The 576716-nt window shown below is 37.8% G+C and overlaps 1 protein-coding gene and 1 pseudogene across 2 annotated transcripts in view; one reads left to right on the top strand and one right to left on the bottom strand.

Moving 5' to 3' along the window:
* Positions 1-233731: 233731 nt before the first annotated feature.
* LOC128661787 (uncharacterized) lies at positions 233732-233850 on the bottom strand (annotated as a pseudogene).
* Positions 233851-551466: 317616 nt separating this feature from the next.
* Positions 551467-576716, top strand: part of RUNX1T1 (RUNX1 partner transcriptional co-repressor 1) — a 160931-nt gene continuing 135681 nt past the window's right edge. For both annotated transcript variants that reach the window (XM_053715194.1, XM_053715192.1), the window contains exon 1: positions 551467-552030. In XM_053715194.1, the coding sequence (XP_053571169.1) occupies positions 552003-552030 (28 nt within the window). In that variant the 5' untranslated portion in view covers positions 551467-552002. The remainder of the gene's footprint in view (positions 552031-576716) is intronic.

Here is a 576716-nt window from a genome sequence, read left to right as displayed (position 1 = left end):
TTTACGCTCATCAACCTTACCGCTTGTATTACGAGTTGAAACTAAACGCAATCGAGAGAGCACAATCACGATTTATGCTAGAATGATTACCTTAACTTCAGAACTCTGGTTAACTGTTTTGTGAAACATAAAAGTGTCAGAAAACACCTCAAATATACATTGCAAAGTACAGTACAATCACAATGACACCATCTAATAACAAATATTGCACACAAATGTTATAAAGGCTCAAAGATAGGAGGTCTCAGGCAGTCAAAGGGCTTTAACATTGAGACATATATATACATGTCTAAAGACGTATATGCATGTATATATATATATATATGTATTTATATGTGTAAATATGTTTTTTACAGATATATATACACATATAAACACACAAAAACATATGTATACATATATAGAGATATATAGAAGTGCATTGGAGCCCTTTGCCATTAAGTAGATGAAAACATGTAAAAGCATATTTATTCAATATGCATTGTTACTAAATGCTTTAACTATGTATTTACTGTAAACAGTTCACATTCCAATGCTCTACACATAGAATATTTTCTAAATATTTATTAATAGATATTCCTATTTATATCTGTATATATCTATACCTATATATAATCATATATATATAAATATATATATATATATATATATATACACAGTATATGTATAAATATATATGTGTATTTATGAATATAAATAACTAATTCTGTTATGTACAGAACATTAGAATATGAAATATTCATATTTTCATGTTGGGTTAGCGCAAATGAGAATATGCCCTCATATTTGCATGAGAGTGGGGTGTGTTTCTCCATTTTTTTTCTCCATTGACTTCTATAGGGGAATACATGAATGCACACGCGATATTCTAAGTTCCGATATTTGCGCTTGTTGGGTTACAGCTAGAGCAAAAAAAAAAAAAACACTTTACTTTCAACCTGCAACTTGGGCACACCCCGGCGAGCGTAAAAATCTTTCTTCTAGCGCAATTAACACTCAAGAGGGAACGTTAAGTTATTATTATTATTATTATCGGTTATTTGTAGAGCGCCAACAGATTCCGCAGCGCTATTAACAAAGGCGGAGTACAACAAAACAGTTATAGGGATCAAATGGGTAGAGTGCCCTGCCAAGAGTTGCACTGTTGTAGTCAGCTCTTGAGAAGGTGATCAACAAACAGCTGGACTCTTAAGCTTACATGCTAGGGGGGTTCAGGGGATAGCATATGGAGGAGAGGAACTGGTATAAAGAAAGGTTAGCGTAGGTTGTATGCATCCCTGAACAGCAGAGTCTTTAAGGAGCACTTGAAGCTTTTAAAACTAGAAGAGAGTTTTGTGGAGCGAGGCAGAGAGTTCCACAAGATGGGAGCCTGGAGAAGTCCTGTAAATGGGAGTGTGTTGAGGTGACAAGAGAGGAGGAGAGTAGGAGGTTGTGAGCAGAGCGAAGGGGACGGGAGGGAGAGTATCTGGAGACCATGTCTGAGATATAGGGGGGAGCAGTGCAGTTGAGGGCTTTGTATGTCAGAGTGAGAATTTTGTGTTTGATCCTAGAGGCAAGAGGAAGCCAGTGAAGAGATTGGCAGAGAGGTGCAGCAGATGAAGAGCAACTTGTAAGGAAGATGAGTCTGGCAGAGGCATTCATTAAGGATTGTAAAGGAGCTAGGCGGTAGGTGGGGAGACCAGAGAGGACAGAGTTGCAGTAATCGAGGCGGGAGAGGATGAGAGAGTGGATTAAAATCTTAGTTGTGTCTTGTGTAAGGAAGTGTCTAATTTTAGAAATGTTTTTAAGGTGGAAGCAGCAGGCTTTAGCCAAAGACTGAATGTGAGGAGTGAAAGAAAGATCTGAAACAAATGTGACTCCGAGACATCGGGCATGCGGGGTAGGGGTAATGATGGAGTTGTCGACAGTTATAGAGAGATTCGGGGTGGAGAGTTTAGAAGAAGGGGGGAAAATAAGGAACTCAGTTTTGGAGAGATATAGCTTGAGGTAGTGAGAGGACATCCAGTTGGAGATGTGAGAAAGACAGTTAGTGACACGGGTTAGCAAGGAAGGAGAAAGGTCTGGTGCAGAGAAGTAGATTTGGGTGTCATCAGCATACAAATGATATTGTAAACCGTGGGACTTTATTAGGGAACCTAGTCATAACGTGTAGATTGAGAAGAGAAGGGGACCAAGGACAGAGCCTTGCGGTACTCCGACAGAAAGTGGTGACGGGGCAGAGGAGGCCCCAGAAAAGGCTACACTAAAGGTATGGTTTGACAGGTAGGAAGAGAGCCACAAGAGAGCTGTTTCACATATGCCAAAGGATTGGAGGGTTTGGAGCAAGAGAGGGTGGTCAACAGTGTCAAAGGCTGCAGACAGATCAAGGAGTATAAGCAGAGAGAAGTGGCCTTTTGATTTTGCTGTAAATAGGTCGTTGGTAACCTATACAATTGCTGTTTCTGTGGAGTGATTTGGACGAAATCCAGATTGCAATGGGTCAAGGAGGGAGTTTATTGTAAGGAAATGGGATAGGCGTGCATAAGCTAGTTTTTCGAGAAGCTTTGATGCAAGAGGGAGGAGGGAAATAGGGCGGAAGTTGGATAGGGAGGTAGGATCAAGGGAAGGTTTTTTGAGGATAGGTGTGACCAGTGCATGTTTCAGCGATGAGGGAAATATACCGGTGCTGAAGGAGAGGTTGAAAGTGTGTGTGAGTATAGGGGTAAGGGTGGCAGAGAGGGAGGGGAGTAGCTGTAAGGGGATAGGGTCAAGGGGACACGTAGTGAGGTGAGAGCACAGTATAAGTGCCGAAACTTCTTCCTCAGTAACAGGGGAGAATGAGCTAAGTTTAAGGTTATGTGGGTTGTGGTTGATTGAGAGCATTTGAGGGGGTGAGAGAATGGAATTATGTTGAGAGCTGATTTCATTTCTGATGGAGTTGATTTTGTTATTGAAGTGGTTGGCAAAGTCTTGAGCTGACAGAGAAGTTTTATTAGGAGGTGGGGGAGGGCGGAGAAGAGTATTGAAAGTGGAGAACAAACGGTTTGGATTTGAAGAAAGATTAGAGATAAGAGTAGAGAAGTAGTGTTGCTTATGGAAATTAAGGGCAGAGTAGTAAGAATTCAAGATAAATTTGTAATGTTGAAAATCAGCTGAACTCCTAGATTTTCTCCAGTGCCACTCAGCAGTACGGAAACATCTGTGTAGGTATCGTGTCAGAGGAGTATGCCAATGCTGAGGATGAGTGTTTGATTTCCGAGCTATGGTAAGAGGGGCGAGATTGTCAAGGACGGATGTAAGGGTGGAATTATAGTGGCAGATAGATTGGTCAGGGCATGAAAAGGAGGAAAAGGATGAGAGGAGAGGTTTGAGGGAATTAAAAAGCTGTTGTTGATCTAATGACGTAATGCTTCTGTGAAGTTTGGTGTGAGGAGCAGGAGGAGGTAGAGTTGTAGGGAGGGATGATATGTTGCAAGAATGGAGATGGTGGTCAGAAAGAGGAAAGGGGGAGTTTGTGAAGTTTGAGAGGGTGCATCGATAGCTAAAGATTATGTCAAGGGAGTGACCATCTTTGTGAGTGGGAGAATCAGTCCATTGTGACAAACCAAAAGAGGAAGTGAGTTGCAGAAGTTGTTTTGCAGAGGAGGCAGTGGTATTGTCAAGAGGGATGTTGAAGTCACCAAGAATGAGGGAAGGGGTGTCTGAGGAAAGGAAATAAGGTAGCCATGCAGCCAAGTGATCTAGAAATTGAGTTGAGGAGCCAGGAGGACGGTATATGACTGCAACACGTATAGAAAGAGGAGAGAATAAGCGAATCATGTGGGTTTTGAATGAGGAAAATGTGAGGGAAGAGATGGGATGTATTTGTTGAAAGGTGCAACGAGAGGAAAGTAAAATACCTACACCACCTCCTTGTCTATTACCAGACCTAGGAGTGTTGCTGAAGTGGAGACCCCCATGTGACAGAGCAGCAGTGGGTGCTGTGTCTAGGGGAGAGAGCCAGGTTTCTGTTAGGGCCAGAAGGTTGAGGGAGTGGGAGATAAAGAGGTCATGTATAGAAGTGAGTTTGTTGCAAACAGAGCGAGAGTTCCAAAGTGCACAAGTGAAAGGGGAAGTGGCTTTTGATGCAAGAGGAATGTGAGTAAGGTTGTCCGAGTTTTGTTTTTTGAGTCTGTGGGATGGTATACATGGATGTGCACGGCTAGGCAGTTGTTGGGGACCAGGATTAGGGGAGATGTCACCAGCAGTTAGTAGAAGCAAGAGGGAGAGTGACATAAGATGAGATACAGATTTGCAGTAGTGAGACTGCTTTTGAGACAAGGTGCAGGGGGGAGAGAGAGTGTTTAGGAATAGGTAAAGTTCATGAGTACAAAAGTAAGGTGAGTTTAAGAGAGATGGGCTAATTAACAGTGCAGGTGGAGAGGGAGAAGGAGTAATTGAATAAAGTAGTTTTTATAGAGACAAAAGGTAGCAAAAAGGAATAAGAAGATATTAGGCATTTTTACAAAAGAGGGAACCAGTTAAACACATAATGCACAGTATTACAGTACAATTGCATTTGAAAACAGTAAGGTATATCAAACATAATATTATAGAAGTACTTGCCTTGTGTCTTGCCCCTTGCCCAATGCTTGTCCAATTCTTGTATAATTCTATTGCTAGTGCATCACTTATAAAATGTTCACTTTAAAAATGTGAACATATGTTATAGCAATGCACATCACTGTGCAATGCGCATCCCAGACTGGTGTGAAATATATGCAGGGAGGGCAGTCCACTTGTAATCCAGCCTATTATGCACAAAAAAGCACCAACTATGAAAGACTGTGGGGTCAATCACAATCCTTTAGAAAACATCAAATGGTTTTCAACTGAAAAGCCCCATTAATTTTGTAAATAATTAATTTGATATGTTTCTCTACAGGATTGTGATTATATTTTTGTGTTTTGTGTATTATGATTATGTATTGCCTATCATTAAATGTTTGTTATTACCCAAAAGAACCCTCTCAGCTCCCAAATCCAATGTATTTACCTATCTGAATGTTTCTCTAAAGGATTGTGATCAACCCTGGTGTGTGTAAGACAAGGCTGAGGTACATCTAGTAAATGCTGAAATATTATTTCCATCTGTTTATTGTCTACTTTGTAATTCTGTGCATTTTCATAAAGCAGTAAGCATATCACAATCAGCCAGTGGTGTGGGTGAACAAATAAATAGTTTTGGAGGCTAAATTTCCTGGCAGGGTATAAGAAATACTGTCAATTCTATACCTCGGAATATAGTAAATATCAACACAAAGCTTTCCATTATGTATTACCTATCAATAACTGGTTGTTACAACCCAAAAGGACCCTCTAAGTACCAAAATCCATTGTATTTACCCATATTCTGAATGTCATTAAATGGAGCCTTTGTTTTGGCTGATGTTAAGATTCCTCTTCTTTTCCCTGAGAGAGGGAGCCTTCCGTTTTCATTAAAACTTCACTGATTCTCACGTATTGGTTGATTTGACCCTATAAGGGAAGCTTATCACCCGACTCATTAACAAATTAATTTCACTTAACCAACAGTTGCCTTCATCTAATTCTTCACTAACATCATTCTCACCTTTGCAGTCCCCACCTCCTGTTTTCCATCCTTCTACCAATCTAGATTGTAAGTTTCCAAGGGAATAGGGCCCTCAATCCCCTGTATTTGTCTTTAAAATGTTGTCTTATACTGTATTGTTTCAGCCTTGTACTTATATCTTTGTACCCATGGACAGTGCTGCGGAATCTGTTGGTGCTTTATAAAAGAAGAAGAAGAAGAAGTTTAAGGGACATGGAACTCTTAATTAAACTTTCATTATTCAGAGGAAACATATCAATAAATAAACTTCCCAATTTACTTCTATTATCAGATATAATTTGATAGGCTTTTTTTAAGACATTATCTCACATACGTAAGATTATGCATGCATCTTGAGCAACTATATGACAGCCTTTGTAACAATGTTCATAACAATGTTATACATTCTTGATCACTGTATAGCAGTAGTATTTGCAAAAACATATATATAACAAACATAAGGGTAAATTACAATCCTGTAGAACATTTTTTTCAAATAATTTATCTGCACAAATCCCAATAAAAACTTTAATGGTGAATTTTGAAGAAAAATCATTAGATTCATTAATCTAAAGGATTGTGTTCAACACTGATGGCATATAATGTTCAAGATAGGCACAATCCTGAATCTAGCTAGCCATGCTCTTTAACAAAGGATACCAAGAGGATTACGTATATTAAATAATAGAAGAAATTCTGTAATCTTTTTTAACGTACATGCTCTGAATGATTAAAATTTAACACCTTAAAAAACAATGTATGTCCATGGTCATCAAAGGGTTTAACTAGCACAGTTTCACCAACAGCGGCAAAGCTGTGATAAAACTGCATGTCACACTTCCAGAAGCAAAAATTTAAGCATTTTTGTAATGTAAGAAATTTAGATGTTACTTATTTATTGTATAGTAGTCCTAAAGCCTGTGTACACATGCCATTTTTTGCAGTACAGCTGCCCCACCCCTTGCTCCCTCTCTCACTGTCCCCCTCTCTTTTGTGCTCTCTCTCTATCTCTATCCCCCTCTCTTTTGTGCTCTCTCTCTCCCCTCTCTTGAGTGCTCTCTCTCATTCCCTCACTCTCTTTTGTGCTCTCTCTCCCGCCTCTCTTTTGTGCTCTCTCCCCCCTTTCTTTTGTGCTCTCTCTCCTCCCTCTCTTTTGTGCTCTCTTTCTCCCCCTCTCTTTTGTACTCTCTCCCCTCTCTTTTGTGCTCTCTCTCCCCCTCTCTTTTGTGCTCTCTCCCCTCTCTTTTGTGCTCTCTCCCCCTCTCTTTTGTGCTCTCTCTCCCCCCTCTCTTTTGTGCTCTCTCTCCCCCTCTCTTGTGTGCTCTCTCTCCCCCCTCTCTTTTGTGCTCTATTTCCCCCTCTCTTTTGTGCTCTCTCTCCCCCCTCTCTTTTGTGTTCCTTCTCCCCCCTCTCTTTTGTGCTCTTTCTCCCCCCTCTCTTATGTATTTTTCTGACCCCTCTCTTTTGTGCTCTTTCTGCCCCCTCTCTTTTGTGCTCTTTCACCCCCCTCTCTTTTGTGCTCTTTCTCCCCCCTCTCTTTTGTGCTCTCTCCCCCCTCTTTTGCTCTCTCTCGCCCCTCTCTTTTGCTCTGTCTCCTGCCTCTTTTGCACACACTCTACAGACCATGCCCCCACTCTGCCCGGTCACGTCCCCTCCAAGCCTGTGTCATGCCCCATCACTTCTCAGCCCAGCCCACTCTGCCCGGCCCCGCCAACTACCTCCAGACAGCAGATCAGGTTAGATTGTGTAAGGCCAGGTGTGTTTGTCCTCGAGCTGTCTCTACTGCGCACGACAGCTTCGGACAAACACGATTGGCCTTTTATATTATGGGATATTAAGTCAAACATGCTTCTGGTGGATTGGAATGCTATAAAATAGGAGGCCAAAAAACATTTCAGTTCAAAGATAACACATGCAAGCTGTAATGGATTGGCATAGAGAACAGCAGGGTCTTAATCCTTTTAAAAAAAGTTTCTAATTATTTTCTCCAGAAAACCATCATTATCTATTGTCTATTGCGATCATTGTAGCTAAATCAGTTTTTCTTAAGGATTGTGAGCTATGTATTCAGTTCACTCGTGCTTTGTAATATATACAACACATAAGTTTACTGTTCTCGTACATGATTACATGATTTTTATTACTGTAAAAAAGTTATCTCTAATTTTTAGTTTGTCCCCGTTTTGTTCAAAAGATTGATCAAGGTCCACCAGTTAATCTCTAAATAATAACCAGCAGATCACTTAATTTTTATGTAATTAAAACAACTGACTTTCTCTTCAGTTGGTTCTTATCTGTAGTGACAAAAAAAACCTGATGGTTTGCATGAGCAAAAAAAAAAAATTATTACACTCATAGGGTAAGATTACCTCTGTCACGCTAAATACATTTTTCATGTATAACAAGTTCAAATGAAAATGTAAGTGCACAAGCCGTACCGTAACTACACTAACACGCTCATCTGAGACCATGTTAGACCAACTGTGCTAAACCAGAAGGTAGTTATGAATATATATATATAAATCACAGAAGCATTACAGTTGTGCCAAAATGTATTATGATTACAGATATACAGGAATTTGCCCGTTTAATGTTATAGTATTTATTCTTGTGATTTGCTTTGATGTTTTGACAAAGGTATTGACATAGTTTGCATAAAGTTTTATTTCAAATCATGTATCCTACTAGTAGTCAATTACAACCCTGCTCTAGAAGGGATATGAAAAATCATAAAAGACTAACAGCCACTACTCTTTGAGGATCCCACACTCAAAAATATCTTTACACAACCCCCAATCCTGGCATTCAGACAACCACCTAACCTAAAACAGAAACTGGTCCTCAGGAAGCTACCCCTTGAGAAAAAGAACACTCAGAATAGAACCAATCACTGCAATAAAGCTCTCTGTAAACTATGTCAACACATTTGTGAAAACAGCACAGCAAATCACAAGAATAAATCCTATAACATTAAAGGGGCATATTCATGTATATCTTCAAATGAGGTATACATGATACTATGCATTTCATGTGAAGTGGGATGTTATATTGGAAAAACAAGCCAAAAACTGCACTTTCTGATAACCTTGCAAAGACACTCAATTAAAAAAAATCACTGTGAAACAAAATACTGTCCCCCTGTTGGTCACCATTCCACCCAACCTGAATACTCCATCCAAAACCTCAAAATCAAGATTCTCAGAGGCAACTTCCAAAACACCATGGAAAGAAAAATATTTTAAATTAAAATGATAATGATAATTTTTAAATTAAATGCGGACTCCGGGTTCTTAACACATTATCAAAAAATTGTGTAATTTACTTTCATAGAGTCAATTGCATTGTATATTCCACACTCTTTATACATAGGTACACAGGTAAGCCTATAACCACACTTTTGCCATTATTATTATTCCCCCTCTCATTTTTTTTTCTTTCCTTGCTTTTTTGACAATTTTATATTCCCCTGTATACATAATTTCACATCTTTATACTTATCGATTCCATGTATAGTATGTAAAACTATATATTTCCCCTGTCTGTTCTCCTACACTGAACACTTTCTGCTTCTGTCACCTAAGTCCCCCCATGATTTTTACGACACCCCTTCCTCTCCCTGCACTCAGACTTCTTTAGCACTTTCTGTACTTTTAGCCATACTGTGTTTCAGGCTTAAATCTGTAAATTTCATTGAATTGGTAAGACTTGAGAAAGGAAATAATTATTCTGAAAGCTTGTCTACTTATATAGTAAATATATATATATATATATATATATATATATATATATATAAATATTTTAAAATTGTATTTATGTGTTCATACATATTTACACATATAAACACATAAATACATACACGTATATCCATTTATACACACACACATACACACACACAAATTTAGACATATATACAGTATATACATCATTCAAAAACCTTGCCATATACCATATCACTTTTGACCCTTATAAAACATTTTTATTAATATGTAAATTATATGTATTTATTAAAAAGTGTATATATGTGTAATACTTTATTTTAATTTGTTTTGGAATAAACTTCCACTAGAGGTGGTAATGACAAACATTGTAGGGGAATTTAAGAATGCCTGGGATAAGCATAAGGCTATCCTTCAAACTAGATATGTTTATACTTTAAGGAAATATTGGGCAGACCTGTTAGGTATATCATTCTCATCTGCCATCAAAATCTATGTCCTATGTTTGGATATATTTTGTGCAACTTTTTGTTTAACCCTTACAGTTTACTTCATGGGGCCTATCTATCAAGCTCCAAATGGAGTTTGATGACCCGTGTTTCTGGTGAGCCTGCAGGCTCGCCATAAAACAGCAGTTATGAAGCAGCGGTCACAAAGACCGCTGCTCAATAACCTGTCCGCCTGCTCAGAGCAGGCGGACAGACATCGCTGGAAATCAACCCGATCGAGTACGATCGGGTTGATTGACACCCCCTGCTGGCGGCCCATTGGCCTCGAGTCTGTAGGGGGAGGAGTTGCACCAGCAGCTCTTGTGAGCTGCTGGTGCAATGCTGAATACGGCGATCGCATTGCTCGATGTATTCAGCGAGGTCTGGCGGACCTGATTCACACTGTCGGATCAGGTCCGCCAGACTTTGATAAATTGTGGCCCATGTCTCAAGGTGAGCTAATTATTCTAGCACAGTTTCGGGTTGCGCTGAAGTGCAAACTTTAACTTTCAACTTGTAATACCAATGCAAATTAGTGTGGTTGTGATATCCATTGAATCTATAGGCCGTACTTGAGCAAAGTCAGCCACACTAAACCTTATCTGGTAGAGTGTCAATCATAAAATTCCCTAAAAGGATTCAAACATAGGGGTATTTTAGGGTACTTTATGATTTATTTTTTTATTGTGTACTTCAATATGTATTTTAATGTGTGTGTGTAGAGAGAGAGAAAGAGAGAGAGAGAGAGAGAGAGACAAAAGGATACTCCGCACTCTATTAAAGTCCATTTGATACATATTTTTCCACATATTATATTAATCTAGATTGCAAATATAATGTCATAATATTGTAATTGTATTAGTCTTTCTGTGCATGAGTAAACTGATGTTTTTGTCTAGAATTACTCTCTATAAGTTAAGCATGTATCAACATGTTATGTCAGTCTTGCAGATAAAATGTTATTATTGCATATAATGATCTGTACATATCTTTTGTTACAAAGATCTCATTGAAATTGTTTACAGTATGATGATTATGTATATCCATGTGATCTGTTTTAACATGGTTTTGAGAGTTTAAACTTGAATTTTCTGCAATATACCTTTAAGTGCAGTAAGGGGTTAACGTAATTACTCACCTTGAAAAAGGTGCTCACTTGAGAAATTAGCATTCAGCTGGTGAGCGGCTGGGTGGAGCCCGAAACACGTATGGCTTGCTACAACTGTTTGTTTTATCTTTTGTGCAATATTTTGTGGATCCAGTCGGCTAGATTTGGAGTTTTGTCGGTAACGACCCGAAAAACTAACGCCGGCTTTTTTCTGGCCGCACCATAAAAATAACTCTGGTATTGAGAGTCCACAGAATGGCTGCGTTAGGCTCCAAAAAAGGAGCGTAGAGCATTTTTAACGCAGCTTCAACTCTCGATACCAGAGTTGCTTACGGACGCGGCCAGCCTCAAAAACGTGCTCGTGCACGATTCCCCCATAGGAGCTGTTTGAGCTGAAAAAAAACCAAACACCTGCAAAAAAGCCGCGTTCAGCTCCTAACGCAGCCCCATTGTTTGCTATGCGGTAACCCTTCCTACGTCTGCACTTAACACTCTAACATGTACCCCGAGTCTAAACACCCCTAACCTTACACTTATTAACCCCTAATCTGCCGCCCCCGCTATCGCTGACCCCTGCATATTATTATTAACCCCTAATCTGCCGCTCCGTAAACCGCCGCTACTTACATTATCCCTATGTACCCCTAATCTGCTTCCCTAACATCGCCGACCCGTATATTATATTTATTAACCCCTAATCTGCCCCCCACAACGTCGCCTCCACCTGCCTACACTTATTAACCCCTAATCTGCCGAGCGGACCTGAGCGCTACTATAATAAAGTTATTAACCCCTAATCCACCTCACTAACCCTATAATAAATAGTATTAACCCCTAATCTGCCCTCCCTAACATCGCCGACACCTAACCTCAATTATTAACCCCTAATCTGCCGACCGGAGCTCACCGCTATTCTAATAAATGTATTAACCCCTAAAGCTAAGTCTAACCCTAACACTAACACCCCCCTAAGTTAAATATAATTTAAATCTAACGAAATTAATTAACTCTTATTAAATAAATTATTCCTATTTAAAGCTAAATACTTACCTGTAAAATAAATCCTAATATAGCTACAATATAAATTATAATTATATTATAGCTATTTTAGGATTAATATTTATTTTACAGGTAACTTTGTATTTCTTTTAACCAGAACTATTTAATAGCTAAAATAGTTAAAATAATTACAAATTTACCTGTAAAAGAAATCCTAACCTAAGTTACAATTAAACCTAACACTATACTATCAATAGATTAATTAAATAAACTACCTACAATTACCTACAATTAACCTAACACTACACTATCAATAAATTAATTAAATACAATTCCTACAAATAAATACAATTAAATAAACTTGCTAAAGTACAAAAAATAAAAAAGAACTAAGTTACAAAAAATAAAAAAATATTTACAAACATAAGAAAAATATTACAACAATTTTAAACTAATTACACCTACTCTAAGCCCCCTAATAAAATAACAAAGCCCCCCAAAATAAAAAATGCCCTACCCTATTCTAAATAACTAAAGGTCAAAGCTCTTTTACCTTACCAGCCCTGAACAGGGCCCTTTGCGGGGCATGCCCCAAGAAGTTCAGCTCTTTTGCCTGTAAAAAAAAAATACAATACCCAAGCCCCCCAACATTAGAACCCACCACCCACATACCCCTAATCTAACCCAAACCCCCCTTAAATAAACCTAACACTAAGCCCCTGAAGATCTTCCTACCTTGTCTTCACCTCACCGGGTTCAACAATCTGTCCAGAAGAGCTCCTCCGATGTCCTGATCCAAGCCTGATCCGGATGAAGTCTTCATCCAAGCGGGAGCTGAAGAGGTCCATGATCCGGATGAAGTCTTCTATCAACGGCATCTTCAATCTTCTTTCTTCCGGATCCATCTTGCAGACCTCCGACACGGAACATCCTGCTGGCCCGACGGACTAACGACGAATGACGGTTCCTTTAAGGGACGTCATCCAAGATGGCATCCCTCGAATTCCGATTGGCTGATAGGATTCTATCAGCCAATCGGAATTAAGGTAGGAAAATTCTGATTGGCTGATGGAATCTGCCAATCAGATTCAAGTTCAATCCGATTGGCTGATTCAATCAGCCAATCAGATTGAGCTTGCAATCTATTGGCTGTTCCGATCAGCCAATAGAATGCGAGCTCAATCTGATTGGCTGATTGGATCAGCCAATCGGATTGAACTTGATTCTGATTGGCTGATTCCATCAGCCAATCAGAATATTCCTACCTTAATTCCGATTGGCTGATAGAATCCTATCAGCCAATCGGAATTCGAGGGACGCCATCTTGCATGACGTCCCTTAAAGGAACCGTCATTCGTCGTTAGTCCGTCGGGCCAGCAGGATGTTCCGCGTCGGAGGTCTGCAAGATGGATGCGGAAGAAAGAAGATTGAAGATGCCGTTGATAGAAGACTTCATCCGGATCATGGACCTCTTCAGCTCCCGCTTGGATGAAGACTTCAGCCGGATCATGGACCTCTTCAGCTCCCGCTTGGATGAAGACTTCAGCCGGATCATGGACCTCTTCAGCCCCCCGCTTGGGCTTGGATCAGGACATCGGAGGAGCTCTTCTGGACAGATCGTTGAACCCGGTGAGGTGAAGACAAGGTAGGAAGATCTTCAGGTGCTTAGTGTTAGGTTTATTTAAGGGGGTTTTGGGTTAGATTAGGGGTATGTGGGTGGTGGGTTGTAATGTTGGGGGGCTTGGGTATTGTATTTTTTTTTTACAGGCAAAAGAGCTGAACTTCTTGGGGCATGCCCCGCAAAGGGCCCTGTTCAGGGCTGGTAAGGTAAAAGAGCTTTGAACTTTAGTTATTTAGAATAGGGTAGGGCATTTTTTTATTTTGGGGGGCTTTGTTATTTTATTAGGGGGCTTAGAGTAGGTGTAATTAGTTTAAAATTGTTGTAATATTTTTCTTATGTTTGTAAATATTTTTTTATTTTTTGTAACTTAGTTCTTTTTTATTTTTTGTACTTTAGCAAGTTTATTTAATTGTATTTATTTGTAGGAATTGTATTTAATTATTTTATTGATAGTGTAGTGTTAGGTTAATTGTAGGTAATTGTAGGTAGTTTATTTAATTAATTTATTGATAGTATAGTGTTAGGTTTAATTGTAACTTAGGTTAGGATTTCTTTTACAGGTAAATTTGTAATTATTTTAACTATTTTAGCTATTAAATAGTTCTTAACTATTTAATAGCTATTGTACCTGGTTAAAATAAATACAAAGTTACCTGTAAAATAAATATTAATACTAAAATAGCTATAATATAATTATAATTTAAATTGTAGCTATATTAGGGTTTATTTTACAGGTAAGTATTTAGCTTTAAATAGGAATAATTTATTTAATAAGAGTTAATTTATTTCGTTAGATTTAAATTATATTTAACTTAGGGGGGTGTTAGTGTTAGGGTTAGACTTAGCTTTAGGGGTTAATACATTTATTAGAATAGCGGTGAGCTCCGGTCGGCAGATTAGGGGTTAATAATTGAAGTTAGGTGTCGGCGATGTTAGGGAGGGCAGATTAGGGGTTAATACTATTTATTATAGGGTTAGTGAGGCGGATTAGGGGTTAATAACTTTATTGTAGTAGCGCTCAGGTCCGGTCGGCAGATTAGGGGTTAATAAGTGTAGGCAGGTGGAGGCGACGTAGAGGGGGGCAGATTAGGGGTTAATAAATATAATATAGGGGTCGGCGGTGTTAGGGGCAGCAGATTAGGGGTACATAAGGATAACGTAGGTGGCGGCGCTTTGCGGTCGGCAGATTAGGGGTTAATAAGTGTAGGTAGGTGGAGGCGACGTTGTGGGGGGCAGGTTAGGGGTTAATAAATATAATACAGGGGTCGGCGGTGTTAGGGGCAGCAGATTAGGGGTACATAGGTGGCGGTCGGCAGATTAGGGGTTAAAAAAAATTATTCGAGTGTCGGCGATGTGGGGGGACCTCGGTTTAGGGGTGCATGGGTAGTTTATGGGTGTTAGTGTACTTTAGATTACAGTAGTTAAGAGCTTTATAAACCGGCGTTAGCCCAGAAAGCTCTTAACTACTGACTTTTTTCCTGCGGCTGGAGTTTTGTCGTTAGATGTCTAACGCTCACTTCAGACATGACTCTAAATACCGGAGTTAGAAAGATCCCATTGAAAAGATAGGATACGCAATTTACGTAAGGGGATCTGCGGTATGGAAAAGTCGCGGCTGAAAAGTGAGCGTTAGACCCTATTTTTAGTGACATCAAATACCGGCGGTAGCCTAAAACCAGCGTTAGGAGCCTCTAACGCTGGTTTTCACGGCTAACGCCAAACTCCAAATCTAGGTCTATGATTTTAGATGTTCTATTATTAAGTTTTTGAAGTTTTACCTTATGGAATATGGAGAAGACTTGATTCTTTGAGTGTGGAGTATCCTTTTGTCTAATTGAATGCACCGCCGTGATGGAGGCGGTCTCTTTGCACCTATCACATGACTATTCCCTCTGAACGTGTCGACGCCGAAGACACACCACCGGCAAGAGCCAGAATCCAAGTGCTGAAAGTTTGAACCTCTTCTCTCTCTCTCTCTCTCTCTCTCTCTCTCTCTATGTATATATATATATATATATATATATATATATATGTGTGTGTGTGTTTGTATTCTATGATATATTGGAAATGCTCCTTAACATCATGGGCGCGATCCGATATAGATCGTAGTTTGCGGCGCAAGCGAGGGAACCGGCGTCGCCCGCAGTTTCAGCTCGCAACTCGAGCTATCCTATATAAGTCGCCGTCAGATGCTAACGTGCCGTAAGTCTGACAAACCAGCGATGTCCAGAAATCTGCGCAAGTACAAATTTCTGGCGTCGCCAGTGACTTGCGGCACGTTAGAAACTGCCGGCGCCTACAAAACCTGACTAAAGTCTAAATCACCCGCACTGTCTAACATGCCTCCCTAACATAGCCCGACACGTTTAACACGCCTCCCTAACATAGCCCAACACGTCTAACCCTCTATCCGCTATCCCCCCTCACTAGCCTAACAATAAAATATGTATTAACCCCTTAACCGCTGCTACCTAATAAAGTTATTAACCCCTAAACCGGCGCCAGCTATATTAAATCTATAACCCCCTAAAGTGAGCCCCTAACACCGCCGCCATCTACCTTACCTACCCCCTAAAGTGAGCCCCTACCCCGCCGCTATTTTAAAATTATTAACCCCTAATCTAATCCCCCTACCCCGCCGCCATCTATATTAAATTATTTAGCCCCTAAAATACTAAACTATCCCTACCACTAAACCTAAGTCTAACCCTACAAATAGTCCTGAAAAGGGCTTTTTGCGTGGCATTGCCCCAAAGTAACAGCTCTTTTGCCAGCCCTTAAAAGGGCTTTTTGCGGGGCATGCCCCAAAGTAACAGCTCTTTTGCCAGCACTTAAAAGGGCTTTTGGCGGGGCTTTGTCACAAAGTAAACTGCTCTTTTGCCTACAATCTACATCCCCTATACCGCGGCCACCTATAATAAATGTATTAACCCCTAATCTAATCCCCCTACACCGCCGCCAGCTATATTAACTATATTAACCCTAATTATATTAGGGTTAATATAGTTAATATAGTTATTATATTATATATATTAACTATATTAACCCTAATTATATTAGGGTTCATATAGTTAATATCGTTATTATAATTATATATATATTAAGTATAATAACCCTATCTAACTCTAACATCCTAACTAAACTCTTATTAAAATAAATCTAATATTAATATTATTAATTAAAATATTCCTATTTAAATCTAAATACTTACCTATAAAATAAACCCTAAGATAGCTACAATATAATTAATAATTACATTATAGCTATGTTAGGGTTTATATTTATTTTACAGGTAAATTGTTAATTATTTTAACTAGGTATAATAGCTATTAAATAGTTATGAACTATTTAAAAGCTACCTAGTTAAAATAATTACCCAATTACCTGTAAAATAAATCCTAACCTAAGTTACAAATACACCTACACTATCAATAAATTAAATAAACTACAAATATCTATCTAAAAATACAACTAAATAAACTAAACTAAATTACAAAAACAAACAAACACTAAATTACAAAAATTAAAAAAAAGATTACAAGATTTTTAAGCTAATTACACCTATTCTAAGCCCCCTAATAAAATAATAAAGCCCCCCAAAATAAAAAAATTCCCCTACCCTATTCTAAATTAAAACAAGTTCAAAGCTCTTTTACCTTACCAGCCCTTAAAAGGGCCTTTTGTGGGGGCATGCCCCAAAGAAAACTGCTCTTTTGCCTGCAAAAAAAAACACAATACCACCCCCCAACATTACAACCCACCACCCACATACCCCTAATCTAACCCAAACCCCCCTTAAATAAACCTAACACTACCCCCCTGAAGATCTCCCTACCTTGTATTCACCCAGCCGGGCAGAACTCCTCATCCGATCGATGTGTTCCAGCAAGCGGCAGTGAAGTCTTCTTCCATCCGGGCGATGTCTTGAAGCAAGCGGCAGAGAGTCTTCTTCCATCTGCGACGTCTTCAAGCAAATCGGCATCTTCAATCTTCTTACTTCGCTCCTCCGCCGCGGAGCATCCTTCCGGCACGACGACTTCCCGACGAATGAGGTTCCTTTAAATGACGTCATCCAAGATGGCGTCCGTCGAATTCCGATTGGCTGATAGGATTCTATCAGCCAATCGGAATTAAGGTAGAAAAATCTGATTGGCTGATTGAATCAGCCAATCAGATTCAAGTTCAATCCGATTGGCTGAACCAATCGATCGGATGAGGAGTTCTGCCCGGCTGGGTGAATACAAGGTAGGGAGATCTTCAGGGGGGTAGTGTTAGGTTTATTTAAGGGGGGTTTGGGTTAGATTAGGGGTATGTGGGTGGTGGGTTGTAATGTTGGGGGGTGGTATTGTGTGTTTTTTTGCAGGCAAAAGAGCAGTTTTCTTTGGGGCATGCCCCCACAAAAGGCCCTTTTAAGGGCTGGTAAGGTAAAAGAGCTTTGAACTTGTTTTAATTTAGAATAGGGTAGGGATTTTTTTTATTTTGGGGGGCTTTATTATTTTATTAGGGGGCTTAGAATAGGTGTAATTAGCTTAAAAATCTTGTAATCTTTTTTTTATTTTTTGTAATTTAGTGTTTTTTTTTTTTAATTTAGTTTAGTTTATTTAATTGTATTTTTAGATAGATATTTGTAGTTTCTTTAATTTATTGATAGTGTAGGTGTATTTGTAACTTAGGTTAGGATTTATTTTACAGGTAATTGGGTAATTATTTTAACTAGGTAGCTCTTAAATAGTTCATAACTATTTAATAGCTATTATACCTAGTTAAAATAATTAACAATTTACCTGTAAAATAAATATAAACCCTAACATAGCTATAATGTAATTATTAATTACATTGTAGCTATCTTAGGGTTTATTTTATAGGTAAGTATTTAGATTTAAATAGGAATATTTTAGTTTATAATATGAATTAGATTTATTTAATAAGAATTTAGTTAGGGGTGTTAGGGTTAGATAGAGTTAATATAGTTTATATAAATACTATAGTAACTATATTAACCCTAATATAATTAGGGTTAATATAGTTAATATATATAATGTATTAACTATAATATACTTAGGGTTAATATAGATAATATAGCTGGCGGCGGGGTAGGTAGATTAAATTAGGGGTTAATAATTTTAATATAGATGGTGGCGGTGTAAGGGGTTCACATTAGGGGATAGATCAGTTAGATGGTGGCGGTTTTAGGGGTTCACATTAGGGGATAGATCAGTTAGATGGTGGTGGTTTTAGGGGCTCACAGTAGGGGGTTAGTTTATGTAGATGGCGGCGGTTTAGGGGTTAAATACTTTATTAGGGATTGCGGCGGGGATCGCGGTTGACAGGGAGATAGATATTGCGCATGCGTTAGGTGTTAGGTTTATTTTAGCAGATTGCGGTTGACAGGGAGATAGACATTGCGCATGCGTTAGGTGTTAGGTTTATTTTAGCAGCCAGTTTAGGGAGTTACGGGGCTCCAATAGTCAGCGTAAGGCTTCTTACGGCTGCTTTTTGTGGCGAGGTGAAAATGGAGTAAGATTTCTCCATTTTCGCCACGTAAGTCCTTACGCTGTATATTGGATACCAAATTGCACGGGTTTGGTATACCTGCCTATGGCCCAAAAAACTACGGGCGACGGCAGAAATATACGCGCGTAACTTCTAGGTTACGCCGTATATAGGATACCAAATCCGCGCAAATATTGGCGTCGCCGACTTTTGCGGGCGACGATTTTTATCGGATCGACCCCCATTATGTTTGCCTTTTTTCAAAGTCCTATAAAGCATTTGCAGAGTTAGAAAGACATCCTTAAATGATAATTAGGTTATGTCAGAAGGAGTTTATCCAATCAATTTCTGTCTGGATCTTTAAATAAATGAAAAAAGAAATTGTGATATTATCCTTGAAAAAGCCTATTTCATTCAGGCAAAACGTACGTTGGATAGTTATACTTCAAGGACGGTACAGAACATGTAACTTTACAGTGTCTGTTCCTCGAGTGGTGCAACTAATTTGCAGCTTGTTTGACACACTTTATCCACAGAGTTCCAGTGTTTTTTCCTGGTATCTCAGAGCCTTGATACCTGATGCTGTTAAACTGAGATCTTAAGTTTGAGTACCCATCTTAATTCAAAAATGTTTTTCCTCTCTGTTTAACAGACTTCACTACTAAGTTTTTATCTCTTTTGGAGACTTAACCTTTTGAAAAGCAAGACATTTGTTGGTGAATTCACCATCTCATCTATCTTTCCGGACTTGGACTATATTCTTATTTTTTTTATACACTGATTAATACACTATTTATTGTTATCATTTTTTTATTTTATTGTGTATTTCATTATCTAGGTGTTTACCTTATATTTGCACTGCATTACCCTTTTAATAGCCTGCCATCTGCATAAATGTATTCTAATTACCATTTCAAATTGCTTATAACCCAATCAGTTGTTCACAAATTTGTCAGTACAGGCACAAAACTCTTTCATTCAAAATGATTGGGACCAAAAAAGTTTGTATTACAGAATAGTTTGGGATTTAGAATATTTGTATATTTGCATCTGGAAAATGGAACACCTTGATGAGAGAATGGGACCAAGTGTAAACAACAATATCTTATGTCATTTTCACAATGTTTGCATGTCATAATACAGCTTATTCAAGCAGTCTATATGTAGTTTTATATGATTCTTAATACTTTTGTATGAATAGTACCATCAGAAAATACACTATTGTACAGTACTGTAATCATAAAGATAATTGTTTTGTTTTAAATAAGTATAGACTAGCATCTGAATTTTTAGAAAACAAAAACCAAACCAAAGACACAGACAGAGAAGTCTGTGATTTGATTGTGAGAAAAAATAATTTTAAAAATAATTGTATTTAAAAAAAAATATTAATGAATAATTCTGAATAATCTGATATCCAGATTTGGGGATTTCAAAGTAATGTCTCAAAAGAATGTTACTTTTCAACTATAACACAATGGTATAAAAAACTTGTTTTGCACATACCACCTTAAAGGGATAGTCTAGTTAAAATTAATCTTTCATGATTCAGATAGAGCATGCAATTTTAAGCAACATTCTAATTTACTCCAATTATCAATTTTTCTTGTTCTCTTGGTATCTTTATTTGAAAAAGCAAGAATGTAAGCTTAGGAACCAGCCCATTTTTGGTTCAGCACCAAGGTAGCACTTGCCGATTGATGTCTAAATGTAGCGACCAATCAGCAAGCGCTACCCAGTTGCTAAACCAAAAATGGACGGACTCCTAAGCTTACATTCTTGCTTTTTCAAATTAAGATTCCAAGTGAATGAAGAAAATTTGATAATAGGAGTAAATTAGAAAGTTGCTTAAAATTGCATGCTCTATCTCAATCATGAAAGCTTAATTTTGACTAGACTATCCCTTTAACCTGTGATTGACAACCATAATAGATACAAAAATATATTTAAACGTATTTAATAATCTATTTAATTTAAGACTCCTATTAATTCTTTATTACTTTAATTTATATTTCATGATTTCATATATTTTAAAAATACCTTTAGTTAACATAATTCTAAAAATACCTAAATGATTTTACTGAATATGAATCTCAGATCCGTTTGGTATATGTGCTCCCCCCCATAATTGAACAATGTAGAAAGTCTTCAGTCTTGCATTGGCCAACTGGGATACCAGGAGTTTTCCTGGTGGGCACCAGTGCCCCAGGACCACATCCTTTGTGCAGGGAGCAAACAGAGAGATCCTTGTGCACAAGCGTAGCACATTTATTCAAGGCTGCTCTTTTCCAGCTGAGGGTGTGGGAGCCTGTGGGGGCAGATAAGTAGCCCCTTAAAGCAACTACTTTGGCAAGCAAGGTAAGGGGACGAAGGCTGGGTCAGGAAGGCGGTGGAGGCTGAGCCGGTAAAGGGGTGGCTGGGGGGGGGGCTGGGTCTGGTCTTCAAAAATTTACAGGGCTTCACTTTACTAAGTCTCCAAACAAAAATATGCCAATTTTCTATTGATCATGTATTCTACTCTTTGTGATTATCTTCCATTCTAAGTAAACACCTGAACACTTAATTTTTTTTAACTATTTCTTAAATGACACATCTGTTGAAAATCAGTTTCTATTCACAAGTAAATCTTCAGACATATGTTCCAAGCTAATTTTTCTCTTCACACAAACATATTTTTCCATAGTGTAAACTCAATGGGAAAATAGCTACCCTTGCAACCTAAATATTTATAAATATCTTGTCGTAATTTTATAATTTTTCAAAATACACTTCAATAAGGTAATTATTATCTACCGGAATATTTTAAGATAGTTGAAAACAGTTTAAGAAAGTTTTCTCTAATATTTAAATACAAGCAAAACACATTGTAGAATATTTTTTAGTTAGTTATATAAACCTCCAAAAATAAAATACTAAAGTAGCTACAAAGTTAATAGGCTCAAATATTTTGCAAATAATTTGCAAAATAAGGACAAGATTACAAGTAGATCTCTATTTAGCACTTTGGCTAGATCGCTAATTGCACTAGAATTTTGGGGTGTGTTGGGTTGCTCTAGTATTATGAGTTAAAAGTAAAAAGTTATGATTCTTGCGCTAACGCCACAAGCGCGAGAATCCGAACTTACAATTTCACTTGCTGTGATAACCTATTCCCCTATAGAAGTCATTAGAGCAGAAAAAGTGGAAAAAAACATACAACCCGCGTGCAAACTGGATTGCATATTCTCATGTGCTCTAACCTGAAATGAAAATATGAATATTTCACATTCTAATGTTCTTCACATAGAAGAATATATTCTATTTATTCATAAATACATATTTCTATATATATATGATGGTATTTTGGTTCAATACACTATGTATATATCTATAAATATACATATACATATATATATATATATATATATATATATACAGTATATACAGTATATATATATATATATATATCAAAATTCATTAAAATTATGGCGTGATACAAAACTGAGATTAAAATCCTCCATGTCTCAAAATTTAATCAATGTAAATATTTGCATAGGTAATTAGCACATCTAGGCAAGATTCTCTGCTTGCTTTTTCCCAGAAATACTCCATATACAATGTTACCAATGCACAAGAGAATTCTGGGTAATATATGCAAAATTAGATATGCAAATTTAACCCTGAAAGTAGCTTTAACAATGCAGCAACGAGAAATCTATCTCTTACTGATGAGTTCCAAAGAGAAAGAAACAGGCTGTCTACTGAGTGATTTCTGGATTGCTGCAATAATCCTGTTAAAAGGATCGCTGTGTTAAAACAGTATTTGAAGAAAAAAAACTGAATTTGCATATCTAATTTGCATATCTTACCCAGAATTCTCTTGTGCATTGGTAACATTGTATATGGAGTATTTCTGTGAAAAAGCAAGCGGGGAATCTTGCCTAGATGTGTAATTCCCTATGCAAATATTTACATTGATTATATATATATATATATATATATATATATATATATATATATATATATATATAGTATATATATATATATATATATATATATATATATATATATATATATATGATTATATATAGGTATATATATATAGGTATCAATATATACATATATATATATATATATATATATATATATATATATATATATATATATATACAGTTGCAAGAAAAAGTATGTGAACCCTTTGAAATGATATTTATTTCTGCACAAATTGGTCATAATATGTGATCTGATCATCATCTAAGTCACAACAATAGACAATCACAGTCTGCTTAAACTAAAAACACACAAAGAATGAAATGTTGCCATGTTTTTATTGAACACACCATGTAAACATTCACAGTGCAGTTGGAAAAAGTACGTGAACCCCTAGACTAATGACATCTCCAAGAGCTAATTGGAGTGAGATGTCGGCCAACTGGAGTCCAATCAATAAGATAAGATTGGAAGTGTTGGTTATAGCTGCCCTGCCCTATGAAAAACACACACCAGTTCTGGGTTTGCTTTTCACAAGAAGCATTGCCTGATGTGAATGATGCCTCACACAAAAGAGCTCACAGAAGACCTATGATTAAGAATTGTTGACTTGCATAAAGCTGGAAAGTGTTATAAAAGTATCTCCAAAAGCCTTGCTGTTCATCAGTCCATGGTAAGACAAATTGTCTATAAATGGAGAAAGTTCAGCACTGCTGCTACTCTCCCTAGAAGTGGCCTTCCTGTAAAGATGACTGCAAGAGCACAGCACAGACTGCTCAATGAGGTGAAGAAGAATCCTAGAGTGTCAGCTAAAGACTTACAAAAGTCACTGGCAAATGCTAGCATCCCTGTTAGTGAATCTACAATGCGTAAAACACTAAACAAGAATGGATTTCATGGGAGGATACCACAGAGGAAGCCACTGCTGTCCAAACAAAACATTGCTGCACGTTTACAGTTTGCACAAGAGCACCTGGATGTTCCACAGCAGTACTGGCAAAATATTCTGTGGACAGATGAAACCAAAGTTGAGTTGTTTGGAAAAAACACACAACACTATGTGTGGCGAAAAAGAGGCACAGCACACCAACATAAAAACCTCATCCCAACTGTGAAGTATGGTGGTGGGGGCATCATGGTTTGGGGCTCCTTTGCTGCATCAGGGCCTGGACGGATTGCTATCATCAAAGGAAAAATGAATTCAAAAGTTTAGCAAGACATTTTGCAGGAGAACTTAAGGCCACCTGTCTACCAGCTGAAGCTCAACAGAAGATGGGTGTTGCAACAGGACAATGACCCAAAGCATTGAAGTAAATCAACAACAGAATGGCTTATACAGAAGAAAATACGCCTTCTGAAGTGGCCCAGTCAGAGTCCTGACCTCAACCCGATTGAGATGCTATGGCATGACCTCAAGAAAGCGATTCACACCAGACATCCCAAGAATATTGCTGAACTGAAACAGTTCTGTAAAGAGGAATGGTCAAGAATTACTCCTGACCATTGTGCAAGTCTGATCTGCAACTACAGGAAACATTTGGTTGAAGTTATTGCTGCCAAAGGAGGTTCAACCAGTTATTAAATCGAAGGGTTCACATACTTTTTCCACCTGCACTGTGAATGTTTACATGGTGTGTTCAATAAAAACATGGCAACATTTCATTCTTTGTGTGTTATTAGTTTAAGAAGACTGTGATTGTCTATTGTTGTGACTTAGATGATGATCAGATCACATTTTATGACCAATTTGTGCAGAAATCCATATCATTCCAAAGGGTTCACATACTTTTTCTTGCAACAGTATATATATATATATATATATATATATATATATATATAAAAGAATAAAGAACTAGGAGAAAAAGTGGTTAAAAAAACACAAGTCTACTATAGCCTGCACTGATTAATAAATGGCAATTTAGAAAACTCCAGAGAATGGGGAACAATTTGGCACCGAGAAAAATACACACTGATACAGTGACCTGTGCTGAATCACAACTTTTATTCAATACTGCTAAATTCTAAGAGGCAATACCTCAAAATGATAAAATAATATTAAACACATAAATAAAGTAGTAACCACAGATACTAATGTGTCGACACAGATAGACTAGTAATATAGTCTCTTTTGATTACCATCCCGGGAGGTAAGTGAAATAATAATGTCCATAGGAAAATAATTTTAGTGCAATAATGAAATTCCAGAAGTGCACATAGTTAACTTGTAACCAGGACATTTATTTATAATCCTCCTATTCGATGATAATGCTGAGTAGACAGAGGAAAGCTGTATACGATAAGAGGGAGCTGCTAGAGTTGTATAACCCCTGTATGTAATTCCATATACTGTCCAGTATGTAGTAGAACTGTCTAGTTGTCACACTTATATTGATCAATTATATCGAAACGCTAGGGTGGCTTTGGCAGCTACTTCCAGAAAAAGCAACAATTTAGAGACGGCACACGGATACCTGTATCAGGGATAACTCCTTTCTCACCTGACCCATCCTTGGACGGTCCGCACCATGCCTTTGACTCTTCACACTGTTAAATCCGGCTTTTTTCCTGCTGCAGATAAAGATGAATATTTGCACTCACCCTAGCGTTCATGAAATGTCCAATCTCGACTTTGGTACAGGGGTTAACAGTCTCTACCTCTATGTTGCTCCTCTGACTGTTTCCATCCGGTCGATCAAAAAACAAAGGGGTTCAGCTGTTACCCCAGTGTTGCTGCTGCTACGTGCGTTTCACCCGCACAAGGCTAATTTCCACGTGATGTCAGAAAGGTGAAATGTTAACAATGTTGCTTTGGTGTCCATTGTTAAATAGTGTATTGCAACCATATTCTGTGGTATTTAATACTACCACATTTCCACCTTTATCAGATGGCTTTATGGTTATGGATTGATCCATATTTAGTGTTTTGATGGCATCAATCCATAACCATAAAGCCATCTGATAAAGGTGGAAATGTGGTAGTATTAAAAAACATTAGAATGTAAAAAATAGCTATCAGATATTAAACAGTATCAGTTGTTGAAATCCAATCCCACTGATCTTTATAAGAATGAAATTGATGATATTTTACTACAAGCATTTAGGAATGGAATGATAAATAAAAAAGAACTGGATTTCATGATAAATAAATACCCCAGAGTTCCCACCTTCTATACTATTCCCAAACTACACAAAAATCGTATTCCACCACCGGGCAGACCAATTATTTCTGGTCAAGGTGGCCTAACTGAAGGTATCTCTATCTATGTAGACTATTGCCTAAGACCCTCTTTGGCAACATTAACTTCATATATAAAAGATACCCAAGATACATTGAAAAAACTTGATGGCGTTGTAGTGAACGAAAATGCATTTCTTGTAGCAATTGATGTTGAGGCATTGTACTCTTCGATCCCTCATCAAAAAAGGATACAAGCAGCAGTAGAACTTCTAACACAAAGGGGCCCCCAATATGATGACCATACTAATTTTGTTGCAAAACTTCTGCAGTTCATTTTGGAACATAATTATTTTATTTTTTACACTAAATATTATAGACAAGTCTTGGGGTGTCAGGATTGTGCTTTAGGACTCTTTTACATTAGTGCTATATACCACTGTACCTTTAAACCACCTTTCCATTCACTTCCAGTTCCCTATAAAAGACCATCAGCCCTCTAGATCATTGCTTGGTATTGAAAGTGTTACTCATTTCTAAGCTTACTCAGCAATCCACTCGTTGCTGTCTGATCTACATTCTCACCCTGCAATCCTGTACTATCCATTCAGCCTGTGTACCTGTTACGCAAATCTACTAGGAGCAGCTCCAGTTACTATCATTCCGGCCAGATCTATCAGATCCCTACGCGGTGACGTCACACGCCAACCAAACGGACCAACCGGCTTCACCTCTGCTGTCTGCTTCACGGATCACCGCAAACCGGACTTCTAGGACGTTCTGAACTTATTATTCTAGCCATCCGGCTTCTCACCAGGTACCTTCACTATCTGTGGTAATGCTTATCAGTGTCTAGTGACTTTTATTCCGGATACTCTCACTGTTCCTTATGTCAATCTGCTTGCCTGAATCAGAATATTGTTTCACAGTCTCCTTTATTGGGTTACCTAAATACATTATTTTCATGTGTCACTTTAGTACACTTGCTGGCATCATCCCCTCAATAGTTCTCTGTGATTTAGTTCTGTTTCACATATTACAATTTCTTTTTTTGCTGCACTTTGGTTTCTGAGTTAAGGACCTTGCTGCAATTTTCAGTGACAACTCACATGTGGCAGAATCAGGGTCTCTTAAACTTAAATGAACCATATATCAAATTGCTTAGTAGTTATTGTGGGACACACTTCGCTTAAAAGTAGCACTTGTGTTTACCACTTACTCCTGAGCTACAAAACTCACTTTTTGAATCTCAGCAGCTGTGGTTTAACTATAGTACTCTCTTTGTTCTTTAGACAACTTTTGTTTGCCTGACAGAATACCAAGCCTTTCCTAACATGGACCCAGCTGAGATGACTACACAAATTCAAACATTAAATCAAAAAGTAGATTTACTGGCTGATGGGCTTAATACTCTAAAGGCTGAGAATGTTGCCCTTAAAGCTTACATTAAGGATTATCTTGAAACTAAAATACATACACCTGAGCCGCAAGTTAGCCTCCCAGAAAAATTCTATGGAGACAGGGCACACTATAGAGATTTTAATAACGCATGTCTCCTGCTGTTTACATTAAAACCCCAGTCATACCCCAATGATAGGATTAGAGTTCTAACCATCATCTCTTTCCTTAGAGGGGAACCACGTAGTTGGGCTAATAGCTTCTTTGAGACCAATAAGACTATACTCAACTCGTTAGATCAATTTCTCCTAGCTATGGGTCAATTGTATGAGGACCCCTTCAAACAGCAAACTGCAGAGACTGCACTCAGGGCTTTGAAACAAAAAAAAAGGGTAGTCGAAGACTACATCACAGATTTCAAGAGGTGGGCGAAAGATTCCGAGTGGAACAATTTATCTTTGAGGAATCAGTTCCGTCTGGGTCTTTCAGACGCCGTAAAAGATGAGTTGTCCCGCACGGAGATTCCCCCCACTTTAGAGGAGTTAATTAAGCTCAGTATTACTATTGATAGAAGGTTAAGGGAAAGACAACATGAAAGAACATACCCTGAAACATACACAAAGAAAACTACCAGTAATACTCCAACAACTTCCTCTAACAAGTCTAACATTGAACCAATGGAGATTGGATTCCTCAAAGGCCCTCTAAGCCCCCAAGAAAAGATCAGGCGAAGAGAAAATAATCTGTGTCTCTATTGTGCCTCAGATGAACACTCTGTTAAAGACTGTCCAGCCCTGCAGAAAATTAATAAGGGTGAGTCAAGTAACTCTACTGTGTGTTGCAGTACCTATGATACAAAAACATTCTACTGTAAACTCTCACTTTCTTTTCAGTGGGATCATCACCGCCTCAACGTACCCGCAATAATTGATTCGGGAGCTACAGCCTCTTACATAGATAAGGATTATACACTTGTTAATAAAATCCCACTTATGCACAAAAAATGTCCTGTCTTATTGAGGGGTATAGATGGAAGGCCCATATCTTCAGGTTTAGTAGAATATCAAACAATACCACTGTTGGTGTTTACCCCTGAACATCATAGGGAGTACTTATCATTTGATGTGATAGCCTCACCTGTATCTCCAGTCATATTGGGCCTAAACTGGTTATCTCTACACAACCCACATATAAATTGGACAACCATGTCTCTCACTTTTAACTCCAATTATTGCAATACCACATGTTTTCCAGTAAACAACATGCTTGCCTCTCCTATACAGTCTGATATACAACTACCTGAACAGTATAGGGATTTTGCTGATGTATTCAGCAAAACTGAATCAGAGAATTTACCTCCCCACAGGAAATATGACTGCCCTATTGAGTTAGTACCAGGAGCTGAGATACCCTACGGGCATATATTCCACCTATCCAATCCCGAACTTACTCATCTAAAATCTTATCTTGAAGAAAATCTGAGAAAGGGATTTATTCGACCCTCCACCTCTCCAGCAGGAGCTGGCATATTTTTTGTTAAAAATAAAGACGGTTCTCTACGCCCTATAGTAGACTACAGACAGCTCAATAAAGTAACGATAAAAAACCGGTACCCCTTACCTCTAATCCCTGAACTGATCGAAAGATTAGAAGGGGCTAAATATTTCACCAAATTAGATCTAAGGGGAGCTTATAATTTAATTCGTGTAAGAAGTGGAGATGAGTGGCTCACGGCTTTTCGTACACGCTACGGCCTGTACGAATACACCGTGATGCCATTCGGGCTATGTAATGCCCCGGCCACGTTTCAGCATTTAATTAATGATCTTTTCAGAGATTTTCTAGACGTTTTTCTTGTCATTTATTTGGATGACATTTTGATTTATTCAAAGACTCTGTCTGAGCACATCTTACACGTTAGACAGGTACTATCTAGATTGAGAAGTAAGTTCCTCTATGCTAAACCTGAGAAATGTATTTTTAATACACAAAGCATAAACTTCTTAGGCTATGTAATAACATCCACTGGAATCCACATGGAGGAATCTAAGATTCAGGCCATTGTTGATTGGCCTCCTCCCAAAACCAAAAAAGAGGTTCAAAGGTTCCTCGGTTTTGCGAACTTTTACCGCAAATTTATAAAGAACTTCTCAAACATATCAAAACCTTTAACTTCTTTAACAAAAAGTAATACACCTTTTATATGGAATGATGAAAAACAAAAGGTATTCGATATGCTTAAACACCGGTTTACAACTGCACCGATTTTGAGGTTTCCAAACCCTGACCTGCCTTATGTCTTGGAGGTGGATGCTTCAGACATAGACGTAGGTGCAGTCCTCTCCCAACGAACAGGCATCAACCAACCTCTACACCCTGTAGCTTTCTTCTCTCGCTGTCTATCCAGTTCGGAACAAAACTACCCGATTGGAGATAAGGAGCTTCTTGCCATTAAGATGTCGCTGGAGCACTGGTGTCACCTACTGGAGGGTACCTCGGTTCCCACAGTCATATACACGGATCATAGGAACCTACAATACCTGAAAACCACCAGAACACTCTCAGCAAGACAGGTACGCTGGAACCTTTTCTTCTCTAGGTTTAACTACCAGATTGTTTACCGACCAGCAAACAAAAACCATAAGGCAGATGCTTTATCAAGATTACCAATGCACATTCGTTCTGAGACTCCAAGAGATACTGTTATTCCACTCAAGAACTTTGTATCTTTTGTTATTGATACTAACTCCCGTCTCTCCCGTGAACAAACAATGGACTCATCAAAACCAATCTCCCAGTTACAGAATAAACCTGATGGCTTCTTTTACTTTCAGGACAAATTGTACATTCCGCCTACACTGAGACAGATCGTACTCCAATCCTCACATGATTCCTTATTCGCAGGACACCCTGGTATCAAGAAAACACAGGAACTTATCACACGTACTTACTGGTGGCCAGGAATCAGTCAGGATGTTAAAAGCTATGTCCTCACCTGTGCAGAATGTACCGTTTCAAAAAGGGCTAAACATCCACCCTATGGACTTTTGACTCCGCTACCTACTCCCAGTAGACCTTGGCTAGAGATAGCTCTAGATTTTATCGTGGATCTCCCAAAATCACAAAACAATACAACCATTCTTGTTGTTGTTGATCTTTTCAGCAAGATGTCACACTTCATTCCGTACCATAAACTCCCTTCTGCCTCTGAAACCATTCAACTTCTCATCTCTCACGTCTTTAAACATCATGGTATCCCAAACACCATGCTTACTGACCGAGGATCCCAATTTACTAGCAAACTCTGGAATGAATTCTGCAAGGCCTTTTCCATTGACAAACGGCTCAGCACGGCTTACCATCCTCAGACCAACGGCCAGACCGAAAGGTCAAACCAGTGGCTTGAGCAATTCCTTAGGACTTATTGCTCTTCACAACCACTTCAATGGTCCAACCATCTTTCCTACGCAGAATTTTGCTTTAATAACACTATCCACTCTACCACTAAACAAACTCCATTCTACGTGAATTACGGTTTCCATCCCAGATTTCAAATACTTCCAGACAACCAGAGTTCTTCACCTAACATCTCCGATCTCTCAAATCTTATTGCTTCCAACTTTACAACTGTTAAAGCTGCAATAGAGGATGCAAAGAAATCTCAGAAATATTACTACGACAGGAAAAGATTGCCTTCTCCACCTTACTCAATTGGTGACTTAGTCTGGTTGTCTACCAAAAACCTCAAGCTGAACACTCCTTGTCGGAAATTTACTCCACTTTTCATCGGACCATATCCTGTGACACACATCATCAATCCTAATGCTGTTCGTCTTAAACTGCCTGATTCTATGAAGGTACATCCCGCCTTCCATGTCTCTCTCTTGAAACCCTATAGGGCTCTCAGGAACTCTGCCTCTGTTGATTTCATCCCAGACGTAGTTGTGGACCCTAACACGGAGTATGAGGTGCATTCCATCCTTGACTCAAGACGTCATCATGGTATTCTCCAATATCTGATTCGATGGAAGGGTTACACACCAGATGATGATTCTTGGGAGCCTGCCAGTAACATTTCCGCTCCTAGACTGGTTAACCTGTTTCATCGTAGGAACCCTGACCGTCCCAGTCCTTGAGCCCCGGAGTTGCTCCTTGAAGGGGGGATCCTGTCAGGATTGTGCTTTAGGACTCTTTTACATTAGTGCTATATACCACTGTACCTTTAAACCACCTTTCCATTCACTTCCAGTTCCCTATAAAAGACCATCAGCCCTCTAGATCATTGCTTGGTATTGAAAGTGTTACTCATTTCTAAGCTTACTCAGCAATCCACTCGTTGCTGTCTGATCTACATTCTCACCCTGCAATCCTGTACTATCCGTTCAGCCTGTGTACCTGTTACGCTAATCTACTAGGAGCAGCTCCAATTACTATCATTCCGGCCGGATCTATCAGATCCCTACGCGGTGACGTCACACGCCAACCAAACGGACCGACCGGCTTCACCTCTGCTGTCTGCTTCACGGATCACCGCAAACCGGACTTCTAGGACGTTTTGAACTTATTATTCTAGCCATCCGGCTTCTCACCAGGTACCTTCACTATCTGTGGTAATGCTTATCAGTGTCTAGTGACTTTTATTCCGGATACTCTCACTGTTCCTTATGTCAATCTGCTTGCCTGAATCAGAATATTGTTTCACAGTCTCCTTTATTGGGTTACCTAAATACATTATTTTCATGTGTCACTTCAGTACACTTGCTGGCATCATCCCCTCAGTAGTTCTCTGTGATTTAGTTCTGTTTCACATATTACAATTTCTTTTTTTGCTGCACTTTGGTTTCTGAGTTAAGGACCTTGCTGCAATTTTCAGTGACAACTCACATGTGGCAGAATCAGGGTCTCTTAAACTTAAATGAACCATATATCAAATTGCTTAGTAGTTATTGTGGGACACACTTCGCTTAAAAGTAGCACTTGTGTTTACCACTTACTCCTGAGCTACAAAACTCACTTTTTGAATCTCAGCAGCTGTGGTTTAACTATAGTACTCTCTTTGTTCTTTAGACAACTTTTGTTTGCCTGACATGGGGACAGCTATGGGCACATGCTGTGCCCCAACATATGCCTGTCTATACCTTGGGAAATGGGAGAAAGATAACATTTTTGATAATGATGAAGTATATGGTAGTTCTATAGATCTCTGGTTGAGATTTATAGACGATATTCTGGTATTGTGGCAAGGAACAGAACAGGCATTAGAATCATTTGTCTCCAACCTTAATAAGAATGATCTAAATTTGAGGTTTACTTATAAATACAGTAAAACTAATATTGACTTTCTAGATCTAACAATAAAAATAGTCAACAATAAAATAGTAACAAACACTTACAGGAAACCCTCTGCTGGTAATTCCCTTCTAAGAGCTGACAGTCACCACCCTAACTTACTTATACAAAATATTCCAAAAGGTCAATATTTAAGACATAGACGAAATTGTTCAACAGTCTCCGATTTTAAATTTGAAGTAAAAAATCTTAAAGAACGTTTCATTCAGAGAGGTTGCTCCAAGACAGTTTTAAAAAAAAGCATATGGAGCAGCTATGGAGCAAACAAGAGATGAATTACTCTATAAGGACAGAATCAAAGATTCATAATTAACTATTAGATTCATCAGCCAGTATAATAACAAATGGAATGACATACGAGCCATTTTACAAAAACACTGGGATGTCCTAACAATTGACAATGAAATTAAATTAATAGTTGGACACCTAGAAAGGCCCCCAACATAAAGGATAAATTGGTCTCCAGTTACTATATTCGACAGGAAAAACAAAACTGGCTGGGGAAAGTTTCTCAAAAAGATGGAAATCTCAAATGTAAAAGATGCTAAGTCTGTAAAAATATGCAGCAAACATCCTATTTTGTTGACAAATAGGGCACTACCCATAAGGTAATAGGGAGGATAAACTGTAGATCAGAAGGAGTAATATATATAGTGTTCTGCGACTGTCCCATGTACTACATAGGAAAAACTTACAGAGAAATGAGAGAACGAATTAAAGAGCATAAAAGAGATATAGAAAATGAAATTAATACTAGCAGTGTAGCGAGACATTTTCAATCCTTCCATCAAAGTAATAAAAACCATTTAAAATTTATGGGTTTAGAGAAAGTAGATCTTAAAAATAGAGGAGGAGATATTGATAAGCTACTATTGCAAAGGGAATGCAAGTGGATCTTTAACTTAAAAGTATTAACCCCTAGCGGTCTGAATGAGGAAATAAACTATGCTCCTTTTTTATGAATGACTATCTATTTGAGGGTCATTTATTGACACTAGCTAGATTGTATAAATATGAGTCAATCATATACACAGAAAATCTGTGCCTTTTGTGAACGATTTAGAACTATGAATACATATACCACTATAACATAATTAACCTTATTCATAAAACCTTGGTTACTAAAACATTTTCTATATCCCTTGCTCAGTAGTGATAATAATTTTTTGAAATAATATAACATGAGAGACTTTTGCAGAAACATTTTTATAAATTGGATATTCAAGTGTTCTTTGAAATCCGCTATAAAACTGTGCATCCAAATTTAGATAAATAACTGAATGATAAATATAGATATATTATTTTTTGCTTTATGTAAGGCCGTGAATAAACATTTATCATTTATTCTATATATATATCTCTTTAGATTCTGCTTAAATTCTTTGTACTAATAAGTGTATTTAATTTAAAACGAAATGTTGCAATACACTATTTAACAATGGACACCAAAGCAACATTGTTAACATTTCACCTTTCTGACGTCACGTGGAATCACGTAAATAAATATGCAAGATCCAATCGGATTGAGATACATGGCCTGACGAAGCCCAATTTGAAATTAGCCTTGTGCAGGTGAAACGCACGTAGCAGCAGCAACACTGGGGTAACAGCTGAACCCCTTTGTTTTTTGATCGACTGGATGGAAACAGTCGGAGGAGCTACATAGAGATAGAGACTGTTAACCCCTGTACCAAAGTCGAGTTTGGACATTTCATGAACGCTAGGGTGAGTGCAAATATTCATCTTTATCTGCAGCAGGAAAAAAGCTGGATTTAACAGTGTGAAGAGTCAAAGGCATGGTGCGGACCGTCCAAGGATGGGTCAGGTGAGAAAGGAGTTATCCCTGATACAGGTATCCGTGTGTCATCTCTAAATTGTTGCTTTTTCTGGAAGTAGCTGCCAAAGCCACCCTAGCGTTTCGATATAATTGATCAATATAAGTGTGACAACTAGACAGTTCTACTACATACTGGACAGTATATGGAATTACATACAGGGGTTATACAACTCTAGCAGCTGCCTCTTATCGTATACAGCTTTCCTCTGTCTACTCAGCATTATCATCGAATAGGAGGATTATAAATAAATGTCCTGGTTACAAGTTAACTATGTGCACTTCTGGAATTTCATTATTGCACTAAAATTATTTTCCTATGGACATTATTATTTCACTTACCTCCCGGGATGGTAATCAAAAGAGACTATATTACTAGTCTATCTGTGTCGACACATTAGTATCTGTGGTTACTACTTTATTTATGTGTTTAATATTATTTTATCATTTTGAGGTATTGCCTCTTAGAATTTAGCAGTATTGAATAAAAGGTGTGATTCAGCACAGGTCACTGTATCAGTGTGTATTTTTCTCGGTGCCAAATTGTTCCCCATGCTCTGGAGTTTTCTAAATTGCCATTTATTAATCAGTGCAGGCTATAGTAGACTTGTGGTGTTTTTAACCACTTTTTCTCCTAGTTCTTTATTCTATACGACACTACTGTCCAGCACCCCTGGTCTGCTACTTACTTAAATTGCAGATCAGGGTTGATTACCTTGGCCTATATGTAAAATGGTGCTGTGAGATATTTCTCTTTCATATATAAAAGAATATTTACAAATACTTAGAGCAGAACATTGGAATGTCAAATATTTACAGTGAATACACAGTATAATACTTTATGAAATATGAATATTGCATAAATATGCTTTTATATGTTTTCATCTACTTAACTGCAAAGGGCTCCAATGCACTTATATATCTTTCTATATATGTATACATATTTTCTGTATATATGTTTATATATGTCTGTAAATACATATATACACACATATAAATACAATATGTCCACATATATAGACATTTATATATATCTTTCATGATTTAGACAGAGAGTACAATTTTAAACAACATTCCAATTTACCTATACTGTCTAATTTGCTTCATTCTCTTCATATCTTTTGTTGAAAAGCATATCTAGATAGGCTCAGTAGCTGCTGATTGGTGGCTGCACATAGATGCCTTGTGTGATTAGCTCACCCATGTGCATTGCTATTTCTTCAACAAAGTATATCTAAAGAATGAAGCAAATTAGACAATAGAAGTAAATTGGAATGTTGTTTACAATTGTATTCTCTACCTGAATCTAGAAAGAAAAATGTTGGGTTTAATGTCCCTTTAAAGTCCTTTGCCTGCCTTTTTTTTTTTTCTTTGAGCCCTCATTACTTTTTTTTGCAATATTTTTTAGAAATAATTTTATTAGATGTGTTATTATGAGTGTATCTGTACTTTGTAATGTATTTTTGATGTGTTTTATACGACTTTTTTGTTGTGCAAAACAGTTAACCACAGCTCTGAGGACGCGCTAACCCTACGCGCTAACCCCACAAGCGTTAACTTGAAAAACGCTCAAGTGATCGCATTTACATTCAACTTCTAATACCAGCTCAATTTAACCTGCGTGCAAACGAACGTGAAAACCTGATATCTCTCACATGCAAACGACAGTGCTCCATAATTAATTAGCTAAGGTCTGAATTGGTGACTTCTCAAAAAAAATTGCAACTTTGAGAGAAGTATTTTTATGAAATATAATAAGAAAAGAAAGAATTTAATAAGTGAATGTGTTTGTTGTTAATTTCAGAGAAAATTAATGATTATTATGCTGTTTTACTTTAGTGAAATTATAACAGATAACTTATTGTGTTAATGATGAGAGTAAGGTGCTAAATTAATTTTCTTATTTTAACTTAGCATAGGAAATAAAGGCGCTGTCTTATTGACCTATCTTTCATCCCTATTATAAAATCAAAGTTTTTGTTTTTCCCTGTCAGTAATTAAGATGAATCCTGGCACTGCCACAGTTGCAGTATGTATGTATATTTTGAGGTGTCTGTTTCTAAGAAGCTGTGTTAGAATGCCTGAAGGCAATCCAAAGTATTTGACAATGAAAAGTCAAAATTGTCAGTTAAGTGACATTGCTACTGTTACAGTAACCTTTGCTTTGCCAGTAGGGTGTAAAAAATGTCAATCAAATGATATACTGCTTTAACTGCTTTGTTACCAGCAACATTTTTACTGTCTTTATTACATCTATTTTGTTTAGGTTGCAATAAGAAAATGTTATTAAACAGACTTACTATTTAGAAAATCTATTCCACTGGTTCTGCTTGTCAGAACAAAAACACACACACCCTCATTATATAAATAACATAGACAGACAGATCAATAGATAGATAGATAGATAGACAGACAGACAGACAGACAGATAGATAGATAGATAGATAGATAATTAGATAGATGATAGATAGATAGATAGATAGATAGATAGATAGATAGATAGATAGATAGATAGATAGATAGATAGATAGATGGTAGATTATGCTCAATAGTAACCTAATAACACAATAGAAAAATGTAGTGTAGATTCTTGTTTTATTAAATAAAATAAAATTGAGTGCTAATTTACTGTGAGCGATAAAGAAATAACCTTTGTCAGTATTCATCTATTGTCTTCCAAAGCACATACCAATAAGAACTGGCTGAAAAACAGCCTTTTATCTAACTATTTCTCTGTGACAGTAATTTAGAATTCATTATTTTACTAGCAAACTCGTTTTTGATTGTTAAACGTTAAGGTGCCATTAACTGATTTGTTTTACCATTTTCCTTCTAGTTATCGAGCACATTTCTGCATACATATGGACATTTTTAATACAAAACGTACATTTCAACCTGTCAAGATATTGAAGCCCCAGGTTTGTACGGGTTTACAAAAAAGCAAAGGCATTTCCTAGGGCAAGTGATGCCAGACACCCAGCATTTATCTTATCTCATTTGATGACTTTCCTTTTATACTGAATTGATTTGACAATGACTCTATGATTTCCTGTACAAATTACCCTTTGAAAGTGGCAGTGGCGCTTGGCAGCGATCTTCATTTAATTACTGAGAGGATTATTAGCATACAGCTTTTTTTCCACTCATTTCTTTATATCTCCTAGATTGCGCTGACATTTTCCTTTCATTGTGTGCTTTAACTCACTGAATACTAAATATTATGCAGATTGCAGATGAGAAGAGCCCAGTCTTCTCAAACCCCCAGCTTCCCTCTCTTCACCTAACGATCCCCCTCGACCCACGCTCATTTAGTTTGTCTGTGCTGAGCATCTTGATGGATAGAAAATTACAGATTGAAAATCAATACTGTGTCTGAGAAGGGCAATTGTGAATTTTCTTTCTTTTTTCTCGTCTGCAAAAGAAATTAAATATATATCAAAATATCTTGCTCTTGGTATGCCGCTCTATCAAGAACATTACTGATACACACAACTAATCTTTGCTACTGCTAGGCCTTCTACTCAGTTTTCTTCCTGTACTGTATTGATTATTGTTATATTATGTTTAACTATTTAGGGTTAAAAAAATAAATACAAACTATATAAACAAAACTATATAAATACATATATATATATATATATATTATATGTGTGTGTGTGTAAACAATAGTTTTTTTAATGTTTTTTTTGCTTTGTTTTTACTGTATTGAAATATTTGGGAAGATAAAGTATACAAATCAAGGTTAAGCTGATATATATATATATATATATATATATATATATATATATATATATATACATTATTTGGTCTAACTTTTTATTATATCACAATTTATATCTGGTTAAATTATAACACACAGTACCATACTGTTTTCATTCCATATAAATAAATAAATGTATATATATATATATATATATATATATATATATATATATATATATATATATATGTATATATGTGTGTGTGTGTGTGTGTGTGTGCTGCTCCATATTAATGAATGTGTATATTTCTGTTTGTATAACTAGATAGACAGTTACAGCAGACAATCACATTGCAATTTAACAAAATAATGGTTGATTATATTAATTCAGTATTATATTGGCAGTGATCTTCTATTATATTATGTGAATGACAAGTATTATCAATCTGATATGCAGAATGAAGCAGACAAACTCTCTTTTCACAATTATAATCTTAGATTGAAACTTCCTGTCTACATTTTGTGGATTACCTATAATTCATCTGATAATTTAATTATTAAAATCATTATTATTTTGCCTGTTAAGTTATGTTTTTCTAGCTTGTTCCAACGCATTTTTTCAACATGTTTCACAGCAACTTTATCTATAAATAAAAGACAGAGCATAAGCATATTTACAACATATTTTATATTTTGTTGTATTATTATTATCATCCTAGAAATAAGTATATTTTAATTTATTTTCTATTATACTGCATAAGATTGTTTTATATTTTAGATTAACAAAAAGAAAAAAACACACCAATTAAGATAATGAATCAAATGACAACATAATTAAATTGGAATAGATATATAGATAGATACTGTAGATAGATAGATAGATAGATAGATAGATACATTGTTTATGCTGAATAAAATAGAGCATTTTAATATTTGTAATATGATCTTTGTGTTACACAACATTTGGACTGCTATTGTGCTGGATTAATTATATATATATATATATATATATATATATATATATATATATATATATATATATATATATATAAATATTATCCTTACTATATATTTTTCCAAATTGAAAAATATAATACTTTTTAGCAACAAAAAAAAACCTAGAAAATGTGGTATTGTAGTTCTAAAATATTTTTTTGTTTTTACATAGCACTATATATTCTACAGATATTTCAATATAGGGATATTAAGAAAAAGAAAATACAAATATGACCTGTGTAATAAACTGTTAATGATTTCACAGATTATATGTATATATATATGGTATATATATATATATATGGTGTATATATATATATGTATATATATATATATATAATCAAGCGTGAAGAATACAAAAATGATGTGTGTCTTGAAATAGGCAAATAATCTATTAAATCACTCTATTCCATCACAGTGAGATTATTGTCTGAAAGTCTGCATATTATTAATATGCAGAATCATTCTGTAGACGTCCTAGTTATGCTTTAACTAGGAAAGGGAATGTAGTGCTATTTTATTCATTTGTTTTAAGAATGATTAGGAAAAATACAAGTGGTGCACAATCATATGTTTTCATTGTTTCAGAAAATCAGAAAAAAAAAGAAACAAAGGAATTTGCTGCTCCTATTTTACTATCAAAGATCCTAAACAGAGGTGAACTGCTTCGGGCTGTAGCTACTGTCACATTCAGCTAATTAATGCAATGCTCTTATGTTATAGAGCATAATAATTCTAAAAGGTTATGTACCATGCTGTTTTCTTAAGCAACACCCTAATTAGACAAAATTAAAAGAATTAAAATCTTTATGCGTCACATCGTTTTTTTTTTTTTTGTCATTTGAATAAAGCCCCACAAAATTAGTTTCATGTATGTTTGATTTATAATTTGGTACATGCAATCCCTTAGACTTTAATAAAACAGCACATGATGATTGTGTAAACAATCTTATAGGCAAGTAACTTCCTTTTCAATATTACACTGTGTTTAAGTAAGAGAAATAAATATTCTGATATTACTAATTGGCCTATTTTTGTACCTCCAAAACCAGTATTGTACCGTAGGATAAAATCAAAAATTTATAGAAATGTGCTCTAAATTCAGAAATTATTTCTGTATAAAAATTTGTGATAATGTTATCTGGTTTTTAAGACAACGTATATATAGCATATAGAACAACACATGAATTACTTTAGCATCTGTACAAGTGTAAATGTAGATATACATTTTACTTTTTTTAATCAATGTAAGGTCTATTGACAGAACACATATCACTTATTGTGTAATGATATACCATGTAAACAGTTCCTTCATTATTATTATTATTTCTCGTATGTTTTTGATCTTTTAATTGCTATGCTATTCTATAGGGTTAAACAAGAATTTTGCATTATGTACATATGATAAGACGTAATAATTAGTGACATACAAAGAGTTTAGATAACAGTGAAAGTATCAAAGTGAACTTTCCATATTAAGCATCACTTTGAGATTAAAGAAGTATTTTTAATTTTTTTTTTATTAAACAGGGAAAATGTAGACAATTTCCTGTAGACAAAGCCTCTCTAATACATGTCAAAATCTGCACTCTGGCATTCCATTCTTGCATGAACCACACAATACACTACAGATATGAATCAAACTTGAATAAAGTATCGAACAGATAACAATGGACCACGTGCAAGTATATCACAAAATACACGTGAAAGTATTTTTTTTTATAATAGGATGTCACACCCACAAAATAGAGAAAACAAAAGAACACTCCTTTTGCACAACATTGGAATTAGTTATACAAAATATCTATAGAATCCTTTTTTAATAATTAACCACAAAAAAATAAATATGTTATGTAATTAAAATTGTCTAAGGCTTGTTTACATTTACATATTATGTTCTTACTGTTGAAAATATTCTGCACACCATTGGAAAGCAAGCAACAAAGATTACATCCATTTTAACTCTCTAAACACCACAATGTTATTCAGTAAAAAAACTCAACATCAGTTATTTATATTTTACATTTTGAGTCAGAACTGTATATGTTTTTCGCTTGATATAAATATATATATATATATAATGACGCTTTTTGATTCAGTTGCTAAAGTCTTAGTCATATTGTTTCATGAAAATGAGCATATCGACTGCAAATATGCTTCATTTCCATGTGCAAAAATGTCTATATATCACTGCAAATGATTACAGCTACTTAGATACCACTTTATGTATACTGCAGGAGGAATGGGCTTATTAACATTTATATAATCATAGATCCTGTTTGTGTTGAGATTAGTACAGAACTTAACTATTAGAAAATTTTCTTGAAGCAAATAAAACAAAACTCTATTTCAACATCAATTTCTTATAGCCTATGATATATTTTTACTCTCCAATGAAACCTTTCATATTTATACCTTAGTATTTTGTTTTAATTTTGTATAAATGCCGGTAATGTATTTAGTATATTGTGTGCAGAAAAGTGGTAGATGTGCTCTTCTATTGTACAAAATATACTAACGTGCATGTACATGGATATAACCTACTTTCATCTCCTAAATACAAGTGGACATCTGCAAAAAAAAATAAAAAAAAAATAGACGAAGATGTCACTCATCTACTATACTTTGTCATTTTTGATTGCCAAAATTTTTGATGCTCCTATCTAAACTACTAAATAATAAGGTATCACTATCTACCTACCTCCAGATCAACTTCCAACATTACAATGTTATGTAATAAATAATTGAAAGCATATGCAAATGAGCATACATGGAGCTTGATTAGTGTGAAGGGGTCCAAAGGACTGAATATAAAAAAATAAAAAAAATCACTAAAAAAGATAATAAAAAGTAGAGCCTTTATTATGAATGACAATTTTTAAAAGCAAGGGATATTTATAGAACTCCAGGACATGATAACTAAAAAAAAAAAAAATGGTTTCCTATAAAACCTCTGGTTCTAGAATGGTATTAATTATGGTCTCTATTTTAGATTTTTATTTTGTGTTTCAAAGTAAAACTTTAAAATAACCATATAAATAAATAATTGAATAAATTGAATACTTATGAATATTACATGGAATACAAAAACTACAGATGTGTATATTGATTAAGTGGACTTTAATTAAATGTATAATACACAGGGATCTATCCACTAAGCTGTTATGTCTTGATACTGACCTTTCTAAAGCTTGGTAAATTAGCCAATTGGAAGGAAAATATCAAAGTTGGCTATCCTCAAAAGTAAGGTTGGCTATAAAGTCATCTATAAAATCTGTTGGTTCAAGTACATTTTCTTAAATTACCCTAACTATGTGACAGATTAATCTGGTCTTTATTAAAGAAACAAAATGTAACATATTTGTTTCCACACTTTCCCTATATGCAGTCTTTAAAAGCAAAAAATACTGGAGAAATTATACTCATAATGTAAGAGAAGCTCACAGATAGTTTATATTACATATAGAATTAACAATACCAATAAAATTGTGTTTTTTTTAACTGCCACATATGAAAAATCTTCCTAGTGATCATAAAGTGGCCAGTGTACATTAATTGTTCTTCTTTATTATTTAATACAAATGCACAAGAGATTGAAAATTATTGTTGAAAAGTGTTCAAAAGAACAGCAAATTATGATAAGTACAGTTCCAAAGATAAAGCCCAAAAAGATCTTCATGGTCATTCTTTAGATTTACTGTGCACATAGATTTATTGAGAAGGATAAAGATGGAAAAACCTCAAACCACTTGCGGAACAGGAAAGGACATCCAAAATAGTTACAAAATATTTGTTCTCTGCTATTCTCTGCTATTCTAGAGTCTGTGAAATTGCATAGGACATTGTCTCAATACAAAAAAGAGAATATGTTAAATTAAATTAACCTTATAACAGAGTGAGTAAAATCAAAATACTAGTATCTGTGTCTTTAATAAAATGAAGATTATTTTATCACATAGTAAGAATGATCACAATTATATTAGTAGTTTCCCTTGAAACACCAGAGCCTATTTTTTGAAAGTTTAAAGCAAAAAACAGATTATTCTATTAAACTTAAAGCATCTAACTTTTTTGGGTCCAAAGACCTATGAGAGTAGAAAGCTGAAAGATATCTAATTAATTTACAGTCCCTACAACTTCTCAAACATATCCCCAATTTCTAGTTAGGGTTGACATACATAAAAGAAAATATACTTTTATGGAAATATTTCTGGCTACAAATTAATAAATGTTGAAATTATAGAGATTCTTCAGTTTAATACCTCTTGGTCAATTGAATGTCAGAAATGTCCATGCGTGGAAGTATTAGAAAATGTTTCACTGTGAAATATTTTCTCTTCATGGGACCATTGAAATGGATGGCCAACATATAGCAGACTAGCTAGATCAAAATGTGACATCCTCTTCAATTAAATTTGGAGCTTTCCTAAGTATAGCCTCCCACTCTACGCTTCTATATTGGATAACCATAAGGAGATATCTTCCCTGGCTTCTAAAACCAATGCTGTCTGAGTGGAATAAAAGAGGCCTTTGTGTAGACGTTAAAGTTTTAAACACTGGATGGTACGATAATGTAAGAAAGAGTAAATAAAACTTTAATCAAGGATAAAAGTAGATCACACAATTAGACTCAAAGTCTACAAGGGATATATTTTTTTTTTAAGCAAACAAACTTCATTTTATCTTCTGACGTAAGGTCATTGGTATCTATTTTTAATTTGCCCTGATTTTTGGGGTTCTAGAAATACAGAAGTATGGGTGCAACACATGCTAATATTGATGTTTTTTTTTTCATTCCTTGGCCCCTATTTATGAAAGTCTGACGGACCTGATCCGACAGTGCGGATCAGGTCCGCCAGACCTCGCTGAATATGGCGAGCAATATGCTCGTCGAATTCACAATTGCACCAGCAGCTCACAAGAGCTGCTGGTGCCACACCGTCCCCTGCTGAATCTCGGCCAATCGGCCGCCAGCAGGGGGGTGTCAATCAACCCGATCGTACTCGATCGAGTTGATTTCCGGCGATGTCTGTCCGCCTGCTCAGAGCAAGCAGACAGGTTATGGAGCAGCTATCTTTGTGACCGCGGCTTCATAACTGCTGTTTCTGGCGAGCCTGCAGGCTCGCCATAAACATGGGGCATCAAGCTCCATTCGGACCTTGATAGATAGGCCCCTTTGACTCTACTCGTATTGAGAGTATATTGAGCTTTCTCTTAAGAGCAATCTTTTATGTTTTATTAGTATTATCAGTTATTTGTAGAGCAGCAACAGATTCTGCAGCACTATAAACATAGGTATGATATGCAAGGTAGCATTTATAGGGAACACATGGTAGAGGGCCCTGCCAAGAGTTGCACTGTTGCAAATCAGTTCTTATGTGCTAAGGGGGTTCAAGGGGATGACAGAAGGTGGAGAGGAACTGAGGTAAGAAAACTTTAGTGTACATTGTATGCATCCCTAAAAAGTCAATGTTTTAAGAAGCACTTGATACTTTCAAAGTAAAGGGAGCATTGTGGAGGGAGGTAGACATTTTCACAAAATAGGGTCCTTTAGACGGGAATGCTAGGAGGTAAAAAGATGTTTTAGGTTTTGCTATAATGACTAGTTTGTGAAGCAAACATAAATGCCATATTTGTTTTTTTTTTCACATTAAAAACATTAGGATCTTATTTCATTTGCCCTGATTTTTTAGTTTGTTAGACATAAGTGCCAGATGTATAGTGAAGTGGAAAATGGTTTTTCAGCTGTGAAATTTAGACCTGTTGAGGTCATTTAGTTCTTTTTTGCAAAATAAGTATTTTATGTTTTACTAAAATTATCAGTATTAGAAGCAAATAGTAATGTCATCACTTGGCTATACAGATTACTTTTTTCATATTGTTCTAAATCATCTGATGCACAGTCATCATATAAAGGTTGGGATATCTCTTAATTCTGACACTCACATGCACATACAATCATCTGCGTGCACACACACATGGATACATTTTCAGTTTCTCTAGATTTACAATCATCGTTAAATACAAAAAAAATATTATTTATAATGACAAACTCAATAGATGGTTTAAAGAATATTCAAATAAACATTTTACTTTTGGTATTAAACAAAAAGGGCCAGAATACAAGTGGAGCGCTAAACATTGCTTTCATGAAAGTGATATTTGTGCTCCACTTTGTAATACCAGCGCACACTAATGTGCGCTGGTATTACAAGTTTTCAGCAAAGCGAATGCAACCTCACATTGGCATTTCTGGGAAGCATTGTGCTCACGGGAGCGAGCCTCGTTCTGATGCAGTCAGACAGCATCAGAACATTGTGCAGTGAAGGAGGTAAGTAGTGCAGCAATGGTAGCAAACTTCAATATATATGTAAATGATTATACATATTTATGTGTCAATATGTGTATATACACATATTAACACATAAATATATATGTATATACGCATATACATACTATATATATTTACAGGGAACACACAGGCCTAGATTTAGAGTTGGGCGGTAGCCGTCAAAACCAGCGTTAGAGGCTCCTAACGCTGGTTTTGGGCTACCGCTGGTATTTAGAGTCAGTCATTAAAGGGTCTAACGCTCACTTTCCAGCCGCGACTTTTCCATACCGCAGATCCCCTTACGTCAATTGCGTATCCTATCTTTTCAATGGGATCTTCCTAATGCCGGTATTTAGAGTCGTGTCTGAAGTGAGAGTTAGAAATCTAACGACAAAACTCCAGCCGCAGAAAAAAGTCAGTAGTTAAGAGCTTTCAGGGCTAACGCCAGTTTATAAAGCTCTTAACTACTGTGCTCTAAAGTACACTAACACCCATAAACTACCTATGTACCCCTAAACCGAGCTCCCCCCACATCGCCGCCACTCGATTAATTTTTTTTAACCCCTAATCTGCTGACCGCCACTTACGTTATCCTTATGTACCCCTAATCTGCTGCCCCTAGCACCGCCGACCCCTATATTATATTTATTAACCCCTAATCTGCCCCCCTCAACGTCGCCTCCACCTGCCTACACTTATTAACCCCTAATCTGCCGAGCGGACCACACCGCTACTATAATAAAGTTATTAACCCCTAATCTGCCTCACTCCCGCCTCAATAACCTTATAATAAATAGTATTAAACCCTAATCTGCCCTCCCTAACATCACCGACACCTAACTTCAATTATTAACCCCTAATCGCCGACCGAATCTCGCTGCTACTGTAATAAATGGATTAACCCCTAAAGCTAAGTCTAACCCTAACCTCAACACCCCACTAAATTAAATATAATTTAAATCTAACGAAATAAATTAACTCTTATTAAATAAATTATTCCTATTTAAAGCTAAATACTTACCTGTAAAATAAACCCTAATATAGCTACAATATAAATTATAATTATATTATAGCTATTTTCGGATTTATATTTATTTTACAGGTAACTTTGTATTTATTTTAACCAGGTACAATAGCTATTAAATAGTTAAGAACTATTTAATAGCTAAAATAGTTAAAATAATTACAAATTTACCTGTAAAATAAATCCTAACCTAAGTTACAATTAAACCTAACACTACACTATCAATAAATAAATTAAATAAACTACCTATAATTATCTACAATTAAACCTAACACTACACTATCAATAAATAAATTAAATACAATTCCTACAAATAAATACAATGAAATAAACTAACTAAAGTACAAAAAATAAAAAAGAACTAAGTTACAAAAAATAAAAAAATATTTACAAACATTAGAAATATATTACAACAATTTTAAACTAATTACACCTACTCTAAGCCCCCTAATAAAATAACAAAGCCCCCCAAAATAAAAAAATGCCCTACCCTATTCTAAATTACTAAAGTTCAAAGCTCTTTTACCTTACCAGCCCTGAACAGGGCCCTTTGCGGGGCATGCCCCAAGAAGTTCAGCTCTTTTGCCTGTAAAAAAAAACATACAATACCCCCCCCAACATTACAACCCACCACCCACATACCCCTAATCTAACCCAAACCCCCCTTAAATAAACCTAACACTAAGCCCCTGAAGATCTCCCTACCTTGAGTCGTCTTCACCCAGCCGAGCCAAATTCTTCATCCAAGCGAAGCAAGAAGAGGTCCTCCATCCGGTAGAAGTCTTCATCCAAGCAGGGCAGAAGAGGTCTTCCATCCGATTGAAGTCTTCATCCAAGCGGAATCTTCTATCGTCATCCATCCGGAGCGGAGCGGCAGCATCCTGAAGACCTCCGACGTGGAACATCCATCCTGGCCGACGACTGAACGACGAATGACGGTTCCTTTAAATGACGTCATCCAAGATGGCGTCCCTTGAATTCCGATTGGCTGATAGGATTCTATCAGCCAATCGGAATTAAGGTAGGAATATTCTGATTGGCTGATGGAATCAGCCAATCAGAATCAAGTTCAATCCGATTGGCTGATCCAATCAGCTGAAAAGTGAGCGTTAGAACCTTTTTTGAATGACTCCAAATACCGGCGGTATTATCTGGAACAGAAGAGGGAAGGGTGCACAGCAAAAGAAACCTCCTGGTGTAGTATATCAAGACACTTATTATAATTTTTGTAGTGCAGTGACAAATGCAAACTCACATGTTTCCACCTCAACCTTATGAGGTATAGATAAGACTCTGAGTAGTGAATGTCCACTAAGGAAGGCAATCCGATCCCCTTGTGCTTGCAACTTATATTTCTCTCCTTGAATGCAATCCTCACCTCTCCAGCAGACGATTAACCACTTCGAAATGTGGCAGCAAAGTTTGTCTTGGAGGAAATCCTTTATCAAGCGTGCATGGGGGGTGAAAGAATGGGTGTCGCACACCACAAGGGTCTGTAAGTGAAATTTTGGATTAGGTCAGACAGAAGACTTCTATGAAGATTCGTCAATTGTTTAAAATATCCAAACCCTGGTAAATCAGCTTTGGATATAATTCTTATATGATCTTGCAATTTCAGGAAGAGACCCTTTATTTTCCTAAGGAGCTTTCCTGTCTACAGGGGGACTTCGTTTACTCTTGGGATTGGGCTGCAGGTGGAAGTGATTAACCTTGACTCCTTCCAGATATCACTATTGGTGTTATTGGAAGAAAGAAAGGGAGACCTATACACATAGAACAGTACTGGTACATATTTTTACAGATTGGGACTTTCTAGGTTCATAGCGCTGTAATAAATGTAATAAATGTTCTCTAGTTTCTACACTTTATCAAGCGTTTCATCCTCCTGACCGTGGCTTTTGTATAGATAGATATCCAATGTTCTCAATTTTCATTATTAGAAAGCTTACTATAAGCATAATATAAAAGGTGTGCAAACAGCTGTCAAGTTGAAAATAACCACATTGATATTACAATATTAACAAAATAATCGGTGTGGAGTGTATTTTAGAAAAATAAATTAAAATAACATCTAAATAGTATATGTAGTCCGGTAGGACTGACAATGAAATGATATGTAGTCTTAGTGGCTAAGTATAAACCTCTGAAGGGGGCCTGAAAGATATCGGTCCTTATATAATAGGAGAGGTACTGAATTGCCAAAGACTGTGTAGTCTAAATACATATGAGAAACCTGTAATGTGCAAACGCGAATACATTACAGCATTAACTTCAAACACCTTCTTTATATTGTAATACAGATTGTCTGTAGAGGTGAGTGGAACCTGATACTATAACAGTGAAAGGTCATTGTTGCTTGAAAAATATTGGCACTGAACTCCTCCCTCCTATTTACGTAATGAAATATTGATACTTTGATTTATTCACAATATGATACATGATTACTGGCAGTGCTAATAACTTATATGTGGGGCTTGAAATACATTGGCTCACAATATTAACTAAGATAGATTAAAGTGTTTTTAAAATTGAATAACATGGGGTGCAAAGTGGGCGGAGTTTCAGCAAATATAATGCGCAATATCTCAGAAATCAAACCGGAACAAACGTTCGTTTTTGCGGCACAAATCAGCACAAAAGCAGCACAAACAAATGGTATATTTGTTTTTAAAATTGCATAACATGGGGTGCAAAGTGGGCTGAGTTTCAGCAAATATAATGTGCAATATCTCTGAAACCAAATCGGCACAAACATTAATTTTTGCGGAACAAATCAGCACAAATGCAGCACAAACAGAGCTCAGAGCAGGGGGACAGGGTTATGGAGCAGCGGTCTTTGTGACGGCTGCTCCATAACTTGTGTTTCTGGCGAATCTGAAGACTCGTCAGAAACACAGGCCATCAAGCTCAGTTCGGAGCTTGATAGATAGGCCCCTATGGGTCAGATTACGAATGGAGCGATAATTATCGCTCACGATCACACACTAACTCAGTGTATTACAAGTTGAAAGTAAAAAGTTTTTCCTTGCGCACTAACCAGACGCAAAAAATAGCAGAACTTACAATATCGCGATCGTGTAAACATATTCCCCTCATAGACTTCAATTAAATGCAAAAAGTAGAAAACAAAAGCTAACACCTTACTTGCGCGTAAACCTGATTTAACTAAGTGTGGTGACCCAACATGGAATATTAATATGTCACATTTCAATGTTCTTCACATAGCAGAATATGTTCTATTTATTCATAAATACATATTCCTATACATATATATTTTGGAAAAATATATATCTTTACAATATATATATATATATATATATATATATATATATATATATATATATATATATATATATATATATATAGATATAATATACATCTTCCAGCTTAACCCACCAAATGCCGACAGCCTGGGTGCAAAGATATGGCAAAATATAAGAATGTGGAACGTTTTCACTTTTAATGTGGAATGTTTTCGGGTATAACATTATGGTAGCTACCTCATACCTATTAGGTTTATTGTATAGGTAATACTTCTATATTCGATCTAACTTATATATTTTTATCTATCGAGATAACATATCTATTAGGCATGTTTGGTAGCTTATCTATCGTTGATCTTATGAACATATTTATCCATTGATACTATATTCATCTATCTTCTATCTTACTAAGTATTTATCTTCGGATACAATGTATTTATCTATTGATATAATATACGGCCGACATAATTACATTTGGTCTCAAGATAGACAGAGATGTGAACTGCATATATATGGTCAGATCAGTTACACTGGCCTATCAGTTCTCCTATCTTAATGTTTGTAGTTGGTATAGCCTTATCCCAGCTCATATCTATCACATGTAATTCTGTAACGAAGTTTGGAGTAACCCCTTATAAATATTGGGGATGTGTTATCAAATGGGACAACAACATAACCCAATTTGATTTTGATTTTAATTTTGACATTTTCAATTTTAGGGATAAAGTATTTATCATATCCCGTTTTAAATAGTCTAATATATAGAAGTCTTTCACTTAGATGGTCGGTGTAATTCACTTTGACACTTATATGTACTTGAGCCGTTGTTGATTGTCTCTATGGCAGCGGTTGCCATAACAATGTATGCATACACTTACACACTTTTGACACGAGAAATCAAGTGTATTAATAATGCTAATTGTCTTGGCACTTATCACTTTACACGACACACAGTATGTATAACCTGGAAGCTGATCAGGTTTTTTTAACACTTTTTGACATTTGTTGTTTGATTATATACAATACGTAATTTGGCTATAAACCGGAAGTGACGTTTCAAACTTCCGGTTTTAGCCATGACGGTGGAACGCATTATGCGTTCCACTGCCAATAATTTTGCCGCGAAAGCGGGGGGAGATGTGAGGTTTTGTGATTGATACACTCTGTTTGTAAAACACTATAAAATGCTTTATTTTTATCACTGTTGTATGCTGATGATGGGGTTATAATACCCCGAAAATGTTCCACATTAAAAGTTTGAAAAAAGACCTGTGAGTGCAAACGTCTGTTCTTATATATATATAGATATATATATATATATATATATATTTCTCCAGCTAATCCTTCTGTCCTTTCTTCCTTTCCAGCCTCATAATGTTTCAAACCACCTGTGTGTGTATATAGATATATATAGTATATAAATATATATATATATATATATATATATATATACATATGGTAATATGTATGTATAGATATGTACATATATTTATAGGAATATCTATTTGTAAAATAACATTAGAACATATCCCCCTATGTGCAGAACATTGGAATGCGAACTATTTACAGTAAATACATTATTAAATACATTTATTAAATATGAATATTGCATTAAATGATTTGACATGTTTTCAGCTACTTAACTGCAAATGGCTCCAATGCATATATATATATATATATATATATATACATACAGAGAGAAGAGCACTCACAGGAACGAACAACTGGCTCAATATCATTGTTAGCCTGTTCTATGGTGGTTTACCACCTGGGTGCAACTTTTTAGCCCAGTAATGCTTTTCACAGAGTCCAGCGCTGAAATACCAGGCAATTTCTCTCTGATCTGAACAAGGAACACAGTAACCCCAGACGATCGTTTCGGTCTTCATTGGGCCTCGTCAGTGAGGTGTATCCATATTCCTCTAAGCACACTGAGCAAAGAGTCCACATCTGGTTGCCCCTTTTTCCCATAGGGAGCCTAAATACATACAAAGAGAAGTGCTCTCACAGGAATGAACAACTGGCTCAATAGCATTGTTAGCCTGTTCTATGGCGATTTACCACCTGGGTGCAACTTTTTAGCCCAGTAATGCTTTTCACAGAGTGGAACTTTCCTGTAGTATATCAGTCTGATCCCGCCTATTATGGTCAGTCCAGCACCGAAATACCAGGCAATTCCTCTCTGAACAAGGAACACAGCAACCCCAGACGATCATTTCGGCCTTCATTGGGCCTTGTCAGTGAAGTGTAGCCATATTCCTCTAAGCACACTGAGCAAGGAGTCCACGTCCGGTTGTCCCTTTTTCCCATAGAGAGACTAAATACATACAGAGAGAAGTGCACTCACAGGAACGAACAACTGGCTCAATAGAATTGTTAGCCTGTTCTATGGTGATTTACCACCTGGGTGCAGCTTCTTTTTAGCCCAGTAATGCTTTTCACAGAGTGGAACTTTCCTGTAGTATATAAGTCTGATCCAGCCTATTACAGTCATTCCAGCGCCAAAATACCAGGCAATTTCTCTCTGAACAAGGAACACAGCAACTCCAGACGATCGTTTCGGCATTCATTGTGTCTCGTCAGTGAGGTGTAGCCATATTCCTCTAAGCACACTGAGCAAGGAGTCCACGTCTGGTTGCCCCTTTTTCCCATAGGGAGGCTAAATACATACAGAGAGAAATGCACATTCACAGGAACAAACAACTGTCTCAATACCATTGTTAGCCTGTTCTATGGCGATTTACCACCTGGGTGCAACTTTTTAGCCCAGTAATGCTTTTCACAGAGTGGAACATTCCTGTAGTATATCAGTCTGATCTCGCCTATTTTATATATATATATATATATATATATATATATATATATGTCTAAATATGTATACATATCTATTTATATATCAGATAAATATAGAAATATATATTTAATATAAAAAGTTCATAATTTTCTATGTGAAGAACATAGGAATGTAAAATATGTGCTTTGTGCATTGCGTTTGTCAATTAAGATATTAACATGGTCAGGTTAGCTCACATGAAAACGTAAGATTCTTAAGGTGCCTTATTGAAATATTACATGTAAAACATTAATAAAAATGTATATAAATTATTAAAATATTAATAAACATACTATAAAATATTCTAAATAATCCAAAGAATATAGTTCTATATTTACACCTTGTTTATTCATTTCTAATGTATATTAATTTTTATAAATATGTTATATGTAATATTTAAATAATGTGCCATAAGAATCGAAAATTCTCATGTGCGCAAACTCCAACAATAAGAATTCTGGAGTAGGCTGTCCCTTTAAATAATAAAAATAGGGGGTGGAGCCTGGAGGGGCACAGTGATGGCTGCTTAATCACTGTTCTATGTGCAGGGTGAACGAAAATTGAGCTCTAAATGATGTGAAAGCTAGGCAATCTGGCTAAAAACTTAAGGAAACCTTCCCTGTGATATAGGGAACGGATTGGAACCGGAGCAGTGAACACCGGGTGCTGTTGATCAGAGCAGCAAGTGGCCACACAGCCCACAAAGTGGCAAATCTGAAGTACAAATAAAGACCTGCGGGGAGTTAAGGAGAGAGGAGACTCTGACGATCACATGCGGCAACAAACCCCGCTCCCGGGTAAGTGAAGAGAAACAACCTGATGTCCATATAACATAAACCGGGTGACCGGGGAGGAAGAAGGAGGGGCCATATAACGCAGGGAGCCGCCATCTTTACAAGGGCTTGACGCAGCATTAAATACAATAGCTGCAGTGACGGCGGAAAAGTTAGGTAATAAAAGTAAAATATTGCTGAACATAGATAAAGATTAATTAAGCTATATTACGAGGCCCAAGAGGACTGGAGAATGGATGAGGGAAAGGAGAGAGCTTACTAGGCTCTATTATAAGCAGCACAGCAGGGATCTGTGAACACTCACGACCACTATTCTAAAAAAGGCCCAAAAGAGAGCAAACACAATTACAGTAAAACAGCAGCATGTTGCATGTAAAGTGAGCAAACACACATTATGATATAAGAAATAAACTATCTCTGGAGGGTGTGAGTGCCAGGGAGTTATTGAACACTATATGCCCATTGCCGACACAGAAGTATTAATTACCATCACTAACAAAATCTTGGGCTCAAAACCACATTCTTGTTCTGTGCTCTGGGAGGCTTGAGGGCTGAAAGCACCTACATTATAACGAAGTGGGGTGAACAAAGAATGTGAGATATATGGACTGCTGAGGATATTCCTAACTGTCTGGTTTGTATATGTTTGTTGGAAGGAGGTGGATAGCCTGAAGCTAAGGATCAATATTAAAAGCCGGTAGTACAAAATACAAATATGTCTGCCAAAAAGCAGAATAAAATGGGGTCTGGAGCAAAACTATCTACACAACATCCCTTTTTCAAAACCTCCAAAGGTGATAAAAGTCTGGCAACAGAAACAGCACTGCTATAGGAGGATATATAATCTGAAACAGAGACCCAAACCACTAATACAGATCTCACCCCGGTAACAAAAGCAGATCTTAAAAATTGTCTGTGTTTGATCCGGACAACTAGGATCAAAGTTAATTAAACAAGCGTATAGCATGAAATGAAAATGTAACAAAATAGGCTTTTTAAACATAATTATATATGTTTAAAAAGCCTATTTTGTTACATTTTCATTTCATGCTATACGCTTGTTTAATTAACTTTGATCCTAGTTGTCCGGGTTCAACCGCATACAGCGACAATTATATTTCACCATTGTATAGGATAACCGACAGCCCTATCCAATCAGGTTACACCTACAGCTATATACGAGTGCACCCGGCAACGACTAGCATCCACCCTCTTGAGAAAGTCCTAACGTTATAGGACAAAACGCGTTGAGGTTATCAACGCTCTGATGTCACGTACGTCCCTGAATCATCTAAGCTTGATGGAGCGTCCACAAGCTATCCTGGCGCCGATCTCGTTTGTGGCTTTTCCAACACACCTCCAGGTCCTGCTGATAATTCGTCGGACGGCATGACTCAGAGCATCTGGTTTTATATATTTATATGCACAACTTTCATTTACATCTTGTAAGTGTTATTTTAATAAGCGCTTGGCTTTGTTTATTAAAACGTTTGCTCTTAGAAGGGATGCGCTGTGTTTATTTCTTTCAACGCAAAAAGCACTGAACTTGATAGTAAACACTTAGTCACTATAACAGATGGAGTTAGGGACTATTAACTTGATCTCACACAATGTTAGGGGGCTGAATTAAGATATCAAATGTAGGACAGCACTTACACAGTACAAATCTCTGCGAGCGAATGTGATTTTCCTCCAAGAAACGCATTTTTTAAAATCCCAAATACCTAAATATTGGACTAAAGATTTTAGTCACCATTTTCACTCCACGTCAGACTCCAAAAAGCAAGGAGTATCTATACTGATACATTCTTCAATACCATTTACACATAAGGAGACGATTGCAGATAAGGAGGGTAGATATTTAATTATGAGAGGCCAGATTCAAAATTCCGATATTCTATTCTGCAACGTATATGCACCAAATGACAAGCAAGACACTTTTTTTAGACAAATTTCGCATCTTTTAACAGGGTGGTCCCAGACTAGAACAATTTTTGCTGGAGACTTTAATGTCGACCTTACTTTGCACTCTAAGGCACTTTTATCTACACTTACTAATAAACAAAGCAAACAACACAAAATGATTAAGGTAATAGAGGATCACCTAACTATGGGCTCACTGATAGACTCCTGGAAAGCGCTATATGGCCATACAAACGATACTACTTTTTTTTCAGTGGCACATAAAACATACAAAAAACTAGACTATATATTTGTTAGCCAGTTCCTACAACCCATTCTGGTTAACTCATCTATTCATGCATGTGTTTGGTCAGACCATTCCATAGTACAACTTAAACTAGGGGATATTCAAGTTCCGAGTAGGATGAGATCATGGACATATGACCCCACTTGCCTAAAGGATCCAACAGTTCATAACACAATCAAACATAGCATGCTGGAGTATTGGGGTATTAACACAGGGATGACTGACAATCCTATCTCGACATGGGCATCACACAAGACTTTCTTAAGAGGATTACTAATAAAGGAAAAATCAAGCCTCTGCAAAAAGCGAAACACACAGCGACTAAATCTCCAAAATGAGATAGAGGCACACAATCCAAAAACACACTGACACAGCTTCAAGACAAATGCACAAAACTAGCAGCTATCCTAAATGATCAAGCAGTTAAGACTGCGTTTCGACTCAAGACAAATTATTACATATATGCAAATAAACCTGACCTGATAGATATTTAGCAAATAAAATTTGTGAGAAGACGAGGTTAGCTACCATAACCCAGATCCAAAAACAGGACGGAACGATATCCACCCATCCACAAGAGATTGTGGACTGTTTTGCCCAGTATTACAGTACTCTATATGAGGGGACACGTTACCCATTCCCTGGACAATGAATCTATACTAACTAAAATATTAGATGATGCTCACCTCCCCTCCATTTCAGAGACAGATAGGGACACCCTGAATCAAGCGATAACTGTAGACGAGGTGCAGCGGGCTATTAAAGACCTAAAACCAGGAAAAGCTCCAGGCCCTGATGGTCTACCTGGAGAATATTATAAATTGTTTTAAGGCTTCCCTGACACCACATTTAGTCAAATTCTCAAATTATATTATGCAGGGGTATGAAATCCCACAAGACCTTCTTAGAACTAAGATAAATGTAATACCCAAACCAGGGAAAAACTTAAAATGGTGCGCCAGCTATAGACCCATATCCCTTATAAATCAGGATCTGAATATCTTCACCAAAATTTTAGCAAATAGATTAAAACACATCCTGCCAAATATAGTACACCCAGACCAAGTGGGGTTTGTGATGGGTAGAGAGGCACCTGATAATATTAGGCGCATTATAACAACAGTTGCCCATCTTGACCAGGCGAAAACGCCTTCTCTGGTCCTATCGCTGGATGCAGAGAAGGCGTTTGATAGAGTGGATTGGAGATATATGTTCACGGTTCTAGATAGATTGGGATTTAGGGGCCCCTTTGTGGCAGCGTTGCAAAATATATACTCTAACCCCACCACCACGGTGGGAGCCATGGGACATCATTCTAACCCCGTATATATTAAAAATGGTACAAGACACGGGTGCCCGCTCTCCCCGCTGTTATTTGCCTTATGTATGGAACCGCTAGCAGCGAATATCAGGCACTCTTCTGATATATCCAGACTTAAAATTAAAAACACCTACTATAAAATCACCCTTTTTGGGGATGATGTCCTATTGACACTGACCATCCTGAAGAGGTTCTCTATAGTGTCGGGCTACAAAATAAACATGGATAAAAGTGAGGCAATGGCATTAGCCTTACCAGCTCACACAAAAAAAGCTAATAGAATTACATTTCTCATTTTCCTGGGTTAAGTCATATATTAAATACCTAGGAAATTACCAACTCAACACACAAATTTGTATGAAGTAAATTACCTCCCCCTGTATAAAGGACTATGCAAAGATATTGCTAGATGGAGGTTACTTAATTTTTCCTGGTACGGCAGAATATCCGCCATAAAGATGAACTTCTTGCCAAGAATTTTATATTTATTTTGAATTCTGCCCATTCCAATCCCGAAAGCTGATTTAAAAATCTTACAATCATAGATCAACCTTTTCATAAATGGCAAGAAACAGGCAAGACTCCCCTATCTGATGCTAACCAAACATAGACAATTAGGGGGGGTCGGGGTTCCCGACCTACTAAATTACTATGAGGCATCCAGGTTAGCCTAAAATGCTTTGATTGGATCCTCCATAAAAGATTTGGTTTGGAAGGAACTAGAAGCAGAAATAGGAGACCTGGATTCGCCAGGAGATCTAATTTGGGAGAGATTGTCACACCAGCACAGGCTTAAAAATTTTTCCCCTATTACTATATGCTCACTTAACCATTGGAAATTGCTGTCGATAGGGAAGGGATTGATGCCAGAATTCTCCTCTAAGATGCCCCTCCAATACCTTATTCTGAGGGACTTTCGGAAACAATTAGATAAGTGGGAAAACAAAGGCCTTTACAGGGTGGGAGACCTCTTAACAAATAATAAACCACTGACTTTTATCCAGGTTCAGGAAAGAATAGCCCCTTTGCCCCTTCAATGGTATCTATATTGACAGATATTATCTGCTCTGAATAAATTCATACCAAATATACGCAAACAACCTAGCACTACGCTGGAAAGACTATGCAGCACCACTACAAGAACCAAACAATCCATATCACAACTATATCTTGCAATACAAAAGTTAGGGGATGAAACTAAATCAACTGCCATGCTTAGATGGGAAACAGACTCAAATACAACACTAGAAATACAAGAGTGGCAGGACTTATTTTATTTTTCTTGTAAGGGGTTAATCAGTGCTGATTTAAGAGAAAACAGTCTCAAGACTATCTTTCGATGGTACTTAACTCCACTTAAAACATCGCATTACACAGAGGGTAGAAGTAGAAACTGTTATAGGGGATCCAATTCCATTGGTACCTATATACACATGTGGTGGGAATGCCCTAGAGTAGCCCACATATGGACCAAGCTTTCAGCTTATTTTAGCTCTCTTTTAGAAGAGCAAATATCGCTAACTATATCTCAGGGACTATTAAATGCTCCTGTGCCGAATTTCAATAAGCATATTAATAATTTCATCAGAATACTCTGCACGGTCACGAGGGTAGACATCACTAGGTACTGGAAGGAAGGAGTACCGATATGGCATGAGATCTTAGAAAGATTTAAAATGACATATTCCCTACATGAAACTGCAGCAGTGATATTAGGAACGATAGACACATTCCAAAAAGTCTGGTTCTACTGGATTATGCATCCAACTTGATTAACTCAACCTAGTCTCACAAAAAGGGGAAGAATTTTAAACTAAATAGGGGAAGAGAAGAAGGGAGAGATATGTGCAAGTTTGAACAAGGAAGAGAAATGTTTTATTAGAGTAGACTAGTTAATAAGGGTTCCTCCTCATCATGGGAGGTTGCATCAGACAAAAGGATTTTTTCTACCTTAATTCCGATTGGCTGATAGAATTCTATCAGCCAATTGGAATCTAAGGGACGCCATCTTGGATGACGTAATTTAAAGGAAACTTCATTCAGTAAGAAGACTTCTGATGAATAGGATGCTCTGCGTCGGATGTCTTGAAGATGGACCCGCTCCGCGTCGGATGAAGATAGAAGATGCCGTCTGGATGAAGACCTCTGCTGTCTGGAGGACCACTTTGCCCGGATTGGATGAAGACATCTCCCGGCTTCGTTGGGGACTTCGGCCCGGTTGGATGAAGACTTCTGCTGCTTCCTTGAGGATGGATGTCCGGTCTTCAGAACAGTAAGTCGATCTTCAGGGGGTTAGTGTTAGTTTTTTTTAAGGGTGTATTGGGTGGGTTTATTTTTTAGGTTAGGGCTTTGGGTTGCAATAGAGCTAAATGCCCTTTTAAGGGCAATGCCCATACAAATGTATTTTTCAGGGCAATGGGGAGCTTAGGTTTTTTTTTAGTTAGTATTTTATTTGGGGGGTTGGTTGTGTGGGTGGTGGGTTTTACTGTTGGGAGGGGTTGTTTGTATTTGTTTTTTACAGGTAAAAGAGCTGATTACTTTGGGGCAATGCCCTGCAAAAAGCCCTTTTAAGGGCTATTGATAGTTTAGTTTAGGCTAGTTTTTTTTTTATTTTGATAGGGCTATTAGATTAGGTATAATTAGTTTAAAGATCTGTAATTTGTTTTATATTTTCTGTAATTTAGTGTTTTTTTGTGATTTAGCTAATTTAATTTAATTTATTTAATTGTTTTTAATTTAGTTAATTTATTTAATTTTGTAGCTAGCTTAGGGTTTATTTTATAGGTAAGTATTTAGTTTTAAATAGGAATAATTTACTGCTAGATTTAGAGTTCTGCGTTAGCCGTCAAAACCAGCGTTAGGGGCTCCTAACGCTGGTTTTGGCCGCCCGCTGGTATTTAGAGTCAGTCATGAAAGGGTCTAACGCTCACTTTGCAGCCGCAACTTTTCCATACTGCAGATCCCCCTACGCCATTTGCGTATCCTATCTTTTCAATGGGATCTTCCTAATGCCGGTATTTAGAGTCTTGGCTGAAGTGAATGTTAGAAATCTAACGACAAGACTCCAGCCGCAGCAAAAAGCCAGGAGTTAAGAGCTTTCTGGTCTAACACCGGTTCATAAAGCTCTTAACTACTGTGCTCTAAAGTACACTAACACCCATAAACTACCTATGTACCCCTAAACTGAGGCCCCCCCACATCGCTGCCACTCTATTAAAAAATTTTAACCCCTAATCTGCCGACCGCACACCGCTGCAACCTAAGTTATCCCTATGTACCCCTAATCTGCTGCCCTTAACATCGCCGACCCCTATATTATATTTATTAACCCCTAATCTGCCCCCCCCCAACGTCACCGCCACCTACCTACAATTATTAACCCCTAATCTGCAGACCGGACATCACCACTACTCTAATAAATGTATTAACCCCTAAAGCTAAGTCTAACCCTAACACTAACACCCCCCCTAAGTTAAATATAATTTTTATCTAACTAAATAAATTAACTCTTATTAAATAAATTATTCCTAATTAAAGCTAAATACTTACCTGTAAAATAAACCCTAATATAGCTACAATATAAATAATAATTATATTGTAGCTATTTTAGGATTAATATTTATTTTACAGGCAACTTTGTATTTATTTTAACCAGGTACAATAGCTATTAAATAGTTATTAACTATTTAATAGCTAAAATAGTTAAAATAATTACAAAATTACCTGTAAAATAAATCCTAACCTAAGTTACAATTAAACCTAACACTACACTATCAATAAATTAATTACATACAAATACCTACAATTATCTACAATTAAACCTAACACTAGACTATCAATAAATTAATTACATAAAATACCTACAAATAAATACAATTAAATAAACTAACTAAAGTACAAAAAATAAAAAAGAACTAAGTTACAAAAAATAAAAAAATAATTTACAAACATTAGAAAAAGATTACAACAATGTTAAGCTAATTACACCTACTCTAAGCCCCCTAATAAAATAACAAAGCATCCCAAAATAAAAAAATGCCCTACCCTATTCTAAAATACAAATAGAAAAGCTCTTTTACCTTACCAGCCCTTAAAAGGGCCTTTTGCGGAGCATGCCCCTAAGAATTCTGCTCTTTTGCCTGAAAAAAAAATCATACATTACCCCCCCAACATTACAACCCACCACCCACATACCCCTAATCTAACCCAAACCCCCTTTAAATAAACCTAACACTAAGCCCCTGAAGATCTCCCTACCTTATCTTCACCACGCCGGGTATCACCGATCCGTCCAGAGGAGCCTCCGAAGTCTTCATCCAAGCCCAAGCGGGGGCTGAAGAAGTCCATCATCGGGCTGAAGAGGTCCATCATCGGGCTGAAGTCTTGATCCAAGTGGGCGCTGAAGAGGTCCATCATCGGGCTGAAGTCTTGATCCAAGCGGGCGCTGAAGAGGTGCATCATCGGGCTGAAGTCTTTTATCAAGCGGCATCTTCAATCTTCTTTCTTCCGGATCCATCTTCATCCCGCCAACGCGGAACATCCATCCTGGCCGACGACTTCCCAACGAATGACGGTTCCTTTAAGGGACGTCATCCAAGATGGCGTCCCTCAAATTCCGATTGGCTGATAGGATTCTATCAGCCAATCAGAATTAAGGTAGGAATTCCCATAGGAAACAATGGGGCAGCGTTAGAAGCTGAACAATGCTTTTTTGCAGGTGTTAGGTTTTTTTTCAGCTCAAACGGCCCCATTGTTTCCTATGGGGGAATCGTGCACGAGCACGTTTTTTAAGATGGCCGCGTCCGTAAGCACCGCTGGTATTGAGAGTTGCAGTGGCGGTAAATTATGCTCTACGCTCCCTTTTTGGAGCCTAACGCAGCCCTTCTGTGAACTCTAAATACCAGCGGTATTTAAAAGGTGCGGGAGAAAAAAAGCACGCGTAGCTAACGCACCCCTTTTGCCGCAGAACTCTAAATCTAGCGGTTAGTTAATTATAGTAATTTTCTTTAGATTTATTTAAATTATATTTAAATTAGTAGGTGTTAGGATTAGACTTAGATTTAAGGGTTAATACATTTAATATAGTGGCGGCTACATTGGGGATGGCAGATTAGGGGTTAATAAGTATAATGTAGGTAGCTGCGATGTTAGGGGCGGCAGATTAAGGGTTAATAATATTTAACTAGTGTTTGCGAGGCAGGAGTGCGGTGGTTTAGGGGTTAATATGTTTATTATTTTGGTGGCGATGGGGTTAAACATTTTATCATATTGTTTGCAATGTGGGAGGGCCTCGGTTTAGGGGTTAATAGGTAGTTTATGGGTGTTAGTGTACTGTTTAGGACTTTAGTTATGTTTTATGCTACAGCGTTGTAGTGTAAAACTCATAACTACTGACTTTAGAATGCGTTACGGATCTTGGCGGTAGAGGGTGTACCACTCACTTTTTGGCCTTACAGGACAGACTTGTAATACCAGCACTATGGAAGTCCAATAGAAAAAAGGGTTTACAAATTCGTTTTGCGGTAAGGCCAAAGAAGTGTGCAGTGCCCCTAAACCTGCAAGACTCGTAATAGCAGCGGTAGTGAAAAAGCAGCGTTAGGACCTGTTAACGCTGCTTTTTCACCTTAACGCAAAACTCATAATCTAGCCGCTAGTTTTCAAAAGCGCTTAACTTATATCGGATTACACGTGAGCACTGCACTTAAACGATAGCTTGTAATGCGCGTGGGATAAGTGTGCCATTACCTTTTCTTATTGAGCTTTTTATGTATCAGGTTAAACCAACAGCTTTTAATACCTCATGTGTGTTATTGTTTGAGTAAGAAAGTGCAAATTAGTGTGAATCTTGTTATTAGTTTTGCTTTACTTGCATTCTCAGCCTAATTTTTGTAAGATTTACAGCTTATTATCTATAAGTGAGTGCCAGTTACTGCTGTTAAGAAATATTTGGACGTATGAGCTTTCTTTAAACTACACAAAATGTAGGAAATCGTGTAGGAAATCGTGAAATCATGTTGTTGCTGGTGTTCAAAAATCATTAGAACCTGAATGTTTCTACATTTTACACTACTTTTTTTTATTGGCTTTTTCCAAAAGTCCAAGAAAAGTAATTCAGTTGATTTAAATACATATAAATAAGTTGTATAGCTCCATATGGAAAGTGCTTTCACCCGTTTTGCAGTAAAAACTATTGAAGCAGCCTGCTTAAAATACACCTAGAAAGGGTTAACACTCAATTTTCAGACATAAATTTCTGCAAAACTGGATCATTTAACAATAATTTTTTTTTTACATTTTATTATAACCGCAAAGTACAGTAACAAATTAAATATTCTGCTTATTATTTAACACAGACAACTAATTAAAGGGACATTAAACACTATGGGGTAGATTTATCAAGCAGCGGAAGCTGCAATCTACCCCTGAAGTTTCAGGTCTGCCTGAAACGTAAGTTAAGAAGCAGCGTTCGTAAGATTACAAGTGAAGTGTAAAAATTGGAGAACTCTGCTAGGGCGCAATCCATTCCCATTTTTACATTTTGCAAGGTAAAAGTAAAATGTTAATGATCGAGTGAAAGCCTGAGGCAAGCTAAGATCTGGAGGTCGGATAAATTCCACTTAATTCCTCAAATAATATATTTCTATGGTGTGCACTGCACACCAAATGCCCTTTTCAAGACAATCTTTAGAGTAGTTTTTTTTAGATAGCCTTTTTTGGCTGGGGTGGGAGGTTACCTGTATTGTAGATGGACTAGTAATTTTTTGTGAATAAGACCTAAATTTCTTTAGGGCAATGCCTTGCAAAAAGCCATTCTAAGGGCTATTGCTATGGTTTAGTGTTAGTATAGGGATTTTATGGGGGGGGTTAAGTAGAGCTTTAGCTTTAGAATAAGTATAACTGTTGTTTTTATTTTTGGTAAAAAAATAAAAAAAATCTGTAATGGTAGCTATTTATTTTCCGTAATGGTAGCTTTTTTGTTTTCTGTAATATTGTTTTTTTTAGGTAATGCTAGATTTTTTTATTTTCATGTAGTGTTAGGGTTATTTTTTGGTAACTTAGGGGGTGTTAGGTTAGGGGGTAACTGGTTAGGGGGTTTAGATGTTAATGGGCATTTAGCGATGGGGGTTGTGATATTTTAATTGAAACTAAGAGGCCTAGGGTCCGACAGACCTCGCTGAATGCGGAGAACAATATGCTCTCCATATTCAACATTGCACAAGCAGCTCTTGTGAACTTCTGGTGCAACACTGCCCCCTGCAGATTTGTGGCCAATTGGCCGCCAGCAGGGGGGTGTCAATCAACCTGATCGTACTCGGGTGATGGTCCCAATCCTTAACGTTCTAATACAGAAGTCACTTTATCCAGAATTCAAAGTGATTGGAAATCATGCACAGATTTGTGATTGGCTGCTTACCGAATTGTCCCTCAATCATATGAGGTAAGGGTGTAGCTCAGTGGGGGTGAGAGAGATGTTCCTCTCTCCTTCTGTCCCCTAATTGTGATGTCTCTCAGAAGTAAAGTTTTGCTCCGGATTTCTTCACAAGTTTGTGGGGTAAAGGAAGGCTCGATTTCGGTATAAAGGCTCCAAATCCACCTTGCGATGCCTTTGTCTGTCTGGATATCCAGTAGGGGTCTTTGATCCATTAGCCCTCAGTCGAAGGCAGAGTGTCTAAGCCAAGGTGGATAGGAAGAGAAAAAGACCACATAGCGTAATATTGTTTACACTTAGAGAAAAATTTATTGTAAGACAACCTCAATCCGTAATGAGGCAAGCTATATGATGTTTGCTACACAAATCCCCTAAGACATCTGGTCCACAGGGGTAATTCACAATAATAAACAGGGAAAATTTGAATGTTAAAAACTGAATAACCGATAAAAATATAGCTGTGTTGCTATGTTACATTAAAGGCTGCCAGTCTTTAAAAAGTCTCCGAAAGCCCACTCGAATTGTCCTTTCGAAGTTTATGTTGTACTTCTTTGTCTGATGTGAGTTTGTTTTAAGAGTTCCCAAGATTAAATTTAAAAGGTTTGCCGAGTGGGCGTTATTTTTTTGGCGTGTGACATCATGCGTCACATGATTACCGGACAGCCATACAGGTTTTATGTGTGTTCCAGTTCCATAGAAACAGCTGTTTATATCGTCTGTACCTTATTTGACTTTAATTACATTTCTATGTATACAAAGGACTTTAGTACATATTATTTGTACATATCTAGATAATGATCTTATCAGACCAAACAGTTCCAACCTGTGTGCTAAGGTGCGGGTCAAAATGATACATGTATGGTGCATATATGCATAAATATTATGCGTTTCAGAGGATGTTTTGTGGTAATACTAAAAGCAAATGGGAAAGGTCTTGTTTGCTTTTGTTAACAGACAGAGTCCCCTGAATTTGACTTGTATGTTTTATAATGAGCACAAAGCTTGACAGGGGATTCTATGTTTCACTGACTTAATAGTATAACAGAGCATAATTTACTTGTAAAAACTTCCCTACGTGACCTAAGTGATTAAAGACACATTTAGTTCTATGAGAAGACAAGAAGCGATTCCAAGGCTATATCTGATATTTTAAAGATATAATTGTATATAAGCCTCATCTATGGTCCTTATTTATATATATATATATATATATATATATATATATATATGTGTGTGTCTCTTTTTGTGTCTAATCTATTCAGAGTGATACTATTCTCTTATATTTCTGATGTACTATGTTTCATATTCTATAAACCGACCCAAATTGTTAGTAGTGACTGGTGCTCTATATTTATCATAGAGACTACCTGCTCTCTATAGGTTAACTAAAGTTTGCTGGGTTCAAAGTTCAGTTGGAGACATCCTAATGTTTCATCTTAACTGACCCTATTGGACATTTTTCCAAAAAGTGGGCATTAAGAGACTTTTTAAAGACCTGCAGCATTTTATGTAACATAGCGACATAGCTATATTTTTATGAGTGATTCAGTTTTTAACATTCAAATTGTCCCTGTTTATTACTGTGAATTACCCCAATGGACCAGGGCCTTGATCCGATATGCAGCGTCGCCCAAAATCTTACTCCATTTTCACCTCTCCACAAATTGCAGGCGTAGCAAGCCTTACGCTGTGTATTAGAGCCCCGTAACTCCCTAAACTACCTGCAAAATAAAACCTAACACCTAACGCATGCGCAATGTCTATCTACCTGTCAACCACGATCCCCCGCCGCAATCTCTAATAAAGTGTTTAACCCCTAAACCGCCGCTCCCGGACCCCGTCGCCACCTAAATTATCTATATCACCCCCTAATCTGAGCCCCCTACACCGCCGCTAGCTACATTAAATGTTTTACCCCCTAATGTGAGCCCCCTACCCCGCCACCACCTACATTAACTATGTTAACCCCTAATATGATCCCCCTACACCGCTGCCACCTATTTAAACTATATTAACCCCTAATGTGAGCCCCCTACACCGCCACCACCTATATTAAATTATTAACCCCTAATCTAATCCCCTATACCGCCGCCACCTATATTAAATTATTAACCCCTAATCTAATCCCCCTATACTGCCGCCACCTATATTAAATTAATTAACCCCTAAAATACTAAAATATCCCTACCACTAAACGTAAGTCTAACCCTAAAAATAGCCCTGAAAAGGGCTTTTTGCGTGGCATTACCCCAAAGTAAACAGCTCTATTGCCAGCCCTTAAAAGGGCTTTTTGCGGGGCATTGTCACAAAGTAATCAGCTCTTTTGCCTCTAATCTAAATCCCCCTACACCGACGCCACCTACAATAAATGTATTACCCCCTAATCTAATCCCCCTACACCGCTGCCACCTATATTAACTATATCCAAGCAGCAAAGAAGAAGTCTTCCATCCGGGCGATGTCTTCATCCAAGCGGCAAAGAAGAAGTCTTCCATCCTGGTGATGTCTTCATCCAAGCGGCAAAGAAGAGGTCCTCCATCGGGGCAAAGTTTTCCTTCAAGAGGCATCTTCAATTTTATTTCTTCCGACCTCCGACGCTGAACATGCAGCTGGCCCGACGACTGAAAGACGAATGAAGTTTCCTTTAAATGACGTCATTCAAGATGGCGTCCCTCGAATCGGAACAGCCAATAGAATGCAAGCTCAATCTGATTGGCTGATTGGATCAGCCAATCGGATTGAACTTGAATCTGATTGGCTGATTGAATCAGCCAATCAGATTTTCTTACCTTAATTCCGATTGGCTGATAGAATCTTATCAGCCAATCGGAATTCGAGGGACGCCATCTTGGATGAAGTCATTTAAAGGAAACTTCATTCGTCTTTCAGTCGTCGGGCCAGCTGGATGTTCCGCGTCGGATGTCGGAAGAAAGAAGATTGAAGATGCCACTTGGAGGAAAACTTTGCCCAGATGGAAGACCTCTTCTTTACCGCTTGGATGAAAACATCGCCCGGATGGAAGACTTCTTCTTTGCCGCTTGGATGAAGACATCGCCTGGATGGAAGACTTCTTCTTTGCTGCTTGGATGAAGACATCGCCCGGATTGGATGAACAGTCCGGCCCAGCTGGGTGAAGATCACTCAAGGTAGGGAGATCTTCTGGGGCTTAGTGTTAGGTTTTTTTAAGGGGGATTTAGGTGGGTTTAGAGTAGGGGTATGTGGGTGGTGGGTTGTAATGTTGGGGGGTGGTATTGTGTTTTTTTTTACAGGCAAAAGAGCTGATTACTTTGGGGCATGCCCCGCAAAAAGCCCTTTTAAGGGCTGGTAATAGAGATGTTAATTTTTGTAATTTAGATTAGGGTAGGGAATTTTTTTTATTTTGGGGGGCTTTGTTATTTTATTAGGGGGCTTAGAATAGATGTAATTAGCTTAAAATTCTTGTAATCTTTTTTAATTTTTTGTAATTTAGTGTTTGTTTGTTTTTGTAATTTAGTTTAGTGTATTTAATTGTATGTTAGTTTAGATATTTTTAGTTTATTTAATTTATTGATAGTGTAGGTGTATTTGTAACTTAGGTTAGGATTTATTTTACAGGTAAATTGGTAATTATTTTAACAAGGTAGCTATTAAATAGTTATTAACTATTTAATAGCTATTGTACCTAGTTAAAATAAATACCAAGTTACCTGTAAAATAAATATAAACCCTAAAATAGCTACAATGTAATTATTAATTATATTGTAACCATCTTAGGGTTTATTTTATAGGTAAGTATTTAGATTTAAATAGGAATATTTTAATTAATAATATTAATATTAATTAGATTTATTTTAATAAGAATTTAGTTAGGGGTGTTAGAGTTAGATAGGGTTATTATACTTAATATATATATATCATATAATAACTATATTTACTATATTAACCCTTATATAATTAGGGTTAATATAGTTAATATATATAATATAATAACTATATTAACTATATTAACCCTAATATAACTAGGGTTAATATAGTTAATATATATAATATAATAACTATATTAACCCTAATATAATTAGGGTTAATATAGTTTATATAAAATAATAACTATATTAACCCGAATATAATTAGGGGTGTAGGGGTATTAGATTAGGGGGTAATACATTTATTATAGGTGGCGGCGGTGTAGGCGGATTAGATTAGGGGTTAATACATTTAATAAAGGTGGCGGCGGTGTAGGGGGATTTAGATTTGAGGCAAAAGAGCTGATTACTTTGTGACAATGCCCCGCAAAAAGCCCTTTTAAGGGCTGGCAATAGAGCTGTTACTTTGGGGCAATGCCACGCAAAAGGCCCTTTTAAGGGCTTGTAATAGAGCTGGTTACTTTAGGGGGATTAGATTAGGGGTTAATTTATTTAATATAGCTGGTGGCAGTGTAGGGGAATTAAATTAGGGGTTAATAATTTTAATATAGCTGCGGCGGTGTAGGGGGATTAAATTAGGGGTTAATAATTTTAATATAGCTGGCGGCGGGGTAGGAGCTCACATAAGGGGGTAGTTAATGTAGGTGACGGCGGTGTAAGGGGCTCACATTAGGGGGTAGTTAATGTAGGTGGCGGCGTTGTAAGGGGCTCACATTAGGGGGTAGTTAATGTAGGTGACGGCGGTGTAAGGGGCGCACTTTAGGGGGTAGTTAATTTTGGTGGCGGCGGGGTCCGGGAGCGGCGGTTTAGGGGTTAATAACTTTATTAGGTGCGGCGGGGTCCGGGAGCAGCGGTTTAGGGGTTAATACATTTATTATTAGGAGAGTGAGGGGGGATAGCGGATAGAGGGATATGTGCCGGGCTATGTTTAGGAGGTGTGTTAGACAGTACGGGAGATTTAATAACTTAGTCAGGTTTTATAGGTGCCGGCAGTTTCTAAAGTGCCGTAAGTCACTGGCGACTCCAGAAATTTGTACTTACGCAGATTTCTGGACATCGCTAGTTTATCCGACTTACGGAACTTTAGCAATTGCCGGCGGGGTATATTGGATAGCTCGAGTTGCGAGCTGAAACTACTGGCGGCGGGGGTTCCCTCGCTTGCGCCGCAAACTACGATTTGTGTAACAAAAGCCATATAGCTTACCTCATTACAGATTGAAGTGTGCTTTTGTCTTACAATAAATTATTTTCTAAGTGTAAACAGTATTACGCTATGTGTACTTTTTCTCTTCCTATCCTGTGTGGCTGAGACACTCTGCCTTCGACTGAGGGCTAAAGAATCAAAGACCCTTACTGGATATCCAGACAGACAAAGGCATCACAAGGTGGATTTGGAGCCTTTATACCAAAATCGAGGCTTCCTTTACCCCAATGAACTTGTGAAGAAATCCGGAGCAAAGATTTACTTCTGAGAGACGTCACAATTAGGGGACAGAAGGAGAGAGGAACATCTCCCTCACCCCCACTGAGCTACACCCTTACCTCATATGATTGAGGGACAATTCGGTAAGCAGCCAATCACATATCTCTGCATTATTTCCAACTACTTTGAATTCCTTCTGTATTAGAACGTTAAGGATTGGAACAATCAAACTCCCCCCACTTTGTTTATAGCATCATATGTAGAAACAGTTTTCTGTGCGCTTTTGACATATTGATTTTCTCTTTCTTCATACTTTGTAACAGTGTGACGGGTACACTATCAATTGCCTAGCAGCACGATTACCTACGTATGTATGTATGTATTGGGTACTTGTAAAGCGCGGCTAATCACCCGTAAGGTTCTCAAGGCGCTGCTCATTTTGTCAACCTCAGGAGGATGAAAAGCTGAGTGGACCTCGCCAGGGATCGAACCTGAACCCTTGGGTTGCTACAGAACTTAGCAAAAGTGCCTTAGCATGCTGAGCTATCTGTCCAACATATTTTTAGGCATATGTATATATATTACACATTAAATAAATGTTATCTGTGTAACTTATAATTACTACATTACACTTGACTTGTACTTGTATTTCTGTTACTTTAATTTATATTCACACACTAGAAACAGTGTGGTTTTGGAATTTTAGCGCTGGTGACCCTTCTTTGTATGCAATTTCTATTTGTGTTGCCTTCACTGGTAACTTACCCTAACTAGCTGCTTATCCCTATTGAGTTTACACTACTAATACTCTGAAATAGAGTTTGCAAGCAATATGGAACCTAGCTCATTTGAATTTGGTAACACAGGGAGCATATGGATCACATATTATCTCATATAACAATGGGGCGAGTGAAAAACTTAACACACATAGATGAGTCAGCTGGAGAAGGGACACTCCTTATTTTAAACAAGAGAACAGATTTAATAAGCACTCACAGGGTCACTTTAGACAGAGACCCAACGATCATAAAAGTACATAGAATGGATGGAGACATCAAAACAAAAAGTTTCAAGAGAAACCACAAGTTCACACCTATTGGTCACATAGACGTATAGAAGAATCAAACAGGCCTAGAAAATATAGGCAAGATAAGCGTAATTTTTTAGAGAAAGGTTGGGCAGGGAACCATTTTCCCAGAAATATACCAAATACTACAGAGATACTGCCGCACAAACATATAGAAAGGCAACATCACGACATAAATCTAAGACCCCTATGGTCCCTAGGGACTCCCAGGAAAAGAAAAGGCTAAAAACATACAAGTCAACTTCAGGGGTCTCTGTATACAAAAGCAATCAAGACCTTTCTCCTTTGCTTTTAGTATTACTGCAAAACATCCTCTGAAACGCATAAGATTTATGCATATATGCACCATGCATGTTTCATTTTGACCCGCTAATTAGCACACAGGTTGGAACTGTTTGTTCTGATAAGATCATTATCTAGATATGTACAAATAATACATACTAAACTCATTTGTATACATAGAAATGTAATTCAAGTCAAACAAGGTACAGACTATAAACAGCTGTTCCTATGGCAACGGAACACACATTAAACCTGTATGGCTGTCCGGTAATCATGTGACGTATGACGTCACACGCCAAAAAAATTACGCCCCCTTGGCAAATCTTTTAAATTTAATGCCGGGAATTCTTAAAATGAACTCACCTCTGACGAATAAGTGCAACATAAACTTCGAAACGCGTAAGGACAATCCGAGTGGACTTTCAGAGGCTTTTAAAAGACCGGCAGCCTTTTATGTAACATAGCCACATAGCTATATTTTTATCAGTGATTCAGTTTTTAACATTCAAATTTTCCCTGTTTATTATTGTGAATTACCACTGTGGACCAGATGTCTTAGGGGATTTGTGTAACAATTGCCATGTAGCTTACCTCATTACGGATTGAGGTTTTAACTTGTAAGTGTGCTTTTGTCTTAAAATAAATTGTTCTCTAAGTGTAAACAGTATTAAGCTATGTGTTCTTTTTCTATTCCTATTCACCTTGGCTGAGACACTCTGCCTTCGACTTAGGGCTAAAGGATCAAAGACCCCTACTGGATATCAAGACAGACAAAGGCATCACAAGGTAGATTTGGAGCCTTTATACCAAAATCGAGCCATCCTTTACCCCACGAACTTCGCAAAGCTTTACTTCTGAGAGACATCGCAATTAGGGGACAGAAGGAGAGAGGAACATCTCCCTCACCACCACTGAGCTACACCCTTATCTCATACGATTGAGGGACAATTCGGTAAGCAGCCAATCACATATCTGTGCGTAATTTCCAACTACTTTGAGATCTGGATAAAGTGACTAGAATGTTAAGGATTGGGAACAACACCCCCCTTTTTTTATAGCATCATATGTACACTGTGTGCAGAATTATTAGGCAAATTAGTATTTTGACCACATCATCCTCTTTATGCATGTTGTCTTACTCCAAGCTGTATAGGCTCGAAAGCCTACTACCAATTAAGCATATTAGGTGATGTGCATCTCTGTAATGAGAAGGGGTGTGGTCTAATGACATCAACACCCTATATCAGGTGTGCATAATTATTAGGCAACTTCCTTTCCTTTGGCAAAATGGGTCAAAAGAAGGACTTGACAGGCTCAGAAAAGTCAAAAATAGTGAGATATCTTGCAGAGGGATGCAGCACTCTTAAAATTGCAAAGCTTCTGAAGCGTGATCATCGAACAATCAAGCGTTTCATTCAAAATAGTCAACAGGGTCGCAAGAAGCGTGTGGAAAAACCAAGGCGCAAAATAACTGCCCATGAACTGAGAAAAGTCAAGCGTGCAGCTGCCAAGATGCCACTTGCCACCAGTTTGGCCATATTTCAGAGCTGCAACATCACTGGAGTGCCCAAAAGCACAAGGTGTGCAATACTCAGAGACATGGCCAAGGTAAGAAAGGCTGAAAGACGACCACCACTGAACAAGACACACAAGCTGAAACGTCAAGACTGGGCCAAGAAATATCTCAAGACTAATTTTTCTAAGGTTTTATGGACTGATGAAATGAGAGTGAGTCTTGATGGGCCAGATGGATGGGCCCGTGGCTGGATTGGTAAAGGGCAGAGAGCTCCAGTCCGACTCAGACGCCAGCAAGGTGGAGGTGGAGTACTGGTTTGGGCTGGTATCATCAAAGATGAGCTTGTGGGGCCTTTTCGGGTTGAGGATGGAGTCAAGCTCAACTCCCAGTCCTACTGCCAGTTTCTGGAAGACACCTTCTTCAAGCAGTGGTACAGGAAGAAGTCTGCATCCTTCAAGAAAAACATGATTTTCATGCAGGACAATGCTCCATCACACGCGTCCAAGTACTCCACAGCGTGGCTGGCAAGAAAGGGTATAAAAGAAGAAAATCTAATGACATGGCCTCCTTGTTCACCTGATCTGAACCCCATTGAGAACCTGTGGTCCATCATCAAATGTGAGATTTACAAGGAGGGAAAACAGTACACCTCTCTGAACTGTGTCTGGGAGGCTGTGGTTGCTGTTGCACGCAATGTTGATGGTGAACAGATCAAAACACTGACAGAATCCATGGATGGCAGGCTTTTGAGTGTCCTTGCAAAGAAAGGTAGCTATATTGGTCACTGATTCGTTTTTGTTTTGTTTATGAATGTCAGAAATGTATATTTGTGAATGTTGAGATGTTATATTGGTTTCACTGGTAAAAATAAATAATTGAAATGGGTATATATTTGTTTTTTGTTAAGTTGCCTAATAATTATGCACAGTAATAGTCACCTGCACACACAGATATCCCCCTAAAATAGCTATAACTAAAAACAAACTAAAAACTACTTCCAAAAATATTCAGCTTTGATATTAATGAATTTTTTTGGGTTCATTGAGAACATGGTTGTTGTTCAATAATAAAATTAATCCTCAAAAATACAACTTGCCTAATAATTCTGTGTGTAAATTTGCTGTCCCCTCAAAAGAACTCAACACACAGCCATTAATGTCTAAACCATTGGCAACAAAAGTGGTTATACCCCTAAGAGGAAATGTCCAAAATGGGGCCCAAAGTGTCAATATTTTGTGTGGCCACCATTACTTTCCAGCACTGCCTTAACCCTCTTGGGCATGGAGTTCACCAGAGCTTCACAGGTTGCCACGCTAGTCCTCTTCCTCTCCTCCATGATGACATCAAGGAGCTGGTGGATGTTAGAAATGTTTGCTCCCCCACCTTCCGTTTGAGGATGCCCCACAGATACTCGATAGGGTTTAGGTCTCGAGACATGCTTGGCTAGTCCATCACCTTTACCCTCAGCTTCTTTAGCAAGGCAGTGGTCATCTTGGAGGTGTGTTTGGGGTTGTTATCATGTTGGAATATTGCCCTTCAGTCCAGTCTCTGAAGGGAGGGGATCATGCTCTGCTTCAGTATGTCACAGTACATGTTGGCATTCATGGTTTCCTCAATTAACTGTAGCTCCCCAGTGCCGGCAGCACTCATGTAGGCCCAGACCATGACACTCCCACCACCATGCTTGACTGTAGGCAAGACACACTTGTCTTTGTACTCCTCACCTGGTTGCCGCCACACATGCTTGACATCATCTGAACCAAATAAGTTTATCTTGGTCTAATCGGACCACAGGACATGGTTCTTTATGTAGAGCAACAATTCTTTTTTTCAGATCCTCAGAAAGTTCTTTGCCATGAGGTACCATGTTGAACTTTCAGTGACCAGTATGAGAGAGTGTGAGAGCGATAAGACCAAATTTAACACACCTGCTCCCCATTCACACCTGAGACCTTGTAACACTAATGAGTCACATGACACCGGGGAGGGAAAATGACTAATTGTGCCCAATTTGGAAATTTCCACTTAGGGGTGTACTCATTTTTTTGCTTTAGGGGTGTACTCATTTTTTTTTTCCCAACGGTTTAGACATGAATGGCTGTGTGCTGAGTTATTTTGAGGTGAGAGCAAATTTACACTTATACAGGCTGTACACTCACTACTTTACTTTGTAGCAAAGTGTAATTTCTTCAGTGTTGTCACATGAAAAGATATAATAAAATATTTACAAAAATGTGAGGGGTGTACTCACTTTTGTGAGATACTGTATATATATGTGTATGTATGTTTATGTGTGTGTGTGTGTGTGTACATATGTATGGATATGGATGTATGTATATGTTTGCACAGACATATGTACACATATATACATACATATACGCATACAAACATTTATTTTAATTAAAATATATATGTTTTAAATGTGTTTGGTTATATTTTTATACTAGTCCTAACACTTTAATTTAGATCTCCATTCGAACTAACGTTTTCAACACTGTTATTTGTTGCTCTCTGTGCTATCCATTGAAAGTAAAGGGTGCGTTAAAATTCTTTGGTAATTTTTTTTTTTTTTTAAAGGAGAGTTGCTGCACATGTGCCAATACATGCAAGCAGTGCAATGCAGTTAAAGTTAAATGCCAACATGGCAGCATCCATGGCTAGAGGGAGGTGGAGAATAACCTCAATACATTCCTCTCTTTTGCGTTTTTATTCTCCCTAAGGGTAATGGGGCCAAACCAGATGTGGACCCCTTGTTCACTAGGCATAGAGGGATATAGCTGCACCTCCACTGATGAGGTCCATATAGGCCAAAACATACGTCTGGGGTGAGCTGTATAAATCCAGCCCCTCCGCACAAATGTCATGGCCCAGGGGAAACAACGATTAGTTGATTGCAGATGAGTCATCTGTCAATCAATTGATGAAAATGATAAGTATATCATAACGATTTCATGAATGAAAGTGTCATTCATTTTTTTTAACTTCTATCGCTTGACTTTATCTAACTTGACATTCATTTTAAGGGATCCTGACAATTGCATAACACTAAGAGCAAGAATAAAAGTAGCACGCTATGAGTTCTCCACTCACAGGGACATGTTTATTAAGCTCCCTATGGAGCTTGATACCCCGTATTTCTAGCAAGCCTTCAGGCTCACCGGAAACACAAGTTATGAAGCAGCGGTCTAAAGACCGCTGCTCCACAACCTGTCTGCCTGCTCTGAGGCAGCGTACAGATATCGCCATAAATCAACCTGATCAAATACAATCAGGTTGATTTACATCCCCTGCTAGCGGCTGATTGGCTGTGAATCTGCAGGGGGCGGCATTGCACCAGCAGTTCACAAGAACTGCTGGTGCAAAGATAAATGCAGGGAGCGTATGCTGTTGGAATTTAGCGATGTGCAGCGGACATGATCCACAATATCTGATCATGTCCGCTCATGTCCACTCACATATTGATAATTCGGCCCCAATATGTGGTCTTTTCACAATCAATTTCCATTTTTCAGGTATTACAAGTCTTGAAAAATTGAGATTGCGACCACGCGTTCACCTTTTATGCAACAATCCTTTTCAAAGAGCTGTAGTTAACAGTTTTGTGCAATATAACAGTTTCTTGAAACACTTCAAAAAATACATTGCAAAGTACAACTACACTCATATTAACATTGTTTAATAAAATATTTAAAAAAAATATTGGACACAAAAGTTATAAGGGATCAAAGATAAGAGATCTCGCAGATGCACGGGTTTTACATTGACATACATACACATACATAGAGAAGCATGAAATTATATTATATAGATATGTTTAACAATGGAGATAAGGAAAAGATTTTACATTACAATCTTATGCACATTAAAGAATATCTCAGAGGGATTTTCAAAGTGATATTCCCATATAGATCTTGAGATCTGCAGACATACCGTATATGTATATTCAACAAAAAATATCTCGCTATAATTAGATATATAATTCTAAAAATCATTACATATATAGAGAAATATTTATTTACAAATAAATAGAACATATTCTGTTGCAAAAACATTTTTTGCAATATGAAATATTCACATTTTCATGTACACTTTTTTTAGTCTTCTCTATTGACTTCTATGGGGAATACGTGAACGCGCACATGATTTGGCTGTTTGCATTATGGGGCTTAACGCGCGCGCAATATAAGTTATTTTGCAACTTATAATAGCTGCACAACCCCAAATGCGAACATGCCATAACACGTGCAGTGTTTTATCAACTCAAGTTTTCTTTTAATAATCAGATGCAATCCACAATGATATTCCAAAAAACATGTTTAAAAAAATCCCAAAAAAGGAATGGAAAAAAAATCCCAAAAAAGCCATGAAAAATAAAGTCCAAAGGGTCCTCTTCATTTCTTCATCAGATTGATAAAGTGGTGGAGGTTGGTCCACTGGTCCTCAATGGTGCCTCCTCCATGATGGCGGGGGTTCCTGTGGTCCTGATCATTGGTGAAGGTAGCTTCTCCATGGCAGCAGTGACTTCTGTGGCTCTCCTTCATTGCTGCATCAGCAGCTCCTCTGTGGCTGTGGCTCCTCCATGGCAGTTGCAACTTCTGTAGTCCTCCTTGGTGGTGTTGGCTTCTCAGTGGTGGTGGGTGCTCTTCTTCTTTAGCCCGCTCTTCATGCTGTCCGGCAGAACACACATCTTTTATAGGGGTGTCCTGGCAGTTCTATTGGTTGATATCCTTTAAAAAAAATTAAATCGTCAAATAAAAGGATTTCAATTTTTTTATTCAGCCATTAGAATATGTTTTTTCTATTGGCTGTTTAAAAAAAATCTTTATATTGTCTGATAAAAAAAAATATAAAATAAAAATCAGCCAATAGGAATGCTAGGGCATCCATATAAAAGGAGACAACTGACAAAAAAAAATGAGTGTGCTGCCGGACAACATAAAGGCATCTATTTATCAAGCCGTCAACCGCAAATACGCTGGAATTCCACAGCGTATTTGTGGCGAGCCTGATTCCCCTTCGTTATCAAACCTTACAGACCGGCAAAAGTATAATTTTTTGACATAACATACGATCCGACACAGAACGATGCTTACGTCATTACAGATGTTCCGAATGTAAATTTGGCACAATCTGACTACTTTTGCTAGTTATCAAATTTCTACCAGGTACGCTCACCACTATTCCGGCCCAGCATACCTGGTTTTCAATCCGCCGCTCTGGAGGCGGCGGATACCATAGGAATTAACGGGAGTCTGAAAGTAGCGAAAGCTTATGTTTGCTGCTGCCCGATATCCCATTGATTCCTATGTTAATGTTTACACCTAACACCCTAACATGTACCCCGAGTCTAAACACCCCTAATCTGCAGCCCCCTACACCGCTGCCACCTACATTATACTTATTAAACCCTAATCTGCTGCCCCTACACCGCTGCCACCTACATTATACTTATTAACCCCTAATCTGACGCCCTCTACACCGCCACTACCTACATTATACTTATTAACCCCTAATCTGCCACCACCTACATTATACGTATTAACCCCTAATCTGCCCCCCCTACACCACCGCCACCTAAATTATATTTATTAACCCCTAATCTGCCCCTCCTACACCGCCACCACTATATTACATTTATTAACCCCTAAACCTAAGTCTAACCCTAACACTCCTAACTTAAATATAATTTAAATAAATATAAATAAATATTCCTATCATTAAATAAATTATTCCTATTTAAAACTAAATACTTACCTATAAAATAAACCCTAAGCTAGCTACAATATAAATAATAGTTACATTGTAGCTAGCTTAGGGTTTATTTTTATTTTACAGGCAAGTTTGCATTTATTTATTATGTATGTATTTATCTTTTACCTGTAAAAAAAAATTACAAACCCCCCGAACATTAAAACCCACCACCCACACAACCAACCCTACTCTAAAACCCACCCAATACTAGACATGTGCATGGCGAAAAAATTTGGTTCGGAACTATTCGGATCTTTTAAAATTTTGGTTCGGAGCGATTCGAATTCTGAAAAATTTGAATCAATTCGGTTTGGATTTGTTTCGGATTCATTCGGATTTGAATAAATTCGGTTCGGATTTGTTTCGGATTTGGTTCAATTTGGTTCGATTTGGTTCGGTTCGGAAATTCGGAATTTCGGTAAGTGTTAGGTGGGATATTAGTATTAGTATTATCATATTATTCGTCTGAATTCGGTTCGATTCGGTTCGGTTCCGAATTTCAGTAAGTGTTAGGTGGGATTAGACTTATACTGTACAATACTAGTGTATTCCATGGCCATCCGAATCTGAATAAAATCTGAAGTAATTCGGATTTATTCGGTAAATTCAGCAGTATTTTAATTCGGAAATTCGGTTCGATCAGAATCGCTGAATTTTCCGAATTTTCCGAATTTCCGAATCAATCCGAAACAAATCGCACATATCTACCCAATACCCTCTTAAAAAAACCTAACACTAACCCCTTGAAGAACACCTTAACGTGAGAAGTCTTCACTCAACCGGGCCGATCCTCAACGAATCCGGCAAAAGTGGTCCTCCAGACGGGCAGAAGTGGTCCTCCAGATGGGCAGAAATCTTCATCCAGACGGCATCTTCTATCTTCATTCATCCGGCGTGGAGCGGGTCCATCTTCAAGACATCCGATGAGGAGCATCCTCTTCTGACGACGTCTTCTTGTTGAATGAAGGTACTTTTAAGTGAGTCATCCAAGATGGCGTCCCTTCAATTCCAATTGGCTGATAGAATTCTGTCAGTCAATTGGAATTAAGGTAGAAAAAATCCTATTGGCTGATGCAATAAGCCAATAGGATTTTTTCTACCTTAATTACCTAAATTTAATTTCTACCTAAAATCAGCCAATTGGAATTGAAGGGACGCCATCTTGGATGACGTCACTTAAAGGTACCTTCAGTCAACAAGATGACGTCATCAGAAGAGGATGCTCCGCGTCGGATGTCTTGAAGATGGACCCGCTTTGCGCCGGATGGATGAAGATAGAAGATGCCGTCTGGATGAAGACTTCTACCCATCCGGAGGACCACTTCTGCCCGTCTGATGGACCACTTCTGCCGGATTCGTTGAGGACTTCGGCCCAGTTGGGTGAAGACTTCTCACAGTAAGGTGATCTTCAAGGGGTTAGTGTTAGGTTTTTTTAAGGGGGTATTGGGTGGGTATTGGGTGGCTTTTAGAGTAGGGTTGGTTGTATGGGTGGTGGGTTTTAATGTTGGGGGGGTTTGTAATTTTTTTTACAGGTAAAAGAGCTGATTACTTTGGGGCAATGCCCAGCAAAAGGCCCTTTTAAGGACTATTTGTAATTTAGTGTTGGGTAGGGCTTTTTTATTTTGGGGGGGGGGGATTTTTATTTTGTTAGGGGGATTAGATTAGGTGTAATTAGTTTAAAAATCTTGAAATTTGTTTATTATTTTCTGTAATTTAGTGTTTTTTTGTACTTTAGATAATTTTATTTAATTTTATTTAATTGTATGTAGTTTAGGGAATTTATTTAATTATAGTGTAGTGTTAGGTGTAATTGTAACTTAGGTTAGGTTTTATTTTACAGGTATATTTGTATTTATTTTAACTAGGAAGTTATTAAATAGTTAATAACTATTTAATAACTATTGCACCTAGTTAAAATAAATACAAACTTGCCTGTAAAATAAAAATAAACCCTAAGCTAGATACAATGTAACTATTAGTGTTTAGGGTTATTTAGGGTTTATTTTATAGGTAAGTATTTAGTTTTAAATAGGAATAATTTATTTAATGATAGGAATATTTATTTATATTTATTTAAATTATATTTAAGTTAGTGGGTGTTAGGGTTAGACTTAGGTTTAGGGGTCAATAAATTTAATATAGTGGTGGCGGTGTAGGGGGGCAGATTAGGGGTTAATAAATATAATGTAGGTGGCGGCAGTGTAGGGGGCAGCAGATTTGTATTTTAATAAAGATAATGTAGGTGGCAGCGGTGTAGGGGCGGCAGATTAGGGGTTAATAAGTATAATGTAGGTGGCGGCTGTGTAGGGGCAGCAGATTAGGGGTTAATAAGTATAATGTAGGTGGCGGCGGTGTAGGGGGCGGCAGATTAGGGGTTAATAAGTATAATGTATGTGGCGGCGGTGAAGGGGGCGGTTTAGGGGTTAAACACTGTATTTAGTTGTGGCAGGGTCCGTGAGTGGCAGTTTAGGGGTTAATACATTTATTGGAGTTGCGGTGGGCTCCGGGAGTGGCGGTATGGGGGTAAACAGTATAGTATAGTGTGGGTGTTTAGTGACAGGGTACCAATAAAGCTGTGAAAAAGCCAAAGAGCAGCAAGATCGATGACTGTTAGTTAACAACAGTCCGCTGCTCATCGCCCTGTACTTGGTGCGTGGCTTTTTGACAGCTTTTTTGATAATTTTGGAGAACGTATTCAGGTCCACGGCAGCGATGTTAGGCGATCTTAGCGAGCGTATTGGTGACGTTGAATGCAAGTAAGTTGACGGCTTTATAAGTAGATGCCAAAGGGTGGATGCAAGAAGAAGAGAAGCATCCACTGTGGAGGACCACAGGAGTCACTGCTGCCATGGAGAAGCCGTGGTCTCAAAGAAGCCTTTGGAGAAGCCGTGGTCTCAAAGTACCCTTTGGATTTTTTTTCCTCTGGATCACTGAAAATTGCATCTGATGAGGAAAATATGAGGATCCCTTGGATTTTTTTTTCATGGCTTTTTGGATTTTTTTTTTTCATGGATTTTTTTAAATTTTTTTTTATTAATGTTGATTACATCTGATGAAGAAAAGAAGATTTTAGATGGTGAGTAATAAATATTTGTTGTTTAATAATGATGAGTTTTATTGTTTGTTTATTTTTTTGTTGCTTATTGTTATTGGCTTTTGGTTTAATGTTTGTTTTTTGTTTCTTGTTGGCTTTTGGCTTAATGTTTGTTTATTTTGTAGTAATTTTGTTAAATGTTTGTTTACTTTGTGGTTGTTGTTTGCTTATGTTAGTTATTGTTTCATTTTGTTTAATGTTTTTTTACTTGTGGTTGTTGTTTGTTTATGTTGGTTATTGTTGTTTAATGGAGTATTTTTGTTTATTGTGTTGTATACTTTGTTGTTTTCACTTGCTTCTTTATTGTGGTTTACTTTTGTTTATTGTGTTGTATACTTTAAAGTTGGTGTTTGTTTTGTTTATTGTGGTGTAATTTTGCTTATTGTGTCAAACACTTTGTTGTTGTTTACTTAGGTTGTTAATCGTGGTGTTGTTTTGGTTAATGGATTGTTAAATTTGTTTACAGTTGTGTGTTTTTTTATGTGTTAATGTTTTAGCTTATGTTGTTCTAGGAGTTAATAGTTGTGGGGTTTATAGTGCTTAAAGGGATAACAGTGAAGTATTGGGGTGGGACTAATTTCACTTTGTATGTATATACAATGTTTTATTTATATGTATCACATTCTATAATGAAAGAATTTTAAGTATTGCTGCAATTTAAAAAATAATGTTTTTTATTTTGCCATTTATAGTTTTACATAACTCTTTCTTTAACTTTGCAATGCTAAATATAATGCAGTAATGTAAAACTATAAAGTCTTGGCTACTGTCTTCAATGCTTATTAATATCACTTAACATAAACCTTCATCTTAAAAAAGAAAAAAGTAAAACAACCCTTTTTTAAATCACTACAATACTCCTACACAGAAACAGATGTTTTTATTATTTTAGCGAACAAAACAGTGTATGTTGTGTAAGAACACTTCAAATACAGTACCCCCCACCAAAAAAAAAAAAGATTGCAGATGAGTGGAAATGTAGGCAAACTTGTGCTGATTCCTATTGTTTCCCATTGGAGAATTATTGCCACTCGTCAGAACAGAAAGTTTCAGCCCACTTTTTTGTAATATATCTCCAGACCCACGAATTGCAAGACTGACAAGGCAAAAAAGGCAATTTTTAGTGGGTCTGACAATGTATTGCTCATCAGGGCCTTAGGGAATTTATTTAATTATAGTGTAGTGTTAGGTGTAATTGTAACTTAGGTTAGGTTTTATTTTACAGGTATATTTGTATTTATTTTAACTAGGAAGTTATTAAATAGTTAATAACTATTTAATAACTATTGCACCTAGTTAAAATAAATACAAACTTGCCTGTAAAATAAAAATAAACCCTAAGCTAGATACAATGTAACTATTAGTGTTTAGGGTTATTTAGGGTTTATTTTATAGGCAAGTATTTAGTTTTAAATAGGAATAATTTATTTAATGATAGGTATATTTATTTATATTTATTTAAATTATATTTAAGTTAGTGGGTGTTAGGGTTAGACTTAGGTTTAGGGGTCAATAAATTTAATATAGTGGCGGCGGTGTAGGGGGGGCAGATTAGGGGTTAATAAATATAATGTAGGTGGCGGCAGATTTGTATTTTAATAAAGATAATGTAGGTGGCAGCGGTGTAGGGGGCGGCAGATTAGGGGTTAATAAGTATAATGTAGGTGGCGGCTGTGTAGGGGCAGCAGATTAGGGGTTAATAAGTATACTGTAGGTGGCGGCATTGAAGGGGGCGGTTTAGGGGTTAAACACTGTATTTAGTTGTGGCAGGGTCCGTGAGTGGCAGTTTAGGGGTTAATACATTTATTGGAGTTGCGGTGGGCTCCGGGAGTGGCGGTAGGGGGGTAAACAGTATAGTATAGTGTGGGTGTTTAGTGACAGGGTACCAATAAAGCTGTGAAAAAGCCAAAGAGCAGCGAGATCGATGACTGTTAGTTAACAACAGTCCGCTGCTCATCGCCCTGTACTTGGTGCATGGCTTTTTGACAGCTTTTTTGATAATTTTGGAGAACGTATTCAGGTCCGCAGCAGCGATGTTAGGCGATCTTAGCGAGCGTATTGGTGACGTCGAATGCAAGTAAGTTGACGGCTTGATAAGTAGATGCTTTACATCTGATGAAGAAAAGAAGATTTTAGATGGTGAGTAATAAATATGTTGTTTAATAATGATGAGATTTATTGTTTGTTTATTTTTTTTGTTGTTTATTGTTATTGGCTTTTGGTTTAATGTTTGTTTTTTGTTTCTTGTTGGCTTTTGGCTTAATGTTTGTTTATTTTGTAGTAATTTTGTTAAATGTTTGTTTACTTTGTGGTTGTTGTTTGCTTATGTTAGTTATTGTGTCATTTTGTTTAATGTTTTTTTACTTGTGGTTGTTGTTTGTTTATGTTGGTTATTGTTGTTTAATGGAGTATTTTTGTTTATTGTGTTGTATACTTTGTTGTTTTCACTTGCTTCTTTATTGTGGTTTACTTTTGTTTATTGTGTTGTATACTTTAAAGTTGGTGTTTGTTTTGTTTATTGTGGTGTAATTTTGCTTATTGTGTCAAACACTTTGTTGTTGTTTACTTAGGTTGTTAATCGTGGTGTCGTTTTGGTTAATTGGATTGTTAAATTTGTTTACAGTTGTGTGTTTTTTTATGTGTTAATGTTTTAGCTTATGTTGTTCTAGGAGTTAATAGTTGTGGGGTTTATGGTGCTTAAAGGGATAACAGTGAAGTATTGGGGTGGGCCTAATTTCACTTTGTATGTATATACAATGTTTTATTTATATGTATCACATTCTATAATGAAAGAATTTTTTTTTTTTTTTTTTTTTTTTTTTTTAAATTTTTTTTTTTATTGAGACAACATATTAAACAACAGTAAGCCAATAGATATAAAATTGGAGGTACAATGTAATGTCATTGAATAATACAATTAAATGTCAAATATTGCATACTTTTATATAACAAAAAAAGAAAGAGTGAATAAGAAACATGGAAATAAGGATGAAAGCAAGTCTATACTGTAAATGGGTCTCTTTTCTGGAAGTAACGCTTTGTAAATACAGGTTTAGATATTGAGTCTGTGTTTAAAGATGATATTGGTACTCAGCATGATAGAGATATAGAATACTGGGATTTATGTAAGACGGACATAATGGGTTATAGAGGGGAAGAGAGAGGAGAAGAGAAGCAGGGAGAGAGGAGAGAGAGAGAGAAAAAAAAAAAAAAAAAAAAAAAAAAAGGGGAGAGGGGGTGAAGGAACGGGAAAGCAGAAGATGATTAATGAGTCCATGGTGTGGTTTAAGGGCTTGAGGACCAGTTGGGGAACCTAGTGAGCCATGGGAGCCAAATTTCATAGAAGGCATTAGTGCTATCAAGTACTCTGAACGAGTATTGTTCCATTTGGCCAATGTAATGTGTAGATGAGATTACCTGAGAGAGAGTTGGCGACCTCTCCTCTCTCCAAGCTCTAGCTAGGGTCAGTTTTGTGGCCATGAGGACATACATCGTGAGTGCTTCTCCAGAGGTGGTAAGGTCAGACATTCGCATGTGTAAAAGGGCAACCTCAGGGGTAAATGGGGGGGTGAGGCCTAATGCCCGAAGGAGTGTAAATACTTTCTTCCATAATGGCTGAATTATTGGGCAAGACCACCATATGTGGAGTGGAGAACCAAGCATCTTGCATCCTCTCCAGCACTCTGGAGATTGGGAGTGATAGATCTTGTGTAGGATGGTTGGTACATGGTGCCAACGGACCAAAATCTTATAATGTAGTTCCCACAGTGTGGCGCAATGGAGGATCTTTTTGGTTGTTTTAATTCTGGCATGCCAATCCTCTAGAGTAAGGGTGAGACCGATTTCTCTCTCCCAGGCCTGATGCTGTGAGATTTTTTGCGAAGGAGCCGGGTTAATAAGTAAATTGTAGTGAAGGGTCAGGAGATGTCGGAGAGCGTGAGCTCCCCGCCATGCTTTCTCCCATGTGGTTAAAGGGCGTAGAGTTTGTTTAGGGTAACCCCAAGTGCGTAAGCGAGTGCTCAATCGGAATCCCTCAAAGTGTAACTTAGGTGGAAGTTGAAATTTCGCACACATTGCTGGGTGTGAGAGCCATGTGTCTAGCTCATAGAGGTCGGAGACCTGTAGTGCGTGTACCTGTGGCCATAGGTCATGGTGGGAGTCTGGACGGCAGAAGAGAGCGGCAGAGATTGTCATGGCTGGAGAGGGGTGGGGGGAGATGTCTGAGTGGTGTCTGATTTGGTCCCAAAATCGGAGTGTGTGTCTGAAAATAGGATGCAGGCCATCAACGTCTCGTCTGTGATGGGGGGGATCCAGATTATGTCGGGGAGGGTTATATTTGAGGGCAATAGTGAGGATTCTAGAGAGTACCAGCAGAGATGTCTCTCAGGATCATTCCAGCGAAGGATATGTGAGAGTCTTGCGGCATTGTAATATGTGATCATATTCGGGAGAGCAAGGCCTCCCTGTAAGATCGGTTTTTCGAGTGTGCGGCCCGAAGTCCTAGGACGACGGTCTCTCCAGACATACGAAGTGATTAGACTTTGAAATCTATTAAGGAGTGGTCTCGGGATGTTGTAAGGAATAGATCTAAAAAGATATGTGACCTTGGGGAGGAAGGACATCTTTATCGCGGTAATACGGCCTGTCCAAGAGATCTCCCTAAACTCCCATGAATCTAGCAACTTCCTAAATTCCGGAAGTCTATCGGTATAATTCTGTGATATCGTGGTCAGGGGATCTGGGCTGAGGTGAACTCCTAGAATCTTAAGCGAAGAAGATTTCCATTGGAAGTGATAGGTGGACTGTAGTATAGAGAGGGTTTGCGGAGGGATGTTTATGGGAAGGGCCTCAGTTTTAGTTACATTCAATTTATAGAAGCATAGTGAACCGAATTTCTCGAGGAGAGTAAAGACTGCAGGGAGAGAAGTGTCAGGAGAAGTGAGGAAGAGAGTGATGTCATCTGCATAGAGGGAAATTTTATGGGTATGTGGACCTATTGTTAATCCTAATGTCTGAGGGTCTGATCTGATAGATTGAGCTAAGGGCTCTATAGTGAGGGCAAACAACAGTGGGGATAGGGGACAGCCCTGTCGGGTACCATTTGCAATCGTGAATTTGGGAGATTGGAACCCCACCCCGCGAACAGTAGCCGTGGGGCGGTTATAGAGAGTTTGAACCGCACCTACAAAGGAGGTAGGAAAACCAAAAATGGTCATAGCCTCCCATAGGAACTCCCACCTGACCCTGTCGAACGCTTTTTCTGCGTCTAGTGACAGGGCCAGGAAGGGGATTTGCCGGCAGTCCGCAAGATGTAGAATATCCAGGATTCGTCTAGTTGCATCGACTCCTTCTCTATTCGGGATAAAACCAACTTGATCGTTCGCTATAAGGGAGGGAATAACTTTTGCAACCCTATTGGCAAGGAGTTTGGCATATATTTTGGTGTCAGTGTTAATCAATGAGATTGGTCGATAGCTGCTGCACAAATCAGGGGGTTTACCCGGTTTTAAAATGGTAACTATTGTAGCTTCTAAAAATTCAGTTGCTAGAGGGGTACCTGATAGTACGTCTTGGAAGAACTTACCGAGGATAGGGAGGATCTGAGGTAAGAAAGTCTTGTAAAACCTTGCTGTGAATCCGTCTGGGCCAGGGGCTTTCCCTAATTTTAGGTTGCGTATAACGTTTGAGATTTCTTGTGTGGTGAACGGGGATGTCAGAGGGGAGGAGTCCTCGGGAGATAATGAGGGGAGGGCAAGGGATCTAAGGAACTCAGAGATATGTTGGACTGAAGAGGCCGGAGATTCCAGATTGGACTCTATATTGTAAAGGTCAGAGTAATATTGCCTGAAGGTGTTGCCAATTTCACGAGGGGCAGTAGCCTGTGTCCCTAGGGGAGTGCGTATGGACATGATTCTGGCTTGGGCTGTGCGGTTTTTAAGTTTGTTGGCTAGAAGCGTAGAGGCTTTGTTAGCAAAATGGTAATAAATCCTTTTATACTTCTCTAACATGGATTGGGTTTTCTTGAGTTCAAGAGTTTGGATTTGTTTCATAGTGTCTGAGATTTTGTCATTGAGAGAGGGGGAGTATGTGTGAGATAGGTCTGCTCTAAGTTGGCGAAGCTGGATATTCAAAGAGGATAAGGAAGACTTGCCTTTTGCCCGAGCCTCCCATTCGAATTGGATGAGGTGGCCTCTCACCACTGCCTTCAGGGCGGCCCACTGGTTTTGTGCTGAGGTCTGATCATTGTCATTAAGGGAGATATAATCTGTGATTATGTTCTGTAGGGAAGTCTTAAGATGTGGGTCTGTAAGAGTCCAGTCCTGTAGGCGCCAAGTGAGAGGAGGTGGGCGGGTGTATGGGCCTATTTGCATGTGGAGTGAGTCATGATCTGACCACGAAACTGGGGAGATAGTAGTAGAATAGACATTGTCAAGGAACTTGGCACATACAAAAAAGTAGTCTATGCGCGTATGTGATCTATGTGGAAAAGAGTAGAAAGTGAATTCCTTATCTTGTGGGTGTAGAGCACGCCAAACGTCATATAAGTCATGTAGTGCTATTAGTGATTGGAGGGCTGAGGATAGGGAGTGGGTTGCTCTATCATTTCTAGAGAGTGGAGGTCCTAATCTGTCTAATTGTATATCCCATATGAGATTGAAGTCCCCTCCTATTATGAGGTCTCCCTGCTGTATAGAAGCTATAGACTTAAGTAAAGTTCTAAGGAAGTTGACTTGTTTACTATTCGGTGCATATATGTTAAGGAGGGTAACTAGGTGGGTATTTATTCTACAGACAGCGATAATATAGCGTGCTTGGGGATCTAACTCGGTATAGATCTGATCATAATGGACATTCTTGCCTATATAGATAGCTACCCCTCTAGATTTCGATGGGAATGTTGCATCTAGAAGTGTTGGGTAGTGTTTGGAGGTGTATCGTTTGGAATATACGTGAGTCCAGTGTGTCTCCTGAATGAAGGCGATGTCTACGTGGTTTTTACGTAAATAGTTAAAGAGGAGGCTTCGTTTGGTAGGGGAGTTCAAACCCTGAACATTAAGAGTTAGAAGATGTAGGCCTTTCATGGTGCACTTGGGTTGTGATCAGTGGATGGGGGTAGAGGGAAGAGAGAGAAGGACAAAGAAGGGGAGAGAAAAAAAAAAAAAAAAAGGGGGGGGGGGGGGGGGAGGGGTCGGGTAGAGTCCGAAAAATGTGGATGAGTACCAATTATAGAGATAGGGAGCAAGAGTTAACTTCACTTATAAAGATATATATTTCGGGAAAAGGGAAACAGCGGGCCAGAGCCGCTTTGTATAAAAGGAGGAAAGGGATATGGGTAGGAAGGGGTGAGGAGATATGTTAAGAGGCCTTGAGTTGAGCTATCATAAATAGAGGAGTATATGGTGAAGGGAGAGGGGGGGATTGAGGAAGGGGGGGGGGGCGGAGCCTTGAATGTATATTCAGTGGGGGGTTAATATGAGGACGGGTAGACGGAGCTGTAAGTCGTGGAAGTGAGAGGTGGGGACAAATGGTGGAATAAGTATTGGGGGAGGGAGGTAGATGGGAGGAAATAGGAGAAGAGAAAAAAAGTGCAATCCTGTAGAAAGGGGTAGAAATAGTGGCAGTGTTCGAGTAGGAGGTAAGAAGGAGGCGTGGGAGGGAGGGCCGAGAGGAAGCGGGGGTAGAGCCCCCCAATGTTGGATGGAGAGGTGGGTGAGATGATTCAGTAGAGGGTGATGATGTGTAGAATATTGAGAACTGGATAAGTAGATATTTGTATAAGGACTATCCTGTATAGAAAGGTATGATTTAGCGTATGTGGTGAGAGGATAAGTAGTAAGGGAGGAAGAGGAGTTGGATGGAGGTAAATGTAAAAAGAACATGAAGGTTAATGGAGGTATCATGACAGTTGTGGATATGAGAATAAGAGCTTGAGGGTGGTATAGAAAACTTATAAGAGAGAGTAAACATGGCCTTGTTGACCTGGACATTTAACCTAGAGCATAAATTCTGATAACAACTTTTTAGTTAGCTAAGTGCAATGGTGATAGAGGAGAATAAAGGACAAAAGGATACTAAGAGAAGGGTGAGCTAATAATATTAGACCAATAATACCTGTGTTAAGTTTGTATACATTGAATCCTAAATTTCCTTTAGAGAGAACAAAGACTGAATGCAATAACTTAATGAGCAAAATCAACAAGATAAATAACATTTCGGGCATTTAACAAATCACAAGTAATAAGAGCTTGAGGGTGGTATAGAAAACTTATAAGAGAAAGTAAATATGGCCTTGTTGACCTGGACATTTAACCTAGAGCATAAATTCTGATAACAACTTTTTAGTTAGCTAAGTGCAATGGTGATAGAGGAGAATAAAGGACAAAAGGATACTAAGAGAAGGGTGAGCTAATAATATTAGACCAATAATACCTGTGTTAAGTTTGTATACATTGAATCCTAAATTTCCTTTAGAAATAACAAAGACTGAATGCAATAACTTAATGAGCAAAATCAACAAGATAAATAACATTTCGGACATTTAACAGATCACAAGTAAACTTGCGATATATAAACTTGTCATAATAAGACTTTATCAGAACTGTGTAGGAAAATAAGGAGCCGTGAGCCAAGAGTAGGGTAAGATATGTACCCGTGTGTGGGCTCTAGGCTTACCTGTCCGTTGAATGTTCATAATAAGCGTCCAGGTAGGGAGACCTAGGATAGGGGGGTGAAAAAAGAGTAAGATGTGTACCCGTATGTACACCCCCAATCCCAAAATAACCCCTGGAGGTAAGTCCAATAGGAAAATGGAAAGAAACAGTCTTTCAAAGGGGCAGGAAAAGGGATATTAGTGCAACAAGTAACTTCAGATAGGACATAAGGGTCAGCCCAGGTCTTGAAGTAGTGGAGTAGAGGCTCTGGAGTGCCATTCAGAGGCTGAGGGGTCCAGATCACCTGTTTTTCCTTTTTTCCTGGGGGGTAGTCCAGGGGGGCTAATGAGTTCCCAGGTGGTGAGGAGTTTCATGCCTTGTTCTAAGGAGGAGACTGTGTGAGATGAATCTTGGTATTGAACATGTAACTTCACAGGGAATCCCCACCTGTATTTGATCTTGTTTTGTCTGAGAGTCAGGGTGAACTGATGGAAAGTCCTTCTTTTGTTTAGTGTGTATGGAGATAGGTCAGGGAAGATCTGTAACTTGTTGTATGGTTCCTTAAGGGGTCTGTTAGTGAAGGAGGCTCTCATGATCTTCTCTTTAGTGGTGTAGTAGTGTAGGCGTACAATGACGTCTCTGGGAGTGTCAGGTATGGAGTTACGGGGGCGTGTGGACCTGTGTGCTCTGTCCATTAGGAGATCTTGATCTGTGGTGGAGTCAAGGATGATCTTAAACAATGTAACCAAGTATTGTTGGAGGTTTGATGTAGAGACATCTTCCGGAATTCCGCGGATCCTGAGGTTGTTGCGGCGGGATCTGTCTTCATTATCTGCCAACTTGGATTCGAGATCGGACATTTGTTCTGCTAGTGATTGAGAGTAAGCTAAGAGGTTGGCATGATCAGTCGCCAAATCTTCATGTTTCCTCTCAAGGATTTCAGTTCTCTCTCCCAGAGAAGAGATCTCGCGTTTCAGTTCGCCAACTGAGTGACGGAGCTCCTGCCTTAGGGACGAATAGTGAGTGTCCATCTTATCAGTTAAGATTCTGATGGATTCTAGAAAAGTTGATTGAGAGAGTGTGGTTTTATCTTTGCGAGTTACCTCAGGTCTAGAATTATCTGCCCCTGGAGCTGCTGAATCTCTGGAATCCTCTCCTGAGAACTCAGGATCTGAGAAGGTTTTACTATGGAAGTGATCCGTGAGAGTCCTCTTAGGATTTTCCTGGTGCTTTGGTTTTCTTTTGATAGACTGAGCCATGTCATAGGTGGGAGGCTATCCAGAGAGTAGAATTTAAAGGTGCAGGCTTGAAGTTGCTGAATCAGTGATAGATGAATTTTGGGGGGATGTTATCCCCGCCCCTCCAAAGCCAGGTGCTCTAGCCCATCATTTTCCTATATCAGGGTGTAGATAGGGAGGTTCAGTAGTTCACTGCAGGTCTGTAGGAAAGGTGAGCGATTCCCCCTCTCCTGGGGATGTACCACCTCTGGGCGAGACCGGTAAAAGGAGAGAGGATATGACCCGCGCCCTAGGGGTGGGCGCGGGAAAGGGGGGAGAGGGGGGCGTCCAGGGGAGTAGAGATGTTGCTCCTGTATAGATTGTGCAGAGTGTCCTCTCTAGGATGAGGCTCCACAATGGTAGCAAGTGACCTGGGTATGATACAAATTCTGCAGACTATATTGGGGGGAAGAGTCGTGAGGTGGCCTCAATAATTCTGTAAGAGGCTGTGGCTGCAAATAGAATTTCTGAGTGTTTTGATTGTGGCCCACTAGATCAATAAGCTGTATTGCAGAGGGGGCTTAGTACCGTCAGAAGGTAATGTAAGCAGTTATATGCTGCTGCAGTGTTGTACAATCCTCAAATAGAGAAGGCTAGGACGCAAGTCACAATTACTGACAGAGGGGATTAAACATAAAATATAGAGGTCTCACCCACAGTTCTGTCACCTAAGTCAGAGGTTGAAGGGATGCACTGACTTCTGCTGGGCTGGGGTCCGGTATTCACTGTGTGTTGCAGGTATGGAGCGTGGAGGTAGATGCCGGAATCTGTCTCCGGTGTAAATCTCAAGCTTGTCCCAGCTACCTTTTGATTGCGCTCTGGAGCCCCAGGCAATGTCGAGGGAGGAGAGACACCAAGTCCCACTGTCCGGTGTGATATGGATAGGGCTTGTGAGAAGGATGTGCGCGTTAGCGCAGCTACTCCAGAGGCTTCGCGTGACACCCTGTATGAACGGGAGTTAAGTAAAGATGGCTGCCATTCGCGGGCTTTTGTGACGTCCCATCTCCTTCGATCTTTGCAAAAGTAGCAGCGTTACAGGGGTCTGGAGGGTGTCGAGATTGTTCCCATATGCCAGGGGGCAAATAGAGTAGGTTATATCCGATCCCAGTAAAGTCCGGTGTTGCGAAGGACTCAGGTAGAAAGCTCCGGTGTCTCAGATCGTGGGAAACGTCCCGTTTGCAGATAAGTGTCAGATGGTAGGATGTAGGGATAAAGGGGGATATTGTGTGCCAAATGGGTAAAAATTTGAGGGTATAAATAGGCTTTAAATTTAAATTTTGGGCAATGGAAGCAGAGGAGCTCCGGTCTCAAGCGTCCTCACTGCTCCGTAGTTGGCTCCGCCCCCCCATAATGAAAGAATTTTAAGTATTGCTGCAATTTAAAAAATAATGTTTTTTATTTTGCCATTTATAGTTTTACATAACTCTTTCTTTAACTTTGCAATGCTAAATATAATGCAGTAATGTAAAACTATAAAGTCTTGGCTACTGTCTTCAATGCTTATTAATATCACTTAACATAAACCTTCATCTTAAAAAAGAAAAAAGTAAAACAACCCTTTTTTAAATCACTACAATACTCCTACACAGAAACAGATGTTTTTATTATTTTAGCGAACAAAACAGTGTATGTTGTGTAAGAACACTTCAAATACAGTACCCCCCACCAAAAAAAAAAAAGATTGCAGATGAGTGGAAATGTAGGCAAACTTGTGCTGATTCCTATTGTTTCCCATTGGAGAATTATTGCCACTCGTCAGAACAGAAAGTTTCAGCCCACTTTTTTGTAATATATCTCCAGACCCACGAATTGCAAGACTGACAAGGCAAAAAAGGCAATTTTTAGTGGGTCTGACAATGTATTGCTCATCAGGGCCTTAGGGAATTTATTTAATTATAGTGTAGTGTTAGGTGTAATTGTAACTTAGGTTAGGTTTTATTTTACAGGTATATTTGTATTTATTTTAACTAGGAAGTTATTAAATAGTTAATAACTATTTAATAACTATTGCACCTAGTTAAAATAAATACAAACTTGCCTGTAAAATAAAAATAAACCCTAAGCTAGATACAATGTAACTATTAGTGTTTAGGGTTATTTAGGGTTTATTTTATAGGTAAGTATTTAGTTTTAAATAGGAATAATTTATTTAATGATAGGAATATTTATTTATATTTATTTAAATTATATTTAAGTTAGTGGGTGTTAGGGTTAGACTTAGGTTTAGGGGTCAATAAATTTAATATAGTGGCGGCGGTGTAGGGGGGGCAGATTAGGGGTTAATAAATATAATGTAGGTGGCGGCAGTGTAGGGGGCGGCAGATTTGTATTTTAATAAAGATAATGTAGGTGGCAGCGGTGTAGGGGGCGGCAGATTAGGGGTTAATAAGTATAATGTAGGTGGCGGCTGTGTAGGGGCAGCAGATTAGGGGTTAATAAGTATAATGTAGGTGGCGGCATTGAAGGGGGCGGTTTAGGGGTTAAACACTGTATTTAGTTGTGGCAGGGTCCGTGAGTGGCAGTTTAGGGGTTAATACATTTATTGGAGTTGCGGTGGGCTCCGGGAGTGGCGGTAGGGGGGTAAACAGTATAGTATAGTGTGGGTGTTTAGTGACAGGGTACCAATAAAGCTGTGAAAAAGCCAAAGAGCAGCGAGATCGATGACTGTTAGTTAACAACAGTCCGCTGCACATCGCCCTGTACTTGGTGCATGGCTTTTTGACAGCTTTTTTGATAATTTTGGAGAACGTATTCAGGTCCGCAGCAGCGATGTTAGGCGATCTTAGCGAGCGTATTGGTGACGTCGAATGCAAGTAAGTTGACGGCTTGATAAGTAGATGCTTTACATCTGATGAAGAAAAGAAGATTTTAGATGGTGAGTAATAAATATGTTGTTTAATAATGATGAGATTTATTGTTTGTTTATTTTTTTGTTGTTTATTGTTATTGGCTTTTGGTTTAATGTTTGTTTTTTGTTTCTTGTTGGCTTTTGGCTTAATGTTTGTTTATTTTGTAGTAATTTTGTTAAATGTTTGTTTACTTTGTGGTTGTTGTTTGCTTATGTTAGTTATTGTGTCATTTTGTTTAATGTTTTTTTACTTGTGGTTGTTGTTTGTTTATGTTGGTTATTGTTGTTTAACCCCTTAAGGACCACATCACTTTTCCATTTTCTGTCCGTTTGGGACCAAGGCTATTTTTACATTTCTGCAGTGTTTGTGTTTAGCTGTAATTTTCCTCTTACTCATTTACTATACCCACACATATTATATACCGTTTTTCTCGCCATTAAATGGAATTTCTAAAGATACCATTTTTTTCATCATATCTTATAATTTACTATAAAAAAATTATAAAATATTAGGAAAAAATGGGAAAAAACATACTTTTTCTAACTTTGAACCCCAAAATCTGTTACACATCTACAACCACCAAAAAACACTCATGCTAAATAGTTTATAAATTTTGTCCTGAGTTTAGAAATACCCAATGTTTACATGTTCTTTGTTTTTTTTTGCAAGTTATAGGGAAATAAATACAACTAGCACTTTGCTATTTCCAAACCACTTTTTTTCAAAATTAGCGCTAGTTACATTGGGACACTGATATCTTTCAGAAATCCCTAAATATCCCTTGACATGTATATATTTTCTTTTAGAAGACATCCCAAAGTATTGATCTAGGCCCATTTTGGTATATTTCATGCAACCATCTCACTACCAAATGCGATCAAATAAAAAAAATTGTTCACTTTTTCACAAATTGTTTCACAAACTTTAGGTTTCTCACTGAAATTATTTACAAACAACTTGTGCAATTATGGCATAAATGGTTGTAAATGCTTCTCTGGGATCCCCTTTGTTCAGAAATAGCAGACATATATGGCTTTGGCATTGCTTTTTGGTATTTAGAAGGCCGCTAAATGCCACTGCGCACCACACGTGTATTATGCCCAGCATTGAAGGGGTTAATTAGGGAGCTTGTAGGGAGCTTGTAGGGTTAATTTTAGCTTTAGTATAATGTAGTAGACAACCCAAAGTATTGATCTAGGTCCATTTTGGTATATTTCATGCCACCATTTCACCGCCAAATGCGAACAAATAAAAAAAAGCGTTACATTTTTCACAATTTTAGGTTTCTCACTGAAATTATTTACAAACAGCTTGTGCAATTATGGCATAAATTGTTGTAAAAGCTTCTCTGGGATCCCCTTTGTTCAGAAATAGCAGACATATATGGCTTTGGCTTTGCTTTTTGGTAATTAGAAGGCAGCTAAATGCCGTTGCGCACCACACGTGTATAATGCCCAGCATTGAAGGGGTTAATTAGGGAGCTTGTAGGGAGCTTGTAGGGTTAATTTTAGCTTTAGTGTAGGTATCAACCTCCCACATGACACATCACACCCCCTGATCCCTCCCAAACAGCTCTCTTCCCTCCCCCACCCCACAATTGTCCCCGCCATCTTAAGTACTGGCAGTAAGTCTGCCAGTACTAAAATAAGAGTTTTTTTGGGATTTAAAAAAAAAAAATAATAATTCTGCTCTGTAGGATCCCCCCTTAGCCCCCAACCTCCCTGATCCCCCCCAAACAGCTCTCTAAACCCCTCTCTGCCTTATTATGCGCCATATTGGGTACTGGCAGCTGTCTGCCAGTACCCAGTTTGAAATCAAATGTTTTTTATCAAATGTTTTATTTTATTATTTTAAAACTACTATTTTCTGTAGTGTAGCTGCCCCCCCTCAACCCCCAACCTCCCACCCTCCCAGATGGTTAAAATGTATAATGTTCCCACCCTCTCTCCCACCAAGTACCACCTTACTTTTTGTTCCATAGTGTAGGGTTCCCACTCACGCTCCCACCAAGTACCACCTTACTTTTTGTTCCATAGTGTAGGGTTCCCACTCACGCGCACGCGCGCGCACTCGATCCCGCCCCCCTTCCCACCAATGGCCACCCACCCGCCTCCCTGGATCAGCTCCCACCCACCAACGAACATAGCCATTGATGGCCGATGTAGAGAGGGCCACAGGGTGGCTCTCTCTGTATCGGACGGCTAAAAAATGTTATAGCCGGATGCCTCAATATCGAGGCATCACTGCTATAACATGAAAGCACTTGGAAGTGATCAGGATCGCTTCCACTGCTTTCAAAGACCAACAACGTACGGGGTACGTCCTTGGTCATTAACTGCATTTTTTTGCAGGACGTACCCCATACGTCGTTGGTCGTTAAGGGGTTAATGGAGTATTTTTGTTTATTGTGTTGTATACTTTGTTGTTTTCACTTGCTTCTTTATTGTGGTTTACTTTTGTTTATTGTTTTGTATACTTTAAAGTTGGTGTTTGTTTTCTTTATTATGGTGTAATTTTGCTTATTGTGTCAAACACTTTGTTGTTGTTTACTTACGCCTAGATTTAGAGTTCTGCGGCCAAAGGGGTGCGTTAGCTACGCGTGCTTTTTTCTGGCCGCACCTTTAAAATAACTCTGGTATTGAGAGTCCACAGAATGGCTGCGTTAGGCTAAAAAAAAGGAGCGTAGAGCATATTTAACGCCACTGCAACTCTCAATACCAGAGTTGCTTACGGACGCGGCCAGCTTCAAAAACGTGCTCGTGCACGATTCCCCCATAGAAAACAATGGGGCTGTTTGAGCTGAAAAAAAAACTAACACCTGCAAAAAAGTCGCATTCAGCTCCTAACGCAGCCCCATTGTTTGCTATGGGGAAACACTTCCTACGTCTGCACCTAACACTCTAACATGTACCCCTAGCCTTACACTTATTAACCCCTAATCTGCCGCCCCCGCTATCGCTGACCCCTGCATATTATTATTAACCCCTAATCTGCCGCTCCGTAAACCGCCGCTACTTACATTATCCCTATGTACCCCTAATCTGCTGCCCCTAACACCGCCGACCCCTATATTATATTTATTAACCCCTAATCTGCCCCCCACAACGTCGCCTCCACCTGCCTACACTTATTAACCCCTAATCTGCCGAGCGGACCGCACCGCTATTATAATAAATTTATTAACCCCTAATCCGCCTCACTAACCCTATAATAAATAGTATTAACCCCTAATCTGCCCTCCCTAACATCGCCGACACCTAACTTCAATTATTAACCCCTAATCTGCTGACTAGAGCTCACCGCTATTCTAATAAATGTATTAACCCCTAAAGCTAAGTCTAACCCTAACACTAACACCCCCCTAAATTAAATATAATTTTAATCTAACGAAATAAATTAACTCTTTGTAGGAATTGTATTTAATTTATTTATTGATAGTGTAGTGTTAGGTTTAATTGTAGATAATTATAGGTATTTTATTTAATTAATTTATTGATAGTGTAGTGTTAGGTTTAATTGTAACTTAGGTTAGGATTTATTTTACAGGTAAATTTGTAATTATTTTAACTAGGTAGCTATTAAATAGTTCTTAACTATTTAATAGCTATTGTACCTGGTTAAAATAAATACAAAGTTACCTGTAAAATAAATATTAATCCTAAAATAGCTATAATATAAATATAATTTATATTGTAGCTATATTAGGATTTATTTTACAGGTAAGTATTTAGCTTTAAATAGGAATAATTTATTTAATAAGAGTTAATTTATTTTGTTAGATTAAAATTATATTTAATTTAGGGGGGTGTTAGTGTTAGGGTTAGACTTAGCTTTAGGGGTTAATACATTTATTAGAATAGCGGTGAGCTCCAGTCGGCAGATTAGGGGTTAATAATTGAAGTCAGGTGTCGGCGATGTTAGGGAGGGCAGATTAGGGGTTAATACTATTTATTATAGGGTTAGTGAGGCGGATTAGGGGTTAATAACTTTATTATAATAGCGGTGCGGTCCGCTCAGCAGATTAGGGGTTAATAAGTGTAGGCAGGTGGAGGGGACGTTGAGGGGGGCAGATTAGGGGTTAATAAATATAATATAGGGATCGGCGGTGTTAGGGGCAGCAGATTAGGGGTACATAGCTATAATGTAGGTGGCGGCTCTTTGCAGTCGGCAGATTAGGGGTTAATTATTGTAGGTAGCTGGCGGCGACGTTGTGGGGGGCAAGTTAGGGGTTAATAAATATAATATAGGGGTCGGCGGTGTTAGGGGCAGCAGATTAGGGGTACATAAGTATAACGTAGGTGGCGGTCGGCAGATTAGGGGTTAAAAAATGTAATCGAGTGGCGGCGATGTGGGGGGACCTCGGTTTAGGGGTACATAAGTAGTTTATGGGTGTTAGTGTACTTTAAAGCACAGTAGTTAAGAGCTTTATCAACCGACGTTAGCCCAGAAAGCTCTTAACTCCTGGCTTTTTTCTGCGGCTGGAGTTTTGTTGTTAGATTTCTAACGCTCACTTCAGCCACAACTCTAATACCGGAGTTAGAAAGATCCCATTGAAAAGATAGGATACGCAATTGACGTAAGGGGATCTGCGGTATGGAAAAGTCGCGGCTGAAAAGTGAGCGTTAGACCCTTTTTTGAATTACTCCAAATAACGGCGGTAGCCTAAAACCAGCGTTAGGAGCCTCTAACGCTGGTGTTCACAGCTACCGCCAAACTCCAAATCTAGGCCTTAGGTTCTTAATCGTGGTGTCGTTTTGGTTAATGGATTGTTAAATTTGTTTACAGTTGTGTGTTTTTTTATGTGTTAATGTTTTAGCTTATGTTGTTCTAGGAGTTAATAGTTGTGGGGTTTATGGTGCTTAAAGGGATAATAGTGAAGTATTGGGGTGGGCCTAATTTCACTTTGTATGTATATACAATGTTTTATTTATATGTATTACATTCTATAATGAAAGAATTTTAAGTAATGCTGCAATTTAAAAAATATTGTTTTTTATTTTGCCATTTATAGTTTTACATAACTCTTTCTTTAACTTTGCCATGCTAAAAATAATGCAGTAATGTAAAACTATAAAGTCTTGGCTAATGTCTTCAATGCTTATTAATATCACTTAACATAAACCTTCATCTTAAAAAAGAAAAAAGAAAAACAACCCTTTTTTAAATCACTACAATACTCCTACACAGAAACAGATTTTTTTTATTATTTTAGCGAACAAAACAGTGTATGTTGTGTAAGAACACTTCAAATACAGCAACCCCCAACAAAAAAAAAAGATTGCAGATGAGTGGAAATGTGGGCAAACTTGTGCTGATTCCTATTGTTTCCCATTGGAGAATTATTGCCACTCGTCAGAACAGAAAGTTTCAGCCCACTTTTTGTAATATATCTCCACACCCACGAATTGCAAGACTGACAAGGCAAAAAAGGCAATTTTTATTGGGTCTGACAATGTATTGCTCATTAGGGCCTTAGGGAGATGTGGTATGGTAAAGGGTAAAGTTGTGGTGAGAGGTAGCAAATAGGGTTTTCACTCTGGGGGTCCAAGTGATAGAAGATAATTGCAGTTGAGGAAAACTTCAGTGGTAGGGGTTAATGGAGTCTTACTTAAGGTTCATGTAGCATCCTCTTATAATTAGGTCAACACTTATGCATATATGTACTCCGATCAGTGCATATACTAAATGTGTGTGTATGTGTCATCTGTATGTGTGAGTGTTTGTGTGTGTCGTGTGTGTGAATATGTGTATGGTCTGTGTGTGTGTTTTTGTGTGTGTGTGTGTGTAGGGGTCTGTGTATATATCTTTGTGTGTGTTTGTGTGTGTCTTTTTGTGTGTGTGTTTGTGAATCATGCCTCAGTTGCATACACTGTTAAAATATGTTTGTTATGGTTCAATATTTTTTGGAAAATACTGGAGAGGAAGCACGTTTACTTCAAGACCCATATTTTAAACTATTATGCTTTAACAGAAATAAGATTGCATATTTTATATTATATTTTTATCTAATAAATATAGATCAGTATCAAGAAAAATACACAGGTTTGAGAAATTAAAATGGTTTCTTGGGAGGGAATAATCCTTAAATACATGTTACAAAACACTGTAATCACTGTACAGCTAGGATTAAAAACAGTAACTGAGAGTTTCTGAATTCTCCATTGTACAAAAAGTCGTCTACGGGAAATGTCTGCCAAAGAGTTTTTTATCTTTACGAACTGTGACCTTTGCATGGTGCCTTCAATAACTAAGTGACCTTCTGCAACTCATTAAAACTAATGTAACATATCATTCTGTTCTAATTGTATTCATCAGCAAATTATAGTCACTTCTCAGCTAGTCATGCAGTAGTGAAGGGCATGGTTCAATGGATCTAATGAGCATCTTGTGGTCTTTTACGTGATCCTTTGTTAGGTAGCTCAATAGTACATGACATGACTGAGGACTATGACTTTAAAGCCCTCTAAAGAAAAATGTTTTACTTAACAATGAACTGCAATGAGTTCAAAGGGCTCAACAAATGTGTTCACATGATTCTACCCTTTCTATACCTGTGAAGAGTCATTCAGCATAAACACCTAAAAACAAAATGAGAAGACAGTTCTTGCAGTCATTTTATCAATATGACTTAGTTACCTTGGCTTCTGTCCTCTGCATCTTTTGTAAAGTATAACATATTGCTGCTTCCCTCTGTCTATGCTCCTACCCAGTACTGAACAATCATTCTTTCCTCTGCATATGCATATTCTTCATTACATTACTCCATAATTTAGAAGAGTAATAACAATAAATAAACAAAAACATATTTTTACAACAAACTATATTTACATATTCATAGGTGTCTTCAGGAGGTCCTTGGGGCCCTGTCCCCAATCATGTGTGACACCCAATCAAGATTTTCCTTCTCACTTTAATGATATTTTCCCATCATATGGCAGTTATTAGTGGCCTCTTTTACTTGTACGTCCCACCTATATACGGTTCCTGGAGACACCAATTTTTATATGTGCATTTTTTTATGCACGTCCAGAGTAGTCTGCAAACTCAAAGATTTCTATTTTGTGTAGCACACTGGACAAGCTATATTCTATCATATATGGAACTTTTAGACTCCATGCTTTTTGTTTAGGATTTCACTGAAAATTATACTTGTCCTAATGCCTGAGAACTAGACATGTACTTGGACAAAAACATATTTCAGATAAATCATTTGTCACAGGAAAAAAAAATGTTTTTCGTTTAAAAGATTAGGTTTTGGGGTTGTTTGTTTTCAACCAAACTTTGACAACATAACATTTCTTTGTTAGGGAAAATTTGTTAACCCCTTATTCCCTATGGGAAAGTTAAAGTAGATAGTTCTAATGCTATTAGCTAACAGCAGCAGGACAAAAAAAAAGTTTTTTCAAAAATGCAAAATTATTGATTTTTATTGAGAATGCATGTCTTCTTAGAGACCAGAAATTTGACACCACAAGCTGAATAATCATATTTTGTATATATAAAAATTAATTTAAAAAACAAATACATTATGAATATCTTTTATAAGCCGCCATTCCTATACATTAAAATTCCCATGTGAAAACATTTCTTATAATTTTTATTAAATACAAAAGTGTTATTTGCATTTTGTAGAAAAATCCCATACTAAAATATGTCAGCTAATGAATTAATTACTGCTGCTGACTAGCTTATGTGTTGGAAGGCAGGAATTTTTACTTAACCATGAATATCAGTTTATATAGCATGTTTACAAATAATTTCATATTAGTCTGAGTAATGTTATTAACATTTATAACCATCCATAAATCTAATTCTAATTATAAATATTCTGTTGATTATATTTAATTTTTAAAGGTTTCATTGTTTTAAAAATGTGACTTGAGCAACATTTTTAAATTTCCGTGAAAGAAACCTGAAAGTCAAAATTAAATGATCTTGATTCAGATAGGCCATGCAATTTAAGAAACTTTTTTATTTCTTAGGGCCACATAAAAAAACACTGGAGGGCCGTGTGATACTCCTGGGCTGTAGTCTTGGTGGGTTAGTGGAAAAAGGGTTTAGAAATACAGTGAAAGGAAAAGGTGAAAATGGTTATTGAAGGTCTACGGCAAGTTTTAATTTTGGTTATAATAGTTGATAGAAAGAACAAATTCAATTAGCCCTTTTAAATCTGTTTAAATAATAACTGCTACAGTCTCATGTGTAATTCCCATTATTAATAGATATATTATTATTATTATTATTATTACTATGATTATTCATATTATTATTACTATTATTACTATTATTATTATTATTCATTTTACTTTTGTGTGTTTCTCTCTACTTTGGCTCCACTAGAATACTTTTTATATAGCAGTATAACAGTAGCTAACAGCTATGTGATGAAATTAACTTTATGAAAAAGTTCTTGTTCTAAAAAAATGTTTGTTCAAGTGGTACAGTATATAGCTTGTATGATTCTGCATGAAAAAGCTGGAGCTTAATATAAATATGAATGAACAGAAAGGGGAATATGATGAGAATCACAGGCTTTCTCTGCAAATTCACTTGACTAAACAACTGGGTAAAAACAATTCCCTGCACTCTGAGATGCCTTTGAATAGAGCCCAATATCAATATGAACTGGTAAGAAAAAAAATGAAGAGCTCCTCTCACAATTGATACAACTACATTAATAATGATTTACCATTAGTAAATTCTAAGTCTAGACAGAAAATGATCTATATGAAGGCTCCAGAATTCTGTGAACCTAACCCTGGTATTATTGACACAACGATAGTTCTTCCATTTCGTTTTATGAACCGTATGCAAAATGTTCCAGGTTTGTAAGGAGAATAATCTTGACTTGGAGACTCCTTGCAGACAGCCAGATGTAGGGAAAAAGTTTCATGTATTTTATTGTTTGGTTGTCCCATTTAATACTTGAAAATACTATGCCATTTGGCAGATGATAGTGTTCTGTAAATTCATTCAGAAACACATTAACTCATTTTCCCATAAGAGTTCTTAAAGAATATGTATTGTGCCTTAGTAATAGTCTTCTGTGTACAATCAATAAGATTAACAACACTGGGATTTATGTTTTCTTTGTATATAAACAAACACTATAGCATTTTATAGTAACAACTTTATTAACAGGCATTGTTAAAGGAAAGTTGACAGTAAACAAAACCTGCTATCTAGCAAAGCTGCAGTGTTTTAGATTATATATTATAATAATATTATATATAATTTTATTTCTGTTGGGTAGACAATAGGGAAAACTAATCATTCAGAAATTAAACCATATAGCAAGATAAAACAATTGCATTTTACGTATGACTTGCGAGAAAAGAATTGAACTATTAGCAAATAATTACACCAATACTGAATTTATGTAAAAGATAAAGAAAAACAATCAGCTAGATTATGCGCACTATAGGGATATTAACAAACGCAACAAAAGTTGTGTTATTTAACCCCCTATAGCGCAGCCATTACAAGTTTTGAAAAACCCGGCTTGTGCGTGCGATATGGTGGGTTTAAGCTCCATACCGCACAAAATACGAGCGCTGTTTTGACGTGCTCCTGCACGCTTTCCTGTGAACACCTGTGATCGCGGAAAGAAAAGCTCCATAACGCAGCCCCATTGATGTCTATGGGGAAAAAACTACCGTTTAAACCTAACACCTTAACATAAACCCCACGTCTAAACACCCTTAATCTGCTGCCCCTGACATCGCTGGCACCTACATAATGTTATTAACCCCTAATCTGCCGCTCCCGATATCGCTGCCACATAAATAAAACTATTAACCCCTAATCTGCTGCTCCTGATATCGCCGCCACTATACTAAAGTTATTAAACCCCTATTCCCTCATACCCCAACATTGCTCACACTATAATAAATCTATTAACCCCTATTCAACCACTCCCCAACATCGCCGCCACTAAATAAAGCTATTAACCCCTAGACCTCTGGCCTCCCACATCATTACCAATAAATAAATCTATTAACCCCTAAACCACCAGCCCCCCACATTGCAACAACCTAAATTAAACTATTAACCCCTAAACCACCAGCCCCACACATCGCAACAACCTAAATTAAACTATTAACCCCTAAACCTAACCCTAAACCTAACGTAACCCTAACCCTAAACCTAATTGTAACCCTAACCCTAACGTAACCTTAACACCCCCTAACTTTAACATAATTAAAATATAACTAAATTAAACTTACAATTATTAACTAAATAATTCATATTTAAAACTAAATACATACTTACCTGTGAAATAAAACCTAAGCTAGCTACAATATAACTAATAGTTATATTATGGCTAGCTTAGTTTTTATTTTTATTTCACAGGTAAGTTTGCATTTATTTTAACTAGGTATACTAGTTAGTAAATAGATATTAACTATTTACTAATTACCTAGGTAAAATAAATACAAACCTACCTGTCAAATAAAACCTAACCTGCCTTACACTAAACCCTAACATTACAAAAAATAAAAAACTCTAAAATTACAACAAATAAAAAAACCTACCATTACAAAAAATAACAAACGAAATTACACAAAACAATAAAAATTATTCCTATTCTAATACCATTTAAAAAAATTAAAAAAACACCCCAAAATAAAAAAAACCCTAATCTATAATAAACTACCAAGGACCCTTAAAAGGGCCTTTTGGGGGGCCCTAAAAAGGTCCTTTTGTAGGGCATTGGCCTAAAGTTAACAGCTCTTTTGCTACAAAACAAAACAAACACCCCTTAACAGTATACAAACCCCCACCCATTAAACCCATAACATAAAAATAAAGTAAAACCTAATCTACCCATTGCCCTGAAAAGAGCATTTGTATTGGCATTGCCCTTAAAAGGGCATTTAGTTATTTTGCTGCCCAAGCCCTAATCTAAAAATAAAAACCCACCCCAAAAAGAAAAATATACATTACACTAAAATAAAAAACAAATTATCAAAAATAATAAAAATGATTCCTATTCTAATACCCATTTAAAAAAAACACCCCAAAATAAGAATCTAATCTAGAATAAACTACCAATAGCATTGCCCTAAAGATATCAGCTCTTTTTCTGAAAAAAATACAAAGTCCCACTAACATTACAAACCCCCAAACCCCCAAAATAAAAAAACTATCTAAAAAACCTATTCTACTCATTGCCCTGAAAAGGGCATTTGTATGGGCATTGCCCTTAAAAGGGCATTTAGCTCTTTTGCTGCCCAAACACTAATTAAAAAAAAAAAAAAAACACTAACCCCCACTTACAGTTTTTAATCTTCATCCAGGAGGCAAGAAGTCTTCATCCAGGTGGCCTCTTCTATCTTCCTCCAGGTGGCGATGTCCTCATCCAGACAGCATCTTCTATCTTGATCCCGGCGGTGCGGAGCGGTTCCATCCTGAAGACATCCGGCATGGAGCATCCTCTTCATACGGTCACCGCCGTACACTGAGTCTTCAATGCAAGGTACGAGATCCAAGATGGCGTCCCTTGCATTCCTATTGCCTGAAAAATTTGAATCAGCCAATAGGAATTAGAGCTGCTAAAATCCTATTGGCTGTTCAAATCAGCCAATAGGATTTAAGCAGCTCTCATTTTATTGGATAATTTGAACAGCCAATAGGATTTTAGCAGCTCTAATTGAAATTGGCTGATTAAAATTTTTTAGTCAATAGGAATGCAAGGGACGCCATCTTGGATCGAGTACCTTGCATTGAAGATTCAGTGTATGACAGTGACTGTATGAAGAGCGGAGCTTGCCAGCGTTCTTAGCTGTCAATCAAACAGCGTGTCAGCGAGCGACTCCTCCCCTGCCTTCCGCGCTACTCCACAGAACGCTGCGAGCAGCAGCAGCAGTGAGAAGCAAAGGAACTGTTACCATCCTAAGGAGGAATTAAGATCTGGGAACTCCTGTTTCATTTTTGTATGTCAGTCCGCTAATCACTTAGGTATTCATCAAACAAATTCAATCAGAGTTTGCTCCCATTACTAATTATCACTCATAATCACAATCCTCCTGTGAAAACTGTAAAGCTGTTTTGGGACACTTATTACAGTTATACTTATACATATAAAATCACTCTCAACCTACAACGGATATCACTCTCTGCTATAGTGCTATTATAACTAGAGGGTGAAACATTCAAATACTTACTTATTTGTTCTGCAGTTGTGTTCCACAAAACACTAAGTCTGCTCAATCATTACAACAGCAGTGGCTGTCCTTTTCTCTTGTTGCCATTGAAGCTGTCTACTGGGGCACAGATCCAAAGTCTGTTCCCTGTGTATACAGGGAGGAATATAGGTGGCATTGTTCTCTCTAAATCTATAATAATCTGTATCTGAGGTTGGAACCTAATCCAGATGCCTGTTAATCAACTTGTATGAATCCAATCCAGTTGCTAGTCATATACTCTGTAAGTGCAAGGATAGTCATAAGTTTTATAGTCTGCCCCAGGATTGTACTTTGTACAACTATGACCGATGATCTACTAGGTGATGTCTGGCATTTGGCACCGGGCCATTTTGAATAATGGTTTGGTTCTGGTAGTTAAATAACATTATATACAATTCTGATTGCCATTTGTAATGTGAGTTTGAAGATATGCAAGTGTTGAGAGCTCACAATTCGGCACAGGAGGATAAGATATTTTTTCCACAAATGATTGCATTTGGGTTGTATTGTGACTTATTAATGTCTATCTATTACATCTAGGATACTAGTGAAAGTTTTAACCATATTCCCTATTTAACCTGGAGCGTTATTTTTTAGTTTAATGCCAATAATAACTTTTCCCTTGTTATATATCTACACTATCAGATATGCTAGTGTGTTTATTTACATTATCTTGGCTAATATTATAACTTTTGTCTGATTTTATTGGAGTCCAATAGATGCAATGGAATAGTTGAGTATCTTAGACACAGACTCCATAACAATGCATAATACACATCTTTGTTAAATGGATTAGGTGTACCCAATAATGAATATTCAACCAACTTTGGCCTCGCTTCCATTGAGTCGTTAAAAATGGAGCCGTAAGCTACCGAAGCGGCCGACAGCTAAAAGTAATTTACGGCTGCATTTTAGTACCAGGTTTCCATTGAAAAGATTAGCGTGTTGCGCGCAGTCGCTCTTTTCGTGTAGCTGTAAGTTAACGTTGTGTTAACGCTTCCATCTGACGTCAGATTTCTTGAAAATCAATTAGTTGCTAAGGTAACCCGACCTTACGCTATAGAATTTACGTTTAACGTCCGTGCTTATTACCTGTGATCGCCTCTCAAGAAAAATAAAAAAACACTTATCCATATTTTTAATAATCAAATACTATTTTCTAATATAATTATATTTAACACTTCATAAATATAAGTAATATTTCTTGCTGCCCTAGGCATAGGTCTAGTTTGCATTCTGTAGATATGTTCTTGCATATATTATTATATTTAAATATATACTGATATTTCTATTAGAATATAAGTTCAACTATTTCTATACATGAGACAACAATAAATATTACTTATAACAATTTATTTCTACATTAAAACACTTGCATTATTTGCAAGTTTTATAATTTCAATAGAAAATAGGTCTCAAAAAGCACAATATTCCTCTTTTACACCTAGTTGAGCTGGGGGTAATATATCTCAATGTATCGACAGCCTCCGACAATGTATTAACGGTTAGCGCTTTCAATGGAAACCTGGTATAATTTATCGATTAACGGCTTCTATTACTTTCTATGGGACGCGAAAATCTTTTCGGCAGCCGAAGTCCGGCAGCCGATATTGAGGTATAACGCGCCATTGGAAACAGTCGTTAAACGCTATTGCTTTCGACAGCATATTTAACGGTTTGCGAGTGCACGCAAACTGAATTACGACTCAATGGAAGCGAGGCCTTTGTTGGTGTGACTTTTGGTTCTGCCCCTTTAGGGAAATACCTTGCTTTCCCCATCAGATGCAATTGAGCATATGTTTATATGTTTACATTTTTTTGCACAAGCCCTGTTTTTCTAAATGGACTATTTAAGTGGGTGATCCTCAATAAACACACCCACATAGGGGATGCCATTGACCAGTATTAAACAATTATAGTCTGCATATCTTTTGGCCACGCCATATTAGGGGAGATTCACACCCATATATGTAATTTTCAGGTGTGATGTGTGCTCTTTGTATACGATCACCCAATTGGATAAGTTGTAATAAACATGCCCAGACAGGTCATGCCATCAAACAATAGTAAATAATTATAGACAGCATGTCATTTGACCCTGCCCATTTAGGGGAGTATCCAAGCCGACACTGGTAATCTTCAGGCACAATGTTCACTCTGTATTTTATTTTTAATATGTATATTCATTTTATTGTATACACATCTCAACATCACTATGATAGAGATATTGTAAGTTGGTTGCTCCTTTGTATTTAGGCTGGTTATGAAAGTAACATTACAACCAAAGTTCATATGCTACATAGGTTGCCTTCTCTATATGTCAGGTAATGTTTAAATATGTGTACAATTCCAACTATATATAAATTTCGAAGTGCTAATCATGTTGATATTGTATTAAGGTGGCATATGTTTCAGATGGGACTGTGTAGTTATTGTGCGATTTGGTGTGTGGTTTATTTACATTTGGTTGATATGGTGATCCATTTGGGCCCAAATTGCACTAGGGGAGAGGCTTAATGGCTTTAAATGTTTGTCTGCTGCAATGCTGTGTTTGGTCTGAGGAAGGGGAGATTGTTCTCTTATTAAATACTGTATCCAGTGAGTGTGGTTTCTTTGTTATATATATTTATATTCAAAATAGGAAGTTAACATGTTAACATAGTAAAATATTAAAGGGACAGTCTACACCAACATTTTTATTATTTAAAAAGATAGATAATCCCTTTATTACCTATTCCCCAGTTTTGCATAACCAACATGTTTATATTAATACACTTTTTACCTCTGTTACTACCTTGTATCTAAGCCTCTGCAGACTGTCCCCTTATCTCAGTGCTTTTGACAGACATTCAGTTTAGCCAACCAGTGCAGACTCCTAAATAACTCCACGGAAGTGAGCACAATGTTATCTATATAAAACACATGAACTAGTACTGTCTAACTGTGAAAAAAAATCAAAATGGTCTGAGCTAGGAGGCTGTTTTCAACGGTTTAGAAATCAGTTTGAGCATACCTAGGTTTAGCTTTTCAAAAATACCACCAAGGGAACAAAGCAAATTTGGAAATTGGAAAGTTGTTTATCATTGCATACCCTATCTGAATCATGAAAGTTTAATTTTGAATAGACTGTCCCTTTAATGAAGAATAACTTTTGCGTGTTTTTTTAAATGATATCAATTAACAATGAATAATCAATGAGCAGCACTGTAGCTAAATAAAATATAACTTTTATTCACAATTCATTACAAATATAATTATAGAAGGAACCATATGTAGAGCACGATTATAAGGAGACCCTGCACCTACTGTGTAACAGCTGATGTGTTTTGTCCGTGGCCTTAATGATAGCTGTAAACATGTTTGTTTAAAAATTCTCCTTTACAATCATTGACTAAAATCAACAAGCCTAAAATGAAGGAACTCCTCTTATATATATATATATCAAGAGCTCTATTGTCTCATCATTATTTGATTACATAATTAGTAAGAAAATTGATCAAATTGTATTCAGAATATAAATATTGCTGATATTACTATTCCATACCAATATATCATCAATACATTTCTTATAAAAAAAAAGGTGTTATTTTTGCCAGGATCTTCACCTCCATTGATGTGGGACAGCTCCAACCAACCCATGAACATGTTGGTGTATGAGGGAGAAAACTTTGCCCCCATAGCTGTTCCACATCTCTGGAAGTAGAATTTGTCCTCAAACTTGAAATAATTGTGTATTAAAAGAAATCGAACCACTCCAACAACAAAATCACAAAAGTCTTAACTGTATTCTGGGACCTCCTGTAAAAATTACAATTCGGCTTCCAAACCCTTTCTTTGTGGGAGGGCTAGTAATAGGGGTGGGGATATGGAAACATTGTTGGCAAAGAGAGAGGTATTCTGGATTTTTAAATGGTGTACAAGAATGCCTAGGGGATTCAATTCTGAATACAATGTGATCAATTTCTTGATTCTGAGATTCAACCACAAATTTATGGCCTTTATGAAAGCTACCTTACCAATCACTCCTATGGCTTCTGATCCTGATCCTCTACTACGTTTCTGTCTGCTACTCAACCTCCACCCAAGATAACATTTCTGGAAATAATTTGATGACAATTACAAAAACTGCTGTTGTTTCCTGAACCAATGCTGACTAGTTTCTGAAATTACCCTAACACCTTTGGCATGTCTGCGGGTCTAATTGCCTTTATTATATCAGTCCTTAAAGGTAAAACACTGTCTTGGGTGTCTCCTCTCACAGATGAGGATGATCAACTATGATAAAATGGCAAAAGATTCCTTGAAGCTTTTCATTCTGTATTTGATAAAGCTGGGAGCTCTTCTGCTGCCCAAACATCCCTTCTCAAGATATATTGTGGTTCCAGAAATGTTACATTATATAACTGACTTTAGTACATTAGCTGCTGAAAAAGACTGGAACCAGACATTTACTGGGTTTATGCCTATATAGCGGACATAAGGGTCATATAATTAAATAATGTCCAATCATGCCAGGAAAAAAGGGCTAAATCTGGTTAGAGATACAAAGTTAGGGCTGCCACACAATGACGGAGTGGGAACATTTATGTGATAACTACAACTGTAACCTAGTAAACCAGTGGAAATATATGTGAGTTATTACAGCTTCACCTTGGGATTAACAATGGATCTCACTGTTTCTAACTTCCTTCTTAGGTTTATATCAAAACTACTGTGTTGTACATGATTGTGTAAACAGAGCACAATAATAGTATACCTGACCTTCTGTTGAGACTATTTAATGGCCCAAGCAGATTGGTTGTAAGAAAAAAAGACTTAAGCACACAAAAGATGCTATATAATGATAGTACATACTAAGTACAAGAATGATACATTGCTCCTATGCTCCTATTTTTACTCTTGAAAGATCAATTAAACAAAGTAAGAGATAGGAACACAATAACTATTCTTATGTAAATGTTCTTATTTTTCAAAGATAACTGATTGACGCAAAATATATATTAGTTTTGAGTATTTTCTCAAAAAACAGCAAACATTCTGTATTCATATTTTGAGGGCAAAGGTCTGGATTGTACATTGGGCAAATCAGCCATTTGCCCAGTGGGTGAGTTGTCTTAACCCCACCCACCTATCAACCAGGCCTCCTAAAAGCATGTATTTATTTCCCCCACAAGAAACAGTTAACCTTTACCCTGACCATTGTGTATTATTAACCTGCCACTTGTGTGAAAGCAAAGATGTCTACAGGCAGATCTGGTGTTTTTTTTTATTTATCTCACATGTCTTCCACCCTGCGTCCTCCTGCCACAAGAAAACAAGACTTGGAAGTGTTTCAGTAATGGAGGGCCAGGTGGTGTCTTAACCGATTGCAAAAAAGTATGTATTTTAGCTCAGCTTTAAGAATTAGAAAGTGCATCAAAAGGGTTCTGTGATTCTGTAATGTAAATATTTGGTGTGATAGCAATTAAATGTTTGTATTTTTAGACTGACAGCAGTGAATAGCAACCTCAGGGCTGTTAGGCTATTCAGCATTACTGCTATAGCCCCCCACTACAAGTGCAGATCAGGGTAGAGGTCATATGCAGACATTTAGCTCAGTCTGATGCTCTCTGCTTTGTTCCTCAGTCTCCCAATTGCCATGAAGCTGCTTATGACACTATCTAGTGTCCAAGAGCACAGAGAAAAATGTTTGTTTCAGCTTACGGCACCTCAACCCATGTCAGGAAACACTGAAAAATAGATACACAAGTTCATGCTATTTTGATTTCTGTTAGGTGTGTAAATCTGTAAAGCTTTTTTTTCAGTATACATAAATGATCCTTTCCTAGAATTATTTTCTGCGTTCTATGATTGATTATTGTCTCTTGCTTTAACCATTTAATGGCTCTTTTTAAGGTTGTATTTTGTTATTCTCTACATTTTAGCTGCTATCAAATTTATTATTTAATTTGATAATTTTACACACACACACTAATTATAATAGTCCCTTTCAGTTAAAGCCCTTATACCTCTATAGATGAAAATATATGTGTGTGTGTGTGTGTGTTTAAAAAAAATATGTGTATAATATTTTATTGAATATCTATAAACATAAAGCATCCTCAATAAAAGTTTTAATAAAAAATAAAAAAGTAAAATAAAAATAAATATTTATTACATTTAAAATAAAACTTATAAAAGCTTATTATAGGTACAAATCTCCAATTTTGGAATTTCAAAATCCAGTATAATTTCCAAAATCCAAACTTTTTAATTAAAATTGAATTAACATTTTTTTTAAATAAAATGATTACATTTCCCCACCAGAATATGTTTGTTTTCTGCTTTCTGAAATACAAATGCTAGTCTAAATATATTTAAAATAACAACTATTACCTTTCTGATTACAGTACTATACTATCTTTCTCATGGTACTATGTTTACAAAAGTATTAAAAATGATATAAAACTAAATTTAGGTTGCATGTATAAGCTGTATTTTGACATATAAATATTGCCTAAATGACAAAGATATTTTTGATTACGCTTGGTCCCATCCCCTCTCCAAGCTGTCCCTTTTTACAGATGCAAAAAATACAAATATTCTGAAATCCAAACTAGTCAGAAATCCAAACCTTTTCTGGTCCCAAGCAGTTTGGATAAAGGTTTTTGTACCTGTACATATAAATTAAAACATCATGTCGTTATACAATGCACTATACTGCTTCAGCGTGCGTTTAATAAATGCATTAGTATGATGCTCCGCGCCGGATGTCTTCAGGATGGACCTGCTCCACGCCGCCGGGATCAAGATAGAAGATGCCGCCTGGATAAAGACTTCTCGCCGCCTAGATGAAGATTGTTCAAGCGGAACTTCAAAAACTGTAAGTGGATCGTCGGGGGTTAGTGTTATTTTTTTTTAAGGGTTTTTTTGGGTGTTTTTTTTTTATTAGGGTTTGAGCAGCATAAGAGCTAAATGCCCTTTTAAGGGCATTGCCCATACAACTGCCCTTTTCAGGGCAATGGGTAGGTTTTTTAGATAGTTTTTTTTATTTTGTGGGTTTGGGGGGGTGGAGTTTGTAATGTTAGTGGGACTTTGAATGGATATTGTTAGTTTATTCTAGATTAGGTTTTTTATTTTCGGGTGTTTTTTTTTTTAAATGGGTATTAGAATAGGCATAATTTTTTATTATTTTTGATAATTCGTTTGTTATTTTGTGTAATGTATTTTTTTTTTTTTTTGGTGGGTTTTTATTTTTAGATTAGAGCTTGGGCAGCAAAAGAGCTAAATGCCCTTTTAAGGGCAATGCCCATACAAATGCCCTTTTCATGGCAATGGGTAGATTAGGTTTTACTTTATTTTTATTTTGGGGGTTTGGGGATGGGGGTTTGTATACTGTTAGGGGGTGTTTGTTTTGTAGCAAAAGAGCTGTTAACTTTAGGGCAATGCCCTACAAATGCCCTTTTAAGGGCACCCCAAAAGGTCCTTTTAAGGGCCCTTGGTAGTTTATTATAGATTAGGTTTTTTTTATTTTGGGGTGTTTTTTTTATAAAGGGTATTAGAATAGGAATAATTTTTATTATTGTATGTAATTTAATTTATTATTTTTTGTAATGGTAGTTTTTATTTTTTGTAATGGTAGTGTTTTTTATTTTTTTTAATGTTAGGGTTTAGTGTAAGGCAGTTTAGGTTTTATTTGACAGGTAAATTTGTATTTATTTTATCTAGGTAGTTAAAAAAAATACAAACTTAACTGTGAAATAAAAATAAAACCTAAGCTAGCTACAATATAACTATTAGTTATATTGTAACTAGCTTAGGTTTTATTTCTTAGGTAAGTATTTCGTTTTAAATAGGAATTATTTAGTTAATAATTGTAAGTTTAATTAACGGTTAGGTTTAGGCTTAGGGTTACATAAGGGTTAGGTTTAGGGGTTAATATAGTTTAATTTGGCTAATTGCAATGTGGGGGCTTTCAGTTTAGGGGTTAATAGTTTACCTTAGTATATTTTGTTGTGGGGGGCTTTCGGTTTAGAGGTTAATAGGTTTATTAGTAGTGGCGGCTACTGAGATTTATGTAACAGTTTTGTTGTGTAAAACTCATAACTACTGCTTTGAGATGGTGTTATGGATCTTGTCGGTATAGGGTGTAACGCAGGTTTTTTAGCCTCACAGCAAAACTCGTATTGGCAGCGCTATGGGAATCCCATAAAAAAAAGTCATTTTTACGAGTGCGGGACTGACGTTGCGTTACAGGCTAAAAGGCTTGCAGTACAACTAAACCGATAAGACTTGTAATGGCTGCTGTGCTGTTTTAGCGCTTCAAATACCATATTTTCAGCGTTAAGAGCCCTAACACACAACTTGTAATCTAGCTGAATGATTGCAAATGTAGAAGGTGCATAGTATTCTACAGGGAGTGCAGAATTATTAGGCAAATGAGTATTTTGACCACATCATCCTCTTTATGCATGTTGTCTTGCTCCAAGCTGTATAGGCTCGAAAGCCTACTACCAATTAAGCATATTAGGTGATGTGCATCTCTGTAATGAGAAGGGGTGTGGTCTAATGACATCAACACCCTATATCAGGTGTGCATAATTATTAGGCAACTTCCTTTCCTTTGGCAAAATGGGTCAAAAGAAGGACTTGACAGGCTCAGAAAAGTCAAAAATAGTGAGATATCTTGCAGAGGGATGCAGCACTCTTAAAATTGCAAAGCTTCTGAAGCGTGATCATCGAACAATCAAGTGTTTCATTCAAAATAGTCAACAGGGTCGCAAGAAGCGTGTGGAAAAACCAAGGCGCAAAATAACTGCCCATGAACTGAGAAAAGTCAAGCGTGCAGCTGCCAAGATGCCACTTGCCACCAGTTTGGCCATATTTCAGAGCTGCAACATCACTGGAGTGCCCAAAAGCACAAGGTGTGCAATACTCAGAGACATGGCCAAGGTAAGAAAGGCTGAAAGACGACCACCACTGAACAAGACACGCAAGCTGAAACGTCAAGACTGGGCCAAGAAATATCTCAAGACTGATTTTTCTAAGGTTTTATGGACTGATGAAATGAGAGTGAGTCTTGATGGGCCAGATGGATGGGCCCTTGGCTGGATTGGTAAAGGGCAGAGAGCTCCAGTCCGACTCAGACACCAGCAAGGTGGAGGTGGAGTACTGGTTTGGGCTGGTATCATCAAAGATGAGCTTGTGGGGCCTTTTCGGGTTGAGGATGGAGTCAAGCTCAACTCCCAGTCCTACTGCCAGTTTCTGGAAGACACCTTCTTCAAGCAGTGGTACAGGAAGAAGTCTGCATCCTTCAAGAAAAACATGATTTTCATGCAGGACAATGCTCCCTCACACGCGTCCAAGTACTCCACAGTGTGGCTGGCAAGAAAGGGTATAAAAGAAGAAAATCTAATGACATGGCCTCCTTGTTCACCTGATCTGAACCTGTAGTCCATCATCAAATGTGAGATTTACAAGGAGGGAAAACAGTACACCTCTCTGAACAGTGTCTGGGAGGCTGTGGTTGCTGCTGCACGCAATGTTGATGGTGAACAGATCAAAACACAAACAGAATCCATGGATGGCAGGCTTTTGAGTGTCCTTGCAAAGAAAGGTGGCTATATTGGTCACTGATTTGTTTTTGTTTTGTTATATTGGTTTCACTGGTAAAAATAAATAATTGAAATGGGTATATATTTGTTTTTTGATAAGTTGCCTAATAATTATTCACAGTAATAGTCACCTGCACACACAGATATCCCCCTAAAATAGCTATAACTAAAAACAAACTAAAAACTACTTCCAAAACTATTCAGCTTTGATATTAATGAGTTTTTTGGGTTCATTGACAACATGGTTGTTGTTCAATAATAAAATGAATCCTCAAAAATACAACTTGCTTAATAATTCTGCACTCCCTGTATATAATCCATATAAACAATATTTAATTAAATGGACATTAAAGTTATATGTTTAATAAATGCATAACAAACATAAGCAATCATGCACTACATTGGAAATAGGCAGCATACAAAATAAATATTTTCAAATATTTAACAATTTTACCTGCACAGTTTATAAGGTTATGTAAATCAAGAGCAGGACAGGGATATAATACCTCTTGAAAAGTCTATTGGAATTTATTTATTTTTTATGTATTAATATTTTTGCTGTGACCAAAATGTATTTCCTGTAATTTTATTCTAACATTTTCAAGCTTGACAATACCCCTGAGTTTCTATATGGTTGCTCCTTGTCTAATCTCTTCTGTTGAGGATAATTCCGGAAAGATAAATTGTATAAAAAATTGCTGGCTTAGTGAAATATAGCAAAATTAAAGGGAATGTAACCATTGTTTACTTTAAAGCGACACCAAAGTAGAATTACACTTTCATGATTTAGAAAGAGTTTGCAATTTTCAACAACTTACCAATTTACATTCATTATCAAAATGTGCACAGTCTTTTTATTTGACCACTTTCTGAGGCTTCAACTCCTACTGAGCATGTGTAAGAGTTCACAGTATATATGTAAATGCGTTTATGATTGGCTGATGGCTGCCAGATGATATAGGGGTAAAGAAACAGAAGTACCCTACCTAGCATATTGAATCTTTCACCTATCCTGTTTAAAGGTAGAGGAAACATGCCATTAGAATAGGCCTAGGGAGACATAATGATAGGGAATCTCCACAACCAAGGCAAATAATGGTCAAATACTTTGATGTTCCTTCTAGTAATAGAAATATCTTGCACTTCCCTTCCTATTTGTACTCATCTGATAGTTTCCGGAAACACTTGGTTCACTCATGGATTGACTACCTTACAGATTATTTGGGGCACTTAGAGGATCCGGAATTATTTTGGGGGGGTTAATAAAATTGTCACATCTGGTTACATAATAGCATATGATGCTACTTTACTCAGGAAAGCTCAAATTAAACTTCAACAGTTACAGGAAAGTTTAGCTTCAGTCTACCAATCTTATTGTGCACTACCTTCTATAGTAACCCAAGAGGCTTACCTTGCTTGTAAGGAAGAATTGGATGCTTATCTTAAACAACTGGCTGCCCTCCATTTACTAAAAACTGATAGTAAGTTCTATAAATTTGGTTATAGGTCAGGAAAATTGTTTGGCTCTTTAGTTAAAATGCGTTCCATGCACAGAACTGTAGCGGCCCTCAAATATCATTATATAATACATAAAACACCATGATTAATTTCTAAAGCATTTGCAGACTATTATACCAATCATTTTGCCTGATGAAAAAGGTAGTTTTAAGCTGAAAAACGCATTGCAATCTGTTGCTTTTACCATTTTACCATTTGGGGTAATGTACATACCCAATGGTTTTTAATATTGTTTTAATAAAAAGTATGCTTAATAACATGGAAGCCTGAGCTTTATTGGATTGATCCCTGGCACACGTGGGCCACTACATCCTCTCAAGGATCAGTTTTGCTGGGAAACTGTTAAGATCTCAGCCTGCATCACTTAGCACATATGGTGCTGTTTTACTTGTGAGTATATTTTCACTCCTTGTTATTTGATATTGATGATTGCTGCTGCAGTATTACACTAGGAGGCACCTTCTTTTTTTGATCCTTATCACAGATACCTTATTATACCAATCATTATACCAGCCAGTCCCCCACTTTGGTGGAAGCATCTTCCAACTTTTGGAGGAATTTAACGCTCCCTCAACTAACTCAAAACCAAACCAATTATTTAAATGCACCAATAACTACAGAAGAGATTAAGAAAATTATCTCCTCCCTGGCTAATGGTAAAGCAGCGGGCCTGGATGGCCTACCTATTGAATTTTATAATTTACTTAAATCTCAGGTAACCCTTATACTAGCCAAATTATTCCACATGTATTTCTAGGAAGGGCTTAGTCTGGTTCAGGCATTCACTAATGCCCATATTTCTCCTATTCCAAAACTGGCTAAAGATCAGGAACTACTGGTCTCTTACCGACCCATTTTGTTATTAAACTCAGATTATAAAATACTCATGAAAATACTAGTACTCAGATCAGATAGGCTTCATGTACGGAAGGACTTTAATAACAAATCTAAGACGGGTTTTACATACAAGCTCTTATTTTTGGATGCTCTCTCAGATGGAGGTGATTTATCGGAGGCCTATTTGCATTCACTTGATGCCAAGAAGGCCTTTGATAGGGTTGAATGGACCCACCTGTTGGACAATCTGAGGCGCTTTAATTTTAGTGGCCCATTCCTGTCATTCATTCACAACATATATCATGCCCCAATTGCACATATTCTAATTAATGGTATCTTCTCCCCAGGTGTATCCCTTCATAGGGGCACCAGACAGGGATGTCCCCACTCTCCTCTTTTCTTCAATTTAGCCTTAGAGCCCTTAACGGTAAAGTTACGTCTTTCTTTTCCTGGGATAAATATTGGAGGATCAGTATTGTACCTTGCCCTTTATGCAGATGATATTGTGCTGTTTGTGGAAAAACCCTCCTTATACATCCCTAAAATATTATGATTAATTTCTGACTTCGGATGTTTTTTTTCAGGATATAAGGTGAATATGTCCAAGTCAGAGATTCTATGGCTCCACAAAAAAGGTAACCATAGTAGTACTTACCCTTTTTAAGAAGTTACCTCAGTCCTCAGCTATTTAGGTATTTGTCTGTTATAACTCTACTTTAATATTTGAACTAAATATTTTTAAACAATGTATGGAATGGTCTACACTTTTAGAAGGTTGGCAATTTTTACCTCTCTCCTTAGCTGGTCGAATTAGTATCATAAAAATTGATAATTTTCCCCAAGCTCTTGTATCATCTTTTTATGCTCCCCTTTCTTCTTACTAAAAAAGATCTGAAGCGTCTCAACAGAGTGACTCTGCTTTTTATTTGGAAAGGGAAGAAACCCTGGATTGCTTTAAAAAAAGTTATGTTATTTATACATTTTTTTTTTTTGGTGAGGGCATTAATTTTAGTAGGAATTGTGCTGCCAGGTGCTTATAGAGTCAAGTGTTTCATTGGGAATATGTTACAGCAGTTGAGGGAGCCATGAAGGAGAGAGGGGCAAAGATTAAAACTAAACCCCTCCCATTTTTGCCAGACATGTTTAGTTTCACTTCTGTTGCCTCACACAGCCAAGCTCCATGCTGATGTGCAGCAGACACTTTTTGTTGAAGGAATGAAAGCTTCAGAACAACAGGTTAGGACTGTACAAGGCTTCTAATGCTGCCTAGAATGACAACATAACAAGCAGAGCACTTTAACCCTTGGCTACCAGAGAGGGTTGCAGTGTATTCACTTGTTATGTGCTGTAGGGCATTTTGATAGCCAGGGGGTTAAATTCTGCTTCAGGATGAATGTTTTTGTTCTATAAAGGCCTTGGAGGTGAGGAGGTTATGTGGGACTAGCTGCTCTGCTATTTATTACAAGTTGCCAATTGTGATTTACAGCCTTTAGGGCACTTTGACAACAAAGTTTGTAGATTGTAAGGCTGTAAAATGTGTATGTGTGTAAACCACTCACATGTCATATTTGTTTGTATGTATGTGTAGTATATATATATATATATATATATATATATATATATACATACATACACACACATCACATTAAAAATTGTTAATCTGTTCTTTTATCAAGTAAGTGTGGTATGTTTGTGTTTTGTAGTAAATTGAATTTCTAATTTCTAATTTTAAACACATTTGTTAACCCCTGGATTACATATAATCTACAACATTCATGTAGTGGAAAAAATACCTACATTTTATTTCCACTGGCTGCAAAGGTTGCTGATGAACTTGCATGCTGCTAGTTTTAATATTGCTATTGTTTACACAAAACTGTGTTTAACTCCAACAAAATGTTAAGCACATAGTCAAAGTCATCTCCAGAAAAGCAATACACTAATGGCTTGTCAATAAACATGTCCTATGAGCCCATCTGGGTCTGCACAGATGTGTATTGCTGTCTCAGAACTGACATTGACTATGTGTTTAACTCTTTTGCAAGAGGCTAACACACTTCGGTGCAAGCACTAGTGCAATAATAAAATGCCCTAGCAAACTGTCACATTTTATGTCCCTTTAAATAGGGTTTTCTTTAGACTATTTTGCATTAAAAGTTTAACATGATTTGTTTTTGTTATACATAATAGAAATTGTATGGCCATTTGAGTCAAGTGATATTGATTTTTGGTGTAGCTTCCATTACAACAAATATTGCATTTGGTGTGTGTATTTGTGTATCTCCATAAAAGGGAAAATGTAATTTTACATCTAATATTTATTTTTAGTTGTCCTAAATAATAATAAAAAAAAGTCCTCATTTTTTTGCACTTTTTTTTTGGGGGGTGTGGGGGGGTGCCCTTCAGGTTTTTGTGCCTACAGGCACCTGAGATGTAAATCCGGCCCTGCTCATTTGTGTATTCCTCCTGTCTCAATAGAGAAAAAACTAACACCCCCCTCTCGTGCAAACCCGATCTCATATTCTCACGTGCAGTAACCTGACATGAAACTATGAATATTTCAAATTCCAATGTTCTTCACCTGGAAGGATATCTATTTATTCATGAATACATATTTCTACATATATCTGTTTGTATTTTTGTACAATATATATATCTATACCTATATATTTATATATATGATTAAATTTTGGTATAGATATATACAGATTTATAGGAATGTCTATTTAAAAATACATAGAACATATTCTGCCATGTACAGAACATTGGAATGTGAAATATTTACAGTAAATACATAGTTAAAACATATATTAAAAATTAATATTGCATAAATGTTTTTTCATGTTTTCATCTACTTAAAGTGAAGGTAATCTTTGATGAATGAAAGCCCATTTTTTAAAAATACTTTTAAAAACAGGGGCACTTTAATTCATCAAAGTTTACAAAGCAGCCGTTTTGATTAAAAACGTACCTTTTTTTCTTTTCACATCCAGAGCAGCTTCCCCCTCCTGGAAATCCTCTCTTCACACGTCAGCAATGACTAATCCGGCTTCCTCCAATCATAGCATGGCCTCAGTCAATGACTACCCTGGGGGGAAAGCCGTGATTGGAGGAAGCCGGATTAGTCATTGCTGACATGTGAAGAGAGGATTTCCAGGAGGGGGAACCTGCTCTGGCTGTGAAAAGAAAAAAAGGTACGTGTTTAATCAAAACAGCTTCTTTGTAAACTTTGATAAATGAAAGTGCCCCAGTTTTTTTTTTTTTTTTTAAAAACAGCTTTATTGAATGGAAATCAAGTTACAACTTGCACGTAGCAGGTAAAAAGTTCCATTACATAGTATAATCCAAGTGCCTATACAAGATTTTGCTGTCATATTTTACATACATAAACATCATAACACAAATTAAACCATAACAAATAACTAACATTGTCAGAATGATTTAGCTGAATCTTCCCTTCGTTTACGAGGTTAGAAAGGCGTCAGTGAGCGTCACCAGCTGCTAGAACGTCTATTAAGATGTTCCTGTTAATCTTCCTTTTCAGTTTCCTAGCTAAAATAGGACCACTTTTATTGTATATTTTTGATGCAGTTTGAATGCATGTTCTTTGCATTCTTTTCCCATCAGTAGATTAATCTGTGTTCTGCAGTCTGCTATTTTCTGGTGTATATCTGGTTGTAGGGGGTGCGCCCCAAGTCGGCCTTCATGGATCGCTAGTGAGTTAAGTGTATTGTTAAGAAGTTTGTTAGCTTGTTTGACTTGCTATGGTTGTATGCTGATAAGTTCTCCTCTAATAACCGTCTTATGGGCATCCCATATCATTCTAATGTCTACTGTAGGGTGTGTGTTCGTGTTGATATTAAAGTATTCTATAATGGCTTTTTCTATGCGTTATAATGCCATCTTCCATTCTCCAAACATTCTGTCGTATAGGGATGTGTGGCCAATTAAATTCATATTTATATAAAAAATGGTTTAAACACACATAGTGTGCCTGAACATTTTAAACTTTTTCATAACTCTGACCCCACATGCCTCAAAATACAGGTCATAGACTGGATACCGCCAAACAAATTCTCAAACAGACTACTTACACTCAGACGTAGGGAATCATTCTGGATCTACCAATTGGATGCCATGCCAGGGTTTAATCTAGAATTAGACCTGCAAGCATTCATGTAGCCTTTGCCTATTAGCACCCCAGAATAATTCTCCTCTAAGATAAGTTCTTTTAATTCTTTTAATTGTTCCCTGACATACAATTTAGGCCAGTTTTTTAATTAGATACATGAAATTAGAACCTTCTGCAATTAATAATAATCATTTATAAACTATGGTTATAGATATGAAATTACTATCCAGGGTACCCCACTTATCCCTTTTAAACCTACTGTTATTAGTATGTGGTTATTAATATGATGTCAATTTATTATTTTAATTTTCAATTAATTTTCTGTTTTAATTTTTTGTTTTAATTCACCAATTCTTATATACAATTTTTTTTTAATCCATTTGTGTTTTATACTGAACTTTATGCTTTTAACTAGCAACTGTAGTTTTTACATATTGTTTAAAAAATGGAATGTAATTATATATATATATTTTCTCTCCAAAATTGGCTCTGTCAATGCACCCAATGTGCTACTTTTACCTTTTTAACTTTCTGAGCATTAATTGGCTAACAATCATACCTTGCACTCATTGGCTCCTTTAAAAGCCGGTTGGAGCTTAGTATGTTTTTTCTCTTGAAAAAGTCTGAGCGTCCTCAGACGAAACGCGTAGAGACTAATAAACTGAGGGACTTATGTTCCATACAGACTGACTGAGTTTGCTTCACACTACAGAGGCTTATCCCACAGCAATCACCTTCACCACACTTGTTTTTTTATTACGGCTGGGGTGGATTACCGCATGTTGGATTCCCTCTCTGCACCAGTGGAACCAAAGTCTAAGATTTATGTTTTAATGCTTTTTTACACTTTTTATTCTGTAAGTAGCCATTTGTCTATGCGCACTTACTCACATTAAAATTTGCTACAATTGAATTGGGCTGCGCCTGTGTCTGTTTTTTTGTTGCAGTTTCCTCACTCTTGGATGTGATTGGTGAAGACACATCCTTACATCACGGGCAGTGTCTGCTCCTACAGCCACACAGGGAAGGAGGACCCACTCCACTCATGCTACGGATCCCTTTGGCATCACTTCCGGCTCATGAGAGCAACCAGCTTTTCTCCCCACAACATCTGATCTACTCCAGGAACGTAAGCGCCCTTTACTGTTTTGCTTGTACTCATCCAATTAAATTCACACCTGACCATGGAATGGTCGGACCAGGAATTAGAGAGAATCCTTAGACAGGTGACGCTAGCTAAATTAGTAACGTCCGCCATAAAATAATCAATGCGGGAGTGTCTATGATGTGGATTAGAGTAAAAAGTATATTCTTTACTGTCAGGATATGTTACTCTCCATGCGTCGTGCAGGGTAAAATCTATCATGTATGCTTTAACTGAGTTGATCCAAGTCAGAGATTCTATGGCTCTAAATTAGGTGCATATACATTTATTAAAGTGACTGTAGAGTTATAAAGTTTCCCTATCAAGACAAGGTATTGCCCATTTTTATCAGCATATTTCTTAATTAGACTAAATGGGATCTTTCTAGTAATGAGAATGCCCACGCCATTTGTTTTGCTAGTATTTGAGACATAGTATGTGGTCCCTACCCCTAATAAAATGGGTTTCCTGCACAAAAATCACATCTCCTTTTTTCTGTTTAAAATCTCTATATTTCGTTTATATTGATTATTAAGTCCCTTAGTATTGGCTGTAAGAAAGTTTAAATTGCTTGTCTTTTGTACTGACATTTTTGCTTCCTATTAAGCATGAAAGAAGCAATTATGAGGATATATTGACAGCGCTCATAATAAGTAGGAGTACAGCTTAAATAAGGGAGTGTAGGTGTGCAGTGCTGGGACGTTTTTAGGAAGAACCATAATTGAGCCCATATGCCTCTGAAGGTATGCATGCATTCTGACTTTAATCTGGAACTAAAACTAAGACATGAAAAATAAAAAAAACATAATAATAATACACATTACCTCTTGGTCTAGACAACCAAATGAGGAGTACATAGTATTGAGGAGTTTGCTCAATACCACTCCTTTGTCATATTTATAATAAGAACTGAAACAGAAATATAACTGTCTTAAACATTTGTATACACCAGTATATACTGACAGTATATATTCAAAATGGAGAAAACAAAACTCTTTTCTAGAGATTAAGATTGTGTTCTATTCATACCAAAGTGTATATTGTAATAGGTAGAGTTCGGTATGAGATAATACATATCTTGAGATAATATCCCATAAATGACAGAGCAGTCTAAGTATGACAATGTTCCCATCAACCATTGCTAAGAAAAAGGGTTGGGAACCCCAATATATGGCACATATAAGGTCATAGGAAAGATCTTACCCATGGCAATAGTCTGGAAGGAAGGTTCATGTAGCTGCCTCTGCGCCAAGTATGTCTGGATTAATTGGGTCTTTGGTCTTTTTCCTTTTTGGGGATACTTTTCTCCATTTCTGTGATGAATCTTTAAGATGATGACATTGTTTGATGGACACAAGTTCCTCTGTCCTAACATCTGAGGGGTGTGGTTGCTGGAAAGAGAGGTTCAATGCCTCAGACAAAAATGGCAAGTCCTGATCATTCTTATAGATGACAGTGCGTCCCTCATGGGTCACGTTCAGGTTAAAAGGGAAATCCCATCTATATTTACTGTGATTTTCTTGTAGGACCTTTGTGATGAACCGGACTTCCTTTCTTTTTTGTACTGTGGAAGGACTTAAATCTAAGTAAATTTGAAAGTTGTGGTCCAAGTATTGAATGTTAGATGTCGAGCGTGCAGCCTTCCCTATTTTGTCTTTATCTGTATATCATAGAAATCATAGGATTATGTCCCTGGGTGGTACATTTGGAGGAGGGGGGGGGTCTTAATGCTCTGTGTTCTATCAAGTTCTATATCAGGAGCCTGCTGGCCTTTCGACATAAACTTGAAGAGGCCTTGGATGTAATTAAAGATATCTGCATGTGAGACAGATTCGGGAACACCTCTGATCCTCAAATTATTGTGACGCCCCCTGTTATCCAAATCTTCATTTTTTCTTGTAGGGATTCTATCTGGGTATGCTGCACATTTTTTTGCATGGTGATGTTGTCGAATAAGGTATTTATTGTATCCTCTTCTACATATTCAATCCTCTGCTTTATTTCATTTATATCTTCCTTCATATTTGCCAAATCCATGAGAATGAGATCTTTAATTGCCTCAAAGTCTGCCTTGGTAGGAAATTCTGGTGTTGACTGTCCCTTTAACTGCAAAACAATGCACTTCTGTAAATGTCTATATATGTATACATATGTATTAATAGAGGTTCCTTCTCTATTTCACGGCTTTATAGGATTCCTATTTGCAAGGGAGAGTTGGAATTATAGACTAGACTTGTGGATATTTGGAGTGTGGATGTTGTGGGGGACTTGACACTCATTGATATATCAGATAGTTTGAACTTTGTTATAAGGTCAACTCTGTCTATGACTCTCAGAGAATCTCAATCGTGACTATATATTCCCTTGCAGACTTTCAAAATGGCAGTTTAACTGTAGTAATGCCACATAGAGAATTATTATTATCGGTTATTATTATCGGTTATTTGCAGAGCGCCAACAGAATCTGCATCGCTATAAACAAATGCGGAGTACAACAAAACATTTATAGGGATCAAACGGGTAGAGGGCCCTGCCAAGAGTCGCACTTTTGTAGTCAGCTCTTAGGAAGGTGATCTACAAACAGCTGGACTCTTAGGCTTACATGCTAATAGGGTTCAGGGGATAGCAATGGAGGAGAGGAACTGCTATAAAGAAAGGTTAGTGTAGGTTGTGTGCATCCCTGAACAGTAGAGTCTTTAGGGAGCACTTGAAGCTTTCAAAACTAGGGGAGAGTCTTGTGAAGCAAGGCAGAGAGTTCCACAAGATGGGAGCCAGTCTGGAGAAGTCCTGTAAACGGGAGTGTGAGGAGGTAACAAGAGAGGAGGAGAGGAGGAAGTCATGAGCAGAGCGAAGAGGACGGGAGGGAGAGTATATGGAGACAAAGTCTGAGATATAGGAGGGGAGCAGTGCAGTTGAGGGCTTTGTATGTCAGAGTTAGAATTTTGTGCTTAATCCTAGAGGCAAAAGGAAGCTAGTGAAGGCATTGGCAGAGAGGTGCAGCAGATGAAGAGCCACGTGTAAGGAAGATGAGCCTGGCAGAGGCACTCATTATGGATTGTAAAGGAGTTAGGTGGCAGCTGGGGAGACCAGAGAGGACAGAGTTGCAGTAATCGAGGTGGGAAAGGATGAGAGAGTGGATTAAAATCCTAGTTGTGTCTTGTGTAAGGAAATGTCTAATTTTAGAGATGTTTTTAAGGTGTAAGCAGCTGGGTTTAGCCAAGGACTTACTGTGAGGAGTGAAAGAAAGATCTGAGTCAAATGTGACCCAAAGACATTGGGCATGCAAGGTAGGGGTAATGATGAGTTGTCGACAGTTATAGAGAGATTGGGGGTGGAGATTTTGGAAGAAAGGGGAAGGTAGTGAGAGGACATCCAGGAAGAGATGTGAGAAAGGCAGTTAGTGACACGGGTTAGCAAGGAAGGAGATAGGTCTGGTGCAGAGAGGTAGATTTGGGTGTCGTTGGCATACAAATGATATTGGAAACCATGGGACTTAATTAGGGAACCTAATGATGACGTGTAGATTAAGAAGAGAAAGGGACAGAGGACAGAGCCTTGCGGTACCCCAACAGAAAGTGGTGCGGGGCAGAGGAGGCCCCAGAGAAGGCTACATTAAAGGTATGGTTTTACAGGTAGGAAGAGAACCACGAGAGGGCTGTGTCACAAATGCGAAAGGATTAGAGGGTTTGGAGCAAAAGAGGGTGGTCAACAGTATCAAAGGCCTTGGACAGATCAAGGAGGATAAGCAGAGAGAAGTGGCCTTTTGATTTTGATGTAAGTAGGTCATTGATAACCTTAACAATAGCTGTCTCTGTGGAGTGATGGGAACGAAATCCAGATTGCAGTGGGTCAAGAAGGGAGTTTAATGTAAGGAAATGGGATAGGCGTGCATATATTAGCTTTTTGAGAAGCTTTGAGGCAAGAGGGAGGAGGGAAATAGGGCGGTAGTTGGATGGGGAGGTTGAATCAAGGGAATGTTTTTTGAGGGTAGGTGTGACCAGTCCACTTTTCAGAGGTGAGGAAAATATAAAGCCGAAGAAAAAAGATGCAGGCACTGCTTCGACGGGAGTAAAGTAAAAAGGTACTTTAATGAAAAAAATTGTACACACTACATACAGGCAAGACACAAGACAAGGGTGTACAAGGGTGTACAGATAACGGCCTGACACGTTTTACACCCTCTAGGGGTGCTTAATCATAGACTGCAGAGAAAAGGAAGAGACCTCCTTATATAGGGCAAGGAATTAACCCCTACCTTATCAAACTAAGTGAATAAATTAAAATTACATTTGAAGCATAAAAACAGATATTAGGATCAATTGTTAAACGAGTAACCTGACTCATCATATGAAAATGCCCAATATGGAATACAACTATATACATCAATACCATATATAAATACTACCAATTTCCAGGACCAATATTTTGATTATACAGATGATTAAGCAATCCATAAAACATAAATAAATAAGGCAAGATCAGACAAATATTATTTGGTCAATATATTATATTAATGGTTAATGGAGATGTGGAAGGAGTGATAGACAAAGTGATCCACCATGTGGGAAAAACTAGTCATCTATGAAATAATTGATGCCACACTCCTTGTTCATCCCATTAGGTTGACATGAATGAAGTTTCAGGATTCAAAACAACTCTTTCTTATCCAGTATTTTAAACCTATTGCCACCTCTGGGGGAAATAGGTGTCTATGTCTATGATTTACACAGATATATCTGCAATGTGCAAAACGTGATAAGAGTTGAAATGATGAGCTACAGCTGAATCCTTACAATAGTTCTTTACATCTCTGACGTGTTCACCAAACCTAGTCCTGACTTCACGTGAGGTTTTACCCACATATTGACATTTAAAAATATTGCAAGTCAAAAGATAGACTACAAATTTGGTTTTACAATTTGCATAAAATTGAATTTTATGTTAAATATTATCAAAACTAGAGGTAAAAGAGTCTCCCATAATCAAGTTTAAGCAATTGGTGCAAACTCTGCTACCACAATTATAATTTCCTTTTCTGGATAGCCAGCCTCGGGTGCCTTGACTTTCATTGTTTTCCACTAAACTTGGAGCTAGTACCCTTGCCAAAGAATTAGATTTTTTAGTGACAAACCTGCATGTCTTAATATACGGTTTAAGAATTTCATCTCCATATAGTATATGGAGATGTTTTTAAAGTATCTTAACCACATCATTATATTGTTGGGAATATGCAGTGGTAAAAACCACTGTATCCTCAATGTCCCTATCAATAACATATGTATTTTGCCTTTTATAATACAATTAGGTCTACAATCATGATTTTTGAATTCAGATTCTGCATTGTTCCAATGCAATGGAATCATAACCCATCTGAATGAGTCTGTTTTTCAGTTTTAATGACTGCTGTTCATAAATTAAATCATACTTAGTATTTCTACACAACCTAATAAATTGACCCCTTGGTATGGCCTTAATTTCATTTTTAGGATGCTGAGAGGCTGCATGCAGAATGGTATTGCCGGCAATTGGCTTCCTATAAGTTTTAGTAATGATTTGATTTTCATTAATCTGAAGAGTGAGATCTAAAATGTTTATCTGTTGTCTACTGAGTTCTCCTGTGAACTGTAAACCCAGGTCATTTCTATTTAAGTATGCCAAAAGTTTTTCCAAAAAAATTATCATTAACATCATTTTGTACTATAAGTAACAGATCATCAATGTATCGAACAAATAGTACCACTTGTTCCTTTTGGGGGGTTACTATTGGTATAGATATAAAACAACTCCAACCAAGCATCAAAGATATTCACAAATGCGGGGGCAAATTTTGCCCCATGGCGGTCCCCCTTATTTGCAAATAGTACTCACTGTTAAACATAAAATAGTTATGTGAAAGTAAAAAATTTAAAACCTCACCAGCATAACTTATTTTACATGCTTCTAAATCAGTTTCTCTCTCCAAAAAAATATTCTACAGCTCTGATACCCAAATGCTGAGGTATACTAGTATACAAAGAAGTAATATCTGCCGTAACCCAGCAATAATTGGGTTGCCATACAATTGAGTAACAAATGAGATGTGTCCTGTAGATAACTAAGCTGTCTTTTAGCTATTGGTTGCAAAATAGCATCCATCCATTCTCCCAGGGGTTCCAACAGTGAGCCTATACCGGCCACTATGGGTCTCCCTGGTGGATAATCCTTATTTTTATGTACCTTAGGTACATGATGGAATAATGGGTTAATAGAGTTCTCAGGAACTAGTATTTCCAGATCATTGACACTGAATATGCCCCACAAAATACCATTCTCAATAAACTTACACATATCTTTTTTAAACTTATATATAGGATTGTAAGGTAATAGGCGATATACTGTATTGTCAGAAAGTTGTCTCAATGCTTCACTAAAATAGAATGTTCTGTCCATGACAACGATGCTGCCACCTTTATCAGAATTTCTGATCACTATTTCTTTATTATCCTGTAGTGTTTTTACTGCTACTCATTCTTTGTGTTTAAGATTCAAGGTGACAGCATTGCTGCCATGACCAATTTCTTCCTCCAATTTTAGAATATCAGTCTGTACAAGCATCTGTCAAGGTATATGTGAAGATTTATATATATATATATATATATATATATATATATATGTATATTATTATATATCTGACTAAATCAATTCAAAATAATTCATTCATTCAGAAAAGTCTACTTGAGACTCCTATCCCATCCTCCCACATTCAGTATGCAAAAGTGAAGAGGGATTCAGGTGAGAACAATAAACATTTGGTTTATTTAACTTTAACAGAAATTGCAAGGGACCATATTTGTGACTGCCTGGAATAGAGAGATAAAATCTCTTACCCCTCAAGAGTCTGACTCAGGCGACATATTTTGTAAGAAAGTGACATGCTTTGTAAAAACTTTGACCATTTACTTTCAGATGCAAATTGACCCCATGCTATGTAAGTGGCGCAATAAAAACTTGGCAGGAACACATGTTTTTAAATTATACTCTTGGGAACCATTGTTAAAAGACAGCATTCTGATGCCTAGATCAGGATACATGCCCATATATGGGCTTCCTCCAACGGAGATGCCGATCCAACTGAAGAGATGTGGAAAATGCAAGCATTTTCCAAAAGGGAATGATAATTAGCACAGATTTGCTGAGTGACTCATGCTGTGTGGCTGCTAACACTGGAATATACATAGTGTGGATATTGCGTCTGGGTTAGGATAACACACAGTGAAAGCACATGACATGTTTCAAACAACTATATTATATGCAAGTAGAATACACTTCAGCATTATCAGAAAATATATATATTTTAATGGATATGAAACTGTCTGTTTATATGATATTAAATATCAACACATGAATATATATATGGAAAATAAAAGATTGAATGAACTTTGTAATAATCCCATATTTGAATTACATATATATATAACATGCTTTCCTGTTTTCCAGATGGAGCTAAAGAAAAATGATAAATACAAGATACTGCATAGAAGTGAATGAGTGTGTGTGTGTGTATATATATATATATATATATATATATATATATATATATACAGGGAGTGCAGAATTATTAGGCAAGTTGTATTTTTGAGGATTCATTTTATTATTGAACAACAACCATGTTCTCAATGAACCCAAACAACTCATTAATATCAAAGCTGAATAGTTTTGGAAGTAGTTTTTAGTTTGTTTTTAGTTATAGCTATTTTAGGGGGATATCTGTGTGTGCAGGTGACTATTACTGTGCATAATTATTAGGCAACTTAACAAAAAACAAATATATACCCATTTCAATTATTTATTTTTACCAGTGAAACCAATATAACATCTCAACATTCACAAATATACATTTCTGACATTCAAAAACAAAACAAAAACAAATCAGTGACCAATATAGCCACCTTTCTTTGCAAGGACACTCAAAAGCCTGCCATCCATGGATTCTGTCAGTGTTTTGATCTGTTCACCATCAACACTGCGTGCAGCAGCAACCACAGCCTCCCAGACACTGTTCAGAGAGGTGTACTGTTTTCCCTCCTTGTAAATCTCACATTTGATGATGGACCACAGGTTCTCAATGGGGTTCAGATCAGGTGAACAAGGAGGCCATGTCATTAGATTTTCTTTTTTTATACCCTTTCTTGCCAACCACGCTGTGGAGTACTTGGACGCGTGTGATGGAGCATTGTCCTGCATGAAAATCATGTTTTTCTTGAAGGATGCAGACTTCTTCCTGTACCACTGCTTGAAGAAGGTGTCTTCTAGAAACTGGCAGTAGAACTGGGAGTTGAGCTTGACTCCATCCTCAACCCGAAAAGGCCCCACAAGCTCATCTTTGATGATACCAGCCCAAACCAGTACTCCACCTCCACCTTGCTGGCGTCTGAGTCGGACTGGAGCTCTCTGCCCTTTACCAATCCAGCCAAGGGCCCATCCATCTGGCCCATCAAGACTCACTCTCATTTCATCAGTCCATAAAACCTTAGAAAAATCTCTTGGCCCAGTCTTGACGTTTCAGCTTGTGTGTCTTGTTCAGTGGTGGTCATCTTTCAGCCTTTCTTACCTTGGCCATGTCTCTGAGTATTTGACTTTTCTGAGCCTGTCAAGTCCTTCTTTTGACCCATTTTGCCAAAGGAAAGGAAGTTGCCTAATAATTATGCACACCTGATACAGGGTGTTGATGTCATTAGACCACACCCCTTCTCATTACAGAGATGCACATCACCTAATATGCTTAATTGGTAGTAGGCTTTCGAGCCTATACAGCTTGGAGTAAGACAACATGCATAAAGAGGATGATGTGGTCAAAATACTCATTTGCCTAATAATTCTGCACTCCCTGTATATATATATATATATATATATATATATATATATATATATATATATATATATAAAATCCCAAATGAACTCTGCACTCACTCCGCTGTTCAACTGCCCAGGGTGCATCCAATGCCGCAGTGTGCCTTCACAAATATCCAAAAAAGAGAGCACTCACCAGGACTTATACTTTAAAGCATTTACAGCTTTATTTTAACAAAGTGACGTTTCGAGGATTTTAACCTCGTCCTCAGACTTTACAACAGTGTACATACCTCAATGCTTTTAAACCCTCCACCGACTATCACCGCGATACCGGAAGTCACCCGGCGTCCTGTGCGCAAGACTGCGCATGTCAGAGCGTCGGCATGGCAACCGGCCGCGGTGTACACTAAAAACAAAAATGTGAATACAAATGGTTACAATACAGAGCTGTTCAATTGTTACAATATTCTCAATGCACTTAACATTCTAACAATATCCATTATAAGAGCTAGATAGTTACAACACTTAACATCCCTACGATGCGTGTAGATTACTGTGTCAAATTTACCTAACTATTTCAAAAACTGGGAATTGGTATAGACATGATTTTGAGTCAAACCTACCACCACGTATGGCTATACTGGCTATCATAATACAAATTATTGCTAACTTCAGGATAATACTCCCTAGACTTATGGTATCACAGATAACAGTGCCAGTCCAGGTTGGTATTCAACCCTCCGGGCACCAAAGTGCCCAGATTGAAGATCCACCTGGACTCGCACTGCAACAGGAGTCTATCCCTATCACCCCCTCTAGTTGGGGGTGGAATGTGATCTATGATCACATATCTCAGGTCAGCAACCGTATGGCCAGTCAGCGCAAAATGTCGTGCCACGGGTTGGTCTGACCCCTTGTTTTTTATAGCCAATCGAATGGCTGCACGATGATTGGCCATACGGGTGCGCAAGTCGTCGATAGTCTTCCCGACATAGAATAACCCACACGGACAGTGTAATAAATACACTATATGTGTCGTCGTGCAGGTTACTCTATGTCGGATCGTGTATCTGCGATTGGTGGTTGGATGAACAAAGAATTTTGCGTTAGACAAACCACTACATGTAGTGCATCCCGCACACTTATAACATCCAGGTTTTTTAGTCTGTAGCCAGTTCGATTTTTCGTAGCACAGTACAGGGTCAACCTTCACCAGAATGTCCCGTAGAGAGCGTGATCTTCTGAAGCCTACTTGTGGGTATCTAGAACCCCTAAATGGCAGATTTTTATCACTTTCCACGATATTCCAGTTCTTTTTTACCAATTTTTGTAGGTTCTGCTTGTCTAAGGTGTAAGTGGTCGTAAGTATCATCCTTCTCTCTTTATCCCCTTTTGGCACAGTTCTTAAAGCTGTATCCTGATCCATGGAGGTAAATTTCTGGAAGTGTTGGTTAATCTGTTTCTCTTGATAGCCCCTCTGTAAGAATCGTGCTTTCATTTCTATCAGCTGTTGTTGGGCATTACTCTGTTTGCTGTTATTTCGCATAACCCGCTTAAATTGAGAGATAGGTAAAGCCTTCTTAAGTGATGGAGGATGACAGCTAGTAGCCTCCAACAATGAGTTCCTATCTGTCTCCTTTTTGTACAAGGTTGTGCCCAACACACCGTCTTCCATAGATATTCGCAGGTCGAGGAAATCTACTGATGTAGAACTTTTGGTCATCTTAAATTGTAGCTTTGGATTAATGGTGTTTAATATCCTATGCCAATCATCTAATTCTTCCTCCGTACCTGACCATAGAATGATCAAATCATCTATGTAGCGTTTGAAATATTTAATGTGTTGGTGTAGAAATAGATCCGTGTCTCGTTCTTCAAATTCTGCCATAAATAAATTGGCGTACGATGGGGCCATATTAGACCCCATCGCCGTCCCTTGTAGTTGCAAAAAGAACGATTTCTCGAACTTGAAGTAGTTTCTGCTGAGGCAAAGATCCAATAATTCCAGGATTAACTCTACTGGTGGTCCCACGTATGGGTATCGGTTCAATTGTTTGCGAACTGCCATCATCCCCTGTTCGTGTGGTATGGAAGTATAAAGACTAACCACATCCAATGTTGCTAATAAGGTGGGTTGCTTGATTGTTGGGAATGATTTGATCTCTTTAATCAGACTAATCGAGTCCAACAGAAACGAAGGCATATTGCGGACACATGGTTGGAGTATACTATCCAGAAATACTGCTAACGGTTGTAAGAGGGATCCTATGGAGGACACGATAGGTCTGCCCGGTGGGCAATTTGGGTGCTTATGGATCTTCGGCAGTGTATAGAAAGCCGGAACCCTTGGGAACTTTACTTCCATAAAGTTCCTTTCTTGTTTCGTCAACCATCCATTCCTAAATGCTCGATCCAAAACTTCATCTATCTGTTTCTTGAACAATATGGTAGGGTTGTAGGTCAGTTGTTTGTATGTAGCCGTATCAGTCAGCTGAGAAAGTATCTCTTGCTTGTAGTAAGAATAGTCCATTATGACCAATGCGCCTCCCTTATCGGCCTCCCTAAAAATTAGATCTTTATTTGTGCTCAAGTTATCCAGTGTTCTCTTTTCTTCTTTGGTTAAGTTGTTTCTGCAACCCGGTTTGACCGATGTACACATTTTATCTGTGTCATCCAATAGTAGTCTACTGTATGTTTTAATACTAGGATTTGTACTTGAACAATCATAGGTGCTTTTAGGTTTTAATTTGTGGATGTTAGCAGTTTCTTCAGTAGTATCCCCAAGTCCCATGCCAAAATGCTCCTTCAATCTTAAGTTCCGTTCAAACTTTTGCATATCTATGTACATGTCAAAGGGTTTGTAGAAAGCTGTTGGGATAAATGACAAGCCTTTGTTTAGTATCTTGATCTCCAATGCTGACAACTGGTATGAGCTAAGGTTGATTATTATATCATTCATTACATTCTGCGTTTGGCTCTGGGTGGTCTTCCCCTTACCACCCCCTCTCCTGATGTGCGTCCGATGCCTGCCGGTATTGTTTTTTTAATACACCATACATGATGGATTACAATATAGAGCCTCTAACTACAGCACTGTGTGAAATGGAGACTCCAGATGAGAACGTTCAAGGCGCTACTACATTCAACTATACAGAAGATGATGCCAATAGAATCCGTTTTGCTACTGTTCCCAATAGGGATTTAAAGGAACAGCCCTCCCACCTATATGCAAAATTATTGAAACTGAAAAAAAGAAAGATCGATTTAACGTTGCACGGAACTTTCCTATCAGATTATCATAGGAAACTCTTTATTCCTAGAGGATTCAGAGTAAAGAACATTCCTACTATAGGCAGGAACAACCCTGCGTTTTGCATTAAGTGGTGCAGCATTTTGAATAAATGCGCTTTAGATTTGATGCTTCTGGTCATTGAAGAAGTGAGAATATTACTGGATAAAGTCGAGGTCGAAATACAACAATTTGAATTCACACATATAACGACACTAGAAGCAGATCAAGAAAACAAATGGTTAGAAAAATTAACCAAACAAGTACTGGATTTCGAAACAGAATTGCTAACTTTCAAGAATCGTAAGTGGGATGCTGTAGAATCTGACTACAAAGAGAAAAAGGTCTATAGGTGGTTACTTTCGGCAGAAGAAAGACAGAGGACCTTTGAAATCAGACCTAGGAGACCAAGATTCTACAAACCAAGAAATATGACCACAATAGATTCTTCTGGCAATAGCACTGACTCAGATGGGATAACATCCACTGAAGCATCACAGAGATCATTCGATGGGGGGATTACTACAAGATCAAAAAACTTGGCAGGCATCGGACGCACATCAGGAGAGGGGGTGGTAAGGGGAAGACCACCCAGAGCCAAACGCAGAATGTAATGAATGATATAGTAATCAACCTTAGCTCATACCAGTTGTCAGCATTGGAGATCAAGATACTAAACAAAGGCTTGTCATTTATCCCAACAGCTTTCTACAAACCCTTTGACATGTACATAGATATGCAAAAGTTTGAACGGAACTTAAGATTGAAGGAGCATTTTGGCATGGGACTTGGGGATACTACTGAAGAAACTGCTAACATCCACAAATTAAAACCTAAAAGCACCTATGATTGTTCAAGTACAAATCCTAGTATTAAAACATACAGTAGACTACTATTGGATGACACAGATAAAATGTGTACATCGGTCAAACCGGGTTGCAGAAACAACTTAACCAAAGAAGAAAAGAGAACACTGGATAACTTGAGCACAAATAAAGATCTAATTTTTAGGGAGGCCGATAAGGGAGGCGCATTGGTCATAATGGACTATTCTTACTACAAGCAAGAGATACTTTCTCAGCTGACTGATACGGCTACATACAAACAACTGACCTACAACCCTACCATATTGTTCAAGAAACAGATAGATGAAGTTTTGGATCGAGCATTTAGGAATGGATGGTTGACGAAACAAGAAAGGAACTTTATGGAAGTAAAGTTCCCAAGGGTTCCGGCTTTCTATACACTGCCGAAGATCCATAAGCACCCAAATTGCCCACCGGGCAGACCTATCGTGTCCTCCATAGGATCCCTCTTACAACCGTTAGCAGTATTTCTGGATAGTATACTCCAACCATGTGTCCGCAATATGCCTTCGTTTCTGTTGGACTCGATTAGTCTGATTAAAGAGATCAAATCATTCCCAACAATCAAGCAACCCACCTTATTAGCAACATTGGATGTGGTTAGTCTTTATACTTCCATACCACACGAACAGGGGATGATGGCAGTTCGCAAACAATTGAACCGATACCCATACGTGGGACCACCAGTAGAGTTAATCCTGGAATTATTGGATCTTTGCCTCAGCAGAAACTACTTCAAGTTCGAGAAATCGTTCTTTTTGCAACTACAAGGGACGGCGATGGGGTCTAATATGGCCCCATCGTACGCCAATTTATTTATGGCAGAATTTGAAGAACGAGACACGGATCTATTTCTACACCAACACATTAAATATTTCAAACGCTACATAGATGATTTGATCATTCTATGGTCAGGTACGGAGGAAGAATTAGATGATTGGCATAGGATATTAAACACCATTAATCCAAAGCTACAATTTAAGATGACCAAAAGTTCTACATCAGTAGATTTCCTCGACCTGTGAATATCTATGGAAGACGGTGTGTTGGGCACAACCTTGTACAAAAAGGAGACAGATAGGAACTCATTGTTGGAGGCTACTAGCTGTCATCCTCCATCACTTAAGAAGGCTTTACCTATCTCTCAATTTAAGCGGGTTATGCGAAATAACAGCAAACAGAGTAATGCCCAACAACAGCTGATAGAAATGAAAGCACGATTCTTACAGAGGGGCTATCAAGAGAAACAGATTAACCAACACTTCCAGAAATTTACCTCCATGGATCAGGATACAGCTTTAAGAACTGTGCCAAAAGGGGATAAAGAGAGAAGGATGATACTTACGACCACTTACACCTCAGACAAGCAGAACCTACAAAAATTGGTAAAAAAGAACTGGAATATCGTGGAAAGTGATAAAAATCTGCCATTTAGGGGTTCTAGATACCCACAAGTAGGCTTCAGAAGATCACGCTCTCTACGGGACATTCTGGTGAAGGTTGACCCTGTACTGTGCTACGAAAAATCGAACTGGCTACAGACTAAAAAACCTGGATGTTATAAGTGTGCGGGATGCACTACATGTAGTGGTTTGTCTAACGCAAAATTCTTTGTTCATCCAACCACCAATCGCAGATACACGATCCGACATAGAGTAACCTGCACGACGACACATATAGTGTATTTATTACACTGTCCGTGTGGGTTATTCTATGTCGGGAAGACTATCGACGACTTGCGCACCCGTATGGCCAATCATCGTGCAGCCATTCGATTGGCTATAAAAAACAAGGGGTCAGACCAACCCGTGGCACGACATTTTGCGCTGACTGGCCATACGGTTGCTGACCTGAGATATGTGATCATAGATCACATTCCACCCCCAACTAGAGGGGGTGATAGGGATAGACTCCTGTTGCAGTGCGAGTCCAGGTGGATCTTCAATCTGGGCACTTTGGTGCCCGGAGGGTTGAATACCAACCTGGACTGGCACTGTTATCTGTGATACCATAAGTCTAGGGAGTATTATCCTGAAGTTAGCAATAATTTGTATTATGATAGCCAGTATAGCCATACGTGGTGGTAGGTTTGACTCAAAATCATGTCTATACCAATTCCCAGTTTTTGAAATAGTTAGGTAAATTTGACACAGTAATCTACACGCATCGTAGGGATGTTAAGTGTTGTAACTATCTAGCTCTTATAATGGATATTGTTAGAATGTTAAGTGCATTGAGAATATTGTAACAATTGAACAGCTCTGTATTGTAACCATTTGTATTCACATTTTTGTTTTTAGTGTACACCGCGGCCGGTTGCCATGCCGACGCTCTGACATGCGCAGTCTTGCGCACAGGACGCCGGGTGACTTCCGGTATCGCGGTGATAGTCGGTGGAGGGTTTAAAAGCATTGAGGTATGTACACTGTTGTAAAGTCTGAGGACGAGGTTAAAATCCTCGAAACGTCACTTTGTTAAAATAAAGCTGTAAATGCTTTAAAGTATAAGTCCTGGTGAGTGCTCTCTTTTTTGGATATTTATATATATATATATATATATATATATATATATATATATATATATAAAAAGCATAAAATATCTCAACCTCTGTGTTTTTAAGAATATGAAAAGTTATTTGTGGACCTGGAAAGAAATAATTAATGAAACTTATTTTTGTTTCAGATCTACTCAGACAGGATTCATGTATCCAGGAAGAAATGCACAGAAATGTGAACACATATATAGCAGATATATAAATGCCATTAATCTTGAATAATTAGCAGTATTAAATTGCTTTAATATGATATAATGCTAAGGGCATACTGTGTTTCATGTCAAATTGATCAGAATAAATAATGTGATATAATACAGTACATATACACATATAACTTACTAATGTAAGAAAATTATGGCAGTTATTACATATTTTAAAGAAATATTTTCTTTCACTGTTAAAAATGTTGTTTAAATGTATTGCTATGTTTGTCATGCTTCCACCCAGTGTTATGATGCGAGAACTACAGCCAGAGGGCTTTTTGGCTGTTTAAAAATGAAATTTCAAAGGGCCAATCCGAGACAAGGTTTCCGTTTGGGAGTTTCCAAAATCACCAGTGAGGAAAAACTTATATAAGCTTAATGCAAGATAGAGAAAAGACAGATTGTGCTGAGCTGACTTGTAACTGGATGCTGGGCATGAAATACCATTTACTCTGGCAAAGCTAATCAAGCTTTTCTCATTGATTGCAAAAATATGCTTTTTCGATATTCTGAGAAGAAAATATTCCTGTTAAGGAATATTGGATATCGATTGGTGTATACCCTGGTAAAGTATTGAAATTACATGTGATGTTTTAAGATAAGTTATATGCATAGTCACTACAGTTAAATTACAATTGGAAGATTGGAGAGAGCAAATTGTGTTTTTAAATTGTATTGCATAACCTTAAAGGGACACTCAGGTAAAATTAAATTTTCATGATTCAGATACAGCATCTCATTTTAAACAACTTTCCAATTTACTTCCATTAGAAAAAAAATGTGCAGTCTTTTATATTTACAATTTTTAAGTCACCATCTCCTACTGAGCATGTGCAAGAATTCAGACTATATGTTTATGCATTTGTGATTGGCTGATTGCTATCACATGGTACAAGGGGAATGGAAATATACATAACTTTGAACATTTTTATAAAAAAATCTACTACTCATTTGAAGTTCAGACTAAGTGCTATTGATTGTCTTGTTATCTTGCATTTGTTGATTATGCAAATCGAATGTGTTGACAGGTCCTTTAAATAGTTCTTAGCTTGCCTATTGGTATGCAAATATTTAAAGTAAACATTTATTATTGCTGTATGTAGCAAATTTAAAGAAGTAGTTTGTATTTCATAAGCCTATGTATTGTTTAAATTTGTATCTGTAGGCTAAGTAACTTAGAAAAACGAGGTACTAATGGCACTGCACAAATTTACAACTTAGGGTAGCCTGTTTATCTCTGGATCTATGAGTATGTTATATGTATAAATCTATCTATAGTCCAGGTTTATTGTATTGAGAAATGGCTGAGGTGCTGTGTACTTGTTATGTAGAACGAAAATTTTCAATCCTAGGATTGATGGGTTGTACACCTATATAGCACTCATTCCCTAATTAATAGTGGCAAAATTAGACAATATGGGTGTGTCTTGGGAGGAGGAAGTGCGTAGGGATGTATTAAAATATAACCTTTATTGGTAATTTTTAAAATAAAAAGCAACAAACACAATCGACATACAAACTTTATTAAAAACACAGGCTTGGGTCTATAAGGGTTTCTTCCGTTGTTCCCGGATTATATTGAGTGGTTATGTCACGTTTTGGTAATAACTTAGCTTATAGTAAGTTTTAGGTCGGGATAATCTCAGTAATTGTGGAATATTTTGATATTCTTAGAGCTTATATTGTATTGATAAAACTGCTTTGTTATAATATTAACTCTATATTTGTATATGTTGTCTGTGACTCACAGTTCAATTCAAATTATAGTATTGGATATATTGGAATAAATATCCATTAGTTTCACCGAAATTAATTAAAAATTTCTGTTAGTGTAGAATTATTTTCTTATTATATTACATTGGTATATATCTCTGTGTGACAGTATCTAGTTTCCTTTACAAATGTATTACTTGTGTCATACGTTGTACATATATCTTGATCTGCTTGAGTAGGAAAAAATTATATGCTAGGTGCTATTTTTGAATCGGCTTCTAGCTAAGTAAAGACAGACAAAGCTGTCTCTATAAAGTGTGATAGCACTTGTCAGTCAGTTAACCAGTTAACCTCTGTATAGTCTTGTTTTCATATTTTAGTGAATACTTGTGCCTACAAGAACATTATGCTTATACCACCACAATGAAGTTTGATATGTTGCTAAAATACTGTTGCGCTTCATACAGATCTAATATTGTTTCTTTAATCCGTACATTTTTGGTTATGACAGAATACTTAGGTAATGTTGCAATTATACAAATGTATTACTTGTGTCATACGTTGTACATATATCTTGATCTGCTTTAGTTGGAAAAATTATATGCTAGGTGCTATTTTTGAATAGGCTTCTAGCTAAGTAAAGACAGACAGAGCTGTCTCTATAAAGTGTGAAAGCACTTGTCAGTCAGTTAACCAGTTAACCTCTGTATAGTCTCGTTTTCGTATTTTAGTGAATACTTGTGTCTACAAGAACATTATGCATATGCCACCACAATGAAGTTTGATATGTTGCTAAAACACTATTGCGCTTCATATAGATCTAATATTGTTTCTTTAAACTGTACATTTTTTGTTATGACAAAATACTTAGGTAATGTTTCAATTATAACACATTATATTAGTGTCAGTTAGTATAAATAATGTTTAAAATACATTGTACATGATTAGCTATGCAAAAAAACTGTTTGTCGCACTTTATAGTCTTTTACTGCTGAGATTTAAATAATATTGGTAACAAGCTATTCGTGATTTGCTACATAGAGATACTGCCTATCATGCATTTATCTTCCTGGCTTTGCTTTAGCGTTAGATATAATATCAGCTTTGTAAAACCAATCTTTTGTTGCCGTATACGTTCACATAAGAGAGTTGTGATAATATTCTCACCATTGGTCACTAAAGTTATTAATATTGAATTCTTACTGTGTTCAATTCACTTGTAAGAGTTATAGCCGTCACATGCATATATTAACCCCTTAATGACCACAGCACTTTTCCATTTTCTGTCCGTTTGGGACCAAGGCTATTTTTACATTTTTGCTGTGTTTGTATTTAGCTGTAATTTTCCTCTTGCTCATTTACTGTACCCACACATATTATATACCGTTTTTCTCGCCATTAAATGGAATTTCTAAAGATACCATTATTTTCATCATAGTTTATAATTTACTATAAAAAATTTTATAAAATATGAGGAAAAATGGAAAAAAACACACTTTTTCTAACTTTGACCCCCAAAATCTGTTACATATCTACAACCACCAAAAAACACCCATGCTAAATAGTTTCTAAATTTTGTTCTGAGTTTAGAAATACCCAATGCTTACATGTTCTTTGCTTTTTTTGCAAGTTATAGGGCAATAAATACAAGTAGCACTTTGTTATTTCCAAACCAATTTTTTTCAAAATTAGCGCTAGTTACATTGGAACACTGATATCTGTCAGGAATCCCTGAATAGCCATTGACATGTATATATATTTTTAGTAGACATCCCAAAGTATTGATCTAGGCCAATTTTGGTATATTTCATACCACCATTTCACCGCCAAATGCGATCAAATACAAAAAATTGTTCACTTTTTCACAAATTTTTTCACAAACTTTCGGTTTCTCACTGAAATTATTTACAAACAGCTTGTGCAATTATGGCATAAATGGTTGTAAATTCTTTTCTGGGATCCCCTTTGTTCAGAAATAGCAGACATATATGGCTTTGGCATTGCTTTTTGGTAATTAGAAGGCCACTAAATGCCACTGCGCACCACACGTGTATTATGCCCAGCAGTTAAGGGGTTAATAAGGGAGCTTTTAGGGAGCTTGTAGGGTTAATTTTAGCTTTAGTGTAGTGTAGTAGACGACCCCAAGTATTGATCTAGGCCCATTTTGGTATATTTCATGCCACCATTTCACCGCCAAATGCGATCAAATTAAAAAAAACGTTAAATGTTTCACAATTTTAGGTTTCTCACTGAAATCATTTACAAACAGCTTGTGCAATTATGGCACAAATGGTTGTAAATGCTTCTCAGGGATCCCCTTTGTTCAGAAATAGCAGACATATATGACTTTGGTGTTGCTTTCTGGTAATTAGAAGGCCGCTAAATGCTGCTGCGCCTCACACGTGTATTATGGCTAGCAGTGAAGGGGTTAATTAGGGAGTTTGTAGGGAGCTTGCAGGGTTAATTTTAGCTTTAGTGTAGAGATCAGCCTCCCACCTGACACATCCCACCCCCTGATCCCTCCCAAACAGCTCCCTTCCCTCCCCCACCCCACAATTGTCCCCGCCATCTTAAGTACTGGCAGAAAGTCTGCCAGTACTAAAATAAAAGGGTTTTTAAAAATAATAAAACATTTTTTTAGCATATTTACATATGCTACTGTGTAGGATCCCCCCCTTAGCCCCCAACCTCCCTGATCCCCCCCAAAACCGCTCTCTAAGCCTCCCCTCTGCCTTAATTGGGGCCATCTTGGGTACTGGCAGCTGTCTGCCAGTACCCAGTTTGCAAAAAAATATGTTTTTTTTTATTTTTTTGCCCGGTTTTTCTGTAGTGTAGCTTCCCCCTCCCCACAGACCAACCCCCACCACCTAACTGATTGTTGTTTTTCTCTGATTTGTTTATTTTATTTTACTGTTTGTTTTCATTTTCCTACAAAAAAAATTCTGTGTGTAGCTGTTCCCACCCGCTCCCTCCCTGTGCACGCACCCGCCCCCACCCTCCCGTGCACGTGCGAGCATCAGTGCGTGCCCCCTGGCATCCCCGCCCATGATCCCGCCCCCCTCCACATCACGAGGGCCATCGATGGCCGCCACCCGCCTCCCGGTCCGGCTCCCACCCACCAACGAATTAAGCCACCGATCTCTGGTGCAGAGAGGGCCACAGAGTGGCTCTCTCTGCACCGGATGGCTTAAAAATGTTATTGCAGGATGCCTCCGTATCGAGGCATCACTGCAATAACCGGAAAGCAGCTGGAAGCGAGCAGGATCGCTTCCAGCTGGTTTCCACACCGAGGATGTGCAGGGTACGTCCTCAGGCGTTAACTGCCTTTTTTTGAGGACGTACCCTGCACGTCCTTGGTCGTTAAGGGGTTAAAGCGCTACTGAAAAATAGCTGTTATTATTTTTACTTCGCTCTACTTGTACTGAATATTAACTGGTTAAATCGTATTACCCAACTGGGCATTTGATGTTTTTAGCAGCATTGTGCTAATAATTAACTGAGTATTTGCGGTATTGTATAAGTATTCAAAGCTCTGCATTAGTAACCACTTACTGAGCCCATGCTGCAAGTGTCAGTAAGGGTTAACGTCAATGCTACTGAGTTCACCCCACTCTAAAGTTAGTTAGCTTAATATTGTGCACAACCACAATTGTTTTTAAGTAATAAAGACCACCATTCCTGCTAATTAAAAAATGCTAAATGGTATTCAACAAACAATTCCCTAACATATTTTGCAACTAACGTGGCTTTTTCAAAGGGTACGGCGCAGCCACACAGATGTCTTTTTATTGACTCGCACTACTCCTCCTATTGGACATTGTTCAACAAATCCGATGATTCATTACAAGGGGCCAATCATTGAATAAGAGACAGCCTATTTGTGTCAAGAAAAGAATTTGATTGGGTACGGCTGCCTTTCCATTCATATGTTATGTGTAGATTTAAGATCTCAATGAAATATTTGGATAGACGAAAATTCTACATTTTTATTCAATGAAAGGGGGAGAAGGAGAACGTGAAGACAAAAAAGAACATCAAATATCTGTTGAATTATTCTTAAAGATAAACGTTTCACAGAGAATATTGTTTACGATTATTTTTGTATTTTTGGAGTTAGGATTTTGCCAAATCACAGCTTGTATTGCTGGCGGAGGGTACACTGGCAAGAATTAATAAATTTTGATCTTTTAATGCAAATAAGGATATGAAGAGCAGAGCAGAAGGGATTTTCTGTCTGGATATGGACATTGTAATGGGTTATAATTTCGAACAAAAATATGATTCTCTAAAAGAGAGATATGTATACCTGAATAAATTGGGATGAAAAGTATCATGAATGATACTAAACAGATGCGATACAGAAAATATAAAAAATAATAACAATAACAATAAATAAACAAATGCGTTCTGATAAAGTCTCCATAATTACTTTTGTGTTCCCGCTGTTTAGTGTGTCGTTAGATGGTGATGCAAGGGACATACAATAAGTTTTGTTATCCAGAACAGTAAAGCTGCATACTTAGGTCTTGATGCAGAAAGTACTGTCTAATATCTTTCTTATGGGGTGGTATTATATTGACTAAGGAAGTATACTTTAGAATAAGAGTTTTATTGTATTGACTCTATGTGAATCCAAAAAATTGTTGTGTTAATATTAAAAAAAGGTGAGGAAGTGATAGCCCTTGAAAATAATAAGTTAAAAAATAAGTATTCTAATATTATAGCTTGTTTCTTAAAGTGATGCTGTGATAGATATAGTGTAGGTGAAGATAAATAAAGTGTGAAAACAAATAATACTAGTTCTAGGGTGATAATAAAAGAACAAGTGTATGTAAGTGATGAATAATTAAATATCATCATAAGGATGTGTGATTTGGGGTCAGAATGCAAGTAACAAATGTTAAAGTGTGTGTGGTGAATGGTGGTTATATAATGAATGTAAATGGTGAATAGTGAATTAATAGTCAATATAGTTATTGCGAAGTCCATGTTCAAGGATTTTTCCTAGTATGAACAGTTTCTTGTTTGAATTGAATTTGTTATTATTTCTGAATTACTGATAATTATCATCTTATTTATATTTACAGGTATGAAAAATAATAATTATGTTCATTTAACCCATTGGGTTGTATGGAATTGAGCAGATAGATCCATCTGCTTTCATGTTGTAATAAACTAGTTTCTTTGTCTCCACCTCTGATTCCAAGGTTAACTTTCTGTATACCAACTCTTACAAGTGAATTGAACACAGTAAGAATTCAATATTAATAACTTTAGTGACCAATGGTGAGAATATTATCACAACTCTCTATGTGAACGTATACGGCAACAAAAGATTGGTTTTACAAAGCTGATATTATATTTAACGCTAAAGCAAAGCCAGGAAGATAAATGCATGATAGGCAGTATCTCTATGTAGCAAATCACGAATAGCTTGTTACCATTATTATTTAAATCTCAGCAGTAAAAGACTATAAAGTGCAACAAACAGTTTTTCTGCATAGCTAATCATGTACAATGTATTTTAAACATTATTTATACTAACTGACACTAATATAATGTGTTATAATTGAAACATTACCTAAGTATTTTGTCATAACAAAAAATGTACGGATTAAAGAAACAATATTAGATCTGTATGAGGCGCAATAATATTTTAGCAACATATAAAACGTCATTGTGGTGGCATAAGCATAATGTTCTTGTAGACACAAGTATTCACTAAAATACGAAAACGAGACTATACAGAGGTTAACTGGTTAACTGACTGACAAGTGCTTTCACACTTTATAGAGACAGCTCTGTCTGTCTTTACTTAGCTAGAAGCCTATTCAAAAATAGCACCTAGCATATAATTTTTCCAACTAAAGCAGATCAAGATATATGTACAACGTATGACACAAGTAATACATTTGTATAATTGCAACATTACCTAAGTATTCTGTCATAACCAAAAATGTACGGATTAAAGAAACAATATTAGATCTGTATGAAGCGCAACAGTGTTTTAGCAACATATCAAACTTCATTGTGGTGGTATAAGCATAATGTTCTTGTAGGCACAAGTATTCACTAAAATACGAAAACGAGACTATACAGAGGTTAACTGGTTAACTGACTGACAAGTGCTATCACACTTTATAGAGACAGCTTTGTCTGTCTTTACTTAGCTAGAAGCCGATTCAAAAATAGCACCTAGCATATAATTTTTTCCTACTCAAGCAGATCAAGATATATGTACAACGTATGACACAAGTAATACATTTGTAAAGGAAACTAGATACTGTCACACAGAGATATATACCAATGTAATATAATAAGAAAATAATTCTACACTAACAGAAATTTTAATTAATTTCGGCAAAACTAATGGATATTTATTTCAATATATCCAATACTATAATTTGAATTGAACTGTGAGTCACAGACAACATATACAAATATAGAGTTAATATTATAACAAAGCAGTTTTATCAATACAATATAAGCTCTAAGAATATCAAAATATTCCACAATTACTGAGATTATCCCGACCTAAAACTTACTATAAGCTAAGTTATTACCAAAACGTGACATAACCACTCTATATAGACTGACCATATTGCCGCTTTAAAAAGGGACACATATGAAAAATACATATGTCAGGGCTGTTTTCAGGGCTGTTTAAAGAAATGGTTTTGTATAAGAACCCTCACATATGTATTTTTCATATGTGTTCCTTCTTAAAGCGGCAATATGGTCAGCCTAACTCTATATAATCCGGGAACAACGGAAGAAACCCTTATAGACCCAAGCCTGTGTTTTTAATAAAGTTTGTATGTCGATTGTGTTTGTTGCTTTTTATTTTAAAAATTACCAATAAAGGTTATATTTTAATACATCCCTACGCACTTCCTCCTCCCAAGATACACCCATCTTGTCAAATTTTGCCACTATTAATTAGGGAATGAGTGCTATATAGGTGTACAACCCATCAATCCTAGGATTGAAAATTCTCAGGCTAAGTAACTTATCTGTGCAAGTTCTGATGTTTTAAATTAATATTGTATTAGGATAAATTGCAGTTAAATAGCAGAATATATATATTATCCTATTGATTATAAGCACTGTTAGAATTGTATTGCTTGGATATTAAAAGTTAAAGATTTTAGTCTCATTGTGTTAACTGGGTGAAACTTCTATTGTTAATAAGGTAAACGTGTATAGTATTGTCTCATATTCTGGTTCCTACAAATATATACAATATGTTCATAGATATTAGCTAAATAAAAGAATTCAGGTATTTATATTAATTTTATGATTCCTAGTAGATGCATATTAATTGAGGGTTTATTTTAAAGGATAATTATTTAAATATATTGTGTTATAACCCTGAGATAGACTGATATATTATTGGGAAAGCACTACTGAGATTTTTATATAAATACTGACATATTGTATGGAGGCACTTGCTGAGATTTATTAATATTCATTATATTGATATCATATATTTGTAGTAAATAGAAATTATTACAAAAGAGAGAAAAAAATTCCATATTTCGAAATTAATATTTTGAAAATAAAAAGTTTTTTTTTTTAAGATTGAAATATCGATGTTCATATTTTGAGATTGATATTGATGTTCTGAAATATCGTTAAAGATTAATTTGTGAAAAATTGATAAAAATAGTAATTTTTCATATTTCAAAATTCATCAAAAATATTAATTTTTCGTATTTCAAAATTCATAAAAATATTAAAAAAATTTATATTTCAAAATTAATATTAAATGTTTTTTTTTAAATATATATTTTTTTTTTGAAAATATATATATTTTTTTCTTCTCTCTTTTTATTGGTAAAAATTGTATTAGCATTTAACTAAATACTAAACCAATATAATAATGTCTGTAGCCAGAAGTGACTCATTTAATTCTGTACATAGCATTGAAAATGGTCCCATAACAATACCCCTTACTAAAGGTCAGATCCTTAAGAAAGATGTCATAAGTCACATTAAAGAGGAATTTAATATTGCGGGTGAATTAAATAATTTTATGGATTTGCTTGAAACTAGGGCTAAAAATATTACCGTTAATAATAATATGTGGAATGAAAAAAATGAATTCTTCCAAGAATTATTAATGATTAATCAATGCAAAACTACTAAAAAGCGAGACAAACTAATACTGAAATCTTGGCTCCTTATAATATGCATTATTGACGAAATATCGCTTTGTGTCATCGACAAACAATTGCAAATACAGGAGCTAGAAGGTAATATTCGTTCCTCACGCAGACGCGAAGAGGATTTAAAAATAGCCAAAAATAAAATGGATGAGTTTGCCCAAAACCTAACCGCCTTAGATAAGCATAACATAGACTTTCTTGCACAGATACAAGAATTAAATAAACAGCTTGCGCAAAGCCAGAAGGAATTAAGTGATTTAAAAAGGTCATATCGCCATAATGAAAACCCTTATATTAACAGTGAGAATAATGCAGATAATGCTAACTCCTTTAGAGAACGCATCAGGGATGAGTTACAAAAATATATGGAAGAGTATAAACAAATGACCCCTAATGGGTCAGAAATAGATTTCCCAAATAGATAATTACCTCATGATGTAAATCCAGGGAACTGCTATAACTGCTATATATGGTGCGGTGGAGGGAAACTCGAACAGAGAATCCCAAAATAAGTCTAATAAAGTATATGATTCCCATAAAATAGTCACCGTCATACAGGGTGCAGTACCTATATTCTCCAATAAGGGAACAAAATCTGTGATTGATCACTTAGAAGCTTTCGAAAACATATTAGCTATAATGAATGTAACAAGTGAGAAGTTAGAAATTGAATTTCTGCCCTGAGTATTTGACAGTAAGCATCACAAATTCTTTACTTCACTAAAGGACATGAATATTCATTCCTGGAGTGAAATAAAATGACAATGCAGAAAAGAGTTCGGGCAATATCGCACTAAAACTGCCGCAAAAATAGCGGTATATGGTTTAAAATGTAGTGCGAATCAGAGTCCCATCGAATTCCTTTCTGAATTGAAAAATGCATACAGTATGGCTGAAGATAATCCCAGATTTGATGGCTCAGAATTTGTAAATTTGTTTTTTGAAGCACTGCCTACACCCATCAAAATTAACTTAGCTAGAGATTTTGATGAGGACTGCTCATTGGAATGGCTGATCAAAGAAAGTACAAAATTATACTCTATTCAGCAGTCCAGTGAACAGGGGGTAAAAAAGGAGTCAAAACCCAAAATTGTAGAAGAAACTTGGGTGTAACCTAGCCCCCTCAATTTGGAGTCTAAAAAGAAAACCTATGCCGAGGTGGCCAGTCAAAACAGGCCATCTCCACAGAGGTTTAACTCTGCCCCCTCCCCTACACGGGCTGAGGCGCAGGGAGACTATAACCAAAGTGGGGGACATAATCAGGTGAATAATTACTCACAAAGAGAATACTCACCAAATAATTGGTACCCACGCAAAGGTAGATACAATAGACGGCGAAGATATTCTCAGGGTAACCAGACACCCCAAATATATACTGCTCCCCAAAATCATAACGCTGAACAAGCTGAACCCCAGGGGCAACCACGCCAGAATAGAAATAGCGGCCCTGATCCTGAGGGAACCCAATGGTCCAGGAATCACTATTATGGGGCACCAAGAGATAGGCCCAGGGGTAGGGGTAACTTGTACACTCAGGTAGACATGCTTTTTACCCAGTTAAATCGGTTGAGCGAACAATTCGCTAATATGAGTCAACTTTCTATGGCTCAGCAACCGAACAATACTTTTTTAGGGGTACAGCCAGTGGTCAGCAGTGGACCACAGGCACAGTCATAAATACTGCAGTATCACCTGAGAGGAAGGGGAGAGATATACAAAATGTAATGATAAATGTCAATGGTACTGATCATGTTCTCTCCCCACAGACCGGAAACGGACAATTTAACTGTGATGACGAGCAACCTCGGCCTGAAAGCATTAACCAATCTTTCCCTTTGCAGCACTCTCTTAACCTTGTTTCCACAGATGCAGTACACAAGAATCCAGCCCACCCTGTCATAGAGGAGACTGGTAGGTATGAAGTTTCTTCTGCATTGGAAAACTGCGAATTCAGGTAACACGTGGCGAAGCCCACAGATGTATGATAACGCCAACTTTATGTGTGAAATGGTAGAAACTGCAGGAAGGTATTATGTATTGGCTGAGCTGCAAGATTCAGTCTCCAACCCTTTCATGGGATTAATTAATACCGGGTCTCAGGCAACTATTTTATCCCACAGGCACTACACACAGCTAAATGAGCTAACACCCCACAAACCTAGAATAAAGGAATTTCATGGTTCTCTAATAGGTGTTGGGGGTGACTCCCTAAAAGTTTACGGTACTGCCTGGTTAAAATTTAAATTGGGGAACAGGGTCATAAGACACCCTGTCATTATAGTGGATCTGCCTACTGATCGTTTAATTATTGGTAGGTAGTGATCTCCTGAAGCGATTAAGCACCATAATTGATTGCATAAATAATGTAATTTGGTCGCAAGTTAAAAGGCCTATCAATTATGAAAAATCTGGTATATCTCGCACCCGACATAGCTGTCACGTGGTCGAAGAGAAACCAGATGCTGTAGAGATTCATTTCAGGAACAACTCTGTACATGAAATCACTATTCTACAAATAGATGATCAGACTCCTTTAAGTGGCTCTGATGGTAATACTTTTAAAATTTCGCCTGAAAGATAGCGAATATTTCCCTAGATGGCGATGTATTAACCATATCACTCCACAAGGGGGATCATAAAATCGCTAAGGGGGGAGGGCACGCTCAATATCTCAAAGGGATTGAGAGAGTTAAAGAGGATCTATTTATCCCTATACAAGTGCATGACCTTGGTAAAACCAAGTATGCTAAAATAAACTTAAAACAGGAAGCTAGCTATATAAGCGAAAGTTTATTAGCACAGATAGCTGAACTTAAAGTGATTAAATATCTTTATCCCCAAGACCACAGTGTCAACAACCTGGATGACAGGTTTGAAAGCTATAACATCACAGCTAAGTGCTTATTATCTGTCTCTATAGGTAATAAGTCAGTGAAGCACCTGTTTTTAGTTTTAAATACTCCCCATAATCAAATATACATTGGCAATGATATCTTACATAGATATGCCATACAAATAGATTTGATTAACTTTTGCCTCTGGAGCAGGTTAAAGGGGGACCCTGAAGTATTTCAGGATGAAAGTGCAGCCCTGAAATCAAACCAGCAATTGCCATATGCTGTGAATATGCAGGTGTCTAACGATGTTGTAATTCCTGCAGGGGCTGATAAATTTCTTTTACCCTTACAGGTAAAGAGAGGCCAGAAATAAAAACTTCTGAAGCACTAATTTGCCTCTCCCACAGAATACAAAATCTGGGTGTCACAATGACCTACACTCCTATGGTGAATATTGGAACTGTGCAAATACATGTTATTGTACATAACATGACCCACACAGGATATAAACTTATCCAAGGGGACTACCATACGATACACGCTGGAATCAAGTTATTACACTTTTGGATTCCAGAATAATGTAATTGGGCTAATACCTGAAGGATACTTAACTGAAGAACAATTAATAGAACAATCCTTTACATCTATGCAAGAGGGTCTATTTAATATTCAGTCTATTTATCCCTTCAGCTCAGAGGAAGGCATCTGTAAAATTGAAGAAGCCTCTCTAGTGTTTGATCAGCCAATCAAACAGCAAGATTACCCCAATTCCCAGAGTCATGGGGGCAATGTAAACCATAATCAAGGGGATCTCACCTCTAGGTTGGAAGAAGCCTATGAAATAGGACAGCCTGAAATCTTTCCAGGATTTCAGCAAATAGTCGAAGAGCAAATATCCTTAGCTAATGGCTGTTCCAGCGATGATGAACGCCAACTGCTGCGAGAGCTCCTGATGGAGTACAAGGATATTTTTGCTAAGAATTCTTATGACTGTGGTACTACAGACTTACACATTGCAAGAATACAAACAGATCCCAATGCACCACCTGTCTTTGTTAAACAATACAGACTTCCATTAGCCTCATATGATTCTCTTGCAGAAATCATAAGGAACTTGGAAGAAAGGGGTATCATACGGCAGGTGCACAGCTCTTATAATAATCCTATTTTAGGTGTTCTTAAGCCCAATGGACAATGGCGTTTGTGTGCTGATTTAAGGCAGCTAAACAAACGAGTGTACATGTCTGGCTGGCCTGTGCCATATATTGACCAATTCCTAGCACAAATGCAGGGATCCAAAATATTCACTGCCATTGATTGTACACAGGGATATTGGACCATAAAGGTACATGAAGAGGACCAATATAAGCTGGCATTCTCTTTCCAAAAGGTCCAATATGCATTCCAGAGACTTCCAATTGGATACATAAATTCTGGACATGAATTTGCTGTATTCATGCATAAGGCTATGCCTGATGCACTGGAAAGGGGGACCTTATCTTATGTTGATGATGTTTTAATCAAAAGCACAGACTTTGAAAAACACATTGCAGAGCTTAAACACGCCCTCAGCCAACTTAAAAGGGCAGGTGTCAAATTATCCCTACAAAAAGCTCAATGGTGCCGCACTCGTGTAAACTTCTTGGGACATGAAGTTACTTCTGAAGGATTAAATCCTCAGAGGAAAAAGGTGGAAGCTATAGTGAATTCTAAAAACCCAACTAACTTAAAGGAATTGAGATCCTTCCTGGGTATGACAAATTATTCTCGCAAATTCATTGATAATTATGCAGAATTAGCTAAACCACTACTACTTCTTCTAAAGAAAGATGTGAAATGGCACTGGAGTGAGTCTCAAGAGACAGCCATAAGAGAGCTGAAGAGAAAATGCACTCAAGCACCTTGCTAAGCGCACCCTGAAGGTGGTAAACCTTTCTTCTTAGAGACAGGTTACACAGATATAAGCATGAGTGCTGTTTTATACCAAAAGCATGATAATTTAAGCAAAGCTATTGCTTATGCGAGCAAAATTCTCTATCCACAGTAGAAATAAAATTTAGCAATTGCGAAAAAGCCCTCTTATCTACTGTATGGGCTCTACAAAATTTCCGCAGCTATATACAGGGCGAGAAAATTATTGTAGAAACGGCCCACCAGCCTTTGCAATATTTGCAAAGTGAAAGAATAAGAGACGGAATTTGTCAAATAGCCGCATAACAGCGTGGACTCTTTCCTTACAAGGCTGGCCTTTAGAAATTCACTACAAGCAAAATAAAAAGAATCCAGTCACACAGGGGGCTTGCTGAGCTCCACGACTGTACTGCTAGAGATCCTGGGGAAGAATTATCAGAAAATGATTTCCTGGAGGAACAATTGCTTTCCCCATATAAAATTTACAATGAGGAAAATTGCCAAACATTACCTTGGGTGTATGTTAATGGTTGTTCTTACCATGCCACTATTGATAATGAGCGCAGATTAGTCACTGGCATTGGTATAACTTGGGCAAATGGATTCTCAAACATATCTATAGGTTTCAACATTGGACCAAGATCCAGTCATGTTGCAGAACTCACTGCTGTTCTCAAAACCATTGAAATGGCTATTGAACATAATATTCATGAATTTGTGATCATAACTGACTCAAATTATGTGTGTGACAGTTTTGTTGAATACCTGCCAACTTGGAAAAGAAATGGCATGCAGAAAAGCAATAACAAACCAGTCAAGCATGGCAAGTTGTTCTGCAAGATTGATAATCTGATGGTATCCAATGATTTAACCATACACTTGAAAAAGACCAAGGGTCATTCCAGAGTTCTAGGTCCTGATAAGGAAGCCAATGATCTTGTGGATTCATTAGCCAAACAAGGAGCCATAACTGGAGAACTCCTTAATATTGACCACTTAATGGGTGCAATTCAGGTAGAAGCCATTACCAGAAACCAGGCAAAACAACAGAGTGAGCCTAACTTGGTACAATGGAGTCAGGATTCTCCTAGTGAGGACCTGATCACTAGTCAAAAAGAAGACCCCATTGTAGGCACCTTCTATAAACACATAGAAGATCCTGAAAGCAACCCCATCTCAAAAGATGATTGTATTGGCAAAGAAGATCTTAGAATCTTAATAAAATCTAGATCGCAATTCAAGTTACAGGATGGTTTGTTAATTAGAACCACCAAAACTGGCATTCATCAATGGGTAGTACCCACTAAGTTCAGAGGTCTAATGCTTCAACATTCCCATGATGCTCCCACATCTGGTCATCATGGTGCCAAACTCACGTATGAAATATTGCGTGATTACGCTTTTTGGCCACACATGTTGAAAGATGTTCACTCCTACTGTCAAGGTTGTTTAATCTGTCCACAGTTCCAACCCACTGCGATAACGCATAGAGCGCCATTGCAGAAAAGGGGGATGGTAATGCCATGGTCAGATATGCAAATTGATTTTATTGTTCCGGTAACATGGTCATCAAGTGGTAACAAATACATGTTAACCGTGACATGTCTGTTCACTAAATGGGTAGAGTGCATTAGTGCACCTAACAATAATGCTGAAACATGCGCGGCATTGCTCATCAACCACGTATTTTCCAGATTTGGTTTACCCCAAAGAATCGAGTCAGATCGGGGGACCCACTTCACTAGCGAAGTGATGACCAAAATGTGGAAAATACTAGGGGTAAAAAGAAAGCTCCATATTGCTTATAGAGCTGCCTCAAGTGGTGGTGTAGAGCGTTACAACCAGTCCATTATTAAAATCCTCAAAAAGTTTGTAAATGAAACGGGTAAAGACTGGGATGTAAAACTACCTCTTGTCTTAATGGCATTGAGAGCAACTCCAAGTAGTGCTACCAAGATGTCACCTTTTGAACTGATGACTGGTAGAAGAATGGTTCTACCTCAGCATCTGCTGTACCGTACATCAGACCAAAATTTGATAAAGGCTGCCAATACACATCAATATGTGGAGAACCTAAGAAAGCACCTGCAATATGCCTTTGCATTTGCTCAAAGGAATTTAGAAAGAGCCTCAACTGTCACTAAAACCTATTATGATCTCAAAACGTCCAAAAAGGAATATGAAATAAATGATAAAGTTTATCTTTATAACTTTGGAAGAGATCAGGTTAGGGAGAGAAATTTCATCCCTCATGGAAAGGTCCTTTTGTCATTACTGACAAAATATCTCCAGTGGCCTATAAAATACGGATCCCCAAAATTGAAAGTTTCATAGATAAATGGGTCCATATCAATCAATTGCGGGCATGTCATCCCAGGTCCCAACTACAAGTCATAGAGGGAGAATGAAGTGTCATATCCCCAAATGCACTAAAGACCTACTGTAGTTTAAAGATGCCTAGCTGATGAACACGAAGGCTCAAAAATGACAGACTATCTACATAGAAGACTGTCTATGGTGTGTACGGTCAACATCCTCACCGAATACCATTGACTTAAAGCCAATTTAAATACATGTGTCCTACATCTATTTAAATTTGGAAGGGGGATTTATGTCAAGGTATATGTGAAGATTAATATATATATATATATATATATATATATATATATTATTATATATCTGACTAAATCAATTCAAAATAATTAATTCATTCAGAAAAGTCTACTTGAGACTCCTAACCCATCCTCCCACATTCAGTATGCAAAAGTGAAGAGGGCATCCAGGTGAGAACAATAAACATTTGGTTTGTTTAAATTTAACAGAAATTGCAAGGGACCATATGTGTGACTGCCTGGAATAGAGAGGTAAAATCTCTTACCCCTCAAGAGTCTGACTCAGGCAACATATTTTGTAAGAAAGTGACATGCTTTGTAAAAACTTTGACCATTTACTTTCAAATGCAAATTGACCCCATGCTATGTAAGTGGGGCAATAAAAACTTAGCAGGAACACATGTTTTTAAATTATACCCTTGGGAACCATAGTTAAAAGAAAGCATTCTGATGCCTAGATCAGGATACATGCCCATATATGGGCTTCCTCCAACGGAGATGCTGATCCGTCTGAAGAGATGTGAAAAATGCAAGCATTTTCCAAAAGGGACTGATAATTAGCACAGATTTGTTGAGTGACTCATGCTGTGTGGCTGCTAACACTGGAATATACATAGTATGGATATTGTGTCTGGGTTAGGATAACACACAGTGAAAGCACATGACTTACATGTTTCAAACAACTATATTATATGCAAGTAGAATACACTTCAGCATTATCAGAAAATATATATTTTAATGGATATGAGACTGTCTGTTTATATGATATTAAATATCAACACATAAATATATATATATTTAAAATAAAAGATTGAATGAAATTTGCAATAATCCCATATTTGAATTACATATATATATAACATGCTTTCCTGTTTTCCAGATGGAGCTAAAAAAATGATAAATACAACATACTGCATAGAAGTGAATGTGTGTATATACATATATATATATATATATATATATATATATTTTTTTTTTTTTTAAAGCATAAAATATCTCAACCTCTGTGTTTTTAAGAATATGAATAGATATTTGTTGACCTGGAAAAAAATAATTAATGACACTTATTTTTGCTTCAGATCTACTCAGACAGGATTCATGTATCCAGGAAGAAATGCACAGAAATGTGAAACATGCTATATTTGTGTGAACACATATATAACAGATATATAAATGCCATTAATCTTGAATAATTAGCAGTATTAAATTGCTTTAATATGATTTAATGTTAAGGGCATACTGTGTTTCATGTCAAATTGATCAGAATAAATAATGTGATATAATACAGTACATATACACATATATCTTACTAATGTAAGAAAATTATGGCAGTTATTACATATTTTAAAGAAATATTTTCTTTCACTGTTAAAAATGTTGTTTAAATGTATTGCTATGTTTGTCATGCTGCCACCCAGTTTTATGATGCGAGAACTACAGCCAGAGGGCTTTTTGGCTGTTTAAAAATGAAATTTCAAAGGGCCAATCCGAGACAAGGTTTCCGTTTGGGAGTTTCCAAAATCACCAGTGAGGAATAACTTATATAAGCTTAATGCAAGATAGAGAAAAGACAGATTGTGCTGAGCTGACTTGTAACTGGATGCTGGGCGTGAAATACCATTTACTCTAGCAACGCTAATCAACCTTTTCTCATTGATTGCAAAAATATACTTATTGGTGATTCTGAGGTGAAAATATTCCTATTAAGGAATATTGGATATCAATTGGTGTATACCCTGGTAAAGTATTGAAATTACATGTGATGTTTTAAGATAAGTTATATGCATAGTCACTACAGTTAAATTACAATTGGAAGATTGGAGAGAGCAAATTGTGTTTTTAAATTGTATTGCATAACCTTAAATAGTTCTTATCTTGCCTATTGGTATGTAAATATTTAAAGTAAACATGTATTATTGCTGTATGTAGCAGATTTAAAGAAGTAGTTTGTATTTCAAGTTTGTATTTCATAAGCCTATGTATTGTTTAAATTTGTATCTGGTAGGCTAAGTAACTTATCTGTGCAAGTTCTGATGTTTTAAATTAATATTGTATTAGGATAAATTGCAGTTAAATAGCAGAATATATATATTATCCTATTGATTATAAGCACTGTTAGAATTGTATTGCTTGGATATTAAAAGTTAAAGATTTTTGTCTCATTGTGTTAACTGGGTGAAACATCTATTGTTAATAAGGTAAACGTGTATAGTATTGTCTCATATTCTGGTTCCTACAGATATATTCAATATGTTCATAGATATTAACTAAATAAAATAATTCAGGTATTTATATTAATTTTATGATTCCTAGAAGATGCATATTAATTGAGGGTTTATTTTAAAGGATAATTATTTAAATATATTGTGTTATAACCCTGAGATAGACTGATATATTATTGGGAAAGCACTACTTAGATTTTTTTATAAATGCTGACACCTCTTATAGGCATTGATCATGGGACCTCTATAGTTAATAGGATAAAACTTAGACCTATTTTTCTTAGTTATTTCAAGTTAATCAGTAGGGGTCCCAGGGTCAATGTCATTGGCATTGTACAGATCATTCAAAGTAACAATGGAACAAGCCTCATCAAAGGACAAATGAGATGAAATAATGTTTTTCAGAGATATCAGATTTGTCAGAATTTTGTACTACATCCTCATTAGTCAGTGCAAATATATCTTTTTAGGGATAATTTTCCAATAAACTTGTGTCATGGATTCAGGAGGTCCGATCTCTTTTCCTTTAAGCTGTGCAATCAATTAACAACTTAATCAACCTTTAAAAGTTAGACACACCCTAGAACCTGTACTTAGTATTGTTTTCATAGTGCCTACCAGCAACTACTGAGAATCTGAGCTCTCTCCTATTGGAATTTAAAAGTGGAATCTTTCCTTGGGAAACTGCAGTTTTTCATCAACTAAAGTGGATTCAGCAACTCTCTTAAGGTACCGTTCAAACTTAAACATCGTATCACCTACTTCTGGATTTGTTTAACCAGCAGGAATTCTATTACTTTTATTCAGTGACTTTCTATGAAACCGCCTTGTATATTTATTGCCTCCCTGTCATCGAGTGCAGACAGACCCGCATCTTATATTTGTACCGTTATCCTGTCTGACCTGCTAAACAAATTGTCCTTTTCCTATATGCTTTAACTTACAAAAATATTCTGTAACAGATTGTAACAAGTTCTACTGTTGTGCATTACGATCTCTGTTTGGTTACGTCAGCATTGTTCTTTGCTATTCTGAGCGCAACGCATGGGCTGACTCCTCCTCCAAGCCTTCCAAAAAATCTCTGCAACAGTTTCAAACTGATCTATGCTGTTGCAGTCAGAGAGGTTCTCACCTCAAAAGGAAATTTCAATCGTCAACTCAGGTACTGATTCTATCTGAATGTTTCTTTTGGCATTATAACATTGAACATTCAACTATCAAAAGGTGATACTTTAAAACTAAATCATACTGAATTATAAATGAGAGTCTGTTATCCAAACATCCATTAGATACTTTTGCAGTAAGTTTTAAATAAAATTATTACTGCTTAAACTCATAACAACGTGCATAGTAACTAATGCTTCGTTGCTATTTCACTACATATATCTGATATTCACTTTTATCGTAGTGAATGTCCTAAGTATAGTTATACAAACTTTTATACTAAAATAATTTATTTAATCTGCAGCTGAGCTCTATTAATACATATAACTTCAGCTTGAAGTTCTTTACAACTTATTAATGTCCAGAAGGGTATTATTTCCAGAAAATGTACTCGTAGGTGAGAAACCTAAACCTTTTGATAACACACATCTTTCATCATCAGTTAGAACATGTCGTGAAATATTAATGATATTAAGTGCTTCTGTAATAGAGGTAGTGGGACTAATCACTTCTGTTCTTTCTTCTTTCTTTTCTTTCCTTTTTCTCCCTTTCCGACATCTTCTTCTGTGTCTTTTCCCTTTTCTGTAAACTTTCTTATTTTTGGACGCACCACTGGTCCCATCTCCTCTGTCTCTTCCCCCGACGATACCTGTAAAAAAGCACAAGGGGAAGGAGAGGCAGAAAGAAAAACAGAAGAAGAGGAAAAGGTAGATGAACAAAGAGAGGAGAATGAAGTAGCAGATGTATTGGCTTCAGAATCTGTGGACTCTCCTTCTGAAGCACTGAATACCACTTTTCTAGCAATCTTCTTTTTTAGTATAGATTTAGGAACATTTTTGGATGGATCTTTATCCTTCTGTTGTGCTTGATGTTTCTTTTTCCAAAATTTGTTCTTATTTTCACGTTGCTGCTGACGTACTGTAGCCAAATTATACACCTTATTTTGATCATAGTCCTCTTTGTCCCTTATGAACTTAGTTCCTTTGCGTGAGGCCTTTTCCTGATCACATCTTTTAAGAATCTCATCCATTTTCTTCTTGTGCTCCAAATATTTAGTGCTTACTTCTAGGGGTTTTAAATCCTCCTTGATGTCACTAGCAGCTGATTTGAGTTTTAATCTCTTTTTTTCTTTCACTCATTAAAATATTAATAAGTTTAAATGAGCACTCTGTTAATGCTGCATTCCACTCCTCCATATAAAGGACAAGGGGGTTCATCAAATTCAAAGGAAGGATTTTTTTTGTTCTAAGGCCCCTAGGGATCCTTTCAGCCTTTACATACTTATTGAATGCTACAATGTCCCACATCAATCTCAAATCAGAAATGAGATTAAAGTTAGCCTTCAATCCTGAATCTTCAATTTCATTTTCTGCTTTGAAGAACACTTTATTGAAAAAGTCCTCCCTATTGTCTATGTCAAATATATCCTGTATACCTGATGCTCCCATATTAGATACAGTCAGATTCTATTGGCGAAAAATGTGATCCTAAAACCTCCCTGTCTGTGTCTGCCATGATTCAAAAAAGTGTGCTGCAACTACTGCCCGTGTTAATTACGCCAGGGAAAAATTTAGAGGACTAGGTCCGGTGAAATGATATACATCAATTTGTAGCCAGCTACCACTGTCTTTAAGAGATCAGATGCCAAATGTTTATGTTATCCCCGGGATTATAAGAAGGAAAACACTTGTAATTTTACCAAACACAAGTAATGTAAAAATAAGGTAAACGTGTTACTCACACTGTCCTTGAGATGAAGAATCCGGATAACAGCAAGAGCTGGATACTATGGTGTCCAACGGCTCTCAATCATGGCAAGTGGATCAAAAGCTGCAAGCAAAGGGAAAATGAGTCCCGCGTTGTACAGCGTCAAAGGATGACCCAGAACCAAACAGCTGTAAGAAAGCATCCAATTAAAGATACCCTGGCGGAGTGCCGTAGCAGCAGTCAGATTAAAACCACTAATATGGTATACAAAGTGAAGAAAAAAGAAGCAGGCATTGCTTCCATGGGAGTAAAATAAAAAGGTACTTTAATGAAAAAATTTAGGGAAATATACCAGTGCTGAGGTAGAGGTTGAAAATGTGTGTGAGTATAGTTGTAAGGGTAGAAGAGAGGTAGGGGAGTAGCTGTGAGGGGATAGGGTCAAGGGGACATGTAGTGAGGTGGGAGCACAGTATAAGTGCAGAAACATCTTCCTCAGTAACAGGGGAGAAAGCTAAGTTTATGGCTATGTGGGTTGTGGTTGATTGCGAGCATTTGAGAGAGTGAGAGAATGGAAGTATGTTGAGAGCTAATTTAATTTCTGATGGAGTCGATCTTGTTATTGAAGTGACTGGCAAAGTCTTGAGCTGACAGAGAAGTTGTATTAGGAGGTGGGGGTGGGCAGAGAAGAGTATTAAAAGTGGAGAACAGATAATTTGGGTTTGAAGAAACAGTAGAGATAAGAGTAAAGAAGTAATGTTGCTTATGTAAGGGCAGAATAGTAGGAGTTCAAGATGAATTTGTAATGAAGAAAATCAGCTGAACTCCAATGCTGCTCAGCTCAGCAGTACGGGAAAATATGCGTAGGTACCATGTCAGAGGAGTATGCCAGGGCAGAGGATGAGTGTGTGATTTCCGAGCTATGGTAAGAGGGGCCAGATTGTCAAGGACGGATGTAAGGGTAGAATTATAGTGGCAGATAGATTGGGCAGGGCAGGAAAAGGAGGAGAAGGATGAGAGGAGAGGTTTTAGGGAAGTAGCAAGCTGTTGCTAATCTAATGACATAATACTTCTGTGTAGTTTGTGTTAGGAGTAGAAGGAGGGAGAGTTGTAGGGAGTGATGATATGTTGCAAGTGAGGAGATGGCGGTCAGAAAGAGGAAAAGGGGAGTTTGTGAAGTTTGAATTAGTGCTTTGATAGCTAAAGATCAGGTCAAGGGAGTGACCGTTTTTGTGAGTGGGAGAATCAGTCCATTGTGACAAACCAAAAGAGGAAGTGAGTTGCAGAAGTTGTTTTTTGCAGAGGAGGCAATGGGATTGTCAAGAGGGATGTTGAAGTCAGCAAGAATGAGGGCAGGGGTGTCTGTGGAAAGGAAGTAAGGTAGCCAGGCAGCCAAGTGATCTAGAAATTGAGTTGAGGAATCAGGGGGTCGGTATATGACTGCAACACCTACTGTATAGAGAGGGGAGAGAATTAGCGAATCATGTGGGTTTTGAATGAGGAAAATGTGAGGGAAGAGATGGGTTGTATTTGTTGAAAGGTGCAACGAGAGGAAAGTAAAATACCTACACCACCTCCTTGTCTATTACCAGACTTAGGAGTGTAGCTGAAGTGGAGACCCCCATGTGACAGAGCAGTAGTGGATGCTGTGCCTAGGGGAGAGAGCAAGGTTTCTGTTAGGGCCAGAAGATTGAGGGAGCAGGAGATAAAGAGGTCGTATATAGAAGTGAGCTTGTTGCAAACAGAGCGAGAGCTTCAGAGTGCACAAATAAAATGGGTAGCAGCTTTAGATGCAAGAGGAATGTGAGTAAGGTTGCCAGAGTTTTGTTTTCTGAGTCTATGGAATGGTACACATGGATGTACATGGCTAGGAAGTTGTTGGGGACCAGGATTATTGGAGATGTCACCAGTGACATGAGATGAGATACAGATTTGCAGTAATGAGGCTATTTTTGAGACGCGGTGCAGGGGGGAGAGAGAGTGTTTAGGAATAGGTAAAGTTTATGAGTACAAAAATAAGGTGATTTTAAGAGAGATGGGCTAATTAACAGTGCAGGTGGAGAGGGAGAAGGAGTAATTGAATAAAGTAGTTTGTTATAGAAACAAGAGGTAGCAAAAAGCATTTTTACAAAAGTAGGAACCAATTAAACACATAAAACACAGTATTACAGCAGCAAATGCATAAGGAAACAAAGAGATACATAAAACATAATATTACAAAAGTACTTGCCTTGCCCCTTGCCCCTTGCCCAATCCTTGTTCAATTCTTTTTTAATTATTTTCTTAATGCCTCACTTATAAAATGTTCACTTCAAAAATGGGAACATGTGTTGTTGTAACAATGCACACTGCCTTGGCAAAGCACAGCCCAGTGCAATGCACAGCCCAAGCTAATGTTAAATATATAGGCAGGGAAGTCCGCTGTGTCCACTAAATTACTTGATTGCTAAATCAAAGACAAATTAAAGACCAATTGAAAAAGTTAGATTCTGGTCTGGTCAGGGTGAGATAAGTTAAGTAAACACACAGTAAAATATGGAGGAGAGAATGCAAACTACACCACCTTGTCTCATGTCGCCAAATTAAATATTTCTGGCACAAGGTTCAATACTGGATTAATCACTGCTTTGCTATAAATAGCATTTTAGATATTTTACAAAAATTATTTTCCAATGGCACAAAAATGTGACCAAGCTAAACCTAATTCTTACCTTAATTGTCCTACTGGTCCATACGTGTATTCTTGATTTGTGGATGGTTAGAGCATCCCTTTTGACCCCCCAACTTAAAAAGTAATTACAGAGACAACTTTTCATAGAACAGTGTGATGCCAGACTAGATAGCTCTAACAGACTGAGGGGTTTTCTAAGAAAGTGGCAACCATATATAATTACTTTGGAAGCACAATTGCAGAGACAAATTGTGTTACCCTTCTTACAAGCTTAATTAGAATTACTAGCTATGTAGCGGGGAGAATGGAATTGTCTCAATAATACCCAAGGTGAGACAACTAATCAGTCAGTTTCCTGATAGCAGAAAGTACTTCTCACCTGGGGGATGAACTGTGGAATGGACGGAAGATCCCAGATCAATACATTGGCATCTATTTATCAAAGCGTCTACTTTTTTGCATTCAACGGCACCAATACGCTCACCGAAGATCTCCTAACATCGCTGCCGCGGACCTGAATACGTTCTCCAAAGTTACCAAAAAAGCTGTCAAAAAGCCGCGCACCAAGTACGGGGCGCTGAGCAGCGGACTGTTGTTAACTAACAGTCATCGATCTCGCTGCTCTTCGGATTTTTTACAGCTTTCTTGGTACCCTGTCACTAAACACCCATACTATACTATACTGGTTACCCCCTATATCGCCGCTTCCAGAGCCCACCGCAACTAAATAAAGTGTTTAACCCCTAAACCACCGCTCCCGGCCCCCGCCGCCACCTACATTATACTTATTAACCCTTAATCTGCCGCCCCGACACCGGCGCCAACTAAATAAAAGTTATTAACCCCTATCCTGCCGCTCCCGGACCCCGCCGCAACTAAATAAACATATTAACCCCTAAACCGCCGCTCCTGGAGCCCACCGCCACCTACATTATACTTATTAACCCCTAATCTTCTGCCCCTACACCGCCGCCACCTACATTATATTTATTAACCCCTAATCTGCCCCCCCTACACCGCCGCCACTATATTAAATTTATTAACACATAAACCTAAGTCTAACCCTAACCTTAACACCCCCTAAATTAAATATAATTTAAATAAATCTAAATAAATATTCCTATCATTAAATAAATAATTCCTATTTAAAAATAAATACTTACCTATAAAATAAACCCTAAGCTAGCTACAATATAACTAATAGTTACATTGTAGCTAGCTTAGGGTTTATTTTTATTTTACAGGCAAGTTTGTATTTATTTTAACTAGGTAGAATAGTTATTAAATAGTTATTAACTATTTAATTACTACCTAGCTAAAATAAATACAAATATACCTGTAAAATAAAACCTAACCTATGTTACAATTACACCTAACACTACACTATCATTAAATTAATTCCCTAAACTAAATACAATTAAATACAATTAAAAAAATTTATCTAAAGTACAAAAAACCCCCCCACTAAATTACAGAAAATAATTACAAGTTTTTTAAACTAATTATACTTAATCTAATACCCCTAATAAAATAAAAAGCCCCCCAAAATAATAAAAAGCCCTACCCTATACTAAATTACAAATAGTCCTTAAAAGGGACTTTTGCGGGGCATTGCCCCAAAGTAATCAGCTCTTTTACCTGTAAAAAAAAAGTACAATACCCCCCCAACATTAAAACCCATCACCCACACACCCAACCCTACTCTAAAACCCACCCAATACCCCCTTAATAAAACCTAACACTAACCCCTTGAAGATCACCCTACCTTGAGAAGTCTTCACCCAACCAGGCTGAAGTCCTCAACGAAGCCGCGTGAAGTGGTCTTCTAGATGGGCAGAAGTCTTCTGAACCCCTTAATTACATAAAATAATAAAATGCTACATTACAATTAAAATAAAAAATCTTACTACTTAAAAAAAAACAACTAAGGTTACATTAAATTAATCTAAAATTACACAAAATAAAAAAGGCTAACATTACAGAAAATAATAAACCACATTATCCAAAATTTAAAAAAAAAAATCTAATCCCTATGATAACAGAAATGCCCCCCCCCAAATAAAAACACCCCATAATCTAATACTAAACTACCAATAGACCTTAAAAGGGCCTTTTGTAGGGCATTGCCCTAAGTGAAACAGCACTTTTCCTTAAAAAAATACAAAGGCCCCAATTTATCAAAGGTCTTGCGGACCTCGCTAAATGCGGAGAGCAATACGCTCTCCGCATTTAACATTGCACCAGCAGCTCACAAGAGCTTCTGGTGCAACGCTGCCCCCTGCTGACTCCCGGCCAATTGGCCGCCAGCAGGGAGGTGTCAATCAACCCTATCGTATTCAATCGGGTTGATTTCAGGCGATTCCTGTCTGCTTGCTCAGAGCAGGCGGACAGGGTTATTGAGCAGCGGTCTTTAGACAGCTGCTTCATAACTTGGGTTTCTGGCGAGTCTAAAGACTCGCCAGAAACACGGCCCTTCAAGCTCCGTACGGAGCTTGATAAATATGGGCCTAAGTCTCCACTCTAACAGTAAAAACCCCCACCCACCAAACCCCCCAAAATAAAAAAAAACTAACACTAAAAAACCTAAAATAACCATTGCCTCTAACAGGGCATTTGTATGGGCATTGCCTTTAAAAGAGCATTCAGCTCTTTTTCACTGCCCTTAAAGGGACATAATACTCATATGCTAAATCACTTGAAACTGATGCAGTATAACTGTAAAAAGCTGACAGGAAAATATCACCTGAGCATCTCTATGTAAAAAAGGAAGATATTTTACCTCACATTCTCCTCAGCTCAGTAGAGTTAGTTCTGTGTAAAAAGTTATACTCAGCTGCTCCCAGCTGCAGGTAAAAAAATGAAGAAATGAACAGCAGCCAATCAGCATCAGCAGTGCTGAGGTCATGAACTCTTACTGTGATCTCATGAGATTTGACTTAACTTTCATGAGATTTCATAGTAAGCTTCCTTTACCTGATTGGTGAAATAATATGAGAGTTCACGATGCTCATCCCTTCAGTTGTTCCGGGACAGACACACTAATATGCTGCTTAGAAATCCTTTACAATGGGAGGTGGCTACTGAGGATTTTTTGAGGTAAAATATCTTTCTTTTTTACATAGAGATGTTCAGGTGATATTTTCTAGTCAGCTTTTTACAGCTATGCTGCATCACTTTCAAGTGTTTAAACATTTGGGTTTTATGGCCCTTTAAAAGGGCATTTGGCTCTTTTTCAATTGCCCAAAAACCCTAATCTAAAAAAAATAAAATTTAAATAAAATGTAAAAAAAAGTCCGGCGGAGAAGGTCTTCTTCCAGGCAGGTCCATCAATTTTTATCTTCATCCACAGTGAAGGCAGCGCAGAGTGGAGGTGTGGAGCGGTGTTCGCAGATGTGGCAATCCTCTGCGGCGGTCCTCGGTGGCATGGAGGCTCCTCTTCATGCGATTGTGCGCCGCACACTGAAAATTGAATGCAAGGTACCCCATATTTATTGAGGTACCATGATTTAAACAGCCAATAGGATTTCAGTAGCTCTAATCCTATTGGCTGATTTTAAAATTTCAGCCAATAGGACTGCAAGGTACCCCAAATTGATTGTGGTACCTTGCATTCAATCTTCAGTTTACGATGGACATCGGATGAAGAGGAGCCTCCATGCCGGCAAACAATGCCGCCGCCATCGAGGACTGCCGCCGCCAAGGAACGCCGCCACTGAAGATCCAGGCATCGGGAACACAGCTCTGCAGTCTGCACCTCCGCTAAATGCTGCCTTCACTCTGGGTGAAGATCGAAGTTAATGGATCTGTCTGGAAGAAGACCGTCTCCGCCAGACTTCAGGAACAGTGAGTACCTATTTGGGACTGAGGTTTAGGCTTTTTAATTTTAATTTTTGTGGTGTTTTTTTTTATTAGATTAGGGTTTTTGGGGCTAGAAAAAAGAGCTTATTGCCCTTTTAGGGGCAATGCCCATACAAATACCACTTTAGGGGCAATAAGTAGTTTAGTTTTTTTTTAGTGTTAGGTTTTTTATTTTGGGGATTTGGTGGGTGGGGGGTTTATTGTTATTTTTACAGGTAAAGGAGCTGTTTAACTTAGGGTAATGCCCTACAAAAGGCCCTTTTAAGAGCTATTGATAGTTTAGTATTAGATTAGGGTGTTTTTATTTTGGGGGGGGGGATTTTTTTATTTTTATAGGGATATTAGTTTAGGTTTACATTTTTTATTTTAGATAGCTTTGTTTATTTTTTTCTGTCATTTTACTTTTATTATTTTTTGTAAATTTAGCTTGGGGGTTTGTATTTTTTCAACATAGAGTGCCCTCTGGGCAGGCTTATCGCCTAGTAATATAATATATTAAATATAATTTATAATATATTATATTATATATATAATATTTTACATATAAAATGTACCTATACATGTAATTCCTTAATATTATATATTAAAGGAATAAAGAGACAGGTAAACATGAATACAGGTTAAGTCTACTGAACACCCATGAAACTCCCATGCAAAGTCTATATATTCTTTATGCATGCATCATTATTAATAAAGATCAAAAATAAACAATTAAACCTAATAAACCTATAGGAGCTAAGTGGTTGTGGGTATATTATACATGTACAGTATATGTAGTTCTTTATATGTTTGCATTATACTGTAAAATACTATAATATGTATTTAAAGTTTTTTCATAGTCTAAACAAGTGGGTTTTTAACTTTTGGCATGTTCTTTTCTGTTTAGGAGGAAGATTTCATTTACAGGATATAGAAGTCAGTAGCCACAGCTTTTTCATTTTACAAAAGGGAATTTTTTATATTGTATTTTGATAGTTGCTATATTTTCACACTGCACTGAACCTGTTCTATATTAATAACATGTTTGTTACAGTGTATCCACAATACACAACACAGTACTGAATGGCTTTAATTCTAATGTTGTGGCCACATTGTGACAAATGTGTTATAAATATAGAACACGTTCAGTAAAGTGTGAACTTATAGCAACTATTAAAATACAATATTAAAAAAGCAATCAATTACAAAAAAAAAACAAATTTTAATTAGTGGAAAGCTAAAAAAACCCGCACTTTTGTAAAATGAAAAAGCCGCGGCTACTGTCTAGTATTGTCTGTGATAAATATAGAATGTGTTTGGTACAGTGCGATATTAAATGAAAAAGTAAAACGTGTGATATGAAAAGTAAAATTAAAACACGTTCAGTACAGTGTGAACTTTTAGGAGCTATTAAAAGTTCTAAATTGAAGTGTCAAATTTGCCCTGTTGGAGGAATGAATTTACTCTAAAAAAAATTAGTCTGGTTTGATTTACTTCCCATAATATTTTCACTCAAAGTTTTATAAGATGATTCTATTCAGATGTTCCGCTTCCTTGCAGCCCTTGGACTGCATCTGATAACCCAGTGGGGGGCTTCAGTGCACTTTCTGCTACATAACCGTCTTCATCCTACTCTAGACATGTGCAGACCTGAATAATAGTCATTTTAAGATGCACATTGACCTGAGTGTGATTGTTGTCTCATGGATTTAATCACTTCCTTCACTGCCACCTGGTCATACTGGTAAACTTTTCAACTTTTGACTGAAGTTTTCATAGACCAGTTACTATCATATACTGTCTTTTGAAAGGAACCCAATAATTTTGAAAAAAATTATTTTTATTTCAGTACTGGCAGACTTTCTGCCAGTACTTAAGATGACGGTGACAATTGTGAGGTGGGGGAGGGAAGAGAGCTGTTTGAGGGGGGTCAGGGGGTATCAGGGGGTGGGATGTGTCAGGTGGGAGGCTGATCTCTACACTAAAGCTAAAAATTAACCCTACAAGCTACCTAATTAACCCCTTAATTGCTGGGCATATTACAAGTGTGGTGTGCAGCAGTATTTAACGGCCTTATTATTACCAAAAAGCAACACCAAAGCCATATATGTCTGCTATTTCTGAACAAAGGGGATCCCAGAGAAGCATTTACAACCATTTGTGCCATAATTGCACAAGCTGTTAGTAAATCATTTCAGTGAGAAACCTAAAATTGTGAAAAAAAAATACATTTTTATTTGATCGTATTTAGCGGTGAAATGGTGGCATGAAATATACCAAAATGGGCCTAGATCAATAATTTGGGTTGTCTACTACACTACACTAAAGCTAAAATTAAACCTAAAAGCTCCCTACAAGATCCCTAATTAACCCCTTCACTGCTGGGCATAATACACGTGTGGTGTGCAGCATCATTTAGCGGCCTTCTAATTACCAAAAAGCAACGCCAAAGCCATATAGGTCTGCTATTTCGGAACAAAGGGGATCCCAGAGAAGTATTTACAACCATTTATGCCATAATTGAACAAGTTGTTTGTAAATAAATTCAGCGAGAAACCTAAAGTTTGTGAAAAAATTTGTGAAAAAGTCAATAATTTTTTTTATTTGATCGCATTTGGCGGTGAAATGGTGGCATGAAATATACCATGGGCCTAGATCAATGCTTTGGGATGTCGTCTAAATATAAATATATACATGTCAAGGGATATTCAGGGATTCCTGAAAGATATCAGTGTTCCAATGTAACTAGCGCTAATTTTGAAAAAAAGTGGTTTGGAAATAGCAAAGTGCTGCTTGTATTTATGGCCCTATAACTTGCAAAAAAAGCAAAGAACATGTAAACATTGGGTATTTCTAAACTCAGGACAAAATTTAGAAACTATTTAGAATGGGTGTATTTTGGTGGTTGTAGATGTGTAACAGATTTTGGGGGTCAAAGTTAGAAAAAGTGTGTTTTTTTTTCAATATTTTATATTTTTTTTTATAGTAAATTATAAGATATGATGAAAATAATGGTATCTTTAGAAATTCCATTTAATGGCGAGAAAACGGTATATAATATGTGTGGGTACAGTAAATGAGAAAGAGAAAAATTACAGCTAAACACAAACACTGCAGAAATGTAAAAATAGCCATTGTCATTAAGGGTAAGAAAATTTAAAAATGGTCCGGTCATTAAGGGGTTAAACTCAAATATTTCCCAACTTTTGAGCATAATAATTAAAGCTTTAATGTAATTATTTGGGATGTGTGATTATTTTAAAAAAGTGATGCTATCTCTGATGTCAAGAGCGAAGCAGAAACTCTTCTCACTATTGATCATTCAACTGTAACACTACAAATATCGCAACTCAAAAATTGCAGAATTCATGAAGATTTATACTTTTCAAAAGAGCTGCAATTTGCAAGTCAAGCTATAAAATAATCAATAATATGACTTGCTCTAATATTATCAATCTGTGATGTCTCGGTGATAAGAACAAGCTCCAATGTAAAGGATACTGACATGACATCGCAAAAATGCAACAAAACCTTATGGAACAAATCTCCCTCTATAAAATGTATACTTTAACATAATCAAGAAAAGGACATTTGAAAATGATTAAAGGGTCAGTAACCCCAGTTTTTTGTCATTATTAAGATATATATTTAGTGGGTTCTATTATTGTTATTTTTAGAATAGCATAGGTTCCTCTTTGCTTTCTTTTCACACTCTCTGATTGTATTGTGATTGCTGGGTAGGTGGACATCTTTGGTTATATTAGATTATTAATGTTCATATTGGACATGTTCCCCAGTTTTAATCATACCATGATGCTATGTCAGGATATTAGTAACATTTGGATGTTCCCTCCCTGATCTGTGTTAGGATGACATATACGGATTTGAGATGAGACACACTTCAGCTACACCTCCTCTGACTGTGACTGTGCTCCTCTGACTGTGACTGTGCTGTTGGGACATGGTTTGAGAGGCATTGTTGAAGTAAAGAAAAGGTGAAGTCTAGGCTCTAAAGGCAATAGATGATGTGTAGGTAAACAGAGTATAGGTTAATGCAAATATTCAGATGTTTATTATTTCACACATGCTAGTTAGTACACATATTTCTGCCTAAAAGGTAAATGGTGCTGGAGTGTGTGATTCATGATCAGGTGTTAGGTAGTCAATACAGAGATAGTTGTAAGAGGGATGAGGGGATTAACAGTCAGGCTGTGTATTGTGTGAGTTTGCTTCAGTATGATATATTATATACTGTATATCTTTCAAACTGTGTGCTAAATATTTTTTTTCTGCTTAAGTGTTAACCCCGCTAAAATAAAACTTTAAAGTCGGGAGGGTTAGCACGCGTATTTCAAGTTGAAAGTAAAAAGTTAGCCTGAGAGTGAAACCTGATGTGCACTAACTTCAGGACTTCGCAACTTCATCTACATTTTCCTATAATGGAGCATGCTTTAAAAAAAAAATAACACTTCAAGGGACATGATACCCAAATGTTGAAGCACTTTAAAGTGATGCAGCATAGCTGTATAAAGCTGACTAGAAAATAACACCTGAACATCTCTTTGTAAAATATATTTTACTTCAAATTTATTATTCACACACCACTTTAAATAGAATTTAAGCAGCCAATTAGGATACTAGGCCCAGGACTTGCAAGAGAGTGTACATCTGGCATGTGCAGGAACAGTCATGTTAGTTTCCGGTTTAGTTTAATGAGGGTTTACTATGAAATTTCACGAGATTTCAGTGAAATCTCTTGAGATGATAGCTGATGCTAAGGGGCCTATTTATCAAAGGTCTTGCGGACCTGATCCGACAGTGCGGATCAGGTCCGCAAGACCTCGCTGAATGCCGAGAGAAATACACTCTCCGTATTCAGCACTGCACCAGCAGTTCACAACAGTTGCTGGTGCAACGTCGCCCCCTGCAGACTCGCGGCCAAAGAGCCGCCAGCAGGGAGGTGTCAATCAACCCGATCGTACTCGATCAGGTTGAATCCCGACGATTCCTGTCCGCCTCATCAGAGCAGGCGGACAGAGTTATGGAGCAGCAGTCTTTAGACCACTGCTTCATAACTGATGTTTCTGGCGAGTCTGAAGACTCGCCAGAAACACAGGCCCACAAGCTCCATTCGGAGCTTGATAAATGGGCCCCTAAATGTAGTTGTTTTTTTTCCTAACTTGCAGCTGGAAAGAAGCTCAAGTATAACTGTCCACAGAGCAATTACACTGGTGAGCTGAAGAAATTTTGAGGCAAAAGACCTTCCCTTTTTACATAGAGATGCTCAGGTGATATATTTTCATATCAGCTTTTTACAGTTATGCTGCATCACTTTCAAGTGATTTAGCATATGAGTATTATGTCCTTTTAATGTTCGTGCACTAAACCAAGACTGCGTTAGACCAACAGAGCTAAACCTGAAAGGTAGTTATGAATATTTCACATTGCAATGTTGTTCACATACAGGGAGTGCAGAATTATTAGGCAAATGAGTATTTTGACCACATTATCCTCTTTATGCATGTTGTCTTACTCCAAGCTGTATAGGCTCGAAAGCCTACTACCAATTAAGCATATTAGGTGATGTGCATCTCTGTAATGAGAAGGGGTGTGGTCTAATGACATCAACACCCTATATCAGGTGTGCATAATTATTAGGCAACTTCCTTTCCTTTGGCAAAATGGGTCAAAAGAAGGACTTGACAGGCTCAGAAAAGTAAAAAATAGTGAGATATCTTGCAGAGGGATGCAGCACTCTTAAAATTGCAAAGCTTCTGAAGCGTGATCATTGAACAATCAAGCGTTTCATTCAAAATAGTCAACAGGGTCGCAAGAAGCGTGTGGAAAAACCAAGGCGCAAAATAACTGCCCATGAACTGAGAAAAGTCAAGCGTGCAGCTGCCAAGATGCCACTTGCCACCAGTTTGGCCATATTTCAGAGCTGCAACATCACTGGAGTGCCCAAAAGCACAAGGTGTGCAATACTCAGAGACATGGCCAAGGTAAGAAAGGCTGAAAGACGACCACCACTGAACAAGACACACAAGCTGAAACGTCAAGACTGGGCCAAGAAATATCTCAAGACTGATTTTTCTAAGGTTTTATGGACTGATGAAATGAGAGTGAGTCTTGATGGGCCAGATGGATGGGCCCGTGGCTGGATTGGTAAAGGGCAGAGAGCTCCAGTCCGACTCAGACGCCAGCAAGGTGGAGGTGGAGTACTGGTTTGGGCTGGTATCATCAAAGATGAGCTTGTGGGGCCTTTTCGGGTTGAGGATGGAGTCAAGCTCAACTCCCAGTCCTACTGCCAGTTTCTGGAAGACACCTTCTTCAAGCAGTGGTACAGGAAGAAATCTGCATCCTTCAAGATAAACATGATTTTCATGCAGGACAATGCTCCATCACACGCGTCCAAGTACTCCACAGCGTGGCTGGCAAGAAAGGGTACAAAAGAAGAAAATCTAATGACATGGCCTCCTTGTTCACCTGATCTGAACCCCATTGAGAACCTGTGGTCCTTCATCAAATGTGAGATTTACAAGGAGGGAAAACAGTACACCTCTCTGAACAGTGTCTGGGAGGCTGTGGTTGCTGCTGCACGCAATGTTGATGGTGAACAGATCAAAACACTGACAGAATCCATGGATGGCAGGCTTTTGAGTGTCCTTGCAAAGAAAGGTGGCTATATTGGTCACTGATTTGTTTTTGTTTTGTTTTTGAATGTCAGAAATGTATATTTGTGAATGTTGAGATGTTATATTGGTTTCACTGGTAAAAATAAATAATTGAAATGGGTACATATTTGTTTTTTGTTAAGTTGCCTAATAATTATGCACAGTAATAGTCACCTGCACACACAGATATCCCCCTAAAATAGCTAAAACTAAAAACAAACTAAAAACTACTTCCAAAAATATTCAGCTTTGATATTAATGAGTTTTTTGGGTTCATTGAGAACATGGTTGTTGTTCAATAATAAAATTAATCCTCAAAAATACAACTTGCCTAATAATTCTGCACTCCCTGTAGAAGACAATTTGCATTTTATTTTTAAATATATATTTCTATGTAAATGAAGATATTTTTTGTCACATATATATCTATACATATATATCTATATGAATATAAACATGTAAAGATATATACAGAGACATACAGAAATATATATTTAAAAATACAAAAAAAATTCTATGTGAAAAACATTGGAATATGAAATTTTTACAGTAAAAACACAGTAAAACATAATTTAAAAAAATATTAAAATTTAATAAATATTAATATTAATGTTTAAATGTATTTGTCTGGGAAGGGCTCCAAAGTGTAGGTATATGTGTATATATTTATGCACATGTGTATAATATATATGTGTTTATATGTGTATATATGTATGTATATACATATATACATATATAAACACATATATACACATGTATATACATACAGTATATATATATATATATATATATATATATATATATATATATATATATATACACAAAGTAGAAAAATGGAAGCACTCACTGGACTTCAGAATATTGTGAACAAAAATATATTTTTTTGTGACGTTTCGGTACCTCAAGCGTACCTTCTTCTGACAACCTGAAACTACAAACAAATACACTTATAAAGGCCTGAAGAGCCCTCCCCTGGTGTGGCCACCAATCGCTGGAGACCGTGTGCAAAAGTATCAGGGGCTGTACCATAAGACAGGCCAAATATGTAAAATATCATTTTAGTGCAACTTTGTCAATAACAAAAATGACACAACATAGCAAATCAGTGCATATACATTACTGTATCAAAAATATATACTAGAAAAATAACTCAGTGTATGAATAAAATGTGGAAAGAGATCCCATCACCAAAATGCTCCCACAAACAGAATGGCCCCAGGTCAGTCTGTAGAATGGAACCGTCCTCAGACCCCCTCATTGGTTCAGATTAGCCGCCCCATTGGGCGTTACTATAACAACTGAAAACAAAAACATAAACAAAAATCTGATAATCCCCGAACCTCCGCAAGGACCACCGAATCTGTGAGCCCCCAGAATCAACAATAGTCGCCAACCACCACACAACTTGCCGAGCTATAAGATTATGTGTCACTGATCAGATCTCATGGTGAAACCTCCGCCAGAGTGGACACCTGGTTCCTGTGGATTGTTTTAACTTTTGTTTGATGAAGGGTAGAATCTTCAAAATGTCACTTTATTATACCAATTAAAGTCCCTGCCTGATTGACTGTTGAGGTGAATATATATATATATATATATATATATATATATATATAATACTCAGAGAGGATCCCACACTCACTATTGACATGCAACCTCCGGGGTGCACTTTAAATATATAATATAGAAACTAAAGCAAGAAAGGCACTCTCCGTATTCATCACCAAAACTTTTACTTAGGTGAACGTTTTCGGTGTTGCTTTAGGTAAGGTCTGAGGACGGTGGCAACACCGAAAACGTTCACCTAAGTAAAAGTTTTGGTGATGAATACGGAGAGTGCCTTTCTTGCTTTAGTTTATATATATATATATATATATATATATATATATATATATATATATATATCCTATACTATAAAAGGCCAAGTGTGTTTGTCCGAAGCTGTCATGCGCAGTAGAGACAGCACGCGGACAAACACACTGGCCTAAGTCCCTACCTGTTCTGCCGACTGCGCCGAGCAAAAGTGGGCGTGGCCGAGCGTGAAGGGGCGTGGCCTAACGTGAAGGCCCGTGAAGGGGGCGGAGCCTAGCGTGAAGGCCCGTGAAGAGAACTCAAACAGCTCAAGAGAGGGTGGAGGGTTGTGGGGAGAGGGGGGGAGATGTGGAGTGAGGGGGGAGATGTGGAGTGAGGGGGGAGATGTGGAGAGATGTGGGGAGATGTGGGAGATGTGAAGTGAGGGGGGAGATGTGGAGTGAGGGGGGAGATGTGGAGAGAGGGGAGAGATGTGGAGAGATGTGGGGAGATGTGGAGAGAGGGGGGAGATGTGGAGAGAGGGGGGAGATGTGGGGGGAGATGTGGAGTGAGGGAGGGGGAGATGTGGGGAGATGTGGAGAGAGGGGGGAGATGTGGAGAGAGGGGGGAGATGGGGAGAGATGTGGGGAGAGGGGGGAGATGTGGGGAGAGGGGGGGAGATGTGGGGAGAGAGAGAGGGGGGAGAGAGAGGGGGAGAAAGAGGGGGGAGTTAAAGGGGGAGAGAGAGAGGGGAAAGAGAGAGGGGGGAGAGGGAGAGAGAGACAGAGAGAGAGGGGGGAGAGGGAGAGAGAGAGAGAGGAGAGAGAGAATGAGATAGAGAGGGGGAGAGAGAGAGGGGGGGGAGAGAGAGAGGGGAGAGAGATAGAGAGAGAGGAGAGACACAGAGAGAGGGGAGAGAGAGGGGGGAGAGAGAGAGGGGAGAGAGAGGGGGGAGAGAGAGAGAGGGGAGAGAGAGGGGGGAGAGAGAGAGGGGGGGAGAGATAGAGGGGCAAGAGAGAGAGAGGAGAGACAGAGGGGGGAGAGAGAGAGAGAGAGAGAGAGAGAGGGGGGAGAAAGAGAGAGAAAAGAGAGAGAGAGGGGAGAGAGAGGGGGGAGAGAGAGAGAGGGGAGAGAGAGAGAGAGAGAGAGAGGGGGGAGAGAGAGGGGGAGAGAGAGAGAGGGGGAGAGAGAAAGAGAGGGGGAGAGAGAGAGAGAGAGGGGGGGGGAGAGAGAGAGGGGAGAGGGGGGGGGAGAGAGGGAGGGAGAGAGAGGTGAGAGAGAGAGGTGAGAGAGAGAGGGGAGAGAGAGAGAGGGGGGAGAGAGAGGGGGGGGGAGAGAGAGAGGGGGGGGGGAGAGAGAGAGAGAGGGGGAGAGAGAGGGGGGAGAGAGAGAGAGAGAGAGATAGAGGGGAGAGAGATAGAGGGGAGAGAGAGAGACAGAGAGAGGGGAGAGAGAAAGAGAGAGGCGAGAGAGAGAGGGGGGGGGGGAGAGAGAGATAGAGGGTACTGTATATATATTACAGAGAGATAGAGGTAAAGTGAGATAATGAAATTATCTGGAATTCCCTTCTAGTGAAAAAATATATACTTTGGTACCAGAAAACAAGTTTGAAATCCAAAATTGTAAGCAATTTCCCACAAGCAGCATTTAACATTTATTTTAGAATTCATATTCAAATGTATGACAGTGCAGGTTAAAGACAGAAAAAAAAGTATCTCCATAGATAATGAGCATCTTTACTGTATCATAAAAGATGTGCACTAAAAATATTTTTCAGAATGTCACAGGCTATATACTACCCATTTTAGACACATTTTACCACTCCCATGTACAATAACAAGACAATGAGAAAGGTCAGAGCCAATCAGCCTTGATTCTCAATAAACCATTATGTGACAACCATTTGAACATAGTAATGTTAATAATTTTATTTCACATGATGAAACAAACATTTTCACAGACGCTGGATGTAATTTTTCTTTATTGTATGAATCTCTTTGTTGCCAGCTATTCTACTTCTGATCAGCACAATATGACTGAATCTGTTTTCATTGCCTGGAGAGGATATTTAAAAAAAAAACTACTTATTTGTATGCTTTTGTAAAATTATATGTTATTGAGCAACCTCTTGATTTTTTCTTCTTTCTGAATTACAAGGAAAAAAAACCCAATTTATTTTATTCTAAGATTTACTTGAAAATGTGATGCGCATCTTATTCCATCTCTGTACATAATTTTTAAATGCACAATGCCTTTGTCAGTGTATGTCCTTCTGAACCATGAATACAATAATATAACATCCATTATATTTCTTTATTCTTTTATTATGTCATTTTCTTAACTATGCCTAACTGAAGGTTGTTGTATGATTTACCTTCAAATAGAGGAGTGTTTTCTAACCCCACCAACACATGGTCGATTTGTTTTATTTTCTGTTTCAGAGTCCACCTTCTAGTGGAAGACTAAAAATCAGAGGTTTGCAGTGTTGGCTTTAGTCCATCATATGAGCACTTGGGCTGCAGAGCTCCAAGCCAGCTGCTGTAGAACCATCATGTTATCAGATGACGAATGGTTTCATATCAGGTGTTTCAGCTGACAAGCTGACCCATCTGGTAAATGATTCAGGAAGCCTGGCCTTGCTTGATGAATGAGGAAATAGACAGTGCCAATCAACTCTGCAGCTTCTCCATGGCTAGTTCAACAGTATTTCCCTATGGTTTACAATTTCAATTGTATTGCCATTCTGGGCAGATTAGCTTTACTGTCACTAAACTGTCATTAAATTGTGTCATTAGTATAAATAGAAAAATTTAAAAATGAAAATATATTTATACAATTCAAGTGCATTTAATGTGATTCATCACCAAACACATTATAAAAAGACAATGTTATAACACTTACTTTGAACTTCAAAGAACCAGTATTTTTTTCTGACAAATTTCAGTATTTATTTTCCTTTTCCTGTCTCCTGTATCAAGTGACAGCCATCAGCCAATCAAAGAATCATATATGTTTATACTAGGGAACACTTACACATGCTCAGTAGGAGCTGGTACCTCAGAAAGTGTTCATATGAAAGAGTGTTCACAATTTCAAAATGGAAGTAAATTGTTTTTTTTTATTGCATGCTCCATCTGAATCATGAAAGTTTGGTGCAATGCTGAATACGGCGAGCGTATTGCTCGCTGTATTCAGCGAGGTCTGACGGACCTGATCCGCAGTGTCGGATCAGGTCCACCAGACCTTAATAACTATGGGCCACAGTGTAAACATCCATAAAATAAAATTAATAAGAAAAGAAATAGTAGTTCTCATAGCACTTCAATGTCCTAGTTTATAATAAGTACTCCCCTCCCTGACAGTTGGTGAAGTGTATCAGCCCCCTCAGTCCTCCACTGGATGTGTGATAATAGGTATTGCATTAACAGTCATGTCTCACTTGTCCAGTGCTATAGTCTGGGGTATGCTACTTCTGGTGGTTGTTACTCTCTGTCCACTGCTACATCATAAGGTTGTGTATGTCTGCTGTCCCCTGTTGAAGATGGTGGTACCTTTCTAACTGTAACAGAGTGTCTACTTGTTGCTTCCACTCTGCTATCATTGGGATTGCCCGTGTCTTCCAGTGTTTCGGAATTAACATTTTGGCACTGTTCAACATGACCAACAGTAAGGCCCTGTTCTGTTTATTCTCTAGTTTTGGCAGTGACAAGTACAATATCATTTTGGGGCTGTTTTGCATTGGTTTCCCTATCGTGTGTTCTATATGGTGGAATACACCTACCCAATACGTGTCTACCTTTGGGCAGTGCAACCAGATATGTACTGGCATACCCTCACCCCCACAGTCCTTCCAACACCCACCTGATGCTGACCTGTAGATTTGTTGTAGCCTACTAGGTGTAAGGTACCACCTTGACAGGAATTTGCAACTGAATACCTGCACTCTCACAGAAATTGAGGCTTTTTTAGTAATCTGAAACACAACCTGCCACTCACTGTTGCCTATCTCAATTTGTAATTCCTTCTCCCATGCTCTGGTGTATGTAGGAAGGGTATGTGTGTCTTACACTAAGAGGAGTTTGTATGTTAGTGATATGGCATGGGCCATGGGGGCGTCCCGCAAGCACATGTTTTCGAATGCTGTCACCTGTCTTCTGAGGGTGCGTCTAGAGCAGTGAGTCGCAAGCAGGTGGGTAAGCTGTTAGTGCGATAGCCAATTCATATGTATGCCTGGTATCATCGCTTGTATCTCAGCTAAGGGTTTAAGTTTATCTCCTCCTAGGAGAGCTGTAAGTATCAAGTCTTTAAAGGGCACCGTAGGGTCCACCACTTTCTCTCTGTAGTTCCAGGGCACTTCGGGATTCTGATAAATGGGGGTTAATGGGGCATGTATGGAGGAGATATTTGTTGATGTGTATAAGATTTTGTCCCAATGCGTGTAAAAGTCTACTTATAATGGGTATGTGGAGGCGACTGAGGCCCTGGACCTCTCCGGGACCCACGCCTGAAGGCTGGCATTTTGTGTCTAGCATGTTATGATCCAGTTGTACCCACATCTTATTGAGGTAATTGTGGTACCAGTTTATTAATCTCTGCAGTGTAATGACTTGTTTGTAAGTATTGGGCACTCCAAGGCCCCCCATGTCCCTGGGAAGGTACAATTTTTTTTGCTATTCTAGCCTTGATGTCTCCTCATATATATTGTTCTAGTACACTTTGTATCTTGTGTAAATAATTTGCCGGCAGCGGTATGGGGGGGGGGGGTCTGGAGTAGGTACAGTAGTCTGGGAATCACATTCATTTTAATAACATTAATCCTGCCCACCCACAAGATTATTTTCTTTGTACAACTAGAAAGGTCTGTGACTAGCGTGTGCTCCAGTGTTTTATAATTAGCCTGGAATATAATTTGCGGGTCTGGAAACATATAAATACCCAGGTACTTAATTTTGGTCTGTTGAGTCCTGAGTGGGCAGTCTTGTAGGATCCCTGGTAGTTCGCCAGGACCATATGTGACATTCACTAACTCGGACTTAGTTATGTTGAGGTGGAAATTTGAAACTCGTCCGTATTCCCTGAAGGTAGCTAGGGCATTGGGCGGGGAAGTTTCAACACTAGTTAGCGAGAGTAGCACATCATCCGCATATAGCGCAAGCTTGTGCTCACTTGATTTGATGTATATCCCCGATATCTGTGTGTCCTCCCTTATTTTTTGGGCCAGTGCTTCTATGGTTATGGCAAAGAGGATCGGTGAGAGAGGATATCCCTGCCTTGTGCCATTTGGGATGATGAATTTGTCAGATAGGAGACCGTTGACCTTAACCCTCGCCGTTGGATATCTATATAATGTGAAGATTTGGGCTATGAAGGTTTCACTAAATTTCATCTTGTGCAGAACCACCATTAAAAAATTCCAATGAACCCTGTCAAAGGCTTTCTCGGCGTCTGTTGACACAGGGACTGATGGTATAGGATGTTGTTGGGCGTAAGTCATCAATTGTAGTACTTTTAGTGTATTGTCCCGTACCTCCCTCCCAGGCACGTAACCCACCTGATCCGGGTGGATCAGCTTAGGTAAGTACTGGTCGATTCTGGTGACCAAGATCTTAGCAAAAACCTTGATATCAGAATTCAGGAGGGAGATGGGGCAAAAATTCTCTGGTTTGTCTGGGCATTTACCTTGTTTGGAAAGTACTGTAATGTTGTCCTCTAACGTGTTCCGTAAAACCCCTGCCTCTTAATAATGAATTGAATAGTGATGCTAGTGATGACAGCAGGTGATGGATGAAAGTTTTATAGTAATTAATGCCCAGCCCATCTGGCCCTGGGCTCTTGCCGTTTGGCATGAATTTAATGGCCACTGTAATTTTGTCATGTGTAATCGGTGAGTCTAATGCCTCAATGTTCTCTGTGTGTATAGAGCACAAAGTCACCCCCTCCAAGTAATTGTCTATTTTGTGCTGCCCGCAATCATTGCAGATGTTGTATAATTGCTCATAATATTGCCTGAATGTCTCCGCTATTTTAGTACTGTCTCTATGTATATGACCTGTCGCATCTGATAACGTATGTACATGCATGTTTAATTGTTGCCGTTTTAATGCCTTGGCCAGCGATGAGCCTGATTTATTGTTGACAAAGTATTTTTGTTTTAACATTGTAGCCCTGCGCTGGTATTCCTTGATGTAGTGACTATTAAGGTCGTTCCTAGCTTTGGTTAGGGTTTCTAAGATAATTGAGGAATTGGGGGCTTGTTTGTGTTGCGTCTTCCAGTATTGTATCTGTGAGAGAGTGGAATTCACAAATTTCTGGTCAGTTTTAATTTTCCTTGCCTAGTGTTTGATAAACTACCCCCGCACAACGCATTTGTGTGCTTCCATGTTGTGGATGCGGATGTGTCCGCAGGCGCATTTTCCCTAAAGTAATATCCTAATGTCTCGTCAATGTCCAATTTGACTAATGGGTTGGTTAGGTCAAGTTGGTCCAGTCTCCACAAAAAAAAGCATGGTGGCATGCATGGCCAAGCAACCGAGCATATCACTGGGGCATGATCGGACCATGTGATTGGCAGAATGGTGGATGTCTCTATCATGGATAGGCGAGCTGGTCTGTGATGAGGCAGTTAATCCTAGGGTAGGTATGGTGTGGGTGTGAGTAGAATGTGAAGTCTGATGAGTCTGGATTTTTTGTTCTCCATATGTCGTGCAGTTTTAGAAGCTGTAGCTGAGTGTTTGTAGATTATATTACTTTCAGTGGAGTACATGTCCGTCCTGTGGAGGTATCACGTGAGGGGTCTAGTGGTAGATTAAAGTCACCTGCCATAAACAGTACCCCCTTCATGTGTTCAAGTAATAACTGGGTAACTTGTTTAAAGACTGTATGTTGTCCCTGATTGGGTAGGTATACATTCACCTAAGTCGCATAAGCGTTAAACAGCAGCCCAATGACTATCAAGTATGCCCCTTTTGGGTACTTAATGACATATTTTGGTTGAAAGTGGACAGAATTTTTTAAGAATATGCCCACTCCCCCTTTCTTTGATGGTCCCGAGGCCAAGAAAAAGGTCCTGTACTTATTGTTTATAGACTTAGGCTCCCTTCCCTTTTTAAAATGTGTCTCTTGAATATAGAGTATATCCCCTGCTGCTTTGTGTAACTGGTGAAAAGCTATCGACTGCTTTTCCCGGCTTTTAAGCCTTTGGCATTAATTGATACAAGTTTGAGTGAACATATTTGTGCGTCAGGTGAAGGAGGTGTAGTGTGACAAAGTGGCTAGAGAACAAAAGTATAACAAATCTCTCAGTTAAACCTTGAACAAGAAGTGCAATTCAAAAACATAACAATATCAACCAACAGAGAAAATATATCCAATAGGGCATTATCCCCGCCCCCAAGCCAAAACATTTAAATGCAAATATATATTATATGACCTGTAGCCATATAGGGTTAGTGAGATTCCCCTTGAGCTGGTGTATACACACTGTCAGGAAGCCTGCAAGAGTCTTTCTGGCTTGTGTGCATGTTTGTTGCAGCAACTTGTTTTTCAGAGTCTGGCCTTGGTCTTTCTTCTGAAGGCAGTGAATACCTGTGGCATGGCCGCTGTGTTTCAATGTTATCATGCCCTGGGTGTTCTGGAGGTTGAATGGTGATCTGCAGCATTTCGCAAAAGCGTGGTAGGTCCTCTTTGGTCCTGTAGATAGCTGTGGTGTCTTCTCTTGTTGCTATAATACTGACGGGAAGCCCCACCTGTAGGGTATTTTCTGTACTTGTAGGGCAGTGTTTATGTGGTTGAGATCTCTCCTCTTCTGTAAAGTTGCCGGGCTCAGGTCTGCAAAAATTTGAATGCGGTTACCCGCATGAGTAAAGTCCTTTTTCTGTCTGGCGTGTTTAAGGATTTCTTCCCTGTCTTTAAAGTGGAAAAGTTTAAGGATGACATCTCTAGGGGGTGATTTGGGTGGGGGTTTGGCTCACAAAGCACGGTGTGCTCTTTCAATAACCACTTCAGGCACACCACTATCTCCTTTAAGTGTCTGAAATAGGTCTTGTAGGCAGCCCTCCAGGGCTGCTGGTTGTATGGTCTCTGAGATGTCACGTATCCGAAGGTTGTTCCACCTGCCCCTGTTATCCAGGTCCTCAACCTTTTCCAGAAGATGGTAGATAGTCTCATCCTGTTCATATGCCATACATGACATATGCTGAATATCGTTGTAGGTTGTATTGTGATTCTCTTCTAGATTTGTTACTCTCTGTGTCACTCTTGATAGATCCCTTTTCAGGTCTGTGTACCATGTTTTAACTTCTGACATAATCTCCTTAACATCATCTTTAGTGCAGAGAGACTGTAAATCTTCCTTTGTAAGGCCTAAAGAGCTGGGTAGTGCCGGTGGTGGGGCCTGGTGTCCCTTAGCTGGTGTATGGGCATTGAGAGTGGCTGTGGCCAATGTCGGGTGAGGATCTGCTGGTTTCAGGTACTGTTGCAGCATTTTGGAATTCATGGCTCCATCTGGTTTGTTCTGTTTGCTGCCTGGCATGCTTTGGCAGTTGGTGCTTTAATGAGGGGTGCAAGCCTGTGTGTTATGAGGCTGATATCAAGCTGTATACCCCCTGTAGGTGCCCGTCTGGCCTATTTATTAATGGTTGGGGTTGTCAAGCCCAGCAGGTTAGTGTATAAGGTTTCTTTGCTGCTCTTTCAGTATGCTGCCCCTCTTGCTTGAGGTGTGCTGTATTTATGGAGTTAACTGTGTATTTACTGTTGTGCAACCACTAAGGGCGGCACACCTTCCACTGGAGTCCTGTCCACCCTGTATAGCAGAACTTATTGAAGTGGGCTGCTGTTTATTAAGCTAATGGGGCCCACCTGGATCCTAATGCCATGCTCTGTATTGCTTATTTATATAAGGCTGCTCAGTTCTTGGCCTGCCAGAGCAAGTTCCCAGTGCTTGCCCTTAGTGGGGGATATAGAGAAGTAGATATAAGTGTAGTGTAAGAGGATGTAGGGCCTTCTGCTCAATGACCCAATGAAGCCCACGTGGGGTCATTAGCTGTGTTTTATTGTGCTTTGTCTCATATAGTGTTGAACAGTTAATGAAGAGCCATCCCTCACTGGATAATTTTCAGGGGCCTGATCGTTTGTACAGGAGGGTGTTTGTCCCTGTATAAGGCCTTTATCTCTGGCCCCTCTGTTATTTCCCCCTGCATGTCCAGAATCAATGGGCTGCGATTGCTGTCTATGTGGTTTAACCCGCCGTTGCGGCTGTCCTGCTGCTGTGGTCCCGGGTGGTCTGCAAGCTGTAGCAATTTAGTGTTTGCCCCTGTGCAGTTTGTGGTCTCCTAAAGGGTTGATGCCGTGATCTTGTTTGCCTCCGTTTGCGGACTATACATGGGACGTCGGCCCGCCGCATCTCTGAGATTTCTCAAGATCTTTGTTTTTTTCCGGAACGGCGTCTCTCCACCCCTCCGGGTCCTAAAATGTGTAACGGCTCACTGGGGAATGTTATAAGGTTGCTGGCTAGCTACTTATTTTGGGCTTGGATAAGGTGGGCCTGGGAGCTGTCTTTTCACGCTGCCATTTTCCAGAACGGCCAAGCTCCATCCCCTCTAGTCATCTTTTTACAGTTATGTATAAGTATAATGTCCCTTTAAGAGTAACACTATCAGAAACACCTATTGATGTATCAAAGAAAAAGCAAAATAATGGCACTACTGGAGTAATGTGGTTAGGGTAGCCTATCTTCCACTGGATGTGTTATTGGGTGATGCAAAAAAAAAAATATATTAAAAATCCAGATTCACTGTAATAGTGGGGAGCCGAGGTGCTATGTACTTAAAAAGTTAAAGAGAAGTATCAATGTGATGATTGATGGATTGTACACCTGGGTAGCACTCAATCTCCTAACAAAGGGTAGCTCAATATTGGAACAGGGTGAGGATGTGCAGGAGGGAGATGTGCGCAGGAAATAAATTAAAATTGAACCTTTATTAGGAATTTAAAAAAGAAAAGTATAAGTCCACAAACAAACAAGAATTTTAAAAACACAGGGTAGTTGTCAGAATTGATGTTTCACTACAATAGTATAATTTTAAAAGTGGTGTTGTTAGTAGTAGATTATTGTAACTTAGGATGGGTAAATCCAAAGTTAAAGAATGCGTGTCAATATAGGATACTCATGAGATCTAAAGATTCAGGTATACTAATAGAGCTGATAATATAGATATAGCGTTGGAATCAAGTGTGAGTCAAATATAGAGATATATTATATTATTGTACAGTATCGATATATACTTTAGGCTTTGCCAAGATCAATTATTATTGATTTTTATTTTGTAAACATAAAGACAATCATATCACATATGTTATTGGTATGATATTGTATTTTCACTTGAACGGACATGCAGGATCTTGGTATAGGATACTGCTAATGCTTAAAATTCTGTCAAATATAATGCCAATAATTGGCAGGAAGCTAGATATTGCGATTCCTAATATATCTACAGTATAAGCTTAAATATTACTGCATAATGCAGATTGAAAATTGTTACTTAGTGTAGCTGTACTATAATAAATATTCGTATAGTTGTTAAATAGTTCTAAAATGAAACTACACTAAAGCAGCTGTATTATAATTAAGATTCTTACAGTAGTTTAATAGTTCTAAAATAAAGTTACACTAAAGCAGCCACTGAGCCTAATGAGTAATAAGATTTGGTATATCATGATATTCAGTTACACTACTTTCCACCAGAAGAATCAAGGGGAACTAATCATTCAGTAGATATACTGTACTATAGAGTAGACTGCTCTTAAGTTAATTACAAGAAACCAACAGGTATCTCATTTGAGATTACTCTATAGTAGAGTTTGGGCAATCCACAGTTATGGCAATTCTATTTGGTGCTTTAAAGATTAAAGTAGTTTAAATGTTTCGAATTTAGTGTTACACTGTCGCATTAGTGAAATGTGATTACCATTCGTTAAACTAATGTTGTGTTACAAGCTAGATGAATTCAATAGGATTGATCACAACTCATGTGTGCCTCGATTTCTAGAATAAATACCTGTCAAGTATAATCAATGGGCTTATAAGCTTAAAACCAGCGCTATATTATCGTGTTAAACGTAGCAGTCAAAGTAATTAAATAATTAAATCTTGCACCAGTAGCGTATAAATGTGAAGTATAATTGTAGGGCTTGTAAGCTTGGTTCAACGCTATATTAGCGTGCTTGCAGTCAGAGTAGCTAAATTCTAGACTATAGCACCAGCAGCGTTATATCACGCCAGTCAAATATAGTGCTTTGAATAGATTAATTTATATACACCGTTATATTGGCGTGCTGCGAGTGCCAGTTGAAATAGCTAGTTGCCCAAGTTGTATACCCCAATTATATGGTTAAATTAATCAAGCGTTTAAATTCAACAACCACTTCTATGTTAAACATCTAACAACAAAGTTTCCCTGCACATTAAAAAAATGCTAGAGGCATTTACAACAGACGAGTCCCTAACATGTTTCGCCACATGACGCGTGGTTATTTATTGGTTCACACTACTCCTCCTACATGACGTTACTACACAAGTCTAAAGATTCGTTACTGAGAACCAATCCCAGATGGTTTGTCATTCTTCCTGATATAACTGGAAGTTCCTATTGGAGGATTATCTGTACACTTGTAGTTCAGTGTATACAAGTTTTGACATCATTGTATTCTGTATAGGTTTGTATGCTTATTACGATGTATATTAGGAAGATCTCAACTATCAGGAGTTTATTTTAGATTAATATTAAGTGGATTACTCTTAATATAGTAAAACATTAATGTGAATAGGTTGAATAGTATCATTGAATAAAATAATACAAAATATGCATAGTTTGATGTGTGTAGCATAAGTGTATATTGAGGATTCTATCATCTATCACAAATTAATTTTAAATTAATTTTAAGTAGATTATTCTTATTGAAGTATGAAATAAATATGAATTACTTAAAGGATATCAGAGAGTATAATAATACACATAGATGTTTATAACATATATAGTGTATTATATAGCTGATCTATTCTATAGTAAAATTTATTGAAAATTTTTAGATTCCCAATTGTTAGAATGACTAGGATATCAACTATTATAATGTAACACTTCTTAAACAGAATCTTGTAAATTGTGATCATCGGATATAACATACACAAAATTACTGTGTATGAAATAAAAATAATAATACAAGTGTATTCAAAAAAATAATAAAGTGATTCAAAAAACAAATACCAAAAGTGAATGCAATTTTAGCTAAATGTGAAGGTAGTGCTCAAGATTATTAACACATAACTATATTATAATAATAATAAGATTGAAGTAATGTGTGCACTATAACTTAAGAATAAGGTAATGTTTGAATTTATGTGATTACAAATAAAATGAATTATAACATAACATGATGTCTTAAGTGGTGACACTAAATGGATATGATATAATAATCACTTATCTAAATGTGGTACATTTTAACTCATTATTGCAAAAGTGAAAAAACTAGGTGTACAAGAACACGGTGTTAAAAGTGTCTAAATAACACTGTAAATTATAGGATATGTGAAACATTACAAGTAATCTTCACATAGAAACTCCCATGCAAATATCCCAGACAATTATTTTTGACTTTTAGGAACATATTTTTATTTTATTATTCTATAGCATATGCTCACAACCATAGAGTTGTAAATGTGGGGTCCTTACTCTATTGTATTAATTTTTAAAGGTTTAAAAAAGTAATTATTATGTTCGTTTAAACCATTAGGTTGAATGGAATTGAGCAGATAGATCCATCTACTTTCATATTGTAATAAACTTTTTTCTTTGTCTCCATTGTAATCCATCAACTTTACCTTGATGGAATTTGTAGAAGTGTTGTGCTACAGATGAAATTGCTTTCTTATTGTTTAAGTCTCTGGTTGCATGTTTGATATTGCGCAGATGTTCCTGTAGTCTCGTGCGTAATTTACGTGTCGTCATACCTACATAGGTTTTGGGACACTCGCATTGTAGAGCATAAATTACACCTGTGATATTGCAATTAATGTATGATCTGTTTGAGTGTATCTTTTCAAATCCGTCTGTAACTGATACTGTTGTTTTCAAGAATTTACAGCTGATACAATTCCCACAAGGGTATGATCCAGTTTGTATACTGCTCTTAGTGATCTTCTTATTTTTTCGGACATAGTGGCTGGGGCTCACCAGGTCTTGCAAGTTCTTGGTCCGTCGGTAGCTGATGTCAATTTTAGGTCCTATTAGCTGGCCCAGTGTGTTGTCAGATTGTAAGATATGCCAATGTTTCTTGATTATTTGAATTACTTCATTACTCTGTGCATTGTATGTTAGTACTAGTCTGGTTTTACCACCACTTTGATGAGACTTAGGTTTCAATAGATTATGTTGTTCTGTTTTTTTTTTGGCTCTTTGATTTGCCTTTTTGATTGAGGATTTGCTGTACCCTCTCTGGCTTAATCGATCGGCTGTTTCTTTGGCTCTGGTTTTGTACAAATCTTCTTCAGAGCAATTTCTTTTAGTTCTTAGAAATTCACCTATCGGGAGGGACTTGATTGTACATGGTGCATGTGCGCTTGTGCTGTACAGAATAGTATTGGTGGCTGTTTCTTTTCTATAAAGGTCCGTTCCCAGCATGCCATTGCTTTTTTTGAAAATTCTCAGATCTAAGAAAGAGATTTCAGTCTGGCTACATTCATATGTTAATTTTATATTTAGATTATTTCTGTTTAGAGTTGTTAAAAACATGTCCAATTTTTCTTTTGGTCCTTCCCAAATCATCAGGATATCATCGATAAATCTTAGCCAGAGGGGGATATGTTGAATGAATTCGTCATTGTCATCAGTGAAGACTGTATTATGCTCCCACCAACCTAAAAATAGGTTGGTGTACGTAGGTGCACAATCTGTTCCCATGGCCGTCCCTCTTGCTTACAGATAGAATTGATTATTAAAGACAAAGTAGTTCTTTTTAGTGCAAATTCAAGTAATTTCATCACAAAATTATTGTGATTATTATCCTCTTCTATTGCTAGATTTAGATAATATTGTACTGCTTCAAGTCCTAATTCGTGTTTGATGCTGGTATAAAGTGCCTCTACATCAGCAGTGACAAGCCAAGTTGTGGGTCCTAATTGGATATCTTGTAATTGCTGGAGTGTCTCCATAGTGTCTTTTATATAGGAGGGTATTTCGGTCAAAAACTCCCTTAATCGTGTATCAATATACTTACTAGCTTTTTCAGTAAGATTTTCGTTGCCTGACACTATAGGACGTCCTGGTGGGTGCTTTTGATTTTTATGGACCTTAGGAATTAAATAAAAGGTGGCTATTTTTTGATTATTTATAGTTAAAAATCCAACAGAACAATTCCTTACTGAATATAAAGATCTGATTACTTATGCCAAGTTGAATAATATCATTACTGAAAAAGAGAAAAGATTTTTAATTATAAATAATCCAAAAGTAGCCACCTTTTATTTAATTCCTAAGGTCCATAAAAATCAAAAGCACCCACCAGGACGTCCTATAGTGTCAGGCAACGAAAATCTTACTGAAAAAGCTAGTAATTATATTGATACACGATTAAGGGAGTTTTTGACCGAAATACCCTCCTATATAAAAGACACTATGGAGACACTCCAGCAATTACAAGATATCCAATTAGGACCCACAACTTGACTTGTCACTGCTGATGTAGAGGCACTTTATACCAGCATCAAAAAATAAAATACCAGCATTACAGAAAATAAAAAATATTACAATAAGTTTAAACTAATTACACCTAATAAAATAAAAAAGCCCCCCAAAATAATAAAATGCCCTACCCTATTCTAAATTACAAAAGTAATCAGCTCTTTTACCAGCCCTTAAAAGGGCTTTTTGCGGGGCATTGCCCCAAAGTAATAATCAGCTCTTTTACCTGTAAAAAAAAATACAACCCCCCTAACATTAAAACCCACCACCCACATACCCCTACTCTAACCCACCCGATCCCCCCTTAAAAAAACCTAACACTAACCCCCTGAAGATCTCCCTACCTTGAGCCGTCTTCACCCAGCCAAGCCGAATTCTTCATCCAATCCGGGCAATGTGGTCCTCCATCCGGGCGATGTCTTCCTCCAAGCGGCATCTTCTATCTTCTTTCTTCCGGCCGCCGACGCGGAACATCCACCTTCCCCGACGGACTAACGACGAATGACTGTTCCTTTAAGGGACGTCATCCAAGATGGCGTCCCACGAATTCCCATTGGCTGATAGGATTCTATCAGCCAATCGGAATTAAGGTAGGAAAAATCTGATTGGCTGATTCAATCAGCCAATCAGATTGAAGTTCAATCCGATTGGCTGATCCAATCAGCCAATCGGATTGAGCTCGCATTCTATTGGCTGATTGGAGGACCACATCGCTTGGTAAGTATTTAGTTTTAAATAGGATTAATTTATTTAATTATAGGAATATTATTTAGTTTAATTTAAATTATATTTAAGTTAGGGGGGTGTTAGAGTTAGGGTTAGACTTAGGTTTAGGGGTTAATAACTTTATTATAGTAGCAGCCACATTGTGGGCGTGATATTAGGGGTTAATAATTGTAGGTAGGTGGCGGCGATGTTAGGGAGGGCAGATTAGGGGTTAATACAATTCATTATAGTGTTTGCGAGGCGGGAGTGCGGCGGTTTAAAACATTTATTATAGTGGCGGCGAGGTCCGGTTGGCAGATTAGGGGTTAATAAGTGTAGTTAGGTAGCGGCAACATTGGGGGGGCAGATTAAGGGTTAATAAATATAATATAGGTGTCGTCGATGTTAGGGGTTCATAGCTATAATGTAGGTGGCGGCGGTGTGCGGTCGGCATATTAGGGGTTAGAGAACAAAGCAAAATTGTTGATAAAAGTAAATTGGAAAGTTGTTTAAAATTACATGCCCTATTTGAAAAATGAAAGTTTTTTTGGGACTTGACTGTCCCTTTAAGTTATAGTGCACACATTACTTCAATCTTATTATTATAATGTAGTTATGTGTTAATAATCTTGAGCACTACCTTCACATTTAGCTAAAATTGCATTCACTTTTGGTATTTGTTTTTTTGTATCACTTTATTATTATTTTTTAATTTACTTGTAATATTATTTTTATTTCATACACAGTAATTTTGTGTATGTTATATCCGATGATCACAATTTACGAGATTCTGTTTAAGAAGTGTTACATTATAATAGTTGATATCCTAGTCATTCTTACAATTGGGAATCTAAAACTTTTCAATACATTTTAATATACAATAGATCAGCTATATAATACAATATATATGTTATAAACTATCGGCTAGATTTGGAGTTTTGTCGGTAACGACCCGAAAAACTAACGCCGGCTTTTTTCTGGACGCACCATAAAAATAACTCTGGTATTGAGAGTCCACATCAATTCTCGATACCAGAGTTGCTTACGCAAGCGGCCAGCCTCAAAAACGTGCTCGTGCACGATTCCCCCATAGGAAACAATGGAGCTGTTTGAGCTGAAAAAAAACCCAAACACCTGCAAAAAAGCCGCGTTCAGCTCCTAACGCAGCCCCATTGTTTGCTATGCGGTAACCCTTCCTACGTCTGCACTTAACACTCTAACATGTACCCCGAGTCTAAACACCCCTAACCTTACACTTATTAACCCCTAATCTGCCGCCCCCGCTATCGCTGACCCCTGCATATTATTATTAACCCCTAATCTGCCGCTCCGTAAACCGCCGCTACTTACATTATCCCTATGTACCCCTAATCTGCTGCCCTAACATCGCCGACCCCTATATTATATTTATTAACCCCTAATCTGCCCCCACAAAGTCGCCTCCACCTGCCTACACTTATTAACCCCTAATCTGCTGACCGGACCTGAGCGCTACTATAATAAAGTTATTAACCCCTAATCCGCCTCACTAACCCTATAATAAATAGTATTAACCCCTAATCTGCCCTCCCTAACATCGCCGACACCTAACTTCAATTATTAACCCCTAATCTGCCGACTGGAGCTCACCGCTATTGTAATAAATGTATTAACCCCTAAAGCTAAGTCTAACCCTAACACTAACACCCCCCTAAGTTAAATATAATTTACATCTAACGAAATTAATTAACTCTTATTAAATAAATTATTCCTATTTAAAGATAAATACTTACCTGTAAAATAAATCCTAATATAGCTACAATATAAATTATAATTATATTATAGCTATTTTAGGATTTATATTTATTTTACAGGCAACTTTGTATTTATTTTAACCAGGTACAATAGCTATTAAATAGTTAAGAACTATTTAATAGCTAAAATAGTTAAAATAATTACAAAATTACCTGTAAAATAAATAAGTTACAATTAAACCTAACACTACACTATCAATAAATTAATTAAATAAACTACCTACAATTACCTACAATTAACCTAACACTACACTATCAATAAATTAATTAAATACAATTCCTACAAATAAATACAATTAAATAAACTAGCTAAAGTACAAAAAATAAAAAAGAACTAAGTTACAAAAAATAAAAAAATATTTACAAACATAAGAAAAATATTACAACAATTTTAAACTAATTACACCTACTCTAAGCCCCCTAATAAAATAACAAAGCCCCCCAAAATAAAAAAATGCCCTACCCTATTCTAAATTACTAAAGTTCAAAGCTCTTTTACCTTACCAGCCCTGAACAGAGCCCCTTGCGGGGCATGCCCCAAAGAATTCAGCTCTTTTGCCTGTAAAAAAAAAACATACAACCCCCCCCCAACATTACAACCCACCACCCACATACCCCTAATCTAACCCAAACCCCCCTTAAATAAACCTAACACTAAGCCCCTGAAGATCTTCCTACCTTATCTTCACCTTGCCAGGTTCACCAATCTGTCCTGAAGAGCTCCTCCGATGTCCTGATCCAAGCCCAAGCGGGGGGCTGAAGAGGTCCATGATCCGGCTGAAGTCTTCATCCAAGCGGGAGCTGAAGAGGTCCATGATCCGGATGAAGTCTTCTATCAACTGCATCTTCAATCTTCTTTCTTCCGGATCCATCTTGCAGACCTCCGACGCGGAACATCCTCTTCTCCCGACGCCTACTAGCCGAATGACGGTTCCTTTAAGGGACATCATCCAAGATGGCGTCCCTCGAATTCCGATTGGCTGATAGAATTCTATCAGCCAATCGGAATTAAGGTAGGAATATTCTGATTGGCTGATGGAATCAGCCAATCAGAATCAAGTTCAATCCGATTGGCTGATCCAATCAGCCAATCAGATTGAGCTCACATTCTATTGGCTGTTCCGATCAGAGCCAATCAGAATCAAGTTCAATCCGATTGGCTGATCCAATCAGCCAATCAGATTGAGCTTGCATTCTATTGGCTGTTCCGATCAGCCAATAGAATGCAAGCTCAATCTGATTGGCTGATTGGATCAGCCAATCGGATTGAACTACTGACTTTTTTCCTGCGGCTGGAGTTTTGTCATTAGATGTGTAACGCTCACTTCAGACACGACTCTAAATACCGGAGTTAGAAAGATCCCATTGAAAAGATAGGATACGCAATTGACGTAAGGGGATCTGCGGTATGGAAAAGTTGCGGCTGAAAAGTGAGCGTTAGACCCTATTTTGAGTGACTCCAAATACCGGCGGTAGCCTAAAACCAGCGTTAGGAGCCTCTAACGCTGGTTTTCACGGCTAACGCCAAACTCCAAATCTAGGCCTATGTGTATTATACTTTCTGATATTTTTTAAGTAATTCATATTCATTTCATACTTCAATAAGAATAATCTACTTAAAATTTATTCAAAATTAATTTTTGATAGATGATAGAATCCTCAATATACACTTATGCTACAAACATCAAACTATGCATATTTTGTATTATTTTATTCAATGATACTATTCAACCTATTCACATTCATGTTTTACTATATTAAGAGTAATCCACTTAATATTAATCTAAAATAAACTCCTGATAGTTGAGATTTTCCTAATATACATCGTAATAAGCATACACACCTATATAGAATACAATGATGTCAAAACTTGTATACACTGAACTACAAGTGTATTATTATTATTATTATCGGTTATTTGTAGAGCACCAACAGATTCCGCAGTGCTATTAACAAAGGCGGAGTACAATAAAACAGTTATAGGGAACATATGGGTAGAGGGCCCTGCCAAGAGTTGCACTGTTGTAGTCAGCTCTTGAGAAGGTGATCAACAAACAGCTGGACTCTTAAGCTTACATGCTAAGGGGTTTCAGGGGATAGCAATGGAGGTAAGGAACTGGTATAAAGAAAGGTTAGCGTAGGTTGTATGCATCCCTGAACAATAGAGTCTTTAGGGAGCATTTGAAGCTTTTAAAACTAGAAGAGTCTTGTGGAGTGAGGCAGAGAGTTCCACATGATGGGAGCCAGTCTGGAGAAGTCCTGTAAACGGGAGTGTGAGGAGGTGACAAGAGAGGACGAGAGTAGGAGGTTGTGAGCAGAGCAAAGGGGACGGGAGGGAGAGTATCTGGAGACAAGGTCTGAGATATGGGGGGGCAGTGCAGTTGAGGGCTTTGTATGTCAGAGTGAGAATTTTGTGTTTGATCCTAGAGGCAAGAGGAAGCCAGTGAAGAGATTGGAAGAGAGGTGCAGCAGATGAAGAGCGACTTGTAAGGAAGATGAGTCTGGCAGAGGCATTTATTAAGGATTGTAAAGGATCTAGGCAGTAGGTGGGGAGACCAGAGAGGACAGAGTTGCAGTAATCAAGGCGGGAGAGGATGAGAGAGTGGATTAAAATCTTAGTTGTGTCTTGTGTAAGGAAGTGTCTAATTTTAGAGATGTTTTTAAGGTGGAAGCAGCAGGCTTTAGCCAAAGACTGAATGTGAGGAGTGAAAGAAAGATCTGAGTCAAATGTGACCCCGAGACATCGGGCATGCTGGGTAGGGGTAATGATGGAGTTGTCGACAGTTATAGAGAGATTGGGGGTGGACAGTTTAGAAGAAGGGGGGAAATAATGAGCTCAGTTTTGGAGAGATTTAGCTTGAGGTATTGAGAGGACATCCAGTTGGAGATGTGAGAAAGACAGTGACACGGGTTAGCAAGGAAGGAAAAAGGTCTGGTGCAGAGAAGTAGATTTGGGTGTCATCGGCATACAAATGATATTGTAAACCATGGGACTTTATTAGGGAACCTAGTTATGACATGTAGATTGAGAAGAGAAGGGAACTGAGGACACAGCCTTACGGTACTACAACAGAAAGTGGTGACGGGGCAGAGGAGGCCCCAGAAAAGGCTACACTAAAGGTACGGTTTGACAGGTTGGAAGAGAGCCATGAGAGGGCTGTGTCACATATGCCAAAGGATTGGAGGGTTTGGAGCAAGAGAGGGTGGTCAACAGTGTCAAAGGCTGCAGACAGATCAAGGGGAATAAGCAGAGAGAAGTGGCCTTTTGATTTTGCTGTAAGTAGGTCGTTGGTAACCTTAACAATTGCTGTTTCTGTGAGTGATGGGGACGAAATCCAGATTGCAATGGGTCAAGGATGGAGTTTATTGTAAGGAAATGGGATAGGCGTGCATAAGCTAGTTTTTTGAGAAGCTTTGATGCAAGAGGGAGGAGGGAAATAGGGCGGTAGTTGGATGGGGAGGTAGGATCAAGGGAAAGTTTGTTGCTTATGGAAATTAAGGGCAGAATAGTAGGAGTTCAAGATAAATTTGTAATGTTGAAAATCAGCTGAACTCCTAGATTTTCTCCAGTGCCACTCAGCAGTACGGGAACATCTGCGTAGGTATCGTGTCAGAGGAGTATGCCAGGGCTGAGGATGAGTGTTTGATTTCCGAGCTATGGTAAGAGGGGCGAGATTGTCAATGACGGATGTAAGGGTGGAATTATAGTGGCAGTTAGATTTGTCTGGGCATGAAAAGGAGGAGAAGGATGAGAGGAGAGGTTTGAGGGAATTAGAAAGCTGTTGTTGATCTAATGACGTAATGCTTCTGTGAAGTTTGGTGTGAGGCAACTAGATTCACTAATTGCATAGAGACATACAACAGAGTTTGTAGCAAAGAATTCCACATAAATTAAATAAATCTTAACTCCCCAAAAAAGTATATATTTCATGTGGTATAGAGACTTATCCTATTGGTTTAAAAAGTTCCATATCATTCATACTTACGAATTTTATTAGGTTAAACTAGGACCACAGGAAATATATACTTTTTTTGGGAGTTAAGATTTATTTAATTTATGTGGAATTCTTTGCTACAAACTCTGTTGTATGTCTCTATACAATTAGTGAATCTAGTTGTCTTGCTCTAACTCAGAATCCACGTCAGATGTTGGCTCTAGTTAACAATTATAATTAAGAGATTATTTTCTCCAGATACATTTACTATGCTATATACATAAGAACAATATCTGTTATTTATTAACCCCACAGAAATCCCCAATTCTATATGTTCTAAAGTTTGGTGTGAGGAGCAGAAGGACGGAGAGTTGTAGGGAGGGATGATGTGTTGCAAGTAAGGAGATGGTGGTCAGAAAGAGGAAAGGGTGAGTTTGTGAAGTTTGAGAGGGTACATCGATAGCTAAAGATCAGGTCAAGGGAGTGACCATCTTTGTGAGTGGGAGAATCAGTCCATTGTGACAAACCAAAAGAGGAAGTGAGTTGCAGAGGTTGTTTTGCAGAGGAGGCAGTGGGATTGTCAAGAGGGATGTTGAATTCACCAAGAATGAGGGAAGGGGTGTCTGAGGAAAAGAAATAAGGTAGCCATGAGGCCAAGTGATCTAGAAATTGAGTTAAGGAGCCAGGAGGACAGTATATGACTGCAACACATATAGAAAGAGGAGAGAATAAGCGAATCATGTGGGTTTCGAATGAGGAAAATGTGAGGGAAGAGATGGGATGTATTTGTTGAAAGGTGCAACGAGAGGAAAGTAAAATACCTACACCACCTCCTTGTCTATTACCAGACCTAGGAGTGTGGCTGAAGTGGAGACCCCCATGTGACAGAGCAGCAGTGGATGCTGTGTCTAGGGGAGAGAGCCAGGTTTCTGTTAGGGCCAGAAGGTTGAGGGAGTGGGAGATAAAGAGGTCATGTATAGAAGTGAGTTTGTTGCAAACAGAGCGAGAGTTCCAAGTGCACAAGTGAAAGGGGAAGTGGCTTTTAATGCAAGAGGAATGTGAGTAAGGTTGTCAGAGTTTTGTTTTTTGAATCTGTGGGATGGTATACATGGATGTGCACGGCTAGGCAGTTGTTGGGGACCAGGATTAGGGGAGATGTCATCAGCAGTTAGTAGAAGCAAGAGGGAGAGTGACATATTTTGAAATACAGATTTGCAGTAGTGAGACTGCTTTTGAGACAAGGTACAGGGGGGGAGAGAGAGTGTTTAGGAATAGGTAAAGTTCATGAGTACAAAAGTAATGTGAGTTTAAGTGAGATGTAATTATTGTCAGATTCTTTATTTCCTCTATACCAAGCATTCAAAATATCATGGAAGTGGTTTGTATGGAACATATAGCTCAAACTGGAATTTCCAATCTTCTCCTGATCTAATTCATATGTATTATTTTCTTTTTTATCTACTGTAGTAGCCAATTTAGACTATATATCATGGCTATATTATAATATTCTAACACCTAGATTACGAGTTTTGCGTTAACAGCGGTGCGGTGCTAACGAGCAGTTTATGCTAACCGCTCAATTGCAGACAACGCTGGTATTACAGGTTTTTACAAACCCAGCGTTAGCCGCAAAAAAGTGAGCGTAGAGCAAAATTTAGCTCCACATCTCACCTCAATACCAGCGCTGCTTACGGTAGCGGTGAGCAGGTAAAACATGCTTGTGCACAATTTCCCCATATTAATCAATGGGGGAGAGCCGGCTGAAAAAAAAAGCAGCGTTCAGCTTCTAACGCAGCCCCATTGATTCCTATGGGGAAATACATTTTATGTCTACACTTGTTAGGGTGTAACATGAACCCCGAGTCTAAACACCCCTAATCTTACACTTATTAACCCCTAATCTGCCGCCCCCGACATCGCCGACACCTACATTATATTATTAACCCCTAATCTGCCGCTCTGGACACCGCCGACACCTACATTATATTTCTTAACCCCTAATCTGCCACCCCCAATGTTGCCGCAACCTAACTACATTTATTAACCCCTAATCTGCCGCCCACAACGTCACCGCCACTATATTAAATGTATTAACTCCTAAACCTAAGTCTAACCCTAACCCTAACACCCCCTAACTTAAATTTAATTTTAATAAATCTAAATAAAATTACTATCATTAACTAAATTATTCCTATTTAAACTCAATACTTACCTATAAAATAAACCCTAAGATAGCTACAATATAACTACTAGTTACATTGTATCTATCTTAGGGTTTATTTTTATTTTACAGGCAACTTTGTATTTATTTTTTTAACTAGGTAGAATAGTTATTAAATAGTTATTAACTATTTAATAACTACCTAGTTAAAATAAAGACAAATTTACCTGTGAAATAAAACCTAACCTATGTTACAATTATACCTAACACTACACTATAATTAAATTAATAACCTAAACTAAATACAATTAATTACAATTTAAATCAACTATCTAAAGTACGAAAAAACCCACTAAATTACAGAAAATAATAAACAAATTACAAGAATTTTAAACTAATTACACCTACTCTAATCCCCCTAACAAAATAAAAAAGCTCCCAAAATAAAAAAGCCCTACCCTACACTAAATTACAAATAGTCCTTAAAAGGGCCTTTTGCGGGGCATTGCCCCAAAGTAATCAGCTCTTTTACCTGTAAAAAAAAGTACAAATACCCCCCCAATATTAAAACCCACCACCCACACAAAAAACCCTACTCTAAAACCCACCCAATCCCCCCTTAAAAAAACCTAACACTAACCCCTTGAAGATCAACCTACCTTGAGAAGTCTTCACCCAACTGGGCCGAAGTCCTCCGAGAAGCTGGCAGAAGTGGTCCTCCAGGCGGGCAGAAGTATTCATCCAGGCGGCATCTTCTATCTTCATCCATCCGGCGCGAAGCGGCTCCATCTTCAAGACATCCGACGTGGAGCATCCTCTTCAAACGATGTCCAACTGAAAAATGAAGGATCCTTTAAATGACGTCATCCAATATGGCGTCCGTTCAATTCCGATTGGCAGATAGAATTCTATCAGCCAATCGGATTTAAGGTAGAAAAAATCCTATTGGCTGATGCAATCAGCCAATAGGATTGAGCCTGCATTCTATTGGCTGATCCAATCGATTTTTTCTACCTTAATTCCGATTGGCTGATAGAATTCTATCAGCCAATCGGAATTGAAGGGACGCCATATTGGATGACGTAATTTAAAGGAACCTTCATTCTTCAGTTGGATGTTGTTTGAAGAGGATGCTCCGCGTCGGATGTCTTGAAGATGGAGCCTCTCTGCGACGGATGGATGGAGATAGAAGAATTCGCCTGGATGAAGATTTCTGCCCATCTGGAGGACCACTTCTGCCGGCTTCATGGAGGACATCGGCCCGGTTGGGTGAAGACTTCTCAAGGTAGGGTGATCTTCAAGGGGTTAGTGTTAGGTTTTTTTAAGGGGGGGGGATTGGGTGGGTTTTAGAGTAGGGTTGGTTGTGTGGGTGGTGGGTTTTAATGTTGGGGGGATTTGTAATTTTTTTTTACAGGTAAAAGAGCTGATTACTTTGGGGCAATGCCCCACAAAAGGCTCTTTTTTATTTTGGGGGGGCTTTTTTATTATGTTAGGGGGATTAGAGTAGGTGTAGGTGTAGTTTAAAATTCTTGTAATTATTTTATTTTCTGTAATTTAGTGTTTGTTTTATTTCGTACTTTAGCTAATTTATCTAAATTGTAATTAATTGTATTTAGTTTAGGTTATTAATTTAATTATAGTGTAGTGTTAGGTGTAATTGTAACATAGGTTAGGTTTTATTTTACAGGTAAATTTGTCTTTATTTTAACTAGGTAGTTATTAAATATTTAATAACTAATAACTATTGTACCTAGTTAAAATAAATACAAAGTTGCCTGTAAAATAAAAATAAACCCTAAGATAGATGCAATGTAACTATTAATTATATTGTAGCTATCTTAGGGTTTATTTTACAGGTAAGTATTTAGTTTTAAATAGGAATAATTTAGGTAATGATAGTAATTTTATTTAGATTTATTAAAATTAAATTTAAGTTAGGGGGTGTTAGGTTTAGGGTTAGACTTAGGTTTAGGGGTTAATACATTTAATATAGTGGCAGCGACATTGGGTGCAGCAGATTAGGGGTTAATAAATGTAAGTAGGTGTTGGCGATGTTAGGGCAGGCAGATTAGGGGTTAATAATATTTAAATAGTGTTTGCGAGGTGGGAGTGCAGCGGTTTAGGGGTTAATATATTTATTATAGTGGTAGCGATGTCTGGTTCGGCAGATTAGGGGTTAAAATATTTATTTTAGTGTTTGCGATGTGGGGGGGCCTCGGTTTAGGGGTTAATAGGTAGTTAATGGGTGTTAGTGTACTTTTTAGCACTTTAGTTAAGAGTTTTATGCTACAGCGTTGTAGTGTAAAACTCTTAACTACTGACTTTTAAATGCAGTATCAGTCTTGACAGGAGAGGATCTACCGCTCACTTTTGGTTAGACTCGTAATACCAGTGTTATGCAAGTCCCATTGAAAATATAGGATACGCAATTGACGTAAGTGGATTTGCAGTATTATAGTTTATAAAGATACCTAAGATACCTAACTATTCTATGGGTAGGGATACATCCTGAAAGGTAAAAACAAGATCTTTAGAAGTCTTTAAAAGCCAGAGCATCTGTGATTTCATCAGATTTATCTTAACCTGATAACTGGCTATATTGATCTATTGCATTTATAATATTAACGAGATGTACTTTTGGATTTGAGATGAATAATAATAAATCATCTGCATATGCAACCAGTTTCAGTTTACATTTCCCAATATTAATTCCTGGATAAATTTGATTTAAAATGGCTAACAAAGGTCCCAAACAAAGATTAAATAGCAATAGGGGTAGAGGACAGCCCTGTCGAGTGCCGCATTGTTTGTAACTGTATTGCCTCTATGGATTGTCCATTAATTTTTACATAAGCTATAGAGACTGTATAGATATTCTTTATAAATTCCAAAAAGACTCTCTTAAAGCCCAAATTCTCTAATTAGGTAAAGAGATGGGGCCATTCAATACTGTTTAAGGCCTTCTCTGCATCAAGAGCTAACAAGAAGGTCTGAATATCATTGCCCTCTCCCCTTTCTCTATCATCATTTTTTTCAATGGCATATAGAATTTTCCTCAAATTTGTATTTGACGATCTACCTGAAAACAAAGCCTGTTTGGTCCACTGTAAGTCTGGTATTATTGTTTTTAATCTATTTGATAAAATTTTCATCAGAATTTTATAGTCCATATTGATTAATGAAATGGGCTTATAAGATTGTGGTAAAGAATCATCTTTATTTGGTTTTGGGATTACAATTATATTAGCTCATTTAAAATTTTGGGTTGGTAGAACACCATTTATATAATATTCATTGAAAAGTTGAAGCAAAGTAGGGACTGTTTTATTTTTTATATTTTATCAAATTCGGCCAGGAGCCCATCTGGACTGGCTGTTTTATTTAGCTTCAAGGAGTCAATTGTATTTTTGAACTCTTCCTAATTTATATGTTTATTTAAAATTTCTAATTTAGCATGTTATTTTCAGAAGCTTCATTTTTGCCCAAAAATCATCCACATTCCTTAGTCCATTTTTTTGTGATGTGTAAAGATTCTGATAAATCTTCAAATGCTTCTGCTATTTTATTCGGATCTTGTAAGTTTAGCCCTTTATTTTCAATATAGTTTATATAGTTCCTAGATCTCTATTTTTTATTAAGGAAGATTAAAGCTTCCCTGATCTATTTCCCCAGGGAATTTATTTGCCTCAAGATACCTTAAATTATCTCTTATTTTCCCTTCCAAGAAACTAAGGCCTAGATTTAGAGTTCGGCGTTATCCGTAAAAACCAGCGTTAGAGGCTCCTAACGCGGGTTTCTTACGCACTCCGGTATTTAGAGTTTATTTACCGCCACTCAAAATACACCTAACGCTCACCTTTCTACCGCCACCTCAGACCCAGTAGTAAACATATACCGCAAAAAAAAACATCCACGAATCACAAAACAAATATTACACAAAGTACACTTACACTCATACAAACACAACACTATCTTTATTTTTCTTATTTTTTATTTTTTCGTTAAAATACAAAGGATTAAAGTTGCGAGATCTCTGGTGTTTGAAAAAAATCCACACAAATCCATTTTCCCATTGACTTACATGGACATACGGGAAAAGACCCTCATATACCTACATCTAACGAATAACATTATCACAAACATACACTCATCGATGCATACAAACAATATACACTACATGACATACACAAAATATTTATTTATTACAAAAAGAACACGATTTATTTACTTTTTCACACAAGATCATGACGTCACTCACTTTACGAGGAAAACCAGTCTTAGAAAAAAAAAATAGAAATCTTTGGAGCCTCCATTGACTTCTATTGGGAAGACGTGCTCGTGCACGCGAAACCCTCATTTCCCTAACGCACGCAAATAGCGTAGACTGAAAAACTCCAAATACCAGCGCTAGAAAATACATGATTTCATGCGTTAGACCCAGCTATGATAAATAGATCAAGAAATGACTATTTCCCTATGGTGGACTTATGTTTTTTAATATTAAATATTCACCACACCATAAATCTTTTTAACACTTTTAGATTACATCAACTACAAATCCCCATCACTAGTAACACATTATTATTTCAATAAAATTACATTTACAATTAAAATAAAATTCAATACACATTTGTGGATTCACAAACACTAAACAATGGGAAACATCTCTCATTTACCTTTATTATTGCATTTCAGTTATTCAACTCATATGCTTGCAGCAACAGCATATCTACATATGCTTAACACATGATCAGTCATGGATGCACATACATTACGTTTAACATTCACTCATACATGTGCATTCAAATGATGGGGGAAAAACACATTACATTCTCTCTAGGAATCACAAAACACAACATATGGATTTTACTGTACTTTTAACATCATGATTCCATCACCAGAAACCATTATGAATTACGTACAACACGAACATCATTACACCAGATTACAGATGTCACTTTATGGGAAGGAACAACAATGCCACACCGCTATATAGAAGTCAGCATATGTGGGACACAATCACAATATATACGTACATGTACATAACACGCATCACCCATCACGCAACCACAAAGCACACATTTAGATTTTATTCAGCACACAATAACAATGTAGCACAATACAACAACACAATGAGGATTTCACAACTACATAGGCAGGTTAATAATATCATGACGTCATTACAAGATTCAACCATACACATCACAGATTCACCACTGTACCGCCCCTTTAGGAACTTTAACACTCAATACTACAATACAACATATACGTAAACCACACTTTTGAACAGCATTATTATGGAGATTTCAATGGGACAATTAAGAAATATTGTCAGATCGCAAATCAATTATATATACAATACTACAGATGGCAGCCGGAAGTTATTCAGTATTCGTGCAATTTTTATGGGACGCATACAATATTGTCAGATATAAAATCACTTATATATACAATACTACAGATGACAGCCGGAAGTTATTCAGTATTAGTGCGATTTGAATTGGACGCATACAATATTGACATCTCGGCAATCACTTATATACACAATACTACAGATGACAGCCGGAAGTTATTCAGTATTAGTGCCATTTTAATGGGACGCATACAATATTGACATCTCGGCAATCACTTATATATACAATACTACAGATGACAGCCGGAAGTGCTTCAGTATTAGTGCGATTTGAATGGGACGCATACAATATTGACAGCTCGGCAATCACTTATATATACAATACTACAGATGGCAGACGGGAAGTTCGGAATTATTATTGCGATTTTAAAGGGACGCATACAATATTGACTGCTCGGCAATCACTTATATATACAATACTACAGATGACAGCCGGAAGTTCTTCAGTATTAGTGCCATTTGAAAGGGACGCATACAATATTGACAGCTCGGCAATCACTTATATATACAATACTACAGATGGCAGACGGGAAGTTCGGAATTATTATTGCGATTTGAATTGGACGCATACAATATTGACATCTCGGCAATCACTTATATATCCAATACTACAGATGACAGCCGGAAGTTATTCAGTATTAGTGCCATTTTAATGGGACGCATACAATATTGACATCTCGGCAATCACTTATATATACAATACTACAGATGACAGCCGGAAGTGCTTCAGTATTAGTGCCATTTGAAAGGGACGCATACAATATTGACAGCTCGGCAATCACTTATATATACAATACTACAGATGGCAGACGGGAAGTTCGGAATTATTATTGCGATTTGAAAGGGACGCATACAATATTGACATCTCGGCAATCACTTATATATCCAATACTACAGATGGCAGCCGGAAGTTATTCAGTATTAGTGCCATTTTAATGGGACGCATACAATATTGACAGCTCGGAAATCACTTATATATACAATACTACAGATGGCAGATGTTACTTTATCGTTTACAAACAATATTGCATCAACATTGATCGATCACATTAGATGCACATTATACACAACTATGCACTTTCATTCATGTTAGCCTGGACGTGTGCTTGTTACTATAAGATCGCGTTTAAGAAATATTGATTACGCATATGATCAAACATTACAAACATGCACTGTATGTGTGATATTTGACACTTTCACATTGAGAATCATTGTTTGAAACTAACATTTCAGCAAACAACAAATAAACGCCCACTGTGAAAGCATTCGCGCCGCTCACATACAAACAAGTGAATACAATTAGCAATCATTACAAACTCACTACCATTGGACTAATTGTACTATAAATCCCCCAAACAACATGGCCAATGCATCACTTGTGATCCACATCAGATCAAGTGCTTACCTTGTTACGCTGTTTTGAAAGATGGATGACGATGACATGGTAGACGCTGCTGGTGGTGCTATTGGCGAACTAGCTGTTGGTCGAATCAGGCAGCCTCGGCGGCTCAGACCGAGACGAAGGGGTCGTCTGGTTCGAGGTCCTCGTGTCTACAGGGTGAGACCCACCTTGGAAAACATGAGTGACTTTGAGGTTTTTGATAAGTATCGGCTCGATCGCGAACAGCTCATTGGCCTTTACGAGCTTCTTAAACCTCATTTGGAGCCACGTATACAAATAAGGACTGCTGTTCCCCCCATGAGTAAGATGCTAAGCTGTCTATACGTCCTGGCCTCAGGGAGTTTTCAATCCGGAGAACTGTACATGCATGGCCTGGCTCAAGGTACATTCTCTGGGGTGTTTGATAACTTTCTGAACGCCATGGTACGTATCAGTAAGCAATACATAGGATTCCCACAGAATGATGGTGATTGGAGGCGCCTGAAGCGGGAATTCTTTGATATTGCTCAATTGCCCAATGTCTTGGGAGCCATTGATTGTACCCACATTGCGCTGCGTGCTCCAATTGATGACTTGCCCTTCAGAAATCGCAAACATTTTCATAGCCTCAACGTGCAGTATGTTTGTGACGCACGGATGAGGATTATGCATGTGTATTGCGAATTTTGGAGGGGCTTGTCATGATGCCCGCATCCTCTCTCTGTCGTCCCTGTGGAGACAGTTTGAGGAAAGACAAATGCCCCCTGGTTATCTCGTTGGTGAGTATTTGTGCACAACATGGTTAATTATTTTGACAATTGCCCCTGTATTTTTTAACTGTTAGCGTCATGTTCAGCTATAGGATTAAATTTAACCATTTGTTATTTACCGACGCTAATGTCTAGTTTTATTGAAAAGCAGATATGTAGCATGTCTTACCTTAAGTGTTCATATAGAGAATGCAATGTAACCATGTAGTTAGCATTTTACACAAGGTTTGGTTTAGTAGAAATACGCATATGTAGCATGTCTTAGATGAAATGGCAAGATATTATCTCATGCAATTTAACCCTGTCATTGTCTTTTTCCGCTAATGTCTAGTTTTATTGAAAAGCAGATATGTAGCATGTCTTACCTTAAGTGTTCAGATAGAGAATGCAATGTAACCATGTAGTTAGCATTTTACACAAGGTTTGGTTTAGGAGAAATACGCATATGTAGCATGTCTTAGATGAAATGGCAAGATATTATCTCATGCAATTTAACCCTGTCATTGTCTTTTTCCGCTAATGTCTAGTTTTATAGAAATGCAGATATGTAGCATGTCTTACCTTAAGTTTTCAGATAGAGAATGCAATGTAACCATGTAGTTAGCATTTTACACAAGGTTTGGTTTAGGAGAAATACGCATATGTAGCATGTCTTAGATGAAATGGCAAGATATTATCTCATGCAATTTAACCCTGTCATTGTCTTTTTCTGCTAATGTCTAGTTTTATTGAAATGCAGATATGTAGCATGTCTTACCTTAAGTGTTCAGATAGAGAATGCAATGTAAACATGTAGTTAGCATTTTACACAAGGTTTGGTTTAGGAGAAATACGCATATGTAGCATGTCTTAGATGAAATGGCAAGATATTATCTCATGCAATTTAACCCTGTCATTGTCTTTTTCTGCTAATGTCTAGTTTTATTGAAATGCAGATATGTAGCATGTCTTACCTTAAGTGTTCAGATAGAGAATGCAATGTAAACATGTAGTTAGCATTTTACACAAGGTTTGGTTTAGGAGAAATACGCATATGTAGCATGTCTTAGATGAAATGGCAAGATACAGATTTATATATAAAAATTATTTTTTTTTTTTATGTTTCTGACAACTTTTAATATGGATTATGGTTGTTAAAAAATATATTTATACAACAATATACTAGTTTAAGTATTCTGTTTGAATTATGTTCTGTTCTAAATTTATAGGTGATTCTGGGTACATGAGCCGGCCTTGGCTCATTACCCCCTTGCGTAGCCCAACTGATGTGTCTGAGGAGCGCTACAATAGGGCTCATAAGAGAACCAGGGCGGTGGTTGAAAGGATGTTCAGGCTCCTGAAGATGAGATTCAGGTGCCTGGACCGTTCTGGAGGAGCACTCCAGTACAACCCAAAGAAGGTGGCTAAGATCGTTGTAGCCTGTAGCGTCCTGCATAATATTGCACAGCGGGCTGGGATGCTGCAGGCCGTCCCGGTGGACAGAGACCTCCTCAGAGATGAGGAGGATGATCCTGTTCTAGAGGGGGAATTCCATGACGAGGGACTTGATGTCAGAGCAGACGTCATCAACCGCCACTTTAGACGGTAAATAATAGAAGTTACACTGGAGTATTTTCAATAGATGTGAACTCTAGGGAAATGACAAGTAGAGAATTGTGCAAACATGTTAGTATTGATCAAATGTTAGAATAATCTTTATTTCTCATAATATAGGTGATGCTCTGGGCATTGGGTCCTATAGCGAGTCTTTGCCACCTGGTTTTTATAGAGGACATCAGATGGTAAGTAGAAATGTATGGACTGTTGCTGGCATGATTTGTACACAAATACATCATATGGCATACATTTTTAAAAATATAACTTTGTTTACACATTACTTAAAATGTACATAATCAGAAAGGGATACTCTAGAATGACTATGGTTCAATGTCACACAGAGGTTTGTTCTGCTCAATATGACTCATCTTCACACTTGATAGAAAATAACACAGGTTCATACACAGGCTTAGTAAGCTAGTGATAGATATTTATTATGAAATGGGGGGTGGGAGAGGGGTACAGAACTGATTCACACACTTGTATGAAATCTTTATATATAATTTCTTACATTAGGGAGATGACTTAATCTAAAGACTGAAAGGGAACAATTTGAAGCCTGACAGTGAAGATTTCCAAGACTGACAGTGGGGAAAAAGCCAAGATTGAAATAGAAGTATACCAATGGGATCATGTCTGGCATTATATTTCAATTCTGCTGACCTTGAAAACCATACAAATACATGTTCACATGGTAAGTGCAAACTATTTGATAGAATAAGGCTGTGGAGACATCCTATTGGAGACACTTAGATGATTTTCTATTTTGTAGATGGTATTTCCCAGTCCTCTATTTAATGAACTGATGAATAATACACCTATTGAAGATCAACTGTTTACCCCTGAATTGACTTTCAAAGACCATGCATTGTCCAGGTTGGTGTACCAATGCATGCTAGTGAAGACTGTAGAATATTAGTAGCTTACATACATTAGTCATATTTAGTTCTTAATTAGATATTTAGGGATCACAATCAGACACTTAGATGATTTTACTTTTTTAGATGGTATTTCCCAGTCCTCTATTTAATGAACTGATGAATAAGACACCTATTGAAGATCAACTGTTTACCCCTGAATTGACTTTCAAAGACCATGCATTGTCCAGGTTGGTGTACCAATGCATGCTAGTGAAGACTGTAGAATATTAGTAGCTTACATACATTAGTCATATTTAGTTCTTAATTAGATATTTAGGGATCACAATCAGACACTTAGATGATTTTACTTTTTTAGATGGTATTTCCCAGTCCTCTATTTAATGAACTGATGAATAAGACACCTATTGAAGATCAACTGTTTACCCCTGAATTGACTTTCAAAGACCATGCATTGTCCAGGTTGGTGTACCAATGCATGCTAGTGAAGACTGTAGAATATTAGTAGCTTACATACATTAGTCATATTTAGTTCTTAATTAGATATTTAGGGATCACAATCAGACACTTAGATGATTTTACTTTTTTAGATGGTATTTCCCAGTCCTCTATTTAATGAACTGATGAATAAGACACCTATTGAAGATCAACTGTTTACCCCTGAATTGACTTTCAAAGACCATGCATTGTCCAGGTTGGTGTACCAATGCATGCTAGTGAAGACTGTAGAATATTAGTAGCTTACATACATTAGTCATATTTAGTTCTTAATTAGATATTTAGGGATCACAATCAGAAAAAGGAATACATATTATAGTTGATATAGAGGTATTTGAATGGACATGAAATATTACATTTATGTTCAGCATACATATATTGTTTACATGTGATATACATTATTATGTATAATTTTAATTTCTGATATTTAAATATAATTTTTAATCAACAATATAATGGTGTATGTATTTCATTAATTTAAAATCAATGTAATGATTATCTTTAAAAAATGTTGATCAAAGTTAGAGCATAGACACCATATGATTTTAAATGTATTTTATGAATATTTTACAACGTGTGTATTAACTTTGTTCCATTTTTATTATTTGTCATTTCAGATTGGCATCTGATGACTTCCTGGAATATTTAATTATTTTCTATTAAATATATGTTTATTTTTAACAGATTCTAATATATATCAATATAATCTGTAAATAAATAAAACTTGGACTCCCATGACTGGTAGTTGGCTATTTGACAAGCACATGCATAAGAGAAAATAATGCATTAATAGTAGAAAATAAAAATCTTCAGAGAATATTAAAATATATCTTTTAACATTAATTGGGGAGTCATATTCTTCAATGCTTTTATATTGAAAAAGTATATATTAAAAATATTTAGGATATGTATTAATATTATGATTGTTTTAACATTTAATAAGGTGAAGTGGTTCAATTACATGAAAGTGACAGTGTTGTTGAATGTAAAAAGAATTGTATAAGATCATGTATCTTCCTTAGGTATCTCAAAACATTATTAGAAAATATTTTACAATTATTACATTTATAAATGGTAGGTCATTTAACTTGATATTTTTAAAAAATTAGTTATTGGATGCCAGGTTAATCTATGTAATTTTCTAGTGGAGTCATTTAACTATACTTAGTAATATTATGTATTTATTACAATCTTACCTCTTGGGTTAGACATCAAATATCTATATAGAATGTAATTTCCCCTTTAGTTTATTTTGTCAATGTTAAATCAAAATACAATATGTTTGGGTCCTTAAAGGGGTCATTCAAAATGTATATTTTGTATACATTGTTACAAATATCATACAAGAATTTAAACATATTTAGAATGTACTATAGAATTACATTCAGTCTTTAAATATACTTGTTAAAATAAAAATAAATGCACATATCTTAGTCAATGATATAAGGCATCTATATGCAAACAACAATCAGCATCAAAATAGCCTATGTAGAGATGTATTTAATCCACGAATATATATAATTACAATATAATGATTGAATAACAAAACATATTAAGTTGGTCAAATATAAGATTATGATACAAAATGCATACATAACATATAGCTTAATGTCCCTCTACGCTGAAGGCTAAAAAAGACCTCATTTAATAAATATATTTCAGTCAGTGTGTAAAACAATCTAGAAGTTAATCTAAATTTGCTTTACTCATATGTTAGACTCATTTAGCAAAAGGAAGGTGCCTAGGTTTATGATATATTAAGCATTATTGTGAAATGTTTATTTAAAGGGACATGAACTCAAAATATACTTAAAGGTAGCCATTTAAAAAAACAATGATTTATACATTCTGAATGAGTATTCTATTGGAATCAACTTTAAAACTTGTCTCATATTATGAATGCTCATTGTGATGTTGCTATCATTACTTTAGAAATAAGGCAGTAAATAGCTAATTTATTTGCTTCAGTACTCTGGACAGAACTTGATTGTTTGGAATAATTGATGCAACAATCGTCAAGGACAACCCAGGTTTTTATTAAACAATTGTCCGTAATATAAAATATCATTATTGATTTGCAAAGAAACATAACAAGATAACTTAACATTTGATAATCGTATTAAATAATAAAGTTGATTAACATTTCATGCTCAATCACCAATGGTAAATTTGTTTGGACAGTGTCCCTTTAAGAGATTTAAAGAGTGTATTTACTTATCTTGCTATCTTGACATACTTTGCTTGAAAAGCATATCGAGATAGGCTCAGTAGATGAAGATTGGTGGATGCACAGAGATGCCTTATGTGATTGTCTCAACCATGTGCATTTAAATTTCTTCTGTTGAGGATATATAAATACTAAGAGAAAATGATTTACAGTTTAAAGTCTAAACAATCTTCTATCTCTACAGATCATTTGATACAATTGTTTGTTTGTAATGTCTCTTTAAAACTAAAGACGCCATTGCACAATAACATATATGAGCACTTCAGAGAAATACAAGCTCGAGGTTTATTTGCGAATAACAAAGCTGTAGTTTAACATTTATAAACAGATTATCCAAGTTACTGACATTCTAACCGGAATTTTAACATTAATAAATATTGCGTGGGAAACGCATCTTCAAACACCAGATTAGCATATTTAAACATTAGTGTAATGACACGCAATAGCACACAATCAATGTGCATTATAAATACATTTAATAGAGCAATGTCAATACTTCACAATCAATTTATTTAAAGAACAATAAAGACATACAATATTAAATGTGTATTTGTATTAAAGAAACAGACCGTTATTAAACCGAGAAATGTCTACAACATTAATAATGTGACAGGATTAGATTTTAAAGAGTATTTAATCATTAATATTTCACGGATCCCGGATATTAAATCTGCGTCACACATATCCGCATGACAGGCCCATGAGTTACAAATAAGTCTACATGAAAAATGAAGTTACAGCACCACCAAGCGGTATGTGTAAGGAAGTTACTAAGATATGAAACATTAAGGAACGGCCAATCAGAGTTCATCACACAAACACAACTTGAGTCAGGATGGTCTCACAGACATTATAACAATATTTCAAACTTTTATCCAATCAGATGTACAGATAAATTGTCCCATGGTGCATCTCATGTTTACTTCACCATATAAAAGTCCATTACACGTTGCCATCTTTGTCAGTTCTCTAATGCCTGCAGGCAGTTTATATTATTATAATATATTTATTGGACAACCCAGCAGGCATGTCAGTTCCCAGGTTCACCAAGGAGGAGAGCGCTGCACTGGTCCATGCCGTCAAGGACTTTTATCCCCAGCTGTTTGGGAACAAGAGGAGCTCGACAGATGCGCCTGTTAAGAAGGCCCTCTGGGAGTCTATCACCAATGCGGTTAGATTGGTGTGTGACGTCCAGAGGACCCAGGATCAGATCATGAGGAGATTCGGAGATATGAGGTTGCGTTTATCGAAAAAAGTCAACCTCATAAGGGACTGGGTACAAGCCCGTAAAAGAGGGGGCCAAAGAAAGGCCCCGCGGAAACTGTACCTACTCCCTTATGAGGTGACTTTATGCGAGCTCCTCAATCTCCGGGTCCCCAAAAGATTTAGATCCTCGCCATCCTCGGCCTCCTCTTCTTCCCTCCCAGCTGCGGGATCTGAAAGTCCTGACGCGGGGGACAGAGCAGATGCTTCTCCGTCCGGTGGCCTGGGAGGAGCCGATAGAGAATCTGAACCAGGTAATTATCCAACTTCATATAATATTTATAATGTTAAAAATCAAAAATGTGTATTTAGTCAGATACTAAACCTATACAGATCTCACAACATACACTACATATGATGTTTAGATATCTGATTTTAGATTATTGACACATGAAATAGGAATGATGTTTCTTGCGCTCTACAGAATATGCGTCACAGAGCGGAAATGTAATTTCGCATCCACGTTAACATGGGTTTGCGGAAAGTGGCATTGCTTTATACATGTTGTTCAAATGACGGATGCGTAATTCCGCTTGGAATCATTGCGCAATGATCGCGAAAATGGCATTTCTCATCCACGTTAACATGGGTTTGCGGAAAGTGGCATTGCTTTATACATGTTGTTCAAATGACGGATGCGTAATTCCGCTTGGAATCATTGTGCAATGATCGCGAAAATGGCATTTCTCATCCACGTTAACATGGGTTTGCGGAAAGTGGCATTGCTTTATACATGTTGTTAAAAATTAAATGGAAATTCTTAGATTAGTGAAGAATACAGTATTCTTATTTTAAATATTATATCTAATAAAAAACGAATAATACTAATAAATTATAACATATGGCCATCAATTGATGATTATGTAATAACAAGCAGATATTCTTAAAGATACAGTAAACAACACAACTGATTGAAAATAAGAGTCCAGGATATATTTATCATTAATTTAATTGCGGAAACTATTAACTCATGGGACTACCAAAGGATTAATATTTTTCTATTGATTTGTTATTAATGTAAATATTTTAAACATGGCATGATTAGTATTAATGATATGCAATCCGCATTTAATATATTACAGATATGGATGTGGCTGCTGGATCCTCAAGCCAGGGCTTGTCACAGTATGGTATGTCTCATTTTAATTGACATTTGTCTTAGAAACATGGAATGAACATTACATACTAAATACACATTGTTCAATATTTATATGTAATGTCTATTTAATAGATGAAAATTATATAATTATTCGGATATCCTTAAATAACATATTTGATTTTAATTGCATGCTCAATACCATTCATTACATCAACATATGGAGTAGATAATTCATTAACAAACAACAACATTGTGGAATCTATTTAATTTTAGATTAAAGGGATACTGAGCTACAATTATTAATATTGTCTTTCACATACAGTATGCAATATTAATAAACATAAAATATAATACTATCATCATATGTGACATATTCTATTGCTAAATGTAGTTTAAAATAAAGAAAGTACGTTTATGTGCATCTAAATATTTGTTGACCAACCTGGGTTTATATTGATGATTGGTGGATACCTTCAACAAACAATATTTATTGAATCCAATATTCCTTATCTGCCTTTAAGATTAATATCGAACAACATTCTAATTATAATAGGAGTCAATGTTAAATCATTTTTTACAGTTTGAACATAGAAATCAATTATTTAAATTAATCATGTCAGTGTCCCTTTAAGACAAAATAGATTCATTCATCTTTACATTATTTTTATTAAAAACTATTGATATATAAATCTAATTATCTGTTGGAGTTACTTTATAGATATCTGCATACTCTAACAGCACCATGATTACATATTTGTAATAATCAAGTTTGTTATGTATTGTGATAAATATGTGTTGTGTCCTAAACAAGATTACTGTACATTGAAAAAATGGGTCGATGTGACACATGTTTGTTTAGATTTGTCAACAGATGCTCCTCAATATGTGGTTTGTGTGTATTCTTGTAACTTCTTAAGGACATATGACGGAATTATTCCGTCATAAAACAATTGAGCAAAGTGAAAGCCGTGTCCTTAAAGGGTTAAGAACATTGATCATTGGGTATATTTAGATATGCAATAGCAGCATCTGAGATGAATTTGATGTCTAATGTAGTCTGACATTAAACATATGTTCAATACAGATATGTTTACAGAATCCACTTGATTCAATCAAGCATTTTCTGGTGTAATGACTGCTCTATTCTTCACATTTTAAAGTTGATTAATGTTAAAATTCTAGACAGATGTGATTTAGTGATATCCAAAATGTGTTTAATAATATATATCTATATCATTCATAGAGAGAGTTGGTGTGGGAAGCCCACAGGAATCCAGCAGTGACATAGAGCCGCCTTTGCGGTCTCCTGGTAAGTCCATTGACTCATTTATATGTAATTGAAGGTGTATTGCTAATCAATATTATGATCATGATTCCGATGAAGCATAACATTATAAAAAATCATAGAATTTATCTTCTGATTATATATTTATTTTTTATATTGAGCGATTAATAATTTCTACTTTATTATTCTACACATTTGTTATTCATAAGATGTCTAACATATGTTTTTTTCAATTTGTTTTTTTGACAACAGTCATCAAGTGATACACACATGAGAAATCTTAAATGTTCTATGTACTATGCTTTTATGAATTTAACATTAAGACAAACAATACATTAATATTCTGATTTATTGACAATAACAAATCTATTGTCATTTGTATGCTCCATCAAAATGATGTAAATCATAACTTTGTGTGTGTATATCTTTAATGCAACATTGATGTGCGTATTTGAGCAACAGTAACATATGTTATAATATCTGATCTTAAGGTGTACACAACATGTTATGTTTTACAGAGATTGATGTCACATGTGGGATGGAGGAGGAAGAGGCTGCCTTGGAGTCTGATGGTATGTGAAATATATCTATCATGTTTCCAACATGTTTCTTTTTTTGAAATCATTTTATTGAAGACATTCAAAGTCTACAGCTTTTTCCCTTTAAAAAGGAATATTATTTGTCTGTTCAAATACACTACTGCCCCCTTTCTATATCAGGCAGCATGAAAATCTGCTTGTATATATTTTTTTAAGAATATATAATTCATGCCATCATTATGTCACATGCATATTCCATGCCAAAACACAATAATAAGTTTCACATTGTACAGACAGTCATTGAGATTCATCTGAGTGCCTATATAGATACCATATCCTCATTTCAGAATAGTTTACAGATTCAAACACACTTCGAAGTATATTGAAAACATAATCAATTTGAAATGCGTTGATTTGATGTCAGGATGTATGAGATGTTAATATATTTCTTTTACATTTTCAGATGGATCCACCACTTCTGGTCATCTGGATTCCGCCCCTGCCCAGTCACAGACCCCTCCCCGTGCACACACCCCTGACCATGGCCACACCTCTGCACACACCCAGAGCCCTTCCCATCACCAAACTCATGACCATGCCCCGACCACTGCCAGCCCTTCCCATATTTCATATCCTGTCCCTCCCAAAAAACGCCCAGACACCCCCCTTCGCCGCTCTCCCCGTATTCTGGCCCGTACAGCTGCCCAGACCCAAACTCCCCACTCCCCAGCTGTACGGCCTACCCTGGAGCAGCAGCTCACCACTCCCCAAGCCATTCCCATCCCTCCCCAAGCCAATCCCATCCCTCCCCAAGCCAATCCCATCCCTCCCCCCTGTTTAAACCTTCATTGTCCTGGGTGTCAGATTGTCCTTCCCAGGCACAGCTGTAAGTATCATTCTAAATACACTTTATAAGATACTTAAAGGTACAGTGAAGTTAAATTGGTTAAATTGTGATTCAAATCCAGCATGCAATGTTAAGCCAATGTATAATAGAATACTCTTATGAATTATTCGTCATTCTCTTGATATATTTATGGAAAACAACTTATTCCTATAATTAGTTTAAACAATAAAATAAATGTGGCCATCATTTCTTTATTGTTGGATGAATGTATCCATCAACCAGCATGCACAAACAAAGTTCATCAACAAATATTGGCTTACATAAAAACCAACATTCTTGCATTCAAAATATAGCTTGACAATTAAAACATATAATGAATATGTGTAATTTCTAAAGATTTGTCATGTCATGCTCTATCTGAATCAGTCCATTAAATATTTAGGTTCAGTGTCCCTTTAATTGGATATCACTACATATACCAAACACCACTACTTGGATCCAAAATTTTATGTCCAAATGTGGATACATTATCTCTTGTCTAACCCAGTGGGAATGTAATTTCTTCTGGTTGCTATGTTTACACAGCTTGTCCTCAATGCCAAAATGTTTAAGGATAGGTGTGCCTACCACAGTCTAAATTGAATTTTTAAATTGCTGATGTAAGTACAATGTAAATCCTTTAACAAGATTTGATACACTCAAGCTGTATAAGTGGATCATCTAAAACCAATTAAAGGGGACAACATGTTTGAGTAACATGAGCCTTTAATGATTTCTGTCTGTCTGAATAACCTAATTCATGTGTAAAGAATATATGAAAAATAATTGATGTAAATAATTATTTGTCTTTATGATGACAATGTATGTATTAAAATCTTTTATTCTGTTGTGTAATTATCCTTAATATTTAATTTTATTTTATTTTAGGCTGTGACTCAGCATGGCTCATGCTAGAAGGGATAGCAAGAGTAGAGCAGGCCGTGTTGAGGAACGCAGCTGTCCTGAGAGGGATGAACGACACCATGCAGGCCCAGCTCCGGATTCAGGACTTGACTCTGCGTGAAATTATGCAATTACGTTCAAGGCCTGAATCTGGAGCTGGACATGCACAGGACAATGAAGAGGATGACCAGTAAGTGGAGGATCTGGATATGCTCCATGGTGGCAGATAATAATCCTCCGTCCACATGTTGAATTTGTATTTATATTGTTGCCATTTGGCCTTTTTATCAGTTTTTTGTTGTGCCTGTTGCACTCTTTTACCTTGTCATGTGTCTCCAATGAGGCTATGCTGGCCCTTGGCAACTCTCTTCATGGACTGTGATGCACTGTGTTACCTTGCCATGTGTCTCCAATGGGGCTATGCTGGCCCTTGGCAACTCTCTTCATGGACTGTGATGCACTGTGTTACCTTGCCATGTGTCTCCAATGGGGCTATGCTGGCCCTTGGCAACTCTCTTCATGGACTGTGATGCACTGTGTTACCTTGCCATGTGTCTCCAATGGGGCTATGCTGGCCCTTGGCAACTCTCTTCATGGACTGTGATGCACTGTGTTACCTTGCCATGTGTCTCCAATGGGGCTATGCTGGCCCTTGGCAACTCTCTTCATGGACTGTGATGCACTGTGTTACCTTGTCATGTGTCTCCAATGGGGCTATGCTGGCCCTTGGCAACTCTCTTCATGGACTGTGATGCACTGTGTTACCTTGTCATGTGTCTCCAATGGGGCTATGCTGGCCCTTGGCAACTCTCTTCATGGACTGTGATGCACTGTGTTACCTTGCCATGTGTCTCCAATGGGGCTATGCTGGCCCTTGGCAACTCTCTTCATGGACTGTGATGCACTGTGTTACCTTGCCATGTGTCTCCAATGGGGCTATGCTGGCCCTTGGCAACTCTCTTCATGGACTGTGATGCACTGTGTTACCTTGCCATGTGTCTCCAATGGGGCTATGCTGGCCCTTGGCAACTCTCTTCATGGACTGTGATGCACTGTGTTACCTTGCCATGTGTCTCCAATGGGGCTATGCTGGCCCTTGGCAACTCTCTTCATGGACTGTGATGCACTGTGTTACCTTGCCATGTGTCTCCAATGGGGCTATGCTGGCCCTTGGCAACTCTCTTCATGGACTGTGATGCACTGTGTTACCTTGCCATGTGTCTCCAATGGGGCTATGCTGGCCCTTGGCAACTCTCTTCATGGACTGTGATGCACTGTGTTACCTTGCCATGTGTCTCCAATGGGGCTATGCTGGCCCTTGGCAACTCTCTTCATGGAATGTGATGCACTGTGTTACCTTGCCATGTGTCTCCAATGGGGCTATGCTGGCCCTTGGCAACTCTCTTCATGGACTGTGATGCACTGTGTTACCTTGTCATATGGCTCATATATTCCTTATTTTTACAAGATTATTTATAAACGTTGTGTATGTTTTCTTACATACTAATAAAATACATTTTATTTCACAAATCTTTGTCCTCATTCTTCCTGTTATTTTTTGCAAGCTCTAGTTTATGTTGTTTATCCTTAAAGGGACCTAACAAATATATTTGTTATAATGAAATCATATATGTAAGACAATAGTAAATGACTTTAAGATTAACATCTCCAATGTAATCTTATTATTTGTGTTTATATTATTTTCTCTTAGCTCTATCATTGCCTGATTATGATTAGCAGAGTAATTTCTTTATATATGTATATATATTTTTGTATTTGTGTATATATGTATATTTAAATGTTCAGATCCATGTGTGTATTTATAAACTCTGCATGAATTGATGCACCTTTACCAAATGATCTGAGTATTGATACAATGATATAATCCCTGTAAAGTGTTCATTTTATTTAAATAGTATTGACTATGTGTATGCTCTTTTTAAAAACAAAATAATGTCCCTTTAAGTGATGTTGATCACTATTGTAAATGAATGTATTTCCATTTGTAAAGCGTTTTTGTCCTTTTTACAAGAACAAGGACATATAGTTTTATTAATAAACAATCTTATTGTAATGTTGACAGCACCTGTATTTCATTTTCCAATCTATATTATTGTCAAAGTGTAACCAAATCAATCTCTGTGTGTAATGCAAATAATGTAGATGATGAATATTAGTTAACTAATATGTTAACAAAATACATCTCCTCCCATATATGGCTATAGGTAGGCTGACAATAATTAAACTTGAATAAATGACACGTTTAATCAATCCATGTATAACTATTGTTATTCAACAACAATCCAAACATATCTTAAAACATCAATGGCATATGTATTTCTCATGTGTATCTTTTAAATGTTAAAGATATACACCATAGCTATAGTTCAAGGGACAGTCAAGTCCGAAAAGATGATTCATGATTTGGTGACATTCCTAGATAGCAATCTACACACATACTAGTTCCTAAAATATAAATACGTTTCTTAGTGATATGCCAAGATGTCACTGAGTCCTTGTATTGTCTGCGTTTTTTCAGCGATCTCGGATGCGCCATGTTGCTTAAGACGTCACCTGCCAGGCTGTCCAATGATTCCTTGTATTGACTGACGTTCTTACGTGATCAGGAATATGCCTTTTATTGGATTGCGTTTTGACGCGATCAAGGATGCGCCTTTTTTTTTTTGGGCGTTCTTACGTGATCAATAATGTGCCTTTCATTGGATGGCGTTCTTACGTGATCAAGGAAGCGCCATGTTAAGACGGCACATGTAAAGGTAAAAAAACGTGTGATTGGATTGCGTAGTCCCGCAATATTTGTGCACGTTAAAAACGTTTGTGACTGCATGCAATTTTAAAAAGCTTGCAAATATGTATTATTTGCATCATGTTACATTGTTGACCCGTAGCTGATAAAGACCAACACATTCTCTTTTGCTGGATGTCTGGTTGAATCAACGAACGAAAGCAAAATGTTTTCATGCATAGGATATTTATAGGCAAGTGCAAATCTCTACAGTCCATGTTTAATATGTTTGTCAACAATGTTCCTTTTTCTGAAAAATTACTGTTGTGTTTAATGTTGAACATATCTAATTAATAAATATGCGCTATTGTGTTTGAATAAAGTAATCAATATGCATTTATCATATGCTAAATATATGATGCCGACTTCTTCTAAATGTAATTTCGTTGTATATTTTATGAAAGGTTCATTAGACACTCACATTATAAATAAAAATATTTGATTTTGTCTCTAGTTAGATAGTCCATTGTTTAACCAATAGGTTTATTTTGTCTTGTGTTGTAAGAAAATGTAAGTAATTTTCTTACTCCTCGCAAAGCCAATGAGTTTCATGTGAGTACCATCTCCAGCTTTGTCCAGTTTGTGTAAAGGGTCTTTTCATATGTTAATGATGGGGTATTGTGTTGTTTTACGGTTGTAATGGTGGTTCATCTATATTTTCAATATAGCTAACCCTATTTTATTTGCAAGTGTTTGAAGCTTTTTAATATTGATATCAGTATATGTTAATCTTGTTGTTTGTAGTAGTGTCTATTACATACAGTTATGTAAAAAATATAGGATACTGTCCCTTGAATGCAAATGTTGTTTTTTGTATCATGTATGAGATCCACATAGTTTAATCTTCAAATATATTTTTGTTAGCATATTCCCCCCCCCCCCACTCCTAAAAGGACTTTAAACCATATTCATTGTTAAAATAAAAATATTTACAATAAAATATTAACACAATAATGTCTCTTAAAGAAAATAGACTTTATTTAACACGTCAATATAAATGTGATTTTAAAAATTATTTTTTGACAAAGTACATGTAGATATACCAACAAGCTTAAAATATGTGTTAGCATATGTAATGTTGTTAAAGGGACAGTTTAGAAAAAAAATTTTTTTTACATTATTCGAAAAGTCAATTCTGTAATAACAAGGATATCAAATGTTTCTCAACAATTGAACATTTGTCTGGGTTTATTTAAATTTGCTATCTAAACCTATGAGGTTGGTGTGCTCATTTCTTAAATCTTGAAGAGTGCTTGTAATCATTATACAATTTGAGCACTAGAGGGCATTTGGATAGCATTTGTATATGTAAAACCTTGTGCTCATACAGCATATTATTGACCATGTATTGATCATTGATATCTAAAATGTTGTTATGTCAGAACAACAAATAAGTGGTCATTTTTCATAGTCATAGATACAAGGGTAAGCACATAAGTCACACATGTATTTCTCCATGTTTTGTTGTTTCAAACTTTATAATGCGTAATACAGTGTTTTCTTTGTAATCAATAATTTTCTGACTGTCCCTTTAAGCTGTGTTATTGGCATTCAAACAGTAATATGCCATCATGGATAATTGTTATGGTAATTTAGTTAGCGATTCGGGAAACAGTTTGGACATCACATCACAGAAACCAATCAATATCATGAACAAGGATAGGTATGTGATGATGTGGTTTTCACACACTTATAACCCACACTCTGCAAAGAATCTTCCTCCATGGACCCGGTCCCATAGAAGTCGATTATATACAGAGTGTGGTCCACAAGTGTATGAAAACCACATCATCACATACCTATCCATTACACAAAAAAAAAATTTGAAGATGGAAAAAAATACTTACTTCCTCTTCCTTCCCCTCTTCCCACGGGGCTGAGGCTCTGGGAGAGGCAACTGCCGACTCCGAAGAGTCCTCCTTGGAGCTGTTGTGGGAGGAGTGGAAGGAAGAGTACTGGGACGACCAAGGTGAGGAGTAGATGGCTGAGGAGGAGGAGAAGATGGATGAGGAGGAGAAGATTGCTGAGGAGGAGGAGGAGTAGATGGCTGAGGAGGAGGAGGAGTAGATGGCTGAGGAGGAGGATGAGATGGGCCGGCAGGAGGAGATGGCCCAGCAGCAAGAGGCCCAGCAACAAGAGGCCCAGCAACAGGAGGTAGACCAGCATGCGCCTCCCGGAAAAATGTGAACATTTCCTGATGAAGATTAAACATTCTTGTTTGTCCTTCTTGTATTCTATTCAGTATACTGATTATTTCATTTTGGCCTTGAATTATTTGATTCTGCCCATCAAGTATTCTGCGTCGTCCTTCTATGTTTTCTATCCGGGAGGTACGCATCTGGTCTATGTACTCCAGTAGAACCCGCACCTCCGCTATTTCTTCTTGTTGTGCCTGTTGAACCCGTGCACGGCGGGGTGCCCGTGCACGGCGGAGTGCGGGTCTTTGAGGGACCTCGGGTTCCGCGGGTTCCGCGGGTTCAGCGGGATCCTCCTGTGCTTCCGGGGCCTCTTCATCATCTCCCGTGCGCTGTTCGTCACGGGGGGCCTCTTCCCTCCGAAGTGGGAATTCCTCACCACCACTCTCATCCCGGGGAGATGCAGGAGGCTGTGCTGCCTCGTCCCCAGACTCTGTATATAAATAAAGAAAAAAAAAAATATATATATATATTAGCATATTTGCAAATCAAGGTTTAAATGACTTAGCTTACGATACAATTACAAATGCAGAATCATTAATCCACTTTGAAATCTAACAAACAATCAATACGATTTCCGCTTTTTCTAAACCGTGTTTGTGATATCTGGTCAATGTGAATGTTTTTGCGTTTGTTTTCAGTCTGTTTAAATGCACACCTAACCTATAGCCTAGATACTGATGTAACCGCAAAGTAATAGAATGCGTGTAAACAGCGTAATAGCATTAATCTGATCCTTAACACATGAAACCCAATGTTTTATCTTTCATGATTTAGAAGCATACATTTAGTATCAACTTTCGAATGTACTTTTCTTATCTAATTAGCTTCATTCTCTGGATATTCTTTGCTGAAAAGCATATCTAAATATGCTTCTAAGATGCTGATTGTTAGCTGAATATAGCTGCCTCCTGTGATTGTTTCACCGTGTGCATGGCTATTTCTTCATTAAAATATATCTCAAGAATGAATCAAATTAGGTAATATAAGTACATTTGAATGTTTTGTCAAATTGTATTCGCTACCTCAATCATGAAAGTAAATGTTTGCGTATAGTGTCCATTGAAATACATTCGTATGTGAAATTATTGTTCAATGAGCTTACCGTCAGATGAGAGTGGCAGGTTCCCGGTATTGATTCCTCCGATACCGACTACTTCCACCTCGGAGATGCTGGGCCGCAACATTTCCTCCCATCTGCAGTACTCCATTTCAAGGGCAGGGCCGCCACCGGTCCCTGCGGCATGTCGGGCCTCCAGGCTTAACTTTTTTTTAAGTTCAAGTTTACAGTCCCGGTACCGATGTTTGATAGAATCCATATCCCGGTTCCGGCCACCCACTGCATTGACTGCATTCCTAATCTCGTTCCAGAGCCTCCTCCTGTCAGTCGGGGTGGTCTTCTGGTGCTGCAGCATCCTATGCCTGGCCATATAGGCCTCTACGAGGGCCTCCTTCTCCTCCATCGTAAACCTCGCCTCCCTAGTCGCCTTGGCCTTCCCCTGTGACGATGCCCTCTGTTTCCCGGACTGTGAAGCCCTACTCTGACCGCCACTGGGCCCAGCCACTTGGTCATCTTGAACCAAGTGGCTGGGTCCACCCACCGCTTCCACCCCCGCTTCCTGCCCCCCTTCCTGCCCTGTTCCTCTCCCCCTCCCTCTACTCCCCCCTCTACCTGTCCCCTGCCTGGCCTCCATCTCCTCCCTAAACTAAACCCCAAATAATCAAACAAAAAGTGAGTGTGATGAAATGAAAGGGGGTCAGAATAAAGAACTAAAAAGACAAAAAAGGTGCTTAAAGTGTGAGGGATGTAAAAAAAACAAAGAGGGTAAGGAGTATTTAAATAAACGAAAAGAATAAGACTAAAAGGAGGATATGTAAACTAAATGTAACTAGGGGATGGGTATGGGATGGGTATGGGGTATGGGATAAGAGTAAATGGGATGAAAGGGAATGGGACTACAAGGAATGGGGTATGGAGTGTAGTATGAGGGGGTAGGGGGTATGGAGTGTATGTAGTGTTATTGATAAGTGTATGTATGTATTGAATGTGTTTGCGTGTAAATGTGTTAAGTGTACAGATAAATCACTCGCTCGCTAACTAACACTACTTCTAATTCTCAATAACAAACACTCCCACTAACGCTCACTAACTACCACTAACTGACGCTCACACTAACAACTATCACTAATAACTCCCACTAACTCACTCACGCTCCCACTAACAGACTCTCTCCCACTCCCACTAACTCCCACTAACTCACTCACTCTCTCACGCTAACACTACCAACTGACTATCTCACGCTAACACTACCAACTGACTCTCTCACGCTAACACTACCAACTGACTCTCTCACGCTAACACTAACTCACTCAAACTCTCTATTCTTAAATCTCCAAAGACCCACCAGCAACACAGTCAAAGAAGCCATGCTTGTGTGATGCTTATATACCCTGTGTAAATGTTTAATGATGTCCCAATTTCCATTGTAATTAGTGTTCAGGTGTGCTTTATTAGCAATTAATATTATTGCAATGTGTATTAGGTGTGTTAATTTGCGCATGCTCATTTAGAGTTGGTATTTGTGGAATGTGTAGAATGCGATGATGTCATAGTGTTCGTTTTCGCTTTCATTGTCCAAAAGTATTCTTTTTAAATGTGAATTTGCGATGGTGTGTTCTTCGTGAAGTGTTGTATATGTATGTTTTTCATAATATATAATGATATTGAATGCGATTTTGTTTCTAGTGTATGTATATATTTTTTAATCCTTGTTGTTATTGTGCGATTTTCCGCATCTTAAAGTATATGCGTATTCCCCGTATAAATAGTATTAAAACTTCCCCCGCTTGTGAATGTGTAATGCTTGTGTGCTTTGTTGATTGATTGTTGTTGTGACATTTGCGGCGTGTTATTGTTGTGCATGATGTGGTATGCGTCATATGACCGAGCTGTGCGTATTCTCGCGAGATCGAGTGTTAGGTTAAAAAAGGCAATTTATTTGCTTTCCCATTGATCTCTATGGGAGACTGTCTAACGCGGGCAGGATTACGCGTGTGACATACACGCGTTAGGAGCATCGTTAGATGGTCTTATATTAACTCTAAATACCGGAGTCAAACAATGACGTGCGTTAGACATAAACACGCGTGGCGTTAACAGCCCATCTACCGCCGAACTCTAAATCTAGCCGTAACTCTTTCCTCTTTTGCTAGTAAAATATTTTGTTTATTTTTAATATTTGGTTTATCCTTGAAATTACTAAATGTTAAAGCCACGCTTCTTGACAACTCCAATTCTCATTTTTTTGGTTCTTTTCTATATCTTATTACATATGTTATAATATCTGATTTTATAGTAGCTTTACAGCTTCCCAATATAATCGATTATTGTTTACATATGAGGTATTATTCAGTTGATATTCTTCCCATTTATTTTGTAGATATTATTTAAAATTACTTGAGTTGTTAAGATAGGAGGGATAATAAAATCTATTGTTATATTTATTATATTGGAGATCCATTTTCATAAATACTGGAACATGATCTGGGAAAGTGAATTCCATTATTTGGACTTTATTTATTTTATTTAATAATCCTGTTGAAATTAAAAATATGTCCTGCCTTGACATGGCATTATTGTTTCTAGAAACACAGGTAAAATAAATTACATATTGGATTTTTCAAACGCCAAACATCTATCACCTTCAAGGTCTCCTTTAAAGCCGCAAATATTGCCTTTTCATATTTAGATCTATTGGAAATGTTACCCTTTTTTGTTCTATATTGTGGATCGCTTTTCCTATCCATTATGGGGTTATTAGTTATATTATAATCACCCATTATAATTAGATGGCCATCAATATATCTTGATAACTTTTAGTTTTGTTCATTAGGTCCATACATAATACAATTATTTCCTTCCCAATTTGGACTTTCACTATAATATATCTTTCTTTGATGTCTTGTATATAATGGAATATTTTATATTGTATATTTTAGCTAAATAGTATTGTCACCGCTCTTGAATCATTTTTGTAAGAAGAAAAAAAATCTTTAACCCAACCAATTTTAAATTGAATGTGTTGTTTAGGTGTCAAATGTGTCTCTTGTAAACAAGCTATATCAATTCTATGTTTTTGCAAATAATGTAGGATTTTTTTTCTTTTGATTGGGGAGTGAATATCTCCCACATTCCACTTGAATATATTAATCATTAGTGATTATAGAGAGGATACTATACCATATCCCAATTATTTTCTTGATTATTTTTTTCTAAGTACATTAGTGATTTATAATATAAAGGGCTTATTAAAGCCTGTGAATATTTTTTGGTTTTAAATACACATCCATCACAAATTAAATAGGTGCAACAAAAATAAAAACCCCTAAAAAAAAAAGTGTAACAGTGAAAAAAAAAGTCCAAAAATGAAAAACATTAAAACAAGTGAAAAACATGAAAAACAAGTAAAACATTCAGCTTAAATATATATCTCCTATACATGTCTAACTTTAGAGATATAAGCTGATCAAGCATAAAAAATAGTGAATAAAGGATTTTATACATAATACTATAAAAAATTACTCTTATTTTTCTGACTTTAAGAACTTTGTAGGATCCTCAGGGGTTTCAAACAAATATGTTTTGTCTCCAACTTTTAGCCTTAATTTGGCAGGGAACATAAGGGAGAAAGTTCTTTTATCCTTGTAAAGTTGGTTGCATATAGTTGTAAAGGACTTTCTTTTCCTCAAGACTTCCATAGAATAGCCCTGGAATTCTAGCAATGGAATTTGTCTGTAAGATCTTAGAATATCCATTTTTGCTTGAAGTTTCCCAAATCGTATTATTACTGGTCTTGGTCTTTTGCGAGTGGTTGTTTTCTTCTTGTGGTCTATAAGCTCCGGCTCTATAGATTTGCTCAGTTTCAAAAGATCTTTTATTATTTTGAAAATTCAGTTTTTGCAGCAATTCCTTATTCCACATATTTTTGGATTGCCAATCCATTCATGTTTTCTGGCAGACCTATTATCGATAAATTGTTGCTTTATTCTCCAAGTCTTTTACTCTTGTGTTTAGTTCAGTATTTTGCAATGTTAGGTCAGTCAATTACCTCCTTTCTATCTCAAAAGAGCTTTATTTAAGCAGAGCTTGATCTTATCTAATTCACTAGTTTAAGATATAAGAGCAGCTAAAAAAATAGTAAAAAATGAACACCATAGTGTATTTATGCTGTGCAAATCGAGATGCAAATCGATATATATGTTGTACAAACTGAAGTGCAAATCGATATTTTAACTGTGGTCACTGTAATCTTACCCACTATTTAAGTGGCAAAGCTCTTTTCTCTTGACCACTAATTTTAATTTAGCTCTCTAACTAGCATGATATCTTTTTATCACAGAGAAAACAGGGCACTTAAGTCCTGGAAATGCAGCAATTTCATCAGTGTAATATCAGTGTAATATTAAATATATTTTTACCACCAATTAAGGCTCATATAGATTAATAACCAAATTTCTCTTTAACCAGTAAGATCTTCACGATGAGATTCACTGTTCATGTGAGAAGACTTTTATGCGGTATCACATTAACAGTTCGCAATATCAAATATTTTTAATATCCCAGCCCAGTATTATATCAAAATAAATAACACGGGGTTTACACGGTCTAATCCACAAGCTCTTTTCCACTTGTCTCACCCCCAGGTCAAATCCACTGGGTGAGTTATCCGCTTTTTAACCACAGTTATTCTTCAGCTGGGCTTACCTTACGCTGTGTCTGATGTATTTCTCTGTTATAGCGATGTATCTATCGCGCTTCACTCCCTCAGTCTCTCCATCCAGTGTGAGGTAAAGCTGAGACCTCACCTCCCTGTCGCTCCAAAGGTGCTGCCTAGAGGGGGACCCGCTGCCGGATACCCGGCGGTAGCGTCTCAACCCCTCACCATGGCTAACAGGGAAAGCCGATGCCTGGGAAACCAGCCTTGAGAAACTAGTCAGCCAACATCTAGGCCCTGGGCTCTGGGGTATGCAATCATCGCTCAGCTTGCGAGCTTTAGCGTGCGTCGACATTCCCATCTGTCCCCGCCCACCGGATGTTCCATTTTCGACTTTACTGTCCCTTTAATGATACAGGATATTAAAGGGAGAGGAAAGTCAAAATTAAACTTGCATGATTTAGATAGAGCATGTCATTTTAAGACTCTTTTAAATTCACTTCTATTTTCAAATGTGCTTCGTTCTCTTAGTATCCCTTGTTGAAAAAGAATACGCACATATCAAACACCAGTGTGAGCTGCTGCTAATTGATGCCTGCACACATGTGTCTCTTGTGATTGGATAACTAGATTTGTTCAGCTAGCTGCCAGTAGTGCAATGCTGTTCCTTCAACAATGGATAACAAGAGAATGAAGCAAATTTGATAATAGAAGTATATTGGAAAGTTGTTTAAATGGTATGTTCTATCTGAATCATAAAATAACATTTTTGGGTTTACTATCCCTTTAATATCTCACTGAAGAAAGTGGCATCAAGTTTTCCCCTTTACAATAGTGGGCTTTATAAATGTCACACAGTGTAAATAGATTTTCTTTTGGGAAATTATGAGATTGAATGATGATTTAAACTACTGAGCAGTTCCCATTGTAACAAACTATAAGCTCTCACTGTACAGAACAGGTTTACTTGCAGAATCCTGTCTCATTATACCATAATGAGGAGAAATTCAACACGCAAGTATCTGTATTAGTGTGTTGCACTTGTTGGCAAAAATAGCGGGTTGCTGCAGACTGCTGTTGTTTACACAAGAGACACTATAACGAGGTATGGGCATTATTTTGGGCTTCCTTTTTCATTAGTGAAACAAAGCCTGAAATAATGTATGTTTAGTTATTGTATTTCTTGTGTGAGCCATATCATTGGCATGTATCTAAATCATTACCATTACATTACATTAATTGTTTAATTTGCAATTTCTTTTTTTAAATGTAAGGATTTGACATCCCTGGATTAATTTGTTCTTTAACGATAAATTATAGCCACATAAATGTTCTACCATAAGATATTGAGGTACATATATATCTTACAATGAACACAATCACATAGAAGAATTTGTAACCGTTTATTCATATGATGCTTGGTATGAAACTTTTATTAATCACTTCTATACAGTGTCTAAGGCAAAGCAATGTGGTTAAAAAATATCATTTTTTTACACATATTCCTACTTCCATCACTTAAACTGATTCATTTGCTTCTTGAAAGGTTTTTTCAGTGTATATTTACTGACTCTTTATCATCTTGTAAGAAAGCATTATTTCCTTTGACAATGTGCTGTACACAAATTGAGAAAATATGATTTAATACAAAAAATGACATTGGCATGCAGTGAAAGCATAAATGACTTTACTAAGATATATTGATTTATGCTGGCGCATCAAACAAATTATCATACATTTGTCACCTTTCAACTGAAGATGCTATGTGGATTATCAGAAGCTCAAGAAAGGCCAAGTATTATTTATTATCATAGATCCTAAGATTTCATCAATTGCCTTCTATTTAACGATACCACTGTAGTTTGTTTACACAGAGATGTTGAACGTTGCTTGAATTTCAATAGTACCCAGCTGAATAAGAACTATCACCAATAGACTTTTTACCAGTATAAATCATGTATTGCACATGCTTCCCCATCAATCATATTATTCTCAAATAGGGTTCAGTTATGATTACTCATTTGATTTGGTATACAATGTAACAACAAAGTATTGTAGAAGTTCTATCAAAGGCTTGTTCAACCTATGGCCCAGGGGCCGCTTTGCAGGTGTACAATACATATTGTCTGGTTTTCCACTTTACAAAACTGGATACTGATGTGTTTGATGTAGAGATAAATTTTTTAGGACCTTTAAACTTGCTAAAGCAGAAAAACAAAATTTATGCTTACCTGATAAATGTATTTCTTTCTTGACACAGTGAGTCCACGGAATCAGCAATTACTGTTGGGAATATCACTCCTGGCCAGCAGGAGGCGGCAAAGAGCACCACAGCAAAACTGTTAAGTATCTCTTCCATTTCCACAACCCCCAGTCATTCTACCTAAGAAAAAGGAGAGAAAGATAATAACACAAGGTGTAGAGGTGCCTGAGGTTTATATAAAAAAAACTGTCTGAAAACAAGAGAGGGCCATGGACTTACCGCATCAAGAAATAAATACATTTATCAGGCAAGCATAAATTTAGTTTTCTTTCTTAAGACACGGTGAGTGCACGGAATCAGCAATTACTGTTGGGAATCAATACCCAAGCTAGAGGACACAGATGATTAGGGAGAGACAAGACAGGTAACCTAAACAGACAACACTATTGCTTGAAGAATCTTTCTCCCAAAAGAAGCCTCAGCCGAGACAAAAATTTGTCAAATTTGGAAAAAGTATGCAGAGAGAACCAAGTTGCAGCCTTGCAAATCTGTTCTACAGAAGCTTCATTCTTGAAAACCCAAGAAGAAGAGACAGCCCTAGTGAAATGAGCTGAAATTCTCTGTCCAGCAGTCTCATAAACCAAGAAAGAGAAGTATCTAAAGCTTTCTGACCTTTATGTTTCCCAGAGCAACAAACAAACAGCAGACTGGCGACAATCCTTAGTCGCCTGTAGATAGAAATTAAGAGCACGTACAACATCCAAGTTGTACAACAAACGTTCCTTATGAGAAGAAGGATAAGGACACAGAGAAGGAACAATGATTTCCTGATTAATATTTCTATCCGAAACCACTTAGGAAGAAAACCTAACTAGTACGAATTACCGCCTTAACGGCATGAAAGATAAGATAAGGCGAATCACACTGCAAAACTAAAATCCAAGAAAAATGCCAGAACATCTATCAGGATGGTCTGCGGATCACCTGACCATGAACCGTAACTTTGAAACTTGGCATTCTGTCGAAACGCCTACAGAAGCCAACTCTGGAACCCCCCATATTAGGGTTTACCTAGAGAACACCTCTGGATGGAGATGTTCACTCCCCTGAATGAAATATCTCTCTGTTTAGAAGTCTGATTCCCAATTGTCCACCTGACAGCAATTGTGAGCTTCCACCCACTGAACAATCCAATTCACCTCCTTCATGGCTAAGGAACCACTAGTTCTTCCCTGGTGGTTGATATAAACCATTGAGGTGATATTGTCTGGCTGAAACCAAGCTAGAGACGACTGAGGCCAAGCCATCAGAGCATTATGAATCACTCTCAACTCCAAGATGTTTAAGATTGGAGAGCAGACACTTCCTAGTCCATAATCCTTAAACAAGACCCAGGCAGCTTACTAGCCCAGCAGGTTGGCATCCATGGTCACCCAGGAATATTACCAGAAGCACGAGCCGGAAATAGATACTCCTGAAAAAATACTATGGGAGAAAGTCTCTTGTTCTAAATCTATCCTTTAAGACAGATCCGAAAGTTCTCCATGTCATGGAAAATAGCAAAAGGAATGATGTCCATGGAATACCATCAGACCAATTCCCTCCATACACAGAGTTACTGAAAAGTGAAGAAAAATCAACTGCAGCTAAATCCAAACTCCCAACCTCCTGGTTGCAAGATGGCTAAGCTATCCACTGGCCACTAGAGCTTGCTGTTGGCCGGACAGTAGACTGCAGAGAGGGGAAAAGGTATAAATCCTTGATTATCTGACCTCTGTTAGACATCTTCTCCTAGATAGAGAATCTAATAAGGCCTAAGCATACCGCACCTGGAGTTCCCAAGCGGTCTCCCATCCAGGTACTGACCAGATCTGACCCTGCATAACTTCCGAGATCAGATGTAATCTGGTGCATTCAGGGTATTGTGGCGGTAGTCCCAAATAAATCACCCTTTTGGATGGAACAAGGGAACTCTTCTCCAGATTCATTTTCCATCCCTGGAAAATAAAATTGGACAAGATCTCTTAAAAGAGAGTTTGCTGGAAGTAAGGATGATACCGGAACCATATATTGTCCAGAAAAGCACCCTTTCAATATCCCAAGACCTGGAGGTCTGTCTAGAATGACGAAAAATCTTAAAACTTTATAAGATTCCAATTAAGGGAACAATAAATCTCTCAAGTCTATGTTCATTTTGAACAGTCCCTCTTGAATCAAAGGAGAAAGGATACTACTTTGAAGGTCAGAATCTGAGATACTTAAGGTAAATACCTAGATCCCATTCCCAAACTGGGACTGGAACTAACACTCACAGAGATGAAGACCCTGAACCCAGTTCAAGGAAGCCTCTCATCCTACTTGGATTGCAGATACTCTAAAAAGAGAAATCTGCCCCTGGTAGGAAATCTTAGATTGTACTCAAAAAAGGCATGAATGACGCTGAAGAAAGCAGAAAAAGTCTTACTCTCTTGACGAGTGGTATAAAAACATTTTTTCACCCTTAAAGTCAGAAGATAATTCTGCTAGACCAAGTCCAAACAAGGTCTCATCCTTAAAAGGAGACGCCAGAAGTGTGGATTTGGAGGAAGCATAAGGTATTGAATCTGCAACTGCAGAACTATAAAGCCTAGGCTGTACCACTAAATCACAGGTAGGCTTCTCAGCTGACCATAGATTTCCGCCTCAATGCCCGGTGGCTACTAAAGCAAGTCTAATAAGACAAGACATTGCTCTAAATGAACAATTAAACCTCACCTCCTCCTTGCACTGATGGCAAACAGAATGACTAGGGGTTGTGGGAAGGGAAGTGATACTTTACAGCTTTGCTGTGGTGCTCTTTGCCTCCTCCTGCTGGCCAGGATTGATATTCCCAACAGTAATAGCTGATTCTGTGGACTCACCGTGTCTTAAGAAAGAAATCTGTTCTGTTAGAGATGTAAGAGAAAAAATCAAAGTAGATGCAATGTTCATACCTGTCTGGTATTATTCAGTAAAGCCTGTTTGTGAATATTTTGTTGAAAAAACTCTCTGCAATATTACAACTCAATAGTTGATGCATTCATAAAGATTTGTACCTGCCTCTCATCAAAGCAATGAGTTGTGAGTCACTGTCTATTAAAGTCAATGGACAGGCATCAGTGTTGGAACCGCTCACTTCTTGGCTCAAAGAACAAGTCCTACCATGAAGAATACTGGCATTGCAAACTTCCTCTGAAAGAAATTGCCCACAGTAACATCTCTACTAAAGAAAAATTGAAAAGAGTTAAAGAGAAATACAATTTTAAAAAAATGAGACAACCTCAACAGCTTCAAAATAGCGAGACACGACCAAAAGATAATGCTCAGGGGCAATAGAGTCTCTAATAATTCCACATGCAGGGTTGTGGTGTAGGTAAGAAATCCCAACCACTCCTCTACAACACCCCACAATGCCCACGGCCTAGTGGCACCTTTTATCTTATCTTGCAAGATTACTTTACCCCAACAAAACAATTGTGAATATTTTACACTTTAACAAACATTTACTTTAACCATTTTACAAGGGTGTTTGCTATATGTTGCAGTTGTAATTATTGTTTTTCCACTTTTTGTTTGATTTTCAAGATATTATTTCTTGAGCACCTCATGCAACAATAGAATGACATGGCAGGAACAACTGCTTACACAATATTGGGAAATATAGGTAAGCAAGGCTCAATAAATTTAAAAAATCTTCTCACCTTTACAATGAGGCCCCTCCGACCATCTATGAGTCTAGGTCATTGACAAGGATGCATCACTGATCTAAGTTGTCAACATATACTGGTGTTTGTGAAAGAAAGCATCATGCTCTATGTAAAAAAAAAAAAAAGTTCCAATCTAGTTTCTGAATTAGTTTAATGAAAAATGCTCATCAGCATTTTCCTATGGGGAACTTTGTCAAAGCAGCAATTAAACATCTTAACAGCAGATTAAATAAAGTTAAAGTACTATCTAGTGCTACTGCTACAAGGCATCAGCTGCACAAAAATACTTTTTTTAAATATTTTTTTAATGTGGTCAGGATTGGCCAAGAACTAAATTGAAGCACACATCTGTTTAACGCTTGTAAGGACAGCACACGGTTTAGACCTGTTCAATTATTTTCTTAAATTGGCTGGATTACATTCATCAGGTTAGCACACATATGTCCTCAGCTAAGAGCATGTCAGGTTGTGGTGCGATAAATTCCCTTTTAACAGTCAGGGTTCGATAACGTAATTTTAATGTCTCCTGCTTTATTTCGCAGTTCTGCTTTTTTAAGCTACTTTAGCTACTCTAGAGCTTTTTAAGGGGGTATAGCATTTATTGCTTTGCTTTCTATCATTATTAAATTTCTTTGTTCTAAGAAGCTGAGGTTTAAGAATGTTAATGCATTCCTAAGGTTGATAGGGCCATTTTCTCCCTAATAAATGTACTAGTTTCCATTGGAAAATAGTTCTTCCTTAAAGGACCACTCAATGCAGTAGAATTGCATAATTAACAAGTACATAATAAAGTAGATAATAAAAAGACAGTGCAATAAAACCTACTCTGAATTTCAAATAAGCAGTAGATTTTTTTTCTTACAAAGTTCTCCCATTTTCTGGTCCCCTGTATCATGTGACAGACATCAGCCAATCACAGACTAGTATATGTACACCCTGTGAGCTTGTGCACATGCTCAGTAGGATCTTGTTCTCCAGAAAGTGTGAATATAAAAAGACTGTGCAAAATCTGGAATGGAATTGGAAAGTGTCTTAAAACTGTCTGTTCCGTCTGAATCATAAAAGTTTATTTTGACTTGTGTCCCTTTAATAGTCCTTTAGCTATGAGGCCATATTCCTTCTTTAGGAGGGCATATTTGCAAGAAAGATATAGTAATATCTTTTGCTGATGTGGCTGTTCCTTGATCTCTTGGTTATTTGGTCTTTCTGGGCAGATATTTATTATTTTATGCCAGTACGTAACTTCTTTATGTTGTTTACATGTATTATGCTTTCCTTTGTGATGTCTTTTTTTATCATCATTCATTTACGGTACAGCATGTCTTTAGCTGTTCCTTCTTGAAAACATTATGATTAGTATCTTGGTCTGCTTACATGATTTCTATTTTCAGACTTTTTAACTCTTTCTTTCCATGGAAGTTTTTCATTCTGGTTTGGTTATCCATTATAAATATGGTGTCTGGAGGGTTAAGAAGATTTTTTTCCACAGGAATAGAAGTTCAGACTTTTTGTTAGAACAGGGTTAAGAAATCTTCTTCCTCCAACCAGTATCAGAGTTCCTTTGGTTCCAATTGGAAACAATTGTATAGTTTTTGCAATGCTTCAGTGCCTTTATTTGAGTTTGAGCACTTTTATCCTCTGCTTGCAATGCTGCTAAGCTATTTACCAGGCCTATTTCTATTCTCTGGAGAATGCTGTCAGGTTAAGTTTCCAGTAATTTTTATGGTACAGGGACAGCAGTTTTATCCTCTCGCCCATTGAAATCTGTCATGTAGATTTAGTCCTTGATCTAGAGGCTCTGGTAAGGTGTAGGGTATTCCTTTTTCAGGAATCTTGTTTTAAGTCTGCTTTGGTTCATTAGGATATTATTATAGTCTCAAGGTTATTTAATAGGTTTCAGTTCAAGGCCTCCCAATGGAAGGTTTTTTCTGTCATATGTTCCTGGGTCCCCTGTAAGACTCAGGTAGTTGGAAACTCCAAACTATTTGTTGTTCCAAGAAGTAGGGGGAACTTTTTGAACTTTTCTGACCTATAACTTTGAACACGTTTCTTTAGTTCCTACTGATGAAATGGAAACACTGTAGAATAGTCTGTCAGGTCAGCTATGTCCTCATTTGTTTTTAGAATATTTATTTTTGTGTTCTTATTTCTAGTAATGTCTTTGGTTTCTGAGATTTGCAGTTTGTTGCTTTTCCATCCAGTCTGGTTACGGTTCTCAGAATATTTTCCAAAGTTTTTGGGTACCCTCTTATCTGTAATAAGTTTTCAGGGTATAGCTGTGTTTCTTTGCCATGATGATATCTTGGTGTAAGCAGTATTTCTTTCATACAGATCTACTTGTTTTTTCAATAACATTGGTTGGAAAATCTTTTTTCCAAACAGTCTTTTGTTTCCTCAGATAAGGGTTTCTTTTCTGGGGCTTAGACAGTTGAAGCTGGGGTTTTGCTAGATAGAACCTTCAGTTTCTATTGTCCCTTCAGTAGCTCTTTGTGTGAAGGTGTCAGGTCTTATATTTGTGGCCTTAGTTGTTATTCCGCTTACTTGCATTTATATGAATCTTCTTTAGCTTTGTATCCTTTACAATGATACAGGGTTCAGTCTCTGTTGTCTCTGAGGATCCATTTTCTTTTTAGAACAAGTTTGTTTCTGCCTTAGTGGCTGAACTATAATCTCTTTATGTTGGGGGCTTCCTTTTGATCATGCTTTTTGGTCTGTAATCTAACAGATACAATGGTTGGGGACCATCTAGGGGTCTCAGAAGGGCATTAGGAGTTTGGTCTTCTCGAGAGGTGAGGTTACCTAATAATTTTTTTTACTCCTTGCATTATTCAGGACCTTTAAGGGTTGGCCTCTTTTGAATAGAATATTCTCTCTGTTTTCTGATTGGATTATGTTACATCTGTAGTGTATGCCTAACATCAAGGGAAAATTTGCAGTTCTCTACTTATGAGGAAAGTATTTTAAATTCATTCCTGGATAGAAATTTATTTCTGCTGTTATTATTCTAGGACTGGTTAGCTGGGAAGAAGTTTTTTCTCAGTCTTCAGTTTTTTCTGCATGGAAGAGTGGTCTCTTAATTTTGTTATGTTTCATTAGACTGTAGTTATTTTGGGTCACTCAGATATATTTCTGATAGCTTCTTAGGTCAATCTCATTTTCCCAGGTACTGTGTAGGTCCAGGGATCTTTGAATTGTTTTTTTGAAAGTTAATTGATTATATAGGTTAGCCAATATTTTTTCTTCCTCTGTTTTGTCTGAGGGGGATTGTCAGGACTTGGTGTTTCTGTTTACCCCATCTTGTTCCTGCAGTATTTGGTTTACAGATCTTTGGTCCAGTTTCTTTTCTTTGGCTGCTTCTTTTGCATACAGAATCAGATATACTCTTTGAACTATTCATCTAGTTTATGAGTTTCTTTTTCAGGCATGTTAATATATTATTTTAAAGGTCTTGAAGACCTTTATTTCTTGGGGATTTTATCTAGTTTTTCTGGCTATATTCTCAAGTTAGTTTGAATAATAGTTTATATGCTTGTTCTTTAAAAGGTCAGTTTTCTGTCTATTTTTTGTTATGTTTCTTAACAAGATTGCTAATCCTTTTGTAATGTTTGGTTCAGTCCTAGCTTGGTCTAGAATTAAGCTTGTTATTTTCCAATTTCTTCCTCCTTTAAACCTTTATATTGGTCTTGAGGTTTTTGCAGGTTTCTCCTTTTGAGCCTATGGGGCATATTTATCAAGGTCTTGCGGACCTGATCAGACACTGCGGATCAGGTCCGCCAGACCTCGCTGAATACGGTGAGCAATATGCTCGCCGTATTCAGCATTGCACCAGCAGCTCACAAGAGCTGCTGGTGCAACGCCGCCCCCTGCAGACTTGCGGCCAATGGGCCGCCAGCAGGGGGGTGTCAATCAACCCGATCATACTCGATCGGGTTGTATTGTGGCAATGTGTGTCCGCCTGCTCAGAGCAGGCGGACAGGTTATGGAGCAGCGGTCTTTGTGACTGCTGATTCATAACTGCTTGATAAATATGCCCCTATGCATCAGGTGGATTAACTTCTTTCTGGAAGTTTTTGTTTCATTTAGCTATTCTGATAGAATATTTTTTTTTTTTTCCTTTATTTCATTTCTCCTTATCTTAGCTAGGATAAGGTGATATTTTCTGACTATTTTAATTGGGACTTTGTTCTTTCTTATGTCTTATTTCCATAGAATTATTCTGATGTGAAGAACATAGGAATGTAAAAATATGCTTTTTACGCATTGTGTTTTAGATTTTAACGTGGTCGGCTCAGTGCACATAAAACTGATGCACATAATCTTAAGGTGTGTTGTTAAAATATTACATATAAAATACTAAAAAAATAAAAATTATTATACTGTAAAATAATAGATATATTCTAATGAATATTTAGAATATTTTACAGTATGTTTAATAAGTTTTAACCATAGAAAAGAATGTCCTTTTTATTATTAAATATATATTTCTGATATTAATCATATTAAAAGCATATCTATCTATACCTATATATCTATATGAATAGATATATAGGTATAGGTATATACAGAAATATCTATTAGAGAATAAATTGAACATATTCTGCTATGTGAAGGACATTGGAATGGGAAATATTAATATTTTAGGTGGGGTTTAGTGCTCTTGAATAAACAAGGTTGGTTACGGTTAGCGCACAAGTATGACGTTTTCACGTTTCATTGAGGTCTACAGGGAGTGCAGAATTATTAGGCAAATGAGTATTTTGACCACATCATCCTCTTTATGCATGTTGTCTTACTCCAAGCTGTATAGGCTCGAAAGCCTACTACCAATTAAGCATATTAGGTGATGTGCATCTCTGTAATGAGAAGGGGTGTGGTCTAATGACATCAACACCCTATATCAGGTGTGCATAATTATTAGGCAACTTCCTTTCCTTTGGCAAAATGGGTCAAAAGAAGGACTTGACAGACTCAGAAAAGTCAAAAATAGTTAGATATCTTGCAGAGGGATGCAGCACTCTTAAAATTGCAAAGCTTCTGAAGCGTGATCATCGAACAATCAAACGTTTCATTCAAAATAGTCAACAGGGTCGCAAGAAGCGTGTGGAAAAACCAAGGCGCAAAATAACTGCCCATGAACTGAGAAAAGTCAAGCGTGCAGCTGCCAAGATGCCACTTGCCACCAGTTTGGCCATATTTCAGAGCTGCAGCATCACTGGAGTGCCCAAAAGCACAAGGTGTGCAATACTCAGAGACATGGCCAAGGTAAGAAAGGCTGAAAGACGACCACCACTGAACAAGACACACAAGCTGAAACGTCAAGACTGGGCCAAGAAATATCTCAAGACTGATTTTTCTAAGGTTTTATGGACTGATGAAATGAGAGTGAGTCTTGATGGGCCAGATGGATGGGCCAGTGGCTGGATTGGTAAAGGGCAGAGAGCTCCAGTCCGACTCAGACGCCAGCAAAGTGGAGGTGGAGTACTGGTTTGGGCTGGTATCATCAAAGATGAGCTTGTGGGGCCTTTTCGGGTTGAGGATGGAGTCAAGCTCAACTCCCAGTCCTACTGCCAGTTTCTGGAAGACACCTTCTTCAAGCAGTGGTACAGGAAGAAGTCTGCATCCTTCAAGAAAAACATGATTTTCATGCAGGACAATGCTCCATCACACGCGTCCAAGTACTCCACAGCGTGGCTGGCAAGAAAGGGTATAAAAGAAGAAAATCTAATGACATGGCCTCCTTGTTCACCTGATCTGAACCCCATTGAGAACCTGTGGTCCATCATCAAATGTGAGATTTACAAGGAGGGAAAACAGTACACCTCTCTGAACAGTGTCTGGGAGGCTGTGGTTGCTGCTGCATGCAATGTTGATGGTGAACCGATCAAAACACTGACAGAATCCATGGATGGCAGGCTTTTGAGTGTCCTTGCAAAGAAAGGTGGCTATATTGGTCACTGATTTGTTTTTGTTTTGTTTTTGAATGTCAGAAATGTATATTTGTGAATGTTGAGATGTTATATTGGTTTCACTGGTAAAAATAAATAATTGAAATGGGTATATATTTGTTTTTTGTTAAGTTGCCTAATAATTATGCACAGTAATAGTCACCTGCACACACAGATATCCCCCTAAAATAGCTATAACTAAAAACAAACTAAAAACTACTTCCAAAACTATTCAGCTTTGATATTAATGAGTTTTTTGGGTTCATTGAGAACATGGTTGTTGTTCAATAATAAAATTAATCCTCAAAAATACAACTTGCCTAATAATTCTGCACTCCCTGTATGAGGCCTATTTATTAAAGGTCTGTCGGACCTGATCCAACAGACCTTGCTGAATGTGGAGAGCAATACGCTCTTCGTATTCAGCATTGCACCAGCAGCTCTTGTGATTGGCCGCCAGTAGGGGGGTGTTTATCAACCCGATCGTACTTGATTGGGTTGAATTGTGACGATCTCTGTCTTTGCGATATTGCGACAGCGTTAATGTATTCTCCCCATAAACTTCAATGGAGAGCGCCGAAGAAAAAACCTAACACTCATCACTCCTGACATATTTTGCATTCCGATGTTTTTCATATACAGAAAAGGTTTTATATATATATATATATATATATATATATATATATATATATATATATAAACAAATAGGACCCGCTCCAAAGGATATAGGCAGTTTAGTAATGGAACATATGACTTACAAAGTATTTGCAAGTGAACCAGTGCACGGAACTCATAAAAATAAATATGTTCAAAGATAAGAAAATTGAAAAGATGAGTTAATCCAGCACAACTAATATACAAGCCAAATGAATAAATTAAGGTAAGTCTGTAAATGATCACAAACAACTGCTCATTCAAGTCAGAGAGAACAATTTATTAATTCATAACTTTCTCTATAATTAAATGCAATCTATTTCACATGTATATAGCATACAAACAAAATCTAAGTAATCCTAAAAAACCCAAGGGATGAGATGACCAGAATTATAAACCTAAGATATAACGGTATATGTACTACTAACTATCTGTTGAATCAAGAATAGAAATCACTTCAGAATATAAACAGAAGTATGGAAACATAAGCGCACAAATCTAGCAGCAGAATAAACGGCAGAACATTTATAAAAATCTTAGCCCATAAATAACATAATTGCTAAAGTACCAATTTACAGCACTAAAAACTTAGCCCATGAAAAACAACATATTATAGCAAACATAGGATGTTGAAGCACAGAGTCATTTGAAGCCAGCTATTGAGATGATAGCAATATCAGCCTTTTGTCCCTGGTCTCGTATGGTGTCTACCTATTTAAGGACGCTTTGCAGATTGGCTCTATTTCAACTGTGCCTGCTTTTTGCTATGTGCCATTAAATGCATGTGCTTTATACTCAGTCCTGTTATAAAATCATGCCTTAATAATATCCACTTTGGCCGCTTTGAATAAGTACCGGAAGCTGTGAGCGATTACTGCTATACCAAGCTGATATATGCATGTGCTTAATCACTGTTTTTGTTATAACATCACATTTGGAAATCATCTGCTTTGGCAATTGCATTATACTTTGAAGTATCATCGGATGAATGTTTCATTTAACTTTATGCAATTAACAGTTCATCATTACCACTAACCGGCTTTGCATGCATGTATTGCTATCATCTCAATAGCTGGCTTCAAATGACTCTGTGCTTCAACATCCTATGTTTGCTATAATATGTTGTTTTTCATGGGCTTTGCTATAAATTGGTACTTTAGCAATTTATGGGCTAAGATATTTATATTGATCTGTCGTTTATTCTGCTGCTAGATTTGTGCGCTTATGTTTCCATACTTCTGTTTATATTCTGAAGTGATTTCTATTATTGATTCAACAGATAGTTAGTAGTACATATACCGGTATATCTTAGGTTTATAATTCTGGTCATCTCATCCCTTGGGTTTTTTAGGATTACTTAGATTTTGTTTGTATGCTATATACATGTGAAATAGATTGCATTTAATTATAGAGAAAGTTATGAATTAATAAATTGTTCTCTCAGACTCTGACTCAGCAGTTTGTGATCATTTACAGACTTACCTTAATTTATTCATTTGGCTTGTATATTAGTTGTGCTGGATTAACTTATCTTTTCAATTTTCTTATCTTTGAACATATTTATTTTTATGAGTTCCGTGCACTGGTTCACTTGCAAATACTTTGTAAGTCATATGTTCCATTACTAAACTGCCTATATATATAAGCAAAAGAAGAGTGCACTTGCCAGGACTTTTCAATGATTTATTTCCTAAGATTTGAACATTTTCAGGGTTTAGCCCCTTCCTCAGACATACAAAAAACAAATGTGCATAATCCAACACCAGACACCCTTATCACAGAAATGCCATCCAAACACACACTCTCCAGGGTATGGTGCCACCCATAATGTGACATCACCATCCCTAGCAATGAGTGTGAATGGTCAATTAGCAAACCTAACATAAATATATACAATACACGATACAGCAGGAGAGCAAGCCAAAGAAAATGGGATCATTAGCTAAATAAAATAGTTAAGTGCATACATAAATCATCATATATGTAAATGTGGGACACCATGCAACAAACAATATTTTTATAAGGCCCTAGATGTATTAGGCCCTCATACTGTATGAACCAGAAATATACCGTATAACTATCATCAGAATAAAAAAGTAAATGTACTTAGGGCAAATCCTATGTGCATATGGGAATATAGATATGGCAAGGAGCAACTGTGTAAACAGATGAGGAGACGTTAGGCCAGCAACCATATGTAAAAAAAACAGGAAACCGTTTATGGAGTTACGGAGGAGCCAATTGTCATGAGCCCGTTGTCATAGCAATGGTAAACACACCATGTCCTGAATCGCAACAAGTACTAGCCATTCCAATAGTGCAAAATATGCTTATAAGGATAACCGACTCACATAAAACCTGTGTGTAACGATATTGGCCAGACTCTAACGTATGTACAGCACTGCAAAGGAGGACTAGCCTGAAAATAAATTATAAATCATGTCGGTATAATCTAGTTGTAAACGGTAATGGGTCATGTTGGTGTGCCTGCAATGGATGTCAGTCAATAAACATACCTTATTACAAATGTATAGAACCGCATGTCTGAAACAGATATTATCTGACCAACAGAATAAAAGAGTGAACATGCCTAAGGTAACATGCATAACCTATGTACATATGAGAGAGTAGGTATAGCAAGGCGAGAGAGGAGACGTTTAGGCTAGCCAACTTATATAAAACCAGGAAGCAGTGTTGGAGAGTTACTGGGCCCAGGACGTTTGGTTCCCCTGTAACTCTCCAACACTGCTTCCCAGTTTTATATATGTTGGCAGGCCTAAACGTCTCCTGTCCCACATTTCTACACCTACTCTCTCATATGTACATACAGTGGGGCATAAAAGTATTTAGTCAGCCACCAATTGTGCAAGTTCTCCCACTTAAGAAGATGAGAGAGGCCTGTAATTTTCATCATAGGTATATCTCAACTATGAGAGACAAAATGTGGAAACAAATCCAGACAAATAAGTATTTGGTCAATATCAAAAGTTCATCTCAATACTTTGTTATATATCTTTTGTTGGCAATGACAGAGGTCAAACGTTTTCTGTAAGTCTTCACAAGGTTGTCACACTCTGTTGCTGGTATGTTGGCCCATTCATGCATGCAGATCTCCTCTAGAGCAGTGATGTTTTGGGGCTGTCGCTGGGCAACACAGACTTTCAACTCCCTCCAAAGGTTTTCTATGGGGTTGAAATCTGGAGACTGGGTAGGCCACTCCAGGATCTTGAAATGCTTCTTACGAAGCCACTCCTTCGTTGCCCGGGTGGTGTGTTTGGGATCATTGTCATGCTGAAAGACCCAGCCACGTTTCATCTTCAATGCCCTTGCTGATGGAAGGAGGTTTGCACTCAAAATCTCACGATACATGGCCCCATTCATTCTTTCATGTACGCAGATCAGTCGTCCTGTTCCCTTTGCAGAGAAACAGCCCCAAAGCATGATGTTGCCACCCCCATGCTTCACAGTAGGTATGATGTTCTTTGGTTGCAACTCAGCATTCTCTCTCCTCCAAACACGACGAGTTGTGTTTCTACCAAACAGTTATACTTTGGTTTCATCTGACCATATGACATTTTCCCAATCCGCTTCTGGATCATCCTAATGCTCTCTAGCATACTTCAGATGGGCCCGGACATGTACTGGCTTAAGCAGGGGGACACGTCTGGCACTGCAGGATCTGAGTCCCTGGCGGCGTAGTGTGTTACTGATGGTAGCCTTTGTTACGTTGGTCCCAGCTCTCTGCAGGTCATTCACTAGTTCCCCCTGTGTGGTTCTGGGATGTTTGCTCACCGTTCTTGTGATCATTTTGACCCCACGGGGTGAGATCTTGCATGGAGCCTCAGATCAAGAGAGATTATCAGTGGTCTTGTATGTCTTCCATTTTCTAATTATTGCTCCCACAGTTGATTTCTTCACCCCAAGCTGCTTGCCTATTGCAGATTCAGTCTTCCCAGCCTGGTGCAGGTCTACAATTTTGTTTCTGGTGTCCTTCGACAGCTCTTTGGTCTTCACCATAGTGGAGTTTGGAGTGTGACTGTTTGAGGTTTTGGACAGGTGTCTTTTATACTGATAACAAGTTCAAACAGGTGCCATTAATACAGGTAATGAGTGGAGGACAGAGGAGCCTCTTAAAGAAGAAGATACAGGTCTGTGAAAGCCAGAAATCTTGCTTGTTTGTAGGTGACCAAATACTTATTTTCCACCATAATATGCAAATAAATTCTTTCCAAATCAGACAATGTGATTGTCTGGATTTTTTTCCACATTTTGTCTCTCATAGTTGAGGTGTACCTATGATGAAAATTGCAGGCCTCTCTCATCTTCTTATGTGGGAGAACTTGCACAATTGGTGGCTGACTAAATACTTTTTTGCCCCACTGTAGGTTATGCATGTTACCTTAGGTATGTTCACTCTTTTATTCTGTTGGTCACTAGATAATATAAGTTTCAGACATGCGGTTCTATACATTTGTAATAAGGTATGTTTATTGACTGACATCCATTGCAGGCACACCAACATGACCCATTACCGTTTAGGACTAGGTTATACTGATATGATTTATAATTTATTTTCAGTCTAGTCCTCCTTTGCAGTGCTGTATATACGTTATAATATGGCCAATATCGTTACACACAGGTTTTATGTGGGTCGGTTATCCTTATAAGCATATTTTGTGCTATTGGAATGGCTATTACTTGTTGCCATTAGGGACATGGTGTGTTTACCGTTGCTATGACAATGGTCCTATGTCGATTGGCTTCCCATTAACTCTATAAATGGTTTCCCATTTTTTTACATATGGTTGCTGGCCTAATGTCTCCTCATCTGTTTACACAGTTGCTCCTTGCCATATCTATATTCCCATATGCATATAGGATTTGCCCTAGGTACGTTTACTCTTTTATTCTGATGATGGTTATATGGTACATTTCTGGTTCATACAGTATGAGGGCCTAATACATCTAGGGCCTTATGAAAATATTGTTTGTTGCATGGTGTCCCACATTTACACATATCATGACATATGTATGCACTTAACTATGTTGTTTAGCTAATGATCACATTTTCTTTGGCTTGCTCTCCTGCTGTATCATGTGTTGTATATATTTATGTTAGGTTTGCTAATTGAACATTCACACTCGTTGCTAGGGATAGTGATGTCACTTTATGGGTGGCACCCTACCCTGGAGAGCGTGTGATTGGATGGCATTTCTGTGATAAGGGTGTCTGGTGTTGGATTATGCAAATTTGCTTCTTGAATGTCTGAGGAAGGGTCTAAGCCCCCGAAAACTTTCACATCTTAGGAAATAAAATATTGAAAAGTCCTGGCTAGTGAACTCTTCTTTTGCTTCTACAATTTTGTCTGTTGCACCCCAGGCATTTGTGACCTGGTATCTGCTTGTCTTTTCTGCCATTTATATATATATACAGTATATATACAGTATATATATATATATATATATATATATATATATATATATATATATATATATATATAGACTTTCAAATAGGTAAAGCACTCACTGGACTGTAGACATCAGTGTTAAATCCAAACTTTATTGTGACGTTTCAGGACCAACAGCCTGTGCAATTATTTTAATACTGGTAATAAACAATGTGAATACTCTGATATTTAAATAATCTAGGTGTGTCCATAAAGGTAGTGTTAATATCAGCTGAATGTGAAACCAATAACCCCCAAGTGTACCTTGATCATGATCGTAATCCCTACGAGTCTAAATCATCAAAAAACATATGTGTAGGATAACAAAACCCCTGATAGGCTTAAAAACATCACACCCCTAATGAATGTTTGGTCAGTTAATTCAAACACCACTCCTACAAAGACCCGTATGTCAACATCTATGGTGCATCGTTACTATCACCACAGTGTGATCATCATACATCAGATGTAGTCTTCTAATCATCACTCAACTCGTTGCCTCCAGACCTAAATTGGACAAGAGCCGCCTCCAACAGTCTCCAAAAATAGAACACACCCCTCATGCGGTACAAACCTGTCAATCCAAGCCATCTAATGTAACACTCATTTAGGTCTGGAGGCAACGAGTTGAGTGATGATTAGAAGGCTACATCCGAGGTATGATGATCACACTGTGACGATAGTAACGATGCACCATCGATATTGACATATGGGTCTTTGTAGTGGTGTTTGAATTAACCAAACATTCATTAGGGGTGTGATGTTTTTAAGCCTATCAGGGCTTTTGTTGTCCTACACATACGTTTTTTGATGATTTAGACTCGTAGGATATTAACACTACCTTTATGGACACACCTAAATTATTTAAATATCAGAGTATTCACATTGTTTATGACCAGTATTACAATAATTGCACAGATCTATGCTTTTTTGCACATGGCTCACTTTGATTGGTAGCCTACTGGGGGAGTAGTTTGTAGGCCTATAAATGTTTAATTTTCTCACTTGATTTTTGTCAGAGGAAGGGACGCTGTTGGTCCCGAAACGTCACAATAAAGTTTGGATTTAACACTGATGTCTACAGTCCAGTGAGTGCTTTACCTATTTGAAAGTCTACATTCCTTGCTATAGCAATCTGGCAAGTTGGAGCTTGTTGGTGAGAGTGCATATACTACACAACCTGGTTCTATATATATATATATAATAAATATAGAGAGAATGTCAGCAATTCCTATCCAGCACTAACTAATCCCTGCAAATATGTGGATATACTGCCTTAGCGATAAAAGACCTCCAACATAACAATATAACCTACCAATGCTCAATGCATCAATACACTGCAAGAAAGGAAGCATAAAATAAAGCATTTATTGGAGTTCCAATAGGCAAATATATATATATCACCATAAATTGGGTAATTCAACTCCTATCATAGTGCACTATAAATACAAAAATTCCTCAGAGAGCTCTCAACACAAAAAATATAAGTTAATAAATATGCAATATGTGTGCATAAAGTTAACTAAAAGTTCCAAAATCCTGTTAAATTCACAGGTATACTTGTGGCATCAACAGGTGTACCTAGGAGGTGTGGCACTGCGATAGTGGGACTCCCAAAGAACCGCAAGTATTAACCGTAACCGCTACGGCTGACTTTTTGAAATACAGAAGTGGCATTTATTATGTAAACCAAGATTGTCATAGCCATACTGTGGGACTGCCAAATATAAAAGGGCAAAATCAGCACACAGGTATATAGTCCTAATACAGCAATCAAAGCATCTGTCGGAATAAGGACATTTACGGTGTTGTCCTTTTAATATCCAGACACACTCTGACTATTCAATATATATATTATTTGTGTGGAACATTCAACCATAGGATACAATTCATATATCTTAGTGCTGGGAACTTTTGGAGTCTATACCTGTGAATTTAACAGGATTTTGGAGCTTTTAGTTAACTTTATACACACATATTACATATTTATTAATTTATATTTTTTGTGATGAGAGCTCTCTGAGGAATTTTTGTATTCATAGTGCACTATGATAGGAGTTGAATTTCCCAATTTATGGTGATATATATATATATATATTTGCCAATTGGAACTCCAATAAATGCTTTATTTTATGCTTTCTTTCTTGCAGTGTATTGATGCATTGAGCATTGGTAGGTTATATTGTTATGTTGGAGGTCTTTTATCGCTAAGGCAGTATATCCACATATTTGCAGGGATTAGTTAGTGCTGGATAGGAATTGCTGACATTTTCTCTATTTTTAATTTAATTTTGCCTTTTCTCCTGCACCAATGGTCTGTTAACTACTGCCCTTTTCTAGGCAATACTGGATGTTGCTGATGACAACACCCCAATATATATATATATATATATATATATATATATATACATACATACCAATACCTATACATTTATATTCCTATAGATATGTAGGTATAGATATATGGTATATTTTACATTAATATTATCACACACATATATATATATATATATATATATATATCGGAAATTAAGAAAGTTGATCTGGAGGTCATTAAAAAATTCAATATTTATTGTATTCCAAATAGGATAAAATAACCCATGGGGGGTCAATACAAACAGTCAGCATAATCATAGCATTACGCCGAAACATGTTAGCTTGAAGTACCATGTGCTGACTGTTTGTATTGACCCTGGATATATGGATGGTGAGTAGAGCGCTGGATATACAGGGGGGAGGGGATACCATACAACTTACAATATGAAAAGATCCTTTGTTCTTTTAAAAAAAAAAAAAAACTGTAAAAGGTAGGAGTAATTGCTAAAGGTATCTGATAATAATACAAAATATGTACTTTATCCTTGGTATATATAAACATTTCATATAGATTATGTAGAATATAGAAGGTTAGATGCCTCTATATAGAGATGTGAGTATATTAACCGCTCATGAGGTGTTTTGAACTAGACTAACTGGAATGCCTAAAGGGAAAAACCTAGATATCTGTGTAATACCCTGAGGGTTAAAGAAAATATATATCAATAAGATCAGACAAGTAGATAGGAGTGAATATTTGTGGACTAAAAACTTGAAGTATCCAAAATAGTTATACAAATTTATACTATCCCTATAAATCTTAGGGTAATTGTAATGGGTGATTCAATATATGTCACAAAGTAACACTCAAAAGTGCTATAGTGTGTGTGTGGGTGAATTTATGTATCATATCACTTCTTAAAATTACCTGGGAATTAAAAAATGCTTATTCTGGTAAATAGAAAAAAGTTTCTCTATAGTTCTAAATAATGCTTAATAAAGCAACAATATGTGCATTACAGAAAATACTTGGGTGTCCAAAATAATAATAAAAAAAAATTAACAAAATGTACTGTCCCTTTAAATCTAAACGTGATTTCAAAAAACCATACTGAATCCTATCTATAAGTGAGAAATTGTATCATAACAAAAAAGTGCCTATTGATTTTAAACTAATAAAAAAACTAATCTGTTAAAGTGATATGTGTGGTTACAATTCCTAAAAATGACCTTGTGAATATTCTACAATCTTGCTCAAAAAGCTATTACATAAAAAAGAAAATATATAAATTAGTCTATCTACCAGTGATAAATAATCAACCCCTAAATAAATTCAGGTTGAGTATACTTTGTATCAAACTCTAGCTCATGCAGATGGATAATAACATCAATATGTCACAAAATATAGAATAAAGATTTGTTTATTTACTAAAACTGGATAGTATATAATATAAAATGGGGACGTCTCCCACTAGCAGGCCTAACAAATCAGACGGATATATCCTAACAGATGTATATAAAACAATTATATTAGAATCACGAATAAAAACATGTATATAAAAACAATATATGCTACCACAGCAGCTTCAGATAGAAAGACCAGAAGGGGTTCTGTAAGTGCAAACGTAATGTCAAAAACATATCAGTCTTTGGTTACAGGTAAAAAGTCCCATACAACTTAGAGATATCCGTACCCGATGCCTTGGGTGCTAATAAGAGAAGGGTTTCCTTGTTTGTATAACTCTGGCACTTATTTACTCAGACTTTGGCTGGTATCTTACAGATATTGTTACCTTAACTTCTTATTTCATCGGAGAAACCGATACTGATCACTCGCCTCCAAACTCAGTCAGTTCGCCACATGCAGCTTGGCGTCTGACGTCACTAATGGGGTTTACGAGTGTCATCTGTACTTGTCGGATCCGGAGGATTTTTCGTCCGCTAGTATTGCATCCAAATAGTAGACCTCTTATTATAGGTACATCAGGAATTACCTGCACAGGCGGACGATCAGTCAGCACTGTGTGATGAAAGGATAGGAGAATAACCCGGGTTATTATTTTTGACGATAAAGTTGTTCCAATGACCACCAAATAGATGTCAAAGTATATAATATATATAGTAGAAGCACAGTCAATATAAATCAACGCGTTTCGCTCACCAGGGAGCTTTATCAAGATGTAGTTGACTGGCCAGGTGTGCTCTTATAAAAGGGTCAAAGGATCCTGATTGGTGCAGTCTTAAACAGTGTTTTTAATGGTGGACTTTAGGTGTTCTGTAGATATAACAAGCATTTTCTTTCCTTGTACATGCCAGAGGTTATTTAAGGTGGAACTCTCTCTTAGTCTTATCAGATAATATGTGTCCTTTAGTTGGCATTCATATCTGTTGTTATATTTCTGTCCGACTCTTATCCTTTCTTTTTTCATCTTAAAAATTAATCACATGTCACATGTGATGTCACATCTTTATATACAGTAATCAACCACTTCAGAGGCATTAAAGCTGTTGAAATGTTACTTAAATCAGACATCTTAAAAATTCATATATACATACAGACTATGGGTATACACAGATATTATTTTCTTATAAGTCAACAATTAACTAGAATCTTAGATATCAGATCCAATTAGAACCTCACATTAAACTACCTAATATATGTGTGCAAATAGATTTCAAACTACAATTTCTATTTTAAAAATTCATATGTCTCTGCAGGTCAGAAAAATGAGAACTGCGATGTAAATCCATACTAACGCTAAGGGATAATTCAAGTTTATCCCAAAATAACGAGTATTCATTCTTTTTTTTGTGCATTAACCTTTTTTTTTTTTTTTTCAAATTTAAATATTTTTATTAAGATTCATTTTAAGGCATACAATGTTAAAATATCAAAGCCAAATGAACATAAAGATTGTGGCAAGACATGCAATCAATAATCAAACTCGAACAATAAACAAAAAAGGAAAAAAGGCAGTTACAAGATATTTGCATGGTCTAAATATATAGAGTGCGCCTATTCAACTATATCCTCAGAGTGAACCATGAGGCCTCTCTTGGACCTCTCAATATTATAGGGAATATGTAAAGCTAAAGAGGATGATTGGACCCTGTAAGAGGCCACTCTTGGGTCCCAGCCTGTGATCTTTATTAATTATTATTTTTTTTTTTTTTTTTACTTATAAGTATGTAGAAAATGCGCATAGATAATTAACTTCAAGTATATGATAACCAACTTTGAGTCTAAATATAATATCAAGGAAATAGTGTAGCAAAATAAAATCCTTTGTATCACATATATGAAATAAGGTAAGAAGGGGGAAAATAGCTAAGAGGCCATGCCAAACTAGGGCATATAATACCTTAGAGGGAATTCTAAAGGATGCTTGTTCTCAGCTGTTTTTTTTTTTTTTGTTGGTTTTTTTGTTTTTTTTGTTTTTTATTAAGGCCTGACTTTCAACTAATATATAGGCAATCAATTCCTCAAGAAAGTATCTAGGAGGGGCGTTAGGTGTCCGCACATTGACATGGTTAGTTAGACAAAGTTTAGAGCAAGGTTGGGGGCTCAATAGTATGTAAATAAATCCCTACCTGTAGGATAGCATAATAATAGGTAATTATACAGAAAACTACTATAGATTAGCAACAAGGGTGATCTCTTTCTGCCCTAACAAAGAAAGATTGTGCTTCATGGTACATTATCAATCCAAAGTCCCTAAATATACTCCTCTGATTGTGTCTAGTAGGTGGGGTGATCATGGATCTAGTATTGCATAGTCTGAGAGAAGATTAACACAAACCTATTAACCTACCATCTATAGCTACATGGGAGAGAAGCTCAATAGTATTATACATTGGGCTGTGCCGTTACGGCCGCTAGCAGCACAGTCTCAATACTTTATTCCAGTTAACCATCTGAGTAGCATAGGGAAAAGGGATAAGGACCTAACCCCAAAATGAGATCTTCTAAATATATATATATGCAAATACCTAGATGGGTTGGCTACAAAATAAAGGTGAACACATACCTATAGCAAGGAGTATTAATAGCTCTTCCTAAATTTAAGGGTAGGTGACCATGTTCAGTGAGTACTAAGTAACTAAAAATAAAAAAAAAACTTCAGCCTGTACACAAAATTTGCTATATACAATGAAATCCTATGGGAGGAATATGCAATGCATTGTACAATATATAATTAATACATAATCCAGAATGGGAACCTATGAGACTCCATAGAGAGCTGTTATTAGATGCAGAACAAAATGACTGGTTTATACTAGGGAGTCGCAGCTAAGAGTATTAAATACATTGTCATGACAGAATTATGCACAGTTTCTTTGTCAGATACAATCCCAACATGCATATAATGCAACACAATTAAGATAGTTTGGGCCTAAAAAAAAAATAAGCACTAAATATGGGCTGATATTAAGGGCAGTATTATCCAAAACATTAAGCTTATAGTAAACAAGGGGGCAATAACTGCTAATCCTACAGAAGATGATAGAGCCAAAGGGCACATTTCTCGATGTCCTGCATCAGTCCAAGTAGACATCTAAAGAGTCCGTTTAATCATAGGGGTTATGGCATATAGTTACCGGCTCCTGATAAGTGATAGGTAACTGAAATTAACCCCATGGATGGAAAAATTAGCCCACTCCTGCTCTATTGGGAGACATAACCGATCTCTGCAGCAAAAGTCTATAGGTGAGAACCAGCGTCTTGTAAAGTTCCAGGATCTTACAGTGACAGGAGTTTCCGTTCACCATCATGAGAGTTCTGAGAGATGAAGACGTCTGTGACTTCAAAGTAGACAGTATGACTGTCACTAGGACCCCACAGCTACGATTAGAGAGCAGCTTACCGCCTTTCCGATCTCTGTCGTCTGTCACAAACTGATGAGTGTCAGGGATCTCCGGTATCGCTACTCCTGCAGGAGCCTCACTCTGGTGCTCATATCCTTCCGCCTGTGCCGATCGGGTGTCCAGAGGGAACTTTGTTGGTACTATCAAGGCAGCTGAGTCTTCCATCTTTAATTGGGGCAAAATCTGCTGATAGCTATGTGCCCTTAATAGGTCGGTCACCAAAGCCTCCTTGTCTGCCCAGGTCTTTTGATCACACTCCCAGGCTGGTTCTGGCTCTATATGTGTTCGCCAGTAACTTCCTTTTAGATTGTTAAGGTTAGAAGCCTCTGTGTTAGCTAAGTCTGACCAGGAAGGTTTGTCATCAAAGTAGTTTTCCCTTGGCGGGGCTGTCTTGATTGCAGGTTTAATAAATAGCTCACACAAATCTTCCTCTAATGTCCGAAAGTGATCACGTACAAGCTGCATCATTTTGGTTTCCCACTTATCTATTGCCTCCATTTATGAAACGTTTTGTATGTGATTCCCCTTCAAGCTTAGTCACAAGTAAAGAGTAATATCTTGCAGTAATTAGACTCTCAATCTATGCCGCATAAATTGTTCAGAGAAATTGCAATCCACAATAGAACCGGACAGCACACACGGCTGTTATTCCTGAGATATCAGGACTCAGGGAGGGTAAATGAGGAGCCAGGTCTGTTGCTAGGCCTCCGCTGCGTTCCTCATCTATTCCGGTCTGCTTAGCTTGAATCAAAGTGAAAAAAACACAAAAATCCGTTCTTCAGATATTACTCAATAAGATAGTTGTAATTCTAGGCTTGGATTATAGGTTTAAGAAGCGATAGGCAACGGATCTATCAGCTCCCGGAGTCAGCTAAAATTAAAAGCAGCCATCTTGGTCGGTGTTCGGACCCGCCCCCCACGAGTATTCATTCTTATTTGTTGTGGGTCAATGGTTATATGTCATGTTCAGATAGTATAGTGTGTCCACATAGGAATATTTCTCTAAGTTATTCAAAAAGGAATGGTGAGAGGTCTAGTTCAGAATTTAGACCTTTAGGGTATAGTGTGTTATACTTATAAATTAATTCAGCTTCCTTTATTAATAATTTCTTCTCTATATTCCCACCTTTCCAGTGTCTTTGCACTTTTTGTATTCCCCAATATATCAGATCCTTAGTGTTACCTTTATGGGTTAGTTTAAAACGTTTATATAAATGAGTGTCTTCTCGTCCATTTTTAATGTTGCCAATGTGTTCTCTTATTCGGTCTCTGACCATTCTTTTGGTTTCACCAAAATAAAAAAGATTACAGGAACATTTGAAAATATAGATTATGTTTTTATGGGTACATCTTATAGTGTCAACAAAATAAGAAAAAAACAGTTCACAGAGTGAAACAGAAAGACTAGGGGGAGCTGTTACCATGTGCAACTGGCAGGGAGTGTATGAGAAATAAACACTGTTCATTCAGGATTTCAACTACCAAGCCAAAATAAAATAAAATAAAACCGTTATGTCCCACACAATAATAATGGCACACTGGTCCTAATACGGTAAAACTCTGAAGTAAAGATGATATTGCAAGTCACAATGAAGACACAACATGCATGAAAGTGATAATAGCCACACTTCAGTGACTTATATGATTGCGTGTATACCGCTTTAAATATCCAGGCTGTATCAGCTAAAATTGCTGCATGACGTATCCAAAGTCAGCTGTCAGCAAAAAGCACAGTCTGCAGGTAATTCACAGCCTTAAACACAATGTTGTCAATAATTCAAAATAATGCATGAGAAATTGCTGTGTTAAACGTTACCGTATGATTTCAGTGCCTCTTCTCTTGTGTGGGTGTAGTCCGGTGTAAGCAGTTCATAATTGGCTGGAGTCACAATAATTATTCATATACTCACTCTGCGCGGCTCCTCACTAACAGTCCAATGCCTCCCAAGCAAGTAGTGATGTGTCAGGCATCCTGAGCTCCCAAACAATCCTGTAGTGCTAGGAAAGGAAGGAATCCCTGATTTCCTTATGTAATGAAACAAGAAAAAAAGAACCCAGCACATAGAAGGTAGGATCCAAATGATGAAATAAAAGTTCCAGTGAAAAAAAGGATAATAAAACGTAGCCTTTATTCAAGTCAGTAAGACTTATACATAAAACCTGCAAAAACACATCTGACCGGTTTCGGCGTGGATAGCCGTAATCCTAGATGTACAATTAGTCACACCTGAGCACCTTTTTATGCACAGGAGTACCTCCCTTTGGGAGTGGTTAAAAACAGCAGAAACAGAAGCAGGTGTAGAAAAATTTACATATGCATACATATAGCCAGAATAATAGTGTAGCCATTGAGTATGGTTGCAAAAACAGTTAAACCTTAATACTATTTGGCTGACTAAACTATGTATGTATAAACTTTGAAACAGATCTAGATAAACCATGAATGAAAAAATATGTATTAAACAACTATGAACAGCTATATTCTTATTAATTAAAGCTGAGCAATGGATTCAATAAATATATAAATATGAATATGAAGTGAGCAAATTAATGGCAGGCTAGGAGTAATGCATAGCAGACTGAGGGTATGTATACATATACTCAAAATTTGGCTGCTAAAAAGATGTCTAGATAGTAGTGAATACAAAAATGCAATTTAAGTTAAACACATAGTAGGATCATATCAAAGGAGCCACAAAAATGAAACTACCATGGAGGCAATAACTATATATGATTACATGTTAACAATATAGCGATCTTATTCAATGCATACACACAATAGAAAAATATGTTTGTGTTAAACACATGGTAGGATCATAACAAAGGAGCCACATGTTAAATGAAACTACCATGGAGGCAATAACTATATATGATTACATGTTAACAATATAGTGATCTTATTCAATGCATACACACAATAGAAAAAGATATTTGTGTTAAACACATGGTAGGATCATAACAAAGGAGCCACATGTTAAATGAAACTACCATGAAGGCAATGACTATATATGATTACATGTTAACAGTATAACGGTATTATTCAAAACTTATTCAAAAATTAAATTTTTGTTAAACACATGGTAGGATCATAACACAGGAGCCACATGTTAAATGAAACTACCATGAAGGCAATAACTATATATGATTACATGTTAACAATATAACAATCTTGTTCAGTGCATACAATTAAAGAGTATATAATCACGTTAAAAAAATAAAAATAAATTATTTTTGTTAAACACATAGTAGGATCATAACAAAGGAGCCACATGTTAAATGAAACTACCATGAAAGCAATGACTATATATATATATATTTACATGTTAACAGTATATCGATCATTTTCAGTGTATACATAAAAAGAGATTATAAGCGCATAGTAAAAAAAGATATATGGGAGCCAAAATGTGTTAAGGTCCCAATACATCTATTACATATTAAATAAAATCAGACTATATGAGGGGACATAGGTGTGAAATGTATATTGGTATGAAATATATATATTGAACGATCATAAGTTCATCTATGCCAGTAATTGATTATATCGAACTCTGAGTTGAAACCCCCGGGTAGCAGGCTACCGAGCTTGTGTATCCAATATATTTCTTGTCTTTGGAGTATTTGTGACTTATCACCACCACGACGTGGTGTGATAATTAGCTCGATAGCCTGCCACCTGAAGGTGTCAACTCTTCCCTCATGAACTTCAAGAAAATGTCTGGCTAATGCCGATACTGCTCTGTCTTGAGATACATAGGACAGATGTTCTCTAATACGTTTTCCAACTTTACGTGAGGTCTGACCAACATACTGTCTAAGGCATTGTGTGCACTCAATTAGATAAACGACATATTTACTGCCGCATTTGATACAGCCTCTTGTTTCAAATGTTTCCTGTGTGGTAGCTGAAATAAATGTTCTTGACACTTGAATATGGTCACATGATGCACAACATCTATCGTCCTATAGTCTGTCGGGGCCAGAGAGGAAGGTCCTCAGCTATGGTATGAATTTTGTTCCCTCACGCAATTTTGATTTGTTCCAGACTATTCTGGATTTTTAACAAATTGGTGAGGGACCTTACTTTGAGGAGGTTCTTCTCTGGCCATGAGAATAGGGTGGGGGACAATGGATTGATCAAGGATCAGAGGGTACCACAGTATGATATGCCCTTTAATGATATCTGCACCTTAATAGATCTAGAAGATCTGTCATGTGAAGGTTCCCTAGAAACTAATGTAATAGAACCAGTACCCGCTCCAATGAGATCCAAATCCAACTTTTATCCAATACATTCCAGAGGAAAAAGTTTGGAAGTATTTCATAAGAGGGTGGTAGAAGATCTGACCGAACTAGCTAAGTCTGAATCTAGAAATCCTTCCTCTTTATCTAGGTCAGAAAGAGAAGCAATAATTAAACTTCAACAAAACAAGGAATTAGTTATTCGCCCATCTGACAAGGGCGGAAGTGTTGTAGTTCTTGACAAAGACATGTACAATAGAGAGGCTCTCAGACAATTGAGTGATGCTGAGGCATACACTATTTTGCCTAGAGATCCCACTGCATCTTTTTCTGATGTACTTAGAGATCTATTGGATGATGGCGTTCAAATGGGCATTATTGACACACAGACCCGCGACTGTCTTATGGTTGATAACCCGATACTGCCCATTTTTCACCATTTTCCTAAGACCCACAAAAGTATGGTAGAAGTACAGGGTAGACCGATAGTGGCAGGCATTGGTTCACTCTTGGAACCTTTGTCCAAGTGGGTGGACCAGTTCCTACAACCACTGGTACAATCCCTACCCAGTTATGTGAGAGATACCTCACACGTATTGTCCAAATTGGAGGGCACAGTCTGGGAGCCTAGTTACAGCTGGATTACCATTGATGTGGTAGGTTTATACTCTTGTATACCCCACAAATTTGGCCTGCAGGCAGTGTCCTTCTTTCTCGAAACATATACGGATTTGTCAGAGGAACGCAGAAAGTTTGTCATCAGAGTTGTTGATTTTCTTCTCAATCACAACTTTTTCATGTTTTCTGACACTTTCTACCCCCAGAGACGTGGAACCGCCATGGGAGCAAAATTTGCCCCATCATACGCAAATTTATTCATGGGTTGGTGGGAGCGCTTCCACGTCTTTGGAGGTAGAAATTGTTTTGCCAAGCATTTTGTTAAATATATGAGATACATAGATGATCTGCTGGTTGTATGGTCAGCTGGTTATCAGGAAGCCAATGAATTGGTGAAGTATCTCAATGATAACAATGTAGGTTTAAAGTTCACTTTTGAGTGGAACCAGGATAGTGTCAACTATTTGGACATCACTCTGTCTGCAGATAATCTCTCTGGTAGTGTTTCTTCATCCCTATACAGGAAGCCAATTTCTGACAATACACTATTGCATGCCCGGAGTAGTCACCCCGGACATGTCTTTAGGGGTATAGCCAAAAGCCAGTTCTTGTGAATAAAGCGAAATTGTTCCTCAGATAGGGACTTCCAATCAGAGAGTAATGACTTAAAGAAAAGACTCCATGCCAGAGGCTATTCAAAAACTATCATTAATAGGGCCTATTGGGAAGTAAACCAAACTGACAGAAAGAAACTACTTGAACCTAAAACACTGAATGCCAAGTTACAAACATTGGACAGGTCCAGGCCCACTCTTATCACGGCCTATTCAAACCAATATCATCAAGTTTGTCAAATAGTTAAAAGAAACCTTCCAATCCTACGTGGAGACACAGTCTTACGTAAGACTTTAGAGGATGGTTGTAACTTTGTATACAAAACGCAATCTTTCATTAGGCAACATGCTTTCACCAAGTTTGTTGCCCAAATCAGAAAGTGGCAGTTCTTGGCTTACTGTCAAGGGTACCTACAGATGTGGCAAAAGATGTTGTGCATCATGTGACCATATTCAAGTGTCAAAAACATTTATTTCAGCTACCACACAGGAAAAATTTGAAACAAGAGGCTGTATCAAATGCGGCAGTAAATATGTCGTTTATCTAATTGAGTGCACACAATGCCTTAGACAGTATGTTGGTCAAACCTCACGTAAAGTTGGAAAACGTATTAGAGAACATCTGTCCTATGTATCTCAAGACAGAGCAGTATCGGCATTAGCCAGATATTTTCTTGAAGTTCATGAGGGAAGAGTTGACACCTTCAGGTGGCAGGCTATCGAGCAAATTATCACACCACGTCGTGGTGGTGATAAGTCACAAATACTCCAAAGACAAGAAATATATTGGATACACAAGCTCGGTAGCCTGCTACCCGGGGGTTTCAACTCAGAGTTCGATATAATCAATTACTGGCATAGATGAACTTATGATCGTTCAATATATATATTTCATACCAATATACATTTCACACCTATGTCCCCTCATATAGTCTGATTTTATTTAATATGTAATAGATGTATTGGGACCTTAACACATTTTGGCTCCCATATATCTTTTTTTACTATGCGCTTATAATCTCTTTTTATGTATACACTGAAAATGATCGATATACTGTTAACATGTAAATATATATATATATATAGTCATTGCTTTCATGGTAGTTTCATTTAACATGTGGCTCCTTTGTTATGATCCTACTATGTGTTTAACAAAAATAATTTATTTTTATTTTTTTAACGTGATTATATACTCTTTAATTGTATGCACTGAACAAGATTGTTATATTGTTAACATGTAATATAATTTTTGAATAAGTTTTGAATAATACCGTTATACTGTTAACATGTAATCATATATAGTCATTGCCTTCATGGTAGTTTCATTTAACATGTGGCTCCTTTGTTATGATCCTACCATGTGTTTAACACAAATATCTTTTTCTATTGTGTGTATGCATTGAATAAGATCACTATATTGTTAACATGTAATCATATATAGTTATTGCCTCCATGGTAGTTTCATTTAACATGTGGCTCCTTTGATATGATCCTACCATGTGTTTAACACAAACATATTTTTCTATTGTGTGTATGCATTGAATAAGATCGCTATATTGTTAACATGTAATCATATATAGTTATTGCCTCCATGGTAGTTTCATTTTTGTGGCTCCTTTGATATGATCCTACTATGTGTTTAACTTAAATTGCATTTTTTTTTTGTATTCACTACTATCTAGACATCTTTTTAGCAGCCAAATTTTGAGTATATGTATACATACCGTCAGTCTGCTATGCATTACTCCTAGCCTGCCATTAATTTGCTCACTTCATATTCATATTTATATATTTATTGAATCCATTGCTCAGCTTTAATTAATAAGAATATAGCTGTTCATAGTTGTTTAATACATATTTTTTCATTCATGGTTTATCTAGATCTGTTTCAAAGTTTATACATACATAGTTTAGTCAGCCAAATAGTATTAAGGTTTAACTGTTTTTGCAACCATACTCAATGGCTACACTATTATTCTGGCTATATGTATGCATATGTAAATTTTTCTACACCTGCTTCTGTTTCTGCTGTTTTTAACCACTCCCAAAGGGAGGTACTCCTGTGCATAAAAAGGTGCTCAGGTGTGACTAATTGTACATCTAGGATTACGGCTATCCACGCCGAAACCGGTCAGATGTGTTTTTGCAGGTTTTATGTATAAGTCTTACTGACTTGAATAAAGGCTACGTTTTATTATCCTTTTTTTCACTGGAACTTTTATTTCATCATTTGGATCCTACCTTCTATGTGCTGGGTTCTTTTTTTCTTGTTTCATCTTATAGTGTCCTTAATAATAAATGGTTTCCCTACATTGTTAATTTTAATAATCTTTAGTTTGTTGCTATGGCTGCATGCTTTACAGGATTAACATGGAAAAAAACCATAATATTTCTTCCTATTAAATCTATTTGTCGTTGAATACTTTTCTTCATTTTTTTTAGTTCACTAGGGGCAAGGAGTGTTTTTAAATTTGCAGCTTTTTTGAAAACAAACTTAGGGTTATCAGAGATTTTGTCTCCTAAAATATCATCCTCTTTAAGGAGATGCCAGTGTTTTTTTATTACCCTTTTTACAATATTCTGGTCAGCACTGTAATCAGTTATGAAGGGAACTATAATTTCATCTCTATCTTCTTTTTGTTTCTCTTTATATCTTAATAGGGACTCCCTATCCATATTTCTCCCTCTCTCGATAGCTTTCACTGTAATTTCTTTTTTATATCCTCTTGTATTGAATCTTTCTGCTAAAATTTCTGACTGTTGTTCGAAGTCTATCATCCTAGAGCAGTTTTTTCTTATGCGTAAATATTGTCCTACCGGTATATTATTTTTCCACACATCTAGGGGCAACTTTTCGCATGTATATAATTATTGCAATCAACCTTTTTAAAGTGGATCTTGGTTTCTAGTTTATTTTCCACCTTCACCACCTTCAGTATTTCTAAATCCAAAAATACCACCAAATCTTTGCTGTCATTAAATGTGAAATTTAGACCCCAGGAATTATTATTCATTTCCTCAAATAGAGTTTTTAATTCTTGTTCAGTTCCCCTCCACACTATTAAGAGGTCGTCTATGTACCTCTTGTAGAGCACAAGGTTTGAACCATAGCTGCCAGTGCCAAAAAACTGAGATTCCCAGGCACCCATAAAAAGATTGGCATAGCTAGGTGCAAACCTTGTGCCCATAGCTGTTCCTTCTATTTGGAGGTAAAAATTCTCATTAAAAGAGAAATAATTGTTTTCTAATATGTACTTAATGCTTTTTAAAATAAAAAGTCTATGTTGGTCTGTCATGTTTGGGTCTGATTTAAGTAACATTTCAACAGCTTTAATGCCTCTGAAGTGGTTGATTACTGTATATAAAGATGTGACATCACATGTGACATGTGATTAATTTTTAAGATGAAAAAAGAAAGGATAAGAGTCGGACAGAAATATAACAACAGATATGAATGCCAACTAAAGGACAAATATTATCAGATAAGACTAAGAGAGATTTCCACCTTAAATAACCTCTGGCATGTACAAGGAAAGAAAATGCTTGTTATATGTACTGAACACCAAAAGTCCACCTTTAAAAACATTGTTTAAGACTGCACCAATCAGGATCCTTTGACCCTTTTATAAGAGCACACCTGGCCGGTCAACTACATCTTGATAAAGCTCCCTGGTGAGCGAAACGCGTTGATTTATATTGACTGTGCTTCTACTATATATATTATATACTCTGACATCCATTTAGTGGTCATTGGAACAACTTTATCATCAAAAATAATAACCCGGGTTATTCTCCTATCCTCTCATCACATGGTGCTGACTGATCATCCGCCTGCATGCATAAGAACTAAGTGCAGGTAATCCCAGATGTACCTATAATAAGAGGTCTATTATTTGAATGCAATACTAGCGGACGAAAAATCCTCCGGATCCGACAAGTACAGATGACACTCGTAAACCCCATTAGTGACGTCAGACGCCAAGCTGCATGCGGCGGACTGACTGAGTTTGGAGGCGAGTGATCAGTATCGGTTTCTCCGATGAAATAAGAAGTTAAGGTAACAATATCTGTAAGATACCAGCCAAAGTCTGAGTAAATAAGTGCCAGAGTTATACAAACAAGGAAACCCTTCTCTTATTAGCACCCAAGGCATTTTTACCTGTAACCAAAGACTGATATGTTTTTAACATCACGTTTGCACTTAGAGAACCCCTTCTGGTCTTTCTATCTGAAGCTGCTGTGGTAGCATATATTGTTTTTATATACATGTTTTTATTTGTGATTCTAATATAATTGTTTTATATACATCTGTTAGGATATATCCGTCTGATTTGTTAGGCCTGCTAGTGGGAGACGTCCCCATTTTATATTATATACTATCCAGTTTTAGTAAATAAACAAATCTTTATTCTATATTTTGTGACATATTGATGTTATTATCCATCTGCATGAGCTAGAGTTTGATACAAAGTATACTCAACCTGAATTTATTTAGGGGTTGATTATTTATCACTGGTAGATAGACTAATTTATATGTTTTCTTTTTTATGTAATAGCTTTTTGAGCAAGATTGTAGAATATTCACAAGGTCATTTTTAGGAATTGTAACCACACATATCACTTTAACAGATTAGTTTTTTATTAGTTTAAAATCAATAGGCACTTTTTTGTTATGATACAATTTCTCACTTATAGATAGGATTCAGTATGTTTTTTTGAAATCACGTTTAGATTTAAAGGGACAGTACATTATGTTAATTTTTGACACCCGAGTATTTTCTGTGATGCACATATTGTTGCTTTATTAGGCATTATTTAGAACTATAGAGAAACTTTTTTCTATTTACCAGAATAAGCATGTTTTAATTCCCAGGTAATTTTAAGAAGTGATATGATACATGAACTCACCTACACACACACTATAGCACTTTTGAGTGTTACTTTGTGACATATATTGAATCCCCCATTACAATTACCCTAAGATTTATATGGATAGTATAAATTTGTATAACTATTTTGGATACTTCAAGCTTTTTAGTGCACAAATATTCACTCCTATCTACTTGTCTGATCTTATTGATATATATTTTCTTTAACCCTCAGGGTATTACACAGATATCTAGGTTTTTCCCTTTAGGCATTCCAGTTAGTCTAGTTCAAAACACCTCATTAGCAGTTAATATACTCACATCTCTATATAGAGACATCTAACCTTCTATATTCTACATAATCTATATGAAAGGTTTATATATACCAAGGATAAAGAACATATTTTGTATTATTATCTGATACCTTTAGCTTTTTAGCGCACTTACTCCTACCTTTTACTGTTTGTATTGACCCCCTATAGGTTATTTTATCCTATTTGGAATACCATAAATATTGAATTTTTTAATGACCTCCAGATCAACTTTCTTCATTTACTACTTATTGGCCAGGATCTGGGGTCACATTTTGAGCTTGGAAGCCTTCTCGCTATCAGGACGCACTTTTCGCAGGACGCACTTTTCCCTGCATATATTGTTTCTCCACTGTACTGTTATCCTTGTACCCATGGGCAGTGCTGCGGAATATGTCAGCGCTTTATAAATAAAGAAGAATAATAATAATAATATATGCCCTTACATTGTACCAAGGAGCAGATACTTAACAGCCTCACAGCCTAACAGGTGATTGGCTGCATCGTACCACATGATCGGATCATATTACATCATTGGACATCTACAGTGTGAGCAGAGATGCATGCTGGATACAGCTTACAGCACACAGCAGAGCAGCTGTGGAAACTTCAACCCGGTCAACAACAGGAATTCGGCACACAGAGCCTGAGGGACAGAGGTCTGAGCAGTACTGTAACCATGAGTGTACATAGCCATAGGCTGTTTGAGGTATTTTATATTTCCTCAGTTTGTTACCAGTTTGTCACAAGCTTGTACTAACTCGTCACTATTTAAGTGTCCTATGGAAGGAATGTGTGCTTAATATACTACATTTGGCGTTTTTGAACTGTTCACTTGGATTGGGCTTTAACATTTTGGGATTTTCAATCTCAGGTTATTATTATTATTATCAGGTATTTGTAGAGCGCCAACAGATTCCACAGCTTCTTAAGATATTGTACACTTTACTGCCTTTCCTCGAATAACTATATATATATATATATATATATATATATATATATATATATATATATACAGTATCTCACAAAAGTGAGTACACCCCTCACATTTTTGTAAATATTTTATTATATCTTTTCATGTGACAACACTGAAGAAATGACACAATTGCTACAATGTAAAGTAGTGAGTGCACAGCCTGTATAACAGTGTAAATTTGCTGCCCCCTCAAAATAACTCAACACACAGCCATTAATTACTAAACCAATTTCAACAAAAATGAGTACACCCCTAAGTGGAAATGTCCAAATTGGGCCCAATTAGCCCTTTTTCTCTCCCCGGTGTCATTTGACTCATTAGTGTTACAAGGTCTCAGGTGTGAATGGGGAGCAGGTGTGTTAAATTTGGTGTTATAGCTCTCACACTCTCTCATACTCGTCACTGGAAGTTCAACATGGCACCTCATGGCAAAGAACTCTCTGAGGATCTGAAAAAAAGACTTGTTGCTCTAAATAAAGATGGCCTAGGCTATAAGAAGATTGCCAAAACCCTGAAACTGAGCTGCAGCATGGTGAGCAAGACCATACAGTGGTTTCACAGGACAGGTTCCAGTCAGAACAGGCCTCGCCATGGTCGACCAAAGAAGTTGAGTGCACATGCTCAGCGTCATATCCAGAGGTTGTCTTTGGGAAATAGATGTATGAGTGCTGCCAGCATTGCTGCAGAGGTTGAAGAGGTGGGGGGGTCAGCCTGTCAGTGCTAAGGCCATACGCTGCACACTGCATCAAATTGGTCTGCATGGCTGTCATCCCAGAAGGAAGCCTCTTATAAAGATGATGCACAAGAAAGCTCACAAACAGTTTGCTGAAGAGAAGCAGACTAAGGATATGGATTACTGGACCATGTCCTGTGGTCCAAATAGACCAAGATAAACTTATTTGGTTCAGATGGTGTCGAGCGTGTGTGGCGGCAACCAGGTGAGGAGTACAAAGACAAGTTTGTCTTGCCTGCAGTCAAGCATGGTGGTGGGAATTTCATGGTCTGGGCCTGCATGAGTGCTGCTAGCACTGGGGAGCTACAGTTCATTGAGGGAACCATGAATGCCAACATGTACTGTGACATACTGAACCAGAGCATGATCCCTTCCCTTCGGAGACTGGGCTGCAGGCCAGTATTTCAACAGGATAACGGACCCAAACACACCTCCAACACAACCACTGCCTTTCTAAAGGAGCTGAGGGTAAAGGTGATGGACTGGCCAAGCATATATAAAGACCTAAACCCTATAGAGCATCTGTGGGGCATGCCCAAATGGAAGATGGGGGAGCACAAAGTCTCTAACATCCACCAGCTCCGTGATGTCATCATGGAGGAGTGGAAGAGGACTCCAGTGGCAAATTGTGAACTCCATGCCCAAGAGGATAAAGGCAGTGCTGGTAAATAATGGTGGCCACACAAAATATTGACACTTTGGGCCCAATTTGGACATTTCCCTTTTGGGGTGGACTCAGTTTTGTTGCCAATAGTTTAGACATTAACGGCTGTGTGTTGAGTTATTTTACACTGTACACTCACTACTTTACATTGTAGCAAAGTGTCATTTCTTCACATAAAAAGATATAATAAAATATTTACAAAAATGTGAGGGGTGTACTCACTTTTGTGAGATACTATATATAAAAAAAAACATTTGTGAAGAGCATTGGAATGTAAAATATGCTAGATATATATATATATATATATATATATATATATATATATATATATATATATATATATGTGTATACAAGAATAGATACAGCGCCTATATATCCATTTAAAATATGGGTGGTATATGGGAATATGAGTGAGAACTAGAGCTGATTATTAGAAAAATAATAGCAATTAAAAGAATATTTAAAAAATATAAATTATTAGAATCAATTATGCTTGAAGAATGATGAATAGATTATGAAACAGTGTTCATATGAGTCTTTAGACAATATGTAGTCCGTAGTAAATCTTCATAAGCAGTTGGTATCAGTAAATAGATGGTATGTAATACCCTTACCAGATATTACCTCAATCTGATGAGGTAAGTATGCCGCACTGGGGGTATATACAGATGGTAGAATCTTCTCCTTGTATTCAGATGTGGTGCCTCTTGGGTTTTCGTGAGCCTCCTGGAGTATGCAGGGATATGTTTCTTGTTGTAGATAAATCCCTTGTACTTCCTTTATGTTGGTAGTTAGCCTCTTGGAGTACCTTTTCTGTCTTGGTATACACTTTCTCCAGCGTAAAGATACCCAGGGAGACAAGAAAGGATATATAGTGTAATACAGTTTATTTACAATTTAGGCATAAAATATAATTCACATAGCACTCACATTTGGCATCCTCAGATTATATGAGGTATGTATAAGGCATATAGGACTCTAGTGGGTCCTTCCACATACAGGTATGAGATACAAGTGCCCCAATCTTGGTATAAGACTTCGTAGTGAAGTATTATATAGCTATTGCTATTTCCCAAATGAGGTAATATGGTATAGTACACTTATCTCAAAAAGTATATGCCAGCAAACTGGCTACAAGGAGTGACACTGGTATAAAAAACGATTTAAATAAAACACATTTAAAATTAAGAGCATAAGAAATAAATAGTTGGTGTCCCTGACGCGTTTCAAAGGTTTGTGTGGGTAAATCCTTCTTCTTCAGAGGGTTGAGTGAGGAGCTGGGCCGTTATCGCTATTTGTACGCTTCGGGCGGCGGCACGCCCTCTGCGTACGTGACGTCATGCGTGCCAGCGTTACGGAACGTGAATATCACGTTTGTTTTAGGCATAGTGTCTCTGCTCTAAAGCTTATTCATTGGTTACCTGTAGCTGCATGGTTGATTGGATCGGTGCAGCCTAGGCTCATGGGATATGTAGTTCTATAGTTGCTGCCCATAGTTAGCTACGATCTCTGGAGGTATAGACAAAATGTAGCACTCGCAACAGTATAGTGTGTACATATTGTAAAGTGTGACCTTGAAATAATGCTTACATACACTTATACTTATAATACCTCACCTATAGAGATGTAAGTTGGTTAGACTTAGTAGAGGCCTCTGGGATATGTAGTTTACTAGGGAATATCCCTCTATAAATATATCTCCACTCTAAAGTGCAGTCTAACAGAGTTAGTGGCTAGATGTAATAAAAGTATTGATGGGGCATGGACATGTCATAATGTGTACTCTAAAATAGATATTCACACTGTACAATCCCATGAAGTATTTTTGTATTTTACAATTCCTGGATATACAGTGATTAATACATCCTTTGTATATTTTCTTAGTAAGATTAGTATGCATAGATGACATTGCATATTGGTTTCTTACTAATAATTCTTTTTGTGAAAAAGTTTTTCTATATATTCAAAGCTCTCTTAAGTTGTTAAGTTAAGCTTGAGCTTTATTATGGAACATGAGTTGTATACTATATATCTTAGTTAGGATGTAGAGCTCTATATAGTTTTCTGTATTTTTAGAATGTGAGACCTCTTTTATGTAATTTGTAGTTGAGGTTCAGTTAGTTGTTGGGCCTATATTGGAAGGCCAGATAATGTTTTATTTTAAAGGTATATATTCTCTATATTGATATATGGTACACAAGTGTTCCTTAGTATTGGGTGTATATTATATATTATGCAGGAAGGTATTGTACCTGGTAGATAGATATATATATATATATATATGATCAGAGTGAAACTAATCTTTATTATTCAGCTAGATATATGTGTATTCCTTATACTGTATTTTTTCAGACAGAAAGACTTCCTACACGAATCAAAAATTTTGACCAATAAATTATTAAATAAAGGTTACAAAGCTGATAATGTACAAAAGGCATTTAATAAGGTCAATAGAATGAATAGAGACACATTAATAATAAAAAATTCGAAGAAAAATAGCAAAGAACAAAAAGATGTGCCACTTATGATCACAACATATAATGAAGGTGCCAATGCTATCAGAACTATCTTAAACAAACACTGGCACATATTAAAAAAAGATAACCTATTAAACGGAATAACTAAAAACAACCCAAAATTGGTTTTTAGAAAAGGTAGAAACATTAGAGCAATAATAGCTCCAAGTAAACTGAAATCTATATCTGAAACCAAAAAAACCACCAATTGGCTGCAAAATAAAACAAAAGGCTTCTTTAAATGCAACCGGTTACACTGCGAGGCTTGCAAACATCACTATAGTATTAATAAACCAACTAAAAAAATCACTTCATCCACAAACAAAAAAAGCTGGGAATTTGACTCCATTACAAACTGTAAAACAGAATATGTAGTATACCTTATTGAATATGACTGTAAGCTCCAGTATGTAGGACGTACCACTAGACCCTACAAAACCAGACTTTTGGAACATATTAGAAATATAGAAAGTAGTTTCAAAAAACATAGTGTCTCAAATCATTTTCGCTTAATACATAACTCCAATCCGTCATGTTTAAGAGGCACTATACTTGAACATATAAGAGATCCACCTGAGGGAGTAAGTAGAGAACTCCATCTGAGAAGGAAGGAAACAGAATGGATACATAAACTAGACTCTATGACTCCCAAAGGTCTAAATAAGGATATAGATATTGCAGCTTTCTTAATTCAGTAGGCTACATGAATCCAAGCCTCTCAAATATATTAAAACCTTTGATTAACCTATAAATTGTATCTATACTACTCTATATCCAACCAGACCCCACTAAGCTTACTACAGAATAGTACTATATTCTTTATATAAGATATTACAAATATATAACTGCAGAAAAACAAAGACTAATATTCTTGAGACCTAATAATAGGTAAAAAATACAGTATAAGGAATACACATATATCTAGCTGAATAATAAAGATTAGTTTCACTCTGATCATATATATATATATATCTATCTACCAGGTACAATACCTTCCTGCATAATATATAATATACACCCAATACTAAGGAACACTTGTGTACCATATATCAATATAGAGAATATATACCTTTAAAATAAAACATTATCTGGCCTTCCAATATAGGCCCAACAACTAACTGAACCTCAACTACAAATTACATAAAAGAGGTCTCACATTCTAAAAATACAGAAAACTATATAGAGCTCTACATCCTAACTAAGATATATAGTATACAACTCATGTTCCATAATAAAGCTCAAGCTTAACTTAACAACTTAAGAGAGCTTTGAATATATAGAAAAACTTTTTCACAAAAAGAATTATTAGTAAGAAACCAATATGCAATGTCATCTATGCATACTAATCTTACTAAGAAAATATACAAAGGATGTATTAATCACTGTATATCCAGGAATTGTAAAATACAAAAATACTTCATGGGATTGTACAGTGTGAATATCTATTTTAGAGTACACATTATGACATGTCCATGCCCCATCAATACTTTTATTACATCTAGCCACTAACTCTGTTAGACTGCACTTTAGAGTGGAGATATATTTATAGAGGGATATTCCCTAGTAAACTACATATCCCAGAGGCCTCTACTAAGTCTAACCAACTTACATCTCTATAGGTGAGGTATTATAAGTATAAGTGTATGTAAGCATTATTTCAAGGTCACACTTTACAATATGTACACACTATACTGTTGCGAGTGCTACATTTTGTCTATACCTCCAGAGATCGTAGCTAACTATGGGCAGCAACTATAGAACTACATATCCCATGAGCCTAGGCTGCACCGATCCAATCAACCATGCAGCTACAGGTAACCAATGAATAAGCTTTAGAGCAGAGACACTATGCCTAAAACAAACGTGATATTCACGTTCCGTAACGCTGGCACGCATGACGTCACGTACGCAGAGGGCGTGCCGCCGCCCGAAGCGTACAAATAGCGATAACGGCCCAGCTCCTCACTCAACCCTCTGAAGAAGAAGGATTTACCCACACAAACCTTTGAAACGCGTCAGGGACACCAACTATTTATTTCTTATGCTCTTAATTTTAAATGTGTTTTATTTAAATCGTTTTTTATACCAGTGTCACTCCTTGTAGCCAGTTTGCTGGCATATACTTTTTGAGATAAGTGTACTATACCATATTACCTCATTTGGGAAATAGCAATAGCTATATAATACTTCACTACGAAGTCTTATACCAAGATTGGGGCACTTGTATCTCATACCTGTATGTGGAAGGACCCACTAGAGTCCTATATGCCTTATACATACCTCATATAATCTGAGGATGCCAAATGTGAGTGCTATGTGAATTATATTTTATGCCTAAATTGTAAATAAACTGTATTACACTATATATCCTTTCTTGTCTCCCTGGGTATCTTTACGCTGGAGAAAGTGTATACCAAGACAGAAAAGGTACTCCAAGAGGCTAACTACCAACATAAAGGAAGTACAAGGGATTTATCTACAACAAGAAACATATCCCTGCATACTCCAGGAGGCTCACGAAAACCCAAGAGGCACCACATCTGAATACAAGGAGAAGATTCTACCATCTGTATATACCCCCAGTGCGGCATACTTACCTCATCAGATTGAGGTAATATCTGGTAAGGGTATTACATACCATCTATTTACTGATACCAACTGCTTATGAAGATTTACTACGGACTACATATTGTCTAAAGACTCATATGAACACTGTTTCATAATCTATTCATCATTCTTCAAGCATAATTGATTCTAATAATTTATATTTTTTAAATATTCTTTTAATTGCTATTATTTTTCTAATAATCAGCTCTAGTTCTCACTCATATTCCCATACACCACCCATATTTTAAATGGATATATAGGCGCTGTATCTATTCTTGTATACACATTTTTCACTTACTGACTGGGACCTCACATCTCAACCAGTATTTGTCTTATATAGCTGCCACTATACCATACACAATACTGACTAGCGCCAACTATAGAGTATCACTTGTGTCTACCCAGTATACTGAGTGAACACATTTTACTTTCTTCTCTATATATATATATATATATATATATATATATATATATATATAGGCAAAAAATTGGTGTATGTGCACTCTCACCAACGTTCAACAACTACCAGGGTGCTATTCGGTGTATGATAAAAAGCAAAAAAGAAGCACTCACTGGATTTTCATCAAATAGTGACCAGAAATTTAATGTAGTTTGTGACGTTTCGGGACAACAACAGTCCCTTCCTCTGACAAATAAACACTGAACAAAAGCTGCCTTAAATAGGCTCCCAAATACACTCCCCTCAGGTTCAGCCAATCAGGCTGAATAATTACACACACCCATATAGTGACCAATGAAAAAACATAATCCAAATTGTGCATGTGACTGTTATAGTATTGTTGCAAAAATGCTTTAAAAACAAATTCCCTTTGGACCCCAATGCTAGTGGTCATGCCCTCTAGTTACAATAAACATCATATGTGGTTATCAATCGTCTAAATAAAAGCAAAAAGTCATAAAGTCGTCTATTATTGAACATCCAATCAAACATTGGATTGCAAAAACTCAACTTGTAATTGGTTCAAATTCGTCATTCCTCATACTCCTGATCCGCCCCTTGTTGCCAGGGACGCGATCAGCTGTGTGTCTATAGCCATCAAACAAAGTTACCGATCAGCCCCTGATTGCTAGGGACACAAACCTCGGTACAACTTTAACACTCGAAAAAGATACGCATCACAGCACACAATAGCGCCTATGCTGCTGAGTTACTAATTACCTGCGCCTTTCCAGATACTATGTAGCCGATCGCCCTGTAAAAGACTATCAAACATGTCAACAAAGAATCGTCCAATGGCAAAGTGCCATGTAGAAGAATGGGCGTGTATATAGGAACGTGCATGCCTCAGTAGTAAAAATGCTAATGTCTAATACATCACAATCCCACAGGCCAATGGCGAAGAGCCACGACGAAAAATAGGCGTTCACATAAAGATTTGCATGTCTCAATCATAAATACACTGACATCCGATATACCGCAATCAAAAACGTAAATAAAAAACCAAAACAAGACATTTAAACAAAAATCAACCAAAACAAGACATTTAAACAAAAATCAACAACCACATTGCCACAAAATAAACCAATGTATAAACCAATAAAAACACATTGTTCCAATCCCTCAGAGCACCGGCAACCGTATCATATAAAGCGAGATCGCCATGTACAGATTGTCAAGATGTACATAAAGCAAAGAACAGCTATATCTAGTGTCTCATGCCCTTGGGTTCACATAACTAAACATATAACAAGGATTTACTTCTAGAACACCTATTTGGTGTCCATCATGTGTGATATAATTACATTATAAATTACCAGCTATAAATAAATAAAGCAAATTTAACCAATCGCTATTTGTCTGTGCCCAATGGGCGTGTTATTAACTCATAGTGCCTAAATAAATGAGCCTATTGCTCAAATCCTAACGTGAATCAACACTTAAAAATTATCATTTAAAAAATTTTCTACAATCCCCGTCTGTGAAAAAAAGAGGACTGAAAAAGTTACAAAAATATATATAAAGAATATGTGTCTAAATGAGTGAAACTGAAATTATCACCTAAAAGTGCATAAACATAAAAGTGCATAAACATAAAAGCCTATCTCCACACATGTTGACCACACCATGTCACAGCGCCGATCTCGGGCATCAAGCTGTATCCCCAAGGGGAAACAAGGGGGGGGGGTGACAAAAAAAGGGGGCTACATCATGTAGGGCATGACAAAACTGCAGAAGGATCCAATAGGAATCGTGTAAACACTCCTTAGAGTGATACACCACACGACCAGTACAATTAAAATGAAACAGTTAAAAACAAAAATTGGCACATAGAGAACTGACAGAGAACAAATATTTCATATTGAAAAAATAATCATATCAAAAAAAGCGATTATCCAAGAAAAAGCAAATATGTTACAGCAGATTATCGTGGACTCTCACCAAGGCATGAAATCAAAAATAAAAATAAAATAAAATAAAAATAAAAATAAAAATAGATATAAAAAAATAAAAATAAATAAAAATAAAGATAAAAATAAAAAAATAAAAATAGGCCAAAAAATTATAAAAATAAATCAGAAATAGAATCCAAAACTAATTAAAAAATCAAAACTATATGTATGAGATCAAAAACAGGCCAAAAATTATAAAAATAGATCAAAAATAGAATCCAAGATAATATAAGAAATCAGAAAAATTGAAAAAATTGAAAAAATTAAAAAAATATATGAATTGCTGATAATGGACTCATGGACTCTCATATATGTAACAGCGGGATATCATGGTCTCTCACAGAGACATGGAATCTCATATGGATTCCTAAAGAGTCAAAAAAGGACAAAAAACAAAAAGTCAAACTCAAAGTTCACAGGAAACATTGCCATCCAGTGTGGGTATTGAGTCCTCTGGGGTGTATAGTCCCCAATTCATAGATCCAACTTGATTCCTTGCGTAATAGAAGATTGCCCCTATTGCCTCCTCTCCTAGGGACTGGCACATGGTCGATAAGTCTAAATCTCAAGTCATTGACTGAATGCCCCGCCTCCAAAAAATGTCTCGCCACCGGTTGGTCCGCCTTTCCATTCCGTATTGCCAGTCTGATACTAGATCTATGATTGGCCATCCTGGTTTTGGCATCATCTGTCGTCTTACCAACATAAAACTTGCCACACGGGCAGTTTAATAGATACACAACAAAATCTATAACATCAGATATTTCCTTACTTGTACCACGAAATATGTTGTGTATCTATTAAACTGCCCGTGTGGCAAGTTTTATGTTGGTAAGACGACAGATGATGCCAAAACCAGGATGGCCAATCATAGATCTAGTATCAGACTGGCAATACGGAATGGAAAGGCGGACCAACCGGTGGCGAGACATTTTTTGGAGGCGGGGCATTCAGTCAATGACTTGAGATTTAGACTTATCGACCATGTGCCAGTCCCTAGGAGAGGAGGCAATAGGGGCAATCTTCTATTACGCAAGGAATCAAGATGGATCTATGAATTGGGGACTATACACCCCAGAGGACTCAATACCCACACTGGATGGCAATGTTTCCTGTGAACTTTGAGTTTGACTTTTTGTTTTTTGTCCTTTTTTGACTCTTTAGGAATCCATATGAGATTCCATGTCTCTGTGAGAGTCCATGATATCCCGCTGTTACATATATGAGAGTCCATGAGTCCATTATCAGCAATTCATATATTTTTTTAATTTTTTCAATTTTTTCAATTTTTCTGATTTCATATATTATCTTGGATTCTATTTTTGATCTATTTTTATAATTTTTGGCCTGTTTTTGATCTCATACATATAGTTTTGATTTTTTAATTAGTTTTGGATTCTATTTCTGATTTATTTTTATAATTTTTTGGCCTATTTTTATTTTTTTATTTTTATTTTTATTTTTATTTATTTTTATTTTTTTATATCTATTTTTATTTTTATTTTTATTTTATTTTATTTTTATTTTTGATTTCATGCCTTGGTGAGAGTCCACGATAATCTGCTGTAACATATTTGCTTTTTCTTGGATAATCGCTTTTTTTGATATGATTATTTTTTCAATATGAAATATTTGTTCTCTGTCAGTTCTCCATGTGCCAATTTTTGTTTTTAACTGTTTCATTTTAATTGTACTGGTCGTGTGGTGTATCACTCTAAGGAGTGTTTACACGATTCCTATTGGATCCTTCTGCAGTTTTGTCATGCCCTACATGATGTAGCCCCCTTTTTTTGTCACCCCCCCCCCTTGTTTCCCCTTGGGGATACAGCTTGATGCCCGAGATCGGCGCTGTGACATGGTGTGGTCAACATGTGTGGAGATAGGCTTTTATGTTTATGCACTTTTATGTTTATGCACTTTTAGGTGATAATTTCAGTTTCACTCATTTAGACACATATTCTTTATATATATTTTTGTAACTTTTTCAGTCCTCTTTTTTTCACAGACGGGGATTGTAGAAAAATTTTTAAATGATAATTTTTAAGTGTTGATTCACGTTAGGATTTGAGCAATAGGCTCATTTATTTAGGCACTATGAGTTAATAACACGCCCATTGGGCACAGACAAATAGCGATTGGTTAAATTTGCTTTATTTATTTATAGCTGGTAATTTATAATGTAATTATATCACACATGATGGACACCAAATAGGTGTTCTAGAAGTAAATCCTTGTTATATGTTTAGTTATGTGAACCCAAGGGCATGAGACACTAGATATAGCTGTTCTTTGCTTTATGTACATCTTGACAATCTGTACATGGCGATCTCGCTTTATATGATACGGTTGCCGGTGCTCTGAGGGATTGGAACAATGTGTTTTTATTGGTTTATACATTGGTGTATTTTGTGGCAACGTGGTCGTTGATTTTTGTTTAAATGTCTTGTTTTGGTTGATTTTTGTTTAAATGTCTTGTTTTGGTTTTTTATTTACGTTTTTGATTGCGGTATATCGGATGTCAGTGTATTTATGATTGAGACATGCAAATCTTTATGTGAACGCCTATTTTTCGTCGTGGCTCTTCGCCATTGGCCTGTGGGATTGTGATGTATTAGACATTAGCATTTTTACTACTGAGGCATGCACGTTCCTATATACACGCCCATTCTTCTACATGGCACTTTGCCATTGGACGATTCTTTGTTGACATGTTTGATAGTCTTTTACAGGGCGATCGGCTACATAGTATCTGGAAAGGCGCAGGTAATTAGTAACTCAGCAGCATAGGCGCTATTGTGTGCTGTGATGCGTATCTTTTTCGAGTGTTAAAGTTGTACCGAGGTTTGTGTCCCTAGCAATCAGGGGCTGATCGGTAACTTTGTTTGATGGCTATAGACACACAGCTGATCGCGTCCCTGGCAACAAGGGGCGGATCAGGAGTATGAGGAATGACGAATTTGAACCAATTACAAGTTGAGTTTTTGCAATCCAATGTTTGATTGGATGTTCAATAATAGACGACTTTATGACTTTTTGCTTTTATTTAGACGATTGATAACCACATATGATGTTTATTGTAACTAGAGGGCATGACCACTAGCATTGGGGTCCAAAGGGAATTTGTTTTTAAAGCATTTTTGCAACAATACTATAACAGTCACATGCACAATTTGGATTATGTTTTTTCATTGGTCACTATATGGGTGTGTGTAATTATTCAGCCTGATTGGCTGAACCTGATGGGAGTGTATTTGGGAGCCTATTTAAGGCAGCTTTTGTTCAGTGTTTATTTGTCAGAGGAAGGGACTGTTGTTGTCCCGAAACGTCACAAACTACATTAAATTTCTGGTCACTATTTGATGAAAATCCAGTGAGTGCTTCTTTTTTGCTTTTTATATATATATATATATATATATATGAATTTATACCTATACCTGAATATATTTCTATAGATTTATAGTTATAGATATATATTTTGCATTAACAATATCAGATAAATATAGAACCGCATATTTGATAATAAATAATATGTGTAACATGATTTGTGTTTTGCGCTTTAAGTCTAAAACAGAGTCAGGTTAGCGCACAAATACAAATCGCAAATATTTAAATATTAAATATTTAATATTTAATAATATCAATAATCATTATTAAAAATTATAATATACTGAGACGAGAAGTGCAAAAATAATCACACCTTTATTAATAGCAAAAAATAATAAAAAGTCCACAAGTCACATAACAAGCTAGGAGTCAAAACCAGAGCTGGTAGTAAGACGAGCCGAGTCAGGAGCCAAAGCGAATAGTCAGATGAGCCGGGAACCAGGAAGGCAGCCAGGTAATACACAGGAACTCTCACAAACAGGTCTGAGACAACTCAAAGGCAAAGCATACTGAACAGAGGCCCTTTAAATAATAAGTGATGACATTACAATTCTGAGACTGCATCCTGTCTCACATAGATGATGCACACCAGTCTGGCCATAAAAGGAGGTGCAGGAAAAGAGCAGCATCCCCCACAATGCACCATAATCAGGAAGAGAGGTGAGTAAAATCCCTGCCAGCAGCACATGGCAAACACAACAGGGAGAGAACCCTGACAGTACCCTCCCCTCAATGACCCCTCCCCCGCGGGAGGACAAAAGGCTTATTGGGGAAACGGGCATGGAAGGTACGAAGGAGGGCGGGAGCATGAACATCAGAGGAGGGAACCCAAGAACGCTCCTCTGGATCGTAGCCCCTCCAGTGAACCAAATACTGTACACGGCCCCTGGACATATGAGAGTCAATAATGCTGCTGACCTCATACTCCTCATGGTTGTCAACAAAGATAGGATGGGGACGAGGCAACACAGTGGTAAACCGATTACAAACCAATGGTTTCAAGAGGGAGACATGAAAAACATTGGAGATGCGCATAGCAGGAGGAAGGTCAAGAGCGTAGGCCACAGTATTAACCCGTCGGAGTATTCGAAAAGGACCAACAAAATGGGGAGCCAATTTATTGGAAGGCACACGAAGGTTCAAGTTGCGAGAGGACATTCAAACTCTCTCACCAACCTGGTAGGAAGGTGAGGGCAGACACCTACGATTAGCCTGGAACTTTTGGTGTCGCATAGAACGATGAAGGCAATCCTGAATCTGCAACCACGTGGAACGGAGTTGCCGGAGATGCTCCTCCAAAGTCGGAATACCCTGAGACATGAATGAATCGGGCAACAAGGATGGTTGAAACCCATAATTCATGAACAGGGATAACTTGGAGGAAGCATTAATAGCACTATTATGAGCAAACTCTGCCCAAGGTAACAGTTCAGACCAATTATTGTGGTGATGTGAGACATAACAACAGAGGAACTGTTCCAGAGCTTGATTAGACCGTTCCGCAGCCCCATTGGATTGAGGGTGATATGCCGAAGAGAAGGAAAGCTTGATCCCCATTTGAGCACAAAAGGAACGCCAAAATCTGGAGACAAACTGGCTACCCCGGTCCAACACTATCTCCTTGGGTAACCCATGTAAACGGAAGACCTCCCGGGCAAAAATTGAAGCAAGCTCCTGAGTCGTAGGCAGCTTCATCAAGCGAATGCAATGTGACATTTTAGAAAAAAAGGGTCACCCACCATATGGATAACAGTATTGCCATTGGAAACAGGGAGCTCAACAATGAAGTCCATGGAAAGTTGTGTCCAAGGACGCTCACCATTAGCAATAGGTTGAAGAAGACCCACAGGAATACATTGAGGAGTCTTATTCTGTAAACAAACTGAACAGGAGGCAACATACGCAGCAACATCAGAACAAAGACCTGGCCACCAGAATTGTCGAGTGACAGACCAAATCATTTGGTTCTTGCCAGGGTGACCTGCGGCTTTAGGATAGTTGTAAGTGTGCAAAAGTTTAGTTCGAAGATTCTCAGGAACAAAACACTTACCACTAGGTTTCTCAGGAGGTGCATTGATTTTTGCAGCCAGGATCTCCTCCCCCAAGGGAGAAGTCAAATTAGTACGTATGGTAGCCAAAATATGGTCATGAGGTATAACCAGAGTAGGTACAGACTCCTCCTTGGACAGGGGCGAAAATTGTCGAGAGAGGGCATCAGCCCTAACATTCTTACTACCAGGCAGGTAGGAGACCACATAATTAAACTGAGACAAAAATAGTGCCCATCTGGCCTGTCGGGGCGACAAACGTTTTGCTTCAGATAGATAAGTTAAATTCTTTTGGTCAGTAAGAATGAGCGCTAGTACCCTCGAGAAGATGCCTCCATTCCTTGGGCGCGATCCGATATAGATCGTAGTTTGCGGCGCAAGTGAGGGAACCCCCGCCGCCCGTAGTTTCAGCTTGCAACTCGAGCTATCCAATATACCCCGCCGTCAGATGCTAAAGTGCCGTAAGTCGGATAAACCAGCAATGTCCAGAAATCTGCGTAAGTACAAATTTCTGGAGTCGCCAGTGACTTACGGCACTTTAGAAACTGCCGGCGCCTACAAAACCTGACTAAGTTATTAAATCTCCTGTACTGTCTAACACGCCTCCCAAACATAGCCCGACATGTATACCCCTCTATCCGCTATCCTCCCTCACTCTCCTAATAATAAAAAATGTACTAACCCCTAAACTGCCGCTCCCAGACCCCGCCGCACCTAATAAAGATATTAACCCCTAAATCGCAGCTCCCGGACCCCACCGCCACCTACATTAACTACCCCCTAATGTGAGCCCCTTACACCGCCGCCAGCTATATTAAACTACCCCCTAATGTTAGCTCCTACCCCGCCGCCAGCTATATTAAACTACCCCCTAATGTGAGCTCCTACCCTGCCGCCAGCTATATTAAACTACACCCTAATGTGAGCTCCTACCCCGCCGCCATCTATATTAAAATTATTAACCCCTAATCTAATCCCCCTACCCCGCCGCCAGCTATATTAAAATTATTAACCCCTAATTTAATCCCCCTACCCCGCCGCCAGCTATATTAAAATTATTAACCCCTAATTTAAACCCCCTATACCGCCGCAACCTATATTAAATTAATTAACCCTTAAAATACTAAACTATCCCTACCACTAAACCTAAGTCTAACCCTACAAATAGCCCTGAAAAGGACTTTTTGCGTGGCATTACCCCAAAGTAAACAGCTATATTGCCAGCGCTTAAAAGGGATTTTTGCGGGGCTTTGCCCCAAAGTAATCAGCTCTTTTACCAGCCTTTAAAAGGGCTTTTGGCGGGGCATTGTCACAAAGTAATCAGCTCTTTTGCCTATAATCTAAATCCCCCTATACCGCTGCCACCTATAATAAATGTATTACCCCCTAATCTAAACCCCCTACACCGCCGCCACCTATATTAAATAGATTAACCCCTAATCTGACCCCCCTACACCGCCGCCACCTATATTAACTATATTAACCCTAATTATATTAGGGTTAATATAGTTAATATAGTTATTATATTATATATATATTAACTATATTAACCCTAATTATATTAGGGTTAATATAGTTATTATATTATATATATATTAAGTATAATAACCCTATCTAACTCTAACACCCCTAACTAAATTCTTATTAAAATAAATCTAATTAATATTAATAATTAAAATATTCCTATTTAAATCTAAATACTTACCTATAAAATAAACCCTAAGATAGCTACAATGTAATTAATAATTACATTGTAGCTATTTTAGGGTTTATATTTATTTTACAGGTAACTTGGTATTTATTGTAACTAGGTACAATAGCTATTAAATAGTTTATAACTATTTAATAGCTACCTTGTTAAAATAATTAACAATTTACCTGTAAAATAAATCCTAACCTAAGTTACAAATACACCTACACTATCAATAAATTAAATAAACTACAAATATCTAAACTAAAATACAATTAAATACACTAAACTAAATTACAAAAAAAACAAACACTAAATTACAAAAAAAACATTACAAGAATTTTAAGCTAATTACACCTATTCTAAGCCCCCTAATAAAATAACAAAGCCCCCAAAATAAAAAAATGCCCTACCCTATTCTAAATTAAAAAAGTTCAAAGCTCTTTTACCTTACCAGCCCTTAAAAGGGCTTTTTGCGGGGCATGCCCCAAAATATTCAGCTCTTTTACCTGTAAAAAACCCCCACAATACCACCCCCCAACATTACAACCCACCACCCACATACCCCTACTCTAAACCCACCTTAAAAAAACCTAACACTGAGCCCCAGAAGATCTCCCTACCTTGAGTCATCTTCACCCAGCCGGGCCGAACTCTTCATCCAATCCGGGCGATGTCTTCATCCAAGCGGCAAAGAAGAAGTCTTCTTTCTGGCGATGACTTCATCCAAGTGGCAAAGAAGAAGTCTTACATCTGGCGATGTCTTCATCCAAGCGGCAAAGAAGAGGTCCTCCATCGGGGCGAAGTTTTCCTCCAAGCGACATCTTCAATCTTCTTTCTTAGGACTTCCGACGCCGAACATCCAGCTGGCCCAACGACTGACAGACAAATTAAGTTTCCTTTAAATTACGTCATCCAAGATGGCGTCCCTTCCAATTCCGATTGGCTGATAGGATTCTATCAGCCAATCGGAATTAAGGTAAGAAAATCTGATTGGCTGATTCAATCAGCCAATCATATTCAAGTTCAATCCGATAGGCTGATCCAATCAGCCAATCAGATTGAGTTATGTGAGTGGTGGGTTGTAATGTTGGGGGGTATTGTATTTTTATTTTCATGCAAAAGAGCTGACTACTTTGGGGCAAGGCCCCGCAAAAAGCCCTTTTAAGGGCTGGTAAAAGAGCTGATTACTTTTGTATTTTAGAATAGGGTAGGGAATTTTTTATTTTGGGGGGCTTTTTTATTTTATTAGGGGGCGTAGATTAGGTGTAATTAGTTTAAACTGCTTGTAATTCTTTTTTATTTTTTGTAATTTAGTGTTTGTTTTTTTTGTATTATAGAATAGTTTATTTTATTGTATTTTATTTTAGGTAATTGTAGTTAATTTATTTAATTAATTTAATTATAGTGTAGTGCTAAGTTTAATTGTAACTTAGGTTAGGATTTATTTTACAAGTAATTTTGTATTTATTTTAACTAGGTAGCTATTAAATAGTTCTTAACTATTTAATAGCTATTGTAACTAGTTAAAATAAATACAAAGTTGCCTGTAAAATAAACATAAATCCTAAAATAGCTACAATGTAATTATTAATTATATTGTAGCTATATTAGGGTTTATTTGATAGGTAAGTATTTAGTTTTAAATAGGAATAATTTAGTTAATTTTAGGAATATTATTTTGTTTAATATAAATTATATTTATGTTAAGGGGGTGTTAGGGTTAGAGTTAGGTTTAGGGGTTAATAACTTTATTATAGTAGGGCGACGGTGCGGGCGGGAGATTAGGGGTTAATAATTGTAGGTAGGTGGCGGTGATGTTAGGGAGGGCAGATTAGGGGTTAATACAATTTATTATAGTGTTTGCGAGGCGGGAGTAAATTGTGTATCAAAATAAAGCGTTTCAACGATTAAAATCGTCTTTTTCAAGAGCAATATTAAAAACAGGCAAAAGTTTGCTCCTTTACTTCTAGTGTTCTTGGCAGCATGAGTTAAATTGCTAAATAGTGTGCTATTTGCAATCTGGCCCTAAATGTGTATATAAAAGTGAATGCTTTCTCATAATGAGAATACACAAATGTATCATACTGAGCTTGTTATATACATTACCCACTAATCAAATGTTGATAAAGATGGCTTCAAAGATTAATAAAATACTCAGTTCACAATCAGCGACTAGAAGTGATGATGTTTTTGTAACCATTATGTTTTGAAATGACATTGATTTATAACCATTTAATAGATATCTGACATGTAAATGTGTTTAGCAGGCATTTTTGCAGAAGTTTAAATTTCAGTTGAACAGACATAACAAGTATATGACATCCTATAGAATAAATCAACTGTTCCTAATCTGGCATTCTCACAACATTCCATAGCTCCTTGGATAGATGCAGATTGCAGCTGTATTATTACATGCATCTCCCAACATTCGACATTGCTTCAAACAAGTCTAAGACCTCAGCCTTTCTTCCTTTTGCTGTAAAAAGAACTTCCATTTTGTAGAGGTTATTGAATTTACCTCTGTTCTTCAGTCCTAGAAACTGTATTTTACATTACAATAAACAAATTATTGTTTTTTTTTTTTTTTTAAAATGTCAAAATAAAATTCCCCAACAAGCTAATTTCTAAAAACAATAATGACCATTTTTATTTATGAAGTAACTCAAATGTATGCACTTGAAGGGAATTTTGCTGCTTAAAAAAATTAATTCTTAAAGAAATGACTACCAAGATTACTTCAGATCCTGTATGGGTGCAGTTGAACTAACAACAAAGTTATTGAAGAACTTACTTTAGGTATAAAATATATATATTAGGTCCTGTGTTGTTATGTATATTACAGGGATAGTCTACACCTTAGTCATCTTAAAGTATTACCTAAGATTAAGCTGCAAATAGCCTCCTGCAAATCTTTCTATATCATGCAGCAAGAATGGTAAAAATGTTATTTTAAAATAAATATTGTTCCTGGACTCTTTGAAATGGCTGCCAAGCTCTGTCCACTGATGTCATCACAATTTGGGCTGCATCTAGGCACTCTGCTGAATAGCATTGACAGTCTGTTGAATCCAAGTAGTGGGCCTTTTCTGATTGGATATGCAGCCCAGACCGTGATGTCATCAGTGGGCAGAACGTGGCAGCCATTTTAAAGTGGCCAGTAACAATATTAATTTTAAAATAACTTTTTTTACTATTCCTACTGATATAGAGAGGGGTGTAGGAGGCTATTTGTAGCTTTATCTAAAGTAAGACTTTAAGATTATTAAGGTGTAGACTGTCCCTTTAAAGGTATTTAAAATTAAAAGTCTAGACTGATTTATATTACAAGATTATTATTATTTTTAGTGTAATTAAACTTAATAATGTTGTAAAGGTAATAAGTAGACATGTGCACAGGTAAAAGATGTGTTTCATTCAAAAGATTTGTTATGGATTTTTTCAAACGTTCGGTTCGGCTGAATTTCCTCCATGCAGGTTTGGACGAATGAACACATTGATTTTGGCAAGCAATCAGTTTTTCGTCCTTTTTATCCAATATTGTATTTTGCTGTTTGTGTATCAAATGACTTGTCGAATCAGCAAAAATCGGATGAGTTTGTATTCCACCGAAGCACAAATGCACATCTCTAGTAATAATACATATACACAAGCTCACTCATAGATATTCACACTCTCACACACATACACTCTCTCACACACACTCTCAAACTGTCATGTTCTGTCTCAGGATATTTGTGAGATCCTCATAGTCTGGAACAGTTGCTTTAAATGATGATTAGTACAATGACAAGATAACAGATTTATTTAAATAACAAAATACTTTGAATGAGCAAATACTTGCAGGGTATTTTAAATATGTACTATTCAGGTATGGTATGTCCATATACACCAGGTGTGGAAATGAACAGCCAAGTAAGCAGAGATGCATATTCAAAAAGAAAGTCTTTCTCATGGTAATAACTGAAGTGCAGGATTTGCAAAAGGCAGGAAGCAAACTTGTAAGCAGGTAGCAGATCCAAAGGTAAAGTCGTCCTCCTGGTAAGAACTGAAGTACAGGAAACAGGTTCTGGCTTGTGACAAAACAGAAAGAATGTGAAGACAATGTGCAGCCTTACAGCCAGCTTTAAATAGGAAGGTTTTGCACAGGATTGGCTCAGAATATAACCAAAATTGAGAGTACATGTGTTTTGCACAGGTGACAATACAAAGTAGACAAATACAGCTTTGGCAGATCTTTTAAGTTGCATGATATTGCATTTGAAACTCCCAGACTTCTAGAACTGGCTGTGGCTCAACACACAACTAAACAAAGTAATAAGCACAGAGGCATGGGCTCAAATCCCCGCACATCCCTGTCAAGCAGAATGCCTCCCAGACCTTTACTTTTGTTTTTAGTCTGGAGGCTTGGTTCATGAAACATACATACACACACTCTCACATTCTCAAACTTTCTCTCTCTCACACACACACACACACACACACACACAATGACACTAAAACCATTCACAATAACAGATATGCTCACATCTTAATGAAAATGTATATCTCAAGAAGTACTATCTATAAGCAAATAAGAATAATAACCCACTAAAATGGACACCTCTATTTGTGAAGATAAGGAAAGACAATATAAAATAAGAATATCCTCATAAAGTCACTGTAATACTTAAAAAAGACTATGTTACCATTACAAATTAGAAGATGGGATGAGAAAAAGATTAAATTATAGGGAAAATGGTAAAAGATATAGGCTACTGAGTTAACCAGGGTGCATGAATAAACCATTGGTCAGCTACATGACTTGTTCCAACCTTTTCAATATGCAAGGAAAATAGAGAAAAAGGCAAACATAATCTAAAAAGTTAACAAGATATAGTTCCTCTATGTTCAAATCCTCTACATGTCTTGTCTAGTTTTGTGGCAATACACAATATCAAACCCAATATGGCAGAACGTGTTTGACTCTAGCAAATACAATACATATTATTTATGGTAATCACAAACAAAAGGAGCAGCACCACCAATTTCTTAGAACAGATTTAGTCATTTTAACAGCTTAAACAGTCAGACCAAAAAATACAATGTTTCAGATCTAGTCCTTAATCATGTATCATGATTAAGGACTAGATCCAAAACATTGTATTTTTGGTCTGGCTGTTTAAGCTGTTAAGCTGAATACATCAGTTCTAAGAAATTGGTGGTGCAGCTCCTTTTCTTTGTGATTACTCTTGGGGTATTGTGTTTTACCCTAGGAGCTGGCACACCTCTGTGGTGCTCAGGTGCTTGAAGATTTTATTACAAGACCAGAGACTGCTTAATATATTTTGCTTAATCCTTCAATTTACTGCTCAGGACAGCATTTAAAAGTAAAGTTAAAACATCATAATACATTTAAAAATAAAACAGAGAACAAACTGCCAGAAAAAATGGAGACCAATGAGATAACATTTCTGAGTGGACAGTGACAAAAAAGACCAATCAGAGTCATTAACATATCCAAATAATGACCAGTAAGATCCAAACTGTCCTCTTTCTTTTTGCTGCTCAAGAAGATAAGTATACATAAACTTGGTTCTGCCCTTTAATAAAATTATTGTTAAGTTTAAATAATTTTCCTTACTTTTTTCCCTTTTATTTTATTTTCTGAATAACCTCCTTTTTTATTCTCGCTTTTCCCTTTTATTATGTTGTATTATATATCTTTATTTTATTTTATTATATGTTTTTACCATTTTTTTTTAATTGTATAATCTTTTTCTTTTTCTTTAATTGTATTTCTGTTTTTTTTAAAAATTATTTTACTATTTACTCTCATATTTTTTCTGATCGTTTTCTTCCTTTTTGAACGCTCGCACTCCCTCTTCCTTCCCCTCTTTCCCGCCATTGATGTTTTAACCCGCCTTACCTTGGCTCAAGACCTCTGTCTCCTACTGTGACGTCAATTTTACTGACGCATCGCCTTTTGACATTCCCACCTAACTCCGTCTCCTTCTGGTTCCTCCTCAGACCGGACGTCTCTCACAGTCTTTCGAATTACGTTTGCATAGTTCAAACAATAAAAAGAAATCTATACCCTCTACATCAGAGAATATTTCTATTTCTTCTTCTGATTCAGAAGATAATTTTATTTTTAAAACCAAAACTAATAAGCCCCACGTAGACTTTGATTCTACACCTGAGTTTTCAAATGTTGATAATGATTCTAATTCTTGGCAATCTATACTGTATTTACTCCAGAATTTTCATAGAATTCTGACTCTGATTTGAATAAAAAAATTCAAAAAACTTTCTAGAAAACATAAACATGTTTTAGTTGATAATTTAGGTAATCCCTATCTAAAACCTGAGGATTTACAACATCCTTGTTCAACACAATGGAATCCCTCTAAAAGAGTTGCAATTTTTTTAGATTTTTATATTAGGAAACCTTTAGATAAACAGTCTAGAAATAATTTACGTTCAGAATGTCCTTGTCCTGAACTCCCTCACAAATCTTTAATTACCCATGATATTGATGCCAATCTACTTAAATGTATTACTTCTTCTAAATATAACATTCACCATGGTCCTGACAGGTTCCTTAAATCATGTCAGGACAAACTTTTAGATTCCCTTGGTCCTATTGCAAAAAAATTTGAATTAGCTGAAGAAGCTATTACCCTTCATTCCCTTGTGGACCCTCTGGTCCTTAGAGAATGGATTCAAAGAACCATTTATTTAATTGGTAATGCCAACACAGCTTTGGCCACTCAGAGACGCAGAATAATTCTAAGAAAATTAGATCCTAAATTAGAAGACTTTGCTCCCACTGAAATGGGACCTAAGGCTGAAGGCCTATTATTTGGTGAATTAGGTCTTAAAGAATTGGGTAATAATGTCAACACCTTTAATAGTCTAAATAAGGTTAAGACTTCAAGAAAGAAAAATACCCTCAAAACTGGGTTTTCAACACGGCCGGGAAAGGTAGTGGCCATTTTCCCGGCCGCACGCCTTCCATCAACAGGTCTCACTTTCATAACAGACCACAATTCTCAAACCCTGCACTCACTACCTTCTATCCTACAAGGACAAGAAAATGGCAATACAGACCTTACAGATCAAGACCTCGCTCAAGACCTTTCTCAGGTATCTATACTCAATCCACATTACATTCCTTCTTTCTCACAAAAGATAGGTGGCAGACTTTCTCTTTTCTTAGAAAATTGGAACCTTATCACAACAGACCCATGGATTCTCCAGACCATTTAAGGTTTTTAAATATAATTAACAGATACTCCTCTCCAATTTCAAATCCCTGCTCCTATTCATTTTTCAAAATCAGACCTTCACCTTTTAAACACAGAACTCCAAAATCTCTTAAACAAATCTTCCATAGAACCAGCCAATCCTTCCTCAAACAATTTTATCAGCAACATGTTTCTAGTAAAAAAGAAAAACGGCCTTTTTCGTCCAGTTATAAATTTAAGAAATCAAATTTTTTTCATTTCTTACAATCATTTCAAACTAGAAGGCATTCATCTTCTGAGAGATTTTTTAAGAGACAACAATTGGCTGGCTCGATTGGTTCTCACAGATGCTTATCTCACCATTCCCATTAATCACACATTCAGGAAATTGCTTTGTTTCTTTTGGCAAAACTCTTTATGGCAGTTTTTTTGTTTACCCTTTGGCTTATCGTCTGCTCCCTTGGTATTTACAAAAGTTTTAAAACCAGTAGTTACTTGGTTTGATTGAGAGAAATTCATTTAATTTTCTATCTAGACAATATTTTAATTATGCATCAGAACCCTCAAACTTTAGCCAATCATCTTTCTACTTCTATACTTCTAGAGAACCTTGGTTTTCTTATAAACAAAGATAAATCTATCCTTTCTCCTACTCAAAATCTAACTTTTCAAGGTTTTTCTATAGACACAATTTCATCCACTCTCAGCCTTCCAAAAGACAAATTAAAGAATATTAAAAGGAAATTTCTTATCTTTTAAAACTATATACTTTTCCTATAAGGAATTTGGCTTGGATTGTTGGACTACTCTTGTCCTCGATTCAAGCCACATTTCCTACCCCTCTTCACTATCGTGCTCTTCAACTTCTAAAAATTTACAGTTTAAACAGGGGCCTCAGTTATTCTCACAAAATATCTCTTTCTTCAGAAGCGAAGGAGGAACTCCACTGGTGGTTATCCAACATAGATGCTTGGAATAGCAAAGCGATTTTTGGAAATTCACCAGATCTGATTATAGAATCAGATGCCAGCAAGACTGGTTGGGGAGCCCGTTGTGGAGATTCTGTAACAGGAGGGAAATGCTCCCCTTCAGAAAAGAATTTTCACATCAATTGTCTATAACTCATAGCAGAATCTTTTGCTATAAAAAGTTTTATAAAAAATTCTCCACCTATTACCATTCTTTTAAAAATGGACAAGATTTTTGCAGTCCGTTACATAAATCGTTTAGGAGGTACCAAGTCAAAACAACTTTCAGACTCAGTTATTCACCAGTGTCTCAATCTCAATATTTCTATCCTCACAGAATACATTCCGGGTTTATCAAATACCGCAGCAGATTGGGGTTCTTGTTATCTCAAAGATTCAAGTGATTGGAAACTCCTCAGGAAGTTATTTCTTCAGATTCAATCTTTAAGAGGTTCGTTTCTAAAAGACCTGTTTGCCTCTCGCTTGAATTTCCAGATAAAACCATTCTTCAGTTGGCGTCCAGATCCAGATGCCTTAGCTATAGATGCTTTTCTCCAAACTTGGCCCCTTCTAGGAACTTATGCGTTTCCCCCTTTTTTTATGATTTCCAGGATCATAACTTATGTTTGCAAAAATCTCAACTTCTAATAACTCCTCTTTGGCCATCCTAACCTTGGTACCCATCCCTCCTAGAGATGTCTTAATTACCTCCCCTTCTCCTCCCTCCCCATCCTCTTCTCCTCTCAGATCATCTAGAAAACCCTTATCCTCTGATTTACCAGAACTCCCTTCGACTAGATGCTTGGACAATTTCCATGAATCTTAGTCTTGCAAAGGCATTTCTTCAAGAGCTAGTTCTCTCCTCAGAGTTTCCTAGGCCCCAGGTACCCGAAAATGTTACATTTCTGCATGGTTGAGATGGGATGGCTGGGGCTCTCAAAGGAATTTGGATCCCTTTTCAGCTCCTTTAACTAAAATTTTAAATTATTTATCTTTTCTTTTTGCTTATCGATAGCTTATTAGCTTATGGATCCATTAATATTGCAAGATCAGCTATTTCTGCAGGTCATTTTCCAATTTCTGATCTCCCTATTGGACGTCATTTTCAAATTCGTAGACTTTTAAAAGCTATCCGTCTTAATAGACCTCCTACCCCTAAACATCTTCAATTCTGGGATGTAGACCTTTTTTCCCTTTTTAATTATTGGCCTTCTAATGAATCTCTTTCTTTAAAACAACTTTCTTTTAAACTTACTACTCTTCTTTGTCTTTTCTCTTGTAAAAGAGTATCTGATATCAAAGCTATTGATTTCAATTCTAAAATCTTTTCTCCTCAAGGGATTGTGTTTAACATTATTCGTAGAACTAAAACTAATATTTCTACTATTTTTTACCCTTGTTTTTATGAACACCCTAAATTATGTGTGGTTCTTTGTTTCAAAGAATATGAGTTAAGAACCTCTTATTTTAGATCTTCTTCTTCTAATCAACTTTTATTATCTTTCATTCCACCTCATATAAACCTGTTTCTTCTATCACTATAGCTAGATGGGTTAGAAGTACTCTGTCCGAAGCTGGAGTAGATAATAGTTTTACTTCCCATTCTTTTAGAGAAGCATCTGCTTCTAAAGCTTTCTTTAATTCATGTTCCTTACAAGATATTTTGAATGCAGCTGATTGGTCTTCTGATTCAACTTTCAGACAATTTTATTTTAAGCCTATTTCTTCTATTCCTTATAGTCTTATTAATTGATTTTCTTTTGCTTTAAACTAGCAAAATATGAGTCTCTGGTCTTGTAATAAAATTCTGATTATCCTAACTTTAGTGTAGATATAATCTAGATTTTATTAAAGACACAGAGATGAGTATTTTCTCTCCACTTTTTTCTTCCCACCCATTTATTTCATGAACATCTCATTCTTATAATAAAATATGTTAATATCTTTTATCTTTTTTCAGCTCCAAACCCTTCCTCTACAGGAATCTGATTTGTCGCTTCAAACAGATCTTCATGGACCTTCGAACTACAATCAAAACTCCTTTCCATTTAGAATCTTCAAGTTATAGATTTCAAAGTTTTCAGTATTCTTCAAGTTCCTGTTTCAAAGACTTCTCAATTTTTCCATTCAACATTGGTTTCTTTGTTTTACCTACATGTTTCTTTGTGTGATGAACTTTATGTTTATTTTTCGCATCAATTCAGAAAGAGAACAGTTTGGATCTTACTGGTCATTATTTGGATATGTTAATCACTTTGATAGGTCTTTTTTGTCACTGTCCACTCAAACGGTTATCTCATTGGTCTCATTGGCAGTTTGTTCTCTGTGTTATTTTTAAATGTATTATGATGTTTTAACTTTACTTTTAAATGCTGTCCTGAGCAGTAAATTGAAGGATTAAGCAAAATATTAGTCTCTGTGTCTTTAATAAAATTTAGATTATATCTACACTAAAGTTAGGATAATCGGAATTTTGGATTGTATATTATTTATGGTAGTAATTAATATGAACATGATGGATAGCAGCCTCCAAATTAGGTATGCAGATTTGTACAAAATCAGTTCTGATATGCATATTATCAAGGAATACAGGAACTGATTAGTATCATCATACTATCATCCTTATAGTCGTGACAATCTAACATTCACTAAGACACATTGAATGCACATCTGTATAGTGCACCAAAGTAAAGGGACTCTGTACTTCAAGTTTGGAAGGCTATAAAACACTAAACTAACTACCACGAGAAGGCTCAAACATGGGCTATATGGGCTATATTTTAAAAATAATAATAATAATAATAATAATAATAATAATAATAATAATATAATCTCAATCACATAAGTAACAGTTGCATGTGGAGCAGATTAAGTTGACAGCCCTAATAAATGCCCAGCTATATAGCTCTTAAAGTTAAAGGTATCATAATTAAAATGAGAACTTTCATGGCTATAAAACATTAAGTGCCAGATTACAAGTGGAGAGCTATTTAACTGCTCGAGCATTAACCAAGCTAGAAGTAATCTTTTTGTGTTCGTCGGGCTTTGCTCATATTACAAGTTGAAAGTAAACTATATTGTCTCGCAAGCTAACCTGACGCACAAATGATCCAATCTACAATGTTGTGCGCACAATAACCTATACCCCCTATAGAAGTCAATGGATCACAAAAAGTTGGAAAAAACACCCTACTCGCATGCAAACCCAGTCGCATATTCTCCAGTGAGCTAACCAGACATGAAAATATTAATATATCACATTCCAATGTTCTTCAAAAAGAAGAATATATTCTATTTATTCATACCTATACCTATATATATATACATGATTATATACAAGTATGTGCAGAACATTGGAATGTGAAATATTTACAGTTAATTCAAAGTTAAAACCTTGTTTTCATTATGTTTTCATCTACTTAAAAGGACATAAAAAAAATATAATAATATGTACTTTTATTACTTTACCGGCAAATTTATACTGCAGTGCTTCGCCATTAACCCTTTCTTTAAAGTTTCCGAATTGTAAAGCTCTAACTCCCCCCACACATTTCCTTTCTTCCTTTCAACTTCAACTAATACGAGCAAAAATCATGATGCGTTCAAACAACCAAAATAAACCCCTTATCAATTGCGCATAACTGTTAGCGTGCCACTATAAAACATTAACGGCTAGATTACGAGTTCGGCGTTAGCTTTAAAAAGCAGCTTTAAGGGGTCCTAACGCTGCTTTTTAACGCCCGCTGGTATTACAAGTCTGGCAGGTACAGGTGTTCAACTCACTTTTTTCCGCGACTTTTCCATACCGCAAATCCCCTTACGTCAATTGCGTATCTTATCTTTTTAATGGGATTTGGCTAATGCTGGTATTAGAAGTCTTGGAGAAAGTGAGCGGTACACCCTCTACCTCCAAGACTCCTACCGCATATAAAAGTCAATAGTTAAGAATTTTATTGGCTAACGCTGGAACATAAAGCTCTTAACTACAGTGCTACAAAGTACACTAACACCCATAAACTACCTATGAACCCCTAAACCGAGGCCCCCCCACATCGCAAACACTATAATAAAATTATTTAACCCCTAATCTGCCGACCGGATATCGCCGCCACCTACATTATACCTATGAACCCCTAATCTGCTGCCCCTAACATCGCCGACACCTACATTATATTTATTAACCCCTAATTTGCCGGCACCTAACTACACTTATTAACCCCTAATCTGCCGACCGGACATTGTCGCCAATATAATAAATATATTAACCCCTAAACTGCCGCACTCCCGCCTCGCAAACACTAGTTACATTTTATTAACCCCTAATCTGCCCCCCCAACGTCGCGACACCTACCTACAATTATTAACCCCTAATCTGCCGCCCCCAATGTCGCCGCTACTATATTAAATGTATTAACCCCTAAACCTAAGTCTAACCCTAACCCTAACACCGCCCTAATTTATATCTATTTTTAATAAATCTAAATAAAATTACTACAATTCACTAAATTATTCCTGTTTAAAAATAAATACTTACCTATAAAATAAACCATAAGATAGCTACAATATAACTAATAATTACATTGTGGCTATTTTAGGATTTATATTTATTTTACAGGCAACTTTGTATTTATTTTAACTAGGTACAATAGCTATTAAATAGTTAATAACTATTTAATAGCTACCTAGTTAAAATAATTACAAAATTAATTGTAAAATAAATCCTAACCTAAGTTACAAATACACCTAACACTACACTATCAATAAATTAATTAAATAAATTAACTAAAATTATCTAAAATAAAATACAATTAAATAAGCTAAACTATATTACACAAAAAACCACTAAATTACAAAAAATAAAAAAATATTACAAGAAGTTTAATCTAATTACACCTAATCTAATCCCCCTAATAAAATAAAAAAGCCTCCCAAAATAATAAAATTCCCTATCTTAAACTAAATTACAAATAGCCCTTAAAAGGGCCTTTTGTTGGGCATTGCCCCAAAGTAATCAGCTCTTTTACCAGCCCTTAAAAGGGCTTTTTTGCGGAGCATTGCCCCAAAGTAATCAGCTCTTTTACCTGTAAAAAAAAGAAATACAATACCCCCCAACATTACAACCCACCACCCACATACCCCTACTTTAAAACCCACCCGATCCCCCCTTAAAAAAAAACTAACACTACCCCATTGAAGATCACCCTACCTTAAGCCGTCTTCAGCCAGCCGGGCACCGATGGGGCAGAAGAGGACATCCGGACCGGCACAAGTCGTCATCTGATCTGGCCAGAAGTTTTCATCGAATCCGGGCAGAAGATGTCCTCCAAGCGGCAGAAGTCTTCATCCAAGTGGCATCTTCTATCTTCAATCAATCGGAGTGGAGCGGGTCCATCTTCAATCCAGCCATCCTCTTCTTCCGATGTCCGAACACTGAATGAAGGTTCCTTTAAATAACATAATTCAAGATGGTGTCCCTCGAATTCCAATTAGCTGATAGGATTCTATCAGCCAATCGAAATTAAGGTAGGAAAAATCTGATTGGTTGATTTAATCAGCCAATCGGATTGAAGTTCAATCTGATTGGCTGATTGGATCAGCCAATAGAATGCGAGGTCAATTATATTGGCTGATACAATCAGCCAATCGGATTGAATTTCAATCCGATTGGCTGATTAAATCAACCAATCAGATTTTTCCTACCTTAATTCCGATTGGCTGATAGAATCCTATCAGCCAATCGGAATTCGAGGGACGTCATCTTGGATGACGTCATTTAAAGGAACCTTCATTCAGTGTTAGGACATCGGAAGAAGAGGATGGCTCTGCGTCAGCTGGATTGAAGATGGACACGCTCCGCTCCAATTGATTGAAGATAAAAGATGCCGCTTGGATGAAGACTTCTGCCACTTGGAGGACCTTTTCTGCCTGGATCCGATGAAGACTTCTGGCCGGATCAGATGAAGACTTGTACCGGTCCGGATGTCTTCCTCTGCCCCATTGGTGCCCGACTGGCTGAAGACGGCTCAAGGTAGGGTGATCTTCAATGGGGTAGTGTTAGGTTTTTTTAAGGGGGGATCGGGTGGGTTTTAGAGTAGGGGTATGTGGTTGGTGGGTTGTAATGTTGGGGGGGGTATTGTATTTCTTTTTTTTACAGGTAAAAGAGCTGATTACTTTGGGGCAATGCCCCGCAAAAAGCCCTTTTAAGGGCTGATAAAAGAGCTGATTACTTTAGGGCAATGCCCCGCAAAAGGCCCTTTTAAGGGCTATTTGTAATTTAGTTTAGGATAGGGAATTTTATTATTTTGGGGGGCTTTTTATTGTATTATTGGGATTACATTAGGTGTAATTAGGTTAAACTTCTTGTAATATTTGTTTATTTTTTGTAATTTAGTGTTTGTTTGTTTGTTTTTTGTAATATAGTTTAGTTTATTTAATTGTATTTTATTTTAGATAATTGTAGTTAATTTATTTAATTAATTTATTGATAGTGTAGTGTTAGGTGTATTTGTAACTTAGGTTAGGATTTATTTTACAATTAATTTTGTAATTATTTTAACTATTTAATAGCTATTTAATAGCTATTGTACCTAGTTAAAATAAATACAAAGTTGCCTGTAAAATAAATATAAATCCTTAAATAGCCACAATGTAATTATTAGTTATATTGTAGCTATCTTATGGTTTATTTTATAGGTAAGTATTTATTTTTAAATAGGAATAATTTATTTAATTATAGTGATTTTATTTAGATTTATTAAAAATAGATTTAAGTTAGGGGGGTTAGGGTTAGACTTAGGTTTAGGGGTTAATACATTTAATATAGTAGCGGCGACATTGGGGGCGGCAGATTAGGGGTTAATAATTGTAGTTAGGTGGCGGCGACGTTGGGGGGGTGGCAGATTAGGGGTTAATAATATAATGTAGGTGGCGGCGATGTCGGGGGCGTCAGATTAAGGGTTAATATAAGTGTAAGATTAGGGGTGTTTAGACTCGGGGTTCATGTTAGGGTATTAGGTGTAGACTTAGAAAGTATTTTCCCATAGAAAACAATGGGGCTGCGTTGGGCGCTGAACGCTGCTTTTTTGCAGGTGTTATTTTTTTTTCAGCCAGCTCAGCCCCATTGTATCCTATGGGGAAATCGTGCATGAGTACGTTTTGCCATCTTACCGCTATCATAAGCAACGCTGGTATTACAGGTAGAAGTGACACTAAATTTGCTCAACGGTCACTTTTCTGAGGCTAACGCAGCCATTCAGAAAACTTGTAATACCAGCGTTGTTTAAAGTGAGCGCTGGAAAAAAAAGGCTCGTTAGCAACGCAAGTTTTTGCTGACAAAATGTAATCTGGCCCTAAAAGTCTGAAACTTAAGTATGCAAAGAAGGCATAAACTATGTATATGCAGAGAAAAAAAAAATATTTGTGACATATGAGACTACATTTTCTAATTACACTTGCGCACAAAACAATTAACGTTCAGGAAAATAGTTAATGTCTGGTATGTAAAAGAGAAGGGAACAGATACTACGGTGGCTTGCATCTTTAGTATACCCATTCAAAACACAAAGGCCTAGATTTGGAGTTTGGCGGTAGCCGTGAAAACCAGCGTTAGAGGCTCCTAATGCTGGTTTTAGGCTACCGCCGGTATTTGGAGTCAGTCAAAAAAGGGTCTAACGCTCACTTTTCAGCCGCGACTTTTCCATACCGCAGATCCCCTTACGTAAATTGCATATCCTATCTTTTCAATGGGATCTTTCTAACTCCGGTATTCAGAGTCGTGTCTGAAGTGAGCGTTAGAATTCTAACGACAAAACTCAAGCCGCAGAAAAAAGTCAGTAGTTAAGAGCTTTCTGGGCTAACGCCGGTTCATAAAGCTCTTAACTACTGTGCTCTAAAGTACACTAACACCCATAAACTACCTATGCACCCCTAAACCGAGGCCCCCCACATCGCCGACACTCGATTACATTTTTTTAACCCCTAATCTGCCGACCGCCACCTACGTTATACTTATGTACCCCTAATCTGCTGCCCCTAACACCGCCGACCCCTATATTATATTTATTAACCCCTAACCTGCCCCCCACAACGTCGCCGCCAGCTACCTACACTTATTAACCTCTAATCTGCCGTCCGCACGCCGCCGCCAGCTACATTATAGCTATGTACCCCTAATCTGCTGCCCTAACATCGCCGACCCCTATATTATATTTATTAACCCCTAACCTGCCCCCCACAACGTCGCCGCCACCTACCTACAATAATTAACCCCTAATCTGCCGACCGCAAAGAGCCGCCACCTACATTATAGCTATGTACCCCTAATCTGCTGCCCCTAACACCGCCGACCCCTATATTATATTTATTAACCCCTAATCTGCCCTCCCTAACATCGCCGACACCTAACTTCAATTATTAACCCCTAATCTGCCGACCGAATCTCGCCGCTAATCTAATAAATGTATTAACCCCTAAAGCTAAGTCTAACCCTAACACTAAGACCCCCTAAATTAAATATAATTTAAATCTAACGAAATGAATTAACTCTTATTAAATAAATTATTCCTATTTAAAGCTAAATACTTACCTGTAAAATAAATCCTAATATAGCTACAATATAAATTATAATTATATTATAGCTATTTTAGGATTTATATTTATTTTACAGGTAACTTTGTATTTATTTTAACCAGGTACAATAGCTATTAAATAGTTAAGAACTATTTAATAGCTAAAATAGTTAAAATAATTACAAAATTACCTGTAAAATAAATCCTAACCTAAGTTACAATTAAACCTAACACCACACTATCAATAAATTAATTAAATACAATACCAACAATTACCTACAATTAATCCTAACACTACACTATCAATAAATTAATTAAATACAATACCTACAAATAACTACAATGAAATAAACTAACTAAAGTACAAAAAATAAAAAAGAAATAAGTTACAAAAAATAAAAAAATATTTACAAACATAAGAAAAATATTACAACAATTTTAAACTAATTACACCTACTCTAAGCCCCCTAATAAAATAACAAAGCCCCCCAAATAAATAATGCCCTACCCTATTCTAAATTACAAAAGTTCAAAGCTCTTTTACCTTACCAGCCCTGAACAGGGCCCTTTGCGGGGCATGCCCCAAAGAATTCAGCTCTTTTGCCTGTAAAAAAAAACATACAATACCCCCCCCCCAACATTACAACCCACCACCCACATACCCCTAATCTAACCCAAACCCCCCTTAAATAAACCTAACACTAAGCCCCTGAAGATCTTCCTACCTTATCTTCACCTCACCGGGTATCACCGATAGGTCCTGGCTCCAAAATCTTCATCTAAGCCCAAGCAGGGGCTAGACATCCATCATCCGATGGCTGTAGAAGTCCAGAAGAGGCTCCAAAGTCTTCATCCTATCTGGGAAGAAGAGTAGATCCGGACCGGCAACCATCATCTTCCAATCGGCATCTTCTATCTTCATCCGATGAGGACCGGCTCCATCTTGAAGACCTCCATCGTGGATCCATCCTTCTTCTCCGACGACTAGACGACGAATGACGGTTCCTTTAAATGACGTCATCCAAGATGGCGTCCCTCGAATTCCGATTGGCTGATAGGATTCTGATTGGCTGATGGAATCAGCCAATCAGATTCAAGTTCAATCCGATTGGATGATCCAATCAGCCAATCAGATTGAGCTTGCATTCTATTGGCTGTTCCGATCAGCCAATAGAATGCGAGCTCAATCTGATTGGCTGATTGGATCAGCCAATCGGATTGAACTTGATTCTGATTGGCTGACTCCATCAGCCAATCAGAATATTCCTACCTTAATTCCGATTGGCTGATAGAATCCTATCAGCCAATCGGAATTCGAGGGACACCATCTTGGATGACGTCATTTAAAGGAACCGTCATTCGTCGTCTAGTCGTCGGCCAGGATGGATGTTCCGCGTCGGAGGTCTTCAGGATGCTGCCGCTCCGCTCCGGATGGATGACGATAGAAGATTCCGCTTGGATGAAGACTTCAATCGGATGGAAGACCTCTTCTGCCCCGCTTGGATGAAGACTTCTACCGGATGGAGGACCTCTTCTTGCTCCGCTTGGATGAAGAATTTGGCTCGGCTGGGTGAAGACGACTCAAGGTAGGGAGACCTTCAGGGGTTTAGTGTTAGGTTTATTTAAGGGGGGTTTGGGTTAGATTAGGGTTATGTGGGTGGTGGGTTGTAATGTTGGGGGGGGGTATTGTATGGTTTTTTTTACAGGCAAAAGAGCTGAACTTCTTGGGGCATGCCCCGCAAAGGGCCCTGTTCAGGGCTGGTAAGGTAAAAGAGCTTTGAACTTTAGTAATTTAGAATAGGGTAGGGCATTTTTTTATTTTAGGGGGGCTTTGTTATTTTATTAGGGGGCTTAGAGTAGGTGTAATTAGTTTAAAATTGTTGTAATATATTTCTAATGTTTGTAAATATTTTTTTATTTTTTGTAACTTAGTTCTTTTTTATTTTTTGTACTTTAGTTAGTTTATTTCATTGTATTTATTTGTAGGAATTGTATTTAATTTATTTATTGATAGTGTAGTGTTAGGTTTAATTGTAACTTAGGTTAGGATTTATTTTACAGGTAAATTTGTAATTATTTTAACTATTTTAGCTATTAAATAGTTCTTAACTATTTAATAGCTATTGAACCTGGTTAAAATAAATACAAAGTTACCTGTAAAATAAATATTAATCCTAAAATAGCTATAATATAATTATAATTTATATTGTAGCTATATTAGGATTTATTTTACAGGTAAGTATTTAGATTTAAATAGGAATAATTTATTTTATAAGAGTTAATTAATTTCGTTAGATTTAAATTATATTTAACTTAGGGGGTGTTAGTGTTAGGGTTAGACTTAGCTTTAGGGGTTAATACATTTATTAGAATAGCGGTGAGCTCCAGTCGGCAGATTAGGGGTTAATAATTGAAGTTAGGTGTCGGCGATGTTAGGGAGGGCAGATAAGGGGTTAATGCTATTTATTATAGGGTTAGTGAGGCAGATTAGGGGTTAATAATTTTATAATAATAGCGGTGCGGTCCGCTCGGCAGATTAGGGGTTAATAAGTGTAGGCAGGTGGAGGCGACGTTGTGGGGGGCAGATTAGGGGTTAATAAATATAATATAGGGGTCGGCGGTGTTAGGGGCAGCAGATTAGGGGTACATAGGGATAATGTAAGTAGCGGCGGTTTACGGAACGGCAGATTAGGGGTTAAAAATAATATACAGGGGTCAGCGATAGCGGGGGCGGCAGAATAGGGGTTAATAAGTGTAAGGTTAGGGGTGTTTAGACTCGGGGTACATGTTAGAGTGTTAGGTGCAGACATAGGAAGTGTTTCCCCATAGGAAACAATGGGGCTGCGTTAGGAGCTGAACGCGGCTTTTTTGCAGGTGTTAGGTTTTTTTTCAGCTCAAACAGCCCCATTGTTTCCTATGGGGGAATCGTGCACGAGCACGTTTTTGAGGCTGGCCGCGTCCGTAAGCAACTCTGGTATCGAGAGTTGCGTTAAATATGCTCTACGCTCCTTTTTTGGAGCCTAACGCAGCCATTCTGTGGACTCTCAATACCAGAGTTATTTTAAAGGTGCGGCCAGAAAAAAGCCAGCGTTAGATACGCGGGTCGTTACCGACAAAACTCTAAATCTAGCCGAAAGTTACTAAAAAAAATGTGAATCTCTTTTGTGTCAAGCTGACCTCAAAGACCAGTAAAGAAATGATAACTCTGAAGGCACGTTTAAGTTGAGTAAACAGAAAACATCATTCTCGCATAACAAGCAGGGCAGTGTAGTCTATACAAACCAGAGAAATGCTCATTTGTTTTCATTTTGCAGTGTTATTTGTACCATTTATTTTTTTCATTATTGAGGGTCAGGGCAGATTTTCTATTCAGCAGCACTTTTTTGCACCATTCTCTGTTTCCTGTCTCCTCCTGCATCTTATTAGGGTGTAGGAAAAATAGCCATGGTTGATAATGCGTAACACAAGTAACAATTTTAAGTGAAGTGGATCCATGTGGTCTCTTTATACTATAGCACCATAATCTGTCTATTGTTCACTCATTCACAAATGTTTCTGACTCCTATTGATTATGATGTCCATAGAAGCCCACATATACATTTAAATGGCCACTAAAGTCATAATTAAAGTTTCATATTTCAGATAAAGCATGCAATTTAAGAAAAAAAAAATCCAATATACTTCCATTATCAAAACATACACATAATTTTTAAATGCACACTTTCTGAGGCTCCAGCTCCTACTGAGCATGTGCAAAAAATTCACAGTATAGATGTTTATGCATTTTGTGATTGTTTAATGGCTGTCACACAATACAGGGGGGAGGGGAAATTGGATTAACTTTGAAACGTGCAAGAAAATATTATATATATATATATATATATATATATATATATATATGTATGTATTTACACTGTATTTTATTGTGTATTTGTTAATTATTTAATTCTACTGTATTTATTTGGCCTTTTAAAGGTTAGCTATACGCATCATTCATTCAGAGAAGCATTGCCTGGGGCTTAGATATATGCTTGCAATAAACCACTCTTCAAAAGGTGGGAATTTTCCAATAAAGTAAGCTATAGCAACTAGGGTTCACTCCTACTTGATTCCTCACTTGTGTTTTATGCTTTACATATAATTAATTCACCTTGTCTTGCAGTGGTGGATAGTAGTCATTCAAATGGGTGATCACTGATCAACTCTGTTTGTAGAAGCTTTCTCATTTATGTGACCAATGACTGAGCATTGTAGAGCATATAGTAGAGAACCAAGTCAAAGCAGCCCACACATATGGGAAAAAGGAGTCTACTGCCACCATCCTACTGAAGTACAATTTAGCAATCCCTTGGGCCTAGATTTGGAGTTTGGCGTTAGCCGTGAAAACCAGCGTTAGAGGCTCCTAACGCTGGTTTTAGGCTAACTCTGGTATTTGGAGTCACTCAAAAAAGGGTCTAATGCTCACTTTTCAGCCGCGACTTTTCCATACCGCAGATCCCCTTACGTCAATTGCGTATCCTATCTTTTCAATGGGATTTTTCTAACTTCGGTATTTAGAGTCGTGTCTGAAGTGAGCGTTAGAAATCTAACGACAAAACTCCAGCCGCAGGAAAAAAGTCAGTAGTTAAGAGCTTTCTGGGCTAAAGCCGGTTTATAAAGCTCTTAACTACTGTACTCTAAAGTACACTAACACCCATAAACTACCTATGTACCCCTAAACCGAGGTCCCCCCACATCGCCGCCACTCAATTAATTTTTTTTAACCCCTAATCTGCCGACCGCCAACTACGTTATACTTATGTACCCCTAATCTGCTGCCCCTAACACCGCCGACCCCTATATTATATTTATTAACCCCTAACCTGCCCCCCACAACGTCGCCGCCAGCTACCTACACTTATTAAACCCTAATCTGCCGACCGCAAAGTGCCGCCACCTACGTTATCCTTATGTACCCCTAATCTGCTGCCCCTAACACCGCCGACCCCTATATTATATTTATTAACCCCTAATCTGCCCCCCTCAACGTCGCCTCCACCTGCCTACACTTATTAACCCCTAATCTGCCGAGCGGACCTGAGCGCTACTATAATAAAGTTATTAACCCCTAATCTGCCCTCCCTAACATCGCCGACACCTAACTTCAATTATTAACCCCTAATCTGCCGACTGGAGCTCACCGCTATTCTAATAAATGTATTTACCCCTAAAGCTAAGTCTAACCCTAACACTAACACCCCCCTAAATTAAATATAATTTTAATCTAACGAAATTAATTAACTCTTATTAAATAAATTAATCCTATTTAAAGCTAAATACTTACCTGTAAAATAAATCCTAATATAGCTACAATATAAATTATAATTACATTGTAGCTATTTTAGGATTAATATTTATTTTACAGGCAACTTTGTAATTATTTTAACCAGGTACAATAGCTATTAAATAGTTAAGAACTATTTAATAGTTACCTAGTTAAAATAATTACATCATTACCTGTAAAATAAATCCTAACCTAAGTTACAATTAAACCTAACACTATACTATCATTAAATTAATTAAATAAAATAACTACAATTACCTACAATTAAACCTAACACTACACTATCAATAAATTAATTAAATACAATATCTACAAATAACTACAATGAAATAAACTAACTAAAGTACAAAACAAAAAGAACTAAGTTACAAAAAATAAAAAAATATCTACAAACATAAGAAAAATATTACAACAATTTTAAACTAATTACACCTACTCTAAGCCCCCTAATAAAACAACAAAGCCCCCCAAAATAAAAAATGCCCTACCCTATTCTAAATTACTAAAGTTAAAAGCTCTTTTACCTTACCAGCCCTGAACAGGGCCCTTTGAGGGGCATGCCCCAAGAAGTTCAGCTCTTTTGCCTGTAAAAAAAACATACAATACCCCCCCAACATTACAACCCACCACCCACATACCCCTAATCTAACCCAAACCCCCCTTAAATAAACCTAACACTAAGCCCCTGAAGATCTTCCTACCTTATCTTCACCATACCAGGTTCACCGATCCGTCCTGAAGAGCTCCTCCGATGTCCTGATCCAAGCCCAAGCGGTGGGCTGAAGATGTCCATGATCCGGTAGAAGTCTTCATCCAAGCGGGGCAGAAGAGGTCTTCCATCCGATTGAAGTCTTCATCCAAGCGGGGCAGAAGAGGTCTACCATCCGATTGAAGTCTTCATCCAGGTGGCATCTTCTATCAACATCCATCTGGAGCGGAGCGGCAGCATCCTGAAGACCTCCGACGCGGAACATCCATCCTGGCCGACGACTGAACGACGAATGACGGTTCCATTAAATGACGTCATCCAAGATGGTGTCCCTCGAATTCCGATTGGCTGATAGGATTCTATCAGCCAATCAGAATTAAGGTAGGAATATTCTGATTGGCTGATGGAATCAGCCAATCAGATTTAGCTCGCATTCTATTGGCTGATCGGATTGAACTTGATTCTGATTGGCTGATTCCATCAGCAAATCAGAATATTCCTACCTTAATTCCGATTGGCTGATCGGAATTCGAGGGACGCCATCTTGGATGACGTCATTTAAAGGAACCGTCATTCGTCGTTCAGTTGTCGGCCAGGATGGATGTTCCGCGTCGGAGGTCTTCAGGATGCTGCCGCTCCGCTCCAGATGGATGTCGATAGAAGATGCCGCCTGGATGAAGACTTCAATCGGATGGAAGATCTCTTCTGCCCCGCTTGGATGAAGACTTCAATCGGATGGAAGACCTCTTCTGCCCCGCTTGGATGAAGACTTCTACCGGATCATGGACATCTTCAGCCCCCCGCTTGGGCTTGGATCAGGACATCGGAGGAGCTCTTCAGGATGGATCGGTGAACCTGGTATGGTGAAGATAAGGTAGGAAGATCTTCAGGGGCTTAGTGTTAGGTTTATTTAAGGGGGGTTTGGGTTAGATTAGGGGTATGTGGGTGGTGGGTTGTAATGTTGGGGGGGGGGTATTGTATTTTTTTTTACAGGCAAAAGAGCTGAACTTCTTGGGGCATGCCCCGCAAAGGGCCCTGTTCAGGGCTGGTAAGGTAAAAGAGCTTTTAACTTTAGTAATTTATAATAAAGTTATAATAATAATAGGGTAGGGCATTTTTTATTTGGGGGATTTTGTTGTTTTATTAGGGGGCTTAGAGTAGGTGTAATTAGTTTAAAATTGTTGTAATATTTTTCTTATGTTTGTAGATATTTTTTTATTTTTTGTAACTTAGTTCTTTTTTATTTTTTGTACTTTAGTTAGTTTATTTCATTGTAGTTATTTGTAGATATTGTATTTAATTAATGTATTGATAGTGTAGTGTTAGGTTTAATTGTAGGTAATTGTAGGTATTTTATTTAATTAATTTAATGATAGTATAGTGTTAGGTTTAATTGTAACTTAGGTTAGGATTTATTTTACAGGTAATTTTGTAATTATTTTAACTAGGTAACTATTAAATAGTTCTTAACTATTTAATAGCTATTGTACCTGGTTAAAATAATTACAAAGTTGCCTGTAAAATAAATATTAATCCTAAAATAGCTACAATGTAATTATAATTTATATTGTAGCTATATTAGGGTTTATTTTACAGGTAAGTATTTAGCTTTAAATAGGAATAATTTATTTAATAAGAGTTAATTAATTTCGTTTAAAATTATATTTAATTTAGGGGGGTGTTAGTGTTAGGGTTAGACTTAGCTTTAGGGGTTAATACATTTATTAGAATAGCGGTGAGCTCCGGTCGGCAGATTAGGGGTTAATAATTGAAGTTAGGTGTCGGCGATGTTAGGGAGGGCAGATTAGGGGTTAATACTATTTATTATAGGGTTAGTGAGGCGGATTAGGGGTTAATAACTTTATTATAGTAGCGCTCAGGCCCGCTCGGCAGATTAGGGGTTAATAAGTGTAGGCAGGTGGAGGCGACGTTGTGGGGGGCAGATTAGGGGTTAATAAATATAATATAGGGGTCGGCGATGTTAGGGCAGCAGATTAGGGGTACATAAGGATAATGTAAGTAGCGGCGGTTTACGGAGCGGCAGATTAGGGGTTAATAATAATATGCAGGGGTCAGCGATAGCGGGGGCGGCAGAATAGGGGTTAATAAGTGTAAGGTTAGGGGTGTTTAGACTCGGGGTACAAGTTAGAGTGTTAGGTGCAGACGTAGGAAGTGTTTCCGCATAGCAAACAATGGGGCTGCGTTAGGAGCTGAACGCGGCTTTTTTTGCAGGTGTTAGGTTTTTTTTCAGCTCAAACAGCCCCATTGTTTTCTATGGGGGAATCGTGCACGAGCACGTTTTTGAGGCTGGCCGCTTGCGTAATCAACTCTGGTATCGAGAGTTAAAGCTGTGTTAAAAATGCTCTACGCTCTTTTTTGGAGCCTAACGCAGCCTTTATGTGGACTCTCAATACCAGAGTTATTTTTATGGTGCGGCCAGAAAAAAGCAGGCGTTAGCTACGCGGGTCCTTACCGACAAAACTCTAAATCTAGGCCTTGGTTTGCCATATTTATAACATGGATTAGAGAAACCCAATTTTAAAAATACTGGGGTTTTTTGTTGTTTTTTTAAGAAATCATCATTACTGAGACAGGTAATACAACTTATTCTAGCTATACTTAGTTATACCCATAAGCCAACAAAGTAAAAATACCAAAAATGGATCAAAATAAGTGCCAGAAACAAATTAAACCAATTTTAGTATACATATATATCTTATTTTTATTATAACAATGAAAGACACTGTTTAACATCCCCTTAATATTGACAGGCCTTTGAACTCCAGAAATATTTAGGGCTAGATTACAAGTTGTGCACAAAATATTGCTTCTGTGAAAGCGTAATACCAGCGCACGCAAATGTGTGCTGGTATTAGAAGTTGGGTGCAAAGCAAATGCGACATTGTGTTCACATTGTAAGGAAGCATTGCACTCCCATGGGAGCCTCGTTCTCAAACCATCAGACACAGCATAAGAACTAGCTCAGTGAAGGGAATAAGTTACGCAGCAATGGCCAGCAATTTTAACCCCTTAACGACCGAGGACGTGCAGGGTACGTCCTCAAAAAAAAGGCAGTTAACGCGTGAGGACGTACCCTGCACGTCCTCGGTGTGAAAAGCAGATGGAAGCGATCCTGCTCGCTTCCAGCTGCTTTCCGGTTATTGCAGTGATGCCTCGATATGGAGGCATCCTGCAATAACCTTTGTAAGCCATCCGGTGCAGAGAGAGCCACTCTGTGGCCCTCTCTGCACCGGAGATCGGTGGCTCACTGCATTGGTGGGTGGGAGCCGGACCGGGAGGCGGGTGGCGGCCATCGATGGCCCTGGGGATGTGGAGCGGGGTGGGATCGTGGGCGGGGATGGCCGGGGGGGGGTGCGCACGGGCGCGCGCGTGTGCACGGGAGGGCGGGGGGCGGGCGCGTGCACGGGGAGGGAGCGGGTGGGAACCGCTACACTACAGAAAATGCTACAATAAAAAATGTTAATAAATGCCTAAAATTTAAAACAAAAAAACTATCAGCAAGGTGGTGGGGGGTTTTCTGTGTGGGGGAGAAGCTACACTACAGAAAAAAAAAACAAACAAACCAAAAATAGCACTTTTTTTTTGCAAACTGGGTACTGGCAGACAGCTGCCAGTACCCAAGATGGCCCCCAATAAGGCAGAGGGGAGGGTTAGAGAGCGGTTTTGGGGGGATCAGGGAGGTTGGGGGCTAAGGGGGGATCCTACACAGTAGCATATGTAAATATATATATATTTTTTTTAAAACCCTTTTATTTTAGTACTTAAGATGGCGGGGACAATTGTGGGGTGGGGGAGGGAAGGGAGCTGTTTGGGAGGGATCAGGGGGTGGGATGTGTCAGGTGGGAGGCTGATCTCTACACTAAAGCTAAAATTAACCCTGCAAGCTCCCTACAAACTCCCTAATTAACCCCTTCACTGCTAGCCATAATACACGTGTGAGGCGCAGCAGGATTTAGCGGCCTTCTAATTACCAGAAAGCAATGCCAAAGCCATATATGGCTGCTATTTCTGAACAAAGGGGATCCCAGAGAAGGATTTACAACCATCTGTGCCATAATTGCACAAGCTGTTTGTAAATGATTTCAGTGAGAAACCTAAAATTGTGAAAAATTTTACGTTTTTTTTAATTTGATCGCATTTGGCGGTGAAATGGTGGCATAAAATATACTAAAATGTGCCTAGATCAATACTTGGGGTTGTCTACTATACTACACTAAAGCTAAAATTAACCCTACAAGCTCCCTAAAAGCTCCCTAATTAACCCCTTAACTACTAGGCATAATACACTTGTGGTGCGCAGTGGCATTTAGCGGCCTTCTAATTACCAAAAAGCAACGCCAAAGCCATATATGTCTGCTATTTCTGAACAAAGGGGGTCCCAGAGAAGAATTTACAACAATTTATGCCATAATTGCACAAGTTGTTTGTAAATAATTTCAGTGAGAAACCGAAAGTTTGTGAAAAATTTTTTGAAAAAGTGAACAATTTTTTGTATTTGATCACATTTGGCGGTGAAATGGTGGTATGAAATATACCAAAATTGGCCTAGATCAATACTTTGGGATGTCTACTAAAAAAAAATATATACATGTCAAGTGATATTCAGGGATTCCTGAAAGATATTAGTGTTCTAATGTAACTAGCGCTAATTTTGGAAAAAAGTTGTTTGGAAATAGCAAAGTGCTACTTTATTTATGGCCCTATAACTTGCAAAAAAAGCAAAGAACATGTAAACATTGGGTATTTCTAAACTCAGGACAAAATATAGAAACTATTTAGCATGGGTGTTTTTTGGTGGTTGTAGATATGTAACAGATTTTGGGGGTCAAAGTTAGAAAAAGTGTGTTTTTTCAATTTTTCCTCATATTTTATAATTTTTTTTATAGTAAATTATAAGATATGATGAAAATAATGGTATCTTTAGAAAGTCCATTTAGTGGCGAGAAAAACGGTATATAATATGTGTGGGTACAGTAAATGAGTAAGATGAAAATTACAACTAAACACAAACACCGCAAAAATGTAAAAATAGCCTTGGTCCCAAACGGACAGAAAATGGAAAAGTGCTGTGGTCATTAAGGGGTTAAATATATATTTATAGCAATATATATATATATAAATATTTATGTGTTAATATCTGTATATACACATTTTAACGCGTAAATATATATGTATGAACAAATATATTTACGGGGAACACACAGTATCATTTTTTTTTTCTAACATCCCACACACACAACTTTTAACCTCTAAAAACTGCCTAGTGCAGTTATGCTACTTCTTTATTTTTTAGATAAAAAAACTAAGGCCTAGATTTGGAGTTTGGCGTCAGCCGTGAAAACCAGCGTTAGAGGCTCCTAACGCTGGTTTTAGGCTAACTCCGGTATTTGGAGTCACTCAAAATAGGGTCTACCGCTCACTTTTCAGCCGCGACTTTTCCATACCGCAGATCCCCTTACGTCAATTGCATATCCTATCTTTTCAATGGGATCTTTCTAACTCCAGTATTTAGAGTCGTGTCTGAAGTGAGCGTTAGACATCTAACGACAAAACTCCAGCCGCAGGAAAAAAGTCAGTAGTTAAGAGCTTTTTGGGCTAACGCCGGTTCATAAAGCTCTTAACAACTGTACTCTAAAGTACACTAACACCCATAAACTACCTATGTACCCCTAAACCGAGGCCCCCCCACATCGCCGCCACTCGATTAAATTTTTTTAACCCCTAATCTGCCGACCGCCACCTACGTTATACTTATGTACCCCTAATCTGCTGCCCCTAACACCGCCGACCCCTATATTATATTTATTAACCCCTAATCTGCCCCCCTCACTGCTATTCTAATAAATGGATTAACCCCTAAAGCTAAGTCTAACCCTAACACTAACACCCCCCTAAATTAAATATAATTTTAATCTAACGAAATTAATTAACTCTTATTAAAAAAATTATTCCTATTTAAAGATAAATACTTACCTGTAAAATAAATCCTAATATAGCTACAATATAAATTATAATTACATTGTAGCTATTTTAGGATTAATATTTATTTTACAGGCAACTTTGTAATTATTTTAACCAGGTACAATAGCTATTAAATAGTTAAGAACTATTTAATAGTTACCTAGTTAAAATAATTACAAAATTACCTGTAAAATAAATCCTAACCTAAGTTACAATTAAACCTAACACTATACTATCATTAAATTAATTAAATAAAATACCTACAATTACCTACAATTAAACCTAACACTACACTATCAATACATTAATTAAATACAATATCTACAAATAACTACAATGAAATAAACTAACTAAAGTACAAAAAATAAAAAAGAACGGTTAGAAAAAATAAAAAAATATCTACAAACATAAGAAAAATATTACAACAATTTTAAACTAATTACACCTACTCTAAGCCCCCTAATAAAACAACAAAGCCCCCCAAAATAAAAAATGCCCTACCCTATTCTAAATTCTCCAAAGTCTTCATCCTATCCGGGAAGAAGAGGCGATCTGGACCGGCAACCATCTTGATCCAAGCGGCATCTTCTATCTTCATCCGATGATGACCGGCTCCATCCTGAAGACCTCCACTGCGGACCCATCTGTTCCGATCAGCCAATAGAATGCGAGCTCAATCTGATTGGCTGATTGGATCAGCCAATCGGATTGAACTTGATGCTGATTGGCTGATTCCATCAGCCAATCAGAATATTCCTACCTTAATTCCGATTGGCTGATAGTATCCTATCAGCCAATCGGAATTCGAGGGACGCCATCTTGGATGACGTCCCTTAAAGGAACCGTCATTCTTCAGTTGGACGTCGCCGGAAGAAGATGGGTCCGTGGTGGAGGTCTTCAGGATGGAGCCGTCGTCATCGGATGAAGATAGAAGATGCCGCTTGGATCAAGATGGTTGCCGGTCCGGATCGCCTCTTCTTCCCGGATAGGATGAAGACTTTGGAGCCTCTTCTGGACCTCTTCAGCCACCGGATGATGGATCGCCAACCCCCGCTTGGGTTGTATGAAGATTTTAGAGCCAGAACGAATCGGTGATACCTGGTGAGGTGAAGACAAGGTAGGATGATCTTCAGGGGCTTAGTGTTAGGTTTATTTAAGGGGGGTTTGGGTTAGATTAGGGGTATGTGGGTGGTGGGTTGTAATGTTGGGGGGGGTATTGTATGTTTTTTTTTACAGGCAAAAGAGCTGAACTTCTTGGGGCATGCCCCGCAAAGGGCCCTGTTCAGGGCTGGTAAGGTAAAAGAGCTTTTAACTTTAGTAATTTAGAATAGGGTAGGGCATTTTTTATTTTGGGGGATTTTGTTGTTTTATTAGGGGGCTTAGAGTAGGTGTAATTAGTTTAAAATTGTTGTAATATTTTTCTTATGTTTGTAGATATTTTTTTATTTTTTGTAACTTAGTTCTTTTTTATTTTTTGTACTTTAGTTAGTTTATTTCATTGTAGTTATTTGTAGATATTGTATTTAATTAATGTATTGATAGTGTAGTGTTAGGTTTAATTGTAGGTAATTGTAGGTATTTTATTTAATTAATTTAATGATAGTATAGTGTTAGGTTTAATTGTAACTTAGGTTAGGATTTATTTTACAGGTAATTTTGTAATTATTTTAACTAGGTAACTATTAAATAGTTCTTAACTATTTAATAGCTATTGTACCTGGTTAAAATAATTACAAAGTTGCCTGTAAAATAAATATTAATCCTAAAATAGCTACAATGTAATTATAATTTATATTGTAGCTATATTAGGGTTTATTTTACAGGTAAGTATTTAGCTTTAAATAGGAATAATTTATTTAATAAGAGTTAATAAGAGTTAATTAATTTCGTTAGATTAAAATTATATTTAATTTAGGGGGGTGTTAGTGTTAGGGTTAGACTTAGCTTTAGGGGTTAATCCATTTATTAGAATAGCGGTGAGCTCCGGTCGGCATATTAGGGGTTAATAATTGAAGTTAGGTGTCGGCGATGTTAGGGAGGGCAGATTAGGGGTTAATACTATTTATTATAGGGTTAGTGACAAAACTCCAAATCTAGGCCTAAGACACCATATTCTGGGGGCATTTTTGGCACTTTTATAAAATTGACCAGAGATCTGATCTCTGGTTAATTTTTTGAGAACTAATTGCTACCACGAGCTTGCGGTAGCAATAACCAGCCATTACAAGTGCACGCATGTAAACAGGTGAATTTGTCCGTTTTACAGGCGCGCAATAAATTGTGCTCCACTTGTAATCTAGCCCTTAGTAGGCAAACTAGAGATAGATTAAGAAAAAGAGATAGCGAATATGAACAACCAAGTTTTCTATTTAAAGTGTGGGTGTGTGTGTATATATATTATCTAGTAGAAAAATAAAGTGCTGTACTTTGTTAGACATTTTTAATGTGTTTCTTATTTTTATTGTGTTTTTAAACCAGGAAAAAAGTTACAAAATGAAAACTGTGCTCCTGGAACAAATTTGTGTTGCTAAAGATCAGGATTTAGCAGGTGAATGGAGAAGTAGGGGACCTACTAAACAAAGGGTACTGGTGCAAACATGTTTTGTTTCCCCAAAGGTAACATAATACTAAGCAATAGTAATAATATACACACTTCTATGTATAATGATTTTGAGGATAGATAGATAGATAGATAGATAGATAGATAGATAGATGATAGATAGATAGATAGATAGAACCTGCAATAAAAAAACAGGATCAGGATTGTACACATTTAGCATTTGCCTATGTATAGACTGAGTGCTATGGACCCCCCCAGCACCTGGGCCCTGGTGCCAGTACACCTGCTGCACCAATGATAGTTCCGTCCCTGGACTGGAATATACCTACGTATATTTGCTCCTTTTTGTTCTCTGTATACATATATATATATACATCTTTGAATATAATTAATTGCTTTGCAAGTGATAAAAACAGAATAAGGAGGACATTTGATTATTGTATTCTTCCATTATCCCCTTGCTATCATTACTATTAATGTTTTACTGACAAATGGTCTAATTGCCATTAAAAAACTCTCAATGGAAGTTCTTGATCTCCAGAATTATTTCTTTGGTTATAACCTTATTTGACCCAAATTAAAGTATATGTTAGAGTTCAATGGAGCCCTGCAAGGTAGCATCATATAATCAGGTCATTAATCCCTTTGGCTCCATGTACTAAAGCATCAATTTGCTCGCCGATAGCGTGTTGGATAAACTTGCTGCAACTCGCAGTGAGCGAAACGATGCCTGCTATCCATATGTACGCAAAAAACAAAAACAAAATTGTTGCGTCTAATCCAGCGCGAGCAACTGTCGAGGATTGATAAATTTGATGCCTCACTAGTATCGAAAATTGAAATGTACTATTCTGTCTGGAGACATTTTCAGTCCCTCATGACTGCAAGGTGTCAGAGACGTCAGATTTCTCACGGTAAGAGAAGCCAGCACTATTTATATGCAAACCTTATGACAGACAATTTATTATTTCAGCAAAGGGACTTGTTTTTGTTATTTGTCAATTACAAATAAAGTATGGCTTGTTCCGGAGCAGATTTGCACGCATCAAAATCCAAAAATCCACACTTTTCACATCAGCAGAACGTGGTTCTTGTAGATATGGTACTTGACTCTTATGAGTACCTATTTGGATGTTGTGTGAAGCAAACATCACATACACTGAAAAGGAATATCTGGCAGCATATAAATGATGCTGTAAGTGACCAGGGTCCAGGGTCCACTATCGACAGTGAGTAACAATTGAAGTCTGTTGACCTTTTATATCATTTGTAGGCATATATCTTATAGCTTCTATTGTTTATTATAGTGCTCGCCACCCAAATGCTGGCGAGGGATAATTCACAAAGTTGATGCAGAAAAAGTAACCAGCAGAAAAATAGATTGTTTAGTAACTATTGTTTAGTGCAAGATTTATGTCTAGCAAGGAGTTTTATGCTATAAAAAAGGGTTGGATAGAAGAGTATGCAAAAGTAGGAAACTTCGGGGTATACTGTAAGAATATGCTTGATTATACAGTCCACAATAGGAGATTGGAGATTGGATATATACGTGTAGCAGAGGTAAAGCACTAAGCCCGGTTCAGTAATATGTGACTCCGTACCAGAATGGTACATACAGGTAGTAACGTCAATGACATGTGTTAAAGGTCCCAATGCTGTAGGTATAACTTGGCAAACAAATATAGCGTGTCAAACATCGGCTATTTAGCCTGGTTACATAAGACCTTATTTAGCAAAGTCCACTTGATATACAACTTGATGCCACGGCGGGCCCACCTCACATACCTCCTTAGGCAAGCAGACTGTGTGGATCCTTTGTTTCGTGCTGGTCCATCCCTCTGGATATTGGTATGCGGGTATACCTGGAGACTCTCGGGAACCCGGTTCCGCTTCTATTCCTTCCACTCACCTAGGACTTTCCTCTCCATCGGATCCCTTCTGCTATGCTGTGCGGCTGGTGTGTGATGTCACAAACGGAGGGGTGTGCTCACCATCCAATCTCTGGGCGGCTTTTTCGACACAGTGAGTTAGCGTGGTGAAAAACGGCACATAGTAATAGCAAAAGAGGACAACCACCACAGCTAAGATAAAACAACGATTTATTCCAAAAAACTTTTAAAAATAATAATAAACGACAGCAGTATCCAGTAAAAACGGTTAAAGAGAGCAGAGCAAAAATGGGCTTATGCATTTCAGCATGAAGCCGTAGTCATAGCCTATGACTACGGCTTCATGCTGAAACGCGTAAGCCCATTTTTGCTTTGCTCTCTTTAACCGTTTTTACTGGATACTGCTGTCCTTTATATTTTTAAAAAAATTTTGGAATAAATTGTTGTTTTATCTTAGCTGTGGTGGTTGTCCTCTTTTGCTATTGGATAGAAGAGTTGCAGACAATTTCGCTCACTTGTAAATTGTATCTTTTTAAAGATTTAACTACTTGGTACATACGATTTTCTATACGAGCACAGAAATTAACACGGGAAAGCTGACGAGCTCCTTGCTGACAGTTTAGTACATGGAGCCCATTGATTTCCAGTTTGTAATGAATTTCATAACAATACAGTGTATCCCTCTCTGGTATCTAAAGGGTATCATATGAGTTATTAATGATCTGGATCTACTAATTTAGGCAGTTTCTTGTGCTTTGGACAAAAATGTACATCGAAGTATGATATTTATTTTTGCACTGTTTCTCTCTACATAATAATGCATGAAGTTATCTCTACGTAATAATGCATTGGAGATGAGTTAGCTGAGAAAACATGCCTTGGTCATACAAAATGTGAACTGAAGGTGTAAAAATGTGTAATGAATTTAAAACAATTGACAATCATAATCAGTTACAGTCTTGAATGTATTTAAATTGTGCCGATTATCTTTTTTTTTTTTTTTTTCTTGGAGCTGTAGATACATGAGATCCACAGACAGGTAATTAACAATCTAAAAGGACAAAAGCTGTTGGAAAGTTAATTATGTGTGATTATCTCACAAAAGAAGGTGATTATGCAGCTGAATGACAAAAGAAAAGTGTTCAATAGAGACAAAATGCCATACCATAAACTGATAAAACCAAGGCCACCCATTGCTAAATTAGAAGTAGTACACTCTAGGTTGTTGTTTTCCATATAACAGCACTTTGCACAAATTTAGACATTATTGGTTTCAAAGATGAAAATACACAGTTCCTTTTTTTGTTTTAAATCTCATTGTGTATTCAACTTACAAAAGCTTAAGTACACAATAAGGAATTATGTGATCATTTTTTTTTTCTTCTGGTATAACATCTCTTCAGACTATATTTTCTACATATATCTATCAAAGAATATAGTTGATATTTTCTAATTTAATTGAAATATGACATAAAATATTGACTGTAATAGAATAACTTTGTGGTTTAATTAACTTAAATTATTATCCTCTACCCACTTGATCCCTATAAATGTTACCTTGCATACCATGCCTATGTTTAGAGCGCTGCAGAATCTGTTGGTTCTCTGCAAATAACTGATAATAATAATAATTACTAATATTATTATTCATTTGCAAAGTTCCTGCAAATTCAGTATCACTGATAGTTGAATAGATGTTGCTTTTTACATGGTATCCAAATGTATCCTGGAGAATAATGCTGCTCATAGACATATTCACATTTATAAAAATTTCTAATTTGTTTGAGCACTGGGAGCAATTTTTTTTTACCTGTTCATTTGGGCAAGTGATCAAAAAGTGTGCGCACTGGAAAACATAACACACGCACACAAACTTGCACATAGATATTTGCCCACTCTCTCACATGCTCTCCCTCACATTCACATACACACTCTCCCTTACAATCTCTTACACTCACACCCTCTCTCTCACACTCTTAAACATACACTGCATCTTTCCCTCACACACACACAACCCCTCTCCCTCATACACTACCCCTCTCCCTCACACACATAACCCCTCTCCCTCACACATAACCCCTCTCCCTCACACACACACCCTCTCTCCCTCACACACACAACCCCTCTCCCTCACACACACACACACACACACACGCAACCCCTCTCCCTCTCACACACACACACACACAGCCCCTTTTCCTCACACACACAGCCCCTACCCCTCTCCCTCACACACACAACCCCTCTCCCTCACACACACACACAGCCACTCTCCCTCACACACAGGCACTCTCCTTCACACACACACACAGCCACTCTCCTTCACACATAGCCACTCCCCCCCCACACACAGCCACCCCCCCCCCCCACACACACACACAGCCACTATCTCACACACACATACATACACTCATAAACAAACATACATGAACAGTTTATCTGGGGTACTGTGAATGCCCAGTATGCATTTATCAGCACCTGGAGGTGCATTTATGTTGTAAGGTCTGAGTGTATTTACTGCGGATTTAATTCAACCTTGCTTATGGGAACATTTGATTATTATCCTAACTTTTTAATGTATTTATTTATTCAATAATATATAATCCACTATGTTAGTAAAGTAGGTGATACACAGTATGCATATATAAACCATTAGCATTTTTATTATTTTTAAAATAGCTCTACACTAATATAGGAACCTCATCATTTAAAATACAACTATGATCAACCTACCATTGTTGGGGGACCTCTCCCGCACTCATGCATTAATTTCTGCAGGAAGGTGAGGAGAGAAGGACATTAGCAATCTTCCCTGTCTTCTAACCGCCCCGTGCTGTTTTAAACTTTGAAAAATATTCTGTGCCGTCCATGTTAGTTCATCCTGCCCACCTTACTACTAATCCACCCACTGAGTACTCAATATGAAAAATTTATGACAAAAAATGCAATAACTAAAGAATCAAAATTGTGGCTAATAGCTGTGCAAATGCCTAACTTTTAATGCAGTAGCTTTAACGACGAGGCCCAATGAAGGCAGAAATGATTGTCTGGGGTTGCTGTGTTCCTTGTTCAGAGTGAATTGCCTGGTATTTCGGCGCTGGACTCGTAATAGGTGGGATCAGACTGATATACTACAGGAAAGTTCTACTCTGTGAAAAGCATTACTGGGCTAAAAGAAGTTGCACCCAGGTGGTAAATCGCCATAGAACAGGCTAACAATGGTATTGAGCTTGTTGTTCATTCCTGTGAGTGCATTTCTTTCTGTATGTATTTAGTCTCCCAAAGGGAAAAAGGGTCAACCAGACGTAGACTCCTTTCTCAGTGTGCTTAGAGGAATATGGCTACACCTCACTGACAAGGCCTAATGAAGGCCGAAACGATCGTCTGGGGTTGATGTGTTCCTTGTTCAGAGAAGAATTGCCTGGTATTTCGGCACTGGACTGACCATAATAGGCGGGATCAGACTGATATACTAGAGGAAAGTTCTACTCTATGAAAAGCATTGCTGGGCTAAAAGAAGTTGCACCCAGGTGGGAAATCCCCATAGAACATGATAACAATGGTATTGAGCTTGTTGTTTGTTCCTGTGAGTGCATTTCTCTCTGTATGTATTTAGTCTCCGTAAAGGAAAAAGGGGCAACCAGACGTGGACTCCTTGCTCAGTGTGCTTAGAGGAATATGGCTATACCTCACTAACGAGGCCCAATGAAGGCCAAAACGATCGTCTGGGGTTGCTGTGTTCCTTGTTCAGAGAAGGATTGCCTGGTATTTCGGCGCTGGACTGACCGTAATAGGCGGGATCAGATTGATATACTACAGGAAAGTTCTACTCTGTGAAAAGCATTTCTGGGCTAAAAGAAGTTGCATCCAGGTGGTAAATAGCCATAGAACAGGCTAACAATGGTATTGAGCTTGTTGTTTGTTCCTGTGAGTGCATTTCTCTCTGTATATATATATATATATATATATATATATATATATATACGCACACATACTGTACATAACTAGGAGTAGTATAACCATAGCTAAGTTTACATTATGTATATATTGACACATTTTTAGGAATTATTTTTGGAATTAACTAACTGAATGACAGAACTAAGAGAATACTTCCAAATTATTATCAGTTATTTGTAAAGCACCTACAGATTCTGGAGCGCTATGACAACGTTTCAGCTGGAAACAGAGGCCGAAAGTGGGAAAAAAAGAATTATGTTTAAAAGGACCACAAGACTTTTAAGTTACCTCCCCAGTTAGAAATATTCAAAGCTACTTTTGATCATGGACAGACATTGGAGTCATAAATTAAATTGATATCAGAAAGCTTTAAATATGGATGTGAGCTAACCACGACTGATGTTACTGGCAATTACTATAATACTAGTGAGATATGGCGGATCTGCTGAATGACAAATACTGAAATTCAGGTGGAATGGCTTTGAGCGTGGGAAAATTATTAGAATGAAAAAGAATTCATATTTAATAAAAAAAAAAAAGAAGATGGAGGGGAGGAAGACAAACAGTGATGTAAGTCCATCTGAAGTAATTAGGAAAACTACTACAAAGAGACAGGTGATGGGAAGAAAATAAATGAAATATGAGAAAAAAAAAATTTCTTTTTTTTATATACTTTAATTCCACTATTTCAATCTCATTCAGGTGGAATGGCTTTGAGCGTGGGAAAATTATTAGAATGAAAAAGAATTCATATTTAATATAAAAAAAAGAAGAAGATGGACGGGAGGAAGACAAACAGTGATGTAAGTCCATCTGAAGGAATTAGGAAAACTACTACAAAGAGACAGGTGAAGGGAAGAAAATAAATTAAATATGAGAAAAAAAAATGTTTCTTTTTTTTATATACTTTAATTTCACTATTTCAATCTCAGACTATACCACCCTCTGCTGGCTTTATAATGGAAGCATCTTCCTCTGAGCAGTACGCCGGACGGGAGGAGTTCAAAATACAATCTAGCTATGCAAGTTGCGCAGTACTACTAGTAACTCCTACTCCGTTGGTTTTTACTGATGTCCAGCCAGGCACTGTAGGGAGTTGCGGCGCGATGGGGGTGACACCATCATAGGAGATTAATTCCTACTTGATGGTGTCAAGGAACACCAACATCTTCCACGAACCATTGGTTGGCAACCGCTGATCTATATGACACACATGAACGAGAAGTGTCTTGCTGTTAAAATCTATAAAAATGCTCTGAGATAAAGGCGGCCAGCAGTGGCTTAGATACAGGCAGAAATTTAGATGTTTAAAGGTTATAAAGTATATTAATATAACAATATTTGTTGTGCAAAGGTGAGGAATGGGTAGTAAAGGCATTATCTATCTTTTTTAACAATCACAATTTTGGAGGAGACTGTCCCTTTATCGTAAAATATATATCTATACTTATATGAAAACAATTTCAGTAGAGCGCACTCCCACCTTCAAAAACAGCTACCAGGGTGCAAGCAGGCAAAATCACAGTTCTATAAATAGCATGCACTCTGGATTTGTGCAAAAAGTGAGTCTTAGTCTGATGAAGGGGTGAGATCCCTGAAACGTTACTGCATTTTTGTGTGCCAATAAAGCACTTATTGCACAAATCCAGTGAGTGCATGCTATTTATGGAACTATACTTATATGAATATATCAATATATATATATATATATATATATATATATATATACACGTATGGGTATATATAGATATTAATATATATTTAAAATAATAATGTTTTGCTATATTTGAAAAAATATTAATAATTGCTGTTGGGTATAGTGCTGTGAGTTTAATGTGGTTTAGCAAGAAAAAGAAGTATTGGCACAGTGAAATTACTACACAGGAAAAAGGGATATGATAATCCCTGGTGCTAACCCTTATTATTAAATTATGAGCAAGGAAATGGGGAAAATTGGGCAGGAAGGGGTTAATTAGCACTCATTCCATTGTATTGTGTTTAGATTGTTGAGACTGAATTCAACTAATAGTTGCAAAGATAGATTAATTAAAACTTATTATTTTATTAAACCACTACTAAAATGTAATTAATATTACAGCTGGGAAAATTCCCATATGCCTTATTGATAATCACACACACAGAATTCTATTACCATCTGCAATATACCGAGACAAGGAGCGTAGCTCCAGCCACCCCCCTGTATTCCTGGCCAGTAACAGGATACTCTGGCTTCAGGTGACAGGGATGGCTAGTTTACCACGTTCTACTCTCTTGCAGACAAATTCCTCATTAGGTGGATAAATCAATATTAGAATTTAAAAACAAGGACACATTCACACTAGCATACACCACACACAAACGCGTTTCGGCCGAGTAGCGGCCTTTCTCAATGTGTATCACCGACTGACAAGACGAGTGTTACACTGAGAATTCCTTAAATACCCTATGTGTTAATATCTTAGCCAATCCCATTGCGTATTATGTACACGCCCATCCTATAGCGAATCACAAGCGACCTTGTATAACCGGAGTCAATGCTGATGTTCAGTTATGTGATTGGCTGTGATTTAGCCAATGAGGCCCAATCTACGATCGTGAACTATAGCATTAATATGTTTATACGATCGTTACATTTACACCGGTATTCATCTCCTTCAGTAAAAGTTTCACTCAAACTCCTAGTACCTAATTCTACGTGCACCTAAAAATAATAACATTTATTCAGCTGATTTGCATACGGAAGGAATGTACTGGATAGCGGACTTGCTTACATTTAAATGCTGTCCTTTCTAACACTCTGTAAGTGCATTATCGCCGAATTATGTTTGGATATATGTTATATAAATCAGAGAAAACTGCCCATAACGAGCAAATCCCCCAATGCCCATAAATAACTTGCTGATAACGGTACATCTAGTTATCCACTAAGATAACATTCAGGATAATATACTATCCCAACTTGCAGATCCATGTATGTCCATTATTCACAGCCATGCTAACAATATTTGGCTATTAAGATCTATTCATCTGTAATAATTTTATTATTTTGAATACACTACTTTGTATAAATTCAATATTAATGCCTTCCTCCATACTTGTAGTTATATATTGTGTGGTCTCATTGTCTATATAGATATATTAATACTGTTTCATATGATTGAATATAATACAATATAATTATGCAATGGTTTTCAATGTATGCGATTATTTGTGCTGTGGTTATAAAACAATCCATAGATTGAAGGTACAGAACAAATATTGCTATGAAAACATATTACAAGATAATTATGTTAGTGTCATCACTAGTAATGTCCCAGAAATTAAAGACATTGCGTGCCAGCGACCTACACATAAGAGAATTTATAGGCATAACAAGGTGTGTATAAATTATTTACAGTGCAAATGTAGGTATAGATCCTAAGCGGCATGTATAGTAACATCATGTAACTCATGTTTTACTGCAAGTTATAGTATTGTAACATTAGATGTCCTTCTAACATCAATTCATGTATAGGTCTATTAAGGATAAAACTAATAGAACTTCTGGGTGCACGTTTGTGAAAGAGTTACCAATTCAACCATTATAAGATGTATCTTAAAAATATAGTTTATGAAGTTGAAAAATTAAAGGAAATGCAACATGTATTACAGGAATGACCAAAAATTATTATTCTCATTCATGCCATTTGGCATTACAGTATTTAAATTAAATATCCATTTAGCTTCTTTCTTTAATAGAATTTGTTCCATATCACCGCCTCGGATACCTGGACGTATTGCTTCCAGTCCCCAGCATCTAAATGTGCCAGTTTTCCCATTATGATAGTTTAAAAAATGCCTCGCAACACTTGAAATTTGTTTGCCTTTTTCAGTATCTTTTGCTGCATTCCTAATGCGACTGAGGTGCTCCGTCATTCTTATGCCCATTTGTCTTGTGGTCATACCTACGTATAAAAAATTGCAGCTACATGATAGGCAATTAATTACATTAGGGGTTTTGCATAAAATGTGGTTTTGAATGGTCCATTTTTTATTGAACCTATCCACTATTGTTTTCTTTTTACCATGTGTCTACAGATCTTACAATTCCCACATGCTAATGATCCCTTATATAGAGGGGCTTTTTTGGCATTCCTATCAAAATGACTGACTGTCAATTGGTCATTTAGATTACTGGCTCTTCTATAGGTGAGCAGTGGTGTTTTTGGAATAATGGAATTTAACTGTTCGTCTGATTGTAGAATATGCCAATGTCTTGATAGTATGTTGGACACTTGTTGGCTTTGGCTACAATATGTAGAGATAAATCTTAGAGGGTTAGAATTTTCCTCTATTTTTTTGGGTCTTTAAAGTTCCTGTCTGTTTCTGTGTAGGGCTCTGTGATATGCTCTTTTTAGAGACTTCCTAGAATATCCTCTTAATAGCAACCTATCTCTTAATTCGTTTGCTGCCTTTTGGAACGATTCTAATGATGAACTATTTCTGCGAATACGTAGATATTCCCCAATAGGTAAACTCCTTATTGTATTGGGGTGATGGAAACTATCCGCATTAAGGATATTGTTTGTCGCTGTTGGCTTCCTGAAAGTTTCAGTCTCTAAACGATTGTTTACTTTCTTGATGGTTAAGTAAAGGAATTCTACCTTATAGTCATCATGTGTCATAGTCAGAAAAAGTCCAAAAGGGTTATTATTAAGAGTTGTAATGAATTCATCAAGTAATTCTATTGACCCCTCCCATACGAAGAAGATATCATCTATATACCTGGATCAGTGGGTGATATGTTTAGTAAACTGTAGAAGATTATTATGAAATACTACAGTTTCCTCCCACCAGCCCAGGTATATATTAGCAATATTTGTTCTGTACCTTCAATCTACGGATTGTTTTATAACCACAGCACAAATAATCGCATACATTGAAAACCATTGCATAATTATATTGTATTATATTCAATCATATGAAACGGTATTAATATATCTATATAGACAATGAGACCACACAATATATAACTACAAGTATGGAGGAAGGCATTAATATTGAATTTATACAAAGTAGTGTATTCAAAATAGTAAAAGTATTACAGATGAATAGATCTTAATAGTCAAATATTGTTAGCATGGCTGTGAATAATGGACATACATGGATCTGCAAGTTGGGATAGTATATTATCCTGAATGTTATCTTAGTGGATAACTAGATGTACCGTTATCAACAAGTTATTTATGGGCATCGGGGGATTTGCTTGTGATGGGCAGTTTTCTCTGATTTATATAACATATATCCAAACATATTTTGGCGATAATGCACTTACAGAGTGTTAGAAAGGACAGCATTTAAATGTAAGCAAGTCCGCTATCCAGTACATTCCTTCCGTATGCAAATCAGCCGAATAAATGTTATTATTTTTAGGTGTACGTAGAATTAGGTACTAGGAGTTTGAGTGAAACTTTTACTGACGGAGATGAATACCGGTGTAAATGTAACGATCGTATAAACATATTAATACTATAGTTCACGATCGTAGATTGGGCCTCATTGGCTAAATCACAGCCAATCACATAACTGAACGTCAGCATTGACTCCGGTTATACAAGGTCGCTTGTGATTCGCTATAGGATGGGCGTGTACACAATATGTGACAGGATTGGCTAAGACATTAACACATAGGGTATTTAAGGAATCCTCAGTGTAACACTCGTCTTGTCAGTCGGTGATACACATTGAGAAAGGCCGCTACTCGGCCGAAACGCGTTTGTGTGTGGTGTATGCTAGTGTGAATGTGTCCTTGTTTTTATATTCTAATATTGATTTATCCACCCAATGAGGAATTTTTCTGCAAGAGATTAGAACGTGGTAAACTAGCCATCCCTGTCACCTGAAGCCAGAGTATCCTGTTACTGGCCAGGAATACAGGGGGTGGCTGGATACCTTGTCTCGGTATATTGCAGATGGTAATATAATTCTGTGTGTGTGATTATCAATAAGGCATATGGGAATTTTCCCAGCTGTAATATTAATTACATTTTAGTAGTGGTTTAATAAAATAATAAGTTTTAATTAATCTATCTTTGCAACTATTAGTTGAATTCAGTCTCAACAATCTAAATACAATACAATGGAATGAGTGCTAATTAACCCCTTCTTGACCAATTTCCCCCATTTCCTTGCTCATAACTTAATAATAAGGGTTAGCACCAGGGATTATCATATCCCTTTTTCCTGTGTAGTAATTTCACTGTGCCAATACTTCTTGTTCTTGCTAATACATGTTCTCTGGTGGGTAAACCACTTTTCTATATAAATTGTGCACGTGATCAAGTTATCTTTAAACCACTATCTATTCAAATGGCAGCCTTTGATTTAGGAGCAGAAATGCTCCAATGGTCAGAAGACATTAAAAAATTAACAGTTGACTTAAAAAGTTAAAATACTCTAGAAAATGTACAATTAGGGGAATGGTTGTTATCTCTCAAAAATTTGAAACGTATTAGAAAATGCCAAATCAAAAGACAGTGAAATATAGGAATGTTTCATTTCTATAATGATAATCAAATAATACATAGGGGCCTTAGGCTCAAATTGTTCCCTTCTTTCCAAGATTTGAAACCAACATTAAAATCTAAATGGGAAGAGGCTTTATCTGAATGCTCCCTTAAACTCATAGGCTATTTGATAGAACACAAAATGGATTAGCTAAATGAGTTAAATGAAGAAATAACAATTGAAACAATATGAGTCAAAGGACGATTTTCAAAAATCCTATACAAAAACTAAGGAAGAAGTAGAGAGATTTGCGAAATACATAGCAAATAAAAAAGAGAAAAAAATAGAAAGGGATTTAACTGACTATGCAAATAAATCTGTATATTCATGGAATACTAACAAATCTATTAATATAGATTCAGATTATTCTGACAAAGACTGTGAAACTATAGATGGTGACAATTCTGAGGATGAACTCAGACCCAAACCAATTCTATGTAGGAGAATTACCCCACATAGTAATAATGGGGATATCCCCGAAGAGGTAAGGGCAGACAAACCCAGAACAAGAAAACAAGTCAAATTCAGTCAGAAATCATTCCCCAAAAATAAACAAGTCAACAAGAATTAAATATAATTAATCTATCTGACAGAATCTTAACTGACACACAGATCTCAGTTTTGAAAAAAGGCCTTTCATTTGTTCCAACAGCTACACTTGACAAGTTTGAGACCATTAAAGATGTACATCTTTTCACACGAAAAATACTACTGAGAAAATATTTTTCCTCAAATACAGAAATAGAGGAATTAGATAAAAATGATGCTATGGCAATAAAAGATCTAATTTCCCTTCTGGAAGAATCTGATAGTAACCCAAATGAGATTATATATAATGACATCAAATGGCGAAATATATTAAAAACGAAATCACAGTTCATACCTCCACAAAGCACTTCATACCACACCCTAACATTTCTAGATTTGGTGTGTAAAGACATACTGGCAATTTCCCCCGAATCTGATGGTAAGCTAGATAATGTCTGAGGAAGAAAAACTAGCACTCAGATAAATGAATAAATGGACGGATGTCCAAATTAAACAGAGTGATAAGGGGGGGAATATTGTTGTGTGGCCTACTGAAATGTATTTGACTGAGGTAAAAAAACAACTGAGTAACCAAAATAACTATAAAAATCTCTTTGGGAATCCAACTGAGGACTTTCTCAAGCAGTATAGAAAGTTGATTAATTCAGCAGCAGTTGAGGGCACTATTGATAAAAAAGAACTACAATACCTAGAAGTAAAATATCCTATAATAGCCACATTATCTCTATTGCCCCAAAATAAAAAACAACAACAATGTCCACCAGGGAGAACAATTGTCTCTGGCATTGGTTCTCTGACTGAAAAGGCCAGTAGATACGTGGATGCGAGGCTTAGATACATTGTGGATTCATTGCCCTCCCATACTAGAGACACGAGGCACATACTAAATAAATTAGTACACTAGCTGCAACACCACAATCAATTCTGGTTATGTGTGACGTGGAGTCACTGTATACAAGTATAGAAAAAAATTGGGGGTGCACAGCGGTTTCCCACTTTTTGACAAAAAACAAAAATCTTACCAACGAGACCAACAATTTATTGTAGATTTGTTGGAATTCATTCTAGAACATAATTATTTTGTTTTTGATGGGAAGTTTTATTTGCAAGTATGTGGAACAGCGATGGGGACGTCTTGCGCCCCCACATATGCTAATATATACCTGGGCTGGTGGGAAGAAACTGTAGTATTTCATAATAATCTTCTACAGTTTACTAAACATATCACCCACTGGTCCAGGTATATAGATGATATATTCTTCGTATGGGAGGGGTCAATAGAATTACTTGATGAATTCATTACAACTCTTAATAATAACCCTTTTGGAATTTTTCTGACTATGACACATGATGACTATAAGGTAGAATTCCTTGACTTAACCATTAAGAAAGTAAACAATCGTTTAGAGACTGAAACTTTCAGGAAGCCAACAGCGACAAACAATATCCTGAATGCGAATAGTTTCCATCACCCCAATACAATAAGGAGTTTACCTATTGGGGAATATCTACGTATTCACAGAAATAGTTCATCATTAGAATCGTTCCAAAAGGCAGCAAACAAATTAAGAGATAGGTTGCTATTAAGAGGATATTCTAGGAAGTCTCTAAAAAGAGCATATCACAGAGCCCTACACAGAAACAGACAGGAACTTTTAAGACCCAAAAAAATAGAGGAAAATTCTAACCCTCTAAGATTTATCTCTACATATTGTAGCCAAAGCCAACAAGTGTCCAACATACTATCAAGACATTGGCATATTCTACAATCAGACGAACAGTTAAATTCCATTATTCCAAAAACACCACTGCTTACCTATAGAAGAGCCAGTAATCTAAATGACCAATTGACAGTCAGTCATTTTGAGAGGAATGCCAAAAAAGCCCCTCTATATAAGGGATCACACATGGTAAAAAAGAAAACAATAGTGGATAGGTTCAATAAAAAATGGACCATTCAAAACCACATTTCATGCAAAACCCCTAATGTAATTTATTGCCTATCATGTAGCTGCAATTTTTTATACGTAGGTATGACCAAAGACAAATGGGCATAAGAATGACGGAAACAGCTCAGTAACATTAGGAATGCAGCAAAAGATACTGAAAAAGGCAAACAAATTACAAGTGTTGCGAGGCATTTTTTAAACTATCATAATGGGAAAACTGGCACATTTAGATGCTGGGGACTGGAAGCAATACGTCCAGGTATCCGAGGCGGGTGATATGGAACAAATTCTATTAAAGGAAAGAAGCTAAATGGATATTTAATTTAAATACTGTAATGCCAAATGGCATGAATGAGAATAATAATTTTTGGTCATTCCTGTAATACATGTTGCTTTTCCTTTAATTTTTCAACTTCATAAACAATATTTTTAAGATACATCTTATAATGGTTGAATTGGTACCCTCTTTCACAAACGAGCACCCAGATGTTCTATTAGTTTTATCCTTAATAGACCTATACATGAATTGATGTTAGAAGGACATCTAATGTTACAATACTATAACTTGCAGTAAAACATGAGGTTACATGATGTTACTAGACATGCCGCCCTTAGGGTCCTATACCTACATTTGCACTGGTAAATAATTTATACACACCTTGTTATGCCTATAAATTCTCTTATGGTGTAGGTTCGCTGGCACGCAATGTCTTTTTAATTTCTGGGACATTACTAGTGATGACACTAAACATAATTAGCTTGTAATATGTTTTCATAGCAATATTTGTTCTGTACCTTCAATCTATGGATTGTTTTATAACCACAGCACAAATAATCGCATACATTGAAATCCATGTGCATAATTATATCGTATTATATTCAATCATATGAAACAGTATTAATATATCTATATAGACAATGAGACCACACAATATATAACTACAAAGTATGGAGGAAGGCATTAATATTGAATTTATACAAAGTAGTGTATTCAAATATTAAAAATTATTACAGATGAATAGATCTTAATAGTCAAATATTGTTAGCGTGGCTGTGAAAATGGACATACATGGATCTGCAAGTTGGGAGAGTATATTATCCTGAATGTTATCTTAGTGGATAACTAGAGTGTACCGTTATCAACAAGTTTATTTATGGGGCATCGGGGGATTTGCTTGTGATGGGCAGTTTTCTCTGATTTATATAACATATATACAAACATATTCGGCGATAATGCACTTACAGAGTGTTAGAAAGGACAGCATTTAAATGTAAGCAAGTCCGCATCCAGTACATTCCTTCCGTATGCAAATCAGCTGAATAAATGTTATTATTTTTAGGTGCACGTAGAATTAGGTACTAGGAGTTTGAGTGAAACTTTTACTGACGGAGATGAATACCGGTGTAAATGTAACGATCGTATAAACATATTAATACTATAGTTCAAGATCGCAGATTGGGCCTTATTGGCTAAATCACAGCCAATCACATAACTGAACGTCAGCATTGACTCCGGTTATACAAGGTCGCTTGTGATTCGCTATAGGATGGGCGTGTACACAATAAGCAACGGGATTGGCTAAGACATTAACACATAGGGTATTTAAGGAATTCTCAGTGTAACACTCGTCTTGTCAGTCAGTGATACACATTGAGAAAGGCCGCTACTCGGCCGAAACTCGTTTGTGTGTGATGTATGCTAGTGTAAATGTGTCCTTGTTTTTAAATTCTAATATTGATTTATCCACCTAATGAGGGAATTTGTCTGCAAGAGATTAGACGTGGTAACTAGCCATCCCTGTCACTTGAAGCCAGAGTATCCTGTTACTGGCCAGGAATACAGGGGGGTGGCTGGAGCTACGCTCCTTGTCTCGGTATATTGCAGATGTTAATAGAATTCTGTGTGTGTGATTATCAATAAGGCATATGGGAATTTTACCAGCTGTAATATTAATTACATTTTAGTAGTGGTTTAATAAAATAATAAGTTTTAATTAATCTATCTTTGCAGCTATTAGTTGAATTCAGTCTCAACAATCTAAACACAATACAATGGAATGAGTGGGTTTAATGTGATGTCAGGTAAGTGCGTGTGCTCTCCACTGAAGTCTATAGGGAGAATAAGTTAACACGGTTGTGATATCCAAAGTCCTTTAATTAGCGAGTTTTGCTTGCGCACAAAATGTTTACTTTTAGCTTGTAATACGAGCACTAACCAGTGTGCGTGTAATATTCCAGTCCATCACACATGCAAAACATTAGTTCTAGTTGTGTTAGCACTCGAGCGAAAGCACTAAATAGTGCTCCACTTGTAATCTAACCAAAAATGTATTGAGAGAACTTAAGCATTCAAAAAGCTACATTTTTTATTACATATAGGACAGCTAAGTTAGAGAGTAGAACTAGAACATTAGCAATACTCAGAGGATGCAAAGCGCAACTTCTTAAATTAATAACATGTGTTGTAGTCAGGGGCTAAACTATGTGTGTATGTATGTGACTGTGTGTGTATTTATGCATGTGTGTGTGTGTATGTATGTGACTGTGCGTGTATTTATGCATGTGTGTGTGTGTATGTATGTGACTTTGTGTGTATTTATGCATGTGTGTGTGTGTATGTATGTGACTGTGTGTGTATTTATGCATGTGTATGTGTGTATGTATGTGACTGTGTGTGTATTTATGCATGTGTGTGTGTGTATGTATGTGACTGTGTGTGTAATTTATGCATGTATGTGCGTGTGTGGTATGTTTGAGGAATCAGCAAATTACAGACCTTGTTTACTACAGCATGAGGAGCGGGGGGGGGGTAAACAGTGTCACTATACAGTAACAACTATATAAAGTACTGGGGCGGGTAGGTCAGGCAGCCATCTCACCTGCAGATTACAGACTGTGTCACTAACTCACTAAATACAGTACTGGTGGGGTTTAAACAGTGTCACTATTTACAGTAATAGTGGGTCAGACCATCTCACAGACTGTGGGTCAGGGTACCCTCCTTTTGCAGACATGTAATCTGATTCACATGCTGATTCATTCCTAATAAGTGCCCAGGCTTATCATCCAGTCTTGATGAAAAGCTTAAATTAATTTCTGGGAATGCACATTAGAGGAAGGCTCTCAAAATCTCTTCTCAGGAACGTTTTCTCAGGCCCATACCATTCCAGTGAATCAAATATTCTAGCTTTTTAGTTGTCACAATCAAGCTACTGGGTATGTTATCACTAACAAGAGTTTGATAAAACAAAAGCTTTGGCAACGTTCTGGTTATAATAGGTTGTCGGCACTAACGTCTACTTAGTAGAATAAGGCATAGTCAATGCTGGTAATAAGTCCCTTGGGAACCAGTGTTTCCAAGCAATTGATCCACCTTGCTTCCCCTCTTGAGTAGTTCAAGGTTTCTATCACCCCCTCTTTTATAATGGGGGTATCCAGTCAATGAGAATAGTTCTTAACATGGCTACAGTATGGCCATTTTGCATAAAGTGACGTGCCACAGGTTGGTAACTTTTCTTGTCTTTGATGGCTTTTCTGATTGCACTGCAATGATTTGCTAGGCGATCATGAAAGGACGTGCTCGTCTTTTCCTACATAGTACAGGCCACATGGACAAATGATCAAATAGACGACATATTCCATGGTACAAGATAATCTATGTTGTATATGTATAGTTTTCCCATTTTGTGAGGATGAAATTTAGAACCTGTTATGAAGGAGTTGCATGTAATACAATTAACACAGCTGTAGCATCCTTTTATGGGTGTTGGTAGCCAAAGGTTCTGTCTCATGTCAGGCTCAAAGGATGTTTTGACTAGTATGTCTCAGAGGTTGCTGGTTCTATTATAGACCATTCTTGGAGGTGGCTTGTTGTTGAAGAAGGGGAGAGTTTGGATCTTGGTTTAGGGATGAACCAATTGTTCTCTATGGACTCGTCGAGTGAATCTGCGTAGTAGGATTAAAGGTTACTATCATGTTCATGCATTAATCTTTGTTCTATCTTCTCTTTCTCTAGTAAAGAAGATCAGTTTGTGTCTGATTCCAGGGTGTCCTTCATAATTTTTCTGCCTCAGGTTTGTTTATATCCTCTTTGTGGTGAATTTTAAACCCATTGCTTCCAGTTGTTAATTTTGTCTTGTTTCTTGTGGTTGTAACCCTTTTTTGATGTGTTGTCCTACATTTAGGGATATTAACCATCGTCTAGATTAACGAGGTTTTTGGTCGGTAAGGGCTTGCGGGGGCTAAACGAGCCTTTTGATCCCACCGCTCCCTTAATGTCAACGCTGAGTATTACAGGTTTTTTTAAACCTGGGCATTAGCCGCAAAAAAGGTGAGCGTAGAGCAGAATTTAGCTCCACATCTCACCTCAATACCAGCTTGCTTACAGTAGCGGTAAGCTGGAAAAATGTGTGCTTGTGCATGATTTCACCATAGGAAACAATGGGGCTGAGCTGGCTGAAAAAAAAACTAACACCTGCAAAAAAGCAGCGTCCAGCTTCTAACGCAGCCTAATTGTTTCCTATGGGGAAAATAAATCTATGTCTACACCTAACACCCTAACATGAAGGCCGAGTCTAAAAACCCCTAAATCTTACACTTATTAACCCCTAATCTGCCGCACCCGCTATCGCTGATACCTACATTATATTATTAACCCCAAATCTGCTGCTCCGGACACCGCCGCCACCTACATTATCCCTATGAACTCCTAATCTACTGGCCCCAACATCGCTGCCACCTACATTATAGTTATTAACCCCAAACCCCCCCCACGTCGCCGCAATTATATTAAATTTATTAACCCCTAATATTCCGACCCCAACGTTGCCGCTACTATATTAAATTTTATTAATCCCTAAACCTATTCTATACCCTAAGTCTAACCCCCCTAACTTAAATATAATTTAAATTAAATGAAATAAATTTAAACGTAATTAATTAAATTAATCCTATTTAAACCTAAATACTTACCTATAAAATAAACCCTAAGGCCCTAGATTTGGAGTTTTTGTCGGTACGACCCGCGTAGCTAACGCCGGCTTTTTTCTGGCCGCACCATTAAAATAACTCTGGTATTGAGAGTCCACATAAAGGCTGCGGTTAGGCTCCAAAAAAGGAGCGTAGAGCATTTTTAACGCAGCTTCAACTCTCGATACCAGAGTTGCTTACGCAAGCGGCCAGCCTCAAAAAACGTGCTCGTGCACGTTTCTCCCATAGAAAAACAATGGGGCTGTTTGAGCTGAAAAAAACCCTAACACCTGCAAAAAGCCACGTTCAGCTCCTAACGCAGCCCCATTGTTTGGCTATGGGAGACACTTCCTACGTCTGCACCTAACACTCTAACATGTACCCCCGAGTCTACAACACCCCCTAACCTTACACTTATTAACCCCTAATCTGTCCGCCCCCCGCTATCGCTGACCCCCCTGCATATTATTATTAACCCCTAATCTGCCGCTCTGTAAACCGCCGGCTACTTACATTTACCCTATGTACCCCTATTCTGCTGCCCTAACATTGCCGACCCCTATATTATAATTTATTAACCCCTAATCTGCCCCCCACAACATCGCCTCCACATGCCTACACTTATTACCCCTAATCTGCCGAGCGCGGACCTGAGCGCTACTATATTAAAGTTATTAACCCCTAATCCCGCCTCACTAACCCTATAAGAAATAGTATTAACCCCTAATCTGCCCTCCCTAACATCGCCGACACCTAACTTCAATTATTAACCCCTAATCTGCCGACCGAGTTCACCGCTATTCTAATAAATGTTATTAACCCCTAAAGCTAAGTCTAACCCTAACACTAACACCCCCCTAAGTTAAATATAATTTACATCTAACGAAATTAATTAACTCTTATTAAATAAATTATTCCTATTTAAAGCCTAAATACTTACCTGTAAAATAAATCCTAATATAGCTTACAATATAAATTATAATTACATTGGTAGCTATTTTAGGATTAATATTTATTTTACAGGCAACTTTGTAATTATTTTAACCAGGTACAATAGCTATTAAATATTAAGAACTATTTAATAGTTACATAGTTAAAAATAATTACAAAATTACCTGTCAAATAAATCCTAACCTATGTTACAATTAAACCTAACACTATACTATCATTAAATTATTTAAATAAAATACCTACAATTACCTACAATTAAACCTAACACTACACTATCAATACATTAATTAAATACAATACCTACAAATAACTACAATGAAATAAACTAACTAAAGTACAAAAAATAAAAAAGAACTAAGTTACAAAAAATAAAAAAATATCTACAAACATAAGAAAAATATTACAACAATAATAAAACAACAAAGCCCCCCAAAATAAAAAATGCCCTACCCTATTCTAAATTACTAAAGTTAAAAGCTCTTTTACCTTACCAGCCCTGAACAGGGCCCTTTGCGGGGCATGCCCCAAGAAAGTTCAGCTCTTTTGCCTGTAAAAAAAAACATACAATACCCCCCCAACATTACAACCCACCACCCACATACCCCCTAATCTAACCCAAAACCCCCTTAAATAAACCTAACACTAAGCCCCTGAAGATCTTTCCTACCTTGTCTCTCACCATACCAGGTTCACCGATCGGTCCTGAAGAGCTCCGCCGATGTCCTGATCCAAGCCCAAGCGGGGGCTGAAGATGTCCATGATCCGGTAGAAGTCTTCATCCAAGCGGGGGCAGTAGAGGGTTCTTCCATCCGATTGAAGTCTTCCATCCAGGCGGCATCTTCTTATCGACATCCATCTGGAACGGAGCGGCAGCATCCTGAAGACCTCCGACGCGGAGACCATCCATCCTGGCCGACGACTGAACGACGAATGACGGTTCCTTTAAATGACGTCATCCAAGATGGCGTCCCTCGAATTCTGATTAGCTGATAGGATTCTATCAGCCAATCGGAATTAAGGTAGGAATATTCTGATTGGCTGATGGAATCAGCCAATCAGAATCAAGTTCAATCTGATTGGCTGATCCAATCAGCCAATCAGATTGAGCTCGCATTCTATTGGCTGTTCCGATCAGCCAATAGAATGCAAGCTAAATCTGATTGTCTGATTCCTATCCTATCAGCCAATCAGAATTCGAGGGACGCCATCTTGGATGACGTCATTTAAAAGAACCGTCATTCGTCGTTCAGTCGTCGGCCAGGATGGATGTTCCGCGTCTGAGGTCTTCAAGTGTGAAAGATGATTGGAACAGCCAATAGAATGCAAGCTCAATCCTATTGGCTGATCCAAACAGCAAATAGGATTGAACTTCAATCCTATTGGCTGATTGGATTTACACGCAATGCTTTCACACTTGCTACCTCGACTAATGAACTATTCTACATAAGCTTCTGTTATATATTTCTCATAATTGACTGTGCTATGTGATATGGCTGCACCTCAATAAGCCGAAACGTACGTCTGGGGTTTTGCTGTTTCTCTTGTTCAGAGAGGGATTGCCTGGTATTTCGGGGCTGGACTGTACTGTGAAGTCAGGATCAGACTGATATGCTACAGGAAAGTTCTTCTCTGTGAAAGGCACATATTGAGCAAAAAGAGGCTGCTTCTAGGGTGGTAACTAGCCATAGAACAAGCTATTATGCTATTGTTCGTTCCCAGGTTGAGCGCTTCTCTCTCTTTATTTATGCAAATGATGACACTTGCGGAACTCTCCCTAAGTGTGATGCGGGAATCCAGACGTGGACCCGTTGCTCAGTGTGCCTAGAGGGATATGGCTGCACCTCACTGACGAGGCCCACAATAGGCCGAAATGTACGTCTGGGGTTTTGCTGTTTCTCTTGTTCAGAGAGGGATTGCCTGGTATTTCGGGGCTGGACTGTACTGTGAAGTCAGGATCAGACTGATATGCTACAGGAAAGTTCTTCTCTGTAAAAGGCACATATTGAGCAAAAAGAGGCTGCTTCTAGGGTGGTAACTAGCCATAGAACAAGCTATTATGCTATTGTTCGTTCCCAGGTTGAGCGCTTCTCTCTTTTTATTTATGCAAATAATGACACTTGGGGAAGTCTCCCTAAGTGTGATGCGGGAATCCAGATGTGGACCCGTTGCTCAGTGTGCCTAGAAGGGATATGGTTGCACCTCACTGACGAGGCCCACAATAGGCCGAAACGTACGTCTGGGGTTTTGCTGTTTCTCTTGTTCAGAGAGGGATTGCCTGGTATTTCAGGGCTGGACTGTACTGTGAAGTCAGGATCAGACTGATATGCTACAGGAAAGTTCTTCTCTGTGAAAGGCACATATTTTGAGCAAAAAGAGGCTGCTTCTAGGGTGGTAACTAGCCATAGAACAAGCTATTATGCTATTGTTCGTTCCCAGGTTGAGCGCTTCTCTCTTTTTATTTATGCAAATTATGACACTTGGGGAAAGTCTCCCTAAGTGTGATGCGGGGAATCCAGACGTGGACCCGTTTGCTCAGTGTGCCTAGAGGGATATGGCTGCACCTCACTGACAAGGCCCACAATAGGCTGAAATGTACGTCTGGGGTTTTGCTGTTTCTCTTGTTCAGAGAGGGATTGCCTGGTATTTCGGGGCTGGACTGTACTGTGAAGTCAGGATCAGACTGATATGCTACAGGAAAGTTCTTCTCTGTGAAAGGCACATATTGAGCAAAAAGAGGCTGCTTCTAGGGTGGTAACTAGCCATAGAACAAGCTATTATGCTATTGTTCGTTCCCAGGTTGAGTGCTTCTCTCTTTTTATTTCTGCAAATTATGACACTTGGGGAAGTCTCCCTAAGTGTGATGCGGGAATCCAGACGTGGACCCGTTGCTCAGTGTGCCTAGAGGGATATGGTTGCACCTCACTGACGAGGCCCACAATAGGCCGAAACGTACGTCTGGGGTTTTGCTGTTTCTCTTGTTCAGAGAGGGATTGCCTGGTATTTCAGGGCTGGACTGTTACTGTGAAGTCAGGATCAGACTGATATGCTACAGGAAAGTTCTCTCTGTGAAAGGCACATATTGAGCAAAAAGAGGCTGCTTCTAGGGTGGAACTAGCCATAGAAACAAGCTATTATGCTATTGTTCGTTCCCAGGTTGAGCGCTTCTCTCTTTTTATTTATGCAAATTATGACACTTGGGGAAGTCTCCCTAAGTGTGATGCGGGAATCCAGACGTGGACCCGTTGCTCAGTGTGCCTAGAGGGATATGGCTGCACCTCACTGACAAGGCCCACAATAGGCTGAAATGTACGTCTGGGGTTTTGCTGTTTCTCTTGTTCAGAGAGGGATTGCCTGGTATTTCGGGGCTGGACTGTACTGTGAAGTCAGGATCAGACTGATATGCTACAGGAAAGTTCTTCTCTGTGAAAGGCACATATTGAGCAAAAAGAGGCTGCTTCTAGGGTGGTAACTAGCCATAGAACAAGCTATTATGCTATTGTTCGTTCCCAGGTTGAGTGCTTCTCTCTTTTTATTTCTGCAAATTATGACACTTGGGGAAGTCTCCCTAAGTGTGATGCGGGAATCCACACATGGACCCGTTGCTCAGTGTGCCTAGAGGGATATGGCTGCACCTCACTGACAAGGCCCACAATAGGACGAAACATACGTCTGGGGTTTTGCTGTTTCTCTTGTTCAGAGAGGGATTGCCTGGTATTTCGGGGCTGGACTGTACTGTGAAGTCAGGATCAGACTGATATGCTACAGGAAAGTTCTTCTCTGTGAAAGGCACATATTGAGCAAAAAGAGGCTGCTTCTAGGGTGGTAACTAGCCATAGAACAAGCTTTTATGCTATTGTTCGTTCCCAGGTTGAGCGCTTCTCTCTTTTTATTTATGCAAATTATGACACTTGAGGAAGTCTCCTTAAGTGTGATGCGGGATTCCAGACGTGGACCCGTTGCTCAGTGTGCCTAGAGGGATATGGCTGCACCTCACTGACGAGGCCCACAATAGGCCGAAACGTACGTCTGGGGTTTTACTGTTTCTCTTGTTCAGAGAGGGATTGCCTGGTATTTCGGGGCTGGACTGTACTGTGAAGTCAGGATCAGACTGATATGCTACAGGAAAGTTCTCTGTGAAAGGCACATATTGAGCAAAAAGAGGCTGCTTCTAGGGTGGTAACTAGCCATAGAACAAGCTATTATGCTATTGTTCGTTCCCAGGTTGAGCGCTTCTCTCTTTTTATTTATGCAAATTATGACACTTGGGGAAGTCTCCCTAAGTATGATGCTGGATTCCAGACGTGGACCCGTTGCTCAGTGTGCCTAGAGGGATATGGCTGCACCTCACTGACGAGGCCCACAATAGGCCGAAACATACGTCTGGGGTTTTGCTGTTTCTCTTGTTCAGAGAGGGATTGCCTGGTATTTCGGGGCTGGACTGTACTGTGAAGTCAGGATCAGACTGATATGCTACAGGAAAGTTCTTCTCTGTGAAAGGCACATATTGAGCAAAAAGAGGCTGCTTCTAGGGTGGTAACTAGCCATAGAACAAGCTATTATGCTATTGTTCGTTCCCAGGTTGAGCGCTTCTCTCTTTTTATTTATGCAAATTATGACACTTGGGGAAGTCTCCCTAAGTGTGATGCGGGAATCCAGACGTGGACCCGTTGCTCAGTGTGCCTAGAGGGATATGGCTGCACCTCACTGACGAGGCCCACAATAGGCCGAAATGATCAGCTGAGGTTGCTTCTCGGGCCTTTGGCTTGGATCAAGTGCAGTTTTCTGTGCTTGGTCTTGGTTTGCTGCCTGGAGACCTGCTCCTTCGGCCTGGGGTCCTTTCCCTTTGGGGTTTGGGCTCCTGCTGCTATTGGGGGGGTGGCTACTCCTTAGGCGTAGAGCAACTGGGTAGTAGGGCCATCCCCTTGGCCTTGTGGCATCGTCCCTGGACTTCAGCCACATGCTGCTTTTGGGGGGGCGCTCTGAAATCCAGCCTAAAGAGGCAATAGGGCAAATATGGCTACCAATGTGCCAAATGTTCCCCATACACTTCGGGTGTTGATCTCTGAGGACTTTCGAGAGAAGATTGGTTTGGCTCATGTCCAGCATGTGGTTTTGGAGGGTGTTTTGAAGATGCCAAGAGCAAGTTTGCATTGTGTTCAGTCATTCCCTTCAAGAGGGATTTTTGATGTGGCTTTCACCGATGAGCATTATTTACAGACCTGCTATCAACGGACTATTGATATGGCTGCTGCTCCAGAGTTGGTTGGCATGAAATTTGTTGCCTGTGTGCAGAGGGAGAGAAGAATCCCGGTGACAGTACATATGTACAACCCTTGGGTCACTGATGTGGAAATTCGTCTGTTTCTTTGTCGCTACTTTGATGATGTTCAAGGAGGTAGCAAGCTGAAGAATCAGTTTGGGACTTTCAATGGAAAGCGCAGGTTCTGGGTGCGGTTTGTGCCTGATGAATTAGGTATTGGTGGAAAGAAACACCCTCCACAGACTTTCGCCATTGGTGGAAATAGAGGTTTCCTATACTATGATGACATGCCTCTTTTTTGCTGTAGTTGCAACCTGTTTGGTCACATTGCTGAAAATTGCCCAGGTGCCAGATGTCGAAATTGCGGTGAGGAGGATCATCTTGTTGCCCACTGTAGTAAACGCCGGACCTGTGACCTGTGTGGTTGTTCAAGTCATCTGTGCAGGATGTGTCCTTTGAAGATGTTTCAGGGGCTTGATAGAGTGAAGCCTTCCTATGCTGATGTTGCAAAAAAAACATCTTCAGTTGCAGCTGAGCCATCTGTGAATGAGGAGGAGGTCTCTGATGAGGCATTGAACTCTATATTACCTCTTTTGTGCAAGAAATCTGCATTTGGGGTCCCTGTCGGAGAGGTGTCTGATGCTCCTGTGGTGGTTCCTGTGGCTGAGAAGGTGGAGGAAGCCCAATCTCATCTTCAGGAAGTGGATCTTGGTACATCTAATGTGATAGCTGCTTCAGATGTTCTTGAAGCCCTGTTGCCCAATTCTATGGATGATACTGTTGCTGTTCCTGTGACAGAGAATTTTTCCTTCACTGAGTCATCTTGTGATGCTGCTCCTGATGCTGTTCTTGGTGAAGGGGAGAACATTGATTGGTCTGCTGTTGTGTCCCTCTAGTTCTGAGGAGGATATGGACACTGAAGGGAAAAAATCTGCCTCCAAGCGAAAATAGATGCGGATTCTGATGGATGGGAGAGTCCTGATTTGAATCTTCCAGTAGTTAAGGGTGCAGATCCAGATACTACAAGTGATGCTGACTCTTTAATTTCAGAGTTTCCTTCTGTCTCTACTAAAGACGTTCCTTCTGACTCTAGCCAGTGTATAGGTGACTTTTCTGATGCCTCTTCTGTTGGTTATCTAGATAAAAGAGATGTGAACCAACTTGCTGAAGTTACTGGTTATGAGGCTGACAAGGGGGAGCCTAGGAGGTCGGAATGTCACAGAGGCAGATTTAAAGGATCTCCTTGGAGTCCTAAGAAAAAGAAAGGAAAGAAGAAGTCCTGATGTTATTTCTTTTTTTGTTTTTCTTTAATTTATTTTTGTGATGTCTCTGACCATTTATTCCCTTAATGTCAGGTGTATGACAACTATAGCAAGGAGAGCTGCAATTTTTAAATTATTATCTGTATGTTCTGCTAATATTTTTTGTTTGCAGGAATGTGGTCTCTCTGAACATCCTAAATGTGCTGACTGGGAATATGGTCCAAAGTATGGTCTTGTTCTTCTGATAGGAATGGGGGGGGTGGGAGTTTTGTTTAAGGGGTTTAGTTTTCTCTATCCTTAATGTAGTTCATATTGTCCCAGGTCGGGTACTTTTGGTTAGTTTTAGTTTTTGTGGGACTGTTTTTCGTTTGTTTAATGTATATGCTTCTCCAAATAGGGTAGAAAGTTTGCTTAATCTTGAAACTTTAAAGTTTTTTCTGCCAGGCCGAGAGACAACTTTTTTGGTTGGGGATTTTAATTGTATTATTAAGAATGGGGACAGAGAGGGTGGGAGTGATTATAGGATGGATAGCTCAGGGAAGTTTTTACTTGATTTGCTTAAATCTTTCGGTTTGAAGGATGCCTTCGGGTCTGTTTCTTTTTTAGGGAGGGTTTTACTTTCTTTAGTGATAGTGGTGGGATAAAATCTCGAATTGATTTATTTTTTATCTAAATTTTTAAGTGTTGATGATTTTTCTTTAAAGCGGATGCCCTTTACGGATCATGCCCTTTTAATGTGTAAGGTGAATTGTGATTTGAAGATCAAGTATGGTAAGGGTGTTTGGAAACTGAATGTGGATTTGTTAGAAGATGAGAAGTTTAAGCGTCAGTTTGTTTGGATGTATGAAAGGTGGCGTGAAAGAAAATGTGATTTTAGTAATGTGCTTATGTGGTGGGAATGGTTGAAGGTGGAAATAAAGAGGTTTTTTATTAATAAAGGCTGTGAGAAAGCTAGAATGGAAAGGGAGTTGTATGATAAATGGTATCTGAGGTTGTTGTATTTGTATGAATTGAGAAATTGTGGTATTGATGTGCATGAGGAAATTGCTGAAGAAAGAAAGATAATTAAAAAGTGTATGTATGAAAAAGGAAAGAAAATTGTTTTTATGGCAAGATTAGAGAAAATGGAAAAGGATGAGTCTTGTAGTAAATATTTTTTTAAGAAAGCTTTTGAAGGAAAGACTGGTTTTGTTAGTGTTTTTGATAAGGTTGAGTGTGAAGTTAATGGTACGGATGGTGTTTTGCGTGAAGTTCATGAGTTTTACAGTGAGCTGTATAAAGAAAAAACAAGAGATGTTTTATTGGAAAATGAGTTGTTGGAAAACATTGAGGTTTAGTTGGAAAAATATGATAATGATTTGTTAGAAAGGGATCTAAGTTTGGATGAGATTGCAGAGGTTGTTAGGAGTTTTAAGAATGGGAAGGTACCTGGTTGTGGTGGTTTGCCTGTTGAATTTTATACTTGTTTTTGGAATTTGATTGGGGTGGATATGTTGGATGTTTGTAAGTTTGTTTTTAGAATGAATGTTTTGCCTGTTTCAATGAGGAAAGGTTTGATTGTTTTGTTATTTAAAAAGGGTGATAAAAGAGATTTGAGGAATTGGAGGCCGATTACGTTGTTGAATGTTGACTATAAGGTTATTACAAAGGTGTTGGCAAATAGAATGCGTGGAGTGATTGGTAAGGTTGTGGGTGAAGAGCAAGTGTGTGCTGTTCCTGGGCGTCAGATTTCTGAAAGTTTGTTGTTACTACGTTATGTACTGTGGTATGTGAGGGAGAGGATGAGGTCTGTTGCTGTTGCTATTGTGGATTTTGAAAAAGCGTATGATAGGGTAGTGCATGATTTTATGTTTCATGTTTTAGAACGTTTAGGTTTTTCTGGTAAGATTATTGGATGGTTTAAATGTTTGTATAGTGATATTGCGAGTCAAGTCCAGGTTAATGGTTTTTTGACTGAGGAATTTTGTGTTAAATCTGGAGTGCGTCAAGGATGTCCTTTGTCTCCTGTGTTATTTGTATGTGTCATTGAGCCATTATTAACTAGTTTGAGGAAGGATAAATTAGTTAGAGGTGTGAGTGTTCCTGGTAGTAATGGAAGGTGTTTAAAAGTGATTGGGTATATGGATGATGTGAGTGTGGTATGTGAGACTCAGGCTGGTTTGAGGAGGGTGAAAACTTTAGTTGAATGTTTTTGTATGGCAAGTGGTTTCAGAGTTAATTGGAATAAGTGTCAAGTTAAAGTTTTTGGTAATGATAGGGAGATTGATTCCTGTGGATGGCCTGTGACTGAAGGTGCAATTGAGGTGTTGGGTGTGAAATTTGATGTGGATTTGAAAGGCTTGGAAAGTTGGGAGAATGTTTTTGATAAAGTGAGTAGAAAACTTCAGTTTTGGTCTTTAAGGAAAAATGTTAGTTATTAAATCGGTTTTGATCCCTATTATGTTATATTTGGCGTTAGTTTTTTCCGCCACCTGAGAGGATTTTTCGGAGAATTTTGAGAGTGTTGTTTTCTTTTTTCTGGAGTTCTGGTATGGAGCGTTTGAAAAGAGATGTTGTTGTTAAGAGTAAGAATGTTGGTGGTAAGGGTTTTTCCAAATGTGGAGAGATTTTTGGCTGTGAAATATGTTAGTAGGTGTGTGGTTCTGAGTGGTAAGGATAGCATGGCTGGTTGTATGGTAAAGTATGCTTGTGGAAATGTTTTAAGACAATATGGTTTATTTGAGATTGATAGAAAGAAACCGGTATGTTTTGCTGTTCCGTGGTTTTATGTAAGGGTGGAATGTTGGATTAAAAAATATCGTTTGGAGAATGTTAGTAGGGAGATGTGGTGTGCAAACAGAATGGTGTTGAAAATATTGGAGAAGAAGGAAGGTCTTGAGTTGATTGGGGGTTTGACTGAAAATGAATGTGTGTTGGTATGGAAAAATGTGTGTAATAAGTATTTGATGAATAGGCAGAAAGATATTAGTTGGATGAGTGTGCATAAGTGTTTGCCAACAAGGGATTTTCAGAGAATGCGTCGTTTAGTGGCTTCAGAAGTATGTCCTAGAGATGGTTGTTTTCAAAGCGAGAGTGTTATTCATTTGTTTTGGAATTGTGAGTATGCTAGGGATGTTTGGAGAAGTTTGAAAAGGATGATTAAGGGTTTGACTGGAGTGCAGTTTTTTACTTTTAATATGATGATGTATGGTTTGTGTGGAAATGGTGTGGAAAAGGAGAAAGCAAAATTGATATGGTTGTAGGCATGTTGTGTGAAGGAGGTGTTGTGGGATGTGCGTAATATTTTGATTTTTAAGAAAGAGGTAGTTACTGTAGGTAATTGTGTGGGTATGATCCGTGGGAAGTTGTTTTTGTATTTTTCTTTTGATAGGAGGCGATATGGGGAATTCGATTCTGAAAGCATCTGGAAGACAAAGAAGTGGAAGGATTGGATTATTTAGCTTTTTTTTTTTTTTTCCTCCAGTTTGTTTTTGTCTGTATTTGAAATATGTTTAATTTTATTTTGTGTGATTATTTCAATTTAATTGCATTTTGATTTTTTTCTGATGACGTGTCAATATTTCAGTTTTGTAACAAGAGTTATTTTGTTTGCATTTGTTATTATGATTTTATTTTGTATATATGCATATATGATTATTTTTCTAATAAAAGAATTATGAAACGTACGTCTGGGGTTTTGCTGTTTCTCTTGTTCAGAGAGGGATTGCCTGGTATTTCGGGGCTGGACTGTACTTTGAAGTCAGGATCAGACTGATATGCTACAGGAAAGTTCTTCTCTGTGAAAGGCACATATTGAGCAAAAAGAGGCTGTTTTTAGGGTGGTAACTAGCCATAGAACAAGCTATTATGCTATTGTTCGTTCCCAGGTTGAGCGCTTCTCTCTTTTTATTTATGCAAATTATGACACTTGGGGAAGTCTCCCTAAGTGTGATGCGGGAATCCAGATGTGGACCAGTTGCTCAGTGTGCCTAGAGGGATATGGCTGCACCTCACTGACGAGGCCCGCAATAGGCCGAAACGTACGTCTGGGGTTTTGCTGTTTCTCTTGTTCAGAGAGGGATTGCATGGTATTTCGGAGCTGGACTGTACTGTGAAGTCAGGATCAGACTGATATGCTACAGGAAAGTTCTTCTCTGTGAAAGGCACATATTGAGCAAAAAGAGGCTGCTTCTAGGGTGGTAACTAGCCATAGAACAAGCTATTATGCTATTGTTCGTTCCCAGGTTGAGCGCTTCTCTCTTTTTATTTATGCAAATTACGACACTTGGGGAAGTTTCCCTAAGTGTGATGCGGGAATCCAGTCATGGACCCGTTGCTCAGTGCGCCTAGAGGGATATGGCTGCACCTCACTGACGAGGCCCACAATAGGCCGAAACGTACGTCTGGGGTTTTGCTGTTTCTCTTGTTCAGAGAGGGATTGCCTGGTATTTCGGGGGCTGGACTGTACTGTGAAGTCAGGATCAGACTGATATGCTACAGGAAAGTTCTTCTCTGTGAAGGGCACATATTGAGCAAAAAGAGGCTGCTTCTAGGGTGGTAACTAGCCATAGAACAAGCTATTATGCTATTGTTCGTTCCCAGGTTGAGCGCTTCTCTCTTTTTATTTATGCAAATTATGACACTTGGGGAAGTCTCCCTAAGTGTGATGCGGGAATCCAGACGTGGACCCGTTGCTCAGTGTGCCTAGAGGGATATGGCTGCACCTCACTGACGAGGCCCACAATAGGCCGAAACGTACGTCTGGGGTTTTGCTGTTTCTCTTGTTCAGAGAGGGATTGCCTGGTATTTCGGGGGTGGACTGTACTGTGAAGTCAGGATCAGACTGATATGCTACAGGAAAGTTCTTCTCTGTGAAAGGCACATATTGAGCAAAAAGAGGCTGCTTCTAGGGTGGTAACTAGCCATAGAACAAGCTATTATGCTATTGTTCGTTCCCAGGTTGAGCGCTTCTCTCTTTTTATTTATGCAAATATTTCAAATGAAATTTTTAGCAGAAAAGTTCCTAGAAAGGGAACCTGTCTGCCCACAATTACCGCCGGATTTGCATCTGCTTGCAAAATTGAAGATTGCACAAGAGCCCTTTTTGACAATCCCATGATCTGCTCTTTCACAACCAATGTTTAAAAGTAAACAATACCCCAATCTAATCATTCCATGGGACTTTAATATGCCACCATTGGGGAGGGGCAGAGGTTAGGAAGAAGTGGTCTTATGACTTCTGATTCTTAAAATCAGTTGCAGATTCACATGTGCAGCTTCAATGCTGGAAATACAGCTTCAAAACACAAGCCCTTATTTAATTTTTACTGAAATTGAGACTCTAATGAAAAAAGAAAACTAATTTTAAAAGTCCTGTGCTTAAACTAACAGGCTTTTCAGTTCTAAATTCTAACAACAGTCCAATGCATTTAATATTTCTATCAACTCCAATAAGGTGCAAAATATTTACTCTAATTATAGGCTCATACAATAATCCATATCTACCTGAGTGTAAAAGCTAAAGAAGATTGTTTTTGAATTGGCCTGTTATGTTTTTAAAAGAAAACCTCAATGAAAAACAACAAATTATTTTTTCTTTAAAAGTGTAATTATGAGAGAAAGAGATTTATTGCTCTTCCTCCCTTTCCTTAAAGGGGCATTAAATAGTGCTCTTTTGGTAAAAACAAATAAGTTAAATCAAAGTAAACATAAAAAGGAACATAGTGTATAAAAAAACAGCAAACAACTTACTTGACTTCTTGAAAAATTAGCAGTCTGAAATCCTCAGTGTAGCTCTGCCCCCAGTGTAATTAGAGTAGAGAATTTTGAAAACCTTATGGCTAGATTTAGAGTTTTGTCGGTAACGACCCGCGTAGCTAACGCTGGCTTTTTTCTGGCCGCACCTTTAAAATAACTCTGGTATTGAGAGTCCACAGAATGGCTGCGTTAGGCTCCAAAAAAGGAGCGTATAGCATATTTAACGCCACTGCAACTCTCGATACCAGAGTTGCTTACGGACGCGGCCAGCTTCAAAAACGTGCTCGTGCACGATTCCCCCATAGGAAACAATGGGGCTGTTTGAGCTGAAAAAAAACCTAACACCTGCAAAAAAGCAGCGTTCAGCTCCTAACGCAGCCCCTTTGTTTCCTATGGGGAAACACTTCCTACGTCTGCACCTAACACTCTAACATGTACCCCGAGTCTAAACACCTCTAACCTTACACTTATTAACCCCTAATCTGCCGCCCCCACTATCGCTGACCCCTGTATATTATTATTAACCCCTAATCTGCCGCTCCGTAAACCGCCGCTACTTACATTATCCCTATGTACCCCTAATCTGCTGCCCCTAACACCGCTGACACCTATATTATATTTATTAACCCCTAATCTGCCCCCCACAACGTCGCCTCCACCTGCCTACACTTATTAACCCCTAATCTGCCGAGCGGACCGCTCCGCTATTATTATAAAGTTATTAACCCCTAATCCGCCTCACTAACCCTATAATAAATAGTATTAACCCCTAATCTGCCCTCCCTAACATCGCCGACACCTAACTTCAATTATTAACCCCTAATCTGCCGACTGGAGCTCACCGCTATTCTAATAAATGTATTAACCCCTAAAGCTAAGTCTAACCCTAACACTAACACCCCCCTAAGTTAAATATAATTTTAATCTAACGAAATTAATTAACTCTTATTAAATAAATTATTCCTATTTAATGCTAAATACTTACCTGTAAAATAAATCCTAATATAGCTACAATATAAATTATATTTATATTATAGCTATTTTAGGATTAATATTTATTTTACAGGTAACTTTGTATTTATTTTAACCAGGTACAATAGCTATTAAATAGTTAAGAACTATTTAATAGCTAAAATAGTTAAAATAATTACAAATTTACCTGGAAAATAAATCCTAACCTAAGTTACAATTAAACCTAACACTACACTATCAATAAATTAATTAAATAAAATACCTACAATTACCTACAATTAAACCTAACACTACACTATGAATAAATTAATTAAATACAATACCTACAATTAAATACAATTACATAAACTAACTAAAGTACAAAAAATAAAAAAGAACTAAGTTACAAAAAATAAAAAAAATATTTACAAACATTAGAAATATATTACAACAATTTTAAACTAATTACACCTACTCTAAGCCCCCTAATAAAATAACAAAGCCCCCCAAAATAAAAAAATGCCCTACCCTATTCTAAATTACTAAAGTTCAAAGCTCTTTTACCTTACCAGCCCTGAACAGGGCCCTTTGCGGGGCATGCCCCAAGAAGTTCAGCTCATTTGCCTGTAAAAAAAAACCATACAATACCCCCCCCCCCAACATTACAACCCACCACCCACATACCCCTAATCTAACCCAAACCCCACTTAAATAAACCTAACACTAAGCCCCTGAAGATCTCCCTACCTTGAGTCGTCTTCACCCAGCTGAGCCAAATTCTTCATCCAAGCGGAGCAAGAAGAGGTTCTCCATCCGGTAGAAGTCTTCATCCAAGCGGGGCAGAAGAGGTCTTCCATCCAATTGAAGTCTTCATCCAAGAGGCATCTTCTATCGTCATCCATCCGGAGCGGAGCGGCAGCATCCTGAAGACCTCCGACGCGGAACATCCATCCTGGCCGACGACTGAACGACGAATGACGGTTCCTTTAAATGACGTCATCCAAGATGGCGTCCCTCGAATTCCGATTGGCTGATAGGATTCTATCAGCCAGTCGGAATTAAGGTAGGAATATTCTGATTGGCTGATGGAATCAGCCAATCAGAATCAAGTTCAATCCGATTGGATGATTGGATCAGCCAATCGGAGGGGGTGTTAGTGTTAGGGTTAGACTTAGCTTTAGGGGTTAATACATTTATTAGAATAGGGGTGAGCTCCAGTCAGCAGATTAGGGGTTAATAATTGAAGTTAGGTGTCGGCGATGTTAGGGAGGGCAGATTATGGGTTAATACTATTTATTATAGGGTTAGTGAGGCAGATTAGGGGTTAATAACTTTATAATAATAGCGGTGTGTTCCGGTCGGCAGATTAGGGGTTAATAAGTGTAGGCAGGTGGAGGCGACGTTGTGGGGGGCAGATTAGGGGTTAATAAATATAATATAGGGGTCGGCGGTGTTAGGGGCAGCAGATTAGGGGTACATAGGGATAATGTAAGTAGCGGCGGTTTACGGAGCAGCAGATTAGGGGTTAAAAATAATATACAGGGGTCAGCAATAGCGGGGGCGGCAGAATAGGGGTTAATAAGTGTAAAGTTAGGATTGTTTAGACTCGGGGTGCATATTAGGGTGTTAGGTGCAGACGTAGAAAGTGTTTCCCCATAGGAAACAATGGGGCTGCGTTAGGAGCTGAACGCTGCTTTTTTGCAGGTGTTAGGTTTTTTTTCAGCTCAAACAGCCCCATTGTTTCCTATGGGGGAATCGTGCACGAGCATGTTTTTGAGGCTGGCCGCGTCCGTAAGCAACTCTGGTATCGAGAGTTGAAGTTGCGTTAAATATGCTGTACGCTCCTTTTTTGGAGCCTAACGCAGCCATTCTGTGGACTCTCAATACCAGAGTTATTTTAAAGGTGCGGCCAGAAAAAAGCCAGCGTTAACTACGCGGGTCGTTACCGACAAAACTCTAAATCTAGCCGTTAGAAACATAAAATTTGTTGGTAGATAAGCCCCTTTGTGTTTACCACCTCAATTGGAAGTTTATTTCATGAACCCACCACCTTTTCTCATATTTCTCCTGAATCTGTTTTGGCATTTGTTTTTGTTTTTTTGTGGGAATTGCTTTCACCTTCCGCTTTATTAAGTCCCTTCATATATTCAAAGGTTTCAATAATGTCACCTCTTTCTCTTCTCTCCCCTAAACTATAGATAATTAGGTCATAGAGTCTTTCTTTATACATTTTATATTTTAGACCATGTACCATTATAATAGCCCTCCTTTGGACAGGTTCTAGTTTATTTATATCTTTCTGAAGATATGGTCTCCAGAACTGTACACAGTATTCCACATGTGGCCTAACTAATGATCTGTAAAGTAGCATAAACACTGTACTATTTCTGCTACCAATACCTCTCCCAATGCAACCAAGTATACGACTGACCTTATTGGCTGCACTACTGCATTGTGTACCAAATTATAAATCATCTTAAATAATTCCAATTGATTTCTATTAATCAATGTGTGATGTGTGTGAGAACTTTTTTTTTCTCTTCTGTGCCTATTTCATGTATTCTTCTGACAGATAAAGATAATGATGAATGTGTTATCTTTAATAACTTCAGTAGTTTCATCAAAGCTAATTGACCAATCTCAAAATCTCAGAAAGACCCACCACTCTAAGGTTATCCCTCCTTAGCCTGTTTTTAAGGTCATCCAATTTGCTTTGTATCCAACGTTGTCATTGTGACATTTTATTTACTTTACTCTTTTGACTGTTTTGCTTGTCTTCAAGGTCTGAAATTCTTTGTTCTGTAGCATTCATACAAACTGACGAAGGTCTTCTGATAAATTATCAAGGTCTTGTTGCTTTTTCTCTTTTCTTCAATAAAAACATATCTTTTATTTGTTTAACAATTGGATGAAATTCATTTGTAAGATCATTTTCAATTACAAGGACTTTGGAAAGACATAGTTATAGAGTCCCCAGATATCCAAGATTTTTTGCTACATTTCTATTTTACCTATTGTTTCAGATATTTGTCCATTTAGATAAATATAGAATGAAAACAAAGAGAGAGCACAATTTCACTACAGAATGTTCAAAATGTAGCTTTATACTGTCAATCAAGCTGAATGTCTAAGGTTTTCAAAATTAGAATCTTCCATTAAGATTTTCCAAGGTTAGAAAACAGAAAGAAATGAAATGAACAACATATTGAATCCTTCCCATTTATTAGAGTATATAGAAATGTAATACTCTTTCCTTCAATATCATAAAAAAGATTTTGAGAACAGTGTTTTTAAAATGTATCTGTGTATGTATTAATGAATAACAAACAACTTGCACTAGGAATACAACAAACTGAGGAATAAAAAAGAGTCTTTGATATACGGTAATACCTGGCTTCCCCAAACCAGCACAATATTAGCTACTTGTATGCAGCTGTTCAGTGTCTTTTTTCTTGATCTCACAAATAATGCAGGAGGTAATGGGGCAGGAGGTATAGCTAATAAGATGTAACACCTTGAAGACAAAAGAGCCTTTCCAGAGTCGTGGTTGGTCAGTTGGGTAGATATAAACCCACAGGATGCAGAACTTAAATTTGCAGTGCATTTTAAACTGTTTATTAAAGGGACAGTCTACAATAGAATAGTTATTGTTATAATATATAGATAACCCCTTTATTACCCATTCCCCAGTTTTGCACAACCAACACAGTTATATTAATATACTTTTTACCTCTGTGATTGACTTGTATCTAAGCATCTTGTGACAGCCCCCTGATCACATGACTTTGTATTTATTATCTATTGACTTGCATTCAGTACTGTGTTGTGCTAACTCTTAAATAACTCCCGGGCATGAACACAATGTTATCTATATGTCTCACATCAACTAGCAGTCTGATGTTATGGAAATCAAATTAAAAAGCATGTGATTAAGAGGCTTTCAATAGAGCCTTTGAAACAGGCAGAAATTTAGAAGTTTAAATGTTATAAATTATATTAATCTAACAATGTTGGTTGTGCAAAGCTGGGGAATGGGTAGTAAAGGCGTTAACTATCTTTTTAAACAATAACATTTTTATTGTAGACTGTCCCTTTAAAGAGATAGCTGATCAGTGTACTCCAATACATCATATGCATTGCAATGTAATTTAAGTAGAGTTAAGTAGAGTTTTCTTTTATAACTTCAAAGGTTTCATTCTGAAGGATAAAATTATGACCTCTAGTTATCAACGTGTCTACCTCAAATACGCTTGAATTCCGCAGCGTATTTGTGGCGAGGCTGATTCGCCTTAGTTATCAAAGGCTAGAGACCGGCAAAAGTAGAATTTAGTGACGGAAGCTTTGATCCGCCGGACTCAGTCCGACACAGATCGATTCTTACGTCACTCCAGATATTCCGCACAAAAGTGCGGCACAATCTGACTACTTTTGCTAGTTATCAAAAAACTAGCAGGTACGCTCGGCACTTTTCCGGCCCAGGGTACCTGGTTTTCAAACCGCCGCCCTGGAGGCGGCGGATCCCAAAGGAATCAATGGGAGTCTGACCATAGCGAAAGTTTATGTTCATCCCATTGATTTCTATGGGAGCTGTCTACACCTAACACCCTAACATGTACCCCGAGTCTAAACACCCCTAATCTGTCCCCCCCTACACCGCCGCAACTAAATAAATGTATTACCCCCTAAGCCGCTGCTCCCGGACCCCGCCGCAAGCTACATTATACATATTAACCCCTAATCTGTCCCCCCCTACACCGCCGCAACTAAATAAAGTTATTAACCCCTAAACCGCCGCTCCCGGACACCGCCGCAACTATAATATATGTATTAACCCCTAAACCGCCGCTCCCAGACCCCGCCGCCACCTACATTATACCTATTAACCCCTATCCTGCCCCCCCTATACCGCCGCCCTCTATAATAAAGTTATTAACCCCTATCCTGCTGATCCCGGACCTCGCCGCAACTAAATAAATAGTTTAACCCCTAAACCGCCACTCCCAGACCCCGCCGCAACCTATTTTAAACTTATTAACCTCTAATCTGCCCCCCCTACACCGTCGCCACCTATAATACATTTATTAACCCCTATCCTGCCCCCCCCCCTACACCGCCGCCACTGTAATAAAATTATTAACCCCTAAACCTAAGTCTAACACTAACACCCCCCAACTTAAATATTAATTAAATAAATCTAAATAATATTTCTCTTATTAAATAAATTAATCCTATTTAAAACTAAATACTTACCTTTAAAATAAACCCTAATATAGCTACAATATAACTAATAGTTACATTGTAGCTATTTTAGGATTTATTTTTATTTTACAGGCATCTTTCAATTTATTTTAACTAGGTACAATAGCTATTAAATAGTTATTAACTATTTAATAGCTACCTAGATAAAATAAAGAGAAATTTACCTGTAAAATAAAAACTAACCTAAGTTACTATTACACCTAACACTACACTATCTTTAAATAAATGAATCCTATTTAAAACTAAATACTTACCTGTAAAATAAACCCTAATATAGCTACAATATAACTAATAGTTACATTGTAGCTATTTTAGGGTTTATATTTATTTTACAGGTAACTTTGTGTTTATTTTAGCTAGTTAGAATAGTTATTAAATAGTTATTAACTATTTAATAACTACCTAGCTAAAAGAAATACAAAATTACCTGTAAAATAAATCCTAACCTAAGTTACAATTAAACCTAACACTACACTATCATTAAATTAATTAAATAAATTACCTACAAATAACTACAATTAAATACAATTACATAAACTAACTAAAGTACAAAAAATTAAAAAAGCTAAGTTACAAAAAATAAAAAAATAAGTTACAAACATTTAAAAAATATTACAACAATTTTAAGCTACTTACACCTAATCTAAGCCCCCTAATAAAATAACAAAGCCCCAAAATAAAAAAATGCCCTACCCTATTCTAAATTAAAAAAGTTCAAAGCTATTTTACCTTACCAGCCCTTAAAAGGGCCTTTTGCAGGGCATGCCCCAAAGAATTCTGCTCTTTTGCCTGTAAAAGAAAAATACAACCCCCAACATTAAAACCCACCACCCACATACCCCTAATCTAACCCAAACCCCCCTTAAATAAACCTAACACTACCCCCCTGAAGATCATCCTACCTTGAGTCTTCTTCAGCCAGCTGACCCACCGATGGAACCGAAGAGCGGCAGAAGTCATCATCCAAGGCGCGCTGAAGAAGTCTTCCATCCGATGAAGTCATCATCCAGGCGGCGCTGAAGAAGTCTTCTTTCTTCCGGATCCATCTTCATCCCGCTGACGCGGAACATCCTTCTTCCCCGACGGCCGACGACTGAATGAAGGTTCCTTTAAGGGACGTCATCCAAGATGGCGTCCCTTCAATTCCGATTGGCTGATAGGATTCTATCAGCCAATCGGAATTAAGGTAGGAAAAATCTGCTTGGCTGATTGAATCAGCCAATCAGATTGAAGTTCAATCCGATTAGCTGATCCAATCAGACAATCAGATTGAGCTCGCATTCTATTGGCTGTTCCGATCAGCCAATAGAATGTGAGCTCAATCTGATTGGCTGATTCAATAAGCCAATCAGATTTTTCCTACCTTAATTCTGATTGGCTGATAGAATCCTATCAGCCAATCGGAATTGAAGGGATGCCATCTTGGATGACGTCCCTTAAAGGAGCCTTCATTCGTTGTTAGTCCGTCGGGGAAGAAGGATGTTCCGCGTCGGCGGGATGAAGATGGATCCGGAAGAAAGAAGATTGAAGACGCCGCTTGGAAGATGACATCGCCCGGACTTCTTCAGCGCCGCCTGGATGATGAATTCATCGGATGAATTCATCGGATGGAAGACTTCTTCAGCGCACCTTGGATGATGACTTCTACTGCTCCGGATCTCCTCTTCAGTTCCATCGGTGGGTCGGCTGGCTGAAGACGACTCAAGGTAGGATGATCTTCAGGGGGTAGTGTTAGGTTTATTTAAGGGGGGTTTGGGTTAGATTAGGGGTATGTGGGTGGTGGGTTTTAATGTTGGGGGGGTTGTATTTTTCTTTTACAGGCAAAAGAGATGTTTTCTTTGGTGGCATGCACCGCAAAAGGCCCTTTTAAGGGCTGGTAAGGTAAAAGAGCTTTGAACTTTTTTAATTTAGAATAGGGTAGGGCATTTTTTTATTTTGGGGGGCTTTGTTATTTTATTAGGGGGCTTAGATTAGGTGTAAGTAGCTTAAAATTGTTGTAATATTTTTTAAATGTTTGTAACTTATTTTTTTTATTTTTTGTAACTTAGCTTTTTTATTTTTTGTACTTTAGTTAGTTTATGTAATTTTATTTAATTGTAGTTATTTGTAGTTAATTTATTTAATTAATTTAATGATAGTGTAGTGTTAGGTTTAATTGTAACTTAGGTTAGGATTTATTTTACAGGTAATTTTGTATTTCTTTTAGCTAGGTAGTTATTACATAGTTAATAACTATATAATAACTATTCTAACTAGCTAAAATAAATTCAAAGTTACCTGTAAAATAAATATAAATCCTAAAATAGCTACAATGTAATTATTAATTATATTGTAGCTATCTTAGGGTTTATTTTACAGGTAAGTATTTAGTTTTAAATAGAAATAATTTATTAAAGTATAGTGTAGTGTTAGGTGTAATTGTAACTTAGGTTAGTTTTTATTTTACAGGTTAATTTCTCTTTATTTTAACTAGGTAGCTATTAAATAGTTAATAACTATTTAATAGCTATTGTACCTAGTTAAAATAAATTGAAAGTTGCCTGTAAAATAAAAATAAATCCTAAGATAGCTACAATATAATTATTATTTATATTGTAGCTATATTAGGGTTTATTTTATAGGTAAGTATTTAGTTTTAAATAGGATTAACTTAGTTAATAAGAGAAATATTATTTAGATTTATTTAATTAATGTTTAAGTTAGGGGGTGTTAGGGTTAGTGTTAGACTTAGGTTTAGGGGTTAATAATTTTATTACAGTGGCAGCGGTGTAGTGGGGGGCAGGATAGGGGTTAATAAATTTATTATAGGTGGCGACGGTGTAGGGGGGGCAGGTTAGGGGTTAATAAGTTTAATATAGGTTGCGGCGGGGTCCGGGAGCGGCGGTTTAGGGGTTAAACTATTTATTTAGTTGCGGCGAGGTCCGGGATCAGCAGGATAGGGGTTAATAACTTTACTATAGAGGGCGGCGGTATAGGGGGGGCAGGATAGGGGTTAATAAGTTTAATATAGGTTGCCGCGGGGTCCGGGAGTGGCGGTTTAGGGGTTAATACATTTATAAGAGTTGCGGCGAGGTCCGGGATCAGCAGGATAGGGGTTGATAACTTTATTATAGAGGGTGGCGGTATAGGGGGGCAGGATAGGGGTTACTAGGTATAATGTAGGTGGCGGCGGTGTCCGGGAGCGGTGGTTTAGGGGTTAATACATTTATAAGAGTTGCAGCGGGGTCTAGGAGCGGCGGTTTAGGGGTTAATAACTTTATTGAGTTGCGGGGAGCTCCGGGGGCGCCGGTATAGGGGGTAGAACAGTGTAGTTAGTGTGGGTGCTTAGTGACAGGTTAGCAATAAAGCTGTCAAAAAGCCGAAGAGCAGCGAGATCGGATGAGTGATAACTATCACAGTCTGCTGCTCATCGCCCCGTACTTGGTGCACAGCTTTTTGACAGCTTTTTTGATAACTTAGGCGAAATTTTGCAGGTCCGCGGCGGCGATGGTAGGCGAGCTTAGGCTTGCGTATTGTGTTGGCGAAGGCAGGTAAAGTAGACACGTTGATAACTACCCCCATAATCTCTTAGGAAGAACGTTTAGAGGCACATTAAAGTAATAGTAAATACTTTGAGATTTTAATATAAAATTGGCAAGCACTGTCATCTCCACATTGGCTCCTCCAAAAAAAGGAAAGTGGTTGGTGGAGTTTGACCATTAATAAAACAGTTATTATATATTTATGCATTCTAATATAGTTCACACTCACACATTTGTAAAATATATGTAAATCTATTGCAAGGCTGCAGAAACGTGTAATTCAAATGTTTTCACTGTCCCTTTAAACGAGGGAATTGCAGAAGGGAAAGAGATTTTGTCCAACTAGTTCATCCCTTCAACTACATCCTGGTATAACAAATAAAAACCAGCATAGAACATCATGAATAAACATTTCTTATTTTGAATGTAGCTCAGTAAATAGTGTATCAGAATATCAAGTGTTTTATGATGTAAATAAAGAGTAGTATGACGAGGAATATAAAATATTATATATATATCTATACATATGAAATGGAGAACATTACAAACTCACTCTCTAAATGTTGAAGACAGGTTAAATGAAATGCTTGGCTCTTCTACCTTCCACAGTTTGAGAGCTCAGCTGTTTACTACAAGAAGCGGCTGCCAAGTTTACGCAGTGTGTGCACATTTATTACGCTTATAATTAATAGGCCCTGTGCTTGCTAAGTTTTTGGAAAGCAACTCACTGCCTGCCCAGGTAATGCCTTCTGACAACGATTTGAAGAATGATTATGTCATCTGGCAGCATTTTTTTAAAGTGTTTTTTTTTTTTGTAATGCATAGCACCGCCATATGGCATCTGAGAAGACTCAGTCGGATTGCGCAGGCATGCATTGGATAATATCCCACAGCACTTGGAAAAGAATACAGTTTTCTTGCCAAAATGTGGACTCTGTTAATCTCCCATTATTGTGAGGAAACCAATTCATCTGTATTAATTATAAACAAATTTTAATTACTTCAGTAAAAGCTCATTATGTACATATTTGTTGCCAACCCAAGTGTTTGAACCCTATAAAGCTTTTAACAAAAATTAGGCTAACAAATAACAGTAATTTATTTTTATTGAACACTATAAACTGATAACATGTTTTTGCCTGCATGTGGCCATGTTCTATGAACAACGAAATTCTCTGAAAAAGATGACAGCAAACACATTCCTGATGCTTCCAGGTTAAAGAAACATAGGATATAAATGATATATAACCAATAAGTATTTGTTAAAATCCTGAAGAAGAAAATTAAAAATTAGAAAGGTCACTTTAAAAAAGACCACTTTTACAAAATGACTAAAGCTCTCAGTTGATCATATGAAATAGATTTATAGTTATATACAGTTTGCTATTTACCAAACACCGCATATTTGTAAAATGACAATTTGATTAAGGTATAAATACATTGCATATTTAATTTCTATCTATCTATCTATCTATCTGTCTATCTATCTATCATCTATCTATCTATCTATCTATCTATCTATCTACCTATCTATCTATCTATCTATCTATCTATCTATCTATCTATCTATCTCTCTATCTCTCTATCTCTCTATCTCTCTATTCTATCTATCTATCATTTATCTATCTACCTATCTATCTATCTATTTATCTATCTATCTATCTATCTATCTCTCTATTCTTCTATCTACCCTCTACATGCCCACTTGATTTTTTTGTACACAAAATATCAATAGATTATTATAAATCCAGAATTCTCTGCCTTTTTTTTTTTGGGGGGGGGGGGGGGGCCCTTAGCTTTTATATTCCAAAATTCAGATGCTAGACTATATTTATTTAAAACAACTTCAATTACTTTGTTGATAAATTACTATAATATCTTTCTGATGGTACTATGTATAAAAAAAGTAATGACATGTAAATATTGCCTTAAATGACATAACATATAGTTGTTTACACTTGGTCCCATTTCCTCTTCGAGGTGTTTAATTTTACCAGATGCAAATATACCACTATGTTCAAAATCCAAACTATTCAAGCAGTTTTTATAGTGTTATTACACTGCTGACTCATACAATAGAAGCTATTTAGCATTTACAATTTGGATTAACCCTGTGACCCTTACTGGTGAATATGTTGTATATATGGAAAATATCTTCTTTACCATAAACAGTTCATGAAGAGCTTTTTAAGTTTTCTTGATATACAGATCAGGTGAACCTTTGTTAATGATCTCTATGGAAAAGAAAATGTTGGCATTGCAGTTAAAGGAAACTTGCCAGATGGGACAGGCAGATATCCAAAGTCATAAATATTGCAATATATTAACACCTGTGCTTTAATATTTAATTTAACACACAAAACAGTGTAATTCTCATTGGTTCTAAATTTGTGCTTGGATGATGATGAGAAATGTGTTTAACTGAATGCAAATATGTCACATATGCATTGTGAATACACCACAACAATATCAAGGTTTAAAAAAAATAGTTTATACAGTTATCTAAATGTTTGAATGTTTTTTACAACCAACCTATATTTTGCACTGAGAAAATATGACTGCCATTTTCCAATTCTCTATAGAAAACACTTAAAAGTTTTTTTTGCTTTTGAATTTCAGCAGGCATTTTTTTTTGACTTTATTGATAAAGAGTTTCTTATTGTTAATATATAGATTTTTACTCATGCTTCGTTACATATGAAACACTCATGTTAATAAAATAATAAGCTAATGAACAATTTATTTCTGAACTAAACTGCATCACATTTTATAACTCATCAGACTATTCTTTTATAATGTTTCGCACAGTAAAAACAATACAGTTATGAATAGAATCCAAAAATATTTGAAATTTTACATACCATGGGGCCGATTTATCAATGTCTGTGTCGCCAGACTACGCTTGAATGCCAACAGCATACGCTGTCGGACATTTTAACATTGCACCAATCAAGTTCTGGTGAACTACTTGTGCAATGCCGGCCCCATGGCAGATTTGTGGCCAATCGGACGCTAGGCAGTGGGTGTCAATCAACCCAATCGTACACGATTGGGCTGATTGCACACCACAGCCTAGAGGAGGCGTATAAGTTAAGAAGTAGCGGTATTAAGACCGTGCTTCTTAACTCTTGTCTTACCAGCGAGCCTGAAGGCACGCACGGAAAACAGGGCGAATTAGGGGCCATCCGGTCCTTGTTAAACGGCCCTTATGAATTAATATCATTAATAAAAAGGGCCATTATAGTCAGAAATTAAATGCTCTAATTTGTTAAAGCATATCATTTTTAAAACTAGTGACACTTAAACCCTCTATGTATTTAACCTCAAATATGGTTAAATACATAGTTAAAGTATTGATCAGGAGCTGCAGTTTTCATAGAGGTGCAAGGTGGCTAGTATTAAATTGACATGCTCTAACAAATTAGAGCATGTAATGTTTTTGTTTATAATGACCCTTTACATTAACAAAAACCTTGCATTCAAACACATTAGACCATCTTCATTATTATCAAAAAGTAGCAATAATGTTTACTTTTACATTAGCTGTGTAGACTTGGCTAACAGGTAAGTGTGTGGAAACCACAATGACAACAATAAAAAAAATACCATTTATAATGTATTTGTAATTTGGGCATCTTATCTAATTCAGACCGGGATGTATCCAATGTATTACAATGCCATAAAAAGGAAACCAAAACAACCAAGTAAAATACAAAGTAAATATACATATACTGTATATGTATATATATAAACAATGTTATTTAAATATTTCTTAACGGACCTTTGCCTTTAACGCACTTGGCCTAGAGCTTTCGGTTTCACATGAGCGGAAGCCAGAACAGGCTTTTGTAGCGCACCTCATAGAAGTCTATGGGGAAAGGGAGTTGCGCAGCCACACTATCTGAACTCCAGATATTCAGGAATCTGAGGATTTCGCCTCAAGTGCAAACTTTTTACTTTCAACTTGTCATACAAGCACAAGAATAGGAGCACTACTGATTTAACTTGAGCAGTATTACGGTATTTGAGATCCATTTCTAATCTAGGGCTATATAGGTTGCCACACTGTTCTTCTTGACAATTTAGTCTAAAGAAAAAATTAATGTTTCAGTGTTCTTCTTGGTTTTTCATATGAAAATCTTGCCAAATCGGATAACAGTATTTTATTAAAAAAAAAAAAAAAAACTTTTAAAATATTAATGAAAACATGGCGAGTATACCCATCATGCTCATATACTAATAGAAACATAGAATTTGACGATAGATAATAACCAAAAAGGCCATCAAGTCTACCCATATTACATTTTTGAATTCCTTTACAGTCTTTGGGGCTGATTTATTAATGTGCGGGTGGACATGATCCGGATCATGTCCGCCCAACATCGATAAATGCTGTCAGCATTTATCATTGCACAAGCATTTCGGGTGTTGGCCGCTAGCAGGGGGTGTCAATCAGATTGGGATGATTGCTTTCCGCTGCCTCAGAGGTGACAGACGAGTTAAGGAGCAGTGGTCTTAAGATCGCTGCTTCTTAACTTAAGTTTCCGGCAAGCCTGAAGGCTTTCACGGAAACAGTATACGCTGCTTCTTAAATCAGCCCCTTAAATCGACCCCTTATTTTGGCATTTGTTTTTTTTTGTTTTTGTGGAAAATGCTTTCAGCTTCCACTTTATTAAGTCCCTTTCATATATTTGAAGGTTTCTATCATGTCACCCTCTTTACCTTCTCTCTTCTAAACTATACATATTTAGGTTATATGGTATTTATTTGTATGTTTTATATTTTAGACTGTGTACCATTTTAGTAGGGCTCCTTTGGACAGTTTTTAGTTTATATCTTTTTGAAGATATGGTCTCCAGAACTGAACACAGGATTCCAGATTTGGCCTAACTAATGATCTGTAAAGTTGCATAAGAACCTTGCTATTTCTGCTACTAATACCACTCCCAATGCAACCAAGTATTCGACTGACCTTACTTACTGCACTGCTGCATTGTGTACCAAATTTTAAATCATCTGAAATAATAATTCCCAAGTCCCGTTCCTCTTTAGTTACAGTCAGTAATGTACCTTTGACACTAAAATTGGGTTTTGGGTTTTTGGATCCTATAGCATAGTTTTGCTCTTGGTAATATTACATTTCAGATCCCATTTATTTTCCCAGTCCTCAAGATCTGTTACAAATTTTTGCATTATCAACAAACAAGCAAAACTTCTCTCTGAAGCCCACTTCCAATATTACTTATGAATATGTTAACCCCTTAATGACCACAGCACTTTTCCATTTTCTGTCCGTTTGGGACCAAGGCTATTTTTACATTTCTGCGGTGTTTGTGTTTAGCTGTAATTATCCTGTTACTCATTTACTGTACACACGCATATTATATACCGTTTTTCTCGCCATTAAATGGGCTTTCTAAAGATACCATTATTTTCATCATATCTTATAATTTACCATAAAATAAATTATAAAATATGAGGAAAAAATGGAAAAAAACGCAGTTTTTCTAACTTTGACCCCCAAAATCTGTTACACATCTACAACCACCAAAAAACACACATGCTAAATAGTTTCTAAATTTTGTCCTGAGTTTAGAAATACCCAATGTTTACATGTTCTTTGCTTTTTTTGCAAGTTATAGGGCAATAAATACAAGTAGCACTTTGCTATTTCCAAACCACTTTTTTTCAAAATTAGCGCTAGTTACATTGGAACCCTGATATCTGTCTGGAATCCCTGAATATCCCTTGACATGTATATATATTTTTTTAGAAGACATCCCAAAGTATTGATCTAGGCCCATTTTGGTATATTTCATGCCACCATTTCACTACAAAATGCGATCAAATAAAAAAAAATGTTCACTTTTTCACAAATGTTTTCACAAACTTTAGGTTTCTCATTGAAATTATTTACAAACAACTTGTGCAATTATGGCATACATGGTTGTAAATGTTTCTCTGGGATCCCCTTTGTTCAAAAATAGCAGACATATATGGCTTTGGCATCGCTTTTTGGTATTTAGAAGGCCGCTAAATGCCACTGCGCACCACACGTGTATTATGCCCAGCAGTGAAGGGGTTAATTAGGGAGCATGTAGGGAGCTTGTAGTTTTAATTTTAGCTTTAGTGTAGTGTAGTAGACAACCCAAAGTATTGATCTAGGCCCATTTTGGTATATTTCATGCTACCATTTCACCGCCAAATGCGAACAAATAAAAATAAAACGTAAAATTTTCCAATTTTAGGTTTCTCACTAAAATTATTTACAAACAGCTTGTGCAATTATGGCATAAATGGTTGTAAAAGCTTCTCTGGGATCCCCTTTGTTCAGAAATAGCAGACATATATGGCTTTGGCTTTGCTTTTTGGTAATTAGAAGGCAGCTAAATGCTGCTGCGCACCATACGTGTATAATGCCCAGCAGTGAAGGGGTTAATTAGGGAGCTTTTAGGGAGCTTGCAGGGTTAATTTTAGCTTTAGTGTAGGTATCAACCTCCCACATGACACATCACACCCCCAGATCCCTCCCAAACAGCTCTCTTCCCTCCCCCACCCCACAATTGTCCCCGCCATCTTAAGTACTGGCAGTAAGTCTGCCAGTACTAAAATAAGAGGTTTTTTTGGTTTTTTTTTTTTTTTAAATAATAATTCTGTTCTGTAGTATCCTCCCTTAGCCCCCAACCTCCCTGATCCCCCCCAAACTGCTCTCTAACCCCCCTCTCTCTGCCTTATTGCGCCATATTGGGTACTGGCAGCTCTCTGCCAGTGCCCAGTTTGAAATCAAATATGTTTTTTTTTTATTTATTTTTTAAAAAATACTATTTTCTGTAGTGTAGCTGCCCTCCCTCAACCCCCAACCACCCAACCCCTGCCAGATCGCTCAAAATTTTTTAAATGCCCACCCTCACTCCCACCGAGTAAAACCTTGTGCTCCCACCGAGTACCATTATTGTTCCATAGTGTAGGGTTCCCACCTGCGCGCGCGTGCCCCCGCTCCCGTGCACGCGCGCGCAACCGCTCCAGTTCACGCGCGCGCACCCGCGCGCACGCACCCGCACTCGATCCCGCCCCCCCTTCCCACCGATGGCCGCCCACCCGCCTCCCTGGGTAAGCTCCCACCCACCAACGAACATGGCCATCAATGGCCGATGCAGAGAGGGCCACAGGGTGGCTCTCTCTGCATCGGACGGCTAAAAAATGTTATAGCAGGATGCCTCAATATCGAGGCATCACTGCTATAACATGAAAGCAGTTGGAAGTGATCAGGATCGCTTCCACTGCTTTCAAAGACCAACGACGTATGGGGTACATCCTTGGTCGTTAACTGCATTTTTTTTGCAGGACGTACCCCATACGTCGTTGGTCGTTAAGGGGTTAAACAAAAAAGGCCCAAGAACTGACCCTTGGGGAACACCACTAGTAACTGTCCCCTCATTTGAATGTACTCCATTATTTTAAAACCTTCTATCCTTAAGCTAGCATTCTACCCACTTAAGAATCTTAGCATCTACTCCAAGGCAATACATTTTGTGAATGTTTTCTGTGTGGGGCAGTGTCAAATGCTTTGTTTAAGTCTAGATATGCAACATCCACAGCTCCTCCCTGGTCCATTAATTGGGTTACATGGTCAAATAAATCAATTTGGTTAGTCTGAAATTATCTTACAGCAGTGAAACCATGGTGTCATTTGCCTTTTAAGTTGTTTTTCTAAAGGTAAGACACAAGTCTTTCCTTTAAAAGAGTTTCCATTAATTTCCCTGCTATTGAGGTCAAACTGGCTGGCCTATAGTTAGCAGAATTATCCAGTCTTTTGGAATAACTCCTGTTAACAGTGACTGTTTAAATAAATTAGCTAATGGAGTAGCGATCACAGATCAAAGTTCTTTTACAAACCTTGGATAAATATTATCTGGACCCACAGACTTATTTACTTTTATTTTGGATAAAGCCCTTGAAACCTCTTCCTTTGTAAAAAGAAAATTAATACTCACATAATCTAAATAATTTAAAGCAACATTCCTTAATATAATCTCTTCATTTTTACAATCTGTTGTAGAGACTGAAAAAAGTAGTCATTTAAACAGTTTGCTGTTTCTTTAACTCCTTCCACTATTTTATCATCAGTCTTGAGTCTTATTATCCCTCCGGTAGTTTTTCACTTATCACTGATATATCTAAAATAGGTTTTGTCATCATTTTTACAGAGTGTGATTTGTTTCTATACTGCATCAGCTTTTACCTTTCTGATTAACTGCTTTGTCATCTTTGATAGGTTCTCCATTTTTCTTATCCTCTTCTGAGCCAGTTTAAATATTTTATAGACTGTCTTTTTTGTCTTAACTTCCTCTGCTACGTCTCTAAACCATATTGGTTTTCTTTTACTTTTACAAACAAGCCTAATACAGTATATAGTTGCATCTAGAATAGCATTTTTTAAATATTCCCACTGTTCTTGTACTCATGTAATTTGTGCCATCCCATTTAGAGATTTGTTTAGGTATTTGTAAGAAAAATCAGTCATTCTAAAGTCTAAAACATTTATTTTACTATGGTTGCACAGTACCTTTGCCTGAATATTAAACCTAAAGTTCTAACCCACAGGCATTTCAGATACTATATCACTGCTTGTAAATACTAAATCTAATATAGTTCCTTTACGTGTTGGTTATTTTACTGGTTGTTCAAGAGATAACTCATGTAAAGATTCCAGAATATACTTATTTCTAGTTGATTTAGCAATAGGTACTTCCCAGTCTACATCAGGCATATTAAAGTCCCACACTACTATAACCTTGTCCTTCATTGTAATTTTGGCTATTTCATCAATTAATAGTAGATCTGATGCTTAATCCTGTAATGGAGGCCTATATACTACCGCTATCCTAAACACCTGTTTCCCTTCAGATTCTATAGTTACCCAAACACTTTTTACATTGTCATTGGTTTCTACAATTTCATTTACTTTAATATATTCTTTCACGTATAGAGCAACTCCCCCTCCACACTTTTTTCCTACTCTATTTTTTTTTAAACAAAATGTAAACAGTTATGACTGAGTGTCCTTGTACCATGTCTCTGTTATAGCTTGTTATAGCTACCAAATCCAACTTATTTTAAATCATTATTGCTGTAAGTTTAGGTAATTTTGCAAGCATTTGTGCACATTGCACAAAGCACATTTCTAGAATTCTCAAATCCTTTGCATGGTCAAATACTAATGTCATTCATCTTAACACTTATGATGGTTTCTGATTACAAAAGGTTATTTTGTATATGTAAATTGTAGAGGGTTTTCAGTTGAAAACATATTTGTAGCTGAAACAATATTGGTTGATATTGGAAAAAATGTGACCAAGGCCATATTATTTACTGATCCAAGGCTAAAGTAATATTTATTGAGTAACAAAATGTACTATCAAATTAAAGCTGGGATTTAGGAGGCCAAATGTCGAGTTTACTCTATGAAACTGTAAATTTAATTATTATATATAAATATATACAGTTTTGTATTTTAACCTTTCATTAATTACTTTTTTTCCAATACACGGTTCTGTTTTACAAGTTTAAAATGATCTGTTTATATTTGATTTATAACAAACTATATACCATAAGAGCAATGCAAATATCTTTTATTTTATTTTAAGTTTCAGAGCTGGGTATAGGTATTTTATAATAATATGTTTAATTAGTTTTAATTAAGGTTAGGTTTTAATAAGAATGTAATAATTTCACATTTAGGGTTAGATTACGCATGGAGCGTGTATTACAAGTAAATATTTGCCACTTGCACACTAACCCAACACGCACAAAGAGCAGAAGTTACAATATTACGATCAAGTTAACATTGACTTCAATGGAGACAGAAAAGTGTGTGGGGGGGGGGGACATACTCGTGTGCTAACTCGAATTTCCAAAAGTCATTACTCTAATAACCCCTAAACCACTGCATAACCCATCGCAAAGTCTCCACTACACGATTAACCCCTAAACCCACACAACCCCCATGGCAAAGTAACCCACTACATGATTAACCCCTAAACTGCCACAATACCCATCGAAAAGTAACACACTAAAATCTAAACTCCCTTAAACACCTCCTAAGTTAGCCCAAAACAGATTAACCTTACCTTTAAAAAAAAAAAATAACTAAATCTAAACAAAAAGCACCTGAAAAAGAAAAAACAACTAGCATTACTAAAAAAAAGAGCATTTTTTTGGGCATTGCTCATAAAACAGCATTTTGCTCTTTTGCTGCCAGGAAAAAAAAATTAAAAAACTAATCTTAAAAAAACCTCACCCCAAATAGGGTCAGCCTAACACTGAACCCCCGAACATGGTACTCACCAAAGATTAATCCAATTAGTTATGCTCCATCTTCATCATGGTGGCTGTCCATCTTCTTATCTTCATCCTGACAGCGATCTTCATCCATCTTCAAATCTTCACCTGCAAAAAAGCAGCATAAAGCTCCTAACGCAGCCCCATTAATTCCTATGGGGAAAATACATGTATGTCTACACCTAACACCCTAACATTAACCCTGAGTCTAAACACCCCTAATCTTACACTTATTAACCCCTAATCTGCCGCCCGACATCGCCGACACCTGCATTATATTATTAAACCCTAATCTGCTGCTCCGGACAGTGCCGCCACCTACATTATACTTATGAACCCCTAATCTGCTGCCCCCAACATCGCCGATACCTACATTATATTTATTAACCCCTATTCTGCTTCCCCCAATGTCGCCGACACCTACCTACACTTATTAACCCCTAATCTGCCACCCCCAACGCCGCCACTATATTAAATGTATTAACCCCTAAACCTAACACTAACCCTAACACCCCCTAACTTATATATAATTTAAATAAATATAAATAAGAATAACTATCATTAACTAAATTATTCCTATTTAAAACTAAATACTTACCTATTAAATAAACCCTAAGCTAGCTACAATATAACTAATAGTTACATTGTATCTAGCTTAGGGTTTATTTTTATTTTACAGACAAGTTTGTATTTATTTTAACTAGGTAGAATAGTTATTAAATAGTTATTAACTATTTAATAACTACCTAATTAAAATAAATACAAAAGTACCTGTAAAATTAAACCTAACCTAATTTACAATTACAACTAACACTACACTATAATTAAATTAATTCCCTAAATTAAATAAAAGTATCTAAAGTACAAAACCCCCCCACTAAATTACAGAAAAAAATAAACAAATTACAAGATTTTTAAACTAATTACACCTAATCTAATCCCCCTAACAAAATAAAAAAGCCCCCCAAAATAAAAAAAAGCCCCACCCAAAACTAAATTACAAATAGCCCTTAAAAGGGCCTTTTGCGGGGCATTGCCCCAAAGTAATCAGCTCTTTTACCTGTAAAAAAAATTACAAATCCCCCCAACATTAAAACCCACCACCCACACAACCAACCCTACTCTAAAACCCACCCAATCCCCTCTTAAAAAAAACTAACACTAACCCCTTGAAGATCACCTTACCGGGAGACGTCTTCATCCAACCGGGTAGAAGTGATCCTTCAGATGGGCAGAAGTCTTCATCCAAGCCAGGCAGAAGTGGTCCTCCAGAACGGCAGAAGTCTTCATCCAGACGGCATCTTCTATCTTCATCCTTCCGGAGCGGAGTGGGTCCATCTTCAAGACATCTGATGTGGAGCATCCTCTTCTTCCGATGACTAACACAGAATGAAGGTTCCCTTAAATGACGTCATCCAATATGGCATCCCTTCAATTCCGATTGGCTGATAGAATTCTATCAGCCAATCGGAATTAAGGTAGAAAAAATCCTATTGGCTGAAGCAATCAGTCAATAGGATTGAGCTTGCATTCTATTGGCTGATTGGAACAGCCACTAGAATGCCAGCTCAATCCTATTGGCTGATTGGATCAGCCAATAGGATTGAAGTTTAATCCTATTGGCTGATCCAATCAGCCAATAGGATTTTTTCTACCCAATTGAAATTGAAGGGACGCCATCTTGGATGGCGTCATTTAAAGAAACCTTCATTCGGTGTTAGTCATCGGAAGAAGAGGATGCTCCGTGTCGGATGTCTTGAAGATGGACCTGCGCCGGATTGATGAAGATCGAAGATGCCATCTGGACTTCTGCCCGTCTGGAGGACCACTTCTGCCCGGCTTGGATGAAGACTTCTGCCCGTCTGGAGGACCACTTCTGCCTGGTTGGATTAAGACGTCTCCCAGTAAGGTGATCTTCAAAGGGGTTAGTGTAAGTTTTTTTTAAGGGGGATTGGGTGGGTTTTAGAGTAGGGTTGGTTGTGTGGGTGGTGGGTTTTAATGTTGGGGGGGGATTTGTAATTTTTTTTACAGGTAAGAGAGCTGATTACTTTGGGGCAATGCCCCGCAAAAGGCCCTTTTAAGGGCTATTTGTAATTTAGTGTAGGGTAGGGCTTTTTATTTTGGGGGAGGCTTTTTATTTTGTTAGGGGGATTAGATTAGGTGTAATTAGTTTAAAAATCTTGTAATTTGTTTATTTTTTTCTGTAATTTAGTTGAAATGATTTTTATTGAGTGCAAGACATCACAACAGAATAAATATACATGGAACAAATCTGGGCCACCAGTGACCCAACCCACACCGGGTTAACAATGTGTGATAACATAGAAAGATTTGAACAAAAGTAAGAGATCCAGTACGCAGCTGGGTCCTCGGTAGTCCAGTTGCACATTTCTTTTCCTCTTTTTTTTGTGTAAAACAATACAAAAATAAGACAATGGAATGTAAAAATAACAAAAATAAAAGCATGTGTAATTTTAACATTAATAACAATAAACCTGTCAGAATGCTATATGTTTAATTTTCGACCTTTTGTTTCTCGCCATCTCAGACGTATCTTTGTTTGTGTTATGCTTTATGTCTGTTGCTCCCCCTCAGCCCCACCCTGTTGTATAGATTGGCAGGGATTCCCATCAGCTCCCCCCATTATCCAGTAAAACCAAATTTTCCCAAAAATGTCCATCTTGTTTTGTAGGTGGGCAGCTGTCTCATGCATAGCGTACACACCAGCCACTTTGTTGGTTACCTCCGACCATGTCGGTACCCCTGTCTTCCAGTGTTTGGCTATTGTGGTCCTAACTGTAGTGAAGATTATTCTAAGGAAGGTGTTTATGTGGGAATTGTATCCCTGGGTTCTAGTATTTAATAAAGCTTGGGAGGCACTGATGGTTATTCGGTCTCCAAGAAGGTTAGACAAGAGGTCTGAGGTCTGATCCCATATGTTTTTAACCTTGGGACATTCCCACCACATATGTATGTATGTACCTTTGGTCTTACACCCTCTATAACAGAGATTGGAGTTCCCCTTTACCGAGTATGCTACTCTCTCCGGAGTTAAGTACCACCGAAACACTGATTTCAGGCTATTTTCTCTGAGGTCTGCGCTCAATAAACCCCTACTTGCCTCAAATGTCAGGGTGTACCAATCTTCTGTGGTTAGATCTATGTTCAAGTCTCTCTCCCACCTATTAATGATGGGTGGTCTGTATTTTGTTTTGGCTGATTGTATCGCGTGGTACATATGTGAGATAGCTTGTTTGGGTCTGTGATGTGCGCTACACTGCTTCCCAAGTGTTGTGGAGCGACCCTCCCTCCTATCATAGGTGTAAGAATGGACAGCTGAGGAAATCTGCAAATACACAAACCATTGTAAGGAACTTGGTTCTAATCTTTCCTGCAGTTGTGTGAATGTGATCATAGAGCCTTGTTGTAGGAAATCTGCTACTCTATATAAGCCTTTGTTCTCCCATTTGTCTATATGTATATGGCAGTCTCCTGGGGTTATATATTTTAGTGGTTTTTCAAGAGCGTATTGTGATATCAACTTGTGAGAGTGTATTGATTTGTGCCATTGTCGGCAAGAGATCAATAGAGCGCGTGGTTTGAAACCTTTTGTGGTCGTCAGTGATTCTCTCTTCCACAATATGTCTTCTGGCGAGCTGAGTCCCCCCATGGTGGCTTCTAAAGCCGGCCATATAATATCACAGTTTCGTCTCCCTAGTGTCGCTGTCTGGGTCAGTCTGGCAGCCTGGTAATAGTCTCTTAAATTAGGGAGGCCCACTCCTCCTAACTGTCTATGTCTCGTGAGTATGATTTCGGGTATTCTAGCATGTTTGCCTCCTCTTAGATAAGAGATCAATTTGGATTGGATAGTATCTAAATCTTTGTTGGGGGCCTCAATTGGCAATGTTCTAAAGAGGTAGAGGAGTCTGGGTAAGATATTCATTTTGATCGATGATAATCGTCCATACCATGAAAAGCCATGCTGTTGCCATCTCGTGATATCGTGTTTTATAGTTTTGTATAAAGGAAGGTAATTAGCTTGGTAAAGTTTATCAAATTGTGGTGTCAGCTTGACCCCCAAATACTTCACATGGTCTTGTACCCAGGAAAAATCAAAATTTATCTCTAGTAGCTTGATAGTGGGATTAGGGACTGCTATGGGGAGGGCCTCACATTTATCCACATTAATTTTATATCCCGAGATCTTGGAGAATTTATCTAGGATGTCATAGACAATGGGTAGGGAGCTGGTTGGCTTCGTCAGGGTAAGGAATAGTGTCAATTTATGGGATTTTCCCCCTATCTCAAGACCCTCTACCCCTGTTTCTCCCCGGATGAACTCTGCTAGCGGCTCTATGCATATTGCAAAAAGCAGGGGCGACAGTGGGCATCCTTGTCGGGTGCCATTTAGAATGTTGGAAGTATTAGATTGGTGGCCGATCGCCCTTACATATGCTGTGGGGTTGGAGTACAGTGTGTTTATTGCAGAGATGAAGGATCCCCTGAAGCCGATTTTTTTTAGTACTGCCCCCATGTATCTCCAATCCACCCTGTCGAATGCCTTCTCTGCATCCAAGGATAGGAGCAGAGAAGGCACTCCATGACTAGTAAGGTAGTCCATCACCGACACCATCCTTCTGATGTTGTCCGGGGCTTCCCTCTCTTTAATGAAGCCAACCTGATCTGGGTGTATTATAGTGGGAAGAATATGTTTTAACCTATTAGCTAAGATTTTTGTGATTATTTTAACATCTTGGTTAATGAGGGATATTGGCCTATAGCTGGCACAGAGTTTAGGGTCTTTCCCTTGTTTGGGGATGACTACTATTTTAGCTTGTAGTAAGTCTTTAGGTAGCTCCTTGCCCTCCAGCACGTGATTTGCTAATTGTGTAAGATGTGGGACTAAGAGGCCAGCAAACATCTTATAGTATTCGCTCGGTAAGCCATCGGGCCCCGGAGCTTTGCCTGGTTTAAGTTCTTTAATGACCTGTGCTACTTCTATTGTGGTAATTTTGGAATTGAGGGAGTCTCTATCTGCCTCTGTAATTGTCTTCAGATTTGCTTTGGTGAGAAAGTTATTAAGTAAGGTTTCAGTGGACCTGCATTGGTCGACTTTTTTACCATTATATAACTCCTGATAAAATGAGGCAAAGGCATCCACAATCTCCTGGGGATGCCCAGTCTCACTACCCCCTTCCTTACAAATGAGGGGTATAGACACCGCCGCATAGTTGTCTCTGATTTTTTTGGCTAAGTATTTGTCTGGCTTGTTGGCATAAAGAAAGTATTGTGTCTTCAGTCTATGGGCATATTTTATTGACTGGTTATTGAGGATCTCGTTAAGCTGGTTTCGTTTTTGGTTTAATTGTTTCAGGATGGACCCGGACAGTGTTAATTTGTGTTCCCTCTCTAGGTTCCCAATGTCCTTAGTCAGTTTCTCCATAGCTAGATTTGCTGCCTTTTTAATCTGTGCTTTTTCTTTTATTAACATGCCCCTGATTACAGTTTTATGGGCGGCCCAAACTGATGTTGGATTGTATGTAGAGTTCTGGTTAAGAGTCCAGTACTTTTCCATTGCTCGGGTCAGTTTTTCTTTTGTCAGTGGGTTTTGAAGGCATGATGGGTCAAATGTCCAGGTCTGTGTCCTATTGGGATTTTTTATACCTTGGAGTGATATCTGCATATATTAGAACGGATACAAGCATTTATTAGAACGGTTATCTAGGGTGGGCTCGTAAACCCGCTCCTGGATAAGCAATAGGCAGAGATTGTGACAATATTACCTAGCAGTCCAGTTCATGGTTTCACTTTTTTCTTCTTCGCCACTCTGGACCACCTGGATCTATTTGCCGGGGTCCGTGGCTCTTTACCTGTAGCGTGTAGTGATGAGACAGGTTCCTCAGGGAGTACTGGAGTCTCTACATTTAGATATTGGCATATTTCTGGAATGTCCTGTGCTGATTTAATGGTGAGCATCTTTTGGTTGTGGGAGATGTGTAGTGCAAAAGGATATCCCCACCTGTATGAAATATTTTGCTTCCGCAACAAAGATGTCAGGGGGCGAAGGGCATATCTTCTTTGTAGGGTGCGGGCACATAGGTCTTGAAAAAACTGAATAATTTGTCCTTGAAACTTGAAAGGTTGGTGTTTCCTGGCCGCCGACATGATGCTTTCTCTGTCAGGGAACTGCAGCATTCTGACTATGACATCTCTGGGTGGGAGTCCCTCTTTTGGTCTTGGTTTCAGGGCTCTGTGAGCTCTCTCCATCACAAAGTTTGTTTCACCCTCTCCGCCTGTGACAGCTTTGAAAAGGCGTAGTAGGTATGAGGGTAGATCTGTGACTTCTACTGTCTCTGGGATCCCTTTTAGCCTGATGTTGTTCCTTCTGTTTCTATTTTCTAGATCCTCCATTTTGTCTTGGAGGTCTAGAAGCTGTTGTTGGTGGGATGTAATAGATTCAGAGTTTGATGTTATATTTTCAGTCAGAGATTCATATTCAGTCTCTACCGCCTCCACTCTATCTCCCAGCTCAGATAAATCTTGCTTTATTTCTGCTAAGCTGTTCGTGACTGAGGAGTGCAAACTATCAATTTTGTTCATCAGTTTCTCCAGGCCCACAGCCATGTCTTCTTTGGAGACCAGGGTGTGGAGATCAGCTTTTGTCATGCTCCCACCTTCCCTTGGAGGTTCCACTATGTTTAATGTGTGTGTTTGGTGCCCCTCTTCTGTGTCATCATCAATCTCCCCTGTAACCAGATTTTTAGTAGATCTTAGGTAATTGTCCAGTGCAGTGGATTTTAGGTTTTTATCAGATTTGTTAGGCTTTTTAGCTGTCATAGTGGCACAGTTCTGGTTGGCAATATGAGGCCTTTGTTGACACACTAGCAGCCTGGGTTGTTATGTAGGAAGCTCTCGCAAACCCCAGTAAAGGTGGCAGGCTTATTTTCAATTCAAAGGCCCCCCTGTTTACTTGGCAATAAGAATTATAACAGTCTGAGATCAAGCCTGTGGCGGTATTAATGTGGGGCCTTTTTGGTTCTTTAAAGTCATGTGCACTGTTTTCTCGGGCGTTATGTGCGGCCTGGAGGTTAATGCCTAGTATTTACATACCCCTTCTATCAGGCGTTGCAGTCGCTGTTGCCGATGGAGCTGCAGGGGAGGTAGTGGCTTCCTCGTCGCTTCCACTTTCACCCACCGATCGACTGGAGCTTAATGGCGGCTGTGAGCGCGGCCGGAATATGGCCGTTTGCCAGGCCTTGCTGTGTGCTGCTTTATTCTCTGCTTTCCGGTCTCCTCTGAGTATCGTGGCGGGAGGTCTCGGCTACCGCTCACCAGTTGGCCCACATAGAACAGGTAATGGGTTTTGGTCTGGGTCACAGGCAGTTTCCTCGCTCCCTTGTTTTGTGATGGCGTGTGTGCTGTGGCGCGGTAATGGGAGATCGTGTGCCGCGGTTCTCAGTCTGGATTGTTGTCTTCTCTGCCAATATTTTTGACGGCACTCTGCCAGAAGTGTCTGCTTGCTTTAGTAATCATCCATGGGTGCTTTTAGACTTTGTTTGAAGTCTCCAGACATGCTTTTCTTCCTCATAGCTTTTATTACTGCAGGGAGCTGCCAAGTTATGCTGCCATCTTAGAGCTTGGCTAAACTCCGCCCCTTTTTCTGTAATTTAGTGTTTTTTTTGTACTTTAAATAATTTAATTTAATTTAGGGAGTTAATTTAATTATAGTGTAGTGTTAGGTGTAATTGTAACTTAGGTTAGGTTTAATTTTACAGGTACTTTTGAATTTATTTTAGCTAGGTAGTTATTAAATAGTTAATAACTAATTAATAACTATTCTACCTAGTTAAAATAAATACAAACTTGCCTGTAAAATAAAAATAAACCCTAAGCTAGCTACAATGTAACTATTAGTTATATTGTAGCCATCTTAGGGTTTATTTTATAGGTAAGTATTTAGTTTTAAATAGGAATAATTTAGTTAATGCTAGTTATTTTATTTAGATTGATTTAAATTATATTTAAGTTAGGGGGGGTTAGGGTTAGGGATAGACTTAGATTTAGGGGTTAATAACTTTAATATAGTGGCGGCGATGTTGGGGGCGGAAGATTAAGAGTTAATAAATGTAGGTAGGTGTCTGTGATGTTAGGGATAGCAGATTAGGAATTAATAATATTTAACTAAAGTTTGCGAGGCGGGAGTGCGGCTGTTTAGGGGTTAATATATTTATTATAGTGGCGGCGATGTCAGGTTCGGCAGATTAGGGGTTAAAAAAATTTAGTGTTTGCAATGTGGGAGGGCCTCGGTTTAGGGGTTAATAGGTAGTTTATGGGTGTTAGTTTACTTTTTAGCACTTTAGTTAAGAGTTTTATGCTACGGCGTTCACTCTTAACTACTGACTTGAAAATGCGGTACCAGACTTGACAGGAAGATTTGTAATACCGGTGCTATGCAAGTCCCATTGAAAAAATAGGATACGCGATTGATGTAAGTGGATTTGCGGTATTTCCGAGTCTGGCCAAAAAAGTGAGCGGTACACCTGTACCTTCAAGACTCGTAATACCAGCGGGCATTAAAAAGCAGCGTTGGAACCAGCCCACGCTGCTTTTTAAGCCTAATCCAAGACTCATAATCTAGGTCTTTGCGTGGTAAATGTTCAAGCAATTGCATTTACTTTCAACTTGTAAAATGAGCAGACATTGCTGCTCAATGCTTGAGTCTCTGGAACAAGGTGAGCATATGCAGGTGCAAGGTAAGTATTCTTAAGTCTCTGGAACAAGGAGAACATACACAGGAATCAGATAAGTATGCTTTAGCTTTACAGAAACCAGGAGCAAGGTAGGAAGACAATAACCTGAAAGCGTGCAGCCATGCGCACCTAGGGGAAGCTTTGGAGCAGAAGCAATTACTTATATATTTCTGCACTTTTGAGCACTTCTCAGTCAAATACCATGAAATCATAAAATATAAAATATTGAAATGTATATATATATATATATATATATATATATATATATATATATAGTAAATTACTCACAGACCAGCACCCCCAATGTGTTTGCAGCTTCCAGGGTACTCTTAAACATCCAAATACAGTCCATCAAATAGAAAGGCCCTCACCGGATTTGAAGAAAACGTTTTTGTTTATTAGTGACGTTTTGGTGAGTTAAACCCCTTCCTCAGACCATAAACACATATAATATGTTAAAAGACTTACCCCATATTTATATCCCACACCATGCAGAGGTAATCCCAAGCAAGAATGCACACGGCGTTCCAATGATAAAACTGCGCATGCGCCAACGGTTCGTAATGGCACCTCACCAGGGACAAATTAAAAAGCAAAGTAATCATATATAAGAAAAAGCCAAATGGGTACTCACATTTAGCCCAAGTACACTTATGTACTGGTAGGTGCAGGCTGGTAATTCAGGGTATACCAGCTAACCCTCTCCAGGCGTAGATTGATCAGTGCAGGGGGATCCTGCCACACTCAGTATGAATAAAAGGTAGGTTGCAGTGGTTGTAACTGCTCAAGAAGGTGATAAACCAGTGCTTGTATAAAACAAGTTAGTTTATTAAAAACAAAATTAAAAACATTGACAAGCAATGGTAATAATGCAACACGTTTCTCAGCCCCAACATGGGCTGTTTCATCAGGCATAATACACCTTCTAACTGACAACCTATTTAAACTAGACCCTTACCAATATTAAGCAAAGACACACCCCTAATGGGCGTGCATGAGTACATACATTGTTAATTGGTAAATTGGCAACAAACAACAAACTTGTAAGAGTCATAAATACAAAAATATCAAACAAAACATTATGATTTAAAATTACAAGCTTTGCGCCATGACAGTAACTTCATTCATGTAAAATATCAAATTATATTCATTCATGTAAAATGTCACATTATATTGTGAAAAATATAAATGAAGGATACTATATCAAAATACAATGTTTCATAGTTGCAATACATATATTTATAAGGAAAAAAGGATTAACCCCTGAAACCATATAAATACAATTAATGTGCCAGCTATTATAAGATTGCAAGATCATACATGTGGTCATAATGAGTCCCATACCTCATCTCAAAAAAAGACCCCACTTAAATTTAATAAATTCTATAATAATAATCGTCATATTGTACTCACTTTTAATAATCATATGTCAGGTGTTTCTATGGTTCAATTGAATCGTTCCCATGTTTCATAAGTTTTGAAGATTGTGAGTTACTTAATGTTATGTATATACATATGCTTTAAAAATATGGTAAACTTATGAATGAAGTCAACAGTATATGTAACTAAAATCTTCCTATGTGTTAGCAAACAGTCTGCTGATTGTACTTAACACGTGGCGATTTTAAACCAATCCCATCTCAATGATTCTATTACACCCTCTATTTGACCAATAGTACAACAGTGGGTGTGTATATAGTGACGTAAAAAAAGGGGAATAACTGGCTGTCACCTATTGCAGGCTATTACAAATGTGTACTATTCATCAGGGGGTGTGGTCCAAAATCACGGCACAGACCCAATGCGCCCAGTCAACACCATTATTAACACTACAAGATTCGTATGCTATTAAATCCTAGTGGATCTGACTGGTATTATGTAGCATATAATGTCTAACTGAAAGACACTTGCTGTTGATTAATTGCTACTCACCCATCACTCGGTGTGTCTATATATATATATACATTGAAATGTGCACGGACCAGACCCCAAAAAGTGTGATGTCAACCCTATTTGACATGATTAGAGATACAAAATGTGGAAGCCTACAGTCATCCTGTGTGTGTGCAGACCAACTGCCAGACGTACTAAACATATGGCAATGTTAAGCCAGTCCTATTTCTCAGTTCTAATGAACCCTCTATTGAATCATAATTAGATGTCCTAATGTTCTTAAGCACATAGGTAAAACAAGCCTAATGAGCTAGATCATACAATTATAACTAAGTTGGAACATATAAACACACCTGATTATCATATGGGTGTATAGTTAAATAGCCTGTTAATTCATTTTACCTTATGAACATACTAAAGAGCTAAACACATTCACTAGCATAGATCAAGTACTATTAGCAATCATGTGCCACATGAGCAAGCATACAATTACAACAAAGTTTCTAATATCATTTAGGTTCAGGGAGAAACAAACCAAACTTAATCACAGAGGAAAAAGAACCCTCTGGTCCATAACGATCCAGGCAGGTCTTATATAATTTCTTACATTTATCACATAGTTCAACATTATAGAAAACATTGAAGATCCATGTTGGTATTCAGTCCACTAGGCACTAGGGTCTGCAGGGAAAATATCCACCTGCTTTCCTTCTGCAGCAATAACTTTCTCTGATCACCCCACCCTAGATAGAGGTGGAACATGATCAATGAACATGTACTTGAGTTCTGAAGCAGAGTGTTTGGCCACAAGAAAATGCTTAGCCACGGGTCGGTCAGTCTTACCAGTACCTAGAGCATTCCTGATACCACATCTGTGATTGGCCATGCGCATTCTGAGATCATCGTTGGTTTTACCAACATAATACCGTCAACAGCTACAGTGTAACAAATACACCACATATCTAGTGGTGCATGTCAATCGGTACCTGATGTTAAACTTTTGGTTTGTCCATGGGTGTGTGAAAAACTTTCCTTGTGTCAAACCATTGCATGTTGTGCACCCATTTCTAGGGGCTGCCAGCCATGTCCCAGGGTTGTAACTCACTTTGAAGTCAGGGCGCATCAGGATGTCTCGTAGAGATCTGCCCCTCTTGTACCCCACTCTTGGTATTTCATAATTGGTCAATGGTAATTGTGGATCACTTTTCACGGTATCCCAATTATTCATGAGGATAGATGGGACTTGACATTTATCTGGTGTATAGGTAGTCACAAAGGTTAATCTTTTCTCTTCTGTTCAATCTTTGATATTTTTCTGTAGTGCCTCATCTTGGGTGAGTGCCATTAACTCATTTACAGTCGAGCCAAGATTCTTATCGTGATAGCCTCTATCCTTGAATTTATTTTTCATGTCCACTAGTTGTTGTACTTTCAATGTGTCAAGAGAGTTGTTCCTAATGAATCTCTTGAGTTGGGATTTTGGGAGTGCTCGTTTGAGTGCTGGTGGGTGACAACTGTCAGCCCTGAGCAAAGAGTTTCCGTCTGTCTCTTTACTAAAGAGAGTAGTCTCCAAGTGTTGTTCCTTTTTAAAGATCCTTAGATTCAGGAAGTCAATACTTGTTTTGGAATATGTCATCTTGAATTTGAGATTCTCAGTTGTCCCATTCAGGATTGTGAACCACTCTTCAAGCTCACCTTCTGTTCCAGACCACATTAAGAACAGGTCAGCAATATAACGTCTAAAGAGACGGATCCTTGGATCTTTGAAACAATCTGTATTCATGTTCTCAAATTCAGACATATAGAGGCTTGCGTAAGATTAGGCCACATTCGACCCCATCATGGTACCAGCTGTCTGTAGATAGTACTTCTGCTCAAATTTAAAGTAATTTAAGGTAAGGCAATATTCCAATAGCTGAATTAATATCTCTGGTGGTGGACCAATGTATGGATACCGGTTCAAGTGTCTTAATATTGCTGCTAGACCTTCATCATGGGGGATTACTGTGTACAGACTTGTGACGTTGAGTGTGACCATGATGTCATTATCACCCATATGCTGTTCCTCTTTCAATAACTTAATCAATTCAATCGAATCAAGTAGAAATGAAGGCACATTTCGTACCAGAGGTTGAAGAAAGCTGTCCACAAAACTGGCCAAAGTCTGTAATAGTGATCCTCTGGCTGAGATGATCAGGCGTCCAGGTGGTCGTACTGTATTCTTGTGTATTTTCGGTATGATAGTGTATTCCACTAGCAGAAAGGCCTTGTTGGCTGGGTTAATGTATCCCATATCAGTGATTGTTGTGATATAGCCATCAATACGCTCTTTAAACATCTTAGTAGGATCACCCGGTAGTTTCCTGTATGTCTTGGTATCAGACAATTGTCTCAGAATTTCTTGTTGGTAATCTTTGTGGTTCATCAGAATGAGGGCACCGCCCTTGTCAGCTTCCCGGATGACAATATAGGGATTTTTCTTCAATGCATCCAGTGCTTGCCATTCTGGTGCCGTCAGGTTCTTCCTGACCTCTGCCTTGTGGTTTTTACAAGAGTCATAGATCTGTTCTGTCAGCATCCTTGAGAAGGTCCTAATGCTTGCATTCATACTTTTGGGGTCAAAAGTACTTTTACCCCGGAATTTTTCATGTTCCATGTCTGTATCTTTAAAGAATTCCTTCAATTTCAGAGCTCTATTGATCAAACTACCGGGTGATCCTACTAAGATGTTTAAAGAGCGTATTGATGGCTATATCACAACAATCACTGATATGGGATATATTAACCCAGCCAACAAGGCCTTTCTGCTAGTGGAATACCCAATCATACCGATTATCTACACTCTGCCAAAAATACACAAGAATCCAGTACGACTACCTGGACGCCCGATCATCTCAGCCAGAGGATCACAATTACAGACATTGACCAGTTTTGTGGACAGCTTTCTTCAACCTCTGGTACGAAATGTGCCTTCATTTCTACTTGACTCAATTGAATTGATTAAGTTATTGAAAGAGGAACAGAATGTAAGTGATAATGACATCATGGTCACACTCAACGTCAGGAGTCTGTACACAGTAATCCCCCATGATGAAGGTCTAGCAGCAATATTAAGACACTGGAACTGGTATCCATACATTGGTCCACCACCAGAGATATTAATTCAGCTATTGGAATATTGCCTTACCTTAAATTACTTTAAATTTGAGCAGAAGTACTATCTACAGACAGCTGGTACGGCGATGGGGTTGAATGTGGCCCCATCCTACGCAAACCTCTATATGTCTGAATTTGAGAACATGAAAACAGATTGTTTCAACGATCCAAGGATCTGTCTATTTTGACTTTATATTGATGACCTGTTCTTAATGTGGCCTGGAACAGAAGGTGAGCTTAAAGAGTGGTTCACAATCCTGAATGGGACAACTGAGAATCTCAAATTCAAGATGACATATTCCAAAACAAGTATTGACTTCCTGGATCTAAGGATCTTTAAAAAGGAACAACACTTGGAGACTACTCTCTTTAGTAAAGAGACGGACAGAAACTTTTTGCTCAGGGCTGACAGTTGTCACCCACCAGTACTCAAACTAGCACTCCCAAAGTCCCAACTCAAGAGAGTCGGTAAGAACAACTCTCTTGACACATTGAAAGTACAACAACTAGTGGACACGAAAAATAAATTCAAGGATAGAGGCTATCATGATAAGAATCTTGGCTCGACTGCAAATGAGTTAATAGCACTCACCCAAGATGAGGCACTACAGAAAAATATCAATGATGGAACAGAAGAGAAAAGATTGAAAGACAATATAGTGTCGGGACTTAGTCTAATCCTCTTAGCCTCTCATAAATTAAACCGTGATCTCTCTACACGGTTAAAAGTGAATAAAGACAGAAAATAGTAATGAGTGGCGCTAATGAAAGCTGAGGATGTAGAGTTTAATAAAAATGGAATCATTTTACTAAATAATATCTGTTTAAATCAGATTCACTTCAATTGCATAAAAAGGTTTATTAACCCTAAACAGAGTAATATAATACAATACTTGGTTTAAAAAAACAATAAAAAATTGAAAACGAAAAAAAAAAATATATAGTTGTGGCCACAACATATAGAGCATATGTCTATCTTTGATGCATATATTATATTTACAAAAGTAAGTTATGAGAATTCTGTTAAGCCGTCTAACATATAAAGAAGATATAGGCTTATATTAAGCCGTAAAAGCATAAAAAAGTACAATATCTCAAGACGAGTATAAGATACAATTGTATCAATATATATAGTAATGACAATATTCAGCCTAAAATAGATACATATAACAAGCCGCTAAGTTATTTGTTTTTAAAAAAATATATAGAAAAAGTGAAAAAATAAGTAAAACAATAAAAAGATAAGTTAAAACAATAAAACATAATAAAAAGATGACAATGTTGCCAGAGCTCCGTATCACTCTTTATATATTTGCTATTTGATGTGTTGCTCAGTAGGTGATTCAGAAAAAAATGTCTTAATTAATAAGTGTATCTTTGTAATATCCCTGTGTAAGCAGATTTAGATGAATCGATAAATATCTCCCTTAGTTCAAATCCGATGAAATTAAGTGTAGAAAAAAAAAGTAGTTATCCACCTTGTGTAAACGGTTGAGTTGAGTAAAAGGTAATTTAATACCAAGTGAAAGACCTTTTGAGAGTTTAAGAAAATAAGAAGTAGTGTTGATAATAGTAGTTCCTGACCGGTCAGGTAATTTAAGATGAGTATTGTTGGATCCCTGTGCAGGCTTAGCGGTTAGGTTTCAGCTATATGGCAGACTTACCTAGCTGTGAGTACTCCTCGCTAACGGCGTTCTCCGTGTGTGGCGGGATACTTACAGCGTCTTCACTGCCTCGGTCTCACAGCCTGGTCATCTGACATTGGTATCGCCTATCAGAGGATCGTTTCCATGGAATCTCCTTTTGGAGTGTTTTAGCCTCCGTTATCGTCAAAAAGTAGGTGCTGCTAATCCTTAGATATAGGTAGTGTCCACAAGTCAAACTTTTACGTGTTTCGGCACTGGGATGCCTTTATCAACACTTGGAGACTACTCTCTTTAGTAAAGAGACAGACAGAAACTCTTTGCTCAGGGCTGACAGTTGTCACCCACCAGCACTAAAATGAGCACTCCCAAAATCCCAACTCAAGAGAGTCATTAGGAACAACTCTCTTGACACATAGAAAGTACAACAACTAGTGGACATGAAAAATAAATTCAAGGATAGAGGCTATCATGATAAGAATCTTGGCTCAACTGTTAATGAGTTAATGACACTCACCCAAGATGAGGCACTACAGAAAAATATCAAAGATGGAACAGAAAAGATTAACCTTTGTGAATACCTATACGCCATATAAATGGCAAGTCCCGTCTATACTCATGAATAATTGGGATACTGCGAAAAGTGATCCACAATTACGATTGACCAATTATGAAGTACCAAGAGTGGGGTACAAGAGGGACAGATCCCTACGAGACATCCTGATGTGCCCTGACTTCAAAGCAAGTTACAACCCTGGGACATGGCTGGGAGCCCCTAGAAATGGATGCTATAAATGCAGTGGGTGCACAACATGCAATGGTTTGACACAAAGAAAGTTTTTCACACACCCATGGACAAACCAAAAGTTTAACATCAGGTACCGATTGACATGCACCACTAGATATGTGGTGTATTTGTTACACTGTAGCTGTGGATCAGTATTATGTTGATAAAACCAACAATGATCTCAGAACGCACATGGCCAATCACAGATGTGGTATCAGGACTGACCAACCCATGGCTAAGAATTTTTTTGCGGCCGAACACTCTGCTTCAGAACTCAAGTACATGATCATTGATCATGTTCCACCTCTATCTAGGGGGGGTGATCAGAGAAAGTTATTGCTGCAGAAGGAAAGCAGGTGGATATTTACCCTGCAGACCCTAGTCCCTAGGGGACTGAATACCAACATGGATCTACAATGCTTTCTATAAAGTTGAACTTTGTGATATATGTAAGAAATTATATAAGACCTACCTGGATCGTTATGGACCAGAGGGTTCTTTTCCCTCTGTGATTAAGTTTGGTTTGTTTCTTCCTGAGCCTAAATGATATTAGAAACTTTGTTGTAATTGTATGCTTGCTCATGTGACACATGATTGCTAATAGTACTTGTTCTATGCTAGTGAATGTGTTTACCTCTTTAGTACGTTCATAAGGTAAAATGAATTAACAGTATATTTAACTATACACCCATATGATAATCAGGTGTGTTTATATGTTCCAACTTAGTTATAATTGTATGATCTAGCTCATTAGGCTTGTTTTACCTATGTGCTTATAAACATTAGGACATCTAATTATGTACACAATATGATTTTACTCATTAGAGTCACTGTACCTATGTGCTTATATGTCCTGAAAATCAGTTGTGTTTAGATTTTTCAACTTTGTTACAACTATAGGATTAAGCTCATTAGGCTTATTAGGCTTATTTTACCTATGTGTTTACGAACAGTAGGATATCTAATTATGTACACAATCTGATTTTGCCATTTAAGAGTTGATTTACCTATGTGTTTATATGTCCTAACAGATTTTTAGGTTTTGGTTATATCCAATAATGTTCGCGTACATATAGATAAAATATTGATTAAACTATGCACATACATGCTAGCTTGGATGGAGATGTTGGCCCAAGTAGGAGAAATAATTTGTTGGTTTAAATGTACTGACAATCACATATGATATAGTTCATATTCCCACATTTGTTTTACTTTAGATCCTGTTTGCTTATGACATTCTCTGCCTACTCTTTAAAATTATTTGATGTTTCATCTATGCAGTACTTTTTAAGGGCGTTTAGCGCTATATGCGAATTATCATGGTGAGATTCACACAGGTGGATGTAGAATAATATGCATACTATTTAGTCTTTATCATACAATATTAGTAACATATGTTTTTCCATTGAGCGAGTGGTTTGGTACTCGGTGCAATTAGACTAATATTGAGAGGATTGTCCTATGTTTATTAATACCAGTGCATACAGGTTATACCACTATTAAGTATGTGGGTTGCTAATTTTGGCTACATGTACACACTATTTATACGATCTTACTACGGAGGACTTACTAGCAGTCTCGTGCAATTTGGTATAGATATTTACAGGGTTGCTAGGAGACGCTCAAATATTTAGTAACACATTTTACTTTGCTTTTTAGTTTGTCCCTGGTGAGGTGCCATTGCGGACCGTTGGCGGCTGCGCAGTTGCATCATTGGAATGCTGGTGTGCATGGGATTACCTCTGCATGGTGTGGGATATAAATATGGGGTAACATTTTACTTTTAACATGTAATATGTTTGGTCTGAGGAAGGGGTTAAACTCCCCGAAACGTCACTAATAAAAAAAACTTTTCTTCAAATCAGGTGAGTGCCTTTCTATTTGATGGACTATATATATATATATATATACAGGGGTGGAAAAATATCACTGCAGTTTTTTCTACTCCGCTGAAATATCTTACCCATCCGGGACTAGTAGGCTAGTGGAATATATATATATATATATATATATATATATATATATATATATATATATATATATATATATATATATATATATATATATATATACACACACACACACACATATATATATATATATATATATATATATATAAATATACAAAAAATATATCTATAGCTATAGCTTTATATAGATATAAAAGAATATATATATATATATATATATATACAAACAAATATACAGATATATATAAATTTATATTTTAAAATAAAATTTTCTTCTAAGTAATGAAAATAGGTATTTGAAGTATCCTGAACGCACCTGTGGCTTTAGCACAGTTGTCCCAGCGCATCTTCAGATTAGCTTTCCAGCAAAAAAGAAATATTTTTTTTAGCTATCTAATGGAAGTCTATGCAGAAAGAGGTTTAGCATGGTCATGTTATCAGACCTTCAGATGTTAGCACACCTTAGTCTTTCACTTGAGCAATAACTTTTACTTTTAGCATAGGAACCCTATTGATTTACCTTGAGCTATGTGCTAAAATTTGATTTAGTTTAGTTATTTTAGAGACCAAGACTATTTTTAACCAATAACACCAGATAGATAGAGAATTAGGTAAATGAGTAGGCTCTGTGGAGGTGTGGGTTTTCCTTTCTGTCCACAAATGAGTTTTAATACAGTAGTTTCAGCTTTTACAAACATGCATTTATTGCTAATTTGGGCTAAAAAAGGACTTCAACACAGCATCGGATACAAAAATCTGACATGGGGCTAATGTATGATTGTCTCATAAACATAACAGAGCGCTTTTACAACTCTCAGCACATTTAATCTGTGGATTTGATCGAGTGTCAACTGTGCGGCCTACATAAAAACGGAACTGCGCCACATACTCCGTCTACAACCTTTCCGGCACACAAACGATGATCAGACCTGCCAGCCAAGCTACAGGTAGTATTTACCGATATAACACACTGATCTAGCGCTCAGATTCAACTGATTGTGGCAAGGCTCTCCTTTCTTTTTTGAACTGCTGACATCCTCTTTGTTATGGACCAAACAGATATACGTTTGAATCTACAAAGCTCCCTGATATACTCTGGGGGTCGGGGCTCCGCTCCGGAGTAAAATCAGGTCTGCAGTGGTAGATTGGATTTCTGGCGCTTTACTGAAATGACATCTTGACATATTGAGGAAAACAGTGAATTTTCCTCACCATACGTAAGTGTCGTACTTCATTATTACTAGGACGCCATTTGTAACAGCACAGGGTCACTGAAACAGTATACGCTAAGTGTATATCATTTGGCCTGAACAGTTACCAAGGGTTCCTACTACATTGCATACTATTTGACATAGACTTTAATTCCAGTACCGCCAATGTAGATATCTACTGAGCATAGCCTTACTATCTGGTAGTTTTGGCACTTAGGTGAAAAAGCAGTTACGCTACATATCTCCAACTAACGATACAGGGGACCTGATTAAAAGTACTCTTTAAGGGATTTGCACCTTTACAGCAGTACATTGTTCCTTATTGTAGCTTTAACCGGCAAATGCCCTAATCCAACATCATCCCTTATTGCACATTAAACTGCCTTAAGGCAACCATTAAAGACATTCTATATCTATTAGTACATATAGTGGTTTAATGTGACTACAGCCTGCAATTGTATTAATCCGGAACTATCACTGCTTGCCATTTATCCTGGAAGGGTATTCCTTGAGGGAATTGTATTTGATAAATACTACAAGCTCTTGATATTAAAGGACACACACTCCCCTCCCTTTCCCGTTGTTTAAAATAGCAACGGGTCATATCCTCAATTCCTTTTTCCGTGATCGCCCTGTGAGGGTAAATTCCCTGGGTAGTGGTGTGTACCAAGGGCGCATAACAGAAGGCTACCAGACGTCTACAGAGTGCAATTACTCTCTCTTTCTTGTCACGCTATATCCCATAATGTCACAAAGGAAATCTACAAAGAACGACAAACTGCAGAAAACATTACAGAACAGCCAAGGTGCAGTAACTACCTTTTTCAAACATACAGACAAAAGTAAAAAGGACTCAGAATCAATGCAGCCATCTCTTGAAGATAATTCATGCGACATAGCAGATACTTCCGGGTGCCCATCCCCAATAACTCCTGGAAATAGGGATGACAGTCCTCATTGAGCAAGTAAAATCCTGCATTAAAGATGAATGTGCGGATTTAAAGAATGACATTAATGATCTTGGTCACAGAGTTGATTTATTGGAAGAGCATGAATTCGTCATATCCCAAAAAATGGCAGATCTCTCTTCTAAGGTGTCACAACAACGTCAATATATCACAGATCTTGAAGACAAGCTAGACGATTTGGAAAATCGGTCACGGCAAAGTAATCTTAGATTTAGGGGTATTCACGAAACAGTACTAAATAACGAAATTCAGGACTATCTACAAGCCTTTTTTGCTGAGTTGGTGAAGGATAACACAGATGATCTGCCTGACATAGTCCTTGATAGGGCTCACTGATCTCTACATCCTTAACCAGCAGACCACTTTCAAAATTATCAACAGAGAGAAGCGATATATAACTTTGCTAGGAAACAGTAAGTTATAATGTTCCAAGTACATTGCATACAAGTATTTCAGCACCTCTCAACAAGGACCCTTCAAAATTAAGAGACTTCTCAACCCTAACTACTCATCTACACACACTAAAAATCCCTTATAGATGGGGATTCGCATCATCTGTGATTACTGTGAAGAATGGTAAGAAGATCGAATGTTCCTCACTGTCTGACCTTGACAAGTTCTGCAACATGATGAACATTTTGCTTCCTGATAAAGAAAAATCTCAATCTTTCCATAAACAATCTTCAAGACAAGACATCCCCAAACACATCCTTGGACTGAAAGTAAATGCAGACAGGCCATACTGGTGGAAACTGATACATAAACCACCCTGATGAGTAAATATGACTTTATGTTTTTCTTTCTATAATCCTCTTCTAATCTATTATTATTTAGTAATTTAGAGGTTGATATATCTGGCATGCTATGTTTCTCTTTCAGTTACCCTAAGTTAATGTTAAAGCCAAAATGTTTGTTCACTGCCTTTATACCTTGGCTGTACCTTGACTTTTGCATAAGCTCATTCCAAAATGTAATGTTTATTTTCATGACCAGACATGTTCAAACTGTTCATTTATTGTTCTCATCTACTGGTTATACATTGATTTATGCATAAACTTGTTTCAGATTGTATTGTTTGCCTTTATGGCCAGTCAAGTTGTATGTCATAATAATTTGTTCAGTAGGCCTCAATGTTACTAGCTAATTGCTCTTAATTACAAGGCCCTATGTTAACTTTTAGACTTATCCGTTATTTTATATTTCCATATAGTCTTGATTTAAGTGTTAGTGCACTATGAAAACAGTCACCTATTTTTCCTATTTAAGAACTTTGTTGATTTTCTATACTGTTTTCCTTTTTTTTTTAGAGAAAAAAAAATTACATATACACACCCAGTTTGCTATATAGCTCCCTATATAAAAGCATCTATCAGGATGTGTGTGGTTTTTACTGTAACAATTCCTAAAATATCTCAATTTAATTTTTTTCCCTTCCCTTTTATTTTTTATTTTTTTCTGATACCCCCTATCTGATCATTTACATAAAGCAGAACCCTGGATGAGGAAATGGAAGGAAGGGTTGTATGACCCCAACAGGAAGAGAACAAGGGGTGAAGGTAAGGACAAGGGGGCTGGGCTAAGAAGAGGAGTATAGGCACAACACAGGAAGTGACAGGCACATTTTCTAACAGGAGCTAAACGGTGGAAGCTGAATTTGAAAGTGAATTTGGCTTTGCTTACCAGTATGGAGGCTCTGTTATCTAACCTGATGGCAGTAGCCAAGGAGAAGGGTGCTGACTGGATCAGAGAGAGACTGGCAGCAGCAGCAGCAGGCGAGGCAGGCACTGGAGGTGTGGAGACGCCTGGTTCCAAGGAAACAGCTTCCAGGAGCAGTGTACGGCCGACCAGGAGGTCGAGGCCTCCAGAGAGACTGAGCCCTGCAGTGGGCACCGGCAAGAGGGGGAAGGCGAGTGGCAGGCCCCAGGCGTGTGAGCTGAATGGAGGACAGCCGGGAGCAGGAGCGGTACCCATGGCCAGGCCCAGGCCGGGCTTGAGGCCTCAGGAAGCGGAGACGAGGAGGAGCATGGCCCGGCGGTCGCAGCCGGGGCCTCAGGTGCAGAGGAGGAGAGGAAGATCGGCTGGAGGATGCCAAGAAGCGGAGCGGCGGGAAACAGGACCCGGTGTGACGGCCAGAGAGGGCCTGCGTCGTGGAGCAGCGGTGCCGGATGACGTCACGGCCCGGCCACAACCGGGCCCAGGAGCTGAGAAGGACAGGCGGAGGAGCGGCAGGACGGGAGAGCGAAGGACAGGTAAGGCGGGCTTGGCTGAGGGGCCGGCGCTTCAGAAGATGGCGGGAATGGAGGTAAAAAAAGGGGGGCGGATGCCCATACAGGGAAGGCGGGGGGTGAGAGGGGGGCTGACGCCAGCGGCGATATGTGAGCTGCAGAGGCAGCAGGGTGTGAGGGAGAGGCCTGCGGTGGCAGGCGATGGGAAGCAGGCAGGGGAGAGCTGGCTCAGGGAGAAGGGCAAGGTTTATCGCGGCATGGGAGGGAAGTGCATGATGTGGTGAAGGGAAAAGGGGCTGAGGAGGCGCAGGTGCAGATAAACCTGTTAGCCTGTGAGCAAGTTGATATGTCGGCTGAGCGGGTAGGGGGGGGGGAGGGGGCATCGGCCACAAGGTAAAAGCAGGTAGGAGGAGGGAGGACGATGTGGAGGGGCCCCAGTTAAGGAGGTGTAGCCGGTGGAGGGGCAGGTTCCAGCAGTATACAGGCAGGGTTAGACACGGGCTTAGACCTTGGGGGGCAGCTGGGAAGGGGACAAGGGGGGGGGGGCTAGTGAAAAGGAGGGCCAAAGGTAAAAGGGGGGGAGGGAGTTACGGGGTAGCATGGAGTTGGTCAGGGGGATGAAGTAAAAAAAAAAAAAAAAAATTATATAGGGGTAAGGAAGAATGAAAGAAAGTGAGGTTAGTTAGGGATGGGCATAGGAAGGAGGGGGGTTGGGGGGGTAGGAGGTGGGATGAACGGGGAGAGGTATTACAGTTGGGAAAAAAGGAAGGGGGGGCTTGGGGAGCAGGGGAGGGGGATGATGGGAAATGGGGTAATTATTGATGGTTTGTTTGTTTTGCAGAGGTCGGGGCCAGTATGGCCAGGGTGGAGGAGGCGGAAGAAGCCTGCAGGGAGGCGGAGAGTTTGGAGGATCTGGAGCTGTGGACGGAGCCACCACTGGAATTAGAGGCCAGTGGTGACTTTGATGAGGATGAAGACCCACTGGAGGGGACGTCAGCGGGAGCAGGAACGGCTGGCCAGGTAGGGGGCATGGATGCCCTGGCGCAGCTTTTGCAATTGTTGACCCCACAACGGGGAGGTGAAAGGGGGGACAGCAGGGAAGGGAGGGGGAGGATGGAGAGGGGGGATGACTTGATTGGTTCCTCTTCCTCGCAGGCAACAGTTTCCGGACGTGGAACGGGTAGGGTTCACACCCCCCCGAGGAGACGGGAGTCCCCCAGAGGGAGGAGAAGGTCTAGGTCACAACGAAGCAGGGGACCTGGAGGGATGGAGACGGAATCGCCAACTTGGGCCAGAGTGGATAGATCCAGAGAAAGGAGCAGATACGGCAGGGGGAGATCCCCTGCCAGGAGAGGTCCGGCAAGGAGGACGAGAGCAGGAGACATAGGGCCTCTAGCCGGCAAGCGGACCACAGGCCTATTGCGGCGGAAAGGGAAAGAGGAAGGAGTGAAGTGCCGGCAGCGGCGGCTCGGGCAGCAGGTGAGTCGGCTGTGCAGCCAAGCAGGGTGACTGACGGAGTGACTGGGGAGAGAGAGGTTTTGCTGGCAGGTTTGAAGGGGCTAATCGCAACATTGGAAAAAACAGGAGGGGAGGGGTCGCCAGTGATGGCGTGGGTACAGCCTGGAGGAGAGAGTCAGGTAGCAGGAGTGCAGGCAGGAGGGAGTACGGCAGCGGCTGTGCCTACAGGGGTCAGTAGTGAAACACTGAAGGTTCCGGAGGACGCACTGAGGAGGCCGTGTCTTTGTTCTGTGGGGCCTTGGGGATACACCTAACCAGTGAGATGAAGGAGAGGATTTGGAAGAGGGAGTTCTTGGAGATTTTGTCACTTCTGCCATTGGATCAGGTGCTGGAGGTAAAAGAGGACGATAAGGAGAAAGGGAAGAAGGAGGAGGAAGAGAGGAAGAAGAGATGGAGGAAACTACCCAAAACTTTTGGTAATTGGTCGAGGGCTTTCTGTATCCTAGCTAGCGTGATGGGGGAGAAATTTCCAGAACACGGGTCGTCGTTGTTTTGCTACTACGACGAGATTTCGAACGCATATCGGACATATGGTGGGATGGCGTGGTGGCGGTACGACGAACGTTTTAGGCAGAAAATGACCTGAGATGCGTTGGGATGATAGGGACATGGGGATCTGGTTGGAGATTATGACCCCCCTTAGAGGAGGGCAGTCCTTTCGGTCAGCAGGCCACGGAAGCGGTAGCGGGGGTGGATCAGGTAGCACATCGACGGTTATCCGGAAGGGCCTCTGCTTCCAGTTCAATGAGGGTCAATGCCGTTTCGGGGGGCGTAGTGCAAATACAAGCACGAATGTTCAGGGTGTGGAGGTATCCATTCTCTCGCCAAGTGCTTCAAGAAAGCGAGGCAGGGAGGAAAGCCCAGCGAGGTGGGTAGTATGGGCACGGACCCCAGTGATGGTAGGAAGGATGGTCCCGTGGCTAAAGGAGTACGCCAATAGACGGGGGTGTTCGGCGGACGCCGAACTACTATTAACGGGATTTATTTCAGGCTTTAGTATCCCGTTCAAGGACCAGGAGTTAGGGAGTTTTGGGGGTAACTTAAAGTCGGCAAGGGAGTTTCCGAAGGTGGTGAGGGAAAAATTGTACAAAGAGGTGGCCCTGGGCAGGATGGCGGGGCCGTTTGAGAGCCCACCTTTACAGGGTTTGCGGATTTCTCCGCTGGGGGTGGTGCCAAAAAAGGGGGTGGGGCAGTTCCGGATGATCCATCACCTTTCTCACCCGAAATGATGGAATTAATCCGGAATTGGTGTCAGTGAACTATGCGTCTTTTGACAGGGCGGTGACCCTGGTCCGGAAAGCGGGCAAAGGGGCATTGCTGGCTAAGGCGGATGTGGAATCAGCCTTCAGGCTGTTACCAGTGCACCCCAGGTGTCACCACCTACTGGGGTGTTATTTCGAGAGTTCCTTTTTCGTGGACCTGTGTCTCCCCATGGGCTGTTCCATCTCTTGTGCGTACTTTGAAAAGTTCAGTTCTTTTGTGGAATGGGTGGTCAGGCAGAAAGCGGGAATAGCTTCAATTGTCCATTATTTGGACGACTTCCTATTTGTAGGGGCGGCCGGTTCGGGAGCTTGTGAGCGTTTGGTGCCGGTTTTCGGGGAGGTGGCCTGCGATTTTGGGATACCGGTGGCGGTCGACAAGTCGGAGGGTCCGGTAACATCCCTTAGTTTCCTGGGTATCCAGTTAGACTCGGATCAGATGGAGTGCAGGCTTCCGGAGGATAAGGTGGCGGACCTGAGGAACCTACTGGAGGAGGCGATGTCTGCAAGAAAGGTGACATTACGGCAGCTGCAGTCACTGCTGGGGAAGTTGAACTTTGACTGCCGGATCATCCCGATCGGCAGGGCCTTCTGCCGGCGTTTGTCCTTGGCAACGGCCGGGGTGTCCGAGCCGAAGCATCACATAAGAATGACGAGAGAGATGAAGGAGGACTTGAGGGTATGGCTTACCTTCTTGGACGAATTCAATGGGAACCTGATTATTCAAGAGATAGGGTGGTCAGACGAGGCCCTAGGTTTGTACACAGATGCGTCAGGGGCTCAGGGGTTCGGGGCTTATTTACAGGGCAGGTGGTGCGCGGACAAGTGGCCGGACAGTTGGGCAGAATCGGGTCTTACTAAGAACCTTACTTTCTTGGAATTCTTTCCGTTGGTAGTAGCTTTGAGGGTGTGGTCACACGTGTTGAGGGACAAAAGAGTTACGTTTCATTCGGACAATATGGGGGTGGTAGTGGCTATTAACAGATTGACGGCGAATTCCCCCCCGGTGGTGAGGTTGCTGAGAGCGTTTGTGCTGGAATGTCTGCAAAATAATATATCTTTCAGAGCTGTCCATGTTCCAGGCAAGATGAATGTGATTGCTGACGCTTTGTCCCGTTTCCAGTGGGACCGGTTCTTTGCAGCAGCACCAGAGGCAGACGAGGAAGGGGTGCCCTGCCTGATGGACCTGTGGAGTTTGGGCAGGGTGTGATCGACTTGGTGCGAGGATCTTTGGCGGAGACCACGTGGAGGGCGTACGCCCGGGTGTGGAAACTGTGGAGGGGGTTGAAGGATGGCCGGCATGTGTGGGACACGGAGGGTAGCCAACTGCAAGTATTGCTGACTTGGGTGAAAAGGTGGGGGGAAGAGAGGCTGTCGCCTTCAGAAATACGGAAAAGGTTGGCGGCTTTAGCCTTTTGGTTCCAATTGGTGGGCATGGAGGACCTGACTAAGGTTTTTGTGGTGCGCATGGCAGTGAGGGGTTTGTGCAGGGGACGGAGGAGACAGGACGGGAGGAGACCAGTGACGTTTGCGATACTGGAAAGGGTGGTGAGTTGTTTGAAGGGTTTGTGCTTTTCGGAAGGGGAAGAAAGTTTGTTCAGAGCAGCTTTTGTGTTAGCATTTTTTGGAGCATTCAGGGTGTCTGAGTTGGTGGGCCGGAATCGGAGGGATACAGGGGGCCTCCAAGGGGGGGAGGTCATTGTGAGGGATAGGAAGGTGGAAGTGTGGCTGAGGAGGTCTAAGACGGACCATGCGGGAAAGGGTTGCTTGATAAGCTTGAGGGAGATAGGGGGGAGGTGTTGCCCGGTGGCCGCAACGAGAGATTACCTTGGTTTGCGTCCCAAAAGGAATGGGCCGCTGTTCTTACATGCGGACGGGTCAGCGTTGTCTAGGTACCAATTTATTGCAGTGTTCAGGAAGGCATTGGAGAGGCTGGGAATTGGGGGGATGGATTTTGGGTCAAATTCTTTCAGAATAGGGGCGGTGACAGAGGCTGCAGGGTTAGGGTTGGATGTAGGAGTAATCAAAAGAATTGGGCGGTGGAGATCAGAGAGGTTCAAGGGGTACGTTAGACCGGGGCTGAGGGTGTAAGTTGGGGGTGTGGCAGCTGATACGGCTCTATTTGTTTTGACAGGTCCGGTGAGGTGCTGGGTGATCGGGCATTCATACATCCATTGGGCCAGGAAGGCTGCCGCAGTGAAGGACAATGGTTTACAGCTGGGACTGGACAGGGAGAAGGTGGAGATAAAGTGGCTGGGGATCAGGGGTATGAAATGGGGCCAGTTAGTTTTGAAAGTTGTGGAATTTGCAAGATTGTTTTCTACCCCTCAAATTTTGGTGATATATGTAGGAGGGAATGATTTGGGGTTCATGTCACAAAGAGACTTGGTGGAGGATGAAAAAGGGGATAGACCGGATATGCCAGCTTTTCCCCGGGGTGGTTATTGTATGGTCTGAGATTGAGAGTCGGTTGGTGTGGAGGTCAGCTTGGGATTTGGGGAGGTTGGAGGCTTCCAGACGGAAGATCAATAGAATGGTGAGTGGGCATGTGAGACGGTGCAGAGGTGTGAGTTTGAGGCATGTGGAATTTGAGGGTGAATCAGGGAGGTGTTTCTACCTGAAGGATGGGATACACCTCAATGAGGTGGGGTTACATCTCTTTAATTACACTTTAAAGGAGGGGATTGAGAAGGCCTTAGCTCTGGTTGGCGGTTCTCACCTTTGGGGTGAGAGGTGGCGGGGTGCTTTCCCTGTTTGGTAGAGGCTTACGCCTATTATGAAGTGGTTGGACTTCCTGTTGCATTAACAGGGGTCGGTTTAATGGTGATTGCCCCTCCCTTGGGTTGGGCGGGGCTTGCAAGTGGACAAGTGGGGGCAAGCACTGTGGTTGTTGTTAAGTTATGGTTATTTATGTTTATTTATGTTTATTTACTCTGTTAATAAATGAGCTGCGGCCTTTAAATCCCAACAAACGTGTGTGGTGTGTTTTGTAATTGAGGTGGGTGGCAACTTGACTATGTGGGGTCAAGCAGAACCCTGGATGAGGAAATGGAAGGAAGGGTTGTATGACCCCAACAGGAAGAGAACAAGGGGTGAAGGTGAGGACAAGGGGGCTGGGCTAAGAAGAGGAGTATAGGCACAACACAGGAAGTGACAGGCACATTTTCTAACAGGAGCTAAACGGTGGAAGCTGAATTCCCACCCTCCCTCCCTAATAATGGATGTTACAAGATGTCGCAGCATGACGGGGTGCTTGCCCTGTTTGGTAGAGGCTTACGCCTATTATGAAGTGGTTGGACTTCCTGTTGCAGTAACAGGGGTCGGTTTAATGGTGATTGCCCCTCCCTTGGGTTGGGCGGGGCTTGCAAGTGGACAAGTGGGGGCAAGCACTGTGGTTGTTGTTAAGTTATGGTTATTTATGTTTATTTATGTTTATTTACTCTGTTAATAAATGAGCTGCGGCCTTTAAATCCCAACAAACGTGTGTGGTGTGTTTTGTAATTGAGGTGGGTGGCAACTTGACTATGTGGGGTCAATACTTCCCTGATATCCTACCCTACCAAATATTCTAAATCACTGTTTGGCATATCTTGTTATCTATTAACTTTAACTAGTCAATAATAGCAATGTCGACACATCCCAAGGAGGGTTCACTTGTTAAAGTGAGCCAAAATGTAAAAGGCTTTCTATCTGCGGAAAAGAGATCGATAGCCCACTATGATTTTTATAAAAAAAGAGATAGATATTGAAATGATGCAGGAAACCCACTTTTAAAAAATGCAATGAACCCACATTATCCACTAGGAACTATGATCAGCATTTTTTTCAGCTCGGGCCTACACAGGAAAAATGGGGTTTGTATCTCTCTTAAATGTAACAGCCCATTTGAGCTTTTACAAAAGTATACCGATAAAGAAGGCAGAATTTTGATTTTAGTTGGGCTCTGTTATGGTAGTCTGGTCACATTAGCAAACATTTACGCTCCATTTACGCCCCAAATAGACCTACTCCCTTTTTCTTCAAGTCTCTCGTCAACACATTGCTAGACATCTCTAAAGGCCCAATTATTTTAGGTGGCGACTTTAATTTCCCCTTGAATCCAACATTTGACACCTCCACTGGGAAATCATACCTTCATAGCAACCTACTGAAGAATAATTGAGCAATTTTACAATCAATCACCTTGTTTGATACCTAGAGGACAATACATACAACACAAAAAGACTATACCTTTTTTCCCACCAACAATATTCATATTTCAGGTTAGATTATATCTTCTTCAATCGCTTCTGACAAATCTTATTCACTCTAAAATATCTCATACACCCTGGTCTGACCATAGTATGGTCATCATTACCTTCAAATGGTCAACTAAATCGTGAAACACCTTCAACTGGAGACTTAACGACTCCATCCTCACAAACCAAGAAACAATAGATGAAATCATAAAATTTGCAAATAACTTGGAGGTATATAAATGCTATATCCGATGTGTACTAATTAAACTTAGCGCCATGCAGCGGAAACTTAGATCTGTCCAATTTAATTCTCTAACAAAAGATCTTAATACCCAGGAAAGTATTTACAAATTAGATAAACAATTCAGAGTATTGTCCTCCTATGTAGGTGCGCTCAGGAAGCAAACGATGATGGTGGTCGACAGTTTCCGAAGTGTAGAAACCAGGCAGCTCTTCCGATAATAGACGAGGTAAGTGGTATCTGTAGCGAAGGAAAGAATAGAATAATATCGCTACAAACAAATTTGATGGCAAAGTAATATAAATTATAACTCACAAGCCGGGCGGCACTGGATTGTGCCTTCACAAGCAGACCGGGACTTCAGCGTCGCCCGGAAGACCAACCAAGGCAATACCCAATCGACGGTCAGGAACACGCTACCAACAGCCAATCAGGACCCAAAGTGGTAGCACACCTTCCTTTCGAAATCTACGGGTCTCTGCGCTCTCAGCTGGGGATAGATAGTACACCACAGATGCCGGGAAATTCCTTCGATTCCTCGGGAGTGGTGAATGGAGTAAATTAGTTGATAAAGGGGAGAACAACCTCCAGCAGTATATGTAAAAACAAGTTTATTAAAATGTTTTTAAAAAGCAACGCGTTTCTCGGCTACACAGAGCCGTTTCATCAGGCTATAATACATCTTCTAAACAGCCTGCTGCTTATAAACCTCCTTTATCCAATTAAAACAATCCTACTACACACACCCAATTAGTGGATTCTCTGTAACTCGATACTATTGTTAACCCCTGAGTGCTTAAAAATTGGGTGCTATCGTAATCTAAAACATATACAAACAAGTACAATTCATACAAATAAAATATTACAATCAATTTTATCTAATATACAAAAATCCTACTAAATGTTTGAGTTGATAGAAACTAATTACTTACACAATAGTATATAAAGTTATTAAATTACATTCCTTAAACACAGACTTCCCGCCTATACCAATTTATACACCAACTATTCATATATCATTTGCAACGCTTTATGGATCTTACCAATACTCATATTATCATTATATTAGACAGTGAATCAGGCACCTTATATATTCATATACTATTAATACCTAAAACTGAAAGGCAAAATACAGTTTATATACAAGCTTCCCATTTCTCAACCAATTTTAATATTTTAATATTTTATCACACAAAAATATAGTGGCTATTTCGAATTCCCTATAAACCAGCCCATATGCATATAGCTGTTTAATGTGCCAACCCTTCCCATATCATTGACAGACATAATGTATTTTATTTTTCTATCACTCAATATTATATACTTGTATACTATAATCCTATGAGTAAGTGTATTACTTGACACTTGGGGGCAATTAAACATCTCACCTAAAGGGTTCTGGTAGATATTCCCTATAACTTTATCTCTATATACAGAGGTCAGTAGACCAATGTTAATGGATAATCCCCACTGTTGTTATAGTGTGCCTAAGGGCTACTAAATTTTAGTCTTGAAATGCAGCAAGGTCAATATTCATATTTAGGCCTGAGGGGTACAGCGTTTGAAGTCTGTAGATCCAAAACTTCTCCCTCTGTCTTAGCCTAAAGAAACGATTATAAAAATCAGATCTAGGAATATGTTCTATGGGTGTAATTTTCATACAATGCAAATTCCCACTATGTTTTAGATTACAATGTCTGGACACGCTATGTAATTTAAAATTAGCCTTAATATTCCTAAAGTGTTCAGACCATCTCAAACTCAGACGCCTGCAGGTGCGCCCCACATACTGGCACCCACAAATACAAGACAAGAGATAGATTACGTAGTTGGATGCACAAGTCATCCGACTCCCCATTTTGTATGTTTTAGATGTTATAGTGGACTGGAAAGTATTCACATTGTGTGTGATATACTCGCACATTTTACATTTCTTATTTTGACATTTATAACTGCCCTTTCTTTGCATCCTACAAATTGTATTATTTTCTCTATTGTTTTCTACATTAATTAAGTTATTTTTATTTTTATTCTTCACTATTTTACTAGGTGCCAGAATTCTTTTTAAATTGGGTGCTCTTTTGTAGACAATAGTGGGTATAGGGTCTAACATTGGGCCTAATATAGGGTCTTTTAATAAAATGTTCCAGTGCTTATTGATGCTCTTCTTGATCACATCATAATTACTGTTATATTTTGTGATAAAGAGTGGCTGGTTCCTGATATTATCCTGATGTTGTAACTTCCTTTTTTTCAAAGTATTTATTTCTATCATCCTTCTTTGCTCTTTCAAAAGCACTATTATTAATTCCTTCTGGGTATCTCTTTTCTTTAAATCTATCCTTTAAGATTTTACTCTGTGTTTCATAATCTTGTGGGCTACTACAGTTTCTCCGAACCCGTTTAAACTGACCGTATGGTACGTTCCTCTTCCAAGGGAGGTAGTGATTGCTTCTAAAATCTAAGTAGCTATTACAATCTACTTGTTTAAAATGGGTAATAGTAATAATCTTGTCGTCATCAAAAGATAGATTGAGATCCAGAAAAACAACCATTTTTGTGTCAATTGTACAAGTGAATTTAAGGCCCTTATTATTGTTATTAAGATGTCTCACAAACTCCTCGATGACCTGTCACCCCTCCATACTGCTACCAGATCATCTATATAACGGCCATAGTATACCAGGCTCGCCCCAAATCTGGAGTCATATATATATTCCTGTTCGAAGGACCCCATAAAAAGATTGGCATAACTTGGGGCATACCTGGTACCCATGGCCGTCCCCTTAACCTGGAGATAATACTCATCCTGAAAAATAAAATAATTATGATGTAAAATAAAAGATATTAATGATATAATGAATTGTTTCTGAGAGTCTGGCAGATATAGATCTGTTTCAAGAAATCCATACACAGCCTTTATTCCTAAGTCATGTATAATATTGGAATATAAGGCTTGAACATCACACGTGATCCAAATCAAGTCACGTGTGATGTGAATCTGTTCAAGTTTACTAATCAGATCTGATGAATCTCGTATATGAGAGTCAAGACCAACAACATATTTCTGTAAAAAGAAATCAACGTATGAGGAAGCATTGTCTGTTAAGCTGCCAATTCCCTATATTATCGGGCGGCCAGGGGCACATCTAGGGTCCTTGTGCAACTTTGGCAAGTGATAATAGAATGCACTGTTAGGTTCTGTGGGGACAAGGTATTCTTTTTCTTTCTTTTTCACAATACCTTCCTTGAAAGCACATTCGACTATGTCTCGCAAAGTTGCCAAATATTTCAGGGTAGGGTCAGATTTTAATTTAATGTAGTAGGTTTTGTCATTCAGGATCTTCCCAGCCTCCGCTAGGTAGTCAGTCAGATCCTGAATGACAACCCCTCCGCCTTTATCGGCCTGTCTGATGACAATAGATTTGTCATTCCTTAAGGTTTCCAAAGCTTGTTTCTCATTCCCATACAAATTACCCCTTTTGTTCTTATCTATACCTTTGGGGATCCGGTCAAATTCGTCACTCACAAGTTGTCTAAATATTTCTATATGGGAATTATTTACTGGTTTGGGGACATAATTAGATTTCTTTCTGAACGATATATGAATAAAACCTTAACATAATTGATCCACTAAAGATTCAGGCTCAAAAACCAGGAGAATTTGGTTATTGAGCCTTGGGTCCATATTATCTGTTAAAATTGGTAAGCTTGATTCCTCTTTTAATCTTTTCTCTGCAAAATATTTTTGCATAGAAAGCTTCTGGGTGAATCTATACAAAAAGGGAAAATACATTGTGCGAATTGGACGGGCTAAAAGACAATCCCTTCCCCAAAACCCTGACCTCATCATTTGTTAGGTGATGGGAAGACAAATTAAAGATTCCACTGCTCAGGGCCCGTAGTCGTGCTTTTTTGAGGGCTGTATTTTGTCCTCTACATCCTCGTTTATGTGAGGCCTTTTTCCTTTTAGTGTAGATGTAAGGCTGACGACAGGCTCTAAGTAGCAGGCAATCTTTTTTTGTTTCCATATAGGCTGCCTGGGGCGCTGGTCTAAAAAATGATGTGAAGTCGTTACTTGTTGGTCATTCCTAATCTCAGTGCAATCAGATGGTCTAGCATCATATTCTTGTGGATCAATATTGTTCAAAGCATTGAACCTATTTGATGTGCTCACCTCAGGAAAAAAGAACTCTCTTCTATCTTGTGGGGAATCCAGATTACCGGCCCCTATAGGCGTTCTTAAATGGGAAGGTTGATCTCTAGGAACCGATTTAGCATTATGCCATTGTTCATTAACATTGGGTCTACGATATTTGTATTGCTCATGGGAATTCCTTCCTCTATAATTTTGGTCATAATGACTTCTTTCACGGTTTTGATGATAATAATCTCTTTCATTTCTACCCTGCCCATAATTAGTATGGGCAGAAGGTCCATTGAATGGCTCGCTTCAATTAATCGCCTGATGCTGATTATCAAAGAACCTTTGTTGACTATACTGATTTTGTCGATAGTCCCTATCTTGATATCTAAAATTGCTATTGCCAGTCCAATTATTATTTTTGTTTTTGCTTTTATTCTTATTTTTGTTTTTATGATGATTGACTACCAACCATCTACCCTCATCATGGTTAAAGTGTATAGGTGTATCTAATGTCATCCTCTGTTCCTCATCTGTGTGGTCCTTATTATTTGTATTTTCAATCTGAATTTTCTTTTTACTATAAGTATACACTTCACCCTTCAGATAGTCTTCATTATCCCTAGCTAATTTGCGATTTTTTGTTTCCATCAACTCTTTCTGATAAATATCAGTTTTCTGTAAAACCATCTCATTTAGTTCTCCATATTGTTTAGTGTTTTTAAATTTATCTAGACCCAATTGAACAGTTTCTATTTCTTTTGAAATTTGATCAACTAGTGTCTTGCGATACGCAATAAAAATTTTCATTAAGGTTACTGAACAAGTGGTAAGAGTTTCTTCCCATTTAACATTCAAAGACTGGTCATCTTTAAATGAACAGCTTTTGAAAATCCTAAATCCTCTAGGCACTTGGTTGGCATCAACATCTCAGCATCCAACCAGTGCCTGCATTCGTCATTAATTAAATTCTCTAGTTTAGAGAATAACGTATGAATGGACATATTGTCAATGGGACCATCCTCACCAGGGGCCACCTGTGCTAATCCTACATGGGATACTAATAACAACCTTTTATTTTGTCTTTCATTAACGGATAACATGGTTAATTTTTTATAAGGTGGTTAATTATTATACTCTATATATTTTAAAAGAAGATGCAATCCCAATATTCGCTATTGTTCTATCTGTGCTTATCTAACGCTTACTAATATAATATAAAAGCCTTATATTCCAATATTATACATGATTTAGGAATAAAGGCTGTGTATGGATTTCTTGAAACAGATCTATATCTGCCAGACTCTCAGAAACAATTCATTATATCATTAATATCTTTTATTTTACATCATAATTATTTTATTTTTCAGGATGAGTATTATCTCCAGGTTAAGGGGACGGCCATGAGTACCAGGTTTGCCCCAAGCTATGCCAATCTTTTTATGGGGTCCTTCGAACAGGAATATATATATGACTCCAGATTTGGGGCGAGCCTGGTATACTATGGCCGTTATATAGATGATCTGGTAGCAGTATGGAGGGGTGACTAGTGATGTCGTGAACCTAAAATTTTCGGTTCGCGAACGGCGGACTCGAACTTCCGGTATTGTTCGCGAACGCGCAAACCGCGTGAACCGCCATTGAATTCAATAGGCAGGCGAACTTTAAAACCTACAAGGACTCTTTCTGGCCACAATAGTGATGGAAAAGTTGTTTCAAGGGTACTAACACCTGGACTGTTGCATGCTGGAGGGGGATCCCTGAAAAAACTCCCATGGAAAATTACATAGTTGATGCAGAGTCTGCTTTTAAGCCATAATGGGTCTAAATCAACTAACATTCCCAAAGTGGCTGTCTCAAAACATCCCGGACAGAAGATAGATTGATAGTGATAGATAGGATAGATAGATATACATAGATTGATAGTTAGATAGAATCGATAGAAGAGAAATAGATAGATTTGTTAGATATATAATTACCCTAATAAATTCTAATAATCCAACATGCATTCTTGGACCCAACTAGCTTGTGTCAATTAGTACTTTTCTTAGCACTTTAATCCCTGTCCCCCCCCCCCTATCGGGGGAGTTCTATATGGCCTGCCAGATTACCCTGAAAAATTATAATAATAAGACATGTGGTCTGCTACCTATTTTAACGAGGTTGTGTTTTAAGTACTACCATTCTTAGCACTTTAATCTCTGTAACTCCCCCTATTTGGTGAGGTCTATACGGCCTGGATGATTACCCATACAAAATATAATAATAAGACATCTGCTCTTGGTCTGCGACCCATGGTAACTATGTTGTGTTAATTGTTGGTGTAAATATTTTTTAAGTAGGCCTGGCACACAGGCTTGGAAGGCTGTAGAAAAGTGCAATTCAAAGGCACGAGCAAATTGAGGATTAAGATCATCAACAATAAAGATTTTTTTAATTGTAATTAGTAACTATACTGTGACAAAAAATTAGGATTGGTGTAAATAGTTGGCAAGACGGCCTGGCACAAAAGGATGGCAGGCAGGAGGTAGATGCAATTCAAGGAAACTAGGAGACTGATTACTGACAGTCTAAACAGTGATGATTGACAATTTTTGCAATACTGTTAACAGAAATATGATTGCTGACAACAATTGGCTAGGTGGGCCTGGCTCACAGAAGGCTGCAAGGCAGGAGGAAAGTGCTATTCAATGGAACCAGCAAACTGAGGATTCAAATCACAGCAACTATTACCAAAAATTTTAATTTTTAATTATTAGAATACTGTCACAACAAATATGATTAGTGTAAATATTTTTTAAGTAGGCCTGGCACACAGGCTTGGAAGGCTGTAGAAAAGTGCAATTCAATGGCACGAGCAAACTGAGGATTAAGATCATCAACAATCAAGATTTTTTTTAATTTTAATTAGTAACTATACTGTGACAAAAAATTAGGATTGGTGTAAATAGTTGGCAAGACGGCCTGGCACAAAAGGATGGCAGGCAGGAGGTAGATGCAATTCAAGGACACTAGGAGACTGATTACTGACAGTCTAAACAGTGATGATTGACAATTTTGCAATACTGTTAACAGAAATATGATTGCTGACAACAATTGGCTAGGTGGGCCTGGCTCACAGCAGGCTGCAAGGCAGGAGGAAAGTTCTATTCAATGGCACCAGCAAACTGAGGATTCAAATCACAGCAACTATTACCAAAAATTTTAATTTTTAATTATTAGAATACTGTCACAACAAATATGATTGATGTAAATATTGTTTAAGTAGGCCTGGCACACAGGTTTGGAAGGCTGTAGAAAAGTGCAATTCAAAGGCACGAGCAAACTGAGGATTAAGATCAACACTAAAAAAATTTTTTATTTAAATTAATAACTATACTGTCTGACTGTGACAACAATTATGATTGGTGTAAATAGTTGGCTAGACGGCCTGGCACAAAAGGCTGGCAGTGGCAGGCAGGAGGTAAATGAAATTCAATGGCACTAGGAGACTGAATATTTGCAGTCCAAAAAATTATGTTTTTTTTTTTTTTTATTACTGTTACAAGAATTGTGATTGGTGCCACTAATTGGCTACTTGGGCCTGGCAGACAGGCTGGCAGATATGAGTCGTGGATGGTAGGTAGGGCAGCAATTTAACACAGTATGCTGTGTAAGTGACAAAAACACAGGACTGATAGAAAATTAAGTTACATTACACTAGCAAAATATTTGAAAATTTTAGATTTTAATATTAAAATTATGTTAAGAAGTGCAATGCACATATGACTCTATGAGTGGTCGCACTGGCTGGCTGCTACGTAGGGCAGCAATTATAACAACAGTATGCTGTGTAAGTCAGATAGACAGTTAGACACAGGCCTGATAGAAAATACAATTAGATTACACTAGCATAATGATTTAAAGACTTTTTTTGGAAATTTTAAGAAAAAGGTTAAGCACATACATATGAGTGCAGCTATTAAAAACAGTAGGCTCTGTATGTCGGATACACACACGCCTGATAGAAAATACTATTAGATTACACTAGAAAAATGATTGAAATTATTTTTTGGGGGGGGAAATTAAAAAAAAGGTTAAACACATATGAGTCGTGGCTCATAGACTAGGGAGGGCAGCAAGTAAACACAGTAGGCTCTCTATGTCAGCAAAACACACAGGCCGGATAGAAAATTATATTAGATTACACTAGCAAACAAATTTAAACTTTTTTTTTTTTATATATATATATATATTAAAATTAAGGTGAAAGAAAAATAGATATGAGTGCTGGGTGGCTGCCTGGCACAGACCAATTAACCAAAAGACTGAAAAAAAGAGGTATATTAATGCTGAGTGAGCCTGACAGACACAGGCATTATAGTAAATGTAATTAGATTACACTAGCAAAATATTTTTTTATTTTTTTATTTAAAATAATGTTATAAACGGATATTAACACTGGTGGCTGCTGGCTGACACAGAGCAATGAACCAGAGTATATGCTGTGTGACACTGGCCTAATAGAAAATGAAAAAAAATTACACTAGAAAAATAATTATATTTTTGGGTTAGTTAAATTTAAACTAATGTTGTTAGGGAGATATCAGTGGTGGCAGTAGTCACAGCATATGCTGTGAGCCTTAAACACACAGCTGAAAGCCAGTCAAATGCTAATAAAAAAAAACGAAAAAAAACCAAAAAAAAAACGGCACGAAATATAGCCCTAAAAAGGGCTTTTTGGGGTGCTGTGCTTGCAGCAGAGATGAGTGGAGTCCTTCTGGACTGTAAATACACTAGCCTAGCTATGTTTTTCCTATTAATGTCAGGAGCAAAAACACAACACGTCCTCTCATTAAAAAAGCAAGGTCGTTATGAGTCTAAAATGGCGGATTCCGAGTAGCTGGGAGTGTCTGTGAGGGAGTGTCTGATGTTGATTGGCTCTAATGTGTCAGACGGCTGTGACATAAAGGGTCAAAGTTTCCACAATGATGACACATAGGGGCGGATCGAACATCGCCATGTGTTAGCCCACAAACGCGAACGAGAACAAGCTATGTTCGCTGTGAACCGTTCGCGGGCGAACAGTTCGGGACATCACTAGGGGTGACAGGTCATCAGCTGAGGAGTTTGTGAGACATCTTAATAACAATAATAAGGGCCTTAAATTCACTTGTACAATTGACACAATAATGGTTGTTTTTCTGGATCTCAATCTATCTTTGATGACAACAAGATTATTACTAGTACCCATTTTAAACAAGTAGATTGTAATAGCTACTTAGATTTTAGAAGCAATCACTACCTCCCTTAGAAGTGGAACGTACCATATGGTCAGTTTAAACGGGTTCGGAGAAACTGTAGTAGCCCACAAGATTATGAAACACAGAGTAAAATCTTAAAGGATAGATTTAAAGAAAAGAGATACCCAGAAGTTATTATTAATAGTGCTTATGAAAGAGCAAAGAAGGATGATAGAAATAAATACTTTGAAAAAAAGAAAGTTAATATACAACATCAGGATAATATCAGGAACCAACCACTCTTTGTCACAGAATATAACAGTAATTATGATGTGATCAAGAAGAGCATCAATAAGCACTGGAACATTTTATTAAAAGACCCTATATTGGGCCCAATGTTAGACCCTATACCCACTATTGTCTACAAAAGAGCACCCAATTTAAAAAGAATTCTGGCACCTAGTAAAATAGTGAAGAATAAAAATAACTTAATTAATGTAGAAAACAATAGAGAAAATAATACAATTTGTAGGATGCAAAGAAAGGGCAGTTATAAATGTCAAAATAAGAAATGTAAAATGTGCGAGTATATCACACACAATGTGAATACTTTCCAGTCCACTATAACATCTAAAACATACAAAATGGGGAGTCGGATGACTTGTGCATCCAACTACGTAATCTATCTCTTGTCTTGTATTTGTGGGTGCCAGTATGTGGGGCGCACCTGCAGGCGTCTGAGTTTGAGATGGTCTGAACACTTTAGGAATATTAAGGCTAATTTTAAATTACATAGCGTGTCCAGACATTGTAATCTAAAACATAGTGGGAATTTGCATTGTATGAAAATTACACCCATAGAACATATTCCTAGATCTGATTTTTATAATCGTTTCTTTAGGCTAAGACAGAGGGAGAAGTTTTGGATCTACAGACTTCAAACGCTGTACCCCTCAGGCCTAAATATGAATATTGACCTTGCTGCATTTCAAGACTAAAATTTAGTAGCCCTTAGGCACACTATAACAACAGTGGGGATTATCCATTAACACTGGTCTACTGACCTCTGTATATAGAGATAAAGTTATAGGGAATATCTACCAGAACCCTTTAGGTGAGATGTTTAATTGCCCCCAAGTGTCAAGTAATACACTTACTCATAGGATTATAGTATACAAGTATATAATATTGAGTGATAGAAAAATAAAATACATTATGTCTGTCAATGATATGGGAAGGGTTGGCACATTAAACAGCTATATGCATATGGACTGGTTCATAGGGAAATAGCCACTATATTTTTGTGTGATAATATATTAAAATATTAAAATTGGTTGAGAAATGGGAAGCTTGTATATAAACTGTATTTTGCCTTTCAGTTTTAGGTATTAATAGTATATGAATATATAAGGTGCCTGATTCACTGTCTAATATAATGATAATATGAGTATTGGTAAGATCCATAAAGCGTTGCAAATGATATATGAATAGTTGGTGTATAAATTGGTATAGGCGGAAAGTCTGTGTTTAAGGAATGTAATTTAATAACTTTATATACTATTGTGTAAGTAATTAGTTTCTATCAACTCAAACATTTAGTAGGATTTTTGTATATTAGATAAAATTGATTGTAATATTTTATTTGTATGAATTGTACTTGTTTGTATATGTTTTAGATTACGATAGCACCCAATTATTAAGCACTCAGGGGTTAACAATAGTATCGAGTTACAGAGAATCCACTAATTGGGTGTGTGTAGTACGATTGTTTTAATTGGATAAAGTAGGTTTATAAGCAGCAGGCTGTTTAGAAGATGTATTATAGCCTGATGAAACGGCTCTGTGTAGCCGAGAAACGCGTTGCTTTTTAAAAACATTTTAATAAACTTGTTTTTACATATCCTGCTGGAGGTTGTTCTCCCCTTTATCCACTAATTTACTCCATTCACCACTGCCGAGGAATCTGAGGAATTTCCCGGCATCTGTGGTGTACTATCTATCCCCAGCTGAGATCGCAGAGACCCGTAGATTTCGAAAGGAAGGTGTGCTACCACTTTGGGTCCTGATTGGCTGTTGGTAGCATGTTCCTGACCGTCGATTGGGTATTGCCTTGGTTGGTCTTCCGGGCGACGCTGAAGTCCCGGTCTGCTTGTGAAGGCACAATCCAGTGAGGCCCGGCTTGTGAGTAATAATTTATATTACTTTGCCATCAAATTTGTTTGTAGCGATATTATTCTATTTGGCGCCTTCTTTCCTTCGCTACAGATACTATTTACAAATTAGACCCGACATCCACTCAAAAACTTTCCAACTTAAATGTAGCGAGAGACAAAATTAGCAAATTTTTAATACAAAATGCGCATATGACAACCCTTACTACCAAAGAGAAATATTTTGTAGAGAGCAATAAGGAAGGACACCTATTGGCTAGATCTCGTAAAAAACAAAAATATAGCACATTTATTAGATACCTTACATATTCTTTGGGCAGGCCCATCACCAATAATGAGGATATTGCAGAAGCTTTTCTATCTTATTGTTCTAAATTCTACAATCTTAATCCTGATTCCTAATACAGTTTATGACAAAATTAACAACATAGAAGCATATCTCACAATATTAGAAATCCCTTCTATTTCAGATAAAAACAGGCAATTATTAGACTCCCCTATAACATTGCAAGAAATCAAAACTACAATAAAAGCCCTGCCAACTGGTAAGTCTCCTGGTCCGGATGATCTCACAGCAAAATGTTATCAATTAATTCAGACTCAACTGTGCCCACATTTATATAATCTCTTTACCTCCATTGATGATGGCAATGGGGCCTAGTTATCAAGCTGTCAACCTCAAATACGCTGGAATTCCGCATCGTATTTGTGGCGAGGCTGATACGCCTTAGTTATCAAAGGCTCGAGACCGGCAAAAGTAGAATTTTGTGACGTAAGCATCGATCCGCCGGACTCAGTCCAACACAGATCGATTCTTACGTCACTCCAGATGTTCCGCACACAAGTGCGGCACATTCTCACTACTTTTGCTAGTTATCAAAAAACTAGCAGGTACGCTCGGCACTTTTACGGCCCAGCATACCTGGTTTTCAATCCGCCACCCCTGGAGGCGGCGGATCCCATAGGAATCAATGGGAGTCTGACCATAGCGAAAGTACAAGTTCGCTGCTGCCAGACATCCCATTGATTCCTATGGGAGCTGTCTACACCTAACACCCTAACATGTACCCCGAGTCTAAACACCACTAATCTGTCCCCCCCTACACCACCGCAACTAAATAAAGTTATTACCCCCTAAACCGCCGCTCCCGGAGCCCACCGCAAGCTACTCTATACATATTAACCCCTAAACCGCCGCTCCCGGAGCCCACCGCAACTATAATAAATGTATTAACCCTAAACCGCCGCTCCCTGAACCCGCTGCAACCTATATTAAATGTATTAACCCCTAATCTGCCCCCCCTACACCGTCGCCACCTATAATAAATTTATTAACCCCTATCCTGCACCCCCTACACCGTCGCCACCTATAATAAATTTATTAACCCCTAATCTGCCCCCCCCCTACACCGTCGCCACCTATAATAAATTTATTAACCCCTAATCTGCCCCCCCCTACACCGTCGCCACCTATAATAAATTTATTAACCCCTATCCTGCCCCCCACTACGCCGCCGCCACTGTAATAAAATTATTAACCCCTAAACCTAAGTCTAACCCTAACCCTAACCCTAACGCCCCCCTAACTTAAATATTAATTAAATAAATCTAAATAAATTAACTCTTATTAACTAAATGAATCCTGTTTAAAATTAAATACTTACCTTTAAAATAAACCCTAATTTAGCTACAATATAAATAATAATTATATTCTAGCTATCTTAGGATTTATATTTATTTTACAGGTACCTTTCAATTTATTTTAACTAGGTACAATAGCTATTAAATAGTTATTAACTATTTAATAGCTTACCTAGCTAAAATAAAGAGAAATGTACCTGTTAAATAAATCCTAACCTAAGTTACAATTACACCTAACACTACACTATACTTTAATAAATTAATCCTATTTAAAAATAAATACTTACCTGTAAAATAAACCCGAAGATAGCTACAATGTAATTAATAATTATATTGTAGCTATCTTAGGATTTATATTTATTTTACAGGTAACTTTGTATTTATTTTAGCTAGTTAGAATAGTTATTAAATAGTTATTAACTATTTAATAACTACCTAGCTAAAAGAAATACAAAATTACCTGTAAAATAAATCCTAACTTAAGTTACAATTAAACCTAATACTACACTATCATTAAATTAATTAAATAAACTACCTACAAATAACTACAATTAAATACAATTACATAAACTAACTAAAGTACAAAAAATAAAAAAAGCTAAGTTACAAAAAATAAAAAAAAAGTTACAAACATGTTAAAAATATTACAACAATTTTAAGCTACTTACACCTAATCTAAGCCCCCTAATAAAATAACAAACCCCCCAAAATAAAAAAATGCCCTACCCTATTCTAAATTAAATAAATTTCAAAGCTCTTTTACCTTACCAGCCCTTAAAAGGGCCATTTGTGGGGGCATGCCCCAAAGAAAACAGCTCTTTTGCCTGTAAAAGAAAAATACAACCCCCCCCAACATTAAAACCCACCACCCACATACCCCTAATCTAACCCAAACCCCCCTTACAAAAACCTAACACTAATCCCCTGAAGATCATCCTACCTTTAGTTGTCTTCACTCAGCCGAGCCACCGATGGAACTGAAGAGGACATCCGGAGCGGAAGAAGTTAATCCTCCAAGCGGCGCTGAAGAAATCTTCCATCCGATGAAGTCATCATCCAGGCGGCGCTGAAGAAAAGTCTTCGATCCGGCCGATGTCATCTTCAAAGAGGCGCTGAAGAGGTCTTCTATCCGGGCGAAGTCATCTTCCAAGCCGGGTCTTGAATCTTCCTTCCGCCGACGCGGAACCACCTTCTTCACCGACGGACTACGACGAATGACGGCTCCTTTAAGGGACGTCATCCAAGATGGCGTCCCCTCAATTCCGATTGGCTGATAGGATTCTATCAGCCAATCGGAATTAAGGTAGGAAAATTCTGATTGGCTGATGGAATCAGCCAATCAGATTCAAGTTCAATCCGATTGGCTGATCCAATCCGCCAATCAGATTGAGCTCGCATTCTATTGGCTGATCGGAACAGCCAATAGAATGCGAGCTCAATCTGATTGGCTGATTCCATCAGCCAATCAGATTTTTCCTACCTTAATTCCAATTGGCTGATAGAATCCTATCAGCCAATCGGAATTGAGGGGATGCCATCTTGGATGACGTCCCTTAAAGGAGCCGTCATTTGTCGTAGTCCGTCGGTGAAGAAGGTGGTTCCGCGTCGGCGGAAGGAAGATTCAAGACCCAGCTTGGAAGATGACTTCGCCCGGATAGAAGACCTCTTCAGTGCCTCTTTGAAGATGACATCGGCCGGATCGAAGACTTTTCTTCAGCGCCGCCTGGATGATGACTTCATCGGATGGAAGATTTCTTCAGCGCCGCTTGGAGGATTAACTTCTTCCGCTCCGGATGTCCTCTTCAGTTCCATCGGTGGCTCGGCTGAGTGAAGACAACTAAAGGTAGGATGATCTTCAGGGGATTAGTGTTAGGTTTTTGTAAGGGGGGTTTGGGTTACATTAGGGGTATGTGGGTGGTGGGTTTTAATGTTGGGGGGGGTTGTATTTTTCTTTTACAGGCAAAAGAGCTGTTTTCTTTGGGGCATGCCCCCACAAATGGCCCTTTTAAGGGCTGGTAAGGTAAAAGAGCTTTGAAATTTATTTAATTTAGAATAGGGTAGGGCATTTTTTTTATTTTGGGGGGGTTTGTTATTTTATTAGGGGGCTTAGATTAGGTGTAAGTAGCTTAAAATTGTTGTAATATTTTTAACATGTTTGTAACTTATTTTTTTATTTTTTGTAACTTAGCTTTTTTTATTTTTTGTACTTTAGTTAGTTTATGTAATTGTATTTAATTGTAGTTATTTGTAGGTAGTTTATTTAATTAATTTAATGATAGTGTAGTATTAGGTTTAATTGTAACTTAGGTTAGGATTTATTTTACAGGTAATTTTGTATTTCTTTTAGCTAGGTAGTTATTAAATAGTTAATAACTATTTAATAACTATTCTAACTAGCTAAAATAAATACAAAGTTACCTGTAAAATAAATATAAATCCTAAGATAGCTACAATATAATTATTAATTATATTGTAGCTATCTTAGGGTTTATTTTACAGGTAAGTATTTATTTTTAAATAGGAATAATTTATTAAAGTATAGTGTAGTGTTAGGTGTAATTATAACTTAGGTTAGGATTTATTTTACAGGTAAATTTCTCTTTATTTTAGCTAGGTAGCTATTAAATAGTTAATAACTATTTAATAGCTATTGTACCTGGTTAAAATAAATTGAAAGGTACCTGTAAAATAAAAATAAATCCTAAAATAGCTAGAATATAATTATTATTTATATTGTAGCTCTATTAGGGTTTATTTTAAAGGTAAGTATTCAGTTTTAAATAGGATTCATTTAGTTAATAAGAGTTAATTTATTTAGATTTATTTAATTAATATTTAAGTTAGGGGGTGTTAGGGTTAGGGTTAGACTTAGGTTTAGGGGTTAATCATTTTATTACAGTGGCGGCGGTGTAGTGGGGGGCAGGATAGGGGTTAATAAATTTATTATAGGTGGCGACGGTGTAGGGGGGGCAGGATAGGGGTTAATAGGTTTAATATAGGTTGCGGCGGGTTCAGGGAGCGGCGGTTTAGGGGTTAAACTATTTATTTAGTTGCGGAGAGGTGCGGGATCAGCAGGATAGGGGTTAATAATTTTATAATAGAGGGCGACGGTGTAGGGGGGGCAGGATAGGGGTTACTAGGTATACTGTAGGTGGCAGCGGTGTCCAGGAGCGGCGGTTTAGGGGTTAATACATTTATAAGAGTTGCGGCAGGGTCTAGGAGCGGCGGTTTAGGGGTTAATACATTTATAAGAGTTGCGGCGGGGTCTAGGAGCGGCGGTTTAGGGGTTAATACATTTATAAGAGTTGCGGCGGGGTCTAGGAGCGGCGGTTTAGGGGTTAGTAACTTTATTGAGTTGCAGGAGGCTCCGGGGGCGCCGGTATAGGGGGTAGAACAGTGTAGTTTAGTGTGAGTGCTTAGTGACAGGCTAGCAATAAAGCTGGGAAAAAGCCGAAGGGCAGCGAGATCGGATGAGTGATAACTCTCACAGTCCGCTGCTCATCGCCCCACGGCTTTTTGACAGCTTTATTTGATAACTTAGGCGTATTTTTTCAGGTCCGCGGCGGCGATGTGAGGCGAGCTTAGGCGGGCGTATTGGGCCGGCGAAGCCAGAAAAGTAGACGGCTTGATAACTACCCCCCAGTGCCTTCTCTCAACCTTTGCTAGAAGCTCTAATTACGGTCATCCCAAAACAAGACAAATCCAGAGACCAAGTTGGAAATTACAGACCCATATCACTTATAAATATAGATATAAAGATATATGCTAAAATACTTGCGACTCAAATGAATATAATCTTACTAAAAGTCATACATCCGGATCAGGTGGAATTTGTTAAAAGCAGGGAGGCAAAGGATAATTAGAGTATTACATTATTTGCTAAATGCTTCCGATAATAATACTCCTCTTACCCTCCTTTCCACTGATGCAGAAAAACTTTCAACAGAGTGGACTGGCATTTTATGTTGAAAACCCTGTCGAAATTTGGCTTTTCAAATATATTTATCACTAGAATTCAAGCATTATATAATGGTCCTAGAGCTAAGATTAGAGTCAGCAACAATATTTCACAATCATTTCCCATTACTAATGGTACGTGTCAGGGATGCCTGCTATTGCCTCTACTATTTGCCCTTACAGTGGAAATACTAGCAATACAGATTAGAAATAACCCAGATATTCAAGGCGTATAATATGATAATCTTATTAAAAAATGCCTCTTGTTTGAAGACAGTGGGATCCTTACTCTCCAATCCCCATCCACATCATTGCCTGCATTAATACAAACCTTAGAGAATTACAAACCAGTTTCTAATTTCTCCATTAATATGGGGAAATCTGGGTTAATGCCAATTAACTTAACATCACAGGATATAGAGTTTGTAGCTCAGAACACTACATTCACCATTACGGATAAGCTTTAAGCTTATCGGTCTGACAATTCAAAAAAATGCTCAAGATTTATTTCATGAAAATTTTATTTCTCTCCAAACCAATGTAAAGAACCTTCTAGAGGCTTGGCATAAGCAGGGTCATTTATGCTGGATGGGCAGAATAAATACTGTTAAAATGATGATTGTGCCTAAATACTTATATCTCTTCCTAACTCTACCAATAGCCCTACCTAATTCGTATCTCTGAACACAACAAAAAATTATAAATTATTTCAATTGGTCTTACAAAAGGTCCAGGGTAGCTCAATACACCTTATATCTTAGCAAAGAGAATGGAGGACTTAATGTCCCTAACATAACAAATTACTGAAGAGTAGCACATCTAACAAGAGTAATATCCTGGAATCATGCATACTCATACAACATATGGATACAGATTTAAACCTCTCTATCTCACATCAAATACATGAGAGTTATAAATGGCTTTCTAAGTCAACCAGACCACAAACTTTGCAACAAAATAGATATATCAAAGCCACTCTTGATGTTTGGGACTATGTAATTACCCATATAAAGGGACTGTCCACCCCGATATCCCCTCTGACTCCATTGCTGAATAACAATTTATTAATACAACACAGTTCATTTACTCACACAAATCTGATTAAGAACTTACAGAATCTCCCTATATACTTAATCACAGACTCTGTTGATGTTAAAGACAGAGCCCTACTAAATGAAGAACTAGGATCCCCATTTCACAATTGGTACTCTTATTTGCAAATCAGACATGCGATAAATAATAGCCCATTACATTCTGAGACCACTAATGCTTTTTGAACTGTGTATTAATACCACTATTAAAAGGGCACATATTTCCATTATATATAGAATACTTAGAGGTTCCTTCCCTGAGAAAAGACCTACATATTTGTTGAAAAGACCTACATATTTGTTGAAATGGAACAAAGAGTTACTATGAAATGATAAATGATGATGAATGGAAAGGTTGTTTCAAACTGACTCACTCTTCCTCTATTTCTCTAGTTATGTCTGAACTCAATTATAAAATACTTGCCCATTAGTATTTAACACCTCATTGCCTCCGAAAAATCTATCCCAATGCTTCCTCCAGTTGTTGGAGAAGATGTGGAGAAATAAGAACTATAACTCACATTTGGTGGTCATGTCCCGTCATCACCAACTTCTGGTCACAAATAGAACAGAGTATGAACCAAATTTTAGTTACAAACATCCCTCTCGACCCGCACATTATTCTCCTTAACCACACTCTAAATATTACTTGTATATATCACAAGTAATTGCTCCATATAATGTTAACCTGTGCCAAGAAGCTAATTCCAATTTTTCTCATTGGGTCTCAGAAGTAGATTATATTCTCACTCTTGAGAGAATGCATTACTGTTACATAGGCAATTGGGATTTTATAATTGACATATTATTCTTGTGGGAACAAATGCTATATAATAATGATATATAGAATAGTTGCAACATTTTGTTATGGCAAGAGACTAGTAGTTAACTTATTTGATTAAACTATTATGTTCTAATCTTTTTTTTTTCATACCATTATGTATATTTATAGTTACAAATATAAAATTGGTTGTGAAAAACTATGTATAATAGTAAAGGATATCCCCTATCCCCATCGTATTACCCTTTCCATGTATACCCTTCCCACTCTCCTTCTCCCCCCTCTCCCCTCATCCGTATTTCTTTTATCTTCTAAGCACATCATCTATAGCAAAAAATGTGGGTTCTCTTACCAGTAAAAAATTTATCTAATTGAAAGTGTCTAATTGTTATATGTACTATGTTATACACTAGTGTAAAACTTTATCAACCCAATAAAAGAATATTTGAATGAAAAAAAATAAAATAAGTTAAAACAGATTTAACATTTTCCTTTTTATACCCTTTGCATGCAGCAGTATAGAGTGCTTAATTGTTGCTCTGTAAAGCACATGGTAGGGAATGTTTTAACATGATTGTGTCACGTCTGGGGTTCTGAGTTCTTTTGCAAATAATTCTCAGATAGAACTGTACAATGCACAATATGCACATTAGCAGCACAGTGTGCCAGTTATTGTCATTGTGCATTAATTGAATTATAAAACATCAGTAGATAATTAATGGCCATACACTTACTAACCCCATATATGTACACAATGTCATTAATTAACACAGTGTTTTTAATTAATATGCCTAACTACTAATTAGACACAAAGCAATTAATTAGCCTATTTTGACACTACTTAGCACAAAGCACTACTAATCACCACAAAGTGCCACCATTTGCCATACTTTACTTCACAAGAAATATTGATATTTATGAGGAATGAATGCTTCAGGGATAAGTTCAGACATGGATTATGCATTCAGCATAAGTCTCTTATTTTGAATGGAAAGTATATTAATACAATTCTCTGTTACCAATGTATTAACTATAAGTCATTAGATTGTTTATTTATAGAAGTGGTTCTAAAATGCTATGTCGAAAAAGCATTCCAAACCTTCAGTATTCGTTTCATGAGTAATGTCATTCTAGTGGTGTGCAATAAAAAGCTCTCAAGTACGCATTCCTGTATGATCTCTCTTTTCATCACAAGCTCCTTATTGCAACCCTTTTGTGTTTAGTTTTTTAACTAGGACTAGAATGATTTAAGTAACATCACAAAGATCAGAAGGTTACTTGCAAATTGAACTTCTTTATGTAAGAGAATTAGAAGCATTATGAAATATCTATGGAAAGAAGACAATCTGAAGACCAGTCTCAGAGGTTAGCTTTTCGGATTTAGAGCAAACAAACAAAAATGCGCTAGAGAAATGTATTTACTTCTGGACATGGGTGAGGAATGCATAGATTGATGGAACACATCATCATATGTGTTTGGAGGGGATGCTTGTACTTGGTATCAGCAGGAATATCAGCACTTACTGAGGTTGGAAAACATAATTTTTTCACCTGAGTAAAAATAATTGTAGTTATTTTAGCACCACTCTACTCCAGTAAGTTTAAAAAAGGCTGGGAAATGTCAACCTGCTGAATAGCATTCAGAAATCTAGCTAATTCCTTGGAAAGCTTACAAGAATATATTGTAAAGGAGGAATCTCTGTGTTTCTTATATAAAGAGGGAGAGAACATTGATAAGAATTTTAAGTCATGACCTATTGGCTCTAGGCAATGATGTCTCCATAGTTCTAGTTTTGCAGCGTAACATAGTTAATGGAATTTCTATGTGCTACAACATCCACATAATGGAACACTGATCACAGAGTTCCAGGAGTAGAGCGCCCAGTTACATTGGAGTAGAGCGCCCAGTTACTATTCAAAAGACCGAGATATGCAATAAGACCTCCAGATGTTAGCGCATCTGAGGCTTTCACTCAATTAAAAATGTTTTACTTTCAACTTGCAATATAATCACAAGAATAGGGGCACTGTTGATTTAACTTGTGTGGTGTTAAGGTTCAATAGCACTAATATACTTGTGCTATACTTTTAAGCTGGCCCCAAATATTTAATGCATAGCAACCAAAATATTGCAACATGCATTCATTATTATTATTTTTGCTCTCCACTGCCCCCCAGTAAAATACAGTGGATCCTACAATTTAGATAGACCTAACTGCACATTTTTACAACGCGATTGGTTGATCACTACAGGGGCTCATGAATGTGTATCCCTAAATGACCACAGAAAAGGACATATGATACTCAATACATAATACATTTTACAGGGGGTATGTGCCTGGTCTAGAAAAAAAAATGTTAACAGAATGGAAAATTTCATTTTCTAAACAGAAATTTTGCAAAGTATGCTTATTAACTAACATATAACTATACATGTATAAAATCTTGTTGTTATCACTTTGATGTAAATGAGGCATATATGAATTATTGCATTTAAGGATTATGTCATTTAGATGATTAATTTCTTTTTTCTGTTAGTTATAGAGAATGAGAATGGAGAGCCAAATAGGCTAGGAGAGACTTAAGGGTTAAGGCCTACAGGGAGAGGGAAGTTAAGGAGGGAAGCTGCTGGGTCTGCAACAATGTTGCTGTTTGGGGGGAGTGTCAATCCTACCTGTTAAGAAGGCTCTGCACCAGGCTTGGGGCCTCTTCTTCCTCTGGGACAGCTGCAAGTCTTTTCACATCATCGATTTCTTGTCTTTATGATCATCATGGACCGTGTTCAACGTTCTTCTGTTCCTGCAAAGCGCTCCGGGAAGGATTCGGTGCTTCGCCAACCTGCAGTGCTAGAAGAAGAGAGAGAGGAGATGAGTATCACTGAATTCCCTTCTCAGGAAATTCAAACTGTTCACCTTCCTAGTATAGCTATCCCATTACCCACACCAGCACCCCTAACCACTATAGCTCCCGCAGGGCACTTAATCCATGTGGCCCAGGTACTACAGGCTGACACCCAGCCCCTTATCCCCCCTCCTTCCCCTCAAGGGCCTTTAGTTCCTCCTCCTCCCATTTCTACTCCCAGTAGAGCTCAGACCCAACCATCGCAGGGGGAGGCAATCCAGCCATCTGCTGATAATATTATTCAAGCCCCCAGCCATGTGGCTAATCAACTAGGTTATGCTCATACCACTAGGGGGCAATCTCCCATGGTGGGCTTAGACATAGGGGCCTTGCTGCTATCCCAATCCCTCGCAGCCTTACAAGGCCTCCCGCCTACCGTTTCATGTGCGTTGTCCTCCCTCCTCCAGACCCTGGCCTCTCTTATTGGCCAATCTTCTTCCCCAGAGGGGGTGGGGGCTGTGGCCGCTCTGGGAGGAAGTTTTCCTGGTGGTCTAGTGAAACCTATTACCCGCATGGCTCCCGGTGGTTCCTCCTGTAGCGCCGCCACTAGGACCCGCCCCTTCCGGTGACATATTTCCGGTGCATGTTGCTCACGTGCTAACAACTCCGGAAGCAAGGCCACAAGCGTCGGTAGTCCCTCTAGTCCACGCAGCATCCCGACGGTCATCCCTCCAGGGACCCACAGGTGAGTCCGGCTCCTTGGTGGCTGGGGATCGAGGGCGGGGGGTGGGCCCGCAAAGGCAACTGCAGCAGCGCAAACCATCTAGAGCGGTAAGCAGGCAGACAAAGGTTGGCACACTATCCTCCTCACAGGTGCTAAATTCAGGCAACCCGGTCCAGCGCTTGGCTCCTGAGGGTAATCCTGGACTCCATACTGCGCTCGCGATGGGGGAAATTCATGTTGATGCGCAGGCAAGGGGGACAATTCCAGTTTCCCTCAATGTAGGTCACAATGCGTAGATGATGGGGCTCAATATGGAAGGCCACGATGAGGGCAGCAATGTAGCGCATGCCTCAATTACTAACGCACAGGCATTAAGCCTCAATGCGCCGGCGATGGGACACAATATTGAAGGCAATGATGAGGGCCACAATGGAATATTACACGGCTCAATTATTAACCCACACTCAGTAGGCCTCAATGTGCAAGTAGGCCTCAATGCGCAGGCGATGGGGCACAATATTGAAGGCCACGATGAGGGCCGCAATGGAAAAGTACATGGCTCAATTATTAACCCACACTCAGTAGGCCTCAATGCGCAGGCAATGGTGCACAATATTGAAGGCCACAATGTGCTGTAAATAAATCAATCACACTCAATATTGCAGATTATTTGTATTCCAGTTAATATGGATATAAGGAACAATGGTGCTGACTCTTTATATACAGATGCAGCAAGTTCAGGAATAATTACAGGAATGTCTAGAGAATACAGGCAATATATAAATCAAGTCTTGCAAGTCTTGCAAGGCAAAATGTGCAGGGTTTTGGAGAACAAGTTTAAAGTAATTTCACCTCAGGAGTTCCAGCCCGTTTTGCAGCTACAGTGTGAGAACAAGTTTAAAATAATCTTACCTCAGGAGTTCCAGTCCGTTTTGCAGCTACAGTGTGTTGAGAGACAGAGAGAGGTGCTGTGAAATCCATTTCTGTGTAACAGCTTGCAGACTGAGTCAGGAAGTGCTGGAGAGCAGGAGGAGGTGCCAGTAAGGAAGGTAAGACTTACAATTACAGCAGGGTATCCAGGAATATGCCTGTGAAAGTAGAGGTAAAGATTACCTTAACAGAAGCTTCTTACATCAGACTGCCAGGGCATAGAGAGCTTAATGCTGCAGCAGTAGTTGTTTCCAGTTTACAGCTGACAAGGAGAGATGGTAAATAAAGTGGAGGCTTAGCTGAACTACTTAGACAGTAGTTAATGTGATCCGGGTATCTGAAGGCAATACTAAGCAAAGAGAAGTTGGGGGAGGAGACTTTTATAGCGTTCAGATGCAGGATTTAAAGGGACATACATGACAGAACCCCCCTGCAAGGAGCCACTCTGGGGCTCAGGGTCTGGGATGATCGGGGTTTTGCGGTGAAATAAAGAAACCAATCGAGGAGCAGAGAGGTTTGAAGAAGGCTCCCAGGAATCCTCCTCATGAGAATACCCCTTCCAATGAATAAGATACTGCAGAGTGTCACCATGATATCTGGAATCCAAAATGGAATGAATCTCATACTCAGGTTCAAGGGTATAAGTAGGTGTGAAAGCTGAACCAGTAACTGGAGGCTTGTCAGAAGTATAAGGTTTGAGAAGGGATACATGGAATGAAGGATGTATCGGTAGAGTTTCAGGCACATCCAAAGTTACAGCATTAGGATTAATAATTTTAGTAATGGAAAAAGGACCAATATAGAGGGCTCAGAGTTTTCTTGAAGGATACTTGAGTCTTAAATGTTTAGTGGAAAGCCAAACGAAATCACCCACCTGATAAGATGGAGGGACATGCCTTCGTAGATCATAATAAACCTTTTGGTGGGCTTGAGCGGTCTTGAGATTGTCTTGAATCACAGTAAAATGTTGAGCTAGTTCATTCAACATATCATTAACCAATGGGGAAGTACTCTCTTCTCTGGGATATAGATGAAATCGGGGATGAAAACCATAATTAGCGTAGAATGGGGACATCTTAGTTGATTAATTTAATGGAGCTAGAGAGGGGAGTATATAATGAGCGCAGGGTGAAACCACCAAGCTCTTGAAAAAACCTATGAGTCCCTCACATAGGTCAAACAAATAGAACGGAAAATAGAGAAACAAGAGCGCTAAAAGCTAAAGGTGGATACAGATATTATTATGTCCAGATCAAAGTAGTAAATGTAGATTGCTCAGTATTAATAACTGGTTATTGAATACGGGTATATACCTATATAGCAGTATTAGATTACCATAGGATATAAAAAATCAAAAGGATAATATGGTATATAAAAATTAACTTATGCCACGGGGCGGAGCCTAGCCATGATCAGAGATGGCTGCTAACTAACAGAGCTCCGTGGTCCCTTGTGTGTAATTGCTTATAACTCTACTGAACCGGCAAGCATTTCGGCTGTTGGGGGCTACGATCTCGCTCCCTAGAGCCTAGAATACTACAGGTCCTCTAACGGACACTTTACACAGCTGAACGCCACAACCATCTTTGCCCTGCAACTGAGAGCCATACGGACCGAGGACCGGGCCTAGAAGCAAGGTGCCCACTTGAGCGGAGCACGTCCGCACACTCACCAGAGGCAATCGAACGACCGCACGACCCGCCACGCTCCTCATTGGGCTGACAGGAACATCCTCTGGGTATCGGCGGCGGTGCCGCGCCATTACTTTTAGCAGCGGTAATAAAGCAGCGACCACGTGGCACGCCGCGGACATTGAAGAAGCATGATACAGAGCCCGAGTGCAGGCGGGGTCCTCATTCACCCGCGACCAACCCTTGTGATCTGTAAGAGAGAAATCAGGCCCTTTGCTGTCGAGGAGATCAGACGATTCTGCACTGGAAGTGGCCGTGCCTTGAGGGTGAGTCCGGCCGCTGGCCCAAGCAATATTATCTTTGAACACAGGCCTCAATAGTGCATCGGCCTAGCTTTGGGGGTCTGTTCACCTGACCTGGGAGGGTGACCACTACTGGGCAATATTACTTTAATAACGGAAGATAGACCTCCCTCTAACTGGATTGATAGACTTATTTTGGGCCCCAATAAAGCCCGGGCGAACACAGAAACGGTTAGGCCCTATAAGAACCCCTAACTGCATCCCCTTCGGCCTAGCAGACGCACAGACGTTCTATAGCTATAACTCAGAGTGCAGTCACACTACTGCAGCTCACCTTCCATCAGATACACGTCAAAGCCTGCGTCTGCAAATTTTCTGTAAATCTAAGTCTCAAACTTGCAATGACCAGTAAAAGGAACCCTAAACCCTCTAAGACTTTGCAGCCTTCTGTTATGGAGAATTATCTTATACCTGCTGACCCTGCTCAGTCTAATACTAAATCAACCCCTGACACAACGGGTCCCTCATCAGCTGTCCCTATGCAGGAGCACAGTTCCACTTTGAACTTTCACAGATACCTTACTAAGGAGGACATCACTCATTTATCCTCTAAAGAGGACATTAAAAATGCCATGCTAGATTTCAAAAGCATGTTTGGGGAACTTAAAAGGGACATAGGAACCTTGAACCATCGTGTCACACAAGTAGAAGAGAAACAGGAGTCAATTAACTCAGATGTGCAGCACCAAGCCAGCCTCCTACAAGCACAAGAGGGAACGGTTCATTCTCTAATGGACCGTATAGAAGACTTAGAAAATCGGAGCAGGAGGAGTAATCTACGCCTTCGGGGCATACCGGAGGTGATTGACCCCCCAGCAAAACAACCTTACATTCAAGACTTCATCAGATATCTGAAAAATAACGCTGCAGCTCAGGAGGTACAAATTGAGCGGGCACATAGAGCCTTACGCCCTAAGCCACCAAACAGGGCCCCCCCTAGGGACATAATTATTAAATTCTTATCTTTCCGGGACAAGGAAGAAGTGCTTAAATTAGCAAGGACAAAACATCCAATTACCTATAGAGGCACTGAGGTTCAGGTATTTTCAGATTTGTGTCCTACAACGCTGCAAAAACGGAGAGATATGAGACACATTACTTCAGCGCTGAAAGAGAAGAACATCACATACAGATGGGGATTCCCCACTTGTTTAATTGCTACAAAAAATAATATCTCTCACACCCTCAGATGCCCTGAGGATCTTCCTGGCTTTAGCCAGGCCTTGGGTTTGGAACTTGAACTCCCACGTCATGAGGACCCACCCCGCAGGGCCCCTGCTGGCATTGACCAGGAGGTGGCTCAGCAACATCGTGGCTGATGTTGATGCAGTAAATTAAAGCCTTTTAGTTACTTTAGCATGTTGTAACAGCTTTCTCCCCCATTCAGGTTGCAATTGTTGGTGTTGAATGACTCTGGACATTTACTGGCCTTGTATCCAGGAAGAAACTCGTAACATACCTTCAGAGCTCACAGGTTTTATATTTTGCAAAATGTCTATAATGTTTATAATGACTGTTTGATGTATTTTAATTTTATCTGAATATTGTCTACACCACCTTATTTTGATTGTTGTACTTATCTAGTTGTCACTGTAGCCCTCTCAGCTGTCTACTCGCCTAGATTAATTAATGCACTCATGCTTTCTGCCACTATCTCTAATCCCACCGATAAAGATCAGTCCCATTAGCACCCACCCATCCAGGGAACAGTTGGCCTCATAGTGTATAATAGAGCAACCTCATATCACTTACTTTGCCTGAGCTTACTTTACATGAGGATGTGGCAGATATGCGATTCCCCTGGCAAGGGCATAGATTATATTATACTAAGACCTGGTCCCTTTTAGCTATTCAGGCTACATAGGTTTTACCGGGCTAAACCTGCACCATATGAGCAGTCTCTTATGGGCCACCCTCTTCTTTGCTTCCTTTATCACGTATAACTAGAATAGGTATGATCTGCTAATGGGGTCTTTACAACGCAAACATACCTGGCACCCATACATAATGCTTACTAGGGCTGACAGAAAATACAGCTGAGGGTATGAATAGATGGCGATATATAGGTCTAGCGCTTATAATACCCCAACACTATCGATTTGTATATCACAGGGAGTTAGTTCCAAAGGTTCAGATAGGTTTCTATTAATCATTTCAAATTTTATGTTAACATGCGATACACACAGGGATAACTACCCCTGATTTTTGGTAAGTAGTCTTAGTACTTCTTTACGTTAGCACTGTGTTTAATTGTTTTTGTTGCTCTCACACGCAATACAGTTCACAGTACACGATACTTAACCTTTTCCCTACCTATCTTGCTAAGCAAGATCTTTCACCCATACTCCTTTACTGTTTTCCCTGACCTCTCCCCTTTCTCTTCTTTTGTCTCAACTCTTCTCTCTCCCATCCCCCTTTTTCCTTTTTTTTTTTTTTTTTTTTTCTCTCCCTCCCCTTCTCCTCTTCTCCCGCACCCTCCCCTCCCTCCCTCAGAGGACCCCCTCTCTACAACCCCCCCGCACTTTCACTCATAAAAGACAATGGCGAGCCAGGCTGTTGGGCGCAAGCCGTTTCTGCTTGAACTTATAACGATCAATGCAAAAGGGCTTAATAGCCCTTCTAAGCGCGCCATTGCAACAAGAGATTTGCAGAGAATGGGCGGAGACCTGGTCTTTATCCAGGAAACGCATTTTGCGATAAATAACGAACCTAAGTGGTCTAACCGACAATATCCACTGGCCTTTTTTGCTTCAGCAACAAAAAAAAAGAACGGTGTCGGGATAATTTTTAACGCTGGAGTACCCTTTCAGCTTATAAATAGCTTTAAAGACCCTGAGGGTAGATTCCTGGTGCTCACTGGCACCATATATAACAGGCCTATCACGTTAGCTAATTTATACTGCCCACATGCCTCCCAGCACCTCTTTCTCCAGAAAGTCACCCGTAAAATCTTGGAGCTGCAAATTGGAATTCTTTTTCTTGGCGGGGATTTCAATGCCCCCCTCGTCCCTACCCTTGACACCTCCAACGGTCTCTCCAGCACCCCGCATAAGGTTCTAAAGCGTATGTCTGTTTCACTAGCAGAGTTGGGAATCCATGACATATGGCGCACACATCATCCATCTGACAAAAACTTTACTTTTTACTCGTATTCCCACGGTAAATATTCCAGAATAGATTATCTGTTCACGGACTCCATTGGGCTGACTATCGCCAGATCTAGCAATATATCTGCCATTACTTGGTCCAACCACGCGCCAGTACGCTGCTCCATTCAATGGCCTGACACGCCAATCACTCCTTTTGTGTGGAGAGTCGACGATACGCTTCTGGACGACCTGGTATTTAACACAGACATCAAGAGCTCTCTGATTGAATTCTTCCGCTTAAATGCGTGTGAGGAGATCAGTAGTCCCATAGTCTGGGAAGCGCATAAATGCACGATAAGAGGGCTTTTGATCGCACGCAAAGCAAGACTTAAAAGAATGAGGAGAGAACGCTATGACAACTTATTGAAACAGGTTGAAATACGGGAACAAAGCCATAAGCGATCTCTGCGCGACGAAACGGTTCTAACACAATTGGCCGCGGCCAGGAGAGATCTCCTGCTGTTCTTACAGGAGGACTACCAGAAACAGGCCCTACACCTGCGACAGATTTACTACGAGCAGGGCGATAGGCCGGGGAAGCTTCTGGCCAGGGCAGTTGCCAGAAAAAAGATCAAAGCCTATGTCCATCATACTGTTACTGCGGAAGGAGGCGTCCGTGCGGATGCAGACTCTATTGCAGCGGATTTCAGGAGATACTATGAATCTCTCTACAATCTGGAATACCAAGCAGAGCACGGAGGAGTACCCTCCACTCGTCCCCGTGCGGAGGGGGAGATCGGTGCCTACCTTCAGGCCACTGATCTACCTGTGATATCAGAGGAAGATAGGAACACCTTGGAGCTCCCAGTCTCCTCAGATGAGGTGCAACGGGCTATTAAAGATCTTCCAGCGGGCAAAAGCCCTGGTCCCGACGGGTTTGGCCTGAAATATTATAAAGTATATTCAGATGTCATCGCTCCGGAGCTGACAAGATTGTTCGCCTCATTACCGGAATCGTCCAGACTTCCAAGCTCTATGTTGGAAGCGCACATAGTGGTAATCCCCAAGCCTGGGAAACCCCCTGACAGGCCTGAAAATTTCAGGCCCATCTCCCTCCTCAATTCCGATGTAAAAATCCTGGCGAAGATCCTCGCCACTCGCTTGAACAGACTTCTCCCTGATCTGGTTTCGGCCGACCAGGTGGGCTTTGTGCCTGCCCGGGAGGCAAGAGACAATACTCTCAAAGTGCAGCAATTAATAACCTATGCCCGTCTACATAATCTACCGCTCACCCTGGTCACAACGGACGCTGAGAAAGCGTTTGACCGGGTCAGCTGGAATTTCATCCAATTGACGCTAAAAAGATTCGGTTTCGGACCCGGTTTTATCAACGTGGTCATGTCCCTATACTCAAATCCGAACGCCCGCGTGAGAGTTAATGGCACCCTCTCGGAAACATTCTTGATCCGGAATGGGACGAGACAGGGGTGTCCCCTGTCACCTCTTCTCTTCGCATTGGCGATTGAGGTTCTCGCAAATAAGATCAGGGCCAACCCGGCGGTGAAGGGTATAAGAGTGGGTAACTCGGAACACAAGCTTTCGATGTACGCTGATGATGTCCTGCTAACTTTAGCGGACTCGTCCTCGTCGTTGGATGAAGCACTAAGGAACTTCAGAGAGTACGGAGCCATGTCTAACTTTCTCCTTAATCCACTGAAATCTGAAATCTTGAATATCACTGAACCTCCGGACAAATTTGATAGATCTACCGCAGATTGTCCGATAAGAGTAGCAACTCATAGTATCACATACCTGGGCATTGTTGTCACTCCTGACACCTCTGACATCATTGATCTAAACTATAAAAAAATTAGTGATGAGATCATTGGGGACTTATCCAATTGGAAAAAAAAATCACTTTCCTCGATGGGCAGAATAGGAATCGTTAAGATGAATGTTCTCCCACGAATCCTTTATATAATGCAGACTATCCCTGCGGCTACCTTCAACGCTTACAATCGGGCATTGAGGCATACATCTGGAATGGTGTGAGGCCTAGGATCAGAAGATCCACTCTATACATCCCTAGAGATAGGGGTGGTCTGGGAGTCCCGCTACTAAGAGAATATCAAAAAGCGATATTCCTTCAGAGAATTGTGGAGTGGAGTCGGAACTCCCATGACAAACATTGGATACAGATTGACAATGAAATCTTGCAACGAGGTAACTCTGGAGCCTTGGCCTGGATCTCTGCTCTGAATCGCCCACGAGTCCTAGCCTCGTATCCATTGATTAATGACACTCTAAAGGTGTGGGATAAGGTCCTAGTTGAGGGGGCCTATGTGTCCACTCGTATCTCACCAAACATCCCCTTGCGAGAAAACCCTGATCTGGGAATGGAACTCCCGAGACGTTCAATGAGGACTGGCTATATGTTAGCCGATACTGCTTTCTCAAATGCCCTGCAGGGTAATAAACTTAAAACACACGCGGAACTTGCTGAGATAGATCAGGAAACCTTTGCATCCTGGTACAGGATGACACAGATTACTCACTTCTACAACACTTGCAAGGAGCGAGATGCGTTGGCAAGGAATAGAACACCTTTTGAGGCTCTATGCACGATGCAGCAAACGCCGACTCGCCTCATTTCTCACCTGTACCAGCTTTTGTTGAGCAAGGGCAACGTCGCACTTCCGACCTTTGCCCTTCAGTGGCAAAATGATCTGGGAGTGGATATATCTGATGAGGACTGGCTTAAGATCTTTCGTAAGATCAAGAAGGCCTCTGTCTCCGCGCGAATCCTGGAAATGCACTATAAATTACTCAGCAGGTGGTACCTAACGCCTCAGAGATTGCAGAAAATTTATCCTAACACTGACGGGAAGTGCTGGAGGGGCTGTGGCGAGGAGGGCTCCCTCCTCCACATTTGGTGGACTTGTCCCCGAATACTGTCATTCTGGGGGGAGGTGCTGGGAGAAATGAGCAACATTTTAGGAATCATTATTCCCCCTAAGCCAACATATTTGATCTTTCACGACCTGCCTAAGGTGGCGGGTGTTGATAGGCACATTCTTTTTCTTTTAATGTTGGGCGGCGCGAAAGGACTCATCCCCGTACACTGGAAGAGCCCGCAGACTCCGACTCTACAGGAGTGGAGACACAAAGTAGGAGATCTCCTTAGACTCGAAAGGTTTCACTTCCTTAAAACTGGAAGGCTTGCCACACATGAAATGATGACTCTAGCTTGGAAGGGCAAAAGGCTATAATTTACTCCCATCAAGATCTAGTATGCCACTTAGTTACCCTTCCCCAGGGGGTCCCCTTCACCTCACATCTGTACCCCTTCCTCCCCTCCCCAGTCCCCTTCACCTCCCATCTGTACCCCTCCACCCCTCCCTCTCCTCTCCCTTTTTTTTTTTTTCTTTTCTCTCTTCTTCTTTCTCTCTCTTCCCTTGTTCTTTCTTCAACTTTCTTTCTTCCTGTCCAAGTAAGACATCAGACCTAAGGTCATACTCAGCAGTATGAATCAAGCGTGCTGAAAACTGAATTGTATAACTTTGTCTTAATTATCTGATGTCAAGTCCCAAAGTTTATGTTTGAGATGTTTATAACATTTTAGCACCATGAGCCCGTGTCTTGTGGAAACAAGCTCAAGATTTTCACACTGTTTAAAAAATGTAAAGAGCAAGAAAATGATATACTTGTTGTAATTGTACACTCATAATTCTTACCCAGTGGATAAACTGTAAAAAAATTTTTTCATGTTAGCGGTGTCGGGGGGATACTCGTGGCTTAGTCCTATGGGCAGGACCCCTGTACATTTTTTTTGTCTATTCAATGTATATTGTTGACCATTGGTTGTATATCTTGCTAAAATTAATAAAGCTTGTTTGAAAACTAAAAAAAAAAAAAAAAAAATTAACTTATGCCAAACAATTTTAATTACACATAAACCAACATAATTAATAAACACTATGAATAATAGTTAAAAAACGGACGTCTCCGTTGACTTAAAAATAGGCTGCCACCATATCAAAAATCTGTTAAGGCAAGACTGAGATCCGTTGACTTTGTTTGTTCAATAAAGTACTGTTTATGTAGATAAAAAGTTCCACGAAGTAAATTGTTTGCTAGCAAACGTAGGCTTACCCCCAGGCTGTGTTCACTCTGTGTCCTCCGTGAGTGGAATTACAGCCGTAACGGGATGACGTCACTTTTATAGGTGCTGTCTCAGATCAGCCATCTGATTGGTCCTGGTTGAGATCAGCATGAAACACTGATGAGTAGAATCATAGATGTAAAGTATATGCCCTTAGGTGCCCAACAGCATGCAGAATACTTAAGGGAAACACTCTGTTAGGACTTCTCAACCAATTCAGAGAGTGCCAGTAAAAGAGGATTCTTCTTGTCATAGAATCGGCTTGGCTTGTTAGCAGTTATCCCAATCTGTATTTTCCAAAGTCATCTCCAAACAGTGCCAACTTCGATATATACTCCACCCCTCGAGGGCAGTGGGTAGCGAATGACATGGGAGAAAATGTGCCATCTTTGTAAATAAGTCCACTACAACCATTATACAACTATGGTTGTTTGATGGAGGTAATTCTACAATGAAATCCATTGCAATGTCCTTCCATGGTTTATTTGGTATGGGTAGAGGCATGAGGAAACCATAAGGATGTGCTCTGTCATTTTTTACTTTGGCACAGGTATCGCAGGACCTAATGAAGTTAGTAACATCGGAATTCATAGCTGGCCACCAGAAGTCTCGTCTAAGTAATTCAATTGTTTTATGAATACCAGGATGTCCAGATACAATTGAGTTATGTGTTGAATTGAGTATTTCAGTACGAAGTTGTAAGGGTACATATACCTTTCCTTGGTGATAATATAGGTCATCTTTACCTTTCTCAAGGATGTTCATAGGAAGATCTTGATCTTGTTGTTGGGCTAGTCTTAACTGAGTTGAAGAATCAATACTTAAAGCGATAATCCTCTCTTGAGTTATTACGGTTTACTCGGGAACAGCAAAGGTGGGTCTTGGATCTTTCCTCGACAAAGAATTGGCCTTTCCGTTTTTACTTCCAGGACGGAATGTGATATTATAATCAAACCTGGAGAAGAACAAATTCCATCTAATCTAACATGCAGACAAGGTCTTATTAGTTTTTAGATACTCTTGGGTTTTGTGGTCCGTGTAAATTAGTACAGGATATTTGGTGCCCTCAAGTAGGTGTTTCCAAAATTCTAGTGAGCTCTTAATTGCCAAGAGCTCTTTCTCACCAATCGGATAGTTGACTTCAGAACTGGTCATAATTCTTGAAAAAAATCCAACTGGGTGAAGAGGGGTTTTAGGAGACATGCGTTGGGACAAAATAGCTCCCAAGGCATAATCTGACGCGTCCACTTCCAAGACATATTGTAATTGGGGATCAGGAAATTTAAGGATAGGTGCTGTAGTAAAAGCTTTCTTTAATTTATTAAATGCTGTATTAGCCTGTGATGTCCATAAAAATGGAGTATGGGAACCTGTGAGAGCAGTTAAGGGTTTAGCTATTAGAGAGAATTTTTTTATGAATTTTCTATAAAAGATCAAAAATCCAATAAAACACTGTACATCTTTCTTAGTTTTGGGAATGGGCCATGATGCTATAGCCTCTACCTTTTTATTCTCCATCTGTATGCCCTGAGGAGATATATGGTATCCTAAGAAAGAGATAGTATCAGTATTAAAGATACATTTTTCGGGTTTGGCAAACAATGAGTTTTGTCTCAGTCGCTGTAACACAGCTCTAACATGTGCAATGTGTTGGTCTAAAGTTTTAGAGTAAATGAGTATGTCATCAAGGTGCACAGTCATATACACGTCCAAAAGGTCACGAAACAAGTCACTGATGAAACTCTGAAATGTTGCTGGGGCATTACATAGCCCAAACGGCAAGACGTATACTCAAACAATCCATATCTTGTTCTAAACACGGTCAGCCATTCGTGTCCAGCTTTTACTCTTATTAAATTGTATGCCCCTCTTAGGTCAAGTTTTGTAAAGATCGTAGCTGCCTGAAGTCGTTCTATTATTTCAGGTATGAGGGGTAGCGGGTATCTGTTTTTCTTGGTTCGTTTGTTCAGTTCCCTATAGTCAATTATAGGTCTTAAGGTGTCGTCTTTATTGCGAACAAGAAACATACCTGCCCCAGAGGGTGACGTAGAGGGCCTAATAAAGCCCTTTATTCAGGTATCATCAAGGTATTGTTTTAAATGTACTAGCTATGGTTCTGACAGTGTATATATATGCCCATAAGGAATATCAGAACCTGGTAGAAGCTCTATTGGGCAGTCATATGGTCTATGAGGTGGTAACCTCTCTGCTTCTACTTTATCAAAAACATCTGAGTAGTCAGAGTAGTCAGAATAACAGTCAGGAATAAGATGCTGTTCTTATGTGGTCTGAAGAATATGTGTGCATGTAAAACAAGTGTTAGTGCAATACTCAGAAATAAAGTTTACCTCTGAAGTATTCCACACAATATGTGGTTTGTGTGTTTGTAACCACCATAAGCCTAGTACAATAGGAAAAAGAGGAGAGGCTATAACATCAAAGGTTATATGTTCCCTATGACCTGAAGTAGTGGTCATTAGAAGAGGTGTGGTATGATGAGTGATTGGCCCAGATTAAATAAAAGAACCATCTATAACCTGAATGGCAAGTGAATCACCTCTTTTTATTAATGAAATATCAAACAACTCTGTGAAAGACTTATCTATTAAATTACCAAAAGTTCCAGAATTGCTTGGGTCTGTATTCTTTTAGTTTCCCACTGTAGAGTAACAGAGAGATTACAATGAGTATTAGAAAATGTGCTACTTGTACAGATAATATTACTAGAATTTCTCTTACCCTTCTGTTTAAGAAGACTTGGGCATTCTTTGACTGAATGTGTCTTTGATGCACAATATAAACATAGATTGTTTATCCTTCTTCTATTTTTCTCTTCAGCGGAAAGTGGTCCTTTAGTAAAGGCCACTTCCATTGGTTCATCCGAACTGCGTAGAGTGGGGTTTGGATAAGCAGATATGGGAGGTCTTTTCCAAGTATTTTCTGTGGGAGCTTTTTCATGTCTGCGCTCTCTTAGACTGCGATCAATAGTAACTACTTGGGTAATAAGGGCATCCAGAGTGGTTGGTATAGAACCCCGGGCTAGTTCATCCTTATTATTAGATCTGATAACCCTTGGCGAAATTGGAAAAATAGAGCTGCCTCATTCCAGAGGGTGTCAGGTGCCCATCTTTTAAAATCTGAAATGTAATCTTCAGCAGGGCGTTTGTTCTGTTTTAGAGCTTTAAGGGCTATCTCAGCGGTGCTCTGTTTATTCTTGTCTTCACAGAGAAAAGACATTTTATCAAAGAACAACTGAAGTGAATCCAACACTGGATCGTTGGTTTCAAAAAAATTAGTTTTAGGTTCGCCTTTAAGATATGATATCATGGTAAGAACCTTGATACGATCAGTGGGATATGTTTTAGGTTTAAGTGAAAAATATAGCAAACAGGAGTTTTTAAACTCCCTGAAAGAGTTACTATCACCTGTGAACCTTTCAGGGGGACAAACCTGAGGTTCAGGCTGAGTCTCAGATACTGAAGTTCTTTTATCAATATGATCTCTGATTACAGTACGTAAATATTGATTCTCAGATTGGATTTCTCTTATCCCCTGTATTAAGAGATCCATATTCTGAGTGAAAGCATTCACCTTATTTGTTAGGTCTGCTATTTCCATAATAATTCCTTTTATGGCTTAGTATTTTGTGATACCAGGAATCTGTTAAGAGTTGGGAATTAGGTTCAAGTTCTACTCAGTCTCACAAAATGGCGGAATTAATAAAATAATCCCTGTTCTGCTCATAGACTGAGGGCCCAAAAGGGAATAGCAGCAATGTGTTGCAGAGATTGCAAACTGTCTCTTTAAATATTGGTGCTTTGAGCTGTAACCACTCCAAATAGCAAAGTATAACAATCACTCCCAGTGTAGCAAAGTTATCAACAAACAGGATAAAATAAATCAATCACACTCAATATTGCAGATTATTTGTATTCCAGTTAATATGGGTATCAGAAACAATGGTGCAGTCTCTTTATATACAGATGCAGCAAGTTCAGGAATAATTACAGGAATGTCTAGAGAATGCAGGCAATATATAAATCAAGTCTTGCAAGGCAAAATGTGCAGGGTTTTGGAGAACAGGTTTAAAGTAATCTCACCTCAGAAGTTCCAGTATGTTTTGCAGCTACAGTGTGAGAACAAGTTTAAAATAATCTTACCTCAGGAGTTCCAGTCCGTTTTGCAGCTACAGTGTGTTGAGAGACCGAGAGAGGTGCTGTGAAATCTGTTTCTGTGTAACAGCTTGCAGACTGAGTCAGGAAGTGCTGGAGAGCAGCAGGAGGAGGTAAGAAGGTAAGATTTACAATTAAAGAAGGGTATCCAGGAATATGCCTGTGAAAGGAGAGGTAAAGATTACCTTAACAGAAGCTTCTTACATCAGACTGCCAGGCAGATAGAGCTTAATGTTGCCGCAGTAGTTGTTTCCAGGTTACAGCTGACAAGGAGAGATGATAAATAAAGTGGAGGCTTAGCTGAACTACTTAGACAGTAGTTAATGTGATCCGGGTATCAGAAGACAATACTAAGCAAAGAGAAGTTGGGGGAGGAGACTTTTATAGGGTTCAGATGCAGGATTTAAAGGGATATACATGACAGCAGGTGATGGGGTCCATTAATACTCAGAACACTGGGCCCAGTTATAACATCGCTCCAGTGATGGGGGGCAATTTTTATGAGGGTCCCATTCCCAATAGGGTCCAAGTGAACAATGACACAGGGTAATTTTCTTTTCACACTGCCACCACTGACTGTTTATTTCCTTCTGTTTCTCGCCCCAATTGGGAACCCTGCTCCTTCCCTCACACAGGGGCATGCTTATGGGGGGCCACCCTGACCACTGGGGAGTTTAACACCATAGGGTGTAGAATAGGAGACTCCATCCCCAACTACCAAGGTACTCCGGATATGTTATCTCTTTTACAGGATTTGATTTTTGGAGTATCTCGCACTACCTCCACTATCATGGCTGAAGGCAGGCCCATACCCGCAACATCAACTGGGGCAGCTCCAGCGGAGGGTAACGAAGATGCTTGCCATTCAACTTCTGGTACAGCACATGCAACTGCAGGCCCTGTGACCACCGCACAGCAAGAGGCACCTTCTGCTGGACCAGATAAGACACAAATTTTCACATACCCTCGCACTTTAGCTGATGATACATCTTCAGATAGTGGGGCAGACAGTGATTCATCAGTCATTTTAGATAGAGGGCAGAGGCAGCTGTTTAAAAGGTTGAAAAGCCTTATAACTGTGCAGAGTAAAATAACAAACCCAAACCCTTTTTTAACTGTGCCAGCCCCCGAAGTAGCTGCCACGTTGGTTGTTCCCCTTACTAAGGATGTTGGGTCAGTCAGCGACTCAGTTACTGTGAGTGGTAAAGTAGCAGTGCAGGAAGATACCTTACCAGGCCTCATCCACTCCCTACATTCCCATCTTAAGCTAAAGATGGTTAGAAAGATCCAGGAAGGGCATTATGTTAATGTCTTTGAGTTGTCAGTGGAAGCGCACCGGCAAAAAGAACGCAGTCTGGATGGAATGGGCCCTAAGCGAGTGAAGCGCACAGACACTTTTGATGAGTGGCTGAGATGCTTCAGAGTTGTATCCACCTGCTACATCGAAAAACACCCTTCGCAAGCTATAAATATCCTGAAGTATATGGACACTATACACTGGATACAGAAGCATTACCGCAACGGTGCTTGGCGTGATTATGACGCAGAGTTCCGTACAAAGATGGCAGGTAACCCAGTGTTAACATTTGGTTGCACTGAGACACACCCATGGAATAGGCTAGATAGGGAAAGGTCCCCTTCACCGCCCCCTTCAGTCAGGAGCATTCCAGCACGCCCATTTCCTCGCACTAGGAAAAGGGGAAGAGAATGCTGGAAATTTCAAAACAAACAATGCGACAAAGGGAACTCCTGTTCTTTTCGGCATGTTTGAAGACACTGCGGTGGACAACACGCAGGGTCTGATTGTACAAAAGGTAGAGAGCAAAATCAAGAAAGATTTGCTTCTAAAACCACAACTGGGGGTAAGGACTCCCACCCCACTGAAAGTGACGCCCTTAAGCCTTGGTTACTTCTTTATCCAGACAGATTTATTGCAGATCTGTTGATGGCCGGCCTCACCACTGGTTTTCTTATCCCAGTTACCAACTTGGTTAGCGAGTCTAGCTCCCATAAAAATTTGAAATCGGCTTACCAGTTTCCCAAAGTAGTACAGGCAAAATTAGACAAGGAGCTTTCCCTGGGTAGAATCCTCGGCCCGTTTAAAAATCTACCTTTTCACAGTTTAGTTGTGTCACCTTTAGGAGTGATCCCTAAGAAAGAACCTGTCAAGTTTCGCCTGATACAGCACCTATCTTACCCCAGAGGATACTCTGTCAATGATGCAATAGACCCAGTCATAAGTTCAGTGCATTATCAATCTATTGATGAGGAACTGAACTTGGTTAGGGCAGCTGGTAAGGGTGCACTCATGGTGAAACTTTACATTGAGTCTGCTTTTTGGCTATTACCTTTACACTCGTCTTTCCATTTGATGGAGTTCAAATTTCAGGGCTTTTTCTATATCGACCGCTGTCTCCCTATGGGATGTGCATTGTCCTGCTCACTCTTTGAGGCGTTTAGCTCATTTCTTCACTGGGCAGTGATGGCAGCGGTGGGGTATGATGCCATGGCTCATTACCTTGATGATTTTCTAATTGGCGGGTCCCCCGCTTCCAATCAATGCAGAACCATTATGGAAGCTATGTGTCTCTTAATGAAAAAATTTGGCGTTCCCCTAGCCGAGGATAAAACCCAGGGACCATGCTCTTGCCTTACATTCTTGGGGATTGAGATTGATTCCACTTTAATGTTGTGACGTCTCCCTGCGGACAAGGTTTCAAAGATGTTACAAGCAGTGCAATCAGCTTCGTTGGCGAAGAAAATGACTTTGAGACAATTGCAATCCCTGCTTGGTCTTTTGAATTTTGCATGCAGGGTGATTCCCTTAGGTAGGATTTTCAATAGGCAGTTACAAGCCCCATTGAAAGGTGCTCAGAAACAACATCGGCTGGTAGTCCTGTCTCAGGACATGGTAGAAGACCTCTTAGTGTGGGAATCCTTTCTCCTTGAATTTAATGGAATTTGTCTGTGGAGATCTGATCCTGTCCCTAGTCATTCCCTACATCTCTTCACAGATGCCCCTGGTTCCCATGGTTATGGCGCATTCTTTCAAGGGCAGTGGGTGGCAGGTCCTTGGCCCACGAAGTGGGCTTCGGATGGCCTCACTCGTAACTTTACTTTGTTGGAAATTTTTCCGATAGCCTTGTCTCTAGAACTTTGGGGCCACACTTTACAAAATAGTGCTGTCATATTTTGGTGTGACAATTTGAGTGTGGTGCATGCCATTAATAACCTATCTGCATCATCCCCCTTAGTCATTCGGTATCTTAGGCTGTTGCCTTAAGTTTAACATTAATTTCCTTGCCCAGCACGTCCCAGGAGTTAATAACTCCATAGCTGATGCCCTGTCGCGCTTTAATTGGACACTTTTTAGAAAACTAGCCCGCATGCCGCTGCGGAAGGACATATTTGTCCGGATTTCCTTTGGCAGCTGGTGGATCCTAGACTTCCCTTCTTCCGCTAATTAAACTCTCCCTCGCCCCATGCACATGGAACACCTATGTCAAGCATTGGAGGGAAAGGGAATCCTTTTGCCAAAACTCAGGTCAGTCAGTAGGTCAGGCGTCTCACATCACGCTGATGGAGTGGCTCTCTTGCCTGAGAGCCTGTGACATTCATAAAGGTGCAGTACAATCTAGATTAGCAGCCCTGTCTTATTTCCACAAATTATTACACATGCCTGATATTTCCTCCAATTTTCTCATTAGGCAAATTGTTAAGGGTTGGGGTAGGCTTGAGCATAAAACCCCTGATGTGAGAGAACCCATCACTATAGACAGGCTTTGCAGCCTCTTATTATCTTTATCTATAGTCTGTTCTTCCCCGTTCAAAGTCCTTTTGTTTAAGGCGGCATTTGCCCTGGCATTTTTTGGGACTTTACGTATTGGGGAGCTACTGCCCCCTTCAAAATCTGATCAAACATCAGGGATTATGTTGCACCACGTTTGCACCACGTTTCAATATACCTGAATGCCATATTGCTTTTTATCCCAAAGTCCAAAACTGATCAGGACGGTAACAGCACTTGGCTTACCCTTTCTTCACAAGCTGATAGTGTTTCCTGCCCTATTTACCTGTTAGGAGCCTATGAGGAAATTTGCCCGAATATTCCCGGCCAGTTTTTACTTCATGCTGACCGTGCACCCTTGTCCCAATATCAGTTTCGGAAGGTCTTGAAGCTAGCAGTGGTGCATGCGGGCTTCAACCCCTCCAGAGTGGTCCCACATTCCTTTAGAATCGGGGCTGCCACAAGCGCAGCAGCCTCTGGCATGCCAGCAAATCAAATATAGCGCCTTCGCAGATGGCGATCTAATAGATATAGCTTATATGTTTGCCCACTTTCTTCTTCACAGGGTCCCAGTCTGCATTGCAAAAATTAACAGTTGTTTCCTTTCAGGTTTCTCCAGAAGGGCCTCACGAGTTTAGATAGAAGGCCACTCCTTCATCCATTGGGCATGCATTTGAGCCACAGCCATGCATAACGGCCAGCTAGGGTTCTCACCCAATAAAGTTTCCCTAAGGTGGTTAGGCAGGAGAGGGATGAGTTGGAGGGACTTACCTACCCAGATAGGTGAAGCACAGAGGCATTGGGGTAAACCGGACATTCTCATCCTACACTTGGGGGGAAACAACATCGGCTCCATTCCAGCTTTGGAGCTTTCCATTCCAGCTTTGAAACTGATTAACATCATCATAGCTGACATCGGCTGGTTGGGTGGTCCAATGTTATCGCTAGGCTTCATTGAAGATCTATGGGGACAGCGGGTGCGGTCTACAGAGTCTGGAAGAAACTAAACAGAGTGGTGGGCAAAGCCATGTCTGGTGGTGGAGGTTTTGTTGTCCACCACAACATCACGGCTGGCACTAGGCACCTGTATAGACCCGATGGGGTATACCTCACGGATGCAGGTATAGATCTCATGCTCCAAAATTTTAAGAATTCCATCATTAAGCATTTGCATCTCCAGCCATAAAAAAAAAATAATATGTTTATTTGATTTATAAATTTTTTACCCCTAGTTTATCTGATTTGAATTTATCCAATTGGCGGCAAGAGTTTCTCTTGGAGGGAGGTCATGGCCTGTTCCATTTGCAGATAGAGAGGTTGGGGTGGAGTAATGACTTTGTTTTTGGGTCTTTGCAACTCCCAACAACCTCATTGCCTCTATCCCGAGCAGAGTGTTTCTTCGCTGCTGCCCTTGGCCATTGACCTCCTGTCGTGTTGAGGCTAATTTAAATCTCACTTGCCGCCATCCAAGTTTGCAGACGGTTTTACGGTTGTTGTTTAAGTTGTATTTAAATAAAATTGCCAGCAATGGTTTTACCCTCCACTCTTGTGTCAGTATTTTATTTATAGCTTTAGTATAAGGTTAAATTATTATGTTATATATGTCCACCTTATCTGGTAGCGACCAGCTAGGCCTTTTACCCTTATGTTCAGTTTGCATGCACATGTGTTAGTTTAAATGGACATGTCAAAATTAAAGTTTAATGTCAGTTGGCTCCAGGGTTGTTCTACCAAGTTAAAGAAGATATTTTGTACATTTCTGGTTTATGTTACAGTACATGAAACAGAGGAAGTGAGCACTAATCTTTGTCTGGCTTTGACCACATTGTTCAAGCAGGTAAATGTGGTTACAACCTTAGTTCTCAAGCATTCACTAAAAGCATGCATCTTTAGATTTTATGGAAAAAAAGTTATGTAATAATGAACACATGCATTATAGATTCAATCATTAAAGCAACAATTTACCTCAGAAGAGAATGTATTTTGGCAGAGTACAGACTTGATAATTGACTTTATTCCTTAAGGCTTCGTATAGACCATTAAAAATAGGTCAATATAGTTCTAATAACCTTAACAAAGGGCATGAGATAATAAGACAGAGCATGTCTCTCAGAAGAAACTCATCATTACATTGATCATAGATTTAAGGAACAGAATTCTAATATTTCAGTAATAAAATATATAATTTTTCCTATTTAATTTATGGCCTTTCATGCACATCTTTTTTAGATTTACATCAAGTAGCTGCTTACAAACATCTGTTCGGCAAAGATTTTTCAACCCTAGAAGAAAGCAGGTTCCTACCTCATCATTGGTTCATAAGGTTTGTTCTCCATTTTATTCCCAAATCTACAAACTCATGTTTTTCCATAAATAAGAGGAAAGTGATTCTGTAAACAAAGTAGAATGTAGGTGAAGAGGATCTGTTGCTGTGTGGTCAGATGAGACTGAAGACATAAATTGCTCAACCAGATATTAAATTGGACATTGGATTTTAATACAGGGTTATTAATAAATATCAGCTAGTTTACGAGTTATGCGCGCTATAGGGAAATTAACGAATGCAACAAAACTTGTGTTATTTAACCCCCTATAGCGCAGCCATTACAAGTTTTCAAATAGCCAGCTTGTGCATGCAATATGGTTGCGTTGAGCTCCATACCGCACAAAATACAAGCGCTGTTTTGACGTGCTCGTGCTCGCTGCCCCCATAGACATCAATGGGGAGAGCGGGTTAGAAAAAAGCCTAACACCTGCGATAGTGAAATGAAAAGCTCCGTAACGCAGCCCCATTGATGTCTATGGGGAAAATAAAAGTTACGTTTAAACCTAGCACCCTAACATAAACCCAGAGTCTAAACACCCCTAATCTGCTGCCCCCGACATCGCCGCCACCTATCTACAGTTATTAACCCCTAATCTGCCGCTCCCGATATCGCTGCCACCATATTAAAGTTTTTAACCCCATATTCTGCCGCACCCCAACATCGCAGCCACTATATTAAAGTAATTAACCCCTATTCCGCTGCTCCCTGACATTGCTGCCACTAAATAAAGGTATTAACCCCTAAACCTCGGGCCTCCCACATTACTACCACTAAATTAACCTATTAACCCCTAAACCACCAGCCCCCCACATCGCAACAACCTAAATTAAACTATATTAACCTTAAACCTAACCCTAACCGTAACCCTAAACCAAACCTTAACACCCCCTAACTTTAACATATTTAAAATAGAGCTAAACTAAAGTTACAATTATTAACTAAATAATACCTATTTAAAACTAAATACATACTTACCTGTGAAATAAAACCTAAGATAGCTACAATATAACTAATAGTTATATTGTCGCTAGCTTAGGTTTTATTTTTATTTCACAGGAAAGTTTGTATTTATTTTAACTAGGTAGACAAGTTAGTAAATAGTTATTAACTATTTACTAACTACCTAGTTAAAAAAATTATTCCTATTCTAATACCCTTTAAAAAAAAAAACACCCCAAAATAAAAAAAAATAATCTATATTAAACAACCAAGGGCCCTTAAAAGGGCCTTTTGGGGGCCCTCAAAAAGGGCCTTTTGTAAGGGCATTGCCATAAAGTTAACAGCTCTTTTGCTACAAAATAAAACAAACACTCCCTAACAGTATACAAATCCCCACCCCTCAAACCCACACAGTAAAAATAAAGTTAAACCTATTTTACTTTGAAAAGGGCATTTGTATGGGCATTGCCCTTAAAAGGGCATTTAGCTCTTTTGCTGCCAAAACCCTAATCTAAAAAAAAGCACACCCAAAAAACCCTTAAAAAAAACTAACACTAACCCCCAAAGGATCCACTTACAGTTTTTGAAGTCCCGCTTGAACGATCTTCATCCAGGCGGCGAGAAGTCTTTATCCAGGCGGCCTCTTCTATATTCATCCAGGCGGCGAGGTCCTCAACCAGACGGCGAGAAGTCTTCATCCAGGAGGCCTCTTCTATCTTCACCCAGGCAGCATCTTCTATCTTGATTCATCATCCAATAGAATGAGAGCTGCTTAAATCCTTTTTTTTAGCAGCTCTAATTCCTATTGGCTGATTCAAATTTTTCAGCCAATAGGAATGCAATTTTGAAACAGCTCCTTTGCATTGCAGATTCAGTGTACGGTGGCGACCGTATGAAGAGGATGCTCCTTGCCGGATGTCTTCAGGAAGGACCCGCTACGCGCCGCCGGGATCAAGATAGAAGATGCCGCCTGGATGAAGATAGAAGAGGCCGCCTGGATGAAGACTTCTCGACCGCATGGATGAGGACTTCGCCGCTAGGATGAAGATAGAAGAGGCTTCCTGGATGAAGACTTGTCGCCGCCTGGATGAAGATCGCTCAAGCAGGACTTCAAAAACTGTAAGTGGATCGTCAGGGGTTAGGGTTAGGTTTTTTTTAAAGTTTTTTTTCTTTAGATTAGGGTTTGGGCAGCAAAAGAGCTAAATGGTGGGTGGTGGATTTTACTGTTGGGTGGGGTCTTTGTATTTTTTTTTAAGGGAAAAGAGCTGATATTTTGGGGCAATGCCCCACAAAAGGCCCTTTTAAGGGCTATTGGTAGTTTATTGTAGGCTAGGGTTTTTTTTTATTTTGGATGGGCTTTTTTATTTTAATAGGGCTTTTAGATTAGGTATAATTCTTTTTTATTTTGGAAAACTTTTGGCTAGATTACAAGTTTTGCGTTATGAGTGAAAAAGCTTCATAACGCTGCTTTTTCACTACCGTTGCTATTACGAGTCTTGCAAGTATAGCTGTACTGCACACTTTTTTGGCCGTAATGCAACAAAACTACCGCACCTTTCAAAAAGTCCTTTTTCAATGGGACTTCCATAGCGCCGGTATTATGAGTTTTGCATGCGAGGACAAAAAGTGAGCGGTACAGCCTATACCATCAAGATTCGTACCGCCATCTAAAGTCTGTAGTTATGAGTTTTACGTTACAAAGCTGTAACATAAAACTCATATCTAAAGTGTTACAAAGTACACTAACACCCATAAACTACCTATTAACCCCTAAACAGAGGCCCTCCCGCATCACAAACACTATAATAAAATTATTCACCCCTAATCTGCCGTCCCCAACATCACCGATGCCACTATACTAAAGGTATTAATCCCTAAACCTAACCCTAAGTCTAACCCTAACACCCCTATCTTTAATATAATTAAAATAAATCTAAATAAAAATTACTATCATTAACTAAATAATCCCTATTTAAAACTAAATACTTACCTATAAAATAAACCCTAAGCTTGCTACAATATAACTAATAGTTATATTGTAGCTAGCTTAGGTTTTATTTTTATTTCACAACTAAGTTAGTATTTATTTTAACTAGGTAGACTAGTTAGTAAATAGTTATTAACTAAAACCTAAGCTGTCTCACACTAACACCTAACATTACACTAAAATTAAATAAATTACATTAATTAAACACAATTAACTAAATTACAAAAAAAACACACTAAATTACACAAAATAAAAAAAGAAATTATCAAATATTTAAACTAATTACACCTAATCTAATAGCCCTATCAAAATAAAAAAAGCCCCCCCCAAAATAAAAAAAACCCTAGCCTAAACTAAACTGCCAATAGCCCTAAAAAGGGCCTTTTGCGGGGCATTGCCCCAAAGAAATCAGCTCTTTTACCTGTAAAAAAATGCAATCAAGCCCTCAACAGTAAAACCCACCACCCACACAACCAACCCCCCCAAAAAAATCCTGTCTAAAAAACCTAAGCTCCCCATTGCCCTGAAAAGGGCATTTGGATGGGCATTGCACTTAAAAGGCCATTTAGCTCTTTTTCTGTGCCCAAACCCTAATCTAAAAATAAAACCCACCCAATAAACCCTTAATAAAAGCTAACACTAACTCCCGATGATCCACTTACAGTTTTTGAAGACCGGACATCTATCCTCATCAAGCCGGGAGAAATCTTCATCCATGCGGGCAGAAGTCTTCATCCAGACGGCATCTTCTATCTTCATCCTTCCGACGCAGAGTGGCTCCATCTTCAAGACATCCGGCGTGGAGCATCCTTTTCTTTCAATTCCTCTTGAAAAATTAAGGTTCCTTTAAATGACATCATCCAAGATGGCGTCATCCAAGATGGCGTCCCTTGAATTGCGATTGGCTGATAGAATTCCAATTGACTGATTCCAATCAGCCAATAGAATGCGAGCTAAATCCTATTGGCTGATTGGATCAGCCAATAGGATTGAAGCTCAATCCTATTGGCTGATTGCATCAGCCAATAGGATTTTTTACCCTTTAATTTTGATTGGCTGATGCAATTCTATCAGCCAATCTTAATTCAAGGGACGCCATCTTGCATGATATCATTTAAAAGGAACCTTCATTCTTCAAGAGGAATCGAAAGAAGAGGATGCTCCCCACCGGATGTCTTGAAGATGGAGCCGCTCCACATCGGAAGGATGAAGATGCTGTCTGGATAAAGACATCTGCCTGTCTGGAGGACGACTTCTTGGCGCTTGGATGAAGACTTCTCCCGGCTTCGTTGAGGAGTTCTGACAGCTATTTTAACTAGATAGTTAGTAAATAGTTAATAACTAATTACTAACTAGTCTACCTTGTTAAAATAAATACAAACTTAGCTGTGAAATAAAAATAAAACCTAAGATAGATACAATGTAACTATTAGTTATACTGTAGCAAGCTTAGGGTTTATTTTATAGGTAAGTATTTAGTTTTGCATACGAATTATTTAGTTAATGATAGTAATTTTTATTTAGATTTATTTTAATAATATTAAAGTTAGGAGTGTTAGGGTTAGGGTTAGACTTAGGTTTAGGGGTTAATATATTTATTTAGTCTTAGTGATGTGGGAGGCCAGAGGTTTAGGGGTTAATAGATTTAATATAGTGGCGGCAGCGACAGGGGCGGTAGATTAGGGGTTAATACATTTATGTAGGTGGCGGCGACGTTGGGGGCGGCAGATTAGGGGTTATTAAATTTATGTAAGTGGCGGCGACATTGGGAGCGGCAGATTAGGGGTTAATAAGTGTAGGTAGGTGGCGGCGATGTCGGGTGCGGCAGATTAGGGGTTAATAAGTGTAATGTAGGTGGCGGCAATGTCAGGGGCGGCAGATTAGGGGTGTTTAGACTCGGGGTTTATGTTAGGGTGTTAGGTGTAAACATAAATTTTCTTTCCTAGTTGGAATCAATGGGGCTGCGTTATGGAGCTTTACGCTCCTTTATTGCAGGTGTATTTTTAGCCGGCTCTCCCCATTGATGTCTATTGTGCACGAGTACGTAAAACCAGTTCAAAGCAGCGCTGGTATTTGTGTGGATTATGGAGCTCAAAGCTTCCATATTGCCTGCTAACGTCTGTTTTTTGCAAACCTGTAATAGCAGCGCTATTAAAGGTGAGCCTGGAAATAACTTGCAAGTTATTACCGAGCCGCTCATAACGCAAAACTCGTAATCTGGCCGTTTGTTTGTTATTTTTCGTAATTTAGTGTTTGTTATTTTTTGTAATTTACTCTTTTTTATTCTTTGTAATTATATACTTTGTAATTTTTATAGTAGTGTTAGGATTTTTTTAATGTGTAGTTTAGTTTTATTTAATTGGTAGTTAGTTTAATTTTAGTTTAATAATTATATTAGTTTAATTGTTAGTTTAAACTTAGTTCTTTTAATTTGACAGGTAAGTTTTAATTTAATTTAAGTTAGGGAAATTTTAATTTTGATATAAAGTTAGAGGGGCATTAGGCTTAGGGGTTACTAGTTTAATTTAGTTTACTGTGATGTGGGGGTCTTTCCATTTAGGGGTTAATAGTTTAGTATATTTTGTTGTGAGGGGCTTGCGGTTTAGAGGTTAATAGGTTTATTATAGTGGCGGCGGTGTAGGGCTTATTAACTTTAGTACAGTGGGGGCGATGTGGGCGGATGGCAGATTAGGAGTTAATAATATTTAAATAGTGTTTGCGATGCGTGAGGGTGGCGGTTTAGGGGTTAATAACTTTATTATAGTGGTGATGATGTCGGGGAGCGGCGGAATAGGGGTTAATAATTCTTTTTAGCAGCAGCGATGTCGGGAGCGGCAGATTAGGGGTTAATAAGTTTAATATAGTATTTGTGATGCGGGAGGGCCTCCATTTAGGAGTTAATAGGTAGTTTATGGGTGTTTTATGTAACAGTTTTATTTCGTAAAACTCATAACTACTGCTTTTAGATTGCGGAACTGATCGTGTCGGTATAGGCTGCAACGCAAGCTTTTTAGCCTCACTGCAAAACTCAGAATGGCAGCGCTATGGAAGTCCCATGAAAAAACTTCATTTTTACGTGTGCGGGACTGACGTTGCAATACAGGCTAAAAAGCTTGCGGTACAGCTATACCGACAAGACTTGCAATGGCTGCACTGCTGTTTTAACGCTGAAATGGCCATCTAGGTGTATGTTTCTTTTTTTGAGAAGGAGTTTAAATGTTGGGGAGTTTGCAAAGGTGAAGAGATCATGTATTGGTGGCCAAGTAAAATGGGATGTCTTTTATTAAGGATGAAATGTGGGTGTTAAATAATTGTAAGTGGGGATAACTGCAATGGAGGGAGTTAATATAGATTAAAGATGGCAATTGTGGTGGGGCTGATGTAAGAGGGATCATTTATGGCAAGTTTGGATTTATTGCAATGGGAGGGATCATTTAAAGGAAATGAATTAGGTTTAAGATGGGTTATTGAGGTTGTCCCCTTGGAGACTGAGTTAGTGGTAGTGAGGGTTAATTAAGTTGGATAAAGGTCACAGTTAGGGTTACTTGCAGTCCCTAAGATGATGTGACCTGAAACAGAATCTGTCTGAAAACCTCATAGAAGTTGGGGAATGTTAAGATATTTAAATGCAGTACAAGTAAACACATAAATAGAAGAGGGTATATATAGTGTAAATTGGCCTAGTGAGGGTAGTTGATACAGAATTGAAAATGGGTTGGGGAATGAGGGAAGGGAATATAGAAGCATTATAGCAGTAATATGGTGTGGGAAAACTGAATGCTGAATATGAGAACTTACTGGCTATATAAACATTCTTTGTACAATTACTTAAAGGCAAACTCAAGTCAAAATTAAACTTCAGAATTCAGAAAGAGCACATCATTTTAAAAATCTTTCCAATTTACTTCCATTATCAAATTTTGCACAATCTTTTTACATTTTTTGAGGCACCAGCTGATACTGAGCATGTGCACAAGCTCACAGAGTATACATATACTAATCTGTGATTAGCTGATGTCTGTCACATGATACAGGAGGCTGGCAAATGGGAGAAAAAACAAAGTTGCCAGAAACAATATCTATTGCTTTTGTAAGTGTTATTGCATTTTCTTGTTATTGTGCACTTGTTAATCATGCAATTCCACTGTATTTAGTGGTCCTTTAAGGTATGTTTTATAAATGTGCATAGACCTATTGGCTACATATTTGTCATTTATATTTGTGGTTACACCTCTCTCTGCATAATGCACTACTGGCTATATACCTGCATTGGAGCTGGCAATATATTTACTCCGTGTGTATAAGGGCGTTGGTGAATGTATACCTTTATATATATATATTCATAGGCAAAAAAATAAGTTTGTGCAACAATTAAAACAAATGCTAGCACATTCTAAGTGAAACAATCCATCCCCAGGAGTTTATTGCAGCACCATCAGTAATATCACTCATGACAACTTAAATGACACCATCAATGTCATCAGGGCTGATATCACACATAACATCACTTACAAATTCCTGGGGAGTGTAAATTACCGTGAATACACGCAAATGAATTTGTGGCAACTTAAGTAGTGCGGCACTTGTAATATGGGTGTCCTTTATGCTCAAATAAATATTACAAGTGGCACGTTATGTAAGTTACCACAAATTTGTTTGTGTGTATTCGCGGTAAATTACACTCTCCATATTTTCTTTGGGTGGAGTTGAGCGGCAATGTCCACTCGTATTACAAGTTGAAAGTAAATGCAATTGTATGAACGCAATCACATTTAATTCTCAAAATATTTTACGCAACCTGTTTGGCCGGAGGAAACAGTTGTAATAAACTATTCTATTTACCCCTAAACTACCACACCCACCCATCACAAAGCAACCCACTACACATATTAACGAATAAAATGCCACAGCACCATCGCAAAGTAACCCACTACACTATTAACCCCTAAAATGCCACAGCACCATCGCAAAGTAACCCACTACACTATTAAACACTAAACCACCACACCCCCACATCATAAAATAACCGACTGCACTATTAACCCCTAAACCACCACATCACAAGGTAACCCACTACACTATTAATCCTTAAACTGCTACACAGCCCATCAAAACTAACTTTATATATAAAAAAAAAAGCTACCTTTAAAAAATAAAAAAACCTACCTGAAAAAAAAAAACTTAAACTTACCTTTAAAAATAAAAAAACCTAACAAAACTAATTACTGGGGGGACAACTAACATTAAAAGAAAAAACTACCCTTACAAGAAAACAAAAACCTACCATTACAAAAACAAAAACAAATTACCAAAAGTAAAAAAAAACTGTTATGCATATACTAAAACCCCACTTAGAAAACAAAAACAAAATAAAAAACCTATGCTAACACTAAACTACAGAAAAAGCCATTAAAATGGCCTTTTGTAGGAAATTACCCTAGAGTGTCAGCTCTTTTTATTAAAAAAAATAAGTCTACAAAACTCTACAATTAACCTCCCTCCCTAAAAAGCTATCTTAAAAAACTACTCAAAAAATTGGTTGGGCACTTAGCTCTTTTGCTGCCCATTAAAAAATAAAATCCTTAATTTAAAAAAAAACAAAAAAACCCTAACACTAAACCCCAAAGATGGTACTCACCAAATATTAATCTTGGCGGCGGCACTCCATCTTCATCCTGGTGGTGGTCCATCTTCATCCCAGCGGCAATATTGTTATCTTTATCCCAGCAGAGTTCTTCATCCATCTTCTTATCTTTTCATCCCCGGCATCTTCTTCATGCTGTCACCAACCGCACATTGAATTTTTAATGAATTTTTTATATTTCCCCCCTCTCCCTCTTCCCTGCACATGAAAAGACAGATTACACAAAACAATAGAAGCAAGAATCTGTAGACCTGGGTCTACATCTGATACATTGGGGTTTGGTTGGGAGTCTGAAAATCAGCACAATGTTATTGAAAAAAAAATAAGCAATATATGGGATATATAAATGGATCATCTAAAAAATATGTATGCAAAGAAAAATCTAGTGTACAATGTCCCTTTAAGGGCTATTTCTGTAGCTATTCTAGCCCTAAAATGGGCAGAGCATGTGCTTCCTTATATTATCTTTGTTTGTATACCAAAGCCCAATATTTGTAAACAATTTAATACACTCCAGCAGGTAAAATGAAACAAATTACCATTAAAGGAACAGTCAGCACCAAAATTGCTATTGTTTAACCCCTTAACGACCGAGGACGTGCAGGGTACGTCCTCTAAAAAAAATACCCTTAACGACCAAGGACGTACCCTGCACGTCCTCGGTCTGGAAAGCAGCTGGAAGTGAGCAGGATCGCTTTTCCGGTTATTGCAGTGATGCCTCGATATCGAGGCATCCTGCAATAACCTTTTTAAGCCATCCGGTGCAGAGAGAGCCACTCTGTGGCCCTCTCTGCACCGGAGATTGTTGGCTTACCGCGTTGGTGGGTGGGAGGCTGGTGGGAGGCAGGTGGTGGCCATCGATGGCTTTGGTGACGTGCAGGGGGGGGCGGGATCATGGGCGTGGATGATCGGGGGCGCGCACTGACGCGCGCGCGTGCACGGAAGGGCGGAGGAGGGCGCGTGCACGGGAGGGAGCGGGTGGGAACCACTACACTACAGAAAAAAGTTAAACAAAAAAATTCAAAAAAAAGGGAATAAAAGTTTTTTTTTATAAATCAATTAAGGTGTTGGGGTTTGTCTGTGGGGGGGGGGGGAAGCTACACTACAGAATTTCTATTTTTTTTTTTAAAAAAAAACGTTTTTTTCTTGAAACTGGGTACTGGCAGACAGCTGCCAGTACCCAAGATGGCCCCCAATAATGCAGAGGGGGAGGGTAAGAGAGCTGTTTTGGGGGTGGATCAGGGAGGTTGGGGGCTAAGGGGGGATTCTACAAAGCAGCATATGTAAATATGCTAAAAAAAAAAAAAGAACAAATTAAAAAAACCTTTTATTTTAGTACTGGCAGACTTTCTGCCAGTACTTAAGATGGCGGGGACAATTGTGGGGTGGGAGAGGGAAGGGAGCTGTTTGGGAGGGATCAGGGGGTGGGATGTGTCAGGTGGGAGGCTGATCTCTACACTAAAGCTAAAATTAACCCTGCAAGCTCCCTACAAACTACCTAATTAACCCCTTCACTGCTAGCCATAATACAAGTGTGATGCACAGCAGCATTTAGCGGCCTTCTAATTACCAGAAAGCAACGTCAAAGTCATATATGTCTGCTATTTCTGAACAAAGGGGATCCCAGAGAAGCATTTACAACCATTTGTGCCATAATTGCACAAGCTGTTTGCAAATAATTTCAGTGAGAAACCTAAAATTGTGAAAAATTTAACGTTTTTTTAAATTTGATTGCATATGGTGGTGAAATGGTGGCATGAAATATACCAAAATGGGCCTAGATCAACTTGGGGTTGTCTACTACACTACACTAAAGCTAAAATTACCCCAAAAAGCTCCCTACATGCTCCCTAATTAACCCCTTCACTGCTGGGCATAAAACACGTGTGGTGCGCAGTGGCATTTAGCAGCCTTCTAATTACCAAAAAGCAACGCCAAAGCCATATATGTCTGCTATTTATGAACAAAGGGGATCCCAGAGAAGAATTTACAACCATTTATGCTATAATTGCACAAGCTGTTTGTAAATGATTTCAGTGAGAAACCTAAAGTTTGTGAAAAAATTTGTGAAAAAGTGAACAATTTTTTTTATTTGATCACATTTGGCGGTGAAATGGTGGCATGAAATATACCAAAATGGGCCTAGATCAATACTTTGGGATGTCTTCTAAAAAAAAATATATACATGTCAATAGATATTCAGGGATTCCTGAAAGATATCAGTGTTCCAATGTAACTAGCGCTAATTTTGAAAAAAAGTGGTTTGGAAATAGCAAAGTGCTACTTGTATTTATGGACCTATAACTTGCAAAAAAAGCAAAGAACATGTAAACATTGGGTATTTCAAAACTCAGAAAAAAATTTAGAAACTATTTAGCATGGGATTTTTTTGGTGGTTGTAGATGTGTAACAGATTTTGGGGGTCAAAGTTAGAAAAAGTGTTTTTTTTTCATTTTTTCCTCATATTTTATAAAAAAATTAGAGTAAATTATAAGATATGATAAAAATAATGGTATCTTTAGAAAGTCCATTTAATGGCGAGAAAAACGGTATATAATATGTGTGGGTACAGTAAATGAGTAAGAGGAAAATTACAGCTAAACACAAACACCGCAAAAATGTTAAAATAGCCTTGGTCCCAAACGGACAGAAAATGGAAAAGTGCTGCGGTCATTAAGGGGTTAAAAAGATAAACAATGTGTTTACTACTACCTATTCCCCAGCTTTGCACAACCAACATTGATATATTAATATACTTTATAACATTTAAACCTCTAAATGTCTGCCTGTTTCTAAGCCACTACAGACAGTCTCTTATTACATGCTTTTTATTAGCTTTTTACAGCAAAAGAGTGCTAATTTAGGCCTAGATTTGGAGTTCGGCGGTAAAAGGGCTGTTAACGCTCCGCGGGCTTTTTTCTGGCCGCACCATAAATTTAACTCTGGTATCGAGAGTTAAAACAAATGCTGCGTTAGGCTCCCAAAAAGGAGCGTAGAGCATTTTTACCGCAAATGCAACTCTCGATACCAGAGTTGCTTACGGACGCGGCCGGCCTCAAAAACGTGCTCGTGCACGATTCTCCCATAGGAAACAATGGGGCTGTTTGAGCTGAAAAAAAACCTAACACCTGCAAAAAAGCAGCGTTCAGCTCCTAACGCAGCCCCATTGTTTCCTATGGGGAAACACTTCCTACGTCTGCACCTAACACTCTAACATGTACCCCGAGTCTAAACACCCCTACCCTTACACTTATTAACCCCTAATCTGCCGCCCCCGCTATCGCTGACCCCTGCATTACACTTTTAACCCCTAATCTGCCGCTCCGTAAAACGCCGCCACCTACGTTATCCCTATGTACCCCTAATCTGCTGCCCTAACATCGCCGACCCCTATGTTATATTTATTAACCCCTAATCTGCCCCCCACAACGTCGCCGACACCTACCTACACTTATTAACCCCTAATCTGCCGAGCGGACCTGAGCGCTACTATAATAAAGTTATTAACCCCTAATCCGCCTCACTAACCCTATCATAAATAGTATTAACCCCTAATCTGCCCTCCCTAACATCGCCGACACCTACCTTCAATTATTAACCCCTAAACTTCCGATCGGAGCTCACCGCTATTCTAATAAATGGATTAACCCCTAAAGCTAAGTCTAACCCTAACACTAACACCCCCCTAAGTTAAATATAATTTTTATCTAACGAAATAAATTAACTCTTATTAAATAACTTATTCCTATTTAAAGCTAAATACTTACCTGTAAAATAAATCCTAATATAGCTACAATATAAATTATAATTATATTATAGCTATTTTAGGATTAATTTTTATTTTACAGGCAACTTTGTAATTATTTTAACCAGGTACAATAGCTATTAAATAGTTAAGAACTATTTAATAGTTACCTAGTTAAAATAATAACAAATTTACCTGTAAAATAAATCCTAACCTAAGTTACAAATAAACCTAACACTACCCTATCAATAAAATAATTAAATAAACTACCTACAATTACCTACAATTAACCTAACACTACACTATCAATAAATTAATTAAACACAATTGCTACAAATAAATACAATTAAATAAACTAGCTAAAGTACAAAAAATAAAAAAGAACTAAGTTACAGAAAATAAAAAAATATTTACAAACATAAGAAAAATATTACAACAATTTTAAACTAATTACACCTACTCTAAGCCCCCTAATAAAATAACAAAGCCCCCCAAAATAAAAAATTCCCTACCCTATTCTAAATTAAAAAAGTTACAAGCTCTTTTACCTTACCAGCCCTGAACAGGGCCCTTTGCGGGGCATGCCCCAAGAAAATCAGCTCTTTTGCCTGTAAAAAAAAACATACAATACCCCCCCCCCTCAACATTACAACCCACCACCCACATACCCCTAATCTAACCCAAACCCCCCTTAAATAAACCTAACACTAATCCCCTGAAGATCTTCCTACCTTGTCTTCACCATCCAGGTATCACCGATCCGTCCTGGCTCCAAGATCTTCATCCAACCCAAGCGGGGGTTGGCGATCCATAATCCGGTGCTCCAAAGTCTTCCTCCTATCCGGCAAGAAGAGGACATCCGGACCGGCAAACATCTTCTCCAAGCGGCATCTTCGATCTTCTTCCATCCGGTGCGGAGCGGGTCCATCTTGAAGCAGGCGACGCGGATCCATCCTCTTCTTCCGATGTCTCCCGACTAATGACGGTTCCTTTAAGGGACGTCATCCAAGATGGCGTCCCTCGAATTCCGATTGGCTGATAGGATTCTATCAGCCAATCGGAATTAAGGTAGGAATATTCTGATTGGCTGATGGAATCAGCCAATCAGAATCAAGTTCAATCCGATTGGCTGATCCAATCAGCCAATCAGATTGAGCTCGCATTCTATTGGCTGATCGGAACAGCCAATAGAATGCGAGCTCAATCTGATTGGCTGATTGGATCAGCCAATCGGATTGAACTTGATTCTGATTGGCTGATTCCATCAGCCAATCAGAATATTCCTACCTTAATTCCGATTGGCTGATAGAATCCTATCAGCCAATCGGAATTCGAGGGTTGCCATCTTGGATGACGTCCCTTAAAGGAACCGTCATTAGTCGGGAGGCATCGGAAGAAGAGGATGGATCCGCGTCGCCTGCTTCAAGATGGACCCGCTCCGCACCGGATGGAAGAAGATCGAAGATGCCGCTTGGAGAAGATGTTTGCCGGTCCGGATGTCCTCTTCTTGCCGGATAGGAGGAAGACTTTGGAGCACCGGATTATGGATCGCCAACCCCCGCTTGGGTTGGATGAAGATCTTGGAGCCAGGACGGATCGGTGATACCTGGATGGTGAAGACAAGGTAGGAAGATCTTCAGGGGATTAGTGTTAGGTTTATTTAAGGGGGGTTTGGGTTAGATTAGGGGTATGTGGGTGGTGGGTTGTAATGTTGAGGGGGGGGTATTGTATGTTTTTTTTTACAGGCAAAAGAGCTGATTTTCTTGGGGCATGCCCCGCAAAGGGCCCTGTTCAGGGCTGGTAAGGTAAAAGAGCTTGTAACTTTTTTAATTTAGAATAGGGTAGGGAATTTTTTATTTTGGGGGGCTTTGTTATTTTATTAGGGGGCTTAGAGTAGGTGTAATTAGTTTAAAATTGTTGTAATATTTTTCTTATGTTTGTAAATATTTTTTTATTTTCTGTAACTTAGTTCTTTTTTATTTTTTGTACTTTAGCTAGTTTATTTAATTGTATTTATTTGTAGCAATTGTGTTTAATTAATTTATTGATAGTGTAGTGTTAGGTTAATTGTAGGTAATTGTAGGTAGTTTATTTAATTATTTTATTGATAGGGTAGTGTTAGGTTTATTTGTAACTTAGGTTAGGATTTATTTTACAGGTAAATTTGTTATTATTTTAACTAGGTAACTATTAAATAGTTCTTAACTATTTAATAGCTATTGTACCTGGTTAAAATAATTACAAAGTTGCCTGTAAAATAAATATTAATCCTAAAATAGCTATAATATAATTATAATTTATATTGTAGCTATATTAGGATTTATTTTACAGGTAAGTATTTAGCTTTAAATAGGAATAAGTTATTTAATAAGAGTTAATTTATTTCGTTAGATAAAAATTATATTTAACTTAGGGGGGTGTTAGTGTTAGGGTTAGACTTAGCTTTAGGGGTTAATACATTTATTAGAATAGCGGTGAGCTCCGGTCGGCAGATTAGGGGTTAATAATTGAAGGTAGGTGTCGGCGATGTTAGGGAGGGCAGATTAGGGGTTAATACTATTTATGATAGGGTTAGTGAGGCGGATTAGGGGTTAATACATTTATTATAGTAGCGCTCAGGTCCGCTTGGCAGATTAGGGGTTAATAAGTGTAGGCAGGTGTCGGCGACATTGAGGGGGGCAGATTAGGGGTTAATAAATATAATATAGGGGTCGGCGATGTTAGGGGCAGCAGATTAGGGGTACATAGGGATAACGTAGGTGGCGGCGATTTGCGGTCGGAAGATTAGGGGTTAATTATTGTAAGTAGCTGGCGGCGACGTTGTGGGGGGCAGGTTAGGGGTTAATAAATATAATATAGGGGTCGGCGGGGTTAGGGGCAGCAGATTAGGGGTACATAAATATAACGTAGGTGGCGGTCGGCAGATTAGGGGTTAAAATTTTTAATCGAGTGGCGGCGGTGTGGGGGGACCTCGGTTTAGGGGTACATAGGTAGTTTATGGGTGTTAGTGTACTTTAGGGTACAGTAGTTAAGAGCTTTATAAACCGGCGTTAGCCAGAAAGCTCTTAACTCCTGCTATTTTCAGGCGGCTGGAATCTTGTCGTTAGAGCTCTAACGCTCACTTCAGAAACGACTCTAAATACCAGCGTTAGAAAGATCCCATTGAAAAGATAGGATACGCAAATGGCGTAGGGGGATCTGCGGTATGGAAAAGTCGCGGCTGTAAAGTGAGCGTTAGACCCTTTAATCACTGACTCCAAATACCAGCGGGCGGCCAAAACCAGCGTTAGGAGCCTCTAACGCTGGTTTTGACGGCTACCGCCGAACTCCAAATCTAGGCCTTATTTAGGCCATATAGATAACATTCAGCAAAAACCCAGCGTTTGCGGGTGATATGGCAGCGTTGAGCTCCATACCCCACCCAAATACCAGCGCTGCTTTGACGTGCTTGTGCACGATTTCCCCATAGACATCAATGAGGAGAGCCGGCTAAAAAAAAGCCTAACTCCTGCAATGACGAAGCGTAAAGCTCCGTAATGCAGCCCCATTGATGTCTATGGGGAAAGAAAATGTATGTTTGAACCTAACACCCTAACATAAACCCCACGTCTAAACACCCCTAATCTGCTGCCCCTGACGTCGCCAACACCTACATTACACTTATTAACCCCTAATCTGCCGCCCTCAATATCGTTGCCACCTACATAAATTTATTAACCACTAATCTGCTGCCCCCAGTGTCGCCGATGCCTACCTACACTTATTAACCCCTAATCTTCCGCCCCCAATGTCGCCGCCACCTAGATAAATTTATTAACCACTAATCTGCCGCCCCCAATGTCACAGCCGCCTACCTACACTTATTAACCCCTAATCTGCCATCCCCAACATTGCTGCCGCCACTATACTTAAGTTATTAACCCCTAAACTTCTGGCATCCCACATCACTAATACTAAATAAATATATTAACCCCTAACCCTAAGTCTAACCCTAACCCTAACGTAAGCCTAACACCCCTAACTTTAGTATAATTAATATAATTCTAAATAAAACTTACTATTAATAACTAAATATTTCCTATTTAAAAATAAATACTTACTTACCTGTAAAATAAACCCTAAGCTAGCTACAATATAACTAATAGTTACATTGTAGCTATCTTAGGTTTTATTTTTATTTCACAGGTAATTTTGTATTTATTTTACCTAGGTAGACTAGTTAGTAAATAGTTATTAACTATTTACTAGCTACCTAGTTAAAATAAATTCAAATTTACCTGTAAAATAAAACCTAACCTGCCTCACACTAACACCTAACATTACACTAAAATTAAATAAATTAAATTAAAAAAATACATTTATCTAAATTTCAAAAAATAATAAACACTAAATTACACAAAATGAAAAAGAAATTATCAAAAATAAAAACGAATTACTCCTAATCTAATAGCCCTATCAAATTAAAAAAGCCCCCCCAAATAAAAAAAACCCTAGCCTACACTAAACTGCCAATAGCCCTTAAAAGGGCCTTTTGTGGGGCATTGCCCCAAAGATATCAGCCCTTTTACCTGTAAAAAAAAAAAAAACACCACCCACACAACCTAACCTCCCAAATAAAATCCTATCTAAATAAACCTGAGCTCCCCATTGCCTTGAAAAGGGCATTTGCATTGCCCTTAAATGGGCATTTAGATCTTTACGGTGCCCAAAGTCCCTAATCTAAAAATAAAACCCACCCAATAAACCCTTAAAAAAACCTAACACTAACCCCCGAAGATCCATTTACAGTTTTTGAAGACCGAACATCCATCCTCATCCAGCCGTCAATGTCTTCATCCAAGTGGCAAGAAGTCCTCAACGAAGCCGGGAGAAGTCTTCATCCTAGCGGCAAGAAGTCATCATCCAGGTGGGCAGAAGTCTTCATCCAGACGGTATCTTCTATCTTCATCCTTCCGGCGCGGAGCGGGTCCATCTTCAAGACATCTGGCGCGGAGCATCCTCTTCATACGGTCCCAGCCGTACTCTGAAGGTTTCCTTTAAGGGACGTCATCCAAGATGGTGTCCTTTGAATTCCGATTGGCTGATAGAACTCTATCAGCCAATAGGAATTATAGGGTAAAAAATTCTATTGGTTGATGCAATCAGCCAATGGGATTGAGCTTTAATCTTATTGGCTGATCCAATCAGCCAATAGGATTAAGCTCGCATTCGGGTAGGTTTTATTTTTAGCTTAGGGTTTTGGACAATGTAAAAGAGCTAAATGCTCTTTTAAGGGCAATGCCCATCCAAATGCCCTTTTCAGGGCAATGGTTAGCTTAGGTTTATTTAGATAGGATTTTATTTGGGGGGGTTTGGTTGTGTGGGTGGTGGGTTTTACTGTTGGGGGTTGTTTGTATTTTTTTTTTACAGGTAAAAGAGCTGATTTCTTTGGAGCAATTGGCAGTTTAGTGTAGGCTAGGTTTTTTTTAATTTTTTTTATTTTGCTATTAGATTAGGAGTAATTTGTTTTTATTTTTGACCCTTTCTTTTTTTATTTTGTGAAATTTAGTGTTTACTATTTTTTGTAATTTAGATAAATGTATATTTTTAATTTAATTTATTTAATTTTATTTTAATGTTAGGTGTTAGTGTAACTCAGGTTAGGTTTTATTTTACAGGTACATTTGCCTTATTTTAACTAGGTAGCTAGTAAATAGTTAATAACTATTTACTAACTAGTCTACCTAGTTAAATTAAATACAAACTTGCCTGTGAAATAAAAATAAAACCTAAGATAGCTACAATGTAACTATTAGTTATATTGTAGCTAGCTTAGAGTTTATTTTACAGGTATTTAGTTTTAAATAGCAATTATTTAGTTATTAATAGTAGGTTTGATTTAGATTTTTTATAATTATATTTAAGTTAGGGGGTGTTAGGGTTAGGTTTAGTGGTTAATAGGTTTATTATAGCGGCGGAGTGGGCGGACGGCAGATTAGGGGTTAATTATATTTAAATAGTGTTTTCTATGCGGGAAGGCGGCGGTTTAGGGGTTAATAATTTTTTCAGTGGCGGCGATGTTCAGAGCGGCAGATTAGGAGTTAATAATTTTATTTTAGTGCTTGCGATGCGGGGGGGCCTCGGTTTAGGTGTTAATAGGTAGTTTAGGGGTGTTAGTGTACTTTGTGACAGTTTAGTTATGAGTTTTATGCTACAACTTTGTAACAAAAAAAATAACTGCTGACTTTAGATGGCGGTACAAATCTTGTCAGTATAGGCTGGACTGCTCACTTTTTGGCCTCCAAAGCAAAACTTGTAATACCGGCGCTATGGAAGTCCCATTGAAAAAGGACTTTTTAAAAAGTGCGGTACTGACGCTGCGTGACGGCCAAAAAATTGTGCGGTACACCTATACCTGCAAGACTTGTAATAGCAGCGTTAGGGTAAAAGCAGCGTTATGAAGCTTTTTCACTCATAACGCAAAACTCGTAATCTAGCTGATTGTTTTCTCTCCTGTGGGTTGTGGATGACACTGCACTAATTCACTAAAATACAAGTCAAAAGATAATAAATAAATAGCCATAGGATCAGGGGGCTGTCAAAAGAGGCTTAGATACAAGGTAATCAGAAAGGTTAAAAGTATATTAATATAACCATGTTGCCTGTGCAAAACTGGGGAATGGGTAATAAGGGGATAATCTATTTTTTTAAAAACAATAAACATTTTGGAGTTAACTGTCCCTTTAAGTCTAAGACAATGTGGTTACAAAATACCATAATGGATACAAGTCAGAGACTTTATTAGAAACCACATAAACTTTTTTAAAGCATAATAAATAAATAAAAAACATTTTTTACACTTTGAGTTATGTGGCACAGTAAAAATAAATATTTAACTTGATTACCTTCAGGTTCCCACATTTCTTTTCCCATACTTCTATCTTACTTATTTTTTATTGATACATAACTGTGTAAAGTGTTCTTTAAGTGGTTCAATAAACCAAGTTACAATATTTGTACATCTGCAAATATATTTCTCTGTCGTGTTAGCAAAGATTGTTTCCTCGAAGGCAAAATAAATATGATATTAAATGTGTATGAGAGCCAGACAGACAAGGGACATGTTTGTCTCAGACATCAGAGAATTGGCCGTTTGTGTTGCAGATGGTTACGGTATCATCCTAAACCTTTTATAATTCAAATAGTCTTGAGATTTTCAGATTATTGGCCTCAGAGAGTCGCACAAGAAACCTCACCTCACTGCCTTTAATTGCCTAAAGCTTTTTTTTCCAAAACTCTTCCACTTGTGTTTAGGTAAAAAATTTTGTAAATGCTTATTTTATTACTGTCTTATAATGGGCTACAATTGTTTAATGCAGGTGGTAACTCAGCAGGTGGGATGTGAAGGAACTGTGTGCGTGCGTCTGTGCTCCACAGCAACCATTTCCCTTCCTTGACGGTTAATGCAACACTTATTTCTTCCAGGAACCTCAACAGCAAAATATTTCCTGCTCATTCTCTCTGATACTTAATACAAAGCAAATGTCATATTATCAACTTGATGATTCTTAGATGATTGAATGCATCTTATGGCTATTCTTTAAATGTTAATAGAAGTGTTATTTTCTCCAGCAATATAATAGAATATTAGATTCAATGGTAATGCAATATACATCAATTTTTTTTTTGCTTATTTTTTTAAAATGAGTAGGTTTTTAAATATAATATATTCCAGTACAATTAATTTAGTTTTTATTCTCACACTTGTTTGCACTGCATGGCAGTAAAAAGTGCTGCCATCTTAGTGATCTTTTAAATGTATAACATTCTTGCAAAACTGCTGCCAAATAATACTGCAGACATGTGCACGCTCCTGAGCATGCTTTCCTGAAAATGAAGAAAATGAAAAAGAATTTGATTAGAGAAGTAAATTGGAAAGTCGTTCAAATTGACATGTCCCTTTAAATTGTATTCTCTATCTGAATCATGGAAGCTTAATTTTGTCTTTTGTGTCCCTTTAATACATTGTTTATATTGACTTTTTGCATTTTCTATGATTTGATTTTGAAGTGTTCTTCCAGAAATAAAATGCATGGTTCTCAAAAACTAGCTGACCCTGACTTTAGCAGACTTCACTCAGGGGTTGACCACAATCCTTTAGAAAAGTGTATCTAATTATTTTTCTATAAACTGTACTATTAAAGTATATGAGGATTGCTGTAGATAAATTATTTAATAAGCTTTTCTAGAAAAAAAAAGAGACTGAACCTGGTAAGTCTTTGTAAATGATGAACTGTCTCCCATAGAAAGGAATCGATGTGGAATGGAGAATCTTACTGGGGGGCTGATATTCAAAAGCTTGTCGGCATGGAGAGAAATCATGCAAAATCTTTCGGATATTTTTAAGACCTTATATTGTAATGTAGATGTCTTTCCTTCACATATAAAACACTGCATAGTGAGATAAATATTTTCAATTAAAATGTGTGCTTCTAATATTTTTTTAGGGACCTCTCCATACTGACGAGATGTCTTAGATCATCTCCCCTGAGTGGCGAGCTTTTGAATATCAGGCCAGAGGAGAGCAAATTTAACAGTGAGCACCTGGCATTGATAATTTTTTAAAGCAACTACAAATCAAACTATAGTGGTTTGTGTAGTTTCATTTGTATTTACTTCTAGTTGTTTTTACATGGTTTTCTATAAGTGTAATAAGTGGATTATGTATTTTGAAACACATGTGCCAGCTTATATTTGGCTAGACAAAACAGTGCATATTCCAAGGGTAAAATGCTTAGGGAATACAATGAGGTCTCTGAGAGAAATTCAGACACGGTCAAGGAACACTTCTGTTTGGCCCTCTCTCTGAGGCTGGAAGACTCATTTTCTATGAGAAACATAAGTAAGTAATACTTTGAATTTTGCATTTTTTTTAGTATGATTTCATTATTGAATTTTCAATAATATTTTACATTTAGTACTATTTTGAATTGAACATTAAATATGATTTTCCCCATGTATCATTAAATAATATTTTTTCTATGTAATTACATTTTGGTGTTTGATACAACTTATAATACGTATTTGAATGGGTATTATTATTTCAATCTCTAATAAGTACCATAATTACACTTTTTTACTTCATACTTTTAATATGAATTGAAATTGCTAATTTTACTAAGCACTTTATTTTAGTGTATGTGTCTCTACTTCATATATGTAAATACAAAGAATGCCCTTTAGCATTATACACAGATCTCAAGGTAAAAACTGCCTTCCAGAATCCTGTGAATGGTATTATATCTCACTTGAGCAGAGAGCTTTAGAGAATCAGGTCCTTAGCACTGAGATTTTACCGTGCTCATTTAAACGGACTGCAAATACCTTGTAATTAGAATATTTTTCTGCAGTCTTTCAAAAAATTAACATTATAGGTGAATGTCTGGGAATGCATTAACACTTTTCTTCAATTGGATTTCTAAATCCAAACTCCACACACTAATTGCCTTATTTGGAGAAGCCAATACTGACTTGTTACAAACTGCTAGCCACTGTCATTTTTTTACCAAAGCACCCATGGTTTTGCAGTTTGTTATCTTATAATCCCTTTTAAATCTATATAGGGGCAGATCTGTAGCAGGGTTAAGCTTGTGAAGCCTGTCATGTGCACTTTCAGTCCTCAGAACTGTAAAACCACAATTTCAGAGCTATATTGCAGGTCAATTAATAAAAAAAAGTAAAATTGCAAACTAGCAAATACACAATAAAAAGATAATGTAATTGCACTTAATTTTAATTTTAAATAGGCAGGAGAATATTTTCTGGTAAATTTTAAAGTTAATCAAATTTTATCTCCCCTGTATCATGTGACAGCCATCAACCAATAACAAAATGCATATGCCTATATGTTGTGCACGTTTGCACACGCTCAGTAGGAGCTGTAGTCTCAGAAAGTGTGCATATAAAAATATTGTGCGCATTTTTATAATGGAAGTATATTGGAAAGTTTTTTTGTTTTTAAAAGCATGCTTTATCTGAATTGTGAAAATGTAATTTTGAAGTTAGTGGCCCTTTAACTAATAACAATGGTTAGCAATGTAAAATTACATTTGCATATATTTTTATATATCACTACATAGCTAAATAAACATTAAATACCATATTTACTAACAAACAGGCAGGTGGCCAGCTAGGGTCCTGAAAATGGAAAGACTTAAAAAATGGAAATAACCAATGCATAGTAAAACTATAAATAACTAATTTGAATGCATTGGAAGAAGACATAATCATGTTCAGTTTACAAATCACTAGTGTAGACAAACTGTGTTTATCAGCTGGACAAAAATGTAGCCGTATGTTACAAACAAGATCTGCTTACCTGCAAACTATCACCAAGCTTATATAGATAAAGGATTTTTTAGGACCTGCTTGCTTTTGTTCAGGGATATTAAACTCAAATTTCACATAAGAAATTTAACAAAGTATAAAAAAACAGCAATGAACCGTACATTCATTAGTTATTTTCGGAGATATATATATATATATATATATATATGTATTGATGACGATAAAAAGTACAATGTTCTGTATGTGAAGAACATTGGAATGTGACATTTTCATAACTCCTGTGGGCTAGCGCGTGAGTATAGGTGTTAGGCTTTTTTCGGTTTGCGCTCTCCATTGACTTCTATGGGGAGAAGAAGTCTGTGATAATTTGTTAGCGAGCGTTGGCTTTCATTGGTAATACAAAAAGCTTCTGTCTAGAGAAGTTTATGCTTGAGTGGGAGCACTAAATAGTGCTCCATTCATAATCTAGCCCTTTATCTGCTAAATTTACCACTGTAAATTGTATTTTTTTCCATTCCCCTAGAGAACCTGGATAGCATATTACCTTCTTATTTACGCTGAGGTTTGTTTGACCCACCTACATGCTACAATGATAGCCAATATAATTTAAATGGGTTGCTAAAGCTACATTTGCTGGCGGCTATACCGGTGGATGCTGTGTATTTGTACAACACTTATTATTAGTACCATTGATATTTTACCCATCTGTACTGAGGTTACACCTGCCTTGCAGGTGGTGTTGTCACTTTACACCAATTTCAGAGCAGCTGCAAAAAGATGGGAAGGAGGTGGAGAGCAAGGGCATAGGTTCCATGAAATTGTGATTCTAATGTTCCACAACGGCTGTCAGGGCAGCACATAGGGAAAGCACCTTCTGGGAAATAGCTTTTTTAAGAGAAATTAATTGTATATGATGCCCATTTGAACTTTAAAGGGACATTAACCCCTTAACGACCGACGACGTATGCCATACTTCCTCAAAAAAAAAAGCACTTAACGACCGAGGACGTATGGCATACGTCGTCGGTTTAACAGAGCACTGGAAGCGATCGAAATCGCTTCCAGCTGCTCTAACAGTATTGCAGGCTTGCCTTGAGGTCTAGGCATCCTGCAATACTGTTCCCGAGTGCCGGGACCGGATTGATCACTCCCCCACGAGTGATCACTTCCGGTTTCGCTCCACGTGGAGCCCGGCAGTGTTTCAGAGCATTGGAAGCGATCGGACACGCTTCCGATGCTCTGCTTGTTTGCTAAGTGCCTCGGTGGGTCGAGGCACTTAGTTAGTTGTAAAATAAAATTTAAAAAAATTAAAAAAAAAAACGATTAAAATAAAAAAAAGCCCTAAATAGCCCCCCCTCCCCCTTCACTAGGCATCCAAGATGGCGATGCCCAGTGCATCATGGGGCCTCTGGGGGTGTCCCTAGCCTGCATCATCATAGGGGCAAGCTAGGGTCACCCAATCTGAGCCTCCCACCCTAAAAAAAAAAATAATAATAAAATACCCCATTTGTCTGATCATGTCAATATTTGTAAATATTGACTATGATCAGTGTGGATCTCCCTCCCTCTCCTCACTTGCCATTTTGTTGGAGAGAGAGAGAGAGACCTGTATTTAGCAGAGAGAGAGATTTATTTATTTTATTTGTTAAAAAATATAGAACCAAAGGCTCTTTTCAGAGCCATTAACCCCTAGCTTGCCAGTGCTCACTATATATCACTGGCAGTAACATAGGTGCACTTTTTTTTTGCTGCATTTTGCTGTCTGTGCATTTTTTTAGGGGTTAATTTTGTTGTTGTAATTTTTTAAAAACCCAAAGGCTCTTTTCAGAAACATTTAGTTAATTTAATTTAATTTTCAGAGCCATTAACCCCTAGCTTGCCAGTGATCACTATATATCACTGGCAGTAGCATAGGTGCACTTTTTTTTTGCTGCATTTTGCTGTCTGTGCATTTTTTTAGGGGTTAATTTTGTTGTTGTAATTTTTTAAAAACCCAAAGGCTCTTTTCAGAAACATTTAGTTAATTTAATTTAATTTTCAGAGCCATTAACCCCTAGCTTGCCAGTGATCGCTATAAATCACTGGCAGTTGCATAGCTGTACTTTTTTGCTGTCTGTGCATTTTTTTAGGGGTTAATTTTGTTGTTGTAATTTTTTAAAAACCCAAAGGCTCTTTTCAGAAACATTTAGTTAATTTAATTTAATTTTCAGAGCCATTAACCCCTAGCTTGCCAGTGATCGCTATAAATCACTGGCAGTTGCATAGCTGTACTTTTTTGCTGTCTGTGCATTTTTTTAGGGGTTAATTTTGTTGTTGTAATTTTTTAAAAACCCAAAGGCTCTTTTCAGAAACATTTAGTTAATTTAATTTAATTTTCAGAGCCATTAACCCCTAGCTTGCCAGTGATCGCTATAAATCACTGGCAGTAGCATAGCTGTACTTTTTTGCTAGTTAATTTAGTTAATTAATTTAGTTAATTTAATTTAATTTTCAGAGCCATTAACCCCTAGCTTGCCAGTGATCGCTATAAATCACTGGCAGTTGCATAGCTGTACTTTTTTGCTGTCTGTGCATTTTTTTTAGGAGTTAATTTTGTTGTTGTAATTTTTTAAAAACCCAAAGGCTCTTTTCAGAAACATTTAGTTAATTTAATTTAATTTTCAGAGCCATTAACCCCTAGCTTGCCAGTGATCGCTATAAATCACTGGCAGTAGCATAGCTGTACTTTTTTGCTAGTTAATTTAGTTAATTAATTTAGTTAATTTAATTTAATTTTCAGAGCCATTAACCCCTAGCTTGCCAGTGATCGCTATAAATCACTGGCAGTTGCATAGCTGTACTTTTTTGCTGTCTGTGCATTTTTTTTAGGGGTTAATTTTGTTGTTGTAATTTTTTAAAAACCCAAAGGCTCTTTTCAGAAACATTTAGTTAATTTAATTTAATTTTCAGAGCCATTAACCCCTTGCTTGCCAGTGATCGCTATAAATCACTGGCAGTAGCATAGCTGTACTTTTTTGCTAGTTAATTTAGTTAATTAATTTAGTTAATTTAATTTTTTTTAGTAATTGTTTTCTGTGACGGATACAAAAATGTCACAGAAAAGATATAGTGCTGAGGAGGCGTATGCCATCCTTGCGTCAGAGTCAGATGCCTCTATTTCTGACTCAGACCCCAATTTTGACCCTGCCATGTGCTCAGATACATCACTAGATGCAGTCTCAACTGATAGTGATGTATCTGTGGCTGCTAGCCCCCCTGCCAGCCCCCCTGCTAGCCCCCCTGCCAGAAGGAGGCGTGTTGCTGCCATTGCTGCTGAAGAGTGGGTAACGCCTCATCTCCAGAGGCCAGATATCCCACCCTTCACAGCAAATGCTGGCATAAATATAGATGTGGCAGGTTTTAGCCCCCAGCAGTTTCTGGAAGTGTTTCTGGGCGATGATATATTGGGGAACATTGTCGCCCAAACTAATTTATATGCCCATCAGTTCCGTGCTGCAAAGCCTGGAACATATTTGGCAAAGCAGCAATGGGCCCCCATCAATTCAAAAAATTCTGGGCATTGACTATGCTGATGGGCATCATAAAGAAACCCTCCATTCGCTCCTACTGGAGTACTAGCCCCATCTGCTCTACCCCCATTTTCTCCCAGACTATGTCGAGGAAGAGGTATGAAATGATTCTGCATTTCATGCACTTCAGCGACAACAGCCTGTGCCCCCCTAGGGAGCATCCCCAATTTGACAGGCTGTATAAAATCCGCCCCCTGATAACCCACTTTTCTGCCAGGTTTGCAGAGGCTTATACACCTGGAAGGAATATATGCGTTGATGAATCCCTAATGAAGTATAAGGGAAGGCTGGGATTCAAGCAGTATATTCCTTCCAAACGCTCCAGATATGGGGTAAAGGTGTATAAGCTCTGTGACAGCGAGACTGGGTATACTTAGGCCTTCCGGGTGTATGAGGGAAAGGATAGCCACCTTGACCCTCCAGGTTGCCCAGAACATATGGGAACCACTGGCAAGATTGTCTGGGACCTGATATTACCCCTAATGAACAAAGGGTATCACTTGTACTTAGACAATTTTTATACAAGTGTCCTTTTGTTCAAGCTACTGTATTGCTTTGATACAGTAGCTTGCGGTACAATTAAAAAGAACCGCGCAGGTTTCCCAGGACAGCTTGTACGCACCCGGCTACGAAGGGGGGAGACCTCAGCTCTGCGCCAAGAGGAGCTGTTGGCACTGAAGTACAGAGACAAGAAGGATGTATACCTTCTTACCACCATCCACACAGAGAGGACGGTGGCGGTTTCTGTACGTGGCAGAGCTGAGATCATAAGGAAGCCAGTGTGCATCAAGTCTTATAACCGGCATATGGGTGGGGTTGATCTGGCTGATCAGCTGCTGCAGCCCTACCTAATTATGCGGAAGACAAGGGCCTGGTACAAAAAGGTTGCAATTTACCTAATGCAGATTGCAACCCACAACGCTTTTTTGTTGTTCAAAAAAGCAAACCCCAGAGTTAAAAAGACTTTTTTACAGTTTCAGCTCCAGATTATTACGGGGATTTTGTACCATGATGCACCTGCTCCCCGGGCGGTGATGGGAGAGAGCAGAGTTGGGGCTACCCATTTTATTTTTAAAATCCCCCCTACTACTACAAAGCAGAAACCACAAAAAAAATGCAGAGTCTGTACCAAGAGGGGGAAGAGAAGGGACACCATATATTACTGTCCTGATTGCCCTGGACAGCCTGCACTCTGCATTGGGGACTGCTTCAAGCGGTACCATACAATGGTCAATTTTTAAAAAAATAAATACATTTGCTGTTACATATATATATATATTTTTTTGGTTATGGTTACAGTTAGATGTTTTTTTGTTTTTTTTACTTTTACTGTGCCAGATTTTTACATTTCACTACTCTATTTTTTTCTAAAATTGGGCCTGTTTTTTTTTAACCAAAACCCCTGTCAAACCTATGCATGGGGGACATAGGTGTTCTCAGGGTGCCTTGCAGAAAACAACCTGAAGTATGTTTTTGTAATAACTTACAACAGTCTCTCCTAAATTATAGTCAAAAAGCAATGTGTCTGTAAAAATGAAAATTGAAAAATTACCACCATACACTTTCTCCAATTTTTTGGGCTAAAACGGTTGCTTCAAAGGCATCAAAGCACACCATATACAATACCTTGGGGTGTCAACATTTAAAAAATATACACTTTGAATGCAATAAATAAAAGTGGGGTATGCGGTAGGCCCCAAACTAAAGATAGGCCTATCAGAAGAAATACTCTCATTTTTAATAACTAAAATCACAAGTCATAAAATTGTAACATAACCTTCCCAAAATCCTGGCAAACCTATGCATGGGGGGCATAGGTGTACTCAGGGTGCCTTGCAGAAAACAACCTGAAGTATTCTTTTGCAATAACTTACAACAATCTCTCCTAAATCATAGTCAAAAAGCAATGTGTCTGTAAAAATGAAAATTGAAAAATTACCACCATATACTTTCTCCAATTTTTTGGGCTAAAACGGTTGCTTCAAAGGCATCAAAGCACACCATATACAATACCTTGGGGTGTCAACATTTAAAAAATATACACTTTGAATGCAATAAATAAAAGTGGGGTATGCGATAGGCCCCAAACTAAAGATAGGCCTATCAGAAGAAATACTCTCATTTTTAATAACTAAAATCACAAGTCATAAAATTGTAACATAACCTTCCCAAAATCCTGGCAAACCTATGCATGGGGGGCATAGGTGTACTCAGGGTGCCTTGCAGAAAACAACCTGAAGTATTCTTTTGCAATAACTTACAACAATCTCTCCTAAATCATAGTCAAAAAGCAATGTGTCTGTAAAAATGAAAATTGAAAAATTACCACCATATACTTTCTCCAATTTTTTGGGCTAAAACGGTTGCTTCAAAGGCATCAAAGCACACCATATACAATACCTTGGGGTGTCAACATTTAAAAAATATACACTTTGAATGCAATAAATAAAAGTGGGGTATGTGATAGGCCCCAAACTAAAGATAGGCCTATCAGAAGAAATACTCTCATTTTTAATAACTAAAATCATGTAACATAACCTTCCCAAAATCCTGGCAAACCTATGCATGGGGGGCATAGGTGTACTCAGGGTGCCTTGCAGAAAACAACCTGAAGTATTCTTTTGCAATAACTTACAACAGTCTCTCCTAAATCATAGTAAAAAAGCAATGTGTCTGTAACAATGAAAATTGAAAAATTACCACCATATACTTTCTCCAATTTTTTGGGCTAAAACGGTTGCATCAAAGTCATCAAACCACTCCATGTATAATACCTTGGGGGGTCAACTTTTTAAATATAATCACATTTATGGAAAACAAATAAATTGGGGTATGTTAAAAGACCCCCAAAAAAGACGATAGGCAAAGAAAATATGTTAAATGTGAAAAAAAAATCACAAACACATGTCAGACATTTGGCATTGCACCGCCCAAACAAGCCACCAAACCTATGCATAGGTGGTATCACTGAACTCAGGAGATGTTGGTGACTACATATTGGTGTCTTCTTTGGTAGTAACACATAACAGGAGCTGTGAATCCATGTCTAAAGTACAATGTATGTGAAAAATAACACAAAGAAATGAATGCCCAATAGTTTGACAAAGACTAGTGGTTGAATTAGTGTATGGAAAGTGGTTAAAACACCTGCATTTGAAATACCCTAGGATGTCTACTTTTCAAAAATATATGGTTTTATGGGGGTAAATTACATTGGCCGGCTTCAGAAATGTCTTAAATAGAACATGGGTGCATGGGATGTGAAAATGGGAAGTGTAAAAAATGGAATGCGCTTCCTAAAAATAAGGCCTTCTAGCCTCCAGAGAACCCAACACACCTATACATGGGTGGTATCACTGTACTCAGGAGATGTTGTTGAACACATATTGAGGTGTTTTTTGGCAGTAACACATAACAGGAACTCAGAATCCATGCCTAAAGTACAATGTGTGTGAAAAATAACACAAAAAAATGACTACCCAAAAGTTTGACAAAGACTGGTGGTTAAATAAGTTCATGGAAAGTGTGAAAATACCAGCATTTCAAATACCCTAGGGGGTCTACTTCTCAAAAATATATGGTTTTATGGGGGTAAATTTCATTGACCGGCTTCAGAAATGTCCCAAATAGGACATGGGTGCATGATGACCGATGTGAAAATTCCAAGTTGAAAAACTGGAATGCGCTTCCTAAAAATAAGGCCTTCTGGGGGGCGGAGCCAGCCATCGCCCGATATGGCTGCCAAAAGCTAAAGCTCCGTACAAACAGGCTCTTCCTGAGCAATTTCCAGAGGCACACACCGATGTAAAAGTCCCCAACTTGGAAGATATAGCCACCGGAACACCCAGAAGCAAATGTGAAGCCGGTCCGGAGCGCGACATACGCACAAAGCAGGCTCAGATATATAGGAGAGTGAGTGGCGCGTCTCCCGACCAGGCCCAACTGCGCAACACAAACCCTGCAGCACGACCAGCAAAACAACAAGCGCCACATATGCAGGTAACTACCAGCAATAAAACCACTCTATGCTGCGAATCAGGCTCTCCAGAGCCTCCTACACCACAGAAAAGAACTAAATGAGATGGCAGAGATGGCAGATTAAACTATGAGACGTAGATGTAGGGGGATAAGTAATCAACACCAGGGATTACAAGCTACCCTTGAAACGATACCTAGAGGCATGTAATAACAGCACATCCGAACCTGAAAACCTCAAACAACACAGGCAGCTCTTAAAAAAAAGGGGAGAAAAAAAGCAATTGATCACAACACAGCAAATATTGCCGAGGCAAGCTCAGCTTTCACTTAAAGCAGCATCACAGAGGCATTACAAGTAAGAACAGAGCACAATAGCAGTATTAACCTCGAGAACCACTACTCCTTATACAGGTCAACGCCATATTCTATCTGCTCGCCACTACTTAAAACCCTTATAACTGGTAGTGCCACTTACATCATCATGTCCTCAAAAAGACTGCCTAAACAAGATAAAAACACAAAAAGCCACACAACAACGGCATCAAAACTTAACAATTTTTTCAAGGTACTTGAGGATCCAGAACCAGAATCCCCTACATCCCTAGATTCCACAGACATGACTATAGAAACAGGACTGCACGCTCAAAACCCTGAAACAAGAGAACCCCTAACTAGAGCGGACATTAACAATCTCCCCACAAAAGCAGACTTTGCCTCCCTCATCTCCCAAGTGGGCAAAATGATTAAAGACGGTCTAAAGGACGTTAAAAAAGATATATCGGAACTAGGGGAGAGGGTAATGCATATGGAGGAAGATGTAGATCAACTGCAAAATGGAACTGATTTATGCAACAGAGCCCTGGAAATGCAAGACACACTAATTCAACAAATGCAGCTACAGCTGGAAGACCTCGACAACCGAGGACGACGCAATAACCTCAGGGTCAGAGGAGTACCTGAAAAAATAAACACGTCCCAAATACCACAATACCTACAAGGCCTTTTTCAGCTACTTTTAAAAAGCACGGAGCCACCAAACATGTCCATAGAGAAAGCACATAGGGCCTTAAGGCCTAAACCACCGGAGGGAAAACCTCCCAGAGACATTATTCTGAAAATGCAGCTCTTCACTGATAAAGAAAAAATCATGGAGGCCTCAAGAAAACTACGCCAAATAACATTCGACGGAGACAATATCCAGATATATGCTGATTTAAGCTCTATCACTTTAAATAGAAGAAGAGAAGCAAGATACCTAACATTGCACCTACAGGAACTGAAAATTCCATATCGATGGGGTTTTCCATTCAGCATAAAAGTCTTACAGGGCTCACAAATAGCGATCTACAGAACGCCAGATGATCTAGAGGGCTTTTGCAAACAGCTCAACATCCCCCAACCCACTCTACCACCACTGGATAAATCACCGCCACTGAAGGAGACAAGCTCCACTGACAACCCCAAGCCGCAAAGAAACGCCTGGAATAGAATAGGAAGGAAGAGACCTCAACAATTCACAAATTCTACAGACTCGGACTTAAACAACACCTGAGACTCTTTATTTGTTGCAAGTAAAACAAGTTTATTTCACATAATTATTTTTATCCTGTAAGTTACAAAGTAAATTCACCTGAGCTAGTAAACACCTCTAACCAGGTTGGTCGTATAAACGCCTAGACGCGTGAGTATGCTTTATACCACTGTAAAACTATTACCATGTTTTTTCCTTTTTATACTTTGAAACCGGTATGGTTAAAAAAATGTGCACAACACCAAATCATTAATCATATGTTAAAAGGAAGTAGCCGATACTCCCAGGTTCATGCATATTTATGAACGGGGTAGTATCCCCTTGGTTTATTTATATTGTGTATGTAATTATGCAATGGTTTTGTTTTCACTTTACGTTTGTAAGTTAACTGTTCGTTTACTTTTTTACACTGGATACATGCTTAGCAACTACACTATATTGAAAACTGTATTGCAATGGCGGAGCGAGTTCAGACACACTATACCACAAAATCCACTAACCCAAACAGCACTTAGCCGGGGACTGTTTAGAAGGCAGACACAGACTAACTACGAGTTTAGATGGCGGTAAGAAACCTTAACATACTAACACAAAACGCCAAAGGCCTTAATTCCCAAACAAAGAGATCAATAGCACTAAATTGGTTCGCTAAACATAAGAATGAGATTATATTTATCCAGGAAACCCACTTTAGACACCAAGAGGAACCTAAATTCACATCAAAGCACTATCCAACGAGACACTTCTGCTCACACACTCTTAAAAAAAAGAACGGAGTAGGGATACTACTACACAAGTCGATCCATATCCGCAACATTACCACGCACACAGACCCGGAGGGCAGATTCCTGATACTAGTGGGTGACCTCTTTAACAAGCCAGTGACTTTAGCAAATATATACGCCCCGAATAAGGGACAAGCGACATTTTTTTAAAAAATCACAGGAAAGTTGCTGGAGGTAGCAAGGGGAACTACTATCATGGCAGGCGACTTCAATATAACGCTTAACCCTAAAATAGACTGCTCATTGACCAGGAGTTACCAATCTCAACACACAATCAAAACAGTATCACAATGCCTTAGATCCTCCTCATTGCTAGACGTATGGAGAATACAACACCCGACACAAAAATCATACACTTTCTTCTCTAATCCAAATAAGACGTACTCGAGACTAGACTACATCTGTATTGACCAGATGGGACTGACACTAACAAGGGACACCAGCATCACACCAACACCATGGTCGGATCATGCATCTGTATCTATGACTCTCGACTGGCCTGACAGACCGACGATAAACTATAGCTGGAGACTCGATGATACCCTCCTGCTCCAACCCCAAATTCTAGATAAGGTAACCACAACGCTGACTGAATACTTTCATTTCAATAACACATCCCAATCATCCCCAGGAGTGGTCTGGGAAGCCCATAAAGCGGTAGTTAGAGGGGAGTTTATCAAGCAAAAGGCTATCTTAATCAAAACACGAAATAGGGAATCCAAACTCCTAATTCACCAACTCAAGGAAGCTGAAAACGCCCATACGCAAACACCAGATTCAGCAGAAACGCTTACATCCCTCACTAAAGACAGAGCTAACTTAAATAGGCATCTATCAGACGAAGCACATAGGAAAGCTTACTACCTAAAGAAACTATACTTCATAGAAGGAAACAAGGCAGGCCCTTTACTAACCAAAGCATTAAAAAAGAAACAATTAGCCAACTACATTCACAAGATGCTCGACATCAATAACAAAGAACATTACGACTGCAAAGAGATAGCCAATATATTCAGTAATTATTACCGATCCTTATACAACATCCCCTCGGTAGACCCTGCACAGCTCTCCACACCCATAGAAGAATACCTGAATAAAGCCCAGTTACCAACCATAACTGACACAGAGGCTGAAGCCTTAGAAGAACCTATCACAGAACGAGAAGTGACAATAGCTATCAAAAACCTCCCAACACGTAAAAGCCCAGGCCCAGACGGCCTAACGAACGCTTACTATAAACAGAACCAACAAATCTTAGTCCCCCATTTAACTAAATTATTCAACTCCCTGGATGAGGAGGGATGCCTAACACAGCAGTTACTAGAGGCCCATATCACAGTAATCCACAAAGAGGGTAAACCTATGTCAGACCCTAGCAGTTACCGCCCAATTTCCCTCCTAAATGGGGACATTAAAATCTACGCTAAAATATTGGCGAGTAGGATAAACTCGGTCCTGCCAAATATAGTACACGTAGACCAAGCAGGCTTTGTCCCGCTCAGGGAGGCCAGGGACAACACAATTAGAACCACACATATAATAGACTACGCCAACTCGCACAATATCCCTATGTTCCTGGTATCCACTGACGCGGAAAAGGCCTTCGACAGGGTGGCCTGGCCTTTTCTCAGAAGTACACTCCAGCACTTTGGCTTCCGTAGCCACATGATAAATAGAATCTTTCAACTTTATTCAGATCCCTCAGCAAAAGTTAGGGTTAATGGAGTACTTTCAAATAGCTTTAAAATTGCAAACGGCACGAGGCAGGGATGCCCACTCTCGCCAATCCTATTTGTACTCATTATGGAAGCTTTAGCATCTCATATCAGAGCTAACCCAAACATCATGGGAATACCCATAGGTCCCAACCACTATAAATTATCAATGTTCGCGGACGACGTCCTACTTACATTATCATCCCCATCACGCACCATACCAGCCCTCATGAAAGAGTTTGAAATCTTTAGCCAGCTATCCAATTTCCTGATCAATGGGCAGAAGTCAGAGATCCTAAACATCTCCCTCCCACGTAGAGAAGTCCAGATAGCTAAAGACCTATGCCCCTATAAAATAAATAACTCACAATTAAAGTACTTAGGCATCCAACTAACACCTAAAATACCACATCTTTTCAAGGCAAACTATGAACCCCTACAAACACAAATACAGCACACCTTACAAAATTGGCGAGATAAACCCCTATCGTGGTGGGGTAGAATCCAAGCCATAAAAATGTCGATCTTGCCGAAAATACTATACATAATGGAAACAATACCTATCACTCTCCCCAAGACCTACCTCCAGCAGCTCCAAAGACTTATCAATTAATTTATATGGGGAAGATTAAAACCACGTATAAATGCAACCACGCTATTCCGACCTTTAAGGGAGGGGGGATTGGGAGTCCCCCAACTGGAAACATACTACCACTCGGTAACGCTTCAACACATTCTAGACTGGCATAATAAGAGCACAGTCAAAGCCTGGGTATCCATAGATTCCCAGATACTAAGAGCTCCGCAACCAGGCCCCATTTGCTGGATCCCCAAAAACCTAAGGCCCCCCCCCATGCTCCTCATCACCTATATATAGACACATTTTTGAATCATGGGATCAGCTAGTTCAGAAATACCCAACATTGTCCTCACAACAATCACCCCTCACACCTATTTCTCCAAATATGGAACTCACGGGTGGATATGAACCCCTGCGAAACACCAAAGTTACATGGGAGCTCACCGACTCAGTACCTATACTCTCACTACTAGATAACCGCAAACTGAAACCTAGAGACAGTTTATCAAACACACTGAAGGGAGCGTTCACCTCATGGTTAAAATACTCCCAACTAAATCATTTTATCCACAACAACCGCTTTAGAGAAGATTTGGTGAGATTACCCACCCCCTTTGAACAATTATGCTTGCTAGAGATTCCCTTTAAGGGAACCCTGTCCCGAGCCAAAAAGATCCTCGAAAATGCTAAACAACCATCCCCCCCATTATACACGACACAATGGCACCACGACCTAAATATACGACTAGAAGAGAAAGACTGGCAGATACTCATACAACAACACACGTAGGTCATCCACCTCTACCAGACTCATCGAAATGAACTTTAAGATTCTCATGCGCTGGTACTTAACACCCCATAGATTACACAAGATCTACCCTGCCTCAACAGCGCTTTGCTGGAGAGGATGCGGAGAAACGGGAACCATGGCCCACATTTGGTGGAAATGCCCTAAGCTGTCACCTTTTTGGAAATCAGTAGAGAAGACACTACAAACCATAACAGGAGAAAACTTTACACTCACCCCCGAGATAGTGTTACTAAATCAGAACCCAACACTACATTGCAAACTCCGCATCATACTGACTAGGATATGCTTAAACAGTGCGAAATCACTGATCGCACAGAATTGGAAGACTGCAACAGTCCCCACAGCCCAACAATGGCTGTCTAAAGTGTCAGACACTATCCCACTGGAACAATATGGGTACTATAAACGTAATCAGCTAGGGGTATTCTTAGATATCAAATTCTATTGGGAGACTTTTTTAAACTCATTAGAAGACCCACCCCACGACAATGAAGGAAATAAGTGAGATAGATGTGGCCCTACGTTAACATACAACATAAATCTAGACTTAATAAGATGGACTCGACTCCGCCTATATGGTAAAATAGAGCTCAAGACTGAACTTACCCCATCACCATATATGTAACTCCAGTGATTGTTATTAAAGTTAATATGTTTGTTAGATGATTCAAATCAGTTATGATTATGGTACGTTTTCAATGCCTTTGACCCAAAAGAACTACCAGCATCCCGCAAGGGGATGCCCTCAGATGGACATTCTTAAAGAGGCAGATAAGCCTTAAGAACATTTTCTACATTTGTTCCATTCCTTGAACTTGGACATTATAAACAAAGCCAACAAGAGATGGCCCGCTCCTAAAGATACAATTAATGTCGCTCATTTATAAGTGATGTATTAAGTTATATTTTGAAATGTATCACATGTATTTGCACTCTTTTGGTTGAAAATTAATAAAAATCATCTTAAAAAAATAAAATAAAAAAATAAGGCCTTCTATCCCCCAGAGAACCCAACACACCTATACATGGGTGGTATCACTGTACTCAGGAGATGTTGTTGAACACATATTGAGGTGTTTTTGGCAGTAACACATAACAGGAACTGAGAATCCATGCCTAAAGTACAATGTGTGTGAAAAATAACACAAAAAAATGACTACCCAAAAGTTTGACAAAGACTGGTGGTTAAATAAGTTCATGGAAAGTGTGAAAATACCAGCATTTCAAATACCCTAGGGGGTCTACTTCTCAAAAATATATGGTTTTATGGGGGTAAATTTCATTGACCGGCTTCAGAAATGTCCCAAATAGGACATGGGTGCATGATGACCGATGTGAAAATTCCAAGTTGAAAAACTGGAATGCGCTTCCTAAAAATAAGGCCTTCTAGCCCCCAGAGAACCCAACACACCTATACATGGGTGGTATCACTGTACTCAGGAGATGTTGTTGAACACATATTGAGGTGTTTTTTTGGCAGTAACACATAACAGGAACTGAGAATCCATGCCTAAAGTACAATGTGTGTGAAAAATAACACAAAAAAATGACTACCCAAAAGTTTGACAAAGACTGGTGGTTAAATAAGTTCATGGAAAGTGTGAAAATACCAGCATTTCAAATACCCTAGGGGGTCTACTTCTCAAAAATATATGGTTTTATGGGGGTAAATTTCATTGACCGGCTTCAGAAATGTCCCAAATAGGACATGGGTGCATGATGACCGATGTGAAAATTCCAAGTTGAAAAACTTGAATGCGCTTCCTAAAAATAAGGCCTTCTAGCCCCCAGAGAACCCAACACACCTATACATGGGTGGTATCACTGTACTCAGGAGATGTTGTTGAACACATATTGAGGTGTTTTTTGGCAGTAACACATAACACTAACTGAGAATCCATGCCTAAAATACAATGTGTGTGAAAAATAACACAAAAAAATGACTACCCAAAAGTTTGACAAAGACTGGTGGTTAAATAAGTTCATGGAAAGTGTGAAAATACCAGCATTTCAAATACCTTAGGGGGTCTACTTCTCAAAAATATATGGTTTTATGGGGGTAAATTTCATTGACCGGCTTCAGAAATGTCCCAAATAGGACATGGGTGCATGATGACCGATGTGAAAATTCCAAGTTGAAAAACTGGAATGCACTTCCTAAAAATAAGGCCTTCTAGCCCCCAGAGAACCCAACACACCTATACATGGGTGGTATCACTGTACTAAGGAGATGTTGTTGAACACATATTGAGGTGCTTTTTGGCAGTAACACATAACAGGAACTGAGAATCCATGCCTAAAATACAATGTGTGTGAAAAATAACACAAAAAAATGACTACCCAAAAGTTTGACAAAGACTGGTGGTTGAATTAGTGCATGGAAAGTGTTAAAATACCAGCATTTGAAATACCCTAGGGTGTCTACTTTACAAAAATATATGGTTTGATGGGGGTAAATTCCTTTGGCCAGCTTCAGAAATGTCCCAAATAGGACATGGGTGCATGATGACCGATGTGAAAATTCCAAGTTGAAAAACTGGAATGCGCTTCCTAAAATTAAGGCCTTTTAGCCCCCAGAGAACCCGACACACCTATACATGGGTGGTATCACTGTACTCAGGAGATGTTGTTGAACACATATTGAGGTGTTTTTTGGCAGTAACACATAACAGGAACTGAGAATCCATGCCTAAAGTACAATGTGTGTGAAAAATAACACAAAATAATGACTACCCAAAAGTTTGACAAAGACTGGTGGTTGAATTAGTGCATGGAAAGTGTTAAAATACAAGCATTTGAAATACCCTAGGGTGTCTACTTTTCAAAAATATATGGTTTGATGGGGGTAAATTCCATTGACCAGCTTGAGAAATGTCCCAAATAGGACATGGGTGCATGATGACCGATGTGAAAATTCCAAGTTGAAAAACTGGAATGCGCTTCCTAAAATTAAGGCCTTTTAGCCCCCAGAGAACCCGACACACCTATACATGGGTGGTATCACTGTACTCAGGAGATGTTGTTGAACACATATTGAGGTGTTTTTTCGCAGTAACACATAACAGGAACTGAGAATCCATGCCTAAAGTACAATGTGTGTGAAAAATAACACAAAATAATGACTACCCAAAAGTTTGACAAAGACTGGTGGTTGAATTAGTGCATGGAAAGTGTTAAAATACAAGCATTTGAAATAACCTAGGGTGTCTACTTTTCAAAAATATATGGTTTGATGGGGGTAAATTCCATTGACCAGCTTCAGAAATGTCCCAAATAGGACATGGGTGCATGATGACCGATGTGAAAATTCCAAGTTGAAAAACTGGAATGCGCTCCCTAAAAATAAGAGCTTTTAGCCCCCCGAGAACCCGACACACCTATACATGGGTGGTATCACTGTACCCAGGAGATGCTGCTGAAGACATATGAGGGTGTTATTTGGCAGTAACCCTTAATATTATCAGTAAATGTATTCTTAAATTGCTATTTTGTCAAAAAATAAAATTATTTTTTTTTCCCCCCCAAACTTTGGCATAGATTGGTGGTAAAATGGTTGCATGAAAAAAGTCAAAATACCCCAAGTTTAATACCTTAGGTTGTCTTCTTTTAAAAAATATATACATTTGAAGGGTTATTCAGGGATTCATGACAGATATTGGTGTTACAATGTAACTATCGCCAATTTTGAAAAAACATGGTTTTGAAATAGCAAAGTGCTACTTGTACTTATTGCCCTATAACTTGCAAAAAAAGCAAATAACATGTAAACATTGGGTATTTATAAACTCAGGACAAAATTTAGAAACTGTTTAGCATTGGTATTTTATGGTGGTTGTAGATGTGTAAGAGATTTTGGGGCTCAAAGTTAGAAAAAGTGCATTTTTTTTTCATTTTTTCCTCATATTTTTTTTTTTTTTTATAGTAAATTATAAGATATGATGAAAATAATCATATCTTTAGAAAGTCCATTTAATGGCGAGAAAAACAGTATATAATATGTGTGGGTACAGTAAATGAGTAAGAGGAAAATTACAGTTAAACACAAACATCGCAGAAATGCAAAAATAGCCTTGGTCCCAGATGGTCAACAAATTGAAAAGTGGTCTGGTCACTAAGGGGCTAAACCGTCAGGACAATATTACAAGTGGAGCGCTAATTAATGCTCCCGCTTGAGTGTTAACTGTGCTAAAAGGTTGGCTTTTTGCGCTTGTCGGGTTGTGCTGGTATTATGAGTTAAAAGTAAACTGTTTTCGCTCATAAATAAATATTTCTTTATATACCTGATGGTGTTTTGGTAAAATATATATCTATAACTATATATTTTACATGAATATATATAGGTATAGATATATACATATATATATATATATATATATATATATATATATATATATATATATGGTTATCTATTTACAATATATTTATAAATACAGAGAACATATTCCCCTATGTGCAGAACACTAGAGTGTGAAATGTTTACAGTAAAAATACACTATAATACAGTTTATTACATATTAATATTGCATAAATGTTTTTTTTACATGTTTTAACCTACTTGACTGCAAAAGTCTCCAATGGACGGACACAAACAAACACACACACACACACACATATATATATATATATATATATATATATATATATATATAGGAAAACATCAAGCAGGGGATCTGCACACACAATAAACTTCCAACTTCCGGGGTGCTCTGGGTAGGAAACAAATATAGTGGAACTTACACCCCTTAAATACCCTCCACAATGTACTATGAATGTTAAACACCTGCAGCTTCTCATCTGCGCAACTGAGCATGCTCAGAGATAACTATGGTGGCTGCATTGGGACAAACAACTAAAAGCAAAGTTAAAAATGGAAAATGCCTGAAATTACAATGTAAATATCAGGTGATGTTAGGATGAGTTAAACTTATGAACCACAACTGCAGATTTAGATTGATATGATATCTATAATATGTCTCTGAGAGGTTGATATTTTGTTACAGCCTGTAGGAATCAGTGGTAGTATATGAGGAGTTCTGTATCACTGACACCTTAAATACCTACGATGAGTAGTAGTAGGATGTATAGGTGGAAATGAATTTAATCAAATGATCCTAGCCCTTCTATGTGACTGAAGGGAAGTAGGATACAAGCTAATGAAATGTAAACTGTGAATCACAGAGTTCAGTAGGAATGAGGCGGATACACCTTTAAGGATTTCTGTGTTACACTGAAACAGTCTCCACTGTATGCAGGCTAACAGCCACTCTGTGTCTTTGTATCAGATAGTGAGTGACGGAATACGTCACTACTGAGGAGGACGGAGTTGAATAGGCGGGGTTAATGTCCGTTATGGATTGAATCCATAGAAATTCCCTTTTATTACAAACTTGATGAGTTGGGGATAATATAAAGCTGTAAAGGTTTCTGTATACCCCGTTGAAGTCCGTGCCTAAATATGTCAGTCGTAGAGGTCGGAAAACGTTTCAGCATAACAGGAATGCAAGGTAACACACGCCAAGCTGGTAGCTGGTCAAAGTAAATGGCTTATACTTAAACATTAAGAGTGGAGTCCACCGTATTTTAAGTTGTATATCCATTGAAGGTTTGAAGCCTAAAAAGATGAGTAAGAGCAAGATTTTCTTGACAACTAGGTTTAGCGATTTGGAGCTCAGAAATACATGTTCAAGTAAGCACCCTATACAAATTACTAAGCTCCTGTGGAAAGGTGTACTGAATACTTTAATTCCTGTAGGACTGATATGGTATCCTAGAAAAGAGATCTCATTAGTATGGAATTGACATTTTTCGGGTTTTGCATACAAGCTGGGTACTCTTAATCTTGATAGCACCCAGCGTACATGTTTAACATGTTCTTTTGATGATTTTGAGTAGATGAGGATGTCATCAAGGTAAACAACTATACACACATCTAGAAGATCCCTAAAGATGTCATTGATAAAGTGTTGGAATGTTGCTGGGGCATTGCATAACCTGAATGGCATGACTAAGTACTCGAAAAGCCCATACCTAGTCCTGAAAGCTGTCAACCACTCATCCCCCTGTCTAATTCTTACTAGGTTGTATGCTCAACGTAAGTCCAACTTGGTAAAGATCTTTGCTTCATGTATGCATTCAATAAGTTCAGGAATCAATGGGAGAGGGTACCGATTCTTTATGGTCTTTTTGTTTAGTACTTCCCGGTAGTCGATGATAGGACGTAAAGTGTTGTCTTTGTTTCTCACAAAGAAGATTCCTACACCTGCGGAGGAAGTAGATGGTCTAATGAAACCGTTATGCAAATTTTCTTCTAAATAAGTTTTGAGGTGGTCTAACTCAGGTTGACTAAGAGGGTGCAGATGCCCGAATGGAATAGTAGCCCCAGGGTGAATGTCTATTGGGCAATCATAAACCCGATGTGGGGGCAATGTTTCTGCCTCCTTTTTGCTAAAGACATCGGCAAAATCATGATACTCTTCAGGTAGCTTGAATTTATCGTCTGAAACCTGTAGAAGAAAAGGATGTGGAAAACATGTTTCCAAAATGGAGACTTAAAATAAACTTCAAGACTGTTCCAGTCTATACTGGGTTGATGTTTCTGCAGCCATGATATACCTAATACAATGGGAAAAAGAAGAGAGGTTAGTACGTCAAATTCAATATTTTCAGTATGACCTTAGGAGGTTTTTACTAGTAATGGTATGGTTTGGTGAGTGATTGTACCTGTAGCTATTGTGGAACCGTCAATAACACGAATAGAGACAGCTTTCTGCTTCAACACAAGTGGGATTTTATTTTTTATCACAAGAGCTCTATTAATAAAGTTGCCATAGGCTTCTGAGTCCAAAATAGCTTCAGTGGAGAGGTTGGCTTGGTCCCACTGTAAAAACAAAGAAAGAATACAGTAAGCTGGATTGTTTAGGACAGTCTGAGAAGCATAAACGTTAATTGACTTACTTTTCTTTGATCTTTGTAGAACTGGACAGTGTTTAACAGTATGGATTCAATTGGCACAATACATGCATTTATTCTACGACGATTCCATTACTCAGGTGTCAGGGGTATGGGTTCTGGCTGTTGTGTTTTCTGTGACATAGAATCTTTGATAATTTTCCTAAGAGATTGATTTTCGATCTCAAGGTCCCTCAAACCTTGACCCAATTGATCTAGGTGCTGGGAGAGATTATACACTATCTGTGGTAAATATGCTGGGTCCATTTCAGGGGCTTAGTAATATATCAGGTGATGTTAGGATGAGTTAAACTTATGAACTACAACTGCAGATTTAGATTGATATGATATCTATAAAATGTCTCTGAGAGGTTGATATTTTGTTACAGCCTGTACGAATCAGTGGTAGTATATGAGGAGTTCTGTATCACTGACACCTTGAATACCTACTATGAGTAGTAGTAGGATGTATAGGTGGAAATGAATTTAATCAAATGATCCTAGCCCATCTATGTGACTGAAGGGAAGTAGGATACAAGCTAATGAAATGTAAACTGTGAATCACAGAGTTCAGTAGGAATGAGGTGGATACACCTTTAAGGACGTCTTCGTTACACTGAAACAGTCTCCGCTGTATGCAGGTTAATAGTCGCTCTGTGTCTTTGTATCAGATAGTGAGTGACGGAATACGTCACTACGGATGGAGGATGGTGTATTGGAGTTGAATAGGCGGGGTTAATGTCCGTTATGGATTGAATCCGTAGAAATTCCCTTTTATTACAAACTTGATGAGTTGGGGATAATATAAAGCTGTAAAGGTTTCTGTATACCCTGTTGAAGTCTGTGCCTAAATATGTCAGTCGTAGAGGTTGGAGAACGTTGCAGCGTAACAGGAATGCAGGGTAACACACTCCAAGCTGGTAGCTGGTCAAAGTAAATGGTTTATACTTAAACATTAAGAGTGGAGTCCTCCGTATTTTAAGTTGTATATCCGTTGAAAGTTTGCAGCCTAAAAAGATGAATACGAGCAAGAATTTCTTGACAACTAGGTTTAGCGATCAGGAGCTCAGAAATATGTGTTCAGGTAAGCACCCTATACAAATTACTAAGCACCTGTGGAAAGGTGTGCTGAATACTTAAAGGTAAAAGGCAAAAATAGGATGGCAGGAACTCGGCAACCCTGACAGTAACAATGTTATATGATAAATAACTCGTCTTCACAATATGTAACAAAACTAGCAAAAACAAAAGTTGGCTACAAATAAATATTACATCTTAACTAATGAGGGGAATAAGTAAGATGTTACTTACAAAAAAACAGGCAAGTAATGAATATCAAGTGTAATTATGAAATCCATACCCTGTAACAGGACATAATTAATTTGACCAGGGAGATAAATGAAACCTACCTACCGCAAAAATTGCTTTAACTAGGTGGGAATATGTCAAAAAGACATACAAATTATGAATACAATTTTAATCATCCCTGTATAATCTAATAACTGACAGACTCAGAGTATGACTATCAGATTAGTATGAATCTATGGCTAGCTGTACTACACAATATACTATTACGTGTAAAATATGTACAAACAGGATCATTACAAGAAATATTGCATATCAAAATAAGTATTAAGGCCCCTAGGTATTAAAGTGTCCAAGGTGTAAATCCACCTGGTCTCTTTTTGCAGCAACGATTTGACCCTATTACCCCCTTTCAGTTAGGGAGGGATGTGATCAATGATCACGTATTGCAAATCGGCCACAGTATGTTTGGCAGACAAAAAGTGTCTAGCCAATGGCTGATCACTTTCACCAGTGGCTAGGGCAGCACGTATGGATGCCCTGTGATTGGCCATATGGGTGCGTAGATCATCATTCATTTTGCCAACGTAATATCTGCCACAGCAACAGTGCAGCATGTACACTATAAACTTGGTAGTACATGTGACTCTGTGCTTAATGGCATAGCGGTTGTTGTGCCATGGGTGGACAAAATGGGTAGTTTGTACCAACCCATTACAGGTAGTGCAACCCATACACTTAAAACAACCATGTTTAGGCTTCACTAACCAAGTCTTGTTGGTATTACTTTGGACATTGTCAGGACGCATCAAGTAGTCCCTCAAAGATATTGAACGTTTATAACCAACCCTTGGATGGATGGTATTCTTAAAGGGTAAGCATTCATCTGTGTTGATTATGTGCCAATTCTCTTGTAAAATACTGGGTGTTTGCCACTTGTCAGGAGAATATGTGGTCATGAACGTCATCCTTAAAGCCATGTCAGGTGTGTATTTGCTGGTTCTCTTTTTCAATGCTTCAGCTTGTGTCAATGTGGACATAGTAGATTTAATATCCTGAATGGTTTTACGTTTATATCCCCTTTGGATAAACTTGTTCTCCATTTACTGGAGTTGTTCCAACTTTTTACTTTCAGTACTGTTGTTCCGTACCACTCTCTTCAATTGGGAGATAAGCAGTGCCATTTTAAGGCCCTTGGATGGCAGCTCTCAGCTCTTAGTATAGAGTGCCTATCCGTCTCCTTGGTGTATAGAGTAGTCTCTAGGCGATTACCATTCTTGAAAATTAACAAATCTAAAAACTCAATACAGGTGTCAGAAGCATTCATTTTGAGTTTGAGGTGTTCACTTGACCCGTTTAGTTGGGTAAACCAGTTATCCAACTCGTGTCTGGTGCTTGTCCAAATGATACACAAGTTGTCTATATATCGCTTGAACATCCTGATGTTTGGGTCATGAAATAGATCAGTATCAAATAGCTCAAATTCTGCCATAAAGATGTTGGCATATGATGGGGCCATATTCGACCCCATCGCTGTTCCAGAAATCAAAACGGAAATAATTATATTCCAGGCAGAATTCGAGAAGACGTAATATTACCTCCACAGGGTATCAATTTAAATGTCTCCTTGTGGCATCCAGGCCACCTGTATGACTTTTTGACATATTCCCACCTAGTTAAAGCAATTTTTGCGGTAGGTAGGTTTCATTTGTCTCCCTGGTCAAATTAATTATGTCCTGTTACAGGGTATGGATTTCATAATTACACTTGATATTCATTACTTGCCTGTTTTTTTGTAAGTAACATCTTACTTATTCCCCTAATTAGTTAAGATGTAATATTTGTTTGTTTTTGCTGGTTTTGTTACATATTGTAAAGACAATTTCTTTATCACATATATCAGGGCTACTTAGGTTACATTTTTGTTTATATGAACATTGTTACATTGTAATTTCAGGCATTTTCCATTTTTAACTTTGCTTTTAGTTGTTTTCCCAATGAAGCCACAGTAGTTATCTCTGAACATGCTCAGTTGCACAGATAAGAAGCTGCAGGTGTTTAGCATTCACATTGTGGAGGGTATTTAAGGGGAGTAAGTTATCTGCCTGAGGAAGGGGCTAACTACCCCGAAACGTCACAATTCAATTAAAGAATTTTCACAGTGGAGAGTGCGGGACCTGTTTATTTCATATATATATATATATATATATATATATATCTATATATATATATATATATATATATATATATATATATATATATATATACATATATATATATATATATATATATGTGACTATATGTGTGTACATATGTATTTATGTGTTTATATGTGTATACATGTCTGCAAATACATATATACAGATATAAATACGTAAATACATATGTACACATATATACATAAATATATATACATACTGTACATATACATCTTTAGAGATGTATGTATCTCTATGTTTAAGCTCTTTGTCTGCCTTTTTTTTCTTCTAACACTTGAGACCTTATATCTTTGAGCCTTTATAACTTTTGTGAGCAACATTCTTTTAATACTTTTTATTAGATGGTTTTATTATGAGTGTAACTGTACTATATTAACTGTATTAACCCCTAATCTAATCCCCCTACACCGCCGCCACCTATTTTAAATGTATTAACCCCTAATATAATCCCCCTACACCGCCGCCAGCTACATTAAATATATTAACCCCTAATCTAATCCCCCTACACCGCCGCCACCTATTTTAAATGTATTAACCCCTAATATGATCCCCCTACACCGCCGCCAGCTATATTAAATATATTAACCCCTAATCTAATCACCCTACACCGCCACCTATATTAACCCCTAATCTGAGCCCCCTACACCGCCGCCACCTATTTTAAATATATTACCCCCTAAACCTGTCTAACCTTAACACCCCCTAACTTAATTATTATTAAAAAATATAAAATAAACCCTAAGATAGCTACAATATAAGTAATAATTACATTGTAGCTATTTTAGGGTTTATATTTATTTTACAGGTAACTTTGTATTTATTTTAACTAGGTACAATAGCTATTAAATAGTTAATAACTATTTAATAGCTACCTAGTTAAAATAATTACAAAATTACCTTTAAAATAAATCCTAACCTAAGTTACAAATACACCTACACTATCAATAAATGAATTAAATAAACTACAATTATCTAAACAAAAATATAATTAAGTATATAGTTTATATACTTTAGTTTAGTAGCATCTCACTTTCCATATTAGTGTTTAACTTACATTTATCACACTATTGGGTTAACATGAATGCTAGAAAGAAAAAAAGCAAACAGACTTAAAGGGACACTAAACTAAAGGGAGAGTCTTCTTCAGAATTGATATTGTTTAAAAAGAGAGTTAATTCCCTTATTACCCATTCCCCAGTTTTGCATAATCAACACGGTTATATTAATATTATTATTTATTATTATTATCAGGTATTTGTAGAGCGCCAACAGATTCCGCAGTGCTGTAAACATAGTCGGTGTACAGGATAGCTTTTGTAGAGGTGAAGTGGGTAGAGGGCCATGCCGAGAGTTTCACTGTTGTAGTCGGCTCTTATGAAGTGATCTGTTAACAGCTGGGCCCATAGGCTTACATTCTAAGGGGTTCAAGGGGAAAGCAATGGCGTTAGGAAAGGTTAGTGTTGGTTGTATGCATCCCTGAATAGTAGAGTTTTTAGGGAGTGCTTGAAGCTGTTAAAACTAGGGGAGAGTCTTATGGAGTGAGGCAGGGAATTCCACAAGATGGGGGCCAGTCTGGAGAAGTCCTGTAAACGGGAATGTGAGGAAGTAACAAGAGAGGAGGAGAGGAGGAGATCCTGAGCTGATCGAAGGGGACGGGAGGGAGAGTATCTAGAGACAAGTTCTGAGATGTAGGGGGGAGCAGTGCAGTTGAGAGCTTTATATGTCAGGGTGAGGATTTTATGTTTAATCCTAGAGGCAAGAGGAAGCCAGTGAAGGGATTGGCAGAGAGGTGCAGCAGATGAAGAGCGACGAGTAAGGAAGATGAGCCTGGCAGAGGCATTCATAATGGATTGTAAAGGAGCTATGCAGCAGCAAGGTAGACCAGAGAGGACGGAATTGCAGTAGTCGAGGCGGGAAAGGATGAGAGAGTGGATTAAAATCTTGGTTGTATCTTGTGTAAGGAAATGTCTAATTTTAGCAATGTTTTTAAGGTGGAAGCGGCAGGCTTTAGCCAAGGACTGAATGTGAGGAGTGAAGGAAAGATCTGAGTCAAGTGTGACCCCAAGACATCGGGCGTGCGGGGTAGGGGTAATGATGGAATTATCAACAGTTATAGAAATTTTGGGGGTGGAGACATTGGAAGAAGGGGGAAAAATAAGGAGTTAAGTTTTGGAGAGATTTAGCTTAAGGTAGTGAGAGGACATCCAAGATGGTATGTGAGAAAGACAGTTAGTGACACGGGTTAGTAAGGAAGGAGGTAGGTCTGGTGCAGAGAGGTAGATTTGGGTGTCATCGGCATACAAATGGTATTGAAACCCATGGGACTTTATTAAGGAACCTAGTGATGATGTGTACATTGAGAAAAGAAGGGGACCAAGGACAGAGCCTTGAGGTACCCCAACAGAAAGTGGTAACGGGGCAGAGGATGCTCCGGAGAAGGCTACACTAAATGTTTAGTTAGTTAGTCAGATAGGAAGAGAACCACAAGAGAGCTGTGCCACAGATGCCGAAGGATTGGAGGGTTTGGAGCAGAAGAGGGTGGTCAACAGTGTCAAAGGCTGCAGACAGGTCAAGGAGGATAAGCAGAGAGATGTGGCCTTTGGATTTTGCTGTAAGTAGGTCATTGGTAACCTTGACAATTGCTGTCTCTGTAGAGTGATGGGAACAAAATCCAGATTGCAGTGGGTCAAGAAGAGAGTTTAGTGTAAGGAAATGGGATAGACGTGCGTAAACTAGCTTTTCGAGGAGCTTTGAGGCAAGAGGGAGTAGGGATATAGGGCGGTGATTGGAAGGGGAGGTTGGATCAAGGGAAGGTTTTTTGAGGATAGGTGTGACCAGTGCATGTTTTAGAGATGAGGGAAATATACCAGTGCTGAGGGAGAGGTTGAAAATGTGTGTGAGTATGGGGGTGAGGGTAGAAGAGAGGGAGGGGAGTAGCTGTGAGGGGATTGGGTCGAGGGGACAGGTAGTGAGGTGGGAGGACAGTATAAGGGCAGAAACTTCATCCTCATTAACAGGGGCAAAAGAGCTGCATTTTTGGATATTTGGGTCTTGGGTGATCGTGAGCTTTTGAGGGGGTGGGAGATTGGAAGTATGTTGAGAGCTGATTTCGCATCTGATGGAGTCAATTTTGTTTTTGAAGTGGCTTGCAAAATCTTGAGCAGAGAGAGAGGTTGTGTTAGGAGGTGGGGGTGGGCGGAGAAGAGTGTTGAACATGGAGAACAGACGTTTAGGGTTAGAGGAAAGAGTAGAGATGAGATTAGAAAAATATTGTTGCTTATAAAGATTAAGGGCAGAATAGTAGGAGTTCAGGATGAACTTGTAGTGAAGAAAGTCAGGTGAACTCTGAGATTTCCTCCAATGTCGCTCAGCAGTACGGGAGCATCTGCGTAGGTATCGTGTCAGAGGAGTATGCCAGGGCTGAGGATGAGAGTGTGGTTTCTGAGCTAAGGTTGGAGGGGCCAGAGTGTCAATGACTGATGTAAGGGTGGAATTATACTGGCAGATATATTGGTCAGGGCAGGAAAAGGAGGTGATGGATGAGAGGAGAGGTTTGAGAGAGCTAGCGAGCTGATGCAGATCTAGTGACTTAGTGCTTCTGTGAAGTTTGGTGTGAGGGGTAGAGGGAGGGGGAGTTGTAGGTAGGGAAGTGATGTTGCACCAAATCATGTGTGCTTAATATACTTTTTACCCCTGTGATTACCTTGTATCTAAGCCTCTACAGACTGCCCCCTTAAGTTCTTTTGACAATCAGTGCCCTCTCATAAGCAACTCTACGGGTGGGAGCACAATGTTATCTATATGGCACACATGAACCAACACCCTTTAGCTGTGAAAAACTGTCTATTGCATTCATATAAGAGGCGACCTTTAAGGGCTTAGAAATTAGCATATGAGCTAAACTAGGTTTAGCTTTCTACTACAAATACCAAGAAAACAAAGCAAATTTGATGATAAAAGTAAATTGGAAAGTTGTTTAAAATGACATTCCCCATTTGAATCATTAAAGTTTAATTTTGACTAGACTTTCCCTTTAAATAGAATGCAGAGTGCAAGAGGGTTTTCTCATCAGTTCTTGATCAGTGAGCTCATTTACAACATGGTGTACTTACTATGTATAATATTTATGGTTGCCATAATGAGAAATAAAATGGTAAAGGCCATCTTGAATGTATAAAAAACAGAAAGGTGCAAGTTATGAGACACAGCAGAGTAACTCATATGTTTCTTAATAAAACGTTACTGGTGTGAGCTGCACTTTCAGATTAACTTTTTTTGAAGCTGTTCACATTACTTTGGCATCTTTCAGGATAACTTCTGAACTACAAATGTATTACTAAATTTAGCAATAAGGTTTTTTCCCAATGGTCCCAATTTTTTTTTTTAAACCTCTAACTAAATTGTCCTTTCAGGGGACACAAGGACCAGCAAATGTCACTAGCAGTGACGCTTTCAGAAACAACACAGTGAGTGAGAGGGACACTAAAGTTACATTTAAGTTTTCATAAATTTGAGTATGTAGTTTTAAGAGACTTTGCAATTATTGTCCATAGGCAAGTAGTGCACAGTTTTTTATTAGCACACTTTCTGATGCACCGGCTACTGCCAAGCATGTGCAAGAGTTTGTTGTGTATATGTATATGAGTCTGTGGCTGATGGCTGTCACACGATTGTGATAAAAAAATTTACTGCTCATTTTAAATACAAACAAAATGCTATTGTGTTGTCTTTTAATTGTGCACATGTTGATTATGCAATTCCTCTATTTCATGATCCTTTAATTTAGCAGCAAAATGCTCTTTCATTAAAATGTATTTTCAGAGCATAGGGACACGAATGTTTATTTAAAGACCAGTAGATCAGTTAAAGGGACAATGTACTGTAACATTCTTCATAAATACATATGTATATACATATACATTTTTAGACGTGTATATGTATGTATCTCTATGTTAAAACCCTTTGCCTGCCTTTTTTTCTCACACCTGAGACCTCCTATCTTTGAGCCCTTATAACTTTTTAATGCAATTTGTGTTTTGATAATTTTTATTAGACGGTGTTATTATGAGTGTAACTGTACTTTTTAATGTATTTTTATGTATTTTATGCAACTTTGTATTAGGGTGTAACAGCCAGAGCTCTGAGTCACGCTAACCCAACACAGGTTAAATTCAATTGAGCTCAAGCAAACGCATTTACTTTCAACTTGTAATATATCCCCTTTAAACCCCTTATCGCTCTCGCGCAACTGTTAGCACTCGTAATCTAGCCCTATGGAGAGAAATGTTTAAAAAAAAAAAAAACACTGGTAAAAGCCAAATTTTATTTACTAAATAATAATACTATAAAACATTTACACACAAAATATCTGTATTTCTCAAATCTGCAAAACTGAAAATATGTACTACAACATTGTTAATTATGTATTTAATTAAGTACAATTACATGCAATTATTTTTAATTAACATTTTTTATTAAATTGGCATCATGACAGTGTATCCTATGTCTTCTTTGCACAAAACATGCCAGGATATATATTACCATAATTAGATGTAATTTAATACCCTCTATTTTCTGATTAAAATATTCGGGGATTTCATGCAACTAAGGACTACACTTTTGTCTTTTTGATAATGTGTTTATAATATCAGATGCATATTTAAAATTCTTCACCTGTTTTCTTTTATCTAAATATTCTTGTGTAATGATGAATGAAAAAAATCTATACTCTATACTCATACCTAATGCCTAAAACAAAATTTCATTTTTTCCCCGTTCTGTCTTTCAGTTTGTTTTGGTGCAAAAAAGTGAACTTAAGAATTAACAGTGAAGTCAAACATTAGCATTTGCATAACATATATTGTTGATTAAGCCCTGAATTGTAAAATATTTGCATACATTTTTATTTATTTGGTAAAGCACAAGATGTTCTTAAAGTTTTGCAAATCAAGAGCAGCTCAGATATATACCATTTGAAAAGCATGGTGGAATTCATGTTCCTGGTCTCTTTTGCAATGACTAATAAGTTTCAGTTGTAAATGGGCTTTTGTTCTGATTCAAAGATTCATGTTGCTGAGTTAGGTAAATTGGACCAAACAAGTATGATTGGCTCTCTGAAGAAGTAGAGGAAGCACAATTTAAGACATATTTTACAGCAAAAGCAGATAAAAATAGTGAATGTATATTGTAATGTTGCTTTTTTTCACTGGAACAATGAAATCGTTTTCTATCATTTATCAGGAAGAGTAGCATTTAAACATTGTAATTTTTTTTGTCTAAAAATTATGAGGTTAAAGCTATTTAAATTAAACATCAAGCTAATATAGCTGTATTAGTTGTACACTTATTACAAATACTAATTGACTGATAGGTACTGATAATGCTCATTTGCCTGGTCGTGAGCTATTGTACCTAACAGCTAAAGGGACTTAAAGGGACAGTCGACAGCATAATTTTTGTTGTTTTAAAAGATAGATAATCCCTTTTATTACCCATTCCCCAGTTTTGCATAACCAACACAGTTATATTAATACACTTTTTACCTCTGTGATTAACTTGTATCTAAGCATCTTCTGACAGCCCCCTGATCACATGACATTTTATTTATTATCCATTGACTTTCATTTTAGCCAATTAGTGCAGTGTCTACCACAATCCACGGGCATGATCACAATGATATCTATATGGTTTACATGAACTGGCTCTCCCCTGTTGTGAAAAGCAAATAAAACACTATGTGAAAAGAAACGGCCTTCAAGGGCTTATAAATTATCATATGAACCTTCCTATGTTTAGCTTTCAACTAAGAATACCAAAGAACAAAGCAAAATTTGTGATAAACGTAAATTAGAAAGTTGTTTAAAATTACATTCCCTTTTTAAAACATGAAAGTTTTTTTTAGACTTGACTGTCCCTTTAACAGGAAGTGCACCACTGATATAGCTGTGTTAATTTAAATTAAATGTAAACAGCTTTTACCTCACATTTTGTTTAAACAAAATGGATAGTAATGTTTTCATGATTTAGAAAAATTAGCACAGTGTCCCTTTAATTAAAGATGTTGGGCTCGATTACAAGTGGATCACAACCGATATATAGCTAGGTGTATTATACTTATCTCAACTATGGTTGCTATCTCGGCCACGTTTTCCTGGACACTTATGAGTTACACATGCTGTAGGGTTTGCATATAGGAACATGTATTGTGCTGTTCATCAGTACTATTCCTGTGATGTCCAGAAGCACAATGCATGTCCCCCCTGCTTACCCTGTAGCATGTGTAATTCATAAATGTCCAAGAAAACATGGCCAATGTAGCATCCCTAATCGCGACTCTGGTATTACAAGTGGATGTTAAAAAAGGTTTAACAAAAAATCTTAATGAAGCTAACATTTTTAGCACTGCAAGTGGCGGAACTACCATTGATGCACCGAAATTTCGGCCGCAGAAAGTATCGGCCGAAAATGGCATTTTTGGCTATTTCGTTTTTCGTTTTTTTTGCCTGTTATTTTCGGTAAAATTATTGTGTAGCATGTTTCAAATTTGATGCTAGCCTAGAGCTGCTGTTTAAGTTTATTACTTGACTTACTGTTCTGCATATAATAAAGTTTTCTAGGACTATACTTTATTTGGATAATTGGTAAAAAAAAACCTGTTAAATATGATTCTGTTACATAGAACTAAATGAAGAATAATACAGTATATTGATATTTATAATTGTTTTAAGTAGGGATGCACCAAAATTTTGGTCGCAGAAACATTTTGGCCGAAAATGGCATTATTTTTTGCCTGTTTTTTTTTTTTTTCTTAGTAAAATTGTGTAGCATATTATTGTTTTTAGATATTTTTGTCCAATTTTAGTGAGTTACTTTCAATAAAAGTGTGGGCTTTTTTATTGGCTCTAATTATGCAAAAAAAAAAAAAAACTAAAAAAAAATTAATTTGAAAAAATACATTTTCGGTATCAGTTTCAGTTTTCGGCCAAGTGCATTCCGGATTTTCGGATTCGGTTTCGGTCCAGAATTTCCATTTCGGTGCATCACTAGATGCAGCAGTTGCAGCAGGTGCAGTATGTATCTATCTATCTATCTATCATCAATCCATCCATCCATCCATCCATCCATCCATCTAATAAATAAATAAATAAATCTATCTATCATCATCTTTCTATCTAATTGTCTACTCCAAATCATTATACAGAGCTTACTACTGAGTTGCCTTTGGGGGACCCACATTTTTTTATTGTTTACACCAGGGCCCTCTGTTGAATTATATATCATATTTATACATATTAAATACAAAATAAAGCTTATTGTTAAACAAAATGTTTTAACAGTGATTTAAAGGGATTTTTCAGTTATTTAAATAGTTACCATAAGGCAAGGACTTTGCTGGTTTGTCACAAAGGTATATAATATATGATAAATTGTTGGACAAGGAACTAAACACAAAGGTGAACTAGAATGTCAAAACACAATAGACTGGAATAACCTATGTTGAGTCACACTGTTAGTAGCAAAACCTTACACACAAATTCCCTCACCAATTTAATAAACAAATATTTCCTTGTCACTGTCCTTCACTAAATGTTTTACTGAGTGTTACTGAACTGTTCCTAAGTGTTTTTGCTTATTAAGAAGATTAGAGGCTACATACAATTGTATTATTATTTCTTTAGCAAAAAAAAAGAGAACCAATTAATTTTTATTTGGTTTAAATAAAGAGCTTAAAGCAATGCTGTTTAAAAGATTATCAAGAATCCAGATAATTATAGAAGATGTGAGTAATTTGGAATCATTAGCTCATCATAGTTAAAGGGACACTGAACCCAAATTTTTTTCTTTCATGATTCAGATAGCATGCAATTTTAAGCAACTTTCTAATTTACTCCTATTATCAAATTTTCTTCATTCTCTTGGAATCTTTATGTGAAAAGCAAGATTGCAAGTTTAGATGCCTGCCCATTTTTGGTGAACAACCTGGGTTGTCCTTACTGATTGTAGCAAAAAAAGGGGGTTAAATAAACTAGCGCTTAAGAGTTAATATCCCTTGCCCTATTCTCCTACTATCTACTTCCCAGATAGAAAGGTGTATAAAGTGAAAAAGTTATGGAGATTAGGCACTTAATCTGCAAAAGGGATAAAGGTGTGTATGGAGGTCGTTAGCTAAATATGTAGAAAAAACTGGACCTTGGACAGAATAAGTGAAAAATTCTTCTACAATTTATTTTCAAAATAAAAACATGATAATACCAAGATAAAATAAATCACAATCCCTAAGTGTTGCAACACTATATCGATCAATTCATAAAATTTCTAAAATTCAGATATACATTTGTTTCATACACAAATAAAAGGATTTATCTGCTCTTTTGTATCCTTTGTTCAAAGATTTTAGATAGAATGTATTCTTTTATTTCAACACAATTAATAATATTTGTCTCTATTTGATATTTTATATCTATATTTCATCAACTTTAAAATTACAAATATGTAGCAAAAACTAACAATTAGTTAAAACAATTTAAATGCAAGATTATAAATGGTGTCCCCACAATGGCTGTTTACTTATATTGGTTGTAATTTTGTGTATCTAAAAAGTTCATCAAAGCATTTGTAAGTAATTGGAGATAAATTACTGAGGGCTGTGTTCTTTATCCTTATATTTATGTTGTGATATATTACGGTTTCACAGTTACCTCTTTGTATCCTCAGTGAGCTTAATTTGTAGAAAAGGAATGTTCCAAACAGTGTTTAGGGGTGATTTTCTTACCCTCTCTTGTGAGCTGTTACTACTCACGGCTTCCCAGCGGTTCCTATGTGTCCTCAGTTTGACTCTCAGACAAGGGGTTCCGGTAGGTAATTTTCACTTTTTCACTTTTTCACTTGTCCTTACTGATTGGACAGAACCAATAAACAAGTGCTATCCAGGGTCTGAACCAAAAACAGGCTGGCTCCTTAGCTTAGATGCCTTCTTTTTCAAATAAAGATAGCAAGAGAACGAAGAAAAATTGATAATAGAAGTAAATTAGAAAGTTGCTTAAAATTGCATGCTCTATCTGAATCATAAAAGAAAAATGTGGGTTTAGTGTCCCTTTAATGTATTTATCATATATTCTTTCTTTGAATCACCCATTTTTTCTTCTTTAAAATAAGAAATATAAGAAATATGCATATTAAATCATGTAAAAACTTTTGTGTCATTTCTTTTCTGTTGTTAAAATTATAAAAAGATTTTTTATTTTTTTACAGTTGTTCTTTTATTGATTATGTTACCCAACAGCTATCCAACCTATTTCCCAAGGTGTGACACCACATATAAAAATGTGTGTACCATACAACATATATAATATGTCTTAACAAACACAGAGTTCCCCATTGTCCGGCAATTTGAGTGATTTTTGTGCCTTAGCAGCTCTGTTCTACTGCCCTTCAATTTCTTTGTCTGATTTAATTTCCCCTTACATAAAGTCAAATTAGGGACTATCTAAGCTCTATCTCAAAAACTACCCAGCCTCTACAAATAAGCATCTCCTTCCTGCCTTTGGGCCAACTAAAAACTCTTTTGGGTTGCCTGACCCCCCCCCCCCCCAGCACTGAAAGCAAGATCAATATGCTCATTTGACCCTGTCTCCCAGGACCGGGAACAGGTGCATAAAAGAAAATAGAGCAGGTATCCTCTCCTGATTACTCAGCTTCAGACAATATGGAAAGCATATTTTTGGGTGACCACAAACCAAAATGGATACTATAGAAAAGTTCCCATGCAAAAATGTATTTTCTTTTGTATTTATCAGGTTTGAAACTGGGAACCTGAAACTCACCTATAAAATGGCCATTTCACATCTCTTAAGGTTACATTACAGTTGGTTTGAATTAACCCCTTTATACTTGATATGTGTAAGGGAAATACTCATTTACATGTTTGAGACTAACCTATTATAATCCAGATTCATCCTGATCACTGGTAAACAATATGAATGCTATTTGTATATAGGCATGATGGGTATACTGGGTATGTTTGCTCAATTATTATATTTACACTTTTTTATATTTTAAAAGTATTGTTTTGTGTTTTTATTTGTTCATTTTGGTCATATATGTATTTAATAATATATTAAAGTATGACTTTACATGAAAAGTATTTCATTTTTTAAAGAAAATAGGCATTTTATTTTGAAAGTTGACACATTTAATGCTTTAAGTTAATTGTAGATTTTAAAATGTATATAACAATAAAACTACAGAAGAAAATCATCTTCTCATGTTAAATCTATAATGAAAGCACAAGAGTGGTTAGTTTGAATATTTTTATACAAATCTTAGGCACAATATGATCATCTTGATTCCATGCAGTTCCTTGATGCACACTGAGAGCCAGCACCGAACCACAACCTTTGTTGTCTCCTGGGCATTATGACTCTGATGAGATCAGAATCCGACTACGCTCATTTTGATGAGGGTTTGTTTTTGTTCAAAGAGTTCTGACTGATTTCCAGGCTCCCAACTGTGTTCAGTACAGCATACATTTTTATATTTTAATGCAATGCTTATTCATGAATAATGATGAACACCAAGAATGAGAGACGTTATTGGGCATTTCTTACAGATGAAAAATAAAAACAGAATATGTAATGACTTTCAATGAAACAATGACTCACTGTATATATGTACTTGTTCTCTCCCCTAGCTTTTATATTTTCTCTTTCTTACTCTGTCTCTCCTAACTCCCCCTCTCTTTCTTTATATATAAAGTTAAGTACATTTATAAGTTCTGAAAATATTTATTTTCACTGGTTTATCAGTATCTATGCATATATATCCCTGGTGAGAGTGTCGTACACATAGATAGATGGATAGATTGATATTATTTTATATATTATTTTATTTTCTAAAGATTATTTAAGTTTCCTGGACACATCACTAACATGAATGGCAAACTGCTGTTTTTATCTTGGTACAGAAAACCAGTTAACTTATATAGTTATCTCAACAGTTCTAGCATTCTTTCCCGTCCTAAACACAAGACATCATTAACAGCATGTATTATAAGATTTACTCTGACAATGGGGACTGTGACATCACACTACACTGAATTATTGAGACAAGAAGGCTATAACAAGAACTATAAAGAAAAAAAATCTCTGAGCAACTGGTACTATACATATAAAAGAAAATTTATAATATAGTCTCCACTAGTGGTTATATATAGCCCTTCTCTGCGGGAAATGTTATACAATATTTACAGCCCTTATTCACAGAGGATGCTACACGCAATTATTTTTATTCCACAATTCCCTCTCTTGGCATTTAAATATTCACATAACTTAAAACAAAACCTGCTCCACAAAAATACAAATATATATATATTATATATAATATACTGCAATAAAACTCCCTGCAAATTGCATGTCTCAGTATATATGTCAAATCAGCTCAGCCTATCCAAGTAGCAAAAATATGGTGTTAAAGGTCCATGCAAGTCATGATTTAGGTAGAGCATGCAATTTTAAGAGACTGCAATTTACTTCTATGATCAAATTTACTTTGTTTTCTTGTTACTCTTTGTTGAAAGGCATATGTAGATAGCTTAATAAGCAGCAATGCACTACTGGGAGCTAGCTGATGACTTTGTGTCTGGAGACATATTCTTCTTGTAATTAGCTCATCAGATGTGTTCAACTAGGCCCTAGTTTTTCATTGTTGTTCTGGAACTTACATTATCTATGTGTATAAACAAGCCATAATGCAATAATAAAATGCTCTAATACATTGCAGTATTTTCTTTTTGCACTTTTAAATGGCATGGAAGGTAATATTGTTCTGAGGCTGTACAGCTCCCGCATGCTATTACAAGACTGTGAGTTTCAAAGGGTGTTACTAAAAGACCACTTTCAGGATACAAGGTACTGCATGCATGTGTACAATGTTAGCTCTTTAGCGCAGGGCCCCCCTTTTTCACTGTGCATCAGTGTCATTGTGCACCCCTACTCTTATATTGTGGTGGTTCTATGGGGGTGCTATGCACCTCCAAACTCATATGCCATATATTAGGTGTGCTGTACCTTTTCACCTTTGTTAGCCCCCAATTAGCCTCACAAATATTAAGTGATAACAATAACAATAATAGTAAGGAAATATTACACTTAGAGGCCGCTTCTAATGTACCTTAAGGTTAAAGCGACATGAAACCCAAATGTTGAAGCAAATAAAAATGATGCAGCATAGCTGTAAAAAGCTGACTAGAAAATATCACCTGAACATCGCTATGTAAAAAAGGAAGATATTTTACCTTAAATTTCCTAAGTATTCACACCCCACTGTAATGAGACTTTAAGCAGCCAATCAGGATGCTAGTCCAGGACTTGCAAGGGAGTGTGCATCTGGCATGTGCAGGTACAGTCATTTTATTTTTCCTATTCAGTTTAGCTATGTTCTATGAAATATCATGTAATTTCAGTGAAATCTCATGAGATCACAGCAAAGGCAAAGCATTACCTCAGAAATGCTGATGGGCTATTTTTTTTTTTTTCAACTTACAGCTGGACAGCAGCTGAAGTATAACTGTTTACACAGCACTTGCTCTTAGCTATTGGTTGTCTATTCAAAACCAAATGAGTTTTACCACTTTATAGACCCCACCAAATGTCCATCTAAAATTCTTATAATAGCTCTTCAACAGCTGCTTCAAATAAAGTATAAGGTTTAGAAACTCATATAAGTTAAAAGCAATATCAGTTCCGGTTAACCGAATCATGAGACACAACAGTACTGATACTGAAAATGTCCTTGACAGAGGATACGTGAATGGTATAGTACTGTAAAAATGGGATAAAAAAATTAATAGCTAGATTATGATTTTTGCGTTACGGTTTTAACGCTGAAAAAATGGCCATTTCAGCGTAAGAACAGTAACGCAGCCATTACAAGTCTTGTCGGTATAGCTGAACTGCAAGCATTTTAGCCTGTAATGCAACGTCAATCCCGCACTCAAAAAAATTACGTTTTTGCGTGGGATTTCCATAGCACCGGTATTACAGGTTGTGCAGTGAAGCTAAAATGCTTGCGTTACAGCCTATACTGACACGATCCATTCCGCTATCTGAAAGCAGCAGTTATGGATTTTGTGTAAGAAAAATGTTTCACAAAACTCATAACTAAACTGCTACAAAGTACACTTACACCCATAAACTACCTATTAACCCCTAAACTGAGGCCCTCCCACATCGCAAGCACTATTTAAAATTTATTAACCCCTAATCTGCTGCCCGCTCACATCCCTGTCACTATAATAAAGTTATTTACCGCTATTTCGTCGCTCCCCGACACCGCCGCCACTAAGTAAACCTATTAACCCCTAAACTACCAGCCCCTCACATCGCTACTACTAAATAAACATATTAACCCCTAAACTGCCAGCCCCCAACATCGCCACTAATAAATTAAACTATTAACGCCTACACCTATCACCGCCTAAGTTTAAATTAAAATTACAATATCCCTATCTTAAAATAATTAAAAACTTACAAGTGAAATTAAAATAAAACTAAGTTTAAACTAACAATTAACCTAACATAACTATTATACTAAACTATAGTACTAAAATTAAAAAAAACTAAATTACACATTAAAACAATACTAAAACAATTTAAGTCTAAAATTACAAAAAATAAAACATACTAAATTATGAAAAATAACAAAATTATCAAAAATAAAAACAATTACACCTAATCTAATAGCCCTATAAAAATAAAAAGCCCCCCAAAATAAAAACACCCCCTAGCTTACAGTAAACTACCAATAGCCCTTAAAGGGACATAATACTCATATGCTAAATCACTTGAAACGGATGCAGTATAACTGTAAAAAGCTGACAGGGAAATATCACCTGAGCATCTCTATGTAAAAAAGGAAGATATTTTACCTCACAATCTCCTCAGCTTAGCAGAGTAAGTTCTGTGTAAAAAGTTATACTCAGCTACAGCCCAGCTGCAGGTAAAACAAAAAAAAATGAAGAAATGAACAGCAGCCAATCAGCATCAGCAGTGCTGAGGTCATGAACTCTTTTACTGTGATCTCATGAGATTTGACTTAACTCTCATGAGATTTCATTGTAAACTTCCTTACACTGAATAGGGAAATAACATGAGAGTGCATGAGGCTCAACCCTTCGGCTGTCCCAGGACAGACATACTGATATGCTGCTTAGAAGTCCTTTACAATGGGATGTAGCTACTGAGAAACTTTTGAGGTAAAATATCTTTCTTTTTTACACAGAGATGTTCAGGTGATATTTTCTAGTCAGCTTTTTACAGCTATGCTGCATCACTTTCAAGTGTTTAAACATTTGGGTATTATGGCCCTTTAAAGGGGCCTTTTGTAGGGCATTGCACTAAAGAAATCAGCTCTTTTACCTTGAAAAAAATACAAAGACCCCCAACAGTAAAACCCACCACCCAACCAACACAACAAAATAAAAAACCTAACTCTAACAAAAACCTAAGCTACACATTGCCTTGAAAGGGCATTTGTATGGGCATTGCCCTTAAAAGGGCATTCAGCTCTTTTAAAAAAGCGGAGAGGATCCATCCTTGAAGACATCTGGCTCGGAGCGTCCTCTTTATATGGTTACCGCCGTACACTGGATCTTCAATGCAAGAGAGCCTTTTCAAAATGGTGTCCCTTGCATTCCTATTGGCTGGTTTAATTCTTGAAATTCAAATCAGCCAATAGGATGAAAGCTACTGAAATCCTATAGGCTGTTCAAAACAGCCAATAGGATGAGAGGTAATGAAATTTTATTGGTTATTCAAATCAGACAATAGAATTTCAGTAGCTCTTATCCTATTGGCCGATTTGAACAACCAATATGATTTCAGTAGCTCTCATTGTATTGACTGATTTGAATTTCAAGAATTAAATTGGCCAATAGGAATGCAAGGGATGCCATTTTCAAAAGGCTTCCTTGCATTGAAGATCCAGTGTACGGCAGTGACCATATGAAGAGGACGCTCCGCGCCGGATGTCTTCAAGGATGGGTAGCTTAGATTATTGTTAGAGTTAGGTTTTTTATTTTGGGGGGTTGGTTGTGTGGTGCGTTTTACTGTTGGGGGGGTCTTTGTATTTTTTTCAAGGTAAAAGAGCTATTGGTAAAAGGGCTATTGGTAGTTTATTGTAGGCTAGGGGGTGTTTTTATTTTGGGGGGGTTCTTTTTATAGGGCTATTAGATTAGGTGTAATTGTTTTTAATTTTGATAATTTTGTTTGTTATTTTTGTAATTTAGTGTTTCTTATTTTTCGTAATTTCTTATTTTTTGTAATTTTAGACTTAAACTGTTTTAGTAGTGTTAGGTTTTTTTAATGTGTAATTTAGTTTTTTTAATTGGTATTTATTTTAATTTTAGTATAATAGTAAGGTTAGGTTAATTGTTAGTTTAAACAGTTTTTTTTTATTTCATTCTGCACTTCAGGTGTTTTTTTCTAACACCTTCTCCCTATTTATGTCTATGGGGAAAGCGTGCATGAGCATGTATTCTCAGCCCTTGGATTTTGTGTGGTATGGAGCTTATCGACACCATATCGCACGTACAAGGAGGCTTTTCAGAAACTTGTAATGGCAGCGCTATGGAGGGTGAAATAATGCAACTTTTGTTGCATTCGTTTTGAACCCTCTATAGCGCAAAACTCGTAATCTAGGCTAAAGATAATAATTATATCAATAGTAATAGTAATAATAATAAAAGCACAAAGGCATCTGAATATTAAACCTTGCAAATATCATCTGTCAGCACTGTCTGATGACGCACACAGTAATCTGGAAGTGATATTTTTATTTTATCTAAGGGCAGAACCCGGTTAATTTTTTTTTTCTGCAATCCCATATTGCACACAAGTTAAAGAGACACTAAAATCAAAATTGTTCTTTCATTAATCATATACACTGTCAGAAAAAATGTGCAAACATTGTACCTTTAGGGGTACAACAGCTTGTCACTGGGGCAGTACCCTCAAAGGTACACCCGTTGTTTTCGTTTAACATGGGAACATATTGGTACCCTTGCAGATTGTACCTTTCAAAGGAAAATATGTACCTTTGGTGACTAAATAGGACCTCAGTGCTATGATACCATAATGTACCCTTAAAAATGGTGCAAATGTGGCCTTTTAAGGGTACTGCCCCAGCGACAAGCCCTTTTACCTCATGATGGCAAATTTGTACTCAACATAGCATATTAAACATGCCAAATGCTGGGGGGGGGGAGTTAGCCGGGACCGTGAGCAGTCACATATACCCACAGCTCCGGCAACAATCTATTTAAAATGGTGATCTTATAACGGACCTGCTTCAAAAACAAGATCTAGAAATTCACCCTGTTCTTCTGGTAAATCCTCCATTCACTGAGAGGTCCCTGTACTGGATAGCTTCAATGATCAGGAAAGCTGGGGCCATCTTTAATAACTGCGTAGCAGAGAGCTCCATGAAAACTACCTTGCACGGCAAGTAACTTTACTCGATTTCTGTTTTTGTAAAACACGGCATAATTTTGCCCCAGGAAGCTCCACAGGCAGATTATTAATACACTTTATATCCATCATACCTGGCACTATTATAAACACAGTGCAGTATCTATTTAGACATATAGTTTATTATGTAAAATCCACTCCTTTCCCGGGCTACACTTCAAAAAGATATGGGAAAATGAGTTAACAAGATTGCTCAATAAACACCATAATGCTTTCACAGCAAGTTTGGAAAGGACATTTTACTCATACAACACAGATACCACTACCAAGTGTGCTCATAAGAGATCTGCATTTAAATGCGGGGTGGATGGGGGTGCTTTGGAGCCCCAGCGCCCCCTGCCAGCCCATTTTGACAACACTGAGGACCCAAAAGCAACAGACCCAGTGTTGGAGGAAACATATGTACCTAAGCTGATGTTGCTCAGTGATTTGACCACAGTCAAACATGTGAATGATGCACCTGTGGACCTCAATATGGCAGTTCTTGACAGGCTGGAGCAGAAACTGCAGCTAACGTTAGATTGACACTCCCAGTGTCCTGAAGAGAGTTTACTTCAAGAGGCAGGAGGTCACCTACAATCATTGGAGCCCATCTTGATAGCCACTTCTGGATCTCCTCAAGAATCCTCCGGTGAGCTCGCTACTGCTGGAGTTAGTGGAGATGCACTGGAGCCCCGGCATTTATTGTACACTTCTGGCACTGATAGGAAAACAGATGGAGGAACAACATGTCAGGGGACTGAGCAGCTTAAAGAAGAGCTCATGGTAACGAGGGCTAAGGCAGACTTCCCCGAGAGAGAGGGGGTGTAAAACCCAGAGCTAAAGACAAAATATTGGAGTTAAGGCCTGAGATCACAGATCCTGCTCCCAAGGCTCATATGCGCTATCTAAAAGTGACAACCTCATCAGCTGCAAGTGTCACTTCTAGGGAGTCAACTGCAAAACCCTATAAGAGACAGGCACCAAAAGGAGCTCTGATAACTCAGAAGATACACTTGATGGGATACAAAATCCTAAAGAAGTCAACTGTGGGAGGCCAGTTCACACTCTGGATGAAATTAACCTACATGACTGAACAGTTATGGAGCCTGCATCCATCCTCTAGATCTGGTATAGGCTAAGACTATTCCTAAGGCCTCATGCACGGAACATTCAAGCTGTTTAGTTTTGTTTTAAATTTACACCTGTTCCTATGTTAATTATGTTTGTTTGGAAAGCAAGTTACAGTAGATTATATTAGTTTGTATATTATAGCCGACAACACTCGTATCCCTGGGGTTTGCGTGATTAAGAGATGCTAAATGTTAAGTGGATAGGTGTGAAAAACCTTCATCCAGCACATCACTCATCCCAAAAGTTAATATTTATAAGTCAGCTATCTAGCCTTTAGATCTTTAAAATAATCTTTATATTATTATACACAACACTGAATTAAAGGGACAGTAAAGTCCAAAAAAAACTTTCATTTTTCAAATAGGGCATGTAATTTTAAACAACTTTCCAATTTACTTTTATCAACAATTTTGCTTTGTTCTCTTGGTATTCTAGTTGAAAGCTAAACCTAGGAAGGCACATATGATAATTTCTAAACCCTTGAAGGCCGTCTCTATTTTATTTACTTTTCACAGCAGGGGAGAGCAAGATCATGTAGGCCATATAGATAGCATTTTGATCACACTCGTGGCTAGTGGCAGACACTGCACTAATTGGCTAAAATGCAAGTCAATAGATAATAACTAAAAGTCATGTGATTAGGGGCGGTCAGAAGATGCTTAGATACAAGTTAGTCACAGAAGTAAAAAGTGTATTAATAACAGTGTTGGTTTTGCAAAACTGGGGAATGGGTAATAAAGGGATTATCTATCTTTTTAAACAACAACAATTCTGGTGTTGACTGTCCCTTTAAGTGTTTACATTTCTATTTAAGTAATTTCAACCACAGGAGTAAATTCACTGAACCCAATTTTTTTTCTTTCGTGATTCAGATAGAGCATGCAATTTTAAGCAACTTTCTAATTAACTCCTATTATCAAATTTTCTTTATTCTCTTAGTATCTTTATTTGAAAAGCAAGAATGTAAGTTTAGATGCTGGCCCATTTTTGGTGAACAACCTGGGTTGTCTTTGCTGATTGGACAGCACCAATAAACAAGTGCTGTCCATTGGTCTGAACCAAAAATTTGCTAGCTCCTTAGCTTAGATGCCTTCTTTTTCAAATAAAGATAGAAAGAGAATAACGAAAAATTGATAATAGAAGTAAATTTAAAAGTTGCTTAAAATTGCATGCTCTATCTGAATCATGAAAGAACAAAATTGGGTTCAGTGTCCCTTTAATGGTATTATCTCAAAATACTGTTAGTATTTTATTTATTTATCTAGTGACTCATTTATTGTATTAACAGCTACATACTTCCCTAATGCTAGGTCTAAATTGAAGAGGGACTTGTAATAATTTTCCATGACCAGTAGTTTATTTGTATTCAGCTTCCCATCCTGTTCTGTTATATTGATGAGATGAGTGACATGTTTCTATGTATATAAAGTTCTCTTAGATAATAATAATAAGCTCATGGGTAGAGCTAAATAAGTATGATCTTGTTTTCTAGTGTATATTGGACTACATGCAGGTTGCACGGTGGGACCGCTTTCTCTACATTATGCCCACTCTCTCTCCCCAGTACACATAAAAAAGCCCATGGCGATACCTACCGCCTCAATATATTTACCTTTAACATATCAGTGCTCAAATGATGGTTATCAACTTGCGTTCTCTAAAAAGTTGGGTATTGTATGTATTATTACAGTATTTTCCTGTCGCCGGGTATAGGGCCCATGCCCAGGGGACAGGATATACACCCATATTTTTACCCTGAGCTAATATATGCCACAATACATTCTATTAATTAAGAGGCCTTCTCAGTTTCACGATCTATCTAGAGGTCACTTCATGTCTGGTCACAACCTTTTACTCATCAGTGTTTAAACAGATACACTATAACAAGCCCACTAGTTCCCCCTTTATTAACAGGCCTTATAAGAACTTCTTTGTTTTGTTAACCGGTTGGACTCCTACCCCTCCATATAGTACTTTGGTTCTTCTTGATTCCGACCAGAGACCTATTTTGCGGTTTCCCTTAATAAATACTGCTAATACTTAGTACTATATTCATATAACTAACTATTCATGCTTAAAGTGAATGTAAAGTTACCTCTAGTGCTTAACACAATTTTGTGAAGCAATTCAAATAAGGGGGACTTTAATTCATTGATTTTCCCAATGTTATTAATAAATCGTAAATTATACCTTTTTATCTCTTTTTTCTTGCTGCGCTTCCTCCGTCCGCCATATTGTCCCTCATTATTAAAATGATTGACAGCTACTCTTGCTAATCCGCTTCCCCCCGGGGCATTCAACCCCTTTTAGATATGTCAGGCACTTTTTTGCGCTTGCGTTAGAAATTTTTATCCCCATTCAGAAGCAATGTGCGTTCACGGGACGTGCATGCGCTATAGAACACAATTCTCAAATGAGCAGTAAACAAACAACAATCGTATTTTTCTTCTCCTGAAAGGCTATAAGACGATTGTGAATGCTGAAATGGGCATATATTTTATTAATAGAGCCTATCCAGAGTTGTTATTATATATTCAATCGTTATTTAAGATAAAAATTTATATTGGGCAATCAGTAGATCATTTATTTATATAGCGCTTTTTGACCCAATAAATCTCAATGCTCACCAATGTAATATTTACAAATTGCATGATTATTTTAAAGGTTTAAAATCGATAGATCTAAGAAATTATGCGCATGCACAGAAAAAAAATAGCTCCACGGGTGCGCCATTCACAAATATGTATAGAGTGGGTGGGACCGCTTTATACGTCAGAATGTGAAGAACACGGAAGCGCCGGGTGGGAGGATAGGCTAGATTACAAGTTAGGCACAAACGATTTTACGCTAGTGCAATCGTGTTTTTGCAAGCCATTTTCATTCCTGTGATATTTCAAATGGAGCGAAATCGCAATTGCACTAGCCTTACCCCAATCTCAGATCTGTGGTTAACTGCTTTCCGGAAATAAAATGCACAAAACACTTCAAAAATACATTACAAAGTAATAAAAATCTTGCACAAAAAGTTATAAGGGCTTAAAGATTGGAGGCAGGCAAATGGTTTTAACATTGAGACACATACATATACATTGCTAAATATGTATTTGTATATATATATATATATATATATATATATATATATATATATATATCAAAATAACAAGAGTATTGCATTGAGCAAAGATACTTTTTTGTTGGGGGCTAGCTATACATTTATAAGTTGACAAGCTTTCGGAAGAATGTCTTCCTTTCTCAAGTCTGAAGCAATTGAGAAAGGAAGACATTCTTCCGGAAGCTTGTCAACTTATAAATGTATAGTTAGTCCAATAAAAAAGTATCATTGCTCAATGCAATATTCTTGTTATTTTGATATCTAAATCTCTGGACTAACATGACTACTCCAATCAATGTGTATATATATATATATATATATATATATATATATATATATATATATATATATAAAAATATATGTTTATAAATTTGTGCATATATATTAATGTATTTATATGTGTATATATCTATTTACAGTCATATATACACATATAAAAACATTAATATATATGTAAACATATATAGAAATATATATACAAGTGCATTATATCCCTTTGCCATTCAAGGGACAGGAAACGCCAACATTTTCTTTCGTGATTTGGATAGAACATACAATTTTAAACAACTTTTCAATTTACTTCCATTAACAAAGTTGCTTCATTCTCTTGTTATCCTTTGTTGAAGGAACAGCATTGCACTACTGGCAGCAAGACGGACACATCAAGTCAGCCAATCACAAAAGACAAATGTGTGCAGGCACCAATTACCAGCAGTTTCCACTAGAGTAGGATTTGTGTGTATTCTTTTTCAACAAGGGATATCAAGAGAACAAGCACATTTGAAAATAGAAGTTAATAATAAGTGTTTTAAAATTGCATTCTCTATCGCAATCATGCAAATTTAATTTTGACTTTCCAATCCCTTTAAGTAGATGGAAACATGATAAAACATATTTATGTGATATTCATATTTAATAAAGATTTTAACTATGTATTTACTGTATATATTTGAAATTTTCTAATGTGAATATGCTATGTTGTTTGCGCGATGGGTGTTTGTTTTTTAAAAAAAATTCTCCATTGACTTCTATGGGGAATGTGAAAATGCAATGGCGTTTGCATGATCTCGGGTGTTAGGTTTTTTTTTCCACTTTTTTTTCTCCATTTCTCCATTGATTTCTATAGGGGAATACATGCACGAGCATGTGGAAACTTAAGATTTTTAACTTAAGTTTTTTGTGCTATTCAGGTTAATACGAATGCAACTCGACAAGCGCAAAAATGAAAATCCTAGCTAACTTTTCACAATCGCATAAAAATAAAAATACTGTGCCACTTGTAATCTGGCCCTATGTGTTCATTGAATAATTGAGATCACTGTGGAAAACACTAATGGCTAGATTACGAGTCTTGCGTTCAGTTAAAAAGCAGCGTTGGCTGGTCCCAACTCTGCTTTTTAATGCCCGCTGGTATTACGAGTCTTGCAGGTACAGGTGTACCGCTCACTTTTTTGGCCAGACTCGGAAATACCGCAAATCCACTTATGTCAATTGCGTATCCTATATTTTCAATGGGACTTGCATAGCGCCGGTATTACGAGTCTGACAAAAAGTGAGCAGTAGACCCTCTCCTGTCAAGACTGGTACCGCATTTAAAAGTCAGTAGTTAAGAGTTTTACACTACAACGTCGTAGCATAAAACTCTTAACTAAAGTGCTAAAAAGTACACTAACACTCATAAACTACCTATTAACCCCTAAACCGAGGTCCCCCCACATCGCAAACAATAAAATACATTTTTAACTCCTAATCTGCCGAACCAGACATTGCCGCCACTATAATAAATATATTAACCCCTAAACCGCCGCACTCCCGCATCGCAAACACTATTTAAATATTATTAACCTCAAATCTGCCGGCCCTAACATTGCCGCCACCTACCTACATTTATTAACCCCTAATCTGCTGCCCCCAACGTCGTCGCCACTATAATAAAGTTATTAACCCCTAAACCTAAGTCTAACCCTAACCCCACCTAACTTAAATATAATGTAAATAAATCTAAATAAAATTACTACAATTAACTAAATAATTCATATTTAAAACTAAATACTTACCTATAAAATAAACCATTAGCTAGCTACAATATAACTAATAGTTACATTGTAGCTAGCTTAGGGTTTATTTTTATTTTACAGGCAACTTTGTATTTATTTTAACTAGGTACAATAGTTATTAAATAGTTATTAACTATTTAATAACTACCTAGTTAAAATATAGACAAATTTACCTGTAAAATAAAACCTAACCTAAGTTACAATTACAACTAACACTACACTACAATAAAATTAATTACCTAAATTAAATACAATTAATTACAATTAAATAAAATTATCTAAAGTACAAAAAAAAACACTTAATTACAGAAAATAATAAAGAAATTACAAGATTTTTTTAAACTAATTACACCTAATCTAATCCCCCTAACAAAATAAAAAAGCCCCCCAAAATAAAAAAGCCCTACCCTACACTAAATTACAAATAGCCCTTAAAGGGCTTTTTGCGGGGCATTACCCCAAAGTAATCAGCTCTTTTACCTGAAAAAAAAATTACAATTCCCCGCAAATTTAAAACCCACCACCCACACAACCAACCCTACTCTAAAACCCACCCAATGCCCCCTAAAAAAAAACTAACACTAACCCCCTGAAGATCACCTTACCGGGAGACGTCTTCACCCAACCGGGCCGAAGTCCTCAATGAAGCCGGGAGAAGTCTTCATCCAAGCCGGGCGAAGTGGTCCTCCAGACGGGCAGAAGTCATCATCCAGACGGCATCTTCTATCTTCATCCATCCGGCGCAGAGCGAGTCCATCTTCAAGACATCTGACGCGGAGCATCCTCTTCTTCTGACGGTTAAACACAGAATGAAGGTTCCTTTAAATGACGTCATCCAAGATGGCGTCCCTTCAATTCCGATTGGCTGATAGAATTCTATCAGCCAATCGGAATTAAGGTAGAAAAAATCCTATTGGCTGATGCAATCAGCCAATAGGATTGAAGTGGCATTCTATTGGCTGATTGGAACAGCCAATAGAATGCCAGCTCAATCCTATTGGCTGATTGGATCAGCCAATAGGATTGAACTTCAATCCTATTGGCTGATTGCACCAGCCAATAGGATTTTTTCTACCTTAATTCCGATTGGCTGATAGAGTAGTTTTAGAGTAGGGTTGGTTGTGTGGGTGATGGGTTTTGGTGGTGGGTTTTAATGTTGGGGGGGAATTGTAATTTTTTTTGCAGGTAAAAGAGCTGATTATTTTGGGGCAATGCCTCGCAAAGGCCCTTTTAAGGACTATTTGTAATTTAGTGTAGGGTAGGGCTTTTTTTATTTTGGGGGTGCTTTTTTATTTTGTTAGGGGGATTAGATTAGGTGTAATTAGTTTAAAAATCTTGTAATTTCTTTATTATTTTCTGTAATATTAGTGTTTTGTTTTTTTGTACTTTAGATAATTTTATTGAATTGTAATTAATTGTATTTAATTTAGCGAATTATTTTAATTATAGTGTAGTGTTAGGTGTAATTGTAACTTAGGTTAGGTTTTATTTTACAGGTAAATTTGTCTTTTATTTAACTAGGTAGTTATTAAATAATTAATAACTATTTAATAACTATTGTACCTAATTAAAATAAATACAAACTTGCCTGTAAAATAAAAAGAAACCCTAAGCTAGCTACAATGTAACGATTAGTTATATTGTAGCTAGCTTAGGGTTTATTTTATAGGTAAGTATTTAGTTTTAAATAGGAATTATTTAGTTAATTGTAGTAATTTTATTTAGATTTGGGGGCAGCAGATTAGGGGTTCATAAGTATAATGTAGGTGGCGGCGGTGTCCGGAGCGGCAGATTAGGGGTTAATAATATAATGTAGGTGTCGGCGATGTCGGGGATGGCAGATTAGGGGTTAATAAGTGTAAGATTAGGGGTGTTTAGACTCAGGGTTCATGTTAGGGTGTTAGGAGTAGACATAACTTTTATTTCCCCATAGGAATCAATGGGGCTGTGTTAGGAGCTAAACGCTGCTTTTTTGCAGGTGTTAGACTTTTTTTCAGCCAGCACGTTTTACCAAATCACCGCTAACGTAAGCAGCGCTGGTATTGAAGTGAGATGTGGAGCAAAATTTTGCTCTACGCTCACTTTTTTGCGGTTAACGGCGGGTTTGTAAAAACCAGTAATGCCAGCGATGTCTGTAAGTGAGCGGTGAGCATATACTGCTCGTTAGCACCGCACCCCTGTTAACGCAAAACTTGTAATCTAGGCGTAAGTAGCCTAAGTATAAAATAACTGTTTACCATCTTGGGAAATAATAACACTCAGGTGCACAAATTATATGGACAGCCTTGAACCACCCATCTTCCACAACCTTTTGGTCACACAAGTGATTGTATCTTTTTGGGGGGTTAAATGGTACAGGCATAGACCTTTTGACAGTTGGAAAAAAAATTGTACCTAATTTTCCCATAAAATATACATATTAGCTTCTTAAGGTTTAATTATGACCCATTGTGGGTAAAACCACAATAGTTGTACTCTAAGGCCTCTAGTTATCAAGGTCTGTCGGACCTGATCCGACAGTGCGGATCAGGTCCGACAGACCTTGCTGAATACAGCGAGCAATATGCTCGCCGTATTCAGCATTGCACCAGCAGCTCACAAGAGCCGACCCCCTGCAGACTTGCGGCCAATAGGGGAGCTTGATACATATGCCTCTAAGTGTTCACAAATGAACTCTGAACTCTTTTTTTCTGACATTGTATAGCATACATTTAAAAAAAAAAAACTTTCCACTATGTGTATATTATCAAATTGTGCATCTGCTTATATGCACACTTTCTGAGACACCTGCTTCTACTGAGCATGTGCAAGAGTTGACAGCGTATACATATATGACAGGTTAAAGGGACACTAAAGTAAAAATTAAACTTTCATGATTCCGATACCAATTCAATGTGTGTAATACTTCCATTATCAAACTATGTACAATCTTTGTGTACAATCTTTGTGTACACATTCTGGTCCACTAGCTTTTACTGAACATGTTTAATAGATCACAGTATACATGTATATGTGTGTCTGTGATTGGCTTATGGCTGCCATATGATACAGGGACAGGGAAATAAGAGGAAATGTTAACAGTTATCAGAAAAAAAGTTGACTGCTCATTTGATATTCAAAGTAAGTGTTATTGCATTTTTTTTATTATGAATTTGTTGATGATACAATTTTACTGTGTTTAATCGCCTTTTAAATCCCATTTTTTTAATCACAGAAAAAGCAATTTAGCTGGAAATAGTAATAATTTTTAGTTGACTAATCTAACAATATCCAGTAAATGAACAAAAGAACGCTTTTACTAGAATTGGTTAAAAATATCTATAACATAAATTTGGATTTTGAGGTCCTGAAATAAATAAGATCTGAGATAGCCTTTTACGCCACCCAAGTAGAACAAACTTGTCAATGTGAAAGCTTGTTATCATGAGTATTCTATTTCTACCATTTCTATATTTTAATAATAGTTTAAAAACACACAAGACTTAACCTACACTATTTCTTAATGCTATTAAAGTCTCGGGCCCCATGTATAGTACTAAGTCATGTGTGGACAAGATTCCCAACTTGGGAAACTGTTAGCCTGATTTCTTGTTGAACAGGAAGCAGACACTGTATATGTATGACAACACACTCAATCGATCATCTAATACTGCCCCCTCTCTCACGTGACCAATCACATGAGAGAAGGGCCTGTCAATCACAATGAGCTAACATGTTCGGGGTTATTTATATCTGCCACCTAAGAGGTGGAGGAGATGGTAAGAAGTATTAATCTGGTGACCTTTGCTTCTTACATTGCAGAAGGCTGTCTTGCATGTCCAAACTTCCCCCTCAAGGGCTCAAAAGCAGTAACACTACTTAGTACAGTGCTCTGTATAAACTAGTACAATGGTAGGACAAACTCTCAATTTTATTTGTTAATGAAGGAGTTGCCTTTCAGTTTAGAATTATCAAAAATACATATCAAATTGCAACCCTTCACTACCACCTAGAAACATAAACTGATAGGAAAACAGATGGATATACATAAATGTAGAGATCCTCAATATATATTTCAATAAAATAAATGCTGTTCTTGTTGGTGATACAAAGGACAAACTTTTTTTTTGTATTTTTTTTAAGAAAGATGATATTAAAGATTTTGCTGTGATGTTTAATTTTATACAGGTAAAAAACAACATAGCAACTTTATTAAGAGGTTAATGTAATTTCCTTTTGTTTGACCACCAACCCAACACTACTGCAGATGACAATATCAGTTTTGTTCTGTGAAGATGTCTTTCTTGCTATGTCTATATGAAATTAATTAATGTAATTAATTACAGTTAGTGGAAACAGTTATAGAAATGACAGTTAATCACTACATTGTTGTTAGAATATAAACATCTTCTTGAGCAGCAATGTGATAAAGTATCCTTCTCAAGGTTACATGTAGCTGGTTCCGTGTCATTGTTAACTATAATAATTCCCTTTTTCCTTTTTATAATGTTATATAAAATCTACCTTTTACTGGTAATTGAAAGAAAAAAACGATGTGCGATATTTCCACAATTAGACATTGTTAGGCAGTTTTGTTTTACTGTAAGTCATTCTACAACTGTTTTAGTTGTAGCTATGGTAATTGAAGTATCACCTGTTGTCACTTTGTTAGCAGCTAGATATTCAATAACCTGTTTACAATGTTTATATATTAGGAATATGATAGAAAATATTTCTTGTTAATGTCAGATTTTAGTGTATTCTTAACCCAGTGGTATCTATGATAGAACAAGAATGAGACATATGTCAACCTGTTCATTAAAGGGATACTAATCCCATATGGTTTTCTTTATCCAAAGTGCTTGGGGATGGAAAAGTTTGGATTTCAGAATATTTGTATATTTTCATCTGTAAAATGGGACCAAGTGTAAATAAAAATATCTTATGTCATTTAGTCAATATTTGCATGTCAAAATACAGCTTATACATGCAGTTGTATACATATTTTTTATATTTTTGTATGCACAGTACCATCAGAAAGACTACAGTACTATTTAGGCTATTATTTTCATTCTAGAACACAAATAATGATATATTTCTTTAGATATTAATGATAACGTTTTGATTTTGGATTTGGGGATTTAGGGATTTGTACCTGTACTTTAAAATTATTTATTAAACATTTGTATACCTATATTTATTGCAAATAAAATTTTATATATATATATATATATATATATATATACACAATCTTGAAGTATAGAAAAGTTTCTTTAATAAGGTGACATTTTGGGGTTTCGCCCATCCTCAAACCAACAGATATACATACAACAAAACGTACCAATCTTAAAGAGACCTAACATTCCCACCCGTCGTGCCACTGGCGTGATACCGAAATTCCTGGCAACCACTTGGTGTGCTACTCGGCAAACCGCTGTGCATAAAGATAAAATATAATACAATAAAAACACAGGTCATGGGCAATATCATTTGGCATTTACATATACTAGAAACCAGGATCCCCAGGATGCAGGGTGGATAGAGTTGTAATAGCATATTCCATACAGAAGTATGTGTGCATATCTAGTGCATAATTTATAGCAGCTAGTCAAGACATAAGGAAAAAATAATGTGAGGGTGATATATTCAGACTAATGTACAATCATAAGATGAATATCTATAATATAATGTTGCAAAAAGACTGATGGAGGTGCAAAATTATCATCTCATTTTATCCATCTTACAAGCAACAAATAATAACAGATAACAATATCACCAAAATGCGAGTCAACATTTTCAAACATGTATCTAATAAGTTACATTTATGATATATTGTTCTAAGAGGAAAGGCAGTAATCTAGTAGTACACATAAAAATGTATCTAACTGCATCATGAATATCTCAAATGAGGAATATACTGAATATGTGTGATATTCTTGAATAGTTCAGAAAACAAAAACATGATCCATTTAAACAAAATCCATGGAAACAAAAAAAGCTGTTTAAACCATTGAAAAAACTAATGCAAGAAATAAATGAGAGACCATGATTTATTTCTTGCATTAGTTTTTTTCAATAATTTAAACTAATTTTTTTTGTTTCCATGTTCAATTCTGAAGTATTCAAGAATATCACACATATATATTCTGTTGGTTTGAGGACGGGGGAAACCCCGAAACGTCACCTTATTAAAGAAACTTTTCTATACTTCAAGACCTGGTGAGTGCCTTTCATTGTGGATTGTGTGTATTACTTTAAAGTGCACCCCGGGCAGAAACATATTTGCCTTACGTTACTGAGAGTGCTGCACCACCACTGACTATATACTCTCTCTCTCTCTCTCTCTCTCTATATATATATATATATATATATATATATACTGTATATACAGTTGTAATCTAAATTATTCATCCCCCATTGTAAACCAGTTTTTGTCAGTTTGTCCAGATTGTCAAAATTTACAGACTTTCACCTGTTCGCAATGAAAAAGTCAAACAAAAGCAATTGAAATAGCTCAATGCTTCAAGTGGTTTCCCTAAATTCAACTGAAAATGCAACTTTTAGAATCCTATCAGCCAATCGGAATTCGAGGGACGCCATCTTGGATGACATCATTTAAAGGACCAGTCATTCGTCGGGTAGTCGTCGGTAGAGCTGGATGTTCTGCGCCGGAGGTCTTCAAGTTGGAGCCGATCATCGCTGGAAGGATGAAGATAGAAGATGCCGCTTGGATGAAGATGTCTGCTGGTCCGGGTGTCCTCTTCTGCCCGGAAAGGATGAAGACTTCTGCCCGGCTGGAGGACCACTTGTGCCCTCATCGGATGAAGAGTTCGGCCCGGTTGGGTGAAGACGGCTGAAGGTAGGGTGATCTTAAATGGGGTAGTGTTAGGTTTATTTAAGGGGGGGTCGGTGGGTTTTAGAGTAGGGGTGTGTGGGTGGTGGGTTGTAATGTTGGGGGGGTCTTGTATTTTATTTTACAGGTTAAAGAGCTGGTTACTTTGGTGCAATGCCCCACAAAAAGCCCTTTTAAGGGATGGTAAAAGAGCTGATTACTTTTGTAATTTAGTATAGGGTAGGGAATTTTATTATGTTGGGGGCTTTTTTATTTTATTAGGGGGCTTAGATTAGGTGTAATTAGATTAAAAATCTTGTAATATTTTTTTATTTTTTTGTAATTTAGTGTTTGTTTTTTTGCACTATAGTTTAGTTTATTTAATTATATTTTATTTTAGATAATTGTAGGTAATTTATATAATTAATTTATCGATAGTGTAGTGTTAGGTGTAATTGTAACTTAGGTTAGGATTATTTTACAGGTAATTTTGTAATTATTTTAACTAGGTAGCTATTAAATAGTTATTAACTATTTAATAGCTATTGTACCTAGTTAAAATAAATACAAAGTTGTCTGTAAAATAAATATAAATCCTAAAATAGCTACAATGTAACTATTAGTTATATTGTAGCTATATTAGGGTTTATTTTATAGGTAATTAGTTTTAAATAGGAATAATTTATTTAATTATAGTAAATTTATTTTGTTTTATTTAAATTATATTTAATTTAGGGGGGTGTTAGGGTTAGGGTTAGACTTAGGTTTAGGGGTTAATAACTTTATTATAGTAGCAGCGACGTTGGGGGCGGCAGATTAGGGGTTAATAATTGTAGGTAGGTGGCGGCGATGTTAGGGAGGGCAGATTAGGGGTTAATAAAATTTATTATAGTGTTTGCGAGGCGGGAGTGCTGCGGTTTAGAGGTTAATACATTTATTATAGTGGCGGCGATGTCCGGTCGGCAGATTAGGGGTTAATAAGTGTAGGTAGGTGGCGGCGAGGTTTGGGGGCAGATTAGGGGTTAATAAATATAATGTAGGTGTCGGCGATGTTAGGGACAGCAGATTAGGGGATCATAGGGATAATGTAGGTGACGGCGGTGTCCGGAGCTGCAGATTAGGGGTTAATAATAAAATGCAGGTGTCAGCGATAGCGGGGGCGGCAGATTAGAGGTTAATAAGTGTAAGGTTAGGGGTGTTTAGACTCGGGGTTCATGTTAGGGTGTTAGGTGTAGACTTAGAAAGTGTTTCCCTATAGGAAACAATGGGGCTGCGTTAGGAGCTGAACGCTGCTTTTTTGCAGGTGTTAGGTTTTTTTTCAGCCAGCTCAGCCCCATTGTATCCTATGGAGAAATCGTGCACAAGCACGTTTTTCCAGCTTACCGCTACCGTAAGCAACGCTGGTATTGAGGGTTGAAGTGGAGCTAAATTTGGCTCAACGCTCCCTTTTCTGAGGCTAACGCAGCCATTCAGACAGCTCGCAATACCAGCATTGGCTTAAGGGTGCGCTGGAAAAAAAAGGCTTGTTAGCACCGCAGTTCTTTACAGACAAAACTCGTAATCCAGGCGTAAGTGTTTTCAAATGTGTGATATAAGGACTCAATCTTTTTATTCGTATATATACATTCCATCTCCTCAAAAAACATGAGAAATTGTAAAAAATTAAAAAAAGGAAAAAAACCTTCAAAACAGATCACCTCTTACAATATCGTTTTGTATATACTCTGTATTATAAAAGGGTGCCACATATTGTTTCTGTAAACTAGGAAGGGATTTAATAAGGTTCCCCCATTTACTGAAAAAAATCTGAGCATTTAATTGTGTATCTGTCACTGCCTCAAACTGTTCAGTTATCATTAAGGCTTTTAGTTTTTCTAAACATTGCATAAAGCTAGAATTTTTTATGGATTTCCATGAAGAGAAAATTATGTTTCTACCAGTTAAGATTGCTACGTTTACAAATTTCACATTTACATTCCTTTGAACACCTTATCTTAGAAAAACAGCATCCTCTTTCTGCAGCCGGATAGCTACCTTACAAACTTTAGATAACTAGAATGAAACCTTGACCCAAAATCCCAACACTTTTGGACACTCCCAGAGACAATGCATAAGTCCTGCATCCGTATAGTTGCATCTGGAACACCCTCTTACTTGCAATTTACTCCTCACAGTTAAATTATATGGAGTTATATACATCCTATTTAACAATTTTAAATGTGATTCACTCCATGATATGGAAAGGGATGCCCTCCAACTTCTCTTAATGATCTTCTTAATTAAATCCTTAGTGATTATCAGAGTGCTGCACCCATTTCTGAACAAGAGTGTTAACATTTTCTTCTCCCTTTTTCTCTAAAATAATTTGATACCAATAAGATATAGAATAACAGCCCACATTAAACAGAGATATGCCAGTTGCTAATTTACCCCAACTATTACTGATTTGGTTCTGTGCTAATGTTGACCAATAATGCTTTATTTGTAAATATGCAAAACGTTCTTATAAGGTATGCCATATTATTGTTTTATTTTTTCAAATGTTTTAAAAGTACCTTGCGGGGCTTCAATACATTGTGTTACATTTTCCAAACCCTTCCTTTTCTATTCTGAGAAGACCTTTGAATTTTCACTAGATTCTGGGTTTCTGGTAATCGGTAAATAAACTAAAAAGTGTTACTCCCGACCAGTCTGCAGATTTTTTGCCAGGCTATGATTGGATTCTTAAACATTAACACTGCCAAAATAACAAAACTTGTACCAGTGCCCAATTATTTATGGACCTTACTGTATGTGCTTATATGTGTGTGTGTATATATATTATTTTATGTATTTTTTGTATTTAAAGTAACAGCACCACACAGATAGTCAGTAGGGAAAGGCTTTACATTTAATTGCCACCTGTTGCTTTAGTAGGAAGTAATGGTGCAGGGAGACTGTGTATCAGTATTTATAAATAATTTGTAGACAGAAAAAGCAAGTTAATAAGTAATATATAGAATAAGGTTACAGAAATGGGAAAAAATAATCTTAGCCAGCCCTAATTACTAGTACACTAAAAGGTTCAATCTGAATCAAATCAAATCAAAAATAGTAATAGTCAGTGGTTTTCAACAAGTACATTTCAATTTAATTAAATGCTATATGCAAAACAAATTCCAAAAAACAGCAGCAATGAACCTTTAATTGTGACAAGGGGCCCCTTGGATGTTACCATTTGTAATTTAAACAGATTATGTCCCAATGGTTGGATCCTTAATTAAACTTTGAGTATAATGGGGATCCTCTTTGTATGGTAGTGGATATTGTTAGTTCAAAGTCCCTGACATTTCTGGGAATGTATGGATGTATGGATAAGGCATGCAGTTTTTAAATGAAAGTTAAACTGCAAGGAAAAAAATAGAAACAAAATTGTGCATACAAAGGGTTAAAGTTTAATTAAAAAAAAAAAATTAAACCCCCCAACCAAGAAAGCCAGCAGGCTTATTATTATCAGTTACAGGCTATGGCTCCACAGCAAAACTAAAAGTGCAATTTTTATATTAAAGATAAACTAACTGTAAGTAAATATAAATGTTTTTTCTTCACACAAGGGGTCAAAGTTTAGTTAAAAAAATGTAACCCCTTAAATAGCATAGATGCTGCTACCTATTAGTCACAGGCTATGGCCTCAGAGCAAAACACACGGCTAGATTTAGAGTTTTGTCGGTAAGGACCCGCGTAGCTAACGCCGGCTTTTTTCTGGCCGCACCATAAAAATAACTCTGGAATTGAGAGTCCACATAAAGGCTGCGTTAGGCTCCAAAAAAGGAGCGTAGAGCATATTTAACGCAGCTTCAACTCTCGATACCAGAGTTGCTTACGCAAGCGGCCAGCCTCAAAAACGTGCTCGTGCACGATTCCCCCATAGGAAACAATGGGGCTGTTTGAGCTGAAAAAAACCTAACACCTGCAAAAAAGCCGCGTTCAGCTCCTAACGCAGCCCCATTGTTTGCTATGCATAAACACTTCCTACGTCTGCACCTAACACTCTAACATGTACCCCGAGTCTAAACACCCCTAACCTTACACTTATTAACCCCTATTCTGCCGCCCCCGCTATCGCTGACCCCTGCATATTATTATTAACCCCTAATCTACCGCTCCGGACACCGTCACTACTTACATTATCCCTATGTACCCCTAATCTGCTGCCCTAACATCGCCGACCCCTATATTATATTTATTAACCCCTAATCTGCCCCCCACAACGTCGCCTCCACCTGCCTACACTTATTAACCCCTAATCTGCCGAGCGGACCTGAGCACTACTATAATAAAGTTATTAACCCCTAATCCGCCTCACTAACCCTATAATAAATAGTATTAACCCCTAATCTGCCCTCCCTAACATCACCGACACCTAACTTCAATTATTAACCCCTAATCTGCCGACCGGAGCTCACCGCTATTCTAATAAATGTATTAACCCTAACACTAACACCCCCTAAGTTAAATATAATTTACATCTAACGAAATTAATTAACTCTTATTAAATAAATTATTCCTATATAAAGCTAAATACTTACCTGTAAAATAAATCCTAATATAGCTACAATATAAATAATAATTATATTGTAGCTATTTTAGGATTAATATTTATTTTACAGGCAACTTTGTAATTATTTTAACCAGGTACAATAGCTATTAAATAGTTAACTATTTAATAGTTACCTAGTTAAAATAATTACAAAATTACCTGTCAAATAAATCCTAACCTAAGTTACAATTAAACCTAACACTATACTATCATTAAATTAATTAAATAAAATACCTACAATTACCTACAATTAAACCTAACACTACACTATCAATACATTAATTAAATACAATATCTACAAATAACTACAATGAAATAAACTAACTAAAGTACAAAAAATAAAAAAGAACTAAGTTACAAAAAAATAAAAAAATATCTACAAACATAAGAAAAATATTACAACAATTTTAAACTAATTACACCTACTCTAAGCCCCCTAATAAAAAAACAAAGCCCCCCAAAATAAAAAATGCCCTACCCTATTCTAAATTACTAAAGTTAAAAGCTCTTTTACCTTACCAGCCCTGAACAGGGCCCTTTGCGGGGCATGCCCCAAGAAGTTCAGCTCTTTTGCCTGTAAAAAAAACATACAATACCCCCCCCAACATTACAACCCACCACCCACATACCCCTAATCTAACCCAAACCCCCCTTAAATAAACCTAACACTAAGCCCCTGAAGATCTTCCTACCTTGTCTTCACCATACCAGGTTCACCGATCGGTCCTGAAGAGCTCCTCCAATGTCCTGATCCAAGCCCAAGCGGGGGGCTGAAGATGTCCATGATCGGGTAGAAGTCTTCATCCAAGCGGGGCAGAAGAGGTCTTCCATCCGATTGAAGTCTTCATCCAGGCGGCATCTTCTATCGACATCCATCTGGAACGGAGCGGCAGCATCCTGAAGACCTCCGACGCGGAACATCCATCCTGGCCGACGACTGAGCGACGAATGACGGTTACTTTAAATGACGTCATCCAAGATGGCGTCCCTCGAATTCCGATTGGCTGATAGGATTCTATCAGCCAATCGGAATTAATGTAGGAATATTCTGATTGGCTGATGGAATCAGCCAATCAGAATCAAGTTCAATCCGATTGGCTGATCCAATCAGCCAATCAGATTGAGCTTGCATTCTATTGGCTGTTCCGATCAGCCAATAGAATGCGAGCTAAATCTGATTGGCTGATTCCATCAGCCAATCAGAATATTCCTACCTTAATTCCGATTGGCTGAAAGAATCCTATCAGCCAATCGGAATTCGAGGGACGCCATCTTGGATGACGTCATTTAAAGGAACCGTCATTCGTCGTTCAGTCGTCAGCCAGGATGGATGTTCCACGTCGGAGGTCTTCAGGATGCTGCCGCTCCGTTCCAGATGGATGTCAATAGAATATGCTGCCTGGATGAAGACTTCAATCGGATGGAAGACCTCTTCTGCCCCGCTTGGATGAAGACTTCAATCGGATGGAAGACCTCTTCTGCCCCGCTTGGATGAAGACTTCTACCGGATCATGGACATCTTCAGCCCCCCGCTTGGGCTTGGATCAGGACATCGGAGGAGCTCTTCAGGACCGATCGGTGAACCTGGTATGGTGAAGACAAGGTAGGAAGATCTTCAGGGGCTTAGTGTTAGGTTTATTTAAGGGGGGTTTGGGTTAGATTAGGGGTATGTGGGTGGTGGGTTGTAATGTTGGGGGGGGGTATTGTATGTTTTTTTTACAGGCAAAAGAGCTGAACTTCTTGGGGCATGCCCCGCAAAGGGCCCTGTTCAGGGCTGGTAAGGTAAAAGAGCTTTTAACTTTAGTAATTTAGAATAGGGTAGGGCATTTTTTATTTTGGGGGGGTTTGTTGTTTTATTAGGGGGCTTAGAGTAGGTCTAATTAGTTTAAAATTGTTGTAATATTTTTCTTATGTTTGTAGATATTTTTTTATTTTTTGTAACTTAGTTCTTTTTTATTTTTTGTACTTTAGTTAGTTTATTTCATTGTAGTTATTTGTAGGTTTTGTATTTAATTAATGTATTGATAGTGTAGTGTTAGGTTTAATTGTAGGTAATTGTAGGTATTGTATTTAATTAATTTATTGATAGTGTAGTGATAGGTTTAATTGTAGGTAATTGTAGGTATTTTATTTAATTAATTTAATGATAGTATAAGGTTAGGTTTAATTGTAACTTAGGTTAGGATTTATTTGACAGGTAATTTTGTAATTATTTTAACTAGGTAACTATTAAATAGTTCTTAACTATTTAATAGCTATTGTACCTGGTTAAAATAATTACAAAGTTGCCTGTAAAATAAATATTAATCCTAAAATAGCTACAATGTAATTATAATTTATATTGTAGCTATATTAGGATTTATTTTACAGGTAAGTATTTAGCTTTAAATAGGAATAATTTATTTAATAAGAGTTAATTAATTTCGTTAGCTGTAAATTATATTTAACTTAGGGGGGTGTTAGTGTTAGGGTTAGACTTAGCTTTAGGGGTTAATACATTTATTAGAATAGCGGTGAGCTCGGGTCGGCAGATTAGGGGTTAATAATTGAAGTTAGGTGTTGGCGATGTTAGGGAGGGCAGATTAGGGGTTAATACTATTTATTATAGGGTTAGTGAGGCGGATTAGGGGTTAATAACTTTATTATAGTAGTGCTCAGGTCTGCTCGGCAGATTAGGGGTTAATAAGTGTAGGCAGGTGGAGGCGACGTTGTGGGGGGCAGATTAGGGGTTAATAAATATAATATAGGGGTCGGCGGTGTTAGGGGCAGCAGATTAGGGGTACATAAGGATAACGTAGGTGGCGGCGCTTTGCGGTCGGCAGATTAGGGGTTAATAAGTGTAGGTAGCTGGCGGCGACGTTGTGGGGGGCAGGTTAGGGGTTACTAAATATAATATAGGGGTCGGCGGTGTTAGTGGCAGCAGATTAGGGGTACATAAGGATAACGTAGTTGGCGGTCGGCAGATTAGGTTTTAAAAAAATTTAATCGAGTGTCGGCGATGTGGGGGGACCTCGGTTTAGGGGTACATAGGTAGTTTATGGGTGTTAGTGTACTTTAGAGTACAGTAGTTAAGAGCTTTATGAACCGGCGTTAGCCCAGAAAGCTCTTAACTGCTGACTTTTTTCCTGGGGCTGGAGTTTTGTCGTTAGAGTTCTAACGCTCACTTCAGCCACGACTCTAAATACCGGAGTTAGAAAAATCCCATTGAAAAGATAGGATACGCAATTTACGTAAGGGGATCTGCGGTATGGAAAAGTCGCGGCTGAAAAGTGAGCCTTAGACCCTTTTTTGAGTGACTCCAAATACGAGAGTTAGCCTAAAACCAGCGTTAGGAGCCTCTAACGCTGGTTTTCACGGCTAACGCCAAACTCCAAATCTAGGCCACAGTTTTTAAAATAGTGTTAAACTAACTGCAAGGAAATAGAAAAAAAAATCTGCACACAAAAGGTTAAAGTTTAATTAAAAATTGTTTTAACCCCCAAAAAAGCAAAGAGGCGGCTACCTATCTGTCACAGGCTATGGCCCCACAGCAAAACTAAAAATGCAGTTTTTAAAATAAAGTTAAACTAAGAAAATTAAAATGTTTGCACACAGGGTTAAACTTTAATTGTTTGGGGGTGGGGGGTCCAAAACAAAGGCAGCAGACCTACATAACGATCCGTCAGAGCTATGTCCCCAGTGCTATATTATTAAGCTACAATTCTTTATAAATAGAAAATAATATATAATTCCCTGGTCCACAAAGTGAAAAATATGCAGTATGTGTGCAGTTACACTGCAGTGTACATAAAATCTGATTCTGCACAATTTTACAGCAAATAAAACAGCAGAGCAAGCTAACAGGCACGAACCACTCCATAGTAAAAATGACTAGAAGATGGCTGATGTTCACTAGATTAACACCTCCCTATGCTAGGTTAACAGTGGATTGGACAAGCCTGTTTGGTATTTAATGTGTGACTTGCTGGCTCTTACGTCAATCATTTAGTGATGCTCTGTCAGGATTGAACAGGTGAAGTTGTGCACATGAATCAGACCCCCTGTACATCACTGCAAATGAAGGAGCTGATTTGTCAAACAATCTCATCTCCTTCACTCTCTTCTGTGTTCTCTGACCCTTTTCTTTGCACAAATGTTCCGAAGGAAAAAATGAAACAAATGTCACTTAAAAATGTCCCATTCCTCCACTCGTTATGCCACCAAATAGACAAATGGGCCAATATTTGGACTAAAACATATTTGCAGTTATGATTTATGTGTTCTCACAATTCTATTGGTTCTCATATGCTGTGAGACATTTCATATAACTAACCAACTAATTTAGTTAAATATTTAAATTTCAGGACCAACCAATAGCAAAGGACTATAAAGCAGATATGACTATAGGCTTAATAAATAGAGACCGTTGTATATTAAAGGGACACAAAACTTTCTAATTTACTCCTATTATAAATTTTTCTTCATTCTCTTGCTATCATTATTTGAAAAATCAGGAATGTAAGCAAAAAAAAAAAAACATTTTTGATTCAGCTCATGGGTAGCACTTGCTGATTGGTGGCTAAATGTAACCACCATTCAGCAATGCTAGCCAGGTGCTGAACCAAAAATTGTCCGGCTGCTATGCTTGCATTCCTGCTTTTCCAAATAAAGATAGCAAGAGAATAATGAAAAATGTATAATAGGAGTAAATTAGAAAGTTGTTTAAAATTGCATGCTCTATCTGAATCATGAAAGAAAAAAATGTGGGTTTGTGTCCCTTTAAGTAGATCTAAAATGACTTAAGTGTGTTTTGTCTATTAAGAAAAACAATGTTCTTTTGTCCTGTATGAGCAGTCACAATAACTTTACATGTCAGAAACTTACATGAGCGATCCCATGAAGGACGCCTGGCTTGGCATTCCTCCATGTGGAACACCGAGGTCTGTTCTCCAGTGTCGCTGCTCTCCCTAGATGTGCACAGCCATGAGCTACACTAATTTAAAGGGGCAACGCATAATTACAGGAACTCCCACCTAAATGGCTACTGGAGTGTGAGTTCCTGTAAAAATCCATTCAGCCCATCACTCTGGGCTGAGTTATTGAGAGGTGCACATTGTCCCTGTGCCTGGTGAGTCTCAAGCTGTTACATACCTTGTTCCTGTGCCTGCTGAGTATCAAGCTTTTACTTACCTTGTTCCTGTGCCTGCTGAGTATCAAGCTTTTACTTACCTTGTTCCTGTGCCTGCTGAGTATCAAGCTTTTACTTACTTTGTTCCTGCACCTGCTGACTCTCCTGTGTTTGTTGTACCAGTGGCAGCTTACCGGAATCCTGCTGTACCCACTGCACCTACCTGATATCATGTGGCAGTTCACCAACTGTACCTGCTAGGCATCCTGTGCCTGTTGAGTCTCCTGTGTTTGCTGTACCAGTAGCAGCTTACCTTAATCCAGCTGTACCAACTGCACCTACCTAGTACTCTGTGGCAGCCTCACCAACAGTACCTATTGGGTATCCTGTGCCTGCTGAGTCTTCTGTTCTTGCTGTGCCAGGGGCAGCTTACCAAAATCCTGCTGTACCCGCTGCACTTACCTGGTATCCCATGGCAGCCTAACCAACAGTACCTGCTGGATATCCTGTGTCTTCTGAGTCTCCTGTGCTTGCTGTACCAGTGGCAGCTTACCTGGATTTTGTTGTACCTACTGCACCTACCTAGTACCCCATGACAGACTCACCAACAGTACCCACTGGTATCCTGTGCATGTTGAGTCTTCTGTTCTTGCTGTACCAGTGACAGCTTACCTGAATCCTGCTGTAACAGCTACACTGACCTGGTACCCTGCGTCAGCCTCATCAACTGTACTTGCTGGGTATCCAGTGCCTGTTGACTCTCCTGTGCTTGCTGTCCCAGTGGCAGCTTACCTGAATCTTGTTTTTACTACTGCATCTATCTGGTATCCTGTGCCGGCGTATCTACCTATACCTGCTGGACACTGTTCCTGTTTTCCCCCTTGGTGCTTAGTTGCTGGACTGATCTGACGGTACCCAACCTCTTGACTTTTCCTGGATTCTGCTTGCGTTTAACCCTTGGTATCTAGTTGCTGGACTGATCTCACTGTACCTGACCTTTCGCCTGTTCCTGGACTCTGCTCTTGACTTCCGCTAGCTACCTAGTTGCTGGACTGATCTCATGGTACCCAACCTTTGGCATGTTCCTGGATTCAGCTCTTGTTTCACCATTGATATTGACCAATTCTTAGTTTTTGTTATACTACTTTATTAAAGCTAACGTTAGCGCACCACTTGTAATCTAGCCCAAAATGTTTGCACCATAAATTATCCTTTATAGAACTTCACAAAATACCTTTTTTCTTTGGAATGACAATCACCTTACAGCTGGTTGGACAAAGGACCGCTTTTTTGAAAGGTCAAGTTTACTGATTTCAAATATGTGGTCTCACATCCCACTGTGGATTGCAGGAGATAGCAGAAGGTTCCCCAAGCATCAAATTTTGTTCTTATAGTGATCACATTAGCCAACTGAACATATGCCTACTAATTTGAAAATGTTACCTCTTTTAAAAGAGAGGTCCATTTCCTCACGTAATATTTAGGAGTGGTTGAACGCCTTTCACAGCCACAGAAACACAAAAGATACTACGTAAACAGATCATTGGAATTTCAATGACAAATACCCTTCTATTTAAATCTTTTAAATGAGGGTATTTCCCTTTTTTATTTATTTTATTTATTTCTAAAGAGAATGCAAATTCCAGGGAGTTTTTACCTGAATCTTCCTACACTTTGTGCCATCTGTTATCTTTAGAGATATTGTTTAGGGAACATAATAATTTTCCGTTTTGTCATCCTCGTGTCAAAAGAGTCTGCTTCTTTTTCTTATGATTTTTATAGCATATCTGTTGGTCTACTATATTTGTAGACTTCAGAAATGTTGGTAAGCTGTGCTTGCTCAACTAAGTATGCAGACTTTACCTAATTACCTTCTACAGTTGTTATTTGTGCCACGACAACCATCTAAACAAAATTGGAGCAAGTTTTAACCTTCAATAAATGACATTCTAATAGAGAATTGTCTTCTCTGTTCCTCCATCACATTGTTTATCTTCATTGTCTTCTAGACACTGTATCAATTCAGTAGCTATATTCTTCTCTAAATTTTGGACAGACTTTTGCAAAATAATGGATAAAAAAGTAGAAAAAAATCCTTCCTGTAGGTACCATCATCAGCTCAAAGAGAGTTAACCAAGATTTGCAAGCTTATCAATGAGCCTTTTTTTCAATGTTCAATGGATTAGCTTTGCAAATATTTTACCTTGACCTAAAATTGCAATAAATTCTCTCTGGAATGCTTTTGTAAAATGTTTACCATATTTTGCTGCCTATAGAATTAGCCCATACGTTTTTAATCTTCATACTCATCAATAACAGTGGCTGACCCTCTTGCTTTATTCATAAAGGCTTATTAGCAGCATATACATTGAGCTTTCCAATTTACCTCTATTAGCAGATATGCTTTATTCCTTTTGTTTTCCTTTGTTGAAGGAGCAGCAATGCAATGCTGGGAGCTAGCTGAACACAGCAATGAGTCATTGTCATTTCTGCTCCTTCAAAGAAAGATACAAAGAAAATTATCTAAATTTGATACCAGAAGTAAATTTAAAGTATTTCATGCCCCAATTTAAAAGCAACATTTACCCAAAACTGTCCACCAGAAATGCAGTCATGTTATTCATTTTCAATAAAGTTTTGCCTAATCTATGGAGATATTAAAGTGTTTTTAAAAACATAAAGGGACATGATAACCAAATGTTAAAGCACTTGAAAGTGATACAGCATAGCTATAAAAAGCTGACAAAAAAACACCACTTCAACATCTCTATGTAGAAAAGGAAGATATTTACCTCAAAATGTCCTCAGTAGCCACATCCCATTGTAAAGGGACTTAAAGCAGCCAGTCAAAATTCTAGACCCAGGACTTGCAAGGGAGCGTGCATCTAGCATGTACAGGCGCAGTCATGTTATTTCTCTCCTCAGTTTAACTACGTTTTCTATGAAATCTTGCAAGATTTTATTTAAAGGGACACTGAACCCAAATTTTTTCTTTTGTGATTCAGATAGAGCATGCAATTTTAAGCAACTTTCTAATTTACTCCTATTATCAAATTTTATTCGTTCTATTGCTATCTTTATTTGAAAAAGAAGGCATCTAAGGGGGTTTTTTTTGGTTCAGGACTCTGGACACCACTTTTTTATTGGTGGATTAATTTATCCACAAATCAACAAGGACAACCCAGGTTGTTCACCAAAAATGGGCTGGCATCTAAACTTACATTCTTGCATTTCAAATAAAGATACCAAGAGAATTAAGAACATTTGATAATAGGAGTAAATTAGAAAGTTGCTTAAAATTGCATGCTCTATCTGAATCACAAAAGAAAAAAATTGGGTTCAGTGTCCCTTTAAATCTCATGAGATCACAGTAAAGCAAAGTGTGACATCAGCACTGTTGAAGCTAATTGGCTGTTTTTATTTTATTAACATGCAACTGACAGCAGCTGAAGCATAAATATTCACAGAACACTTACTATTGTGAGCTGAAGAAATGTTTAGGTAAAATAACTACCTTTTTTACATAGACATATTCAGGTAATATTTTCTTGTCAGCTATTTGTACTTATTCTGCATCACTTTCAAGGGATTTAGCATATGGAAATTATGTCCCTTTAAAAAAAACATGCATCTAGTATGCCAATTATTCCATCTGAAGTAGTATAAGCTTCATTAAAACTCAAAATAGCCTAATGCATGTTGGAGAAAAAAAAAAGATTTGCAGGATTTTGGAAGCTACACATTTCTGTATGTAAATACCAATTAACTGCCAGAGTACAAGTGGAGTGGTATTTAACGCTCCCGCTCGCAAGTTAACTCCGCTAGAAGTAAGCTTTTTGCTCTCGTTGGGTAGCGCTCGTATTACAAATTGAAAGAAAACTTTTTTAACTGACATGAAAATATGAATATTTCACATTTTAATGTTCTTCACATAGCAGCATACACTATATTTATTCATAAATACTTATTATTAAATATATATGATGCTATTTTGGTACAATATATATATATATATATATCTATACCTATATATAGCCAAAAAATAAAGAAAGTATCCAGGCTGTAAATATAAATAAAAATGTCTTTATTGAATTCCACTTGCAATAAAAATAACTGCATGGGGGTCCAGCACAAACAGTGTGACCAGAAACTCAGCTAACATGTTTCGGTAAAAACCGTAATCATAGCTAGTGTGTTAGCAATTTAAAAGCCTAAGACATCTCTTATTGGACAAATTAAAACCAATAGAAAGGTCACAAAGTTACTATCTATCCACTATAAAATTGGGTGAAGCCAGTACCGACCTGGTTAAACACTTTAGGAACATTCACAATAAAAGTAATGCCACATTCAGGTGGCAAGCTATTGAATGTGTCAAGTTTCCCCCTAGAGGAGGAGACAGGGATCAGTTGCTCGGCAAGCGTGAGATGTTTTGGATTTTTAAATTACGGACTAGAGTACCAGGGGGTCTCAATTCTGAATATGATTTGATTAATTATTGGAAATGATATTATATTCTGATATTAACAAGATTTGACCCCTGGATACAAATAGCGTTTGCCGAGCAATGTGTCTCTCTCCTTATTTTCTTTTATGCTCTTTATTCTCTTTTTATACTCTTTATTTTTCTTTACTCATTTTTTCATTCATTTATTTACCTATTTATTTTCTTATTTCCCATTTCTGTTCTGCAGTCTTTTTATCTTTTTCCATCTTATGTACATACTGCATCTGCCTTGTATTAAGCATGAGCTATTTTTTCAGCACAGTATATATATATATATATATATATATATGTGTGTATATCCTATAGAGGACAACACAATATTATATAAAATAGGGGCGCTATCTATATATAATGATGCTGGAAAAAATTATTGTAATCTATAGTAAACAGGTTTCAAAACACATATATTCAATGTTCACAATAAATCAGTTCCAGAAATAGTAGTACTTATGCCATCACAAATTAGCTCATACCATACAAACTGTAATACAGAATGTCCAAAATAGACAAAAGATAAAAAATAATAAAAAATGTCCAAAGTAAAGTCCAAAAAATCCCTTTAAGGTTATAAAGGTGTAAGGCAGCTCTCCTCGATGTATAAGGCCATCCACAACAGGTTAATCTATAATAAAATAGAGAAGGCGCCACATAGCATAATTCCGTATATTAAATCAGATTTTAAGATAGTAGTTTAGAACCACTCACGTGTATAAAAGCACCAAGATGTAGTGCTAGCTAGGCAGACCGGAACCTCAGAGTTGTCCGGTAAACTCTCCTCCTGGGCAAAGATTCCTGCAAGCCAAGATAGGTGTTCACCAAATGGGCTGTCAGTCAGGAAGGCACCGTCCCACCTCCAGCAGAGGTATAATATAACTCCAAAAAGGATGTCCACGAAAAGACAACGTAGCAAGTTGTATATATTTAAAAGTGTTTATTACAACACATTAAAAACACAGCAACGCGTTTCTCAGTATCATGTACTGTTTCATCAGGCACACAATCATATATATTTATATTCTTCAATTGTACTACTACCCTTTGATTTTTATTGCGTGAACACACCTTGGCGGATATATATTTTTTAGCCTATATGACACATTTACTCCATACAAGCGTATATGAAATTTCCCTAGCCAACATCACACATAGTGGTCACTGTTATAATTGTTTATTTGCCTTGAACAGATTATTTATATTGTGTTCCTGTGATGTGATTCCAAGGCATATATATTATGATTGGTAAATCTTTTGTTAGGGAATTCTACTTAATTGTAGATTGTATGTAAGGTGTTATTTTGCTTCAATAGACTATGTCATGTAGCATGTTATGGTGGATGTACATGTGTTCATTAGTGATGTCGCGAACCTAAACATTTCGGTTCACGAACGGCGGACTCGAACTTCCGCAACTGTTCGCGAACCGGCAAACCGGGCGAACCACCATTGACTTCAATAGGCAGGCGAACTTTAAAACCAACAGGGACTCTTTCTGGCCACAATAGTGATGGAAAAGTTGTTTCAAGGGGACTAACACCTGGACTGTGGCATGCCGGAGGGGGATCCATGGCAAAACTCCCACGGAAAATTACATAGTTGCAGAGTCTGGTTTTAAGCCATAAAGGGCATAAATCACCTAACATTCCTAAATTGTTTGGAATAATGTGCTTTAAAACATCAGGTATGATGTTGTATTGATCAGGTAGTGTAAGGGTTACGCCCGCTTTACAGTGACAGACCAAACAACCGCAAACAGTCCATTTGCACAACCACGAGACAGATAGATTTGATAGATAGATAGATAGATACATAGATTACATAGATCAATAGATGCAATATACATTTGATAGATATGATTGATAGTTAGATAGATTTGATAGATAAATAGATAGATTTGATAGATATATAATTTCCCAGACAGAGAATTACAAGATGTGCGGTCTGGAACCCATGGTAAAGGTTACTTCCTTTTGCACAATCGAGTACAGGTTGGGGATTGCCTTTTGTGCAAAGAAATTTCGGAAGGGTACCTTCCACTGCGGTGTCCCCTATCAGGGGATGTGTATATGGCATGGATTTTAGGAACCGGGAGATGGAAAAAGATGCTTGGTCGGTCCTCCTACTTCAAATTTGGGGCACTGCGCGTGCAATCTAATGTGCCACCAGATAGTAGTGGTGTGTTAAGTAGTACTATTGCTATCAGTTTAATCCTGTTAAGTGTCTTTTTTGGTTTTGTTTTTGAAGCCACAGTGCAGCACCAGAGGCCAGAAAAATTTGGCATGTACACATGCCTGAAAAATTAGGTATTGTTGCAGCTGATGCTGTAGCAGCGGCCAGAAATATTGATGTTTGTTTCCCAGGCAGAAAGTGCCCTAAAACATTGCGGCTTGAACCCTAGTTGGTGGCGGATAAGTCACACAAGTCATCCGGCATTTGAAGATCAAATACAGCAGCGTGTGGACCATTTTTAGCCCAAGGCAGCTCATGTCATCAGGCCTTTTTTACTTGAATGTATCACCCAATGTCAGTCCCTTTGGGATCCATCCCTCATTCATCTTAATAAAGGTGAGGTAATCTAGACTTTTTTGACCTAGGCGACTTCTCTTCTCAGTGACAATACCTCCTGCTGCACTGAAGGTCCTTTCTGACAGGCCAGAAGTTCTATGGCAAATTGGGATAGCTCAGGCCACAGGTCAAGCCTGCACACCCAGTAGTCAAGGGGTTCATCGCTCCTCAAAGTGTCAAGATCTGCAGTAGTCTGCTACCTGTCGGGCGAGTCGTTTTCTGAGGGTGGACCCCGAAGGGCTGTGGCGATGCATAGGAGTTAAAAAGCTCTGCATGTCCTCCATCAACAACACGTCTGTAAAGCATCCTGTCTTTGCCGGCATGGTCTTGGGAGTTGGAGGATTACTTTCAACTCTTCCCCTGTTAGATTCACGTTGTGCTGTAACATCACCCTTATATGTTCTGTAAAGCATACTTTTTAATTTATTTTGCAAATGCTGCATCCTTTCCGACTTGTTGTAATTCGGTAACATTTCTGGCACTTTATGCTTATACTGGGGGTCTAGTAGCGTGGACACCCAGTACAGGTCGTTCTCCTTCAGCTTTTTTATACGAGGGTCCCTCAACAGGCACGGCAGCATGAAAGACCCCATTTGCACAAGGTTGGATGCCGAGCTAGTCATGTCCCGTTCCTTGTCCTCACTGATGTCACTGAAGGTATCTTCTTCCCCCCAGCCATGTACAACACCATGGGTACCAGATAGGTGACAACGAGCACCCTGGGATGCCTGTTGTGGTTGGTCTTCCTCCTCCTCCTCAAAGCCACATTCCTCCTCTAACTCCTCTTCCTCACAATCCTCTTCCAGCGGTGCCGCAGGTCCAGCAAATGATGCTGATAAGGCAGTTTCTGGTGGTGATGGTGACCACAACTCTTCCTCTTCCTCTTCAAGCTCAGCTACGGCTTGATCCAGCACTCTTCACAGGGCACGTTCCAGGAAGAAAACAAATGGTATGATGTCGCTGATGGTGCCTTCGGTGCGACTGACTAGGTTTGTCACCTCCTCAAAATGATGCATGAGCCTTCAGGCATTGCGCATGAGCGCCAAGTAACGTGGCAAAAAAATTCCCAGCTCCGCAGAAGCTGTCCTAGCACCCCGGTCATACAAATACTCGTTAACGGCTTTGTTGAATTCCAACGTGTCGGGCTGTCGCAAATCAAGTGCCTCACTGGCATGTTGTTTCACCGCTGGATATCGGAAAAGTGCGCCATGGCCATGTAGGAATGCCTCAAATGGCCACACACCTTCCTGGCCTGCTTCAGGACGTCCTGTAAGCCTGGGTACTTATGCACAAAGCGTTGTATGATCAGATTACACACATGTGCCATGCACGGCACATGTGTCAACTTGCCCAATTTCAATGCCGCCACCAAATTACTTCCGTTTCCAGAAACCACTTAGCCAATCTCCAGTTGGTGCGGAGTCAGCCACTGATCCACCTCTGCATTCAGGGCGGACAGGAGTGCTGGTCCAGTGTGACTCTCTGCTTTCAGGCAAGTCAACCCCAAGACGGCGTGACACTGCCGTATCCGGGATGTGGAATAGTACCTGCGGAGCTGGAGGGGTGCCGTTGATGTGGAGCAAGATGCAGCAGCAGAAGAGGACTCAGCCGAGGAGGTTATGGAAGAGGATGGAGTAGGAGGAGTAGAGGAGGTGGCAGCAGGCCTGCCTGCAAGTTATGGCGATGTAACCAACTCCTCCTCTGCAGAGCCACGCATTCCATGCTTGGCAGCCGTCAGCAGGTTTACCCAATGCGCCGTGTAGGTGATATATCTGCCCTGACCATGCTTTGCAGACCAGCTGTGGTCATATGGACCCTTGCCCCAACACTGTGTGCCAGACATGCCATTACTTCCTTTCGCATAATCGAGTACAGGTTGGGGATTGCCTTTTGTGAAAAGAAATTTCGGCCGGGTACCTTCCACTGTGGTGTCCCAATAGCTACAAATTTTTTTGAATGCCTCAGACTCCACCAGCTTATATGGTAAAAGCTGGCGGGCTAAGAGTTCAGACAAGCCAGTTGTCAGACGCCGGGCAAGGGGGTGACTTTGTGACATTGGCTTCTTATGCTCAAACATGTCCTTGACAGACACCTGACTGTGGGCAGATGAGCAGGAACTGCTCCGGAAGAGAGACAGAGTTGCGGATGGTTGAGAGGGGGCAAGGAGGACAGCAGTGGTTGACATGGCTGAAGATGCTGGACCAGGAGGAGGATGGCGGCTTTGAGTTTGTGTGCTGCTTCTACTCATGTGTTGATGCCATAGGCATTTGTGATGTGCGATCATGTGCCTTCGCAAAGCAGTTGTACCTAGGTGGGTGTTGCACTTCCCACGACTCAGTTTCTTTTGGCACAGGTTGCAAATGGCATCGCTGTTGTCAGAGGCAGACACACACAAAAAATGGCACACTGCTGAGCTCTGCGATGACGGCATTCTGGTGGTGGCAACAGCATGCGTTGATTGGTGTGCTGTCTGGCTGACCCCGGGTGCCGATGCATGCTGTCTGACTGTGCCACTAGCTCTTTGCGACGACCTCTCCCTGCTTCCAACTCGTCTCCTCCTCTCTGTCTCCCCATCTGAACTTTCCCCCTGTTCTTATTCTCTTCTAGCGGGCACCCACGTGACATCCACGGACGCATCGTCATCATCAACCGCTTCACTTGTATCTGACAAATCAACAAAGGAAGCAGCAGCGGGTACAACATCATCATTATCACACTGTACGTCCATGTCTGTAATGCTGCCTGACTGAGACATATCACTGTTATCTACATCCTCTGTCATTGATGGTTGCGCATCACTCATTTCTTCCAACTGATGTGTAAAAAACTCCTGTGACACATCAAGTAAAGCGGCTGTGGTTCTAGTGTTGGTGGTGGCGGCAGGCGGGCAAGTGGTGGTATCTTGAGAGGAGCCCGAAGATAAGCTGGAGGAGGATGATGCGTCAAGGTTCGGAGCAGAAGCTAAAGAAGATTGGGTGTCCTGTGTTAAAAAGTCAACTATGTCCTCCTCAGAACTTTTCGAGTTCATGGGACGTGGCCTCTGAACACTGGGCATTATTCTACGGCCAAAGGGAATCACAGCACCACGACCACGACGGCACCTGCGGGGTGGCCTGCCTCTGCCTGTCATTTTTTTTAAATGTAAAACTAAACACTACTATTAAACAAGATATGAGTGGTGGCACTGGGCAAGTGGGCACAGTTTATGCTGTGAGCCTGACACAAAAAAGCAGACTGATGTTTCACAGTCCAAAAAGTTTTTATTTTTTTAAATGTACACTTACACTACTATTAAACAAGATATGAGTGGTGGCACTGGGCAAGTGGGCACAGTATACGCTGTGAGCCTGGCACACACGCTGGCAGGCAGGCAACTGCAATTAGATTACACTAGCAGACTGATGTTTCACAGTCAAAAAAGTTTTTTAAAAAAAATTTACACTAATGTTACAACAGATATGAGTGGTGGCACTTAGCAAGTGGGCCTGGCACACACACACTGGCAGGCAGGAAACTGCAATTAGATTACACTAGCAGACTGATGTTTCACAGTCAAAAAAGTTTTTTATTAAAAAATTTACACTACTGTTACAACAGATATGAGTGGTGGCACTAGTTGGCAAGTGGGCCTGGCACACACGCTGACAGGCAGGCAACTGCAATTAGATTACACTAGCAGACTGATGTTTCACAGTCAAAAAAGTTTTTTTTTTTAAATATTTACACTACTGTTACAACAGATATGAGTGGTGGCACTAGTTGGCAAGTGGGCCTGGCACACACGCTGGCAGATAGGCAACTGCTATTAGATTACACTAGCAGACTGATGTTTCACAGTCAAAAAAGTTTTTTTTTTAAAAATTTACACTACTGTTACAACAGATATGAGTGGTGGCATTAGTTGGCAAGTGCGCCTGGCACACACGCTGGCAGGCAGGCAACTGCAATTACATTACACTAGCAGACTGATGTTTCACAGTAAAAAAAAAATAAAAAAAAATATTTGCGCTACTATTACAACAGATATGAGTGGTGGCACTAGTTGGCAAGTGGGCCTAGCACACACACTGGCAGGCAGGCAACTGCAATTAGATTACACTAGCAGACTGATGTTTCATAGTCAAAAAAGTTTTTTTTTACAAAATTTACACTACTGTTACAACAGATATGAGTGGTGGCACTTAGCAAGTGGGCCTGGAACACACACTGGCAGGCATGCAACTGCAATTAGATTACACTAGCAGACTGATGTTTCACAGTCAAAAATTTTTTTTTTACAAATTTACAATAATGTTACAACAGATATGAGTGGTGGCACTAGTTGGCAAGTGGGCCTGGCACACACGCTAGCAGGCAGGCAACTGCTATTAGATTACACTAGCAGACTGATGTTTCACAGTCAAAAAAGTTTTTTTTAAAATATTTACACTACTGTTACAACAGATATGAGTGGTGGCACTAGTTGGCAAGTGGGCCTGGCACACACGCTGGCAGGCAGGCAACTGCAATTAGATTACACTAGCAGACTGATGTTTCACAGTCAAAAAAGTATTTTTTTACAAAATTTACACTACTGTTACAACAGATATGAGTGGTGGCACTTAGCAAGTGGGCCTGGCACACACACTGGCAGACAGGCAACTGCAATTAGATTACACTAGCAGACTGATGTTTCATAGTCAAAAAAGTTTTTTTTTTTTTAAATTTACAATACTGTTACAACAGATATGAGTGGTGGCACTAGTTGGCAAGTGGGCCTGGCACACACGCTGGCAGGCAGGCAACTGCTATTAGATTACACTAGCAGACTGATGTTTCAAAGTCAAAAAAGTTTTTTTTTACAAAATTTACACTACTATTACAACAGATATGAGTGGTGGAACTAGTTGGCAAGTGGGCCTGGCACACACGCTGGCAGGCAGGCAGGCAACTGCAATTAGATTACACTAGCAGACTGATGTTTCACAGTCAAAATTTTTTTTTTTTTAAATATACACTACTGTTACAACAGATATGAGTGGTGGCACTTAGCAAGTGGGCCTGGCACACACGCTGGCAGGCAGGCAACTGCAATTAGATTACACTAGCAGACTGATGCTTCACAGTCAAAAAAGTTTTTTTTTAAAAAAAATTACAATACTGTTACAACAGATATGAGTGGTGGCACTAGTTGGCAAGTGGACCTGGCACACACGCTGGCAGGCAGGCAACTGCTATGAGATTCCACTAGCAGACTGATGTTTCACAGTCAAAAAAGTTTTTATTTTTAAATTAACACTACTGTTACTACAGATATGAGGGGTGGCACTAGTTGGCAAGTGGGCCTGGCACACACGCTGGCAGGCAGGCAACTGCAATTAGATTACACTAGCAGACTGATGTTTCACAGTCAAAAAAGTTTTTTTTTACAAAATTTACACTACTGTTACAACAGATATGAGTGGTGGCACTTAGCAAGTGGGCCTGGCACACACACTGGCAGGCAGGCAACTGCAATTAGATTACACTAGCAGACTGATGTTTCGCAGTCAAAAAAGTTTTTTTAAAAAAGATTTACAATACTGTTACAACAGATATGAGTGGTGGCACTAGTTGGCAACTGGGCATGGCACACACGCTGGCAGGCAGGCAGGCAACTGCTATTAGATTACACTAGCAGACTGATGTTTCACAGTCAAAAAAGTTTTTTTTTTAAATATTTACTCTACTGTTACAACAGATATGAGTGGTGGCACTAGTTGGCAAGTGGGCCTGGCACACACGCTGGCAGGCAGGCAACTGCAATTAGATTACACTAGCAGACTGATGTTTCACAGTCAAAAAAGTTTTTTTTTTTAAATATTTACTCTACTGTTACAACAGATATGAGTGGTGGCACTAGTTGGCAACTGGGCCTGGCACACACACTGGCAGGCAGGCAACTGCAATTAGATTACACTAGCAGACTGATGTTTCACAGTCAAAAAAGTTTTTTAAAAAAAAAATAATTACAATACTGTTACAACAGATATCAGTGGTGGCACTAGTTCGCAAGTGGGCCTGGCACACACGCTGGCAGGCAGGCAACTGCTATGAGATTCCACTAGCAGACTGATGTTTCACAGTCAAAAAAGTTTTTATTTTTAAATTAACACTACTGTTACTACAGATATGAGTGGTGGCACTAGTTGAAAAGTGGGCCTGGCACACACGCTGGCAGGCAGGCAACTGCAATTAGATTACACTAGCAGACTGATGTTTCACAGTCAAAAAAAGTTTTTTTTTTAAATATTTACACTACTGTTACAACAGATATGAGTGGTGGCACTAGTTGGCAAGTGGGCCTGGCACACACGCTGGCAGGCAGGCAACTGCAATTAGATTACATTAGCAGACTGATGTTTCACAGTCAAAAAAGTTTTTTTTTTACAAAATTTACACTACTGTTACAACAGATATGAGTGGTGGCACTTAGCAAGTGGGCCTGACACACACACTGGCAGGCAGGCAACTGCAATTAGATTACACTAGCAGACTGATGTTTCGCAGTCAAAAAAGTTTTTTTTAAAAAGATTTACAATACTGTTACAACAGATATGAGTGGTGGCACTAGTTGGCAACTGGGCATGGCACACACGCTGGCAGGCAGGCAGGCAACTGCTATTAGATTACACTAGCAGACTGATGTTTCACAGTCAAAAAAGTTTTTTTTTTAAATATTTACACTACTGTTACAACAGATATGAGTGGTGGCACTAGTTGGCAAGTGGGCCTGGCACACACGCTGGCAGGCAGGCAACTGCAATTAGATTACACTAGCAGACTGATGTTTCACAGTCAAAAAAAATTTTTTTTTACAAAATTTACACTACTGTTACAACAGATATGAGTGGTGGCACTTAGCAAGTGGGCCTGGCACACACACTGGCAGGCAGTCAACTGCAATTAGATTACACTAGCAGACTGATGTTTCACAGTCAAAAAAATTAATTTTTTTAAAGATTTACAATACTGTTACAACAAATATGAGTGGTGGCACTAGTTGGCAACTGGGCATGGCACACACGCTGGCAGGCAGGCAGGCAGGCAACTGCTATTAGATTACACTAGCAGACAGATGTTTCACAGTCAAAAAAGTTTTTTTTTTTAAATTAACACTACTGTTACAACAGATATGAGTGGTGGCACTAGTTGGCAAGTGGGCTGCACACATGCTGGCAGGCAGGCAACTGCAATTAGATTACACTAGCAGACTGATGTTTCACAGTCAAAAAAGTTTTTTTTTACAAAATTTACACTACTGTTACAACAGATATGAGTGGTGGCACTTAGCAAGTGGGCCTGGCACACACACTGGCAGGCAGGCAACTGCAATTAGATTACACTAACAGACTGATTTTTCACAGTCAAAAAAGTTTTTTTTAAAAAGATTTACAATACTGTTACAACAGATATGAGTGGTGGCACTAGTTGGCAACTGGGCATGGCACACACGCTAGCAGGCAGGCAGGCAACTGCTATTAGACTACACTAGCAGACTGATGTTTCACAGTCAAAAAAGTTTTTTTTTAAAATATTTACACTACTGTTACAACAGATATTAGTGGTGGCACTAGTTGGCAAGTGGGCCTGGCACACACACTGGCAGGCAGGCAACTGCAATTAGATTACACTAGCAGACTGATGTTTCACAGTCAAAAAAGTTTTTTTAAAAAAAATTTACACTACTGTTACAACAGATATGAGTGGTGGCACTTAGCAAGTGGGCCTGGCACACACACTGGCAGGCAGGCAACTGCAATTAGATTACACTAGCAGACTGATGTTTCACAGTCAAAAAAGTTTTTTTTTAAAAGATTTACAATACTGTTACAACAGATATGAGTGGTGGCACTAGTTGGCAACTGGGCATGGCACAGACGCTGGCAGGCAGGCAGGCAACTGCTATTAGATTACACTAGCAGACTGATGTTTCACAGTCAAAAAAGTTTTTTTTTTTAAATTAACACTACTGTTACAACAGATATGAGTGGTGGCACTAGTTGGCAAGTGGGCCTGGCACACACGCTGGCAGGCAGGCAACTGCAATTAGATTACACTAGCAGACTGATGTTTCACAGTCAAAAAAGTTTTTTTTTAAATATTTACACTACTGTTACAACAGATATGAGTGGTGGCACTAGTTGGCAAGTGGGCCTGGCACACACGCTGGCAGGCAGGCAACTGCAATTAGATTACACTAGCAGACTGATGTTTCACAGTCAAAAAAGTATTTTTTTACAAAATTTACACTACTGTTACAACAGATATGAGTGGTGGCACTTAGCAAGTGGGCCTGGCACACACACTGGCAGACAGGCAACTGCAATTAGATTACACTAGCAGACTGATGTTTCATAGTCAAAAAAGTTTTTTTTTTTTAAATTTACAATACTGTTACAACAGATATGAGTGGTGGCACTAGTTGGCAAGTGGGCCTGGCACACACGCTGGCAGGCAGGCAACTGCTATTAGATTACACTAGCAGACTGATGTTTCAAAGTCAAAAAAGTTTTTTTTTACAAAATTTACACTACTATTACAACAGATATGAGTGGTGGAACTAGTTGGCAAGTGGGCCTGGCACACACGCTGGCAGGTAGGCAACTGCAATTAGATTACACTAGCAGACTGATGTTTCACAGTCAAAAAAGTTTTTTTTTAAATATTTACACTACTGTTACAACAGATATGAGTGGTGGCACTAGTTGGCAAGTGGGCCTGGCACACACGCTGGCAGGCAGGCAACTGCAATTAGATTACACTAGCAGACTGATGTTTCACAGTCAAAAAAGTTTTTTTTTTTTTAAATATACACTACTGTTACAACAGATATGAGTGGTGGCACTTAGCAAGTGGGCCTGGCACTCACGCTGGCAGGCAGGCAACTGCAATTAGATTACACTAGCAGACTGATGCTTCACAGTCAAAAAAGTTTTTTTTTACAAAATTTACACTACTGTTACAACAGATATGAGTGGTGGCACTGCAGGCAGGCAACTACAATTAGATTACACTAGAAGACTGATGTTTCACAGTCAAAATTACACAGGCAAAAAGAAAAACCACTGATGTTCTAGCCCTAAAAAAGGGCTTTTTGGGGTGCTGTCCTTGCAGCAGAGATCAGATGAGTCCTTCAGGACTGTAGTGGACACTGAATACACTAGCCTAGCTATCAATTTCCCTATAAAATCAGCAGCAGCTACACTATCCCTCCTCTCACTAAGAATGTAGGATCAGAATGAATCTAAAATGGCTGCTGCCCAGGAGCTGGGAGGGTCTGGGAGGGAGTGTCTGCTGCTGATTGGCTGAAATGTGTCTGCAGACTGTGAGATACAGGGTCAAAGTTTACTCAATGATGACGAATAGGGGGCGGATCGAACATTGCATATGTTCGCCCGCCGTGGCGAACGCGAACAAGCCATGTTCGCCGGGAACTATTCGCTGGCAAACTATTTGCGACATCACTAGTGTTCATTAGACTGTTCACTATAGGATGTGATATGTAAAATGGTCTATGTAGCAGTATATATTTCTAACTCCTATATTTTTCTTTTCTGTGAATATCACGATATGTAAGATACTTACACCTGAGGTTATCTGACTATACTCTGTGGATTTTTCTTGATCTGTAACTGTAACATGTTATGTGATATAATTGATGGTTTCACTACACTTATGTCTCTATATCCCTAAAGTTGTATGAAACATATGGCATGAATATTAGACAGGGTTTAGTGTTCTACGGCTGCAACTTTGTGACCTTTCTATTGGTTTTAATTTGTCCAATAAGAGATGTCTTAGGCTTTTAAATTGCTAGCACACTAGACTCCAATTAGCTATGATTACGGTTTTTACTGAAACATGTTAGCTGAGTTTCTGGTCACACTGTTTGTGCTGGACCCCCATGCAGTTATTTTTATCCCAAGTGGAATTCAATAAAGACGATTTTATTTATATTTACAGCCTGGATACTTTCTTTATTTTTTGGCTTTGAATTTCCAGCATTTTTCCAGGCTGTAGTAGGAGCTCGCCTCTATTCCACTCCCCCTTTGGCTCTGCAAGAGTGTTTTCTCCCCCAGCGTCATCTACCCGGAGCCTCCTGGCAGGCACAAAGATCCTATTGGCTATTGCGCTCTATGCGCAACACGTGACCGGAACCGGTCGGATTTCGGCATCAGGACTAGACGAAGGACGCTGTGAACAACGGAGAACCCGACACAAGCACTGCTTCTGCATATTGAAATGTGGCCTCGAGTTTGGTAACGGAGCGGTAAGTTAATACAGCTACTAGCTGCTTTAGTGTTGTTTAACACTGTTTTATATCACAGCAATCCACCAGATATACGAGGGAGGTATTGCTTGTTTGGACTGCTTATAACGATTGCCTTGAGGGGATACACTCTCTAAAGGACTATATACCTTTTGTGTTTCTTTATTTACAAGGATACATTTCAGAGCATTAAAATTATAAGGGGTCAGAGTGGAATGGATATCCTTATGGAGGACTAATTATTTATTAACTGTTTAAAGTGCATAAGTACCAGATCACGTTTATATTTCCTTATACCTATATATATATATATATATATATATATATATATATATATATATATACATATGATTATATATAGGTATAGATATATACAGATATATATATATATATATATATATATATATATATATATATATATAAATATATATTTTAAAATATTTGCTATGCTATGTGCAGAACATTGGAATGTGAAATAGTTACAGTGCAAACACAGTTAAACACTTTATTAAAAAAGAATATAGCATAAATATGATTTTTCATGTTTTCATCTGCTTAACTGCAAAGGGCTCCAATCCACATATACTGTATATATATATATATATATATATATATATATATATATATATACAGGGAGTGCAGAATTATTAGGCAAATGAGTATTTTGACCACATCATCCTCTTTATGCATGTTGTCTTACTCCAAGCTGTATAGGCTCGAAAGCCTACTACCAATTAAGCATATTAGGTGATGTGCATCTCTGTAATGAGAAGGGGTGTGGTCTAATGACATCAACACCCTATATCAGGTGTGCATAATTATTAGGCAACTTCCTTTCCTTTGGCAAAATGGGTCAAAAGAAGGACTTGACAGGCTCAGAAAAGTCAAAAATAGTGACATATCTTGCAGAGGGATGCAGCACTCTTAAAATTGCAAAGCTTCTGAAGCGTGATCATCAAACAATCAAGCGTTTCATTCAAAATAGTCAACAGGGTCGCAAGAAGCGTGTGGAAAAACCAAGGCGCAAAATAACTGCCCATGAACTGAGAAAAGTTAAGCGTGCAGCTGCCAAGATGCCACTTTCCACCAGTTTGACCATATTTCAGAGCTGCAACATCACTGGAGTGCCCAAAAGCACAAGGTGTGCAATACTTAGAGACATGGCCAAGGTAAGAAAGGCTGAAAGACGACCACCACTGAACAAGACACACAAGCTGAAACGTCAAGACTGGGTCAAGAAATATCTCAAGACTGATTTTTCTAAGGTTTTATGGACTGATGAAATGAGAGTGAGTCTTGATGGGCCAGATGGATGGGCCCGTGGCTGGATTGGTAAAGGGCAGAGAGCTCCAGTCCGACTCAGACGCCAGCAAGGTGGAGGTGGAGTACTGGTTTGGGCTGGTATCATCAAAGATGAGCTTGTGGGGCCTTTTCGGGTTGAGGATGGAGTCAAGCTCTACTCCCAGTCCTACTGCCAGTTTCTGGAAGACACCTTCTTCAAGCAGTGGTACAGGAAGAAGTCTGCATCCTTCAAGAAAAACATGATTTTCATGCAGGACAATGCTCCATCACACGTGTCCAAGTACTCCACAGCGTGGCTGGCAAGAAAGGGTATAAAAGAAGAAAATCTAATGACATGGCCTCCTTGTTCACCTGATCTGAACCCCATTGAGAACCTGTGGTCCATCATCAAATGTGAGATTTACAAGGAGGGAAAACAGTACACCTCTCTGAACAGTGTCTGGGAGGCTGTGGTTGCTGCTGCACGCAATGTTGATGGTGAACAGATCAAAACACTGACAGAATCCATGGATGGCAGGCTTTTGAGTGTCCTTGCAAAGAAAGGTGGCTATATTGGTCACTGATTTGTTTTTGTTTTGTTTTTGAATGTCAGAAATGTATATTTGTGAATGTTGAGATGTTATATTGGTTTCACTGGTAAAAATAAATAATTGAAATGGGTATATATTTGTTTTTTGTTAAGTTGCCTAATAATTATGCACAGTAATAGTCACCTGCACACACAGATATCCCCCTAAAATAGCTATAACTAAAAACAAACTAAAAACTACTTCTAAAACTATTCAGCTTTGATATTAATGAGTTTTTTGGGTTCATTGAGAACATGGTTGTTGTTCAATAATAAAATTAATCCTCAAAAATACAACTTGCCTAATAATTCTGCACTCCCTGTATATATATATATATATATATATATATATATATATACATATACAACATCCAAACAGATTGCACTCCAGACTTATGATGTCAGCAACCCAGGGTGCAGCAAAAAGGAATATAATCAGTAAGAGAAGCACACTCCAATAGGAATATTTGCAAGTTTGTCACTGTTTATTGTGAACGTTTTCAGACCAAAATGGTCCGTCCTCAGACAAAAGTGAAAACAAACATACACTTACCCTTCACCATGCTTAAATGCTAAAACCGCCGGTCTCCACGCTCTCCCGGGTAGACACGCCCTACAGTGTGACGTCATCATCCTGGGCAACGTGTGGCCGGTCAAAACTAACAAATAAAACATTTATTTAAATCTCATAAATGACCAAGGAAACTATATATGGAACATAATCCAAAATTATACAAAATGATGTTACATTGTAATAGACGAGCCTGACGCATGAAAGTATCGAAAGTTGTCATAGCAACTAAGCAACACTATAAGTGCTTTGTAGATCACCTTCTTAAGAGCTGACTACAACAGTGCAACTCTTAGCAGGGCCCTCTACCCATTTGATACCTATAATTGTTTTGTTGTACTCCGCCTTTGTTTATAGCGCTGCGGAATCTGTTGGTGCTCTACAAATAATAAATAAATAAAAATATAATAATAAATATAAGTGCTCATTTAGTTTCTGTGCTCATAGCCTTATGATCCCTCATGGGGTACTATTTCTTTCTTGAGATCTTCTGGGGTATATGAGTATCGTCCTCTAATGTTTTACCCTCTGGCTATGTAGATTTACCATATATATATATATATATATATATATATATATATATATATATATATACATATACATATATATATATGTGTGTGTACATATTTATTTATGTGTATATATGTAAATACATATATAGATATAAATAAAAAGAGAGAAGCGCTCAACCTGGGAACAAACAATAGCATAATAGCTTGTTCTATGGCTAGTTACCACCCAAGAACCAGCCTCTTTTTGCTCAACATGTGCCTTTCACAGAGAAGAACTTTCCTGAAGCATATCAGTCTGATCCTGACTTCACAGTACAGTCCAGCCCCAACATAACAGGCAATCCCTCTCTGAACGAGAGAAACAGCAAAACCCCAGACGTATGTTTCGGCCTATTGTGGGCCTCGTCAGTGAGGTGCAGCCATATCTCTCTAGGCACACTGAGCAACGGGTCCACGTCTGGTTCCCCGCATCACACTTAGGGAGACTTCCCCAAGTGTCATCATTTGCATAAATAAAAAGAGAGAAGCGCTCAACCTGGGAACGAGCAATAGCTTGTTCTATGGCTAGTTACCACCCAAGAAGCAGCCTCTTTTTGCTCAATATGTGCCTTTCACAGAGAAGAACTTTACTGAAGCATATCAGTCTGATCCTGACTTCACACTACAGTCCAGTCCAGTCCCGAAATACCAGGCAATCCCTCTCTGAATGAGAGAAACAGCAAAACCCCCAGACGTACATTTCGGCCTATTGTGGGCCTCGTCAGTGAGGTGCAGCCATATCCCTCTAGGCACACTGAGCAACAGGTCCACATCTGTATTCCCGCATCACACTTACGGAGACTTCCCCAAGTGTCATAATTTGCATAAATAAAAAGAGAGAAGTGTCTGGGTTTTTGCTGTTTCTCTCGTTCAGAGAGGGATTGCCTGGTATTTTGGGGTTGGACTGTACTGTGAAGTCAGGGTCAGACTGATATGCTTCCGGATAGTTCTTCTCTGTGAAAGTCACATTTTGAGCAAAAAGAGGCTACTTCTTGGGTGGTAACTAGCCATAGAACAAGCTATTATGCTATTGTACATTTCCAGGTTGAGCGCTTCTCTCTTTTTAATTATGCAAATTATGACATTTTGGGAAGTCTCCCTAAGTGTGATGCGGGAATCCAGACATGGACCCGTTGCTCAGTGTGCCTAGAGGGATATGGCTGCACCTCACTGACGAGGCCCACAATAGGCTGAAACATATGTTTGGGGTTTTGCTGTTTCTCTCATTCAGAGAGGGATTGCCTGGTATTTCGGGACTGTACTGTGAAGTCAGGGTCAGACTGATATGCTTCCGGATAGTTCTTCTCTGTGAAAGTCACATTTTGAGCAAAAAGAGGCTACTTCTTGGGTGGTAACTAGCCATAGAACAAGCTATTATGCTATTGTACGTTTCCAGGCTGAGCGCTTCTATCTTTTTAATTATGCAAATTATGACATTTTGGGAAGTCTCCCTAAGTGTGATGCGGGAATACAGACATGGACCTGTGGCTCAGTGTGCCTAGAGGGATATGGCTGCACCTCACTGACGAGGCCCACAATAGGCTGAAACGTATGTTTGGGGTTTTGCTGTTTCTCTCGTTCAGAGAGGGATTGCCTGGTATTTCTGGACTGTACTGTGAAGTCAGGATCAGACTGATATGCTTCAGGGTAGTTCTTCTCTGTGAAAGGCACATTTTGAGCAAAAAGAGGCTGCTTCTTGGGTGGTAACTAGCCATAGAACAAGCTCTTATGCTATTGTTCATTTCCAGGTTGAGCGCTTCTCTCTTTTTAATTATGCAAATTATGACATTTTGGGAAGTCTCCCTAAGTGTGATGCGGGAAGCCAGACATGGACCCGTTGCTCAGTGTGCCTAGAGGGATATGGCTGTACCTCACTGACAAGGCCCACAATAGGCTGAAACGTATGTCTGGGGTTTTGCTGTTTCTCTCGTTCAGAGAGGGATTGCCTGGTATTTCGGGGCTGGACTGTACTGTGAAGTCAGGATCAGACTGATATTCTTCAGGATAGTTCTTCTCTATGAAATGAGAAAAGAGGATCAAAGAAACCCCAAAAGGTGCGCTGGTGCTGGGAGCAACAATAAAGGTGCTGGATGAAAGCTGTGGATGGTCCTCGTTGAGTTGCGACTGCACTCCCAAAAGTGATCCGGATGGATACTCCACTAAACACAGAAAGAGAAGAAGGAAGGCACATTTTGAGCAAAAAGAGGCTGCTTCTTGGGTGGTAACTAGTCATAGAACAAGCTATTATGCTATTGTTTGTTTCCAGGTTGAGCGCTTCTCTCTTTTTAATTATCCATATATAGATACAGTATATCCATATATAAATTCATATGTACACACATACACACACATACACATATTTAGACATGTATATGTATGTGTCACTATGTTAAAGACCTTTGCCTGCCCTTTTTTCTAACACCTGAGACCTTATCTCTTTGAGCCCGTACAACTTTTTGGGGCATTCATTTTTAAATGTTATTAGATATTGTTATTATGAGTGTAACTGTACTTTTTAATGTATCTTTTTCTGTTTTCTTTTATACTTTTTTGTTTTTTACGAAACAGTTAACCAGAGCTCTGAGGACGTGGTAATCACTCTAGCATAAATCGCAATTGCGCTCACACGTTCGCATTTACTTAAACTTGTAATACTAGTGATAAACCTGACAAGCGCGTACACACCTGCTATATACTTTTTGCTTGCCCGTAACTATTAGCGCACCACTCGTTATCTGTCTCTAAATGTTTTTTAAGCAATGTAATGCATACCAGTAGTGTCCTGTCCAGGAGTGAGAGGGGTTAAGTTTTGTGAACATCTGCTATGACTTAATTAATACATGTGTATGTAGCAGTGTGTTCAGCTGCAGTAACTATTCTATATTTGCAGGCTAGGAATAAATGAATGCTACAGGATGGGTAGTTAACCCTTTGCTTGCTTATTTTATAGGTATGGTGTTTAATGCATTATCTTCCTGATACAAAGAGGAGATAAGGATAATATGTGCAGAAATTATGTTTTGGCAATGTAAATCCTTAGGGAAATCAAATCAGACTAAGACATCTTGTAATATTGTAGTCATTTTCATTAGACCATTAATTAATCAATGGAATTCCTTAAAGATAATCTAAACCTTTTAAATTATCTTTAACTATTTTCCTTTATGTAACATACCTGTGTAAAGAGAAAAGGGGCAGTTGATAATAATTCTCTATATAGAATTTATATATAATCAATTAAATTAGCACTTTTTTTTTATAAATAAAATAAGTTTATTGGACATTCATATAAATAATTTCAGAACAAACGTGCTCCCTGGTTTGTAGTTTACAAAAAGTAACATTATTTGGGAGGACAATGCTGTAATATTGAGAGTAACAGAAGGGATTTAAATGCAGTTGCTGATTATCTAGACCAAATTAGAGAACGGAAAGCATTTACAGTTATTAAAATGGCAACCGAAACATTAAAAGTCGCTTTAATTATGACTGACCCACATGCATTGTGTTATTTAATATCTTTGTTAAGTCTCGGATATTGTCTTTTGATTTCATATGATGAACAAGTCATTTAATGCTTTTAATTTACATAATCCAGATTGTTGTTGCTTTATATTACTATTTAAATAGATATATCTCCCTCTTGGATTTGGGAGAATGGCATATTTTAATTAACTCTTTCAATGTCAACCCTGTAACAGATGGATAGTTTTCATATCATATACTCAATGTGTATGCATATAGTTATGAGTTGTGATAATCCAAGCTTTTGTTTGTGTTTATGAGAGTATTTTACTAAATGCATGCACATATGCTGTGCTAAAGTTTTGTGACAATCATTAAGGACATGAAATATATTATCTGCCCATATGTATGTGTAATTTGTGCAGCACATTACAGACTAAAGAGGGGGATAGACAGATGATAGACAGACACATGATAGACTGATAGATAGATAGATAGATAGATAGATAGATAGATAGATGATAGATAGATAGATAGATAGATAGATAGATAGATAGATAGATAGATAGATTGACTGCTATTTTCCATTTTAATTAATATTATTATTACTATTATTATCAGTAGTAGTAGTAGTAGTAGTAATAGTAGTGGTGGTAATAATAATAATAATAATAATAATAATAATAATAATAATAATAATAATAATAATAATAATAATTTATAATCATTTATTGTCTTTTTTAATCAACCTTCTAAACATTGTAATAATGTATAGCAGACTTCTGGCATCCAGAAAGTGTTTAAAGGGCTGGTCAGTATATTTTGACCATTGCTGCACAGTGGTTTGTAGAAATCTCTGAAAACTAATGGGTTAACAACATCTGCCCCCTTACTAGTGTAACATATTTAGAAACAACCATGATAAGGTGCAACTCCTTTTCTAATGCAAAAAAAAAAATCAGCTAACAGAAGGGGATTAGTAGAAAGATGTATGAGAGGCTTGGGCTGTAGCAGCACAGTGATCAGACACAGGCTGGGAAGCCAGGAGGAGCTTGCGCTCTCTCCAGATGGCCAGGGGAAAGTGCTTGTCTAGGGTTACTGGCAGCTTTAGAGAAGCATGTAACATGTCCACTAGGTCTGAGGGAAGAGAAATAAAGGATAGATCTTAGTAAAAAGGAGCAGGCAATGCATTGTTAGTATGACTTGACCCCCCCTGACCTCTTCACAACACAGATGTCTGCAGCTACCTCTGTCACCTCCCACTGTTGAGAGCCCTCCCACCCGGCACCTGGGTAGCTGATCCAGGCAGTCTGCAGGCAGTCTGCTGTTTGACTTTAGAGGGAGACAAACTGACAGTGAGACGGAGAGACTGCAGGAGAGAAAGGAGAAATAAACAGAGTGAGAGGGGAGGAGGAGACAAGAAGGGAAGCAAGAAATCGCAGCCTTATGTTGAATATCAGAACAGATCTCATCAGGCTCCTTCCTTCTCCATGACAGACCCACACACCGCTTCTACTAGATGCCTCTCCAGACCACCAGTGACAGCACTAATTCTTGACTCCAGACCTTTCTTGTCTGCAACACCAGGATCTTGTCACTACTGCAATTAAAGCTCAGCTTGGAGACTGTGATTTTCTTTCTTTTTTCCCCCTCCCCATCCCCAGCCTCCCCTACTTTTAGGAACCGTAGGAGTTTGGTCTAAGCTGTAAGCAGCTGGAGTTTCTCAACAAGGTTTGATTTTTTTTGGACGTGGATCATCTGGACTTGCTAACTGCATTCCTTCTGCACTTTTTAAACTTTATTTTGTCCTTTATTCCTTCATATACATTTCACTCTGCTACCCAGAGGACAGGAACTTTTATTTGAACTACAAGCCAGTGGCGAATGGTGGGAATCTCAAGCCCCTTCCAGTGTAAGTACCCTGTCATGTGTCATTGCTTTTCAATGTACCATCAGCTGGGAGTCAGGGGACCCCTTGCTTTATAGGTAGCGTCAGGGGACTGCTGACTACAGTTTGTTTGCGTCACTGTGTCCTAATAAGTGTGCCGTTATTTAATATAGATTAGGAGAAGTTTCTAGTATTATCTTTAGATCTAGAGAGAAACTAAGCAACTCTTCAGATATTTGTTTGTGTTTTATAAATGGATTATACAGAGAGATGAGATCCCCTAAATATCAAATCAGGTTTTACTCTTATACATGCAAGCACTATCTAAAGGAACTAGCACTGGATTATATGATGTTCTTAGATTGCAAGCTTGTTGGTTCACTAATTAGAATATTTATAAATATGATAAATATAGAGCAATTGGCCATATTTTATTCTGACATGTAAACATCCCTGCCATGTAAGTGACTATTTTTTCAGTTATATGCTGCTTATTACTATACATATTAATATATATATACACACACACACACACACAAACGCAGAGAGCAAATGCATCTATAAGTAGTAGTGTTGTAATGTGTATATACTGAGTTATTTCTTCCATGTATGTGCATAGACAGAGCTGTAGAAATACCTTCTTGTTTGTTTGAATGTTGGATCCTCTGCTCTGAGTGTTGGAGACATAAAGCAGACTATGCCAGGCTCTGGCTCATGTACGTTAATACTATACCCAGAAGGGCTTTCACAAGGACCTATTGCAGGGATCTGCTTTAAATCCTAGACTAATGTGTTCAAGCAAAAAAGATCAAATCTGGTATTTAAAGGAAGCGCCTATATTCCATTGCAAATAATAAAAATGAAATACTCCTGTATTAAACATCTAAAAAATGTAAAAAAAAAAAATATGCATATGAGGAAAATAAGGATAAACGGTTAAACTATTTGGAAGTACAAATGTGAGAGTGAGTATTGTGTTACTTATAGTACAGATCACACCTTATCATTTACCTTTTTGATCTAAGCAGATTGTTCTTACGACTGGGGTTTAGTCTGGTAGACTGGGAAGCATTTGTTGCGATTTTTAGAGCCTTTAATCCTATCATGGAAATAACCAGGCATCTGGCCTTGTTTTCAAACAGAACTGTGGTTGCCAGAGCAGAGATAAGCAGCAGACTGGTTTGCTGGGTAGATAGTGTGTGTTATCTCTATCCGGGTGGGACACACAATGTGATACATAGTTTCCTTGCTGTGAAAGCAGATTTCCTTAGGAAGTTCAGTTTGACCAAGCAGTTTCCTCTAAACTATCAATGCACTCAGTATTATATGTTCCATCCAATCTTTCAGCAAATATCTACATTTACAATAAATCCAGTTAATCAGAAATGGAACCATTGCTTAAAAAAGTGGATACATATTTTTATTATCCTTCATGTAGCTATGACTGGAAGAGCTCAGCTGATTTAATGTTTCTATATTTGGTTACTATAACTGCAGATCAATTTACTAATCTCAAAAATGTGGCATAAGCAACTACGTGCAGCTATTGTGATGAATGGATGGGATTAAGTTAATGTAATGTTAGGATCAATACAATGCTTCTTGCAAGAGTTCTAAATTATTGGAGAAAAATAAATTAATTAATCAATGTTTGAGGTGATTATACCCATTCCACAAACTGAATGCACAGTGCAGCAATGATTGCTCAGTAATGGTCAGATAGTTTGTATTAAGATATAATAAGTAAACCCTTGCTGTGCATTGTATTTAATAAACAGCATTGCTGCCAGATTAACAAACTCTTTACATTTAAACCAGGCATATTAGCTTTAAAACACCTACCATGCAATACTGTATTTAGCATCAGCAGCATGATACGAAAATGTCCAGGACAGCAGAACTACATTTGTAGATGTAACAACAGAGAATAGGTTTACAATACATCTTAAAATATAAAGTAAAGTTTTTTTATGTGAAATGAAATGGCTCCACCTGCAGTTCCACTGGTCTATAGTTCTATAAAAGGATTACAGTAAAATATGTTATAAAATGCAAATTAAAGGAGATAAGGGTAGTGACTGTTCCTTGAAAAAAAAAAATAGCTTACTTGGAGCATCCTCTGAAAGTGGCTTCTTTTGTACTAATATATGAAACTTAAAAAAAAGAAGTGTGATGGTTTTTATCTTGACAATTCTCTTCCAACAGCCCCACTGCTGATTGTTGAGATAATTGAAAAAAATACATTAATAGATTGTTTGGCCCTTCAGATTTTAATTAAAACCCTATCTCTTTGTTCTGTGGGAATTTGTCATGTGTTCGATTCTAGATTGCTTATAAGAGTGGATATAAAGGTGAAATGAATACTGCCTAGAGATTCCTCACTCTCAAGTTAAAGTCCAAATACACTTGATTTTTTTTTCCTGACACAACAGATTTATAAAATAATAATAATATATAATACAGAATACAAAAAGTTCCACTTGCACTTGCATATCTGAAAGAAAAAAAGGTATAATGTAGGTTTGCATAAGAGTGTTGAGAATACAAAATTCTGACCGAGACAATCATCTATATTGTATCATATATATACAATCATATATATATATATAATATCAATATGTTATTTCACAGATTAAGTGTGATTGGCTATAAGAATAAAGTTTTTCAGGTTTCAAAGGCAGTGCAATTAATTAAAGTAAACATTAGTGCAATTTAATGGACCTAATTGTGAGTGATAAGTGCAAAGCGTGTTATCTGCATCTTGTTTAAACAGGAGCAGCTACTGCACTGCATCCAGGAACCATCTGCATACAGGAGATGGGGTTACACCTGTATGTCCACACAAAGTACAAGCTAAAGAAATAGCATTTTAAAGACGATTTCCACTATAATTGAATACTATGTATCTCATTTAAATGTTCTAAATATACATATATAAATATAATCCTGCATATAAAATTAACTATTGACTGTTATCAACCTATTAGTGTATAAATGATTGAATATGTAAAAAGATAGATAGATATGCACTCATCTCTTTTACTATATACAGCTTCACGGTCTATATATATATATATATGTGTGTGTGTGTAGCCTAGCATGTGAAGCTGTGTACAGTAAAAAATAAAGGTACAATTTGTAGAACAAAATCCTACAAAACAAAATGACATCTGAAAACATGATGTACTGCAGAAGCCCAGGCTATTACTTAATATTATATTGGCTTATTGATATGAGCCGCTAAAACAAAGAAAAGAAGAAAATGGTGAGAAACTTAATGTGCTATAAAAGGTCACATGAATGTCTACGACATCTGTTTATAGTAATTATGAGCATAATTAAGATAAGAATTACAAATGAAGTAATGAAGCTAAGAAATTGGATCCTCGGTAATGGTCATATGTTGGAATTCTCACATTATGTCATGGTCCGGTGCCCAGGTCCCTGACACAGTACAGACACTTTCATCTCAAACTTCTATGCCCCAGGCCCAGTGGCTTTATTCCTTGTGGGGAAAGGTAACTTACAATTAAGGGATAACCTGATTTCCTGCCAGGTAAAACAATGCATGAGAATTCTCCTCCATCTCTAATGCAAATCCACTCATTATTTAATACCAATTTGATCCAAATTATGCAGGAAAATGAAAATGGAATCTGTTAATACTATATTGATTTTTATTATTATTATTTCAGTCTAGTTATTACTTTATTCAACATATGCAGATCAATTGCTAATTGGTAAAAAAATATCCCCAGATACAGTGACATATTGACTTCACTAAATAAAGATATGTACCATGATTATAATATCACATTGATGATATATATATATATATATATATATATATATATATATATATATATATATATATATATATATATATACACAGACACACACTCATATGTATTGTTAACTTACAACAATAAAGTCTTACATTCTTGATTTGTTACTGCATAGAAATGTCAGCAGGTTGATTTTAAGAAGAGCTATTACCTTGTCCAATGTCTCAGTGATAGAGAAATGTTTCCACATTATTGGATTAGTGGAGGATTTGTGAGATACCCCTTTTTTATCTGGAGCTCATGACAGTGACCAGGTTTCACACAGATTCCCCTTCCCCCCTTGTGTGCTATGCTTTCATTTTGTGTTATCTCTCAAACAGTTTTTCATGCCTTTCTTCTGGAGAACTAGTTCATTTTTTCTCACACTGCATCTGAAAACAGATATTGTTTATCATGCACTATATTAGATGTAGCGTTTCCTTATTTAACTAAGTGCTACATGTATCAAAAGAATATACTAATATATACATAATACTTGTGTATGTATATATATATATATATATATATATATATATATATATTGCATTTCCTTGGGTAATTACATACTTTTAATTTAAAAGTGAAAATGGAATAATGGGAAAATATAAGAAATGTTTACAGGAAAAATTACGGGATATTTTTGTATCTCGAAAAAAAAATAAAGTCTGTGATCTATATTTTTATTTATTAATAATTTTTGTAACTATTATTACTTGTGTAAGGGACTTAGCACTATTATTATTATTAGGAAAAATAATTATTTTAATGTATTTATTCAGCTTCTATAGTTGCAATTTGAGCCCGATAGAATTGATATATTGACCCTGTATAATGCAGAGGAAAATCATTGTCAATAATTGGCGTAAATAATTAATAATACTAATTAAACACCAAGGCGCTGCATATTTGCAGGCATCTGTTTGTTTTGTTGTTGTTGTTGACAAGCTTGAGAGAGAATTCTTTGAATATATTGGTTACTTGGATATGTATGATAGTTTAGCCAGATTTAGCCAGATTCAACAAAAGCCAATACAGTCCTGTGTGCTGTTTTTGATTTTTAATTAATTCAAAGAATTTCTAAAAATGGACGAAATTAGATTAAGGTACAAATATCTTATGATTGTAAAATACCTGGCTCCCTGATTTCTTGACTTGATGCTGTGATACATTTTAGTGAACTGGTATTTTACAATGTATCATTTATGTGCAATATTATAATGTAATATTTATTTGCAACAAAATAAGATTTGTCAGAGAGGCATCTTGATCACTCCTCTCTCCTTCTGGTTATGCAAGGGTTAAAGAGTAGCTGAATCAAGCAATGGTGTAAGAAATGTTTTCTTTTTTAATCTTCTTTTTTTTATTTTGATCCTGCTTTGCTTGCAGCATTTTTTTCAGACATTAAAATTGGTAATTGGCTCATTGTTAAATCCAGTTTCTCCAATCCCAGTTAGTCTAAATGTCTGTCAGTGCCCCCCCCCCCCCTTGCATTCTCTCTGTATCTCTCACACTCACCTACCACCCTCCTATCCAGCTCTTGCATCCCCCTATTGACTCTCCTGTTCCATCTGGGCCAGTTTGATACTGTAATCAGTGTATTGCACATTGGCTGTGCCCCTCAGCTTCACACATTGTGCTGTGCTGATGACAAGCCTCTGGCTCTGATAAGCTAAGAAGGATGTTTAATGAATACTGAGAGAGACTGTACCTAGCCTGCCCTTATCCACTTACATTTTTTTCCTCACTTTCTTGTAACATTTCTCTCTTATTTCTCTTCTATTCTATTTTTCTTGTGAGCCTGCAAATGCATTTTTCTCAATGTATTAAAAAACTATATATAATAATAATCTTTGCTCTAATTTTGTGATTCATTTTGCTTCCTTCACATGATTTATAAACTGATTTCCTTTAAGTATATGTGTATGTGGAAATACATATGAATTGATTAATCATCATATTATAGGTAACAAACAATTTATATAAAAATAATTAAAACAGCAGTTAGCTCTAGATACTTTACACGTGTGTTAACATATCTAGATAGGTTACACAAACCATTAAGGGTTAACAGCATATATATTTTAAATGATTCAGAATTAAAGAAGCTAACTCTCTTATGAGAGAATGTGTGTTGTAAACAAATAGTGGCAGTTACTTTAACACTAGCAAATTAATTAGTACAATCTTCAGGACGTTTTATATAAAAATAATAGGGCAAATCTGGGGGTATTTGCTTCCCATCTTCAGTGGCCAGTTTTCTAGTATTAAACAATATCCTTATTTTCAATTCTGACCCATTTAGAAAGCTCAACCCTTTGTATGCAGTGCAAAATAAAATAAAATATATTTTTCATGCTTTTGCCTATATTTAGCTATATTTTAGAATCTAAATAAAACGAGCTCATTATTTATTTATGTTTTGCTGCAATCAGACACTGTTATTTTGTATTTCTTATTAAATGAATATTGCTATATTATATTAAATATGGTATTTGGTCAAAAACTACCCACCAGTAAATCAGTGTGAATTCTGTTTATGTGTTTCACAATAAAAAGAAACAGTAACCTTTTTATATGAATAGAATAATAGCAATGTTTTAGGGTTTATGGAGCTTTTTTTATTATCAACTCCATACATAAGTATTTATCTTATTTATTTCTAAATCTTCTTCTCTGTCCTGCTTCTTGGGATCGATAAGACCTTAGAAGTGAAGATGTAACCAGTTATCTATTGCTCGTATTTGCTGGAAAGTCATTTACATTTGAGATTAATCCTGAAGAAAAGAGAGGAGATAAGGTTGATGTCAGTGTATGTGTGACACAGAGATGGACCTTCTGTTTTGCTTTAGTTCCTAGATCTTGAGTGTATCTGCCATCACCTCTTCTATTAAAACAGACTCTCTAAAGTAAGATTACCAGTGAATTTATCAGGAATTTGGGGTTAGTTAGTCAGACTAAATACAATGAAGTTGAGGGCAACTGACAATTTATGATCGGGCTGAAGACCAATAAACTCAAAGAGGAAAGCCAGGACTTTATTATGACTTTTGCAAAGTAGGAAATGACTCACCACCTACTGAGAGGGTGGGAGGTATATTTATGACAGATCTGACTTTTATCACATCATTTATTTATTTGTTTATGGATCTGCTGCACAAAAATGTATATATCATGAAAAAACAAGATGTTACCGAGACACATTGTAAAGAACACCCTATCAAAAACACTGGAAATATCCTGAACATATATATTTGACGAAGAGGACATTTCTTGCTTTTGTTTGCACATATCTACCCCATATTAATTTATTTTCTTTAAGGAGGCAGCAATGAAAAAAAAAGCATATACTAAACAAGGCTATTTATGAATGTTTTAAATTTGGATATAAAGATAGACAGAGAGATAGATGTATACTATAAATGATAGTTATACAATGATAGGTCAATAGATGATAAATAGTAGATAGATAGATAGATAGATAGATAGATAGATGATAGATAGATAGATGATAGATGATATATGATAGATGGATAGGTAGATAGATGATAGATGGATGGATAGATAGATATTGATAAATATATAGATGATATGTAGATAGAAGATAGATAGATATAGATAGATTATAGAGAAATAGATGCTAGATCCATCAATCATCAGATATACAGATATAGATATAATAGCAATTTGCATGTATGATATGTATGTATTTTATATCTGTGTGTGTATAAATTGCATAGATAGGCAGATGTATGCCTTGTCTAATCTTTGTTCTTAAATAGCATGGCTGCAAGTAAATACTGTAAGCAAATTTGAAGACAACATAACATAGTCAATATTATAAATACTGTTCAATATTTACTTGTTTATAGAGGCAAGGAAGACTGTAGAATGATGTACAAATCAGTCATTTTTTAAAAATTATCTTAACTTTTAAATGTTTTATATTTTTATGTTCATTAATTTTACATGTAACGTATAGGCATGGCAATAGTTAAATGCAATATATTTTACACAATATATACTAGGTACATACTAGGTATTAGATTATGCTAAATTCTAATTATATATATATATGTATAAAACTGGAGAGGGTACTTTTATTTTGCTATAGAAAATTGAACAAAATCTTGTAATCTAGGTAGTCAGGGATTTAATCGGCTATTTTAGAGTATATATATATATGTAAACAATATAAGGACAGTTAATGTCAGAGGTGTTAATCCAGAAGCTAGGTGGCCCAGAAGGGGCCAGAAGATCAAATTACTATTATTTTTGTCCTGAACAAAATACTTGTATATTGAAATTTCAGGATTGCAAGTGATTCAGTGAACACTATGAACTATTAAAATGAACAGAAGGAATGGCACTTTAATGTATCTCATCTGTGCCTCTAGGTTACCTTATGACTATATTACACTGGTTTTCAAACCTGTACTCAGGCCTCCCTAATCCGCTGATTAGTAAACATAGCTATTTTCCTTGCTTTCACCCAAGGTAATCCTTAAAATCTGGCCTGTCAGGGAGGCCTGAGGACAGTTTTGAAAACCAGTGCTATAGTAGGATAAAAAATATGGCACTGGGAGGAGTGTTAGTTTGTAAGTTCATGATCCTATAAGGTCAGAAAGCTGTTATACAATGCTTTAGTTGCAGAAGGGAATATTTAGCCTTATTCTTTTTTTTTTTTTTTTTTTGTAACTCTTGTGTTTACAGAGTGTTAACACACTTTGTGCTTGCAGACAATGTGATTCATCTTGTTATTAGAATGCCTCCAATTACTCCCACCACATATAGAGCACCTGATAGCTTCAACATGTGAATAAAAATAAATACCTGTTATCATGCAGTTTGGAGTATCATTGCTAGTCCATTGTTACTATCTACTGTAATACTGCAGTAGTGCTATGTTAGAAAATCAATTACATTTGCTTGTAGATCCACAGTTCATGATGGATTTTACACACTGTTCATAAAGAGACATGAAACTTTTTTTTTCTCTATCAGACAAATGAAAAATAGTGAACATGTTTTTTTTTTAATTTGCATAACAAAAGGTTAGACTATTCATTCTTTTCAAAATCTCTACACACCACTTGCCTTAGTTGGTGGAGCCAATCGGGCTTGTCACAGGAGTGTACACTGCTAGTCACTATCATTTTATTAGCAATGTTTGCTTTATTTTGAAGTTCATTATCTTATCATCTCTGCTGTAACTAATTAGCGACAAATATGCGTCAGGCTTGAAAACGTGAAGACTGCAGAGTACACTTCCAATTCTCAGAAGTGGAAAACCCACATGTTTCTGACCTATTACATAAAAAAAATTAAACACTGTATATTTAGGACAAATTCTCACTTTATATTTAATTTGGGAGGGGTATTTGTTCTTGTATTCAGTGTGAAATACATTCTACATTTTCTAGAATATTTTACTGTGTGTATTAAAATCAAGGAAGGATAGGTCTGAGGGCAGGGAATGTTTTCAATTTTATAACTGTGTAAATATATTTATTAGGGCAGATAGTGCCAATTATAAATAGGTGTGTGACTATACAGATAGACAAAGAGAAAGATAGCAGACATTCAGATGCAGAGTATCTATCTATCATCTATCTATCTATCGATCTATCTATCTATCGTCTGTCTGTCTTTCTGTCACTGTCTGTCTTTTCCCATCCTTAATTCATAATGTGCTGCAAAAATTACAGCTGGTGGCTGCCATCTTCAGCATTCATGATCTCAACAAAACTATAAATGCACATGTCTGATAGATAGATTTACACTCTATGGGGAAAAGTATGTGTACACCTCTACTAATTATTGGACTCAGGTGATTTAGCCACACACTTTGCAACAACAGCTCTGCCACAAAGTGGTAGACCACGCAAACACACAGAGTGGCGCTGTTGAGTGTTGAAGCATGTATGTAGCTTTTAAAAATCGCCTATCATCTACTGCATAACACACTACACAGTTCTAAACTGCCTCTAGAAGCAACATCACCACAAGAACTGTGCATCAGGAGCTTCATTAAATGGCTTTCTATGGCCTAGAGGAGGGTCATATGACTGCATCAGGACACAAACACATTATTTTAGATAATTTGATGCTTCACATTTTGGGCAACAGTTTGAGGAAGGCTGTTTCCTGTTCCAGCACGACTGTGCCCGTGCACAAAGCAAGTGTCAGGAAGACATAGTTTGATGAGTTTGGTGTTTATGGAACGTTCAACGTAAATGGCCTGCACCGAGCCCTGAACTAACATAAGTTTCTATATTTATATATGATGCAGCTAAAGCTTACCTGCAAAATGGTTTCTGTTTTAAACCCTATTAACCTTTAATTCGGGAATATTTGCTGAAGACTCCCTCCTGGGCATTTTCATATATGGAAGGTGCTATCCAGGCCATAGCTTTAGCAGAATGCACTTGCATGGTAAAAGGCAGAGTCACATGACACCTGACTGAAGCAGTGCACAGTATAATGTGCACTGCTTCCCTAAGCACAACACAAGCTTTCACAAAGCATGTGAGACCATCCCCAATGAAAACAAGCAAGCCTCTTAGCAACAAACAAAATCAGTACCTCCCAAGTGAAAGTTATAGGATTTTAAACATGGAGTATTATTTTAACCATATTGAAATATAATACTCTTGAGCAGAGCATGCATAAGGTAATAATATTAACTTTATATGAATTTACTTTTTTTTAAATTTCTGATCAAAGTGTATCATCTTATATATATATGCATATATCAATTGCTGCTTTATATATATATATATATAAATATATATATATATATATATATATATATATATATATATAGAGGGAGAGGTACATTTACATTCATATTCGTTCTGTATTGTTGTGTATTGGAACTTGTCATATATAGTGCATACAAATATGCTTCCATATTTTTACAAAAAAATATCATTTTTTTCCCCATTAGAATAGTAGATAGCAGGGCTATCCCTCCTACCCCCCCCCCCCCAATTTGCTTGCATAAGAAATTATCCTCACATGCACACTTTTGTTTCATGACACCACAATGTATGGAGTAGGACACTCATAAGGAGTGTGGAGCAGGCAACACTTGGCAACACGTAAGTGTAAGTAATTTTGCAGATTTATGGACATTTTATTAAAATATGTAATTTTTTAACTTTTTTTTCACACACTGTTTCAATTGACCCTTCTGTAATATGTACATAACTCAAAATGTATTAAGAGGACCAAGTTCTTACTCAGCTATTTAAGATTGCTATAGGAATATCGGTCAATTTAAGATATAAATGTGAAAAACGAGATTGCACATTAATCCACTGCTGATATGTGTATATATAAAGAGTGTTTATTTTATTTTGTTACTGCTAGCTATATAAAACATGTAAACATAATGTTACTACACTGTATAAACATTCATTTATCCAGTTATATTTAAAAAAAAAAAAAAAAAAGACCCTGTGCAGGAAAGATATACAAGTTTTAGTAAAAAGTGTCATTTATGGCCTTTGAGATAGGAAGGTGTAAACCAGTGCTTTTGGCAATTTCCCTGTAAAATGTTAGGTTTCTAGCAGATCAGCAGGTGCAGTGATGAAAGGCTGGGTACATTTTCAGTAGGCCATACGTGTCAATTGAGAAAAGGAAAGTGATAAGAGAAAAAAGCAATCAGTTTTCCTGTTTTCAATTTGTGCAGGATTTGAAGAGCTGTTTTGTTTAACTGCTACATCTGCTCCAATATGAATATTGAACCACTATCACTAAAATAACACCCCATAATTTGAAAGCTTATGTTGTCTTTTGTTAATGCAAGTGGTTTCTCAAAAAAACATCAATTTTCTATTCTGAGAATTCCTTTGCCTAATGTGATTTTTTTTTTTTTTTTGGTTTGTACCACTTCCTAACTGTAGATAGAATTGTACTTTGCAATTAGGGGCATTTAACAGAGCAGTGGATTTGGGTAGAGACATTTTACTAAATATAAAACATTAGCATATGGAGAGATCATCTCAATGAATAATAGGGAACACTGCAGATAACAATGTGGCATGTAAGGCCATACAGGGAGGGGATACATTATTCTAAATAACATCAAATGCGCTAAAGGGAAAAAGGCATGCAGGGCAATATTGTCAGCTGTGGCTTTAAAGCAGTGAAATTCTGAGCCAGCATTTGTTTCACTTTGCACCTGAGCTGCCATCTCTATTTTGCACTTAATTTTAAAGGGCAACTAATGTCATAATTAAAGTTTCATGATTCAGGTAAGACATGCAATTAAAGGGACAGTCTAGTATAAATTAAACTTTTATTATTCAAATAGGACTTTTAATCAACTTTCCAATTTACTTTTATCATCAAATTAACTTTTTTCTCTTGGTATTCTTTGTTTAAACTAAACATAGGTAGGCTCATATGCTAATTTCTAAGCCTTTGAGGGCTGCCTCTTATCACATGCTTTTTAAATCTCTTTTCAACACAATGAGACAGAAAGTACACCAATTCTATGGTAGACTGTCCCTTTAATGAAAAAAAATCCAGTACACTTCCATTATCAAAACGTGCACATTCTTTTTACATGCACACTTTCTGAGGCTCCAGCTCCTACTGAGTGAGCAAAACTGCACAGTATATGCATATATGCATTTTGTGATTGGCTGATAGCTGTCACAAAAAAACAGATTGAGGGACAATTGGATTAAAAATTTGCTAGAACATATTCTGTTGTTCATTTAAAATTCAAAGTAAGTGGTATTACATTGTCGTTTTATTGTGTATTTGCCAATTATTCAATTTAACTGTATTTAGTAGGCCTTTAACAAAAAATAAATAAACAAAAAGCAAGAGAAAGGAAAATTCCAGAAGTGGGGATTTTGCTCTGTCCCCCAGAAACCAATGATCATAGGTTTATGTTATCCACGTTACCCTTAATAACTTGCATATTGTTCCTAATTATCTAATTCAGATAGACAATAACCAAATTCATTAAAATATTTTTTCAAACTAAGTGCATGCAGTTTGTCACCTGTTATTTGCTTAAGGGAATATTAAATTCACCGATCACCAAATGTTTAATTATGTGTAATAAAACAACATTGCAATGTTCTTTTAATATTTATTTTGCCCTATTTTTCTATATTTTTGCTTTGAAAAATGCATTTAAAACATCTATATTTGATGTAGCTCTTTTTGCTAAGTTGTGCCAAATTGCTAATGTATCCTATGAATTTATACTATTTGAGGTCAAAAGTGAAATTCAATTTTATTGAGTAATATGCACCTAATAAGATACTTTATGACTTTACAGTCCACTCCTGCCCATTGATATTATTGCTAGCACGTACACTTCTGGTAGCCAATAAAGTGATTGGTTGTACTAACAGTTAAGCAAAAATACATGATATTATTGAGTATAATGCAAAATGTATAACCTGGAAAGCTATACCTTTACTTAGAGAATGCATTCCCCAGTCGTTGGTTTTGTATAGGGTTCCTGTGTTAAAACTCTGAGGATGTCACCGAGGAAGTTTTCATCATCAGCCAGTGAGCAATCTGTCCCACAGACTTAAAATCACTTTAAATTACTATAATTTAAACATTTTTTTTAAGGTAAAACATATTTCTAAAAATATTTAATATGCACGACATGTATTTTAATATTCAAATGCACCAAAATCTTCCCATTGACTACATATTGTTAAAATCTTTGATCATCTGAATTGGGCATTTTTTTTTTAGTAAACTGGTAATGAGGTATAATTAAATGTAATTATATTATTGAAGAACAAGGTTACTAGGTGTGGTGTTCTCATAGTTTTCTGAGGTCATATATCTTCTAATTGCCTTAGGATATCTTTTTCAACTGGGTGTAAAAAGCTAAACATTGCAGTAAATTGTAACACTAAATGAATTTAAAGTCATTAGAAAACACAAATTACATTTTTTGGTTCTATAGCCACTTGAGGTGTTCCATTTATGAGATAAGAGATTAACAAAAGACTGGTATTTAGTAAATAGTTCCAGGATAGGGCAGCTGATGCAGATTTTGACCTGAAGGAACTGGGTAACTCTCAGGCAGGGAAGAGTACTGTTTGATCTGTACACTCACATGAGTAATTGGTCTGTTTTGCCTAAGAGGATGTAAATCAATTTGCATAAGTGGTCATCATTATCACTGACCCCTCTTTTTCTTCTAATCATTTAACCCAATGGCTGCCAAAAGGGAATGTGAAAACAGCAAATCTCTTTGGTTACATGACTTGATACTTTGTTGTAAACCACATTCATAGATATTAAACACTAAATACATGCACCATCTATTGATATGTTCAAAGCAATTGTAGGCCTGAGAAAATGATACAGATGCATTTTTAAAATTATATTAGTTGTTGAAATTGAAGAAAGCATGTTCTGCTTATCTAATATCACCTGCTGAGCCCACGTAGGGACACATAAATTAGCTAATAAAGTACCAATCTCACAAGGTTTAGTGCCCCTTTAAAATCTTATGTTTGGAAAGTACAGTTTTATTAAAATAAATCCTGCAATGTTGATCAAGCATTGTGCAACTCTGCCAATGTATTATATTATATATATATTTAAATATGCAATTTTAAAGTTTGTTTATCACAAATGCACCGTGTAATTGAATAGTTTTGTTAGGAGAACTCACTAATCAAATGAATAACAAACATTTGTTAATTCCATGACCTTTGTTGTTACTCAAAAGATAACTAATTGTATTACACAGAGGTAGATCATTTCATAGTCACTGAGATCAGGAACTAGCTGATAATGCACATGCATGCAGCCATAATTGTATAAGTGGCAGCAACTTTTAACATTTCTATCAGGCATATGCAAGCATGCATACTAAATGTTAACTTTTTCCTCCACCATAAAAGTAGTTAAAGCTTTGGTTTTGAAGCTAACTGAAAGTTCAACTGGGCACTAAAGGCTAATTGCACACTGGTAAGCAGATAACCCACTGCGCGCGCTCTTGTGCTCTCTCTCTCTCTCTTTCTCTTTCTCTCTCTCTCTTCTCTTTTTTCTCTCTCTCTCTTCTCTCTCTCTCTCTCTCTCTCTCTCTCTCTCCTATTAACCCTTTGATGGCAGGGTTAATTTGTCTACATCTGAGCAACGTTCTGATGTAAACAAATTGAAATCCTGCGATTGTACACATGATTGCGAGATTTCAATGATGTAACAAAAAATAACCCATGTCTCAACTTGCAAATGGATTAAACATATAGTTAAATTCCTGCTTAAGAGCTGTAATGCAATCCTGAATAAGACACAGCAGGTGAGACATTTGGTAGCGGCATACACATGTAGTGATCAACCAAAACAACAGCATGGGAGAGCTCTTTGCAGGAGTTAAACACATAGCTCAAGTTTCCACTGGTGGTGCTAACTTTGACACTCAAAGTGTTAAATCATTCAGCTAAAGTGTTATTTTTTTTTATATATTTTATCTTTTTCCATTTTACAACTGTAAGGAAATATTTCTAAAGTGTTAAGCGTTACCATTCAACCATTTTCATTTAACATCCATCAACTATTTAGAGTACAATTAGCAGCTCCGAATATGTTTTTTAGCAACTGTTACAAGATGGTGCACTTTCAACCTTCACCTGTGATTAACTCAGCTGCAATAGACAAGGCACATATAGCTTTAAATAATTACTAAACTAAGTAATTTACCACCTTTTCTGACTTTTATGCTTATCTTATATATTTTTCTTCATGCTTTTAAGCAGCATATATAATTATGAATTATTACATAATATTTCAGTATTTAATATATTTAATATTCTTATGTAGAGTTACTTCTTATATGTACATTATTAAAGTCTACTTACTTCTTATTTTTTTTTAGATGATTATATTGAATATGTGTGGGTTTTATGTTTTTTGAAATGCCAGTCTAAAGGGGCATTTTCACTTTCTAACCCTAGGAGAGGTTATTGAAAAATGTAGCCCATTTAAAATGGCATGAGACCAACCAAAAAGTTAATGAACTGAAAGTAAACTGTGCATGAATTACTGTTTTTATTATAAAGCAAAATAGTGTTCCCAAGCAGAAAATGGTCTTTGACTGATGGGGTCATGCTACTGTCCCTCTTGATAGGCTCCTCTTTGTGTCTGAAGGTCTCTACCTATGTGTTTAACCCATTTGCAGATGTTATAAACATAGATTTATCTAGGGCCAGTAAACATAATGTACATGTTGAATTGGATGTCCTTTTAAATTCCTCTAAAGAATCCATACAAATGAAATATCTTGTTAATTCATAAGGCATGGCCTTTACTATTATTTTAAATTGGGGAAAGTAGAAATATAATTTTTTTTGTGCAGTTGTGGGATCAGCTGACAGAACATTGACCAAATCATATTTGCAGCTGGCCAATTACAATGCTCCTTAAGATCTGTGAGTTTCAGCCATGCACACAGATGCCTTCAAAGTTCTGTTTTTCTTCAATGTGTAAGTCATTGGCATGGAACAGATGCCTTCATTTTGGAGAAACCAGCCTCTAGATATAATTGGTTCTCTCTTCCCTTGTCCTCTAGGGATAGTCTATTGCAGATGAAATTAGATGAAAAAAAAAAGAACACAAAGCAAAAGCTTTCATGGTATTCCTGTTTTACTTCCCAGGACGATCTGACTGTAGAGAGATTTCTCTGTATTTAATGATGCCACATTCTGGCATTAGAAAATAGCATAAATTAAATACATATATCACTGTGACATTTGAAATCTTTTCTCATAATTTATTCATCACAGTTCCTGGTTATAGTATGTTTATTATAGTTACTTATTAAGCATTAATGATGCATGCCATTAATGTATGCTTTGCATTGGGATTTTGTAAAGATTTTATTTTTTTAACAATCAACCTGCATTTGCTAATAGTTAAAGTTGATGATATAGCGTACAGGATGTAACATAATAAAAATATGCTACAATAGGCATTACATTATAACTCATCAGTCTACCCAGTCAATCAAAAAATGCTTGTCTAACCAAAAGGCTTCGGAATTATATTGCTTATAAACTCATATATAAATTGTTAATATTACCGCACAGCTTTTTTTTTTTTGTCAACTACATCAATAATATAACTGGGTCTTGGCTTAAAATTCTGTACGTCAACGCATATCATACTAATAGGACGTAAGGCTAATATTTAATTTATTATTGGCACAGAGTCTATTATTGTAATGCCTGATTTATGCCCTGAACCCTGCACTCTATATAAGTATTTAAATGCACCTCTGAAGGGAGTAAGCGAGGAATAAAGAGCTCCGGAGACTTATTACACTTGGGTTCAATCCAATGTTTCGTAGCTTTTTTGCTGCATGGCATGGTACTGCATTGCAAGTTCCGTGCTGGATCAGCGGGACATTTCCAATGCCTTCATTTGCTCACTCAGACTTTTTTAATTGTAAATGGTGCCATTTACAGCATTACACCCACGTTTTAATCATCACTGTTTCCACATACATCTAGTTCTTTTTTTTTCTCTCTCTCTTGCTAATTTAAATGTTAATATAACAAGTATGGTATTATAGCAACACAAATTCACGGATTTCTAAGCATATTGATGGTGCAAAACCACCTGCGTGCTGTAGCATTCACCTGGATTGACATTTCTAAACTCAGCAGCTGATAAATTGTGTTTTTGTGCTTGGTCTCAATATGTCTGCAATTATGGGATATTCTGTTTATATCCCTGTATTACTCCCAGATGACTATACGGCCAAAGAATGAATTTGTGTATATCTATTGTCATTCATTGTATTCTTGCTAATACATTGTTACATAGCTGCACACTGATAATATTCCATTGTTTATTTGCCAGTTTAATATGATGCTTTGTTCCAATAATGTTATCCTTTATACTGTACAATATTGTTGCAGTATAAAAAATAAATAAAACAATTCTTAATCATGAAATCTGAGTATATCTTATAGTAAATTTAAAAAGCGCTAAGGTAAATACAAGGGCATTGTGGCTTGTTTGCAGGTTACAAATGATAATTTTTTTAAGAGCATTTTATTTTTAGAAAGTTCCCTTTTTTACTATGTGTCTAACTTCTAAAAAATGTAGTTAAAAGGACACTTAGGTTAAATTAAATTTTCATGATTCAGATTCAGCATGTAATTTTAAACAACTTTCCAATTTACTTGCATTAAAAAAATGTGCACAGTCTTTTATATTTACAATTTTTGAGTCACCAGATCCAACTGAGCATGTGCAAGAATTCACAGACTATATGTATATGCATTTGCGATTGGCTGATTGCTATCACATGGTACAAGGGGAGTGGAAATATACATAACTTTGAAATTTGTTATAAAAAAATTTAATACTCGGTTGAAGTTCAGACTAAGTGCTATTGCATTGTCTTGTTATCTTGCATTTGTTGATTATGCAAATCTAATGTTTTGACTGGTCCTTTAATGTTACTCTCCTGGAATACCACATTTTGCTCCAGATAAGGTTATGGCTAATGATTAAAAGATATGCATATATGCTTGCTCCTGATTGGCTCAGCAGTTGTATCCTCATCTGGAGAGATAAAGGAGCACAACTTTGCAGGGATTAAACAGATATAAGCAACCATTAGGACAATACTAAAATGATCTAATGCTTTAGAGAGTATTTTCTTATTGCATTATCATGCTCATTTTAAATAACACGTTTACATGTTAATAATGAGTCTAGATCAGTGGTGGCCAAATGGAAGCTCAAGACCATTTACAGATGTATGAAACTTCCATTAGCATCCAACATTCATTTTTATAAAAAAAACAAAAAAACAAAAAAAAACAACACATATCTACTATCTTACCCCACAAATCGCATACACTCCCTCTAGTTAACTCATCTCAGTCCAGTACCCCCATTCCTGTGAAATGAAACACTTTTTGTTTTAAATCCAATTAGAGACAGAAAGTCAGTGCAAGCCATTTGAGCTCTGGTGCCGATGAGAGTTTACAATCTTTGGTCCAATAATTAACCAATGCCCAACCAACAAGAGTAAGAATATATTTGACCCTCCAAGTAATTGGAATTATTTTTTTTTTTTTTTAATTTTGAGTTTAATTTCCAGCTATATTCTCTCTAAGGGGCCGATTCTAAAAAAATGCTGCAAGCCAACACTCACAGGAGCAGCCTTCATGGAATTCTATTAAAAAAAGGTTTGTAATGACAGTTCTCTGCTATGTAAAAGTTGACAAAGGAGGACATATTATACAGGGAGAAGAACCCAGCTTGTGTTTAAACTTTAATATTACGCCTAATACAAATCAGATAACGCTGTTTTCAGTGCACTGTACCTTTAATCACTGTTATTTTCACATGTATAGGTTTTCCTTTCAGAGTAATTATTGAGTATTTTAATAAAAGCTTGCCCCCTTTTAAGTTTGCGAGAAAAAACAGTGAGATCTGTAGGGCAGAAATGTTTAGATAATTACTCTGGGATTTCAAAGACAATTTCATATATGCCCATGGAACGCCCATGTTGAGCCAATTTAAAGGGATACTAAACCCAAATTTTATCTTTAATGATTCAGATAGAGCATGCAATTTTAAGCAACTTTCTAATTTACTCCTATAATAATTTTTCTTTGTTCTCTTGCTATCTTTATTTGAAAAGCAGAAATGTAAAGCTTAGGAGCCGGCCCATTTTTGTTCAGCACATAGATAACGCTTGCTTATTGGTGGCTACATTTAGCCACCCATCAGCAAGTTGATAACCTTGTCTGTACCAGCTTTGTACATGGGGCCATTGTCTATGTTTGTTTTGTGCTTCTTTATAATGTGATAATATAAGGTGGCAGACTCTCCATGGGTAAAAGTATAGTACTTCAATGGTTTAAATAGGGTAGAAACTCTAATGTGAGATTTGGGCCTGTTGAATACAGACCCTCACAATCCCAGTCATGCATCAGGTGGTTTAATATTTTTATTTTAGTAGAATCCAGTGTTAATGCTTTTTCCATTGGAATTGCCAGCACAGGCACTCAATAGGTTCACTACAGGCAGCAATAATCAGGAGGGGCACTTAAAGGGACAGGAAACCTCCACATTTTCTTTCTTGATTTGGATAGGACATCCAATTTTAAACAACTTTCCAATGCTTCATTCTCTTGTTATCCTTTGCTGAAGGAACAACATTGCATTGCTGGCAGCAAGATGAACACATCTAGTCAGCCAATCACAAAAGACAAATATGTACAGGCACCAATTAGCAGCAGCTGCCAGTAGTGTAGGATATGTGCGTATTCTTTTTTAACAAAGGATACCAAGAGAACAAATCACATTTAAAAATAGAAGTGAAGTGTCTTAAAATTACATACTCTATCAGAATAATATTTAATTTTGACTTTTACTATCCCTTTAAAGTCTGTCAAAGTATGCAGTATTTAAACTGCATACATCCAGGGCACACATGAAGGCTAATCAAATGTATATGACATTAACAAGTTTAAATAAAGCATATTTTATTGATTTCAAGCTGACATTTTGATATTGATTTGATAGCAGGTGTACTCAAAGTAAATCAGATAACACTACTATCTTTTTGAGGCACGGTTGTCTTTTCTATGTGTGCACTTTTAATAAAGCGTACTTTAAAGGTTACAACCTAACCTTTTGATACTGCCAATTTGTTTAGCATTTCTCGCTTCAAGACTTGTGCATTTTACAGAATACTATGTCACTTAGTCTTAAATATCTATCCAGCATAATAAGGCTTTAAAATGACAGGTATTTTTCTATTTACTTGTAGTATAGCTGTAGTTGGCATAGGAGAAGTGGTGGTTTTATATGGGTGTGCAGTGATCCCTTTAAAATACAAAAGTACCCCCTAGCCACAAAGACTCCTCTGTTGTCTTCCTATAGAATAAATATCAGCCAAGTCTAAATACTTTTAAAACAAATAAACATTTTTTTTTTGCTGCAATTATTTTTCAATAGCTTTTTGGAGGTGCCAATCCAGGTTTTAGTCTGCAGATGGCAATGCTTGCCACGGTCATACTGTTAAAAAGTATAAAGTGCATTGTTCTGCAGTCATTGACAGTTAAAGCAAATTAGCACCAATATGTAGCAGGCTTAGCATTAATAAGTCTGCAGAGTGCATTTCCAATTCTGAGAATTAGAATCATTCTCAAGTTCAACAGCTAAATTACATGAAAAGGGGGCAAAATGAATAATGAAAGTATAGTGCAAAGTGGTTTCAAAAACCTACAGCTAAATACAGCTAAAAACATCTACACCACAAATAGGACAATGAAAACAAAACAAAGAAATTAAAGGAATGTTAAATTAAGTTTTACATTTGCATGTAGTATATACATACATACACATAAAATTGTTTAAATGCATTTAAACAGTAATTTTGTTAGCAAAATGATCATGTATTTGCAGTCCAGGGACATATAATTTGCCAATACTGCAGCTGATTTAAATGAAATGGACTCTTACCCACTGCTTACCTAAGTACACTGTTTCTTTAAAGGGAAATGATACCCAAACGTTGAATCACTTAAAAGTGATGCAGCATAGCTGTAAAAAGCTAGAAAATATCACCTGAACATCTATATGTAACAAGGGGCAGATATTTTACCTTAATTTTTTACACTGTAATCAGGATGCTAGTCACAGTTTTTGCAAGGGAGTGTGCATCTGGTATGTGCGGGCACAATCATATTATTTTTCTATTCAGTTTAAGGAAGTTTACTATGAGATCACAGCAAAGCAAAGCATATCCTCAGAACTGCTGATGCTGATTGGCTATTGATATTTTTTTCTCTAACTTGCAAATGGACAGTAGCTGAAGTATACTGTTCACAGAGCACTTACTCTGGTGAGCTGGAGGAATTTTAAGGTAAAATATCTTTCCTTTTTACATAGATATGCTCAGGTGATATTTTTATGTCAGCTGTTTGCAGTTATGCTTCATCACTTTTAAGTGATTTAGCATATGAGTAGTATATCCCTTTAATGTCCTTAAAAAGCAGAGGAAAAAGTCATTCAAATAAAAAGCATCACAATTGATAGTAGAATATGATGGTTTGGTCATATTTTTTTAGCATTCCTAAATTATACAGCTCTTTGGTTCTTCACATTATATCATCTCATGATGTGTGATCTGAGCCTATCCACTAATTATCAACCAACAGTTCCCATACTTTAGTGACTATCCCTACCCAGACATGCCAATACCTAACAAGTTGAAAAGCTTTCAGAGTTTCTATTCTACTTGTCTTGTAAGTTTTATTATTAGAACTATTGACAATGAAATAGAAAGTCACCAAATATACACACAAGTGCTAATTTGTGAGAGGATACAGCATATCTAGATAAATGAATACCAAATGTTGGCAGTGTGCCGTGGGAAATGTATTCAGCCCATTGAAGAATTTATGTAATGGTTAATGGCAATTGATTTCTTACTCACATAAGCATGCTGTTTGCATCCTATTACATTCTGAAAAATAAAGCAATATAAAAATGATTTGCCAAGACCTATGACTTTTCTTGCTGAAACTGAAGTTCAGCCAATGCTTACAGGGTGGAGAGAATAAGATAAAAGTGCCACAGATATGAGGTTAACTGGTTTGAAATAGAAAGTTCTCTCTGCTTATTGCATTCCTTAGAAAAGAAATACATTTCGCATATGGTTAAGATTGATCAAAAAAAGAATTTTGTGAGCCAGTGATTACATTCCCATCTGTGTTTTAGGCTTTCTGTCTGCATCTGGTGTTCACATTATATTTCTGTAACAAGAATCCTTTATAAGGCAGGGTTCATTTTCTGTATTTTATATTAGATACAGCTTGAACTACTGCACGGATTTCAAACTTACACATGTGGTTTTCATTAGTTCATACCATTGAGAAAAAGTAATTTTTGTTTGGGAATCTATGTTTTCCACAATTTCCATGGAAATACAACATGTTCAGAGAATTTTCTTTTATATTTATCTTTTTAAAGTCACAGATTCTTTGCAACATGTTCACTACACATGTATTGGATATATTTAGAAGAATACAAAGGAGAGGTTGTGGTTTACAGTTGTGACAATTAATGCCTGGGTTTTTGGATAAAAACAGACCCAAGATAGAATGCAAATATATCAACAGCCATTAAAGGGACATGAAACCCATTTTTTTTTCTTTTATGATATAGAAAGAGAATGCAATTTTAAACAATTTTCTAATTTACTTCTATTATCTAATTTGTTTTATTCTCTTGATATTCTTTGCTGAAAAGCATATCTAGATAGGCTCAGTAGCTGCTGATTGGTTGCTGCACTTAGAAGCCTCATGTGATTGGCTCACCCATGTGCATTGCTTTTTATTCAACTATGGACATCTAAAAAGTGAAGCAAAATAAATAATAGAAGTAAATTGGATTGTTGTTTAACTTTGTATTCTCTTTCTGAATCATGAAAGAAAAATGTTGGGTTTAGTGTCCCTTTAAGGCAGCACAACTTAAAGGGACGTAAAGGATCATTAATTAAAAGCTTTAAAGGGACATACAACTGAAGTTTTCTATTTCATGATTTAGATAGAGCATATAATTTTAAACAAATTTCCAATTTACTTCTATTATCAAATTTTCTTTGTTTTCTTGTTATGCTTTGTTGAAAAGCAGGAGGGTCAGTTCAAGCGTGTGCACGTGTCTGCAGTACTATATGGCAGCAGTTTTGCAACAATGTTATACATTAGCAAGAGCACTAGATGGCAGCACTATTTCCTGTCACGTAGAGCTACAGACATTTTCACGCTACCTAACTAGGTATCTCTTCAACAAAGAATACCATAAGAGCAACACCAATTTGAAACATTGAAGTCAATTTGAAACTTTTTAAAAATTGTATTCTTTATCTGAATCAGGAGAAAAAAAATGGGTTTTATGTCTCTTTAAAGTGATAGATTATATTATTTTTTCATTATTGCTTACCTATATATATGTAATTTACCCCATAAAGGGGCTAAAGGAACATTAAACTAAAAATGGAATTCTGCATAAAATGTTTGAGTATAAGTTTGCAATGCACTTTCATTATTTATTTTGCTTGTGTCTTTTATAATTTAACTGTTAAAATTGTAGTGTTTTCACACACCCTTCACAGAGGCTTGAGTGTATTCCATGGAAGGTATAACCCTGACCCTCCTACATGCTGTACAGTGACTGTTTGGTATATACAGATGCTTGTTTCTATAGGTATATAATTGAACACAGCAAAATAAATATGATAATTACATTTTTTTTTAAAATACTTTCATGTCCCTTAAAGTACATAGCTAAATTCATCTTCATACCAGTTGTACGCTACTTGTCTGGAGCTGAACACAACAGCCAATTATGGTTGACATATGTGCATAGCTGCCAACCACTAGTCCTGTTCCACTAAGGATTTACAGAGCATTGCCAGTGTGAGGCTTACTTTAACTATGTATTTATTTAACACTCTTGCAGTTTTGTTCATGCAATAATAAACTGCTGTATCAAACTACAGCATTTTAATACTGCTCGTTTGTGTATCTTTAAGTTAAACTATATACAGCAACGTTTGCATTATTAAGGACATCTTTAAATATTGTATACAAATTATTGGGACATTAAACACTAAATACATTTTATAAGCTTAGCATTGAGGTTATTCCCCACCTCCCTCTAGTCATAGGTGCCACCATGTTGAAAACTGTATCACTACATTCCAGTGCTGACGTTTGCACATGTGCAGTAACTCTCCATCAGATACCTGCAGTGTAACCTACGTTCCATAATGGCAGCCCCCATGATCAGAGGGAGGTGCATGAAATGTATTAATAGTGCAGAGCTCAACAATCTCAGGAGCCAGGGAGCCACTGG

This window comes from Bombina bombina, chromosome 5, assembly GCF_027579735.1.
Source record: "Bombina bombina isolate aBomBom1 chromosome 5, aBomBom1.pri, whole genome shotgun sequence".
NCBI classification, from domain to species: domain Eukaryota; kingdom Metazoa; phylum Chordata; class Amphibia; order Anura; family Bombinatoridae; genus Bombina; species Bombina bombina.
The sequence above is the reverse complement of the archived record's forward strand: the minus strand, read 5'-3'. Positions and strand labels throughout refer to the sequence as shown.